Consider the following 426,047-nt stretch of genomic DNA (forward strand, 5'->3'; position numbering starts at 1 on the left):
AATGCTGTACTAAATAGGCATTTGGTCTGATGAGGCTTCTTCTTATGATCTTATCTACTGGTACTTAAAATCTGGAGATGAGCACTTTTGTAAAACAGCAACCTTTAGTTTCACGTTGAATAACCCAGCCAGATACTACCAGAGATCAGAATCTGACTAACCCAACCACATGGTTCCTGCAATGAAGACTTGCAGACAGAATAGTTTAATGTTATACCATTTTAGAAATTAAGTTGAGCTTTGAATAAGTTTAAGACTAGATGTTCCTTCTTCAGTAATTACAGCAGGGCAGCCAGTCTCCTCCTGAACTCAGCTTTGAACCTTGATGGCTAGGTTTCAGCAGAGGCCAGGCGTGTGTGAGGGGCTGCCCCTGGAAACTCTTTGGAGATGCCAATGGGTTCAAAATAAAATCAAACAGCCATAATATGCCTGACTGAAAACTAGTTAAGCAAGTTGAGTTCTATACGTTTAAATATATCACATTGATAGTCCTAACTTGAGTTGATCCATTGAAGTAATTGGATAAACCTATGTTAACACACCAGTTAATCAGTAGTACACAATTTATTCATACGTCTACTCTAGCTGGAACTAACTAACAAGATTCATTCTTGGATGATGTATAACTGTTCTTTCAGTGCTTTCAATAACCCACTATATTCACTTGAACTGCAGAAACAGACATCGCGCATTTCCCCACTGCAGAATGGGAGAATAAAGAGGCACACTGACAAATCCATAATCAGTTGTGCAGTATTAGCATTGAACAGGAGGGTGGTTTATAACTATGTGAGTGTGAGTGTGGATTTATATAACATAGACATAATGTAGGATCTCAGTCAGAGATGTTATGCAGAGGATCTGTAAATATGTGGTTACGTAACAATGGAAATCATCAATGTGTCAATGGCCCCCACATTTGGGGCATGCCACACACTTTCTAATTGGCTTTGGATGTGTGATAAACTTTGCTTGTCAGTATATACTTCTTAGTTCTGCTACACTTTTAGAAACTACTCTTCTTCTGACATTTGAATATGAGCAAATAGAAAAGACCATGGACAGACAATGACTCCAGTGATGTCTCTGCAGCAAATGTCATCTTACTCAGATGACTCATCTACAGCAGGGGAAACGCTAACTCTTGTAACCTGAGCATCTAAGAATGGAAGTCATAATGATTCTGGAAATAATCTGCCACACCTGCTTTTAATTCAGATAAGTGGCTACAGTGAACATAACCAATGATGTGTCAACAGTAAGGTTTACAGTTCATTCTTCCAAGCACAGTGTGAGAGCCTTTTCTTGTGCTAGAGAGAATACTTCCAGTTTTTTCACTTGGGCAAAGCATGATTCTTGCAAGAAAAACCTGCCAGTTCTATGGATTATGGTCAGAATTCCATATCCACAGATTCTGTATCCACAGATTCAGTCATCCACAACTTGTTTTTTTAAAAAAATATATATATATATATCCAAAAACCAAATCTTGCCACTATATATAAAATGTACCGTTTGTAAATAATGATGCTTGAACATCCACTGATTTTGGTATCCAGGGGGTCCCACAACCAAATCCCAGCAGATACCAAGGGTCCACTGTATTTGGTACATTGGGCTGGACTGGATGGTCCTTGTAGTCTCTTCCAGAGCTATGATTTTGTGATTCTCTTATCGTAATCTTTACAAGATTTTACTGTTGATCTTTGTCTTATTCCAAAGACTTCAAGACAGCATACATAATTGACTCTCCTCCCTTTTATCATCCTGATAATCCTGTGAGGTGGGATAGAGAAGTATTGACTCCATCACAGGTCCAGTCTTAACGTTAGGCAAAGTGAAGGGCCTGATTTGGGTAGCAGATAGTATGGCAGGAAGCTGTTTTTTTATTTTTACTCCTAAGAAAGCAGAGTGGTTAGTGTTGTCAGAATGAATTTGGAGAAGGTTCTTGTACTTTTAATGGTCCTGTACTTTTAATTATTTGGTGTTGATACACCTAGGTTTACATCTACACACAGTAATATTAATGTAATAAGTTTAATTCCACTTTAACTACCATGGACTGCATACTATCAATACATGGAATTTGGCATCTGAATTGGTGCTCAAGCTTTTTGCTTCTCACACAGCAAGTATTGACACCTACACAGCTATTAAAGATATAAGAATAGGTGTACTCTCCCTTTTTTACTCTAACAACCCAAAGTATGATGTTTGTTTCTGGCATCCAAATGATAGTCCTCATCAAAATAACTTGCTTCCATGTGACTTTGGAGATCAGCAACATTTGTAGCTTTAACTCGGCCAGCAAATTGGTCCTGATCCAGTCCTCCTACATCAGTACAGTGAATACTATTTATTTTATGCTTTGAATGCAGAACCATACCTACACTTTTAATATAGACTGTTTCTAAACTATACTTTTTAGGTATTTTGATGTGATTTATAGTCTGCCCTGAGGAATCTTGAAATTTCTAGTTTGGTGAGTTACTTGGACCTCTTTAGTGAAGAGCTGTAGTGCATTCTTTTGAACTACAGCACTGGAGCTCCAGATATAAGATTTTTTTCCAGATAAAAAATCTAGGTATCTTTAGGATGGGGCCACAACAATCAATATAATACCAACATTATTGTGTGTAGTGCATTCAACATGTACATCTAGGGATGTAGCCACACAATTATAGTAAATTGATGCTATTTTAAAATGCCATGGGATTTGGATTTTTAGTAAAGTATTTAAGAATGACAGAAAAATGTAAGTGCATCATAATACTACAAATTCTAAGATTCTATAAGATGGAATGATGTCAGTGGAAGTGGTATCATATTCCCATAGTCCCAGTTAATTATAATTACATTTAATGTTACACTAGCTTTTATCACATGAAGAAGAACAAGTGAAGATGAGTGTATTTTCTTGCTCTTGTTTTTTTCTTATATATTTTACACATAGCTTAACACTTTATCGAGCAGTAGGGGGCTCCAGGCTTTAAAGGATCAATCTCTTTATGAAGAGAAGAAAGTATTTAATGTGCTGTTGAAAGTATTTACGTATCTATATGCACGTCTTTTACTGAAAAGATTTCTATCAACCTTCCATGGAGACTACTACCAAAAATTTAAATAAAATGCATGCACATTAAAACAGCCTTAAAAAGAAAGAAACATTAACTAAACCACCAGCAGCAAAACAAATAGGAAGTAAATAATGTTAAAGACATTTCAGATTTGGAATCTAAAAGATAGTCGGATAACAGCAAGTTTTTGGAGGGTAGAGAATACCATCTTCCCCAACACAAATAACCAACAACTTCCTGTAATTATTCTTCATGTAAGGTGTAGGTTGAACTTGTGCCCCTATGCTATCAATAGGACTTCAGCCCATTTCATAGAAACATAGAATCATAGAGTTGGAAAAGCCCTCATGAGCCATCCAGTCCAACCCCCTTCTAAGAAGCAGGAAAACTGCATTCAAAGCATACCTGACAGATGGCCACACAGCCGCTGTTTAAAAGCCTCCAAAGAAGGAGCCTCGACCACACTCTGGAGCAGAGAGTCCCACTGCTGAACAGCTCTCACAGTTAGGAAGTTGTACCTAATGTTCAGGTGAAATTTCCTTTCCTGTAGTTTGAAGCCGTTGTTCCGCGTCCTAGTCTCCAGGGCAGCAGAAAATAAGCTTGCTACCTTCTACCAATGACTTCTCCTCACATATTTATACATGGCCCTCATGTCTCAGCCTTCTCTTCTGTAGGTTAAACATGCCCAGCTCTTTAAGCTGCTCCTAATAGGGCTTGTTCTCCAGACCCTTGATCACTTTTGTCACCCCCCTCTACACACAGTCTAGCTTGTTGACATCCCCCTTCAATCGCGGTGCCCAGAATTGGACACAGTGTGATTCCAGGTGTAGTCTGACCAAGGCAGAATAGAGGGGTACCATTACTTCCCTAGATCTAAACACTATACTCCTATGAGGCCAAAATCCCATTGGCTTTTTTAGCTGCTGCGTGACATTGTTGGCTCATGTTTAACTTGTTTTCCACGAGGATTCCAAGATCCTTTTCACATGTATTGTTATCGAGCCAGGCATCCCCCATTCTGTAACTGTGAATTTCATTTTTTTTTTCTGCCTAAGTGGAGAATCTTGCATTTGTCCCTGTTGAACTTCATTTTGTTAGTTTTGGCTCATCTTTCTAATATGTTAAGATCGTTTTGAATTCTGCTCTTGTCTTCTGGACTATTGACTCTCCCTCCCAATTTGGTGTCATCTGCAAACTTGATGATCGTGCCTTCTAACCCTTCATCTAAGTCGTTAATAAAGATGTTGAACAGAACCGGGCCCATGACAGAACCCTGCGACACTCCACTTGTCATTTATTTCCAGGATGAAGACAACGCATTGGTGAGCACCCTTTGGGTTTGTTCACTTAGCCCCCGGTGGAGTAGTGGGTTAAAGCCTTGTGACTTGAAGGTTGGGCTGCTGATCTGCAAGCTGCCAGGTTCGAATCCCACCCAGGGAGAGCGCGGATGAGCTCCCTCTATCAGCTCCAGCTCCATGCGGGGACATGAGAGAAGCCTCCCACAAGGATGGTAAAAAAACATCAAAACATCTGGGCTTCCCTTGGGCAACGTCCTTGCAGACAGCCAATTCTCTCACTCCAGAAGTGACTTGCAGTTTCTCAAGTCACTCCTGACACGGGAAAAAAAAACTTAGCCAATTACAGATCTGCCTAACCGTAATTTTGCCTAGCCCACATTTGACTAGTTTGTTTGTCAGAAGTTCATGGGGGACCTTGTCAAAGGCCTTACTGAAATCTAGATATGCTACATCCACAGCGCTCCCTGCATCTACCCAGCTTTTAACTCTATTGAAAAAAGAGGTCAGATTAGTCTGACATGACTTGTTTTTGAAAAATAAATTTCTCCTTGTAAATTAGAATTCGTGAGAATACAAGACTTCTTTGATTTTCCAACCCTGCTCTTTAAAAGCATATTTTCATCCACAATATTTGTATATTAAAAAATCCATCAATTAAGCATAGGATAGAATGATCTGAAGAGTAAAAATGTGAGAAAGAGCAGAAAAAGAACTGGGAGTAGTTCAGTCTTTCTTTTTGAACCATGGAGATCTAGCATGTGATATCTTTAACAGAGCTGTCATAGGGACGCTAATGTCTTTGCTACCCTCACGCTGCTGCTTCAGAGTGCCTTTGTGATTTGTACAATTAACAGCAATGCTTATCAGCTTTCAAGATAGTGAACAATTGAATTGTTGTCAGAGCCATACAAAAAATACAAGTAAAACAGTCAGGGTTGGCAAGTACCTTGCTTTATTTCAACCTCAGCCTTTCCCATTCTGTACCAGTTCAGTCTTCTCTTGTTGACCTAAGCATGGTCTGTTAAGGATATGTGACAGACCCATTCCCTTCCTGAATTATGTTGCAGTTCCATGTTTTTGCTTTACTGAATGTCACACTGGATATCAATCCACTGGAAAAATATATGCAAGCCAAAATAGATAAAAGATTCTTTTAGTCCTAGATGCTTGTTGGAATGACAACCTACATCAAGCCTTCTGTAGCAATCTGTTTGTCTATGATCTTGTTGCTTACTGTTTCCTATATGTATTTCTGGTGTGCCGCTTCCTTTACTCTATGGTTTCTGAGAACCTGTAAAAAGGGCTGCAGATCACATGCTCTTGTTCTCTCTTCTTTTGACTGTGTGGCCTGTTGATAGCTGTTTTGTTACAAGAAAGATGCCCTGGCCGGCAAGCACAAAGAAACATCTCAAAGATATTTTAAACTGGACTGATACGTTTTTTGTACCTGTGTATGCTGAACACATGAAAGTTGTGAGTAAACTAAATATGTTATTTCCATCAAAGTCTACATCATTTTTGTCTCTTGAGTACATGATATAAAACAAGTTGTTTTATGGGAGAGTACCCTTTTTGGGCACTGATATAAAAACACTTCTAAAGCTCTGGCAAATATCTGTTTTCCTGACAGAATAAGATTGCTGGTAATTCAGTTTAACAACTGAAACTATTGCCTTCCATAATTATATTTTGTTGTATGTTACAAGAGGAGATTTTGCTCTAAAGGTTTTTTGGCTCATCTCTAAAAGGTTATGTTCTCTAATAGATGGGAAATCACCAACAAATACTACGTGTCATAGATTACCAGTATATTTTAGATAAAGGAACTGGCAAAACCACCTCTGAGCATTTATTGTCAAAAAATTTATGAGTTCGCCATTAGTAGATAGTGACTTGAGGCACATAAATGTGCACACATCCACTGCCAAATCACTGGGCTGTGGTGCTTCCATATTTCTTTTGTCTGAAAAGAATATAGCTACCTGGAGAGAAGATCTGGAAAGAGCTACTAGATTTTCCTTGTTTCATTTGTTCTGTTGACCACCTAATGGTTGAGGAGTTTGAGGTTCACGCCACATTTTATTATACCAGTAATAGGACTCTTCCCTGATTCTGACCCAGTCAATCTTATTGCACTACAGTGGGGTTTGGTGGCTTATATAATGGCTTCAGATAGATAGATAAATAGATCGATGACAGATAGATGATGGGTGAACGGACGAGCAGATGGACAGACAATAGATAAGATTGTTTCTCTAATGCTGGAAACCGATCATGCCAGTTTGCTGTAATAATAAAATCTTTTGTCTGGTCCTCCTGCAATGACATACATTTCTAGGAGAGATGAAATGCATCACAAATGAAGACAGAAGATGCACAGAACTACAGAAAATGTGTATCTATTAATTTTTATGTATAGGTTAACAAATAGAGTTCATCACTCTAATTTAATTAGAAATTCACCACAATACAGCGGTTTGTGTCAATATAGCAGATTGTGACCAAGTGAGCTGTGTGCCTACTCAACTTGCTAAGTATAAACAAGTAACTTCAAGGTGCTCATCCTCACTTAGTTTTATATACCATCTTTCTCCCCAAGTGCAACCCCAGGTATTTGAGTGGTTTTTTGTTTTTATTTTTAAAAAAACAATTTAAAATATCTCATTAAAACAGTGCTGCGGTGGCGCAATGGGTTAAACCTTTGTGCTGGCTGGACTGCTGACCTGAAGGTTGGGTTGCTGACCTGAAGGTTGCCGGTTCAATTCTATGAGAAGGGTGAGCTCCTGTCTGTCAGCTCTAGCTTGCAGGGACATGAGAGAAGCCTCCTAGCAGGATGCTAACACATCCAGCCATCCCCTGGACAAAGTCTTTGTAGAAGGCTAATTCTCTCACACCAGAAGCGACTTGCAGTCTGCTCTTAAGTCACTTCTGACATTTAAAAAAAATAAAATACTATTATATTTATTTTTAAAGGATAAGGTTAATAACAATCCTTCAAATACTGTTTCCTGATAGCCTTTCAAATCAAGGGATAACCTGTGTGAAGAACAATATATGGCCACTTTGATTGCATCTAGTCTGATCTCAAGTTATGGCTGATATTTCATTTACGGCTAGATGAGGGCACCTTCTATAACTATGAACGTAACAAAAATACAGTTCATTACATTATAGTGGTAACATAACTCTGTCATGCCTTTGTTATTGCACAAATGAATTGATTGATTACAAGTAAATTGTTAGTTGAAACTCGATATTTTTGAGGTCTAGTTTAAACTTCACTCAAGGGTGGGGTCTGTTGAGTATTTCAAACTGTGTATATTGTCTCTTCTGTTGCTTTGATGTTCCATAAGCATTTGCAGTGACTCTTGCAAATATGATTCATCTTAACAGTATAAAATTTTGCTGGCACATCCTTAACATGTCTCAGTTTGTCCAGCTTAGTCTGCACATGAGAAAGACCTGCACAGCTTGAAAGGCTTAGCTTGTTTGCTTTTTATCGTATACAGTGGGATATTCAATGCATTTAAAAGCTAGTGCAAATGCTGTTAATGCATTTAAAAGCTGGCGCGAATGTAGTACAATAAGCCACAACCTCACTTTCACCTGTGTGCTTAAATTTCAAAGACGAATATATTAGTATGTTCAGCTTCCAAATCCTGAATCTGAACATACTCTCTTCTTTCACTGTTGCACAACACATATAAGAGTAATGGAAAATGGTTCTAGACTATAGAAACCAGTTTCTCAAACCTATTCTTGTGATTATATGCTTCTCTTGCCCATATATTTTCCAGGGCCCAGATATTATATTTTTCCTTTCCAGGGCTGGCCCTACCATTAGGCAGAGGGCAGAGGGAGCAAGGTAGTCACTTCAGAAGGCAGATATTAAGAAGGGTCAGTTAGGGAAGACCTGTTGGAATAGAAATCTGTGTGCCGAATAGTCTGTCCTATGCCCTTGCAATTAGCTTGCTGCTATCAGGTGTCAAAGGGGCCACTGTACCATCACTATTACTGAAGTAAGAATAAACTGCACATGTAGTTGCAGCAATGTGGGGTTTATTGCAGCAAAGGAGGGAGGCATATAAGGTAAAGAGCGGTAGGGTGCAGGGAGTGAGAGAGGTAGACAAAAGGCAACGGGAATGATGTTACAAGGCAAGACAAGGAGGAAGGGGGGATAGGAGATACAAGTAGTGATGTCAGAAGCCTCGATACCCCCCCCCCCGCCCCCAAATGCCACCAGAGCATTAATCTACAGTCTGAGGTCAAGCCAATAGTTCAACAGAGATGCAAACCTTACCAGAATACACAACAAAAAAGCTGAGGGTCTATTCCAGGATTGTAAGCTGAATGCCAGAGTGTTCACAGTACAAGGCTGAATCGAAATCCATAAGCCAAGATCCTAGGGTACATCCAGAGTTCAGAAACACAAGATAGCAAGAGTCTGAGATCGTAGCTTCTAGAACTAATATAGCATCCAGAAACAAGGTGTCATCCTTGAGGTCCTTAAATCATAAGTTCATGGATGTTGCCTGCTGCTGGATTGCTTCTCAGCTCATCTAAAGGACCCCAGCAGCTGAGGCCTCTCGCTTTGCAGGTCCATGAAAGCTGGAACAGCTAACTCTTCCTCAGCCTGCTCAGAGGAATTTGTTTGTACATGTTCTGCAGGCTGAGAAATAGTAGCTCCTTCTAGGCTTGGCTGAGGGAGCTCCTGAGCACTGCTGGGCTCCAGCTCAACTGCTGAGCCTTCCATCAGTATCTCCTCACCCTCACTTTCCGAGCTATCCATGGCAAGTGGAGTGCAAGAAGCAAGTAAGGACAGCATGACAAGAAATGCCAAGGTTGCAGCTGAAGCATAAGAAAGGAAAATGTTTTGAGAGAAGGAAGCAGTCCTCAGATGATTGCAAGGGGAAGAAAATTCCCCCAACCCAATACAATTGCCCGCCTCTGGGCCTAAGGAGTTGTAGTGCTCCTCAACCAACTTGGCAGCTCACAGAGTAGAGACAAGGAGGGGTGACTTAGCTAGAACCTTCAAAACCTGGTAAAGCAGTTCAAGCAGTGCACATATATTTAAGATCATAGATTCATAGAACTGGAAGAGGCATCATGAACCATTATGTCTAATACCCTGCTGAGTGCAAGATCTCCAACTAAAGCATTCCCAGTGGGTAGCTGTCCAGCATCTTTTTGAAGACATTCAGAGAAGAAGACCCCATGACCTCTCTAGTCAATTGTTTTTTTTTTAACCTAACTATTCTTAACTATCAAGAAGTTTCTTCTCTTATTCGACCCTCCTGTAACTTCAAATCATTAGACCTGGTCTACCCTCTGAGACACCAGAGAACAGACCTCCCGACTCCTCATTGTGAATGTCCTTGATAAGCACAAAGACTATAGTGAAAATGGAGGAGCTAGTCTACAATCTCATTCATGCTTGTTACTTAAGTCATGCATAAAATCATATCACCCAACTGTGAAGTATTGGCATGAAGCAAAAATTAGAGAAGAGAGGAGGAGGTGGGAGGATACTAAGTTGGATTGCCCACACATAAACAGAGTGGATAGTCTCTCTGAGGTTGATTCCCATAAACCACCAACTCAATTCTGTACAGAGCTGCTTTTTGGTTGAGGAAACTCAGCATCCCCCCCCCCACACACACACACATACACACACTTTTTTATTCATATTGTTCTGTGTAAATCATTGGTTTCGGTGACTCATCCTTCAGGGAGGAAAAATGCAAGCACTCTTGGATTTTTCCAAATGAGAATTTAAATGGCTGTCAGCCTATCTGCTGATAACAGAAAACAGAATGTCAGTGTAACAGGGATGCAATCAAGTCAAACAATTCCAAGGAGAGCAGCAGAAGGCTTAATATTAGGATAACTGGTGTTCGCAGTCTTTGCTAATGACTTAACAATTATTCGTGCTGATTTGCTTTGGCATTGATATGCAGAGAGAAAAACTCTTTCAACTGAAAATGAAAAGAAATTGTCTATGAATTGTCAACCAATCCAGTGTGGTATATCTAAAATATTAGATGCATATTTAATGTATCAAAAAGTGAGAGTAAGAACACTTTGAGCTCATTCATTGGGAGACAATTGAGATATACTACTTCAGCCTTCAGGTGGGAACTAGCAGATTTGAATGTGACATTGCACAAAATAATAAACCTTCTTGCACGTGGAAAAGTAGGGCTTCTGGAAGAAATATTTTAACCTATGTTGCTCTCTGCTGTGCTAATTTTCTCCTTGCAGATATGCATTTTTATCACACAGGGGGCATGCTCAAAACATGCCACCTTTTATCCCATCTTGACATGCCCCAGGAACGACTGTTGTTGTTATGTCTGCCATTCAATTCTGTCTTAAGGAGCCTCTGATGGCCTAGGGGATAAAAGCCTTGTGACTTGAAGGTTGGGTTGCTGACCTGAAAGCTGCCAGGTTCGAATCCCACCCGGGGAGAGTGTGGATGAGCTCCCTCTGTCAGCTCCAGCTCCATGCGGGGACATGAGAGAAGCCTCCTACAAGGATAGTAAAACATCAAAACGTCCGGGCGTCCCCTGGGCAATGTCCTTGCAGACGGCCAATTCTCTCACTCCAGAAGCAACTCTGGTTGCTCCTGACATGAAAAAAAATCTGTCTTATGTTGTCCCTATCTAAAGGTTTTCTTGGCAAAATAAATTCAGTGGTTTGCCACTGTCTTTGGTAAAATTGCATATGAAATGAATGCCCAAGGTCATCCAGTGAATTTCCATGACTGAGTTGGGATTCAAACTCTGATCTCCTAGAGTCCTTATCAAATGTGCAAACTAGATTTGTGCACGGATTAGTTTTGGCCATTTTCCTTCGGCTTCTTCAGCTTCTTTGGACATCCATAACAGCAAGGCCTCCACCGCCATGGTTTTTTTGACAGAGCCGGACCACGTGCCTGCTGGTTGCAGTTCCTTCTGCTCTACACAGTGTGCAAAGAGGTTACCGCAAGCTCTCACAGGGTTTCAGTGTGAGCCCTGCCTGTTGGGCCAATCAGAGTAGAAGAAAGCCAAGATATGTCTTACTCAAGCTGGGCCTATTTAATGGGGTGAGTGCCTCCACTTCTCAGTTCCTGGCTCTACAGAGAGGTGCTTCAGTCCGATTGCCTTGCTGCTCATTCTCAGCTTTAGCTTTTGGCTTGGCTTGGTCTCTCTCTAGCATTGAATCTTTTTGATTTTCCTTTATTTTCATTTATTTTTCAGATTCTTTATTTAGTGGGCCTGGGAGTTGGAAAGTGCAGGTGGGTGGGTGGTGTATGGCATTTGTGGGTGTGTTTTCTTTTAGAGTGGCTCTGAGTTTTGAATCACCCTTTAGCCTCTACTAAAGGCTTTAACTTCTTCTCTTATCTCTCCTCCCTCCTCTCTTTCAGAAAGTTATACTTTAAAAATTATTATTAACAATTATAGGAATTCCAGCAAACAGCAAAGCCTCAGAAAAACTACCAACCTTCCTATCTACCTAAACTTACTACCAATCTATACACATAATAAAACTGAAAATGTGTATGTGTGTATGTGGCAGAGGTGTCCATTTACACAGACAGCCTCCTGCCTCTACAAACAGCTTTAACCCGCAATGCTGAGGAGCCACCAAAAGCACTCCCTCCAGTGACATTGCAGGTTATAGTGAGCACCACGAACATGTCCAAGAGCCCTGCCAATGTCCTCCACAAACACCATACTGCCCACCACCTGAGTGAAGGCTTTCATATGGGGGCAATTTCCTCCTAGATTTGCTGTTTTCCTCCAGAATGGACATCCCAGGGTTCCTTACTCTCTCCATTGGTATGAAATTTGCATGACCCTGCCCACTGCCTCTCCCTTAACCCTTTCCTACCCTTTCCAATGACATGCAGCAAATAGAGGAATTGATCAGCAACTGAACAAGAAATTTGGGGAGAATTCACCATGATTTATAGGAGTTGTAGTTCAACTACATCCAGAGAGCACTGTGAACCCAACCAACAATGGATCTAGACCAAACTTGCCACTGATGATGGAACTTGCAGTACCTTCACTCACTTCCAGAGACCACTGCGGTCCCCACAAATGAGGGACCTGAACCAAACTTGGCACACATGCCCCCCCCCATGACCCACTATATATCCTGGTGAGGTTTTGGGGAAGATGGTCCATGGACAATGGGATTTGTAGTACCTTCAGCCGATTTGCCTCTCACAGACCACTGCGACCCCCATGAATTATGGACCTGGATCAGTCTTGGTGCACAGACCCCCCCCCCCCCCCCCATGACCAACAGAACATACTGGAAATGTTTTGGGGACATTGACCTTGACAGGAATTATAGTTCACCTACATCCAGAGAAATTGTGACCCAGACCCCCCCCCCCCCCAACACACACACACCAACAATGGACTGGGACAAAACTTGGCACAGAGAAGTCCCATGACCAACTGAACATACTGCAGAGGTTTGTGGGAATGAACCTTGATTTTGGGAGTTTCAGTTCACCCTTATACAGAGAGCACTGAACCCACCTGACAATCTGGACCAAACCTGGCACACAGTCCCAACATGACCAACTGTGCATACAGGCAGAGTTTGGGGATGATTGTCCTTGGATCTAGAGAGCACTGAATGCATTGTCACTGAATGCATCCAACTTCTGTCACGACCCCAGCTACAGAGCACCAATAACCATACGCAGAGGCCAGATTCTAACTAATATCTTTATTAAGGAAATATATAAGGTTAATAAAAACAAATGTAAAAGTTAGTTCAGAAGCGGACCTTTCAGGAAAGGTCAAAATTAGTCCCAAAAAGCAATGTCCAATAAGAAATATTATGGTCCAAAGTTGTAATCCAATAACCGAAACACTCACTTTGCCAGGCAAAGTGAGGGGAGATGACAAGGTCCTTTAGTCCATAAACTTGAGCAAGGCTAGGAAATAACTTGATACTTGAAACAAGGCTTAAAACGTGGAACAAGGTAACTAGGAACAAGAACAAGGTCCGTGGAATAACTTGGTAAAATCCGTGGAACAAGGCAAGGATTAGTCCTGGGAAACAAGGCAAAGTCCGTAGATAAACAAAGGCTGGGAAGCAAGGCGAAGGCTGGATAGCAAGGCAAGGCTTGAGCAGGAGCGAGGCTTGAATCGGAGCGCGCTGTCCAGACACAACTCGCTCCGTAGGCTGACGAATTGACTCCGCGAAGTTACTACGCGGGTAAAACATCTATATAGAGTCTAACTTTCCCACCGAAGCAGTTCTCTGGGAATCAGAAACGAAAGCTAAACTCTGAGACCAGATGTTAAACTCCTTAAAGATTCTCACGAGAAGCAGTCTTAATTGGCTACATTCTTAGCTGCAATCCTCGCACTCCTGCGCGAAGCTGAATCCAAACTTCTCTGTTGTTTACAAAACTCCCGGCGCAAGAACACGGGAGAAGTAGGCTCTGGGCTTGTTTGACATACTTCTGGGAGACAACTTTCTTGCAGGTGCAAGGTTCCCAGATCTGCCTGGGAAAGATCTGGCTGAGAGGAAACCAGTTCAGACTGGGAAGGTAAAAAACCCAAGTTTTCATCTTCATCAGGAATTACAATGTCCTGAGCAGGACTACAAGGCCCATGGATCATCACACTATCCCCCTCCTCAAGGCCCCTCCCAAACTGGGACTCTCTCCCCGAAGCGCGAGGCCGCGGTTTGGTGGGATAGGTCTGATGAAAGCGACGGGTTAGATCAGGAGCGTGAACTGTGGAGGCGTCTTCCCAAGAGCGCTCCTCAGGGCCAAAACCCACCCAGTCAATGAGATATTGCAGGCGGCGGCGGTGAAAGCGAGAATCCAAAATGTCCTCAACCTCGAACTCCTCCTCCCCATTCATCAAAACAGGAGGGGGGGCCGGTTGGTCTGTATCAGGACGCACACCATCCGCCGGAAGGAGCAGGGAACGGTGAAACACTGGGTGGATGCGCATTGAACGCGGAAGTTGGAGTTTGAAAGTCACGGGGTTTAATTGCGCCACCACTGGATAGGGGCCAATGAAACGGGCATCTAACTTCCGGCAAGGGCGGTGGGAGGGCAGAAAGCGAGTGGACAGGAAAACCCGATCTCCTACCTTGATTTCGGGGCCCGGCTGGCGATGTTTGTCAGCGTGGCGTTTATAGTCCTCCTTGGCTTGGTCCAGTTGCTGGAGCAAAAGTTGTTGTACCGCTGTGAGTTCCTGCAGCCAATCCTCTGCTGCGGGAACTTCTGAAGTTTCAATGACAGGGGGGAAGAAACGTGGGTGAAAGCCGTAGTTTGCAAAGAACGGCGTTTCTTTTGTAGAAGCTTGAACTCCATTGTTATAAGCAAACTCTGACAGTGGTAACAGAGAAGCCCAATTGTCCTGTTGGTAGTTTACATAACAGCGAAGATACTGCTCCAAGGTGGCATTGGTGCGCTCCGTTTGCCCATCTGTTTGAGGATGATGAGCTGAAGATAAGCGAGAGTCTATGCCCAATAGTTTTTGTAGTGCCTTCCAAAAACGAGAGGTGAATTGAGAACCACGGTCTGTGACTAAACTCTTGGGCAATCCATGTAGTCTGAAAACATGTTGGAGGAATAGATCTGCAGTCTCTTTGGCCGTGGGAAGACCTTCACAGGGTATGAAATGGGCTAACTTGGTGAAAAGGTCCACCACCACTAGGATCGTGGTGAATCCACAGGAAGGTGGTAGGTCAGTGATGAAATCCGCAGAAATTATTTCCCATGGGCGAGATGGGGTAGGAAGGGGATGTAGAAGCCCTGAGGGTTTCTCCCTTCTTATCTTGGAGCGCTGGCATACTGGGCAGGTGTTGACATATTTTTCCACATCTTTGCGGATCTTGGGCCACCAAAAATCTCTTAGGATCAAATGCATGGTTTTAAATAGTCCGAAATGCCCTGCTGGTTTGCAGTCATGACACAGACGAAGCGCTTTTTCCCTGCCCGGTCCGGGTGGGATATAAACATGATTTCTATAGCAAAGCAGTCCATCTTTAAGCGAAAAGGGAAAATGCAGACCTTGACGAAGTTGGTCCTGCGCCCAGGCATCTGCTTGCTGACTAGCCCTGATTTCTTGAGCACAGATGGGTCCTGGAGTAGAGGAAGTTGAACCAATGGGAGTGGATTTGGTGTTCCCCACTGTGAGCGTGGCAAAGTTCTCGGGTTGTAGTAGTTGGGATTCAAAGGTCTCCTTGCGTCCTGCAGCGTATTCCGGTTTACGTGACAGGGCGTCTGCTTGCTTGGTTTGGGCTGGGGTCACATAATGGATCTGGAAGTTGAAACGTTCAAAGAATAAAGCCCAACGTTGCTGTCTCTGATTTAGTTTGCGGGCAGTTCTTAGATGTTCTAGATTACGATGATCAGTGTGGACTTCAATGGGAAATTTGGCCCCTTCTAGCCAATGTCTCCAAGTTTCAAAGGCTGCCTTTATGGCCAGTAGTTCTTTTTCCCAAATGGTGTAATTCCTCTCTGGTGTGGTTAGTTGACGAGAGTAAAAGGCACAGGGATGGAGGTGATCTCCCACCGGTTGTAAGAGTACAGCCCCAATTGCCACATCAGAGGCGTCCGCTTGCACCACAAAAGGGGTTCCAGGATTTGGGTGCTGTAGAATTGGCTGGGAGGTGAATAGTTTCTTTAGTTGCTGGAACCCTTTCTCTGCTTGATCAGTCCAGCGGAAAGGCTGCTTTCCACGGATGCAGCTAGTGATGGGGTCGGACCAGCGGGCAAAATCTGGAATGAACTTGCGGTAATAGTTCGCGAACCCCAAGAAACGCTGCACCTCTTTCTTGTTAGTTGGCGCCCGCCATTCCAATACTGCTGAAACCTTGGCTGGATCCATGGAAAGCCCTAGAGGCGAGATGCGGTAACCAAGGAAATCTACCTCTTGTAGATCAAAGGCGCATTTTTCCAGCTTGGCATAAAGTCCATGATCCCGCAATCGTTGTAACACCATTTTGACGTGGTTCTCATGTTCTGATTGTGATCTAGAAAACACCAAAAAATCGTCCAGGTAGATTATCAAGAACCTGTCTAGATAGTCCTGAAAAATGTCATTGACAAAATGCTGGAACGTTGCGGGAGCTCCGCATAAACCGAAATTCATAACTCGGGACTCGAATAATCCGAATTTGGTCTGGAAGGCGGTCTTCCACTCGTCCCCTTCCCTGATGCGAACTAAGTTGTAAGCCCCCCGAAGATCCAGCTTGGTGTAAACCTTGGCTCCTCGAAGCCGGTCCAGTAGATCCGAGATTAAGGGCAGGGGATAGCTGTTCCGCTTGGTGATATTGTTCAATGCTCTGTAGTCCACCACCAAGCGTAGTTCCCCTGACTTCTTCTTCACAAACATCACTGGGGAGGCGGCTGGGGATTGAGAGGGTCTGATGAATCCCTTGCGAAGGTTTGTCTCTAGGAATTCCCTGAGAGCTTCTTGCTCTGGTTCAGTCAGGGAGTAGAGATGCCCTCGCGGGATCGGGGCCCCCTCCACCAAGTCAATGGCACAGTCATAAGGTCTATGTGGGGGTAATTTTTCGGCTTCTTTCTCATTGAATACATCCCAATACTCGGAGTACTTCTTTGGCAAGGTGATGATGGGCTCGGTGTCTGTGGCATGGCAGACCTTGGCTACGAGGCAATGGTTTTGGCAGTACGGTGAAGCAAACTGCAGTTCTCTGTTGGACCAGGAAATGTTAGGGTCGTGGAGAGTCAGCCATGGAATTCCCAAAATCACAGGGAAATGGGGGACCTCGGTAACAAAGAAGGAAATCTCTTCCATATGTTCCCTTATCCACATCCTGGTGGGTTCCGACCACTGACTTACGGGCCCCGTCTTGAGGGGGCGGCCGTCTATGGCTTGCACCACACGGGCATTCTTGAAATCATGATATTGTAATCCCAGAGAGTCGGCATACTCTCTATCAATGAAATTGTTGGTAGCTCCAGAGTCTATCATGGCGTGGATCATGACGGGTCCCCTTTTTGCTGACCATAATGTGACCACGAGAAGGAACAGGACCCCGGTTGGCGGCTCTTGAATGGATTTTTTGACCGGGTTGGCGAGCCTCTCTACACCCGGTCGTTGGCTTCCCCCGCCGGCTGTGTGCCAGTCGGCTCAGACGCCTTCGTCTCCGTGGAGGACGCCGCCGCAAGACGGGCGGCAGGCTTCCCTTTGGCTGGGCACTCTCTGGCGAAGTGGCCCCCGTTCCCGCAGTACCAACAGAGGTTTAAGCGTTGACGACGGGCCTTCTCGGCGGCATCTAGTCTGGGACGCACATTGCCCAACTGCATCGGCACCTCCTCGCCTCCTCTGGGGTATGGGGTTGGCGGTGGGGGTCTCCACACTGGACGTGGCTGGACGCTGGCGGGAGCGGGGGGTTTTGCCCCGGCTCTACTGCCCTGTCCTCGAACCCACTGTTTCCTGTTGGCAATCATGACTTCAGCCCGTAAACATTGATCAATGAGTGCCTCGAGGGTCTGGGGAGGATCCACCTTGGAGATTTCTTCCAGCATTTCAATGTTGAGACCCTCCCGGAATTGTCCTCTGAGGGCTACATCGTTCCAGCCGGTGTTGTGGGCCAGCACTCGGAACTCGGCTATATACTGAGACATAGGTCTGTCTCCTTGGAAAAGGCGACGGAGTTTGTGACCGGCTGCCTCCAAATTGTCCTCGATTCCCCAAGTCTCCTTGAGGTGGTCCAAGAAGTGTTGCGCTGATCTTAGGTGTGGAGAGGCTTGGTCGAACAGTGCCGTCGCCCAGTTGGCCGCTGGCCCGTCTAGAAGACTGTAAACCCATGCCACTTTGATGTCTTCTTGGGGAAACTCGGCATCACGGGCCTCTAGATAAGCTTGACATTGGCGACGGAAAACATGAACCTTAGAAGCTTCTCCAGTAAACTTGGTAGGCAACGCCATGGCCGGGAGGCGGATTCCGCGCTCCCGCAAGCCCTTTATTTCTCCATCCTGGGCGTTGAGTCTGTCGCGGATGCGATCCACTTCGTCCTTGCTGATGGTGTAGCTCAGTGGCTGCCCACCGGGCACGGTTCCGGTAGACATTCTGGCCGAGGTTAATTGGTGCTTAGGGTGGCGGAGTCAAACTGTCACGACCCCAGCTACAGAGCACCAATAACCATACGCAGAGGCCAGATTCTAACTAATATCTTTATTAAGGAAATATATAAGGTTAATAAAAACAAATGTAAAAGTTAGTTCAGAAGCGGACCTTTCAGGAAAGGTCAAAATTAGTCCCAAAAAGCAATGTCCAATAAGAAATATTATGGTCCAAAGTTGTAATCCAATAACCGAAACACTCACTTTGCCAGGCAAAGTGAGGGGAGATGACAAGGTCCTTTAGTCCATAAACTTGAGCAAGGCTAGGAAATAACTTGATACTTGAAACAAGGCTTAAAACGTGGAACAAGGTAACTAGGAACAAGAACAAGGTCCGTGGAATAACTTGGTAAAATCCGTGGAACAAGGCAAGGATTAGTCCTGGGAAACAAGGCAAAGTCCGTAGATAAACAAAGGCTGGGAAGCAAGGCGAAGGCTGGATAGCAAGGCAAGGCTTGAGCAGGAGCGAGGCTTGAATCGGAGCGCGCTGTCCAGACACAACTCGCTCCGTAGGCTGACGAATTGACTCCGCGAAGTTACTACGCGGGTAAAACATCTATATAGAGTCTAACTTTCCCACCGAAGCAGTTCTCTGGGAATCAGAAACGAAAGCTAAACTCTGAGACCAGATGTTAAACTCCTTAAAGATTCTCACGAGAAGCAGTCTTAATTGGCTACATTCTTAGCTGCAATCCTCGCACTCCTGCGCGAAGCTGAATCCAAACTTCTCTGTTGTTTACAAAACTCCCGGCGCAAGAACACGGGAGAAGTAGGCTCTGGGCTTGTTTGACATACTTCTGGGAGACAACTTTCTTGCAGGTGCAAGGTTCCCAGATCTGCCTGGGAAAGATCTGGCTGAGAGGAAACCAGTTCAGACTGGGAAGGTAAAAAACCCAAGTTTTCATCTTCATCAGGAATTACAATGTCCTGAGCAGGACTACAAGGCCCATGGATCATCACAACTTCTGAGCTGGACCAGACTTGGCACACAGATTCAACATGACCAACTTTGAATACTGGTGAGGTTTTGGGTGACTGGCCCATGATTATGGAAATTGCAGTTCACCCAAATCCTTATGCATTTTCTAATGGGAGCATTCATAAAAAAGTAACAGGAAAGACTGGCTTTTTTCAAAGAAATAGAGCTACAAATTACCAAACTGATATTGTCTAACACCCCAAAACAAACAATGCTTTTTTCAAATAACCTGGGCACCGCCAGGTCCCCAAGCTAGTACCTAATAATTTCTGGATCATTCAATAATGTTTTTCTAATAAGGGGACATGCAGCTTGCTTGAATGCTTGTGGATAGTGGGCTGCTGGTCTTTTCCAGTAGGTTGTGAGAACAAAAAAATACAAATTGCAAAAGCTTTGGAAGAAGTTGCTGTTTTTTATTAGTAAATAAAGTGTAATAGGGGGCTATGTGTGGAAGTGCATCTTTGACATTGGCAGGAATGAATGATGCCCTGCTGCTGTAGAAGTTACAGGGTGAGGCCTGTGAGGATATACCTTTTGGGAGATTTTTAAAGGAGATTTTATTTCTAGAAAGAAAAGAAATTCCTAAAAATCAGGGGATGACCTAAATGTTATGAAACTTGGTAGGCTAGCAGTGGTAGATGTGTCCTCTAAGTGTAGCCATTTTCATCCCAATATCCTTAAAAACAACAGGAAGGGGAACCCGTGAAGCCCCTCATTGTCACCAATCTGCCAGATCAAACCACATTTTCCACCTGTGGATCGAAAGGGGCTATTCGGGCACCCATCCATTTTTGGGAGGGGCATAAAAATGGATCTGCGGGCCAACCAGAATCCAGAAAGTAGAAAAAGCTCAAGGTTCAGCTGAAATGCACAAACCTAGTGCAAACCACTACAGCAAAGGACTTTGGTTGTTATGTGTACTTGTGTCTGATCACTACCTTTTGGCATGAAATACAGAGTTCTTAGGAATTAATAAGAAGTTCTGAGGAACCTAATTTTATCAGATTTCTAAACAATAGATTATTGATTCATTAGATATGGTTCCTTTGCTTCATCTACTTATGCTGCTTCTGCGGTTACTACTTCAGTTTTATGAGGCTGAACTCAAGGCGATGAAGAGGTAACAGCAGCTTCTGATGACATTTCTTCTTCTAAGGAGGTGTAATAATTAAAAGCAGAAGTCTGTTACTTCAATACAGATGCAACAAAGGAAGAAATTGTGCAAATTCCGATTTTATATATATATATAAAATGAGGTAAAACAGCAAATCCTGATTCCCTTAATCCAGGAGATCTTTCTCCTTTGATGTCCCAAACAGAAATGGCAGCTGCTTTCGTCATGACAATTCTGAAGTCAAAATGCTCTGCCCACCAGACATCCCCCTGATGACAACTTGTATTGTTGCTGATGGGATGCATACTAAATTTCTGATCACACACAAAAACAGCAACAGAAAACTCGAGTATTTCAATAGTGTGTTGATCTTTAGAACATCGGATTCATCGTTCACTTCCAGCATCGTCGGCCGTCAGCCTTCCTTTTGGCTTTGAGCTAACTGCATCATCACATCTGGGGCTAGTTGAACTTATTCTCTGTTCCTCCCCAGCAGCATTTTGACCATCTTCTGACCTGGGAGTCCCATCTTCTGATTGTATATCGACATATCTCTGGTTGTACTGATCCATTTGATTTTCATGGCAAAAATACTGGGATGGGTTGCCATTACCTTCCCCAGGGATCGTATTTAGTCTGACCTCTCTGCCATGACTTTCCCATCTTGGGTGTCCTTTCATGGTTTCACTCATGGCATCACTGAGGTGCCCAAGCTCCAGCACCATGACAAGGTAACAGTCCTTTACAGAAGTATGATTATTGTCTGGAAATGCTCCATTTCTGTGATGTGTTGCAGATGGATTTCAATGGATTACCAATGGGATGGGGCAAACATCATGTCATGGGACCTAGTGGAAATCATCTTCAAACAGTTTCAGGAAAGAGTATTTCTTAATGTGATGAGGTCCCTACTCACTACAGCTGACTAATGTGCTGTGGCACACAGTTTGAAAAGCTGTGATGTAAATGCACAAAAGAACTCCAAGAGGTCTCTCATGGATAAAGTAAAAAAAAAAATTCAAAGTCAGTTTGATAGCAAATAACAATGTATGGATGGAATATCTTTCTCATGAATCCCCACATCTTCCTATCTTTGTTCTTCACAACTGTCTGGTCTTTTGCAGAAAATCTTGTCAGAGCTAATCCAAAGAGATCTTAGAATAACTCGTTTGAAAATCTGCTATTCCATATTATATGCTGGATTTAAAAAAATTTTAAAAAGCAGAACTTGGCTATTCATAGAGAATCTACTGGAAAGCTAAACATTTTGAGCACCTGAGCCAGATTAGTGTATTCAGCACTATGAGTGTCTGAGAGTCTACTACTGTACTCAGAAACTAAATGTGCTTCAGCTACTGTATTTAAAAAATGTCTACAGAGGTGAGCAAAAAAAGACCAATCGACACTAAGCCCTATGTGTTTGCATGACATCAGTATTCATATGACTGCCTTGGCACATGGTGCTGGTCACAAGATTAGCAGACAATTGCTTATCATATTCAAAGAGTTGAAACTGGTATTATAAAAATGTCTTTGTCTTCTATACATATTCTTCTCTTTGTTTAACTCTGAACATATTCTTTGTGTTTTGTGTATTTCAACAACATGTTGAACTATGTTCTTGCAGTACAAAATATCAATCAAAAACTACTCCTGGAATAGATAAGTGCAAGTATTTCAGGCAAGCACCGTTGTTGCCTGTACAGCAGGGTTAAAAATGGAAGTCAAACTGATTTTGTAATTTCAACTAGGGACATATTTTAATTATTTATTTTTCCCCAATGATTAATGGTTAATAATCCTTTCATAAAAATAAAATAAAATATCTGGGCAAGGAACAGGAATATGTCCAATTTATTGTCACATGCTCAAGAGCTGGGGTAAAGAAATCTTCATAGTTTGTGAGTAAATGCGTGGATTTAAAATTTCTAGTCCTCTCTTGATCAACGGAAGTGCGTTGGTCCGATCAGGCTTTTTAGCCAATTAGAAAATGGTTCAAGTAGAGGCAAGTGTATTTCCATGCTGAAGGAAGCACTATTCAACATTATGAATTAACAAAGAAAAGATCCCATGTGTCAGAAAACCATCTTTTAATATTTCTCTTTGCTGCTACTGCATCATTCCAAAGCCAAAATAGCCCCTAAGAAATGAATTACTGTTTTTTGCCAATTAAATTTTATCTTTGCCAATCAAAATTTGACATAGCCAGTTAATCAGCAAACATTGGGAATGACAACCTTCTTCAAGCCTTCTCTAGTAATGTTTATCTATGATCCTGTTGCTTACTGTTTGTATGTATGTTCTGGTATGCAGCTTCCTTTACTCTATTTTTCCTGAGAAGTTATAAAAGGGGCTGCAAACCACATGATCACCACAGACAGACAGTCTATTACAGACAGAAATACTACAACAGATAGAGTGCAGACTACTTCGAATCTCAGATCACACGCTTGCTTTTTGCTGTAAGAGATGTCCTGGCTGGATGACACAGAGAATTATCTCAAACATATCTGAAACTGGACTGATAAGTTTTGTATCTGTGTGTGCTGAAAACATGAAGGTTGTGAGCAAACCAAATATGCTATTTTTAGTGAAGTCAACTTCATTTTTGTCTCTTGCGTGCATGATATAAAACAAATTGTTTTATGGCACAGTGGGTTAAACTGCTGAGCTGCTGAACTTGCTGACTGAAAGGTCGGCAGTTCGAATCCGGGGAGCGGGGTGAGTTCCCATTGTTAGCCCCAACTTCTTCCAACCTAGCAGTTTAAAAACATGCAAAATATGAGTAGATCAATACGTACCACTTTGGTAGAAGGGTAATGGAAAGGTTCCATGCAGTTATGCCATCCACATAACCTTGGACGTGTCTACCAACAATGTCAGCTCTTCGGCTAAGAAATGGAGATGAGCACCAACCCCCAGAGTCAGACATAACTAGGCTTAATGTCAAGGAGAAACCTTTCCCTTTAATTTTTAGATAGATAGATAGATTTGGGCACTGAAAAACACTTCTAAAACTCTGCAGTTTTTATGCAATGGCAAATCTCTGTTTTTGTCTAACAACTGAAACATTGCCTTCCATAATTATATCTGGTTGTATACCACAAGAGAAGAGTCTACTCAAAAGGATTTGGGGCTCTTCTGAAAAGATCATGCTTTTCTTTTAAAAAGTTATGATCACCAAAAGGTGTTTTTCCAAAAGGCTCTAAATGCCATTTTTCAAAAGCAAAAAGCTACACTTTCTGTCTTATTCAAAATTCTATTGACTAGAGGCATAATCTGAATAAAACTGATTACAACCAAGCACATTTTCAGATTAAAGTAAGTGGATAAGGACTTAAATGTGCACAGCTAGTTTTGCACTACATATAGGTGGATAACTCAATTCCTCTGGTTATTTGAAGAACATGAGAAAACTTGAAAGAGTGAAGTGTGATGAAGAGTTAAGTTATAAACATACTATTGATCCCTAAGAATTACAATCATAATTATACGTCATCTTTAATTTGGATACTAGGTTCCAAGGTAAATATATCATAATAGTGCCCACCTGGACATAGGACCAACACAATCATGCTTCTGTTTGCAATGTTGCACAAAGTCTAAAAACATGAAGTTACAAGTGACATAAGTAGTGGTAACATGTTACAGTTCTTGAAAAGGAGGGTGCAACAAAGTTAATTGTAACAAGTGAGAAAGAGACTACTTGCTTTGTTATGACATATTTGGCTGTTACTCTTTTAGAGCGTTTTTAGATGCCAGTGATGATATTTAAAGACAAACAGCTTGGGACTATAATATCAAAAGGAGCATCTCTCCCTATAGATACCTGCCCAAGGTGTGCACGAGGGGGTCTTCTCTCTACCCCACTGGCAGGTGCAATATGAAGTACAAGGTCATGAGAGACGGCCTTCTCTGCTGCGGCACTCCAACTGTGGAAGCAAAGCCAACATGTGTCTATTTATTGAAACTTTCACAAATTAATTTATTTCAAAAATACATGTGCATTGTTTTAAAGTGTTGCCACTTTTAAAGTGGTTTTGACTGTTGCTTTTGTAACTACTTTATTGACAACATGAGAGATATGCAACTACAAACATGTGTAAAGTAACTCTTTATCTACAGCATGATGCCATTTAAATTAATCTCTACCAGAGGTGATGCATTTGTACTATCTTTGAACTCACTCATCAAATCCACTTTGGAAAAACTCTTTCAGGCATTCCTTGGTCCAGTGTCTGATAGCATCATCCACTTTGCAGATGATTGAGATGTTGTCCCTGAAGAGCTTCCATCATCTGATCAAACAGGTGAAAGTCTGAGGTCACTAGATAAGGTGGTGGTGGATGTAGAGCCTCTGACCATTCCATCTGAGCAAGAATCTGTGCAGGGTCAGGTATTATTTGTGGTGTAACTAAATTGCACTCAGATGGTTCTATGGTATTCTCTAATGCAGTGGTTCTCAGCCTGTGGATAGGCCACACCAGCTCTAGATTATTAAATATGATTTTCTGTGGGTGAGCAGATGGCAACTACTGGATGGCATATGTTCTGTTTCAGAAATTAGAGCTGAAGTGGTCTATCCAATGCAATTTTCTGAATCAACACCTTAAATAACCAAACTGAACCTAACGTTTACCAAAAACTTATTTGTAACCCTTTGTGTACTAATGTTGGAGAGTGGTCCCTAGTCAAAGTGACCCCTGATCAAAAAAAAGGTTAGGAACCACTGTTCTAATGGATAGATTCTTGACGTTTCTGAAGTGATGTCAATCATCTCTTGGACAGTCATACACTAGTCTGTGTGAATCATATCATCCACCCTGGTTTGGTTTTCATCAGTGACTGCTATCAGTGGTCTTCCATTACCTTGTTTATCTTCTGCACTGGATTCACTTTTTTAAGACTTTCCCACTCATATTCACACATTGCTCTCATCAGTTGTCACCTCACCATATACATTTCTAAGACTTCTGTGGATGTCAGCAGCGGTATATCCTTCTTTGGGCAAGAACTCAATGCTCTTTCTTTCTGCTTCATGTCCATGATTATACAAGACCTAGAAATACATAAATTGTATCATGCAGAAAGAATGACTCTATTAAGTGGTACAATTAATAATTTCAGAGAAATGATCAATAATGGATTAATATTTCAAAGAAAATGGCACATGGGCATTCTTTTCAATGCACGCCTCACACGTTTTTATTCTGTGAAAATTAATTCAGCTTTTAATCTGGAAGTGTTTTAAGTAGTTTATGGAAGTACTTTAATAAAATTAAAATATGGCAATAAATAACTTCTACCATGCAGACGTAAGTACAGAATACCTTTGTGGATTTCTCTCTATCTGTGAATCTCACTAGCTGGCAAAGTTAGCATTCATTAAGAACTCCCCCCAAAACTATGTAAAGAATGTTTTATATCCTGGGAACTATGTAATAAAGAGACAAATGGAAATGCATGAAAAGAATGAGAAAGTGTGGGTTTTTAAAAACAGTCTGTTATATAGAGTAATCTTGGCTTTTCTTTTCTTAGGTTTGGGTTGTTAAAAGCACTCATTAAAATACATAACAAAGTGATGCCCTACTTTTTCTCTACAGCTCATGTTAAGTGGGATACTGGCCAGACAAGATATTTTTCTGGGGAAATATATCAGGTGTTTGCTGACCTTAGGACATTCCTATTCTTCCTTATACCTCATTTATTGCTTGTGACATAACTAAAGACATAAGTAGTGGGGTAAAATGCTTACCAACCTGCAGCACTGAGACATTTCTAGAAAAACCTCTTCAGGACAAAACTTAAAATGTTATAGGTTTGCCTTAGGTCAAAAACAATAACAAGCATTGTTATAGTGCATCTTTTCTTGTGCACAAGCATTCTACATGGTTTTTAATTAATTTGTTATATTCATAACCATCATTCTGTATGTCCCTTCTATACGCCTTCCCCGGCACATTAATGGGAATGATTGCCCGGGTAACCAACACCCCCCCCCCCCCCCGTTGATACTGATATATTGCACTTTTGGCCCAGTATATTTTGGAGCCAACCCTAGATTTTATCATTATATTTATATGTGATTTTATGACCTGTTTTATTGTTTTATTGTTGTTGCTGATTCATTTGTTTTATTGCTTTGTTTTTATATTGTTGATGTTCGAGCTTGGCCCCATGTAAGCCGCTCCGAGTCCCTTCGGGGAGATGGGGCGCTGTATAAAAATAAAATTATTATTATTATTATTATTATTATTATTATTATTATTATTATTATTATTAATTTGTATCATTAATTATGAATTATTGTACTTAGCCAATCCCTCATTGTCCGAGTTTGATGGCCTTCCAAGTTCTTGGAAGATGCCTGTGCATGAGTTCTTTTAATGTGTGGAAGTCGGTGCACAGACAATCAACACACAGTCATCACAGAGTGAGGCTCTCAACCAGTGGTGTGGTTAACATGATGACAGTGGCTTTTCAGTCAGTTGCAGCCTTCTTCCGCCTGATCGGCTGTTGGTGTCTTTGACGTGTGCTTGGTCTGGAACCCCAGGGAGTTCATGACTCCAGTGGTTACACCCACAGGTTCATTGGAATGGGGATTATGATTATAAATGATTATAGAGATGAATGATTAGAAAGAGCCAGTGTGATACAGTGGTTTGAGTATTGTGTTAAGGATTCAGAGACCAGGGTTCAAAATCCTCCTGAGACACAGAAACTCACTGGGTAACTTTGAGCAAGTCACATTTCCCCAGTTGCAGAATAATAATAATAATAATAATAATAATAATAATAATAATAATAATAATAATAATAATAATAATTTATTTATTTATACCCCGCCACCATCTCCCCAACGGGGACTTGGGGCGGCTTACATGGGGCCGTGCCCAGGACAATACAATATATATATATATATATATATATATATATATATATATATATATGACATCTCAAAATACAATACAATAGATAATAATGTGCAGTACAACACAAAGTCAAAAAAGCAATATAACAAGGGCGGGCCGAATGAACACTGAGTTAAAACTCGGGGTGAGAAGAAGTTAAGAATAAAAACCTCAGGGGACAGGGACATCAGATAGAAAAACAGAAGACAATGGCAGAAGACAATGGCAACTATCTTTTGAACAAATCTTACCATGAAAAACCTGTGATAAATTTGTTTTTGAGTCACCATGAGCCAAAACCAATTTGAAGGCAACTGAGATAAAAGTATTGTTGAGCTGTTATACTTAGAACAAGTTTGTAAACTGCCTTGAAGCTGTCAAATAGTAAAAGAAAGAAACAAATTCCATTAAAATGATCATTGCTGTCATTGTGATTTTGCACCTTTCTTCTAAGGAGTTGAAGACAGCAGACATGATAATATTCCTCACTTTTATTCTCATAAGACTGCTATAAACGAGATTAGACTGAAAAATCATCAATGACATTAACCCAAGGTCACGAAGGAAATTACATGGCCAAATGTGGGATCTGAACCCAAATTCTCTAATATCCTAACTACAATACCATGCAGGCTTTGTATGTGGAAATCTGATGTCCATATGTGCAATAACATACACATAAAGCGTAGGTTTGGAAAATCAAGCTTTAGCTCCTCCAATCACTTAGAGGAGGCATCCACTGAAGGATGAAATTGGGATAAAGCTTTCTTTCTCTGCCACATTTGGGGAAGGATGACATTCATTCATGATCTTGCCAATATCTCTAGGCTGCTAACCACTTTAAAAATAAAAAACTCCAGAATGCCACAGACAAACACTATATCATGATGTAGCATAATTCTGTAGCTTTCTAGGAGACGAAAAAGTGGCAGCTGCTAGCAAAGAGTAGCTATGAAAGGTAACAGTGATGTTGCGTATACCTTTCAAATTCAGTCCCACTTCTAAAAATCCCTGAAATGTTTTTTACTGCTTCTAAATGGAACCACAGAATGAGAAGGAGGAACTGACTCAGCACTACAGAAAATATAAAACATCTTACAAAGAACCAAGGGGTTACGTTTAAATAGTCTCACAGAATATTTCCTAAGTACTGTAAATTGTAATTATTTTCCAAATTCATAATTCTCTCATATAAAGATAAGCCATCAATTTGGAAATCACATCATACTTCATGACACCTTTCTTCCTATTATTACTTTTCATCTACCTCAGTACCTTTTATACTATATCTGATGTGGGGGACTAGCATTTCAACTTCAATGTACCATGGGTCTAATACAGTTAAGTCACTCTTATCTGAAAATCCTAAATCCACACAACAACTGGAATTTTTTTCCTGCCACATACCCATGTCTATCTTTAGGGAAATGTTAAATTTCCATGAAATAAACAGTATGGGGGAAACTACACCATATGTGGGGTTTTTTTTAATTTCATGATGAGTTTTATTAAAATGCTGGAACACAAGTCAGAAATACCATTCTAAGACTTCTGGTGACCTCATGTCTTTTCTTTAAATCTGGCATTCATCACAGCCATAATATGATCACCAGTGATTGTATCATTTTTGCTTCTGGTGTTTCAGTTGCCTTTTGTAAGTGATAATATTGGCATGGATACTAGCCACATAAGGTACCAAAAGGACATGACAGCTGGTGCTGTATAGTATGGTCATAGTGGCAGAAATGATGCTACTGTTAGGAAGAAGGCAGCCACCTTGAATATTTGGGATGACAAAAAAGGATGGGAAATAGCTATTTCATTTGTTGCTAGTTTAGTTTTATGTTCAGGAATGATGACAGACAGTTGTGGGATTTCCTGCCTCATTGCCAAAACAAGGTAATATTTAGTCTCATGTTGGATTTGAGAGCGTACGATAATCTGCTGCACCATTACAGACAGAAAATTCCTCTTGGGCATATGCTCAATATCATCTATTATTTTGCAAGTTTAATTTCTTTTCACATACAAATACATTTCAGATAAAAGTAGATAAAAGTAGAGTTTGGTGCAATGGCAGCAATGGTCACAAAGACACTGGTGCCTCTCTGAAATAGAGCATCTGGAAAAATAACCTGTCTTGTTTACTCATAAAACTTTTTATATTAATTCACCATACAGGCACATTTCTTCCTGAAGTTCAGTTATAGATAAAATGTAGCTTCTCTCTGTGTTGAGTACACAGGGTATCATTCTTAATAAATATTCCATAGTCTTTAGTATAGTTGTACTCACTGAGGTCTGTAAGCATACATGCATCTGCTTGCATTGAAGACCAAACACACACTTCTCTGTTGAAGTCCAAACAGTAACCTGCTTTCATTGAAGATCAAACACATACTTCCCTACTTAAGTCCAAACACACGCTGAAGACAAAATAGAGTCCTGAATCTGAACACCTAGTACAATCACATGTCTATTACCCTTTCTACACCAAAGAGGTACAAACTGGCAAATCAACATATACATAGAATACAGGTTAGCAAATATATACATTAACAAATAAATAGTGAGAGGCTTGGGAGGTTGTAATTTCTGTTCCAAGATTTAGTATGAACTTTATAGGAATTATCCAAGGGACTGAAGCTTGGGCATAGAGTTCAGTAACTTGTATTTTAAAGGTGAGACTGAACCGCAGAATTGGTTAATCACCCAGTGACACTGTAGTCGTCAACTGCTAATGAGAACAGTGAGACACCAAAAACATCAAAAGAATTCTGGGTCAATCAAAAAAACATTTATCTAATTGGATGATTGCAAGTGAAAGCAATTGTAAAGAAACAACCTAGTCCCCAAAATATAGTGAATTTTCTCAGGAGAGCTATCTAGGTCACAAAGACCTCCCACCTAAGTTTCACCTACTTGGTTGTCATACTTCCTTTTTGGTTTTGCTAAGAAAGTATAGATTACCTTATGAGGCACCTGTCTTGTGGGAACTGGGGGATGGAATATAAATCAAAGAGAGCAACCACAAATCTAAAGATCACAGAACTCTCTACCAGGCTTTACTAGTACATCTGATAAAGGAAGGAGAAGTACATGTGCACCACACAAGACATGCAATGCTAAACAGAACTCCAGCTAATAAAAGCAAGTCACTGAAATAGAGAGGGGAAACACCTAGTAACTCTTAGCCGAATGAAAACTGCAAAAGTCTTTTCTGAATTATGTCTTCTCTGCCTGGCACTCCCTTCTGTTGAATTTAATTTCAGTGTATTTGCTATTTGAACCAAAAAAAAAAAGAGTGTGTGGGGTATACAAGTAGTGATGCAAACAGGTCCACAAGCCATTTTTACCCTTAGACCTGCTCATGTATACAATGAATGCTACAGGGAAGAGGGGAGGATTCTGCTTACGAAGGCCCCTGTTAAAAATGCAGATCTTCCATAATGTTTTTCTAGTTGGTAATACACTTTCCACCCTTTTTAGCAAAGTGTTCAGAAAAGGAGAGGGAAACCCTTTCCCCTATCCCACCCATGAGTTTTTTTCATGCTCTCTGGATTTTCATGGCACTCATTTCACCAGCTTCTGCCATTGGCAGGGTAGAAGGTGAATGAAGAAGCATCTGGGATGTCTGCTTTTTATAGGGACCTCCTTCTCTCTCTTTCCTTTTCCTCATCAGAACTCCTTGTGGAAAAACTTATTGGGTGCAAGACATGAGACTAGCCCCCTTTCCCCAAAGACTAAAGTAGGTAACTGATGGCAAAAAGTTTCCCTTTATAACATATTTTGGATTTCTGGATAAGGGAGAAGTATGTTAATAGCTGTGGAAGAGTGGAGACAGGGTCTTACTGGGCTTGCTGTACTTGCTATTTGCAGTGTGATTCAAGTTATCATTTACACCATTATGAGCTTTCCTACCATTGAGAACAATAACTATTATATGGTGACAAATGATTAAAGCCTGCCTTTAACCAGTGATAATCCCTGAATGAGCTATGTCCCCCACATTGCTAGCTATCAAAACCAACTACACAGTACTAAATGACATAATGCATTTCATGGCTAGCTTGTCTCTAGTATCACATGTTTAAGATGATCAGCACTAGTTGATGCATGTCTACTTGGAAGTGAGTCCAATTTAATTCAGCCAGACTTGCTCTGAGGTAAGCAGGTAAAACATCAGATCCCTGAAAGGACTATGTCTGCTTTTTTCTGGATTTCACCATCTCCCCATCCAAAGCTTTTTATTATCTTTCCATCCTTTGCCCAAATAGTTTAAAATAACTAAAAATACATAGTTGTTAAAATCAATAAGGTATAAGAGTTACAACATGATTATAAACAATGAAAAAATTAAAACCAAGTCAAAACATACACCATTAAAAACATGTGTATTGGCAGAACAATTAGAAAAATCCAGAACACTGTGTAAGTGGGCCTTATATAGTCACACATCAGATGCTTGTTGTAATAGAAAAGCATTTACTTGTGTGTGAAAAGAAAATAGACAGAGTGCCAGTCTAACTTCTCTGAGGGCCCTTCCACACAGTCATATAACCCAGAATATAAACGCAGATCATCCACAATATTTGCTTTGGTTATCTGAGTCCACAGTGCCATATAATCCAGCTGTGTGGAAGGGGCTGAGAATGGAGTTCCAGGACCTAGGGACAGCCACCGAAAAGGCCTTTTCCCATGTTCCCAGCAGATGCATCTGATAGGATGATAGGATGGGACAAAGAAAAGTGCTTCCCCAGCAGATCTCAAATTATGGTTCATAAGAAGAAATATGGCCTTCAGATAACCTGGACTTGAGCAGCCTCCCTTTAAAATTCAGCATAAACAGCACTTTGCATGTGCTTGGAAACGGAGAGCAGCCAGTGGAGCCAGTCTATGGCTGGAAAAGACATTCTAACTTTTATATATATGTGGATTTGTTGTTTTTCCACATTAATTTTCAAGTTAAGATGTGTGGTTTGGAAAATATATGCATTTCTGATGGAGTTTTTCAGCTTTATGGGTGGTTGGAAACAGGTTGTGAGCAATGATGTCATCCTTCTGTAGGCATGACTTTGAGCTCATGGAACTGATCCAACTTTAACATTTCTCTGTGAGCTCTTCTCATTAGACCATCACTAAGAGAAGCCTGTGAAGTAAGATGAACTGAAACAGATGTATGGAGCAGATAGTGGGATCTCAAAGCCAACTGGAACCTGCTTTCTGTCAGTGTGCCAGTCCTGCTCTCACCACCCCACACTCTCCATACCACTAGTACATCAAAGAGAATCCATAGGCAGTTGATATCCTTTCCTTCCTGTTTGCCTCTCAAATGACTGGTGCCTGTAAATCAATCCATAAAAAAGACAACTTGAAATCCTGGAATATTCATAGGACACTTACCGTAATACTCATGGAGATAGCTGAGGCCTCTATGCTATAGATCTTGTGTGTGTGTGTGTGTGTGTGTATGCGTTAGGAACAACTTGAGAAACTGCAAGTCGTTTCTGGTGTGAGAAAATTGGCCGTATGCAAGGACACTGTGGGAGCTGTTCAGCAGTGGAACTCTCTCTCTGCCCTGGAGTGTGGTGGCGACTCCTTCTTTGGAGGCTTTTAAGCCGAGGCTGGATGGCCATCTGTTGGGAGTGTTTTGAATGTGATTTCCTGCTTCTTGACAGGGGGTTGGACTGGATGGTCCATGGGGTCACTTCCAATTCTATGATTCTATGACACTGTCCAGGGGACGCCCAGATGTTTTGATGTTTTAATATCCTTGTGGAAGGCTTCTCTCATGTCCCCACATGGGGAGCTGGAGCTGACAGAGGGAGCTCACCCACTCTTCCCGGATTCCAACCAGCAAACTTCAGGTCAGCAACCCAACCTTCAGATCAGTAGTAGGCCTGCCTGCGCAAGGGTTTAACCCATTGCACCGCTGGGGTCTCCTGCATCCCATAGATAAATTTATTTTATTTTATTCATCTTTTTACTTGGGATTTTTAAACACAATTTATCTGAGAGAATCAATAGGATTTAAATCTGAGAAAGTATATAAGATTGTACTACAGCCATTCAGTTTTCCTAGGCTTACAGTTTCATCTCTGCACGCTCAAGTTGCCATCTACACTGCAGAATTAATGCAGTTTAACTGTCATGACTCAATGCTATGGAATCCTGGGGAGTTTCAGCTTTACGAGGCCTTTAGCTTCCTCTTCTAAAGAGTGCTGGTGCCATAACAAATTAAAAATCTCATTAAAAGAGTTCAAAATACATGAAAACCAGTTACATATGAAGAAACAGCACACCCATTGGTCTACTTCAACCAGTTAGAAACTGAAGATCTGTTTAAGTAAGGCGGTCATTGCTTGCTGGAGAAAACAGAGAAGAGGGTCTTCCTCAGAAGAGTCTTCAATAGCCTAAAAGCAGTCATTGAGAAGGCAGTCTCCTGAGTCCTCACCAGATATACCTGTGATGGTGGTTGGACTGAGAGAAAAGCCTTTGGCAAGGATCTCAAAATTCAGACAGACTCATATAAGGAGACAGTCTTTCATAAAGTCTGGACCTAAGTCATAGAAGGCACTAAACATTATAGCCATTACCTAGACACAGACCTGATAATCAGTGAAGCTGTTTCAGCATGAAATATATTTGTTCCCTTGCCTAGTCACAACATTTTGAACATAATGAAGTTTCTGAACAGTTTCCAAAGGCAGCCCATGTGGAGTATGTTGCACTAATCCAAACATATAACTTCTATGAACTGTATAATGTTAAAGATTTCAGCTTGTAAAATGTCTAGGGCCTCCAAAATTAAAACCAGTGACCAGGGCCGGTCCAACAATGGAGGCCGTTTAAGCGGCCGCTTCGGGCGCACGTCAAGGGGGGCGCTGTTGAGGCTCCCTCTCGCACTCCTCGGCCCACTCGCGCATCTCTCGCACTCGTCCCACTCGCGGCCCTCTCGCACTCTGCTCAATCGCGCCCCTCTCGCACTCGGCCCACTCACGCCTCTCTCACACTCGGCCCACTCACGCATCTCTCTCACTCGGCCCACTCACGCATCTCTCTCACTCGGCCCACTCGCGCCTCTCTCACACTCGGCCCACTCACACCCCTCTTGCACTCGGCCCACTCACGCATCTCTCTCACTCGGCCCACTCACGCCCCTCTCGCACTCGGCCCACTCACGCATCTCTCTCACTCGGCCCACTCACGCCCCTCTCGCACTCGGCCCACTCACGCCTCTCTCGCACTCGGCCCACTCACGCCCCTCTCGCACTCGGCCCACTCACGCCTCTCTCGCACTCGGCCCACTCGCACCTCTCTCTCACTCGGCCCACTCACACCCCTCTTGCACTCGGCCCACTCACGCATCTCTCTCACTCGGCCCACTCACGCCCCTCTCGCACTCGGCCCACTCACGCATCTCTCTCACTCGGCCCAGTCACGCCCCTCTCGCACTCGGCCCACTCACGCCTCTCTCGCACTCGGCCCACTCACGCCCCTCTCGCACTCGGCCCACTCACGCCTCTCTCGCACTCGGCCCTCTCGCCCTTGCAGCCCTCTTGCCCCTGAACAAGACCTGAGGCCAGGCCTCTGGGCCTGCTGCTCCACCTGCACCCTTCCTGGATTCCTCCCGCAACGCCCGGCAGCCCTCCGAGGCTGGAAGGAGCTCTGGCAGGTCGAGCAGGCCTGTGCCCCTGCCATGCACCTCCTTGGGGACCCTCTCAGCCATGAAGACGGGGCAGGTAGGAACCCGTCCCTGTTCCCAGCATTTCGCCAGGCATGTCTCCAGGGCAGGCCTGGGCCAACTTGGCAACTGAGGGGGGAAATGGAGGGGCCTGAGGCTGGGTTGCTGCAGGTTTTTCAGCTGCCTGGCCATGTTCCAGAAGCTGGAACATGTGGGCCTACTCCTAGGATTTATAGTTTCCTAAGGCCCCTTCTTCACAGCCATAGAAGACAGATTATCAAGGCAGATAATCCACATTTTCTGCTTTGAACCAGATTATATGCATCCACACAGCCATATAATCCAGTTCAGAGCAGATAGTCTGGATTTTATATGGCAGGGTATGGGTTCTTCTACATAACCATATAATTGAGATTATGAAGGCAGATAATCCAGGTCATATGCACTGAACCGGATTACATGCATCCATACAGCCATATAATCCAGTTCAGAGCAGATAGTCTGGATTTTATATGGCAGGGTATGGGTTCTTCTACATAACCATATAATTGAGATTATCAACGCAGATAATCCACATTACCTGCCTTGAACTGGGTTATCTGAGTCTACACTCCCATATAATCCAGTTCAAAGCAGATAACCTGCATTTTATATGGCAATACAGAAAGGGCCTAAGGGTATATTGTAGTGTATATTGTAGTGGTGTACTTCAGAGGGATGCATATATCTCACCAAAGGGCAGCTGCACTTTGGAATTAATGCAGTTTGACTCCAATTTCATTGCCATGGCTCAATGCTATGAAACCCTGGGAATTGTAGTTTTATAAGGTCTTTAAACCTTCTCTGCCAAATATAGTTTAGATGCCTCACCGAACTATAACTCCCAGGATTCCATAGCATTGAGCCGTGGCAGTGAAAGTGGAGTCAAACTATGTTAATTCCACGGTGCCTCACTTCTTCCAATGGAGAAATAAAGATACAAGTGCCAGTTAAGTCCAGTGGATTTCTTTATTCATACCAGGGGTCCCCAAACTTTTTAAACAGGGGGCCAGTTCACGATCCTTCGGACCGTTGGAGGGCCAGACTATAGTTGGCCACCGAGCAATAATAAATAAATATCTAAATAAATAAATAAATAATAACAATAACAATAAAAAAGAGGGTTGGAAGACACCCTTTGGGCCATTGAGTCCAATCCCCTTCTGCTTTGTGCATCGAAAGCACAAACAAAGCACCCCTGACAGATGACCACCCAGCGTCAATGTGAAGAAGAAGAAGAAGAAGAAGAAGAAGAAGAAGAAGAAGAAGAAGAAGAAGAAAGAGGTTTGGAAGAGACCCCTTGGGCCATTTAGTCCAACCCCCTTCTGCCTGTGTGCACCAAAAGCACAAGCAAAGCATCCCTGATAGATGGTCACCCAGCCTCAATAATAATAATAATAATAATAATAATAATAATAATAATAATAATAATAATAGGATTGGAAGAGACCCCTTGGGCCATTTAGTTCAACCCCCTTCTGCCTGTGTGCACCAAAAGCACAAGCAAAGCATCCCTGATAGATGGCCACCCAGCCTTAATAATAATAATAATAATAATAATAATAATAATAATAATAATAATAATAGGATTGGAAGAGACCCCTTGGGCCATTTAGTCCAACTACCTTCTGTCTCTGTGCACCAAAAGCACAAGCAAAGCATCCCTGATAGATGGCCACCCAGCCTCAATATTAATAATAATAATAATAATAATAATAATAATAATAATAATAATAATAATAATGGTTGTAAGAGAAGAAGAGACCCCTTGGGTTACTTAGCCCAACCCCCTTCTGCCCTTGTGCCGTGGGGCTGGATAAATGGCTTCGATGGGCCGCATCCGGCCCCCGGGCCTTAGTTTGGGGACCCCTGATTCATACCATATGGAGAGGGGCAGATTTCTCGCCCTTTTCATGATATTGTTTAAACTTCCACTCTATGTCTAATTTTTGTTTTGTGTAAGGTAAAGGTAAAGGTTTCCCCTGACGTTAAGTCCAGTCATGTCTGACTCTGGGGGTTGGTGCTCATCTCCATTTCTAAGCCAAAGAGCCAGTGTTGTCCGTAGACACCTCCAAAGTCATGTGGCCAGCATGACTGCATGGAGCACCGTTACCTTCCCGCCGGAAGTGGTACCTATTGATCTACTCACATTGGCATGTTTTCGAACTACTAGGTTGGCAAAAGCTGGAGCTAACAGCGGGCGCTCATTTCGCTCCCGGGATTTGAACCTGGGACCTTTCGGTCTGCAAGTTCAGCAGCTCAGTGCTTTAACACACTTCGCTACCGGGGCTCCTTTTTGTTTTGTGTATTTTATGGAAATATGTTTCCATATGTATATTTTACGGAGTGTTTTTAAATTATTATGTGTTCTAGCAATGTTGTCAACCGTCTTGAGCGGGTAAGAAATAAAATTATCATTATCATTATTGAGTTGCTGTGCATTTTCTGGGCTGTCTGGCCATGCTCCAGAAGCATTCTCTCCTGACATTTCACCCACATCTATGGCAGGCATCCTCAGAGGTTGTGAGGTTGAGGCAAGTGTGAATGTTGCAGTTGGCCACCTTGATTAGTATTGAATGTCCCTCACATATTCATAGCTGGCTGCTTCCTGCCTGAGGGAATCTTTGTTGGGTGGTGTTAGCTGGCCCTGATTGTTTCATGTCTGGAATTCCCCTGTTTTTGAGTGTTCTTTTTTTACTGTCCTTGTTTTATTTATTTATTTATTTATTTCCCATACTTGTGTCCCGCCCTTCTCACCCTGAAGAGGACTCAGGGTAGCCTCACAACTGCCAACAATTCGATATCCGATTGTTTTGGGGGGGCGCCAAAATTCTGTTCGCTTACACTTGAAAATTACCTTGGGCCGGCCCTGCCAGTGACTATATAGGATGACCTCTATATTCATGGGGGATAACATCCCAGACAGGATAAATATGTAGACCCACTGAGTTGAATACCATAGAGTCATGCAGGAGGGCCTAGAAAATGCCTAGAGATTGCATGTTTTGTCATATGTGCATAAATTAAAGCCCTGCGAGTTCACGATATTGGTAGATGGTTGGTTATAGGCACTGAAAAATTCTGGACTGAGTTATTCCTTATCAGTGAAACTCTGGAATAATGATGCAGATATAAATGAAATGTGTTAGAAACTAAATTGGTTTTTTAAAAAAAACCCTTAAGTCGAAACTAAAGACAACTTTTTGCCAATGAAATATTAATGTAATGTAATGACATTTGTGGATCATTGTCATTAGCTATATCCTCCACATCTTTTGCCTCTCTCCTACTGTCCTCACCAGATTTTCTTTTCATTCCATGCCAGATGGTGGCTGTAGTGGTGAATACTGTCAAGCATGACAAACAGCAAACAACAAGAGGAAATAAGGAAGGGAAAGTAATGTCCTGCTTCATGGTGCAGCGTGTATGCAAAGGAAGAGAAAACTGCTGCAGAGTCAGAAAGAGAAAGGGGGAGAAAATGAATATGCAGAGAAGACAAGAGGTTTTAGATAAGCATGATCTTTTGAGAGATTATAACCTTTTAGAGAAGAGCCAAAAAACCCATTTGAGTACAATCTTCTCAGGTGGTATACAGCCAAATGTAAATCTTCAAGGCAATTTGGCTTCAGTTGTTAGACTGAATAACCTGTTGTCCCTGATCTGTTAGAAAACAGCATAAATATAGCAGTTCTTAAGAAGTGTTTTTCAGTGCCCAAAAAATATACCGTACCTACTCTCCCATAAAATAACTTGTTTATATCATGCACTTATGAGACAAAATAAAGTAGACTTTGGTAAAAAAAAAAAAAAACCCAACATATTTGGTTTACTCACAACCTTCATGTGTTCAGCATACACAGGTACACAACTTATCAGTTATAGATATGTTTGAGATAATTTCTGTGCCATCCAGTCAGAACATATCTCTCACAATAAACAGCAGGCAAGTGTTTGCAAGTCTGTGATCTGAGCAGTCTCAAAGTCTGCAGGTAATATAATTAATTGTCAACATATTAGTAAATGTGTTTTGGAAAAGAAATAGAGAATTTTGTTCTTCCAGTCTTCCATTCCACCTAATTGTATAGTTACCCTACTATAGGGTTTTCTCAAAATGATTTATTTAGGGGAGGCTTGCTATTGATATCATCTGTGGCTGAGAGAATGTGACTTGCCTCAGTTAACCTAGTGATTTCCATGGTTAAGAGAGATTCAAATTCTGGTCCCTTGAAATCCCAGCCTAACATTCAAAGCACTCTGGTTCTCTGAAATACAAAGTTTTTTTTTTAATTATAGTTACAGATAAAGACCAACATGAACATTTTAAAGAAAAGTATATTTATTTCTAAAGAATTTTTTGTGGCAGTGGGAGTGAGCTCAGGAGGATATCACTGTGGTATTAATTATTCACAATATAGCCTACTCTATCTAAACAGAACTTTAAATTCTACAAATCCAGTTAAGAAATTATGCATATATGTGAGTGTGAGACTAGTTATCAATGTCAACATCAAGTGCTTTAATAAATGTAAATAGATATTGAAATCTCTGTTATTTTACTGTGTGGTAAGATTATGATTCTTTATCATTTAAAAAATGGATCTAAGTCTAAAAGTTAAGTAACTTTATCTAGTTTCTTCTGCCTGCAGTTGGTGCTGCTGCTTCAAACATTCAGGAAGCAGTGGAGAAATCATTATCATTCACTGTTTGAATAACTGCATACCTGATTTAAGTAGCTAAAATGCTATAATAGGCATGGACGACTGTTGGAAGTTCAATAAGGGTGCAAACACTTAAACCTACCTGCAAAAAAATGTGCTTTGAAAAGATTAATTTTTTTGCCCCCAAATAGCCAATAGTCCTCTCCAAATCTCCGGGACGACTATCAGCCATTTCACCATTGGTCTCCAAAAGTAGACTTTATTCTTGCATTCCTTGTAACCAGGAGAGGAGAAAAAAACCACACTGATGATGTGCAACTACTGCTCCCACACAGTACAAATGGTCACATATGCAGCAAGGAGCTCTACATCAAACGTAAAATGACTTTCTCCATAGTTGTTCATTCTATTATATGTAAATCGTGCTAGGTGTTTGACAATCATAGAATCACAGAGATGGAAGAAGCCCCAAGAGCCATCCAGTCAACCCCATTCTGTCATGCAGGAAGGCATAATCAAAGCACTCCCAACAGTTGGCCATCCAGTCTCTGTTTAAAATCCTCCAAAAGACAAGACTTTACCACACACCAAGGGAACATATTCCATATTGAACATTTCTTATCATCAGGAAATTCCTTCTAATATTCAAGTAGAATCTCTTTTGCTCTGAATCCTAGTATCTTGAGCAGCAGAAAGCAAGCCTGATCCTTCCTCAATATGACACTCTTTCAAATATTTATACATGGCTATCATGTCCCCTCTCAACCCTCTCTTTTCCAAGCTAAACATACCCTGCTACCTAAGCCAATCCTCACAGGGTTTGGCTTTGATCTTGTAATGAGTGAGAAGTGCCTTTCTTTCTGATGTTATCTTGAGGCTTCCTACTTTTTTTATCTTTCATGGGGCACATCCTGAAAAACAGAAGGAAATGACTAAGAGGCAGAAGCGGGTATTTGGAGGAAGATTCAGATATTTGGAAGAAAGGCAGATAAGAGGATCTAGATAGCAGCAGTACAGTGGTTTCCTCAGGGAAGCAGTAAATACTGAGTTATGTTACTGCTGAACTGTCTCCTTCTTCAAAATATATCTAAGAATAAGAGAGTATATATTATCTGGTTAACTAGTAGGAACATTCCCTGATATATCCCTTTTAGAAAATATAAGTTAGTGTTAGAGAGGTTCTGGTCTTTAGACTGTATTGATAGACTTAATCATTGCTTTGTGTCTTACATCTTAGCTTTGGGTGTATGTGTTCAACTTATTTCCTTTTAGAAGATATTGTCTATTCAAAGGTAGTAATATTAGCCCTAGGAGAAAAATTAAACAAAATCAATTTATCTGCCTGTTATGGAAAATTAGACCCCAAAATTAAGAATTATAAGATGTGGCTCCATTGGGACATACAGCATTGCCTTTTCCATTTTGCCCTATAATAACCTCTCATGAATTTCGTTGAAATGATGCCTCACCACACCTCAGACTTCAGGAAATGATTCCCCCAATTATCATAATCCTTTCACAATGCAACAGGAGACTCAGGAGGAACACTCATTGGATTTGTGTAGGAACTCCTGGATCCTTTTAATTGTTCCACCTAATATGATCTGGGTTATCTCTGGGAATGCTTCCTCTTCCATGCTCCCAAACCAAACCTGCCATAGGGACACTCATTGAGATGACCATCACCTTAAGCACCCTTTGTTTATCTGGACTGACACCATTGTATCAACCAGAATATTAAGTCCATTATTGATTGGCCCACTGCATTGCTTTCCAATCGTGCCCTTATGTGTGGATCAATAAACAATCCAATGGCAGTTTATTAAAATTTCCCGCCATGGCGATGGCCAACCATTAATGATGACAGAGACAGCCCTAGAACCACTCAGGAAGAGGATCCTATCTGACACTTTCAAAGCCAATCAGAAAACAATGTGGTATTCTTGAATAGCTGTCAAAATACAATAAATATGCTATGCATTTGCAATTGCAGTATGTCTGTTCTTTGGAGTGCTTTCTCTGCTGACATCCTCTCTGGCCATTGAGAATAAAAACCTCTGATTTTGCCTTCAGTTTGTTGGTGTCTCATTCATCCTCCTGGGAAGCTAGACATGCCAGGCCCTGAACCCACAGCTCTTGTGGAAGTTGAAATCACAGAATATGCCTAAGAAGTTTAGATTCATAAGGGGAAAAGACACTCTGGATCCCAAAGGGAGTTATTTTGCTGCTGCTAATAGATGTTGAGATTAAAATTTAATGTCCTTTGTCTCAGTTCCCATTTTGATCCCTCCAGGGCAACTGAACTACAGCAGACAACATCAAATGTAGGCCAGTGACTCCAACACAGTCCCCTCCCCTTATATATTCTTTTCCCTAATGAAGAAGCCAGTGGGACTTTAAAAGATTGAATGGTATGTTTTGTGCATTTTTGTTGGCCAATAACATTATCACTCTTTTTTAGATTTGGGGTGTTGTTTCAGTCCCTTTGAATGAGCAAGCAATTTTTTTAAACATCATGGCACCACTTCCTTTTCTCCCAAGCTCAAAACAGAAATCCTTATATAAAATAGGAAAGGAAGGAACTTCACATTTAAACACATTCCAGGAAAAAAATTATGAATGCGTGTTTTCTCTGTCATTCCAATAAGATCTCTAGAGTAGTAATATGGCGGAAATTTGAAACAATAACCAATGTACAGTGCAAAGAATGTTCTCTTTTCAGTATAAACAGAACTAATGTGCTTAAAAATCATTTTAGTGTAACTGTAGCACACAACACTTTTCTACTAGCTATCCTCTTTCTGCTAAGACACGTCACTGCATAGAGTTATTCTGAGGATAAGATGAGATAGTTATATTGTAACTTGCTCTAAGCTCTTAAGGATGGCAGCAATTTAAATCTAAGTACATTAACTGAAAGGCATGAGGTCAGATAGCAGCCATGGTGGGTCAAGCATGAGGACAGAGTTTTCTACAGTTTGTAACCAAGGTGACATTCTGTAGTGAAATGATATCCTACTGGTTTGTCCAGATTGCCTTCATTGGTTTTAAATATACTGAAACATTTCAAGAAATAACCATGCCACACCTTGAATAGTAAGCATTTCAAGAATGTAGCTATTTATGCATTACAGTCAGTACTGAGAATAAAGTATGTCTCTATGTGTATTTATTTCCATTTCCTTTGTAACAGTCAGAGCAAGAGAAAGTATATGCATGCCTCAGCTACCAACCCCTCTGACAAAGGGGGAAATCTTCACTGTAGAGTTAATGCAGTTTGACATCATATTAACTATAATAGGTCAATGTGATAGAATCATGGAAGTTGTCGTTTTACAAGTTCTTTAGCCTTCTCTGACAAAGAGTTCTGATACTTCACCAAACTCAGGATTCCATACTGTTGAACCATTGCGGTTAAAGTGGTGTCAAACTGCATTAAATTTACAGCATAGAGACATCCTATTGCTAGAGAACAAAATCCAAAAATCTATACTGCTCAGTGTTATGGAATCCTGGGATTTGCAGTTTAGTGAGACACCAGCACTTTTCAGCAGAGGAGGCTAAAAAACTTTTTAAAAATCTACAAGTTCCAGCAATCCATAACATTGACCCAGTCCATTTAAAATGGTACCGGACTTAATTGATTCTACAATGTAGATGCACCCAAAGAACTTTCTTTTTAGTGAGGTATTTTTACATCAATACATCCCTTCGTTTCCTCTGTTAGGTGAGGGTTTTTTTTGGTTTTTTGCAGCATTGATATGAGAAGATCAATAATGAGGACTGGAGAAATACAGGTGTTTGGTTGAAGAAGTACGTTTATCTATAGTAAACAAGGCAATAAATCTTGAACAGGGAAAGAGTGGGATTGTACTGCGACCAATGCAACTGTGGCTGTTTGTGCCTCATTACAAAGGTAAACAGCAGCTGTCTTCAAAATCATTTGCTGAACAAGTATGACAATAAAACAAAAACAAAAAAGGAGAACGCAAATAGTGTATTTTACCAGTTTTCCCAATGTGTTATAAGACAAAAAAATCAATCATGGAGTTATTTTAGCTACTAAAATATGGTAAGAAAAGTGGAGCTAGTGAAATAACTATGATGCCTTGGTGCATTTTGGAAGAAACTTTCAGGTTGTTTCTAATTTGTTTATGCAAAATTTACCTTGACCTGGTTGTTTTATTTCATAGATACATATGTTTTGTTTTGATAAGACATTTGTTTAAACATGTTGAACTGCTCTTCTTTTTTTATCATAAAGGAACCCCAGGCTGTTCTTTTGCATGCTGCTTCAGCTTCAAGTACTACATTTTCTCTTAATGAAGTAATGCCCAAGAATACATCTACTTTATTAAGTTAGGTATACTGCATATCTTTGAAAGCACTATATTTTCTTCATAGAAAGCCTCAAGATGCCCAGGTCAACACTTGCTTCTTTAAGTGGGGGCTAAGAAGGGTAGGTGCATAAATGTGTATGACTGTGCATGCACACTCACACACACACAGAATCAACATATGCTATTACATAGGAGGGAAAACATTGGCAAGAAAGGGGTTAGGCTCCTTTCCAAGCTGGCCAAAAGCCAAAGAAGATTCCAGGCAGACAAGAACCACCTGTTATAACACAGAAGAACACAGAGTAGGCCAGGCTGAGGCTTAAAAGATGAAAAGGGGGGAAAATATGACCTTATGGACCCTTTTACTAAAAATAGTGAATAGAAGCTTGAAATACTAAGTATGCCGGTATGTGTATGCAGAGACTACACACATATATATGTAAGTGTAGACTTACAGTACAACCTGGTTTAAACATTTACTGATTTATTTAAAGCATTCACTCTATATATTCAAGTATAAGCCAAGATATTTTAATTGAAAACCAGCTTTAAAAAGCTGGGTTGACTTATCTATGGATCAATGTGAATACTGTACCTTCTTATTTTAAAAAGGAACCCCCTTCTCAGAAGAATGATAAAAGGCAAAAGCTTTTAGGCTCCAAGAAGCACTGACTTCTAGGGATATGTGATCCATTAAAAATGGCTCAAAGGTCAATATAAAACTGGGGGGCTCTGGCGCTTCATCTCTAAAGTGTTTCTAAAGTATACTTGGAAAAATCTCATTACTATAACTACAGTAACGAAATTTTAGTATAGTAATTGTGCATGCACATAAGTAGTATAATTGGGGAACCTTTAGGGGCTCCTATCTCCCTCATTTTTAAAGCTATTGGGGTGAAACTTGCTACAATGGTAGAACACATTTACCATTGTTAGCTCACCGAATGTTTCACTTATCCATGGATTTTTGGCAAATTTTTGAAGTTTTTATAAACAACATTTTTAATAATAAAGAAAATCTGTTCCTTGTTTTAAAGTGTTATTTCCTGTTTAATTGTGTAGTCCTTACTTTGAAAGTAGTTGTTCTACTCCAGAAACTTTGCTTTGGTGGCAGAAACTATTGCTAAATTGGTGGAGACTCAACAAAGCAAAATGTGTTGCTATATATAAGACAATGTCCCTTGCGCAAAGGCAAAGTTTTTACCGTGTAATAAACTTTCCCCATGTTTTTATGAAATAACCAATTAGGAACTGCCATTTATAACCCAGAAACAAAAATCATAGTACAGACACCATAATGGGTAATCTAGACTAGGCAGAGGCAAACTGGGATTCTCCAGGTGTTTTTGGACTCCATATTGGCTGTTAGGAATTGTGGGAGTTGAAGTCCAAAACACCTGGAGGGCCCAAGTTTGCCCATGCCTGATCTAGACTGACATCTTTCTTCCGGGCAGAATGGCACCATCCAAACTCTCCTGACATCCAATTAATATGCTTCCCCAATTGAGTTGGAGGGGACCCCCAAGGGCCATCCATGTAAGTCACTATTTTCTTTTCCAGCCCAGTTCAGAGATTGGCTTACTTATTAGAGAGAGATGTATCAGTCAGTCCTCCTCTTTGCAGATTCTGGCTGCTATTAGGGAGGGACAGATCTCTCTCCGCTATCCTGATTGGTGCTTTTTGAAGCTGATGCAGTCTGGGAAATGTAGTTTAGGGCAGCATATGGCTCCTCACTTCCCAAACTATGCATGCACATAATTAAATGACTGTTACTGGGGAAACTTCAGGGGCTCCTATCTCCCTCATTTTTAAAGCGATTGGGGTGAAACTTGCTACAATGTGGGCTAATATTTACCACGGTGGGCTAATATTTACCACTGTTAGCCCATCGAATTTCAGAATGTTTCACTTATCCACAGATTTTTGATGAATTTTTGAAGCTTTAGGGAGGGGCAGACCTCTCTCTCCTCTATCCTGATTGGTGCTTTCAGATGCTGATGAAAGTCTGGGAAATGTAGTTTAAGGCAGGCCTTTCTGAATTCTCTGGCATACGGCTCCTCCCTTCCTGAACTACATTTCCCAGAGTTCGGTGCTGTTCCTAAAATGTACTGCTCCCTCTTTTGCCTGCTGCTAATGCTGAGAGGACATTAATTTCACAGAGGAATGGCAAGGTACTAAGGCAGCCTTTTTGGCTTTGCTTCCTTCCCTTGCATTGAATATGAAACTTACTTTGGGAGCCTTCCGAGATTTATAAAACTAAAACGAAAAAGTATGGGGTACGTTTAGATTCTAAAATATATGATGTGGGTCATGCAAATGCTTTGAATATGGCTTCTGACTTACAAAAGTTCCGATTTTCTTACTATTTCCGAAACTCACAATTTATTTTTTTTTGCACAAGCGTACTGACCTCCTCTGCCATGATGCTCTGGCTTTTTTGAATGCTTGTGTGAGGAAATGCAGCAGCAGCCCAAGATGGCTAAGAGATATAAACACATACCTAAATTGTAGTAACAACATGTATGGGGACACCTCTTGTAAACCTTTCATGTACATTTCAAATATATGATTTATTACTTATTTCACAGACTCAGAGGTTTCTCGTTACATTTGTGTGACACACCTACACACTGCAGGTGGCACACTAACAATTGTGAAATAGTTTGGAAAGGTCTGCTATAGGGAAATACATGAAATAAGTAACAAAAACAGTTTTAAAACTTGAGAGACTTCTCTTGTGAAATGGCTTAGGACAGTTATTTTCAAAAGTCGTAAAAACCATTTCAGACACTCCTCATTTTAAGATTCAAAGACCAATCAAAATAGCAGTCTTCCCTGACAACCATAAAACATAAAAGAGATGGAGTCAATCTGGCTTTCCTCAAGAAAGAGTTCTCCAGTGAAGGTACTGCTACAGAGAAAGGTCTGCGATGTGTACCTACCAGCCAGTTGTTTTCTTTGTGGTTCCTTTGGCCCATAGAAAGTTGTATAGATGCACTCTGGAGAAATGTATATCTACCTCTGATTCCCTTCTGATGATTAGGTACGCCTTCCAGTTCATGACTAAAGATGACTCTAGAAAGGTTCCTGGAAGATATAAATTAAATAAATCCAGATTTGATGAGATCATCTTTTTAATTCCCACACAGCATGGAAACCCCTTGAAGACCTTGGGCAGGCCAGACTTCCTCAGTCTTAGAAGAAAGCCATGCCAAATTTCCTCCGAATAAATCTTGCCAAGAAAAAAACATGATATGATTGCCTGAAGTCAGAATCTACTGAATGCACATAACAATAAAACAATGACAAATTGATTTCTTAAAAAATCCTTTAAAAACCATAATACACTCCAGCATTGTCCCCTTAGTAAAGGTAAAGATTTCCCCATGACATTAAGTCTAGTCGTGTTCGACTCTGGAGGTTGATGCTCATCTCCATTTCTAAGCCAAAGAGCCAGCATTGTCCATAGACTCTTCCAAGGTCATGTGACCAGCATGACTGCATGGAGCACCATTACCTCCCCACTGGACTGGTCCTATTGATCTACTCACATTTGTATGTTTTTGAACTGTTAAGTTAGCAGAAGCTGGGGCTAACAGTAGGCACTCACCCTGCACCCCAGATTTGGTCAGCAAATTCAGCAGCTCAGTGCTTTAATCCACTGCGCCACCAGAGGCTCCTTATAAAATGCCAAATTTCAGGTATTTGGGTTTCATGGTCTTAGATTTAAATAAACACTCTACTTTATTAGCATAAAACCATCACAATATGTGTTCCATCAGAATAATCACATATAATCTAAAACACAAGTGTCTTCCTGCTGCGAAGTCCTAGAGTTTTTTACTCAGAAGTAAATCCAAAATTATTCAAATAGAATAGGATTGCTCTGAGAATACAGAATATTTCAAAAAGATAGACCCGATTTGAAATCACTATATTTTTACAACCATGAACCATCCATTAATGAAATTCTTACCACGTACTTTTAGACTCCCAAATGTTATGCGTTCAGAAAATAATATAGTATCCAACATATACAATTTTAAATTACACAATACATCAAAAAAATCTTGGTTACAATTTATCTCTCCATAATTTTGTTTCAGTGTTACTTTTGGATGTAACAGGCCTTTTTCTGAGTGTAGTATGTATTCCGTTCTATGTCGCCTGGAACATTACCTTGAAGTTCATGGTTTCTGCTTCTGTCAGCCCTTGGTATCTGCTGGGCTTTGGTTCTAGGACCCCCATTGATACCAAAATCCTTAGAGGCTCAAATCCCAATCTTATAGGATGTGGTAGTAAAATGGCATCACTTATATAACATGGAAAAAACAAGGTATATTTTCTGGATTTTTCAAACTCTTTTTGAGCCATGGTTGGTTGAACTTGTGGAAGCAGAATCTGTGGATACAGAGGGGAAATTATATTAGGAATTGTCTTGTTCTGTATTTCTCTCTTTTCTGTAGGTTATTCCACTTTGGAAGTTTAAATGAAACCACCATACAACTTTTAAATGGTAGTGCTGAACACTATTGGCTCATGAAGAATAAACTTGTGCCATCACAAAGGGGCAAGAAGTTATGCTATTCTATTCAGAACATGGAAAAGATACTTTTAGGACTACCAATCTATAGCTAGCATGAGCTGTGCTTATGCAGAGGAGCCTTTCTGGTTTCAAAAATATATTTTCCAAGCTCTGGAACCCATCTGTGATTCTGTCTGTCCAAAAGCAAGAAACTGTAAATCAGTGTTATCAGTGGCCCCATTATTTTCTTCTCTTTTCAATTTTTTTTTAAAAATGTCCTGTCTGTTTGTGCTGGCACTTTTGAGGCTGGTATTTAAGTATAGCTTTCAATGCCTCCAATTTTGAAACCCAGATTATTCTCATTATACTTGCTGCATGTGCACATAGCAGAGCAGGGCAACCAGAGACAAGGGGCAGGCTGACCTTGACTAAATAATGCAGGACAAAAGTGATAGAGGTGGAAGCAAATTGAACATAAACTTGAATACATAGACAAGTGTAGGAACCAGGTCGAGGCCTGAGTAGTGCTTATTCTCAACAGAGAGATTGGCTTCGACCTGGTTCCAGGTCTTTGGGATCTGTGGCCTCACAGCCACAGAGCATCCAGGTTTCTTTTTTGAACTCCTTCTGCTGCAATGTGAATGTGCCAATCGCCAGAACATCTTTCCCTTAATCAGTTTTACCATGTGATATGGTTTATACCTATACTTTCTGTGCTCTGCACTTTGGTCCAGCTTGTTTTATTCCAAATGTGTGCTGTTTGTATTGTTTTTATACTTTATTTTATTATGCCACTGTTGCTATATTTTGTTTTACTTCACTATTGTATGGACACTTATTAGATGCTGTTGTGTGCCTTGTTTGCATTTAATGCTGTTTTATTGTAATTGTTTGGGCTTGGTCCCATGTTAACCACCCCTAGTCTCTTCGGGGAGATGGAGGCGAGATACAAAAATAAAGTTGTTGTTGTTGTTGTTGTTATATGTGTGGATACACATTGCAGGCCCTATTTCAGTGTATCCCCCACTTTTGCTCATCCCAGGTGCATCTACACTGTAGAATTAATGCACCGTGACACCACTTTAACTTCTATAGCTCACTCAATGCTATGAAATCCTGGGAGGTGTAGCTTTACAAGGTCTTTAGCCTTCTCTGCCAAAGAATGCTAAACTACAAATCTTGTGATTCCATAGCATTGAGCGATGGCAGTGAAAGTGGTACCAAGATGCATTAATTCTACAGTGTAATGCACATACACCAACAGTTTGGGCCCAATTGGCATTCCTGCATGCCTCCACACTGTGCACCTTTGGAATGTCTTCAAATCATGTCTTCAAATCACAAGAGTGAGGGTGTTTCGTGCCCAAGGGTGCATTTACAGCAGGTATGGGCAAACAAAGCCTGCGGGCCGGATCGGCATTTACCTCAGGTCCTGCTCATTTTCCCTGTCTTCTAAGCAAAAGGACACGGTGACCTGCCACATCCTTATACAGAAGGATGAGATGAAGGTACGCAGCAGCAGAGAGGATTGGCTACTAAAAAATTGACTACAAAAAAGATAGAATTGTATAAAGTGAACTTACAGTAACAACATTGTCAGAATTAAATCTGTAAAATGTTCAGTCCTTGCTGCCTAGAGAAACAGCTGTGGATCCAGGCGGGAGGCAGACTGCGTTGGATAATCCAGAACGTTGGATAAGCGAAGGTTGGATACTACTGTATTTGAGAACACAGAAATACTGGACCACTTGGACAACCACCATGTTAGACTACACAGAGAAGCCATTGAAACCCACAAGCATGTGGACAATTTCAACAGAAAGGAGGAACCCATGAAAATGAACAAAATCTGGCGACCAGTTTTAAAAAACCTTAAAATCACGACAGTAAATAAAGAACAACACTCTGAAAACAGGGGAATTTCACACATGGATTAATCAGGGCCAGCTAATCAATGGATTCCCCCAGGCAGGAAGCTACCAAGCTTTGAAGCTACAAAGCTATTTGATGCTAATCAAGGTAGGTTAAAGGTTTTCCCCTGAAGTTAAGTCCAGTCGTGACCAACTCTGGGGGTTGGTGCTCATCTCCATTTCTAAGACGAAGAGCCGGCGTTGTCCGTAGACACCTCCAAGGTCATGTGGCCGGCATGACTGCATGGAGTGCCGTTACCTTCCCACTGGACCTATTGATCTACTCACATTGGCATGTTTTCAAACTGCTAGGTTGGCAGGAGCTTGGGCTAACAGTGGGCGTTCACTCCGGTCCCGGGATTTGAACCTGGGACATTTCGGTCTGCAAATTCAGCAGCTCTGTGCGTTAACACACTGTGCCACCACCAGGGGCCCACTACTTGATAATCAAGGTAATCAATAGCAATATTGATGGGCCGTGGCGCAGACAGGAGAGCAATGAGTCACTGACCAGGAGGTCATAAGTTCGAGGCCCGCTCGGAGCTATGTTTGTTTGTCTTTGTCCTGTGTTAAAAAGGCATTGAATGTTTGCCTAATATGTGTAATGTGATCCGCCCTGAGTCCCCTTCGGGGTGAGAAGGGTGGAATATAAATGATGTAAATAAATAAATAAATAAATAAATATTCAGGCTTGCCTCAAACAGACAAGAGTTCTTTCCACAGATATATAAACTCCTCTTGCCTAGTTTCCAACAGACCTCAACAACCTCTGAGGATGCCTGCCATAGATGTGGGCGAAACGTCAGGACTCGGGAGAGAATGCTTCTGGAATATGGCCATACAGCCCGGAAAACTCACAGCAACCCTGCATTCATTCTACTGTGTATCTGATTCTGCACCCCAGTTGTGCCCAAGAAGGAAACCACGCCGAGAGGGAAGAAGAACTTTTCCCGAAATTCGTGGCACAAAATATATTCAGAGCTTTCAATGAAGCACCGACTCATGTTGGAGAGGCTTCCAGCCAATGGGAGGAGAGGAAAACACTCAACATGGAAATACGGGCGGAAAAGGAGGGAGGGAGGGAGGGAGAGGAGGGGGGACTTGCGAGGGAGGCTGGCCGATCCATTGTGAACGCAACGCAGCGCTTTTCTAATTAAAGGGCTTCGTGCGGAGGAGGAGGAGGAAGAGGTGGAGGACGCGCGTGCGCAAACAGCCTCCCCACCAGGAAACCACCTCGGCCAAGAAGACTGACAGCTCCTCCTTTCGAGTCCTTTGTCTGCAAAGCGGGTCACGTTACTGGAGCCTCAGCCCTGACGAGAAATTATTAAAAAAAGAGTCCTCGTTACCCTCTTTCACTTCCCCGTGTCGTGTTCTCTCTTTGGCGTGTCTTCTTTGAACCCAAAGTGGGAGGAAACACACACACACACAGAGGCTCTTTTCCCGTTTGGCTCGGATAAAAGGGTACAGGCTTAATAACAGAACACGAATAACTTTACGCATGTATAATAAGCTTTGAGTCCTGTTCTGGGTTACTGTGAGTTTTCCGGGCTGTATGGCTATGTCCCAGAAGCATTCTCTCCTGACGTTTCGCCCACATCTATAGCAGGCATCCTCAGAGGTTGTGAGGTCTGCTGGAAACTAAGCAAAGGTCCAGGCTGGGAGGAAGAACTCTTGTCTGTTTGAGGCCAGTGTGATTGTTTCAATCACCTTGATTAGCATTAAAAGCCTTGCAGCTTCAAAGCCTGGCTGCTTCCTGCCAGAGGGAATCTTTTAATGGGAGGTGTTCCCTAGCCCTGATTGTTTCATGTCTGGGATTCCTCTGTTTTCAGAGTGTTGTCAATTATTTACTGCCCTGATTTTAGATTTTTTTAAATACAGGGAGCCAGATTTTGTCCATTTTCATTGTTCCCTCCTTTTTGGTAAACTTGTCCACATGCTTGTGGATTTCAATGACTTCTCTGGTGATTGTTAGAGTCGTCCATTCTTTCTGTGTTCTCAAATAATATGCTGTGTCCAGGTTGGTTCATCAGTGCTCTGCTATGGCTGGCTTCTCTGGTTGAATTAGTCTGCAGTGACTTTCATGTTCCTTGATTCGTGCTTGGGCAATGCTGTGTTTGGTGGTTCTTATGTAGACTTGTCCACAACATAAATAACTTTACACGTGTCTTTTTTAGACCGGGGTGAGCAAGACATTTCCAGGGGGGAAACAATGGGTACATCTACACTGTGACATGAATGCAGTTTGACACCACTTGAACTGTCACAGTGCAATTCAATGGAATGATGGTATTTCAGAATCGAGGCAACAGCACTCTGGCAGAGGAGGTCCAAGACCTACAACTCCCATACTTCCATAGCACTGAGCTGAGGCACTTAAAAGCAGTGCCAAACTGCATTCATTCTACATAGTTCAGACTAGGCGGCACAGGCGTCATAATAAAAGACTCACAACTTTACGCTTCTATATAAAGAAGTCATTTCCTTGACTTTTTTTTGCGGTATTTTAGGTGAGCAAAGTGTGAGGAAGATGCTTCCATGCTTTTCCACATTGGAAATAACTGCACCCAGTCTCTGGGCAGATATCCCTTGGAAATAAATGGCAATCATAACCTTATTGAAAAGGAAAAATGATGTCATATCCGTTTGGCAAATGTGAATCTCCATGAACATGTGGAGACCACTTTTTGAAAACCACTAGTCAAGAAAAGTATAACCTTGCTAGAAGTCAACTCTATGAACAAATGATATTCATAAGCATTCATGTAATGGCACACATGTAACTCAGCTGTTAAACTGAAGAACCATGTCTTTGAACTGCCAAGGACAGAGACATGCCACTACAAAATATATTTGGTTAGCAGAGGATGGTTGTTCCTTTGAAGTTGAAATTGTAGTTGCAGTTGCCCAAAAGATATATACTCCCTTGAAACTGCTTAATTAAAATATGCACTCAGAGATATAAAAAAGTCTTCTTTGAAAAATAACATATCTTGTTTACTCACAAACATCTTGTATTAATTCACTATACAGGCACTTTTCTTATTGAAGTTCAGCTATAGACAGAATGTGGTTCTCTCTGTTGAATACACAGGGTATCGTTCTTAATCAATAGTCCATAGACTGTATAGTTGTACTCACTGAAGTCCATAAGTCATACTTCTCTACTGAAGTCCAAACAGCAACATGCATCCACTTCCACTGAGGTGTGAATCAGACATGCATCCACCTCCAATGAAAGGGTAAGGGAGACTGAGGTGTAAGGGAGACTGACTATAAAATAGAGACCTGAGTCTGAACATGCTCAGTACAATCACATGTTTATAACCTTTCTCACACCAAAGAGGTACAGTTTTTTTCTGTGTCAGGAGCAACTTGAGAAATTGCAAGTCGCTTTTGGTGTGAGAAAATTGGATGTCTGCAAGGACGTTGCTCAGGGGACGCCTGGACGTTTGATGTTTTTACCATCCTTGTGGGAGGCTTCTCTCATGTTCCAGAAGTACAGTTAAACTGGGAAATCACATACACATAGAATACAGGTTAGCAAATATTGTTGTTTATTAGTTCAGTCGCTTCGACTCTTCGTGACCTCATGGACTAGTCCACGCCAGAGCTCCCTGTCGGCCGTTGCCACTCCCAGCTCCTTCAAGGTCAAGCCAGTCACTTCAAGGACACCATCCATCCATCTTGCCCTTGGTCGGCCCCTCTTCCTTTTTCCTCAGCATCACGATCTTTTCCAAGCTTTCCTGTCTTCTCATTATGTGGACAAAGTACTTCTTTGCCTCTAATATCCTTCCCTCCAGTGAGCAGTCAGGCATTATGTCCTGGAGTATGGATTGGTTGGATCTTCTTGTGGTCTGAGTCACTCTCAGAATCTTCCTCCAACACCACAATTCAAATGTATCTATCTTCCTTCACTCAGCCTTCCTTATGGTCCAGCTCTTGCATCATGTCCCAGAGGTACAGTTAAACTGGCAAATCAACATACACATAGAATAAGGTAAAGGTAAAGGTTTCCCCTGATGTTAAGTCCAGTCATGTCTGACTCTGGGGGTTGGTGCTCATCTCCATTTCTAAGCGAAGAGCCGGCATTGTCCATAGACACCTCCATGGTCATGTGGCCAGCATGACTGCATGGAGCACCATTACCTTCCCGCTGGAGCGGTACTTATTGATCTACTCACATTGGCATGTTTTCGAACTGCTAGGTTAGCAGAAGCTGGAGCTAACAGCGAGCGCTCACTCCACTCCCTGGATTTGAACCTGGGACCTTTCGGTCTGCAAGTTCAGCAGCTCAGCGCTTTAACACACTGAGACACCAGAGGCTCCTATACATAGAATACAGGTTGACAAATATACACATTAACAAATAAACAGTGAAAGGCTTGGGAGGTTTTTATTTCCAACATTCCATAATGGAACAAAACCAAATACAGTAGAGACTCACTTATCCAAGCCTCGCTTATCCAAGTTTCCAAGGGCCCGGGCTGTGGCGCAGGCGGGAGAGCAAGCCAGTGCAATTAACTGCAATGAATCACTCTGACCAAGAGGTCATGAGTTCGAGGCCAGCTCGGAGCCTATGTTTGTTTGTCTTTGTTCTATGTTAAAAGGCATTGAATATTTGCCTATATGTGTAATGTGATCCACCCTGAGTCCCCTTCGGGGTGGGAAGGGTGGAATATAAATACTGTAAATAAATAAATAAATAAATAAACAAGTTTCTGGATTATCCAAGGCATTTTTGTAGTCAATGTTTTCAATACATCACGATAATTTGGTGCTAAATTCGTAAATACAGTAATTACAACATAACATTACTGCGTATTGAACTACTTTTTCTGTCAAATTTGTTGTCTAACATGATGTTTTGGTGCTTAATTTGTAAAATCATAACCTAATTTGATGTTTAATAGGCTTTTCCTTAATCCCTCCTTATTATCCGTGATATTCGCTTATCTAAGCTTCTGCCGGCCCGTTTAGCTTGGATAAGTGAGACTCGACTGTACATTGATGAGTCTCAAGAAGTCACTGCATGTCCTTGGTGTGCCTTCTTTGAATCAGGAGAAGGGGAAGACGCTTCATCATACAAGGCCAAGTTCTGTGAAGGCGCTGAGGGCTGGCAGCAGGCCTCCCTTTCAGGAGGACCCTGGGCGCGATGACAACAAGGATGAAGATGAGGAAGGGAAGGCTCCTCCGCCTTTTGTGTGGGAGAGCCCTGCTCAGCCAGGGCCGGAGATTGACAGCTCGGCTCCCTTGGCCCGCCCCCTCCCTCCCCCCCCCTCCCGGTGTGCGCCTGGGCGCGGGTTCGCATGGCAGTCACGTCCTCCGCCGCGGGAGCGCGCACGAGGGAGCGAGGAGGAGGCAGCAGCAGCCGCGGCAGCAGCAGCATCAGACGTCAAAAGGGCCCTTATGAATATTGATGCGGGGAAGGCTCGCGCCGCTTTCGTCAAGGAGCAGAAGGAAGCAAGATGGCTGCCCTTTAGGATTGGGTAGGAGGCAGAGCCCAGCACGTCGGACAGACGGACGGACGGGGGAGGAGGAGGAAGAGGAGGGCGGCCCAGGCCCAGAGGTCAGAGCGCTTTCTTTCTTTCTTTCCCCTTCTGCCCCTTTCCCTCTCCTTCCCCCAAACTCCCCCCTTTTTCCCCCTTTGCCTTCGCGTCCCCCTTGGACTTCTCACCCCCACAACAAAAAACACCAGGCAACTCAAGGGGAAGCCGAGGATGAGCTGCTTCTCCAACATGGCAGACAAATAGACATCTTTCCTTTCTTCCCAAATAGCTTTCTGGATAGTCCCCTTCATCAGCCTCCTTTCCCCTTTCTTCCTGTCTTCTTCCTCTCCTTGTCTTCTTGGTCTCCTTCCCGACTTGCTTCTGGTCAGTGGTGCTGGTTGTTGCCTTCCCAAGAGGAGTAAGTTCCCCGTCGGAAACTTTGCCCTCCCTTGAGCCCCTCTTCTTTCCTTCTTTCCTTCTTTCCTTCCCTTTCTTCTCCTTCCTCCTCCTCCTCAGCTGCCTTTTAAATGGGTTGCTGCTCCTTTCCACACGTGCCTCCACTTTTCTTTCCCTTTCGGGTGGAAGTCGGGTTTGGTATTAAAAAAATAGAATACTGTAGTTGAGCAAACTTTCAGAGTGCATTTCCACAGAGAGGAGAGCTCTGAGTGTTTTAAGTTTTTTGGAGAAGCTGCTTGGAAGGCAAGGCAAGGCAAGGCAAGGCAGGCATCGTTTTGTGCCTGTCGCGGGCAAAGGGAGAGATTGCTGTCTCGAGAGACGGGTTGCGTGGGGGTGGGCTCATCTTTCTGTGTTTCTGGCTTTGTGCTTTTCATGAATCAGCGCTCATTTGGCGTCCAGGTGAGTGACAAGCAGACACAAAGGCAGGCGCAGTCCGAGAGGAGGAGGGAGAGAGAGAGAGAGAGAGAAGGGGGCACGGGTGGTGGGGTTTTTGAGGACTCCAAGGTCAGGGGGGCTTGAGGGAAACCAAAGGGAGAAAAGGAAAGATGGGAGAGGGGGCTGGCACCACAGCATCCTTTCTCCGCTCAGGACGCTGGATAATAATTACTACATTGTTTTGTTGCCATGATTATGGCTTTATGGCACCCAATGCATGGCGGCGGGTGGAGAGGGAGGAGAGCAGCTCCTCTTTATGTCCTTTTAATTGCTTCTGGGCCCGATTAGGGACCTTTCAGACAACATCTGTAGGCTAGGTTCCAGTCCCATGCAGATTTGTTTTGTTTTCCCGTCCAAAACGATAATCCCCTCATTCACCCCCCGCTGTGGTTAGTTTTGACCAGTAATGGGAGCTTTTAGAAAGTCCCTCTTTTTTTTTCCTCTTGGGGCCTTTCCACACAGCTGAATAAAACCCCACGTTATCTGCTTTGAACTGAAATATATAGCAGTGTGGATTCAGATAACCCAGTTTAAAGCAGATATTGTGGGATTTTATTCAGCTGTATGAAAGGGCCCCAAGAGGAAAAAAAAGGGGACTTTATAAAAGCTCCCATTACTGGTCAAAACTAACCACAGTGGGGAGTGAATGGGGGGATTATCACTGTCTGTCTTGATATTCTGAGTTATATGACTGTGTGGAAGGGCCCTTGGAGATCTGAGCAAGTTTTATATAAAGGTCCTTCCACACAGCCATATAACCCAGAATATTAAGGCAGGAAATCCCACAATATCTGCTTTGAACTGGACTATATGGCAGTGTAACCCAGGGCCCTTCCACACAGCCCTATATCCCAGAATATCAGGGCAAAAAATCCCACAATATCTGGGATATCCAAATCCACACTGCCATATATCCCAGTTCAAAGCAGATAATATGGGATTTTATTCAGCTGTGTGGAAGGGGTCTGGGGAATGTGTAGCAGTGTGGAATCGGATAACCCAGTTTAAAGTAGATATTGTGGGATTTTCAGCTTTGATATTCTAGGGATCTTTCCACACAGCCATATAACTCAGAATATCAAGGCAGAAAATCCCACAATATCTGCTTTGAACTGGAATCTATGGCACTGTGGATTCAGAGAACCCATTTCAAAGCTGATATTGTGGGATTTCCTGCCTTGATATTCTGGGTTATGTGGCTGTGTGGAAGGGCCCTAGATGTGTGCCTTTTGCTAATAGATAGATTGTGTTGAGACTGAGTCGAAGCGGGGGAGGAGCTGGTGGCTTCCATTGAAACATTCACTCTAATGATCTCATTTTGAATCCTCTCCCTTCTCCCTCCCCCACGTTGGGCAGATAAATACAAAACCTGACACCTTGAGATGGCAAGCAGTGGAGAGGAAGGGACTTTGGTGGCTGCTGTGGGTTGGAAATTATATTTAAAGCAGACAGACGAATAAAGGTCTTTCTCCTTCTGTTAAAAGAAGGTCAGTGGGTGTTGTTTGCCAGCTAATGAGGCCATTGTATTTGCATTTTAATGGCAGGCTGACGCTGGAGGAGAGGAGTGGTGAGAAGGAGTCGTGAGGGCTCGTACATTGGTTTGTGTAATTGCGTGTGTATTCCATGATGGCACTTTTAACTGAGAATGTGGCCTACAAAACAGGGCTCATTTGTAAAACAAATTCGGCAGATGGGTGTTAATGGTCAGGCGGCATGAATGGGCTTCAGTTATGGGGATGATCAAAAGACAAAGCCATTCACACCCAGTGTGTGCTTAAACTGTGCCCTCCCTCCATCCAAAAAACACTACCTGTTGGAATTCTTCCTTGAAAATCATTGCCCTTTTCATCCCTAAGGCCAAGTGTCTAAGCTACATAACCTTTCTTAATACTTGTGAAAGACTACCAAGCATGGGCAAACTTGGGCCGTCCAGGTGTTTTGGACTTCAACTCCCACAATTCCTAACAGCCGATAGGCTGTTAGGAATTGTGGGAGTTGAAGTCCAAAACACCCGGATGGCCCAAGTTTGCCCATGCCCGGCTGTTAGGAATTGTGGGAGTTGAAGTCCAAAACACGCTGACGGCCCAAGTTTGCCCATGCCCGGCTGTTAGGAATTGTGGGAGTTGAAGTCCAAAACACCCGGATGGCCCAAGTTTGCCCATGCCTGGTAGTCATTCATTCCTCTGTGCTTGATTATATTTTAGTGAAACTGTAAGAACTTCATATTTGTTACATTGTTCCTCCTCTTTCTGGAAAAAAATATACATTGTTTCCACTCTCTTCTTAACACATTCCTAGATTGCATTATGGCACCTAATAATACAAGTATAAACTATTGCATAAAGAGTTCTGGGTTTGGGTGTTTGTTTAATACTATTTGTTCCTTAACCTTCTTCCATAATCATAAGTTGAGTATACATATTTTGTTACGAGCTCCTGGTGTTCCAGAAAATGTAAACAAAAACTAATAATGGGGTAAGAGTAGTAACAGATTCTGTAACAGGGATTTTCCTTTCCACTTGGAAAACCTGTACAGAGATTAGTTGAGGATAAATGTTCTAGTCCTGCATAACTTGCACTCACTGACCTAAATTCTCTGGCCAATCCTACTAGAGCCAACTGCTGACTGGCACCTACATTTTCTGGCCAGTCCAATTGGAGTTAACTGCTGAATTCTCTGGCCAATCCAATTATTAAATCAATGGCTAAATGGCATATTGATTTGGTTTGTTAGCAGTGTGTATCCTTCTGTCAGGGCTGGAGAATGTTTGGCCTTCCAGGTGTTATTGAACTTCAGATTTTTTCATGGGGAGTGCTGTGGGAATTGCAGTCCAACAGCTGGAGGACTACACAATTCTCAGACTCAGTGTAATATGTTTGGGGCCTGAATTCTCAGTTATTGTTTTACGCTACAGATCGGTACACATAATTACATGTAGATCAGGTGCACTATATTGTGGGTCTCTTCTGACGAATAAGAAATCAAGTAAACAACTAGCACTGATTCATAAAGTTTGTTATTTACTTTTCCTTCAATCTGTAAGTATGCCCCATGACACATTCTGTAACACAGGGCTTGGAGAACCTGTGGTCAGTCCTGGACTCCAGCCTAGCTGGTATGACCCCTGGTCAAGCATACTGTGCAATGTCAAAAGGCATCTTGCGGATAACAAGTTACCTACCAATGTGTTATAAAACCAAGTAATCTTTTAGGGTTAAGAATGCTCACACCACTCCACAGAAGTATCTAAATGTGTGACTATTTTCAAGACAAAAAGTTAGTGTTTAGAAGCATAGTGATACACAGTTTCTAGGTGATAAATCATCATATATGCAGTTAAAAGTTTAGGCTTTCATGCCTTTCTCTTTAGAACTAATAATGAAAAACATTATCTAAACATAAAAAACCTTAGTATTTATTTCAGAATCTTTTATTCACTGACATTTTGTCTATATACCGGGAAAAGGGAAAAATAATAAATTCAGTTGTGAGTGATATGTTTCTTTTATCACTGTTTTAACTGACTTTGCTGTTGTATTGGCTTTTGCCCCAGATTTTATTGCTCTTGTCTTGTTATGATGTTGGTTTACATTGTGGTCAGTTAACATTTAAGGGAGACAGATTTATTTAGGTATACAATGGGAAAATAAGGTGACTTCTAAATAAACATACTACCAGCAAGGTGTGCTGGTTTGAGTGTTGGACTAGGACTCTAGGGGTTGAATCCCCACTTCATGCAATAGTTAATTCATGTATTGGCCATAGAAACTCCGTGAGTGACCTTTGAAAGTCTCCCAACTTAGGAGGGAGGCAAAGGCAATCCCCACAAACAAATCTGGCCAAGAAAACTCTGTGATAGGGTCACAATAAGTCAGATTATTTGAAGGCAGATAACAACAAGGATCCTAGTGCACTTGGAATAACCCACTGTATTTATATGAACTGTACATATCTAATAAAAAGTGAGACTCACTGATCTACATAAGCATATATAGTCTAACTTAACATCTGACTATGCAATCTGACTGCAATGAGAGGGTAATATCTACAAGTAAATCCTACTGTGTATAATGGGGCATATTTTGCAATAAGTATATGCAAGATACTAAATGGAGGGAAGATTAAGGACAGATTAAAGAAAATACTATCACAGGCATCACATAAGTAAATTGTAGAATTCACTACCCGAGAGCGTAGTGGTAGAACTTGTACAACTTTTAAAGAGAAATACACATGTACATTCTAACCAGTAATATTTGCACATTCCAAACAAAACGGTGTATACAATTACTGTATTAATTTCAGTATCTCCAGGGCAGGAGTTCAAAATCTGTGCTGGTTGGATATGCCAGATGTCTTCTCACAGCAAGCTGGGTTTAAAAGGATGTTCTAACATAACTTTTAGCGGCACTGAGACATCAACATCCATCAAGCTCACTGAATTTTAGAAGTTGTGAAATCATCTACCTTCCATGAGCAATCCTGCTGATAGTAATGAATCACTGGAGGTGTGGTGAGGCCCTCCTCCTCCAATGATCTGTGCTGAGATATCTTTTTGCTTGTGATTAGTAATTGTGAAGAAACACTGACCTCATGGCAATAGTTGAAGTTGGTGGGGAAGTAAGAGAGAGGCCTGGTGAAGAGTAAATATGCCATTTTAATTAGTAGGTTTATGCATGCAGGCATCTGTGATCTGTGTATGACTTTTGAGTTGTGATCCTGTTCTTTGAAGTATTAATATTCAAACAAGGGAGTGGGTCCCTGATCTACTGGCTACCAGTCTCTGGAGCAGGGTTTCTCAAACCAAACTGTGCTCCTCCAGATGATTTGGACTTCAGCTCCTACAATTCCTAACTGCCGGTAAGCTGGCTGGGGTTTCTGGGAGCAGAAGTCCAAAACACCTAGAGGAGCACAGTTTGAGAAGCACTGTTCTAGAAAGCTTTGAGAGGAGAAAGAAACAATTCTAGCCAATGGGTGCAAATAGAATAGCAGTTCATGGCATACTGAGGTGTGGGAATGGTTGATTCCTCATATAAGCTGAAGAAGCACAGCTTGAAAAGGATTGTGCCTCCTTGCATGAGGCCAGGGGTAAATGAACACTGGCCTTCTAGATGTCATTTGACCCTAGCTCCCAGCATTCATCAATCAGTCCAGAAGTTTCAGTCCAACCACCTGGAGGGCTGGACCTTGTCCACCTGTTCTGTAGGCTATAGTGTATGCTAGATATGTCATTGAGGCAGGAATTCCCTTCATTTTTTTCTGCTTCCTACCTTGGGGAATGTCTCTTGGAGAATGGTTACAAATTATCTTGAAATCCCATGGAACATTTGCTGTGCATACTGACAGAATTAATGCTGAAATTTTGAAAAATAATTTCATTGCCCATAGGTAAAGGTAAAGGTTTCCCCCGACATTAAGTCTATCCGTGTCCGACTCTGGGAGTTGGTGCTCATCTTCATTTCTAAGCCAAAGAGCCGGCGTTGTCTGTATACACTTCCAAGGTCATGTGGCTGGTATGACTGCATGGAGCCCTGTTACTTGGGGCTAACAGTAGGATCTCACCCCACTCCCCGGATTCGAACCGCTGACCGCGGTTCGAATCCACGGTCAGCAAGTTCAGCAGCTCAGCAGTTTAACTCACAGTACCATCAGGGGCTCTCATTGTCCATAGCCCAAGTATAATTCTAACAATGATGGTGACTTATTCTTGGTAAACTCTAGTAAGAATAAACTGTTGATGGGAATGTATTGTACTGGACATTCTTATTTTTTGCTAGCTTGGGTACCCAGTGATGCCTGGGTTATTTGAAAAAGGCATTGTTTGTTTTTTGATGCTATGATGGGATTCACAGTAGTCCCTGAATGTAGATGAAGGTATTGCAAACAGGGTCCATTCTCCCCTAACCTCACCAAGATATGAAATGTAGCACCGGGGGGGGGGGGGGGGGTGTCTGTGTCCCAAGTTTGGTCCAAGTCTGTCATTCGTGGGGGTTGCAGTGGTCCATGGAAATCAGAGCCCCAGCCAGAAAAATACATTGCTGCCCCCCAAATGTACACACATACAAACATTGTCTTTTATGATTATATATCGATGTAGCTATATAGAATAGATAAAACAAGGAAAGAAAATCTTTTCAAAGTTTATCCCTCCTCAAATGTCCTTTATGTGAATATTATAAATATTCAGAATATCATAATCAAGATCATAGTAAAGATTAATTCTAACTAATCAGAAATAGTTCTAAAGGAGAACTGTATGTTTGTATGTATATTGTTCTTCATGGATTTGCAACTTTTGCCAGTACTACTCCAGGTGGTAGCCTATAAAGAAGTGCTGGTCTGTGTTCTGTCAAATTGTAGTCTGTGTTGAGCTTCTAAGAAATATTTAAAAAGCAGATGTGGTCAGTGGACACAAATATATTGCCAGACTCTGGCAATATTGATCAAAATGTCTTGTCACTGAGATATCTTTAAAAACACCAGACTACAATATCCCTAAAAATTACTTAGCAGTATGAATATAGTGACTAAAGCAATATTCCAAATTCTACTATCGATGGACTACAATAACTAGATGTAATAAAGACAAATTCTGCCGCTTCTGGATGCTGCTTTAGTCTTGGTGTGTCTTTGGGTGGCATAATTCTGCAGCTGAGAAGCAGTCACTGAAAATAATTATCTACTGTATAGTCCCTTCATTTTTCTGATGGTTACTAGACACATCATGAACCAGAACCATCTTAGCCATAAGATTGGAGTGGACAAAGTATGGCTTTTCATAAATTGTTGGACTGTAGAGACCAACTTCCCTAACCAATATAGCCAATGATTAACATCCTGGCATGCTCGTGGAAGATTATAAGAAACTCTTGTTGTTCCAGTGACCTATATCTAGGAAAAGGTAGACTTGTGCTCTAGTTAAAATTACTAAATACTTAATGTTGACTTTTTTTCTATTTCAAACGGAGGTTATCAAGAGTCGCCAGTTCCAGTTGTATGGCTGTGTCACCAAGCAGAATTAATAAAAGGCCTAAGGCACCACTGTTGCAACTTCAATTTCTGGCAGCATACTGAAGGTCCCAAGCCACTCCCAGTCTATACATTTCTATGCTCAGGGAAACTTCCACACCAGCAGGTTTGTGGTATCATTAACATAGGAGATTTTTAAAATTTATTACGCCACCCATCCTTCAAGGAGTTCTGAGCTTGTAAATGCCCTTTTAAAGCTTCTCCATGGAATTCCATCACACCTCCATGTGTAGTGTGCATTGTGAACATAACGGCCTGGAATTTGATGTATGTATTTGTTCCTTCAGTTCATCTGTTGACTAATAGGGGCCCCATGAATTTCAAGGGTTTTCTTAGGCAAGGATAACACAGAGATGGTTTTGCCAGTTTCTTCTTCTGAAATATATAACTTATCTCCCATGAATTAATCTTCCTTCAAAAGGTAATACCCAGGCTAATTTAATATGTCTGTAAGTAGTCTCATTGACTACTAAATGCTGAAGGCAATAAGAAAGGAAAGCTGCTTCTAGCACATCTTTCTTGCAGAATTCTCAAAGGCATTTGTTGAACTATCATGGAATCATAGAGGACCCTTCCAGGCAGGCCCTATATCCCAGGTTTTCTGTTTATTCCAGATTATCTGGCAGTGTGAATTCACCCTGAGTCCCTTCGGGTGAGAAGGGCGGGGTATAAATGTTGGAAATAAATAAATAAAACTCATATAATCCAGTTTAAAGCAGAAAACCTGGAATCAGATCCTGGGATATAGGGCCTGTCTGGAAGGGCCCAAAGTTGAAAGAGACCACAAGAGCCACCCAGTCCAACATCCTGCCACACATGAGTAATATATTTAATCAGAGATGGATTAGATTATGATAGGAAGCATGTGTCCCTGCAGTTGATATTAAATCTTCATCATGATCTATGTTGTCTACTTGTTCTGGGGCTTTCATTGCAACTGCATCTAAAAAGCCACAGGATTCTCACACCAAGGTGAGATTTGCTGCAGCATAATCTTAAACAGTGATCCATGCTACTACTGATAAATGTTATTGCAAATTGGAAACCATCTCCATTTGGCTTGTCTGTTTTTTCTTTCTTTCTGCCCCTTAGCTACTTTTGAATCCTTTCCAAGATGACAAGTTTCTAAAAAGAATCTGTAGGTATCCCAAAATCAGTTCTAGTATCACAACCACCAGTTATATTTTGCCACAAGATAAAAGTATTGATTTAGTTCTGCTTTCTGATTGCTGTGAAAGCATTTTGCCAATTCTGAGTGTTGTGACATCATCTGGAAAGGCTATTTGCTTGATCTGCTGGTTTTGAAACGCAGTGGGATGCATTATGAATCATAAAAAACTGACTGCAGTCTGAATCAGAGATGAAACATCACTCTGGAGAGAAAATAAAGAGGGATTTGTACTCCTCTGTCATGGCTTCATTGTAATTTTCATCTCAACTGCAGGTAAAAGCAATCTGTTTTAGCTGACCTATGTAGAATATATCCATGTGAAATATATTTAGGACTAACTGGTTAGGGCTGTTGCTTCTAATTACCATTTTAATACATAATGCATTATATTGAGAGCCAGTATGGTGCAGTGGTTTGAAATTGGACTGTAACCCTGGAAGACAAGGGTTTGAATCTTCAACCGCAGGGTGATTTTGGGCAAGTTGCATTCTCTCAGCCTCAGAAGAAGGCAAAGGCAAACCTCTGCTGAACAAACCTTGCCAAGAAAATCTATTATAGGTTTGTTGTTGAAGGCTTTCATGGCCGGAATCACACGGTTGTTGTATGTCTTTCGGGCTGTGTGGCCATGTTCCAGAAGTATTCTCTCCTGACGTTTCGCCCACATCTATGGCAGGCATCCTCAGAGGCTGTGAGGCATGGATAAACTAGGCAAGGAAAGGAAAAAAATATATATCTGTGGAGAGTCCAGGGTGGGCAAGAGTCTGTTGTCACTGGGAAGCCAGCATTAATGTTATAGGTTTGCTGTAGGGTCACTATAACTCGGAAATGACTTGAAAACATACAACACTGCAACCATTAGCATTTTTAATTGTCATCTGCATTCAAAATTGAATATGCATTAATTACCTTGTGTGATCATAAAACCTCTGTTTAGGTTTTGGTTGTCACCATCCTTAAAGTATTTACCTGAGGTTGCTTTTTGCCCAAGTAGGGTTTTGGGGGAGAATTTCATGGTTTTGCTGTGAAATACTGTATTCATATTGGTAGATGTAGGCCTTGATGCTCATCTTGTTAATAAAAGTACTGACAACTGTCCTAAAAATATTCAAAGTGATGTATGCTTATCAATAAAATAAAATTAATTTTGATGTATATTTTCTACCTGATAGCTTTGTTGTTTGAAGCAGCTGCAATATCACATAACAGCATTCTTCATTGGGCACCAACCACCATAAATAAACAGGGGTGTTTGGAGTGTTAGCATTTATACTCCAGCAAGAGATCAGAGTGATAAGAGAGCATCCAGGTGTTCATGGCTCTTTAGAGAGGAGTGTAGTGTCAAGCATGCTTGAGAGATGGCCAATAGCTTTATGTAGAAAAAAAGTTCTCAATAATAAAATTATAGGAAAAATGCTATAGTACATTTGAGCTCTATTATTTTTATATAATTTTCAAATAAGCTGAGTCTTGCTTCTCAGCTCTGAATTTCAAAGGGGCAAATAGTTGCATTTAGACCACCTCTAACCATCCACTTCCTCAATAATGATAGATGTTTGAGTCTAAGTGAAACAGCAGAAGAGAGATCAAATATTATCGGTATTTTGACTTGGAGCTACTATTGCTAGCTTTTTTTTAAGTTACTGTTATACATGTGCAAAATTTGCTCATATATTTGGATGATGGGAGGATGTTGTAGATTAGATAAGTAGTAGCTGGCATTTTGGCTTGTTTGATGCAAAGAGTCTATAACAGGCATGGGCAAACTTTGGCCCTCCAGGTGTTTTTGGACTCCAACTCCCACAAAGTTGGAATTGTGGGAGTTGAAGTCCAAAACACCTGGAGGGCCAAAGTTTGCCCATGCCTGGTCTATAATGATTTTTTAATCGTGTCAGAAATAACTTGAGAACATACTGCAAGTCGCTTCTGATGTGAAAGAATTGGCCATCTACAGAGGCATTGCTCAGGGGATGCCCAGATGTGAGCTAATAGCTGACAGATGGGAGTTCACTCCATTTCGTGGATTCAAACCACCAACCTTCAGATTAGCGTTTCATCTGGCACAAGGTTTTAACCCACCACAGCTACATTTATGATTAAAGAAAACCAACAAGTTGAAGTGCTGTAAGACTATAATTGTTCAGTTGAGTTATGAAGGGTTTTAATGGACTGAGGAGCCTGTTGAAAATTGGACTATCCACAACAAGACATAATCCAGAACTGACTTCAACATTTTGTATATTACCCATAGGCATCATATTACAGATGTCTGTAGATCCCTAATAAAGTTTAAGCTGCTTACTCCAAAGTATGTGGGTACCATTACACTCTTATTTCTGTAGGTACTATGCATTAACCCACAGGCACTTTATTGCTGGTGTCTATGGGTTAATGCCTAGGGTTATAATTCTGTACCTAAGTACTGTACTTGTAAATAAGCAGCATTGAGATAAATAAGACTTTGTTCCGAGTAACTGCATTATTGGCATTGATTTGTTAATTATTTAACAATCAGAAGTGGACTTTTGTTAATTTTCTAAAATATTTTAGTTATTCCAGATCTTTGGTATCAAGTGAACAGCCCTTATGTCTTAAAACTAAATTTCCATTTTAGCTCTTGAACTTTTAAAAATATTTCATTGAATAATCCAAAATATTGCACATTTTAAAGGGAAGGCTGTTGTAGACCTTTGCTTTTTAATCACACAAGATTCAGTCAGAAAAGCACCAGGTTCTTTTTTTAAAAGATAAGCTCATTAAAGCCTGCATTTTTGTGTCAGTGCCAGTATTTCTTCATGCCTCTGTCAAGAATCTTTGCTCTATGGAGTAACTAAAATTAAAAATAACAGTAAGGGAAATAAGGTGTGTCATGTCACTTCAAAAAATGAGGCACTCTAGTTTCTTTGACTGAGTTTTGTGTTCTGAAACTTAGATACAAATTACTTTGAGGTACTCATGCTTTTAATTAATTAGATCGGATTTTGCATCTCTAGTAGTCATATGTGCGAAATTCGTTTTTCCCGTTTCATCCGTTTATTTCATTTATTTCGTTCCTTTTGAGGCACGAAACAAGAAGGCCACTCCTGGTACGAAAATAAACTCGACACAAAAGTAAGCAGGAGCGGGTACCAACTCCAAGCCTGTTTTTTGGAATTATAGTTATGGAGGAGAGGAGAGGGATTGTGCTTACCTTGCACCACTGCTGATGTCTAGGGGTGGATCCACGGTGGGATCCTTGGCACAGGGCTGGCATGGGGCTTGCCCTCCATCACGTTTGTTGGGGGCCTTGCTTTGCAAGCACCTGCCAGGGCCTTTGAGCCTGCAAACGCAGTGGAGGGCAAGCCCTGCACCAGCCCTGCACCAAAGATCCCACTATAGGTCTGCCCCTAGACCTCAGCAGTGGTGCAAAGTATGGAAATGCCAACAGCCCTGAAACTGAGTGGATGGAGACTGTGGGAAGCCCACCCATTGCCACCAATGGGACAAAAATATTCATTTTTTTCAGATGCGGGACAAGAAAGCTCATTTTTGGAAGTCGTGCACAAAACTGAAAACGGGGCCATATGAATGAAACAAACAGAAACAGGTAGCGATCCTATACAAATGCACGAGATAGTCACTGTATGTTGCTTATATGTTGGAAGGTCATGTAAATTCATCAGCCTTATTTGGCAATTTATGTTTCTTTTTTTTTTGTCTTGTTAGAATGAATTTGTATCCAAGTGTAATATGTGAAGTTTTTTATGGCAAGTCCATTTCTTAGAGGAGAGAATTGAAATAATGTACTGTATATAGGTGAACATTTTCATACGGGTTGGGTGTAAATGCTGCCATCTGTATAGTTAGAAGTAAGATCACCACTGTAGTTAAAATAACTTGCTTAGAAATTAATATTGTGGGGAATAGATTAATCGTGTCATTTCAACTACCTCTTCATGTTCTCGTAGAAGGACAATGCTTGAATTTTCTTGCTTCTTTTTTCTATGTGTGTGTGCTTTTATTAGATACTCCAGCAGTTTATATTCAAAGTATATCAATAATATACTTAATTGTGATTTCTTGAATACTGTCTGACATTGGGTGTATGTTTGGAACCTAGGAAGAATTAATTACTATAGAAAAGGTCTATTATAGTGATAGAATGTACACACAGTTTGCAACATTGACCTTTCTAGTCAGACGGAGAGATTAGTAGTTGCAAGGTGCTTTCACTTTATTGCCGGTCGCCTTTACTCCATTCAGCATTTCCACAGATCCAGCCAGTCAAGCTCCCACGTGGACGTTGCGCACATGGCCGCACTGTTTACAAACACCTCCCAGAATGCCCAAGAGTTGTTGCATAACAAGCGGGTGCAGCATTTCACAAGTCAGCAGCGCTAGTTCATCGCGGTCTATGTTTCCACTCCATATTTTACTATTGCCCACAGCCACTATTTCCTTATTACTAGCTAGTTAGAGTATTCCAAGAGTTCTTTTTTCCTTTCTTTTTTGGTCTTCTCTTTCAAAAAATCTCCTTTTGTTTTGATGACTTTGATTTCTGTAGCTTCCAACAAGGTCATCTGTGGTGAACCGAAAATAGAAACTCCACGCTCAAGGAAGAACTGGAATTGGGCAGTGTAAACTAAGAGTTTGTATGCCATAGGGAGTATAATTTAGTCCGTGCTTGCCAAAAAGGCAACTAGAGAGTCTGTAAGCAGTTACAAACGCATGCAAGTCATGGTGGGTGTGTTCTCTGCTTTTAGATTCTACAGTTTTGAGCAATCTAAACGGCGTGAAAAGGAGGCTGCAATCCTGTAGATAGTTAAGCTGCATAAAACCCAATGAAGAAACGGGTGTTGGGATGGTTTGGCTCTGGAGAACTGTGGCCTAAACATTTCACCTTTTTCCAGATTTAGTAGACTTGTCACTGTCACAGTGACTTTCTTATTTTTCTTGAAGTTAAATGTGAATTTTGCTGGCTGAGATGTTTAGAAAACTGATCAGGCTACTGCAAGTTATTTTAGAAAGGAGCATGCTGTCACAGGCTAAAATGGAAAGTCACAGATGGTAATAACCTTGACTCAATTTGCCATATACATTTCATGTTGCACTTCCAGAGCATTTATGCCTCAGCCAACACACAGCTACCACATTGTTGCTCCCTCTTGTATTAATATGTGTGCATAGTGCATGTGTGTGTGTAAAGACTTATGAGTTGCAATCCTTGGCATGTTTGCTTTTCTAGTTCTACCTTGTTACTTGTGCCTTTTCTCCTCTCCCAAATGAACAGAAAACTAATAGTCTTAATAATTACTTTGTTTTAAAATTGTAGGGGACTGCTTGCATACAGTTTTAAGAATCCCTTGTCTTTTGTTGCAAAAGGGAAACATTGTAGCCTTCAGAAAGAGCTTGTATTTTCCAAGGTTCTCCTTTTGTTTTGATTTCGGGTGGGAACTGTGTATTTTCCTTATTATTTTTGGCTTAAGTGATCTGAAGAAATGCAAGCTCAGCAAGGCTTAGTAACATTTTAACTCCAACCTATTCTTGGCTCTTATAGTAAAGGTCAAAAGTAAATGAGGTCCACAGCTGCATTTCAAAGGGATTGGCAGGGGAATGAAGCTGTTTTTTAAACAAAGAAAAAGTATCACACTGATTATAATTCATAGTATATCATGGACATGCTTGCGTGAGAGAGCAAATTAACACACAGAAAATGTCAGTATCTAATGAAAGTTTGGATATAGAAATTATAAATTATAAATAGAAATTATAAATCAGAAGTGGGTGTATATATTGCTTAGAAAAAAATGAGGCCACCTGTACTTGATTCAAATGTCTAATAAAATGTCAATAATTCCACAAAGGAAGGTAATAATGTATTTTTTTACAATTAGGATTTCTGCCTTGCTGCACTTCTTGGATAAATATTTACCACTAAATTAATTTACCTTTAAAGATTGACAGAACACCTGAGAAACATATTATGTCTGAAAGAAAACTACAATAGACCTCTTGAGTTGTGCTGTTTCATTGTATTTAAAAGGAACTGAGGTGGTTGTGTATATGTACTTTCATATATCAGCTCTATTAGGCTGCTTTTTAAAGTCAGAAATAAATATTTGAACAAACATCAAGCGTTTGTTCCTGTGTCACTGGTTTTGTGATGCTAAATAATGTCCACGTCCTTGCTATCCTTGTGTTTTCTATTGTTTCTCTTCAATACTGTCTATTGTACTTATTAAAACAATGGGCATTAGCATTAAAGCATGGGTTCTGGATTCAGGAGAGCTTGCTTGCCTTGAACTCCAGTGCTCTTTGGGAGAAGAAATAAAATGTCAATTTTTAAGAAAGTAAATACCCAGCAGTGTTAATTGTTTGTTGCTGTCGGCCATGGTGAGGAAGCTTTCTAAGCCGAAATAGATTGGAACGTGCTGGTCTTATGCGGCGAGGATAAATTGGAAGGATAAATATCTGAGTACCAGGTTTTACCTCCAAAGCGGGAGTTCCAAGCCATGCTGATGGCTCGCAACGTGGCTTCGCGCACATGGCTGTAGTGTTTACAAACATGATCCCAGAATTCCTGAGAGCAGTTATGTAACAGCAAGTGCTGTAGCAGGCTAACTAAAGTGACCTGGATCCCGGATGTTGGCGTAGACTCAGTGAAGCAGTTCGGCAGGGGAAATACGCACACGCTGTCTAGGAAAAAGCACATCGAGTATCTAAGGACACGACTTTCCTCTTGCAGTCATTCATTAAAATGAGAAGATGTTTCAGGAGCGTTTTAATATAATAACTCTAATGGCAAGTTCTAAGCACTATTAGCTTCCTATATTTTAATGATTGAATATTTTCAGAAGGTACATAAGAGGGAACAGTGTTGAAACATATATTCTTCTAGAAGGATTTTCTTGTATTCTTGAATTTTAAAATTGCATTTTGGAAATTAAGGATGTTTGTGACAGGCAGCACAAAGGACATTCCTCCAAAGATTACACATATAAAATGTAACTGCTGACGCAAGTTATGGGCTGGATGCAGCTATAGTGTAGAATTAATGCAGTTTGACACCACTGTAACTGCCATGGATCAATACTTTGGAATCATGGAAGTTGTAGTTTGGTGAGGCACCAGCACTCTTGAGCAGAGAAGACTGAATACTGTATAAAATTACAACTCCCATGACTTGCTCCATCTGTCAAGGGTGCTTTGGTTGTGCTTTCCTACATGGCAGGGGGTTGGACTAGATGGCCCATGTGGTCTCTTTCGACTCTATTATTCTATGATTCCATATCATTGAGCAATGGCAGTTAAAGTTTGGTGTCAAGCTGCATTAATTCTGCACTGTAGATATATCCAAAAGTTTTCATATGCGGCTAGTTTTCTTGCATGCAGCGTGATTTATCTTTGTGCAAGATCAGCCGTGGTTATCAGATGCCACAATGGCAATGACATAGTATTAAATATGTTGTCAATTATGTGAGAACATGTTGAACCTTTTAAAATTATGCCAACCAGTTTGCCATATATTATGCTTGCATACATGCCATGACAATGCTAGAAAGGTAGGAGTATTAGTTGCACATGCCTAATTTATAACAGGATAAAAAATTTTCCCTTCTTAAATATATTGTGATTCTTATTTTAAACAATATGTAGATGGAATTCCTGCAAATGATTAAAAACTTTTTTTGTTGTAGAATTATGAAATTTGTAATTCAACAACACCTGGAGACTTGCAGGCATGAAACAACTGAATTGTATAATATTACTCACTTATGTATTAAGATTAATAAATACTGACCAAAAAGAAGGTTACCTGTTAAGCAAGAGCTAAAAGCCCACTGCTGCAGAAAAGAGGAAAATTAACACAATTCACTGGACATTTGCCCATTACTAAAGTAGTCATGGTTAAAACAAGGCATTCTCAAAAACAGAAGTCAATATGTTGGCTCTCTGTGTATGGTCAGTTCTGCCATATCCTTTTTAGCGTAGTTATTTTAGAATATGAAGTAATGAGAAACCAGTGACCTTTCTTTCTTACACATTATGGAAGGATTTTTCAAATATTTTCAAACAATGGGTGCTTGCCATAGATGCAGGCAAAACATCAGGAGAGAATGCTTCTGGAATATGGCCATACAGCCCAGAAAACTCACAGCAACACAGTGCTTCCGGCTGTAAAAGCCTTCAACTACACAATGGGACCTGTGCTATCAGAAGTTTGGAGAACTCCAAGAACAAAATATTTGAAAAATCCACAGCCTGAAATGCCCTTGACATATTGCATACATTTCAGTAACTCAAGCTCTACAGCTTAGTAAAAATTGTCATATCATTGTCTCCCCGCCGATTTGTTAAGGTCAGGGTATCTAAATTTATGTAAACCTTGGAACAGAATCTGTGCTGGCAATATTAATTCATCTGCTAAAATTGGGTTGGCTGCTTGCTTGTTTTGGTTGTTGCTTCATAGGTATCAAATAACCAGTGGCAAATTAATCTTTGCCACTTCATTGTGTTTAACTCATTTTAAAAAACTGCACAGCTCCATACAAGTCCTTTATAAGCACAAAATGCTTTTTAAAATGTTGTTTTAAATCATTACAGACACAGTCATCTGGTGGCCTTTTAAGGCCTAGTTTGGAGGAATGGTACAAGTTCAGTCCCTTACACAGTAATAAATTTGTTTGAAGCAGTTGTGACATTTTTAATGGATGTTATATGTATCAAAAAGCTTCAACAAATAAACAAGAAGCAGAAACAGTTGAGGTTGCAATCCTTTGCTTGAGAGTAAGCCTCATTTAACTTCTGAGCAGAAGTTCAGCATGTGACCAAACTCCTGAGATGTATACTCAAAGACAACATATTTTTAAAAGACAAGGCTTTAGTTTTAGTTTTAATCCATATGAAGTGCCATCATATTTCTGAAAGTACCAGGACTCAATTTGGTTTAAATGAAAGTCCTTTATGCTCTTTTATCTTGTGTTGGCTCATGGTTACAAGTAATGTAGCAAGGTTGTCTGAAAGGACATCTTCTAGAGCAGAGGTTGGACAACTTGTTTTGGATGACAGCACCCAGAACCCCTGGGATTTCTGAGAGTTGTTCAAAAAAAGTGACTTTTCCAAACTTTTATTCAGACCCTCAAGAATTCCACCAAGTTTACATCTCTTTAAAAGATCTATCAAGGTGTGTAGTAATATAAAATATTATAATATAATATTTATGTGTAATATAAAATATTTTGGAAAAATTATGCATTTGCATTACACATCTAGACCAGTGGTTCTCAGTCTGGGGTCCCCAGATGTTTTTGGCCCACAACTCCCAGAAATCCAGGCCAGTTTAACATCTGTTAAGATTTCTAGAAGTTGAAGGCCAAAAACATCTGGGGACCCCGGGTTGAAAACCACTGATCTAGACCTTATTCCCATTTCAGTTACTTGATTAGACAACACATGGATTTCAGAATTTGAGACTATATGGAATGGAGGAATTTGGAAGTTTGGAGATTTCTCCATGGAAAAAGTTTCCTGCATGTGGAAAAACAGCATATCAGAAAGAATAGGGATGGTTTCTTCTTTTGCATGTGTGTTGTTCATCCACATGAACGCGGGAGCAGTCTTTCAGAGGAGCCCTCATCTGCAGTTGAATGTTGTGAATGTCTCATATTTCAAATGCAGATACCAAAGAGTGAATGCTTATGGGGATAATCTCCTCTGCTCTCATCTTCCATAATACCATTTGGAGAGTATTAAAAGAGTTTAATTCTACAAGTTTAATTTTTGAAGAACAGGATGTGAGAGAAATGATAGGAAATTATAAGGAGCAGTTTAGCTTTGCTGCTTTCTCCAGATAGGCCAGTTCTCTGTGTCAGTTTAGATTACTATCTCAGAATAAATACAGACGCTGTCATGGGCCTGTCGTCTAAACAGTGAAAAGAAAAAGAAATCCTGTCCAGCAGGTTTAGCAAAAAGCCACACCTAAAGCTGGATGGATTCCTACCTATTCCTTTAACAGAAATGGATCTTAAGGTGTTGAGGACACTGCTCTGATATAAAACTGTAGACAAGTATTGCTTGGAAATGTATCAAGGCATGGTAGGATGGCACAGCTATCCCCTTTAGTACATGTGGACCTTTGAATTGCTTTTACTATAAGCAAAAGCACCCATGCCTCAAACAGATATTTGCTTTGAGCTTCTCTTTTGCAACAGAGCAGTCTATGCTCTAAACCTCTTCTTTCTGAAGTTCTCTACAGCTTGAACATTTTGGATTAGTCCTTAAGAAGCTGTGTGTATGACTCCCTGAAAAAGAATATCTGTAGAGATAACCTTATTTCAAAGAAAGGAAGGCAAATTTCAAAAGGGTATCCCTTTGCTGGACTTTGATCAAAGTTCTGGGGGCAGAGTAGTGCTTTTTGCTTATGCCACTACTTTCTGAGGGTCAGGGCAGAAAGCCTCATGAACTATCAGAAGATGGGTTTGATGATACATCTGAGGAAAGGGAACATTTTAGATAATAAAATAAAAAAAGCCATAGGAACTTGCCTGTACTGGATGCTACTGAAACAAAACACTTGGTAACACTTTGTAAGCTATCTGCTATTTGAATTGGAATATCCGTTTACAGTATAAAGCAGTAAAAGCTCTGGATTTCTTGCTTTTTCAAACCCTTCTGAAGTTGTTGGATTCAAGTTCCCAATAGTGCCTTCCAGAATAGCACTGATAGTTCATCACTAACCAGAGGATCATTGATCTTGGAATCTAAGCATAATTGGCTTTGGTTAATATTTGGATGAGAGATAGCCAACAAATACCTGGTGTCGTTGGCTGTTTAAGAGGAAGGACATGGAAACCTACTGGGTGACCTTAGGCAAGTCACACTCAGCTTCAGGGTGAGTCTACACTATAGAATGAATACAGAGTCACACCACTTTAATTGCCATGGCTCCATGCTATGTAATCCTGGGAGTTGTCATTTAACAAAGTCTGTAGCCTTCTCTGCCAAATAGTGCTCATGCCTCACCAATCTACAACTCCTATGATTCCATAGCATTGAGCCATGTCAGTTAACATGAATCAAACTGCATTAATTCTACATTGTAGATACACTCTCAGAAGTTAAAGGAACCCCCCTCTGAACAAAGAGTTGCTTTTTGTGGGGTCCCACAGGGTTCAATATTGTCCCCCATGATGTTTAATGTCTACATGAAGCCGTTGGGGGAGATCATCCAGAGTTTTGGAGTTTGATGCCATCTATACGCAGATGATGTCCAACTCTATCACTCCTTTCCACCTGCTACTAAGGAGGCTCCTGAACCGGTGCTTGGTGGCTGTGATGATCTGGATGAGAGCGAACAAATTGAAATTGAGTCCAGACAAGACAGAGGTACTCTTGGTCAGTCGGAAGGCTGAACAGGGTATAGGGTTACATCTTGTGCTGGATGGGGTTACACTCCCCCTGAAGACACAGGTTCGCAGTTTGGGAATGCTCCTGAACCCCTTGCTGAGCCTGAAACCCCAGGTTTCAGCGGTGGCCAGGGGCGCTTTTGCACAATTAAAACTTGTGGGCTAGTTCTGCCCATACCTTGGGAAGTCAGACTTGGCCATGATAGTCCATGCTCTTGTCACATCTTGAATAGACTACTGCAACGTGCTCTGTGTGTGATTGCCTTTGAAGATTGTTCAGAAGCTTCAAATAGTCCAATGGGCAGCAGCCAGATTACTTGCTGGAACGATGTACAGCAGGGAGTGTACACCCCCTCCCCTTGTGTCAGCTCCATTGACTACCAGTTTGCTACCAAGCACAATTCAAAGTGCTGCCTTTGGTCTATAAAGCCCTAACAAGGTTCCGATCCAACATACCTGTCCAAATGTATCTTTCCCTATGAACCGGTGAGAGCATGAAGATCTGCCGGGGAGGCCCTGCTCTCGAGCCTGCCTCCTTCGCAGGTGCGGTTGGTGGGGACGAGACAGGGCCTTTTCAGTGGTGGCCGTTCAGCTGTGGAACTCCCTTCTCAGGGAAATTTGATCAGCTCCCTCTCTCCTGACCTTCAGAAAGAAACTGAAAACAAGGCTATGCGTTCAAGCCTTTGGAGAACGGGCAGTGCAATTGGTGGCAATGAAGTAAGCATAATACAATTGGAATGGCCCCTGTACTGTGACCTTGGATTTGTGTGGTTTTAATAGCTGATTTTAATGTATTAATATAATGTTGTAATGTTATGATTTTGATTTTTCGATTTTTCAATGTTTTATATTTATGTATATTATATCTGTTGTTTGTATGGCATTGAATATTGCCCTCTTCTAAGCTGTTCTGATTCCTCTTTGGGGTGAGAAGAATGGGATAAAAATCTAGTAAATGAATGAATAATAAATGGCCTTAGGGTTGCTGTAACTCAGAGATATCAACTGAAAATACCACTTCTGAGTATTCTTTGCCTAAGAAAACCCTATGATATTCATGGGATTGCCATAAGTTGACTTGAAGGCAAATTGACACATGCAGATTTCCCACTCAAATTATAACCAGGATGGAGAGTCTTTTCCAGGTTTTGCTGGAATTTCTATCATAAACCTATGGTGTTTCAATAAAAGGTATTTTGTGTGATGCCTTTAAAAGTATTTAGCATATGTCATTGCTGGAGATGAAAAAACAAAAGAAACTCTTGTCTTGTGTACTGTTGTCTCAAACACTTCATTTTACAATATTTAGAAGATGTACTACTTAAAAGATTGAGAAGAGGTGAAGAGAGATAGTTTAAATGAAATGTTTCTATGTGGGCTAAAAAAATCTTCTGGTTTTTGTTCTCTGAATATAAAATCATATTCACCTTTCTAACAGCAATAAACCAGTAGATTTTGTAGTTCTACAATAATCTTCCTTTTCTGAAGAATCAGAACAAACTCGGGATAACTCATCAGACATTAAAAATATTCAGGGGAGAAGTTCTTCTAAGCAGCCCTTTGTTTCCTGCTTTAATATTTCATGAACATGTGATATTGTTTTAAAGCTTGCCGTGATGGTCTTGTGAAGTTTAATATTTAAAGCAGATGGCTGCTTTAATAAGATGGTTGCTATGGAAACTGCACTGTGAAAGCAGTGGTTTGTGTAATGTGTGGTCTCCTTGCTAAACAGCTGAAACATTCTTGAAGCAAACACTTGGAAGAGTGTTATAAGATGGAATATGAAAATGTAATCAGCTCATCTGGCTGGAATCTTGATTTTAAGTGAGATCCATTGGAACTGGAAAGTTGATGCTTTGTTGGCTTTCTAAAGATTTCCTTGAAGCTTCATGGAGAGTGGGTGGAGGTAAGATTTTTATTCTAAGCAATGCTGTGTTCTGTTGTTGATACAATATGATAATTGGATTAGGTTGCTGTAAGTCTTTCGGGCTGTATGGCCATGTTCCAGAAGCTTTTTCTCCTAACGTTTCGGCCACATATGTGGCAGGCATCCTCAGAGGTTGTGAGGTACATCAGGAGAAAAAGCTTCTGGAACATGGTCATACAGCCCAAAAGACTCACAGTAACCCAGTGATTCCAGCCATGAAAGCCTTAGATGATAATTGGGTCAATTCTGCACATTCATACACTGTATATTGCAGATTCCAGGGAATTAAGAAAGCAGTCCATCCGATCATACCATATTTGTTATCTAAAGAAGTGTGAAATGACCTGATGGTCTGATATATATGTACTCCATGTGCAAAGTTCCAGGTTCAGTCTCTGCCTTCTCCACTTGAAGGACCTCTGTCTAGAAAAGATTTGCTGGAGGTCTTGAGGCTGCGGGTCAGAGTGTACATTGATAGGCTAGATAGCCTTTCTGGTCTTCAAGGACTGTGAGTGAAGGCGATGGAAAGTTTCTGCAATAAACAATAGGCTTGAACAATGAAATCAAGGACATTACACTAAATAGTGATAGAGTTTACTGTCACATCAGAAGAATTTTATACAAAAGTCAGTGCTTGAAAGCTTCCAAATGAGCACAAAACAGTATCCTTTTTCATTTCATATATATTGCCTATTCCTAAACAAAACTAGCATTTGCAACATAACCCACAAGCAGACTCCGGTGAAGTACAGAATTGGACAATTAGGTACAAATCAATATAATTATTACGGAGTTTCACATGGGGAGGTGATGGGATTGGGAGTCCCACCTTTTTTGGAGGTTCCTGGGCCAAGAAGACCAATCATATACAGCAAAATATGAAGATCTCTCTTTTGTTCCAAGAAACATAGTTTTGTCTCATTAGTCTTTATTGGTTCACCTGGGTTGTGAAATGAATAAAGTGGGAAAGCAGGTGATAAAACAAAAGGGGTGCATCATTGAACTTATTAAAAACTCTGTGCCATTGTATTGCCAGTACCAAAGAAATCATTGCTGTCATTGCATCTGCAGACTGCCATCTGGCAGAACTGTCCCTTGGGGAGGGGAGCAAATGGCTTCAGGAACAGTTTATGTTTTACTAGAAATTACTTTCAAATCTGCTTGCTATATTCTTGATGAATAGAAATGCTTATATTGTGATGAGATAAAAATTAACCATCAGTCTGATCATGGTGGCAGAATTTGAAATTTTGGAGAATCACCAGAGCGTGTTTTTCATCTATTTCATTTGAGGCCATTAACTTGACTCTAAAGAAATGCTTGAATTATACAAGAGACCACTTCTGAACTGGATCTGTACTTATCTGCATCTGTGAAAGACTGTGGTAAAAGACTAAGCAAAGAAAAGCACCCTTGTGACCACAGGGAAGTAGAGCATATATGGCGTGTTCAGCTGCCACTGTCTAATGTGGCTTTCTCACTTGGTATACTTGCGGTTCTCTGAGTGTCCCGTTTGGGTCACAGCAGTGGCTAATGTTGGTGTCACCTTTGACCATCTCCATTTAACCACCACTATTTATCCTCACTTTAACCTCAGGGCCTGAATTCTGAATCAGGCTATTTACATTTTTTTCCCCAAAATGCTTCTACAGAAATAGAGAAAGATAATATATTTTCTATAAATCCTTTCTTTTTTTTACAGTTTTGGAAAGAAGCAAATGTCTAGCACTTGAGGCTACAAATGTAGGCTTTGGAAGTCTACAGTGAAATCTTACAATAGCTCATGCCAAGTAAGCAAATATATGGAAATATCCTGAGTTTGCATATTGTATGTAGGACAAAACTCAACCTTCCCTTGGTTCAGAATTTTTATTTGACATAGAGGTTTCCACAATGCATTTTGCCTGTCATTTTCATGTCTCATTGCAGGATTTGAAGTAAAGGTTTTATCTCATCTGCTGGTCACTATCGAAATACATGTAGTGATCACAGATTAGCTCTGTCCTCTGTTTTACTTTATTGTATTTTACTATTTTAAATTAATAATTTATAGCTGTTTTACATTTACATTGATTTTATTATTAGCTATATAATGTAAAATACATATTTTGATAAGTAGACAAGCAAGACATTCTATTGCAATATCCCAAAACAACTACAAGAATCGTCTTCACTTACCACCAAAATATGTATGGAAGAATACATTTGCGGTAGGGGTTCTTTTCTTTGAGGGTTCACCCAAGTGTAAATTGGGGCACTTCTTGCTCACAAAGAGACTACTATTGCAAAAAATGGATTGCTCTGAGATTACCAAATAAAAGTGGAGGTTGAACCTATATAAGGCATTTTTCTGCTTTGACTTCTAAGACACAGTACTGTATATTCAGACTGGTATAAGGTCTCTATGGGTTCAGATTTCCCATCATCTGTTACCTGCTTCCTTAAAACAACTCCATGGAACTTGAACCTGGAAACATGTGTGCAAATCATGTGTTCTACTGTTGAATTCTATTTCTTCTTTGCTGAGATGTTCTGCAAATCTCAGCAAAGATGGCTGGCATTCTGTTGGTATTTTGTCCACACATAAATGTGTTTTCGTATGCTGCAATGCTTTTTTGTCCATGGTGTAATCTCCAAATCCAATTCATAAGGAGAGCTCGGTCTGAATTTGAAAAGCTTCACATGCAGTTATGTGTGGGTTTTTTGGTTTTTTTTATTGTGAGTTAATACCTTACTGGTGCCTTCTGTGTATGACTTGGTTCACAGGGATTGCAGAAAGAGCAATCAGATTTGCAGATTGGTAAATTGGTTGCACAATGTTGGCATTTAGCAAAATGGTACTGTAGTGCAACCATTACTGAAGTAAGTGAATGCAGATTTATATTGTGCTAGCACCATATAGGAACTTGACTCAGACGATATCAAATTACATCCAGTTGTTGGGAGTGAGAAGAATTCACAGTACCAGGAACATCTGGTACAGTTAGTTAAACAAAACCAGGATACCAGTTTCAGATCATACTACAAACAAACTGTTTCTGGTTTTATTTAGGTCCACACAGGAGCAGGTGTTCCAAGTGGATGGCAATAGTTCATTAACAAGACCCAACATTCCCCAGAGACCTGGTTTACTATTCCATACAAACACAGCCAGTGGTTGATGCAATTATATTTCACAGTAGGTGTGCTTACTTTTCTTTCTCAAGAAAGAACCTCTTACCAATAAGCTTCAGGAAAAGAAGTCCTTTGCATCATAAAGATAGGTATCCTTATCTCTTGCTCTTAAAATTACACTTTCAGCAGTCTTAATCCAAAACCAGCTGGTTTCACTAAGATATGCCAACCTATCTTAAATGGAATGACTTGTTACTCAAATCATATTTGAATAATGAGTTGAAAGGGTATTTTTCTTGTTGCTTAAAGTAGATGAAGATGGTGACTTGGTTTTTGCTGGTGACTTGGTTTTTGAAATAACAGATTTTGAGGGACAATCACTGGCATCTTGAGTCTATTCTAATCAAGACTTAGAACATAATTTAGGCCACTGTCTACCAAGTAACATTGTTTTCATTGTAAGGCATCAAAACTGCTCTGATACTTGTTGGTAACTCATTTGAAGTCTTATGCATGTATGCTTTAATAATACAATGTATCTGATACAACTGCTATTACAGATAAAAGTTGTGCAAGCTAGTTTTTCCTGTACCAAACATTCTTTCAGGAAGCAACTAATGTGATGCAAGAATCCTAAGAATACAGAGTATGTTCTGTATTGAAAGTTGCTTTCATGAATTTCAATTGCTCCTCAAATTTTTTTTATCTATGGGTAACCTTCTGGGGAAAAAAGAGGAATCATAATATGTGTTGCATAAAAAATAGAACTATTCTAGCAATGTTGTATCAATTGGGGGAAAAGTCAAACCAAAGCTGTAATAACACTTAAATCTATTAAACCGTATCACTGCAGAAGGATTAGAGTATTTTTTCCCTCCCATGTTCCATCTCAATTTTTGATCTGCCAAAATTACCTTCATTTGCTCTGAAGAAAGGTCAGTTTTACAGCAGTAGAACAACTGGGTGGTAATTCTTTTCTTGGAGTGTACCATTTTGGAATTAGGATCACATGTTTTTCTCCTAGAGAAAATCACATTTCTTGAAGAAAGCTAAATTGACCCATGTCTTGGCTTCTTGAAATATTAGCTCTCTGCATAGAAAGTCATGTGTTTTGCAAGCATGCAGTGTGCCACCTGCAGTCTGAAGTACTACAGTTCAGGGAAAGTTAAGTACAATCAGAAAATCCTGGTTCTCTGGGTGCGTAAGTATTGATATTAATATTTTCTCTTACAGTCAATGAAAACTATGTTACTGCTGAAAAGGACATCTTCACCCATCTATTTGTGTTAAAGAAAGATGATTCCTTAACAAGGCAATCATGTTCAAAGCTATTAGAAAGAAATACATTGTATGCAGGGAAAGTGTTTCACTGCAAAGTGTATGTAGAATTAACATATGGAAGTGTAACCTGAATTCCAGCATCATTATTCAGAAATACTGTTTTTGATGTGGTGCTTTGAACCAATAATAGATTTTTACAGTAGTATATAAACTCTATCAAACATGTTGTTAGAATGATAGAACCTACAGGCAAGAGGTAATTTGGTGTACCTGCATATTTTTACTAGTTAGCTTGATGATATCTGTCATTTATGAGATAAATCCCAACAGACACTAAATACACTAAAAGCACCAAGTCCCATCTGAAAAGCTATGCAGGTTAGTAATTGGATAGATGAACACCACTGAATACCAGGTGTTGTAGGCTATATTTCAGAGGAAGTAAATGGCAAACTACCTCTGTGGATTCATTGGCTGAGAAAACCCTGAAAACGCTGGGTCACCATAAATCAGTAGGCAACTTGAAGGCACAACACACATTTATTCCTGAAAAAGAAGGCTAGATTTTTCCATCCTCCTTTCCCTCCATCACCTTAGCTAACATCCCTGCAGGTATTGAGCAATGATCCATGTTGTTCCCACCGGCTACTGTGACAAGGAGAACAGGAGTGGACAGTAAGTGTCATCCTATGTCCCTGGGCCATCAAAGCCCATGAAACACAGAATGACTGTTTACATGGGCTCAAAGTTGCAGGTTGCTTCAAATTTTGGGGAAAAATTCAAAGAAACACGTGACTTTGATTAATGTGGGTCAAGGTCACATTAAGGTGCCCTTGCCCAGTGTTTTCCTAGTTCAGCTCCATGAGTAGTTTGGCCACTATGGAGCTCATTCCTATGCCCTTTGTGAGTCAGTATAGGTGTGCTCTTAGAGCTCTAATGGGCTCATAAAGGGAAAGTGTTCCCTCACTTATCACCGGGGTTAGGTTCCAGGACCACCCGCAATAAGTGAAAATCCATGAAGTAGGGACACTATATTTATTTTAATATTTATACATTATTTTAGTAGTTATACACTATTTTAAGTCTTTATCAACCAATCGTGTGTTGATAAATCGCCTCCTTCTCCTCCCGTTGCCGCTTGGGCTCCTTTTCTCTCCCTTTGGCTTCTCCTTCCTCCCTTCCTTAGGCTGTAAATTGTAATTTTTTATGATTTTATAATAGTCTTTTAGATTTTATTGAAAAACCATGAAACAGCAAATCCGCAAAAAGTGAACTGCAAAGTAGTGAGAGAATACTGTCCTGTCCTTCAAACAGCCTAGACCAGAGGTCCCCAAACTAAAGCCCATGGGCCGTATGCTGCCCTCCAATGTCATTTACCCATCCTCCACCTTAAACTTGAGACTTAAGGTCACCCCAAGTCTGAGCCAACTTGAAGACAAACAACAACAACAATCCTAATTAACTTGACAGAGCCTCTCCCACTTTGAAAGAGTAATATTAGGCCAGAAGGATTAATATTTGAATCTAATATAAGAGAGCTTCTTAGAAACGTTTCAAGAAATGTGTCTTTATGCCAAAGGAATGGGAGGCTTAGAAAAAGGGCCAGAAAAAAAACAACTTCCAAGACGTTATGCATTCTAACAGTTGATTTATGCAACTGCTGACCTGCCTGTTGATAACACATGACCCCATTTATCATTTCTAGTCCTGACTGCAGACTGTTCGTATCCTTACTTGAACCTGGTAGGCTCTTTGTCCTGACCACTGTTTAATAAATTAGCCTGCAGTCAGGCTTATCTGATTTTGAAGAAATTTATGCATCAATTAGAAATGGTATAGTGTTTCAGACACTGCTCCAAAGCCTGCTAATGTAGATGTGACACTTCCATTCAAGCATTCACAGAATGGTTGTACTGGTCAACATTTCACTTTACGGCCTATACATTTACTAAGAAAGCAGCCAAAGGTCTTCTGTTCTTGTATGTGTATGTGTGTGTATATATATATATATATATAGAAGTGCATCCATGAGAATTACTATGTGACAAATGTTTTTTCACAAAACATGGAAAATTATTTCTCTGGACTTATATTATTTTGTTAGCCTCCATTAGCAAAAGTGGAAAATTGGTAAATCGGTGCATACATTTGTGGTACATTTATGCACATTCTATCAATCTGATGAGTCTGCTATAATTGAGACTAAGACTGCATTTAGATTTTGAACAAAATCTTCCCATTTTGGTACACATGAGGGGTGGTGGGTTTAGGGAGTTCTAGTCCCTCAGAGTAATGTCTGAGCTCTTTTTGTTGTTGTTTATTTTCTGTTTCAAGTCATTTTCTAAACATTGGGGTGATTGATGAAGCAAGATTTATTTCCAGCCTATGGAAAGACTGAAGTAGTGATTCTTCACCTTTGGCCTTCCAGATGTTTTGAACTTGGCCTCCTGGAATCCTTGCCTTTTGGCTGTGTTGGCTTGGGTTTTTAGGAATTAAAGTTTGAAACATCTAGAAAACAAAAAGACTAGAGGTTTCTGTTGACCAGTTATTAAGCAATTTTTTGTAAGGTAAAGGTAAAGATTTTACCCTGACATTAAGTCTAGTTGTGTCCAACTCTGGGGGTTGGTGCTCATCTCCATTTCTAAGCCAAAGAGCCAGCATTATCCGTAGACCCCTCCAAGGTCATGTGGCCAGCATGACTGCATGGAGTGCCATCACCTTCTCACCAGAGCAGTACCTATTGATCTACTCACATTTGCATGCTTTCAGACTGCTAGGTTGGCAGAAGCTGGGGCTAACACCAGGAGCTCACCCCACTCCCCGGATTCGAACTGCCAACCTTTCGGTCAGCAAGTTCAGCAGCTCAGCAGTTTAACCCATTGTGTCACCAGGGGCTCCCTTTTTGTAGTGATGTGAATGATCTTTTTGTAATCATGTGAATAATCATGGAGGGGGCATTTTTTGTCCACCCCATTTTTTGTTTGCCTTATGTGACCCCTCCTACCGTGTTTCCCCAAAAATAAGTCAGTGTCTTATATTATTTTTTGCTCCCAAAGATGTGCTAGGTCTTATTTTCAGGGGATGTCTTAGTTTTCCATGAAGAAGAATTCACATTTATTGTTGAACAAAAAAATGAACATTTATTATATACTGTACAGTAGTTGTCATCACAAACCAACATCACCAAACCAGACAAACTGTGACTCCTGTCAAGAATTTCTTGTTACTACCAATATTTCCATGTACAACTGGTATGTACATTTAGCAATCCTGCATGCTCTGGTGTTTTATTTGGCAGGTGCCGGGCATGCTTCCAAACAAAAACTTTGCTAGGTCTTACTTTCGGGGGAGGCCTTATATTTCGCAATTCAGCAAAACCTCTGCAAGGTCTTATTTTTTGGGGAAGTCTTATTTTTGGGGAAACAGGTAGTACCTGCTATTGCTCTGTTTCATTTCTGTAACCCTTACGAGTATTGGTTTGACTCAGTGCAAGAAGAAACCCTAAGGAAAGAGCTGAAGTTGCAAGCTGAGTTGAGAGGGAGAGGGAGAGATAGAGGTGGGAAGGAGCCCTTTTCACTCTAATAAGGTAGCTGTATTTTCAAAATAAGGTGGTGGTATTATCTGTTCAGAGCCAGCATGGTGTAGTGGTTTGAACATAAGACTATGACTCTGGAAAGCAGGGTTCAGATCCCTGGTCAGTCATGGAAAACTGCTTGGTGATCTTGGGAAAATCACAAGATTTCAGCCTCAGAGTAAGGCAAAGGCAAACTCTCTCTGGGCAAATCTTGCCAAGAAAACCCAATGATAGATTTGTTTTAGGGTAACCACAAATCAGAAATCAGAGATGGTGTTTAACTTGTAGCCAGACATCAACCATTTTCTATACGAGAAAGTTTCCCTTCTAAATATATAACTGAAAATATTACTACTTATTCAAAGAGGAAGGGGCTGAAAGCAGATAAGTGCTAAGACCTTTGTAGTCATTGGGGATTCCCTGTACAGAGCTGTAATTATGTCTATCTCTTATGCTTGGCAAAGAGAAAGAAAATGAAAATACCTAAACAGAAGAAGACATGGAGTTTGCTTTGTTTCCTTAGTTTGTGAAATAGAGTATTGTCCTAATGTCTATTATGAGATTGAGAAATGGAGAAAAAATACAGCCACTAATACATGACAGTAGTGGATAGCAACACAGAATGGCCGAGTAACACAAGATGAGCTGATGTGCAAACCCCAACTTCTTTTCTATATCCATGTGCTTATTGCAGAACATGCTGTTTCAAACTACTAGAGTCTGTAGTAACCAGGGCCTCTTTCATTTAGAAAGCAAACCACAGGAAATGCAGAGCCGCCTTGTCACTGTGACATGGATTCAGTTTAAGCTCAGAAGGAAGTGGATCTCCCTCCCCTCCAATTCAGACACTGCTTTGTTATTCAACATTGCATTTTTCCCTAAAATTCCTCCTTGCTGTTATGTTCAATGTTTTCTCATTTATTCTGAAATCCAAAAACCATGAGACATTGCTGTTGCCCAACAAACTAAACATCTATGAATTACTTTTATATTTTGTTATATTGTATTGTTCTGGGCATGGCCCCAGCCGCCCGGGTCCCCGTTGGGGAGATGGTGGCGGGGTATAAATAAAGTTTTTTTTAATTATTATTATTATTATTATTATTATTATTATTATTATTATTATTATTACTTTTAGAGCAGTATTTCTTTATTCTTGCTGGGATATCTGCATGCAAGGAAAGTCGACATGATTTTATAACCTGATATGTTCAGAACAATAAACAAAGACGTAAATAAAGACATCAGAACACATAAAATCATAAGTGGTCCAAAGCAACTTTTACAGGGCAATCTTATGAATGTTTATTCATTTAAATTTATTGGAGCTTACTCTCATGTCCACATGGCTACAGATAGGATTGTGGTCTTCAGGAGGGTCCAGTCAATGGTGGATGCTGTATTTATGTACACTATTACACTCCAAGATATCACAGATAAAAACTGGGATATGTGTGACTAAAAAGAGAGTGTGATCAGAATTATAAATATTAATGAAGAAAAATACACACTCTAAGAAATGCTGTAGCAGCTTGCTTTTGCCTTAGTCCACAGAGAAGAGGAAAATTTCATCCCACTCCTTACTGAGTTAAGTGAAAGAATGTTATTTTTCACTTTGAACTCGTTTTGCATTGACTGAAGTAGACGGAGGACAAAAAGGGAAACTGAGAGGAGGAAGGTATTGTGCTATTTCAAATGCATCTTAACATGGAATGACAGGGAATTCATTAGGACTGTCTCTCACAAATTAAGGCAGTTGGAGGATATGTGATACATAAAACTGCGAACGTGTTTTCCCTCTATTGCATCAACACTAGGAGAGCAGGCATAACCATAAGAACAAACAATTCGCCTGTATTGCTTGAAAGCATTTTTAATTCAATGTTCCTAATTTAATTTTAGATGTAAATTAAAAACTATTACTATTTACATTTGGTTGCACAACTTAGAGTACTTACTTTCCTATTTTGTTTTCAGAAAAATACCCAAAACTAATGAATTCGTTCTCTCAATTTTAGATAATAATATATTATATGTAGGCAGTGAGACAAGGGAGGAATGTAAAAAAAAATCCCTTAGGAGAGTGATACTCAAACTTTGGTCCTGCAAATATTTTGGACTTCAACAACCAGAAGCCTTGGCCATTTTGGTCAGTCACCAGGAATTCTGGGAACTGAAGTCCAAAACATTTACTTTAAGAACTATATGATCATTAGTATTTTCTTTGCCCTACTATGAAAACAGTTTGATGGAGCTTTTTTGTGTGTGTCAGGAGCGACTTGAGAAATTGCAAGTTGCTTCTGCTGTGAGAGAATTGGTTGTCTGCAAGGATGTTGCCCAGGGGACGCCCAGACGTTTTTGGTGTTTTACCATCCTGTGGGAGGCTTCTCTCATGTCCCCATGTGGGGAGCTAGAGCTGACAGATGGGAGCTCACCCACTCCCCGGATTTGGACCACCGACCTTTTGGTCAGCAGTCATGCTGGCACAAGGGTTTAACCCATTGAAGCTGATCATGCAACAATAACAAAAAAGCTGCTGAAGGAAGTTTAACGAGAGCTCAAGTAATTCTCTACCTGCTCTCCCTAAAATCTGCCCACTGTTGCCGAGGAATGGGCATTATCTTCCATGTTAATGTTTCCCATATCCTGTTCAGGCTTCTGATCAATGTATACAAGGAGTTGTTTTCTTCTACAGAGACAGACTCTGCTTCTGAAACACTGCACCAGAAGCCTGGTAGAGCTGGGAGTATCTTTTTGACAGCTGAATTATGAAAGTGAGGTGGTGTTTGGGAAACATACGGTAGAAGAGAATAATTGAGACACTGGGCAACAGATGAATGCATCTTAATGCAGCCAGTCAAAATGGCAGGCCATTTGTGCCAGTGGCTGAGGCTTCTGCACAAAAGTTAATAGTTTTTCTTACAAGACAGTGAGAAGGGAGGTGGAAGGGAAGAATGCAGGATTCTCTTTTTGTTGTTTTTGCAACAGAAAAGCCTTGGGAAGAAAAATCCATGACTGAAAACAGATTCAGTATTTCCAGACTTCAAAGAACACAGGTTTCTTCAACATTAACAAGTTTCAGCATTCATATCTCACAGAGAAATGACATTTTGCATCACTTGGAAAATCCCATGGGGCCACAGAAGCATTTATCCAGCATGTTAATTGTAGAACAATGCAGACTTTAGAGTTAGTTTTTGTGTCTGTCTCTGTGTGTGTGTGAGTGAGAGAGTGTGTTTTCAATCAAATCTAAGCACAAAAAAATTGAAGATGGTTAGTCATTATAGGCAGAAAGAAATTGCTAATGAGAACTGTGGAAAAACCAGGCATTTCCTCTGGAAAATTCACAATCTTCCCCACAATGAGAAGGCCTAATTAAAATTAGAAGGGGCTGATGAGGAAACAAGCTATATCTTTGTTCTTTTCCAAGCCTCTCAGTATACACTTTGTCTTCCTTCCCAGCAGTTCTTGGGTTTCATATCAACCTCTTTCTTGTAAGAGTTGCCATCTGACTGGCTTTTAAAAGTTCTACTGAGCAACCAAAAATATTAGGTTCACAAATTTATTCTGGTTGCATGATTTGAAATGGATACACACTCACAGGATCATTTCTTTCATTTTAAAACAAACTTTTTTTTGCAACTATGAGCCAGCATGGTGTAAAGCAGTGGTTCTCAACCTGTAAGCCGCAGCGCAGCAGTGGGCCGCAAGAACGAAAACCTGGTCTGCGAACCTCCTTCCTCTTTATTTTATTTTATTTTATTTCTACTCCTTTCTGCAGAGCTGACTATTGAATTGGATAGACGACATCAGGTCTAGATTATTAAATATGGTTTCCTGTGGGCGAGCAGATGGTGACTACTGGATGGCATATGTTCTGTTTCAGAAACTAGAGCTGATGTCAGAGTGGGCCCTGATCAAGTGGGCCGTGGTCAAAAAAAGGTTGGGAACCACTGGTGTAGAGGTTTGGGTTTTGAACTAGTACTGTGGAGACAAGGATTGAAATCCTTGGAAACCTATTGCATTTTACCTTCGACAAGTCTCTCAGCTTCAGAGAAAGGCACTGGTACATCTCCTTTGAACCAGTCTTGCCAAGAAGACTCCTATCATGGAGTCTTAGGGTTGCTTTAAGTGAGAAATGACTTGAAGGCACACAACAACATCATTTGTAGTTGGGTTGGTAGCAGGCATGTAGCCGGGGGGGGGGGGGGGCTTGAGGGGCTTCAGGCCCCCCCCTCCCAAAATTATCAGGGTGGTCCATGAGAAGGCCTTACATTTATTATTTAAACTGTTATGTTTATTCATATCATGATCTGATCACCATGCTCAATATATCCCTTATGCATTGGGGTATTGGGATAACAATACAAAAGGTTTGCTAGGGTAGATCCTCTCTCACTCAGACTCAGCCCCCCCCCCCCCCCCCCCGGAATCAAAATCCTGGCTACGGGCGTGGTTGGTAGTTAGTGTTCATCAACCTATTTATGTCCCATAAAATTGTACACTTGAGAGATAATAACATCATATATCCAAAGCTAATGGGTAGCTGTGTGGTGACTGCATTGAAGGCAAACAATTATCATTTTTTTCTGGTTACTTTCTTTCACAATTGACAATACAAACTTTTTCAGTGTGGCCTATACATGCAGAAAATGTTAGTTGATTTGTGTCATCAGAAATCTGGTATACTGTTGGATCTCTGACCACCTACAGTTTGTGCATGTATGAGATCAGTTAATGCCACTAAGACAGTGGTTGGTTCTCAGCCTGAGGGTCCACAGATGTTTTGGCCTTCAACTCCCAGAAATCCTAACAGCTGGTAAACTGGCTGGTATTTCTGGGAGTTGTAGGCCAAAACACCTGGGGATCCACAGGTTGAGAACCACTGCACTAAGGGTATTTTCCACGTAAATTCCATCACCTGCTACATCACTGGACCCTGTGTGAACTAGGCAGTATTTTTCCAATTTCTGTGTAATATCTAACATAACAATAGTGGATAATTAATGCTTATGACTTGCAAAATTAACAAGCAGTATGAAACTATTAACATATTTTTGTTCTACCCAGATATTAAATGAAAATGAAAATATTGATTTCAATAAATTTAGCCATGTATTTATCTGGAAATTAACATATTGTTAACACTGATTCAGTGCTGTCATTATGAAGGTTTCACTCTCTAAAATTCATGATTTTTGGCATCTCATTCAACCTTTATAAATAGGGAAAGCTTTCCTAATCTCAGAGGACACCATTTTTAGCAAGAGACATCTACCATCTTCCTTATATGTTAACACAAATCTATTTACTGCATCTGTTAAAAATCCCCCAAATGTTTTGATTTTATTGTGTGTGTGTTTTTTGTGTTGCTGTCTTAAGACTCAACTTTGGGAGAAAGCTGAATTGCACATTTACAACATAATTAATTCCTATGTTTTTATTCCCTTTTTTCTGTTTCACTTCTTGTTTTCAGTTGATTTTCAGTTTGCTACAATTAAGCTTTGTAAGCACCACTTTTATTTATTTGCATGAGTTATTGCTATTTTCCAAGCCATAATGAGAAATGGTTACAATATAGGTAACATTACTTTTTTAAACTTTTAAAAATACATTTAAGTTAGTAGTTTACCAATCTTTATTTTCTATAAAACTGCTTTACAGTCAGGAAAACAACAAAAACCATAAATTTACAATAAAAACTCTCTAAAACATAACAGTTTGTATTATCCTACTAATCTTGTGCCATGCGATCTTCAAATAAAGAAAGTTGCATTGATGTATTGCTTTGAAAGAAAGTTTTTTCATTCAAAACAACACATTAATGCAACCTGCTTTTCCTGAAAATGTTTCTTGTTGCAAGTGTGATACTGCTCTATGGCCAAGTGGCCTCACCTTAGTAGATAACCCAGTAGATGTAATATGATGCAATTTTGTTCTAATTATACCAGTATTAATTTCAGCAACTGCTGATAAAGATGAAAGGCTTCCTCATTTTGTTTCTTGTTGCATCAAAACATTGATAAGCTCCTTCTGCTTTCTCTTTGCTCTTCTCAGTACTTCCTCTTGCTTCTCCAGCCAAATTGCAGAAAGGCGTATTGAAACATAGTAAAAGCAGCACTTGGCCTGAAAAGCAAGGAGAGGTGTGTCTGGACAGTACTCTGTACTTTTCTGAATAAGTTTTCCGCAGTTACAATTTTCTTGTTGGTCATCCACTAGTGTGTGACAATCAGACAATATACTTAATACAACAGCAGTTTATCTGGAATGGGGGTGGGAGATTTATTGCTGAATTATTTGGAGCCTACCATTGAACCATTACAGTGGAGTTTGCAGGTGGTGCTTTCCAAAAGAAGACGGTTTGGAGGGTTCTTTGTTGTTGTTTTTTTCCTTGCTGCCAACAAATTTATGGTCTGCTGTAGGTGAACTTGTAGCATCTGATGAACACTGACATGAGGATCTGCAGACCCCTCATAAAGAGGGGCAACATAAAGTCCCCCTTGTTCTTCCTTCTTTTATCGCCATCCCTGCATTTTGAAACATTCTGCCTGACAAAAAGACCTAATGAGCTTGGAGCCATGCACAGATTTTGGTGTGTCTTTTTGGTTGGTTTACTAAAGATACCTCCACAAAATGGATTTTCCATATGACCAATGAAACTACAGTTGGGGCCTTTCATTGTAAACACATTAGTCCGTTCCAAAATTAAAATCCATGGGGTTGTTTCCGGTGGTGTCCCTCCATAATAAAATAGTAAGGCAAGTAATATTGCCAATGGTAACTCTCTTCTGTAGCTCTCCACTCTACCATCCATGATGTTCTTGAGAACCCTCCAGTCTCTGGAGTAGATTACTGGGGAAGATAGCTACAGAGAGAATGCAAAGTGTTAACATCACCTCTGTACTTCTGTTAGCACATCAAAGTCTTTCTCATGAATTGTATGAATTGTGTATGAGATGTCATAATTTTTATAGTTACTTTGCATACTGGTGCCTTATAGAATGGATATTTCTTTTACAACTGCCTCTGAAATGATTATTTTGCCTCAAAAGTGTTGGCCCTTAATACCCTTTTTTGAAGTTTGCTTTTTCAGGGGGTTTCCTCCTATCTTCAAATATTTGGTTGTAAATTCAGGTAGGTAGAGCATTGTTATGGGGAACTTGATAGTTATAGTATACACATTTCCTTGAAATTAATGCAATTAATGCAGTAACCCTACTTTTCATTCAAATGTGCTTCATTCTCACATGAGAACTGAAAGAAAACCCATTGGGTCAGTAATTTTTGCATGTTCTAGCAGAGAATGAGTACTGGCTTTGACTTCAGGATATTTAGTTAAGTGAAGCTAATACTTCCTTTCTTCTGTACCCTGAAGGTCTCACATGCTTCTGCAAACAAAAATGTAATTGGGAGCCACTGGGGGCCTATTTAGAAGAGAACCTTACAAACTTGATATTAGTATGCAAACCGATTTTGTAGCACCTTAGAGACTAACTTAAAGAACAAAGTTGGTAACGTAAGGTTTCATAAGCTCAATCTACTTCCTCAGATACATGGAATAAAGTGCCATCTGAGGAAGTAGACAATATCTGAAAGCCTGAGCTACCGACTTGGATCTCTCCGTTTCTAAGGTGCTGCAAAATCCCTTTACATGCTGATATTCAAGCGTTGTTTTTGAAATTGATATTAGTTTCTGTACAGAGATGAGATGTTCAGCATAGACCATTGATGAATACCCTCCACCTATACATTAGATAATCATGGAGAAAAGCAAAGAAGCATGAGAGATCACCAGATTATTGATCTTCCTCTTGGTTGTCAAAGGAACCAAAGCTTAGAGCATCTGCCACCAAACTTCACCAAACTCTCCAAACCTTCAGTGTTCTCTCTTCCACAAAGGAAATTGACCTTATCAAAATTGTTTCTTCACTCGGAACAGAGATAACATGAAGCACATGTGTTACTCCTCTAATTTACTTTCTGTACTTTTATAATAACCACATAACAGTAGTGGTGTGTGGGCATTAGGTAAACCAGAACACAAAGTAGAATCACGAAAAGTAGTAATTGGACATCAAGGAAGAACATCAAAAAAGGACATGGAAAATACAGAGGTGAAAGAATTGATTGGTCGAAGAACACAGAGAGGATCATTAGTCCTGACCTGTACTCATAGGATCAAACAAAAGACTTGTATTAGAGTAAAAACAACATAACTGGCAGTGATAGTATATGGTGAATGGAATCATTGAAGGTAGAATTCAAGATTGAAAGGATGCCAGAAAAACTGTAGAAGGAGTTAATCGAACACTGGAAGCAGACCACTCACAGGAATGGAAATTATTGGTCACAGTTATGAAGCTTAGGCTGCAACTCTGTGCAACTTAACTATGGCTGAAGATTTTTGTCAAAATCTGACAGTTAATTGCAACTTTAGTAGATCCAATGAATTAATTTGATTTTCTTAATTGTTGATTCATTGGATCTCATTGAGGCTAGCAGGCTAGTTAGGCCAGGTGTAGGAATCATGTCACCTCTAAGAAAGTTTGGAAATAAATGTTTAAAGATGCCATTCTATCATATCTTGAAGGTGGCATGATCCCCCTTTTTCTTGTAAGGCCATTAAGCTTCTTAGGATGACTATATGTAGTAATACATATTGTTTTTTCCTGTTAATGTTAGCTAATAATGAAATGTGAATGTTTTAGTAACCTGTTAACATTTTCATTCAATTAATGGTGTCCTTTACAATATAGCCCACTGAAGTTAAACTTTTTTATTTCTTATTTGATGGACTAAATGTAAATTGTATTTTTTTAGCAGAGTATATAGATTGTGAAGTGATATAAGGAGGGTGATGTTTGGATATGTATTGAAGGGGTACATTCTTTCTCTTATGCTTGGTTTCGTCTCTTTCTTTTCCCATGCCCAACATAAAATTATGAATAAACACTGCTTGAATTAACTAGACATAGGAAACCCAATCCTAGATCCCTAGATGCTTTTGAAAGTAATGTGCTTCAGTTTAAAGGGGAACTTTTAGATAGAACTATAAATCAGTCTCTATAGCTACCTCATATATTTTTTTCATTAAAACACAAACAAACAGCTGTTCATATTTTCCAAAGCCCTTCTGCAACAAATGCAACTTGTGGGGTTTTTAAAATTTATTTAGCTACAGCTGTTGTCAGCTGAGGCACATTCCATACAACTGCATTTCTCTGAGGGCTGAAATCCAATAGCTCTCAACCTGAACACATTATGAGGGCATAAAATATGGCCATAATCTGTTAATCTGGCTGCTTTATTCTTTATCAAACTCATGAAATACCATGTTCTTTTATACTCTTATGCCAGATTATCAAAGGCGACCATCACAAAGTGTGGTAGTTTTGCTTGAGTTTTATGAAACTACTTCATGGTAAATAAATGTGAAATATGTTTAACTCCAATTGGTAAAATCCCAAATCATTCTAATTTTAGCCAAGTAAAAACCTTATAAAAATGCATGTCTTGCCCAAGGTCACCCAGTTGATTTCATGTCTGAGTGGTGTTTGATCCCTGGTTCCTAACAACACTCAAACCACTATGCCACATTGGCACTGGGAAGGCCATCGGTGTGATTGAAGAAATGATACTTTACTGTTTTCTAGGAAAGGGGGTAGGAGAAGTAGCCTACTTAAACAATGTATTCTTCTAACATTCATGGTTGAACAAAGAAACACAGTCACTATTTATATTCATCTTTACATCTTTACGTGCAGGATGACCGTCTCTAAAGATGTGTGACCATTATTTGTTTCTCCTGTAAAAGCTTCATCCATAATCGGCACCCAAAATCTATGGGCAGATGATATTCCTGTGACTTTTGCCAGACTGTGAAGGAGAACTTTGGAAAAACTGAAACAGGGGTCACTTTTTTCTTTTTGCATTAACCTTTCATCTGTCTCTCTAAATATTTGAAAACATTGGAAGTGCCCTAGTGCTGTTTCAACCATTTAATTGAGCTACCAGGTTCTTTGGAAGATCAGGAGCTGAACTGAGTTGGCAGTAGATGGCAACTTGCCAGAGCAAAGTCAGGCAGATATTTTCAAAGCTTTGAAAATATTTTAAAAGGAAGGTGAGGAGGGGAGGCAGTACAAAAGTCCCCTATGTTTAAAATCCCAGCTCCAAGCAATCATTGGCAAAAACCAGAACTTGTAACTTGAAATAAAATTCAGTCTGCATATCTTCTCTTTTTTTGACTTAGCTCCAGTGTAGGGGGGATAGATAGGAACACACATACACAAGCATAGTGTTTAAGAACAATCAAAAGCTTAATTTACCTTCAAAGGAAATAGAACAGAGTGCTGTGCTTTGAATGGAAATGAGACTTGAAACTACCACTGCCCTTGCATTCTGTAGGTGTTTGGAAGATCAGGCCTTGAGAGGTAGAAGAAAATGGGAGAAACACTCTAACTTCAACTGATTGTTGGATTTCTGCTCACTAACTCTTTAGTACAGTGTTGCATTTATCTCCAGTCTTATACATCTGTTGCTGGAATTAGTTTTAAGATCATGCTTTTGAATGGCTTCTCTATCCAACAGGATTATGTTTGGCATGCCACTCTGAGAGTGTTTCCATAAAAAGATTAGGCACCTGTTCCCAGCAATATGTATTCCTAAGTGTCTTCTGAGTAAATAGCTTGTGTCATTCAATGCTGTTTTGATTTTTGTCAGCCTCTTTCTAAAAGGTTGCTAAGGAGGGAGATGCCTGTAAACCCGCCCCCCCCCCCCAATAGTTTGTAAACTATCTCTTGGTTTACAAACATTAGCTATGACTGGGCCCAGTTTTGAGGACAATTCTTGTCTTCTTCATCCACTTCCTGTTATTATCTGCCTTATTAATTTTGCACATATTATTCATTGTATTGTTGTAAGCTGTCCTTAGTCCTTCCGGGGAGATGAGGCGGGATATAAATATAAATTATTATTATTATTATTTGTATGACACAGCAAACAAGATAGATATGCTGGATTTCGTATCACAAAATCACAAGTTGAACACTTCCCGAGTGTTTAGGACTGTGTGATGTATTTTCGGATGATGCGCACAGATCCCAGTAGGGTGGCCTTTTGCAGTTGGCAAATTGTAATTTTGTCAATGTCTATTGTTTCCAAATGCCGGCTGAGATCTTTTGGCATGGCACCTAATGTGCCGATCACCACTGGGACCACTTGTACTGGTTTCTGCCAGAGACTTTGGAGTTCAATCTTGAGGTCCTGATAGCGGCTGAGTTTTTCCTGTTGTTTTTCGTCAATGCGACTGTCACCTGGGATGGCGACATCAATGATCCAAACCTTTTTCTTTTCCACAACCGTAAGGTTTGGTGTGTTGTGTTCCAGAACTGGATTCAGAAGTCCCACAGTATCTTTGCGTGTTGTTGTTGTTGTTGTTGTTGGTTGTTGTTGTTGTTATTGTTATTATTTTGCCACTGAAGGCCTGAAAATAACTACATACTGTTATCATGATAATATCTGCTCAATAAGAGAACTGAATGTAACTTACATCCTGGTCAATGGACAAAATTGAAGAAACTGTAGCAGAAAGCAACATAGTTCTGATATTGTAGCGGAAATCAGACTTCCCCTCTTCTCGGCTTCTCGTGTGTCTGTGCGGATGCAATGGAAGTAGGAGACAGACAACTGGAGTTTTTTTTCCAAAGAAAGCAGTTTACTAAAGTTCATGCAGCTGCAGAGGTTCATCCGACGCACAACTAGGTGCTGAAAAGGGAGAACCCCGCCGACAGGGTCAAGTGTCTATTTATACAATTCAATGGGTTCGGTTTACGACCGCCCACATATCAAACCATTGGTGCATATTTGTGGTGCAGTATTACATTTCGTCATTACTTTCGTTTCTCTCAAAACACATGATTTCAGGGAAATCATGTGATAACCCATCGGCTGTGTACCTGGCCTGCTCGTACCTCCTTATATGGCCATTTCCTCCTACCCCTTCATTCCTGCCTTATTCCCCCATTTTTTTTTATGAAGCGTGTATACAAAAGCTGAAGCAAACCAAATGAGCAGACTTATGGGTCCCTCCAATCCCTTCTAGCTTGCAGCCGAGCTATCTTTTCAGTGGAAAATGAGCGCAGAATAGCATTTGTACATAGTTTCATCACCAGAGGTAAACAACACATGAGGATTAAAAATATTAATCAGGTTTTAGAAAGGATATAGTCCACAGTAGAATTCTGATCTAGCCCAGTCATTTGGCTTCTTCCGATGATGGATTTGTTGCTAGGGCCAGAGGTGGCCATTCACATACATGTCCAACTTTCAGGTCTTTTCAGTCTTTGGCATAAAGTCAAACTGGGGGTGTGTTTCCTCTTCCTTGATCAAAGGAATAATGTTCAGTTAATTTGAAGAAAGTCTCTTTTCGTCCAATCAAGTCTCTAGTCTCTAAGAATAGTCTCTGTGTAAAGAAAAGTCTGTAAAGAAAATCTCCATCTCTCACAGGGCTTTAGCTGTCATACCCAGTATACCCAGCGTGTGGTGTGGGGTAGACTCAACCCCTGCGGGTTTTGGATTCCAAAACAGGCCTTCCAGTAATAATGCCTTATGGATCTCCATTTTGGAAAACAGGCCTCTCAGTAACAATGCCTTATGGATCTCCAATTTAGGAACAGGAGTCCAAAAAGCTGAAAAAGAAAGCAGGAAGATAGTGAGAGAGAAGGGGGGGGAACGGATTACCCATCTGTCGATCATCCTGTTCGGCATCACTTTTGTCTCAGCCAATCTTGTTGAAATCCCTTGTCTCTCCACGGGTGGGGCAGGTAGGCCACTATTCAGCTCCCAAACGACCCCTCCATGGCCTCTTGAGAAACGATTCCTTCATGGGCCTTCTTTCGCGATCTGCAGCAATCCTTTTTACTCTGGTCCTGCTGCAATGGTTAACTTATTTTATTCTTTGTCACATTGTCTCCGTGCTATATCCTCCTTTTGGCTTAAAAAGCAAGGTTGTTAGATGGCATATGAAAAAGTCCCTCATTGTCTCTCAAATCCGGCAAAAATCCGAATTATTTGCAATGTCCCGTTACAAAAGGTCCTAACCAGGAGAGTTGGATCAAAATAGAAAATTGTATGTTGTTGAGTTGGTCAGCCCTTACAGCCTCCAGCCTGATGCCACACTCCATCACAGCCTTAGCACTCAGCAACACCTATAGGCCTTCCCAGGCCTCTCAATAAACATGTCTCATAGACTTCTGGTTTTATCCCATACAGGAGTTCAGAACCTGTAAGAGACTAGCAAAAAACAATGAGAGGGAAAAGAAGGGGAGGGAAATACTCATTCTTCCAGGCTGTATGGCTCTTGAAGCACTCTCTCTAGTCGTTTCGCTCACATCCACGGCAGGCCTCCTCAGAGGTTGTGCCTTCGACAACACACTCATCTGTCTTGAAATCCAACAAAATCTTTCTTCTCCGCATCTTTTTCTTTTCTTTTCCGCAAACGATTTAACAATCGTCTATCCACTTGCTGCAATGCAATCTTCCACTCCAGTCCTGCTGCAGTGTTAAACTTACTCAATTCCCTTTTTACACCGTCTCGTTGCTACATTCTTTTTCTTCAGCTTTAACAGATCAAAATTTGTTAATAACACACGTTGAAAAGCCTCCTGCCGCTTCTCATATTGGCAAAATCTAGGCTGGGGCCGATGGAAAAATGCCCCTATTTGCATGATCTAATGTCCCGTTTACAAAAGTCCTAGTCCTCCCTTTCCGTAACCTTTAGAAAGAGCTGGGCCAAAATCACAAAGTCCAGAATCCAAATCTCACAAAATTATTATGAAGCAACATGAGATGTAGCCAATTATATCATGCCTTTGGTTCTCAAAAGGATAACTTTTTATCACTTGGGCACTAGCTCCCTTTTTGAATAAAATGTCAATCAAAAATTTAAAAATCAATGTCAGTTCTTAATCCTTCTGTGTCAGGAATATGGGATCAATTTTTTTTCAAAAATAAATATATTTTTTTGCACTGCCAACTTGTGACAGTTTTCCATACAAAGTCTCCACAACTAATAACTCCTCTCCTTGTCCTCTCTTTTCAGTATCCATCTCCTCTCCAAAACATTCATTCACATTCCTTCTCCTTCTTCTTGACTTACCAAGATTACTTGTATTCCAAAGTGCTGCAAAAAAGAACTTTTAACATTTCCCTATAACCTGTAAGGGGTTTAAACAGTCTGTCGAACAGAAAAAGGGGGAAGTAGCCCACAGAGGCTTGAGTTTTCAAAAGTACACTTGTTCAGGCTCATTTTTTTTTCTTGAGATTCAATTTCTGGGCAAATGTCCAGCTCTTATCTGTTGTATCACCATGTTCTCCAAAAACACTGAAGCATTGTTCTTTCAAAACAAGGATTTTTTTTTCAAGCCTAAGACCATTTTTTTCACACACAAAAAAGATATCTACAGCTTCTGAATTGCCCTGAACAAACATGTTGGCTTTTTCTCAAGACATTTTCCCAGGTCAGAATGCACAGCACACAGAAACCAGGATTTTTTCTCATTTCAGGAAATAGCAGATATTTACACACAGAATGATTTAACCAAAATCACTCTACATCTCTTATTTAGAATCACATCACTCAATTGTCATCTTTTTTCATTAAATTCACATGTCCAACATACATTTTAAAATCTACTAACATTGTTTATAACTCTTTATGCATTTTGAATTCAACACATACATCTCATTCACACAAGGTCAACAGGAATTCTGATTAGTGGTTAGTTGTTTAGATAAAGTCACACATTCTCTCTCAGCTCATGAAACATTCTCACCCAGTTGTCCCAAAACAAGTCCAAAGCAAAGATTTAAGATCCAGGTGAAAGACAGAACCCCTATATATATATATATATATATATATATATATATATATATATATACACACACACATTTACATCATCACTCATTTATCATCATTTTTCTTTCTTTTTTTCCATATTAAATTCACATTACATTTTTAAAACTCCACTAGTTCACAGCGGCTTTCGTTGACCTTGGCTGTCCACTGGAATTCCATTATCTTTCTCTGGGCATTTCGCCTGAGTTTAACAAAAATGACAGGGAAGAAACATTCTAACAAACTTGGATCAGGTTGTTTTTTTTTAAGACACAGTTAACAAGTTCATAACTTATCGTTTTTACCTTGGACTGTCTGCCAAGATTTTCCCACTATCTTTTTTGGCATGAGGCCCAGATGCAAAAGAAAACTTTTTAAGAAAACAGCCTTTGTTTCTCAGAAGTAACAAGGAAAACTCTTTTGAAACACAATTTAACCCTTTAAACATTTCTCATAGAAATTATATGCTTAGTTTCCATTTATGCCAAGTAACTCAAAATAATTCCAGTTTTCTTGCACACACAAGGTCCTCATCAAAGGCTCTTTTTTGAAAGACAGTTTCTGAACCTCAACACAACCCCAACAGCCTCCCTCCCTTTCTCTGGCCTCCCTGCAGCTTGTCAGCAAAAGTAAACTAACAACACAGACAGACCCTCTTCGAATCAGATTTTTTTCAACCGTAATAAAACATTTCTAGATATTTGTGCTCAACATTTTTTGTATAAATCTATAGACTCATTTTTTTCCTTTTTGTTTTCAAAAGGGTATGTCACCTTCCCCTTTTTTCATTTTTTTTTCTTTTCCTTTCCCCGGGAGTTGCGACTCAGTCTTGGATGGATTTCATCCTCATGAGCCCTGGTGGCACTCAGTCTTGGATTTTCATCCTCATGAGCCCTGGTGGCACTCAGTCTTGGATTTTCGTCCTCATGAGCCCTGGTGGCACTCAGTCTTGGATTTTCATCCTCATGGGCCCTGGTGCGACCCAGTCTTGGATGGATTTCATCCTCATGAGCCCTGGTGGCACTCAGTCTTGGATTTTCATCCTCATGAGCCCTGGTGGCACTCAGTCTTGGATTTTCATCCTCATGAGCCCTGGTGCGATCCAGTCTTGGATGGATTTCATCCTCATGAGCCCTGGTGGCACTCAGTCTTGGATTTTCATCCTCATGAGCCCTGGTGGCACTCAGTCTTGGATTTTCATCCTCATGAGCCCTGGTGCGACCCAGTCTTGGATGGATTTCATCCTCATGAGCCCTGGTGGCACTCAGTCTTGGATTTTCATCCTCATGAGCCCTGGTGGCACTCAGTCTTGGATTTTCATCCTCATGAGCCCTGGTGGCACTCAGTCTTGGATTTTCATCCTCATGAGCCCTGGTGCGACCCAGTCTTGGATGGATTTCATCCTCATGAGCCCTGGTGGCACTCAGTCTTGGATTTTCATCCTCATGAGCCCTGGTGGCACTCAGTCTTGGATTTTCATCCTCATGAGCCCTGGTGCGACCCAGTCTTGGATGGATTTCATCCTCATGAGTCCTGCACGACTTGGTCTTGGGGCACCCTCACAAGTCTTGTTCTCTGGGGAATTCCTTCTACGGCTCTACTTGCAACTGAGCCGAAATTGTCTAACATACACTGTAATGGGGTGGTGGATTTGAACCCACTGCCTCCCATCCTTCCTAATAGAGGGGACTGCCTTGGCCTGGGCACCCGGACACTCAACGGTATGCGTCAGGAATCACAAGACAGAACCCCTTTCTACCTCCCTGGGAACCTTTGTGTGTCCCTCCCGGCACCCGTGTTCCCTAGTGTCTCACTTGACCACTATACTTGCCAGATTTCTGTAGACGTCAGACCAACCTTCGCCCCTGGACTTTTCCCTGGATCCTTTTCCTCCTGTCTGGTTTCTTTGGAACCTCACTGGCGTTGCGGCTCCCACCGTCGGCTGGCGTTGGCATCAGAGGCAAGTACCGCAGCCGGTCTTGCAATATTCAGGGGCCCCTTCTCGTCTCACGGTAGTTGCCTCCGGCCCCCACCGCCGAGTTGGGACCGTCCCGCCAACGGGATCCGTCTCCGACCTCCTGGCCCGTCTTATTGTGGGATCATGTCGGGGTCACCAGAAAATGTAGCGGAAGTCAGACTTCCCCTCTTCTCGGCTTCTCGTGTGTCTGTGCGGACGCAGTGGAAGTAGGAGACAGACAACTGGAGTTTTTTTCCATAGAAAGCAGTTTACTAAAGTTCATGCAGCTGCAGAGGTTCATCCCACGCACAACTAGGTGCTGAAAAGGGAGAACCCTGCCGACAGGGTCAAGTGTCTATTTATACAATTCAATGAGTTCGGTTTACGACCGCCCACATATCAAACCATTGGTGCATATTTGTGGTGCAGTATTACATTTCGTCATTACTTTCGTTTCTCTCAAAACACATGATTTCGGGGAAATCATGTGATAACCCATCGGCTGTGTACCTGGCCTGCTCGTACCTCCTTATATGGCCATTTCCTCCTACCCCTTCATTCCTGCCTTAATATCTTAGGATGTGACTCAATTGTTCCCAACATAGAACCTTGGAAAAAGTTGTGCAAATACTTCAAGAAAAACATCTACAAGAAACTCCAGATAAATAAATAAAAATGGTTTGTTCCAACAAGAAAATAAAAGGTTATTTGTCAGCTTAGCAAATAACTGGCATATAACTCCATGTATTTTCATATGTGAACTAGTGTGATGTATTGATTACAGTGTTGAGCTAAGATTTGAACAATCCATATTCATGTCTGGTCAGAACCATTAAACTTGCTATCTGACCTTCAACTCACTCTGTCTTAGCCTAAAAGGATTTGTGTAAGAATAAAGTGGGAAGAAGGGAAATATGTTTGGCACCATAAGCTCATTAGATTAAAGATGGGATGCAAAATTGAATACCTGCCCTTAACATTTGAGATCTCCCTTTGGGGTCTGCTCCTAATATCTTTGTTAATTCTTATGTTGTCTGATGTATCATAGTTCTGAATAGTGGTGCAAAGGAAAGAAGACCAATGAGGAATATTCAAATGGAAAATGTAGGGGGGAAATGAATTCCTCAGTGCCAAGATTGCAAATGTAAAAAATGCAAATAACGAAGAACCAGATATTATAGTAAACATTTAAGATATGAAGATTATGATGGATTTGCTACTAGAGTACCTACAGAAACTAAAGGTTCATTCATCATAGTTTTATTTCTGTCCTACCACCATCTCCCAAAAGGTTGACAAATATTAAAATAAGCTCTCTACGCGCACTTCCAGCCAGGCCCTATATCCCAGGATCTGATCCCAGGATTATCTGCCAGTGGGGACTCGTATAATTCAGTTTAAAGCAGAAAACCTGGGATCCTGGGATATAGGTCCTGTCTGGAAGGGCCTTAGGGCATCTTTGCTTAAAGTATGTGAATATCTTGGGAAGTGAGGTTAAAATGTTTAGTGCATTTAGTCTAGAAAGAGAAGGATAGAAGCCAATGCAAATGCAGCAAAGAGTGCAGTTGGTTTCTAATTCTTTCATTTTGACTGGATATCAAGGCACTTTGAATTGTGGTCTTACATAGCTGCTTAGAACTGATGCAAAATATTTATCTTTTCTTGGGTAGCTGTCGGGTTTTGATGTTGGCAATTTCTCATTGTCACTATTTATTTATGAAGATTTACTCACCCCCACTTCTCAATGAATTTCAGTGTCCTGGTCAAGCATGCCTTTCACCTCTGCTTTAAGGCCATGCCTCGGTGGTTTTATTTGTCACTAACAGTTCTCCGTTACAAGCTGTCTGCAAAGGAGCTGAAGGGAGAAGCTAAGTCCTGGGACAAGATCTGTGACCCCATCAATCTCCATGAAGATAGGCAACCTTCATTATGTCCACTGTTTTCACAGAGCTAAAACAATCTAAGATTTTAAATCAGGATCTGCTGATGTTAGCAAGGTCTTTCTGATCATAGGAGCAGCCCTCCATAGGTCTAGCAAATGTGCATCTATAATAAATAATAATCTTTATTCTTATACCCTGCCTCCATCTCCCTGAATGGACCCGAGGCGGCTCACATGGGGCAAGAGCCCAGTCAAATACAATAAGAAACATAAAACGTCAAATAACAAGAACCGTGTGCACAAGAGGCAACATTAACATAAAAATACCAATTTGTTTTCCCACATTAACAGCCAGATGCTTCCAGGAAATATATGAACGGGGCATGAAGGCAGTAGTGTGCAGACATTTGACACTGGATTTCACTTAATATGTCACTTCATATGACACTGGATTTCACTTAATATGTGGTTACCTATAGGATTAAAAAATAGCTTGAGTTGGAATAACATTTTCTTGTGACATCTTAAAGGTCTACACATTTACTATAGCTTGTATTTTTATGGATAGTAGCCCCCATATGATTCTAAAAGTAGATATGGAACAGTAAGATAAGGGAATGATAAGTATTTTTGGTGGAGGCCTGTCATTTGTCCTTCAAATATGGATGAAATCCATATTTCCTGTGCCTGGTAAATCTGCTTTAGAAAATTGTGTTCCCATATATAACCAAGTTGTTTTCACAGAGAATTTTGAATGCTTCCAAAATGTGAGCATTTCCTTCATAGTAGAAGAGTGGATGATGGATAACAATTTGTTATCATCCTTCCTTTTTATTCTTTCACAGACAACTGCACTAAACTCCTGAAAAATGACATAAGAGATACCAGATAAGCAGGCTTCACCATTTGCATTTTTTTGTATTTAAAGGTTGTTCAAGGGCAGCACCATCTACCCTATTACCCTAAAACAATGTGTGATTCTTAAAGGCACATCCTATTTTTATTGTTGTAGAAGTCATAAGGAACTTCTGGTCCATGTTGTTGATTTCACCCTATGGCCTGTCCCATTTGGGCAGCAGGTCCTTGGAGAAAGACCTGCATCTTCCAGGAAAACAAAGTGGCTGCCAAAGTCTTGAAGAGTAATTCTTGAACCTGTAGCTCAGCCATCTTTGCTTCTCCCTCATTTTCTTTACATGAGAGATATGTCAACTCTTTTTATCATATTAGAAGCAAATTGAGAATATACTGCAAGTCTATTCATGCTGAAATTCCATGTCAACTCGTAAAATACATTGTTTTAACTTGTTGATTGTATGACATCATCAGGGCTGTTTTTGTGGAATCATCGGATTTGACATAGGGAAAATATCTAGGAAAATGAACCTAGGCTGCTGTACCTCAGTTCAACTATTAGGTGATAACTGCAACATTGAGTTAAGTGTGCAGGTGCATTTAACATTGGAGGAGGCGGTGAGCTAGATTAGGGTTACAATATACAAGGAAGAAGATTACCTGTTCTCTGTGTTACTACAGTTTCAACAAAAATCAAAGAATACTGTTTCTGGTATCAGTACCAACTTGTCTTCTAGATCAGGACAAATAGTTTTGAACTGCCAAATAACAGTGTATTTGCCAAAGAAAGCGTATAGAACAGTGGTTCTCAGCCTGGTGTCCCCAGATGTTTTTGGCCTACAACTACCAGAAATCCCAGCCAGTTTACCAGCTGTTAGGATATCTGGGAGTTGAAGGCCAAAAACATATGGGAACCCCAGGTTGAGAACTACTGGTATAGAATCATAGAATAATAGAGTTGGAAGAGACCACATGGGCCATCTATTCCAACCCCCTTCCATGCAGGAAAAGCACAGTAATTTCATCTGAGCCACCACGTGGCAGAAAAGGGTTTTAAAAAGCAAAAGCAGCACTACCTTTGTGCCCAATCCTGTACCGATCCCCCTGTGACTGGTATTTTTTAAGATGAAAAACAAGTAGATGCATTAAATATGTTTAGTTGATGTAATGTCTGGCTTTTAGCCAGAGCGGTTACCTCATCCGACAAAGGCATTGGTAGTGAATTTTCTCAGGTGCTCATTTCCTGGCCACTTGTATGAGAAAGATGTGCCAAGAAATGCTCAAGCAACAAGTCTTGCCCATATTGTGGCACTTAATGATTGAGTACTGCAAAGTACTTCAAGGAGAATGGATCTCTCTGCAGAATGGTTCAATGGTGGAAACTACCATTTGAAATTTGCTGGACCCAACAAAGTAAGCCCATGTTTGCTAAATTCCCATCTCTTCTGAAGTTCTGAAAAGGAAGCTTGTGAAAAGAGGAGTGGAAGAACCAAAAAGAAACATTCAGGGATTTATTTATTTTTGAAAGAGCCGCGGCGATAACATATGTCTGACTTGGTATTTATAGTTTGTGCCTCATATGAGAAAAGTAATGTATCAACATTTCTATGTGTCGCAAAGTGTCAATTGGCAAGGGTGGGATTATTTAAAATGCGCATTGGAAGAATAAGATCCTCATCCATTTGCGCGCTAATGTGCTGTTCTAAGTCATGCATCATGACATCTTCAAGGAGGCCAGTCATAATTATGATGGATTAGACTGCAGAGTTGGTCCTAGATGCAATAATTGTTTCACAGATGCTACCGATGTGACTTGAATTTCTAATAAATCATGGCTTGCAGGCAGAAAATGTGAAGCGGAATACCCAGCTCATGTAATTGTAGAAGGAGCTGGTTTTGGAGGGTCAGGGACAAGAAATGTTATTAATGCAAAAAAGAAAAGAAAAGAAAGTGATGTCATAATATGAGGTTTTTCATAATCCTATAGAACAGCACACAGGGCATTATACATATTATTATCGCTAAACTAAATACCTCATTGGTTTCAGTTTTCCAAATGGAATAAACTCCCCTTGAAGTTGAATTCAGTATTAGAGCTGGACTCTTAGCTGTCCTTTTTTACCTTTCCTCACCCTCCTCTAATGCTATTATTTATTTTGAGTTCTAGTTACTGCTTTCTCATAAATTTATCTTAGGTGGTAAGCAGTCATGTTCTGCATAGCTAACTCAGACAAGTGAGAGGAATGACTCCTGATCACATGAAGATTCTAGCCAATTTTCATTCCTTTCTCTTTATTTTGATGTTTCCTAGAAAAGCAGATTTTACTGTTGGCAAAGAACAACTCTCTCTTCAGAACACTAATCATTATTGAAAAATATTGCTTGAGTATACTTTTCATTATTTGAAATAAGATAAAGTGATTCAAGTGGCATAATGGCTAACGTGGTCCTTAGCTTTGACTGCATCTACACTGTAAAATTAATGTAGCTTGGCATCACTTTAATTGCCCTCGCTCAATGCTATTAAATCATCGGAGTTGTAGTTTTGCTATCTCTTTTGCTTTCTCTATCAAAGAGTGCTGGTGCCTGGCCAAACTACAAATCCCAGGATTTCATGGCCCTGAGTCATGGTAAAGTAGTGTCAAGCTGCATTAATTCTAGAGTGTAGATGCACTCATAGACTCACCATCCTCCCCAATGAGACCTTATAGATCAGTGAAGGTTGTATGTCAGACTCTTAAGATTTTGGAATATCTACCATGATGTAGGAACCATCAGCTACAGAACAAGTAATTCATTAGAGCAAAAAAGTTTCTCAGAGTTGGGACTCACAGCAGGACTTGTGTGGTACCTGGTCAGCCTTTATAAGGCCTCAGATGGTGTGACTTCTAGTCAGCTTTCACACAGTGCTCTGTCCAAGGTTCTGACAACTTCTGCTTTGTCTAAACCAGCCCTGACCTAACCTTATTTTAGCAGACGTGATTGCGCCTTACTTGCCTTGACCTGACTTAAACTTACTGTGCTGTGCCAAGAAATGTCAGTTTTGTGTTTCTTGTGGTGGTTGTAGCAGCAGTGCTACACTTTCCAGATTCCCCTGTCTAGCATAGGAATCTGGGAGCTTGTAACTTCCAAAATCTTGTTTCTCAGCTCTAATGCCGTTGTTGCAGTCTGCTTTTGCTGTCAGCTATGAATGAGACCAAAACAGATTTCCTTATTTTTATCAAAGTTACTCCAGCAATGTTATAGCTGTATTTTAAGCATTGGATTATATAACTCAGTACTTAGAATGATTATTTTCCCCTACCCTTATATTTTGGTTGCTTACCTGTTGAATACAAAGATTTAAACTAAAGACTTTCAAGGGTGCCTCAGCATTTTTATGTGCAATCATTTTGGATAGAAGCAAAAATGTGCATATATTTAATCTCTTATTACCCTTTACATTATAAGGCAATAAACCAGTACAATGAGGAGTAAGCTATTCACACCATCTGCTATTCAACATCACAGAGAAATTAGGGGATGCTAAGTAATATATCTGCTACAGTCTGCACCATGTGAGCATTAACATATTCATATTTTCTTCCAGTTTTAAGCAAGGAACAGTTTTTAAATTACAGATATAGCCTGCCCTGAAACATTACAGGTCTGATTGAGTTCATGGACCTTTTGCAGGTTCTGTTGTGTTTTCATGGTGCAGAATGCTCAAAATGATCTTCCCAGAAGGGCTAGAAACTATTTTACAGTAAGCTATGATGGTGTGGCAATTTAGATCGTGGAATCGGTATGCCAAAGCATCGACTCCAGCTCTGATGTCTCTGTTTTTCCACTATCCACTCTGACTCCGTACAAAGCAATGCTTTCAAAAATCAGTTGACAGTTCTAAAATTGGGTATTATTTTTTCAGTTTTTTCTCCTTAAATCTCTATCAGGTGCTATACATATGCTCACTGTGATTTTAGGACTATTTCACATGTCTCAAGAGAGATGGAATATGTGTTAAAGATACTATCCCAATCTTATAGTGAATCACACATTTAACAAACTTGAATTATGTGTTTTACTAATCATTGTAGTGTGTAAATTCTTTACTAGCACTCCAGAGCATTTTTGCCATATGTATTCCACACAGTGGACATCTAACTTGCCAGCTATGTAGTGGAAATAGAATATGTATGAATTATTGTAATGTGAATTTAGGGGTTTCAATTCAGCTAGAGCAGTGGTTCTCAACCTGTGGGTCCCCAGATGTTTTGCCCTTTAACTCCCAGAAATCCTAACAGCTGGTAAACTGGCTGGATTTCTGGGAGTTGATTTCTGGGGACCCACAGGTTGAGAAACACTGAGCTAGAGGAAGTACACTATAACTTGGGGACATAAATACTTAAGTAATATGTGGGTATGTTCAGCTTTATGGTTTGTATCACTTAAGTGTGACTTTCTCCCATTTTCTCTTTCAGATACAGTAAGAGGGCAACCTTGTGGATGGCCCCAGAGTAGGCCAGATGGAACAGGACATAACCAACCATGTTGAAGGCAATAGTTTGAGCCCATTTCTAATTCCACATCCTTCTCATGTTTGCCAGACAGAGCCTTTGTCAGTGAAGCTGCAGAATGGAAGCCCATCAGCCGAGAAGGCCCACGTTGAAGTAAATGGCAATGATTCATGGCTGCATTTCAAGGATAGCTATGGAATGAAGTATGCTGTGAAAGGAAAAGCAAATAATCGAGTAAGCCCTGATCTCATGCAGGAAAGGAGAAGTTGTCATAAATATATGCAAAATGGTGGGATAAAACGCACTTTCAGTGATCCATCCCTGTATGGGCTTTACCAGAACAAGAAACTTAAACAAGATGAAGAAGCAAAAGGAGGGAAAGAGGCCTTCTTAGATGATGGTGATCAACCAGATCAACCAGATATTTCTAATGCATGTAATAATAAGGACTTGGCAGGTTTTAGGGTGGAACAAAGTGCAGCTTCAGTTCTTATACAGTCTTCAAGATACAACTGTGGTGCTTTAAAATCTCCTCATGCTCCTCAAATTCAGAATGAACTGGAGAATAAAGACATTAATTGCCACAAGAGAGACATTGTCTTGCTACACAAGAACAAGGCAGTGCCAATACCTAATGGTGCTATCGTTACTGCCTCTTCTATGGAAAACATGCATGGCGAACTCCTTGAGAAAACACTTTCTCAGTATAATCCAGACCATGTTTCCATTGCAATGCAAAAATCCACATCTCTTACAAATGCCATAAGTACTCAGGCTACTAATGAGTTGGCTTGTGGCACACCACATTCATCCGATACCTCAGGGCAGATCAGCTCCCCACAAACCTCAAATTCTGAGCTGCCTCAGGTGCTATCTTCTGTGGCTACTAAGATCCACAGTACTGAAAACTCCAGTAAACCACCTATATTGCCAGCTTGCTACACTTTTCAGAATCCAGAACTTCAGTTACAGAAGGAAAAGTCAGAAAATGCACGCCAGTCACCTGCAGAGAACTTTGTCCCAGGAGATACGGGGCAGGTTCCCAATTTGGATTACTCACGAACCAATCAAAATTTCTCACTAAATCCTAATAGCAACTCGGAAGCTCAAAACAATAGCTTGAAAATATTGTCAGAGCCTTCTGGTGAAAATGGTGCTTTATTTCAACAAAATTCCATGTTCAAGAAGGATTCTTTTAGTTCACCTTCAGTTGCATCTTCCTCTCCAACTCCAGAAATAAACAGTATTCTGTCTACTGAGGGTTCAGAAGGCCATAATAACACTTCTGAGACTCAAAGTCAAATGAACCATTTTAAAGAAGAGAAAGATGGAGAGCAACAGCTACAAGGGGAAATTGCAACACAGATTCCTGACTTTTGCCAGCAAACACTAAGTTTGCAACAGGGTCTTCAACAAGGTGCTCAGGCTTCATCTGGCAATGAAACTGATCCAGTGCTCTCAGTGACATCAGGAGTCAGAGAACAATACCCCAATGAAATGACACCAGGAATCAGCCAACAATATCCCAATGAACTGCAGATCAAACTGGAGCCTCACATTCAAGACACACAATTATTAGGAAGCCATAAGGATCTGCAACATTTTCAGCATCTCTATGGCCAAATGAATCAGGAAAATCTTGCTGATAATGAAAAAGATACAGTAAAAAATCAGTTTCAACAGTTAAGGTCTCACCTGCAGTCTTCGTGGACAGGAATGACTTCTCCTCACTTTCATCCCAATGAGTCTCCCCAAAAATCAAATGAGGTGCTTTTGAGGACAATGCTTCAGTTCCAGTCAAATTCATCAGAGCAGACACATCCAGAGCAGTATTCTGAAAATCCTGATAGGTCGAAAGGCCATACAGAACAAGCATGCTACCAGAATATCACACAATGTGAGCAAATACCAGCACTATACAAGAATGAGGTGACCCAGTTGCCTCCTCACCTTACAGCCAACCAGCAAATGCATTTTCAAAAACATTCACCCCCACAGCCTACAAAGATGAATACTATGTTGAAATCCCATGAACAGCAGCAAAATGCAAAGCACTTTCACTTTGAGGCACGAGCAGAACATCACAATGAAGAGTCTTTGGAAGCACAGTTAAAACCACAGCACTTAAATCCTCCACCACAGGAGAATGAGCAATTTTTACGTTCACATATTTTGCAACAGATGCTCCAGACTCAGCCAGTACAACTGCCACAGAATCCACAAATAACCATGAGCTCCCAGCAGCAAGCATTGCAAATGAAAAACAGAGACCTTCCCCAGACATTTTCCCATTCACATAGCAGTCAAGAGCAACAACTGGAAGGAACTTCATTTAGTCAATTTAAATTAGAGGAATTTGAAACAGCGAACAATAACTTCAAATCAAGTGAGTTCCCAATGCAGAACCCCCAGACCAGACTGGACCATGGATCAGGTATCAACAATCATGCTTTCAAAGTAAATACTATCGAAAAGCATTCCTACCCAAACAACATGCACTTAATCCCTGAGAAAAGGGAAAAGCTTATGAACACTGAGCTGTTTGCAGAAAACATGACACATGACTTACAGCATATGCAATATTATTCAAATAGTATGACCCCAAAACAAGATACATCCCAGTGTTTTCAGGATCAGAAGCCACAGTCTCCGCTAGGATCAGCTCCACAACGGCCCTTCCAGCAAACACAGGAATATCCAAATTTTACCTCCAACATGTGTAGCCAGCAAGCTACCCAGATTCAACCGAGTTACTTGCCATATAGTCAGCAAACAGTATCTAATGCAATAGATCAAAGGGAATGCCAGATTACATCTCAACCCCATAGAGATTTTCAAAAACATGCTGCTCTCCGGTGGCATATTTTAAACAAGCAAGAGCAGCAACTTAACCAAAACAAATCTGACACATGTCACATTATGGGTCACAACAAACCTATCAAACCTGAAGCTGGTTCCAAGTTGAATGCATGCCTTCCTCAGTTGGCTGGGCAGTTGGAAAACAAGACATGGAAGAAAACGATCAAACAAGAAGTTCAGAACTTTAGTTGTGAGAACATGCAACAAAGGAGTATTATTGAAACCATGGAGCAGCAGCTGAGACAGATTCAGGTCAAAACACCCTTTGATCACAAGTCCCTTACTATCAAATCACCAAAACATATAAAAGTTGAATCTGCAGGACCCATCACTATTCTGTCAAGAAATTACAATGCTGCAGAATTTCATGCTTCATCCTTAGATCAACAAGCTGTTCATTCTAATGAAAAAACGCCAACCAAAAGAACTGCTGGAACAGCCTTCAATCATTTTTTAGAGTCACCTTCCAAGTTATTTGATACTCCTGTCAAAAACTTGCTGGATACACCTGTCAAAACCCAGTACGATTTCCCCTCATGCAGCTGTGTTGGTGAGTTTAATATTATATTTTTAAAATGAAGGTGATAAATGCATTCTCCATTTTATTATGACTTACTAAGGCTACCCGACTTACTAAGGAAACTGTGACTTCCTCTTCTCTGTCCTGTCTTACATTAAACATTCTAGCTTTTAAAAATAATATAAAAGAGGTTGCATTTTTTAGAAATTATATTTGAACAATTTATTTAGACATTTAACCTGCTAAAAATCTGATTCATACAATTCCATTGCTTTCTGTCCTTTTCCTTCATGAAGCAAGTTGTGAGCAAACAGAGCTGCATGGCATCTTTCTATGTGATCTGCTTTCCTGTTTTGCTTGGGAGTAGATCAGTGATTCCCAAAGTGGGCACTACTGCCCCCTGGTGGGCGCTGCAGTGGTCCAGGGGGGTGGTGATGGCCACAGGTGCATTTGCCATATGCATTTATACATATATCTTTCTGTTTAATTGCTATTAAACTTTTAAAACATTAATTTCCAGGGGGCACGGAGTAATATTTTTTCTGGAAAAGGGGCGATAGGCCAAATAAGTTTGGGAACGACTGGAGTAGATTTCCAAGAGGAATATCCCATGGGTAAACAAATGCTGTAAATATAGCAGGTATCTTACTTGTTACATCCAGGCACAGTGCAGGCATCCAGTTCAGAGAAAGTAAGGTCTATCTTCACTTGAGCTTTTTATAGATGCCATTCCCCCTCCAGCCTGAGCAGGCCCAGAAATGCAAGGTGGATACCTAAACCAAAAATGGACAACTACCCAAATTCTGATGGTTGCACATGCCATTCAGCAGACCTTGAGGAGACAATCCACCATTGCTCCAAGCCAGATACTCTCAAATACTGGCCCTCCAGCTGTTTGGGCTTCCAACTTCCAGAAGCCCTGGCTAACTTGTTCAGTGGTCAAGAATTCTGTGAGTTGGAGGCCCAAACAGCTGGAGGGCCAGAATTTGAGAATTTCTGGTCCAAGCCTTCTAATGGGTGTGCTAGGATGGATACAGATTGTTTTTAGCCTAGTAGATGATGCCTGTTTCCAAAAGAGGAAATAACTAGAAGTTGGGTTCTTCATTGTAAGGGGAAAAAAGCCATGGCTTCAAAAGAGCCTGGGGGCAAACATATGATGAAGTTGCCCTGCCATGCCCTCTAGAGGACACATAGCACACCTTGAGTTAAAAAAAAATATGGAGAACACCTGAGTGATGGTCTGGAGCTTGCACTGTGTAATTTTCCCATCTTGAACTAGACAAAAAAATCTTCTGAAGGTCGAGCAAGGACATTGCATCCAGTTCTGAGAGGGTAAATTAGGACACAACTACTTGCGAGTGAAAGCAGAAAATATGTCTCCATACAAAGCTTTATCCCCAATAGAATGTAAACGTGTGTGTGTGTGTGGAGTTTAAAAAAGAGAATGTAGGTTTAGAGTGCTTGTGTCCTATCCCACACCCCACCCCACACCCCTTTAGCTGTTTTCTCCCATCAAAGCTCTCTTTCAGGACTGTAGAAAAAAAATTATTATGGGGATGCAATAAGAGAAATAAGAGTAAGAGAAATAGAGTAAACTCAGTATCTTATCACACATGCCGTGTTACTTTGGTCCTTTAAATGTATCTCTCTATGCCCCACTTTAGATGGAACTGGAGATGACCCACAGTTGACACATGACTCTTCTTCTTCTTCTTCTTCTTCTTCTTCTTCTTCTTCTTCTTCCTCTTCTTCTTCTTCTTCTTCACATTGTGAAAATGGTTTCTATAAATGCACAACTACAACAAATACATTCCTACACTTCAAAATCATTGCTCTGGCTTTAAATGAGCAGTTTGTTGCAAGAAACATGTATTTTTAACTTCAAAATGTAAAACCAGTTCAATTTTTCTTGTGATTTTAAAATCATCTAGGACACATAAGATTTTAACTTTATAGTGCAATGGTTCTGAAAGTGAATAATTCTATTAGTATGAATCGAAGTCCATTCAGTTTCTTTATGGTTGAACCAGATGATATAACATAATTTTTCACTTTTCAGTATCTCTGCACCAAGAAACAATAAGAAGTGATGTGATACTTAGGTGGGCAGAGCATGATCTCATCCAATTTTTTTAATTTGCTGAACATTTAGATAACATACCACAAGATTTTACCACAACAAACAGAGCAGCCTTTAACTGACTTTGCCAGAGTAATTGCAATAATCATGCACTACAATTTCTTTACTGATGCTGTTTGAATTAGTACAAATTGCTTCTTGTATCCCAAACATTACTCATTATTATCTTTAGCGCAAATACTCCCTTTTTTATTTTTCCCTTCCAAAGTGAAAATCACAGCTACGCCTACACCTCTCTTACCAGTCTCTCAATGAAATGTCAAACAACTAACTGCACATAACCATATGTCTTATGGATTAATTTTACTCTATGTATAATGTACATCTTAGAATAATTTCTTAAAGAAATTTGGCCCAAAAGGACTTAGATGAATGAATAAATTAGACAAAGGTTTGTTGTACAACTTTGAAAGAACTTCAAAAGAAATACAATACTAATCTTTTTGTTTTCCTGTTTCAATCTTGTTTTAAACAGAACAGATTATTGAGAAAGATGAAGGTCCTTTCTATACTCATCTGGGAGCTGGTCCCAATGTGGCTGCTATTAGACAAATCATGGAAGAACGGTAATGAGTTGCCAAAGATATTAGTAAATGTGCATATTAGTTTCCCCCCAGTGTTCAAGGCTAAAGAACACCACAGTTACAGATGCAAGAAATAACTGGTAGGCTGGCTCCTCCACCATTGCCAAGAGGACACTGTCTTGTTTAATGGAGAATCACAATATTTGGCTGGCCTGATGGATTGCTCTCGTAAACTGCCTACTCCCAATTTGGTGCCAGTAAATGTGAATGGGAACAAGCATTCTCCAACCTGCCAAGTAGAAATGTTGGCAGTGGCAAGAAAAATCGGCAGTAACCTGGCATATATGCCATGCAGATTTGGGAGAAGCATTTTTACAAATGCATGTAAACAAAAAGTGAAGCATACAAAAATGAATCCAAAGATTCACCTTTTTTCTCCTAATACACATTAAGGTGGCTAGAATAGTCCATGGGAATGATTAAATAGCTTTGTACACATAAATCTGTACCAAATTTCAACTTTTATATTTGCATCTCTCTCCCTCTCTTTCACTCTCCCTTTTTCCCTTTGAAAAGATATGAACAGAAAGGCAAAGCCATAAGGATAGAAAGGATTGTCTACACAGGCAAAGAAGGCAAAAGTGCCCAAGGATGCCCAATTGCCAAATGGGTAAGAATTGTGTGCACTTCCCCATGAAAATAATTTTGCCCTCCTACTGTCTCAATCAAACCATTCCAGTTCTTCAGATGGCCACATTCCCTTCCCTGTGATACCTTTTTTTTTGTTATTTCCAAGCCTTTGTGTAAAGTTTCCCCTGGTTTTAAAAGGTTGAATGACCAAAATGCACAAAACACTTCATGCAAGTTTTTGAAGTTTCACTGGCTTCATCAGGCAGATGTTTTAAAAAATCATGCAGGAGAAAAGAGAAGAATGATTATGTTGAAATCATAGACTAATGTTTTGTATCAGAGATTGTTTCTGTTGTTGTCCAGTTCATGTCTATAGGAATATCAATGCGTACAAAGGCCACTTTCATATTTTTGGTCATGTGAGAACTGAGACAAAAGACAGTAGAATTTAAACTCTTATCAGCAGCAGTAAAGTAACTCCTCTTGGGATACAGGATGTATTTCTCTTTTGTGAAACCAAAGGCCTCATTCTTGACAGAAAAATATGGAATTTCTGAAGAAATCTCTCTACTTTTCAATTAAACATGCTGGTAATCTTTTCTGTCTCTGACACGGAGATGTAGCTCTCTAATAACTTCTGAAACTGAATTCAGCCATAGGTCTGAAAGAGGTTCTCCATGCTTGATGGAAAAACTTTTTGTTCACTTGATAAAAAAAATATCGGCCAAAATGAAATAGGTCAAGTTACACATTCTGTTTTTTTTAATTTGACCTGAGATAGATTCTCACAGGGAACATGATAAGACTAGAGATAGATTTTAAAATAACTGAAGTGTAAAACATATCTCAGCCCAGTCTTGCAAGATTTTGCAGGAAATATATGTCCAGTTAAAAAGCAGCCTAGTAGTGATAGATTAAACAAGAAAAATTGATAAGTAAAACTGCAGTGCTTTTTAAAATGAACATCACCAAAAGCCTTCCAGACACATTAAATGTTCTGTATTTATTTGGTCATAAACTCCCATTTTAATTCTTAACATCCCTTTCCCATAAGCCCTCAAGTAACTTTTGGATACAGTTAAAAACTATTACCACAATTTAATACCTATGATCAAAAACATATTCAGAGGCCAACTGTAAGCAGACAGCACATGTCGTGCATATTAAATTATAAAACTTCCAACCCATTATTTTATTGGCTTTTATCTATTACTGCATAGCTTAAAATATGATAGTGCCACATAATGAGTCAGACCATTATGCTATCTTTTTTCGTATTGTCCCTCTAGTCTTATTGGCAGCAGCTCTCAGTGGACTCAGGCAAAGGTCTTTGGAGTGTTCTATGTGAAAACATCATTACCTAGAGATGTTAGGGGTCCAATGAATGTAAAATTTTGCTCTACCAAATACAATAATCTGTGCTAAAAGAAGATTGGACAAGAGCGTCGTTGTAAATTATTTTTAAAGCTGAGACTATTTTGTTTTCAATCTTACTAAAAGCAACCATTTCTTTTTGGGGTGGGGTGTTTTTGACTGGATGTGCAGGTGATTCGTAGAGGTAGCACTGAAGAAAAACTCCTGTGTTTGGTGCGGGAACGTGCGGGTCACAGCTGTGAAACAGCAGTGATAGTTGTGCTCATCTTGGTGTGGGAAGGAATTCCTCAGAGCCTTGCAGACAAGCTGTATTCCGATCTATCTGAGACTTTAAGGAAGTACGGCACACTTACAAACCGCCGGTGTGCTCTAAACGAAGAGTAAGTAACACATGTACGTCTTTCCCTGCAAGTAGACAGTGGAGAATAGACAAGACAGATATTGCATGCACTATTGAAGCTTAGCCTTGGTGTTTGTTGGATTTTCCAACTGCTGAGAGGAAGGCAGAAAGAAGAGCTTCAACATTTTCCCCCAAAGTTCTGCCGGGTCCATGAATTAACTCTTAAGAGTGTTTTTATTCCATTTTCATTTTGATGCCATTAATTCAAGGCAATATCATCAAATAGTACAAGAATTTCAAACCCCACAATTTACTATAAATCAGAAACTATAATCATTTGTTAGAAAAAGAAGTGATCTTTGCCCAGTTCAGGTGTAGCAAAGTATGGGGGGATTAACCCCCCCCCCCCCCCATTCTCACTTTGCTTATGTGAAAAGTGACTGTCCTGAAGCAGGGAGATTCCATATGAGCCAAAAATAAAAAATCTTCTCTCTACTTTTGTGTGTAGCAGAAGCTACTGTTTTTCATGTAATCAAAGTGATGGAGGAACAGGAGATGAGCATGCTTCCTTCTAAACCTTTTTTCACATGCCTGATGAGGGATTTGATTTAAATTTCCCCAAAATGTCCCGTTTAATGGGTTAGGCATATCATAATATATGTGGCAGGAGCCTGGTTTCATGTCAACCCAATATTTGCTTAATGCCCCATATTGCACAAAATGTTCATGCAACAAGCTTTGTATATAGTACAATCCCGATAACAAGGTCTATATACAGCTTATCTCAGTATCCTGGTTGTGAAAATATATATCTTCGGACATTTGCTTCCTTCCTACCACTTTGTGTAAGTATTTTAGAGAGCCATCTGGCATCATGCAGACTTTATGTATTTGAAAATATGTATATACCCCTTGCCATATGCATTATATCCAGGCAGCGTATGATTTTAAGCCTGCAACTGAAATGTCCTGTTTAGTTACATAGTTATATTGTGACCCTGGATCTAGCCATATATTCATGAGCTTTATTGCCATGACATTAAATACTCCAAAGAACCAATAAAGGTCTAGATCTGTGTACAAATTGTTCTTTTCTAAACTTGTGGCTTGTTCCTTTTCAACACAAACACACATGCTCTCTCCTGCAAACAATGAATAGCAGTGAAAGAGAAACCCAAGCACAATAAATAACGTGTTTACTTTTTAAATAAACCCAGATTATCTTAAACAGTTAAAGCAACAAAGGTTGATCCTTTTTCCTAGCTAACTTAATTAAGTATATGCTAAGTGTTTCATTTTGAAGGCAGGAAGAGTTACTCTGACTTATTTTTCTGATAATTATAGCTCAGGAAATCATCTCAACTTCTTATGTTTGTACATAATGTTATACATTTAATATTATTGAGTCTAGTGAGATCATTTTGGAAAATGTCTTAATGTGTAATTTTGTAGGCATGGGCATTTCACTGCCATACATCCTGTGTTTGCTGGACTGCTAGAAATGTATTTCTTTTCTTTCTTTCTTAGACGAACTTGTGCATGCCAAGGCCTGGACACTGAGAGCTGTGGTGCATCTTTTTCTTTTGGTTGTTCATGGAGCATGTACTACAATGGATGTAAATTTGCTAGAAGCAAGATCCCAAGAAAGTTTAAACTATTAGGAGATGATCCAAAAGAGGTAGGCACAAATTAAAATGACATGTTCTGCATTCTGTGGGACATTTTGTATTCTCTGAAGGATAAGGACAGTGATGAAACTACATTAAAAATGATGCCAGTAAAATCTGATATTCTTGATTTGTTTTTGTATGCATTTCTAGACTTGTTATTCTGTTCAGTAGTTTGTGCATGAGTCTGTACCTTCAAGTCACCTGTTGATTTATGATGAACCCATTAATTCCATAGGTTCTTCTTAGGCAGTGGATATACTTAGAAGTGGTTTTAACAGTTTCTTCCTCTGAAATACAGCCTTCAGCACATGGTATTGGCTGACAATCTCACATCCAAGTATTAACCAGGGCTGACCCTCCTTAGCTTCCAAAATCAGATGGAATCTAGTGCCTTTTGGGTATTTAGGCATCTTACTAGAATTCGAATAAAAAAGTACATTGAATCTATACATTAAATCTACAAGCAGAAATGTATCAGAATTTTATACCACAGTTTGACATAACAATTTTCACCCACTGATTTTAGATTTGCTCTCTTGATCAACTATGGGTGCATCTACACTGTAGAAGTAGTGTAGTTTCTTCAAACTAAACATGCCCATCTTCTTCAGCTGTTCCTCCCAGCATTTGGTTTCCTAAACCCATAAACTATGTCTATTTTTTGGTTTTTTGTTGAATTGTCTATTGAATAATGCTAAAGTGAACTCCAGATACTGTATTTGAGAATGTTGCTATTATGTAAAATCAGTGCAGTGACATGTTAATGTGTCCCTCTAAAAACAGGAAGAAAAACTAGAAACCAGTCTTCAAACACTATCAACACTAATGGCTCCTACTTACAAAAAACTGGCACCTGATGCTTACAACAACCAGGTAGGTAAACAAAATGCAGAGTTCAGTTAGTAACACAGAAATACACTATGCGCGTAGAGGTCTCATTATATTAATAAGACATCTTTTGGGCAGTCCTTTGTAGGAATTTTTAAAAGTTTTAGTGTACTTTTACATGTTTTTCACTAATTAGTTTGAGAAGGTCATCTCTTTTATCACAATTGAACTCCTCTCTCAACATGGTACCGATGGCAAACAAGATGATCAAATTGTGCCCCTAAGATTCGTAATCACTACTGCCAATGCAGTTCAGAATTGTCATGAGTTTATTTCTGGCTAAATAATGGAATGCAAAAATACTTTTGATAATGTGGACCAAACAATTAATATATTATGTTAAAATGATTATTAGGAGACCTCTTTGCTGATGTCTCCAGTGGCTCGTTGTTGTTGTTGTTGTTGTTATTATTATTATTATTATTATTATTATTATTATTATTATTATTATTCCACATGTTATGGCAGTATGCTCAGGATGGGACTTCCCAGGGCTCTCTGGAGCTCTAATCCTTCTCACGCTGGCTTTATTTTAATTCTTTATCCCATTTTTCAGAATACCTTGAGAACTATAGTTTATGCATATGTTGCATATAATTTTACACTGGGCACTATTTTCCCCTAGATTACCTAGAATGAAGCAGCAACAGTTAAAGTAGTGTCAGACTGCTATCACTCTGTAGTGCAGATATACCTTGAACATTTAAAACTATTTAGCTGCTTGTGATTTCCTTTATTTCATAACTTTTAAATTTATTTATTATGCTTTTGACACAAAATAAATAAACCTTGAACATCATCCCAGCATTACTTGGCTGCTGAGCTTCCTAGGTCCATATTATTTGATGATGTCTTCCCTTGAGGGTTTTCCTTTCAGAAAAACTGTACTTCTGCTAATCTTGTGGTTTTTTAAATTCGTATTAATATTTTTCTCCTTTTCAGTATTGTTATTTTGGCTATATCAGAGTTTATAAAATATGTTTGCTACTATTATATAAAACAAATGCTGAGAGCAAAGATGGAACTAAGCCATACTAATTTTGACCTTCCTAAGACCTTCCTAAGGCATCTACAGTGCCTTTTGGATAAGAATATGAGTGTTGATGGGATCCACGAATGCTGTTCTTATACAAAGGAAAGTAAATGAAGTTTTCAAAAATATATACCACATCACTGCTATAACTAGAATCTGGAAAAGATTTTGGATTGCAATTTCCTGAATCCCTAGTGAGATTATAATTATGCTCATGGGGAAATTCTGGGAGCTATAGTAAAAAGAAAAGAAAAGAAAAGAAATGTTTCCAAGCTTCCAAGCTCTGACTTAATCTTGGAAGCTCACTAGCAGTTATATTGCCCCTTACAAATGTAGTTCTATAAGACTGCAACTTCATTCCTGCAGTGGTTCTATTTTCTTGGCCCCTATACTCAACATGAAAACAGAGTAAAACCTAACTAGATTTTAAATACAAAGAATTGTGTAGAATTGTGACAAATACTTTGATAACTGTAATATGAAGTATATCTTATTTACAGATTGAATATGAACACAGAGCACCTGAGTGTCGGCTGGGCTTAAAAGAGGGTCGCCCATTCTCAGGGGTCACTGCCTGTCTGGATTTTTGTGCTCATGCTCACAGGGACTTGCATAATATGCAGAATGGCAGTACATTGGTAAGTCAGTGATGCATGAAGCTGAACTCATGCAGAACTAAATTCCTCAGTTACGTTCATTATTTTTTCATAATCTGTGTTTCTATTACATTAGCACACGATGGTTGTCGAAGGAGGGAGAAAGCAGTGAAATGTCTGTATGAAGGGTAATAAAAACCTTCCAGACTTTTAATTAAAAGAAAATAGAGATTTCCAGGATTCATTTTTAAAATCTATGCTCCTGACCTTGTTGTCTTTGTTATGTACTGAAATAATATAATGTTAGGACTGAAAAGAGGTATTGCTATGAGTAGTTTGTGGGTTGCAGGACCTAATATGGCTGCGCCTAATCTGATGTCTTTATCAGAATCCTAAAAAAATGCACTTCTTAAGTCTCCAGCATTTTCATCTATTAGCCGAGAGAATGACATATTATTCTGAAAGGTTAAAAAACAAAGGGACTTTCGAAAGTGGTCTTAAAACATTCTGAAAATAATTAACTCATTAAAAGGTAGGATTAATTTTTGTGTAAATCGGGAATCTAATAAACCACATAAGTACAAAGTTAACAGTATAAATTTATATTCAAGCTTTGTCACAAAGGCATGCATTTCTTAACTTTGTTTCTACAAGGATGCCATTTCTGATAGGTTTGCATTAGCTGCTTCTACAGTGGAAGCAACTTTATGTTCAGCCAAACATCCCCATTCTGTGTTCTGTCATTTTAAAAGGTCATTCCAACCCATTATTTTAACAGGTATGCACACTAACTAGAGAAGACAATCGTGAAATTGGTCAAACACCAGAAGATGAACAACTGCATGTGCTCCCTTTGTACAAAATCTCCAATATAGATGAATTTGGAAGCACAGAAGGACAAGAGGAAAAAAAGCGGAATGGTAGCATTCAGGTCCTCAGTTGTTTTCGGCGAAAAGTAAGGATGCTGGCCGAACCGGTTAAGACTTGTCGGCAAAAAAAGCTGGAAGCCAGGAAAGCAGCAAGTGAAAAACTGGCTGCTATGGAGAATGGGTCCAGCAAACATGACAAAGAAAAAGCAGCAACTGCACGTTCAAAACAGGCCAACACAGAGCAATCAGGTCATGCAAAACAGTTAGCAGGTATGACTTATAATAAGTGTACATTAATGTCAGACTTCTCCCACATGTGTGTATGTGTGTTTGTATTTATTATTATGGTCAATAACGAGCACCAAAAGAAGAAGAAGAACAAATGTCAAAGTAGGAACATGACATGCATTTAGGTATTAGGAAACATTGTCAAAAGGAGAGTCAAAAGCCAGTATTGAATATGATAAATAAAACAGTATTAAACATTTAAATACTTTGATGACAAAGATAAAAACTAAAATAAGTAATAAAACCTTCTAAGACTGTGACAGCAACTTGCACCAACAAGCAATTTATTGCTGCTGCACAAAAGCTAGCAACTTTGGTAGTAATTTTGAGATGCAGGTAAGCTAGAATCTGTTATTTATGTCATTTATTGTCTGGGAGTGCAAGGTCATGCTCAGACACAAACATTCAGCTTTTGGGAGCCTGAGACTTCTCCACATCCATGAACAATTTGAGACCATGTTTATTTGTTTGTTTATTTACCATATTGGGACCCTGCCCTTCTCAGCTCCAAAGGGGACTCAGAGTGGCCTCACATGTTGGCAACAATTCAATTTCTGAAAATAACATACAATTGGTAAACATCTACATTAAAAACCAGAGAATTAAAACATCTAAAAACCATTACATCAATTATTAAAATCACACAATCCACAGTTGTAATCCAGGGCCATTCCAATTGTCATTGCACACATTCTACATTCGTTTATTGCACTGCAGTTATTCTCCAAAAGCTTGGTTCCATAGCGATGTTTTAACTTTCTTTTTGAAGGCTAGAAGGGAATATTTAGTGATTTTGTGTGTTTTGTTTGCTTGCTTGCTTGCCTGTTTATGGCAATGGTGGGCAACTTACGCCCCTCTAGATGTGATTGGACTACTACTATAATTCAGATTTAGCCGGTGTAGTCAATAGTGAGCTAAGATGGGTGAAACTGTTTAACAACATTTGAGGAAATCACAACCTGATTAAAAACTACAAGAGGACTTGAATTCCATGCTGTACTCCATGTTGTTCACCAGGCTTCTTATATGTTCAAAGTTTAAGAACAAATTCTTACATATTTATAAATGAGGTAAAGTCACCCTCTCCAGCTTCAGAGGGAGGCTAAAGCAAACCCTTTCTGAACAAATCTTCCCCAGAAAATCCCATGATAGGTTTGCCTGAGGGTCACCATAAGTTGCAAATGACTTGGAGGCACACAATAACAAATTCAACCCCATGCTGAAAATGGATTCAGATGAGGGAGAGTGCCATTGGTTCCACTGCTGTTTTCTCATCAAATATATTATTAAATGCCAGTGAGAGCTTTCTTCCCAGTGCAAATACCAGTGGGGAGAGGCAGATTTTCAGCATCATTACAGGCAGGGGAAAGGTTTTAACTTCCATTCTCAACCATGTTCAGGTTCCCAGGGGGCATTCTTTGCATTTTATAAAGTGCACTTAATGTGATAAGGATGGGGGAGCCGGAGATAGTATATTTACCATCACATCCAGTTTACCCCTTAGGCTTTCATCCGAATGACCCCATTTACACAGGCATCATTCCTCGTTCAAGATTTGGTGCTATATTTGATCTCCAATTTTCACACATAAAGCTCCAAGCCGTTCATGAGATTAAGAAATTAATATACAGAAGCCTTTATACATGAAAATATATAATAAACAGAAATGTTTTGAGGTGGGAAGAGATGGGCTCGCCATGTGGTAGAAAAAATAGTCTCGCTGCATCATAACAACTTTTGTAATGAATGGGCTGCAGACTATGAATGTGTGCATGTGTCTGTGCTTTCACAAGTTGCCAGTCAACCTATAGTGACCCAATGATTTCCACAGAGCTTTTTCCTAAATATATAAACATGCATTCAGTATATGTAATCTTGATCCCTTTTCCCTAATGCTGTTTTTTCCTACATTTGTTTGTTGTGTCCTCAGATCTATTACGACTTTCAGGACCAGCCATCTCCCAGCAGCAGTTGTATCAGCATCCATACCATGCCCTCCCTGCTAAATCTCAGACAAACCACATCAACGCGTACTCCGCTTCAGGTTCTACAAACCTTTACATGGGTCTCCCTAACCCAGCCAATCCATATTCAAACTCTTCACATGCTCCAGAATCTTACAGAGGGTCTAATCCCATGAATATCTACCCAACATCTTCACAGCCTACAGGAGCTTATTTAAATTCTTCCAGCCTTGTGAATCCCTACTCTGTACATTTGGGTCAAAATAGCCAATATCCCCATTATCAATGTAATGGAAATCTGCCTATGGACAATTGTTCCTCCTACTACAGTTCCTATTCTTCTCAGCCTCAGCATATGGACTTGTTTAGATATCAGAGCCAAGATTCTCTATCTAAACTAAGTCTACCTCCAATTCATACATTATATCAACATAGATTTGGAAATAGCCAGAATTTTGGTCCCAGGTACTTGAATTACGGAAACCAAAATGTGCAGGTCGATGCATTCAACAGTTGCACCATTCGGCCAAATGTTCAGCATGCAGGTTCTTTCCCTCCTTACTCCACACATGAGGCTGAGGACCCTTTTATGGACATTGCCTCCAGACTGAAATCTAGTCTAAATAATCCGGGCATGGACTACATAAATAAAAACAGTGATCATCTATATCCCCCTCCGCACCTAACTCATGACTACCAATCTACTGCAGGTATGTTCAGCGGTCCTCCTCATTCACTCCATCTCCAAAATAAGGATAGTCAAACAACTAATGGGTTGTCAAACATGCTTCCAGATCTTAATCCTAATAGAACTGCTTCCCAAGAGGGTGTAAATAAAACTGAGGTTCTCAACCAGCCAGAGGATCCTGACGATGTTTGGTCAGACAATGAACAGAGCTTCCTGGATCCTGATATTGGAGGTGTGGCAGTTGCTCCGTCTCATGGGTCAATTCTCATAGAGTGTGCAAAACGTGAACTCCATGCAACAACCCCACTGAAAAATCCTAACAGGAACCACCCCACAAGGATATCGCTTGTCTTCTACCAGCACAAAAGTATGAATGAGCCGAAGCATGGTCTAGCTTTATGGGAGGCCAAGATGGCTGAGAAGGCTAGAGAGAAAGAGGAGGACTGTGAAAGGTATGGTCCAGATTACGTGCCTCAGAAAGTTCATGGTAAAAAGGTAAAGCGGGAGCCTGTTGAATTGAATGAGAACTTGGAACCCACCTACATGCGCTTCATCAGGTCTCTTGCACAAAGGACGATGTCGCTCACCACAAACTCCACAGTTACCACATCTCCATATGCCTTTACACGGGTTACAGGGCCTTACAACCGATATATATAGAAGTCAAATCTCTGTTCATTACCTCATCTGTTTATTTTTGTTTTTAAATGTCAGTATGGTGATCATTCTTTCTAGGCTGTGGGCAGGGAAAGGGCAAGAGACAGTATTTTTGTTTTTAACTTGTTGATGCGAAAACTTCCTCATACCAGCATAAGAGGTGATGCTACCATTGCATTCATTTGGTAAGTTGTGGCAAATAACATGTTAAGAGTTCAAACCAAAGCACCCTATGCAAAATTAATAAATTAAGTGATAGTCAGGAGTTAACTGAAACACTGGCTGAACTACTGGAAGAGAAAATCCATATTCGTAAAATGCATCACTGATCATTTTTAATGAAAGGAAGTACAGTAACAAAGGTTTGTTTGTTTTATAAAATAAAAAATACTGTAGTATTTCAGTAGCAGAAATTTAAAAATTCCACCAGGTGCTGAATATACTGTGCTGAAATACAAGAAATGCTGCTTTTTATCATGCAGGGGTTCTTTTCTGTCTGTAAGCTTAATATTGACTTGATTTTTATTAATCAGGATAGCTACATATTTAACAAGGTATACAAATAAAAACACTGAATTTGTTTGGCTATTCTAAAACATGGTGCTATATATAAGAATGGTGTCTAACAGTTTTAATGTCTTTTATTAACAATGATTAAGTTAAAAGTATACTCTGCTCTCCTTGAACAGGAACTTTTTAATTTTGCATTTGTATCCAGTTTAGCCCAATTCTTTTTTTAAAAAACCCAGTTTTTAAATTTGGGAAGTGAAATGAGTCATGATCTAACAAAACTATACACGGGCAATGAAATGATTGTATGTAAAGCCAATGGTCTACCTAAATCTTTACATAACAATCTTTACATTCAAATTCTTTTTCAGCACATGTGCAAACAAAAGTATGTTTCAGACCAGAGTTTTAAAACATTTCTTATGCCTACAACTTCCAGAATCCCCAGCTGAAAGATTTTGGGAGTTGTTGTCTAAGCTAACTTTCCTAGGTGCTTATTTGGACATAAATGTGCCATAATATATCAGTACTAGATGATGATGGTGGTGATGATGATCATGATGATGATGATGATGATGATGTAGTAATAGTATTATGGTATTATGTATTCTCCCTTCTTCTCTTCTCCATGCATCCATGAGAAGGTATCAAGTATTTTCCCCTGTTTTTACCAGAACTTATCCAAATGGGAGAAATACTATCTTGTGATTGGCAAACAAGTTGCAGTTAAACCACAAAGTATAATCCTGGTTTGTTAACAAACCATAATTTAAAATAACATTTATTTTCTAAGTTTGGTTGTAAATATAAATCCTGCTTAGTCTGAAATGCAATGTGAATCATTCCATCTCTTTTTTGTGGTAACATGAATTAGGAAAGGAGTGAAGACTCACTGAATAGCAGAATCATGGAATCATAGACCTCATCTATACTGATCATTCAATACAGTTTCAGACCAGTATTAAAGAAAATTGTATAGTTAATCCTGGAACCAGTTTGAGGCCCAGATAGATGGTGATTATAGAATCATAGAATCATAGAGTTGGAAGAGACCTCATGGGCCATCCAGACCAACTCCCTGCCAAGAAGCAGGAAAATCACATTCAAAACACCCCCGACAGATGGCCATCCAGCCTCTGTTTAAAAGTCTCCAAAAAGGACCCTCCACCACACTCCAAGGCAAAGAGTTCCACTGCTGAACAGCTCTCACAGTTAGGAAGTTCTTCCTAATGTTCAGGTGGAATTCCCTTTCCTGTTCCCTCCTCCCTATGACTTCCCCTCACATATTTATACATGGCCATCATGTCTCCTCTCAGCCTTCTCTTCTGAAAGCTAAACATGCCCAGCTCTTAAAGCCACTCCTCGTAGGGCTTGTTCTCTAAACCCTTGATTATTTTAGTTGCCCTTCTCTGGACGCATTCCAGCTTGTCAGTATCTCCCTTAAGTTGTGGTGCCCAGACTGGACACAGTATTCCGGGTGTGGTCTGACCAAGGCAGAATAGAGCGGGAGCATAAGCCACAGAAAACTGATAAACCACAGAGCACTGATGCACATTAAGGCCTTTCTTTCACATACCTTTATGGGTGTTCATAGCAATTATCTTCAAACTGCATTAAATAGTCAGTGCAGATTGGGCCATAGAATCTTAACTAACACACTTCTGAAGCCTCTTAAAAACTAGGATTTTGGTTGTTCCAGTTTCAGCAAAGCTGTTTCCAAACAGACCAGCATGTGACTTTCTCTGCAAATCTAGCACTGAGATCAGGATTAATCTGAATCATAGAATAATAGAGTTGGAAGAGACCACACGGGCCATCCAGTCCAACCTCCTTCCAAGAAGCAGGAAAATCCCATTCAGAGCACCCCCTTTGAAAAGTCTAAGCAGAGCCAAAGACCACGTAAATAACTTTAATTCTCTTTGCTGAAATATTGTTGCGTGTCTTCAAGTCACTTCTGACTTGTGGTGCCCCTAATGCATGCTTACACAGGGGATTCCTTGGCAAGATTTGTTCAGAGAGCACTTGCTTTTACCTTCCTCCGAGACTGAGAAAGTGTGACTTGCCCAAGGACACCCAGTGGGTTTCCATGGATGAACAGGGGTTCAAACCCAAGTCTTCAAGGTCCTCATCCAATACTCTGAACTGCTACGCTTTTCTTTGTTGGCACTTGTCTCTTCTATTTACCAATGTCCATGCATAGCTTTGTTAGATCTTCTCAGAGTTTATTCATGCAATCCAATAAAAATAATACATGCTAGGGAAATATACTTTTCATTGGTGCTTCAAAAACTCTTTGTCTACCCAAACTTTGGCAGCTCAAATAGGAGTGGGATTCTGAAATGTCTTATTTTACTCATACAGCAAGATCTTTTTAGCAGCCCACCCCCTTTTCGTCTTAAGTGGGTAGTATTTAGAGCTCAGAGGGAGAATGCTTAACCTTTTTCCTACCTGTTATTTTCTCCCCATCCTGAGGATGCAAAACCTGTTACTCATATATCTAATAGGCAACAAAGAAAAATAAATCTCTTTGTTATGCTGCTCAAAATCAAATGGGGCTCACTGGATACAAAGGAAAACTTTTAGTCTACAAACCCCATATTCTGGTGCTTATATTACACAACTATATTGTGAGCATATGTGGGGCTTGTTTGTATTTTTTTATTTTTTTTGTACAATTATGATGACAAGCGTATTCCTCAAAAGGTGTACTTTGAAAATAAAATTAGCCACAGGTAATAGGCAGCCTAGATTAGACTTGACAATTGAATAATTCAGTTTTTCCGCTACTTTTTAAGGATCTGTAAAGTTCCCCAAATATCTGGGCAGACTACTTTCATGCTTGATAGATTATTTATGTTACAGTATACTTCACTGCTCAGTGAACGTGTATCCCTGTTGCTAGGAAAAATTGAGAAAAATCAAGGCAAGAAATGCAGGGTTATTCTGTATGGTTCTGTTGGTAAAAAAAAAAAAAGGATCTGAAACAGGCAGCTGGCTTGCTGTAGTGGGTTTTAAATTGGTGATTTGTATAAAAGCGTAAGCAAAAGAGATGTATAGTAACTTAACTTGTAAACAAAAATTTTAATGCAATGCTTTAGTATTTTAATACTGTACAAATATATAATTATATATTACCTATCTATCTATCTATCTATCTATCTATCTATCTATATATGGGACATGGGTTTGGAGCTGAATTCACATCATGGTGCTACTCAGCCTGCTATTAAAAATATAATGTGAGCTTAAAAAAATACATTTAAATGTTTGAAAATGTTCCTACTTGTCATATACCTCAACACTAGTTGGCAATAGGATATGAAAATGAGAGTTATCACATTCTTGTATACCATCTTCTCCTAACTCTCTGCCCCCACAATCTTTGGAAAAATGGGTTGTTTTTTCTCGCTACTTGATATAATAGCAAGTATAACTTGAACTTTGACTTTTGATGTTCTTTTCCTACAAAATTCAGGGATATATCAGCTCATATTCTCCATAGTAAGCCAACATATCATCCATGTATATGTGAGGAAGAGAAAGGAAGTGTGTGCGCGCGTGTGTGTGTGTATATATGTAAAATTGTATTGTGTAAATTGATAAATATATTCACCTCAAGGGTTTTTTTAAATTTCTATTTTATTGATTTCAAGGATCTAATCTTTTTTTATCCTTCTAATTTTTGTGTAAATGTATTGATGGTAACTAAAAAAGTTTTTGTTGCTAAATTCATTTGCTCCTTTTTTATGTGAATGAAAACATTTTAACATTTAAACTCTGTTGGGGGCCTGGTTTTTGTTTTGTTTTGCTTTGCTTTGCTTTATTTGTATGTTTCACACAAATTGAAAAGTAGAATGCACTGAGCTGACAAAAGGGAAATGGTAAAGGCAGAGATTTGGCAACTAACTCATTTGCTAGAGGGCTGTGTGCAGTTCTTTCCTTTGGGAGTTCTCTTTAAACATGTCTTTATAGGAGACTGAAAGTCAATGAAATAAAACAGCAAGCAAATTTATTATGGTGTTAGTCAAAATCATAGATTTGGTTGATCTCAGTGGAAAATATGATGATGGACTAGGTAGACGTTTGATCTGATCCAGTAAGGCTCCTCTTCAGAAGGCTCCCTTATTTAAAAAAATTACAAAAATACAAACCTTATACCTGTGCAATATATAAATCAGAGTCCCAACCCTGAAATTAGTTGTATTACTTTTTTGTTTTATACATTAAATTGCCATCACAATATTAATTAAAAACCCCAACCTTTACAGGTCCAATGCCTTAATTTGGTCTGGTTTCAAAAATATTCCAACCCAATAACAATTATGTTTAATCAAATGTCTTTTGATGTCGTTGATCAGTCAGTTTCATAAAAGATTGCTCTTGGAGCTGTCTCCCACCTCGCTCAAACTAAATGCAAGCTCTTTAAATGTGTTGTTTGGAAACAGAAGCTTTGGTTTTTCCAAATTAAATTGCAGTTACCATCAGTGTCACAAGGAAGAGTCCTTCTGATGCTCTTATTTTAAGAAATGCTTCATGGGCATAAAATACTTCCTGGCCTTGGAGCAGAATTGGGCAGCCTTTAATTGCACAGAGCTCCACAGGCATGATGGCACTACTGGATTCAGGGCACTTCATTTGTTGGATTCATTAAACCAAATCAAATATTTCCTTTAGTAATTCAGTCTTCACATCTGCTGTTTCTTGCCTGGCTTAAAAGAGGGCTGATTGTTTTGACAAATGCAAGTTACATTCCTAAAAAGCTCTGAAATACATAGGAAATTTGTCCGATCACACATTGTGCAAGGGAGGTTCTACAAATAGTGTAAGCTTGGAAAAGTAACTATTGGGTTTATGAATAGAATTGTCCATACTACAACACCCAGGAGGATGCTGGGGAAGACAGTCTAAAAGTTACTTTTGTAAGTTGTACATGATTGATAGGTTCTAGAGCAGCTTCAAGGGCTTCCACTTGGGCAGAATGTTGCAAGAGTGGAGGACTATGTTTGCATTTAGGTCCATTTTTCTCACACAGCCCTCTAGCCCATGGTTTGCCCTTCTCTGAGTAGGAGTCCACTCCTGCGGGCAGAATGGCATCTTTGTATTCAACCTGCTGTCAACTGTCAAATAGTTTGCAAACAGGCAAAAGCTTAGTTGGAATGGGGAGGGAGGAAGATGTCTTGTAAATAAGATTTTGATGTACATAGCCCTGCCTCACAATGAATTGAGTGAGGGAAACCAGACATGAGAAATTTCTTGTATAGGATTATCAGGTTGACTATAGCCATACTTGAAGATGCTTCTGAGTGGTGTCAACTTTACTTGAATGATATTTTTCTTTCATCTTGATTGGCGCACAGCGGCGTTCAAGTTCACTTTTAAACTAGTGGTTAACTTTTGTGTAGGAGACTTTTAACAGTTTGACACTAAGATAATGAACTTTTTGAAAAATGTGTGCATTTTCTAAGCTTATGTTCTACTGTTTGGGTTGTGTGTTTTTTTTTAAAAAAAAACTTTACTTGCCCTCATTTTTCAAAGGTTTCCTTGATTTTTGTCCATAAAAATCTGAGAATGGTTATAAATACTGTAAGTATTGTAATGTAATGAATGCAGGTTATTTGAAAAGCTGTTTTATTATATCATTCCTGATAACGCTGAAATGTGGGTGTTTTTAATAAAATTTATATTTATTTAATGCACTCTATGCTGATCTTGTGAAGACATGTCTGTTGGGCTCAGTTGCTGTCCATTGACTTCCGATCTTATAATAATTTGGGTTTTAGGCACACTCCAGATGGTTTGGACAGCAATTCCTATAATGTCTGAGTATTAGCGTACAGAAATTGTAACCTTTGGAGAATATAAAGGCCTAAATCTATTTACTAGTTACAATTGCTGATTTCTTAGTCAAACATCATTTGATTCAATGAGGCTGTTTTAACTGAGATTTGATTAAAGCTCAAGTCTGACCTCAAAGCCAAGGCCACATGATTAAGGCTCAAGTTGATCATTCCTAGATTGATTACATCCACTAAAGATCAAGAAGGATCATATACATTGCCAAGGTATACAAACCAAGTCATCCCAGCATGAAAGTGGCCTCGCAGGATCAAATCTTGTCATAGAATCTTAGAATTGGAAAGACCACAAGGGCCATCCAATCCAACCCCCGCCACACAGGAATATACTCTAAACAGATGGACATCCAAACGCTGTTTCAACACTTCTAAAGAGGGAGACTCTATGAACTCTCCAAGACAGCGTATGCCACTGTTGAACAGCTCTTACCATCTTCCTACTATTTAAGCTCCTGTGATTTGAATCAGTTGCTCCATGTCCTATTTTCTGAAGCAGCAGAAGACATGTTTGACCATTTTTAATAGGATTTTTAAATATTTAAATATGGCTGTCATGTCACCTCTCACATTTCTCTTGTCCAGGCTAAATTTGCCCAACTCCCTAAGATGCTCCTCAGAGGGCATGGTTTCCAAACTTTTTATCATTTTGGTCATATTCCTCTGGAACTGTTCCAACTTGGCATTATCCTTCATTCAGTTGTTGTGCCTAGAACTGGACACCAATCTGCTTCCAGTAGCTGCCAGAAAATACCACTGTATCATCACAAACAGCATGCTATGTAAGCCAAAAGTGGTGGACAAAACTGCAGATTCTTTAAGCTTGGTAACATTTCCTCTATACCGTACTTGAACTCAGATAAAGTGTAAGTGACAGAAACAATGTCAGTAGAAAAATATCTGGAACAAGGATGTAAATCCTTAATTATTTAGTTTTTCTTGGTGAGGGCAATTGTGCAGCGTTTTAAGGACTGGGGGTCCTGCAACATTTGAGGAAGCACATTTTGTAAAGGCTCAATTAAATCTATGGAATGCCTTCAGGGACTATCATAATATTTGGCAAGCCCAAATCGAAAAGTTAATTTTAAATATTAAAATCACTCAGGACTAATGGATGCTCCCTGTTCATTTAACAGATTTATCATGCAAAGTTCTCATGACTAGGACAAACCTAATTGTAGATGTATGAAACAGCTCCTTAGTAATTGTCACTCAGGTTCATGTGCCTGTTTTTAAAACACCTACATCCCTCAGTTAATGTCCTAAAAGATATGGCTAAAGATTTCACATATATGTTCAGTTACCTATTTTTAGGATATTTCTTTATGTGTTGGCTCTAGGTACACTTCTTCAATCCAGAACTATTAAAGGAAATGGAAATTCCATACTACTCTTAGTTTGAATTTAATCCAGTTTGCAGCTGCTATCCCTTGCTAAATGCACCTTTCTAATGAAGTGAGCTAAAATCCATGGAAGTTTATGCAGAATAAAAAATTGCCATTCTATAAGGTGCCACAAGGCTGATGTTTTGAGAAAGGGCTATAGAGCATTGAAATAAACTGTAAAGAAACATGTGCATAAATTTCATGCAATAGTATCCATTTTATCAAATGCTGGATTATCTCAGTTGCCAAATATCCAGCCAGCCACCAATGGACAGAATATGATTGAAACAATGGGATTGAAAGATAATGGGATGCCAGATATATAGTTTTTCACATTTTCATGCAATTATTGAGTTAAATCCAATTGTTCATCCAAACTAGACACGATTTATTGACTTTGTTGGAATATGGTTAGTCAACATTCATGTTGGTTCCACTGATCTGAAAGGTCAACATTACATGGGGCTAACAACTGAATTTAGCACCAAATGCACAAAGAAAAATGGCCCTATGTAAGGGAACACCTCATGAAGGGCTGGTAAAAGGTAAAGGTTCCCCCTGACGTTAAGTCCAGTCGTGTCTGACTCTGGGGTTTGGTGCTCAGCTCCATTTCTAAGCCGAAGAGCCGGCGTTGTCCATAAACACCTCCAAGGTCATGTGGCCAGCATGACTGCATGGAGTGCTGTCACCTTCCCACCAGAGCACTACCTATTGATCTACTCACATTTGCATGTTTTCGAACTGCTAGGTTGGCAGAAGCTGGAGCTAACAGCAATCACTCACTCCGCTCCCCAGATTCGAACCTGCAACCTTTTGGTCTGCAAGTTCAGCAGCTCAGTGCTTTAACACACTGCGCCACTGGGGCTCCCTAAAGGGCTGGTGGAAGTAGTTTTTCATATCTGTCCTCCATCAGTCCCTCTGGAAATGCTATACCGAAAGCAGGGGAAGGTTTTCTGATGGGGTAAATTATGGAAAGATCTCCAATAACAAGGCAAAAACTGAAATTAGAGCTCTTCCATTTATGGAAAGCTGACCATGGATCCCACTTCAAATAAGTTCAGTGGTCATTTGCAATAACATCACTTGTTGATGCAACACACCCTTCCTAGGTTTGCTGTGCTGACTCTTGGAGGCTGCAACCTCCATGGTTAGTGTAGTGCAGTAGTTCTGCCTACAGATTTATGCTAAGGTGAGCCATATATAAATGTTTCCAGCTTATTTATTTCATGTCAAAAGCATTGCACGACAAATACATTTCAAAATGATGGGGGGGGGGGGGGGAGGAAATCACAAGCAACTAAATAGTTTTGGACCAAAAGCGGGCAACAGCAACCGCATTGTCCGTAGCTTTAAACAACTCCTCCTCCGTACATGAGGCAGGGCATTGTGGGCAAGCATACATATGCGAAGTTGTTTTTTCTGCTCCACAGTCACACAGGGTGGAGGATTCCTCCAGGTAGTGCCATCTTGCCAGATTGTCTTTTGATCTGCCCAGCTTTCTGAATGCCATTCATTCCATGCTTAACAGAGAATGGGCAGGATGGCAGAAGTGGGACAGCAAAATGATCTGGTTTAGTTTGACCCTATTTTGAGAAAGGATTTAGCAACTTGATATTTGAAAATGGGGTTGGTAATTTCAAATGTTCAGACTAAATAATGAGCAAGACTCAAAAAGCAGGGGAATTCCTGACAAGAATCAATTAGGGCCAGCTAATACCTCCCAACAAAGGATTCCCCCAGGCAGCTACCAGCCAGACCTTGAAACTGCGGGCCATTAAAATGCTAATCAAGGTGGCAAATTGCAACATTCACATGTACCTCAATCAGAAAAGAGTTATTTCCCTCACCCTGAATACTCCAGACATATAAACCTCACTTGCTTAGTTTCCAACAGACTCCTCAACCTCTGAGGATGCCTGCCATAGTTGTGGGCGAAACCTCAGGAGAGAATGCTTCTAGAACATGGCCGTACAGTCCGGAAGACTCACAACAACCCAGTGATTTCGGCCATGAAAGCCTTCGACAACACGTTCAGACTAAATCCCAGAGAAGATTCACTATCCCACTGACATCAGGTGCAAATGACTCTGGTTTTTCCATTTTGTCCCCATTGTGATGTCTTCAGAACCAGAGCCTGGAAAAGTTAGTTTCTCAAGCGCCTCACATAAATTAGTGAGGTATATACAACTATTTGCCGTTTATCTTTTTCCATTTCAGAGCAAGTGTAGCTGAGAACAGTTGCACAGCAGGTATGGTAAATTTGTTTTAGTAGGGGGGAAAGCAGTGAGGAAAAGAAGCATTGATTCTTGACCTCATGGACACCAGAATCCAAAATTGCTCTGAGTTGCCATTAATGTTCTTTCCACTGTGAAACCTGAAAGGAGCAGAGTAGCTGCTCATTTGGGGGGTGACATAAAAGCGACGGAGGAAGCCAAAATTACTTTTCTGAATTTCCTCTCGCTGCAGTTATAATTGGGCACCCCGAGGTATTCAGTTCTCAGTCACAATGATCGCCACTCACATCTGCTATTTTATTTCACCTAGCTGACAATCCAAGCCAGATTTTTTGAATTGGTTTGTTATAATGCAGTCAATAAAAATTGTCATTGCAACCTGCCAGATCCTATGTGCATGAGAAATCATTTCCAAAAAGAGAAGACGAAAAGGTGTTGCCTTTACCCTCTTGGAAGGGATGACGTTAGATGGAAAATTATTTGGTTCCTCACTTTCCGTAATGCCATCATCCTTCACTGGAGGATATTTGGTAGTAGAGTTCTCCAGAATTAAATTCTTGCTGGCAAAACATACAAAAGAGGAATTTCTTGTCTTGGCAATAAAATTTTAGTTAAAGAAGTGGACATATAGCACAGAATGGCTCATCCTATAAGTGGACATATAGCACAGAGTGGCTCATCCTTTCAATCTGTGGGAGAAGGTGCTGAATAAAACATCTCATTGTGCCAAAAAAAAAATTCTGAGTTTTCTGCGTGAGTTGTCTTCACTAAAACATCTCCACAATGCCTTCTAGAGACCAAAGTACAAAAGGAAAGGATGTTTAAGATTTCATTGCCAACTCAACAGGCAAATTCAACTGGGGCGGAGGAGGGGATTGTCAACTACAAAAGAGCCAACTTGAGTCATTTCTTAGATTGCAAGCATGTGGTCCCATCAAAAGTGTATTCTATTTTTGACCACAAATCTAAGTATGTGCTTTCCACACAGATAAAGCAATTTCATGAATTGAAGCTTTCTTTACTTGAAGTGCAACAAAGCGTTCAAAAAAAAATTAAAAGAAGTTTAAAAGTCAGGAATTCTGCAGTGTAAATAACACTGAAGTCTAATGTATTTTCAAGAGAGAAAAAATGAAGCAGAGTGTTTGACATTGACATGACATGGAGGTTTGGAACACTAGTGATGTCATGGTAAATTGTATCTTCCAACACTTCTGTAAATTTAAAGCTCATAATGGCAGGTACATGTTTGAATGTTTATGATCTGTAACATGTTTTTAACAATGGACATGGCATTTTTTTGCCTCTAGTAATTCACTTTTAATTATCTTTATAATGCATTGTTCCAGAGGGATACTGACCAAAATCCTTTTAATTATGGCCAACTATTGACTCTATTGAATGGATTTACTTTTCTGTTGATTTATTCAACAAGTTCCCAAAAATGTAAATCAATGTATTTTGTGTTCCTACTCCACCAAGATTTTTTCCAAAACATATTGGGCAGACCTTCTAGATCAAGCATGGGCAAACTTTGGCCCAACAGGTGTTTTGGACTTCCACTCCCAGAATTGTGGGAGTTGAAGTCCAAAACACCTGGAGGGCCAAAGTTTGTCCATGCTTATTATAGATGCTTTAGGGAAACTTGTTTTTTTCTTCTGATATTCTATCTTTTCTAAAAACATGTGTGATGCTCAGAATGGCAAATATATTCATTAGACAGAACGTAAGATGTCTGGTGGTTGTAACATTTTTGTAGGCATTTGATCAGTTTAGTTTAGCTACATTACTTGTCCATGCAAATTATTATTATTATTATTATTATTATTATTATTATTAATAATAATAATAAATATCCCACTTTTTTTCTCTATACGAAGACTCAGAGTGGCTCACAGCTAAAGTATAGCAATGCAACTTCAAATGTACAAATATACAAGTATTAAAACAGTACAGTACTGAACATCATTAAGAGCATATAAAATCACAGTAGACCCTGACAATCTTAAAAACCTTATTTAAAAGCCTTCCCGAATTAAAAAGTTTTAACCTGCTGCCTGGGAAGGGAGTTCCAGATTCAAAGGAAATCCACCAAGAATGAAGGCCCACTCTTTCGTGCCCACCAACTGAGCTTGAGATGGAGGTAAGACCAAGAGATGGGCCTCTCCTGAAGATCTCAGGGCCTGGGCAGGTTCGTACAAGGGGATGCGGTCAGCCAAATATCTTGACCTGAACTGTCTAGGACTTGAATGTCATAACCAGCACTTTGAATTGTGCCCAGAAAAAGACTGGCAGCCAGTGGAGCTGCTGCAACAGGGGGGTTGTCCCCCTGACTGCATCTCTTTGGACCAGCTGAAGTTTCTGAGCACTCTTCAGAGGCAGCCCCGCGTAGTAATTATAGCGCATTATAGTAATCCAGATGGGATGGAACTAAGGCATGTACCACCATGGCCAGATCTGGCTTCTCAAAGAACGGGAACATAATTTATTCTTCCTTGCCACTTCCTGCTTTATTTAAGGCTTAATTCTGTAAATAACCATCATGCACAGAACGGTACTTGTGGGAAGGCTGCCTGATTTTACTGCTGATTTAACATCAAATGCATTTAATTTCCTTCCATCAGGACCACACAAGAAGGCAGGCAGACAGGTTTCTTACGGCTTGAAGTCTTTCTAGGAACACGTCCTTTTTAGAACCACTCTCCAACCTTGGATGAACCAGAAATCTATGTAAAGAACATGCTTTTGAACTTTAGACCATGTAAACAAAGCTTCACACAGGGACAAAACTGTTTAATTATATTTGCTGTAACTTTTTTAAAAAAGCCTTCAATGTTTATGGTTTTTAACCAGCAGCACGTGTTTTTTCTTTTTAGGATCTACTTGTTCTATGGCAATGAATTTCAGTCTGGAATTGAGTAGGATTGTAAAGGGTCCAATCATGATTGGAGCAGGAGTTGACATGGTATAATGGTTTGGGTGCTGGACACAAGCTTCTGGGATTTGACACTGCCTTCCTCTTAGGCTGAAAGAATGTGACTTATCCAAGGTTACAAGCAAGTTTCCATACCCGAATGGAGATTCAAGCTTCCTATGGTCCTAGTCCAGCATTCAAATTACTATACCATGCTGACTAAGAATTGTAAGAAACAAAGAAGTCCTGCTGAATCAAACAAAAAGATTTCCCAGTCCAAGTTCACACAGTGGCCAAGCAGAGACTGATGGGAAACCCATAGTAGGGCATGAGACTAACAGCACACTCCTAGTACTGAGGCATGCCAGAATCCTGGTTTTGAAAACCTTTTTAGTACTGTGGTCTCCATAGGCAAGCAGTCTTAATCACATGAATATTTTTAATCCAAACTATTTTACAACCTTTTTCAAACCATTATTATTATTCCAGCTTGCCAGCTAATCATAACCATTTAGACACTACATAAAACTATAGGTAAATTGATATATAAATCAGTCACAATAGTTGTTAGTCCAGTAGATCTATTGAATAAATGGGATTTTCCTACTTGTGGACAATCTATTCAACAACTGATTGAACAGCTCTAATTGGGCCTAACTAAAAAGATGTTGCCTTTCTCCCTGCACCAGCACACTCCAAAACACAACAATCAATCAGTCCTCTATCAGCAATCTCTTCAAACTACCAGAATTATTTGAATTCAAAGTGTAGAAAATTTATCTGAAGCAATTTAAAATTTCACACACACACACACACACACACACACAAATGAAACTCTTAAAAATCAGTTTTATTTACATGATAGAAAATCTGCAATGTGCACAAAAACTTGCATCTTTAGAGTTCAGCCACTGGTGACTATCTTTTCAGAAGTAGACATATGTGACTGTGAGAGAGAATATATGTGTGGCTGAAAGGCAAAGAGCCAAAGGAAGAAGTACTTAGAAGATTTCACAGCTTGACTTCAGACAACTTTGATTGTCATCACCGGCCAAGAAAATGCCACTGTTCAGCTAGAAGAAAAGAGAACAAATATTATTCATTGCAAGGAATTAAATGCAAAGAAGTCCCCAAAACATAGTTCATATTTAATTTCATGCATTTTAATCCATTTTTCTGCTCATGTTTTTTACTTCCTATACATTTCATCATCACAACAATCCTGAAAGACTGTATACCATAGGAAATAACAGATTTTATTCTACTTTTCCCCTAAAGTTCTTTACTCCTGATACACTTCATCCTCACAACCACCCTGGAAGACTGCATACAATAAAAATAATGCTGTGCAGTCTGATCTACATGGGAGATTTCACAATTCTCTTTTCTGGTGCCTTAATGGATCTGTGTAGTCACAAACCCTATCAGCCTTACACCGGTCAACTGACTGGCACTATGTTGGGAAAAGCTGCATGAATCACTATTAGCTCTTATATATGATGTTGTGTATTATGCTGGAACACACCATTATAAGCAATTCGCTGTAGGCACTAGGCTTGCTCAAATAATTCGTTTTCCCCGTTTACCGTTATTGATTCGTTTTTTTCGGATTTTTTGAATCAATATTGAATCTTGGCTGTCCACACGCCTGGATATCGCGGTTTCGAACCGCGATTGGCCGTTTTCCGTAATGGCGCCTTTTTTTTCGTTTTTAAAAAATGCTTTGTCAAATCATCCAAACTTTTTTAAGTCCACTGGGGCAATCTAGTGTGTTGTTTGCCCCTTGTAGCCAATCAGAGAGCACGTTTAACCAGGGGGAGGGGATGGTAGGACGTGCTTAATGAAAACAGCGTGCACACGCCTCGTGGCTCAGTCGCACTGGGACTTTTGGAGAGGGTGGAAGGGTAGAGATTCATTGGTGTAGGCAGGCAGGAAACATTGCTGCGTCACAGCATGGCTGTGTGAAGACCAGGACAGGAGAAAAGGTGGGGTGGTCTGTGGCTGAGTTTGGTGGTGTGGGTCTTAGGTCTTTCTATTTCTTTTGTTGTTGCAAACTTGCAAAGGGCTGTCCTGTGGGTGTTTTTCCTGTTCAAAATACAACTCCTTTTGGGGAAAGAAAAGCTTGCCTTTGTGCCTTGCCTTCTTTGTGTGTGTGTCTGCCAGGGACGCTTTGAAAAAGAGTTGCATATCCCATCCAGTTCAAAATACAACTCCTTTTGGGGAAAGGAAAGCCTGCCTTTCTGCCTTGCCTTGTGTGTGTGTCTGCAGGGACGCTTTGAAAAAGAGTTGCATATCCCATCCACTTCAAAATACAACTCCTTTTGGGGAAAGGAAAGCCTGCCTTTCTGCCTTGCCTTGTGTGTGTGTCTGCAGGGACGCTTTGAAAAAGAGTTGCATATCCCATCCACTTCAAAATACAACTCCCTTTGGGGAAAGGAAAGCCTGCCTTTCTGCCTTGCCTTGTGTGTGTGTCTGCAGGGACGCTTTGAAAAAGAGTTGCATATCCCATCCACTTCAAAATACAACTCCTTTTGGGGAAAGGAAAGCCTGCCTTTCTGCCTTGCCTTGTGTGTGTGTCTGCAGGGACGCTTTGAAAAAGAGTTGCATATCCCATCCACTTCAAAATACAACTCCTTTTGGGGAAAGGAAAGCCTGCCTTTCTGCCTTGCCTTGTGTGTGTGTCTGCAGGGACGCTTTGAAAAAGAGTTGCATATCCCATCCACTTCAAAATACAACTCCTTTTGGGGAAAGGAAAGCCTGCCTTTCTGCCTTGCCTTGTGTGTGTGTCTGCAGGGACGCTTTGAAAAAGAGTTGCATATCCCATCCAGTTCAAAATACAACTCCTTTTGGGGAAAGGAAAGCCTGCCTTTCTGCCTTGCCTTGTGTGTGTGTCTGCAGGGACGCTTTGAAAAAGAGTTGCATATCCCATCCACTTCAAAATACAACTCCTTTTGGGGAAAGGAAAGCCTGCCTTTCTGCCTTGCCTTGTGTGTGTGTCTGCAGGGACGCTTTGAAAAAGAGTTGCATATCCCATCCAGTTCAAAATACAACTCCCTTTGGGGAAAGGAAAGCCTGCCTTTCTGCCTTGCCTTGTGTGTGTGTCTGCAGGGACGCTTTGAAAAAGAGTTGCATATCCCATCCACTTCAAAATACAACTCCCTTTGGGGAAAGGAAAGCCTGCCTTTCTGCCTTGCCTTGTGTGTGTGTCTGCAGGGACGCTTTGAAAAAGAGTTGCATATCCCATCCACTTCAAAATACAACTCCCTTTGGGGAAAGGAAAGCCTGCCTTTCTGCCTTGCCTTGTGTGTGTGTCTGCAGGGACGCTTTGAAAAAGAGTTGCATATCCCATCCACTTCAAAATACAACTCCCTTTGGGGAAAGGAAAGCCTGCCTTTCTGCCTTGCCTTGTGTGTGTGTCTGCAGGGACGCTTTGAAAAAGAGTTGCATATCCCATCCACTTCAAAATACAACTCCCTTTGGGGAAAGGAAAGCCTGCCTTTCTGCCTTGCCTTGTGTGTGTGTCTGCAGGGACGCTTTGAAAAAGAGTTGCATATCCCATCCACTTCAAAATACAACTCCTTTTGGGGAAAGGAAAGCCTGCCTTTCTGCCTTGCCTTGTGTGTGTGTCTGCAGGGACGCTTTGAAAAAGAGTTGCATATCCCATCCTGTTCAAAATACAACTCCTTTCGGGAAAATAAAAGCTTGCCTTTGTGGCTTGCCTTCCCCTGGGCTACGGGTGTGTGTGTGTCTGCCAGGAACGCTTTGGGAAAGAGTTGCATATCCCATCCTGTTCAAAATACAACTCCTTCGGGGAAAATAAAAGCTTGCCTTTCTGCCTTGCCTTGTGTGTGTGTCTGCCAGGGACGCTTCCTGATTTTCCCAAGACAACTTTGGGAAAGAGTTGCATATCCCATACTTTCCTGTAGAACTGGAAAGTACAGGTATCCCCTTGTAAATAAATAAAACTAACTAAATGTTATAGACTACGCTTTTGCAACAGTACATTGGCCAGAATATAACACGTTGCCAATCAAGATTCAACAAATATTTCCCACCAGTAACACAACACCTAACCATCATCCCTTCTGTTACCTTAAAACACTCCCCTTGACATGAAGCGCTCAGCTGTACGCGGGTCTGGGGGAGCAAGTCCTAGTAGTGGTCAAGCCACGGCCAGGACACTGTGGGGGGCCAAAAAAGTTAAGGTGGGTCCCATACGTCTGGAACGACGAACTATGGGAGTGGGTGGACTTGATGAAGAACCAGGCTGTTCTAATGCAGACAGTTCACAGGCATCCACCCGGAGCCGGCTGTCGCATGGAGCTGAGACAACTGGACGATCATTGGAACATACAGGTGTTGCCGTCCTGGAACTACAGGTGGTGGATAGTGAGGATATAGATAACCCCACCCCTCCACCCGCTACTGACAGTGAGGAGGAGGTAGAGGAGGTACTACCATCAAAACGTAGACTTCCTCATGCTGCTGAAAGGGTGCCCACGACTCCCATCTCTGAGGGCGTCGCCACAGTGGCTGTGGGGAGGCCAAGGTCATTTATTTGGGACCATTTCCATGTCCACTCTCAGAGTTCTACTTTGGCAGTTTGTAGACACTGTGGGGCAAATATCAGCAGAGGCAGAGACACGAGACATCTTGCGACCTCGGGGTTGAGCTCTCACATGAAGCGACACCATCCCTCCATTTCGCTGAGAGGGGGAACTGCAAGCCCTTCCAGTGGCAGCCTTAGCACGCAAAGTTCACCAGGTGAAGATAGTGGAAGGCGGACACAGTCCACCATGGAGGATTGGGCCATTCCATTACCCAGAAAGAAAACGGGGGAAACATTGCTCACACCCCAGCAGATAACCCAAACTGTGGGAGAGATGATTGCCCTAGATCACCATCCCTTCCGCCTGGTAGAACAAGAAGGCTTTGTACGCCTTATGAAACGACTGTGCCCCCGCTACAAAATCCCCTCCCGTCACACCTTTTCCAGAAAAGTAATTCCCGGCTTGTACGAGGGCTGTAAGGAACGCATTATCCACATGTTGCGTAGCGCCATGGGAGGACACATCCATTTTACCTCTGATATTTGGTCAAGCTTGGGAGGAGGCCACTCCTACCTCTCTCTCACGGCACATTGGTGGGAGAAGGAAGGCACTATGGATACATCCCATCGTTGGGCACTCCTCGCATTGGAGGTAGTTGATCGTGATCACAAGGCAGAGACCATCTGCAACTATCTGGAAAACATGATGGGGGAATGGATGCAGTGTAGGCCGGAAGAAATGAGGAGGGGCTTTATGGTGACGGACGCAGGGAAAAATATGATCAAAGCGGTTGAAAGTGCCGGGTTTCAGAATGTGTCCTGCATGGCCCACTTGCTTCACAATACCGTCAAGGAAGGTTTAAAGAGCCAGGAAGAGCAGTCGGGCAGCAACACAAACATCTCCCTGCTGATCGAGCGCTGTAGAAAGATCGCGGGCTACTTCCACCGGAGCATCAAGGCAGCCCGGCAGCTGAGAGACAGGCAGAGCCTTGAAGGCCTCCCGCAGCACAAGCTACTCCAGGACGTCTCGACTAGGTGGAATTCAACCTTAAAAATGCTCGAACGCATGGTCGAGCAGCAGAAGGCGGTACACGGCATCTCCCTCACTTTGGTTGCGCCTGTTAGCAAGCTTGTTCCAACTAAGCAAGAGTGGGACACCATCTCCCAGCTAGTAGACGTACTAAAGCCATTCAAACATGCCACTGAGACACTTTCGGAATCAAAAGCTCTTCTGAGCCAGGCAGTGCCCATGGTCTTGAGGCTAAGGAGGCACCTAGAAAGGCTTGGTGCCGGTCGAACAATTGACTCCCTGGCTGGACCGCTGACACCGCCGGTCCTGGAGGTGGTGAGGAGGTTGTCCTTTGCTGTACGGAAACGGCTAGAGCCACTTCTTTCCAGCAAGGTCCATATGCTGGCGGCCTTGTGTGATCCACGGCTAAAGTACAACGTCTGCCCAAAAGACTTTACCATGTGGAAGGCCCAACTTGTAGACCTTGTGAGGGAGGTCTTTGCTGCCAGGGTGGAGGAAACGGGCACAGCGGCCCCTCTTCCAGAACTGCCTGTCACCCCAAGCACTAGCGCTAGTGGCGAGACGGAAAGTCCCGCGGAGCCGGTAGGGGGTTGCCGTAGGGATACGGATCTCCAGCCGCGAACAGGAAACGTTTTCTTTGCAGAGACGGTGGCCATACTTGCCTGCTCTGAAGAATCCTCTTTGCTGGCTTCTGCTCAAAAGGTAGACTCGGCCGAATGCTCGGTCAACAGGTACTTTGAGGAGCCTCCGGAGATAATTTCTTGTGATCCATTGTCCTATTGGGCTTCACGCGAACACATGTGGCCGGATCTGTCGCACGTAGCCCGCCAGTTCCTCAGCTGTCCTCCCACCAGCGTCCAGAGCGAAAGGGTCTTCAGCATAGCGGGAGATGTAGTCACGCCCCACCGCAGCTTGCTGGACCCTCAAACAGTTGAGAAACTTGTTTTCCTGAAGGCCAACCTTCCTGTGTTGAATTTCCCAGATTTGGATTTTGAGACCGACTGCTCCTAGAGCAACAGTTCTCGTCCTTTAACCAACTCTGCTTCAGAGTAACTTTGGCCAATTTTTTTGGGCGTCCGGGCGGGGGGGTGGCCCCTTTGGACTCTGTCCAACAACTCTCTCCTCTATCCTACAATGCTTTCCTCTCTCTTTTCCCTTCCTTTCTCCTCTTTTTCATCACTCGACGTTGCCCCACTGACGTTTTTGGGTTCATCCATCTCAAGGGGCCGTTTCACGAATCATGTAATCATGGAATCATAGAAAAGTAGAGTTGGAATAGAACTCATGGGCCATCGAGTTCTCCCCCAAGAAAGACGCAGGAAGTATCATTCAAAGCATCCCCGACAGATGGCCATCGAGCCTATGCTTAAAAGCTTCAAAAGAAGGGGCCTACAACACAGTCCGGGGGAGACAGTTCCACTCCCGAACAACCATCGCGGAGAGAAGTACTATCTTTCATTTGTCCCTGTTGAACTTAATATACTTTTGGCCCATCTCTGTATTCGGAAGTTACAAAACGTTTTCTCTCATGTAATACTGGCTCTGTAGAGGTTGAAGGATATTCTGTGGAAAATTAGACCATAAAAGCCAAGGTAGATAATGCTTCCTCTTTGTGTTCTGTTCGGATTTCATTCAATTCCCTTTTTATTTGGGGGGGGGGGAAATATTACCATCACGAGCCATGACTGTTTGGTCTTCTACAGATCCTCGCAGCTCCTGTACAGAAAGAGCACTGTTATATTTGATGTGGATACTTCAGATAATCATTTCAGGTGTAGGAATACGCCAGACTCTCACTTTACAGAGGTATACGATCTGTCCATCTGAACCTTTGAGGATGTCTTTATCCACTGGAATTAATACACCTCGACTTGGGACAGAACTTCTCTAAATTGTCATCTTTCAGTGTCCCATTGTCTAGAGCGGGTGTGGTTGCCGCAGTGGTCATGGGACGGCCGCCTTTGGGTCCCCTAGCCCTCTGCCCGCTTACGCGGAGGGTGCCTTTATAACTCGGAGGGGGGAATCATCAAAGACAGTGGTACTCCTCCGCCTTTGCCAGCATTTCTCCAAATGGTTGTCTAGTGTCCCTTCTCCTTTATATGCCGTGGTCTACGCTGTGGTCGTTAAACGGCCGCTTTTGGGTCCCCTCCCCCTTTGACCTGGCACGCAGAGGGTGCCGTTCCCCCTTCAGGACGTGTGCCTTGCGGCTGCTTTAGAAGTTTGGGCGCAGGTTACGCCGAGTGGAAAATTGCCTTTTGCTGGCTTGTTGGGAAAACGATAGAAGAGGTACACGGCCTTCCCCTTGGGTGGTGGGGTGTTGCTGTGGGTAGAGGCTTAAATCGCAAAAACAAAAAACTTTGTGGGAGGGCCGTGCCGAATTCTCCGGGATGCATGCCGGCCAACTGTGGCCGGCTGGCTCAGGGTGGGGTCTTTGCTGCCCTTTGTTTTTTCCCCTTACTTTTCTTTTCTTTTTGCTGCCTCTCGGACTACGTGACGCCAGACTCTAGAGGTATATGCCCTTCCCCCTTCAGGGCGTGTTCCTTTGCGGCTGCTTGCAATGTGTGGGCACAGGTTACCCAGAGTGGGAACAGCCTTTTGCTGGCTTGTTGGCAGGACGATAGAAGAGGTACACGGCCTTCCCCTGGGGTGGTGGAGTGTTGCTGTGGGTAGAGGCTTAAATCGCAAAAACAAAAAACTTTGTGGGAGGGCCGTGCCGAATTCTCCGGGATGCATGCCGGCCAACTGTGGCCGGCTGGCTCAGGGTGGGGTCTTTGCTGCCCTTTGTTTTTTCCCCTTACTTTTCTTTTCTTTTTGCTGCCTCTCGGACTACGTGACGCCAGACTCTAGAGGTATATGCCCTTCCCCCTTCAGGGCGTGTTCCTTTGCGGCTGCTTGCAATGTGTGGGCGCAGGTTACCCAGAGTGGGAACTGCCTTTTGCTGGCTTGTTGGCAGGACGATAGAAGAGGTACACGGCCTTCCCCTGGGGTGGTGGAGTGTTGCTGTGGGTAGAGGTTTAAGTCACAAAAACAAAAAACTTTGTGGGAGGGCCGTGCCGAATTCTCCGGGATGCATGCCGGTCAACTGTGGCCGGCTGGCTCAGGGTGGGGTCTTTGCTGCCCTTTGTTTTTTTCCCTTACTTTTCTTTTATTTTTGCTGCCTCTCGGACTACGTGACGCCAGACTCTAGAGGTATATGCCCTTCCCCCTTCAGGGCGTGTTCCTTTGCGGCTGCTTGCAATGTGTGGGCGCAGGTTACCCAGAGTGGGAACTGCCTTTTGCTGGCTTGTTGGCAGGACGATAGAAGAGGTACACGGCCTTCCCCTGGGGTGGTGGAGTGTTGCTGTGGGTAGAGGCTTAAGTCGGAAAAAAAAAAACTTTGTGGGAGGGCCGTGCCGAATTCTCCGGGATGCATGCCGGCCAACTGTGGCCGGCTGGCACAGGGTGGGGTCTTTGCTGCCCTTTGTTTTTTTCCCTTACTTTTCTTTTCTTTTTGCTGCCTCTCGGACTACGTGACGCCAGACTCTAGAGGTATATCCAATTCCCCCTTCAGGGCGTGTTCCTTTGCGGCTGCTTGCAATGTGTGGGCGCAGGTTACCCAGAGTGGGAACTGCCTTTTGCTGGCCTTTGGGTAAAACGATAGAAGAGGGTGGAATGATCAAAGACAGTGTTACAGTCTCCCATCACCCTGAGAGGCTGTGATTGACGCTATTGCTGCGGAACGGCCGCCTTTGGTTCCCCTTGCCCACTGTCCGCGCACACGGACGTTGCCGATTGCCCGTCAGGGCGTGTGCCTTTGCGGCTGCTTTCAAGGTGTTGGCAGAACGTTTCGCCGAGTGGTAAATGTTTTTTGCTGGCCTGTGGGTAAAACAATAGAAGAGGGTGGAATGATCAAAGACAGTGTTACAGTCTCCCATCACCCTGAGAGGTTGTGATTGACGCTGTTGCTGCGGAAAGGCCGCCTTTGGTTCCCCTTGCCCACTGTCCGCGCACACGGACGTTGCCGATTGCCCGTCAGGGCGTGTGCCTTTGCGGCTGCTTTCAAGGAGTGGGCGCAAGTTCCGTCTCGTGGAAACTGTTTCTTGCTGGTCTGTTGGTAATAACGAGGGTGGAGTGATCACAGACTGTGGGACAGTGTCCCATTCACCTTAAAAGGAAGTGTACTCAACGATGTGGCGGCAGAACGGCCGCCTTTGGTTCCCCTTGCCCACTGTCCGCGCACACGGACGTTGCCGATTGCCCGTCAGGGCGTGTGCCTTTGCGGCTGCTTTCAAGGAGTGGGCGCAAGTTCCGTCTCGTGGAAACTGTTTCTTGCTGTTCCCCTCGCCCTCTGGCCGCGCACGCGGAATCACTGAAAGAAGTGGGACACCTTGGCCTTTACCACTTCTCAAAATTGTCTTCTTTTACTGTACCATTGCCTTGTGCGGGTGTAGTCGAGAGCATGTGATGATAATCTTACGCAGAGTAAGAAGTAGAGAATCAATCCACTCAGAATCTCTTATGCTATTAAAAACAATTACTTAATAATGCCTTCATGTTTCCTTTGGAATCCACATTTCTGCTTTGTTTCTACTTTGAATTACTTTCTACTACATTACACACTATATCTTTCATAATTGTACTTCCTCAAGTTTACTTAAACTGTATGTATACCAACCAACTGAAGTCATTTCCCTCTATCCAGGTCATCTGCAGGAGAACTTTAATAACCCCTGAAGAACACACTAGTCTTACCTGCAGTGGAACTGCATGGAAACATGTGCCTAACATCAGAGCCTTAAAACCTTCCCCCTCCAAAAAGCATTATAGGTCTGTGTGGTCGTTTGTAGCCTATTTAAGAATAGCTTGACAGGCCAATAGTATTTCGCACTGTATAGTTTTTTAACTGTCAAACTACCTCCTCTTCAGTCCTCGGACTCGAGCCGTGTTTTTACACCACTGTTTTTTAAGCTGGTAATGCTGTATGCTGACTGTGACTTCAGTTATATCTTATGTCTTATTGACCCAACATGAACACAGAAGAGTCTCACTGATCAAAGCCAAACGGGCCTACCACTGCTGAAATAAGCAGATTTCTTGGATTGGACTTGTTGAAGAAAAGCATATAACACATCATATCAGGTTATTATTATCCAAATAAAGCACCATAAATGCATGTTATACAACCAAGGAGACATAAGAAGTCGTTCTATATGCTGAAATGATATGTTGCTATTGCTTACTTTATGAATTTAGCTTCAAAATATCACAATATAATGGAATCATTGACTACAGAAATGGCTAGATTTTTCCAGAGGCTAGACGGTTTGCTGTTATGGAGTGTATCTTTGTGTCATGGGTTGTGGTGTGTGGGCGTGGGGCCGGCCAACGGTGGCCGGCCCCCCGGGTCTGATGGGCTTGGGCCCACATTTTGAAAGCAGACGTGAAGAAAGCATGACCTTCCCCCTCTGGGTTCAGCGGTGTGGGCGTGGGGCCGGCCAACGGTGGCCGGCCCCCCGGGTCTGATGGGCTTGGGCCCACGTTTTGAAAGCAGACGTGAAGAAAGCATGCCCTTCCCCCTCTGGGTTCAGCGGTGTGGGCGTGGGGCCGGCCAACGGTGGCCGGCCCCCCGGGTCTGAGGGGCTTGGGCCCACATTTTGCAAGCAGACGTGAAGAAAGCATGCCCTTCCCCCTGTGGGTCCAGCAGTGTGGGCGTGGGGCCGGCCAACGGTGGCCGGCCCCCCGGGTCTGAGGGGCTTGGGCCCACATTTTGCAATCAGACCTGAAGAAAGCCTGCCCTTCCCCGTGGGTTGCGGCGTGTGGGCGTGGGGCCGGCCAACGGTGGTCGGCCCCCCGGGTCTGAGGGGCTTGGGCCCACATTTTGCAAGCAGACGTGAAGAAAGCATGCCCTTCCCCCTGTGGGTCCAGCGGTGTGGGCGTGGGGCCGGCCAACGGTGGCCGGCCCCCCGGGTCTGAGGGGCTTGGGGCCACATTTTGCAATCAGACGTGAAGAAAGCCTGCCCTTCCCCGTGGGTTGCGGCGTGTGGGCGTGGGGCCGGCCAACGGTGGCCGGCCCCCCGGGTCTGATGGGCTTGGGCCCACATTTTGCAAGCAGACGTGAAGAAAGCCTGCCCTTCCCCGTGGGTTGCGGCGTGTGGGCGTGGGGCCGGCCAACGGTGGCCGGCCCCCCGGGTCTGAGGGGCTTGGGCCCACATTTTGCAAGCAGACGTGAAGAAAGCCTGCCCTTCCCCGTGGGTTGCGGCGTGTGGGCGTGGGGCCGGCCAACGGTGGCCGGCCCCCCGGGTCTGAGGGGCTTGGGCCCACATTTCCTTTTTTTTGGTCTTCTCTCTCTTTCTCTGGGAAGGGTGCCGGCCAACGGTGGCCGGCCTAGTATTTTAAAGTGTGGGCCTTTTTGGCGGTGGCTTTTTCTGTCTTTTCTTTGGTCTTTGCTGCCTCTCGGCCTACGTGGCCGAGTTTCCCCGATGTACCGCCTCTCTCTTCTCTCGCCGGCTGTCGTTCTTTAGCCCTTTATGCTATTTTGCACAGAAGCCTCCTTTGGGGCGGTGTCCTCTGGTTTTTTTTCTCTCTCTCTCAGGGATGCGTGCCGGCAAACAGTGGCCGGCCCGGCTTAATGTATGGGCCTTGTCGCCTGTGGCTTTTTTCTTTCTTTTCTTTTCTTTTCTTTTCTTTTTGCTGCCTCTCGGCCTACGTGGCCGAGTTTCCCCCGATGCACCGCCTCTCTCTTCTCTCTCGGCTGTCGTTCTTTACCCCTTTGTGCGAGTTTGCACCGAAGCCTCCTTTGGGGCGACGGCCCCTCTTTCTTCCTGTCTGGGAATCGTGCCGGCCAACGGTGGCCGGCCTAGTATTTTATAGTGTGGGCCTTTTTGGCGGTGGCTTTTTCTGTCTTTTCTTTGGTCTTTGCTGCCTCTCGGCCTACGTGGCCGAGTTTCCCCGATGTACCGCCTCTCTCTTCTCTCGCCGGCTGTCGTTCTTTAGCCCTTTATGCTATTTTGCACAGAAGCCTCCTTTGGGGCGGTGTCCTCTGGTTTTTTTTCTCTCTCTCTCTCTCTCTCAGGGATGCGTGCCGGCAAACAGTGGCCGGCCCGGCTTAATGTATGGGCCTTGTCGCCTGTGGCTTTTTTCTTTCTTTTCTTTTCTTTTCTTTTCTTTTTGCTGCCTCTCGGCCTACGTGGCCGAGTTTCCCCCGATGCACCGCCTCTCTCTTCTCTCGCCGGCTGTCGTTCTTTACCCCTTTGTGCGATTTTGCACCGAAGCCTCCTTTGGGGCGACGGCCCCTCTTTCTTCCTCACAGGGAAGCGTGCCGGCCAACGGTGGCACGCCTAGTATTTCAACGTGTGGGCCTTGTCGGCCTACGTGGTCGACGTGTTTCCCACGATGCACCGCCTCTGTCTTCTCTCGCGGCTGTCGTTCTTTACCCCTTGGTGCAATCTTGCACAGAACCCTTCTTTGGGGCGGCGGCCTCTATTTCTTCCACTCAGGGAAGCTTGCCGGCCAACGATGGCCGGCCTAGTATTTCAGTGTGTGGGCCTTGCCGGATGTGGCTTATTATTTCTTTTCTTTTATTTTCATGAAATCAGCGGGGGAGGATGGGCGGGTTGTGTTTCCACAGAACACCACTCAAAGAAACAGTTAGCGGTATCCTATACTGTTCTAAATTGCTCGACAACATAATGATAGAATCATAGAAACATGGCACCAAACATCATATAATCATAAAGCTAGAAGAGACCATCCAGTCCAACGCCATTCTGCCATGCAAAAACAATATACAGTAGAGTCTCACTCATCCAACACTCGCTTATCCAATGTTCTGGATTATCCAACTTATTTTTGTAGTCAATGTTTTCAATATATTGTGATATTTTGTTGCTAAATTCGTAATTACTACGTAATATTACTGCGTATTGAACTACCTTTTCTGTCTAATTTGCTGTTAAACAAGATTTTTTGGGGCTTAATTTGAAAAATAACCTAATTTGCTGTTCAAAAGGCTTTTCCTTAATGTCTCCTTATCATCCAACATATTTGCTTATCCAACGTTCTGCTGGCCCGTTAATGTTGGATAAGCGAGACTCTACTGTATCCAGAAATATCTGGTGCTGTAACCGATATATCATTTACCGTCCCGGAATACTAGCCAGATGGCCCATGAATGGTCACAAAAGTCATAGAAATATGGTCACAGAAGTCATGGAATAATAGAAACATGGTCCCTAAAGTCATAGACTCAAAGAACCAAGTAACAGAATCATCCCAAAAGTCCTAGAATCCTAAAATGATAGAATCATAGAGTCATGGCGCCAAACATCATAGAATCATAAAGGTAGAAGAGACCATCCAGTCCAATGCTATTCTGCCATGCAAAAGCAATATAACACTCTTGCAGGCTTCATCATTACTGGATCCGTCCTTCAGGACTTTTGCAAACGTTGGATGTGCAATGTTGCTATTTCATCCAAGGCAGAAATTCAACTCATTCTTGGATGGACAAACAGAACCACAACTGCTAACGTTCCCTTAAGGCAGTGTTTCTCAACCTGTGGATCTCCAGGTGTTTTTACCTACAAGTCCCAGAAATCCCAGCCATTTTACCAGCTGTTAGGATTTCTGGGAGTTGAAGGCCAAAACATCTGGGGACCCACAAGTCGAGAACCACTGCCTCAAGGGAGAAACTGTGGCATTACCTCCGAAGTTAAAAAATTGGAAAAACCAAACTCTTCCTTGAAAAGCTGTGATTGTCTAGACATGTGGGGGTTAAATCTAGGGCAAAGGAGGGTAAAAATAGATGGGAGGGTCCAATGTGAAAGGTTTGGAACCCCTCCCCTTATATATAAAACAAAGACTCCGCCTCCAATATGTGGCATTCAGTGTGTGTCCACACCAGGGTAGAATTGGCACCATGCTCTCCAGATCAGCCATGCACGTGCCACATTATGCCCCTTCCATGTTCAGGGAGTTTGACAGATGGAAGGGCTATCTGAGCCTTGCAAAAGTGGTTACGGAGATCATCGCGGAACGCAAGAAGGTCCCATTTCCATCTCAGAGTTGGGACACAATGGAGTACGACATGCAGCTAGTCCTCAACGAGGACAACTTTGAAACAGCATCACAATGGGTTAATGGAAGCAGTTCCAGCAGCAAGAGCTCCAAAGGTAGTGCCAATGGCCAGGCTTCCCAAAACAAGGAGATTTGCAATTTCTGCAAACACAACGGGGAATCCAAGCAGGTCTATTCGTCCCACCGGCTGAAGGGGATGGACGGCACCGTGGAGTGCCCCATCTTGCGCAAATACACCTGTCCGCTCTGCGGTGCCACGGGCGAAAAGGCCCATACTTTAAAATACTGCCCACTGAGCCAAGGGAAGAGGTCGCTGTATCGCAAGTGCGGACGTAACTCGGCTGGACGCAAGGTGAGGAGATAAGAAGATCAGGAGAAGACCGAAGCATTTATTCTTAGTTTTAGTTTGACTTTGTAAAAGAACAACATTTGATTTCGAGCATCATTAACACTCTTTACATTTCCTCCCACTTTGTTTCAGGTTTGGAGAATGGAAGCCCAATTCTCTTAGACTACATTTGTGAGTCCAGAAATGTTTTTTTATGTATATTGTTGCCTTCTTTCACATTTGTTGTACCTAGGTTAATTATATTGTGTTTCTTTTAGATGTGTCAGTTGCCTAGTGTGATGACTCATGGGCCCTGCAGTCCTATTCCTGACAGTATTGTGGCAGATGAGGAGGAAAATATGGAGTTTTCCCCAGATTTCCGGTCGGAGTCAGAGCCTTGGCAGCTGCCTGAAGTTCTAGTCCAAGAACCAATTAAACCTGACCTTGGTGGGAACTCTCCCCCTTATGGGAGAAAACAGGCTTACACGACTGATAGAGGATCGAGAGAAAAATTTAGAAGTAGTGCTCGCCTTGCTGCCAAATATGCCACTGATTAGAGGTATTTCCCCTGAGAAAATACGGGGAGTCTTGCACCTGCAAGCTGGTTTCCTTCGCTCCCTGTTCTCTAGGGAAAGTGATTGTTGTTTGGGGAAACGAGACCCAATATAGGGAAATTGCGCGAAGGATTCCTTGCGGAGTCAATTCGTCAGCTCCTGGAGAGAGGTCATGTGTGTGTGGACTTCGAATCCTGTTCCTTGCCTCCTGAATCTAGTTCCAAGCCTTGTCCTCGTCTCACGGATTTACCACAGATCTTGTTCCATGCTTCAAGTTGCTTTGCCTTTAGCCACAGCTCCAGCCACGTTCCAAGTAACTTTCAGCCTTGTGTCAAGCTTCATTGGATTCAAGACTTTTTCTGTTTTCCCAACGCTTTGCTTGGCAAAGCGTGTGTTGCGGTTATTGGATTATAATCTTTGGACTCTAATATTTCATATTGGACAATAATCTGCTGGACTATATTTGGCCTCATTTGAAAGGTCTGCTTCTGAACTTTATTCTACACTTGTTTTTATTGACTTTATATATTCCTTTAATAAAGATATTAGATAGAATCTGGCCTCAGTGTATGGTTATTGGTGCCCAGCAGCCTAGATCCTGACACCTTGTATCATGCTTTTTTATACATATAATCATGTTTTTTACATATGTAATATCACGTTCCTTTGACATCTGTAATTGCCTTATATCATATTTTATATTGTGTTTTATATATGCAGTTACTTTACATGTTTCTTTTATGTATGGATGTATAATTTTTACATGTTTAATTATATTATTTGCAACTATAATTGCCTAATATCATGCTTCTTTTATATATGCAATGACATCATGTTTATTTAACGTATATAAGTGCCTTATATCATGTCCGGGTTATCATGTGTGTCTCCAGAGGGATGCAGCCCTATCCTTTGCAGGGAAAATATAGAAATATCTTCTAAATGGCTACTGTCTAGAATTTTGTTTTGTAAAGAAAGGAAAAGTTTATATGCTATTGGAAAGAAAGATACTATTTTATGTTTAAATTTTGGAAAGGAATAGAATTGGTTATTATTACTGTGGTCTAACCTTCAATTGTTTGCAAGTTGTTCTAAAGTTTGGATCGTAGAGTTTAATAAACAGAGTTTATGGTTTTGGCATCAAAACTGTTCATGTTGTGCTTAAATGGGATTGAATTTTCTTTAATTTGTGGCCCATAATAGGCTGGTTATAAGCCTGATCTGGAAGGCAGCCAAGGCAAAGACCATTGAGCTGCTGAACTTGCAGACTGAAAGGTCCCAGGTTCAAATCCCGGGAGCAGAGTGAGCGCCCGCTGTTAGCTCCAGCTTCTGCCAACCTAGCAGCTTGAAAACATGCCAATGTGAGTAGATGAATAGGTACCGCTGTGGCGGGAAGGTAATGGCACTCCATGTAGTCATGCCGACCACATGACCTTGGAGGTGTCTATGGACAACACTGGCTCTTGGGCTTAGAAATGGAGGTGAGCACAACCCCCAGAGTCAGACATGACTGAACTTAACGTCAAGGGATACCTTTACACACACACATATGCAGGGACTACACCAATTTAACAAAGTTTCAGCCACAAAAACAAAGTTTCTAAAGTAGAGCAATGACTTTCACAGTAAAGACAACCCAATTTAACAGGAAATAAGACTTTCAAACCAGGAACAGATTTCTGCAATTATTAAAAAATGGTTTATTATAAAAGCTATGAAAATTTGCCAAAAATCAGAGGATAAGGGAAACGTTCCACATTTTGGTGAGCTATCAGTGTTAAATGTGTTCTACCACTGTACCAAGTTTGAAGAAGATCACTCAAAAAATGAGGGCGGGAGAGCCCCCTAAGTCCCCCCCCCCTTCGGGCTGTTTTTGGGCCACCGCGCATGCGCGTCCGCCATTAACGAATTAATTTCGAAAATAACGAATTTTCGTTAATTTCGAAAAATTTTGGGGGCCAAATTCGTAATTAGCAACAAAAACGAAAAACTGCCCCCTCTAGTTTTGAAACGAGTTTAGAATCAAATTTTTCATGGATCGATCAAGCCTAGTAGGCACAGATCTGAGGTCTGTGACTTAGGCTGCATCCTTGTATATTTCTATTTAGACATATATCCCATAGAATGCAACAGGCTTTTTTTGATTTTTTTCAAATTGAGTTTACTTTTGCAGAATATGTGCAAGCAAACTTACCTTCTTTGGAAACAGAGGACTCTTCTAAAAGAGGTGGTGCCTACAGAGAGAATAGTCATTTATTCATTTCATGTTATCAATGTGCCCAGTCCCATACAAACTATCAAGAGGGAGCTCTCTCGCCCAAGAAGCTTACAATCGAAAGTTTAAACAGAGAAGGAGATAAGGTAAAAGTGGGATAAGGGGGCGGGGGAGTTACTCATGTATGTTAGACTACAATTCCCAGCATGAATAAGGGACATGTTTGGCAAAGTGCAAAGAAGTTGATGGAAAGCAGAATCCAACACCAGGGCTGGACATGAATGCAATCCAGAATGAGAATTTCATTGTACCAAAGGCACAACCTAGAACAATATGTACAACAGATAGGAAAAGAGAGATCTTTCCAAAGTGGGAGACATCCAATTGCTGAAGATGGTAGAGCTTATGAAGCAAAGAAGATGATCAAATCATAGAGCTACTTCTGTATACCTTGTGTATGTACAACAGATAGGAAAAGAGAGATCTTTCCAAAGTGGGAGACATCCAATTGCTGAAGATGGTAGAGCTTATGAAGCAAAGAAGATGATCAAATCATAGAGCTACTTCTGTATACCTTGTGTTTTTCCAGCTGGGACTGATTTACTGACTAATTTCCTTCCCTATTTCCTTCCTTCCTTCCTTCCTTCCTTCCTTCCTTCCTTCCTTCCTTCTTTCCTTCCACAATTCCCATGGCTTATTTTTGGTCCAGTAACTTTTTCAGTGTTGACTCTGCTAGCCAGGAGATTCTGGGAATTATAGTTACTTCTTTGTTGCTGTGAGTTTTTTGGCTGTATGGCCATGTTCCAGCAACATTCTCTCCTGATGTTTCACCTACATCTCTAGCTGGCATCTTCAAAGGTTCTAAAGACCATGAAAGCCTTCAACATAGCCACTTCTTCTTTGAAAAAAGGATCCTTGCCATATTTTGAAGGAAAATGAATCAAATTTGGAAAGTCGTTGAAAATACATCATGCACTCTCCTATTATAAATGTGAGGGAGCATGGTTCATTGAGAGCTTGGCTTTCAGCCTAGAGTGGATGTTGTGTTTATGCTCTATAATGACCATGACTCAATCATATCAAGCAGGCACTTTATCCCACTAATACTTTTTTTTTTCAATCAGCTTTTTAAACAGCTGGGAATGCTTTCAGGGAGAGAAACCACTATGCAACTGATGCAATAGATGCAGCTGGCAAAGCAGTTAATAAACAGATCCGAATATAAAGTTTGGCACTTCAGAAAGAGCAACATCTACCGTATATTTTCATTTCCTTTGTCTGCGTCTTTTTGGTGTTCAGAAATGAATGAATGAACAAATGCAACATTTCTCTGGGGCCAAAAAAGCATATTTCACTTCCCTCCCTCTTTTGTCTCTTTCCCATGACTGTGTGCGCACACAATGTTCTCCTTTTCCTGCAAGATGCATTTAATTAGACCAGGCGGCGAATAAAAGTGTGCTCTTAGCAATTAGATTATGCGACTGGTAGTCAATGAGTTTTGCGTGGTAACTCATGGCAACAGAGTAGAGAGGAAAAAACAAAACAGAACACAAAGACAGTAGGCAGGCTAGAGACAAACTGTCCATCTTGCTATTATTCAACAACAGATGGTGAAGGAAGGGGGTGAATCCTCCACAACCAAACATTTGGTCAAATAACTAAATATGAGGAAATGCAATTAACTATGTGGCATCAAAAAGATTGCCACATAGGATTCATTACCTCTCTTTGCTTAAAGGATATTCCCACTCATGAGAAAACCAGGTCCTTTTTGCTTTTCATGAGGGAAAGCTTTGGAGTTTCAGCTGAAACCTCACACAGAGCTGTCTAATGGGAGTCACAGGTAGAGATGTACTATATTTGCTCATGTGTAAATGTAGACATTTTAGTCAAACATCAACCCAAAAACCTGGGTCAACTTATCCACCTGTCAGTGTAATTATTGTAACTATTATAAAAAAGAGAACCATCCTCTTCCCTGGAATTGCAATGTTATTCAGCTCCAGAATATGTATTCGAATTTAATCTTTATACAGATGCAAAACCCATTTGTGTGAAGCACAAATACTACAAAGAAAAAGCATTTTTTGAGGAAAAATTGGCAAAAATATGCAATGTCAGTATCCGTTACAGGTTGAAAGCCAGCTGGTTACTTTAGGAACATAAAATTTATTCTAAATAACTTTGCTTGTTTTTTTTTTTTTTGGTTTTTTAAAAAAAGATCATGTCTGATATATTAAAGGTGCAGTTTATTCAAAAAATCATTATAGCTTTACAAATGGAGATAGAACCTGAATTATAAGGAATACCTGAACCATAAGAAATCTCTTAGGTTTTCAAGTTTATGGAGAACCGGCGAAAGATTCAAAATCTTTAGACTAGAAAGCAAATAAAGCACTTTTTCCTCCACTTCCTCCCACCCCCAAAAAAAGAATTGACAAAAGAAAACTAAGACTGTGAAATATAGCAATGTGAGATAGTCTTACCTAAAGATAGTCTTACCTAAAGTAGTACATAGTCTTACCTAAAGACCTACCTATAATATATGTGTTTGGCAGCAAGGTGCTTTGCCTTGCATATTTTGTTCGTAATGTTAAAAGTAATAATCAAGTTTTTCAATGTTTCCAGGGGTAGAAAAGCAGTTGAGATTTTTCTGGTTTTCATCCAAGCCTCCCCATCTCTCCTTGAAGGCTGAAGATTTTACTCACATTTTGCATGCAATTAACAAGAGGCAATTCTTCATTTCCATGAATACAGGGGCCTCCCACATACCCCAACCATCCCTGTGCCCCTAACCCATATTTAAACATTGTTGTTGCAACACACAAAAAGCTCCCATGCTTCCAACTACTCCATGTTTTGGAAAATGAACCCACCCTCTCAGAACTAAGGGAGAAAAAGGCCCAGGGAACAAACAGGTCAGGGAAAAAAACCTGACTAAATTCTTCCCCAGAATCCCTTTTCTTCCTATCTTATAAAAAGCAAATGGGATAAAAGCTGGGGAAACTGTAACCCTCTGAAGTCTATCAGGGGCATGTGTGACCCCTGAAAGGGTGAGCGCGTTTTGCATTTATACAAACAGATGGGCATTTTGTGTTGCTCCAGATGTTGGACTGAGACTCCTATTTATCCCGCATCACTGGCTCTGCTGGCTAGGACCATTAGGGGTTGTAGTCCAACAATATCTGGAGAGTTATAAGTTACCCACTTCTATCATGTTGACATTGTGGTAATGGGAAACAAGAATTTCCTCTTACCAACTGCACAATTGCTTGGATATCCTCTTCGTTACAGCAATAGGGACTGGTGCCCACCGAGAGATTGGTGCTAAAATAAAATTATCAACAACAGAAGGGAAAACACATTAGTACAAATTCTATGAAGCGAGTGATTAAGAAAGGAAGCCATCCGTAATCTGGTGCACTCCCAAGTGTGTTATATATTCACCTGGAGACCCTGGGACCTTTTGTTTTTGCAGTGCTTTTGCTCTTGAATATAGTCAAGATACACACAATTATTCTATGCAAGTTTGCAATTCCATGGGACTTAATCTTTAGGTATATGTGTATAGTGGGGTAGGCAACATGTGTTCCTCCAGATGTTGCTGGACTGCAATTCCCATTTGCCTTGCCAGAAGGGCCTCTAGTGAGGGATGATGGAAGCTGCAATCTAACAACATCTGGATGTCTGGAAGATGTCCAACTCTAGGTACACAGGACTTGAGACCAGCAGTGAAAGCCTAGTCATTGTTACCCAGAAAAAAACACCTCCAGTTCAACAGGACGCTACTGGGTTTGAAGAAAAAAAATACTATTTTATTACCACTCACAAAATCCCTCAGAGATCATGTCCATCAGGATTCTGGGAGTAGTAATCCAAAAGAGTAACTTTTCTCAGTTTTGATTGTTTACCTTTTTACTTAGCCATAAACACCACCAGTCAATGCACTGTGGCTTACTTCAAAGCAGTCATGGATAAGCATTCTCTATTTTATTCTGACTCACCATCCAAAAATATTGAGCCAGCTACACAAGATAAAAGCAAAGCATTTTGTCCCAAAATTCAAGGTTATTTTTGTGAACACAGTACAAATGGAGGATTAGAAGCCAATATACTTTTTGAGCTGCTACTAAAGCTTAATTACGAAGTAATCCCCAGGGCTCATGTTGTCGTCGTCATGTGTGTGTGTGTGTAGACAGGCACCTACACACAGAGAGTTACCAACAAACTAGGCATAAGACGTAAGAATGAAACTGCTATCATCATAATAGAATACACCCAAGACCCTTTAGCATTGATTTGCTATAGGTTTAAATAAAATACTGTATGCTTACCATTTTATGGCTCCTCCATCAGACTTTTTGTGAACCAAAGCTTTCCAGTATTCATGTGTTGATTTAACAATTTCTAACGCAAATGCCTATTGAAAAAGCAAAATTGAGATGTGATTTTTCCCCATTCCAAAAAAGACAACTGTCACATGTCTTCATTAAAAAAAACCAAAAAACAAAACAAAAACAGGAACACTAAAATTAAAACTACACCTTCCTATTCAACTGGTAAACCACTCCAAACTTTTTTAAAAAAGGACTCTCCCAAAACCTGTTCTTAAAAAAGTATATTGAACAATCTTTGAAATGCTACTGAATTTACATGTACATCCCAAAGTAAGTGGGGCATCAAAACAAAACTCAAGAATGACAATGTATGTTTCATAATAAATAGAATCATAGAACCCCTTGGGCTGAGCTATTATCATGTAGGACATTGGAGAGAAAAAGAAAAAAACAGCATTCCGCTAACTCTTATGAGAAGCATTTCCAAGCCTGTTCAAACAGAGTTCTAAGGAATTTAGTTCAGGCTTTGGCTCTGCTTTAGGCAAGCTTTTCAGCACATGCTTCAGTTTAAAATGCCAGCTGTTTTGCGTACGACCCTCTCCAAATTTCACAAACACAATTGGCAAGTGTCTGAGTGAGGTCAAGAGAAGAGCTGGCAATGCAGCTGAAGCTAGGAGCATTTTTCCAAGGGGCCAGTGGGTAGATAGGTTGGCGAGAGTTGTGAACATTGTTTTCCTAGAGGGTTGAATTTTAGGAAAAGCAGTGAAGGAAAGCTTTTATTAGGCACTACAAGAAAATGGGAATCACAGCACTGCAAAAATTAAGCTTTCCTCTTCTTCCAAAGAGAAGCCAGCACACATTAGGTTTTCATGTTAGATGTTTTCTATGGATCAGTGGTAAGCAACTTATTGCCTCCTAAGATGCCATTGGACTACCATTCGCATCATTTCTAGATACCTAAAGTAAATGGGAATTGTGATCCACCAACATCTGGGAAAGCATTAAGTTGCTTACTCCTGCCATAGACCTATGTAATTCTATGCACACCCAAAGCAGTTTGAAACTCATAATAGAAAGGTTTCCTACTTCCCCAAAGCACTTCTGAATGGTTGACTTAAGCAGTCTGCTTCCTAAATGGTATTTGCCCCAAACTAGCAATAACCACATGATCGCTGGACCAGTATAATGGATGTGGAAATGTGCTTTGCTCTCCAAGAAAGAAAGAAACATCTGGATAGTCCTTGAAAAGGTACATCAGGGAGTTGCTATCAAAGGACAACAGAGATGTAGAATCTAAGCACATGAAGAGGGATTTATGCATTTATCTTTTTTAAAAAAGCTTTCCTAGTAATATTGATTTGGGCCCCTTCCACACAGTTTATTTATTTATTTATTTATTTATTTACAGCATTTATATTCCACCCTTCTCACCCCGAAGGGGACTTAGGGCGGATTACATTACACATATAGGCAAACATTCAGTGCCTTTTAACATAGAACAAAGACAGACAAACATAGGCTCTGAGCGGGCCTCGAACTCTTAACCTCCTGGTCAGAGTGATTCATTGCAGTGATTCATTGCAGCTGCTCTCCAGCCTGCGCCACAGCCCGAGCTGAATAAAATCCCACATTATCTGCTTTGAACTGGCATATACAGCAGTGTGGACTCAGATAACCCAGTTCAAAGCAGATATTGTGGGATTTTTTGCCTTGATATTCTGGGTTATATGACTGTGTGGAAGGGCCCTTTGTCCCTCTTTAGTTACAAATGTGTCATCCTAATAAGATAACCCTATCCCTGGTCATTACTTCTACTGCCCTCTACACAGGATGAACAACTTTCCAAAGGGGACAGCCTTCCTCAATAATGAAGACTTTGCATCCACTTGGAAACAGCATTACAAAATTATTCCCAACTACAGTAGAGTCTCACTTATAAATGGGCCAGCAGAACGTTGGATAAGCAAATATGTTGGATAATAAAGAGGCATTAAGGAAAAGCCTATTAAACATCAAATTAGGTTATGATCTTACAAATTAAGCACCAAAACATCATGTTATACAACAAATTTGACAGAAAAAGTAGTTCAATATGCAGTAATGTTATGTTGTAATTACTGTATTTATGAATTTAGCACCAAAATATCACGATATATTGAAAACATTGACTACAAAAATGCGTTGGATAATCCAGAACGTTGGATAAGTGAATGTAGGATAAGTGAGACTCTACTGTACTTAGGTTTGGTTACTCTGATAAAGTACAATTCTTCTACCTCCACAGCAAAAGAAGCTAGAATTTGGAATACTACACATACATTGTTATAAAGCATTTAACTTATTTTTTCTACTCTTAAAGAGTTTCCCACTTAGTGCTTTCTTGAATAAAATTACATAATTTTAAAAGTATTTTAAAGTATTTTTTCAGAGTACATTATTTTTAAAAGAACCATTAGCATGATTAATCGCATTTAATAGTTCTTTACCTTGTCTTTAAACATGCCATCAAAAGCAAACTGATTCTCTGGCTTTCCATCTGGGACTTTATATAATCTGAACCAGTCGAGTGTAGCTTCAAGGTAACCTGGTTTGAATTTTCTGACGTCATCAATATCTGTGATGAGTTAGAAAAAAATTATTATATCCAGAAATGAATGTTATGAACCAATTTGTCCATATCCTGAGACTATATTTATTTATGCAGGAACCCATAATCAGCAAAGGTTTTGTTCATCTCTGCATTCATAGTTTATATAGCCAATTCTTAGCTCAGTGCCAGTGTTCTTATGACAAGGCCCTCAACCCTTACAGAGTCTTGTCTTCAGGAGAAAGAAATGCAGTCTATCACCAGGGCCATAATCAAAGACTTAACGGCTTGACATCACTTTAACTGCCATGGTTCCATACTATGGAATCATCAGAACTGTAGTTTGATGAGGCACCAGCACTATTGGGCTGAGAGGCCAAAGTTGTTGTGACTGCGCCTTCGGGGATTATGGTTGATGGGGATGGAATTCGAAGAGGAAGAAAAAACCCTCGTGATGAGGGTTCACTGGAGGAGTTGCGCAGGAAGCGACTTAGAGAGCTATATGGGGGATCTTCTGAGGAAGATTCAGATGGGGAGATGGATGCTGAGGAACAGGTGGTGGCTGGGGAAGCAGGCACTGAATGGGCACAGCCACCGGAGATGTCTGGGGATTTGGGGTCTATGGATACTTCTGAACCTGGGGTTTCTGCAGAAGCTGATCCCAATTGGGATGCTTGGAGAAAGGAGGATGGTTCTTTAAGTGTTCATGGGGCTAAATGTGGGCAGGATGATTGGGACTCCGACGAATTGCTAGGTACTCCAGATCCACGAGCTCTAGCTGTGTGGAGCTCAGACTCTGAGTAGATTTGGGACACCTGGTGTTTGGGTGTGAGTGTTTGGTCACCCAGGAGGAAGGGGAATAAAATGGGAATGTTTGGCCACTGCACTTTGCGTGTGGCAAGGTGTTGCTGAGGCGCCATTGGGATCTCTGTGTTTCCATGAAGACTGGACTTGGACTATGATTTGAATCTGCTGTTATCACCTAGCTTGGCTCTCGCTGTGTCTTATCGTGGACCTGTTTTGGACCCTCTTCAGACCTTGGATCGGAATTTGACCTTGCTACTGCCTTCGCCCTGTGATTGATGACTACTATCGGCTTTTGACTCCTGGCTTGCTCTTTGGACACCGCTGTTATCTCCTGACCTGACCTTGGAATCCCGGACAACGTCTTTTCACCATCCTTTTGGAGCCTTCGGCTTTATCCACATTGTGGAAGCAGTCTACTGCATTCTTAGTTTGTTTGTTTGTTTCCTGACCAATTTGGTGTTTCCTTTTGGGAACTGTTCCTTTGAAAACTACAGAGCCGGCTGGCAGGGCTTGGACTCAGAAAGTGCAGTTTGCACTAAGTTTGTTTAGCTTTGTTTTTACCTGCTTGTGTTGCTGAATTATATTTTTGTTGAACTGCTCTTGAAGCACTGATAGTGAAGCGTTTCAAGGTTTTTTCTGTGTTAACATTACTTTTTGGCTTATCTGCTGAATAAACTCTATTTTTGTTCGCTAATTGGCGTCTGACTCTTGACAAAAGTCATTATAAAATTAGTTCCCATGATTCCATAGCACTGAGTCATGGCAGTCAAAGTAATGAAAACTGCATTTATATTAAAGGGTATAGATCAATAGTTCTCAACTTGTGGGTCCCCAGATGTTTTGACCTTCAGCTCCCAGAAATCCTAACAGCTGGTAAACTGGCTGGGATATCTGGGAGTTGTAAGCCAAAACACCTGGGGACCCACAGGTTGAGAACCACTGGTGTGAATGAAACCAAGAACAGCCACTTTTCATTTTAGAATAAAATAGAAAAGACATACTTTTTTCCTGCAGTTATGTTAAAACTATCTCATCCGCATCCACTCATACTACAACTAAACAGCTACTAGTAGCATTGTAATTAATAAGGCAAGCATAACTGGTCAACTATACTCCACCTCCCAGCCACTATAACATTCCAAAAAAGAGGAAGGTGAACTCACAAGGTTGGGCATAATTAAACATTTCATTTATCCAACAAACTTCAAACACTGGAAGCTGGTGACGCCAGTCAGTAGAGCAGGGAATCTGTTCTGTTTCAATCTGAACTTTAAAGCAACTGTTCAGCATACTGAACTCTATCCCCACATAAGGTACAACACTTTCGGTAGTCCCTTTACAGTTCAGACTAAAATAAAGAGTGGACTCGCCATCACCACCTTGACATTTGAGCCATTTGATCATTGGACAAGGACTTTGGAGATCAGGATCCGAATTCTCCATTCAGACATGGAAACTAACTCGTTGATCTTGGCTACTATCTCAACTTCAGAAGGCAAAGGCAAACCCCTCTGAATAAATCTTGCCAATGAAACCTCACCATAACTTCACCTTAGGGTTGCCATAAATCAGAAACATCTAGAAGCGAGATGTGACACAATACTAAACCCTGAACCACTGGCCTCTACCGATTTTAAAATATGTTTTTCTGAAACTACACCAAATTGCTGTCACTGTATTATCCAAGGTGCTCTATAACCAAATGGACTGCACTAGCTACAGGTCTGGAAGTCACTGCTTGCAACATTATCATTAAAGCCAAACAAGAGAAACAAGCTGCCAGTTGTACCGCAGGAAGCTGTTGACTTGGCATGGAAGCTCGCTAGAACAAAATATCAGCAAGTGTACGCCAAACATTGGTGGCAACGATTGCTCAACAGTTGCCAAAAAAGCATGAGGGATGCTTTACCACATTGCTGCAAAAAAGTGATGCTTCATCTCTTATTATGTCTGTGGTAGCAAGTCTAACACATTCAACATTTGTGCAGAAGTAAGCTATGTTTTCCCATGACCCTTGGGACTTGTACAAGTGCCACAAACATGAAAGTGGTCACTTTTCAGTCTCTAACAAAGCACATACAGACAGCAGAAAGCGTTGATCCTGGATTTCCAGTTCAAAAAATTCCCTAGATACAATGGGTGGGAAGGCCTCAATAGCTGAGAGGAAGCAGTAGTGATCCACCCAAGATGCCCTCAAGGGGAAAGGACACAAAGGAAGACCTTACGAAGATGGGAAGCCCCTGTGTGCAACACATGGCTCATGAATCAGAGGTTCCTCTCATCTGAAATTGTCAACACTCGGCTGCATGAACCATTGGCTTGAGCTGGTATAAGGCAGCTTCATGTTTCTAATCCAACTCATGAAGCAACCACTGGAAGGCAAATCTTGATGACATAGAGATTTGTACCAATGCAAAAGGAATACAAACAGCTGCATGCTATTTTTCCTCCTTTCCCTCAGTCAATTTATAGCAAAGTCTGTGGGAAGAGGACACATGTTTTTAATGACAACTTGAAAATATTCACAGGAAACAACGGCCTCAAGTCCATATAAAGACATTCACTGTCCTTTTGCAGCAGTGGCAGCAAAGAGACCTCACACATGAAAACTATCTTGCTTCATTTTTAATGCATTACAAATCATTCACCAGTCTCCACTGTTATTTTTCAGATAAAATCCATTTCAATTACCTATAAATTGGAAGTAATGTATTAGTTGAGAAATTTTGCACATTATTTGTCTCTGAAAAAAATTACAAGTGTGAGTTGGGATGGTAGTTTTTTTTTGGGGGGGGGGGGGTGTCACTGGGAGCCAGGGACATATTTTTACAAGCCATGGTGCAATAACATGTTACTACTGCAAAAGTTTTCAGTAACTTCCAAGGTTTTACATTAATATATAAGAAGAACACCAAGCGGTAAAGCAGAAGAGGTCATTAGCTAAGGTTTCTCAAGCTGGTTATATGCTTGATAAATAATCATATGCATTATATGTCTGTTCCAATCTTCTTCCAAAGAGCATATAATGAGGAATTAAGGTTTGTTCTATTTTATCCCACAACATATCAGTGGGGCATATTTAAGCAAAGACATAGTGGTTGGCCCAAGGTCCAACAGTGTACTTTATGGTTTAGAACTCAAACTTAGGTTTTCACAGCCCAGACCAAATACAATACAGTACCTATATTCAAGGGGAACATGCTCCCAGAACACAGAACCATGGATTACAGTGAAATCTATTGAAATGAGGGAATTCTGACCCAAGAATACTGTACCATGAAATAAAGCTGGAGGATCTAGCAAATGCTTAGAGAGGACAAATATCATGGGATGTAGATAAATGAAGCCATAGATACTAGATATAGAGAGGAGTTTGGAGCTAGGCAACTTATTACAATAACCCTAATTTAAAAGGATTTCTGCAATGTATCAGATCAAATTTCTGGCAAAGCCTACTGAATCAGGAAGAGAGAAAAGAGGATTCTGGCTCCAATCATCACTAGCTTTGGTCCCACCCACCATCAGCATTTACTTTACAGATTACAGGCAGTCCCCGACTTACAAACATCCATCTTACAAATGACATAAAGTAAAGAACGGGGATGGGACAATAGGAAGTGAGAGAAATCTACCCCTCAGAAAGACTTATGATAGGGATAAGGTATCCCCACTGAAGCTTTCTCGCCAATCCTTGTTTTCAAAATCCAATTATCACTGGAATAGAAAGTGAGGTGAAATTTTTTGAACAGGGGCATAATAACAAACCTCCAGAACCTGTCTTTTTCATAACCTGGGGACTGCCTGTACCCAGGCCTTAACATAAAATATTGAAATCTTCTTTTATGAGGAAAAGGAATCTATTTCACTCCTAAAATGCAAAGATGCAAGAAGAACAATGTGTAGAATAGTGTTTTCAACTCAATGAGTTTTCTACTCATTTTTGCTACCACAGAATGAACATGGGTTTGCTTCTAGCCTAGATTTTTTCTGGACTCATAAAATATTTGTCAAACTCAACAGTTCCATCAAGGAACACCTTGTTTGCTTCAACCCATCCTTCATGGGAAGACTACCTGAATGAAAAACCCGTGTGGGTATTTATTTATTTCAAGTATTTGTAAATTGTTTTTCTGTCCACCTTGACTCCTAAGGTGATTAATAAGAAAAGCAGACAATAAAAAAGAACAGAACCAAAGCATTATTTTCAAACAGACAAAAACCAAACAGTTAAAAGCCAAACAAAACATTTACAATTTAGTGGGCTGTCAAGAAGCTTGAAAGAGATTAGAACCAGTGGAAAGGAATGAATGCAAATTCTTGGGGTACCAAAGGAATGGCAGATATTTGTATGTGTGGATACAAAGAGAGAGGGAGAAACTGAGAGAGTGTGTGCCATCTTCAGTTTCTTATCCAAATATTGTAAGTAGTTTAGACACAAACAAGTGAAGGATGCTCAAAGACTTCTCTAGAAGATGCTTGGTGCCCCCTTGGGCACAATCCCAAGTTCTTGTCAATCACAGGAGGCAGTCACAACTGAGGGTTACAGCTTTCTCAGCACTTGAAGCAGAAGAGTGTACTAGGCAGGGATTCAATTTAAACAAGTATTTATTCAAAGACAAATTAAGTCATGAATAAAAAAAACTGAGAAAAATTTAGCAAGCATTGGAAAGGCATTTATTGCTTTCACTGAAAAATGCTTACCAGTCCACCACACCTGTGCAAATAAGTAAGATAGTCCAAGTGGGAACATTTAGAGATCCTGGCATGAAATGTTAATCTTTTTAAAGGAACTACATTAATTTCACAGATTAAAAATGTGGTTTTTCAAACACAGATTTATTTTTGCCTCTGACTACCAAAGTATCTTCTAATTCTACATATAACTGAACAGCCCATGTGCTATATAAAGTCCAAAAAAAGGACATAAATACATTGTGTGTGCGTGTATACACATATATGCAAATTTTCAAGTTGCTGGGCAAGTTATAGCTACCCCATAAATTTCAAAGGGGCAATGAATGTTCAAAAGTGGTTTGCCACTGCTTTCCTCTGAACTATAGCCTGCAGTACCTGGTATTACTAGATGGCTCTGCATCCAAGTACTGACCTTGCTAAGCTTTCAAGACCTGGTGTGTTTGAGTTATATAGGCTGTCTCTACATGTTATTCCAAACATTATGATATTTATGACTTAAGGAGACTCTAAGGTGAAGCTGTCACAGGTTTTACTTGGCAAGGTATATTCAGAGGGGGTTTGCTTTTACCTTCCTCTAAGGCTGAAGGAATGTGACTTGCCCAAGCTCAGCGAGTGGGTTTCCATATCTGAGCAAGAATTGAAACCTTAGTTTCCCAGAGTTGTAGTCTAACACTCAAACCCATACAACATACTGGCTGCTCATGCGAAGTATATCTCAAATTGTTTTAAGGATCCTGCTGGATCATGACAAAATCAGAAAGGCATGAGAACAATAATCCTCTCTCAGGATGCATTGACACTGTAGAAACAATGCATTTTGACACTACTTTAATTGATATGACTAAACGTTATAGAATTAAAGGAGTTCTAGTTTCGCAGAGTCTTTAGCCTTTTCTGCCAAAGACTGCTGGTGCTGCACCGAACTACACTGAGCCATGGAAGTGAAAGTGGCGTCAAACTGCGTTAATTCTACAGTATAGATGTATTCCCAAATATGGAGGGTTGACAATGAAGAAGTAATTTTTTCTAAATTTGCGTTTAACTGAAAAATGAACTACTTTCTTGAAATACACTTTCGATTTCTCCTTTGGGCATTTTCAGAAGTGTCAGTGATTAAGTGTTAAAGATTGTTAATATAGATTCCTAAACCTGCATGAAAAGCTAAGGTATTTTGGATTATAATCCAAAGGAGAAATTGGAAGTGTATTTTAATCCAAAATACCTTAGCTTCTGATAAAAATATGATTTACATTATGTATAAGATATGACACATAATTACAAGACTAGTAAATAGTTTGTGCTACTCATTCAGATTCCACAAGGTAACCCAGACAAAATCTGTTTAGCAAACCTGATCCAGTGAATTGTCAAGGTTTCCTTTCTCCTCACAGTCCATGAGAAACACATGCAGGTTTAGGAATCTATATTAACAATCTTTAGCACTTAACCACTGACACCTCGGAAAAAGCCCAAAGGAGAAATTAGTGACAAATAAAAACAAATTAGGCTTGTAGTCCCAGTGAAAGGAATGATTTAATAGAAGGTTAAATACTTACCATGGATTTTCTGGGATTCTGGGTCATCTACACTGATTGCAATGATCTTCCAGTCAGTCTCACCTTCATCAATGAGGCCTAGAAAGCCAAGGACTTTGACCTGAACAACCTCACCAATTGCACGAACCTGAAAGCACAGAGCATGTCTGAATAAGAAAATATACATGGAAAGACAATATTCTTCCCAATGATAACAAAAGCCGTAGGATGCAGCAATTATACAGTGTTGGACTGAGACATGGGAAATCCCATTTCTAGTCCTCACTGAGTCATGACCTTTAACCAGGTAAATTTTCTCAATCCTCACAGGATTATTGAGGATAAACGTGAAAAAGAGAGCCATGTACACCACCATGAGTTTGCTGTGGGAAAGGGGGATATAAGTATAATAAAAGAATAAGAATCATGGCAGTTGCTTCCCAGTTGAATGGGTTCTTCGGCCTGCTTCCCCCTTGTACAGTTTCCAACATCTCAGCAAAGGAGTAGAGACAAAAGTTAGCAAGTATCTTATCAACCAATAGCTCTTGTTTATATGATTTCTATTCGCTACTTTATAATAAAAAGCAAAACTTTGGAAAAAAAATATGAACATCCGAAATAAGCTTTGGCAATATTAAGACACACCTGAGAACCAATTTCACAGACATCAATGGGGTCATTGTCACCACAGCATCCAGTGCTGTCATCTTTATGGCTGGGATCTTCCCAAGTCTGGTGCAGGAAAAGAGAAAAAGGGGTAAAAAACATAAAATTTAAGATAATTGTTTAGCTTCTGATTAACCTGAACTGGTTACTGAAATTCTGAGGAACAAGATCTAGGTTTCTTGTATGAACTAGAATTGTTAGTAACTTTAATTTCTCCTACTACACTGGAGTATAGTTATTAGTGATTATACATTTTAATATTAATAATTTTATTTGTTACCCGCCTCTCAAGGTACACTGGTATCACCATGGCATAGTACAAAGATTGGCAGAAAATGTGTAGGCAGGATTTAAAAATAATAGTATAATAAAACTTTATTTATACCCCACTAGTATCTCTTATAGGGACTCGGGGCGGCTTACAAAATAGCACACAAAGATGCCATTCATGAAATACATAATACATAAAATAAAATACATCAACATGATTTCTGTTTCTTTACAGGAAGTTTAGGAATCATGAAGACGTCCAGATAATATTTATCTGCACTTCGCTATATTCTTCACCACTGATGATGACGATGATGATAATGATTTCTTTATACCCTGCTTTATCTCCCTCATTTAAATGTTGCCATTTTTAAAAGATCTTAGGGGTATCAGAGGAGACAAGTTTATCTGCCGTCTTCTTTCCTTTCCTTTTTACTGTCCAAACATCTTCACTTGAGGATTATAAAGGCAGCTCTGCCTGGTGCAGTCAGACATTCACAGCTACAGGAGAATTGGCTAGAGCAGAACCCATCCTTTCCCAGTTCAAGCTTTAATTGACTGTTTAATGCAAAACCTTTTCTGTAAATCTATGTTCTTTCCAGTCCTCCTTAACAATCCTCCCATCCTTTCAAATGCTGCTAAAAAAGCCAAGTTAGACATAATTGTTTATATCATAATCATCTTCATTGTGACCCTGCTTTATCTCTCTAAAACAGTGGTTCTCAACCTGTGGGTCCACGGCTGTATTCGCTTTCAACTCCCAGAAATCCTAACAGCTGGTAAACACTTGGGGACCCACAGGTTGAGAACCAAAAAAGAGACCTAGAATCACAGAATCTTAAGAGTTGGAAGAGACCTCACGGGCCATCCAGTCCAACATCCTGCCAAGAAGCAGGAAAGTCGCATTCAAAGCACCCCGACAGATGGCCATTAAGCCTTTGCTTAAAAGCCTCCAAAGGAGCCTCCAGCACATTCCAGGGCAGAATATCCCTGTTCAGATGGAATCTCCTTTCCTGTAGTTTGAAGACATTGTACCGCGTCCTTGTCTCCAGGCCAGCAGAAAACAAGCTTGCTCCCTCCTCCCTATGACTTCCCCTCACATATTTGTACATGGCTATCATGTCTCCTCTTAGCCTTCTTTTCTGCAGGCTAAATATGCCCAGTTCTTTAAGCCGCTCCTCATAGGGCTTGTTCTCCAGACCCTTGATCATTTTAGTCGCTCCCCTCTGGACACATTCCAACTTGTCAACATTTCCCTTAAACTGCAGTGCCCAGAACTGGACACAGTATTCCAGGTCTGGTCTGACCAAGGCAGAATAGAGGGGTAGCATGACTTCCCTGGATCTAGACAGTAGACTCCTATTTATGCAGGCCAAAATCCCATTGGCTTTTTAAGCTGCCACATGACATCGTTGGCTCATGATTAACTTGTTGTCCACGAGGACTCCAAGATCTTTTTCACAAGCCAGGCGTCCCCCATTCTGTATTGTTGTATTTCATTTATTGTTAACCTAAAGTGGTTAATGACAAAACCGATACAATATATTATAGGGCTTTGTAATAAAAACTTTTTTGCCAGAAGCTTTTAAAAATGAGGTTTGCCTGTATGTAAATATGGAGGACCATCATTGTTTACAACATTCCTGGATGGCTGATATAGCCAAATAATAATAGTAATAATAATAATAATAATAATAATAATAATAATAATAATAATATGACAGGAAGGTGTATTACACCAAAGGACCTCTTATTCTTCCACTTTGGGCCCAAACTCAAGACTTTTTGAGCTTGGTATAGTATAAAACAGGCTGCATGTGTGCTACAATTTCCAGAAACGTACGTCTGAGTTTTAAACACAGATTCATCTAAAGCTTTATGCACAATAGACTATCTAATGACTCCCCAGCCCCACCACACCACTCTACCAAACGTTAGTGCTTTCCTTGGAACCGCTTTGTACTCATAAAATACACAAGATTTATGAGAAGACTTTGCTGAGAAGACAGAACAACTTTCCACATTCTGGAAGGCAAAAACAAAAGCAATGTTACCTGCGGGAAGGCCCCGTAATTCCAAATACAGCCCTTGTGGGGAAAGATATTTGCCACGTATCGCAGCTTGCCTTTCTTTACGTCCTGCTTAATGGGATTCAATGGCTCCTTCGTGGCAATCTGAGCATGTTGTGAAACAGAAAGGGGGGTCCAGGAGAGAGAAGATTACTGTAAAGTAGCTCAACTAATGATTCCCATGACAAACAACAACTAAACACAGACTCATGCTTGTATTTAGATTTGCACTGTAGTTTGCCCCATCTCCAAAGGTGGAGGAAAAAAGGCGGGCTGGAAATAATCAGAATATTTATTTTAGGACATATGTAAACAATTTAAAAACTTAATGCATCTGGGAGAAAATCCCTTGAAAATAAAGCCCATTTAGATATTTATTTAAATATTAATCTCCCACCCCACTTAGCTATCTCAGGAAGGGTACAGACAATAAAATTGTTCAAATGATTATAAAACATTTCAAAGTAATTCATCAAACTAAAACAATGGAGAGAGATCTAAAACCCAAGAGGTAATAGCCAAGTCCTAAAAGCAAAGAGATACATTTGAACTTAAAACCTACACAGTGTCAGTGCCAAAAATTTCTCAGATGGGAGTGTTTTAAATGCAAAGACACACTTAACATCATGAGGTTTATGCAAATGCCCTTGAATAATAAGTTCACTAGCAGTCCGCCCTTCATACCTACAGGTTCTGCATCAAGGGATTCAACCAAACATGGACCCTCCAACACTCATTTCAGTTGTTTACCATTTAAAATAGGGGTTGGGATTTTACTACACAATTGTATACAATGGGGCTTGATCATCTACAAATTCTGGTATCTGTGGGATGTACTGGGACCAAATATCAATAGATTCAGCAGGCTCTTCCACCCAGCCATATAACCCAGATAATCAAGGCAGATAATCCACAATCCTTTGAACTGGATTATCTGTGTCCACACTGTCAGATAATCCAGTTCAATGTGGATTTTATATAGCTGTGTGGAAGGGGCCTGAGGACTCACTGTATTACTCTTTGACTTACACTGCAATAGGAAAGCAATGGCCAAAACTCAATCCTTCAGCAGCAACTGAAACTGCTCATCTACGACAATTAGAAATCAATGGCAAAATCGAAATTCCTTAGTAGCACTAATGTTTCTTAGAGGCTCTTGTGTGTAATGGGACTGTGCAATTTTCAAAAGGATCTATTGGACAGAGTCTACAAGATAACTTTTGTCAGAAATAACTTCCATGTATGTCCTTTTTCATGCTACCTAGAAGGCCTAGGGTGACAAACATAGAAAATTTTATGAAAGTGCAGCAGGGGATATGGACTTCCAAGATCTATTGACAGAGGCCAGTGCAGCCCATGAATCCTTGACAGCTGCTCTTCCATACTAATGTGCTAATGATAGCACATTAGTATGGAAATTGTAGATAGTAAGGAGAGGACAGGATATGAAGGAATCACAAACCAGTCCAAGTATGAGGGGCTACCTATGAAGTCTATGTGTGTTCAAGGTGAGACACAGATCATTCAAGCGTCAGTTGAACATGGGAACAGCTGCTGCTATTAGATTAGTGCATCTGTTCTTAGTTTTAGTCAGGGGTACCCAAACTTTTAAAGCAGAGGGCCAGTCCACAATCCTTGAGACTGTGGAGGGGCCGAATTATTATTTTTTAAAAAACCCTGAACAAATACCTATGCACACTGCACGTGTCTTATTTGTAGTGCAAAACAACAACAATGAAAGAACAATACAATATTTAAAAATAAAACAATTATAACCAACGCAAACCTATCAGGATTTCAATGGGAAAGGTGGGCCTGCTTCTGGCCAATGAGATAGTCAAGTTAATTAGGATTGTTATTGTTGTGTGCCTTCAAGTCATTTCAGACTTTGGGCGAGCTTAAGTCTAAAATTATCTATTTATTCATTTACTACATTTATTTACTACATTTATATCCCGCCCTTCTCACCCCGAAGGGGACTCAGAGCAGCTGTATGTACATACAATATATTATATTATTAGCATAGCACAATATTAGCATTATATATGACTATATTGAACTATACCAGTGTACTGTAATATTATATGTCATATATAACATATAATTAATATTATTATATGGTATTATTATTAGTATTATATTGTATGACATAATATTATTATCAATATTATATGTATATACAATATATTATATTATTTAAAATGATATAAAATATTATATTATAAAACTGAGGGTGGGGGCCAGGTAAATGACCTTGGAGGGCCACATCTGGCCCCCGGGCCTTAGTTTGGGGACCCCTGGTTTTAGTTATAGCGACTCATCTCACAGTTGCCCCTGGTGCTGAACCTCTGTTGGAAATAGAAGTCCAGGACCTTGATGGACCCTGAACAATTTGGAAGACGTATGGGAGCAGTGACTATAAAGCTAAGAGTGGATATGCTGCCTATCAGACGGCAACAGATTTCCTGGTCACCTTTTGGTTTTCAACCTGAAACAGACCAAGACAAATGAAAGGCATGGGATGAGATATGATCATGCTCATGATATAATATTGTTAAAAGATTTGGAAACTATATTTCCGGACAACAACTCCAAGAATGCCGAACTGAATCCTTTGAGTCCTAAATAATCACTTTTCCAAGGTTTGGAAGACGGCATAGTTGATTGGCTAGAACCCTAAGCTGGAGGACTTCTGTGAGGTTGCCAGGATAATTGTTTGGATGCACATCCCATTGTTTGTAAGCTGTTTTAAGAGCTCTGGTTATGCCTTGTTCATGTTACCTCCATTTTAGCATTTGTCCAACGAGGCACTTCCACAATCATGTTAAAGATGGTCTTAAAAAAGAAGTTTAAAAAGGAAGAAATATTAATGGGAAATGAAACAAAAGGATGTTAAAACACACAGTGAAAATGACACAGATCCACTTCAGGGCTCATGGGAAACCTTAAGCATTTTCCTAGCTAACAGTGGCTGAACAGCTTTCTGTTCCTGAGACATAAACTCATTCTCATGGTTTTATATCAAGAGAGAGATGGATCATTTCAGCTGAATGAGTAATGTTGGGAAATGCTGCTCAAAATAGCTCAACAGCCTAATTTTGCCCATCCTGTTTTAAGATCTGTATAAAATAAATATCTCTGATCCATGAGAATAGTGAGGCAGAAATCCACAGAGAATAGTGAAGATCTTCCTTCTCTAGTTGGCTCCCTCAACTCTGCAGATGATTTGATTCCACTCCCAAAACAAAAGCTGTCTTTGATAAGGCCACTGGGACAGGATCTGGAAGAAGATGCTGTGAATTGCAGATGTAAATCATTCAGAATGAATATGCCTGGTTCTCAGTCATGCGTATGAAGTGCTTGGCCAAATTCTATTTATGGAAAGCTATTTCAATGAGCATCTTTTGTCTTTCTTAAAACTCTTTCTGTAGCAAATTAGTTGCTGGTGCAAATCCCTGATTAGGAATCCTTTGGCAAAAAGGATGACAGAGTCAACTGAACAATCTCCCTGAACACCCTCCCAAGAGAGATGCGTCAAATTCCAACCCTTAAAAATATGGCTGTGTGCCCAGGTTTTTAATCAATAAATGGTGAAAATGACACGGACTGAACTATAGACAAAGCATGAGGAAGAACGGATCTGATTTTATGTCTGAAATGTATATTTTTAATTCATAATGTATTTTAATAGTTTTAACTGTTTTATGTGCTGTTTTATATTGGTTTGTATGGGCATCTAATTGTTGCCACTGTTGTAGGCCGCCCTGAGTCCCTTCGGGTGAGAAGGGCGGGATATAAATGTGAGAAATAAATAAATAAATAACTATTGGTTCCAATGGAAAGTTAAATAAACCCCCATTTGTTTTTATGTAGTTTAATGCCAAGTAACACCTTCTTTGCAAAGGCATATGTTGGATACTATTATTCTATAAGTCTATGAAAAAATCTGACTTGATATGTAGTCCTATTGCAATGATGAAGAATGCTATTGTTAGATACTCATTACAATAGACCCTAATATATATGTGAAATGCACTACCACCCTGTGGAGAGAAAAGGTGGGGTATAATTAAACATAATAATAATGCTGCAGTGTCCTTTAGATATGTTTTTATTTATTTAGTTGATTTCTATGCCACCTTTATTCAGGTGGCTCACAACATCTTAAAAATACATAATGGATAAAATCATTATCTGAAACCAATAGTAAAAGATCCAGGAATGCTCCACAGCATCCAAATTATAAACCATAAAAAGATTAAAATGAAATTGAAAATCCCACATGACCATAAAGTGCTGGGTTCAGTTAAAGGCTCTTTCAAATAGGAAAGTCTTTACACCTTTTCTAAATGAGGTATAGCCTTGGCATATATGTCAAAGCATTTTGCAGATATGGGAACTGTTGCTTTCGGAGCATTTTGCAGAACTGGTGAAGTTACTTTCTGGACAAGAGCAACCAGAAGCCAGTAACAATGCTAGTGATGCGATATTGAGGCTTTGGTTCAAATACATAACTTTAAAAACTTCCAAGTACTTGCTTTCTGAGGTATGATTCAAGTGCCCACCAGGAATATTGGTGAAGTCTTTGAATTTTTAACTGGGAATTCACCTAGTAGATGCAAGATACAGAAAGTACCAAAAAACCCTCTTTTCAACTCATAGACTTTGCACACATCTATTCTCCTCTACCAAGGTTTCCACACGAGGAACCTAAAAGACCATAGCTCTTCAAGAGTAATCAATTATGAGTTTTAAAACATGCTCCCCTATCCATATGGTATCCCAATGGTATCACAGCAAACAGTTTTGTTGCAATCATACCTCATTTCCAGAAGTCCTTGATTTTTTTGCAGGAATTTCCTGAACCTATGTCGGGAAACAGAAAAACAACACTGTATACACAATACAGTTTATTCACAAAGACTGAAATTTATAACAAAGTAGTATCAAAAATAAATAATAATTTAATAAAAACCATCAAGTACAGGAATCAAGTTCAATTAAGGTAAAATTGAGGTTGCAATTCTTTTCACATTTACTAGAAAAGATATACTGAATCCAACTGAATACTAAAGTCAATTTGTATTGGATTTGGCTGTATAATATATACTTATTCTTTTATGGAAATAATATGGCTAAATCCTCGAACCTCAACACAGAATGAAATATAAAGCCCAGTTCTTTATAACTGGGCTGAGCAACTTGGCTGGTATGGGAAAGCAGATAAAACCACTTTCCAGTCTGTGAAAGATGCATACATCCATAAATTCGGCCAGATTATCTGAGTGGTGAAAAAAATTCAAAATAACCACCATTTCTTTCCACGGTTTATAGATGAACTACAGAGGAAGCTTCTTCACTTTGGCCACCAGTGATTCACTTTGGACACCAGTGATTTTTTTTCAGCAATACAGGGTAATGATATGAATTGAACTGGAAACCTTATCTATGGAAAGCTTGCACTCTACTGAACTGAGCAACACTGAATTTGGATACGAACTACAGGGAAAGAGATTCTACCTAAACATTATTAAAAAATGTCCTGACATGCTATTCAACAGTGAAATAGACTGCCTTGGAGTGTGATGGAGCCTCCTTCTCTGGAGGTTTTAAAACAAAGGTTGGATGGACATCTGTCGGAGTGCTTTGATTGAGTATTTCTGCATGACAGAACAGGGTTGGGTTAGATGGGCTTTGAGGTCTCTTCCAATGGTATGATTCTGTGATACTGGGACTAGCTGAAGCTCCCCAGAAGCTGGGGATGATCTTGGCAATGTCTACATGTAATGCTCTGCCAAACATTATGCCCATCAGAAAGGCTGTCAAATGCAAGCTGGCTCCTTTCATTGCTCCTTCTGTAAGCAGTCCAATATTACACTATGTGGCACAATTTTTGTTCCTGGGCCATAAATGTCATTTCCTAATTGGTTCTAGCACAAAAATTAGCAAAAGGTTTATTAAATTGCAAAAACTTTGTTTTTGCGGAACATCCTGCAGCACATCTTGCTTTAGTTTTTCAATGAATATCTAATAGAGTCTCAATCAATTCCACATTGTTTTTGGCAGCCACAAAAATGAAGTTTCTGGAGTGCAATGCCTACTTTCAAAGTAAGTACCACACAATTAAACAGGAAATAACACATTCAAACCAGGTCTATGTAACAGAAATAACAACAGCACTGGAACAGTTTCCCTTGCCCCAGATAAGCACCCCAGGACTACTTAAGAATGCACCCCTAATCAGTATGCTATGTGATTTCAGCTCCACAAAATTTGTGGGTTTGGGGCCTGGAGTTCCAAGCTTCCAAAGGACCAAATAAGACACGGAAAGGCTGAGAGGTTTTATCCTCAATTGCCATAGAGGATGTTAGTGGGGATAGCCCTCCAAAAAACTGACACAGCCCAATGCAAACATACAAAAATACTTATAGAACTTTGACAGCAGTTTGAAACAAGGGGCTTCTGCTTCCCCGAGTTTCCATTGGTCCAAGTCATGACAGGGTAGGATCTGCAGGCTGGTTGGCTGGGATGCACTTTCTGTCGTTGTTGCCAACTGGCCTCCAGGTTTGGAGGGAAGTGTAATAAATTGTCATTACTCAGATATTGAGGTTTTGTGACCGTTGCTGGTTCTGCCTCTCATTGGGTGTGTGAAGGAGAGAATGTGGGTGGGTTTGGGGTAATGGATGCTAATTAAAGTAGTTTCCCCAGCCAGCCAATGGTCCGTGCTGGTGAACATTCTGGAAAATGGCATTCACAACCATTTGGAGATTAAACCTTTCGGAAAAGTTTGATCTTTCAGAGAAGAGTCAAAAACCCATTTGAGTATAATCTTCTCATATAGTATACAATGTAATATGCAAGGCAATGTCTTCAGTTATTAGACTGACCCTAATAATTGTATTATTTTACTTTGCTTAATAATGTGTTATTATGTTGTTATGTAATGTTTGTGTTGCTTTTATGACTGAGTCCCATCCGGGAGATAGGGCGGTATATAAATAAAGTTTTATTATTTATTTCTTTATTATTATTGTCTCTGATCTGTCAGAAAAACAGAGAACATGCCAGTGCATAAAAACAGCAGTGTTTCAGAAATGTTTATCCATGCCCAAAAATATATCTACTCTCCCATAAAACAACTAGTTTTCATGCACTCAACAGACAGAAATGAAGTAGGCTTTGGTAAAATAACCTATTTGGTTTACTCACAACATTCATGTGTTCAGCATAACACAGGTACATAGCTTATCATTCCAGTTCCAGATATGTTTGAGATAGTTTCTCTGTGCAGATGACACAGGGCATCTTTTTTACAATCAACAGCACGTGTTTACTCTTAGCAGTCCAAAGTCTAAAGCATCTCTCAGAGTCTAACAGAGTCTGTACAGTCTGAGAGTCGAATGGCGTCTCTGCTCTAAAATGGAGTCTCAGGTCTGACTAGTCCCAGATCTGGGTCACATGGTCTGCAGTCCCTCCCACAACATAGAGTTAAGGTAAAGCTGCATACCAATATACACATATACAACGCAGTAAGCAATCTGAATTATGCACATAACAAATAACTAGTATAGGAGGCTTGTAGAAGGTTGCTATTTCCAAAAAAAACAATGGGTAGCAATGGGTGTTAGCCAGCCTGAATGGGCTCCCAGGAGAAAAACATAGAGGGAATTGGACAACTTCTGGTTTGGCTCCATTGTTAGATGTGTGGAGGTATTGTTTGGGGATTATGACAATTGTGGGGTTATCTCCTGAAGGTCTGGATGTGGTGGGGCAACATTCCAAGGAAACTCATGAAAGATTACAAGCAAGCAAGGAAAAATCCAATATACAGAGTACTGGCTGTATATCTCAATGGAGACACAGATAATAATTCATAATTTGGGGGTCTGATTTCTCCATAACAATGTTTCATGTTTCCTTCGAGTCGACTACTTGAGTGCATCAAAACACACCCCGCAGATACTGCTGTGAACTCGACTTTAGAAAGTAGAATTTGAGCAGGCCATCTAGCTTTTAATAAGGTCTCCTGACCTCTGCAGGTTTGAGATTACAGTTCAGAAATGATTAAACCTGTTTCTCAGAACCCAATGACATAGGATGGCCTGAGAAGTGGATAACAATCAAACGTTTAGAAGCTTGACTGATCTATGCCTTGAAAGCTAAAAGTGAAAAACAGAACTGTCTTTTTTTTTTTAACCCTTAGCAGGTTTAATCTTCCCACGGCAACTTCCACAAATGAAGAAGGTAATTACCTCATTTGAGCCAACACAGAGAGGAATGTCATGGAACGGAGAGATGTATTTTCCTTTTGAATTCTCTACAAAATTAAAGAAAATATTGTAAGCAAAGATATACAATACTTTATTTATCAGACAGGGGCAAACTTCGGCCCTCCAGGTGTTTTGGACTTCAACTCCCACAATTCCTAACAGCCTACCGGCTGTTAGGAATTGTGGGAGTTGAAGTCCAAAACACCTGGAGGGAAAAGGGATGTCTGTGGAAATGGGGGATCAGGATAATAAAAATATGTATTTGAGGGATGCAAGTGCGGCTATGTCACCCCTAAAACAAATTCGCCCATCATTGAAAAAATAAACCCTGCTTCATTCCGTGAAATATGCATTGCATTCGAATGGTGACATCTCAGTCTAATCAACCTAGTATTTTGGCAGCACACACATTTTTTCTCTGTTCTACGCAATCAAGCCAAAAAGTTTCCAATTAAACATTGTGTCCTATTTTCTCTGAAGCAGGAAGGTATGCAAACAAGCAGATCCGGGACAAATGTCAAGACAAGATTGACAATTCAAATTGGACCTTATTATCCAGTAAAGCCATACAAAAATACAAATATCTCAATGTCAAGAGATTTTTTTTCAGTTTGCCAGATTTCTCAGCTATGAATATTGTGTTGTTGTGAGTTTTCCGGGCGTATGGCCATGCTCCAAAAGCATTCTCTCCTGGCGTTTCACCCACATCTATGACAGGCATCCTCAGAAGATGTGAGGTCTGTTGGAAACTAGGCAAGTGGGGTTTATATACCTGTAGAATTACCAGGATGGGAGAAAGAACTCTTGTCTGCCTGAGGCAAGTGTGGATGTTGTAATTGGCCACCTTGATTAGCATTGAATAGGCTTGCAGCTTCAAAGGCTGGCTGCTTCCTGCTTGGGGGAATCTTTGTTGGGAGATATTAGCTGGTCCAGATTGTTTCATGTCTGGAATTCACCTGTTTTCAGAGTGTTGTTCTTTGTTTACTGTCCTGATTTTAGAGTTTGTTAAGACTGGTAGCCAGATTCTGTTCATGTTCATGGTTTCCTCCTTTCTATTGAAATTGTCCACATGCCTGTGGATTTCAATGGCTTCACTGTGTAGACTGACATAGTGGTTGTTGGAGTGGCCCATCATTTCTCTGGTCTCAAATAATATGCTGTGTCCAGGTTGGTCCATCAAGTGTTCTGCTATGGCTGACTTCTCTGGTTGAGTTATGTAGACTTGTCCACAGCTGCATGGTATACGGTAGATTCTTGCAGAGGTGAGAGCATCCCTCTTGTCCTTCGCTGAACGTAGCATTTGTTGGATTTTCTTAGTGGGTCCGTAGATAGTTTGTAGGTTGTGTTTCTTCATCAGCTTCCCTATGTGGTCAGTGGTTGCCTTGATGTATGATCAGAACACGTTTCCTCTGGGTGGATCTTTGTCTTTACTCTCATGGCTTGTTCTTGGCCTTGTAGATCTTCTGATGTCTGCGGTGGAGCATCCACTGGTCTGTAGAGCCCAGTTTGGGTGGTTCAGTTCACCTTTTTTGCATGGTTTGCCAGGGCTTTAATTGGGTGACAGTTGGAGTTTTTATGTAGGTAGGTTGTAGGTTTTCTGTAAACTGTGTGGCCCAATTATTGATTGGGTTTGCGGATGACTAGAACATCTAGAAATGGCAGTTTTCCTTCATTTTCTTTTTCCATGGTGAATCAGATGTTTGTGTGGATGCTGTTGAGATGGTCCAGAAATTTGTTTAGTTCTTCTCCATGGCTCCAAATGGTGAAGTCTAGGGATCACCAAGCAAAGCAGCATTGCCCAGACATGAATCAAGGAACATGAAAGGCACTGCAGACTAACTCAACCACATAAGTCGGCCATAGCAGAGCACTTGAGGAACCAATCTGGACAGTGTTTTATTGGAGAGCAGATAAATGCCTGACCACTCTCACAACCACCATGTCAGACTACACAGAGAAGCCACTGAAATCCACAAGCATGTTGACAATTGCAACAGAAAGGAGGAATCCATGGAAATGAACAAAATCTGGCTACCAGTATTGAAAAAACTCTAAAATCGGGAAAGTAAATAAAGAACAATATCTGAAAACAAGAGAATCCCAGACATGAAACAATCAGGGCCAGCTAACACCTCACAACAAAGGATACCCCCCAATTTTCCCCACCCATAGTTTTCCTGCCCATACATTTAAAATGGCCAGGAGCAGCATCATAATAGAGTAGAGTTGGTTAGTGCTGCTTTTTTGTTATCCCAGGGCAGATTAAGCTCTTCCCTTTCACCATTATACTCAGAGGAAGAGGTGTTTCCTCTTTTGATAACACCTCCAAACAAAGGATTCCCCCAGGCAGGAAGCAGCCAGACCTTGAAGCTGCAAGGCTATTCAATGCTAATTAAGGTAGCCAATAGCAACATTCACACCTGCCTCAAACAGACAGAGTTCTTTCTCCCACCCTGTGCATTATTCCACAGATATATAAACCCCCCTTGACTAGTTTCCAACAGACCTCACAGCCTCGGAGGATGCCTGCCATAGATGCGGGCGAAACGTCAGGAGAAAATGCTTCTGGAACATGGCCATACAGCCCAGAAAACTCACAGCAACCCAGAGATTCCGGCCATGAAAGCCTTCGACAACGCACACAATCTCTATTTTATGGCACTGCAGGCAAAATGGGAACATTCTCCCTAAACTCCGCTCTAAATCCTCGTGTCATTTCATTTTTAAATGAGCTCTCAACCCGTCTCGATTTCCCGCCTTTCAAGCCCCGCCCCTTAAAGCCCAGAAAGTTTGTGTTGCTTTTATGACTGTAAACCGCCCTGAGTCCCATCCGGGAGATAGGGCGGTATATAAATAAAGTTTTATTATTATTATTATTTATTAAGTCCCACCTTAGAAAGATAGAGAAACAAGCCCCACCCCTAGAACGCCACTGAACAGCAAGCCCCTCCCCTAGAACGCTTTGTAGCAGCAAGCCCCGCCCCTAGAGCGCGATGTACCAGCAACTCCCGGCCCTAGAGCGCCATGTACCAGCAAGCCCCGCCCATAGAACGCTTTGTAGCAACAAGCCCCGCCCCTAGAACGCCATGTAACTGCACGCCCGACGTCTAAAACGCTTTGCAGAAGCAAGTCCCGCCTTTGAACGCTAAAGAGCAAGCCCCGCCCCTAGAACGCCAAGTAACAGCAAGCCCCGCCCCTAGAACACTTTGCCGAAGCAAGTCCCGCCTTTGAACGCTAAAGAAGAGCAAGCCCCGCCCCTAGAGCGCCAAATAACAGCAAGCCCCGCCCCTAGAACGCCATGTAACTGCACGCCCCACGTCTAAAACACTTTGCAGAAGCAAATCCCGCCTTTGAACACTAAAGAGGAGCAAGCCCCGCCCCTAGAACGCCATGTACCAGCAAGCCCCGCCCTTAGAAGACCGCCCGGCAACAGATCCGGCTCCTAGAACGCCTTGTACTCGGAGAGTACCAGCAAGCTCCGCCCTTCAGAACGCCACGTACTATAAAGCCCCGCCCTTTAAATGTTGTCTATCAGCAAGCCCCGCCTCTAAAAAGCCTTATTGCAATGCCTCCCGGCCTGCCGCGTTCGAGGCGCTATGGAAGCTGAAGCGACTCTAAGGAAGCTGCGACTTACTGAAGTAGAGGCAGTAATCGGGAGAGTGGAGCCGCCCGCGCTGTTCGGTGCCGTAGTGCGCCATGAGGCCGCTTTGCCAGCGACACGCTGCCAGCTGCGGAAAAGGAGGAGGAGGAGGAGGATGCCTCTGCTTTTGCGTCCTGACGTAGGACGAGCGGCAAGGCAGCAGAAGCCGCCGCAGGAGCGGAGTCAGAGTCAGAGCCGAGCCGGCGCGCATGTTGCACGGAAGGAGGGAGGGAAAGAGAGCCGTTGGCGGGCGGCGTTTCCTCCTCCTCCTCCTCCTCCTCCGGGGACTCGGAGCATGCTCAGCGGACCGCCCTCCAGCCCATGCCTTTGCCCTCGACTTTGTTGACACGGGAAATAGTGGGTGAAGAGTCAAAAATGCACCCGGAACGTGGCTCAAGACCTTGCCAAATGACAAGGCCCAGCATTGCTTAACATTGGGTGCATCTAGGCTGCAGAATGAATGCGACTGCGCCATGGCTCACTGCTAGGGAATCATGGGAGTTGTAGTTTTGCAAGGTCTTTCGCCTTCCCTGCCCTCCAGGTGTTTTGGACTTCAACTCCCGCAATTCCTAACAGCCTACCGGCTGTTAGGAATTGTGGGAGTTGAAGTCCAAAACACCTGGAGGGCCTGAATTTGCCCATGCCTGAGCTACACTGTAGAATTAACACAGTTTGACCCCTCTTGTAACTGCTTGGCTCAGTGCTATGAAATTTGGTGAAACACCTGCACTTGGGCAGAGAAGGCGCAAGGCCTACGACTACCATAGTTCCATAGTATTGAGCCATGACAGAAGTTGTGTCAAACTGGATTAATTTTGCAGTGTAGATGCACCCTTTTTGGAAAGAGATAAAAATGCAATAAGTAACTCAAATTCCCTGTTTTGTGCAAAGAAAAGGATATACAGTAGAGTCTCACTTATCCAACGTTCTGGATTATCCAATGCATTTTTGTAGTCGATGTTTTCAATACATCATGATATTTTGGTGCTAAATTTGTAAATACAGTAATTACTACATAGAATTACTGCGTATTGAACTACCTTTTCTGTCAAATTTGATGTATAACATGTTTTGATGCTTAATTTGTAAAATCGTAACGTAAATTGATGTTTAAAAGGTGTTACCTTAATCCTTCTTTATTATCCAACATATTCGCTTATCCAACATTCTGCCGGTCCATTTATGTTGGATAAGTGAGACTCTACTGTATATAAACGGGCCGACAGAACATTGGATAAGTGAATATGTTGGATAATAAGGCAGGATTAAGGAAAAGCCTATTGAACATCAAATTATATTATCATTTTACAAATTAATCACTGTTTTACAACAAACCAACAGAAAAAGCAGTTCAATACACAGTAACGTTATGTAGTTATTACTGTATTTATGAATTTAGCACCAAACATCACGATGTATTGAAAACATTGACTATAAAAATATTAAATACTAAAAGCGTCAAATATCTGAGTTGCAGATTCCTCAGATCTTAAGAATCACCCAAACACAAATCAAGGAACATGAAAAGCACTGCAGACTAACTCAGGGCCCTTTCACACAGCCATATAACCCAGAATATCAAGGGAGAAAATCCCACAATATCTGTTTTGAACTGGGCCGTCTCAAGTCCACACTGCCATATATTCCAGTTCAAAGCAGACAATGAGAGATTTTATTCAGTTATGTGGAACGGCCTCAGATCTTAAGAATCGCCGAAATACAAATCAAGGAACATGAAAAGACTTAACCAGAGAAGTCAGTCATAGCAGAGCACTTGAACCAACTGGACACAGCATATTATTTGAGAACACAGAAATGCTGGGCCACTCTTAACAACCTCCATGTGAGACTACACAGAGAAGCCACTGAAATACACAAGCATGTGGACAATTTCAATAGAAAGGAGGAAACCATGAACAAGAACAGAATCTGGCTCCCAGTATTATTATTATTTTTTTTTAAAAAAACAAACACTAAAATCAGGACAGTAAATAAAGAACAACGCCTAGAAAACGGGAATTCTGAACATGAAACGATTTGGGCCAGCGAACACCTTCCAATAAAGCATTCACCCAGGCAGGAAGCAGCTCGGCTTTGAAGCTACAAGGCCATTCAATGCTAATCAAGGTAGCCAGATGCAACATTCACACCTACCTCAAACAGACAAGAGTTCTTTCCCCCACCCTGAACATTTCACAGATACATAAACCTCATTTGCTTAGTTTCCAACAGACCTCACAACCTCAGGATGCCTGCCACCAATGCAGGAGAAACATCAGGAAAGAATGCTTCTTGAACATGGCCATACAACCTGGAAAACTCACAGCCACCCAGTGATTCCAGCCGTGAAAACCTTCAACAACATAATTTCAGGCTTGTTGGATCAGATAAAAATCTAGCCTTGCAAGGAACGAAGGAGCACGCTAACCGCCTCCTGCTATAGTCCTTCAGCAACTAGTATTCAAGGACATGATGGACAATTAGCCATTGGTTTTTAATGTACAGGATTTGCAGTGCCTGCAGTTTCCCCCGTAACAAATGACCCAGACTTCATTCAACCCCATAGGGGCCCCCTGTGGCGCAGCGTGTTAAAGTGCTGAGCTGCTGAACTTGCTGACCAAAAGGTCGCAGGTTCAAATCCGGGGAGCGGGGTGAGCACCCACTGTTAGCTCCAGCTTCTGCCAACCCATCAGTTCGAAAACATGCAAATGTGAGTAGATCAATAGGTACCGCTCTAGCAGGAAGATAGTGGTGCTCCATGTAGTCATGCTGGCCACATGACCTTGGAGGTGTCTACGGACAACGCCAGCTCTTCGGCCTAGAAATGGAGATGAGCACCAGCTCAGAGTCGGACACGACTGGACTTAATGTCAGAAGAATACGTTTACCTTTACCTACCTCATTCAATCCCAGATACATTCATTTGGGAGTAAACGCTGCTGGGTCTTTGTACTTCATTCAGAAAAACATTGCTTTTGTCTTGGATACGACAAAGGTTGGATGGCTCTCTGTTGGGAGTGCTTTGATTGTGTATTGCTGTAGAACCAGGTTGGGTGGCCCGTGTGATTTCTTCCAACTCTGATCCTAAAACAAGCCTATCACAGTGTTTGTTCAGAGGGGGCTTGCCATTCCCTTCCTCTGAGGCTGAGAGAGTGTGACATGTTAAAAGGTCACTCTGTGAGTTTTCAAAGTCCAGCAGGGATTCAAACCACAGTCTCCCACTAAAACATGCTCAATCAGTTTATACTTACCAGCGTTATTAGCAGCAAATAAACCAAATGAAATAGCCAAGAGGGAAAAAGAGAACCAGTCAAACCAGTTTAAGACCAGGCTGTTATTGTAGGCTAACATTTTCATCTGATAAACTATGAAGCTACATTCTTCAGCTTTACATTCTGTTCTCTGCAAGCAGGTTGCAAGCAGGTTGCATCTCATCAGCCTTGAAACAAAGGAGGAGCTGCAAAAATTGAAGATTTCAACAAAGAAGGCTTGCCCAAACACACAATGTAGCACAATTTTTATTCCTGGGTTATAAATGTTATTTCCAAATTAGTTCTATAATAAAAGCATATAATTTTTTATTAAACTGCAAAAACTTTGTTTTTGCAGAACATCCTGCAGCAATTTCAGACATTAAACAATCAGGGTCAGCTAATACTTCCTATCAAAGGATTCACCCAAGCAGGAAACAGCCAGGCTCTGAAGCTGTAAGCCTATTCAATGCTAATCAAGGTGGCCAGTTGCAACATTTACACTTGTCTCCAACAGACAAAGGGTTTTTTCTCCCAACCTGGTCATTCCACAAGTATGTAAAGCCCACTTGCCTAGTTTCCAACAGACCTCACAACCTCTGAGGATGCCTGGCATAGATGCAGGCAAAGCGTCAGGAGAGAATGCTTCTGGAACACAGCTATACATCCTGGAAAGCTCACAGCAACCCAGTGATTGCGGCCATGAAAGCCTTCGACACCATATTGCTATAGTTTTTCAATAAATATCTCATTGAGTCTCAGTCAATTCAATGTAGTTTGTGGAAGCCACAAAAAATGAAATTTCTGGAGTATAACAACTACTTTCAAAGTAAGTACCACACAATTAAACAGGAATAACACTTTTAAACCTGGAACAGAAAAGTTTTCAAATTTTGTTACATGGTGATATTATGATGGCATTCCCATTACATAACACAGTGATGGGATTTCCTGGGACGCAAGGAGAAAAAGCTGGACTCACGTTAGAATTTACACCTGGATTCATTTTCTTTCATTTTGTATATGTTTGAATAACTCATCATGTCCTGAGCATTTTAAAGTTCCCTTCTTCCCGTGGATATGGACTCCTTTACCAATCCAGAGGATTATATATTCTGCTCATTTTCGTCAGTGCCGATTTATAGTTCTGCTGTGAAAGAAAAAAAATCATATCTTTGCTTGATGCAACCTTGCCTTTACACAATGTCCGTTGTCCCAAAGTCGTAATGTCAAAATGTGTTTTTGCAAGCTCTTCTAATAAAATGCATCATTAATTTCTTGAGGTCGTTTGGATCTTTCTCAAAAGCATACAAGTCGTCCTGTTCCTTTCTTGACTGCTTATATTGAATCTCTAGTCACCTTCCTGTATACACATTACACACTCAATTTTTGTGTATGTATCCATTCAGATTCCCCATTTTTGCTGAAGCAGGAAAAACAGGTATTACTTGCTGGAATTGCTGACCCTCCTTGTTTGAATTCTCTCTTCTGCAAAGCCTCTAAGGATCATTAAGGGCATATAACGTAATGAAATCAATCCTTCACATAAACCTTTCAGCTATAAAATGCAGGTGTGATTGCCTCAAGCAATCCATCCACCAGTAATAGTTTGCTTTTGGTGTTTTTTTTCTACTCGAACGCCAAAATGCCATATCAGTTCTGATCTGCTATGACATATCTGTGTGCCTTCAAGTTGTCTGCCAATTTATGAGGCCCCATTAATTTCATAGGTTTTTTTAAAAAACATAAGACATATTCGGAGTTTTTGCCAGTTCTTTTCTGTGAAACATAGCCTACAACACCTGGTTTTTGTTGGTCTCCCATCCAAGTACTAACTAGGGCTGTCCCTCCTTAACTTCCAAACTCAGGCAGAAAATTGGCTATTTAGAATATTTATGCTTCAGTTACTATGCCTTCCATCCTCAGTCTTGGCTGTTTGTAGCTTGGAATAATTTATTTTCATGGTGCATTTTGGTGGTTGTGTTTTGGCATATTGTATTTTTTCAAATCTAAGATGTCATTAATTAAACACACTACTTTCAGTGCCACTAACATATCACACACACACATCTGAGATTCTAAGATGGACCCTGTTTTTTGAGATGTCTGTATGGGAGAAATGTGTGTCTTAGAGTTGAAGAAATATGGTATTTCAGCTGTATAAGCTGATTAGATGCACTCATTTCTATTATGTCAGATGGGCCAGGCTGTGGCGCAGCTGGTCAGTAGCCATCTGCAATAAATCACGACTGACCGAGAGGTCATGAGATTGAAGCCCAGGTCGGATTGAGCTCCCGACTATTTATAGCCTAGCTCGCTGTTGACCTAAGCAGCTTGATAGACAGTTGCATCTGTCAAGCAGAAAATTTAGGTACCGCTTTATGCAGGGAGGCTCATTTAACTAATTTACGACACCATAAAACTGCCAGCAGTGTGTGGAAAGGAATGAGGAAGTACTACCATCAAGGACTCGGTGTCACAAGTGGTTGATGAAGCGGCAGCTCCTCCTGTGGCCGAAATCAAGCATACCGTCATGAAGCCAGAAGCTGGAAAATGTTAAATTGCCTCTGTGTCTGTCTATATGTCGTACGTGTAATGCCATTGAATGTTTGCCATGTATTTGTGTGCATTGTAATCCGCCCTGAGTCCCCTTCGGGGTGAGAAAGGCGGAATATAAATACTGTAAATAAATAAATAAGCACGTGACTGTAGCTACTAGTACACCAAATCTGATTTTGCTCTGATATCTAAGATGAAGAACAAAATGAAAGAACAAAATTAGGTTTGTCAGATTTTGGAGCCCCATAGTTTTTATCCCTGTTAATTTCACTGACTTTTGCTTCTGATTTTTTATATGTTTAATGCTGTGCCCTAAATACCATAGTCTCATCTGTTATCTGTTTATATTGTACCATAGCTAGAAGGACGATCCCAGGGCCAAAACACTACAACCCACCTTCTTTCTGGTGGCTATCCAAACAGAAAAATACAGTTTTTATATGTGTATAAGCATGTGGTGTTTGAATGGATAGTTGTGAGTGTCTGTTGTTAGTATTTAATGCATTTTATTGTGTTAGAAGCAAATTGAGAATATACTGCAAGTCGCTTCTGGTGTGAGAGAATCAACCATCTACAAAGATGTTGCCCAGGGGATGCCTGGATGTGTTACCATCATGCTGGGGGGCTTCTCTCATGTCCCCACATGGGAAGCTGGAGCTAACAGATGTGAGCTCACCCAGTCTCACAGCTTCAAACCACCGAACTTCAGGTCTTCAGATCAGCAGTTCAGCCAGCACAAGGGTTTAACCCATTGCGCCACCGCGGCTCCCATTGAATGCATGATGCTTAATGACATCACCAGGATCCTTAAGTCTCAGGTTTTGGCCTGAAAACATTGGACCTGAGCTAGTCCTGAACTGCCAACCCTTTCAGCCGTCACAAGAATGAGATTCATTTCCTAGCAGACAGTTCAGTTGGTTTAGAAATGCATGTTTTTACCATCCTTGTGGGAGGCTTCTCTCATGTCCCCGCATGGAGCTGGAGCTGACAGAGGGAGCTCATCCTCGGTATCCCCGGATTCAAACCGGCAACTTTCAGATCAGCAATCCAACCTTCAAGTCAGTAGTTCTTCCAGCACAAGGGATTAATCCACTGCGCCACCAGGGGTTCCTAGCCAGGGAGTTGAATAGGTGTCACACTGCCTTAATTCTGCAATGATGCACCCTACGTGACCCTCTTACTTCAAGAGAATAGATAATTCAATGAGAGTTTATTCTTTTGAATTAATATTTTCATCATGTCTACTATATAGAGTTTTGGCAACTTTATACATTAAAATATTATGTACTAGATGAGGATGATGAAGTTAAGGTTGCCAATATTATCTACCCATATATACTCGAGTATAAGCTGACCCGAATATAAGCCGAGGCACCTAATTTTACCACAAAAAACCTGGGAAAACATTGACTCCAGTATAAGCCGAGGGTGGTAAATTTCAGAAATAAAAATAGATAACAATAAAATTACATTAATTGAAGCATCAGTATGTTAAATGTTTTTGAATATTTACATAAAGCTCAAATTTAAGATAAGACTGTCCAACTCTGATCAAATCAGTATTCTCATCTTCTTCAATGTAAATGTGCTTATGTATCCTTTTAATAATAATAGAGTAAAATAATACATGTAATACAGTAGAGTCTCACTTATCCAACATAAACGGGCCGGCAGAACATTGGATAAGCAAATATGTTGGATAATAAGTAGAGATTAAGAAAAAGCCTATTAAACATCAAAATAGGTTATGATTTTACAAATTAAGCACCAAAACATGTTTTACAACAAATTTGACAGAAAAAGTAGTTCATTACACATTAATAATACAGGAAAATAATACAAGTAATAATAAATAGAGTGAAATAATACATGCAATAATAATAAGATCAAAGTGAAATAATAAATGTATTATTACTAATAAAAATAGAGTAAAATAAATGTAATAGTAGCAACAATAATAGAGAAAAATAATAAATGTAACATATATTCTTGAGTATAAGCTGATCCAAATATAAGCCAACCAGGACCCTCACCCGAGTATGAGCCGAGGGGGGCTTTTTCAGTCTTTAAAAAAGGGCTGAAAAACTAGGCTTATATTCGAGTATATACAGTAAATAGGCATGCTAGACACAGAAACTATACAGAAGTTGCTTCTTATTCCACTGCACCAGTATGTGAAAGTACTTGGAACACTCTTTCCCCCTTTATGTATAACAGAGTTTTAGCAATTTCTAGCAGCAATTCATATTAAAAAGTTACTGGCAAGTAATTCTTCTTCCCTTAGTTATCTATATTTTTGTTTGTGTTCTTTTCATTTGGGGTCTATTTTTATCTTACAGTTCTAAGGGAAGAAGCGATGAAACAGTTCATGAGGGCAATGTTCAAAGTCCTCTGCAACAGTCATTATTTTTGAATCAATTGTTTCCAGCTCACTGATCCCTCCCAACAGAACTTTACTGCAGTCAATGGTTGCTTAGATAAGGCTCCTGGGTAAACGTGTCTTTAACATGAGCCTCTCACAGAGTACTAGAAGTCAGAAAAAAAACATTGGAAGTGTTTACTTTCTTATCCATTCATGAACCATTCATTGCCAGTGTCCTCACTTAACAAGGCTCTTCAGTCTTCTTATAAAACTTTGAATTGCTGTGTAAAAATTGCAATTATCATGGGAGAAGTAACAGAGACTGGGGTAATATGGTAAATCCCTTGTTTTGTATGCTTTGAGATCTTCATCTTGGGCACCTCTCTCCTTAACTCTGGAGAGGAAAGCATAAGAGAGGAAAGCATAGCCAAAGGTCTGGTGGGTTTGGTTCCAGGACCCCAAGGTATATCAGCATCCTTGGTATACAATGTCATAGTAAACTAGTGTCCCATATATAAAATTGAAAATATCATGTTTACTTATTTTTTATTATTGTATCATATTTTCAAGCCATGAGTGGTTGAATCCATGAATGCAGAGTCTGTAGATATGGAGAGCTAACTTACATATGTAGTCAGAAGTATGGCAAGTAAATGATAGTCTTCGGGGTGCATTTAGCTCCTTTGAAAACTAAGTTAGTGGCACAATTTGAAACAGAAAACTCCATAGTTCAGCTGCACATCATGTAAAAAGTTACTTCCTTTTGTCTGTTCTGAAACTCCCAATTATTCACATTCATCCATGGGGTGAGTCCAGTTTCTACTATATAGCTGGCAGAAAGATGTCTTTCTTTCTCCAGTTCCTTCACTAAGTGTACAATTTAATAGACCTCCCCCCCATGCTTTCTATATATATAAAAGAGTGATGGCATCAGGGCAGCGGACAAAGCAACAAAACTACAGGCCCCCCAACCTCGAAATTTGACAACACAACCCATCACACATGCCTCAGGGTTGATACAACAAAAAGAAAAGAAAAATAAAGTCCTAATTAGAGGGAGAGGAATAATTGTTTTTATCCAATTGCTGCCAGTTTAGAGGGCTAATCTCTGCCCACTTCGTTGCCTAGCAACCAAGGGACAGCCAGGTTTCAGTTAGGGGACAGGCAGATTTAGGCCTCACTTAGGCTTCTTCCACAGATTATCTAATTTGCACTGGATTATATGGCAGTGTAGACTCAAGGCCCTTCCACACAGCTATAGAACCCATTTATAATCTTATATTATCTGCTTTGCACTGGATTATCTTGACTCCACACTGCCATATAATCCACTTTAATGCATTTTATACAGCTGTGAAGAAGGAGCCTCATATAATCCAGTTCTAAGCAGATAATTTAAGATTATCAATATACAGTAGACTCTCACTTATCCAACATAAACAGGCCAGCAGGATAAGTAAATATATTGGATAATAAGAAGGGATTCAGGAAAAGCTGATTAAACATCAAATTAGGTAATCATTATACAAATTAAGCACCAAAACATCATATTATACAACAAATTTGACAGAAAAGGTAGTTCCACGCGCAGTAATGCTATGTAGTAATTACAGTAGAGTCTCACTTATCCAACACTCGCTTATCCAACGTTCTGGATTATCCAATGCATTTTTGTAGTCAATGTTTTCAATATATCGTGATATTTTGGTGCTAAATTAATAAATACAGTAATTACTACATAGCATTACTGCGTATTGAACTACTTTTTCTGCCAAATTTGTTGTCTAACATGATGTTTTGGTGTTTCATTTGTAAAATCATAACCTAATTTGATATTTAATAGGCTTTTCCTTAACGCCTCCTTATTATCCAACATATTCGCTTATCCAACATTTTGCCAGCCCACTTATGTTGGATAAGTAAGACTGTACTGTACTGTATTTACAAATTTATCAGTAAAATATCACAATGAATTTAAAACACTGACTACAAAAACATTGATTATGAAAAGGCAGACTGCGTTGGATAATCCAGAACATTGTATAAGCGAATGTTGGATAAGTGAGATTCTACTTTGATATGAAATAATTTCTAGGATAGAATAATGCAGAACAATATAATCTCTAAAACCAGGACAGTAATAAAAAAATAAAGAAAGTAAATAAAGCAAGGAAATTGGAAATTCCACAAAGGAAACAATCAGGGCCAGCTAACACCTCCCAAGAAAGGATTCTTCCAGAAAGGAAGCTGAGAAGGCAGTGAAGCACTATGTATTACCAAAGTCATTATTATTACTATCATTACTATTATTATTATTATTATTATTATTATTATTATTGTGTTGCGGTCAACCGTGAAAATCAATACAATCTGGCTCCAAGTATTCAAAAACACTAAAATCAGAATATATAAAAATTAATGTGGTATAATAAAACAGAACAATACAATCTCTAAAATCAGAACACTAAATAAAGAACAACACTCTGAAAACAAGGCAATTCCAGACAGGAAACAATCAGGGCCAGCTAACACCTCCCAACAAAGTATTCCCATCATCAAAGTCTGGAAAATCCTCTGTTTTCTCAGGGCCACAGACAGTAGAAGCACATAAAATATCGCAAACAACACCACTCTGAAAACAAGGCAATTCCAGACAGGAAAGAATCAGGGCCAGCTAACACCTCCCAACAAAAAAATCACTCAGGGAGGAAACAGCTAGGCTTTAAATCTGCAAGGCCATTACATCCTAATCATTTTTCCTAATTGCAGCATTCATACTTGCCTCCAACAGACAAAAAAAAACAATCAGAAATATTGTATATTCACAACCTTTAGGAAATAATATCCCCTGATGGCACAGCATGTTAAAGCGCTGAGCTGCTGAACTTCTGGACCGAAAGGCCACAGGTTTGAATTGGGGGAGCGGAGAGAGCCCCCACTGTTAGCCCCAGCTTCTGCCAACCCAGAAGTTCAAAAACATGTAAATGTGAGTGCATCAATAGGTACTGCTCCGGTGGGAAGGTAACGCCGCTCCATGCAGTCATCCCACATGACCTTGGAGGAGTCTACGGACAACGCCGGCTCTTTGGCTTAGAAATGGAGATGAGCACCAACCCCCAGAATCAGACATGACTGGACTTAACGTCAGGGGAAAACGTTTACCCTTTACCTTAACTACCACCAATTCCTCAATACTTTATTTCCCATACCACCAGACTTCGCCACAGCAACGCGTGGCCGGGCACAGCTAGTCCTCCATAAATTCTTATTTTCAATTATCTTTTTCTCATCTGTTTCAGTTCTACAATATCTACACCATGTCAGTCTTACTGGGCTTTCTGATCATTGATCCAAGACAATAGACCATCTCCTTGTAAATCCTGGTAATTGTTCCTTAGGAGCACTAATAGTCAGTGTGACATCCTATTGATAATTCATGTTATTTACTAAGTTCAGATACTGAAGGTATATGTCTTTTTTCCTTTTCTCACTTGAAAAGGCAATGAATAATAGTTAGTTATCCTAAGGCACAGTTGATAAAGGCACATCATGATGCAGGAGCCCTGGTGGTGCATGGGGTTAAACCCTTCTGCCAGCAGAACTGCTGACCAAAAGGTCAGCAGTTCAAATCCAGGGAGTGGGGTGAGTTCCCATCTGTCAGCTCCAGCTTCCCATGTGAGGACATGAGAGAAGCCTCACATAGGATGGTAAAACATTCGGATATCATCTGGGCAACATCCTTGCAGACAGCCAATTCTCTCACACCAGAAGCGACTTGCAGTTTCTCAAGTTACTCTTGACACAGAAAAAAATGATGCAGGTGTCTTTTCACTGTGATCTCCATGTCAGACATAAAGTTGACCATGGTCTACTCTGCTTCATCTGGATCAGTGGCTAAATAGGAAATCATGTGAAGACAATTATACCATGTTCCTTTGATGTCCATTATAGGTATAGATATAATAAATTGCATTGCTATAATTATTCTTTTTGCAATTAAAAATGAAACTTGCGATTAATCCCCTCTTTATTCGTTCCCCTCCAACTTATCCTTATAATGACATCGCTCATTACATGTTTTAAAACCATATTTCTTGTACCATCCAATTTGACAACCATTTTAAAGAGGTTGTCAATAAACGCTATTGTATCCTGGGAACGGTGGTTTCATATAAAAGCACATCTATGATGCAATGCAAGTGAGAATAGCTTTTAAATTATCGCAGCTTACTCCATGGCTCCTCTTTGTAAATTACCTGATTTTTTGTGGATGGGTTGGGGAGAGGGAAGCAAAGATATTTTGCTTGTTGTCATGTGCCTTCAAGGTGTTTCCGGCTTATGGATACCCTAAAATGAACCTAACATGGGGGTTTCTTTGCAAGATTTCTTCAGAGGAGGTTTGTTTTTGCCTTCTTCTAAGACTCAGAGTGTAGGACTTGTCCAAGGCCACCCATAACTAAACAAGGAGTCGAGCCCTATTCTCCAGAGTCCTTGCCTAACACCCCAATAACTATACCACACTACTCTCCTTGCTTCATGACTACATCTCATTTTGTAAATGGAGTGTCCAAACTGGAATTATTTTTAAAAAGGAGATCACAAGCTTACATGACTTTCCACATATTATTATCAATAGGTTACCAAAAAACGCCATGCCCTAGTGACAAGGAACAATGTATTTGCCTAGCAGCTCCCAGAGGCATAATACTGCCTTCGGCACAGGACTCACTGGAGATGCAAAATAAAGATTAGCATTGGCTGCATAATAATAACATCTGATATGCTTCTAATATTGTTGCTTAGGAACCCAGGGCCAACATTTTCTATGTGGAGATTAGCACCTGTTCCCTTAGCTAGGAAAAAAAATGTCATATATATATGGAAAATTCATATAGACATTAGCAGCACTGAGGTTGTAATCAACATGAGGATAATGTGTGCCTGTGAGGAGAAATATATGGATTGTATTTTCACTCCTAACGGTAAATGTATCAAGCTGATCTTTCAGTATACGGTATCTCATTATATCTTAGATTTCAAAGAATTTGCCAGCCATTTTATTATCATTGTTTCAAAGGCAAATGTCCTATACATCTAACATTTTAAAGCATCCTATCTGTGCATTCTTATCTGTATTCATGGCTGTTTGTTCAAATGGGACACTTAATCTTTCTGAGACCTTAAGGCACCACTGATCTTGAAAGTTAAGCAGGCTCATCCCTGGTTAGTGCCTGGATGGGAGACTGCCAATGAATATATCAGGTGTAGTAGGCTATATTTCAGATAAAGGAACTGACAAAACCACTTCTGGGCCTTGAAAAAAACCCCATGAAATATATTTACACACAGGATTGTGCTTTTGACTAACTGGTAAACCGGCACTACTCATTTTTTTTACTTCCACTGTCCTGTATCAGCTAAGCAATACAAGACTGTTTAAGATTTTAATGTAAATATTAACTTATTCTCTAACTTGCTTAATTACTTTGTAACTAACAGGGAAACTAAAGAGTAAACAGAGTTAACCAACTTATATAGCTGCTGTGCAAAACTGCCATGAATAAGGATGACTCAGAACAAAAATCATTTATTGAAGCATAACATAAATGGATATGAAATTGCTTTTGAAACATATCTATCTGATATAAAATAAAATTATAGTGAATGTGTGGACTGTGATTTGAGAGAACAGATTCAAGTCTAGCAATCTCCTAATGTAATCTATCTGAATTAGATTTTTTAAAAAGCTTATTATGTTCTCATTTATTTTTCCTTGGGAAATAGAGTGAAATGCCCCCAACTGAACCCAAGATTCGCTAGACAGAGCTTGTTCTTAAAAAATAATGAAAAGATCCAGATTAAAAATTCAAATTTTATACAGAAGTAACCTCATAAGCAAAATATGAGCATTAGATATTTTATGAACACAATACAAAAAAAAAACATGTAATTTTTTCAAGATGATTTGTTCATTTGTCCTTGCTCGGGAATATTGTACTGAGTATAAGAGGAGCAAGAGCTATGACACGAGAGAAAACATATAATTAACCAAATTAAATTAGTTATAGCATGGTTAGAAAATACAGATTTCTTTAATTTATGCCTAAACTTAATCTAGGACACATACATGCTAGGGCATGCTTCCTGAGTCTTTGATAGTTCCTGGATCAACATTTAAAAATAAAGAATGTCATAAAACTGTAATAGTTCAGGCATAAAGAGATGCAGAATAATGTTTCTAATATGAGGGAGAAGAAGGGATGAGAGAACATGACATGATTGTTTGTTTCTCTGATACACAGAGAATAGTTCAACTTCATATTTGCAAAAAGTAAATTTATTATTACAGGTTGAGTATCTTATCCTTTGTCTGAAATGCCTGGGACCAGAAGTGTTTTGGATTTGAATTCTTTGGGATTTTGGATACTCTGTGTGTGTGTGTGTGTATACACACACACACACACACACACACACATCTTGGAGATGAGACACTCAGGTCAAAACATGACATTTCCTGATGTTAACGGCTCTGGTACTAGATATTCTGTTTAAAAATACATTCACTTTGTTAATCAATGTATAACTATTTGGAGTGGGTAGAGAAAGGATCAGAAACATATATCAAGACATCCTTGTGCAACACGATCAAGGTTTTTAAAAGTTTTGCTAGATTTTAATTCTGTTTACAAAGCCCCAATGAAAGAAAGTGTCAGTAATTGTACTTCTGTTGAAGTTGTGGCAAAATAAAATTGGAAGAGAGCAAGAGTGTTTTGATTCCTTCCTCTCTATCTGCTCATCTATCTGCCCAATCTATGCATGGGACTACAGAACAGTCAAGTTTCAAGACAGTGGCTGTTTGGTAGAGAAGGGAGACCCAGGTCCAAATCAGCCATGAAGCTCATTGGGAGGCCTTCCAGAGTGGACAATTTGGCTGGAAAACCATGAACATTTCCTACATCTTTGAGGAAGAGAGAATCTTTTAAAAGGGAAACAAATGAGGAATATAGTTTGGCATTCAGAATTAAGCATCGGGCCGGCCCTTCTGTTAAACAGGATGAGTCAGTTGCTTCAGGCGACTGATTTTTTGCGTGTCAAGGAAGTGCAGGAACGTGTTAGTAACTGCATGTATAATTATTTTTATTCTGACTTTAGAGATTAGAAATTCGAGTGTGGGATTTCCTGCCTCACTTGCCAAAATAAGTACCTTTTATTTGCCTTGATTGCGAGAGCAGGGTGCGATCTGCTTTCCCAGCTCTGGGAAACAAGTTCTCCAAGACTGACCCTCAAGTTCTTAAGCATAAGAATGGAGATCCTTTTGCCTCCTCGTCCTACATGACAATGACTCAGATGTTCACAAACATTCAAGTGGAAATATCTACAGATGCCCCATCCTCTTTACCTAAGGGGGTGGGATAGAGTGTATTGAGTAAGCAAACAGGTTTAAGACTTAAGCTATTTTATTTTATTGGGCACCCATTTTAAGATAGACTTATTTGATTTGCAAGCGAGGAAACATTGCAAGTGTTCAAAGGCCTATGATTGTCATTTTGCAATTTGTGAAAGGGGCTGGGGAGGAACAGCTTCCCTGTCTGCTCTGCTATGCCTTGTGTTGCAAGTCGCTCAGGTAACAGGTGTCTGGTTGCCCAGTCAGTGTTCTAAAGGATGACTTCATAGGGGTGGAGCTTTGCGAGGCTGCGAGGTGGCAGTCAGGTGAACCAGGTAAAAGAAGTGAACTTTGGCAGGTCTTTGAAGGAGACCGCTCATAACTAAGAAGCAGCTTCCTTCGTCCAAGCAACAGGCAGCAAGCACAACACTCCAGAATCTTAACTTCTAAGCAAGTGGGGTGAGGAAGGGGATCTCATCTAGATATGGAAACCAAAGATCCCTCTCATGGAAAAGAAAGCACGGGAGCCAAGAAAAAGAACCTGACCTTCTTAAGTCACAGGCTGTACATGCTGGAAAGGAGGAAGACCGACACGGTGGTGGAGAGTAATGCTTCTGGGGACCACAACAGCTCTGGGACGTTGAGGAGGAGTCAGTCTGACAGGACTGAATACAGCCAGAAATTACAAGGTAAGACGAAGAGGGCAAATGGGGAGGTGGGAAGAACTAATAGCTGCATTTCCAAATGCTGAGTGTTTCACAGCAATTCCACTGTATGGAAAGCGTGCATGGTAGTAGCAGTTGTTATCTTACCTGGTGGCAGAGGGTAGTGGTCAATCCTCATGAGCCTAAATGCAATGGAGGAGAAGTGGACAGGAACACATTCTAGCAGATATCTATATAATATATCCACTTGCAAGCCAGCAGGGTATAGTAGTTTCATTGTTGGACTACAACACAAGGGACCAGGGTTTAAGTCCCTGTTCAACCACAGAAATTCACTGAGTGACCTTGTGCAAGTCATACACTTTCAGCCACCCCCTACGAGCAAATTTACTCAAGAAAACCCCATGATGAGTTTGCTTTAGGGTCTCCATAAGTTGGAAATGACTTGAATGCATACAGCAGTATCAACTTCAGAGAGTGAGTGTGGTATAGTGGTTTGAGTGTTAGGCTATAACTTGGAAGGCCAGGGTTCAAATCTCCACTCAGTCATAGAAACCTTTGGGTGGCTTTGGATGGGTTGCCTTCTCTCAGCTTCACAGGAAGGCAAGGTTACGCTCCCCCCAAGATAAATCTTGCAAAAAAAAAAAAATCCTGATAGGTTTGTGTTAAGGTTGCCATAAACTGAAAATAACTTGAATAATCATTTCCATTTGGTACTTTTTCTTAAGAGTTCGCTAATTTGTATCACCATCATAACAAAAAAGACACTGAGTTGCATTTAGTCCACTTTTTTTCACTAAAGTTATGTATGTAATTAAATACAATTTTATACCCTGTTTCCCCTAAAATAAGACATCCCCAGAAAATAAGACCTAGTAGAGGTTTTGCTGAATTGCTAAATATAAGGCCTCCCCCGAAAGTAAGACCTAGCAAAGTTTTTGTTTGGAAGCATGCCCATTGAACAGAACACCAGAGCATGCACGATCGGTAAACGTACCTACCATGGAGTGTTGTACATGGAAATATTGGTAGTAACAAGAAATTCTTGATAGGATTCAGTTTGTCTGGTTATGCTGGTTTATGATGACAACTACTGTACAGTGTATAATTAATGTTCTTCTTCATGGAAAAATAAGACATCCCCTGAAAATAAGACCTAGCGCATCTTTGGGAGCAAGAATTAATATAAGACACTGTCTTATTTTCGGGGAAACACGGTAGTACAGTAGAGTCTCACTAATCCAAGCCTCGCTTATCCAAGTTTCTGGATTGTCCAAGCTATTTTTATAGTCAATGTTTTCAATATATCATGATATTTTGGTGCTAAATTCGTAAATACAGTAGTTACAACATAACATTACTGCGTATTGAACTGCTTTTTCTGTCAAATTTGTTGTAAAACATGATGTTTTGGTGCTTAATTTGTAAAATCATAACCTAATTTGATATTTAATAGGCTTTTCCTTAATCCCTCCTTATTATCCAAGATATTCGCTTATCCAAGCTTCTGCCGGCCCGTTTAGCTTGGGTAAGTGAGACTCTACTGTACTTGCAATACTGTACTAAACATAATACTTTAATGGAAGTAAAGTTCCATATTTTTGAAGGTAATACTGAAATAGACTTTTTAAGGTCATGACTTCGTGAATGATTGTCTTCACAGAATTCTTGCTTTGGTTTGAGTATCTTCTTGTTTTGATCGTAAACAAAGGTTCTTATGCAGCATTCATTTTCTCACCTCTTTGCCCTTGAGACTAGAAAGGAATATAATGACATTTTGTCTTAGAGATATTCCCCTCTGGGAAGAAGCATTTCATCGCATGTATTACAGTTACAGTCCTTGATGCTACTTTACTCTAAAGTCATCCCAGTTATTCCTCAGAAACTTGGTTCTGCAGATGAACCAAATTCTGTCATTTAAGTAGCCTCATATCCAAATCTAACTGCAACTCTAGAAGTTGACCAAGTTGACTTTCTGGAACAATAGGCTTATATAAGTGAGCTATGGTTATATAATAATCAATCTGATTCTTTTTATTTTTACTTTGATAAACATCCCACTGAGTTCAACATCACTTATTCCAAGCAAATGTGCACAGACTTGCAGCTAAAATTGTTTCAGTAACTACACACAGTGCATGATTTCTATTCCCTTGTTGGAGAAACGCACTCTGTAAAACAAAAAGTGATACTGAACTGGTCTAGTTATGCTACCCTGAAGCCGTATCTTATGGGCGCCCTTCCTTCAGTGAAAACTATATAATTCTGACAAACAATTAGGTGTTTTGTTGTCTCCAATTTTCTCTCTCTGCCCGCCCTGGCTTTTAAAGGATACTGTAGTGTAAAATAAACACTGTATTTCCTTATATGCAAATGCTACCTGGCATAATGCATAAGTTATGCAGAAAGTACCTGTAACACACTGGAAACATCAGAATAGTTTGCAGTATGAAGGCTATGTACAGGATATTTTATTCCATGCCTATTCATACTCCCTGCTTTTTAAGACTAGGATGTAGTTCCTGGTGCATTCTAAATATGTACCAGTGTTTACCTGCTAGTTGTACTAGATTTTACCATTTTGCCTAGCATCCTACTGGATTGTCTCATATCAGATATTGTTTGTCTCACCAGGTCTGCTACCTTTCCAAGGGAAGGGAGGCATTGCATGCTCTTGTGATGCAAGAGGCTATGCTGATGGCAGAAGTGCTATTGGTAAGGTCTTCCACCTCAGACCAGCTTTTTCTGAAGAGCCAAACAGATCTGAAATGCTCAGCATATATTTCAGGCCCTAAGAAAGGAGACTCCAGGAATTGCAGTAAACAAGAGACAATTGCTTTAATTTCCCATGCAGGCAAAATGATACCCAAAATTCTAAATAAAGGTCTTTTACCGTATATGGAACGGGAAATGCCAGATGTACAAACTGGTTCAGAAAAGGAAGAGACACTAGGGATCATATATAGTAACCAACATTTGTTGGACAATGGAATATGCCCAAAAAAAATCAGAAGAAAGTCAGCCTGTCCTTTCTAGATTACAGCAAAGCCTTTGATTGTATAGAACACAAGTGTCAAACACAAGGCCCGCAGACCAAATCCAACCTGCCATGTCATTTTATGTGGCCTTCCTAATGCTGGACTACAACTCCTGTATTTCTCATCATTACACATCATTACTAGAATTTATACAATAGCATCTGAAAGGTTGCAGTTTGTTCTGTTTAGTCAGGATAGTGGGGTTTGAATTTGGATGCAAGGCTTATGAACATGATGTTTGATTTTAAATGTTCTTTAACCTTTTCCCACCCAACCTCAGAGCCACAAGTGTTGTTAGGTTGCAATTCCCATTATCACCAGTCTGCATAGTGTATTATTTATTTATTTCATGTCAAAAGCATTGCATAATAAATAAGTTTAAAAGTGATAAAATAAAGGAATCACAAACAGCTAAATAGTTTTGGACCAAAAGCGGGCAACAGCAATTGCATTGTCTGTAGCTTTAAACAACTCCTCCTCCATGCATGACGCAGGGCATTGTGGGCAAGCATACATATGAGGAGTTGTTTGTTCAGCTCCACAGTCACACAAGGTGGAAGATTCCTCCAGGTAGTGCCATCTTTCCAGGTTGTCTTTTGATCTGCCCACTCCGCTTCTCAGTCTATTTAGGAATTTCCAAGTTGCCCATTCTTGGTTTGCCCCTGGAGGCAGACTCTCATGGGGGCCATCCAGTTAGAATTGCCTGGTTTAGCTGCCCAGAGGGACACCCTTGCTGTTGCTGGGGGGACATCAAGAGGAGTGGTGGTTCTCATGAAGCCCTTCCTTGATTTGAGTCTGGTGGGAGGAGGGTGATAGTCATGCAGTGGGTGGCTTTCACAATGTTCGACCTTTTTTCTCTCACAGTTAGCAGCAACTTCCCGTCAGGGGGGGCAATGCCAGCTAGCTTATAGAGTTTATCAACAGGTGTAGGTTTAAGGCATCCTGTGATTATTCTACATGTTTCGTTCAGTGCTATGTCCACCTGCTTTGCATTGGCAGACTTGTGCCAAACAGGACAGGCGTACTCCGCAGTTGAGAAAGACAAGGCCAGGGCTGATGTTCTTATTACTTGTCGGTCTGCATAGTGTATGATCAAAAGTGATGGGAGTTGTTCAGTAACATCTGGGGAGCCAAACTGGTTACAAAACTTCCTCTGAAAACATATCCTATATTACATGGGATTCATTGGTGGTCTCCCATTCAAGTAATAACCAGAGTTGTCCTTGCTTTGCTTTCAAGATCAGACACAGTCTGGTATTTTCTAGGTACTTAGGTCTCAAGTTGCTATAACCTCAACTAAAGGTCTCAAGCCCAGTTTTTACATCTTTGAATTGCCATGAGGCAATTCAGAGATGTCTAGATAAATCTCTTATTGATTAAATAGGTTTCATGAAACAATCAATACAAGAGTCATAAAGTTCTACTGGAAGTTCCTATAAGATGATTAATCAAACTGACTTTGAAATATAAACACATTTAGCTTATATTTTTCACAAACTGGACTGTATGATAAATTTGAATCAGGTGCCACTGTGAATAATAGTATCGATAATTTAGATACGTATTTTACCTGTTATCAGTCAGTGCAATGATTAGTGCAAGGCAGTTTGCATTTAAACCTACAGCCATAAGATATAATAACAAATATAGCAGAAAGATATAATGACAGAAAACAACAATTAATCAGTAGAATTAAAACAGTAATAAAAACCAAACAAAAAACACTTAATACAGTAAAGGCTTGCAAAAAATGCAAATTGTCATTAACAAGACATAAATATAGGAATTAAATAAATCTCCCAGAGAAAAAATAATTTTGTACCAATCCCATTTTGTACTATCAAGGCAGTCAATAGACAAGATATTACAATAGTCCAATCCATAGGTCAACAGGAGATGACTAATGTGGCTAGATGATCTCTTTCCAGTACATGACACATTTGACTTACCACCTTTAGTTGGAGGGTATTCAGTTTGACTGAAGAACCTAGACCTCTAGCAATTTCTTAGTATAGGTTCATAAAAATAATCTCAAATCTGATCTGATACGACATCGTGGTTTCAGAGCTGAAGAAGTTTGCTTATATATGTTTTTATTCTCTTGGTTTGATGTTTACCTTCACCATATAATGAATTCCTCATAGCCTCAGAGTGATGGTGGTTTGAGTTTCATGGAAGAGTTTCAATGGAATAAATTATGTGGTCACCATCCTTTGAATATAATGTGAGAAGTAGCCCATATGTTTCAGGAAGACTAATGGGTGCGGCATTTAACCTTTTGTTTATTAACACCAGAAACCCCCAAAATATGAAGGGAGGCAATGCACTTGAGCCCATCAGAAACAACTAACAGAAAGGATAGGTAAAGTAAAGGTTTTCCCCTGACATTCAGTCTAGTCGTGTCTGACTCTAGAGGCTGGTGCTCATCTCCATTTCTAAGCTGAAGAATCGCCTTTGTCCATAGACACCTCCAAGGTCATGACTGCATGGAGTGCCGTTACCTTCCTGCCGGAATGGTACCTATTGATCTACTCACATTTGCATGTTTTCGAGCTGCTAGGTTGGCAGAAGCTGGGGCTAACAGCAGGAGCTCACACGTTCCCTGGATTCGAACCTGCTGATCTTTCGGTCAGCAGGTTCAGCAGCTCAGTGTTTTAACTCGCTGCACCACCAAGGGAACAAAAAGGATAATCTTCATTTATCCTTTGTCATTTTTTTCTCTTCATGAGGCTTTCAGCATTCACATGAGTACTCATATAACTATTAAAAGTCAGGGGAATGACATCAGATCTTTCCTGTGAAAGTCTGATGTCTTTTTGATATCTAATGCAAAAAAGAAGTTCATTGAAAAGGCCTATCGGGGACTGGAGTTTGGATTACCTAATCAGAAATCTGTCACTAAACCTGATACTAGCAAAGCAGCCGTAGATTCTCTAGCTGTTTCTTCAAGGTCACAGGGACTATAATATTCATTCTGCTCAAGTGCACTTGAAATCAAGAGAGATCCCGAGCTATCTTACGTTGATAAAAATCCTCTCAAATCAGATATCTTGTTGCATTTTACTGAAGGTTGAGTCAAATAACTGGGAAACAAATGTGGACAACTTAGCTTGCATTGATTCTTATAGGACTACTCTCTGAACTACGGCTGTAATTTCACTGAGGTTATTTGCCTCCTAACCCCATACTCTCATACAGGAAGCTCCCTACATTTCTCACTACAAGCTAATGATAGAATTTGATCAACAGCTATACTAATAAAATCACATTCCTTCTAATCTAGTTCAACCCCATATCTGAAGAAATTATTGGCTGTGTAGCATCAACCTTGGTTAGTTTAGACATTCTTACAGAGATTAACCATAGTTGAGATTTGTAGGAGGGAACGGGAGGATGTATGCACTAAAAGGGAGGGGACCCATAAGGCCTGAGTCTTTTGGAATATAGTGCCACTATACTTATAACAAGGAGTCTCTGGCGGTGCAGCAGATTAAACCACTGAGCTGCTGAACTTGCTGACCAAAAGGTCGGCAGTTTGAATCCAGGGATCAGGGTGAGTTTCCGCTGTTAGCCCCAGCTTCTACTAATCTAGCAGCTCGAAAACATGCAAATATGAGTAGATCAATAGGTACTGCTCTGGTGGAAAGGTAATGGCACTCCATGTGGTCATGCTGGCAACATAATCTCGTGTCTACGAACAACGCTGGCTCTTCAGCTTAGAAATGGAGATGACCACCAATCCCCAGAGTTGAACACGACTAGACTTAATGTCAAAGGAAAATCTTTACCTTTACTATACATATACCAGTTTGATACCAGTAGAATGTCCATAACTGCATACTGCAAAATAACCGAGGTACTTTTGATTTTTCTGATCACATACTATAGTTCTAACTAAAATCTTGTAACAAAGAATTCAAATAACCTCACTGAACTACAAATATCAGGTTTCCTTAAGATAGAGCAAAAGTAGTTAAAGTTGTTATTAAAGAGCCATGGAGATGTTGTGTAGGCTCTTAAATCATATCTAGACTGATTACTTTAGCACAGTGGTTCTTAACCTGCAGGTCCCCAGATGCTTTGGACTGCAACTTCCAGAAATCCTAACAGTTGGTAAATTGGCTGGGATTTCTGGGAGTTGTAGGCCAAAACAGCTGGGGACCCACTGGTTGAGAACCACTGCTTTAGCATGATGCCTGTATTGTGCCATGATGTGCTTGTCTAGGTTCTCCAACTGTATGCATATGTCCGGCATCACTTCTTTTTGACTAATTCAGAAGCACCTGTATGTGTTGAACCTTTCATTTGGAGTTAATAAATAAATAAATAAAAATGGATGTTTACTTATATCCTAATCTCCAGCCAAGGCTCCCTGAGTACAAACAACTGATTTGACAGTTCCCTGCAGCAGACTTCAAATCTCAGAAGTCGCTGATACTGCCTTTTCTTCTCTTTCTCTGAGGTTACAGTAATGACATTTGGGATGGAAAGAGGGGACTTTAAGACTTAAATTTAAGTAGTGATAACATGGTGGATTGTTTTGTATTGAAACTCCACACTTTGCCCGTTTCTTCCATCTCTTGAATGGAAGGATGCTTCTCCGGTGTATTAATTCTCTCAGCAGAAAGACTGGAAAATCCACACCTGTCTCTGGACCCTCCCTCTGTCCCTCCGCTGTCCCCCTCCTTCTGTACAGTGATCCATATAGACTTGCTGCAGTTCCCTAGAGCAGCAAAGCTTTCCCAGGGCTCAACGAAATAGACACTTGAGCCCTCCTTTCGGTAGAGAGCCTTTTACACCTGTGGAGGTAAGTGCAGAGATTTATGGCTTCCTGGCTTTGTGTTTGAGAAATGGTTTCTTTCTTTCTTTTTTCTTTGCTATTACATTGCCAGAGATTTCTTATTTGCAAAAGACACAGGTAGCTCATCTGGCAATGTCATCTCTTGGGGAGTGCTTTGCAGACATGTAATCTGACACCTCCAAGGACAAGCAAGCCTTGCTCCTATTGTCTTGTTTGGTGGCACAGAGCCAAAGCAACGTTTCCCTCTCCCCACCTTTACATGGCTCTTCTATAGATGCACATGTATCATCCAAAGAAGTGGCTGCTTCCCTAGGTTTGGGAGATGTGCTGGGTGACATTTGTCCAACTTTCTTGCCATAACTATTTCAGCAATGCTCATTAAATGCCTGTCTAAAGGACACACAATCTCTCAGCTGAACCCTGGAGTCACAGGCTTCACTTCTGAGAAAACAAAGGAGTATTTGGACAAATCCCTATAGCCGGATGTGGAATTGCAGATTTGACCGGATGTGAAATAAAAGGAAGACTTATTTCTCATAGATAAAGATTACAAATGATAGGTTAGTTACTTGCATTTGTCAACCTGTTTGTCTTTTCCACCTGATATCCTTTCATTCTTAGAGTATGAATCACATAGGCAGCATTGTCTCGCCTCTACTTTGAAATCCTGTATGTTAATAATTATAATATAACAAAGTACTTTTAGTGATATCTCATTTATCCGAGTGTACTGCAAGATGGATATAAACTGTATATGAAATGTGACATTAAATAATATAAAACTCAAATGGGTGAAAATAAAAAAGAACAAATGTTTCCAATATTACATGGGACATTTAGTCCTCTTGGAGTGAAAAGTAAGCATATCATGTACACATTGTGAATCATCGTAACTGGATAGAAAGGAATGTAGGAACCTCTTATTTTAACTGAGCCTTTCCTCGGAGTGAAAGGTCTTTCTGAGCTCTGGCATATTTCAGTAACTGTTGCTTATTATTTGGTTCTTTGTGTGTATGTGTCTTCAAGTCACCTGTCAACTTATGGTGCCCTAATGAATTTTTCATACAGTTTAACTAGGCAAGGAAAACTTGGAGGTGGTTGACCAGTTCCATCCTCTGGCACTGACCAGAGAAAGCTCTGCTTAACTTCTAATATTAAATTTGGTACCTTCAAGGTATTTAAGCTCCCTTTGGCCCTACTTACTACTATTTATTTCCTTCTCTTTGTACCATACCTCTTGGTTCAGTTCAAATTGCTTCCCCTTTTTCAACCTGGTCTAACACCTCATAGGCAAGTGCGAATAAGCTGCTTCCACAGCTTCTTTATAACCCTTTCCTCAATACAGTGCCTAATACCCTAAAGACACCAGATTCTGTCTAATAATGAAAGCTAAGCAGGGCCAGTACTTGGATTTTTTTATCGTATCAAAAGCAAATTGAGGATGTAATGCAAGTTGCTTCTAGTGTGAGAGGATCGGCTGTCTTACAAAGACTTTGTAAGGGGATGCCCGAACATGTTACTATCCTGCTGGGAAGATTCTCTTATGTCCCCACATGGGAAGCTAGGTTTGACAGACAGGAGCTCACCCTGTCTTGCAGATTCAAACCTTCAACCTTCAGGTCAATAGTTCAGCCGGCACAAGGGTTTAACCCATTGCACGGCCCTGGTGGGAGATGGGAGGCTGTCAACAAATGCCATGTGCTATAGGCTACATTTCAAAGGAAGGAATGGGCAAAAGCAGATCTGAGTATTCCTTATCTAAGAAAAGTTATCATAGGGTGACATGGAGGCACATAGACACACACATGTTTTCAGTTTTCAAATGGCTTAATGACTTAATGCCATTTTTCATAAACATGTTAGCAGAAGGTTATTTTGTTTTGTTTTGTTTTTTGCTTGTTTGCTTGTTTTCTAAAACAAACTATTTCTGTTATTTTGCAGAAAAAATGGCACCCCAAGCAGGTTCCTCAGGACCCATTGGTTCACCCCTGGAAAATGAAGAAGAGCTGAACAGGCGGATGATGGCACGAAGGCAAAAGATCATCGCCGAAATGGTCCAGACAGAAAGAGACTACCTCAATGATCTGGAACTATGCATCAGGATAGTAGTGGAGCCCTTGAGAAAAAAACAGGTGAGGAAATTCTGGGTGGTCAGAATGGGGCAGGTATCTCTCTGCCTGGCAAAGATCAGAAACAATGACCAAACTGACATGAAAGAAGTTCACGCATCCCCATGGCTTTAGTTCTTTGAGGATGTTCATCTAAACACTGCATGCAGAATTCCTGATGGGAAGAACCCCCAATATGATTCCACTAAAGAAAGTCATCCTTTCACACAAAATTTGAAAGGCTTTAGCAGCATCCACACTGCAGAATTCTAGAATGCTACTTAACTGTCAGAACTCAATGTTATGGAATCCTATGATTTTTAGTTTTGTACGATTTTTTTTTCATGTGAGGAGCGATTTGAGAAACTGCAAGTTGCTTCTGATGTGAGAGAATTGGCCATCTGCAAGGATGTTGCCCAGGGGATGCCCAGATGTTTGATGCTGGGAGACTTCTCTCATGTCCCCGCATGGGAAGCTGGAGCTGACAAATGGGAGCTCACCCCACTCTCCGGATTCAAACCACTGACCTTTCAGTCAGCAGTCCTGCCAGCACAAGCGTTTATCCCATTGTGCCACTGGGGGCTTCATTTTGTAAGATATTTACACTTCTCTAGAACTACAGCAAACTACAACACCCACAATTCCATGGGATGGAGCCCTGTCCGTTAAAGTGGTGTTAAACTGCTATAATTCTGCAGTGGTCTTTATTCACAAGGGTGAAAAACAGCAGAAGTGAATGAAGAGAAAGACTTAATCTGCCTGTGCAGTTTATAAAAGTTAGTTGTTAGATTATAATTCTCAGAAGCATGAGGATTCTGGTTTCATCTACACTGTAAAAATGCAGTTTGATAGCACTTTAACTACCATGGCACAATGCTATGGAATCATGGGAGCGATAATTTTATAAGGTCTTTAGCATTCCCTGCTCAAGAGTGTGGGTGCCTCACCAAATTACAACTCCCAGGATTCCATAAACTTGAGTCGTGGCAGTTAAAGTGGTCTCAAACTACATTCATTCAACAGTGTAGCTGCCCTCTCTGCTCTACATTCACAACCCTTTTCCAAACATTTCTAAGCAAGGCCATATTTCTACTTCTACATTCTACAAATCTTTATCAAACAATTTTTTTATATATTCAAAATGCACAATCCTCTAAGCCACATATTCACATATGCAAGTTTACAACTTTCACTACCACTCTGTGACCCCTTCTACACTACCATATAAAATCCAGATTATCTGCTTTGGATTGAATTATATGGCAGTGCAGACTCGTATAATTAAGTTCAAAGCAGATAATATAGATGATCTGTTTCATAACCTGGATTGTATGGCAGTGTAGAAGAAGTTTATATCTATCTCTTGCAGATGCTAATGGCATTTCTTCTTCATTAAGTCACATGTTCCAAGATGGTTAACATAACATTACCAAGCTTCCTAAACTAGTCCCCTTCCAAGGTTTAGGTTACTTGGCTATAACCTTTGGGAGGGGAAAAGGGGGGGGGACTTTAGTATCTTCTTCATATTGAAGAAACAAAATCATTTAGAAGAATTGGCCAGGAAGTATTCATTAATTGGTTAAAACCAAGATCAAGGCATCAGTATCTGCCCTGGGAGAAAGGGAGGTCATAAATAAATAATAATATAATAATAACATACATGCATATACAAACAATAATAGAAATGTGGCTAAGTCTGAGACAGGATTTGGAAAAATACGTTTTGGGGGCAAAATTCCTTGGGCAGATTCAGGAAGCTGCAAGCAAATTGTTGTTATTTTCCAAACCTTGGTCTGGGAAAACCAATGGGTCATTGTGGCCTCACCTAATGCAGCAAGTCATATACCCCCAGTTTTTGCCATACATTGGAGCTGATCCCATGGACAATATAATCTTTTAGAACACAAGAATAATTTTCTGTGAAGAACTGCATTTTTCAGATAAAAAACTGCAATGGCTCTGTGAATTTTAACTGTAAGAAAACACTTTACAGGAAAGCAATGCAAGTCCCAGGAGACTGTTTTAGACAGCAAAACTAATAGAAGTTATTACCACAATCATATCCTTTTATGCAGATTTTATATCACTGTTCTGCTGTTCAGCTTCAAAGTTGTCTGGTTTCCATTTAGACAGTACATGCTGGATGTTTTTTGCCCTGAGCCACCAAGGCAAAACTCTACTGGGAATTATAGGATGCGCTGTGGGTGGCAGCCTTTAACTGTAGATGAGCAACAGGTCTGACACACAAATGACATCTTATCAGTGATATGCACCACAAATGCATTCTTATGTCATGCTCTTCCTTGAAGCTTATGCAGGAAGGAACTGCTGCTGTGTCCCAATACAAACAGATCTCTTCTGTGTCCCAACATTTTCCTGTTCATTTGGACTTCAGAATAACACAATTTGTCTAACCAGTGGAAACACTGAGTTCATCAATACTGTAGAATTAATGTAGTTTGATACCACTTTATCTGCTAAGACTCAATGCTATGGAATCCTGGGATTTGTAATTTGATGAGGCACCAGGATTCTTTGACAGAGACGGCTAAAACCTCAAAAGTTCCAGGTAACACTGACCATAAACTCATGCTTGAGTTGAGAATATTTTTGTATAATCTGTTTTCTAGAGACCTCATCAGAAGCAGCGCCCTCCCCTTCCCTTTTCTACACACTTTAAAAACAGTTTAAGGACTGAGTCCCACAGAGCCCATCATATGACGCAAGACTAATTCTGGCAGTTCCCCATGGTACTCCATCTTCACACTCTTTTTAAAGTGTGTAGAGACTGAGGTTTTGATGTCAGAGAGCAATTATCTTCAAAGCCCCTGATTGCAAATACGGCTAAAGGCGCTTATTTTAAAAAGGGATAGGAACTGTCACAGGGGTCCCCAAACTTTTTAAACAGGGGGCCAGTTCACAATTCTTCGGACCGTTGGAGGGCCGGACTATAGTTGGCCACTGAGCAATAATAATAAAAAATACAGTAGAGTCTCACTTATCCAACATTCTGGATTATCCAACACATTTTTGTAGTCAATGTTTTCAATATATTGTAATATTTTGGTGCTAAATTTGTAAATACAGTAATTACTACATAGCATTCCTGTGTAATGAATTACTTTTTCTGTCAAATTTGTTGTATAACATGATGTTTTGGTGCTTAATTTGTAAAATCATAACCTAATTTGATGTTTAATAGGCTTTTCCTTAATCCCTCTTTATTATCAAACATATTCGCTTATCCAACGTTCTTCCGGCCCGTTTATGTTGGATAAGCGAGACTCTACTGTAAAAATAATAATAATAATAATAATAATAATAATAATAATAATAATAATAACAGCAATAATAATAAAAAAGAGGGTTGGAAGAGACCCCTTGGGCCATTGAGTCCAACCCCCTTCCTGCTTTGTGCAGCAAAAACACAAGCAAAGCACCCCTGACAGATGGTCACCCAGCCTTAATGTTAATAATAATAATAATAATAATAATAATAATAATAATAATAATAATAATAATAATTGTTGTAAGAGAAGAAGAGACCCCTTGGGTCATTTAGCCCAACCCCCTTATGCCTTTGTGCCGTGGGGGCCGGATAAAAGGCTTTGATGGGCCGCATCTGGCCCCCGGGCCTTAGTTTGGGGACCCCTGAACTGTCAGATTCTCATGTGTTAGATCATTGTAGAGATCAAAGTGTGGGTGTTCCTGTGAGAAGTCTCAAAATGTGCCTCGATGCTCCTTTTCTCGACATTAGTCGTCTTGCATGACACTTTTTAAGCTAATATTTTAAAAATAATTTATTCTTCATAAATTGCACAATTTTGATATGTGCACCAAATCAAAATGATTCCACTGTTTAACCAGTATATAATTTTAATGCACTTTTTCAATATTATAAATTGGTGAAAATCAATTACTGTAATGTTTCACAACTCATTAGTGTCACATAGGGCCCTTCTACACAGGCCCTAAAACGTGGACGTTATCAGGTTAAAAGGGGAATAACACTACTGGTAAATCCGCACAAATTTGCAAAAATACACGGAAAACACATGTTTAAAAGGTCCACTTATATCCCAATTCCAGTTGGAGAATGTGCACCTTTGCATCATTGTATATCTCTACAGTCATGCAAAACATGAGCTCCTCTTCCCTCCGAAGACTGCTTCAGTGCATGTGCACTTTTTAAAAGCCAGCAACAGCTGATCAGCTGATCGGGCTGTCAAAGGGACACACAGGTAGTTCAGAGGAAGCACAAATGAAATGCAATTAGAACTCTCAGAACATTTTTATTTTACACTTCATGATTTGAAACAGAGGTTGAATTAACAGTTAGGGAAGAGAGAGATCAGGTGAAAGTTTTTCTTAAAGAATCCCTCCGTTATGCGCTGAACTTCATATGTGCACATGCGAATCTGCTTATATTTATATTAAGGTATTCACATGTGCACATATACGATCCAGCGCATAACTGAGGGATTTTAAAAAATAACTTCCGTCAGATGGCCCCCATCCTCCCTCCATCTTGTTCCGATACAAATGACAGTGTGGAACCCAATCCTGGAACTAGCAGGTCTGTGTGGGGACATGCAGTCAGGTCCCGGGATTTTTTTTTTTTTGGTCTGGAAGCGCCCATAGTTATTAGGAGATGGATGAATACATGTGAAGCATGAAGCAGGGAAATCTGGGGTATTTCCAGAAAGAGCAAACCTGAGAATATAATAATAATAATAATAATAATAATAATAATAATAATAATAATAATAATAATAATAATAATAATAAATTATTTATTTATATCCCGCTACCATCTCCCCGAAGGAACTTGGGGTGGCTCACAAAAGTACTCAATAGTGTGATAACATGTAGAATACAGTAGGTACAGGAACATATAAAGCAGCACAATAAAATTTTACACCCAAAAGCTATATAAAACAAACGATAAAACCCCTACTGATAAAAACTTCAGTAAAATGCAACAAGCTGCGGATATAAACAAACTGTATACAATGTCAGACCCATAAAGTACAAAGTGAAAACAATCACTAGATCCTCGAATGTAATGGTTAAGGTAATAAAAGGTAAAGGTTTCCCCTGACGTTAAGTCCAGTCATGTCTGACTCTGGGGGTTGGTGCTCATCTCCATTTCTAAGCCGAAGAGCCGGTGTTGTCCGTAGACACCTCCAAGGTCATGTGGCCAGCATGACTGCATGAAGCGCCGTTACCTTCCCACCGGAGCGGTACCTATTTATCTACTCACATTGGCATGTTTTCGAACTGCTAGGTTGGCAGAAGGGTTAAGGTAATAGACATGGTCAAAGGCTTGTTTAAAAGCCATGTTTTCAGATGTGTCCAGAATACTTAGAGTGGGAGCCAGCCTTATCTCTCTCAGGAGGGTATTCCAAGGCCTGGGGGCCACTACCGAGAAGGCCCTCTCTCTCATTGCCACCAATTGCTCTTGAGACAGTGGTAGGACTGAGAGGAGGGCCTCCTGGCAGATCTTCGTTCCCATGCTAGCTCATAGAAGGAGAAGTGGTCTCAAAGATAGGTCGGACCCAAACCATATAGGGCTTTGTAGGTAATAACCTGCACTTTGAATTGGGCCCAGATACTTGTCGGCAGCTAGTGGAGCTGCTTTAATAGATGTGTGGTATGTTCCCCATTACTAAATAGCCCTATTTAGTAATCTGGCTGCCGACCTTTGCACTAACTGCATTTTCTGAGCCAACTTCAAAGGCAGTCCCATGTAGAGTGCATTGCAGTAGTCCATTCTAGATATAACTAAGGTGTGGACCACCGTGGCCAAGTCAGGCTTTTTGAGGTACGGTCCCTCCCAGTCACCACAGACACTTGAGCTTCAAGTGTCAGCAGTGAATCCAGGAAGACCCCAAGACTGCAGACTTGTGTCCTCATGGGGAGTGTAGCCCTGTTAAGCACAGGTTGCCACCCTATACTCTGATCGGCCTTGTGACTGATCATTAGGGCCTCTGTCTTGTCTGGATTAAGCCTCAGCTTGTTGGCCCTCATCCAGGCCATCACAGCTGCCAGGCAAAATCAGGACAAAGGAACTGGACATTCTCAAAATTTCCTTTTCAGAAAAGCCTACAATTATAGAACATTATGCTATTAGAAGGGGAAATGTTTATTTGATAGCTTTATATGTTACTTTTCTTTTAAGATTGCATTCACATGTATTATGCCAAAGATGTTTTTTTTAAGAACTCCAGATGACTCCTAATAGGAATAACAAGAGTGTGTGTTTCAAATTCGTGACAGACCAAAAATGTTACTGGCCCCTATAATCAAGATTGTCTCTACTAGCAATTATTATACTGTTCCTGTTACTATAACATGCAATTTGAATCTTTGGGTCTGTTTTCTGTAAGCGTCTGGGTAAATACACAATTCTGTTACTAATGAATACTAATGGATAGGGATGTTTGAAGGTACTCACTTACATGCCAAAGTCAACATTGTTGTTAGCTTCACACATTATTCCCTGCTGGGTGTTCTAAGATTGCCACAGACTTCCATTGTTCCTATATCTTATAAAAATGCCAAATATACCAAAGGGAAGGTGGATATTTAAAATGTTTCTAAAGGAACTGATTTTAAGGGGTGGGAGCTAAGCCAATTTTGTGCCTCTGGTTTCTTTTGCAGAGCATAGCATTTTCCCTTCATTACAAATCTCTTTAGGTATGCTCCTACCTCTTTGTATTGATTCTAGTCTGTGCATTTTAATTTTTCATAAAATAGATCCATTTGTCTACTGTGTGAATATAACCTCTGTAAAAGGGATAATAGATGTGTGTTTTAGAGGAAGTGGTCCTTAAGGAATAGAATAATCGAGCAGATCATGTGCACACACCAATTATTCGCTTTGCTTTCACCATTATTATTTGTAAGAAAAGTGAAAGCAACAATTAAAATGATGGGAACGTCCCTTTACTTGGCAGCTTGCTGAATATAACTATATTGTAGTATAAGATTTTACCTCTAGATGCATAGAAAGAGTTCAAAATTAATATCTCTACCAACCTTTCCCCAACACATTGCAGAATTATAGCAGTTTGGGTCCACTTTAAGTGCTATGGTGCCATCCTATGGCATCCTGGAATTTGTAGTTCATCGTGACCTCAAAGCTCTCTGTCAAAGAAAGGTAAAATGTCATACAAAACTATAAATCCAGAATTACATAGCATTGAGTCATGGCTGTTAGTGTTATCCAGATGGTTTGTCCAGACGTTTTGCACTAAAACTGTTTGGGGATGATGGATCTGGTGATGCTTGGAGTTGCAGTCCTAGTATCTAGATGGCAAAATCATTGCAGAGGGCGGATTTACACACTTTGTTAAGCATTCTCCAATAAGTTGTATCAACTGAAAATGCATTCTTAAAAAGAAGTAGAAATCTAGATTGTCGCAAATGAGGTGTTTTTCAGGAGTGAAGCGCACACTGTGGAGCAAACTAGCAGAGCAAGAGGAAAGTAAGCAAGAGCTCCCACCCCTTGTTTCACTGACAATTGCTGCCAATGTTTGTGTTTCCTCAGATTACTAGGTTTGACGTGGATGGCTTATTTAGCAACATCAAATCTCTCCATCAAATATCAACCAAACTGCTGTCATTATTGGAAGAAGCGACGACGGACGTGGAACCGGCCATGCAAGTAATTGGTATGTTTGCAGTCTGCTTTGAGCTCTCTGAAACCTCACGGAATCAAACTGATGGCAATAAAACACCCATTTGCCTCAACCCACTCCTTCTCTGTTAGCGAAGGAACAGATGATGGAAAGAACATGATTAGTTTTAAACAGAAAAGCTGTGGATTCATGAGTAAAAGGTAGCGGTCTTAGATGCTGAAGGAAACAAGACCCAAAGGCTGTTTCTCTGCCACTGAAATCATCTGGAATAGGGGTGGGGAATAACACAGCCCTCCAAATGGTGTTGGAGTTCAACTCTCATAGCTTCTCAGAGCTGTAGGTTGTGTTGATTGGGGCTGATAGGAGTTGTAGTCCAACATGTAGAATCATAGAGTTGGAAGACACCTCACGGGCCGTCCAATTCAACCCCCTGCCAAAAAAGCATCCCCGACAGATGGCCATCCAGCCTCTGCTTAAAAGCCTCCAAAGAAGGAGCCGCCACATACTCCAGGACAGAGAGTTCCACTGCTGAACAGCTCTCACAGTGAGGAAGTTCTTCCTGACGTTCAGGTGGAATCTCCTTTCCTGTAGTTTGAAGCCATTGTTTTGCGTCCTAGTCTCCAGGGCAGCAGCAGTCTGGGATACTACATGTTCCCTATGACCCTATCCATAATATAATGGAAGTTGTTTGGCCATGAATATCAGTGCTAAAAAAGAAACCAAAATAAGTCCTGAGTTTTATATTTTCAAAGGACCACCTTTCTCTGCTTTTCTCAGATTCCTTTTAATACCAAGCTTCTCCCGAGTTTAATGTGTAACATTTCCTGGAATTCATTTTAAAAAGTACTGATTTTTTTCTATCTTGCCCAGCAAAATCTCTTGCTCCCTGTAGCTTCCCTTTCCATTTTTTTAGTTTAACATCTAGACTGATTAAGAGTTTCTGTGCACTCAAAGGCTTAACTTCTTGATGACCTTTTGGTCAACCCTAATAAAAGGATTACCCAACTGCATTCACCTCGATTGCTTTTTTTTTTTTTTGCTTGAATCTCATACCCTCCAACATTTCCCAAGATGAAAAACAGGAGATGTGTAGCCAAGCAACATGACTGTGTGGTCAAGATGGCAAAAGTATATGTGAAAATTATGAAGAACAGACAAGTTAGGAAAGGCAGGAGCAGTTTGCTTTTGCTTGGGACTACTACGAAGGCAAAATTCTGCCTCTTCTTAATATTTCCACCTTGATTTATTTGAGCGCAAACCACTTTGGCACTTTGAACTCACTTTACAGCAAACTGAGAACAAGGAGGAAGGTGGGTAGAGGAGAGAAAATTGGGACATTTTAAAAGCAGCAGAAAAGTGGGTTGAGAGAGGATCTTAACATGTTAGACAAAGTGTTGTCGAAGGCTTTCATGGCCGGAATCACTGGGTTGCTGTGAGTTTTCCGGGCTCTATGGCCATGTTCCAGAAGCATTCTGTCCTGATGTTTTCATGGACCACTCTTAACCACCATGTCTGACTACACAGAGAAGCCATTGAAATCCACACGCACGTGGACATTTTCAACAGAAAGGAGGAAACCATGAAAATGAACAAAATCTGGCCACCAATATTAAAAAAAACTCTACAATCTGGACAGTAAATAAAGAACAACACTCATAAGACAAGGGAATTCCAGACAGGAAATAGTCATGGCTATTTAACATCTCCCAACAAAGGCAGGAAGAAGCCAGGCTTTGAAGCTGCAAGACTGTTCAATGCTAATCAAGGTGGCCAAGAGTTATTTCTCCCACCCTGAACATTCCACAGATACATAAACCCCACTTGCCTAGTTCCCAATAGACCCTCAGAGGATGACTGCCATAGATGTGGGCGAAATGTCAGGAGAAAATGCATCTGGAACATGGCCATAAAGGTAAAGGTTTCCCCTTGACATTAAGTCTAGCCGAGTCTGACTCTAGGGGGTGGGGCTCCTCTCCTTTTCTAAGCCAAAGAGCCGGCATTGTTCATAGATGTCTCCTAGGTCATGTGGCCGGCATGACTGCATGGGGAGCCTTTACCTTCCCACTAAAGCGGTACCTATTGATCTACTCACATTTGCATATTTTCGAACTGCTAGTTTGACAGAAGCTGGGGCTAGAAAACTCACAGCAACCCATGTTAGACAAACTTCTGAATCAAGCTAACTTATAGTTTGGTGGACAAAAAAGGATATCACAAAAGACAGTCACAAAAGACTGCTATTCAGAATAACTGCTTTTTTGAAACTCTTTTGTGGAATGCAAGAACAGTTTGATGAAATGCCTGTAAGAAATGTCTTTACAAGAATGTTCCGTCCCCCAGGACGATGGTTTGCCTTACCTATTGGTCGTTTGTTTGTTTTCCCTCCTTTGCATTTTGTTTGAGCCTCTGGCTGCAAAAGCCTAGGAAAAGTGGCTTGGAATCTGCAAGAGCTGGCTGCAGTTTTCTTTGCAGTGATTGGTCAAAGAGTGCAACATCTTAGGACCGCCCTTTTTACCAGGGTCTAGTCTCCATTTTAGAGTTTCATTCTGGCTATAGTCTTCCAACGTGCTGGAGCTGTGCCAACTGGGACAAATCATCCTCAAAACCAGGCCAATCTAAGCCTATCCAAATTAGATAAGTATTGAATTATATTGATCTGGAATAGGAAATCTAGTTAGAGGAGCTGAGTTATTCCATCGCTTCTAGAACTAATCTTTGCTGTAAAGATAGGGAAGGAAAGAGTTTCTCCTTCTAATATAGGCAGCGTGATTAGGGTATAGTGGTTTTATAATCACTTTTGCCTTCTGGAACCAGGGATAATTCTGTGACTAAAACCTATAGAAATTTGTTTCATTTTCTGCAACTTTAAGATCTGTGCCAGGTTTACAACCTTGTATGAATAAACATCCTTTTTTGAAGTTATCCAGACTCAGTCGTTCAATATCTATAGGACAGCTTATAGGGATTTGCAGTTCGCCCGGATAAAGGACAGCACGTTTCAGTTTTATAGTTTTTTATTGTCCGGCGGACGGCACAGTTTTGAGGTAGATCAGCAGTTTTTCCGCTTGAGCTAGCTTGCACAGCCTATAGTTTTTTATAGTTTAGGAAGTTTAGTATAGGCCGCGGCTTTTCCGCCTGAGCTCAGTCTGCATACCTAAAGACTCTACCAGCGTCTGAGGCAGTGGAGCCCGCTCTCAGACCTGAAGGAGTCAAATAGTGGGGCTCTATTTTCTTGCTATTTGGCTCGCGTGTGCGCACGTGGCCCAGTGGCTTTCTGGGTTTGCACAGGCTGTGCAGTTCCCAGCAACGTCCAGGGCTCCCTCGGCGGTAGACCTCGAGCCGCGGAGCACCAGCGACAGTTCTTTGGCTGGCTCTGAGGCGTGAAGCCCACCAGAACCAGGCTAGAACCTGGACAGGCCTGGCAACGCTGCTGCGAGTTCGGCCGGAGCACTCGGCCGGCTTCGACCTGCCTCATGGTCTGGCGGTGGTGACCTGCCTCATCGTCCTGCGGTGGTGACCTGCCTCCTGGTCCGGCGGTGGTGACCTGCCTCATCGTCCTGCGGTGGTGACCTGCCTCATCGTCCTGCGGTGGTGACCTGCCTCATCGTCCTGCGGTGGTGACCTGCCTCATTGACCTGCGGCGGTGACCTGCCTCATCGTCCTGCGGTGGTGACCTGCCTCATCGTCCTGCGGTGGTGACCTGCCTCATCGTCCCGCGGTGGTGACCTGCCTCATCGTCCTGCGGTGGTGACCTGCCTCATCGACCTGCGGTGGTGACCTCCCTTCACAGCGGGGAGGAGGCGTCTCTTCTCTCCTCCTTTCCAAAGCCAGCCTCGGTGCTCCTTCGGCGGCAGGCCTTGAGCCGCAGAGCACGAGGTGCTTGAAAATTTGGCGAAGTCGCCATTTTGGCAGTTTACGTCACTCGGGCAAGGGAGGTATCAAGTGGCAAGTTGCTGTCAGTTGACATTTTGCAGCTTGCCCACCAAAATCTGGCGCCAAAGGTCACAATCTTTGTAAAGTATAGTTACTTAGTGATATATATTGCTATGGTTAAGTGCTGTGAATTGTATTATATATTGAATTTGCTTTTATTGTAAATTTACTTGCAGGTATATTGCATTTGCCTTTGTTGTAAATTTACTCGCTATTAAGAATACATAATGTCTATGCAATTTCAAGATGATACAGATGGCGTACCTCCTTCTGAGGCTGAAAGTAGGAATGAAAGGCCCCAAAGGATAAAGCACCCTTCAGCCAAGATGCTAGCCCATCTAATAGATGAAAAGGAGCTCCTCCATGTGAGGTTAGGTTCGGCATGGGAGCGAATTGTAACATTAATGGACAGAATAGAGAGCTTGGGTATCACAAGGGTGCCAGCCATATTACAGACAGACCTCGAAGAAGCCTTCGGTATTTGGAGGGGTTTGGTGTCTAAGATAGTCCAGGTCCTCGAGCGCATTAACGCCAAGGATTCAGAGTTAGAAATAGTGAGTGTCTTAGCTGACACTAATGAGAAAGAAAATAAGGTGAGGGCAATTCTAGATGCCTTGGAATTTAGTTCTCCATCTGTTAATCTAAGGTCTGAGCCAAAAGGAAATCAGTCTTCCTTAAGCAGCCATGAGACCAATCTTTTAAAATCACCTGCTGTGGCACTTAGTCTTAAGTCCAACCGCTCTAGCCAGGTATCTAAACTAAGGGAGTGTGCATCATCTAAACATAGCCACTCTAGCAAGTCTTCTGCTGCTGGGAGTGCCATCTCTTCCCTAGCTGCCTTGCACATTAAGGAGGCTGCACGTCTAGAGCTAAAGAGCAAGGTAGCGGGGGCGGAGGCTGATGCTAAGGCAGCTGATCTCACCCTTCCCTTTAAAGAAGAAGAGCAACGACTGCAAATAGAACAGGCCCGTAGACAAAGCGAAATGCAAATAGAACAGGCCCGTAGACAAAGCGAAATGCAAATGGAACAGGCCCAAAGACAAAGCGAAATGCAAATAGAACAGGCTCGTATAGAGATGCTTAGAATAAAGATGGATGCCGCAGCCAAAAGGGTAAGGGCTGAGACTTTGGCCAAGGCCCTAATTGAGCCACTCACAGAAGAAAATGTAAGCCAGTTACCAATACAGGACCCTTCTTCCAAGGTGCTTGTGCATCTTAATAGCTTAAACAGCCAGTTTTCGGATGAGGAACAGGAAGACTTCTCTCCTTACCCAGAGCAGGGCCCCAAAGTCACGTTTGAGTTTCCTGCAGAGCAGAGCGTCATAGCGGGGAGCTCACCCTTGCTCGAGCTACCTGTGCCTCCTGCTAAAACCCTAGGTCAGTCAATCAGGGCCTCAAGGCCGAGCGCTAGTTGGCCCCTACAGACAGCTGCACAGGGAACCATCGATTCGTCAGTGGTCGATGTCATCCCTCCAAGAGGCCAAAGGTTGACGCAAGGTACACGGTGGGAGTCCACTCCACAACAGCAAACTCCTCAATTGTTCCCTTCGACGCCAGAGTCCCAGCTTGTCTCCATCATCAGAAGCCCCAGAAGAGATCTTAAGGACAAGGGTGTCGAAAAGTTTTCGGACAAGCCTGAGGAATTTCTTCTCTGGAAGGCCACCTTCCAGAGAGCAATCAGAGACTTAAAGTTATTGCCGGAGGAAGAACTGACTCTTCTGGCTGCATGGTTGGGCCCAGCCTCATCCTCACAAGTTAAGAAGATCTACGCAGCCCACGTAGCCGATCCCGACAAAGCCCTGGAAAAGGCCTGGGCCAGGTTGCAGCAGAGGTATGGGGCCAGCACAGAGATTGAAGCATCTCTTATGGACAAGCTCCAAAGGTTCCCAGCTTTAAAACTCAAAGACTTCAAACTCTTGTGGGACCTCAGCGATCTCCTTACGGAATTAGAGTCGGCCAAGGAGAATCCAGAACTGCCCGGTTTGAAGTGCCTCGATCAGCACCTGTCCCAGAGGCAGATCTTGACCAAGCTGCCCTTCACTTTGCAAGAACGCTGGGGACAGGAGGTCTTCAACTACAAGGAGGCCCACTCCCAGGCATACCCTCCATTTTCTCATTTGGTCCAGTTCATCACCAGGGCAGCCAGAGAAAGGAATGATCCGCAGACGGGCCTCCCCACCTTATACCAAGGGACCCAGCCAGAGAAGGCACCTGAAGTGGACAAGAAACCACCTAGAGAGGCCAATAGACCTGTCAGCGTAAAGGCAGTCGAAACTCAACACAAGACTGATGAACCCAGGTCGGAGGTAAAAGAGTTGCTTTGCCCTATTCACCAAAAGCCTCACAGCTTGGCCAACTGCAGGGAGTTTAGTAGAAAGACATACAAAGAAAGGCAACAGCTAGTTCAAAAGCAGGGAATCTGCTTTAGATGCTGCGGAGCAACTCCACACTTTGCATCCAACTGCAAAGAAAACATCAAGTGTGAGAAATGCAACAGCCTCAAGCATTGCACCGCAATGCACAACTCCAATATCATCTCCCACCCCAAAGAGAACGCTTCACCAAAAGAAAAGTCAGCAGTCGAAGACACCGACAAGCCAGCCGCACCAGAGATGCAGGTGGAAGTTTCAGCAGTCGCCTGTACAGAGCTGTGTTCTGACTCGCACCAGTACAGAGTTTGTCATCCTATCTGCCTAGCGGATGTATATCCAGCCAAGAGCCCTTGGCTTAGAAAGAGACTCTATGTGGCCCTGGATTCACAGAGCGACGCCTCCCTGGCTACTCCAGAGTTCTTCCGCATGTTTGACCTTAAAACCAAGATGGTCGACTACACTATGACTACGTGTGCAGGAAAAAAGAAGTTGCAGGGTCGCATAGCATCTGGCTTTGTTGTCTCCTCTTGCGACCAGAAGAGACAGTTCAAGTTGCCAGACCTGATTGAGTGTTCCTCCATCCCTCGGAACAAAAAACAAATTGTAACTAGAGAAGTTGTGGAGGCTCATCCACATTTGCGACGGTTAAAGAATGCTATACCAGCCTTTCGGCCAGATGTGGACATTGCCCTTTTGCTTGGCTCGGACTGCCCGAGCTTGTTCTGTGTGAACGACCAAGTTAAAGGACCTCCAGGTGCACCTATCGCACAACAATTGCCATTAGGCTGGACAGTCATAGGCCCAGTGTGCATAAACAAGATGCACCCACCATCGTCGTTGGACTCCAATCAAGCACAGGTGCTTAAAGGTGGACGTCCTACACTTGTGCGCAGTTGCCTAAGTCATATCTCAGTCTACTGCCAAGCAATAACTCCAGAGTATTCCTCCATCTTCAAAGTCTCTGAGAGAGACGAAGCCACAGCGCTCTCGAAAGATGAGCAAAGGTTTTCGGACATTATGAATGCTCAAGTCTCACGAAGTGCAGAGGTGAAAGCCTGCAAATCAACCACAGAAATCAAGATGGGCCAAAGATCTTACCTGGAACTACACCGCTTTGAGCATTTTTTAGAGTGGCGCAGTCCTCTTAGAGCAGTTGCTAGGCTTATACATCGCTTAGTCTGCAAAGATAGTCAGCCTTTGCAAGTTCAGGACATACTAAAGGCTAAGGGAGTAATACTCAGGTCAGTTCAGAGGCATGAGTTTAGTCAAGAAACAGCCAGGTTAGAACAAGGGCTTAACACCCCCAGCCGGAGTTTCTTGCGTGAGCTGAACCCATTTCTGGATAAAGAGGGCATTTTAAGAGTGGGAGGAAGGTTAGCCAAGGCTAAACTCAAGGTGTGCGTAAAAAACCCCATCATCATACCCCCTAATAGTCACACTGCATTGCTGCTCGTTCGGCATCACCATGAAAGGATCCATCATCAGGGTAGAACTCTAACTGAGGCAGCCCTTAGAAATGAAGGTCTGTGGGTAGTTAATGCCAAAAGGTTGGTCAACAGTTGTATTTTCAAATGTGTCAAATGTCGGCGACTCAGACGAAACTGTCAAAGTCAGTTGATGGCAGAACTACCTCAGGACAGGACTTTGACAGACCCCCCCTTTTCCCATGTGGGAATCGATGTGTTTGGTCCTTGGGAGGTTGTCACTAGGAAAACCAGGGGTGGTGTTGTAAATAACAAAAGATGTGCGGTTTTGTTTACTTGTTTGTCAGTACGAGCTGTCCATATAGAGGTTGCAGAGGGAATGGACACTTCATCATTCATAAACGCATTGAAAAGGTTCATAGCCCTCAGAGGGCCAATTAAGTCAATTTGGTCGGACTGTGGCACCAATTTTGCATGTGCAGACCTTAGCCAACCACTTCTGGAAGAGGTGGAAGGCCGAATACTTAAGCCAGCTTCCAACCAGAAGACTCTGGCAAACCCCAAAGGACAATGCCAAGGTGGGAAACCTTGTGTTGCCAAAGGACAAAGACTTGCCCCGCTATGCCTGGCCTATGGGCATTATACTAAAGACCTTTCCTTGCCCTGACGGTAAGGTTAGAAAAGTTCAAGTAAAGACTCATAGTAAGGACAAAATGTCTGTCCTGGACAGACCAATTAGTGACCTCGTGTTGCTTATTGGAGATGTTTAAAGTTTTATACTGTTGTATTGTTGTGTATACAAAGGTGTTTGTATGTTTTTGATTGGTAAATTCCCACATCCTGGGAATTTAGCGGGGAGTGTTCCGTCCCCCAGGACGATGGTTTGCCTTACCTATTGGTCGTTTGTTTGTTTTCCCTCCTTTGCATTTTGTTTGAGCCTCTGGCTGCAAAAGCCTAGGAAAAGTGGCTTGGAATCTGCAAGAGCTGGCTGCAGTTTTCTTTGCAGTGATTGGTCAAAGAGTGCAACATCTTAGGACCGCCCTTTTTACCAGGGTCTAGTCTCCATTTTAGAGTTTCATTCTGGCTATAGTCTTCCAACGTGCTGGAGCTGTGCAAGGCTAACTGGGACAAATCATCCTCAAAACCAGGCCAATCTAAGCCTATCCAAATTAGATAAGTATTGAATTATATTGATCTGGAATAGGAAATCTAGTTAGAGGAGCTGAGTTATTCCATCGCTTCTAGAACTAATCTTTGCTGTAAAGATAGGGAAGGAAAGAGTTTCTCCTTCTAATATAGGCAGCGTGATTAGGGTATAGTGGTTTTATAATCACTTTTGCCTTCTGGAACCAGGGATAATTCTGTGACTAAAACCTATAGAAATTTGTTTCATTTTCTGCAACTTTAAGATCTGTGCCAGGTTTACAACCTTGTATGAATAAACATCCTTTTTTGAAGTTATCCAGACTCAGTCGTTCAATATCTATAGGACAGCTTATAGGGATTTGCAGTTCGCCCGGATAAAGGACAGCACGTTTCAGTTTTATAGTTTTTTATTGTCCGGCGGACGGCACAAAGAAAAAAGGCAAAAGAAATAATGGAAGCAGTTGTACGAGCTTTCTCGTAAAGCAGAAACCTCTCCCTTTGCATTTCTGGAGGCTATAGGCCATAGCCGCATTTAACCATACCCATATTGCCTAAATACCCTAAAGGTGCCAGATCTTCTCTGATCTTGTTAGCTAAGCAAGGTCAGTTCTGATGAATACTCGGATAGGAATCCACCAACAAATCCCAGGTGCTGCAGCATGTATTTCAGAGTCAAAGCACTTCTGAGTATTCCTTGCCTAAGAAAACCTTCTGAAATTCATGGGGTTGCCATAAGTTGACAGGCGTACATACATATATACATCACCTTTGTGAGAGCTGTATATTTAGCCTCTTATCAATGAAGTTCACCTGTCTGTACTTTGCATTCATTTTTTTTTTGCTTCCACATTAATCAAAAGTCTAAGCCAATGGATTATTGAGAGATGCTGCTTCTGAGAAAGGTGTCTGTACTTTTTGCAAGCCTCTATGAAATTGATGTATCACATGAGGTCATGTTTAGAACTATATGCATAATAGGTTCATTCTGCCAGGAAGCTGATTTTCTCACACGGCCAAAGAACAGGACTGCTATCTTTGTTTCTACGTCTTCTCCTGAGACTTTAGCAGAAGCTTTGTGTACAGAAATAAAACAGGTATTTTCCATGTCTTATGGATTGAATAGGGAAGGTACATATTCAAGTCAGAAGTGCCAAAAGGAAGTAGAGCAGATACACACAACTTTCCACTTCCTTATAACATGCAAACAATGAACATATTCAGTATTATCTGCAGTTGTAGAAAGAAGAAGCATAAGCATTTTAAAACACAGGTAGGAACCTTTTATCATTTCCTAATGCAAACCTCTGAAGAACAGAACACTCAGTTTTTCTTCCTCTTGGCCTACCATGTCTTAATTTTTTTTCTTGTTCAGTTTATAAGGATGTGAAAGAATAAAAATATCCCCAGGAAAGGTAACATACGCTGGCCTTATTATTTGCATTTTTTAAATAAAAAAGACAATCCAAATAGCTCACAACAAAAAACAGCTAATTTTATTATTAGACAACCAAATATGGGTTACAGCCAAAAGAAAAATCAATAATTACCGATTGAGGAAACAGTTAAATTCGCAAGATTTTTGTAAAAAATCTTATCAAAAATTTAAAACTGCAATATGCAAATACAATCTTTACAGACAGATTTACTGAATTCACATTTCCTATAAGAAATTTATTATCATGAGCAATTCTGAGTTGGACTACATTCACAGCAAATTTGGATACATTAACTGGGACCAATTCAATTGAACTAGATGATGTGATGTTCATGTCATTAAGATTAGCTAAAGGCTCTAAGCATCCTGCCAAGTATTTATCTTGGAATTTCATATAAGGTACAATGCAGTATATAAACTACAATGTCCTCAACCACTTTGTTTCTACAAGTGAAAAGCCATTGTTTGCTAGGATAATCCCAATGGAAATATCAATGTAAAAACAAAATCAAATCAATAATGATGACGCAGATGGACAGTAGTTCAAAAACTGCCAACAAATTGCAAAAAGCATTAGAGGTTTCAAGTATCCTGAGAGTCCATAGACTCTTTACCAGCTCTAGGTAATTTTCAAGTGTAAGCAAGGAGTATTTTTGGTGCTGTGATGACTCATGGGCCATGTAGTCCCGTTCCTAACACTGTTGTGACAGATGAAGAGGAAAACTTCGGTTTCCCACCGTTTCAGCCAGAATTGGAGCTTTTCCAGCCAGAATTGGAGCCCTTGCACCTGCAGGAGACTTGCCTTCCAGAAGTCTGCCAAACAAGCCTTGAGCCGAAATCTCCCCCATTTTCTCGCCGCGATTATTATAAACAACAGAAAGGCGCTCAGGAGGCTTCTCGCAGGAGCGCTAGGATTGCTGCCAGGCATTCAGATGATTAAGCCTGCTTCCCATGGGAAACTTTAGGGAGTCATGCATCTGGACACAGAGAATGGCTTTCGGTTCTGGTTCCCCAGAGAATTGTTCTTTGGCGGGGAAACGAGACCCTATTTAGGTGTTTTGCCCACGTAGGAATCTTGCGGAGTCAATTCGTCAGCTTCGGGAGTAGGTTGTGTGTGGACTTCGCTACTCCCGCGTCCAAGCCCTTTGTTCCCGTTTCCAGCCTCGCCTTGCTTCCCAGGACCTTGTCTTGCTCCACGGACCTTGCCTTGCTTCCCGGACCTCGCCACGAATTTACCACGGATCCTGTTCTTGCTCCTCGTTTCTTGTTGCCTTGAAATAAGCCTAGTGTTCCAAGAATCAAGTTCTGCTTCCTAGCCTTGCTTAAGTTTCATGGACTAAAGGACCTTGTCATCTCCCCTCACTTTGCTTGGCAAAGTGAGTGTTTCGATTACTGGATTACAACTTTGGACCTTAATATCGCATATTGGACATTGTTTCTTTGGACTAATTTTGACCTTTCCTGAAAGGTCTACTTCTGGACTAATTTCTACACTTGCTTTTATTAACTTTATATATTTCTACAATAAAGATATTAGATAGATTCTGGCCTCTGTGTTTGGTTATTGGTGCTCTGCAGCCTGGGTCCTGACAGGTGCCCCCCCTCCCCAACCAAGTTCTCCTTTGCTCTCCCCCCCCCCTCCTGGCTTTGGAAGTATAATGTTTTCTTTTGTACTGCTCTTTGTAAGAGCTTAGGGTTTTATTATGCTTTAGAAAGTAGCATATTCTTACTACATCTGTGGTTATTAAGTTATGGCCAAGTTATGGGGGAAAGCGAAGGAGCACTCATCCCCGCAGCGTGGGAAAACAACAGAAGCGGCTGTGACTCCCTCACCCTCCCACCATCCCTCCAAAGCTGGGAGGGGGGGAGAACGAAGGAGCACCCATCCCCGTGCTGTGAGGCCACGGCATGGGAAAACAACAGAAGCGGCTGCGGGGCCTCACAGTGCGGGGATGAGTACTCCTTCGCTCTTTGCCCCCCCCCTCCCGGCTTTGGAGGGGTGGTGGAAGGGCGAGGGAGCCGCAGGCGCTTCTGTTGTTTTCCTGGCTTTGGTGCTCTTTCACTCTTTCCCCTCCCGGCTTTGGAGGAGCGGTGGGAGGGCGAGGAAGCCCAGCAGAGAGAGAAGCGGAGGCAAGCAGGCCGGCTTGGAGGCAGGCTAATCGCGCTCTCGGAGGCGCCTCAACTGTGCCCCCTAAAGGATTGTGCCTTCCGCAATTGCATAGTTTGTGTATAGCTTGAGCCGCCCCTGTCAATAGAGGTAATAAACATATACTGATTTATGTGTATAAATATAAGATGCACAGTAAATAGGAAAACAATATGTCATACCTTATTGGGGAAGATCAATCATGAAAATCATGTGCCTTTTCAACCTGCTGTCAATGTAATAATAATAAACGTTGTGTTGTCGAAGGTTTCATGGCTGGAATCACTGGGTTACTGTGAACTTTCTGGGCTGTATATAAATTCAGCCCAGAAAACTCACAGCAACCCAATAACAAATATTATTTGTATTCCTCCCTATCTCTCTGAGAGGACTCACAGGGGATGTACGAACTCAGATGGATATTTTCAAAGTCTCTTTTTCCCATTTTAATGTAAAACCCAACTTGAACTGGACAACCTTTCAACTAGAGGACTGTTCAAACAACTTTGTAAATAGAGGATTGTAAAACATAGGGCACATGGCCTAAGAGAATGCATCTCCCAAAAGAGTATTTAACACCTAGCACCAAGAAGGCATTGTTCTCTTCCTGCTCCCTTTTTCTTCCTCCTCCTTCTCCTTCAGCATGCACAATTCATCTCAGAAATGGGATAAAACAGGAGAGTAAGGTGTCTGAAACAAGCATGTTCATATATTTGAAGACCTCACCTCACACCCCAACTAAAATATTTTTTCTTGATCTCCTGGTTTATAGGCCTGTTTCTGGGGTCATCTGGGGCACTGATTCAGGAAATTGCATTGGATAGACTGCATCAGCTCTAATGTTTTAGATATGACATTGGTTATCATGATTTTCTATGGGTGAGCAGATGCACTGGTATATGGCTTCTGTATCTCAAAAACTAGGGCTGATAGGGGAAAACTGGTATGAATTTTGGAATCAGCAGGTCAGATATACCCAGAAACAAGCCTAATATTTGAGGCACGAAAATGTGTGTTGGCCAGTGTTATCTGACAGGTTTTTTTGTTTTGTTATTGCTTTGCATTTTAACAGGGCAAGTGTTTGTACAGATTAAAGATCTGATAGAAGAAGCATATAAAGTTTACTGTTACCAAAATGATGATGCCCATGTCCTGCTGGAATCTTATGAAAAAGATGAAGAGCTGAAACAACATATAAGAGATTGTCTCCAGTCCTTAAAGTAAGAACCATTCAAATGACTGTTTTTGGATCATTTGTTCATTGCCTGCCATTAAAGTGCTATTAGGGCTGTCAGTAAAATATCTCCAATGAATCCAGGATTTTATGCTGTTTACCTGGAATGCAGTCTAGGTTGCTTTTCTAAAAATATGAATAGTGTATTCTTTTTTTGTCTTTAGATCTGAAATGGGGAGGGGGACTACATGATGCCATCAGAATAGGCTTTATTGTTTTTCCTCCTAACCCCAAGTGTTTCATTTTTCTAACATTCCCAATATATCTATATCTGTTTTAAATTATCATGGTGATAAAATACTACTTAATTCCTTTATGGCACATAAATATATTGGAGCTTTTCCTTCCACTCTCTTCTGCTAAAGTCTATTTCATTATGGTCTTCACTATTACATATTCCTTTTTTTAAGAACTATTATTAGCAAGTTGCTTCATTGTGAATGTGATTTACACGTTTGGTGTTATCTTATGAGGAGTAATGCAAGGTAATTACTTTTTTTCTCACTGAACATTTCTTCCAAATCTTACTGGACTCTTTGGACATAACATTAAACCTCAGTTTAGTGTCCATCACCACAATTCCCCATCCAGGGCCAGAAGCGATGAAGAATGTAAGGGAGTTGTTGCTTTTTTAAAAGTTTATCCAGGGATTGATTAATCCTTGCCTTTCACCACTCTATTTATAGCAGGGAATTGTTCTTTTTTAATATAATAATTCAGGTAGAGTACTCACATTGACCCATGAATATGTTAACCCAGGGCTTTTTAAACTAGTAAAGGTAAAGGTTTTTCCCTGACATGAAGTCTAGTTGTTTCCGTCTCTGGGGGTTGGTGCTCATCTCCATTTCTAAGCCGAAGAGTCGGCATTGTCCGTAGACATTTCCAAGGTCATGTGGCTGGCATGACTGCATGGAGCGCCGTTACCTTCCCACCGGAGTGGTACCTATTGATCTACTCACATTGGCATGTTTTTGAACTGCTAGGTTGACAGAAGCGAGGGCTAACAGGGAGAGCTCATCCCACTCCCCTGATCTGAACCGCCAAACTTTTGGTCAGCAAGTTCAGCAGCTCAGTGGTTTAACCCACTGTGCCACCGGGGACTCCTTTTTTAAAGTAACATTTCTAAAATATACTTGAATATACATACTAGCTACTATAATGTCTTCCTGCAAAGGGACTTGCAAACTTTACACCAGACAGAGAAGGATTTGAGCATTGAAGGAATTCATTTATATTCTCAAATGGAGAACTACATTTTGTGGCCCTGCTTTTATCACTTTTCTTATTTCTGGCAGGCCAGGGCCATTGTGATGTGTGTGGCCTCATAAACCCAATCTGATAGTTTGCAGACTCTTCTTCTGACATCTGAAGACAACATGTGAAATATTCGACTCTAACATTTTCACTCCTCCATCACCACTTCCTCTATATACTGTACTTTCTGATGAAGAAATCTTTGGTTTCTAAAGCTTGCACATTAATCTTTCTGTCATTTTGATTGGCCTAGCTAATTACGGTAACATTCATTATCACAGCTCGGACACTTTGGAACACAGCTTTCTCCATAATACAAACACAACAAGGTGGGGTTCGTCTTAACTGTGATTTGTTGAAACAACTTGGCTTCTTGCAAATCATAGCTTCAGCAGCTGATTTGTTTGAACAAATTATGATTAAGATTAATTGTATATTGAATGTGAATGTAATATTGAATTGTGATACTTCCAGAAATGGAAGTAGACATTTCTGATCTATATGCAGTTGCACACAGCAACAGGGGTGATAAGAGGAGAAGCATACGAAACAGTGGCTTGTTATCTTCATAACACTAAAACATTATGTGCAAATGAGGACACCCATGCTTGGTGTAAGCAGATTTAGGACCAGGTTGTTAACATAGTATTTCTCAGGGGAATGCTAATAGCTCTGTATTTTTTCTTCTATTGGCAGAAAGATCTATGAAGAAGGGTAAGTACCATATTTCTTTATTATTTATTATATTCTTCTCTTTTCTCTTTATCTGAGGAGCTACATATATAGCCCACTATAGAGTTTGGAATTTATTCAAAAATTAAATGCCGTAGTCTTAGTTGTTACTTTAGGAAATTTATGAAGTATTAGCTCTACTCATTATTATTAAATGATTTTTAAAAAGAATTAAAATAGAAAAATGATCAGCTTCCACATGGCTGTTGCAAAAAGAAAGTTTTAGGAGTAAGAAAAATATTGATGTTTAAATGTTAGAATGAGTAGGCAGGATATGATAGTAGAGTCTCACTTATCCAAGACTCGCTTATCCAAGGATCTGGATTATCCAATGCATTTTTGTAGTCAATGTGTTCAATATATCATGATATTTTGGTGCTAAGTTCGTAAATACGGTAATTACAACATAACATTACTGCGTATTGAACTACTTTTTATGTCAGATTTGTTGTATAACATGATGTTTTGGTGCTTAATTTGTAAAATCATAACCTAATTTGATGTTTAATAGGCTTTTCCTTAATCCCTCCTTATTATCCAAGATATTCGCTTATCCAAGGTTCTGCCGGGCTATTTAGCTTGGATGAGTGAGACTCTACTGTATTCCATCAAGTAACTTGTTTCAGGTTATGTTGTTATTTGTAATTTGTTACATTCAGTTTCTCATTCCTCCCTATTATTATGTCCCCACAACAATCCTGTGAATTATTAAGAGAGTGTGTCTGAATTATTCAAAATTATCCAATGAACTGATTGTATATTTAAACCTTGGTCTTTCTGGTCAAAGTTTAACATCGCTTAAATTCTATCTATGCTTTAAAAATTGAAAGTAACATTTATTCATAGGCATTGGCAACGATCCATATTGCACAATGTGTTGTCAAAGGCTTTCATGGCAGGAATCACAGGGTTGTTGTGTGTTTTCCGGGCTGTATGGCCATGTTCCAGAAGTATTCTCTCCTGATGTTTCACCCACATCTATGGCAGGCATCCTCAGAGGTTGTGAGGTGGCCTCCTGGCAAACCGTCAGGAGAGAATACTTCTGGAACATGGCCATACAGCCCGGAAAACACACAACAACCCATATCGCACAATGTCATAAGCATCCATTGCAAGTCTGATTCCTACTTGTGATATATAAATCTCCTGCTATTGTTGGGAAAACCCATTTAATATCTGCAGATCATGCCATGTTCCTGTCACCTACCTCGTGCAGTGGGGCTGTTGCTCTTCTTCATCTTCGGCATTCCAGGTCTGAAATGATATTAGGAGTGAGGTGATACAGTGGCAATTTCCTAAAATGTCCAAAACAGAACAGATGTCCAAAGAGGTGGTTCCTGTATGGTTCCAGCAATAAAAAACAAGCTAGGATACTAATGGCTCCTCTGGTATGCTGTACTCCAGTGGTTCTCAACCTGTGTGTCCCCAGGTGTTTTTGCCTACAACTCCCAAAAATCCCAGCCAGTATACCACCTGTTAGGATTTCTCGGAGTTGAGGGCCAAAACATTTGGGGACCCAGAGGTTGAGAACCACTGCTATACTCAAAAGCAAGCACTTGGTGCTTGGAAAACTAGTGGCACTACCTCATGCTAGTGGCAAGCCTCCTTTCTCTTATGTAACTCAAATAATCAATTTTAGAAACAAATTAACCTCCAGGTTTTTTTATTTATATTTATTTATTTATAGTATTTATAGTATTTGTATCCCATTTTCTCTCTCTCCAGGAGCCCTAAAGCAGCTAACAAATACAATTGCACAATGTACAAATTATGACCTAAAGTATATAAACATTAAAATAGAATTAAATATAGGATTAATAAGTAATTAACACCAATAACATCATTAAAAACCTGTTGAATTACCCAAAACACAGCACCTTAGCATACTCACCAAGGTTTTTTGTGTAGGGGGTAGAGGCCCTTTGATTATTATACATTGCCAGACTGATATCCCACTGTTCAGCATAAAGAAAGAAGATGGAGTAAAATAATTAATATTGGATCAATTAAATCACATTTAAAATGGAAGACTGTGTGAATATATGTGAAAGTTGTGTTTGTCAGAGCAAAAAACTATTTGTGCTGTTGTACGTAAAGGAAAAAAAATAGATGTATGTGTGTAGGAACAACACAGATGTGCCACAAATTGCTTGTGCTGCATTTCTGCAAATTAATATGCACTTATCACCTTCAGAAATAGATGCCATAAACTGTGAGTTGCTCTCAGAATGTAAATTGGTCAATAATTCATAAGCAATTGCCTTTCAAAGGCCAGTTTCTGGGCAGTCCTGTTGTGACTGAGCAAGGGGGATATATGAAACTTTCCAGCTTCCCTGATCCAGGAACAATAATAACCTCTGTTATTTTTAATTTCACCCCACCAGAAATTGTAATGAGCACTTTAGCATGTAGATTCCTGCAGTGGTAGCACATGGCTGCAAGACGTTTCAGCTTAACACTAACCCTTTCTCTCTGCTCTGCATTCAGCCATAGCAGAGAGAGTATGTTAGTGATTAGCAGAATAAATGCCTCCATGTGATACCGTAAATTATTTGGATTCATTCATTCACACATGCACACACATGCATATACACACGGAGAGGCAGAAACAACCAAACCAGAAATCTTTTGAATATATTTTTAGATTTGTATTTTTACAGGGAAATGTCTCATACTTTATCATGAAGTAGCAGCTCCCCCAAGCTGTCAAACTGGCAAATTAATTCTATTCTCATGCAAAACATTGCTCCAAGGATGAATTGCCGCATCCTGAGTATTCTGCAACATTTCATCCCCAGTAAGATTGTTCCATACATTAATATAATGTGCCAGAAAACACAGTTGATGCGAGCTAAGGTGGGAAGGCAAAATAAGAACATTGATGATCCTAAGAATTCACCCACGCCATTGACATTTTCCTTGAGTTTCTAAATTTCAATGTAAAACTTATCTTGAACTTTTAGACATATAAATTAGAAGAGAGCTGGCAAAGTGATCAAGGGAATGCAAACACAGCAGACTAGATATTTGCAGTGTCTCATTTGGAGACTGGAGAAAAAATATAAGTAGTTGTTTAATTAATTGGCTTAGAAGGCCTGGGTGCACAAAAGGTTCTCTTTCTGTGGCTAATAAGATCACAGATGTGACACCATCAAAATCTCTGGGAAGAGTGTTCTAGAATTGGGGTGCTATTGCTATTGAAAAGCTCTTCTGTCTTGTAGACAACCCCCTTCATATAATTCAGTGATTCTCAACCTGTGGGTCCCCAGATGTTTTGGCCTTCAACTTCCAGAAATCTCAACAGCTGGTAAACTGGCTGGGATTTTTGGGAGTTGTAGGCAAAAACAACTGGGGACCCACAGGTTGAGAACCCAGCATCATTCTCTTCTCTGAGCTTTCCTGTCTTCTCATTATGTGGCCAAAGTACTTCACCTTTGCCTCTAATATCCACATTTTCTCCCTCTATTCACCAGTTATCAATCAGTCTGGTTGCCATAATCTTGGGGTTTTTTATGTTTAACTGTAACCCAGCTTTTCCACTTTCTTGATTCACCTTGGGTATAAGGCTCTTCAGCCCCTCCTCACTTTCAGCCATCAAAGTACTATCATCTATTTACCTAAGGTTGTTAATGTTTCTTCCAGTAATTTTAATGTACAGTATGACGTGTATATCTATGGGGAATATATTCTCAGACTTTGTGTGTATGTATGAAACTACGGATAATAGCAAAGCCTATTGAAATGAAGAACTTTCAGTCCACAAATACACCAGAGGGCTTAGAAAATGTTTAGAGGGGACTTTTTTTTAGGTATGGGTGAATGAAACCATGGGTACTGGTACTATGAAACCATATTATAATGTGTTGTCAAAGGCTTTCATGGTCGGGATCACAGGGTTGTTGTATGTATTCCGGGCTGTATGGCCATGTTCCAGAAGTATTCTTTCCTGATGTTTTGCCCACATCTATGGCAGACATCCTCAGAACCTCACAACCTCTGAGGATGCCTGCCATAGATGTGGGCGAAACGTCAGGAGAGAATACTTCTGGAACACTGCCATACAGCCTGGAATACATACAACAACCCCACATTATAATGTCTGCTTTAGTCCTGAATCTTTGTGAACAGAGGCACAGAATAAGTGCATGGAATACCCATAACTATATAAAGAAAGGATTTCAAAAGGTGTCTTGACAGGTTGGTTTTTTATGAACAGTCCATTTATATATTTTATTCCCATTCCATTTTGTGTCCTTGCCCTTCCATCAAATTGTAACATCTAGGGCAGAACTTCCCAAACATTTCATGTTGATGATATACTTTTTTAGACATGCATATTCCGAAACACAATAATTTACTTTTACCAGAAAACAGGAGGTTATACCAATGTTTATAAGAAATACTGACACATACATAAATTGTAATAATGAAATGTATGGGGATACAACATGTTTAATGAAAACCTTTCATTTATATTTTTAAAAATATATGAGCTATTCCTTATTTCACGTAAACTCAGAGGTTTCTCATTATGTTCATGTGACACACTGTTGGTTACCCATCATCTGCAAAAAAGAATGGGATGTTATTAGAATTAAGTCACATGCATTCATTTGAGCATAAAGGAGCAGCCATGGCTTGCAGTGAGATTAGAGTAGTGACTTTTGGCCTTAGAAAGTTGATGGAATTCATCTGAAGATGCTGTGGCTGAAGATGCATTACAAATGAATTATGAACTTAATTTTCTGCACAATGGCTGTCACAAGTTGTTAAACATCTGTTTTAACCTTTGTGGTGAGACTGTTGGCTCCTTTCCTTCTCTCTACGGTGTAATTCTAAAGGATGTGTGTTAAAATCACAACCAATCTAAGAGAATGGTTATCCCTGGGTAATCTGACTGGACAGAATAAGATGGGCTGGCCTGAGTAACATTTAATGCCTCGTAGAGTCATTTCATCTCCTAGCAAACCTACTATCTTTCAAACTAGATTGCTCAATGGTGTCATTCCGAAATGCAAGCAGAGAGCTGTTTATCACTTGGGCAGCCATCCAAAGAAACCAAGACCCTGATTAAAGTTTTACATTCATTGTTTTTTCCCTTGCTACGGAAAACAGGAACAGTTTTAAGCTAAGAGAAAACCAGCATTCTATATATGGAACCAAGCCAAATTTAGACATGCTTTTTCTAGGTGGAGTTTGGAAGGAGAACACCTGCAAAAATAATACTCCTTTTGTACAGAAGCTGAGTATATCGACATCAAAATTCCTTCATCTGCCAAAGCAATGCTACCCAAATATGATAGCATGTTCTCTTCGCACTTAAAGTGGTGCTACTCTGAGAAAGAACATCACAACCTTTTTATTCAAAGCTGAAAACTCAAGAGCATGAGCTAAAGTATGGGTTGCACATAGTGAAGGAATCATGCACACAGAATTATGCATATAGAAAATGCCAAAGTTTTCCCATTCCTTATGAGTAGAGCACACCTACACATAATATTAGACACACACATCTCATCTATACTGCCATATAATGGAGTTTCATCCTCATTGTATGCTCAGTGTAGACATATAATGCAGTAGAACTGCATTATAAGGCAGTGTAGACTCAAATAATGTAATACAATGAAGCTAAACTGCATTATGAAACTTCATTATATGATGGTGTAGATGGGGCCATGTTGTCCGATGTTCTCCTTCTTTAAGGAACGTATCATTGTCAGATTGAATCGAAATATTTTTAAGATATTGCGACATGTATTTCTTTAGTTGTAATGACACAACATTCAGTTGTTTCCCTCCCTACCACCACCACCACCAGGAGCTTATTCTTTCAGCAGCTGAATTTGTAATTGTCAAAGGAGCCATGATATCTCATATGTACATATTGCTGTGCATGGTTTTGTTATACGGAAATAAATTCTTCCTCTCTGCATTTTTAGGAATTCATTTGTTTATTTTAACTTGTCTTTGTTTGAATTTCAGAGGAAAGTCAAACCTACTGGACATGGGATCTCTGATGATAAAACCAATACAACGAGTGATGAAATATCCATTGTTACTCTGTGAACTCTTGAATACAACACCCATGTCTCACCCAGACCACCGAGCACTGCAGGATGCTTTGGCTGCTGTGAAAGCCGTGACTATGAACATCAATGAACTTAAAAGAAGAAAGGATATAGGTAAGAGAAGATTAACTCTATGGAGCAACAGCAGGGGATCACACAAAAATACATTCAAAGAAGTCTTCTGCTTGTATAGCAGCTTCTTTCATTAAATGTGAAAAAGTTTGTACAAAGTGTTCTGATTGTAATGTACAGGTATCCGCTAACATTGTTAATAGAAGTATATTCAAAGGCAAGGTGATGGTGTTAAATGCCTGGACGCAAGCATTGTCAGAAACATCCGGTTTATGACACTAGAATTGATGTTTTAGACACTTGTACATACTGGATTAAATCTAGATTTAGATGGACATAGACTAGACCTACTGGAATCAAACTAAATAGAATAATTAACTAAATCATGCCTAGTTTATGTGTGCATTTCTCTCTTTTCCTCTAGTGTGGATTTGAAGAGACTCAAAGATTCCAGTTTCATTTCAAGTTACCTCTAGTTTAGTGTGTCATGTTGACATGTTTTTCCCATAAATTCATTGAGCAATTTTCCAAACACAATAAAAATTACAGTATTTAGGGAAATAAAGTATCCAGACATTTGTTAAGTTGCCGGTAATTGCCATCTGTAGTTGACTTCTGCTTATGGTGACCCTATGTATGAGAGACCTCCAAGGCCCCTTCCACATATCAGAATAAAACCCCACATTATCTGCTTTGAACTGGAATATATGGCAGTGTGGACTCAGATAACCCAGTTCAGAGCAGATATTGTGGGATTTTCTGCCTTGATATTCTGAGTTATATGACTGTGTGGAAGGGCCCTTAGTTACCCTATCATCAGCTGCCGTGCTCAGGTCCAGGGATGTGTCTTCTTTGGAAGGACTGTGCTTGACTCCAGGGTTTCCCAACCTTGTATCTAGAAGTTGACAAATAAGTCATAAATATAATGACCACCCTTTCATTCTGGTACTCAACGGTGTTTTGTCTCACTCAACATTGGTTTCTTTTGACTATCATAGCTAAACGCCATTATGCTTGACTTTCCATTTGCTTAGTCATTAAATTCCAGAATAAAACTGTTCAATTCAGTTCTATTATATTAGTGTTCTCTAGTGGGAAGTCATCTGGAATTTTAAATTTGTTTCTGGTCCACTTTTTGATGATTGCATTTCTTTAAAACGTCTATCAAACTTTGGTGTGTGAGTGATGTTTGAGGACATTCCAGGCAAACTAATGAGGGATTTAGACTGCAAAGGCACGGAAATTATTATGGTGCACAGGATTATGTCTTTTGCAATAAATAGCATCTGTGGTGCTACTGCAAACAATAGGAACAATTAGAGAGATAGACTTTTAAAAGCTTATTTGGCTGAAAAGTTTTCATCATCTTTGCAATTTATTATTATTATAAGTACAATGAGTAGTAGTAGCATCTCTCTCTTTTCTCTCTCTCTGATCTGTTGTGGTATTTAAAGAAAGAGAGCTGAATAGGTACTGTATGAATACAAAGTCTTATTAGTGCATGGCTTGTCTACTTTTCAGTGTTGAAATATAAGAAAAATGATGAAGATGAATCTTTGAAAGAGAAATTTTCAAGACTAAATATTCACTCAATTAGTAAGAAGTCCAAAAGAGTCACGGGTCACCTGAAAATTTTGACTGGAGGAGAACTTCAGGTATTCCATTGACTCGTGTTTAACTTTACTCAGGGTTTTGTGAAATGGTTGTACATAGTTATTCATTCGATCCATGGAAAGCTAAAATTTGCACTCATAACTGATTCAGTGATTCTGATTTTTCTAAACCTTGCATGTATATTATTTAATATAGGCTGGATGGCCATATGTTGGATGGCAATTTCATTGTGCTTTTCCTACATGGCAGGGGGTTGGATTGGTTGGCCCATTTGGTCTCTTTCAACTCTATGATTCTATGTAAAGTGGGCCCTTGGTATCCATTGGAATTTGGATACAGGATTGCCTCCAACCCACATGCATACAAAAATCCATGAATACTCAAATCCCATTATATACGACACAGACAATATTATCCCTTATATAAAATTTGAAAATTTACTTTCTGGATTTTAATTTTTTTTTCTAGCCATGAATGATTGAATCCATGGAGGCAGAATCCATGGGTTGTATTCTTGTCCTATAGCTGGAGCAATGACCTATGTGGGGATAACATAATCTAATTACAGTCTGAGTACATCAGATCCTATATGTGTAGGACAATGTTATGTGGTTGATGTTATGATATTTTGACCTAAGCCCTGAGATTTATTCTACATGTGTAAGATTTTTATGTATGGTTGTCTCATTCCATATATAAGGCTGGATCATCATTTTCGAATATCATCCTGAAAAGGTAGATTGAATGGTAATGGCAGAAGATGGTTGCGCTAATGGAGATATCAACTGACAGCAGGTCTCAGTCACACTGACTGAGAGGTTTCACTGTCTTGGCTCTGAATCTTGCTACAGCTCGCAAGTCGCAATGCCTCACCTTGAAAACCCTAGTTGGCTAGGGGACAAGAGATAAATATTTAAATAGATAAAAGTGACTGGAGACCGATACATTTGTGTAGTCAGTTCTTATTGGAAGGTTTGGGTGCTAACAAAATAATGAATTTGGAAAATATGGTGGTAGAATTACATCTAGGTTATGAGTAAGAGTAAGAGTAAGGTTATGATGTGGGAAAAGTACTTTGGGAATTACATCCTCCAAAATCCCTTAACTGGAACAGACAATTTTTAAGTCTACATAGAAACCTAGTGTGCAAATTTATTTTTTAGTGAAAATATTATTTATGTGCCTGACCTTTGCTTTACTTTAAATAATTGTAGTAATCTAGATATCTTCTGAATTATTTGCTGTCACAATCTTTTCTCATTTGGTAAAGATCAGTAGTGTTCTACAAAAGCAGTGCACTGGCACAAGTTACAGTAGCCAGTATTCACTCTGCTTGACGTCATAAATATCGACATACTGATTATTAAGGGCAATGAGGTTTTCCCTTCAAGGCAGAATGTTTTTAATGTGAAAATAAATTTGCCTAGCAGTCCAACATAAAGAAAATGCATGTTGCTCTGACCTAGTGCTGCCATTGGATAGAAAAAGACAGCATGTGCTTATGTGTAAATTCTGCTATATTCATTGAATTCCTAATATGTGGCAGTGTTAAAATGGGCATCAAAATAAATTTCTACAGTATATAGATGTAGGCATAGTAGCTCCTAAGTATTATTGCCACACATCTCATCCATTTCCAAGGGAGCTATATGTGAGGTAGGGCTTAGAAAAATTACTTTTTCAGCTTGAAGGCTGAAACATTCTAGGAGTTGCAGTATAACCTGTACATGCTCACTTAACAAGATTGGCCATGTAGTCTTGAATTTCTGCTTTTTGTAGGAACCTCATGCTAGGTGAGGGTCTGAAGGCAGAACAACCTCTATTCTTGCTCTTCAGCACAACTTGTCTCTCAAATCCTAGTGCACGCATTAACTCTACAGATGTACAGTAATGAGCACAGGGACAAATAAATGTATGGCATAAAATGATGTGTTGCTCGTATTCATTTTTATGTAAGCTAAGAGAGCATCATAAACATGAAAGCCAATGTGAGCATAATAAAATAAACTCTATGTTTCTTTAATATGTTGGCCTTTCTATCACACTGAATTATGCCTGTCAGGCTTTGTAGAAGGTCTTTTTCTCCCTTCTAAGCATGCATTCAAACCAGCATAATACATGTGGGCGCTGTATGTGCTTGCATACAAAGAAAGGACTAACAATCCACACTGTCCTCTGTAATCTGTCATTGTTTTTATTCCACTTCCTGCTTTTTTCATGTAAGGTTTTGTATCTCATTCAAGAAGTTCACCTTTTTGCATGGTTGCACTGAGCTGAATTTTTGTGCTGCCTCAGCTCTCAGGTGATGTCCCTCCATTTCATGCTCCTTCACAATTACAGCCTTATTTTTACATGACTGTGTCAGCTTGAGATTTTTATTCTGTTCTTCTAAACAAATACTCAACGTTACATCAAAGAAAATGAAAGCAGTACAGCAACATCTTGAGAATCTCTATGCTTTCAGATAAGACAACAATAAAATCGAGTACAGAACAACTGCAGCAATTTTGAAAACAGTTCCTGAAGAATACTGTTGTGGTCAGCTAAAAATTAAAATGAAAGGCTATTATTTCCTCCATCGATATTGTCGCAGAGGATGAAAAGAAGACAGAAAATATAAGCCAGAAATTTTCACAGGCTTTCCCCCACATAATAGTCAGTTCACATAACACAATGAACGTTGGAAATAGCAACCTCCCAAGCCTCTCACTATTTCATTTAGTAATGTATATATTTGCTAACCTGTATTCTATGTGTATGTTGATTTGCCAGTTTAACTTACCTCTTTGGTGTGGGAGGGACTATAGACATATGATTGTACTGAGCATGTTCAGACTCAGGACTCCATTTTGTATTCATTTTTGCATCAGACCTCAGTGGAGGTGGATGCATGTATGTTGCTGTTTGGACTTCAGTACAGAAGTATGCTTATGGATTTCAGTGAGTACAAGTATACTTAAAGTCTATGGGGTATTGATTAAGAACGATACCCTGTGTACTTAACACAGAGAAACTACATCCTATCTGTAAGAAATGTGCTTGTATAGTGAATTAATACAAGAGGTTTATGAGTAAACAAGATATGATATTTTTCAAAGAAGACTTTGTTTTTTTTATCTCTGAGTGCATATTTTAAACTAAAAGGTTTCAAGAGAGTGTATATATTTTGGTCAATTACAACTACAATTTCAACTTTAAAGAAACAACCATCATCAGCTAATCAAATATAATTTTGTAATGGGATGTCTTTGTCCTTGGCAGTTCAAAGACATGGTTCATCAGTTTAACAGCTGAGCTATCTGTCTGCCATTACATGAATGCTTGTAAATATCACTTGTTCAAAGAGTTGATTTCTAACAAGGTCATGCTTTTTTTTTTTGACTAGTGGTTTTCAGAAGGTGGTCTCCACATATTCATGGAGATTCACATTTGCCAAAAGGATATGTGCTCAGACTGGGTGCAGTTATTTTCCAATAGGTTATGTCCAATAATGAATGCATGTTTCTAGGTCCAATAGAAAGAATACAGAAGTGTGTTGTTCAATATTTGTTCTTCACTGCCTCTAGAGGTCTAACGGTTTTAAGTTACAAGATTTCAGTCAAATGTTAAAAGGAACTTCTTGACACTAAGGACCTCATCCCACAAAAGGAGAGAAAGGAAGCAGTTGGAATCATCTTCCTAGTGTTCCATTTTAAAAGGAAACAGAGAATTTAACAACAGTTGCCATTCCACCTTAAAATCCAGCAGTTCCAGTTCCCACCCAGTTTTAACAAACGGAATGTCTCTTGCGTCATTTGATGGACTCTATGAGACTCCATATTTAAAGTTTATAGAAACAGAGGGAACCCTGCATCTGATGAGGTCCTAAAAGCAAACTGGCAATAGAAGTAGTGGGCTCTAATTCTTTGCATGCTTTATCTGGAGATCCTGCATTGAGCAGAGATTGAATCTTATGGTTCATGGGACCATTTCCCAATCTATAATTCAGGTTTTTTACCAACATTAAGAATATTCTTACTGTAATCATAATGTTACTATGTATTTTAGGTGAAAGATGAAACTTTTAATAAGGAGGAGAAGTTGTTCAGAAGTTTAGAAAAAACGGTCAAATTGTGTGTGAAGAATATTTCATGGTCGCTGCAGCAGTTGAAGGTGAGTGCAACAGTGCAAATTTTCCCTCCCCACCATCACACATGCTATCCATAGTAGCAAACAAATATTGACTGTCTATGAAAAAGTATGAAACATGTTTTGAGTCCTTTTGTCAGGAAAATGTTGCTTCTACCTGGCATCCACTATGATTTATTTAATGTCAAAATATGACTGTAAAGTTGTCCTGGACCCAATTATAATATTAGTTTTCAAGTTGCATAATGATGTGAAGATTAAATTTCAGTTAGTTTCACTCTGGCGAAATCATTATTTCCATTGTCGTCATCATCATCATCATCATCATCATCATCATCATCATCATCATCCCATTTGCCTCTCAGAACTGGGACTGAAGGCAGCTTACAGTAAATTAATTCTTACAGAAAATTTATGCTTTTAGTATTTTGCATGTCCTATCTGAGTATTGTACTGTTAGAATACCAGAAATAATTTGAGACACTTCAGTGCTTAACTAAGAAGCATACATGAGTTAAACAAACAAAACGCTGGTTTTGTGTCACAACAACCTGCAGTTTTGTTTACTGGAATCAGACAATGATTTGTTAACCAGCCACAAAATCATATTTTTAAGCTTATGAATTTTGACTTGTTTAAACCATGGCTTGTTGTGACATCCAAAATTATAGGCATGGCTTGTTTCCCCAGATGCTTTATTGAAATAGAAGTTGAGAGAAACAAACCAAAAGTAGGGAAGACCAACAACAGGATGTGTTTTTAAAATAGTTGCTGTTGATTGTCTTTCATGTAGTTGGTAGCTTAAACAACAAACCATGGTTAAAACAAACAATGGCTTATCACGATGTGCCGATTGGGGTGTGTGCTCAATATTTTTCCTTTTAACTCATTATATTATTTTCAGGATTCTATACTTTTGGCTGCTACATGTGAAACTGAACTTCACAAGCTTTTACATGAGAGAGAAATTGAGGAAACCAGCTCTTCGGAATCACCGATTAATGCTGCAAACACCAATGAAGGATTTGTATGTTCTTGAAATTCAATCCAAAAGCTAGAGATACAAATTTCAAAGAAGTTGTGCTTCAATACATGGTTGTTAAAATGTAATAACAAATCTAGTTGAGCTGATTTGATTTTCAGCCCAATTATCATACTTGTTCTGATTTCACTGCATATTAAAAAGCTCACCCTACACACCAGAAAGAGAAAAGACAGAGAAGATAGTGTATAGTGTATATACAGTGTAGCTGTTAAAGTTTTGATATTAAGCTAGACTAACTTTGGTTAATGTTTCTGCTTATTCACAATGCTCACTGGGTAACCCTGGCTTTATCATGTCTTTCAGACAAACCTACCTCTCAGGTATGTTGTGACATAAATTACGCCACATTATGATCTTTAGTAGAAAGGCAGGATGAAAAAAGGCATAATAAGTATTATGATAATCCCGCCAGATTTGTTGAAATGAAAAAATGACTAGTCAATTTTGCTTTGTGAGTAGGCAGGAATTTGAACTCCAATTTTCTTCTTTGTATGACCTCCATATTCATGGGGGATATGTTCCTGAACCTTGTATGGATACATGAAACCACAGATAACCTTATTGACCCTTATTGAAATGAAGGACTTTCAGCCAGGAATCCCATAGTCATGCTGGAGGACCTAGAATATGCCCAGAGAGAATATATTTTGCCAGACATGGATAAATGGAACTGTGTATACTGGCCTCATTGATACAGCGGTTGTATTGTATTTTCTGAATACTTATTTTCTAAAAACTATAAAGTTTTTTTCTACAGTCATTTAAAATGATTTAACACAAGTACAGTGCAGCACCATTATTGCCTGTAAATACTATGATTCTTGTATTTTAATTTTCTCATGTGCAGGTTATAGTAATGCACATGAACTTGCACAAATGACTGTTGAATGATGCATCTTTGGTATGAAATATGATTTGCTCAGTGTTTCCCTTCCTTGCTTCCCTCTCCTCATCTTGTACACATCAAGACAAATCAAGTCAACAAGATGGTGTTGGCCCCCCTGTCCACATTACAGGCCCTGTTCCTGGGGCCTCAGAAGCTAATCCAGAAGAGGTATGACAAACTGCTGGACTATAATAGCTGCCATCCAAAGACACCAGGGGATGAGAAGGATCTTGCCAGAAGAGAATACGAGGCTCTCAATGCTCAGCTTGTGGAGGAGCTGCAGATATTTAACAGGGCAGCAAAGAGAATTGTGATAAATTGCATGTGTTGCCTTATCACTCTCCTGAAGGATATGACTTCATCCTCACTACAGTCTTTTTCTGGGAGAGAATCCCTTATAACAGTGAGTACAAATGCATCCATAATCACTGAATTGTGGTTGATTGTAATTATGCACTATTACACACACTGTTGCCCTGTACAGTTTATTTATCTATCTATAATATCAGAATCAAACCGAGGGTACATACAGTTGCAATGTATTTAAAAACACAACCAAAGTAAAAAACTTGGCATTATACTAAATGTCCTTGACCAGTAGCTGGCCACTTGGAGTGCCTCTGGTGTTGCTATAAGAAGGTCCTCCATCGTGCATGTGGCAAGGCTCAGACTGCATTGTAATAGGTGGTCTGTGCTTTTCTTTTCTCCGCAGTTGCATGTTGTGGACTCTACTTTGTGGCCCCATTTCTTAAGGTTGGCTCTGCATCTCGTAGTGCCAGAGCACAGTCTGTTCAGTGCCTTCCAAGTCCCCCAGTCTTCTGTGTGCCCAGGAGGGAGTCTCTCATTTGATATCAGTCATGGCTTGAGGTTCCAGGTTTTAACCTGCCACTTTTGAACTCTCACTTGCTGAGGTGTTCCTGTGAGCATTTCTGGAGATCTTAGAAAACTATTTCTTGATTTAAGGCATTGGCATGCTGGCTGATATCCGAACTGGGGATGGGCCGAAGATGTTATTGCCTTGGTCCTTTCATTATTGGCTGCTACTTCCCGGCAAATGTCAGGTGGTGCAATACCGGCTAAACAGTGTAATTTCTCCAGTGGTGTAGGGTGTAGACGTCCTGTGATAATGTGGCATGTCTAATTCAGAGCCACATCCACTGTTTTAATGTGGTGAGATGTGTTCCACACTGGGCACACTCAGCAGCAAAGTATCAAAGAGCAAGGGAGATGTCTTCACTGTACAGTATTTACAAGGACCACAGTCTTACCTGTAGCCATCTAAAAACAACATAAAGTAGCTACTAGAGTGTATGGGGGTGTGTGAGCGTGCAGAATTTCACCTTGTTTGTACTTAAGTGAGAAAATTCACATTTGCTGAATGAATATCCAGTCTATATTATCAATAGATCTTCTCCACAAAATGTGTAGTATCTCTCTCCAAATGAAAAGATGTATTCAATACATATTTTCTTAAACATACATAGAAGTGAGTTGCACAGGTTTGATGTGTGTTGGGAAGTTTGCCCCTGTTATCCTGTCCCATAAATTGTCATCGTCCTTCAACTGTTCTTTCTTTCCTGTAGCACAGCTCTGTCAATGTGTGGACAGTGCTCTCTAGTGGCATCATTTTTAAATTGGGTCAGCCAAGGTTTGTACCACTTAGACAATAGCTTTTCCTCTTCTTTATCAATATGCCATAACATACATGAATTCAAATGAATTAATATATGCAGTTGAAGTGTGGATAAGAGCCAAACCCTCCTTTGCAATAATGGCTGGTACCATGTTCAGTGTTTATAATATCGTAAGCCTGACGTACAACATTATAAATTTTGGAATTCATATTTATGGTTATTCTACCATTGCAAGGACTAAAAGTGCTCCCCCAAAGCTATCTTTTTTTTTTCTGCCAGTGGGAGGATTGCCTGTATGCTAGGGAGATGGACAGTGTGTGATATTAACCTGCAAGCTCACTTCTAGCACTGAGATGTTTTGCAAAAAGCAATGAAAAGGATCCTAGTGTGGACTTAATACAACTACCTATTACAAAGAAACCCATTGCTGCAAGAGGGCTGAAAGTATCCTCCCATGCTGCCCCCTTTTCCAGTTTCTTGGAATTCATTCCATTGCTTCCTCGATTGAGTCTATTTATCTAGAATGTCAAAATGATGCAAAAATGCATTTTTAATTTACATTACTTTTACATTACGTTTGAAATGTAAGTTTTATTACATCTTTTTTACTAGAAAAGGAACTAGTTACAGGTAAAAGTTACTTGTAAAATGATATGTCTAGGCTTTGAGATTGATTACAGTTTGCCTTTTAGCTCAACTGTTTTTTTAGCTTATGTTGTTCAACATGTTGTTGACAGGGTGACTTGAATGTCTCTCATGTGCGTATTTGCTTGCACATGCTTACATATCTGTCTTTCTATGCTTCTTTCTGTATTCTTGTAGTATGTGACTAATTATGAAATCTCAAATGTCTTTTGAATTTGCAGCTCTCTTCTCCTAGTATCACTGAGGTTCAACAACAGGTACTTGAAGAGGTACACAATCTTAATTTTGTCAAAGAAACCAACAGTATAAATTTCATTGAGAGAAAGCTAAGCTTTGAAAAAAAGAAGTGCACACCTCCCCAGGTTTGTAACATATCACAATGATATACCAATAAACTGAAGTTTCCTTTTTATATTATGTATGGATAACTAGTCACAGACATTGACTTGTGTCTTCAAGTCATTGTTGACTTAAATGGGTGCATCTACGCTGTAAAATTAATGCACTTTGACACCACTTGAGCTGCCATGGCTCAATGCCATGAAACCTTGGGAGCTGCAGTTTAGTAAGCCACCAGGATCCTTTAGCAGGAGAAGGCTATAAAAATCTTGTAAAACCAGAAATCCCCTTATTCCATAGCATTGAGCCATGGAAGTTAAAATGGTATCAAACTGCATTCATTTTACAGTGTAGATGCAACAAAAAAGAAACTTGTCATTTGGTTTTTTTTGGCAAGATTTTAAATAAGCTTGTCATTGCAGAGGTATGAATAAAGACAATGGCTTCATGGCACACTCCATGTATTAATACCACAGGAATCTTCTCATAGAGTTAAGAAGCCAGGGAAACTTGACTTATGGTAAGCAGATGTATTGCTTTCCTGCATCAACACTAACTGACCACTGTAAAATATTTTTATTCCGCCCTTCTCATCCCGAAGGGGACCCAGGGTGGAGCACAACATATATATGACAAACATTCAATGCCGGAACATAAAATAAACTTTAAATATACATAAACACTAAAAACAATGATCTCCACTTTAAAATCAGTTGTTTTAAAACCATCTCAGATCAGCCATACTGGATCTGGCCAGCAAGGTAAAGTATCCTAATGTTGCCTTATTGCATTGTCCCAAAGGCTTGGTCCGCCAGCCAAGTTTTTACCATCTTTTACCAAGGACAGGAGGGTAGGGCTGATCCAATCTCACCAAGGAGGGTGTTCCATAGCTGAGTGGCAATCACTGAGAAGGCCCTATCTCTCGTCCCCGCCAATCACACCTGTCACAGTGGTGGGACCGAGACCAAGCCCTCCCCAGAAGATCTTAATCTGCATGATGGTTCATAGTGGGAGATGCATTCAGACAGGTAAACTGGTCCGGGGCCGTTTAGGGCTTTAAAGGCCAAAGCCAGCACTTTGAATTGTGCTCAGTAGCGAGCTGGCAACCAGTGGAGCTGATGCAACATGGGAGTTGTGTGCTCCCTATATGCCGCTCCAGTTATTAACCTGGCTGCCTCTCATTGGACTATCTGAAGCTTCCAAACAATCTTCAAAGGCAACCTCATGTAGAACATGTTGCAGTAGTCTGTCCTAGGTGTAACGAGAGCATGGACCACCATGGCCAAATCTGACTTCCCAAGGTACAGGCGCAACTGGCGTACAAGTTTTATATAAAGAATGTCATAATGTTCATGGCTCTTTCACATCCCATCTAGGTTGCATCTACACTTAAATAATCAGAACTGCTTCTGACCAGTCACACAGAGTAAAACACTGGATCAGGCTGGTTCCATATGTCTACATCTAAAGAACAGCAGAATCACTCCAAGGCTTTGTGGACATCCCAGAGTAAATCATGTCTCCCTTGTTCTGGATTAACAGCTGGAAGCAGTGCTTCTGTTGCGAATCCAGCCATATGTCTTGTTGACACCCTGCAGCAGTTGCAAAGTGACTGTTTATTTGGCCCATCTAGACCTAGCCCTAGTATGTCTCTCCTTCACAAATAATGGAGCATAGGTTTGCAAGGAAATCTTATGCCATTTCTCCACCACTGTACCTGATTTCATTTTTACAGCCCTTGACTATGTCATTGTTACAAGCTTTACTTCAAATTTTGCATATGCAATCTACTGATAGATTCCCAACACAAGTTCTGTGCAGTACTTGCTAATCTTCCAATGTATTTATTTACTGCACAGGAAAATGAAATACCTTTGATATTGATAGGATGTATTTTTTTTAAAAAAAGCAAAGCTCAGATTAAGACATATCTGTTAAAAATGTAGCCTTAAGAGCCACAGGCTTGCAGAAGCCCTGCTTGTCCCATATCTGTAACTTGTCATTCCATATATAAAATAGTATAATCCTTGGATTACTGGTTTCTTATGTCTGGCCTGATGATGGGGCCTGTTATGTATCCCTGTCAGGTTGGAAGATGACTTCAAAATGATTCCTTTCATTGACACTGGAAGGATAAGTGCATTAAGATGGGAGAAACAGGCAAATTTCCTTTACATGACTATTCATGGGAGACTAATCTTACTTCCTCCAAGAGAAAAGGAACAAGCTCAGGAACATTGGACCATCTGTATAAGCAGTAATAAATCTTAGTGAATGTTGATATTATGTATACAGCCTTACACCATATACAGTCTGGCACTGCAATCTTGCCAGATAATGCTCTGCAAACCAATGCTCTCTTCCTGGAATACAAATTAGCACATAGCCGTGGAGACTATGATGGAATGGAACAATGGCTTCAAATTACAGGAAAGAAGATTCCACCTGAACATTAGGAAGAACTTCCTAACTGTGGGAGCTGTTCAGCAGTGGAACTCTCTGTCCTGGAGTGTGGTAGAGGCTCTTTCTTTGGAGGCTTTTAAACAGAGGCTAGATGGCCATCTGTCAGGGATGCTTTGAATGCAATTTTCCTGCTTCTTGGCAGGGGGTAGGACTGGATGGTCCACGTGGTCTCTTCCAACTCTATGATTCTATATACATTACTAACTGATCTTTGCACAATGCTTGCTTACACAAGTGATTTGATTTAGCAGTGTTGATATTAAAGCATGACCCTCATGTGGGGTCACATTTCCTCATAATCTGAAGACAAATCCAGAGATGATTACTTATTTGGACTTTAAATTCTTGTTTCTAAAAATGCAAATAGCGATACCTAAAGTGGGAGCAATAATTATAGGTATTATATCAGGTGAAGTAGAAAACTTTAAACTATTTCTTCAATGGCCCGTAGATTTCCTCCTTTGGGACCCTCAGCAGGGGAACAACTTACCTGGCTGCTTCTTACAATCTTGCTGTGCATGAGATGCTGCCAAATACACACACAAAACAGGAGCCATTTTCTTTTTGAACAAATGTCCAAGCTAAATGCTATAATACCCTTGATGTATTTTTTGACATTGGCGCAAGGTCTGTGTTGGCTACATGCACTTTTAATTAAAGATATTGTAAATTTGAACATAGCCCTTCTGGGTTTAAATCCCAATTTACATCCTATTTTCACCCACCCAAGGAAGTATAAACAAGATAGTTTTCAGAAAGGACTGGAAAGGCTGACAATAACTGAATATAGTACAGACCCTTCATCCATACCAGATATGTTCCCAGACTTTGCATAGATATGTGAAATGACAGATGATAGTGAAGCCTATAGTTTTTAATGAGACATACAATGGAGGTACTGAGAAGAGGGTGCAGCTTGTTTATGAGGTCCCACTGAAATGAGTGAAATCACATATACTGTTTTGTGCATAGTCATATGGCATGCTTTTCTGTATATTGTAATGGAAAATCTGTCCCAAACACCCTGTTGTTTTGCTTCCAGCCTGAATTTCCACGTCAGACTGAAAACCACAGGTCAGCCATAATGTCTACATACAATTCAGACTTGCTGTACCAAGCCAAACGCAAATACAATGCCACACAGGAACTGGATATTGATCTGTATGAAGGAGAAGTAATCGCTGTAGTAGAGCAAAAGGATCCATTTGGAAGTACCAGCAGATGGCTTGTTGACACTGGATGTAAGTTCATGGCACAGGCATAGCAACAGTTATCAGGCTTTAGTTATATCATGTAAGAATATAAAATCTAGATTTTCCCAGTCTCATCTTTCCTCCCTCCCTCCCTCCCTCTTTCTTTCTCTCCCTCTTCCTCCCTCCCTCATTTTCTCATGTAGTTCTGTCTTTGAATTTGGGTCAATGAGTCACTTCCTGAGAACACCAAAATATTTTAGACAGCTAAAATAATGACTGTTCAGGAGAAGCAATGGCAGGCAGTCAATTTACATTTTGCTGATGGCACACAACCATGCTCCAAATACTGTGCTATAATGATTTATAAATTGCATTTCTGCCATGTGCTCTATGTGAGGCTTTTCAGAGGATCCATCTAGTAGATGCTGCTGCTTACCTGTTGACAGATTTGAGTTGGCATATATCATACATCTTTAAACACCCACCAAGGTCAGCAATGCACTGAAAGCCTCAATAGGCTGCATCCCAGTAATCTCAAGGACTAGCTCCCTCCCAGTATGTGAAAGTGAGTTTCACAATCATTTCACTTGGGACCCAACACTGATGATGCTTTATTGCTTTGGATTGCCTTCCACACTTGTCTTTCGCACTGAAGTTTGATAATGTCATTGCTGTCTTATATTGATAATTGTTCTTATATATTCTGTTTTTGTATCTTTTTACAGCACTTTTAAAAATGAGCATATAAACAAACATATAAGAACGGGCAATCAAGGCATACAGATGTCCAACATACATGCATTCAGAATTGGATTCATAGTTAAATGATATCTTGCCTCATAAATATTTTATTTAAAAATGAATCCTATTAAATAAACACTCATTTGTCCAGCATCGTCTTTTTCACAGATGCTACCCAGTTGCTTGGGGATGGACCTATCCTTTTCACTCTTCAGCACTGAAGTCGTGTTGTTTTTTTCATGAAGAATACGATTATTCAAATAGTTTAACAATAATATTCTGACATGCTATGTTACCCCTTCTTTGACTTGTTGTCATCTTTGGAACTTCAGAATGCATTTACACTGTAGAATTAATGCTGCTTGACATCAATTTAAATGGCATGGTTCAATGCTGTGGATTCATGGGATTTGGTAATGCACCAAAACTCTTTGGCAGAGAAATCTAAAGAACTTGTAAAAAAATAACTTCATTTAAACTCCTTAATTCTACAGTGTAGATGCACCCTTAGTGTCATTTGATTAGGGATGTCCCTTCTCTGGTATGGAGACATGAGCCAAGTTAATTCCTATCCTGACCTAATAGTAGGCATGGCCCTAACTCACCTCATATTGCTGTCATGAAGCAACCTGGGGTCCCCAGATGTTTTTCGCCTTCAACTCCCAGAAATCTTAACAGCTTGTAAACTGGCTGGGATTTCTGAGAGTTATAAGCCAAAAACATCTGGGGACCCCAAGTTAGAACCAATGCTTTAATCCCTATATATGGCTGATTCCTTTCCATCATTATTCTACAGACCTTATAGTTATTTTAGTGGGTTCTGTGAACAGTTGATGGCTCACGTTGTAGTCTGTTTTGTCAGCCTGAATAAGGATTTGCTATTGAGAGTGCAGGGCAAAATGATTCCTACTATGATGGAATTTACTAAATCATCACTAATTAAAGGTAAAGGTTTTCTCCTGACATTAAGTCCAGTCGTGTCCAACTCTGGGGGTTGGTGCTCATCTGCATTTCTAAGCCAAAGAGCCAAGGTTGTCCGTAGACGCCTCCAAGGTTATGTAGCTGGCATGACTGCATGGAGTGCCGTTAACTTCCTGCTGGAACGGTACCTATTGATCTACTCACATTTGCATGTTTTCGAACTGCTAGGTTGGCAGAAGCTATGGCTAACAGCAGGTGCTCACTCTGCTCCCCCGATTCGAACCTGCGACCTTTCGGGATGCAAGTTCAGCAGCTCAGCGCTTTAACCCACTGCGCCATCAGGGGCTCCTCATCACTAATTAACATAATTAACATTTGTAATTTATCCTGATTTTACTATCTTCCTGTCTCAGAGAATTTTGTTTCTTTTCGTTTTTACCTTTTAAAATAAAAGAGATGGGTGAAAATATAACATAAAATATCATTCTTAAGCAACCTTTCTAATTTGACATGTTTCTTCACATTCAGTTTTGAAAGGATATGTTTATTCCTCCTTCCTGAAACCCTACAATCCAGCAAAAGCACAGAAAGATGCTGGGGAAACTGGTCTTTGTGATGGCGATTTTGATAATATCAGCCTTTTTGTATCTTTGCATCAACTGGATGACAACAACGGCAAGCCTCTTGGACACAAGAGAAGTGGCAGCAGCTCTTCTCATAGTAGCCTTAGTGAAAAGATATCCGTTAATGGGACAGACGTGGATACCTTTTATGAAGATGACCAACAGGTAAGTATGATTTCTCATTTCATGTCTAAAACAGGGAGAGTTGTACCCATAGTTGGTATAATTTGTCAACTGTTGAATCATAGAGACCAGGGAAGAACCCCCTAATCCTTGTTGTTTAGGATAGGTTTGATTACTTTATTTGGGACAAACAGGCATGATGAATGGATAACTAGGATCAAAAATTTATTCTCTCTTCTCTTCCCCAGACTTTCTATGCAGTTCATGCATTTCAAGCAAGGAGTCAGCAGGAACTGAGTCTTCAGGAGTACCAGCGAGTTCGAATACTTCGTTTTTCTGATCTGAGTGGCAATAAAGAATGGTGGTTGGCTGAAGCAAAAGGACAAAAAGGATATGTACCAGCTAATTATCTGGGGAAGATGACATATGCATAGGTTTCAGAGACTTCCTTTTCCAGAACATCAGTGCCAGACGTTTTGTTTTGTTAGCAACAACTAGGCATGCCCTAGCGTTTTCTGTGTTCCTGAACATTGATTTTTTATTTATGCCTGTGGGAATTAGATTTGGCCATCTCCATAATGTCCATATCCAGTAAATGTCCATTGTGCTTTGAGACAGCAGCTAAGGAGTGCGGTTGTGAACCAGTAGAACCCAAAGCACATCATGCCACTCTGGCTAATCTCCTCTTAAACATCTATGGAATTCACTAACAGGGCTTCTTAATACTGCTGCCAAATAACTAAGCACATATAAAATATTTCAGAATTTTTGAATTATAGAAACTAACATTAATTGCCTATATGCTGAACTAAGTAAATTTGTACAATTTGGAGAGCAAACAAATCATTGATTTTATCCTCCAAATTAAGAGCTAGCAAAGAGGAAAGCTTTCAAATATTCTCTAAGACATATCTTGCAAAACACAGAATTCACTGATTATTATCCTCAATATATTAGAAGCTTGCAAAGTAGATAGAGAGCACTGGGGATAGTTTGAATATATTTTCCAAGATATGTTTTGCGAAACACAGAACACCTAATCACCTGACAAAGATCAGGCCAAAAAAGCATTCCTACTACTTCAGCAAGAAGAGGTCTTCAGCAATCATTCAAAATGCATAAAATCACATTTGACTACATTATATGATGACAAACATATGCAGGTTATAAGAATAACTGGATATTTATTCATCAGTCCCACCCTTTCTCACTTCCTTCTGAGTTGCATGAGCTCATATGCAAACCCTTATGTTTCTCTTGAAGATGAACATCATGCATTTTGAGTTTTTGTTATTTTCTGCCACAGTGGAATGCTCACACCAGTGTTGTTCTTGTGACAATAAAGGTCACAGTAGATTTGTAAACAATACCTCTCTTTCAAATTAAGAAAGTTATGGAATGAAATACAATCTTAGAACTTTTGTTTAGCTCTAATGGAATCCATGCAGGTTAATGGGGATCATGTCTTGAGTTGATTGCTCCATTATGTTGCACTACTTTTTGTTTATATGAAGAGTTTGTAAAGAAGAAAAATGAATCCTTTAATGGAAAGATTTCTCACCCCCTCCTTTCATCATGCTTTTTATCAAAACCGCTAAAATAGCTCTCTCTTCCAGCAATAGCTGAATTGCGTGGAAAGCACGTATGATGAAGCTTTATCACATTAGAATGTAGAGGCCTGGAAACGGGACAAGTATTTGATTATTGTATTTATTAATTTGTTGTGATGTTTGAATCAGAGAACTGTTGCCTTGGAAGCAAATGTATCTAAAAAAGCATATCACAGATAGCAATGATTTTCAGGATCTGTCTTGAGGTATCTGGTATTCCACATCATCTACTTAGTTGACAGAAAGGTCATTCAGCAGAACAGCTCTCCTTCTCTCCATAGAAGAGATGCCCAATAAATTAGGTTTGGAAGAGGAGGAAGCTATGATTCTGGCAGTAGTATCAACATCGTAAATTGGAATTGTGAATATAGAACAATTACAAATGAGTTAATCTAGGTAACGGTTTGCTACTTAGGACTTTATCACATGAGGCTGTCCAAATGTGATTGTAGCAGAATGATTGTGAGTGCCAGAGTAACCTATTGCATGACATCAGTTTTTCCCCATTGCAGTTTCTTTTTACATTGTTCGTATTGCACTTTTGTCTGTTGCACATTTCCCCAGTGTTTATTGTCATTATCATAACTTCCCTTAATATATAAACCAGTGGTTTCCAACCTGTGGTCTGTGGATCACCAGTAGTCCCCAAGAACTAAATTATGGTCCACAGCCTCACCATTACTACACCATTGCAACGAGAGCGACTGGTCTCACGAAACCCTCTTATAGTGCCGAGGGAACGGGGATGTTGAGAGAGGAGAGGCTGACTGCCCATAAAAGGCATGACAACAAGCATCCTGACTGCTGCTTCTCCTCCTCCCTCCCTCCGAGTGGAGCCATTCCATGTGGCACATGGAAGCAGGAGCATCTTGGTGCCTTCATTTTTAGGCCTGATCCTGGGGTTATTAGGGTTGCTGATAAAGAAAATTGCATTGTATAGACCACATCAGCTCTAGATGATTAAATATAGTTTTCTGTCGGGGAGCAGATGGTGACTACTGGATCAGAAACTAGAGCTGATGTGGTCTATCCAATGCAGTTTTCTGAATCAGCACCCCAAATAACCAAACCAAATCTAAAGTTGACCAAAAACTGATTTGTAAGTCTTTTGGTATTAATGTTGGAGAGTGGTCCCTAGTCAAAGTGGTCCTTGGTCAAAAAAGGTTAGGAACCACCAATATAGAACATCAGCTGCATAAGAAGAGTATCCATTCTTTTGGCAATAGAAGCGTTGATAAATGCAGTTTTTGTCAGGTTTGTGGGGACCATGTTTTAGCTCATACTGGCAACAAATATCTAGTAACATGTTGAGGCAACTTTGCCTCATAGATGTCTTTTAAGTCACAAAACACTTAGTTTAGACTTTTTCAAACTAAGTTATTTTAAAGCTATGTAATGAAAATGTAGTAAAGGTAAAGGTTTTCCCCTGACATTAAATCTAGTCGTGTCCGAATGTACAAGTCTCATAATTGTTTCTCAGCCATTAACACAATATAAAATATTTATTTTCTCAGTATTCATTCTTATGATGGTTTTTTTGCATTATGTATGTCAGAAGATAAATATACTTGATCATATTTATTTATTTGTAATAAAAACAATGAATATCAAAATTAACTTAATTGCTGGAACGATTAGATTCTAGGAGTTTCTTCTACTTTAGAAGCTGCAGAAGGCAAACATGTAGGTTTTTTTTTTTATAACTGGAGCAAATGAGAAAGTATGGGAATGTCCTAAAATAGTGCTACAAAAAAGCACTCTCAGGATCTCCCAATCCAAAATAATATACGAATATTGTCAATAAATGTGATAATGTGAAGTCGCTTTGTACTGAAGATTGCATTTGAAGGTTTTAAAGTAACATCACAAAATATTTTAATACTCTGATGGCACATGAAGAGTCTAAGCTGTGCAGAGATTCATTCATTCATTCACAATTTGTATTGATACCTCTGTGTGATCTTTTTAACCAACAATAATGTTTTTCCATTGAAAAAGCTTTATCAAAGCACAAAAAGTTGTTACAACTGCGAATACGTAAGGACAAAGCTCTGTGATTAAAGATTGATCGTTGTAAATTGCTGTACAGAAGTATCTGTGACTTGAAGATATTTACTTTTAAATTACCTAATAAATATATATATTTTTACAAATGCCTACTATCAAAATGTTGTTTATCTTACTGTTACCCCAGTTACCACTTTAATCAAAATAATTTGAGTAGTTGAGATGATATTTGCCACATAAGTCTTATTGCCTGCATTATGACTTATTACGTTCATGCCAAGTTGACTTTATGGGGCAACCCAGATTTGAAAATTGGTAAAGAACCATTTATGTGAAAGTTGTGGGCTGATAATCAATGGTTATCTTAAAGCAGAAACTTGGTGTTGATTATGAGTTTTTGTCTTTCAAACTACCTTTCAGTCAAATGACAATATCCACAAGTGAAATATTTGTTAGACTCCAGATTTGGCCCTGCAGCTTTAAGTATATCTGTGGTTCCCTATATATCAAGAGTTATTGAGGCTAAGTATCCAAGCCAACGTTTCATATATAGCAATATCTGTTATCTATAAATAGAGCTAAACATAAATTTTACAGAAAGAATAGAATAGAGAATTGAATACACATTCCAAATTAACATCCATAGCTACTAGCCAGTATGACTAAACATGTAGTGTTCTTTTGGAGATATTGGTTGCCACAACATCTATTCAGGAAAAAGATGTCTAAATCAACAAATCGCTGGAGATATAATAGTGCTGATGCTTCCTTAATGCATACATTTGTGTTGTCCCATAATAGGCAAACTTTGGAAGGAAGTGATTTCACACATACATTTGGTATTGGAAAGTTTCTTGATATTAGGGATATGCATGTTTCTTGGTCAACAGAAATGGATTTTGAGCCCTTTTGACCATTAAAAAGATCTACTTTATTCCCAGAAAGATAATTTTCCTCCACCTGTGATACAACGGATAAGACAAATGTTAACAAAGCTTGCAACATTTGAATGAATGGTATATAGAGGAATTTTACAACTGAGCTTTTATCTGATCTTTGGACAGCTTTTATACAAACTTGCAAATAACATGGTTATTTTTCCTAGTATGTTTTCATTTGCTTGCTCTTCTTATACTGGTATTTTATGCAACTGAGAATCCTTTTGAATGTAAATACTTCTTTAAAAAACTATTAGCAAGTAATATGGACTACAGATAAACAAAACTTGCTACAACTGGAGTTAAATGTTTAATAATAACATACATATAATAACCTCCCTTTTGTAGTACTGGAGCTTCACCATGTTACTACATATCACAAAAACATATGTTTGTCCTGTGATAGTGAAAAATCATCAGAAACCTTTGAAGCTGGTTTGCTATATATTCACATTTCAACTGGCCATCTATGCAGTTTCTTGCATTTTTCAACCCTGAATAGGAACCCCTTCAATAGAAATAGGAACCCTTTCCCTTCCTCAGAGCTATTATATGTATTTTTAATCTCCACACTCAGCTCATAGCTATTGCAATGGTTCTACTGTCTGTATGGGTATTTCTAAAAAATATGCTTGAAGAGTGCAAAATCAATTACATTTTTGTAAGAAAACGGTCTCCTTACTCTAGTTTATATGATAGTGAATTTAAAAGAATAGATATGAAGTCTGTAGCTCTCTGTATCCAATATTCGACAGTACAAGTGGATACAGAGATATATTTGACAATACATCTCTATCCACTTTTCCACACTCCAGGTTTGTAGTTATATACATTGCTTATGTAGACTTCTGTCACATAGATTCCACCAGGATAGGATTCAGATATAATTCTGTCTAAAATATGTTCAGAATAGAATAACTGAAAAATCCAACACAACACACTTCCCAGATCACTAAATCAAGACAATTGAATTGTATGAATTCATTACTTTTTATTCAATTGAGGTTAGAGTTTAAATACATGTTTATGCTTCCAAGGCAAAAAGTTCATTTGATAGTTCTGTTATATATTGTGTTACCTGTTTTACTTCTTTAACTTCTTCTGAGCAGCTTTCTTTTTGACCATCTGCAATCTTTTCATGGCATTGAGTTGTGATTCTTGAGAAGTAGGACCTTTCAAAGATGGGGACTGATTCCCAGATTCTGCACTGGATTTGCTCCCACTCCCAGTGCTGCTGCCTGCTGTTCCACCGCTTCCATTTCCACCTGCAGCTTGGCTGCTGCCTGGGGCTGAACTGCTTGGACTCGGAAGCCCCACTTTGCTTACATTGTCACTACTTACTGAACGAGAAAGGCCTGTTTTCCCCAATGTCAGAGGTGGCAGAGGCTTCAATTGAACAGGGCTTGTGCTACTGCTAGGTGACGGCAATTTTGAGCCTAGCCCTGCCTTAGCTGTTGCCAACCCTGACAAACCCATGGGTTTCTGATTACTTGAGGCTGCAACAGGCTTCCCAGCAGTGCTCTGCGTTGTAGATCCCAACTTGGCTGTGGATGGGCCTGCAGATGATGTTTTTGCTGCAAAAGCTGCCCACCCTGTAAGGCCACTAGTTGAGGAGGAAGAGACACTGGCACTGTTTGAGTTACCAGAAACAGTGGCTGAAGTCTATGAGAAAACAGAGACAAGCCTCATGTTAGTTACATCTAGTCTGTGCTTGGACACAAAGCATAACAGATAATGGGCTGGCTATGTGTTTCACATCCTAAACTCAGCAGATATTAGTACAGGTAAGTATCCCTTATCCGGAATCCTGAAATCTAAAAGACAGTCATTTCTCCACATTTGTGGTTTTGACTTTTGCAGATTTGATGAGAAATGTTTTCTCTAGAAATATTTAGAACTTCCAGAGTGATTATATGGTTGACTTCTAGGTATGCTGGAGCACCTAGACATTTCATGAGAGAGAACAATGTGATTTTATCCTCAGCCTCCAGTAGAAGTTGACCATAGACTTAGTGTTCTCTGACCTAAACATGGTAATTTCTTTATTTGTGTTTTTTTCACTTCAATGGGAGTTGTGTGCTCCTAACCACAACAAATGTGGAGGACTGACTGTACTCCATATCCTAAGTATCCTTGGTGGCAGAGATAACAACAGATTTGACTCCAGAGGATTCACAAATTTTATCTCACGCATAAAATTATAATACACGTTATTACAAAATTCTTACAAATATTGCATAAAATTACCTTCAGGTTATGTACGTATATAAGGTGTATATGAAATATCAAGGAATTTCATACTTATACTTGGACCTCATCTCCAAGACGTCTCATTATGTACATATGTGCAAAGACAAGTACAGGCAAATGACTCATAGCTAAGAACGGGGGTGAGACAACAGGAAGTGAGAGAAATCTACCTCTAGGCAGGGAAATCCACTCCTAAAAGAGTTATTATAATGGTGAAAAGGTGTCTCCACTGAAGCTTTCTAACCAATCCTTGTTTCCATAACAATTTTTTAAAAATCCAGTTATCACGGGACAAAAACTGAGGTGAAATCTTTTGAACAGAGCACAGACAAAACCCACAGGGGTGTTAACCCTTCCCTATACTATCCAAAGCTCCAAAATACATATTTTGGGCTGGAGTTACACTTTAATATTTTTCCCTCTCTGACTTATAAACAAATTTAACTTAAGAACAAACCTACAGAATCTATCTTGTTAGTAACTTGGGGACTGCCTGTACTCCAAAACCAAAAATAAATTACTAAAAAACCAGAAAGCAATTGGACCACTTAATAGAAAATTATTTTTTCACAATAAATAAAATATATATATAAATATGCAGGACAGAAAAAGGAAGCATTGAATATGAGTATGAATTATGAATTCTAATTTAGTAGAGGGTAAGATACCATACACTCTGCTAAATTAGTGATTTTCTGTGATAGTGTAAAATTTGTATAAGATGCAACACCTTATTTTTCACAAAACATTTTATGTACAGTACCTTGACCTCTGTCCTCTTAAATGCGAGAAAGGCTGGTGTGGTCTCTAACTTTTGCTTAATTTCTGGTTTCTTTATGAGTGGATCTTTCACAGCAGGAGCTACTGAAACTACAGCAGGGGCTGGCTTCTGGGAAGGCTTCTGAGTTTTCTGAGCCTGTGCAAATTACAAACACATTCATATATTATCATTTTTAAAAAGTGAATTCAAAACTATAAATTGTACCAACAAAGATAAGTGTGAAATTTGTGGCTGTGTAGAAATACATATTGCATGTATAGTTTGTTTTATAAAAGAAGAGAGAAGATTAATGAAGAGAAAGAAAAAAGAGATACTGGAAATATTTAGCCAAGGAACAGTGGAAACAGGATTCAACAGATCCCACTATCTTACAATACTGGACTTTATTCAAATATTGCCAGATATTTTATTACCTGCTATTTTCTAAGTTACACAGTACAATTTTCAATTGGAAACTTTGCTTTGAATTATTCTTTAAAATGTTATTTTAAGACCTGGTATTTGTTTTTAATATCGAAATGTTTGTTCTAACCAAATGTTACTATTATAGGAAGTGCAAAAGACAAGCGAAGCAAGAAAACGTCTACTTGTTGCTTTTATTTAGACAATAACTTTCAGAAAATTATTTGTTCATGACTTAAGTGCACTTTTAAAAAATCTGAAAACTTCATCTTTAGTAGACAATGTATTATGAAATAAATGCTAATATAAACCACGGCTATTTACCAAGGCATTGTTTTGCTTCACAATAAATATTGTATCTTATTAGCCCCCTCTTCTCCATTACAGACTCAACACTTATTTCCAAATATTTTTGTTATGTTACTTCTCAAATCCCTTCCTTAGCTAGGCATAATTATATTTCTTTTAACCTAGCAATAATTCTGGAAAAGAACTTACCATTTTTTTCATTTGCCGGGTACATCGGGCACAATACCACACAAGGCGGGGATCATTCATCTCCTTGTCTGTTACTTGAGGCTTGTGGCAATCTTGGTGGTAGAGATTGTGGCATTCTTGACACTCAACTAATGGATTCCCAGAAGTAACAGTCATTTGCCTGCAAAGCAAATTGTGTTCAGCCCAAATTAGTATTACCTCTAGAAAAAGTTTGTATCATTGCTTCTTAAGGTGTTGCTCAATGTTGGGGTCACAAAAATTGACACCAGTAAAAGTTGCCACCTATTTACAGAAAATCTGTTAGAAACAACGTGCAGTGTTTACAGTAGACGCTGCTGAAAATGCTTCAGTTGCACTTCATAAAAAAGGAATTCATCCTGTTTAGCCAGCCTTGCAAATGCTGATTTCCTATCAGTAAATGTTCGATTTTTATACCTGTTTTATATACCTATATACCTGGGGGTCATATAAAAAATTATCAGGCTGAAAGGGATCATGAGCCCTGGTTTAGACTATTGAAAGATTGTCTATAAAAGGGGGAAAACAAAACAAAAACAAAAAAAGAAATACAATAGTAATATACTATCCCAAGTTAGATAATTCTAGCACAATGGTTCCCAGCCTGGGGCCCCCAGATGCTTTTGGCCTTCAACTCCAAGAAATCCTAACAGCTGGTAAACTGGCTGGGATTTCTGGGAGTTATAGGCCAAAAATATCTGGGGACCCCAGGTTGAAAACCACTGTCCTAGCAGAAAAGTTATCAAGGTTTATAATTACATTATCATTACTACATTTAATACAAACTGAAGCACAGCTGTAAAAGTTTGCAAAACGTTTTGCAGCTGATGCTATGTCATTTTCTTTACTTTATACTGTAAGTAGAATATACTCTAAAAGTAACAGCCAAAGGAGCAAAAATTACACTCAACAAGTTATATATTACACACATAAGAATGTCAGTAGGAATAAAAATGTTTGGATTTTTGTTGGAAAAATGCACACATGACAATTTAGTGAACATATGTGAATAGAAATGTATCTTCATGTTACCCAAACAGAATTCCCCTAATGATTGCTTCTTTGAGATGACTAATCAGTGTCTGGCTGCAGGCCCACAAGCATAGGGCCAAAGCGTGGGGACCTGCCAGGGCTTTCAGCTGAGTGCCGAGTAAGGAGCTTACTCAACTCTCGGCTGCAGGCCCTGGCAGGCCCCCATGCTTTGGACCTATGTCCTGATTTGTCCCTCAAGAACAGCCTTAATACAATGTTGTAAGTAAATGAAAACTGCTTTACTTCAGCAAAAACTTAAAAGAACAGCACATGCAGTTGTATAATGCAAAAGAAAGCAAAGAAGTCTTACTGCAGACACAGTTCTCAAGTCTCTGATAAAGTCACAAATAAAGCAGCAGTCTCACTTCAGATGAAGAAACAACGTGCATTGAACAATAAATCCTTAGGAGCAGTTTCCCAAACACAGACTCGAAGCAGGCACAAAGAGGAGCGTAAGCATCTTGCTTCTGTTTTATAGCCCTGAGTTCCCCCACGCAGCAGCTGCTAGGGTGGTTCCGAATTACTTTAGCGTTTCTGGCAGCTATTCTAGTTGAATGGCATCTCTGCTTTGTTTCCTTTCGCCTTTCCAAAAATGTAGGCACTTGTAAGATCTCCTCCTCTGATTCCAAATTCCCCTCTAATTCCTGAACACTTTCCTGCTCCCCTTCCTGTTCTGAAGATGAGGAATCCCTAATAGCCTACATGCCACATGCACACTCTCTTTCCAAGGAGAGTGTGCGTGTTGCATGTAGGCCCAAAACGTGCAGGCCTGCCAGGGCCTTTCTGGGCTTGCATGGTTGTTGAGTGGTGGAGGGCAAGCCCCAGCAACCAGCAAGCCGCCAGCCCCACGCCAAAGATCTCAAATGAAGAGATCTCAGCAGCAGTGGCACAAGGTCAGTTTCCCAACTGAAGGAGTAAACAGCAACAGCCCTAAAACTATGGGGAAGGGGAGCATTTGTATAGGATCGCCTGCCCACTGCTGTCAATGGGACGAAAATATTCAATTTTTTTGGATGTGGGATGAAAAAGGTCCTTCAGAAAAGAGCTGTTTTTGGAAGTGGCACTCAAAAACGAAAATGGGACCATACAAATGAAACAAACAGAAATGGATAGTGATCCTATACAAATGCACAAAATTGCCTACTATACATTTTAAAGTATGAAATCTGCAGACAAATGAAGTCCTGTAATGTGAGATTATTTCTCTCTACAGATTGAATTCTGGATTTGAAAAATCTTAACTAAGGCTGAAATATCATATTAATTGGTTCTTAAGTTTAAAATGTTTTCATTGTGTTTCATATAATTCAGAGCTTAAAAGAAAGCCTATTGATGTCATTGATCAGAGGAGAAAAAGATTACTAAGAAAGACTCCACTATTGTTCAGAAGTGTGGACCAAATCATCAGCTGTAGTTCTTAACTCTGTGGCAAAAGCTAAGTTTTACACAACTCACCTGCAAACCACACAAGCCAGGCCCATCTCCATGGCAAAATCATCAGCACTGGTTTCTTCAAAACTAGAGAGGTCAGCCATGGCCAAATCCTTGCTAGTCTGCACTGTGATTGGGGAAGAACGGCTCTCTGGCTTTTCTAGCCTTGGCTTCTTCGGAATTTCAACTGCTTCATTGATTTCCAGTTTTATCTAACAAATGATACAAATACAGATTGGTATTAATGAATGCTACGTATTCTATAGTCATTAATATATGGTACTCAATTAAATACTCTATTTTTGTACAATGTGAAGCACTTGAATATTATAGTTTATTAATAACTCCAAACCCATTTATTCTCAGGAAAAGAGTATTTGACAAATTAAAATCTCAACAATTTGTATTTTTGTTGCTTAATGTATACAAAAGTTACAGCCCAGAAAACATACAACAACCCCAAAAGATTAACTGTTTCTACAATTAAATTTTATATTTGAAACAACCCTAATAAATGTTTTAAATTTAAAATAGAAACTTACTTTATCAACAGATCGCTTTTCCACTTCCTTTTTCATCTTTTCGGCCACAACAGGTTTGCCATTATTGCTGCCTGTAGGAAGACTTGTGGAAACCTTAATCTCTTGCTTAACAGATATTGGTTTTGCAATAGATATTTTGGGTGGATCTACCTCCTGAGTAAAGCAAAAAAAAAAAAAAAAAACCCACTGCATTAACAGTAATTCTGGAGAAACTGCTATTTTTGAGATCATACAATTAATTAAACAACACAAAACTTGAAATGTAATCGTCTTATATGGCTAAACGAAAGGAGAGATAGGATCCATTGAGCAGCTAGTATAGGCCAGTGGATCTCAAGCTATTTGATATGGGGGACTGGCAATCATTTTTCCCATTGTACCATGGAGCACTGTCATATTTGTGACAATTGGCTACATTTCTCTCTCTCTCTTTTTCTTGGAAACTCATGGATTGGTAAATGTCCATGGACTACCACATTAAGGAGGTCACTTGCAAGCCATTTCAAAGTATGCTACACAATTATAAAAAAATGAAGACAATGGTCTGCACATACACATGGACATAACTAGCAAAGCTGCTACATTGTGCACTCTTAGATGAGATGCTATGAATGGGATCAACTTCCTATCCTTTTGTTAAGGACCCTGTATTTATTTATTCATAGTATTTCTACACTAACTTTTTCAGCTGAAGTTCTCACAAGTAACATGAAGTAAGGAAGGACCTACAAAACATTATACAAATCAGGAAAGCATATAACTACTATGCAATTATTGTAGCAAGCCTACGAGACAAACCCACTATATGTGGATTGCTTTTTGATCAGAAGAAGTCAACAGGTCAAGTAACAAAGAATTCTAAGGATTCGGTTGTAACCATGAGGAAATAACTCTACTGAACTCGGTGAGTAAACATACTTTGAATCAGTCTGCGAATATACAGAGAAATTAAAACAAACAATTATTACACTATGTAACAACATTTGAAACATTTTCTGTTCCTGATTAGAAAGTGTTATTTCCTGTTTAATAGTACAATACTTACTTTGAAAGTAGCTGTTATACTTGAGAGATTTTTTGTCACAAACTATGTTGATTTGATTGAACTGAACTCGATGAGATATTCATTGAAAAACTATAGGAAAATATGCTGCAAGATGGCTTAATGCTTTATAAAACTTTTATTAATGGCAATTTTTAAGTCCGGTTTTTAAATAGTTTATTAGTTCAAATGTAATTTTTAGTTGTATGATGCCTAGTTTGTTGCAATGTTTTATTATTGCTTCATGTCGATTTTTAATGTATTATTATTTGTTTTACAGTAATTTATCAAGGTTTTTTTTTTTTTTACATTTTATGGCATTGAATGTTTGCCACTACATGTTGCTAACCGCCTTGAGTCGCCATTTGGGAGATAGGGCGGGAGAGAAATAAAGCTTTATAATATTATTATTATTTTATCCCGCAAAAACAAAGTTTTTGCAGTTGAATAAACGTTTCCCATTCTTTAATGACAGAAACAATTAGGAAATGACATTTATAACCCAGTAACAAACACTGTTAATGGCAATCCATGCAGTCATGCCGGCCACATGACCGTGGAGGTGTCTATGGACAATGCCTGCTCTTCGGCTTAGAAATGGAGGTGAAAACCAATCCCCAGAGTCAGACACAACTAGACTTAATGTCAGGGAAAAACCTTTACCTTTAACCTAACAAAAATCATGTTATATAGTGTTATTCTAGAATTTGGAAAATAATCCATAGTAACCTTTTCTATGATCTATGATTTTTCTAAGATCTTCTAGGGAGGCCCTGCTCTCAGTCCCACCTCCTTCGCAACTTATTTAATGGGTTGCTGTGGGAGAATCCTTTTTTGGGAAGTGTTACCCGGCCTTTATTGTTTCCTGTCTGGAATACCCATTTTCTGAGTGTTGTTCTTTATTTACTGTACTGATTTTCCTTCCCCCAGGGAGGAAGCAGCCAGACTTTGAAGATGCAAGGCTATTCAATACTAATCAGGATGGCCAATTGCAACATTAACACTTGCCTCAAACAAACAAGAGTTCTTTCTCCCAAACTGGACATTTCACAGATATATAAAACCTACTTGCCTAGTTTCCAGAAAACCTCACAACCTCTGTGGATGCCTGCTATAGATGTGGGCAAAACATCAGGAGAGAATGCTTCTGGAACATGGCCGTACAGCCCGGAAAACTCACAGCAACCCAATGATGTTCTTGTTTAGATAGGTGCCATCTACAGGGTATAATTTGTCAGTTGCATAATCCATGAGGTCTGTAGTTGGGATTTTATCTGTTCTAATAGGCACAATTTTGGAAGTCTATTGGGCTCCATTACATTGATTTTACAACAATAATTATACGCCCTGTATTTAGACTGTGCATGGATTGTATAAATTTCCAGTTCAGTTAAGGGCTAATCAATAAAATGTTCTTCCAGTAAATAAATAAATAAAAGTTCTGACAAAGGGCTCCTCGGTTTAAGGAGGAGCACAAAATACCTTGCGTATTCCATGTATTAAGGCTAATACAGTGGAGTCTCGCTTATCTAACATAAACGGACTGGCAGAACATTGGATAAGCGAAAATGTTGAATAATAAGAAGGGATTAAAGAAAAGCCTATTAAACATCAAATTACATTACGATTTTACAAATTAAGCACCAAAACATCATGTTTTACAACAAATTGAGAGAAAAAGCAGGTAACGTTATGTAGTAATTACTGTATTACTTCTTTTAGCACCAGAACATCACAATGTATTGAAAACATTGACTACAAAAACACTGACTACTAAAAGGCAGACTACGTTGGATAATACAGAACATTGGATAAGTGAAGGTTGGATAAGTGAGACTCTACTGTACCTTCTGTGAAGGGCGATAACTTGAGTCTATCCCTCTGGACAAGGATTCATCAAGCAGCGCTTTAAGCTTCTCAGCAGAATCTTTGCTTTTTGAATGCAAGAAACCAAGAGCTTTCAAGAATATGGGGTCAAGTTCCAAGTTCATAGCAGCAGCCATAGCAGCATCTTTAAATGAAGAAAAGAGAGAGAGAAATAACAAGAAGGCAATAGTTTATCATAGAATCATAATTGGAAGAGACCTCATGGGCTATCCACTCCAACCCCCTGCAAGGGCATTGAATTTTTGCCTATTTATTGCAAGCCGCCTTGAGCCCCCTCTGGTGAGAAAGGCGGGGTAAAAGTGCTGCAAATAAATAAATAAATAAATAAGAAGCAGGAAAACCACATTCAAAGCACCCTGGACAGATGGCCATCCAGCCTCTGATAAAAAAAAAAAACCTCCAAAGAAGGAGCCTCCACCACACTGCAGGCAAAGAATTCCACTGCTGAACAGCTCTAACAGTGAGGAAGTTCTTCCTAATGTTCAGGTGGAATCTCTTTTCCTGTATTTTGAAGCCATTGTTTCGCGTCCTAGTCTGCAGGGCAGCAGAAAACAAGCTTGCTCCCTCCTCCCTATGACTTCCCCTCACATATTTATAAAAGGGCCTCATCATGTCTCCTCTCAGCCTTCTCTTCTGCAGGCTAAACATGCCCAGCTCTTTAAGCCGCTCCTCATAGGTCTTGCTCTCCAGAACCTTGATCATTTTATTTAATATTCCAGCTTGTTAACATCTCCCTTAAATTACGATGCCCAGTATTGGACACAGTGTGATTCCAGGTGTGATCTGACCAAAACAGAATAGAGGGGTAGCATGACTTCCCTGGATCTAGACACTATACTCATATTTATGCAGACCAAAATCCCATTGGCTTTTTAAAGCAGCCGCATCACATTGTTGGCTCATGTTTAACTTGTTGTCCACGAGGACTCCAAGATCTTTTTTCACACATTCTGCCGTAGAGCCAGGCGTCCCCCATTCTGTATCTTTGCATTACATTTTTTCTGCCTAAGTGGAGTATCTTGTATTTGCCCTTGTCGAACTTCATTTTGTTAGTTTTGGCCAATCATCTCTATAATTTGTTAACATCGTTTGAATTCTGCTCCTGTCTTCGTGAGTATTGGTTATCCCTCTCAATTTGGTGTCATCTGCAAAATTGATGATCGTGTCTTCTAACCCTTCCTCTAAGTCAGGGCTTCTCAACCTGTAGGTCCCCAGATGTTTTGGCCTTCAACTCCCAGAAATCCTAACAGCTTGTAACACCTGGGGACCTTTCTTTCTAATGCAGAAAGGCTGCATTACGGGAACAGTTTTTGTGGACCTTACGGCAGCCTATGACACGGTGCAACATAGAAAAATGCTGCACAAAGTCTACCATATCACCCGGGACTTTGACTTTACAAAAACTGTCCAGACCATCTTGGAAAACCACAGCTTCTATGTGGAGTTTCAGGGCCGGAAAAGCAGATGGAGGAGGCAAAAGAATGGTTTACCCCAAGGCAGCGTTCTTGCACCGACCTTATTTAACATCTTCACGAACGATCAGCCACAACCACCACTCACAAAGAGCTTTATATATGCTGATGACCTTGGCCTTACAACACAAGCGAAAGATTTTGAAACAGTTGAAAAGCAACTCACTAATGCCTTGAAAGATCTCTCCAGCTACTACAAAGAGAACCACCTGAAGCCCAACCCTTCCAAGACACAAGTGTGTGCTTTCCACCTACGTAACCGTGAAGCCAACAGGAAACTGAAAGTTACTTGGGAAGGCCAAGAGCTCAAACACTGTTTCCATCCTAAATACCTTGGTGTCACCTTAGACCGAACACTAACATATAGGAAACACTGCATGAACACCAAGCACAAAGTAGCTGCACGCAACAACATCCTGCGGAAACTGACTGGCAGCTCATGGGGTGCAGACCCACAAATAATAAGAACATCAGCCCTGGCCTTGTCTTTCTCAACTGCGGAGTACGCCTGTCCTGTCTGGCAAAAGTCTGCCCATGCGAAGCAGGTGGACATAGCACTGAACGAAACATGCAGAATCATCACTGGATACCTTAAACCTACACCTGTTGATAAACTCTACAAGTTAGCTGGCATTGCCCCTCCTGACGTGCGACGGGAAGTTGCTGCTAACGGTGAGAGAAAGAAAGTCGAACACTGTGAAAGCCATCCACTGCATGGCTATCAGCCTCCTCCCACCAGACTCAAATCACGGAAGGGCTTCATGAGAACCACCACTCCTCTTGATGTTCCTCCAGCAGCAGCAAGGGTGTCTCTCTGGGCAGCTAAACCTGGCAATTCTAACTGGATGGCCCCCATGAGGGTCTTACTCCAGGGGCAAACCAAGAATGGGCAACTTGGAAGTCCCTAAATAGACTCAGAAGTGGAGTGGGCAGATCAAAAGACAACTTGGCAAGGTGGCACTACCTGGAGGAATCCTCCACCTTGTGTGACTGTGGAGCAGAACAAACAACTCTGCATATGTATGCTTGCCCACAATGCCCTGCCTCATGTACGGAGGAGGAGTTGTTTAAAGCTACGGACAATGCGGTTGCTGTTGCCCGCTTTTGGTCCAAAACTATTTAGTTGCTTGTGATTTCCTTTTCCCCCATCATTTTGAAATGTATTTGTCGTACAATGCTTTTGACACAAAATAAAAATAAAAAACCTGGGGACCCACAGGTTGAGAACCACTTTTCTAAGCTATTAATAAAGATATGTTTTGCTTGTCAACTAACCTTTGGCTAGTATGGGCAAACTTGGGCCGTCCAGGTGTTTTGGACTTCAACTCCCACAATTCCTCACAGCCTCAGGCCCCTGAGGCTGTGAGGAATTGTGGGAGTTGAAGTCCAAAACACCTGCAGGGCCCAAATTTGACACCACTTCAGCTGCCAAGACTCAATGCTCTTGAATCCTGGTTCTCTTTGGCACAGAAGGAGAAAGGCATTCATGACAATACAATGTAGAGATCTTTTCAAACAGCCCCTTCCCCATTTGTCCCTGTTCTTTTACCTCACTTGGCAGGGAAGACCAGCCAGGCTTCTCCTTCTCCTCCTCCTTCTTCCTAGAGGCGCCGGCCGCCTTGTGTTTCTATCAACCACCGGAAGTGAGAAGCGCCGGAAGAGGCGGGGCTTAAGGCTTCTGAGGCGGACATTGAGAGGAAGGCGCTGCCTGAGGAGATTTGGTAAGGGGCGGCAGAAAGAAAAATGGAGCCAGGCGGTGGGGTGAAGGAATGGCGGGGCTTTCAGGATAATACAGGACAGGGCTGCGATATGTTCACCTCATTGAATCCATTACTCGTATCCCTTCAAGTCTTTGGCCTTGGAAAGGGTTCTCTTGTTTTCTCTCTACACCAGGCCTGGGAAAACTTCGGCCCTCCCTCCAGGTGTTTTGGACTTCAACTCCCACAATTCCTAACAGCCGGTAGGCTGTTAGGAATTGTGGGAGTTGAAGTCCAAAACACCTGGAGGGAGGGCCGAAGTTTGCCCAGGCCTGATCTACACAGTAGAATTAATGCAGTTTGACACCACTTTTCACTGACATGGCTCAATGCTATGGGGTCCCTGGGAGTTTGGTGAGGCACCAGCACTCTTAAGCGGAAGGGGCTGAAGACCTTGTGAAACTACAACTCCAGATCTCCCTTTAAGAGAAAATATGCTGAGATGATACGCCAAAGTTACAAAACTAATACAGTAGAGTCTCACTTATCCAACATTCTGGATTATCCAATGCATTTTTGTAGTCAGTGTTTTCAGTGCATTGTGATATTTGGGTGCTAAATTCATAAATACAATAATTACTACATAGCATTAATGTGTAATGAACTAATTTTTCTGTCAAATTTGTTGTATAACATGATGTTTTGGTGCTTAATTTGTAAAATCATAACCTATTTGATGTTTAATAGGCTTTTTCTTAATCTCTCCTTATTATCCAACATATTCACTTATCCAGCGTTCTGCCGGCCCTTTTATGTTGGATAAGTGAGGCTCTACTGTATTGTGTTGTTGTTGCATTGTTTTGTGTCTTGTCGAAAGCTTTCTTGGCCGGAATCACTGGGTTTCTGTGAGTTTTCCAGACTATATGGCCATCTCCAAGAAGCCTTTTCTCTTGCCCTTTTGCCCACTTTTATGGCAGGCATACTCAGAGGTTGTGAGGTTTGCTGGAAACTAGGCAAGTGGGGTTTATATATCTGTGGAAGGCCCAGGGTGGGAGAAAGAACTCTTGTTTTTCGGAGGAAAGTGTGAATGTTGCAATTGGCCACCTTGATTAGCATTGAATAGCCTTGCTTAGCTGCTTACCTGGAAGCAGGGAGGTGATTAGCTGGCCCAGATTGTTTCTTTCCTGTTTTTTCTGTTTTGTATACCATGCAGCTGTGGACAAGTCTACATAAGGACCACTAAATGCAGCATTGCCCAAGCATGAATCAAAGAACAGACTAATTCAACCAGAGAAGTCAGTGATAGCAGAGCACTTGACAAACGAACCTGGACACAGCATATTATTTGAGAACACAGAAATGCTGGACCACTCTAACAGCTACCATGTCAGACTACACAGAGAAACCATTGAAATCCACAAGCATGTGGGCAATTTCAACAGAAAGAAACAAACAATGAAAATGAACAAAATCTGGCTACCAGTATTTTAAAAAAAAAACCTCCAAAATCAGGACAGTAAATAAAGAAAAACACTTGAAAACAAGGGAATTTCAGGCAAGAAACAATCATGGCCAGCTAATCACCTCCCAACAAAGGATTCCCCCATGCAGCAAGCAGCCAAGCTTTGAAGCTGCAAGGTTATTCAGTGCTAATCAAGGTGATAAATTTCAACATTCACACTTGCCTCCAACAGACAAGAGTTTTTTTCTCCCACCCTGGACATTCCATGGATATATAAATCCCACTTGCCTAGTTTCCAACAGACCTCACAACCTCTGAGGATGCCTGCCATAGATGTGGGTGAAACATCAGGAGATAATGCTTCTGGAACATGGCCATACAGCCCAGAAAACTCACATCAATCCAAAACTAGTATTCCTTTGTCAACCCCATTCTGCGCTATTCATTCCTTTGATTATTAGGTTGCTGCCTGTGCCAGAGGAATTGTGACTTCATTAAATAACAATTTCTTGTTTTAATGACTTAATTTTTATTTCATGCTTCCTTTTCGATAATGATAATAATAATAATCTTATTTTTAACCCATCCTTTCTCTCCAGAGGGACTCAGGGCGGCTTCCAAAAGCAAAAAATGGCAAACATTCAATGCCATATACAGTAACACAAAAAACGTTAAAGCAAACAATTTCCAAGAGTCTGCCAGAGCTTTGACAGAATCACCTACTGAAGAGGCAGGAAAATCCCTAAGAGCCATCAGGAATCCATCAGGATCCATAAGTCTCCTGGGATGTTCCTTCCTAATTGGTCCACTACCTCTGCAGAGGTTCAGTGTGCCAGTGAGTCTAAACCTGATCAGGTCCATGACAAACAAACTGTAGAAAGTTCCTATATGCTTTGGATCCAACCTATCTTCAAGACTGCATCTCTTTCTGTCAACAAGAATGGGCTTTAAGATCTACCGAGGAGGCACTCCTCTCAGTCCCGCCTCCATCTCAAGTGCAGCTGGTGAGGACGAGAGAGGGGGCCTTCTCGATGGTGGCCCTCCCGGCTTTGGAATGCTCTTCCGAGGGAGATTAGGCTAGCCCCCACTCTCCATGCCTTCTGCATATAATTGAAGACATGGCTTTTCCGACAATCCTTTGACCATATTTAGATTATTTACAAATATATAGGAGGACCTTCAGATTCTTTTTAAAGTGCTTTACAATAATTAGATTGATTATTGTTATTTTTACCTGCAGCAATCGCTGTATTTTACAGGGGGGGTTTTTTACAAGGGGGCATTGTGAAGTTAATGATGTTTATGTTGGCTGCTTATTGTTTTATATTATTGTTTTTGCACTTTTTGTATTTTAGATGTTGCACCCTGAGTGCTTTGTGAGCTGCCCTGAGTCCCCCTGGGAGATGGTGGCAGGGTATAAATAAAGTTTACTTATTATTCCTCCACTATACCGTCACTGTCATCCTGCCCCGTACAGAAGATCAGATCTAACGTGTGTCCAGCACTATGGGTGGGGCCAAAAACCATTTGGGACTGATCCATGGTGGCCATGAAGTCCTGAGCCACTCCCAATAGAGTGGTCTCGGTGTGGATGTTGAAGTCCCCTAGCACCACTAGCCGTTAGGATTCCAACACTAGGCCTGAGACCTCTCCGGCTTGCTCAGGCAGGGAGACTGTTGAGCAGCCTTTGCACGTAATTTCACAGAAAGCATAGAGTTTATTTATTTATTAGGCGATTTTTATCCCACCTTTCCCCACTCAAAGGCCCAAGGCAGCTAACAGCATTTATAAAATACACACAATACATTAAAATAATACATAATAAAACCAAATATTCAAAAATATTGAAAAACATTAAAACCTGTGTATTAACATAAAACTAAAAATCTTAAAGCAAAGGTTCCTAAAAGCCATTTGAGTGCCATCAACTCTTTATACCAATAAACCCATTCAGCCGAAAGCTTCCTTTTAAAAGGAATGTTTTGAGACTTTTTCTGTCCTGTTTGAGAGCTGGGTTCAATATAGGCAGTGCCTAAGTTATCAACAAGATAGATAGGTTCTGTAGGTTTGATCTGAAGTTGAATTCATTTGTAAGTCAGAACAGGTACATTAAGTGTTAAGTGTAACACCAGCCAAATATATCTATATATGGATAACAGGGAGAGTTAACATGCCTGGACTGTTTGTTTGCTGTTTGTGCCCTTTTTGTATATTTGTATATTTTAAATGGTTATGATGATGCTTTTATGTCAAAAAAGCTCTGAGTCCCCTTCAGGGAGATAAAGTGGGATATAAATAAATATAATAATAAGTCAGAAGAGTTCATCTTACTTTCTGTCCCTGTGATAATTGGATTTTGAAAAATTTGGCTTGTTGTGGAAACAAGGAATTGGTGAGAAACCTTCAGTGGAGCCCCCTTTTCTCCATGATAACTCTTGCAGGAGTGAACTTCCCTTTCAAGGAGTAGATTTCTCTCACTTCTTGTTGTCTCACCTCTGTTCTTAACTATGAGTTGTTTGTAAGTTGGATGTCTGTAACTTGGGGACTGCCTGTACTTAAGCTTGATTTTTTCCTGCATCAAATCCACTGTTGTTGAACTTTCAAGAACAATGCTATTGACAATGAAAGCAATTTATCCAAGAGTCAACCATAGATACATATACCCTGTAGAATTAATGCAGTTGAACTGCCATGGCTCAGTGCTATTGAATCCTGGGAGCTATAGTTTCCAAAGTCTATAACCTTCTCTGCCAAAGAGTGTTGGTGCCTCACCAGAGTACAATTCCCAGGATTCCATAATATTTGCTGTGTCTGTTAAAGTGATTCCCAATTGCATTAATTCTACTGTGTAGATACACTGCATGTCAGATCAAAGTAATACATTGGAACACATCTCCCTTCAGAAATAAAATACCATAGGCAATGGAACTGTAAATAGCAAAAGACAATACAAACTAATTTTCAAAGCAATTTCATAGTCACAGGAAATATATGTATCCAAGGTTATAGAAATGGTGGCACACCATAACAGGGGCTATTATGTTTTTTTAAAAAATATCTCACTTCCATAGGTGAAGTGGGAATTGGTACATTTCCTCACAATTTCCAAAGAAAAAGCTAAGACTGCAGATGTGCATGTCAAACAATGTGGTCCCTAGGGTTTAGTAAGTGGTGGCACACATCACACAAGATTAAACAGGAGGCAGAAAGAGCTAGTCCCTAAAATTATGTCAGTATTCTGCAAATCAGGAATGTAATTTCTATTCCCACTGTATGTTGAATAACTTAATTAAATCAGTGGGCTACTCAACCATTTAAGTACCATATGCCGGAGAACTTGCAGCAGTAGTGTGTTTAATTGCAAAAGAGAGACTGAGTTTCAAGATGTAAAATTGGGTGTTAATCTAAAAATAATGCATTTTAACCAATTAATTAAATTGTCCTTTTTTAGGGCGTTATTTTAAAAGAAAAATAGGACAACGTAGTTTTCTTCTTAAATGTCTTAGAAATTTTAGTATCTTTTTGAATACCTTGGAGCTTGGTCTTTTTTAAAAGAATGAATTTAATTGGATTTTTTTTGTTCTAGAAGTGTTATACACTTGATTTTTTTAAATACAGGGATCCCTCAGTTAACAGAATCTTTTTATCTCCCTCCAGCCTCCCATTTCCCATTTGTTTTCTGTTTAACTGGAATTTTTTTTAGCACTACTGTATCAACATTGGGAGGCTGGCTGAAGCAACATGGAACTTCAGTATCCAGTTGCATCAACATATAGTATACAATAAAATAACACTTTTGCTGGAAAAGAACAGGGTTCTGTTCTAGTCTTAAACAGAGACTTGATGGCCATCTGTCACTTTGATTGTGCTTTTCCTGCATGGCAAGGAGTTGGACTGGATGGCCCATGTTGTCCCTTCCAACTCTATTATTCTATGACTCTATGATATTACTGTAAGACTGTAACTGAGTGTACCTGTCTACAATTATAAATATAAACAGCAGTTGCCTGCAGAATCTCCAACAATGCATGAATAGCAAAATAGAGATAAAAAAAGGAAAGGAGATAATCCATTTCACCAGTTACCCATGACATATTGAAAAAGAAAAACATACTTCTGTAAGCTGGGCCACCAAAATGGGAATAAAATGAGAGTTTAGGCTGGTGAAAGAAATAGTCATATGTGTATTTTGGTAAAAGTAAATACATGGTCTCTAGACTATTCAAAATACTTTATGTATATGTGAAAGGGTTACTTAACCCAGTTATTTGATTTCACATGTGAATATTGTTTAGTTTTGAATGCAAAGTTTGCTCAAACACATTGAACTTTTTTATGGTGTAGGAACTTATCCCTTTGTTGTGTGTGTTGTTATGAGAGGGATGATAGATACTATGCTGCTTTTTAGGTGTCTGTCTCTAAACAGTGCCACTAAACAGTATTTTCTGCCATTGCTGGCCACTGCTGGTAACGTGAAGTAGGGGTGACACAAGTAAGGTTGCCAACAATTGCAGAGAGACGATTAACTTAATGTTGAACCCCATGCCAAGCATATATTGGTATTGCCCTTTCGTTTAAGGCTAGTATTATTCATTTGGTTTGTGACTGGATTTCAAAGGACCAATGTATTTTCATAGCTTTAAATATATTAAAAATTAAACCATTTACACATATTTTATTAATAAAATTTCTTTCTTTAAGAAAAAAAAATGAAAGCTGTTACTGAAGACCACTTGTATCTGGACTACGTCAAACAGATTGGAGATTGTATATTTCCTCTCCATTCCTCTGTATCACTGTTCCTGTTGTCATACTGTGACTGCAAGACATTCAGAGTGTTTTTAGTATCTTCAGATGAAACAGCTTCAAATTCCCACCTAACAGACAAAGTACGACCAAGGGACCTAGATATTTGCTTCATCAAAAAGTGTGAACTCCCTTTGGTGGTCCAGAGCTGCTGTTTACCTGCTGTTGTTGAGAAAAATGGAAGATTTTGCCGAGCAGGACTTGCTGTGGTACTCAGGCATATTATACATAAAACGTACGAGGCAGATCCATCAAAAGAAGATATTCTCCAACTCTTGGGTTTTAAAAAAACCTGTCTGAAAGCTTGTGCTGAAGTGAGTATTTCTATATAGATTTATAGTGATTTGTAATAAACTTCATACACATTAAATCTTGTTCAATATATAATTGATTTCAAACAGACTGATTATCCCACTATAGAAAAGCAAGCTAGTAACACATCTTGGTCTTATCTCTTGAATTAATTCAGGGATTACTAATATGATACAATTCCAGATGTCTAGTATGGATTACTGGAAAGGAATTATATAAAGGAAGTAAATCATAAAATTTAATGCAAATAACATTAAATATACATTTGATACTGATATGACAATGCTGGAAGAATTTGATTAAGAGTAACTCATCCTTGGGGAAGAGGAATTTCAGTAAGTTGTTCTCAGTATGTTTGAATAGACCTTTCTTTTTGCTGCAAAAATAAAGAGTCCTTTTCTGTAACTCTTCATGTTTTTGTTGGAATTCATTTTACAGTTTCTGTGAGTATAGATATAAAAACCATCACTTAACTTAGTGATTATATTTATTTGCAGGTTAGTGAATGGACCAGACTTTGTGAAATCAGCATTCCTTTGGCAGTTGAAAACTTTTTATGGGCCTCTCCTGAGCGTAAAACTATTCCAGAGGAGATACTGCAGTTAGAAAAAAAGTTGGGAGAACCCGTAAGAGTGCATAATGATGACAAAATTCGAAGGCAGAAAGTTAAGCAGCAAAAAACGTTTGTCAGGGAATCAAATGATGTTTCTTCACAAGATGAAAAGTTAACAGAAGATCTGGAACCCTGTGGAGCAGATCTGGAACTGCAAGTTGCTCTCTCTAAATTAACTCTGCAGAAAACACAAACTGCTACTTCTAGGGAGCCCTCTCACATAAGAAAGATAAAAACGTCAGAACTCCCACAGTTGGAACATGTTTTTGCAGAAGGACTTTATTTCACATTGGCTGACGTTGTTCTCTTTCCTTGCATTCATCATTTCCTGGTAAGAATGATGGTTTTATTTCATATGTGGTCAAGATGATGTAGTACTTGGTGGATTATTTGTATCTGTTTATTTGTAAATGGTTGTATTCATTTTACATGTTTATCTGGGAGTAAAAAATAATAAAAAGAAAACGATTAACTGGAATAAAGCTGTTTATAGTCAGATGTATGTCTCACTGAGTTACAGTTGCAGTTCATACAGTTTACTCTTACCCATAGTTGGCATTAAGGATGTTGACACTATACAGTTGAGATGCTGGTTAAAAAGGATGTACCCTTGGCTAGTTCAAATATTGGCCTCTTCTATTGGAGCTATGTTGTTCTTTTGAAGCTTGTCTGAATATGTTAAGTGTTGAATGATACGGGAAAGGTTTTACGGCTTTGTCTATTTTTTGTCAATGTTAATATTTTCCTTATTGTTGTCAATGGACCTTAGTTTTCCATTGGTGATATCTAAGTATGGAACCTACATTGTGGAGTTTTTGAAACTGAGCATAGGTAAATGTTGAAAGGTAAATTATTTTCAATCTTTCACAAAGGAAACAAGATAAGATATAATTTTTAAGAATAAATGGATTTGAATGTCTTTTTAAAGAAATTAAAAATGTCAATTTCTATTACACTTTGGAGTCATAGAGATTAAGATAGGAATATGTTGAGTGGTTCATTTTGTGTTTTGGTTTCTCAAGAAGCACAAATTATTCAGTACATAAGAATGTTTATCAAGAATTTCTGCTTCTATCAGGATGCTTCCAACAGGTAGAAAATGCAGGAAGACAATTAGGCCTGGTTATTTCTGACTTTTTGTGCTTCAAAATGCTTTTTTTCCCCTATTTTAAAGCAGTTTTTTTCATTCTCCTGAAGGCTTTCAGCAAGAACAACCAAGTTAGCATCTCACAATTGCTTTTGATATCCAATTGGTACCAGAGAGTTCAGGAAGTATCTGGAATAAAAAAAGCTGCTGCCAAGTGCAATATGCAGATGTGCCAGTATGTGGGATCATTATCAGATGAACATTTGCAAAGTATCTCTGTGGTCCCTGATAAGACAGAAGAAGAGCATGAAGATGTTCATTTTATAGGTGGACCAAGGCCAACCATGACAAAGTTAATGGTAGGTTAAATATATTTTTACTTCATTTAGTATGATGCAGATTTTTAAAATGAGCATGTCAATGGATATTTTAGTCACTTTAAACAGGAAAAGTTAAAAGGGTATGTGTGATTTTCGAGCCTCAAATGTTAGACTTGTTTTGGGATATATTTGACCTTCTAATTCCAAAAATGGAGCCAGCTTCCACCTATCAGCTCTAGGTTTTGAGATACAGAACATATGCCATATACCAGTCTTTATCTACTCACCCATAAAAATCATGATAATATTGAAGAAACAAGAGTTGTTGTGGTTTATCAAATCCAGTTTTCTGAATCAGAGCTCCATACCACCCCAGGAACAGACCTAAAAACTAAAACACTAAGAAAAGTTTTTACTGGGTGGTGCTGTTTTTACTGACACGTTTATGAAGTACTGAACATATTTTTTTATTTTTGAGTTCATTCATGAGTGAAAGGGTGAGGCATGTGAGACATCCCCATTCAAATATCTTCAGTAGCAGACAGTTAACATTCAAATATTAAAGAGGTCTTCATTTGCTTGCAGAAAAAGAGCAGACAGAAGCCAACTTAGCTTCCCAAAACAACAGTTTGCACAGTCTTCAAACTTTCCTGCAGTGTTGATGGGACAGACTCATATTGACAAAAAAGGTCTTTCAGGTGGTTGTGATCCAAGTCATGCAAGGCTTTATAGGTCACATACATTTTACATTGTGCCTGGAAACAGCTGATTATTTTATTACAGGTAATCAAACATTAGCACAGTAATTCTTTCAATAGCTGGCTAGTATTTTAATGTGATGCAGATATGTCTTGTATAAAGCACAGGTGCTTTAACTATTTGGTTTACATTCAGGAGATTCTGACTCTTGTTAGTTGTTAAGCTATGTTAGCTCTTAAGAGCCAGTTCACCAAATCTATATAGTCGCAGCACTAAGCTACTTTTGGTCATAAGATAATCTTGGTTTGTATAAAATATGTTTGTCAAATATTGAGACAAGAATCACACCACGAGGTACTTCTGTAGTTCACTGGTATTCTACATAACTTTCTTTGATACTGGAATATCCTTACTGTGTTGAAAAACTATACAGCATTCAGTGGTTTGCTGTATTCAGATAAGTAACCCTTAGATGTTGCTAGCTGATATAACAATTGGTATATCTCCTCTTAAATTACAGGAAAATGGCATTAAAGTTAAATTTTCCCCACATCCATGTCCCAGCTGGGTCTTAGACTGGGACAGTCTGCCAACTGCTGTCAATCCAGGAAAGGGTAGGTATTTTTCTTTGTCTTCCTGTTTCTGTAAACATGCAAATTTTTACTTTTTTTAGCTGCCAAACGTTGCTGCTGCTGCTGCTGTTTTTAAATGCTTAAAATACAAGAGCAATACCGGTGAAACCTCTAACTGTTCAGAGCCCATAAGTACTGGTTTCAGATCTTTGGGATAAAATGGGATAGCTGTTATGACCCATATTTGTTTGCCATAGGTGAAAATGGAGGTATTTCCCCTTGACATTAAGTCTTGTCATGTCCGACTCCGGGTGTTGGTGCTCATCTCCATTTCTAAGCTAGCATTGTCCATGCACGTCTCCAAGGTCATGTGGCCGGCATGACTGCATGAAGCCCCATTACCTTCCCGCCAAATCAACTCACATTTGGTAGCATAGATAAAGATTAATACTCCGTGGTAGGTTTTTTTTTTTGCTGTTTGTGCTCCTGTTCAGAAGATTTCACCTCATTTTCGGTCCCTGTGATCACTGAATTTTGAAAAATTTGGCTTGTTGTGGAAATATGGATTACTGATAAGCTTCAGTGGAGACCCCTTTTCCCTATGATAACTCTTTCAGGGATGAATTTTCCTTCTGAGGGTAAATTTCCCTCACTTCCTGTTGCCTCAGCCCTGTTTGTAACTACAGTAGAGTCTCACTTATCCAACATAAACGGGCCGGCAGAACGTTGGATAAGCGAATATGTTGGATAATAAGGAGAGATTAAGAAAAAGCCTATTGAACATCAAAATAGGTTATGATTTTACAAACTAAGCACCAAAACATCATGTTATACAACAAATTTGACAGAAAAAGTAGTTCATTGCACATTAATGCTATGTAGTAATTACTGTATTTACGAATTTAGCACCAAAATATCACAATGCATTGAAAACATTGACTACAAAAATGCGTTGGATAATCCAGAACGTTGGATAAGTGAGTGTTGGATAAGTGAGACTCCACTGTATTAGTCATTTGTAAGTCTGATATTTGTAACTCAGGGACTGTCTGTAATTTGACAAGCTTTTAAAATCTGTTTGAATGAAAAAATGTGCAATCCACTAGAGGGCAGCAAAAGTTATTTGTCTTGACTGCTGGCCTAAAAGATGGAAAGCAGATAGATTGAAGCAATTTCAGAAGGAAAAGCTTTATACATCTGGTTCTCTGTCATTCTTGGTAGTGTGTTCACCAAGCGATTGGTAACTTCTAATAAGTTTGATCTATAGGAATATTTTATATACATATATTCTCAAGTCACCTGCTGACTAATGTGGACTCCATGAATTTCATAGAGATTTTTTAGGCAAGGAATATCCAGAGGTGATGTTGTTAGTTCCTCCCTCTGAAATATAACTTGCAGCACCTGGTATTCATGGGTGGTCTCCCATCCAAGTACTAACTATGGCTGACACAGCTTAGCTTCCAAGATCAGAGTACACCTGCATATAGAACAGGTCATTTTGGATTCAGGTTAATTAAGAAAGTCTTAAAAATCCACTTCGGGCTCCTTTCCAAATTAAGGAGATGGCATACAGGCAGAAAAGTCATGGAGTGGGGTATTGGAATGAAATTGTTGTCAATTGTTTGCTGTTTTCTTACACCAGCAAAGATAAAAAGTGATATGGTGCCTCTTTGGGATATATATGTGTGAATTATCTCCTCCCTTGTTGACTTTATGCTTTCAAGCAGTTTAAATACTTTTAATGAAGATGGCACTAGATCCCTTCTGATGTTGGAACAACTCTTGTCAGTACTTGGATGGGAGATCACCACTGAATACCAAGTGCTGCATGTTATTTTCAGCAGAAGGAATTGGCAAAACTACCTTTGAGTATTCCTTCCCTAAGCAAATCCTATAAAATTCATGGGATCACTGTACGTCCTGTACCTGTGACATGAATTTCATTAATTACAGTCATGTTTGGCACCTTTTTCCTTTAATTCACCAAAGGACTTTAGCTCCAGAGGGATAAAGCTAAACATTTTCCATCTGTTGTTCAATAACTCAAAAAATCTCACTGCTTTTTGCTGCTCATGAGCATGCACACTATATAGATGCTCACTTTTTTGTGTGTTTTTGGAAATGTATTGTCTGGATTATATTTATCTTTCTATTTTGCTATGTCAAAGTCCTGAAAATAAGTAATTAACTGGTCAAATTGTTATATGTACAGTACATATATACATAAATTGTGTATATATAATGATTTGACCAGTGAGTGTGTTTGTATACAAACGTAATAAACATTATTTGTTCTAAGTTAAAACATTGTCTGAATGTTTATCTTATTGATGATGGTTGGCTTAACATTCAAACAATGTTTTCCTTAGAACAAACAATTTTAACTTGACCAGCTACATTGTTACCAAAAGTAAAGGAAGGCCATGACAGAATACACAGCTGATTAGGTGCAACTTAGCCTTCCAATTACCAAGTGGCAAATGGTGATCAGTGAAAGTCTTACATGGTTGGATAAGTAGAGGCCTTGTACAAAAGATCAGCAAAACTTTTCTAATTGTATGAGAAAATCTTTGTTGATTGTTAATAAGCACCAGTAAAACTCATCTGAATGGATAGATCCTGCATTTAGGCAACAGGGTATCAGGTTTTGTCCTTAGCAAAGATGGTCCAACTACCACTGCAAGAGGCAATAGCCGATAACCAGGAATACTGGATGAACTGTATTTTGATTAGTGGTCTTGAATACAAACACACGTAGAAACAGATGTATAATGAAGGATTAGGGTAATAGCTGCACCAATTTTATATAACTATTTCTCATAATAGAAGGTGTTAAAATCTTTTTACGTATTTTGTAATACACACGTGAGATGTTCCTAGGCTGGATAAGCTATATTATCAAGAAAAATACATATCAGTTTTAAAGTGGCAAGTTATTATCCTGAAATAATTTCCTAATAACCAGAGTGTTTTCTTATACCTAATAACCAGAGGTCTAAGAGATCCTACAGAAGGGTGTAGATACTGATTTCACTTCTAAATAAGACTAGGATTTGCAGTCCTAGGAATATAGGTGATTTATGGCAAATTCTGAGAAATCTGATTAGACACATTGTCAGGTATAAGAAAACACTTCCAATTTTCTACAAGATTTCTGTTGGCTTGGATGCTATGCCTACTTCAATTACAGTTCTGTTCTTCCAGATGGTAGGCTCTTAGGTTCCTACTTCAGCTACTATTCTGCTCTTCTTTATCTTACAGGACCTTATGAAGCAATTGCAGTTAAAACCTGCGCCATTTGCTCCCAGTTCACTCTGATTGGAACATTTATATATAAACAGTGATGCCTATTTGTTCAATGATCTACCTCCAAACTCTGTAATTATGGTGGCTTGACAGTAGATAGATGAGACAAAGCCATATTCTACCTCAGCAGACAAGGAGAGTAAGAGGTTGAATGTTTTGGCAAGTGCTTCTACTCCTCTTTCGGCTTGGCTGTTCATGTGAGAAAAAAATGCATACTTGTATGACGGCTTACAATTTTTCTTATTTATGCAAGAAACATTGCAATGCAGCCCTCATTTTCCAGCACAGCTATGGTGATGTTTGGAGCAGTGGCTCTCTGGTGCTGTGCTAGTTGTTCTTTTCAGGCTTTCTGAATGGCACAAGCTGATATTAACCTGTAAAGCACAGTGTAATGAAGACACCCCCCAGGAAAAAATAAAACCCAAAAGCTACAACAACAATATATGTCTAACATTACACCCAGCATTAATGATCAAATTTGAAAAGTTGCCATAAGAACTCAGCTAATAAGAGTGTGACAACAAGGAGCATTTAAATTAAGACAAACTACAATTAGGTGCAATTAAATAAGCTTTTTAGTCAGTTAAAGCTTTTCTGGTTTATGCTGACTTTGTGATCAATTGCTATAAAATTCATGGATGTTTTTGGTCTTGAATAATATACAGGGGAGACGAGGTAAAGGAAATCTCATTTGCCAGACAAGTTTTAGATATCCATATTAAGAAGTGCAGATGAATCTTGTAAACTGGATCTAATCATTTCGGACTTTTATCTTGTTTTTTCCTTCAATTTCCATCAAGTCACATTCTGAATGTTTATAGATTTTAGAATTTATATTGGCAGGTTCTGCTTAAGCAACCAAATGAATTGTTAAGTATTTCATTATGTGCAGTTCTTAATCTCTTCAAAATGGCTTTTTGATACATAAAAAGATTTTCACGGTTCTAATTAAAGGTCAAACTACTGTGCATATGTAGCGTTTGGGCGGTGATGGCTTTAATTACTCTGTAGTTAAAGAGCTCTTGCCCAGATGATTTGGAACAGCTTCTGAAGAATTATTCTTCAAGAGTATACACTACACATCCAATTTCTGGTTTCTTTCAAGAGTTACATTTCAAAATTATTCAGGAGCAAAACTAAATGTGGAATTGAGATGGTCACTTTAAAACAGAATTTTAAAAAACATGTTCAAAATAATTTCCCAAAACCCAAGAGCAAATATCTGAACAAATAAAAAAATTAAATATTCCTTATTGCAACCAATAACATAGATGTAAATGTGTAATTTAAGCTCAAACTTGCAGTTAATTTTGCATTTATCTGGATTATATGACTCTTCATAGAGTATAAATAGGTTGGAGGAAGATTCTGTTTATTTTGACAATGAAAATAAAGTGTAAGTATGTGGACAAAACTTGATGAAATTTTGTTAAATGGAGAGGACAAAACATCAGAAGGGTTTTCATTTGGCCCAGTACAGAGATTTCCATTGCAATTCGTAGGAAATACATTGAAATAATCAGATCCCTGATTAGAACTTTGATGGGAGACCACCAGCAAATCCCAGGTGTTACAGGCTTTATTTCAGAGGAAGGAACTGTCAAAATCACATCTGAGTATTAATTTCTGAGGAAAATCCTATGAAATATATGGGATTGCGCTAAATTGACAGGCAGCTTGGAGACAGATACACAAAGTTACAGAATCTCCTTTTTTGTACGGACTGTTGCTTGTAACCGCAATATATATGTTTTGAAATACATTTTCACAGCCCTAATAGGATTTGTAATAGAATGACTTTCCACTGTTATACATATTGGTCAGTAGTTCTCAGCCTGTGGGTCCCCAGATGTTTTGGCCTTCAACTCCCAGAAATCCTAACAGCTGGTGAACTGGCTGGGATTTCTGGGAATTGTAGGCCAAAACCTGGGGACCCACACGTTGAGAACCACTGATCTAAAATGAACCATAATTCAATTTAGTGAAAAAGGGTCTAATGACTTCCAGAGTCTTTGGTCTTCTCAAATGAACTTGCAGGAAATCTAAAGTTCTATAGGATAATGAAAAGTGCTGTAGTATCTTTAACTTCAATTGGGTACTTTTGAAGAACAGCCATATGCTTGGTTTCCAGTAACACCTGCACCTCAGACTATCAAATTCCAGTATACTGTGGGGGGCACTTAGGAAGTCATCACTTTTTTTGAGGCTATTTATTGGAGGAATTGCTACAAATATGTGAATGTGAGTTGTAAACCCATACAATAAATTAAGGATAGAATTTAAAGATTAAAGGCATCATAAGGATAATGAAAATAGAATTCAAACAGGAACTTGGATTAAAAGTAAGAGAAAGGTAATACAAGATTGCTTTTTCTTAATTTTAGACAACTATATATTTTTGTATAAGAAATAAAACTTATACTCACTCAAAAGCATGCTTCTTATATTTGCCTGTAATATAAGTATATATTATATTTACCTAAAATATATTGGCTTCTCTAGGAATAAAATTATTTTCTGTTGACTTTTTTTTTTAGTTTTCTCTTACCAGTCTTTAGATCTAGTTGCCTTTTTATTGTTCATACACTTGCTAAAAGCATTACAGTGATCCAGAAAGCTCCTTTACACTCACAGATTTGGATATGTCACGAAATTCTTACACCGTAAACTAACCTGGAGTAAAATATACCTTCTTGCAACATTTGCTCCTATAAATAAGTCACATGCAGAGAAAGAGTTAAGGCTAGATATATGTTGGTGTATTTCCAAATGATTAATATCTCAGATTTCACTGAAGTTGATACTAGAGTATGTGCATATATAGACAAAAGCCATCCAGAGCAAAGTTTTGAAGCAGATGATGACATGGCTTTGATATGAAACAGAGTTTCATGACACAGTACCTGACAGATAACCAAAACAAAGACCTTACTGTAAATCCAGTATACCTTATTGGCAAGGATTTTTTTGATAGGAAATGATAGAGAGGGAAAGTGAAGTTTGCTTTCTGTCATTAAATTAGACTTTGTTTATAAAACTATATAAACCTAACAAAATAATTTTACCTTTTCCATTAAGATGCAGCCACATTAGTATGAACCATTTCTTAAACTAGCTGGTGTGGTTAAAAATGATATAGGAATATGTTAATTTTAAAGTAGCTTTTCATAATGAATGACTTAGGAAAAAAATTAATCCAATGGGTGTGTGGGATTTTCATGCATCATTTCCTTTGATCATTTCTTTTGATTCCTTAAAACTTCTTGATACTGAAACTCAGAATAATGCATACTATATTTTTCTGTCTTTTGGAAGAGATTTGTTGAAGAATTCATTGAAACCTAATGCATACAACCTCTCATCTTTCTTATTCTGGCTTCTTTAATGATACTCAGAACATTTTTGTGGTGTTACTCAAAAAGGAGCCTTCTCTGGAGGTCTTAATGAAAAAGCTCAGTGATGTGAAAACAGTCCTTCTTTGGCTATTTGGACCTCAAGACACAAAATATATTTTACTACTTTGTTTGAATTTTTAGCTGTTGTTCTTTTAGCAGCTTTATGTCTTCTCTTTTTGACCAGAGTCCTTGGAGAAACATATAGTATTTATAAAATACAGCAAAAATATGAAAAAATAAACAAAATCACCTGCATAATAGAGAATGAGCTAGTCATGACATCCTTTCATACAAGCCTCTTGTGGTCCAGTGTCTTGAGGAAGAAAAGACCCAGTTAAAGTAGACGTTGGATGTTGTCTTCACCTTCCTGCTTCCTTTTTGGATGCAAATAGCCTGGAAATGTAGCAGAGTAGTAGTGGTAATAAAATTAATTTATTAACGCTTCAGTCTGCATCTGAGAATTCTTCAGTGTATATAAATCTGGGACTAGAAACCAGATTGTAAGTGATGCTTAATCTAATAGTGTCTAAGGTAACATTGTTAGAAACATAATGCTTCATCATGAATACCTTCAGGAATTGAAACTAGCCATGTTAGTCTAGGTCAGTTTGCAAAAGGATCTTGTAGCACTTTCGATGCATCTGATGAATTAGACTTAAGTCTACAAAATCATAAACTAACAACTCCTTTCTCTCAGTCTCAAAGATTCAACAACATCCTTTCACATTCAGGAAAGGAGTAAGAGAAAGGGGGCAGGGGAAGATTATATCAGTCTGTGTTAGTCTTCTGATCTTCACTGTGTTTAGTATACAAGGGATTAACATTCTGCTTTATTTTTTCAAGGGAACTGGTACTTTTGTACAGTCTCTAAAAAGAGTAGCTTCAAAAACCTTCAGTGATTCTTCAAGAGGCCAATGTTTGATTTATCTGAATTCATTCCACATTCCTGTTACCATATTTATTTTAGAGTCTGCCAAATTTCTCATGTTGTTATTTTTATATCTTAATCAGTATTGTGGTCTAGGTCCCTTAAAAAGTATATCCAAGGTCACATTTTTGTTTCCCTTTTGTTTCTTTTGACACCATTTCAACAGATTTGATTTGTTTCAAAGAGAACGTTACTGTAGAACCTGGTTCTTACCTTGTTTTAATGGGCAGGGCATAAAATGCATTTCCAGACTTATCTGACAAAAGTTATGACCCTTCGTGGCAACTAGCTATCAATTAGTGTCTGCTTTGGAAGTTTGGAATGCAATAACAAAAGTTGTTATCCAAATATTCCCTGATGGACAATGAAGGGGTCTAGTTACTATGCATCTTTTTGAATATCAGTGTCATTAAGTTTTTCAAAACGGGATTTTTGTGATTCTGCCATGTTTACTTTTACTCTATTTGTATAGGCCAACAATAGAAATACCCTATTATGCACCACTTTATATCTGGAATGGCTGTTAAAGAAACTTGCATGTCAGTAAAGAAAGGACAGTCCTGGCCCTTGGGTTTATTATCTAAAAGACATAGCAAAAAGGAAAATAGGATGGCAAGGAAAGGGGACAACTAGGTTGCAGGTTCTTAACATAACAAAGCTACTCAACCTATTATAATGGTTCTGGATGGTTGCTGGAAAGAAGCAAAGCCCAGTGGAGTGAGCTTTTCTGAAGAAGCTGGTGGTAGCTTTGGCCTCTTTTTCTCCATCTTGGAAAAATGATTTAACATGATCAAAGTATTATGCTGAATGAATATTCGCTCAACTAAAATTCTTACATTCTGCATTTCAACAGTCGCAAAAAAAAGCAGAGTGAGGAAATGGTGTGAACTAGATAACATAATTACATAAACAACTGCATAAACTTTCTGTTATTGCTAAGATCTGAATAAACTCTGATATTACTGATTCTTTTTAACTCTTCAGTTATTGGATTGCAACTTCTCTCAGATTTGACCACTATTCCTAGTCTTAAAGGAGGGAGACAGGATTTGAAGGACCACAAGTTGCCTGTTTGCACTTTTATTCAATACCATGGTGCCATTGTAGTTTGCAGTGGGGAAATTATTCAAGCTCAAACTACTTTTCTTGAATTATCATATCAGTGTTTTCTTATGAATAAATTACCTATGAATTTAGTAACTTTCAAAAATTAGTACCAAAAATATTAAACCCATATTTTCATGACAGTATCTATCCTTTTCAAACTTGATCTGACCTAAAGCTATTTCATTCCTGTGTTTGTGACGGGGAAGACCATCTGTGCCAGAGATTCATTTTATGCACACTTTTCACACTAATTCTTCCATGCTTATTTTGGTCTCTGCCTTAGCTATGACCTTTCGATATATGTTCAGTTGGATTGAAATAACAAGATATTGTGTATGTATATTACAAAGTAAGCACACCTGATACTTAGAATAAGTATGTTTGCTTTATACAGCAGTGTTTCCTTTAGTTATTTCATAAAAACAAGGATTACATTCCATTCCTCTTCACCTCTAGTATTCTATTCCACTAGTTAGTTTACATCTCATGTTATTAATTTTTATACTTGACTCTCCTTAATGCAGTTTTTTGTTCTGCTCTGAATATATAAATTATAAGATTTCACTGTAAATAATTAAACAGATGGAAAGAAATCCAACCCCAGTCATAATTTGTCAAAGTATATGAATACAGTTGCCATGAAGAAGGACAATACACCCACCACTTTGTCTTAAACAATAAGTAATCAATTCTGCTGGAGATCTCATAAAGTATGGAATAATGGAGTAAACCAGGGGTCCCCAAACTAAGGCCCGGGGGCCGGATGCGGCCCATCGAAGCCATTTATCCGGCCCCCACAGAACAAGGGCAGAAGGGGGTTGGGCTAAATGACCCAAGGGGTCTCTTCTTCTCTTACAACCATTATTATTATTATTATTATTATTATTATTATTATTATTATTATTATTATTAACATTGAGGCTGGGTGGCCATCTGTCAGGGGTGCTTTGCTTGTGCTTTCGGTGCACAAAGGCAGAAGGGGGTTGGACTAAATGGCCCAAGGGGTCTCTTCCAACCCTCTTCTTTATTATTGTTGTTGTTGTTGTTATTAGTATTAGTATACATATATACAATATAATTTACAATAATATATAGTATTATAATATATTGAATATGCATATAATATTAATATTATTTTGTAATACAATATAATACTAATAATACAATATAATAATATTAATTATATATTATATATTAAATGTAATATTACTAATAATATTACAATATATTTATATGGTACACTATAGTAATTGATTGCCAGTATTGTGTTATGCTAATAATATAATGTATGTAAATTTAATTTGTAAGCCACTCTGAGTCCCCTTCGGGGTGAGAAGTGCGGGATATAAATGTATTAAATAAATAAATTGTATTCATTATTATTGCTCGGTGGCCAACTATAGTCCGGCCCTCCAACGGTCCGAAGGATCTTGAACTGGCCCCCTGTTTAAAAAGTTTGGGGACCCCTGGAGTAAACTATACATCTATTTTTGGGTTAAAAATGATTATCAAATCAATTCAATTAATAATTCGAAGAGATTGGCCAGAGTCCTAAAATCAAAACAAGCTAGAAACAGAATACTTAAGTTGAAAGATGATAGAGGACATTTGAGATCTACAGATGAGGAAATCAGGGAGATTATGGCTCATTACTATGAAAAACTTTACGAAGGTAAAGAGTCAATCAAACAAGTAGGCCTCTTGGAAAAAATAATAAATTCACAGGCAAAATCTAATCTAAATAGTACAATAACTAAAACAGAAATTGAACAAACAATAGAAAGTCTAAAAATAAATTCATCACCTGGGCCAGATGGCTTTACAACAAACTTTTATAAAATATTTAAGGACGATATTACCCCCAACCTTGTTACACTGTTTAATGAAATAATGGAGAAACAAAATGTACCAAATACCTGGAAATTTTCTGAAATTCTCACAATCCTAAAACCAAATAAGGATGAAACCGATCCTAACTCTTATAGACCAATATCCCTAAGCAATGTGGACTACAAAATATTTACTAAAATATTAGCAAAAAGACTGAGAGATATAATACCGGATATAATTAACGAAGATCAATACGGATTTGTAAAAAACAGGAAATTAGCGGACCCTATAAGGAATATTTTGAACATTTTGAACCATGCCACAGAAAAAAAATCTAAAGTACTTATATTAAAATTGGACTTTTGCAAAGCATTCGACTCAATAGATCACAAATATTTGAACAGACTCTGCGAGGAATGTAATATGGGGGGGAAAGTGTGCAAGGTAATAAAAGAACTATATAGTGAAAACAAAGCAACTATCTCAGTAAATGGGACACAAACCAGACAAATAAATATTAATAGAGGAACTAAACAAGGATGCCCCCTTTCCCCGGCCCTATTTTCATTAGCCATTGAACCCTTAGCAAACTTAGTAAGGAATAACCCGGTCATTAAAGGCTATAAGGTGGGCAAGGAAGACATTAAGATTAATTTATATGCTGATGATGTTATGATAATTTTAGGGGAGGTGGAGGAATCACTACAATCATTAGTCAAAACAGTTAAAGACTTTGGAAAAACTTCAGGCCTCACAATAAATTTAGGCAAATCAGAGATATTACACAAAAATTTAACATGGGAAGAGCTCAAGAAGGTTCAAAACATTATGGGAGTAAAATTGGGGAAAAAGAAGATGAAATACCTAGGAGTGGATATACCAAAAAACATCAACAATATCATACAAATGAACTATAATCACCTATGGAAAAATATAAGCAAACAAATTATTACATGGGGAAAGAAATTCCGAGACATATCTACAAGGCTAAAAATCTATAAGATGAAGATCTTGCCCAAATTTTTATTCTTGTTCCAAACCCTCCCGGTGAATATTCCTACCAATTTGTTGAAGAAGTGGGATAACTCTATCAAACAATGGGTAGTGGGAGGAAACAAAAATAGAATTGCCAACTTTTTATACTATAGTAAACAAGAAATGGGTGGTTGGGGAGCTCCCTCGTTGGGAATATACTACGAGGCAAGCCAGTTAGCGAGGCTATTAGAATTCGAATTGGAAGGGTCAAAAAAATGGGTACAAATAGAAAAGGAAGCAAATAATTGGCAAAGGGGAACATTATTGGGAGAGAGAATTGATAGAAAAGACTTAAAGAATTTAAAAGCGGGCCCTTGTTTTTCAATGTTGTTAATCTGGAAAAAATGGCAAAATAAATTACAAATAAATAAAATTGACCCTTTCCCACTAGAAACATTGGAAAATAAGGATAAGACATTCACAAATCTAATTAGGGCACTGAAGGAAAACGGTTTCAAAAGGATTGGGGACATCATGAATCCCAAAGGAGAAATACTAAAGTGGGATAAAATAAAAGATAAATGTGGTCAAGGGAACTGGATAGCATGGTTAGGTCTGTCCAGTAAAGCCCAGGCCATGAAAAGAAGAGAAGTAGTTGAAACCCCACTGGATAGAATAATTAAAAGGAAAATAGAAATAGATAAAGGAATAACTGGGCTATTGTATGATGTACTAATCACATTAATTTACAATACAAAAATAACCATTATAAATAATTGGAAACAGGAAAAAAACTTCACTGAGAAATTAATTGGGACTTGGATTGACAATATTCATAAAATTAAGCATATAAGGATTAAAGAAACACAAAGGAAAATAATATCTAAATGGTATAGAACCCCACTCCAAGTAGCACATATAACGGGAAATACTTCAAATAAGTGTTGGCATAACTGTGGGGAAATAGGTACATTTTCCCACATGTGGTGGGACTGTAGAAAAATTCAGAACTTCTATAGAAAAATAAGAAAAATAATGGAAGAAATAATAGGGAAAGAATTAATATGGGACAAAGCTAGATACATGTCTCTCACAGTAAAGGTAAGGGAAGATAACAATAATTGGACAGAGATTCTAAAATATATGACAGCCGCAATACAAGCCACGATAACCCGAGGATGGAGGGATGATACAAAATGGGATGTAGAAACCTGGTGGGCTTATATATCAGAATATATAATTAACGATTTCATCATTCAAAAGAAAAATATATATACAAATAGCCTAAAAGATCAAGACTGGTTAAGGAAATGGACTGTTCTAATTGATAAAATAGACGGAGACGAAAGATACCGCACCTTGAACCAGGCGTTCCACACGATTAAACTGATGTATTGACAATTTTGAAGGGCTGTTCCAGGGGGTGGGGGGTATGGGGGGAGGGTGGGGGTGGAGGGTGATACATTTCTAAGAACTGTTTAAAATGTCATTTAAGAAATAGTTACCTTTGGAACAATGTATACTGAAATAAGTTATGTATGGCAAAAATAGTTAATTGTTAATTGTTATGATGTATCAAAAAGAAAATTAAAAAAAAACCCAAAAAAAACTATACATCTATTTTTGGCAATTAATTTACATTAATTAAGTTCTACTCAATGGAATAAATTATCTTTCTACCCAGTTCCATATCTCATTAAAGCTCTACCCAGATTATCTCCATAAGAGTCCATGCTGTTATAACAGTTATGTTCAAGTAAAGTATCTCTGAACATTTGAGACCTCCTCTGCCATATCCAATAAAAGAAGAAGACCAAAGGAAGAGGAGAATTAAAGGTGGAAAAACATATAGCCCAGCAAAAGAGAAGTTAAAATATAAATTAAGAGCTGGGTTCAGGGAGCAATTGAAGAAGAATGGAATCTCTTAGCTTTTCCTCTTCTTGCTTATTCCTTCCTTTTACTTTTCCCCTGCTCCCCCAGATGTGGTAGTAGTCGCCTGCAGAGATAATGATGAAAAATGTTGGAACATGCATCTTAACATTGGAGGGTTACACAATTTCCCTGTTTTAATATAACTTTAATAATATTTAATTAGCAATTTGTTAAAAAGTAAGTGAACAGTATACAGTATCCGTAAGAAAGAAATTTTATGATACCTAATTTGCTTGAAGTGAAAATTTATTCTCAGGTTAGCTGCTGACTAAAAGGTTGGCAGTTCGAATCCAGGGAGCGGCGTGAGCTCCCGCTATTAGCCCCAGTTTCTGCCAACCTAGTAGTTTGAAAACTTGCAAATGTGGGTAGATCAATAGGTACCGCTCCGACGGGAAGTCATGCTGGCCACATTACCTTAGAAATTGAGATGAGCACTAAACCCCAGAGTCGGACACAACTAGACTTAATGTCAGGGGAAACCTTTACCTTACCTTTATCTAGACTTATTGATGTGATCATTCACACTTAATTTGGCAGAAATCCAAAAAACACTTTAATATGAAAAGTCTCACTGAAATTTAGTATTCTTATCTGGGACTGTGATTTCTGATGTGAAACTCTTGGTCATCATCCAGTTTAACAGTTTTTGTATGTTTACTTGATTTCTTTTGCTTTTTAATCTCGGTATTGTCTGTTTCATTCCAGCTCTTTTATCTAGCAGCAAACCTCAGTAAAGATTTAAATACAGCATGTGGTTTGATGAGCCAGTTGAAAAAGGGAACTTTTGAACTGAAAAAATAAAATCACCTGATCCACTGGGTAAAAGTGATTTTACCCAGACAACTTTTCACCATTGATATTCTGTGCAAACCAATCCCAAAAGCAAGTGTCATAATTTGGTTGTTACCTCTTCAAATGTCGGAATTTGATAGTCACTCCTTCATTTTAGCTTTTCTTGTGTAAGCAAAAACTTATGCTACAGTGCTTTAAAGTAGCAACTATAGAAGCCAGTCATTATTGGTATAGAAAAATACCCATCTGTTTTTCCAAATGAAATCTAAGAACTTGGGAAGCTGATTTTAGTTTGGACATTGGCAATGGGAAAGAGGTTGAAACCCATTTCTGCTAGTGTGGTCACAGTATGGATTGGCACTTGAGCTGCATACTTGTATAGAAATCTAATGAGACGGGAAATTCAGTCAGTGGGAACAACAGTATCTCATCTAATGATTCTTAAAATGTCTTCAGAATTTTTAAGAAATAAGGATACGGTCTAGATTTTATTTTGGATGTTGGGAATGTTTATCAAATTGCCACGTATTGAAACATTTCCATAATATTCATTTCCTTCGCAGTCATCTTATTTTAGTACCTAAAAGAACAGATTGTACTGTTCCGTTTAAATTCTGTCAGTTAAATTTAGCAGTACTGTGCATTACAGACTAGAGATTAGTGTTTTGAAAATTAACTAGAAACAGATTAAGTCTCAAAAGACTACACGGTTCAGACACAACACAAATGACTGATACTGCATGTATATCATTCAAAGCATATTTTGAATGTGCTAGCCCCAAAAGTTAGTTTTGGTTTTTTTGGTTTTTGTTATTTTGCTAATTGCAAGATATAAAGCCAGGAATGATCATTATTAACCATTTTGTCAATTCAGTACGGGGTTTTGCATATGCTTAACAAATCGGTTTAGGAACTGGGCAAATTAAGAATCGTTATTTAAACATTCAGAGAAATAGGGCAAACCAATTTAACACACCTGTCCTGAAAAACTCACTACATATCGTCAGAGAGAAATAACAAGTGCCAAACAAAAATGCTTGGCATAATCCCAGCTGTCTGACTGAGTCCAAATACAAATCTTCCACAGTGATTCAGAAGATCTGGACTTCAGAAAAAAAAAATAGCTCCATAATTTACAAGGAACTACAGATGTATTCATAAAAGCTCAGGAGGTGCCAGGAGCAGTGTTATCTATTCTACTGCTAATCAACTTTTGAATTGCTTCTGCAAAATGTACACTAGTGGTAAGAACAATTCTGTTAAAATCATTCCACTCTGTTGTCATGAACACAGAGTTGTTATCCTGGTACTATTCTGTGTGTTTTGCATTTTTTAAAAATCACATATGCCCCATTCCTTGTATTCTGATCTTTCCATATCTATGGAGATAGAAGGGTTGGCACAAGCATTTAAAACAATTCAAAACAATCTCAACATAAACAGAACAAAGAAAAACTGAAGATGAAATTGGACCCACTGAACATCATTTGGACTGGAACTAAACTACCTTTACTGAGTCTGACACTGCTTTGTGAACAACAAAAAAGTGTCCCAGTGAGATCAAAGTTAACATCAGTTGGGCCAAATCATAGAAGACCAGTATTACAATACCCACAACGTGTTACTTTCACGGCCATGGAAGTGAAATGGCCATGAACAAGGAAAATCTCTTAGGGAGGTATATTCATAGAAAATTGCCTTGATGTCACAAGCTGTTTGGAGTTTCAAATGCCATCCAATACCATGAACTCAGGAATACAGGCCGTCAGAGGAATTGTTTTAAAACAGATATGGATTCTTTATGTTTCAGATAGTAATTCACTTGTCCTAAAGAACAGCACTATACAAAGCACATGGCATTAATCAGAAGGATATGTTATCAGGCTTGTGCATTGCTGATGAGTTGAAATGAAACTAGCCACTTGATAATCAGATGACAAAGATGTATCAAGCACTTTTAAACTGTGTACCTGTTGCATTAGAAGAGAAGTGTTTAGGATATGTTACTTACCTAATTCCAGAGCTGAATACCACCAGTCTACAGTCAATTTTAGGCTTATTGGTCCACAACCAACCCATTTTAGTATCTGCATAGTAGATACAGTCTTGTCGAGTGCATTCATAGAGACGGTAAACAAAATCGAGAACACATAGAATAACATTCTGTGATGCCCCAGTTTAATAGCCATGGGGATGAGTAGGTAGGAATAGAAGCTCTGTTAGCAATGTATTTTTACCCCATCATGTAGGGCCAGTCTAGTTGGATGCCATACTTAATGTCATCCAAATACTCAGAGAAATCCCGAACTCAATCTCCTCCCCATCTTTATCCCATAGCCAATAATCTGTTACAGCTCTAAATGAGAATGAAATTGGTTCAGATAATCTCCTTTCAGTAAAATAGAGATATAAACTAAACACTTTTACCCCTGAAAGCAATATTTGCAATAGGGTGGTGGATTTCACAGACCTCCATGTCCAAGGGGATCCTGTTTAGTAGAAGCCACATTCCCCACATTTTTCAAATTAGTAAGTACAACCTCATGAGGTTGTAAAGCATTTATGTCTGGAACTATTCAGCTAATCCATCACTGCTAGATATTATCATTCTAAATGACAAAGTGTTGAATGTATATATAAGTAGATGGCTTGATTCAGATGTCTTGTTCACATCATCAAGTTACAGCCATTGGAACTGATCCTAAAGTTCTTGAATGGATGGTACCCTGGAATTGATGTTACTCTGGGTCTAAACAGTGTTATAACTTCAGATCCTAAGAAAATTGAATTTCTGTTGTACTTGGTTAATAACTGCAGAAGTTCATTTATAGTTGTATGTTTCATTTAATAACAGTGTTAAAATGTATATTCCTCCCATATCCCCAGTTTCAAATATTATGTATAACTAAAAAGTTTTCTTAAACATTGCTTTTACAAAATAGGACGTTTTGTTATTTAATACATTGCAAAGTAATAGAAAGTCACGAATTCATAACTATTTATATACAATCTGTTGACTTTTCAGAGGCTATTTTGATCCATGCTAATCTTGGTTTTATGTATGTGGTTTTGTAGAAGTCTGCTGTTTGTACCAAGTCACAGTTCACACAGAAATATAATTTTTCTCTATGACAGCTGGATTTTGTATGGCTAAACTCACTATGCTTGAAGGGTTTAAAAAAAAAAACTAAGGTCCATTGTCAATTTGATTTTCATGACTAATTCAGAAATTGGAACATTTCCTGCAAAATCTTGATTTTGTTAAGTTGAGATAATATTTGTTAAGACCAAAGAGCAGATTTAAAAAAAATTAACTTACAGAAAGAATCCAAACTACGTGAATGGTGTTTTTCCACACTTTGATCAACTATGGATTGTGGCTGTGTTAACTATCAGAGGCCAAATGCACATGAAAGGAGTTTAGATTGAGTCCTGTTTTTGCTGCACTTGTATTTTGTGTGTATTGTAGGGCCCTCTATTTCAAATGCCTTTGTCTTTATGTTTCAATATTTTGGTCATCACATACTGAGTTCTTTTTATCATAGAGCTCTAAGGGATTGGATCATAGGATTAGGCTGGTGTCCAAAATCTTCGTAGTGAGGAAAAACTTATTTTCCACCCATATCTTGACCTTTCTTCAAAAAGCTAATAAAAGGATTTATGTCTGTTTTGGTATTTTATCTTCATGAACAGAATGAATAATGCTAAAGCCCACCCTGAAATTATGACTCAGTACAAGAGCACTAGGTGTTACGTTGTTTTTTTTTAGTTGCATTAATAGATAGCTAGATTTGAAGTACAGTACTTCTAAATCACAATATCCTAAACAGAAACTTGAACATATATTGATTTTTGTCTTTATTATAACAGGATTTGTTGAACTTCATGTTTGTGTGGACATGGGTTTTCATTTTGAGGACATGGGGGGCACATTTCTGTCAAAAAAGGAAGGCTGTTTCAGTTTTATGCCAACAAAACATATAAACGGGATGTATTTTGCTACTCTGAAAATGTTTTAATCTCTAGTAAATGTACAAGAATAGAATACCACTGTCATCTATATCCTTTTTTACAAAAGTTCAACTTCGTTCTTTGCCTAAAATGCTAATAAGGTTCAATAAGGTTCAATCATTACAAAAGGAAATTAAATAATAATTCCTAATTTTAATTTGCTTCATAACAATAGTGATATATTAAATATTAAATCCCATTTCCTCCATATTCTCATTTCTCCAAACGTCTACATCTTATTAAAAGAAAGTTCTACTAATTTTCAAAACCCACAAACACTGTCTCCTCTCTCCTCTTTGGTAAAAAAAAAAAGGGGGGGGGGGAGAATTTCCAGTCCCTTTTTAAAAGTATATTATGACTTTTATTAATGTACATAATTTACCCATCTCTTCTTGTAATGTGTTCTTCTGCTATTGAACACACAACAATCTTGCTACTTTCTTGATGTGTCTCTTTTTGATCACTTGTCTGTCCCAGGAAAACAGTTCTGATTTTAACTGCATTTTTAGCCTAGAATTGTTTTTCTTCTTCACATGTCCACCACATATGATAAAATGTTTTTTGTGATGAAGCCTTTTATACAATTTAGCAATTTTTCTGACACCAAATACCAATAATATAAAAGGTGAAGGTTTCCCCTGACATTAAGTCCAGTCATGTCTGACTCTGGGGGTTGGTGCTCATCTCCATTTCTAAGCCAAAGAGCCGGCATTGTCCGTAGACACCTCCAAGGTCATGTGGCTGGCATGACTGCATGGAGCGCCGTTACCTTCCGACCGGAGCGATACCTATTGATCTACTCACATTGGCATGTTTTCGAACTGCTAGGTTGTCAGGAGGTGGAGCTAACAGCGGCCGCTCATGCTGCTCCTGGGGCTTGAACCTGGGACCTTTTGGTCTCCAGCTCAGTGCTGTAATGCACTTCGCCACCGGGGCTCTTTATAATAATATATAATTTTGTACAATTTCTCCTTTAAGTCATAGCATAAATCTGAGTCCCTGTCTCCACATTTTCCTATTGGTCCATCATTATACTACACATTTTGTCCCCATTTTAACATACACCCAGTGTCTTCTTATTTTAAGAACATTTTATACATTTTACAATCAAATGTTCATCATCTGTACATAACTACACTTCAAATTCAGTTTGAAAGGCTATTTCTTTATTTCTTTTCTTTATTTTCACCCTACCTTTCTTCCAATATAGCGATACAATGTGTAAGCCCATATTACTTTTTATCCATTGTAGGATGTAATTTACCTAGATCTCCTTTTTGTTTGGAACTTTGTAAAACTCTAAATCTTATTTTTGTCTTCTTCCCTTATAAATATGATGTTATATAATTCATTTCACCATTTCCCAAATGGCACATCTTTTGTCAAAATCGATATTTGGAAAAGAAACAACATTTTTGGCAAAACTCTCCATTAAACATAAAATTACATTATGATTTTACAAATTAAGCACCAAAACAACATGTTTTACAAAAAATTGACAGAAAAAGCAGTTCAATACACAGCCATGTTATGTATTTTTTTAAATTAATAATAATGAATAATTACTGTATTTACGAATTTAGCACCAAAACATTGCAACATTTACTACAAAAACAATGACTGCTAAAAGGCAGACTGCCTTGGATAATACAGAACCTTGGATAAGTGAAGCTTGGATAAGTGAGACTCTATTGTATCATTCCAATACTTGAATAGCTCTGGCTGGAATTATAAAATGAGAACTTTGGACTTTTTCACACAACCATATATAACCCATAAGATCAAGCCAGAAAATCCCACAATATCTTCTTTGAACTGGGTTATTGGAGTCCACACTGCCATAGATTCCAGTTCAAATTAGAAAATGTGGGGTTTTATTCAGCTGTGTGGAAGGGGCCTTAAGATTAAATTCTTCAAGCTGACATCATCATATGTTGAGGAAATACAACTACTGTGGAGATTAATAGATTCTATATTGAAGAGAGAAGGAACATAATAATAGATCTCGTTTGCTGTGTCATAACAATGTCTTTGTGTCAATAACAAACAAATAAATAAATACATAAATACATCTTTATTTATATCCCACTTTTCTCCCTCTGTCACGACCCAGGCTGCAGAGCACCAATAACCATACACAGAGGCCAGAATCTATCTAATATCTTTATTAAGGAAATATATAAAGTTAGTAAAAGCAAGTGTATGAAATAGTTCAGAAGTAGACCTTTCAGGAAAGGTCAAAATTAGTCCCAAGAAGCAATGTCCAATATGAAATATTAAGGTCCAAAGTTGTAATCCAATAACCGAAACACTCACTTTGCCAGGCAAAGTGAGGGGAGATGACAAGGTCCTTTAGTCCATGAACTTGAGCAAGGCTAGGAAATAACTTGAAACAAGGCTTGATACAAGGCAACAAGGCACGGGGAGCGAGAACAAGATCCGTGGAATTACTTGGCAAAATCCGGAAGACAAGGCAAGGCTGAGTCCTGGAAAACAAGGCAAGGTCCGTGGAGGTAAACAAGGCTGGAAACGGGAACGAAGGCTTGGAAACGGAGCGAAGGCTTGGAATCAGGAACAAGGCTTGAAACAGGAACGAGGCTTGGAAACGGAGCGCGCTGTCCACACACAACTTACTCCAGTAGCTGACGAATTGACTCCGCAAGATGCCTTTGTGGGTAAAACACCTAAATAGGGTCTAGTTTTCCCACCAAGAGCAGTTCTCTGGGGAACTAGAAACGAAAGCTAATCTCTGAGTCCAGATGCATGACTCCTTAAGGTTTCCCATGGAAAGCAGGCTTAATCAGCTGAATTCTTAGCAGCTATCCTAGCACTCCTACGAGAGGCCGCTTGAACTGCTCTCTGATGTTTACAAAACTCGTGGCGAGAAAACACAGGAGATTTAGACTCAGGGCTTGTTTGACAGATTTCTGGAAGACAAATCTCTTGCAGGTGCAAGGTTCCCAAATCTGGCTGGGAAGGTTCCAATTCTGACTGAGACGGTGAAAAACCCAAGTTCTCCTCTTCATCTGGGACTACAGTGCCATGAACGGGACTACATGGCCCATGACTCATCACACCCTCACAGGACACAAAGCGGCTTACTACATATTTAAATCAAGAAAACAACAATCCAAATACATTGATAAAAAGTATAAAACATCATAAAAACATGTAGTTTTAATTATTTTTCAGACTCTCATTAATAAATTCCTTTACTGGCGTTCTCACTAGTTGCAGTTTCTGTATAGCCTGCTTTGTTTGTCCTCCAAATTGTTTTGTCAAGTTTATGAAGAAAAAATCTGCTTAGGTTCATATTTTATAAATTGTCAAGGACTGTTTTAATGGCTACTTGGACTTTGCAGGAAATAATAGAAAAGACATATCTGAGACAAGGTTATTTTACAGAGGTTACCTTAATACAGAATAATTTGACTAGCAGTACAAAAAGAAACAATTTCTCAGTTAAAAACAACAGCAGCAGTTCCTATGAGCACATTTTCGTGCTACTTTTTCTGAATAACCTTTTAAGTCATGGTTTTGTATTGTCTTTTGTTTAAAAGTAGAGCTATTTTGACTATAAAATGAGAAAACCCTTTTTTACCTATTCTGTAGAATAAAAGAATGAACCTTGTTCACTGAATTTGCAGTAGCACTTCACTTTCAGTAGACTTAATGTGGTCAGGAGAGAGGAGTCCCTTATGATATTACCGTGTCAATGGTCAATCAATGGATCTCTTTCACTTGGGCAGTTGCTCATTTGGTGCTTGCAGACATTGTGTGAATCCCAAGCTTCTGCTTGTCCTGCAAACAGTGTGTTTGTGAGTCCTTTGTTCATTCCCTTCTATGTTCTAAGCACTAAAATGAGAAGCTAGCATTTAACTACAGCATCCTATTCTGCTTGGAACATTGGGTGTGGGATCCAGTTATCCACCTCAAAATTGTTCCTTGTCTTTTCTAAATTACAGAGAAATATATAATGGGGATGAAGTCCCTCCATATATATTTTTTTAGTTTTGCAGATTTGATAAAAATGTTATCTGGGAATCTCTGGTTTTCAAATGTGACTCTATGGTCAACTTCCTCTAGTCATGCTGGAGGACCTAGAAATATCTAAAGAGATCTCCTCTCTAGGAATCTGTATTTCCTCCAGTGACCAGCTTTCAGCTTCCTCTTTGTTATGTAGTTTCTGGTCATTTCTGATTTATGGTAATCTTAAGGCAAATCTTCTATGGGTTTTTTTTGGGGGGGGGGGGGGAGTTTTATTTGCAAGGGGCTTGCCTTTGCCTTCATGTGAAGGTGAGGAACTGTGACCTGACCAAAGACACCAAATGGGTTTCCATGGCTGACAGGTGATTCTTTAAGTGCTCAAACCGCTAACAACAACAACAACTCTATTTTTATATCCCGCCTCCATCTCCCCGAAGGGACTCGGGGTGGCTTACATGGGGACAAGCCCGATCCACCAAAGGTAAAACCAAACATAGATTAAAACATATCTCAATAGAATCAACAACATTACAACAAGACAATAACATAAAAACAGCATCATCAACAGTCAATAGTCTGAGCAGTAATGGGTACTGAAATTCTGAGGAAAGGAATTGTGCAATCGAATTTCAGAACAGGGCTGGTGGAAAAAATTGCAAGGGTCAATAATAAATTAGAAGTAAAAGAGCAATGTCAGTTTAAAACACTAAACTTATAGGAGGAAGGACAGGGATAAAGTGTGGGAACTGCTGGTAGATATAGTTGGGGGCCGAATATCATGAGAACTGCTTAATTGAAAGCACAGCGGAACATCCACGTTTCTAGCTCTTTGCGGAATGTGGACAGTGTGGGTGCCTGTCTAAACTCCCTGGGGAGAGAGTTCCAAAGCCAGGGGGCCACCACAGAGGAGGTTACACCATATTGGCTCTAGCCAGAAGTAATTATAGGGAATGAAAAATGTTTATCTTGGTGTACAAATTATTCCTTTAATGTAATGCCTGCTTTTTATTTCCATGTTACAAATCGATGACTTTTGTTTATTTTCATTGTCTCAATTGCTATGTGTTTGTCAAGTACAATGCTACATTGCAACAAATACCTAAACTTCAAATGTGTTTTGAAACAAGTTATGCTCCCTGTCTCAACATCACCAAACATGGTATAAAGTTTAGCTTTTGAGCCAGCTAATTGTGGAAAATAGAAAGTCTGCGGATGTTGATCTTCGGTAGTCTCCTTTCTACTACAGCTGCTGTTGCCATTGTTTTTAGCCAATTCAAATTGTATTTTATTGTAGTTGTTGTTTGAAGACCTATTTTTAAATGCACATGTCTCAACTATCTCACTAGAAAATGGACAATTTGAAAATAGCAAATTTCTTTTATTTTCTTTTTCTAAACCAACAATGAATAGCTTGGTAGAATCCAAAGAAATCCATTCTATCTCTGCTGGGGAATTATTATGAAATCTTTTCTCCAGTAGTAGATTGTCAACGCTATTTTAAGCATATGTTTCAGTAGAGATGGATATAATTTTATGAAAAACACATGCTTTCCATGCAGAAATTCAATCCTTGACTGCTATAGTTAAAAAGTGGCAGCTAATAAAATCTTGGTAAGATTCTGGAGTCGGAACCAGCACGGTGCAGTGGTTTTGAGTTACCTAAGTAACAGTATACATCAAATGCCGCCAAAAACTTCCATTTCAACATGTGATGTTATGGGTCAGATGGATGGATAGCAAAGCAAATGGCACAAATCAGGTGTTTTACAGGTAGAAATGATAAAGATTGAAAATATGCTGGGAGCCACAAGGAAAGGAGCTGTTCTGGCATTGGTCAGTACTTTGTCTCCTTTCTCTAGTATGGAGATTCTGTTCGATCAAAGTTTAATCCACCAAAGGAAGGAGCTCTTCTGTCCATGAAGCCTTAACTTTGAATGCAATCCAAAATGTTTAGGTAGTAAAAATTAAATCACTCAATAAAATGTTTCATTGGATTGTTGTCCAGCTTTGGAAATATGTCACTCTTTAATATTTGTAGCTTTTATCTATGTTTTCTTACATATACACACCCTTATATATGATTGAATTTATAAGATGCCTGAAGGCTTATCCATTGTGTAATATTTTTATATTTCACTGTTTACCCTTCATTACTGGTCTTCTAAGCCCTTTTTTGCTATGATATTTTTTATCATGAACCATTCTGGCACAGGCTTCTTTTCTTTTTATTTGCTTTCTATCAGATATATAATTATAAATTAAAAATTAAAAGGGGCAATATTAGGAAAACTACATTGCAACAAATCATTGTACATTTGTGTTTTTGCTTTAATCCACAGGAAAGATGTCCAGTGACCGTGCTTTGAGGAAACAACAACAACTCAACAATTTGGTGGCTTTAGTGGCAAAACTGGCTAAACCTGGAGACATAGTTGTTGATTTTTGCAGTGGCGGGGTAATGTATTTATTTTCTTTAAAAAGCTGTTCCTCAAAAGTTGTTTTTTATTTCTTCAAGTCCGACCGTGCATGGTCAACATGTAGGCCCGAGGCAAGCACATTTGAATTTGATTTGCTTTCAAGACCTCTGTCAATATTCCGTTGAATAATTTGCTGTAAAATCAGGAGCCTGTATGAGCAGTAAGATTTATAACTGCATTTTCTTCTGGTTTGAACAGGGCCATGTTGGAATTGTTGTTGCTCACATACTACCATCTTGCCAGGTAAGTTGTTAACAACATAAAGATACAAACATCCTCTCTTCAAAATCAATGTAATAAACTTACATTAGTATAAGATAACATAGTGGCAGCTTTTCAATCTCCAATGTGAACCAATGGGAGAGGATAAAATTGTAGATCTTATGCGAAATCCAAATCTTGCCACTGTTGATATCCTACCCTTCTTTGCATAAATATATTACTGAGCCCAGTTGGACATGGGAATTGTTTTAGTTAGTTAAATAATAATAATTGTCGTACAGGATAAGCGAATGTATCTATTGCAGACATGGACAAACTAAGGCCCAGGGGCCAGAAGGGCATTTACCTTAGGTCCTTCTCATTTCCCCTGTCGTTTTGGCACAAGGATACGGAGGCTCACTTATGCCACAAGGTTGGGGGAGGAAGGCATGCAGCAGCTGAGCCCTCGGCCACCGCATGTCTCATCCTCCTGCCAGCATAAAGACGGTGCGAGCAGCCCCAGCCTTATGCGCAAGGATGGCATGTGGTGGTTGAGAGCCTTCCGGAGCACTCTCAGATGCCACCTGACTTGCCCTCCTCCTGGCATAATGCCAAGAGGACAGCCCAAGGATCGGGAGAAGAGGATCGGGGCATGCAGCCCTGTCCTTATGCTGGGAGCACAACCTGAGGATGACCCAGGTCCTGCTCCGCCCTGTCCCCCACCTTCTCCTGGGCCCTACCCCTCATGGGCCCACCTCATCCAACGTGCAAACGGCCCCCCTCTCTTCTGGCCTGGCCCTCTTGGCCAGCCTGCAATGCAGCCCCAAGGCAAAAGGGTTTGCGCATGCCTGATCTATTGACACAGAGATCATGCTCATATTATTGTATCTCAACTTCCATCGAGGCCAGTAATACATAAGTCCAAAGGGCTGTCAGCTGTGGGTTTATTTCTGGACACAGTTCATTATGCAAGTTATGACTTGTAAAGCTTTGTTAGATTTAGTACCAAACTGTTTTCTCTCAGGAACCTTTCCTTTCTAAGATATTTAGGGGGAGGGCCATCTCTTATTTCTGCACCGTTGGAAGTGCATTTGATATGCATGTCAGACAAGACTTTCTAAATCAGGGGTCCCCAAACTAAGGCCCGGGGGCTGGATGCGGCCCATCGAAGCCATTTATCCGGCCCCCATGGCACAAGGGCAGAAGGGGGTTGGGCTAAATGACCCAAGAGGTCTCTTCTTCTCTTACAATCCTTATTATTATTATTATTATTATTATTATTATTATTATTATTATTATTATTATTAACATTGAGGCTGGGTGGCCATCTGTCAGGGGTGCTTTGCTTGTGCTTTCGGCGCACAAAGGCAGAAAGGGATAGGACTAAATAGCCCAAGGGGTCTCTTCCAAAACTCTTTTTAATTATTATTGTTTTTGTTATTATTATTAATTATTATTGCTCGGTGGCCAACTATAGTCTGGCCCTCCAACGGTCCGAAGGATCATGAACTGGCCCCCTGTTTAAAAAGTTTGGGGACCCCTGTTCTAAATGGTCTGTTCCCAATCTCTGATATGACTGTCCAGGCCAGATATGCATAGGTGGTAATTTTGCAATGCTATGCACTTAGTTGGGTGACTGTTCCTAGCTATTGGCTGTATTAACTGAGTTCAGCAATAGCTAGAAGACCACATAATTGCCAGCCTGATTTATGAAGCTAAGCAAGATTTTTTGTTTTGGTTTTGGGGGGTTGGGTTTGGTTAAATTCTAGGTGATTTGTCTGAGTGTCCAGTATCATAAGAGTTCAGTACAAAAGCTGGCTATCATCTAAATATCATTGTTATTCCTTTTTGTGGCTCAGTATCAGAGAAAACCATAATTTTCTCAAAGTGAACAATCCTATCACAATTCATTAAACAAAACCTTAATCATCTCCCAGTTTGAAACGACATTGGCAAATCCTGCTTTTTTCCTTGGATACAAAGGTTTTATGTGAAAGTACTTTGATGTCATTACTGACTTATAAACGATCAGAACATGAGTTTTCTGCTTATCCGAGGAGCCTCAGATATCTGTATTAAGTTTTAGGGAGATTTTCTCTAGGAAATTTGAGTCAATCACATTCAAGTCTACAAGTGAACATGAAAAGTTGGCTATCTTCCAAATACTTGAAAATGAACCACAGAGATCTGTTTTCCAGATTCTTCTGGGAACTGCAGTATGGCAGAATTGTGTTAATGAGGCTTAATGTCATAAATGTCCTTGTGGAAAATTTGATGTGAGAGACACCTATGTGATAATTAGCAAACATATTTGCTGTTTCATGCTTCTGCAAGACCTAAGTGGATACATGTAATATGGTTATTTGAGTCTATCCTGTGAGAAAGGTGGGAGATACGTCAAATAAATATACAGTCAAAAATAGGCTTGTGCAATTTGCCAGAACCACAATCCATTTCTGTTATCTGAATTTCGTCAGACCCACGGATCCATTTTACTTAAACCTCCTGAAAACGGCCGCTGTCTGAAAAGCCATTTTTGGTTTGTAGCCGAAAAATGTGGCTAAATCCAGCCCATTGATGGCAATGGGGGGTTTCTAGGCTACCTTTCCTGTTATTTTTAGGGCTATCTGGATGAAAATGGCCGTACTTGGAGGACACATCTACCACTATTATCCCACCAAGTTTCATAACGTTTGGGTCTTCCCCTGATTTTTAGGAATTTATTTTCTTTCTAGAAATAAAATTTCCTTTAAAAATTCCCAAAAAGTTATCCCTGCTGGCCCCACCTGTAACTTCTCCAGGAGCAGCAGCAGGGCACCATTCCCTCCTGCCAAATGTCAAAGATGCAGACTTTCATATCACACAGCCCAGTATTACACTTTCTTTACTAATAAAAAAAAACAACAGCAGCAACTTCTTCCAAAGCTTTTGCATTTCTTGTTCTCGCAACATACTGGAAGAGGCCAAGAGCCCACCATCCTCAAGCAAGCAAGCAGAATGTTCCATTATTAGAAAACACTCCTGTATGTAGTGTGGGAAATTAGCCATATTTGGCAAAAAACAACAACAACAATGTTTTTGGAGCATATTATTTTATGTCTTAGCGGTTCAAAGCAGGTCATCAGCTTCACTGATTCAGAAAGGGAAAGATAGGCAGTCCCAAAAAAGAGGAATGGATGAGCTCAGGGACAAGAGGAGAAGAATGACTTCAGGCCAGGCAGGCAGATAGCTGGCAACTGGAGAAGATGGGGACTGGGGCTGTTGCCTGTGGCTGGCTGATTGCTTGGCCGGCTGGCCAGCTGTGCACCCACCCCATAAGTTAACCGCAACCCTCCAAACAAGGGAAAGGTACCAGCAGGAAAATCTAAAAAAATCAAATAAGAAAATTAGATTCAATGCCAATCGAAAAGCTAAAGCTACGGGTGGCATGGCAATCTGACTGCAGCAATCGAAGCACCTCTTTCTAGAGCCAGGATGCAACTGAGCAATAGAGACTCTCGCCCCATTAAATACACACAGCTTGCATAAGACACATCATGGCTTTCTTCTATTCTGATTGGCCCAACAGGCAGGGCTCCCAGGGAAACCCCACGCGTTGTGTAATCCTGAATAGAAACCAAAGGTAGCTGCAACGAGCAGCTGCGTGATACATTTCGCTCGGAAAAAAGATGCCAGCAGAGCCCTTGCCGTTATAGCCGTCCAAATAAGCCAAAACAGTCGAAGGCCAACATCCAAAACGAATCTATGCACAAGCCTTAGTCAATAACTAAATACAGAATCCTGTATTCTGTTTCACAATAGCAATTGCATATGGATGTTAAGTACTGAGAACTATGGTAAGAAGATAATGTATCCTCCTGTGTTGACAATAGGAATGAAATCCTTTTTGCACTAAGACAGTGTCATGAGTATACTGCTCAATCAGCACCAGGCTACAAGCTCCTATCATAGCAAAGGCATTTTTTTTTTTTTTAGAATAGAGGAGGGCAATATGGTTGGGGCTACTTATAGTGCTTTATGTCATGTTTGAACATCATACTCTAAGATCAGTATACTATTTCATGAGGAAAGCAGTCAAGCTGGACAGATCTGCTCTATCAGATGTGGACAAACATCCAGTGTTATTTCTTTTGGCTCAAAGATAAGAATAGGAAGGATTTAAATTTTATTAATATTTATTACAATTAATTTCTGCTTGAAAACATTGCATACTTTTCTCTTCTGAAGTGAAGATTTTTAATTCAAAAAAATTTGATCACACCTAACAGATGTTTTACTGTAGGTAGTACTCGTGGAAAATAAAGAGCTGTCACTGGTCCGTGCTAAAGAAAGGAGTGATGAACTAGGATTAAACAATGTTTGGTTCCTCCAGGCAAATATGGACTATTTTAAAGGTGTCTTTAATATTGGGGTAAGTGATCTTGAAACTATAATTTCATTTTAAAAAAGAAAACATTAGTTGAACTGATAGAGGCAGACTTCCCACAAAAATATATCTACCCCCTTGAAAATGCTGCACAGGCTGCTATGGGGTGGCTATGGTGAAGAGAACAGCAGATCCCCAAAATATGATAGAGTACGTCTGCATGATTTTTCATTAATTCCCCCCATCAACATTACAGCAGATCTCATTCAGCTGGGTCGCATAGCACCCTTTGTAGCAGTTTGGGTCACCAAAAAGCCTACTGTTAGGAAAGAGGGGAAGTCTTGCATCAACCGAACCTGCATCTGAATTCAGCCTAATGGCATCAAGTACTATTTAATATATGGCAGCTGCATTCTTCTTTGTGGTCTCTCTGACACAGACATACAGATCTTGCACCTGTACGGAATATCATTCAAAACATTCTCAAGCTGAGTAGCTTTCTGGCAGACTTACTTTCCCCACTTTCATCATTCATGTTCGGGTAGACCTAGCTACTTGCCTCAGTTCACTTTTGTCCTCTGTGTGGGTGGCAGCATTGGAAATATTCTCCAGCTGTAATTGAGTGCCACATAGCCAGTTGCCATTGTCTTTGTGGTTAATATTTTTGTTCATCTTAGTTTATTTTTCTTTTTTTAACTGTCATTAGTCAACTTCTTTATCTATTAAAGCCACTCTTTGATAGTTGGAACTCTTATGGCAAACTGCTTGGTTAGATGGACACTCTTGGTTCCTTTTTGGTTTCAACACGGGTCACAAGATCTAGATGTCCATTCTACTGTGGTTTCATGAAGTAGGAATTGTAAATGGCATTTCCCACCTCCATTTATATGCTTGAAAAATTGCTGATCAGGTGATCCATAACCAGCCTCATAATAAGCTTCTGCTTTCATTTATTAAAATCTGTTATTCACAAAAGAATAATATCCAATAATAAATACAATATGGATGTTGGGACTTTAGAAAGCATTTAAATGCCTTATTCCATAATCTTGGAACTTGCTTCAGAATCACCATCCATATCAACCATATACCAATAAAAACTTAGAAATTGTCTCAATCTTCCATTACTCAGCATGTGTAACTATGAATCCCCAAAGTCCCTGTGCAACCAATTCCTGGAAGATTATCACTCCATCAGTCTAGCATCCATATGACACTTTTGAATATCTTCAAAAGGAAAAGATGCAAAAGAATTCTGAAAAACAACTGAAGATTTCCTCTGACCATATTGTATCTTCAGTTGTTGGACGTTTGCCTTATTCTGTGCTTTTGCTTCAGTCCCCAATCTTAAGATGCCACATCAAATGCCCTCCCAGTTTCTGTAGAGTTACTGTACTGACAGAATCATAGATCTCCTATTTCCGTATTGGAAGAGCTTGCAATGGCTGCAGGGATACTCTTCCTTGCATTAGTATTTATGAAAGATCATAGACGTGTATCTACACTATTTTTTTCTAAAGCTCACAGACAAGCATTTCTGAAGATCAGTGTGGCATGACATTCAGCTGATGGTGCTTCAGAAGTCATGTCAACAGCTGTACCATTAAGATGACATGCTTAACTTTCATCATTGGGCATTACAGACGCCAGTAGATCCTGCACTGAAGACTTACCATTTGACAGTACCATTCAAGATACTCCAGCTCTTGATTAGGACCTCTTCTGTGGTTCCGCAAATAGTCATCTGAAGAAGCACCTATCTGAAGTAGCAATTTAAGTAGACACAGTATTGTTCACATTCCTAAAAAAAAAAAATCTTCCAGCTCTTGAAAACATCTTTGACTCCTCAGATTATCATGGCTATCAGTTTGGTTAGCTTTGTCAGACAGCATTGTTATCTGCGGATCTGCTACTAAGCCATGTCAATTGCAATAGAATTCAAAACGATCTTGACAGACTAGAGAGATGGGCCGAAACTAACAAAATGAAGTTCAACAGGGACAAATACAAGATACTTCACTTCGGCAGAAAAAATGGAAATCAAAGATACAGAATGGGGGACGCCTGGCTTGACAGCAGTGTGTGCGAAAAAGACCTTGGAGTCCTCGTGGACAACAAGTTAAACATGAGCCAACAATGTGATGCGGCTGCTAAAAAAGCCAATGGGATTCTGGCCTGCATCAATAGGGGAATAGCGTCTAGATCCAGGGAAGTTATGCTCCCCCTCTATTCTGCCTTGGTCAGACCACACCTGGAATACTGTGTCCAATTTTGGGCACCACAGTTGAAGGGAGATGTTGACAAGCTGGAAAGTGTCCAGAGGAGGGCGACTAAAATGATTAAGGATCTGGAGAACAAGCCCTATGAGGAGCGGCTTAAAGAGCTGGGCATGTTTAGCCTGCAGAAGAGAAGGCTGAGAGGAGACATGATAGCCATGTACAAATATGTGAAGGGAAGTCATAGGGAAGAGGGAGCAAGCTTGTTTTCTGCTGCCCTGCAGACTAGGACACGGAACAATGGCTTCAAACTACAGGAAAGGAGATTCCACCTGAACATCAGGAAGAACTTCCTCACTGTGAGAGCTGTTCGACAGTGGAACTCTCTCCCCGGGGCCGTGGTGGAGGCTCCTTCCTTGGAGGCTTTTAAGCAGAGGCTGGATGGCCATCTGTCGGGGGTGCTTTGAATGCGATTTCCTGCTTCTTAGCAGGGGGTTGGACTAGATGGCCCATGTGGTCTCTTCCAACTCTACTATTCTATGATTCTATGATTCTATGAAAACCTTTGTCTCTTATCCAGAAGTTTCTAGTTTCTTCTTTTACTAATTTATGTCCTGAAAAACAGGGAAGTCTTTGCCCTGTGTTGTATCTGGGGAACATATGTCATCAGAGAAAATTAAAGCAGTTTTGCATGGTAACTAATTCCATTTTACCACTCTCTGTAAGAAGAAACTACTGTGGTTTACTGCCATAGATCCCAAAATTCTAATAGTATAATCCATTTATGTCATTGAAGCTAGGTTAGAGTCATCATGGGAACCCCTCTTTACTAGTTCAAGGTGCTTCTTTTCAGCTATGAGTATGGCTCCATCATTGCTTTCCTTCCATCAACAAGCAAAAACCTTGGTCTATTCATGCTGTGTGATGCTGTGTTTAAAATTTGTATGTTGTCTTTTAATTAATTTTAATGTTTTATTTTTTAACTATGGTTTTTAAAATGTTTGTATTGATACTGCTATTGAAGAGTTTTTAATAGTTTTAATCTATATTGTATTATTTTCAAATATGCTTTAAAATTATTGGGAGAAATGTGGGATATAAACAAATAAAAGAGAGCAAGAAGAGGACAACGGGGAGGAGGGACTGATTATAGCATCAGAGAAGAAATGAAGTTACCAATCAATAATAACAAACTATGCCAAACAGCCCATTGTTCCACAAAATCTTCATATGTCAGTTCGAAGCACATTGTGGAAAATATTAAAATAATTATTGGAAAAATTCCATAACACTCATGTTACATTGTGCTATGAATGTTATTGTTGATGAAATATTTATATAAATATTTTTCTAACAAATCTGTCTGTAACCTGGCATAACAATGCAGTATAGTCTAGACTCTCAACAAAAAAGTTTTTTGACATAGTACCTTGAGTTCATCAGATAAACCCAAACATTCTTTGTGCACTGTGTATTTAACGTATGCATTGATAATATCTACATTTGGGGCTGTTATTTCATGAGACTGAGAATCAAACTGGCGGTAGGCATTTCATTTTCCTGTATGACCTGTGCTGAAATGCTGTCAGATTTCAGCCATCTCTGTCAACATGGTAATCAGCCGTGATTCCTTTGGAGCTGTATGAATGAAATGTGTTTAGAGTAGTATAAAATATAAAATTTCCTTTACTTATGATGATTTTTGGATCATTTTAATGCAGTGTCTAATTAATATCAACCACTTTTGCTTTTTGTATTAAAATACAATATGGCTTTTTATGGTGATTAAATTGATTAAAATGTTATGGCAACACCTTTTGTCTGCCATGCCAAACTGTATACCATTAGTACACTCCATTTTAAATCTACTGTCAAATATATTTTCTCATCTGCTATCTAGTATATTCCTCTCCACTGTTGTCTTTGAAGGAGCAATTAAAAAACCAACACTGTTTATGAGTCTAAGAAATGATGGCACTCTTTCCTTGGCATTGTGGTAATTCAAATGCACAGAAAATGTCATGGGAATAGATTCCTAATGGAATGCACACTTTTATGTTCCTTTGTTTATAGGTAGCATTGCACGCTTGTGGAGTGGCAACAGACATGGTAATTGAAAACTGCATCAAAATTCGGGCAGGATTTGTTGTATCTCCTTGCTGTTATGGCTTCATTCAGAACACAGACAAGTTTGCATTTCCACAAAGGTGAACTGTTTGTTGATACCTCTGTATCTCATTGTCTCCTTGCATAAGTGTAGATGTACAAGTGTATGGCATGTAACACATAGTCTTTGATTACATTACTGTCCGCACTAAGAATTATGTCCTGCTTTACATAATGGAACAAGTACACATAAATATGTTTGTAGTATGTGTTCACATCATGATAATAACTGTGTTTGTTTCAAAAATGAACAGAACAAGAAAGAAAAGATCAGGAACTAGAAAGTAAAGTCAGGCAATAACTTTGAACAACTGATGTTTAAATGCTGGAGGCAGGCAGCATAATGTCCTATCAGACTATATCCCAGGATGAGCCATTCTAAAGTTAAATAAAGAGCTTAGTTGTGCTGTTGCTTTGTAAGGTGACTGTGTGATTAATACTCCCTCCAGTGTTCATCTTCATTACTAAAAATATGGTTAGCAGCAGAGGTGGAGAACTTGTGGATTTCCAGATGTTGCTGAATTACAACCTCTGTTAGTTCTTGTGTTGGCTTAGGGAAGTTAGTTTCCATTGATATCACGGAAGGGCACAGGTCCTTCTCACAGCTTTGGCTTTTAAGATGCATCTCCGGCTGTTCCAGAAATCACCAGAGTAGTCTTCAAATACCTTTCTTAGCAATTATAAAGGGGAAGCAGATAGAACAACTGGGGTAGAGAGAGAGGAAGAAGGGAAAAAGGTAGCACTCTGAAAGTATTAAATACTCAAGTTAACTGGGAATTCATTCTTTTTTTAAAAAAACTTTTAAAACCTTAGGTTGCCTTTTCTGCTTTCTGCTATTCTAATCAAATGAAATAAGTTGCTGCTGTTGCTCCCAGAAAGAAAAAGAGGCAGTGTGAATTCAGAGAGGGAGACTGTGTCACCAGGCTGGCTGCTCCTTTATTGTGTGGTTGTGTGTTTGTCTGTGTGCCTGAGGCTAGTGCAGGCATGAGATTTAGATCAGTTGTTAAGGGCAAAGGAAAATGACGAAGGAAGAGGGACTGAGTGGGTGAATACTTTTACATGCCCACCCAAAGCATTTGATGGGGAGGCCAGGCTAGGAGTTCATTCACAGTTATTAAGATCAGAGATGGGGGGACATGGTGATCATTTTCCTGTATCTTTCAGCTACACAATTCTAACACTGATGGCAACATGGACGAATAATCCATCTCAACATGTTAATAATGAGTAATACATAATGAGTGATAACCTTCTGGTGGTCAGAATAATGAGCGGAGTAACAAGTTCACTTTCAAGAGTAACATTTTGAGCTCTCTAATAAAGCATGAACATGAATGAAAACAATATTTATTTCCATTTCTGTTTTATTTCTAGGCTTGCTTTGTATTTTAAAAATAATCCATTCTTATTTATTATTCAAACAAATGTATATTTTCTACAATTGCAGACGTTAGCTTTTTCCAGTAAAGTTTCTGACCAAAATTGTCACAGATTTCTGTAGTGTATTTCTATGAATACTTCTCAGCAGTAAGTCCCACTAAAATTAATGTTGCTTGCTTCCTAGTAAAAGTTTAGAATTGCAGCCATAATATATCTATGAAAAGGCTACAGAATACAAATGATAGTGAAGCCATGCTTCAGAAAATGTTGAGATAGTTGTATTTAATTATATCTTTTCTATACAATCCAGTTGTGTTTATAGCCTTTAAAATAGCCCTTCCAGTTTGGAATTACTGAACTTCAGATTTTTGCGTTTGGCTAGAGGACAATTTTGTATATAGAATAGGAAGAAATCTCTTTATACTATATTCATGAGCAGACCCAAGCTGCAAACTTGATTCTTAGATGAGAGTGCAACCTTGTCCAAAACAGACCGAGCAATTAATCCACCATCAGTTCAGTTCATCCCCCTCTTAAAAGGCTGTATGTTTTTTTCCCAACACCAGTGTTTCAGTGTTCCCCTGTATTAGATATCGTTGATACTAAATGTCACCCAAAGCATTTTCTGCAAAAAAATACAAACTTTCTCTTCTGAATCCTAGTCAACTTGCATATTTTTGTATTTGTTTAAATTGAAGTGTTAAAGAATCCATTGTGCTTTACATTATTTCTTATCTTCTTTTATTTCAGTCATCAGTTCAAGGAAGTATTGTCCTATAAGGTATGCAAAAGATGTAGTTGCAGTTTAGTATTTATATCGGTGCCTTTTTCTGGGGTTTGAATGGAATCATTAGTTTGTTTTGTGTTAATTGAGTTCAAAATCATAATTACATTTCTATTCCATGTTTTTAAATTCAAAAATCCTTAAGGATCTATAAGAATTTAACACATAAAACCATAGGGTTAATAATAAAAGACTCAGGGGTTAAAGTATTAATATAGGAATCACTATGCTACAATTTACAATACTGAATATGGATTTCTTTGAACTTAAGCAGGTGTAGGAAAATTTTATAGAAATAAAGAATTTAAATTGTTCATAATAATTCACCGTAGTTGATTCTGGGCACAATTTCCCCACCAAAAAGGTTACTCCATACATATTTAGTAGAAGAAATCCCTTTGGCTCTTTATATGTTGGAGACTATACCTGTACATTAGAACATGCACCAAAAGGGAAAATGGCAACCACTGATTTGAACATATATGAATGTGCTTTTCTACCTTTTGAGAATATGTAAAGAATTGCTTTTTGCCGGATATATTGGAAACATTGTTTTATTTTCCCACTTCAATTTTTTTTTAAACTTCATTCTTCACGGAGAATAATTAATACAGCAATTTAAACTGCAGATTACAAAAATATTTTTTAAACCAACAAGTTCTAAAAGCATTTTGTTTTGATAAATCGGCCTTGTGGGGGTTTTTTAAATCAAAAATGCAAACTTGCAGGAAGAAAACATCCCAATTCATTTATAGCATTTTATCTTTGTCAGATTGTGTTTCAGTTGCATGCACATATCTGTATATCTTTGGTTCTATATCATATTATATCTATCTTATCATATTGGATTAATATAGTTTTGATTACTGACATGATGCCAAATTTGGAATATGGTGGCTAGACACAGTGTCACTGTTTCCATAGTTCCTCTAAATGTTGTGTTTTCTTTTACTGAGAGATCCCAGATCATTATATCAAGTAAAACCAGAAGTGTTGTTGTAAAGGTTTGCATTATAAATCACAGTTATTATTACAAAATGGCAAACATATCAGGCCACAATGAAGAGCCAGGTCGTTGTTGATCATTTAGATCTGTTTGTTGCAACTCTTATTGCTGGTTTGGAGTACTGACAGCTTTGAGTTACCCAATACACAAAGTTTGTTGATAAATAAAAACTCCAGTGAATGTGCATGGCCATAAGGAGGCTCTCTGAATTACATCTGTGTTATTTAGCTCATGACTCTTTTGAATTCTCTGAACATTTATATCTTTGTTGTGACTAATGGCAACCATAAGGTAAACCTATTGTGGGGTTTCTTGTATAGAGGAGGGTTGCTTTTGCCTTCCTCAGTGGCTTTCCATGGTTGAATGGGAATTCGAACTCTAAACTTCAAAGTCATAGTGCAGCATTCAGACCACTATTCCATGCTGACTCTCTGTAGTTTTCCAAAAGCTAGCTGTTTTAAAGACCTAATTGACATTTAGTCTGTAAGGGACATAAACCTTTCTCATTGTTTACAAATACTCTTTATTAATTTTTAAAAGGAGTTTTAAAACAGGAAAACGTATTGGTATATTAGACAGTTTAGGTATTAGCAACATCTTTCCTCCAGATATTTTGACTATATTTACCACCACCACAAGCAACTTTGTCAATGATAACTGTGGTGGTAATTGTAATCCCAAACATCTGGATACCATCTAGCTGTAGAAAGCAGACACCCCTACTCTCTCCTCTCCGTAATTCATTTAATTTATTCAGTTCTCTTTACTCCAGAGCCTCATGTCCACTTATTATATAGCTTGAAGCCATGAAAGACTACTATACCTTTTAGAAAACATACAGAATTAGGCATATCACTGTTTTTAATCACTCAGAAAGATTTATTCTTTGCAAATGATATTGCCAAAATTCCATATAAAATGTTTTATGTTCTCACATGCTTATCTCCCTCTAATATTACAAGCAGCACTGCCAAGATGTATAGTTCTAAAATTGTTCTGATTGTAGTGAATCGGTGCTTGAAATTGCAGCTGTCCTAACTAGTGCAGTTGTCACCGATAACACTACCACAGCTTTCATTTTCTTCTTTTTTCTTTTCCTTTCTTTTCTTGGAACCTTTTCTACCCATGGAAAACCTAACTGGTATGACAAATAAGGACTTCTTGTGGATTACATCCATCCCCTAATCTGGAGGTTTCACTTTCTTGATGTGAGCTGTTCGGCAGTGGAACTCCTCTGCCCCAGAATGTGGTGGTGGCTCCTTCTTTGGAGGCTTTTAAGCAGAGGCTGAATGGCCATCTGTCAGGGCTGCTTTGAGTGTTATTTTCCTGCTTCTTGGCAGGGGTTGTAAAGTGGACTTTTAGTACCTAACTGGGTGTTACTACAAAATCTCAGCCTATCAAATATTACAGATTTGTGAAACATAAATTGGAACAATAATGTTGCAAGGCATTGAGCAAGAAGCAAAATGCATAAAAATACTTTATAATAGATAATAACCCACATTAGGTCAAATGATCTTCAAAAAATAATGCTATGCTAAAAAAGCAATCAAGGTCTTTTTGTAGCAAAATAGGCCTCTCCAGTCATAGAACTCCAGAGCTGGAAGGAACACTGCAGGCTATCTAGATGAATCCCAGCCAGTGCAGTCAGTATTTGGTACATCATATATATAATGGCTAATAAAACAATTATTTGGGAATGTGAAGGAACATGCCTGTGACTATTTGTGTTTTGTTTTTGTTTCCCATTCTAGGAGCACATGGTTCTCTGCAGATTTGCTGATCAGACAGCTGTCCAGCTTCCTCCTGAACGCAGGCAAATAGGTATGCTATTCTATAGAGCAGCTGTTGTGTATGGTATGCTTTGCATACTATAAATGGTTAGTTCTGATATGTTTATCAAAAAGGAATTAACATGCTGGTTCCTTAGAACACAGTGTCAGGAATCCTTATGAATAACAATGAAATAGTTTTTTGTTGATGCTCAGTTCAAATCAGGGACTGAATGTGTTGTGCTGTGGTATATTTGTCTTTCTTTTTGCCAATAAAAAGGATGACAGAATTTTGGAGATGTACTAATCCTCTTTTTGATGTCATTGAAAGCTGCATTGTAGCTGCCAATTGTGGGCAGACTGGAAAGCCTGACACAAAACTTCTGCTAGCCTGAGATTTTGAAACCTACATGTAATTAAAATGCAGGATGGAAATAAGTTGAAATAAAATAAACATAAAAACAGCTCAAAGGCTTTTGTGAATATTTTCCTGGCAGAAGTGTTGCCTAACTTTCATGAGGATGGTTACAAACAACTTGAAGGCACCTAACAATAATTGGGATAAATAGAAAGAAGACAAAGCAGGCCTTGATGCCTGTAAATGTTTGCCTATAGTCTACTTGTAATGCATCAGAGAGACAGTGTAAGTGATCTCTTAAAATTAAGATTTGTAATATTAAAATATTGTTTCTATGAATAAGAGTATATTAGGAAATGCTGATAACTTCAGATAAGTTTCCTTTTTCTCCCTCCTAATGAAATTGCATGACTTTAAGGCAAACCCTGTATCTGAAAAGGAACATGTACTGTCAGGGTCACAGCTGCAAGTTCAAGTTGTTATTCCATTACATGGGAGTAGGCACTTCTTTGGCATTTTGGTGATATGGAAAGGAAGCGTATCACTTCATGAAGGGTGGGATGGATGAGTAGAAATGAATAAGTGTCAACTCAGCATTTCGGGTTAAATGAATGCTGCAACGCTTTATAGTGCCTTTTCCCTTCAAGGATAAATTAGATAAAGCAGATATTTGTAAACCTGTGGCATTTTTATTCTTTTCATTGTTTCTTGTAAGGATATACTTGACATTAGGATTATTCTATCCATGAAGTTTTTTTTTCCATTTCAGTCATCTTTCTTCACCTTTTAAACTTGCTAATGGGTGTGTGGTTGGTGTGGATTAAGTTTTGTCTTCAGATAACTGAGATAAAGTTCACATCAGATTAGAACAAACCACATGTTCTCTTTAAGGGAGACTCCCAATAGTGATGTGCTTCAAAAGGTATTCTGTGGCTGTAATCATGCTGAGGCCTACCTGCTGCTGTTTTTACCTGCACCTATCACTGTATTTTACTGATTTTAACCAGGGGGCATTGTGTAGTTGTGATGTTTATGTTGGTTGTTGATTTTTTTTTTTGTGAGCCGCCCCAAGTTCCTCTGGGAGATGATGGTGGGGTAGAAATAAAGTTTATTTATTTATTTACCTGGTAATACTGCTGCTTATGTTAAAAGGTTCCTCATATACCCTTTTTTACTTTAAAGAAAATGTGTCATTATTTCCAAGCAACATTTTAAAGAAAGGAGTACAACTTTTTCTTTCACATTGTTTTTTTCTTTTTTGCTTATTTCTTGTCAGTCTTGGATGTTTGAATTAGGTAACAATATAATTAAGTACCATGCTATCTGTCATACGTAACATGATTTTATATACACCCTCTTTTTAAAAAAACATAGTTTTAAGAAATGTAAAACAGAATTTTCAATTTTATTACAGAGTTAGTTTAAGAAAGTTGATGTATCACAACAATGCCATGTTTTGACCATGTTTTCTTCAAAATCCTGCATTTAAATGTAATGTTACAGAAAGCTTTGGCAAAACTAGATACATAAAGTATAAATTATTGGGTACAGAGAAGGTCACTTAGAAATTATTTGTTCAAATGAACAGACTCCCATATGTTTTTAAAGTATTTATGCCAGTGATAATTCCTGATCAGATTAGGAATTATATCTTTTTTTGATCACATATTTGTGGAGCATACAGGGCTTTTAATGCCTGGTTATAACCTAATAGTGATTTCTCCTACAGTAGACTGCACACTAGACATGAACAATTAATAGTATTGATACATTTATATGCAATTTGTGAAGTGTTTTCAGAGTAGTATACAGCAAACTTTTAAAAACATTATAAAGGAAATAGTTGCTTTTTAGCTATTCTGTCCTGCTTACAGTCCGTCCATCCCCAACTAGAATGGCTATTACCGAAATACTAAAATTCTGCTTGTCTTCTGTCATTGTGACTCCACCAAAACACTTTTGTGTTGCCCTTATCATGTGATGAACATATCTGTCTTATCCCTTAATCTTTTAAGCTCTGTTTTGCCAACAATTCTTTCTATTCTCAACATAAGGAGATATTTCCAGTGCATTAGAAATTACCAGATTAGAAGAAAAAGTTATATTAATGAACGACAGGCAGTCCCCGGGTTATGAATAAGATTTATTCTTAAGATGAATTTGTATATAAGTCACAACAGGTACACATTTTAAGTGTAACTCCAGCCTGTTTTTTTTTTTTAGTTTTGAATAGTATAGGGAAGGGTTAACATTTCTGTAACTTTTTTGGGGGGTGTGTGCCCCTGTTTATCAGATTGGTGATAAAGTTACGGTCTAGTCACCTTTTTCTATGATAACTTTTATAGGAGTGAATTTCTCTTTCTAGAGTTCTTCTCGTTTCCTGTTGTCTCACCCATGTATAATCAGGAGTTGTATGTAAGTTGGATGTTTGTAACCCGGAGAGTGCCTGTATAAGCAAAAGCTGGTTTGGATTGTTATTTAGGTTAAATTAAACATTCAGTTGACATTGCAGCAGCACCACAATGGAATTTCCTCCTTCAGTTCTCAATGCCATCAGAAAACTAGCTCCAGAAAATTCCCTAGTTTCCAAATCAAGATTTAGACAGTGCAGGAATCTGAAGCAGCAGGAGGAATGTCACAGTTGTCTACTGGCCAGTATTACTGGTACGATTAGCAGTATGGTCAATACGATAGCATTGATTTTCATATAGAATATGTTGGGAAGAGCGTACTTAACTTGTATTTTTTCTAATGTTTTAGGTAAACATTGTATGGGACTAGTGGATCTGGACCGGGCCTGGAATGCAGAAAGAAACAACTACTCTGTCCAAGTGATTTCCATGGAACCAGAGACATGTTCCCCAAAGAACAACTTGATAGTGGGTGTCCCGATCTAGTTCAAAGGGTTTTTTTTTTATCAATTGGAACCAGTAATCAAGCCATGTGTTCAAAGTGTTGTACTATTTGAGATATTAAACTTTGCCTGGAAGCAGACACTGCGCATCTTGAATCTATTGTCTCCATAAAAAGGAAGTCGAAGGGAAAGGGCTTGGCAGTGGGACTGCCTTGCAGAGCTTCCTAAATCCTGCTTGAAATGTGTGATTAAATGACAGCTGGTTCTCAGAGCAGAAATAACTCAAAATGCTCATCTTCCTGTATAGTAATAGAAAACAATAGTGTTTTTTTTAAAAAATAAAAAAAATAGAAGACCTTAAAGCTTTATTGCTGAAAAGATTATTGTCTTTTCTATGAGAATGACTTTCCAGTAGAAAAACACGCTTTGCAAAATGATTTTGTGCTCACACAGTTTGACGATACCAACAAGGGTATCTAGCTGCAGAATAGAAACAGCTGAGCCTCTTTTTCAAAATCTACTCTAGTTTATTGTGAAGCTTTGTACTCTCTAAAAAGCATAGTTCTTTTTTTAAAAAAAATATATTTTTCTGAAAATTTTATCACAGAATACAAAATTACTTGTTACCACTTGGAAGAGATCTTGTGGGCCATCCAGTCCAACCCCATGCCATCCAGTCCAACCCCATGCCAAGAAGCAGGAAAATCGCATTCAAACCAGAATGACTGGATGGCCCCTGGGGTCTTCCACTGAAATACTGTTAAGTTTATATTGGTCGAAAGGTTTGCCCATTCCTGATACATACATTACATATTATATATATATATATATATATATATATATATATATATATATATATATATATATATTTCTTGGGGCTCCATGAGAAACTTTTGCTTCAAAAAGGACTCTGCGGCTGTAAAAGTTTGAGAACCTCTGCCCTAGATCAATGTATTCTGACCAAGTTTGGTATAATTAATATAGCCTATGATTTCAGATTCTCTCTCCCTTTGACATTCTCTACATTTGTTCATGGCAGTACATCAACAACTTGCACTTGTCTCTAAATTGTTATGTGGTCTCCCAACCCACACAGCTTGTAATTTCATCTGCTCAACTGTGTGCTTATAGGCTAGTTATTTATCCTCCCCTCCTTCTGATTGTAGTGTTCCAACTAGGATTATAGTTTAGCGTGCATTAACAAAGAATTCCATGAATATATTTCCGAACTGGTAAGTGGTTTTCAAAGTACTGTATTTGTTCTTTTTTCTTCACAAGCAAGGTCAAGCTACTTCTACTGTTTTATTTTTAACGTTTTACTTCCATTCCAACATTGTTTAGTGACATAAATACATGTTATGAATACTGATTAAACAAATATATCAGATTAATTTGATAAAGGCCAAATTAGAATGTCTATGTGGGGTTAGATCTTTTCCTAAAATGTACTGAGGGCCCATGATTTCATCAGACTTACATATTCACAGAATTATTAGTTACTGAGGTGGTAATAGTGTGAATGCCTTTCAGAGTAAGGGACACACTTCTATTTCATTATGAATTTTCCATCAGATCAGGAACTAGCAATGAGTATACTTCCAGATACTGAACTTCAGTTCTCATCACACCTTACGATTGGCAACGTATGATCTGTTTCTTTCACTACACGTTTCTAGAAGTTCAAAATAAAAGCATTTTGTTTTCTTTATTAGCAACTGATAAATAAAAATATTCCACCTCTAAACACAGTATTGGATTTTTGCCACCTTTTATCTTTGTTTTATTATTCTTTGATTGTATTGTATTTTGTGGGTCTTGATGGTAATACTGCAATATTTGAATAGTGATACTGTAGTTTCTTGCAGGAAAATTGGTATAGAAATCTTAGTAAGTAGATAAAATATGCAAATAGTCAGCGAAACTTTAATGTCTTTTTCTACAGAGATCTTGTTTTGTGCAATTTTTATTACATATTTTCACAGGCTTCAACTTTATATCTTGTCATTTGCTCATTGTTATCATACATCAACAGATATATAGGAAGAAAGCCCTCTCCTATGCAAGTTTGACAGAGATAATATTGTGTTGATTTTACTATATTATACTTTGTTTTCAATTATGCACACTACTGTTTGTCACAGACTATTTGATGGAAGGGACCAGCTGTTTTTTTTTCTGGAGTATTGTTTGTTGCCATTGAGTCAAGTTTGTTTAGTATTGATCTTACATATGAGAGCTTAAAGGCACCTGGTTATCCATAGTCCTCAGGTTTTGCAAACTCATAGCTGTGGCTTCCTTGAGGAAATCTATACACGAATAAAGGGGTCTTCCTCTTCTACGACTACCTTCTAACCTAATAAGCATTACTGCCATGTCTTCACAGGATAAGCCAAGGACAAATGTAATGTTTTTGCTCATGGGTTACATTTTTTTTTACTCTTGGAAGAGAAAGAAACCAGCAGCCAGTGGTTTGCAAATCAATAGAGATCCTGAGACCTCCATTTCAAACAACACTTGTAAACTTCTATGTACATCAGAGGACTGAAAGACAGAATAACATGTATAAATAAACAGATTGTAACAGGAAGAAATTACAAAGTGTCCAAAATATACCTGTATTATTTGTCAGTTTAACAGAATTCTTTCTTTGTCAGATTATATGAGTCTATTGAAGTTCCTCCAGTGATAGGACTTGCAACCATGTGTCGATTTAAACTCATCTCACAGTCTCTATACAACTCCATGGACTGAACTTCTGAATTAGTATACATAGGGATGTGCTACAATTTTGAATCAAGCAGGTGTATGTGGAAATGTATACAGACGTATCCAAGCATGAGTAGTTAGGATATTTTGGATGAGCTAGGATGTCCTGTTTCAAGTACTCTTAAGTAACTATATTTTTCAGCCTCTCAGAGGTATAAATATAAAACCAAAAAAAAATGAGTAATTCGTATCATCACTGTCTAGCCACTGTTTTATTTTTCTATTTATACTGTAATGCCAATCTGAGTTTGAAAAAGTAATCTTTGCAGGAACAGACACTACACCACATTGCTTCTAGAACTCACCAAATCTCCCAGCCACCATACCTGGCATATTTGGACTGCAACTCTAGAAATCCCCAGCCACCATGCCCTTGTCTCCTTATTCCCTTAATCTATATTTCATCTTGTAAGACTTAACTTTTAGACTGCTGCTCCCCAATTCCCCAGCTACCATGGTGTGGCCTACTTTTACCAATCTTACTCCCAGATCTTGGAAGGGCTACCCTTGTGGACTGACAACAATTTACTCCCAAGAGCCAATGTGGTGGCAGTTTGCACTTTGGCACCACTTTAACTGGCACAGCTCTGTGCTATGGGATCATGGGAGTTGTAGTTTTAAAGATCTTTAGCCGTCACTGCTGGTGCATTGCCAAACTGCAACATCCAGGATTCCAAAGCATTGAGCCATCACAGTTAAAAGTAATGCAGTTAAAACTGCATTAACTCTACACTACATGCACTCTAGGACTCTGGAGACAAAGGTTCAAATTCCTGCTTAGCCATTGAAACCTATTGGGTTTCATCTACACCAGTGGTTCCCAAGAAATAAAATGGTCTGCGGCTTCACTGTTACCACACTGTTGCAAGGAGAGCAACTGGTCTCGTGAAACTCTTATAGTGCCAAGGCAACAGGGATGTCAGGAGGGGAGGGGCTGACTACCCATGGAAGGTGCAACAAGCCTGACTGCTGCTTCTCCTCTCCCCCCCCCCCCTCCTTGAGCGGAGCCATTCCATGTGGCTCCTGGAAGCAGGGGTGCCTTGGTGTCTTCATTTTTAAGCCTGTTCCTGATGCTGATTCAGAAAATTGCATTGGATAGACCACATCAGCTCTAGATAATTAAATACGGTTTTCTGGGGGCAAGCAGATGGCGACTACTGGATGGCAAATGTTCTGTATCAGAAACTAGAGCTAATGTGGACTATCCAATGCAATTTTCTGAATCAGCACCCAGATAACCAAACCGAATCTAAAATTGACCAAAAACTGATTCGTAACTCTTTGGTATGAATGTTGGAGAGTGGTCCCTGATCAAAATGGTCCCTGGCCAAAAAAAAATGTTTGGGAACCACTGCTGTAAATCCTTGCTTAGCCATGAAAACTTATTGGGGGTTCATCTACACCAGTGGTTCTCCACCTGTGGGTCCCCAGATGTTTTTGGCCTTCAACTCCTAGAAATCCTAATGGCTGGTAAACTGGCTGGGATTTCTGGGAGTTGTAGGCCAAAACCCCTGGAGACCCACAGGTTGAGAACCACTGATCTACACTGTAGAATTAATAGCACTCAAGACTTGGCTGTTTGGTTGTGCATTTAAGTAAATCAGATCTAATTTGCCAAATAGTCACTGTTGAATGTTTTTATGTTGAATGTTTTATATTGTGGAATGATATTTTAAATTGTAAGTTGCTGGGAGCACTGTGGCGGAGAGCGACTAATTAAGAAATAAAGTGAAGTGAAATGATAATTGCTCAATACTATGAAATCATGGGCCTCGCAGTTTGGTGAGGGATCAGCAGGGTTAAAGATTAAATCACAACTCCCAGAATTTCATAGTGTGGAGCCCTGGCAGTTCAATGCATCCTGGATGACTGGGGTCGGCCCCACTCTCTCAGCCTTAGAGACAAGCGATGGCAAAGTCCTTCCGAACAAGAACATCAAGAAAGACTATAAGTCGGAAACGACTTGAAGACATCCAAGAGCGATACCTTACGCTCATGGCCCTGTGTTCATGGGGATACTGGGATACCAAAAGCCACTGTCCCCAGCCTTTATGCTACACCAGCAACAAGTGAATGACCGATCAGCCTTTTCTTCCTTTCCCTTTTCTTCTAGAGCGAAATCCTTCGGAGGGCAAGGCGAGGAGGGCTTGGGCGCCTCTCCCGGCTGCGAGGCGCTGGTCCCTCCTCGCCAGAAACAGAAAAGAAAAGCAGGAACGCCAAGCGAAAGGGTTCTCTCTTTCTCTCCTGCTGCTCCTGTTGTTCGCTTTCTTCCCTCCCTCGGGAGCCAGGATTAGCAACAGCCCCAAAGGGCCTCCCTCGCAGTTCAGTTTACAGCGCTGGGAGTGCCTCAAGGGAGGAGGAGGAGGAGGAGGAATCCTTCGCCCTCTCCCTCCCTCCCTCCTTACATCTTTCTTTCCCCTTCAACCTGCGGCTGAGAGGCGCACCAAGGCTCTTCTTTCCCCTCCTCCTCTTCCTCCTCCTTTCCCCCTCTTCCCTCTTTCTTTCCTTCCCGACATGGATTTCTCCTGGAGGTTCATCCTTCTGTCCTGGTTTTACCTGGAAGCTTCAGGGGACTTTGACGGAAGGTAAGCCAAGGCTTTGGTTAGTTTTGTTTGGCTCGAAAAGTAGGGTTTGGAGGAAAGAGGAGAGCGAGGTCAAGGGACCTTTCAAAACACCCTCCCAGCGCTTTGGGAGAAGGCTTCACGTGTGCGCCTGACAACCTCTGCCCGAGGGCTGTTGGGCTTTCCCCCCCTAAAAAGAATTCAGTCAGGACCAAAACCCAGCTCGCTCAGGAGCCCTGCAATCTCGACATGCATTGTGTATTTTACGCACATACTTGAAAGCAAGCTTTGTGGTGGAGAGAGCAGAAGGAGGCACCTGTAAGTCTGAGAAGAAAGTTGCAGAGGGCAAAAGAAAGGACTCCAAGAAACTGGAGTCTAGGAATAGAAGAGTGGCAGCTGTGATTCCCATTTCTTTATATATATATGCTCAGTATTTCACTGCTACAGGTTAAGTATCCCTTATCTGAAAGATTTGGGACCAGATATGCTTTAGCTCTTGGATTTTTTCCCCTTCACATTTTAGAATACCTGCATTGCCATATATGTACGTAATGAGATATCTTGGAGATGGGATTCAAGTCTAAACACGAAATTCATTTATGCTTCATAAAAGCCATATACATGCAGCCTGAAAGTGATTTTAGACAAGATTTTAAATATTTTTGCACAGGGAAACAAGTTTGAGTATACTGAAGCTTTAAAAACCAAAAGTGTCGCTATCTCAGCCACCCAAGTGGACAGATTTGGATTTTGGAGTACTGGAGTATTGGAATTCAAGATAAGGGATGCTCAGGGTTACTGTGAGTTTTCCAGGCTGTATGGCCATGTTCCAGAAGCATTCTTTCCTGACGTTTCGCCTGCATCTATGGCAGGCATCTTCAGAGGTTGTGAGGTCTGTTGGTAAACTAGTCAATTGGAGTTTATATCTGTGGAATGTTCAGGATGGGAGAAATAATTTTTGTCTCTTTAGGCAAGTGTGAATGTTGCAATTGGCCACCTTGATTAGCATTGAATAGCCTTTCAGCTTCAAGGTCTGGCTGCTTGCTGCGTACATTTTCTTTATGAAAATGAACAAAATCTGGCTACCAGTCATTAAAAATTCTAAAATCAGGACAGTGACTAAAGGACATCACTCAGAAAACGGCAGAATTCTAGACATGAATCAATCAGGGCCAGCTAACATCTCCCAGCAAAGGATTCCCCTAGGCAGCAAGCAGCCAGATCTTGAAGCTGAAAGGCTATTCAAGATACAGCCCAGAGAACTCACAGCAACACAGTGATTCTGGCTATGAAAGCCTTCGACAACACAAGAAGCTCGCCTTGTAAGTGCCTTTCTCTTATATGTTTATTTTTGCTTTTATGTCAATAAGCCACCCTGAGGTGATGTATAAATATTTTAAAGAAATGAAATGAAAGTAGCATTCAAGTATTAAATGCACATGGTATCTGTTGAAAATGACAAAGAATACTGACATTCATTTTTTTCCTGGCTTTTAAGTCTTGGTGAGCAAGGGCCCCTTTCCTCAGAGGCATGCCCGTAATACATTTGTTGCTGCCCTTCTGCTGTGTGCCCTCAAGTCATTTCCAACATATTGTGACCCCAAGGTAACCCTATCATAGGATTTTCTTGGGTTGGGAGTGTGCAACTCACCCAAGGACACCTAGTGTGTTTCTATGGCCAAATGGGAATTCAAAACCCTGGTCGTCATAGTCCAAATCTCAAACCATTTCCACATGTTATCTCTCAGCTCTAATAAATATTTTAGCCTTTAATGTTGACACAGGTCTCTTGTCTTTGCTACGGCAGGCTAATACAACTCTGTAGAAATGCTGCAAGTATACATTGCTGTTTATGTATGTGATTATAACAGTCCTGGAAGATAGGTTAGTTCTGCCATCTCTGTATGCCCGATGGGGAGAAGAGATGACAGAGGTTGAAAGAGGCTAACTAGGGTGTGTACCACAGAGGAGAACTGAATCAGAAAATCCTTGGTTTGTAACAGTCAGTCTTATCCAAGCCTAAATACCCAAAGGTACCAGATCCTGCTGATCTTGGAAGCTAAGCAGGATCGGCCCTGGTTGGTACTTGGATGGGAGACGACCAACCAGTACCAAGTGCTACAGATTACATTTTGGAGGACGGAATGAACAAAACTTCCTTTAAGTGTTCCTTTTCTAAGACAACCCAATGAAATTCATTGCATCACCATAAGTTGACAGGCAACTTGAAGACACACATTTTGCCACCATATCACTCCCACTTTCTCTCTCTCTCTTGGTTCATCCATAGGAACTGGTTGTCAGAGGTCAATACTTGAGAAGTTTTATGCCTGGATTCTAAGTATATTTACTGGAAAATAACTGGAACCTGCAGTTATGTAAATGTGCATGCAATTAAATCCTCATGTGTCAGAAGTGACTTGAGAACATACTGCTTCTGGTGTGAGAGACTTGGTTGCCTACTGAGATGTTGCCCAGGGGATGCCCGGATGTGTTACCATCCTGCTGGAAGGCTTCTCTCATGTCCACGCAAGCTAGAGCTGACAGACGGGAACTCACCACGTCTTGCGGATTTGAACCAGCAACCTTCAGGTCAGCAACCCAACCATTAGGTCAGCAGTCCAGCCAGCACAAGGGTTTAACCCATTGTGCTACTGTAGCTCCTAATTAAATTCCTAATTCCATGTCTTTTATTGAATCGGATCACTTTAGGTCCATCTCAGTAGTGACTTGGTCTACCCTGAAAAGCAATAGCTAGTTGATAACGGATAGACTACTTTCTTAGCCCTTTCTGGACAGAATCTATGACTTTCTACATGAAAGTCTGTCACTTGTTTACTGATTTAAACCATCATGTTGGATTGATGAAAGTATGCACAAATACAAGAGAGCTGTTGCTACTTTTGTTCAGTGAATGATTATAGCTTAGCAGGTTGTAGTATAATCTGCTTTAGAAATATTAAGAGCACAAAATAAATTGGAAGCAGTTGTTCTGGATTAACTGGCAGATATCCAAAAAAACAGAGGGCTGTGATTTGTGTCTTTGGGGTCAGAAAGCAGGGCAGATTATCATATTCTGTGGAAACTGTCTGTATTCCATGGAATGTACTCCTTTGGTGGCCCAGACTGAATGAACCCATTTATCTTTCATTACAATGTTCACATCAGGAAAGGGAAGCGTGACAGTAAGAGCTTAGGAATAAAATGTAATTATTATTGTGATGTCTGTAAGTCAGCTTTTGTATGGAATTCCTGCAGAATTACATGGATTGTCACAGCTGAATAATTGCAGTATCAATTATAGCACCACTCTGGCATAGATAAAGAGATGGATAGGTAAATACGAGTATATATCTGTGCATATATGTAGTATTCGGTATGCATGTTGCTGGAAGGGGAGACACCATTCCTTTTTAAAAATTGCACAATCAATAGCAATCCAAAAAATACTCATAATAAGCCTTGCAGTCCCTTTCCCCCCAGAAATGTATCTATAAAATCCAGATCTCAAATAGTAATTAACCAGGAAAACTTAAAGCTAGTTTGTATTCTGTGATCTGAACATACTTGAGTTGTGCAAAGAGGTACAATAGGCAAGCTTTGACAGGTTTAGGCAACCCTGAGTTCTTTTTAACTTTATTACTCAGTCTCCACTCCCACAGAGTGCATCTGATTATCTTAACCTTTCTTTAGGTATATGATATCTGTGTGTGATTTATCATATAGGCCACAGCTGTTTTAACCCTGCAAGTAAAGCCCATTTCCATTTGAAATGGATGGTGAGCAATGATAGCTGCAAAGCAGTGCAAAATAGTGGTGTCAAGCCAATTAAACTGAGAGCTGGAATCTGTTCAGTGTTCTCTATTATCCCCCAAGCCATGGAAAGGACGTACACCTGGAAGTCTTGCTTCATTCATGGAATGGAAATGACAAAAGTCTGCAGGCTGATTTGGTGCCTGTTTCTTAAGCAACATATAAAGACACCTGGAGATGGTGAAGAGTAGCAGACTCTCCTCGCATGCGAATTGGCATAACTCAGTGTAATGAGCTAATGCTGTTTTCATGATAACTAAAAACTGGATTCGCAACAGCAGTACCAAACATGTGAAAGCCAGTTTGGTGACTATATGTCTGTGACACTGATTTATGCATTTTTGAATATTTTTATACAACCTCCCCAAAGCGTTTTATGGGGTAAACATTTAAAACAACAACATATAAAAGACAATTAATGGAAATAATAGAATACTTCTTTTCTTTTCTTTTCTTTTTAAAAAGAAAAATGTGTATCCATGCATTTAAAAGCAGTTAGGGAGGAGACTATGCAGCATGACCCCTGTATCCACAAGGAATACATTACAGTGAAAACAGGAAACCATGGATAATTGTGGACTCTGTTTAAAACAGTGGTTCCCAACTTTTTTTTGACCAGGGACCACTTTGACCAGGGACTGCTCTCCAACATTAATACTAAAAGGGTTACAAATCGGTTTTTGGTCAACTTTAGATTCGGTTAGGTTATTTGGGGTGCTGATTCGCAAAAATGCGTTTGATAGACCAGATCAGCTCTAGTTTCTGATACAGAACATATGCATCCAGTAGTTGCCATCTGCTCGCCCACAGAAAAGCATATTTAATAATCTAGAGCTGATGTGGCCTATCCAATGCAATTTTCTGAATCAGCATCCCAAATAACCCCAGGAACAATCCTAAAAACGAAGACACCAATGCGCCCCTGCTTCCAGGTACCACATGGAACAGCTCTTCTCAGGGAGAGGGAGAAGGAGGAGAAGCAGCAGTCAGGAGGCTTGTTGTTGTGTCTTTCATGGGTAGTCAGTGTCTCCCCTCCCGATATCCCCATTGCCTCAGTACTATAAGCAGGGCTGTAGCTGGGTGTGTGTGTGTGTGGGGGGGGGGGGGGGTTAGGGGTTCAACCCCCTCTGAATTTTTCAGGTTTTTTAAAAACCTGAAAAATTCATGGTTTACTCATGAATTTTAATTGATTAACTAAATCCCCATGAGTGTCCACTGAAGTTTATCTGTCTTGAGTATCCACTGAAGTTTATCGATGGAGCCTAATTTCTAAATTTTCTGTTATGGAACTACTCTTCCTGATTCACTAAAAAAAAGTTTCAACCCCCTCCCCCCCACACACAATTTTTTTTTGGCTATGGTCCTGATCAGAGGGTTTCACAAGACTGGTCGCTCTCGTTGGGCTGTGGACCATATTTTAGTTCTTGGGGACAACTAGTGGTTCACAGACACAGGTTGGGAACCATTGGTTTAAAAGTATGACTTCTGCCTTGGAGGAATTTGCTAGGTCCTTCAGTGCGACTTTGTGGTAATTTCTAGCAGAAACACACCATACAATAACTTGGCAGGTTCCTATGGAAGATATATTTGTAGAGTGTGGGTAGGTGAAAGCATGTGATTGAGCCATCACAGAAAAGACCCTGCTACTTGTCCAAGTCCCAGATGATACCAAAAGTTATCAAAGTGTAACTAATCTTACAGCCTGGACATATTCATATGGCTGCAGGTGATTAGTATGCCCTGATCTCAAGCATTTTAGAGCTTTATGAGAGATCACTAGCATCAGGCCAGCAAGTACTAGAAACAATGCACCCAGAAAAGTTATTACAGAATTATTGTTAACATGTCCTGACAGCTTACTCCGGACTTGGGAAAATAACTTTTTTTGGACTATAGCTCCCAGAATCCCTTAGAACTCTTCTGGGCTCTTATTTTCGGAACCTATATGAAGCTTCTGGGCCCTCTATAAAAGCATCTCCCATGTAAAGCAGTGGTTCTCAACCTGGGGTCCCCAGATGCTTTTGAACTACAACTCCCAGAAATCTCAGCCAGTTTACCAGCTGTTAGGATTTCTGGGAGTTGAAGGCCAAAAACATCTGGGGACTCCAGGTTGAGAACCACTGATGTAAGCAGCTGTTTGCCTTCAAAGAGCTGACCAGCAGAATTGTCAACATTCTTTTACACACTCACTCATGCGAAGAAAATCCAGAGCATTCAACAGCACTCTGACAACCTGCCTGACACTTTGCAGATAAAATCACTCAGATATACTTAACTTGGATGTTCTACTTCAGGGGTCCCCAAACTAAGGCCCGGGGGCCGGATGCGGCCCTCCGAGGTCATTTACCTGGCCCCCGCCCTCAGTTTTATAATATAATATATTGTATATACATATAATATTGATAATAATATTATAATGTAATACAATATAACACTAATAATAATACCATATAATAATATTAATTATATATTCTATATTACATATAATATTACTAATAATATTATAGTATAGTGGTATAGTTCAATAAAGTAATATATAATGCTAATATTGTGCTATGCTAATAATATAATATATTGTACGTACATATAATTTGTAAGCCACTCTGAGTCCCCTTTTGGGTGAGAAGGGTGTGATACAAATGTAGTAAATAAATGCAGTAAATAAATAAATAAATAATAAATAAATACATTTTAGACTTAGTCTCACCCAAAGTCTGAAATGACTTGAAGGCACACAACAACAACAACAACAACAACAACAACAACCCTAATTAACTTGACTATCTCATTGGCCAGAAGCAGAAGCACACTTCCCATTGAAATCTTGATAAATGTATGTTGGTTAAAATTATTTTTATTTTATTTTTTGCACTACAAAGAAGACATGTGCAGTGTGCATCAGAATTTGTTTGTATTTTTTTTCAAATGATAATCCGGCCCCTCAACAGTCTGAAGGATTGTGGACCGGCCCTTGGCTTAAAAAGTTTGAGGACCCCTGTTCTACTTAATACAGATCCAGTGGACATAACTGGTCAATTCTTGTTCAGTGATAATGGCTGCATCTCAATTTGTACAGTTAAGGTTATGGACAGGATTTTTAGAGATGGAGCTAGTACATGTGTGTTAGATTCCTGCTCTTTTTGAATAATTAAAAATCAAAAGGGGGACAGGTTGAGTGGTCGTCAATGCTTTGCAAAGCAAGGCAGAGTTTCATCAAGTCTACAAGAGTCAGTTATAAGACCATTGCTGAAAAATCCTCTTTACATCCCACTGTCTTGAACAACTTGCAGCCAGTTTGCAACATTTCTGTTTTGGGCAAACCATTGGAGCATGTGGTGGCCACTCAGCTCCAGGGGTTGCTGGATGAGGAGGATCATCTAGATCCATTTCAGTCTGATTTCAGTCCTGCCTATAGGCCAGAGATAGCTTTGGTCATCTTGGTGAATGACCTATGTAGAGAACTGGACAGGGATAATATGTCCCTATTGGTTCTGCTTTTTAGTCCCAGCAACCCATAGTATCTTTATTGGCTACCTTGCAGGGATGTGACTTGAAAGCAGTTTTATAGTGGCTTCATTCATTCTGGAGAGGAAAACCTAAAAGGAAGCTAGAAGGGACTCCTGTTTGGCTCTTTGACCTTTTAGAACTTCAGGGTTCAGTTTTGTCTCCCATTTTACTCAGTGTCTACATGAAACTATTGAATGAGGTTGACCAGACTTTTAGGTCCAGTGCCTTCTCAATAAAAGGGAAGCTTTCTTGGTTCATACCTATAAATTGGCAATGGACTGAAACAGAGACAAATAAATCCAGAGGAACTAGAGATACGTTTGAAAGGCAAATGAGGGAATCGAGATTCAGTTTATGCTAGGTAGAGTTACCCTTCCCCTGAAGATACAGATGTGTAGATCTAGAGTGAGTCCTGAAACTGTAATCTTGAACCTGCATAAGGGTGCATTTGCATAGTTGTGTACTAACTGTATGTGTAGAGATGCTGGAGCTGTCCTTAGTGACCTCATACCATAGTTACATCTGTTCTGATTACAATAACATATTCTTTGTGGAGCTGCTTTTGAAGAGTGTTGGAAAGTTCAGCTAGTCCAAAAAGGTGTAGCTCCCTTCTAACAACAGATTTGGTGGCTACTGGTCTGTTTCTGAGCACAATTCAAGACTTGGGTCTAAGTTATTTAAAGGTTTATTATATTTCAATGAGCCTATCCATGTTTTGAAATCTTCAAGGAAGGCCCTTCTATCTGGTCCAATGCCATCACATGCACATCTGGTGAAAACACAGGAAAGATCTTCTTGTTGGCTGTTCTCAGACTTAACACCTCTTCTCCTAGAGAAGTTACAGTAGATTGCTACCCTCTTTGCTATTCTCCTGTAGGCAGGTGACACAATTTTTAGCTTCAGTAGGCTTCTTGATAGATAGTTTATATAACTTTTGTATGGTGTGCTTTTTTTTAGCTCTAAGTATCTCAAACTCTGCAAGCAACCATGAGACTGAGCATGGAGTAAAGATGGGAAATACATACATACATACACACACAGAGGCCTCAGAAAAGGCAAGGAGACACCCTCTAGGGAGGCATAGGGGAGCATATTTAGCTCAAACTATATAGTGTGTGTGTGTGTGGGGGGGTGCTTTTGTGGGAGGCAAGGATTTCTAAAATTCTCAAAGTAATGCAACTCTCAATCTGGCAAGTAACTCCTAGTCTTTATTTACTCATTTATTTTTAATGCTCACCCTGCCTTTTAGAGCAAGGCATGATGAGGTGAGTAAAAATAGTTTGTTTAAACTTTGCCTAAAGTTGTTTTAAAAATAAACAATAGTCATATAATCCAAGAACAGAATAAATGAGAGGAGAAACAGCATCAGATAAAATTTTACACTGGGAAACAGTAGTAAAATGAACAAAAAGCTTGATGCAATTTTAAGAATGCATTTATGGTCTGCTTGCAGATGACAGGAAAAGCAGAGTTGTCAGCAAGGAGGATTCCTCCAGTGGTTAGGACACAGTCATTCTATTCTCTATCCAGAATTGCTTGGCTGTCTGCATTATTCTTTCAAGATGTGGGAATAATTTTGCCACATATCATTTGGAGATGTGTGGAAAAATGTGTGATAAAATTGCTGACTGGACCTATCACTCCTTGACTTGTAAAATGAAGGCCTCAACATCACAGACAAACCTCAAACCATCCCCGACTGTGTTAGGCAAATATGAGGATCCATTTTAGGCAATTGCCAGAATTGGGCAAGTTATTTCATGAAATTAAACTATGGTTCCCACAAGCTCCCAACCAATATGGTCTTGCTTTAGCTAACGAGTAAAAATAGTGACTACTGTAATTTTGCTGGATGCATGCAAATATGAATAATACAGTAGAGTCTCACTTATTCAACATAAACGTTGGATAAGTGAATATGTTGGATAATAAGGGGGGATTAAGGAAAAGCCTATTAAACATCAAATTAGGTTATGATTTTACAAATTTTACAAATTAAGCACCGACATGTTATACAACAAATTTGACAGAAAAAGTAGTTCAATATGCAGTAATGCTATGTAGTAATTACTGTATTTATGAATTTAGCACCAAAATATCACGATGTATTGTAAACATTGACTACAAAAATGCGTTGGATAATCCAGAACGTTGGATAAGTGAGTGTTGGATAAGTGAGACTCTACTGTATATGCATCCAAATAGACACATTTGAACTGTGATGCTGGAGAAAAATTTTGAGAGTGCCTTGGATCACAAGAAGATCCAACCAATCCATATTCCAGGAAATAATGCCCGGTTGCTCACTGGAAGGGAAGGATATTAGAGGCAAAGATGAAGTTCTTTGGCCACATAATGAGAAGACAGGAAAGCTTGGAGAAGATAACGATGCTGGGGAAAAAGGAAGGAAAAAGGAAGAGGGGCCGACCAAGGGCAAGATGGATGGATGTTATCCTTGAAGAGATTGGCTTGACCTCAACAGAGCTGGGGGTGGCGACGGCCACAGGGAGTTCTGGCGTGGGCTGTTCTATGAGGTTGCGAAGAGTCGGAAGTGACTGAACAAATAAACAACAACGTCTAGTTGGAGGTAATGCAATCCATGTGTCTGGATACCCTTTCTAATGTGCATTTCAGTGACCATCTGATTTATGTCTGCTCTTCCTGATGTTTTGGCAAATGCTGCACATATTATGTATATACAAAAGAATTCCTGTATTTGCATTAATTATTGGGACAATCATAGTAATGACTGCCCGCCTTCTGGGTTATTTTCCTAATAATGTGCATTACCTCACCATCATGTGATTCTGCTGGAGGGCTTATTGTTTTAAAATCCTATTTAATATATAAATCCTGTCTTGTAAAACGAATAAGCCATAAGTGGATAACTTGAGCAAAGAGTCAGTGAAACTACTGAGAGAAGACTGCAACTCAAGTTTAAACATGAACCTAGATAAGTGAAATGTGAAAATGAAGATGAGCAGGAATGTGTGTATAATTGCTACAGTTATAATGTGTCAAAATGTGATGAAAAACTGATGCAAATTAGGACCAGGTCATGCAGAGTATAGGAGAGAGTAGAGTCTTAAACTGAAGGTCAGTCTTTTACCCCACTTTTCTCAATTTATTTAGCCATTGGTATTTAGCATGTGTAGATTCGTATCTCAGATAAATTACACATTTATAAATCACAACTTTATTGGTGTTTTGGTTTTTAGGCCTGTATCTGGGGTTATTCTGTGGTTCTGATGCAGAAAGTTGCATTGAATAGACTACATCAGCTCTAGTTTGTTAGATATGGTGATCATGATTTTCTATTGAGTGATCAGATGACAACTGGTAGATGACATATGTTCTGTATCTCAAAGACTAGAGCTGATAGGAGAATACTGTAGCCATTTTTGGAATTAGCAGGTCAAATATACCCAGAAACAGGGCTAACATTTGAGGCACCAAAATGTGTGTTGACCAGTGTTCTGTTTTGTTACTGTTTTGTTATGCATTACTATCTAAGATAATGTTTGTTCAGTCCAAACGTTTGAGGTCCCTATTTCTCCGCCTTTGCCCCTTTTACAGAGCTAGTGTCTTTGTCTTCACTATACACTAAAATTTTGAAGTTCATCATTGTATCAGGAAGAATCTCCCTTTTTGGACCCCATCACCAAAAAAACCCCCTCTCTTTCGTCACATAATTCAGCTTAGCAGAGGATTATGTAGAATGGCTTCTGACAAACATCTTAGCTGGCATGTAGATTTGTGATTAAATTTCTGAAAACTTTCAATAGGGTAATTCATATACAGTACGTATGTGAGGTTGTTGGGGGGGGGGGGGTTTGTACACTTGTCAAAGTCATAGTTTACTGTAATGAAAATAAAGGTGACAAACTCTGTCAAAGGGGATCTGACAAGCTTAATAGACCAAATACTACTCAAACTCACCTCTACGAGAACAAAAGAATACTGAAAAATATACACCGCTGGCAGGTGTACCAAGTAACTTGGGTATATCAATAACCAAATCAGTGGGAAATGCGGAATAAATGTTGATATGCTAGGCATCTATTACCACATGTGGTTGATGTGCCAGTGTAAACAGATTGTGGAATGCCATATTTATTGAAATTAAAAATTACAGGTGAGAACCGTAACAATGCCTTCTTCAGTAGGATTACTATTTGTGTTCATTGGTACATACTAGAGTGCATATAATTTCCACAGCTGAATAGCTCTTACCCTCAGGAAGTTCTTGCTAATGTTTAGGTGGAATCATTTTTTTTTCCTTACAATTTGAATCTACTGCTCCAAGGTCTGGTCTCCAGGGCAGCTGAAAAGAAGTTTGCCCCCTCCTCAATATGACTTGTCATACTTTAGATTTTTATAACAATCAGAATATAAAATTAATAGAACATATGCAAACTTTGTAGAAATATTCTTTCCGGTCTAGTAAGATCCCTTTCACCTGAACAAGATGTGTGATAAGGTCTCTTAATATATTGTATTTTTTCATATGTTTACTCTTACAATCAAAATATGTACAGACTAGTTAATTGTTAAAGTTGATCTATTGAAGGAATTTCTTATTGATTAAAATATTTTTCATTATTATTTCTGATAAAACAATTGGACAGCCATATCATTCAGTATGCAGAATAATCACAGCAGGGCGGGCGTACATCTATGACATGGTTTTTACTGTTTCAAATTTCTTTTTTGATGGTGGTGTAGGTGGCCGAGGCAAATTCTTTCCACGACTGGATTGTGCCGATTTGGAGGCAGAGTCGATTGCTGCTGGGGCTGGGTTCGCCATTCATGGGGCCAGTGCCAACGTGAGTACCACAACCGCTGGGGCTTCAAGCTACTTCAAATGTGGCTTGTACTTCTCTAATAATACTTTCATATAATCACAGGCACTCACCTGATGCAGGGCTCATTCCTTCCATTGGGGCTTTGCATTTACCTGGAGGGACACTGGCAGCTTAAGAATACTAGCCATTTTTAAATTCCAAATTTTCATGTTGAGAGTGTTTTTGGAATAGAAATGAAAAATGAACACAAATTGTTTCTTTTGTTCTGTTTTTAAAACGGTCGATTCCATTTTGATATAGATAATGTAATTGTTTTTCTCATCCAATTCTAAAAACTTACATTAAAACATGATGGCCGTTTACTAATTGGAAGCAAAATAGAGAGAGGAAAGTTTTTTTGCTCCTTAATAAAATGTATGATCCTCATTCAAAATTAATCAAAACCTATTCGGAAATATTTTTACTGATGTTAAGAGAAAGGTTTAGAAAGAAAACAGGTTCAAATTATGTTCCTCTGCTTAACCTGACAGTGTCTTTTAGTAGTTCATTTAATAATAACACCTCTCACTTTCTTATTTTCCTATCTATATCATAATGTAGCATTAGGCTGGAAGCTTGATAAGTGTTGGGAAGACAGCTGTGGTGACTTTCAGTTGAGTTGGGACTCTAGCAAAATGAGTCAGTTATGGTTCATGAAAAAGTCATACAGTTTTGTTTGACTATTTGAATATTCTGTAATGGTTGTGAATCTAATCTTAGAACATTTATGAGAGTACAGATTCCCACAATAGAAAGCACATCCCAACATTCCCCAGAAACAAAAAACAATTTTAAAAAGTGGGCATACTATAGATAATCAGATATCAGATCATTCTCTGTAAAGTACATTCTTCAAACACTAATCTGTTTTCAAAGTTACAACAGTATGTTAAAGCTCTGAGCTGCTGAACTTGTAGACCGAAAGGTCCCAGGTTCAAATCCGGGGAGCAGAGTGAGCGCCCACAGTTAGCTCCAGCTTTTGCCACCCTAGCAGTTCGAAAACATGCAAATGTGAGTAGATCAATAGGTACCGCTCTGGCGGGAAGGTAACGGCGTTCCATGCAGTCATGCCAGCCACATGACCTTGGAGGTGTCTACGGACAACGCCGGCTCTTCGGCTTAGAAATGGAGATGAGCACCAACCCCAGAGTCAGACATGACTGGACTCAACATCAGGGGAAACCTTTATCTTACTAACATGACACATGTGTGCATTTCTTGTCACAGTTTGCACTTTCTTTATACCAAAACAGTATTTGTTGGTTCTGCTAACTGGTACTTGGTATCTGATTGAAATCAAAATAGATGTTTACTCACATCAATAAGCACAATAAACAAATCCCAAAAGCAAACCTTGATATTGACATCTGATATAAGGGATGAAGCAGTACAACTGAATTCAACAACTCAAGATTCAGAACATACAATGCTCTGCTTGGATTTGCAATAACATCTAGCCAAGCAACATTATAAATTGTGTATGCCTTTTTCTTATCCAGATGACACAAATTGTATGTGCTCTTTTCTTATCTCCAAAATCAGCTACTAGAAAAGGTTACACGCACATAATAGACAGAAATTTCCTTCATGTAAGGGAGATGATGAGGAGTGTTGTTTGGCCCTATGCCAGTGCTCCTTTGAGTCATAGATCAGGATATCCAAGTGGAAATGATGTTTTCCTAGCAAACAGAAATGCCTTCTTGCTCAGTTATACAGTCAGCATAAAATGTGGCATATCACATCATCCCAAAGTTAATGTGCAACCTAAACTCCATAGAAGAAATACCTCCAGTGCTGTCAGATGGAAAGCGTCCTGCAGTTTCTTGGATGGTAGCACTGAACACTTTACACAAAATCATAGGTTTTCTTTACCTTTGCCGGTTGAGTGTGCATAGTTTCAATATTTAGTTTTATACATATTCAGCTATACTGAATATAGGTGGAGGAAAGGCAGGATCATAAACCAGAAGTGAATTACCTTTTTGTGAAATCATACACTGAAATATTTTTAATGTATTTTAGTTAAATAGCAACTATTATTTGTTGTTAACATTGCTTGTTATGAACATATTTTCAGTTTCCATTCTCTTGAACATAGCCCCATTGAAATTAATAGAAATTACCATGGTTGGTGGATTTGCACCCCCTAATTTTTAGAAGTAACCAGTGACAGCAGAGATAGGAAATTCAGTAACCTCCAGATACGTTAGACTACAGCCCTTTTTGAGGACCTATGATTGCTGGGCTTATAAAAAATAGCCTTAAACATCTAGAGGGCACTATGGGGGAAGGTATTATGAAGTCTCACATGTATTCAGATGAGATAGTTGTCATCAAGTTAGGTAATGCTTACAGCACTGAAACATGTTGTAGGAATATGAACTGCGTGGACAATTGCTTATTCTTTGAGAATGCAAGGGCTGCTTTTTTGGATCAGACCAAAGGACTTAGCATTCTTCTTTCCAGCAGTGGTCAGCCACTCTGACAGTCACAAGCTGGGCATAATGGTGATAAACCATCCCTATTGCTTGTCTCCAGTTTCAGGTACTTAGAGGTGTTTTCTTTCTTACTAGCTTATATCCTAATGCACCAGCTGTTCATGTCATGTGTCCCAGAACTTACTGTAAACAGCTGGCGCAGTCAGAACAGCATCCTGTGTAGTGTCCTTGAGTAGTGCTCTACTTCCAGGTCTGTTACAGGAAGATCGGTAGTAAATTTCTCTCAGCATCTGTCACAGTGACTAGACAGATTTAAGAACAATGCTCATAATCTTTAGGGGTCTTCCCAGTATCATGCTACTGCACCTATCCCTGAGTATTAGTTTGTCATCTCAGCTCACAAACATGCATATTAATTTTCTCCTAAAGTGATATATTTGTTTTTCCACGGCTTCCTTTCCCACTGTTATTCTCCTAATTTTAGCAAATGAGACAAAGCAACAAGCACAGAATACTAATCCCCAAGGAAGGAAAAATTAGGATGTAACTAATGAATGTCTCTAATACAGAAGTATCTGTGGGTTTTTTTTTAGATACAGACAGTATCTCTATTAACTAGTTTTTCCAAAGTATGATTCCAACTCTGATTTCAAGTCCCAAATTAATTCTTAGATGAACTATCACTCTCCTCACTCACTAGCTCAGAACAGAATATCAGAAAGTCAGGTAAGGTGAAATAGCAATAAATCAGCTAATAACTGATTAAAATGGCAGGTTCTTTAGTATTTGAATTTAGTGCTGCACGGTGCACACAGAAGCAAAAAAAACAAATTGAACCTTTGGGATGGTACATGAATCTTTCTTCAGCTCTAGTGATAGAGGGACCTCTTCCACCACAACTGAAAGCAAAAGGCTAATTTTGCAAGTCAGCCCATACTGGCACTTGGATAGGAGGGCACCAACAATACCAGGTGTTGGAAGCTGTATTTCAGCAGAAGGAACTGCTCTGGGACATCCTTGCCTAAGAAACCCTATGAAATTCATGGAGTCGCCTTAAATTGACTGGTGACTTGAAGGCACACACATTCCCTAACCCAAGTACTAACTTTAATGATGCAGGATTCAAACATCTAAAACAGCGAGTGGAGAATGCCTCTCAGTCCATTTTGTAAGTTTCACCACCACATTTGCCAATGAATTATTGAAAGAGAGATTAATATGAAAACACTATGCATGTAGAACATTTACCTTGTATTTAAACCAAACCACATCTTGCATGGAAGCACATTAGCTTACAAACAGGAGTGCTCCATGCATACTGTGTTTTCAGCTGAAATCTAGAGTTGGGTAGCAGCAAAACCGAATAATATCTATTAAAAAAATAGGTGGCAAAAGTTTATGGTGAGGTGCAGCTCCTAGTGAGTTCAGGAGATCAAATTGGTATCCAGAAGTAGCTTCACTGCTGTATTGCGGTATAAGGCTACATTGTACTTCTGTATCCTCCTGTAAAAGCAAGACTGAAATCAAAGTCAGCTTTACTGGATTACTTTTTGGTGTTTTGTACCTGCCCTAAGGAATTAAGCTGGCACAGAAATGGCATTTTGAAGAAAATCTTTTGAAAGGTCACCAGAAACACAGGTCTGTAAATGACAGGTTTTTCCCCAGTCTAATGAAATAAAAACCTCCCACACATATTTTTTGAGGGAACAGAGTTTGGCGTTGCTCCTATTCAGATGAAGAGTGGTATGTGCCTCAAGGCATTTCCTGTTAACCACAAAACTCTTTACCATTTCTGTCTGTCTTTATGTAAATTGAAGTGTTTTGGTTACTGAACAGGACAAGGTACCCACCCACCATCCACCCCCACATAACACATAAGACAGCACATAAATGCAACCAGACTTGTTATTTAAAATAAAACAAGTTGAGTTTTTCATCAAGGAATCACTAGATCAGTCAAATTCCCACCTAGCTATGCTGGACTTGGGCCAAGCATAGTTTCTCACTTATTTAAGTTGTTGTGAGGATAAACCTGAGCTAGAACAAGTGTTGTAGTGAGCACATAATCACACACACACACACACACACACACACACACACACACACATAGAGAGAGAGAGACCCAAAGTTTGGAAGAAAGTACTAATGGCACTTACTAATCTCTTTATACAGTAGAGTCTCACTTATCCAACACTCGCTTATCCAACGTTCTGGATTATCCAACGCATTTTTGTAGTCAATGTTTTCAATATATCGTGATTTTTGGTGCTAAATTCAGAAATACAGTAATTACTACATAGTAATTACTACATACTACTGTGTATTGAACTACTTTTTCTGTCAAATTTGTTGTATAACATGATGTTTTGGTGCTTTATTTGGAAAATCATAACCTAATTTGATGTTTAATAGGCTTTTCCTTAATGCCTCCTTATTATCCAACATATTCGCTTATCCAACATTCTGCCGGCCCGTTTATGTTGGATAAGTGAGGCTCTACTGTATTTAAAAAGGGTTCTAAATTTGGACAGCAGCTGAGGTACAAATCACTAAGCCCCATGACATCAGAGGATGAGTTCAAGGGAAAACTAGCTCTTATGCTGCTCTAAAGCTTCTGTGTGTTGTTGAAGGTTTTCACAGGGTTGTTGTATGTCTTTCGGGCTGTGTGGCCATGTTCCAGAAATATTCTCTCCTGACGTTTTGCCCACATCTATGGCAGGCATCCTCAGAGGTTGTGAGGCATGGATAAACTAGGCAAGGAAAGTAAATATATATCTGTTGAGAGTCCAGGGTGTGACAAGAGTCCTTTGTCAGTTGGAAGCCAGCATTAATGTTTCAGTTAATCACCCTAATTAGCATTGGAAAGGTTTGTCTCTTGCCTGGGGGGGGGCATCCTTTGTTCAGAGTCATTAGCCATCCTTGGGGCTCCTCTGCCCTCAGAGTGTTGCTTCCCATCTACTGTTCTGATTTTTGAGTTTTTTAATACTGGTAGCCAGATTTTGTTCATTTTCATGGTTTCTTCCTTTCTGTTGAAGTTGTCCACATGCTTGTGGATTTCAATGGCTTTTCTGTGTAGTCTGACATGATAGTTGTTGGAGTAGTCAATCATTTCTGTGTTCTCCAATAATATGTTGTGTCCAGGTTGGTCAAGTGCTCTGCTATGGCTGATTTCTCTGGTTGAGTGAGTCTGCAGTGCCTTTCATGTTCTTTGACTCGTGTTCATGTTCTTTGACTCTAAAGCTTCTGTTGGCAAATGCTTTGTGTTATTCTTCTTAAGAAGCTTTCCTTTATTGTCCACTCTGACATTCTTGCATAGAAGCTGCTTTAAAAGATTCATAGAAAAGGAATAAGAAACTGTCCCTTGACGTGACAAACAGAAGCAGAATAGATAAAATAAAACATGATAAGCATCTACATGTTTTTGCTGGTTCTTATCATAGTCGCCATGACCCTGCTTCTACTCTGACATAAAACAAAGTCTAGCTTCTAGTGCAGAGTTTCTCAAACTGTGCTCATCCAGGTATTTTGGACTTCAGCTTCCAGAAATCCCAGACAGCTTTCCAGCTGTTAGGAAATGAAGAGATGAAGTCCAAAACATCTGGAGGAGCATAGTTCAAGAAGCACTGTTCTAATGTGACATGGAACATCAAAGGCCTACAGAAAGTTCTGGAGGTCTAGGGACCATTTTACATTTTTCTTGGATCTTGATGAAATGTGTGCCTACCTTCAACCCTGTGAATGTCGCCTATCCTGTACAATCACCTCAGGTTCATTGAAAGAATAAATAATTTTCTGAGCTACAAAAGGCCACAAGATAAAATAACATTTACATGGAAAATTGCACTCCACAAGGTCTTCAAAGGAATAATTTGTTGTTTTGAGGGTGAATTTTTAGAAGGTTTGAGCTGTCTACACCAAGTACCCAGGAGGGGATCCATCTAGTGTTGTAGGCAGTCACTGCTTTAATCTAGCAAAAAACAAAACAAAATTATATCTAGTGTTTCTCTAACTCTAGGACTCATCAGTGTGGTATAAGGTTAGGAATCATCCCTTCTTAACAGTGAGTTTGGAAAAAGAGTAGAATGCAGCTGGTTGCTCATAATGGTGGATGCATTTTTAGATTCTGATGCACATTTTCATATTTGCTTTCTGTGAAACACTGAAGACAGTGTATACTTATAATAAAACATGCAATACTAAATACAATAAAATTCATGAAACTCAATAAAACCACTAAAATAATTTAATTTCTTATCTGTATATTCATTTAACTAATTAATGTCTCCTTTCTGTATATACACTCAATGCAATGTGTAACACTAAGGTCAATAATTTTTTTAAAAAAATTACTATCGAAATTTTAAAAGGATTTTTAAAAAAAGTTGTGCTGTACTATCTTTTTGAAAATGCAGTGCTTGGCTTTTACAGTTTGAGGATGATACAGGAGGGAGCACACCTTCATATGCCCAAAGTGATCTTTATGGTTTTGTTGAAAGAAAATTAGATACTATATGAAAAGTGGATGCTGAATGTGAAGTACAACCTTGCTGCTACATTTACTCTCAGTGAAGGTACCATGCTTACAACTTGAAATAGGAATAGATTCCATTGAACACGGTAGAATTGAACTGATTAAACATGTAGAATTGCACTGTCAGTCTTGGCTCCTTTTACCTTCTATAGACAGGAATGCAAATTCATAACTGTCTCCTTCAACACGTTGAAGGTTATAAGATAAGGCTCCTTTGCATGAGCTGAGAAGATCCTCTATTTATTACAAGTCAGCAATGACTGGAATATATTAAGTAACTACAAGATATATAAACTGTAGTGTATTTATGCTGAACATGATTACATTAGAGTTTTAGCATGCCAGACACTTAAGGAGCAGGGTGAATGAAAGGCTACTTTCCAAGATAGAAGTTTAAAAGATACATTGGTTACATCATATCTGTTTTTAATAGGTGGGAGTGACAGTTCTGATTAGATTATTTTGGAAATCTTTCTCTTCCCGTCCCCAGTGTATGTTTGAAGTTACCCTAGTGCAGCCTTCCCTGTCTTGTGCTGGACCAAAACTACCATTGCTTCTGAAAAGTGTAGCTATGAAGAGGAGAACATGTTGGGGGCCAATATGATGCTGATGTTTTACCAGGATGAGAGAGCTTCCACCTGTATGATTGAAGAATGATACTACTTTACATTCAGCATCTATTTCTTACATAGATGTCAGGGATTTCTTTTACATCAGACCTACAAAGTGAGGCCACTTTGGTGTCATCATGCCCCGATTTTAGTAACACAAGTGAGGCTAAAAAATACTTAAGGTTTGTTGTACATGCATGAGTTTGGCATTGCCTGTCTAATAGATTTCACCCGTTAAAAATGCATTGCACTAAGCAGTGTGAATGTTCAAGTCTTTGGTATATCAAAATACCAATGACATGATCTACATCATTTTGTTACATGCATTATTATTGCTCTTTGCTCACAACAACCAAATTATTATTATATGCTGGATATAAGATGCTACTTTTCAGTCAATTGTTTAAAACATTTTATCTTTTGAGAATTGAAGCAAATAGTTTGCCTGCCAAGTAAACAATAGGCTTCCCATGATGTATCCACATGTATAGTAGACCCATGGTGAAAAGGAAGATTTCAGTGATTCTTCTGGCCCCACTCTTACTAATATGTCTTCATAGGTTCTGAGAAAATGAAATTTGTTGGGACTTGCATGGGTATTGGACAAACCTGATCATGCATACAAATCCAAACTTAAAAGTAACGAAATACAAATATCTTGCTATTTGTAATTTATTCCTTTCTCCAGTAATGTAGGCATAATTAAGTTATATTACCATTCGGCCTTAGTGAAGAGATTTGTATGGTATAATTGTCATATTTTAGTATTTTTTATCATTCTGGGCGAATGGCCTCATAAATGGAAAAGAAATGTAGAAGAACCTGACAGGTGCAGTTTCATGTTGCTATTTTCCTTAAAATTTTCCTTAAAATCACCAAAAGGGTGACTATTTTACTTATTGTCATGAAAGTCAAGAGTTTCATTTTTCAAATACAGCAGTAACTTCTTTTTATGGGCTTTGTAAGCAGAAGGAGATATTACTAAATGTAACTTCACTTCTGATCTTTCCATTTGCATGGCCATATTATGAGAATAGCACTTCACTGAAGTTCCACTGGAGTGTTCTGAGACCAATTCACCCAGATGCTAAGCCAAAAAATAGCCCTGGTAAAACGGAATTTCAGCTCACCTCTGTGTCCTTAAAATCTTCTAGGGATGCAGATATGTTTTATACTGTTACTAGTATCTTCATTTAGACATTTTTGTTAATCAAACAAAATACCCAAAATTTCTCTGGAATAGTGTGTGGAAAACGCTAGCATGAAATATTGTTATAATTTGGTGAGGATTTGTTTTGGGCTGATTTGCATGTTTGCTGCTTTTTGTTTGTTCATGAATTCGGACAAGTCAAGGTATATGCAGTACAGCATGGCCCCCATATCGATAGGATCAGTATCCATGGTTACATTTATCCATATCCAATAAAATACATCCTCTCTAGGCATTAGCTCCTCCACATGCCCCCACAGAGGCGTTTACTGTTTTCTTTATTGAGCTTTGGTTGTCCTTTTTAGTTAGAATGGTTTCAGTTCTCTTTTGTATAGTTTTCTGTGGGAGGAACCATAATTAGGCCCTGTCCCTTTAAGACCTCCCCACCCCACAGATGGAGATTGTAGTCCTCCTCAGGAACTCCTTTGCAGTTAGTCAGTCTAAGGGTGCCAAGGAGCCTAGAGGCTGCAATATCTTCCACATCTAAAGTTGAAGTCAAAGCTTAAGGAGACTCAGTCTATGGTTTAGGAAACTAAGTCAAAGATTAAAGAAACTCAGTCAAAGTTTAAGAAGTTAAAGGTTGAAGAAATTAAGTTTAAGACTTGGCAAAACAAACTTGAAGTATTAAAGAACTAAGACTGCAATTTAAAGAAGAAAAGAGATTTAACAGGAGGTGTTAACAGAAGTCAAAGCCAGACAAAGCACTCAGAAAAGAGGCTGGAAAAAAAATCTCTTCAGAAGAAATCAAGAGAAACTCAGTTAAGTTCCAAGTTTCATCTGTTTTTTCAAGTAATCATTTGTTAGTCAGATCCTGGGAGGAGATAGGATACTGATCTTCAATACAATTAAATTACTATTTTTGTTTACTGTTAGACCTTTTGTTGTGAGTTTTCAACTCTGTTCTTGCCGAGAATAGGGCACCTTAGAGAGTTAGCTCCTGGGACAGAACAGTGACTCTACGGCATTCTTGGCCCTAAGGCCCTCATTTCAATAGAGTTTACTATGATTCACACTTGTGTGTCCACTATCCATACAAAGTCTGGGAATGTATTCCCTGCAAATATGGGGATCATACTATATTTGAAGTTGTTTCAAAAGTGTTGCAGTTGTAAAATTGTGAATCTCTTTGTAAAAGGTAAGCATAGCAAGTAACAGAGGGAATTGGTCCCTTCTGCCTAAACAGTTCTAAGATTCTAGAATTCTCTGATACTTTTAAAATCCCCTTAAAAATGTGATCCATTATTTTTACACTTGAGGTAGTCCATTTTCCCCTAAGGTCAGGTTATATATATTTCTTGCATCAGTACACTTGACAGTGTGAACTCCAAAATTCTAGTGACCGTACCTAGTAGTTTTGTTTATATGTTAAGTAACATGGAGGATAAAATGAATCCCTGTAGGCCAGTTAACAGACATCAAATAGAAGTAACACAATCTTCTTAGCTTGCTTCTCCAAGAAGGACTGAGGCCACCATAAAATAATGCCTCAAGCCTTATTCTGGACAGTTGACTAGAAAGACACCTTGGCTGATGCCATCACAAGATTGTGAGAGATCAAAATAACCCAAGAGAAATACACTTGCTCTGTCAATTTCCTTAATAGACCATTTATGAAAGTGGCCAAAGCATTCTCTGCCTTAGAATCAGGCCCAAAGCCAATTTGAATCTAGATAATCTGCCTCTCTAGAAAACTCTTCAAGAAGGCAGAAAGCATGCAAAGCTTGCTTTTCACCACAACATGGGGAAGTGGAGGGGATGGTAAAGATAGACAGGACTCTCTCCCACATCTGCAGCAATGGAAAAGCTATGAAAGCCATCCTGGGGCTGATCTGGTGTATACTATTCTGAGCTGGCCCTGGTATAGCAGGTCAGCATAGATCCAATCTAAGTCAATATCCATAAAATATCTTTGTTCATTGCCTCATAACCTGCTGCTTTGCTTAGCCAAGTTCAATAAAATACTTTCAGTACAATGCATGTAGTAAAGCTGGGGTTTACACATATGAAGAATGCTGGAGATGTTGCTATAACCAGGGGCTTTGCATGCTTTCTGTCTTCTTGCTTAGCAGAAAAAGAAACAATGCTCTAAAAATGCTGTTCCTCCTTTATACTTTGGGGCTAAGACTATATATTAAAATATTCCATCTCAACTGATTTACGTTATCTTTACTGCATGTTTATATGTCATTGTGGGGATGATTTGTGAAGAGTATTGTCCTTAAAAGTGTTTCCATGGATTCCAGGTATCAGGTGGCTAGGGTTTTAAAAATATTTTTAAACATTGGTGCAGTTCTGTATAATAATTTAAAATGCCCTAATTTGAACTTTTCAATATAATGAAGATTTTGACTAAAGGATGCCTCAGAATGGCATTTACACATTAAAAGAAGGAGCGGTATAATTTGGGACTACTACTTGTACTCTTTCTGTTTTCATCATTGAATCTTTAAATATGGTGTATTTAAAAATACAGAACTGCATTATTGTGTTCTGTGCAGGAAAATGAAGTTCTACTGTCCTTTATGTCTGCAGTAGTTTTATTTTAAATCACTTGGATGTATTTTATGAAAATACTGCTAGGAAATGAGCACTGTGTATTAAAGAAACAGTATCCTTTCCACAGGTCTATTGACACTATTTTCCCCATGCACAATATACCAGTGTTTTTGTTTTAAAACCAAAATAGTGGAGAAACCATGTTAAATGTGTTCACTTGAATGTTAACTAAACTATGTACCTCGGGAGCATGTATGATTGGACAGCAGGCTATCTTTCCAAGAGGGGTAGAAATGTGGTGGAAATCATAGAATCATAGAATAGTAGAGTTGGAAGAGACCTCATGGGCCATCCAGTCCAACCCCCTGCCAAGAAGCAGGAAATCGCATTCAAAGCACCCCCGACAGATGGCCATCCAGCCTCTGTTTAAAAGCTTCCAAAGAAGGAGCCTCCACCACAGTCTGGGGGAGAGAGAGAGAAATGTCTACTACACCTGGTATAGATGACTTTCTTGACTCCTGGGAGGGCCTTGAAGGCAACAACAAAAAAAGCCCTGAGAGTGTGAACATTGCCCTCCCTTCCATTAAATCATTCTTTTGTGGTATTTCTGAACATGTCATGACATTGCCTAATTAACTTAATATACATCAGTGGTTCCCGACCTTTTTTTGACCAGGGCCCACTTTGATCAGGAACCACTCTTGAACATTAGTACCAAAAGGGTTACAAATCAGTTTTTGATCAACTTTAGATTCAATTTGGTTATTTGGGGTGCTGATTCAGAAACTGCATTGGACAGACCACATTAGCTCTAGTTTCTGATACAGAACATATTTATTTATTTCCATTATTTCTATCCCACTCTTCTCACTCGAAGGGACTCAGGGCGGCTTACAAAACTGGCAGAATTCAATGCCAATACACAACAATACAAAAGAATATATGCCATCTGCTTGCCCACAGAAAATCAAATTTAATAATCTAGAGCTGATGTGGTCTATCCAATGCAATGGTCAGCTCTGCAGAAAGGAGCAGAAATAAAATAAAAAGGAAGGAGTTTTGCAGACCGGATTTTTGATCTTGTGGCCCACAGGTTGAGAACCACTGATATATATTAATGAGACATTAATTCAGGTATGTGATAATCTTTAAGTCCTATATATGGCATGGTCACATTTTGTTAAAAATAAAATTAAGATTTTGTATCTTAGAAATCTTTAACATTTCAACCACAAAGCACTACAACCAACTCCTGAAATGGATCATCTTATAGCAAACATTTTTAAAATCCATTTCAGGCCTCACCTCCCATTGTCTGTTTCCATTTCAATTTAAAGAAGTCTTCTTTATTGGTTCACTTTGATTCAAGTGTTCTGCTAATGTTGTAAGTGACATCAGTTACATGGTTCTGATGAGATTGTTTTTAAATTCCTGACCTTATCCTCAAAATACTTAGCTTCTGTAGGGTTTGGATTAAAACCACAACCAGATTTGCCACCCCATTGACGTGGTGAACACCATTAAACCAATGTTTTTATTTTTCTAGGTCAGTGGTTCTTAACAAATGTTTTGGCCTTCAACTCCCAGAAATCCTAACAGCTGGTAAATTGTCTGGGATTTCTGGGAGTTGTAGGCCAAAACACCTGGGGACCCACAGGCTGAGAACCACTGGTCTAGGTAAGTGTAGGGAAAATTTGACCCTCCAGAAACCCCTTTCCCATTGGTCATGGTGATGGGAATTGTTTGACAACAGCTGAAAGGGCAGTTCTGCATAACGAGAAAAATATATTATATATTAGATATGAAAGGATACTGTTTCTTTAAGGCCAGATTTAGGACCTTGAAATGGGACATGTTTCTATGACTGGAAGAAATAAAAAAAACCCTGCTGTATTCATTGTTTAGTTGGAGTCCTTTTATTAGCAGAACAAGAATAGCATAACGCTGTTCCTTTTAGTGACTTTTATAGCGAATGTATCTACAATATTTGCAAACATCTCATAACAAGATAGTGACATAAGCTATTTCTATTTTTAAATGTGTCCTAGTTTATTTTTTTATTTCAGAAAAAAGCTTTGAATGTTGAATGTGTGTAAGTCTCCAGGAATGTAGCAAGTTGATAAAATCCCAGCCAAGTCCATCCTCCTTGCAGGGAAAAAAAAAGCTGGAATTGCTTTTTATGGACATTTGTTTTGCAGCTTTCTACATCTTAAGGCAGAGAATAGCCAGGATAAGGTGCCAACCCAAAGGTTAGCTGAACATATTTCTTGAAATACTTTTGGCACAATGGTGTGACTTCTAAGTGACATATTTGGTGTATAAGAATGATATATGAACTCAAAGAAGAAAACATATTATTTGTTTATGATTCTATCTAGACTGATGAAGGAATTCCCTTTAAGGTCTAGATTTGATGACTAACAAGGCCTCAGAATTACATTCTTTTCAATCATGTCTTTCTGTCTGTTGGTGTGTCTGTCTCTCAATATACACTTACTGTTTTAATGATTTTGAATACTGTTTAGGCTTCCAATAGTTTGCTTCATTTATTTAGAAATGATGATCATTTTTTGCAAGACTTTACTTGCTTTTATTCAAGGGATCTAAATTCATGGTCACTTGAAATAAGTGTGAACATTGTTAAAAATACAGTGCAATCTTATGGGCACTCAGCTGGAAGTACAGTATGATTTATTTTTGAATAAACATGCATAGGATTGAACTGTACCAGCATTCACACACACAAGTGGGGCGAAGAGGGATGTATCTATCATGATGTCTTAATTTTTCCTAACGTCATTTTCAATCTTCCTTGCAGCATACAGGCATATTATTTGAGAACCATTGCCTCAGACTTTAATTTATGAGTAATGCATCTAAACTTTCTAGATGCCTTCCAATATTATGTACTATATGAAGGAATGTTTGTTATGCATTATCTTGATATACAATAATGATTTACTATTAATACAAGTGGCTTAACTGCTAGGAATTTGGTGTGTGTCTATGTGCGGGCACACACATGCAAGCAAGCGTTGTGAAGGTTATGTACTTAATTAAAGGGCCTTTTCAAAAGCTGCCGTGGGATGTTGTCTGCACTGATTTGCTCATATTCTAATCTGACACCATAATCTGTCATGTAGTTGGAAACCGCTTTCAAAATCCAGTGCCTGCTTTATTTATAATAGTCATTAGATTAATTTTCCAATTGACCTCTTCACTGCATATCTGAAATATGTATGCAGCATTTGGCACTGTCATTCCAATATGACAGAGGGAGCATTTGCACACTGAGCTGCTTAAAGATTAAAGGCCAGCTGCCCACAAGAAAGATTTATAAAAGCACATGGACAAGTTTTAGATTTGCACATTTAACCATTACCATTACTGCTTGGTAACTTTTCTTGAATAAAGTAGTTGTTTTGTAAGATTTTGCATGTTTGATTTAGTAAGGATATTTACATTCCTGATTATCTCAACAAAATACACAACTCTTAATATGGAAAGCCCCGATGTCAAACTTTCTCATGGCCCTCTAAGAAAAATTTCACCCAAAATTTTGACTAGCACCCAGAATCCTCTAGCCAAGAGAGCAATACATAACTGTACTGGCTGAAAGAGTTTAGGAGTTGCAGTTGAAAACTAACTTTTCCAAGATCCGATCCATTTTTTCTTGCACATATGGGTGAAGAGCAATTCTTCTGCATCTCTATCTTTCTGAAGAGACAGGAGACATGCCATAAAATACAGGTTAGGTGCTCAGTGGGCAAATGTAGTGTCTGGCAGGCTATACTTGTTTCATTGTCACCATTCCCTATTGAAATATGTCTCATCGAATCTTGAGATCTACTTCTGAAAAAAACAAAAAATAAGGTTGCTCTGTAAAGTTATTTTGCTCTAGTTTGTGTTGATGACTCTTCTTAACATCTTAAAATAAACCCACTATATTTGAAATTATAAATTAATTCTATTTTTTTCTCGTAAAAATGAGAAAGTTAATCCTTTCTTTTTGTCTGTTATGTACATTTCCATGAAACTTTGTATGCAGAAAAATTGTATGTAGGTGATTGGGGAGGAATTGTAGCAGAAGGATGGGAAAAGGTTGTGAAATCACTTTTCCCACTTTTTTCTGCTGTAAATTCTCCCTTATTGTTCATTATGTTGAAATGGTTTGTTCTAGTAGAATACTATGTGTGCTTCAGTTAGACTAGGAGAATGACAGAACTGCTTTTGTGTATTTGCAGCTGTATGTCAGCCTGGATGTAAACATGGTGAATGTGTTGGACCAAACAAATGCAAGTGTCATCCAGGATACACTGGGAAAACATGTAACCAAGGTAAGAAGACAAAAACAAACCCAAACCCTTCAGCTCCTCTGAAGATGCCAGCCACAGATGCAGGTGAAACATCAGGAGAAAATGTTGCCAGAAAAGGGCCACACAGTCCGGAAACCACATAACACCCCAAACCCAAAGCAGATATTAAAAGGAAAGAGATCCATGGATTTTTTTTTGAATAATTTGAAACTTTAACAAACTACATATTGTTTTGTTAAATCAGAGTTTGATTTCTTTTCCATAAATGTTGTTCAGGTGAAAGAATAGATGTAGATTCTGAAGATTTAAATCATTAGCTCTCTAGGCAGCCAGAGACCATTGAAATTTTAGGAACTTAGGGAGACACATAGTAACAACAATGGAAAGGTCACATGGCTTGGTGGGTCCCCAAATCAATACTAATGACAAACTGAGTATATGTCTGTTGTGTACATTTTAATGAAAGTTTAATGAAAGTTTCACCCATGGAAAAAATATGGGTGACTGACTGGGGAGAGGTTGTGAAAAAAGAGGAAATGCATCACCAAAACAGAAAATGAAAGTGACACTATTTGTATAACATTTCATGTGAAAATTATATATCTACATTTAGCAATTACAGTACTTTGAAGAGAAATAGAGTACATCTCACCACATTGAGAAGCGTCTGATCAGAGGACCTGTATGCCTATTCAGTGTATTGATCATGTATTAACGTTTGATTGCCCAAGGCTCCAACAGGACTATTCTTCAAACACAAGATGCCTTCAAATAAATCTTCAAAATCGTACATGATGTATTTTGTGCTTTTTGGGTCACTCCTTTGTGGATTTTGGAATTTATTTTGCTGCATGGCCAACATGGCTACCCCTGAATATATTTCAAACAGAAAATTGTGCTTGGACACCCCTTTAAACAGAAGACTGCCTGAAGGACAAACAAATGCTAATTTTAAAATATTGTTTTTATATCGTGTGCACATTTCAATGCATACACTTATGTAAACTTAGAAATATAAAGTAATTCAATACAATGCATCTCAGCATAGTGAGGGGAAATGTAGCCATGTGACCTATATGGTTATTTACTCACTGTCTTGGTGGTAACTTATGATAGGTAACTTCACAGCCCTAGGTGCTTTCCCTTTTTATAATTATCCTGAAAGTGAATAAACTGTCCTACAAACAGACAGTGTGGGTACTCTTATACACTCTATATTTTTAAGACTAAAGGTCTTGTAGTTCCTGAGCCTATTCTAGTTGGGACTTGTAATCCAAAACACCTGGATATTGTGAGGTGGCCTAGCTGTGAAACAGAAGATGCTTTCAAATAGAGTACTGTACTTTTAACAGCCCTTTAAGTGGACAACTGCCATTTGTTAAGTAGGATATATAGCCCTCCTAAGTTATAATTGAACTGTAATGTGCATAGATTTTAAAGTGCAGGTAGCACCAGGTTCATGGAAAGGTCTGATGGACCATTGAGGGGTTTCTTCATTATACAAATATCTTCCAAGCAACATTTGTTTCCCTCCAGGACCATATTAGGAGGGAATATGTCATTCCACCTTTGTGTTTGCTAGATCCTGTGAGATCTGCTCAGATTATGATATCTTAATCTAATAAAAGCTCTGTTGGTGGGAATAAAATCAGACAAAACTATCCAACTCTGGCAGTTTATTTTAAGGGAACTAATAAATGTTGTTATCCAGGGAACTGTCATTTTGTTCTTATCTTTATACAATCAGTGCCTGTACATGAGTACAGGTATAGCTATAAGATAGAAAGACATAAATATAGATATAAATAAACACACATTGGAATCTTGTAGATAGAAAGTGAAAGAAAATTATAGGGCATGAAATGTAATCTTTGCATTTACTTCCACTCCTTGTAGACTAAAGAAAAGAGTCATGAAATGGAGCCATGATGTTTAAGTGACTTTGTTACTTCTGAAAACTAATTACTCAACCTCCAAATTGTCCTTTTCCTGACTTACCTTGGCAGAGCTGTAGCAATTAAAATTGCTTGTGCTAGATGAACAAAATGTTTTAGTACATGATACCATCTGCACAGTACTGGGAGATTAAGACTGTAAGTCTATACACAGTTCCTTGGCAATAACTTCCATTAAACCTAGTGTGGCTCGCTTTTGAGTAGTCAGGTATAGGATTGCATAGTTAATTAGTCAGTTCCTGTTCCCTGTGAGATATTGTGCTTTAACCATTTAGGAAACAGAATGTCCATTGTGTACATACTTAGCAGTTCTCTCTTGTTTTGCTACCATTTGGGTGGGTGGGAGAGAGGGAGACTGGCTTGTGGTGAATGAATTTGTAACAGATCTGAAGAGACTGATAGAGAGAGGATTGGGATAGAATTGGGATAGAAGTTCAAAACATTCATTGAAATAATCACCATTCAAACAAAGCAGGTTTTTCAAAAATGCTGTCCTCAAACTAGAAATTATATCAGAAGATGTGTAGTCCTGAGCAATTTTCTGAGATGATAGTTGTGGCACAGACTGACAACTGCAATAAAGGACCAGAGAGTTGGGAGGCAGGGTGGGTAGGCAGCTGAGGGCTCGCTAATTTCCCCCGGTAACAGTTCTGGAAATTGAGTTTGGTTCTATAATGAAAACGTAATTGCTTTGATTGAAGTTTCTGCTCATCCAGAAGTCTTACCTGTTGGGGATCCTGTGTTCAGTGTAATGTTGCAAGAATAGCTCTCCATGCAGAAAAAGGAGTTCTGGCTGGACGTAGTCATGCTCTACTGTAGTGAATGCAAAATTCAGCTCACAGTATGAATGAAAGAGTTAGTACAAATGCAGGAGCACTCAAAAGTGGAACCAGAAGGTTTAGTCTGAACAGTGGAATAATTGTACTCACAAAACATTGCTCAATTAATTGCTGGATTAATTTCTTCATAAAACTTGATGATGATGCTATTTCTCTGCTTACATTGTTTTTCTCATTGTGTCTGCCAAAGAAACTTTGCAAATTGTCAAAAACATTTTCCATTATCCCTATATTTTTTATTCAGCATTATTTGCTTTCTGCATGATTGTATTCAAAATTGTATCTCAATGACTTTGTGGCTCCAATCTTGTGAATCAACACTCTTCATAGGTTGTGAAGATGCACCATATTATCTTTGAAGTCTTGGGAAATACTTGCTCCAGGGCTCAGTTCAGTTTCATGGTTTGGTCACCTGTCGAAAAACAGGGGGAGGGGGGAGGGAAAACCCACTCCTTTGGTGCAAATTGAATACCTGATATAATATTCCACCATGTCCTTTTACTGGGTCTTCTCCCTGCTCTTTATTGGATTTTACTTAAACAGAAAAACAGGGTGGAAAAACATGAACAAAAACATCTGAGTCATCTGAAGATCAAATCAACCACACATGTCTTAAACAAATTGTACAAAAGAAGATCAAGTATCCTGTGACAATACGTCATTTCATAAACATTAATGAGTAGTTGGAAGAACAAATGTCTTTTTGTTTGCATTGACAACAGAAATAAAATGAAGCCAAATTCTAGAAGTTTCATGTTCTTCATTATTCCTTATATGTTTTATTTAGTTGATTGGTTATTTCCATTACTTGAAGATTTCATAATTCCTGTTTCCATTCATCCACAGAAAATTCTGTTGTGCTCTTTCAGTATTTTACAGTTAGCATCTGAGCTCACATATCATAAAAGAAATCAGGATTTTCTGAGTTTAAATTGTTGCCATGAAACAATGAACGTGAGAAGTCAATATTCCGAGTATTAACTTTATTCATTCTAATATAGCACTTATTTCCAAAACTACTGCCACATGGAAGTTGACCCTGTTCCCCGCCCCATATTGTCTCCAATTTTTGTTAACCTTTTAGGTATATCTTGTAGATGCTCAGGTGCCATGTATCATCTGATTAGCATTTTTCAAAAATGTGTTTTTGATATTGTTGACTTTTCTTATGCCTTCTCCTCAACTGGTGAAGCCGAACATCTATACGCAAGCTCATATGACTGGCCAAGTGAACCGCCTTTTTTCAGCCCTGTGGAACATCATGCAACAAAGTTTCCATGGAGGGGTGAGGAAAATCCTTTTCTTCAGGTGGTACACTGCTTCCACCAGGCACGGCTTGAAACCTACAATGGAACCTCTTGCTGAAAGGACAGTGAACTTCTGGCTGCTCCATGAAAGCCCTCTGTATGCTTGGCATGCAATGCAACTGAGCATTGACACTTTCTTGAGGCTTTAAACCTCTGTTCTGGAAAACTTGACCTTTGACAATTCTCTTTTATTTGTGCTTGCGCTTCAGACTTTTGAAGTACATATTTCTTTTTCTCAGCTCTCCTTTAAACCTTGAAATATTTAGTTTACTTAGACAGATTTAAGAAAATGGGAACAAGAACTGTGATTGTATTTTGTTCTTGTTCATGTCCCTATTTTATTTCCTACCAAAGATATTAACACCTGCTTTGGCATGTAAAATGAAGATGTGTAAAATGTATTGTGGAACTGCCAGTAACAGCAAATAATGCAGTTCCTGGTTTATTTGCTTTCCTGTTACAGGTATTAATATTTGCAGGTCAGGAAATTTAGACAAGTCTTTGCGTATGCAAGGTCCTTGACTCAAACCTTGACATCTCCAGTTATCAGAATATGCAGAACACAAAAACTGTCCTATATCAAGTCCTAACCTTTGTCTGTGTATTTCAGTAAATAATAATAATACCTCCGCTGAGTGATCATGGGTCTCCAGCTTTCAGACAATAAGTGGTCCTAGATCTTCCTGGAGATGCTAGATTCATGTAGTAACTGATAGGATATAATTCTGCTTGAGAATCTACAGAGCCAGGCAGCAATGGACTATGATGAGCCTTCTCCAACAGTGGTTCTCCTCCTGATGCACTGAACTATAACTCCTTTATCATTTATACCCAGCAGCATGGTTCAGCATTTAACACGTACTACTATCTGCTATTGCTGCCCAGGAATGGTGAGAGGCACAATGCAACAGAGCTGGAAGGCACTAGGATGTGGTAGGCTGGGGCAGAAGGACAAATAAGCTGACATGATGTCAGGCAGCTTTCTAGTTCCCTATTTGTTTTACAAAAAGTCATATGTCTCATTAATAACATTTCAGTATATATTCCTCAGAGAGCATTGCACTTGACTGTTGGAAAAGAACATTGGGGCATTCCCATAGGCCTGTTGCTTATGTGCCTTGGGTAGGCTATTAATCCGATTCTAAACAAAGACCAGACAGACACAAATATTGGATAGAAATAGACCACAACTTTATTTGGTTACAGCTATTGATAGGGTTGGCATACACATTAGTCTGGATCCAGACATTGACCAACCTGCTATTGATTGTTCTGCCATGATCTGTCAGAGTAATTTGCAGCGCAGCAGTAGTTGGATGGAATCAGTGGAACGCAGAATGAAGAGACACCCAGAGACTTTGGTAAAACTATATACAAGTTTTACTGTAAGCAGTAATAATCAAGACAAACAGACTTGCAGACAATAGACGAACACAGGACTTGACTTTCACTCTAGGCAGACAGAACTCGACTCTACTCAGAACTGAACGGAACAGAACTGATGCAATCAGCCATGCACACACACTTGTGTCTGGATACTCCCCAGCTCCAGCCACACATCAAGGTCATCACAGCTTCTCAGCAATTAACTCTTTCCAGACTATGTTACACTCTGCATGATGCAATCAGTATGCAATACAGGAAAGACACAAATTTCATTTAAACACTATCAATACACAAATCCCACATTAACATGATCTTTATACTTTTATTATTTCGTGTCAAAAGCATTGTACATTTCAAATAATGGAAATAAAAATAAAATTAAAAGAAAAAAGAAAAAAGGAAATCACAAGCAACTAAATAGTTTTGGACCAAAAGTGGGCAACAGCAACCACATTGTCTGTAGCTTTAAACAATAATAATAATTAATAATTTAATAATAATAATAATAATAATAATAATAATAATAATAATAATATCTTTATACTGAAACTAGAGCCCTTGGAATGGTATGTGAGGCTCCCACTGTGCAGATGATAATGTTAGTATGTAATTATACTCTCTTCACACCAAAGCAATTGGTGCTATATTCTATTCTTCCCAGTGGGAAAGTCTTCTCAGTATTTAGCCAGTTATCTGGAACTTGAGATGGAACATAAGGCACCAAGTCCCTCTTTGTAAGTAATAATCATTCTTATATCCCTGGGCTGTGCTCCTATATTTTCTCCTTTCACCGGTTCACTTACAATTTTGATCACATGAAAGAAGGGCCAATGGTAGCTTTAAGATCAGAGGAAGGGAGGCTTTACTGGACTTGTCTTTTGCCTTCTGTCATTGAATTGTACATTCAATCCCAAAAGCCATCCACATGGCATTTGGAACCTGGTGCTCCTTCTTCTCACTAGTAATCTTGGAGATAGTGAGTATTGATGGCATGGAGAAGGAACATATAAGTTTGGGCCTTGCAGGAGAAGTCAACCTCAATAAGTGCCTCATAATACAACGCACAGGGTCCCCCCTTGAAAGATAGCAGCTTCAGAGCATCTGGGTTATGAAGATTAAAAGTAATAATATTATTATGTGCTTAAGTGAAGGTCACACTTCATTGTGATATACAGTAGACCAGTCATTACTGAACATGGCCTATTGGCTAACCTGCTTGTACACCAGCAATTAGTATTGTAATATGGAAATACAACGACACATAACTAGTTCTCTTTTCTAAAGATTGGTATGCAATCTCATTAACCATCTCTCTTCTTTCAGTGCAGTGCCTAAGCTTAGCTGCCTATGCTTACATTTGAGACTGCTTTCCCCAAATGCCACAGCGCCCAATCTGCTAAATGCTTTTTCATACGCAGCTTTGATGTGACGATATTATGTTTTTGTTGCTGAGTTCCACACCTCCATCCTGCCCATGTAATTGTAGCATTTAAGTGTGAATGACTTCATTGCCAAATTGTCTAGTTTGACATGATGAAGGAAAATTTCAGCAGCATAAATTAAGTTCATCAAAACAACTCTCAAATCCCATTAAAAGCTTCACGGAGGATTTTCGGTGATGCGCACAAGCTTTGGGAGTCTTTGTAGTTGTTCATTGTAAAGTGTCCAAATGGCAAAGTTCTGCTTCTCCACCCCCTCCCATTCCAGAGAACATTTATTCTAAATGAGCTGTGTTTAAAGAACTCATGGAAAAATAAACAGGGAGAATGTAAGCTTCATGATCTTTTTTTCAAAACCACTATGTGCGTTTATTTATGTGTATTTTTGTGTGCATACCCAGCACTTCATTAAGAATTATCTGGTGCTAAGCTTGTTCTTCTGTTAGTGCCATTGTCCTGTGTGAACCTACCGGGCCAGCTTTTGGCTAAACCTATTCAAAAATAGGCAGTTTTACCTTTAACAGTAGAATGTATAACAAAAAGTTTATTGTGTGTGGTGTCACGGCTAAAAGTATGAGCTAAAAATAAAAAAGTTATTGCCATGAAGATATTAACATATGTCTCTCTCTGGAATAATGATTTAATAATAGTTATATACTTCACCTAGGGTTTTCATCAAGATTCTTGCTATGTAATTATTTTGTTATGAAGATTATTAAGATGATGACGTTAAAATGAGAGATAATTCTCTGATGAGACTTTTTAGTAAAGAGATGAGCACACTAGACATTTTCTAAGCAGTGGATTTTTTCCAGGTTTGGTCACACTGATCCAGCACATTTAGCATCCCCTATTTTTCATATTAAGTTTGTGATGCTTCCTGGTGCTGCTTTTTAAAAAAGGCAGTAAAGGAGTGTTGTTCAAATGAGACATTGCCCCAGTGTATAGTTGCACAACATTCTATTAATTGCCATTCTTTTTAAAAGGCTATGAACATATTCCGTAAACTGGATTTTCTTTTTCCATTTACCATTTTATCTTTTTAATATTGATAATCTGTCAAGTTTGAAAGAATTTCATTTTAAGGGAAACAACATTACACTTTAGACATGTATATTTCTCAGTAGTCAAATCTATCCTAAGGACTTGAGGGAAATAATACAATTTTAGTGCTAAAAAAATGTTGGACAAGGTGTTGTCGAAGGCTTTCATGGCCGGGATCACAGGGTTGTTGTATGTCTTTCAGGCTGTGTGGCCAGAATACTTCTGGAACATGGCCACACAGTCCGAAAGACATACAACAACCCAATGTTGGACAAGGTTTTTGTTTTTTTAAAGAAAAAAACAGATCAATATTTAGCCATAAAACAGAGTAGATGTGTCTCAAGGAGTCATCACTATCAGAAGTATCATTAATTTTACCGGGTCTATTAGAATAGGATTTGAGCTGCATCCACACTGTAGGATTAAAGAAGTTTGATACCACTTTAACTGCCGTTGCTCAATGCTGTGAAGTCATGGGAGCTGTAGTTTTACAATGTCTTTAGCCTTCTCTACCAACGAGTGCAAGTGCCTCAACAAACTTCAAATCCCAGGATTCCATAGCATTGAGCCCTGTTCTGCCCCCATGCTGTTTTAACTACTTGGAAGGTGAACTGGCTGCACAGCCAACAGGTTGGAGACTATATTGTTGAATCAAACCAGAATTTATTAACTGACAAGAATTTTAGACTTTCTCTCCTTCTGAGTCTCACTACAAAGTCTTTAAGAGGAGAGGTAAAGTCTTTGAGAGATAGACACAGTTCTGGCCAAATCTTGATTTCGTCTTATTATCACTTGACAAGTAATCGTGATAATTAACATGGCGTCAAACTATATTAAGTCTGCATTAAGTCTGCCATGTAGATGCAAACTTAGTCTACATCTAGCCTTTGTTTAAACGCTTTTTTTTAAACGCTTCCCGTCATCAGACAACCTACTTTAAACATAATTAAGACTTACTCGAGTGCATATCTCAGCTATAGTTTGTACTAACCTGGGTTAAACTTAATCCATAGGTTAAGGCAGAATTGATCAGAAATCTGAAAAGTTACTTCTTTTAACAGCCCTCAGAACCTCACCAGTTGACTGGCAAATTCTTTGAATTGTAGTCAAAAAAGTAACTACCCAAGTCTGGAACTGATGTGAATGGGAAATAAGGATAGTAAAAGTGTGTCTAATCGCACTGTTATGAGATCTGGTAGCATTTTGTTCATACTGTCCTTCTGCATATAGGAAAATACTTTATAGTAATCAGTTAAGGGTCTAGTCCTGGTTAGAAGGGAACCCAATAGTGCTCATTTCCTGGAATGGTCAAAATGTTAGTATGTAAACCCCGTTTTCTTTTTGTTTCCTCTTTCTCTGTTAGATCTCAATGAATGTGGACTGAAACCAAGGCCATGCAAACATCGATGCATGAACACCTATGGCAGCTACAAGTGTTACTGTCTAAATGGATATATGCTCATGCCTGATGGATCTTGTTCTAGTATGTCAAGGCCCTTCTCGCTTATTGTTTAAAAAGCAAGAGCATAGACTTTGCTGAATTAAACAAAAATATTTTTTTTAGTTTTTACTGTAACTGGTTACATGAATGTAGCCATTCTTTGACTCACAATTATTACATTTGGGAATGTAATTATGCAGCACCTTAAAGACATGGGTGTGTCACTTTCTTTGTAAATGCAACCCACAAAAATTGTCAGGCTCCTGTTGGCTTCTTTGTTTGAAAATTATTCCACAGAGACCAAATTTCTTCATACTCCCATAAAAGTGAATATTTTGAATACTTACCACATCAAGGACAGGAGAGATAAGAGGTTTTTTTGTGATGATGCACAACTTAAATTTTAGAAGACATGCCAAATAAGATAAAACACTGCTTTTTCCTATGAGCAGAGCTCTTTTTAGATTTTTTTTATTTTACTAAAAGCTCCAGTTTGTGAAAACACATTTTGTTTGTGTAAAATCTATTGCACCAGCAGAAATGAATCTAATGTTAGACATTAAGTCTAGTCATGTCTGACCCTGGGGGTTGGTGCTCATCTCCATTTCTAAGCCAAAGAGCTGGCGTTGTCCATAGACACCTCCAAGGTCATGTGGCCGACATGACTGCATGGAGCGCCGTTACCTTCCCGCTGGAGCCTATTTTGCATTTGCATGTTTTCAAACTGCTAGGTTGGCAGAAGCTGGGGCTAAAAGCAGGAGTTCACTCTGCTCCCCGGATTCGAACCACTGACCTTTCGGTCAGCAAGTTCAACAGCTCAGCGGTTTAACTCGCTGAGCCACCAGAGGCTCCAGTTTTCTATTAGGTAACTGTAATACATATATGGTGCACACCATTTAAACCCAGTGCACAGTTGCCCTATGCTTCAACTTATATCAAGAGCACTTGCCTTAAGTAGTTTTGTTTTTGTTTTTTTGCTCCATGGGTATATTTGTTCTTCAGGAAGTGCATGCCTTTTTCTATTAATATCAACTACATTTTGTCTACTGGCTTCCTGTGTTACAAAATTTCACTTCTACATTATTAAAAAACCCAATACAATGCAATCTGATGTGAGATTTTTGAAATGATATCTCCACAGATGCTCTCACATGTTCCATGGCAAACTGTCAGTATGGCTGCGATGTAGTGAAGGGGGAGATTCGATGCCGCTGTCCATCTCCAGGTTTACAACTGGCATCTGACAGCAGAACCTGCATAGGTATGTCCCAAATACAGTGTGTCTTTTTCTTCTTTTTCTTCTATGAGCAATGGGATATTCTGAGGAGATGTCACTGCTAGTTTTCATGTATGAAAAACATAAAAAGTCATATCTGTTCTTGAAGGCTTTCATGGCTAGAATCACTGGGTTACTGTAAGATTCAGTCAGGCCTTGAATCTGCAAGGCCATTAAATGCTAGACAAGGTGATCAGTTGAAACATTCAAACGTGGCTCAAACAGACAAAAGTTATTTCTCCCAACCTAGATTTTCCACAGATATATGAATCCTACTTGCCAAGTTTCCAACAGACCTCGCATCTCTGAGGATGCCTTCCATAAATGTGAGCGAAACATCAGGAGAGAATGCTTCTGGAACATGGCCATAGAACCCAGAAAACTCACAGCAACCCATAAAAAGTCCTTATACTTATTTGCCAATATTAATTGAATGCAAGAGGAACAATATTGACAGCATCAGATCACTGCAGCAGCAGTCCCTTCCTTGATTCATAATGATTTATACTGTCATTGTTATTTTAACAACAGTAGATCTTCAATTCAAACATGTATGAACAGGAAAAAGTCTTTATGGAGTTGTGAAAATAGAGTCATGTTGAAAGGCCTAGAAAATACCAAGAGAGGACACATTTTTCTGGATGTGGATAAGTGAAATGGTCCCAGGATTCTCTATAGATACCAAAATCTATAGATGCTTGTCCTATTATATATAATGGCATATTAAAATGGCAAAACACGGTTTGCTTTTTAGATTAAAAAATGGAATAATTTCAAGCCTTGGATATGAAGGACCAGGTGGAGATTTCTACACAGATTGTCTGAAGTTGAGGCGAACAAAACTGAAGAATATGTACTTTCATTTCCTGCCTGAAGATAACTCACAAAAATGGGAGATTCAGTGCTAAGTTCTGAGATCTGCCATTCTTGTCCTGGGGACATTTGACAGTTGACTGTATAAATAAATTAATGAAATCAATGTCCTCTGTTTGTGTGGAGATAACATTTGGCATTCAAGAGAAAAAAAATGGAGTATTGATATGCCTTAAAATCAAATCAGTTTTTCTGCATAGTCATTTGTAATACAATCCCAGAACGAAAGGTCATTTCCAGATCTTTCAGCTTTTCTAAGATAAGCATACCAGGGCTTCCCAAATACTAATCATTCATGTATATACATACTCATGTGTATACTGCAACCAGCCAATATTGTGGCTGAAAAGGGTATGAACTCCTGATATAAAGCTTATTCTTGCAAATAATTTGTGCTTTTCTATTTGTAGATGTTGATGAATGTGCCACCGGGAGAGTTACTTGTCCCCGATTCAGAAAATGTGTCAACACTTTTGGAAGTTATATTTGCAAGTGTCACAAAGGTTTCGATCTGATGTACATTGGAGGGAAATACCAGTGCCACGGTAATTAAACAAATGTAACCAGAGCAATTCCTGGAGGAACACTGTGAACATGCATTTGTATTTTTAAATCATGTTCATCTGCTTTACAGAAGAACTGTATGCAATGGGAACAGGGACCTTAGACTGCTACCCTTTTCTGTACTGTCCATAAACTACATGCATTGTTTTATCACCATTTTTGATATCTCCCACCACTAGCAATCATATTAGTATATTTCTTCATCACTGTCCCACTTCACCTGTTGCCCCAGGAGATGTGATGGGAGTAGAAAATTAGATCTAATTCCATTCATTCTCCCTTTCCTGTTGAAAGAAACCTCTCTCAGCAGAATTCCCAAAGCAGTTGCTATTTAACCATAATTGCATAGGAGTTGTTTTTAATTCCCCAAGAGTAATTATGTATAATGCAATTTAGTACTGATTTTTTAGAACCCTTGCCTTTCACTGTAACTGGCATTTCTGTAGCTGGGAACCTGATTTTGATGGTAATGAATGTTCTTGTTCCCAGTCAGCTTGCTTAAAATAAGACAGGTTCCACTTCGATTTGTGTGTTGCAGAATACTAATTTGAGATCTGCTGAGATCTAGGGGCTAAGAAGCGATAGGAAGAATATTTATTTTTCAGTACTGCAAAATCTTTCTATGGTGAAATAATTTGTAAAGCTTAGAAATTTTTAATGTAGCTCTTATTTTTTCCCATAAAATAATTTAAGTTCCCTTAATGAGATGTATTACCAAGAAAGGCTTATGCACATAGAAAAGCTTATAGTTAGCAGAAGAACTTTTCAGACAATCCCCGTGTAAACATCTATCAGCATTTGCATTTACTAGAGGAATAAGAGCTTTTCACCAGCTTCAATAATGATAATTTGTAATTCTAGGGATCATCACTGTATGGTTCACTTGACTGAGTATCGCTATAAGATTTTTTGACATGCAGAATGGCAATAAACTAGCACTAACACAGAGCATTGATACATTTTTATCTATACCTGAATGAAGCATTTATCTGTGACTGGTAGTGGTTGTGCATCTGATTGTATATCCTATCAGCATTTTGGGGAAAAACTGTAAACTTTACCAGTTAAATTCTTCCAATGGGAATTATCCTTCATCAGAATAATGAGTCAGGTACTCATGTCTCAAAAATATTACTCCGTTTATAGCTAAGTATGAGAACAATTTAGAGTTTATATCTTGCTTTTGGAGGGCCAGTATGCATTGACTTGAGTGGCAAAGATACATTGGGTTAGACTGGTAGGACTGGTAGCCACTGTTGGTGAATACCTAAGATTTAAGTTACTTTAGTCACTAGCCTAGCCTGGTGAGAACTGTGTTTCTTTTCCCATTTTTCCTAAACAGCAAACAATTGGCACGGTGGTTAGCACACACTGTCACATCTAACCCATCTGTAGCCATACTCTAATATCGTATTGGTGTGCAACTAGTATGTGGTGTAGGGTTTGAGTGTTGGACTACAACATTGGAGAGCAGGGTTGAAATCTCCAACTGGTCAAAAAAAAACCCACTGGGATATCTTAGAGACCCCCCCCCCCCTCTCTCTCAGCCTAGGGGAAGGCAAAGGTAAACAAACTCAGAACAAATCTTGCCAAGAAAACCCTGTGATTGGGTTGCTATAGGTCACAAATGATTTGAGGGCACACAACTAAGTATACCTAAATGTTGATATACTTTAGAACATGTATCCATTTGAAAATAGTGCAGATGACATCTGTTTTCTAGATATGTTGATGAACATTTGCAGATACAGTAGAGTATCACTTATCCAACATAAATGTGCCAGCAGAATGTTGGATAAGCAAAACTGTTTAATAATAAGGAGGGATTAACGAAAAGCATATTCAAAGTCAAATTACATTATGATTTTACAAATTAAACACCAAAACATAATGTTTTACAACAAATCGACAGAAAGAGCAGTTTGATACACTGTAACGTTATGTAGTCATTACTATATTTATGAATTTAGCACCAAAACATCACAATGTATTGAGAACACTGACTACAAAAACATTGGCTACTAACAAATTGACTACAAATAAAGATAGAATTGCATAAAATGAACTTACAGTAACAACATTGTCGGAAGTTAAATCCATAAAAACTTTAGTCCTTGCTGCCTAGAGAAACAGTTGTGGATCTGGGCGGGAGGCAGACTGCATTGGATAATCCAGAACATTGGATAAGCGAAAGTTGGATAAGCGAGACTACTGTAGTATTTTTGTGCCATCGATGGCATGACTTTCCAGCCCAAATCTTAGAATTACCATTGCTCCTTTCCTGTTCATCAGTTATTCCACTTATTCCACTTTTGTAGTTTTGTGATGTTACTTTTCTTTGCGAGAGACCACTTGTGACTCACCAAATTACAAATCCCAGGAATTCATAAAATGTATCAATGGCAATTAAAGTGTTATCAAAGTGCTATAATTGTATCGTGTGAAAGAGCCCAGAACTAGATTTCACCTTGTCATATAGGGTACTTGTTTCCATAACCATGAGAAAGAGGTTTTGAAAATTATCATGTTTCTTATCTCTGCCACTCGTATGTATAAGTCACAATTAAAATTCTCTCAAAAATAATAAGAAACTTGAACCTTTTTTCTTTGGTAGCCACTACAAAAAATGCAAAAAGTCTTTAAAATCTTGTAGTGAACGAAAGTGTCGCTGCAGAAAGTCACTTCCAAAGCTCACTTAGAATATGTTGGTAGGGAGTTGGATGACAAAATACCACTAATAATTTGTTGAATTCTTTAATGAGTAGCATTAAAATATTTCAAAACAAGAATATGGTTTCATTTACATTTAATGTGATTCATATAACTTGATTAATATGAATACATTATAACTTGCATCATGTATAAAAATACTTTTCTACTTTGTTTTCCTGTTGCAGATATAGATGAATGCTCCCTTGGGCAATATCAGTGTGGCGGTTTTGCACAATGTTACAACACACAGGGATCTTACAAATGTAAATGTAAAGACGGATACAGAGGTGATGGAATGAACTGCATAAGTACGTAATGAGCCTTTTCATCTTTCATTCCAATTCCAAACGAGATGGGAAGAACACTTCATTGTGCAATAAATTTTGTGGCCTGCTTGTGTCCATCTCAATTTCACTGAGTAATTTTAAAGGAATGGGTTGTATATTTAAAGTTTTATGAGCATTGATATACCAGTGTAAAAATACATTTCCTCAAGCTCATTTCATTTTTAGAACTGAAATCCCGTGAACCCAGTTTGCACTTTCATTCTATACATTACTCCAATTGTTTTAATGTTTACTGTCTGCAGTTTGCTTTTAGCAAGAGAGTGATTTTGTTTCCTAAGTCTTTGCTGTAGGTCATTAACACGTTTATGGCATTTTTGGTTGTTCTCAGTTGTTAACTTGTGCAAGTGATCTTAGCAATGAATGCCTCAATGCTATTATATTGATGGTTCACTAAGTAATGTTCACTGATCACTCCAAAGAAGGTTCCCATCATATAGGTTTTCTTCCTTTCTTTGATCTAAAAACTACTTTGATTTCTTTTCTAGTCATTTTAGTTTTCCTGTTGATACAGATGGACCATAATTGATCATTTTCTTAAGCTAAAAGAAAGCTTTTGCAGTTCAGTGGTAGTGTGTGCTCTATTAATTAAATTTATATCACTCGTTTCTGCCAAATTTTGGCAGAAGCCAACTAACAATTAAAAATGCAGCTTAAAAACAAAATGCAAACTAAAAGCAACAAAAGCAACCTATTAAATACTATTCAGTACAGATAATCTTACATGCCAGTGGCATTATTGAATTTAAAAATATAGTTGTTTGCCTGGAGAGGATGGACAAGAGAGTGGATTCTAGAGCTTGGCGACTGCTACCAAGGCTGGCTCTACCTTCCAATACAGTTTGAACTGCATTGTACGGTCAATGTAGATCCATCAGTGCAATTAAATCTCCATTATATTGGACTCCACTGACAGTTGAATGTAGTTCAGATTGCATTATATGACAGTGTAGATCCAGCCCAAGAAGGCCCTTACAGTTAAACCTTTGTATTTTGGAGAGCAGGGCTGAAACATTGGAGAGCAGTTGTCTGCTAACGTACACATTGCTGAGCCTCAACAGTTTTTCATAGAGCTTTTCCTTGTCTGGTAAGAGAATAGTTTGACACTACTTTAACTGTCATGGCTCAATGCTATGGAATGATGAGAATTGTAGATTTACAAGGTCTTTAGTCATCTCTGCCAGAGTGCTGGTGCCTTACTGAATGATGAATCCCAGAATTCCATAGCATTAAGCCATGACAATTGAAGTGGTGTCAAACTGCATTAATGTAATAGTGTAGATGCAACCCAGATCTGTCCCTCATACTCAGCTGCTTCTCAGAAGATCAATAACTTTACTTAATGTAACCCTGAAGGCAGGTATGGAGTCTACTAGATACTGTTGGACACAAATCCCCACTGGTGCCTACCAGCATAACCAATGATAATTTGTCATGGGTTAAACTTGGGCAACATCTGGATGACCACACATTTCCCTTAGAGTAGTTTGCATGGCACGATTGCAAATGAGCTTCAAGTCCACCCAGTTGTTTGCTGCATGCATTTGGCAGCATATGATAATGTTTTAAGAGTGAGCTAAGCATTATGCAAGTAAAGGTATTTGTTCCTAAGCTTTACTTTTTAGAAATAAATTTTTGCATGGAAACAACATGAATAAGAACTATGTTCAGTGAAATTTGCATTGAAGTGGGATTGCTAGTGCACTCGCTTTTGTATTGTCTACAAACTGGAAGTTGGTCATGTGGCATGCATATAAGAGTTTGATGGATTTGAACCAATGATTTGATGATGGAGATCTCTTTCTTTAGAGAACTCAGTCAGTAGCCTTGCTGATAAGTACTAAATCTTTCACCAGCTTTCGCTGCTATTGAAAATGAGACGGGCTTTGGCTCAGTTGAGGCACATGGCAGAAGTGAACAGGATCCTTTTAATGTGGTTCTCTCTGAGACGGCATCTCAGAGGGAAATGTGGGGTAAGGGACTGTCTCTGTGTGTCTTGGTACAGTTCCTAATGCAGTGGAGATCCAATCCTTGGTGGAGTTTTTTCAGGGTAGAAAGCCAACATAAAATTTGTAATAAATTATAAATAGCAGTGATGACATTGTCTACCAATTTATTTTGGTGGGAAAGTTAGATGGTAATTTAGCTTTTAATGTAGTGTAATCCTATGCAACCTGTTGAATTCTTGTTGTCCTGATTAATTTAGTATAAACCTCAGTATCTTAAGCGTCTTAAAGATTGTCATTTGTACTATCTTAAGCCTAGAGTTTTAAAAATGTGATATGCATACCAGAAAACTGGCATTACAACACACATTACACTTGCTGAAAATGTCTCCTTTGGAATGGAGTATCCCTTATCTGAAATGCTTGAAACCAGAAGTGTTTTGATTTTGGAATTCTTGTATTTGCAGATATGTACACAATGAGATATTTTAGACCTGGGTCTAAAAACAAAATTCATGTTTCATATAGACTTCACACACATAGCATAAAAGTATTTTTGTAATATACGTTTAATAATTTAGTGCATGAAACTATTTTTGTGTACCCTCAAACCAATGGAAACAAAGGTTTCACTATCTCAGATACCCATTTGGATTATTTTGGATTTTTGGAGTATTTCAGAATTCCAGATAAGGGATTCTCAACCAGTAGGACAAGAAAACTGTTAAAACTGAAGAAGTCACAGATGTTACAATTAAAATGTGCCAATAAAACCATGTATTGACAATGATAATACATGCCTATTTGAATAAGCACAGCTACAACAGAACTTGACTACTTAAAGCATAGCAGTTTAAGCCACAGATGCAGTTCATATGCCAATTTTTCCCTCTGTAAAATGAATATCTAAAAGTTTTCCCCATCTTATTCAGATGGTCTTGTCTGGATATCTGTTCTTGTTTTGCCCAACTCTACCTTGCTTAAAAATGCTTTCTTGAAGGGATAATTTCTGCTTAGACACTGCTAAAAGGCAATTATTCCCCATCAAGATGACCTTCAGATATATCAGATTACAGCTTTTTGGGGATTGTGAGTTTAGTAGTTTTACACATCTCAAAGATACTTGTTATGGAAGGCTGCTTTTAGCCAATGTGAAAATTTACATTTTCAGACTACAGCTCTCAAACTTTTCTGTTATGCTGGATAGGGTATCCTGGAACGTGTAATCTGAAGAAGTAGTCTTGCCTTCCTTTAGCATGCATTTATATTGCCATATAGACATAGAGAAGTTCCCAACAATCACATTTTAAATGTAGAACAGGAGAAATGGCATTAGCGAAAAGTATGTGTAAAGTGCTAGTACAATACTTTGAGATAACCCTATTCTGAAAGGAGAGTTCAGTTGTTAACATCAACCCTACATTCAGTGGAATTTGCTTATTTGCTTTGCACATAGAGATGACCCTTTTCTCCATCTCCCCTGACCCACAGCTATTCCCAAAGTCATGATTGATCCATCTGGTCCATATCACGTATTTAAAGGCAACACAACCTTTCCTAAAGGCAGTGGTGGCATGAATAATCGGATACCTGACACTGGTATTACAAGACAACCCATCAAACCACCACATATACCAGCCGTAGCTACAGCAAAGCCTACTCCTAGGACAATAAGGCCAACCCAAAGGCCAACTGTGAAGCCAACACAAAAAACATTTACCAGGTTTGTAACAAAGCCTGCAACAACCAAACCAGCTTTGAAGCCAGTGACAAGGCCACCACCAGTGACAAGACCGCCACCAGTGACAAGACCTCCAACACCACCTCCACCTAAGCCTGTCACAACAAGAATATCAAAAGTTACGACTCAAGAACCACTACATGAAACAACGATCCAGCCAGGTTTTACAGCTGACAACAGCATACCAATAGATCCCCAGAAACCACGTGGGGATGTATTCAGTAAGTAACACTGATTTTCTATTTTATACCAATAAGGTGTGAAAAGCTGTCAGTGGGAAATTTCAGACATCTCATACGATGTCTAAAGCTTTTAAATAGCAGTAGCTGCGCTTTGTCTTTTTTGCTCGAAGCTTGGTAATGTAGAAAAAGCTAATAAATCAGGCATACTGTTCCACATGTTTGAGACATTGTGATTTTGGTATATTACATGGCTGGCTGGAATTTATTATGCTTTCTGAACTATGACACACTTTGACATGGTGGAAATTTGGTATCTAGTGGGTATTTAAGGAAGAAGTAGATTATAGACTCAGCATGGTTGTAGTGGGGACCTCATCACACGGATGTTTTCCCTGTGTTCTCTCCAATGGCCATCCCATGATGCATGACCACTTCTGGTGGCTGCCTGTGATACTCTGTCTTTCCAACATACTAAAAGGGAGAGAAGACTCCCTTTTCAGGAGTTGGATGTTACTTGACTCTTGCTTCCAGAAATCTTGCAACACCCCCCCCCCCCAGCATCACTTTCTGAGTCTGGTCTTTTAGGAAGGAATGGAGCCACTGCAAAACAGTGCCACCTAGTCCTATCCCAGAGATACGACTTAGAAGGATACCATGATCGATGGTATTGAACGCAGCTGAGAGGACACACTTTCCCTGTCTAGCTCTCTTCATAGATCATCTACCAAGGTGACCAATGCCTTCTCTGTTCTGTGACCAGGCCTGAGACCAAACTGAAATGGATCCAGATAATCTGTTTCATCCAAGAAACTTTGGAACTTAGAGGCCACCACCTTGTCCTGAAGCTTGCCCAGAAAGGGGAGATTTGAAACTGGTTGAAAGTACCCATTTCTTTATTAAAATTCTTACTGTGGCTTCCTTGAAGTGAATTACCATTGAGCCTTGTGCCAAGGAGGTATTCACCAGCACCTTCGCCCACTCTGCCAGTCCCCCTCTGGCCTGCTTAATTAGCCAGTACGGGCAAGGGTCCAGAGAACAGGTGGTCACCTTCACTTCTCTCAAGATCTTGTCCATGTCATCAGGCTGTATATATTGAAAAGAATCTATTAAAACAGGACAAGCAGATGCCTAAGTTACATCCAAGGAGATTGCATCAACACTAAGCCAGAATGGATCTGAGTGACTATCTGCAAAGAACCTAGCAAATTCTTCACAATGAGCTGTCGATTGGTCAGAGATCCCTGAGTGGGCAGGTTTAAAAGTACTCTGACCACTTGAAACAACTCTCTCGGGCAGTTTTTTGCAGATGCAATGTTGGCAGCAACAAAAGATTTTTGTGCTGCCTTCACTGCCACAGAACAGACAACAACAAAGATCAGAATTTCAGTGTAGTCATTGTTATGAAAAATTCATACAGTCAGCACAACATATTCAATGGTGACCCCTGAAAAAATATTGTTTTTTTACATGAGAGAACATGTCTGCTGGAAGTTGACCATAGCATGCAAGAGGACCTACAAATGCCTAGGGAAATGTTTTTCCTAGAATCCGTAGGTACTTCAATGCAACTCAATGGTGGAAATCAACCAGAGTCACACTGGAGGCCCTAGAATTTCCTAGAGATTATTCAATTTCATTAATAATCAGATCTGTAAAAGTGAAACCAGCAAATGTGAATGGACGATTATAGTCATAAATGTAGAAAAACTGTACAGATTTCTGTGATATAGGACATTATGACTGAACTTTAAAAAGGACACCAATTAATGGAAATCATGATGCCATTTTGGACCCGAATCTATTTTTGAGTGCAATTTTAGTAGAGGCATGATGCTTTTCTGCATGAGTTCATATAGCCATCCCTGAGGTATTTATTGCTAAGCAACTGCCAAAATCAAATTAAAAATAACCTTTGATTCCCACTTTCTGGAATGCGTCCACCAAAAGAGAGACATTTAAAGCCCATGTTGTAAAGACACTCTTTGCATGAGGAAGTATCATATGCAGAGCTGTGCCGAAAGATATTGCATTGCTTTTTATGCCAAGTTGACTTCATGCCACAGACGACATTTGCTGGCTTGTGCATTTCAGCATGCCTGCCAAGAAATACCCAGCACTGTTTCATCTTTAGCACTACCACTGATATTAATTTTAGCACTTGGGAGAGTGTTTGGATAAGTCTGACTCTTCAGGTTCATAAACAGTAACATTGCTGAGCTAAAAGGCAACGTGATTTTTGTTATCTTACAAGAGATGAACAAGTGCATTCTTTTATGTCCTCGGAAGTTAATTTGGCTTTATTTCAGATATTCCCAGTATTAAAGGTCCTCCTCCAAATCATCTGAAAAGTTCTCCCATCCCTGAAATAACCCTTTGGCTCCATTTTCATTCACCTGAACTGTAGGTGCCTCAGTTTGTTAGGATAGGGGTGAGAAATACTAAGGAGTGAGTAAAATACAATACAGTCTGAGAAAAGTGTTACAAGGTGTACCCACACTACAGTTATAGATTTCATACCATTTTAGTTGTATGTTTCCATATAAAGGAAATTTTTTGCAGCCTGTCATAGCTTGTGTGTCTTTCCTTGTTAGTTTTGCCATCTTGACCACACTCTGATGTTGCTTGGCTGAACATGTTTCAATTTCTTTGTGGGGAGGGGTAAAGAACCCTGAATGTCAGTTGGTCCTCCCATTTTTCCCCGAGCATTAAGTAAGGAAGCCTTTCAATAGTTCCTTAATCCAATATACTCCCTTTAAATACTTAAATTATTTAATCCGCTTCTACCTTGCCTACCTGGTCAGCTAGCTAGCTTCTTTCCCACACAATCCTTTTCACCGCATCCCTCTTCCTCCACCCAATAAACACATGGAATGGGAAATCAGGATGCAAAAAAACCTTGCAAACAAGTGAGGGAAGCCCTGACATGTCAGAGAACTGGCAGGCTTCTGAAACACAGCAGACACACAGCTGCAACAAGCACAGAAAAATAGTGTGCCTCCAATCCTGCCAATGTCAATGCCCTTTAAAAGTATCCAAGAAAGAAGAGAGAGGATGAGTGGGTGCGAAACCTATTTCTTAAAAGGGATATTCTTTGTAAGAAAAATTGTTGAGATATATCTGCATTATTTTTCAGTGGAATCCTTTCCATGTGTGCTCAAAAGTGAGTGACTTAAGTGAGTAGATTCCCTGGGTCAGATTACAACATTAATACCTGACACCGAAGAGCTCCTGTTTCGGCTGCCTTCCCCAGTAATTGGGGAATACCATTTAGTCAACATGCATGCCTTGGTATTCAGAGCTATAGATATGTGCAATTAAAAACCATAATAGTCACATCTTATCCTTTAGTTGGTATATGTGGAATCAAAGGCACAGCTGTGCTATCCAAACTTGAGATTCTTTTCATGCTTTGGATACAGACAATTTCTTAAGCTTTTCTGAGTTGGTTAGTCTAATGCAGGGGTCCTCAAACTTTTAAAGCAGAGGGCCGGTCCACAATCCTTCGGACTGTTGAGGGGCCGAATTATTATTTGAAAAGAAATACGAACAAATTCCTATGCACATTGCATATGTCTTATTTGTAGTGCAATACAACAATAACAATTAAAGAACAATACAATATTTAAAAATGAAAACTATTTTAACCAACATAAACCTATTAGGATTTCAATGGAAAGTGTGGGCCTGCTACTGGCCAATGAGATAGTCAAGTTAATTAGGATTGTTGTTGTTGTTGTGTGCTTTCAAGTCATTTCAGACTTTAGCCTAAGTCTAAAATTAATTATTTATTTATTTACTACCTTTATTTACTACATTTATATCCCACCCTTCTCACCCCGAAGGGGTCTCTGAGCAGCTGTATGTACATACAATATATTATATTATTAACATAGCACAATATTAGCATTATATATTACTATATTGAACGATACCACTATACTGTAATATTATATGTAATATATAATATATAATTAATATTATTATATGGTATTATTATTAGTATTATATTGTATAACATTATAATATTTTTATCAATATTATATGTATATACAATATATTATATTATTAAAACTGATATAAAAATATTATATTATAAAACTGAGAGCAGGGGCCAGGTAAATGACCTTGGAGGGCCGCATCCGGCCCCCGGGCCTTAGTTTGGGGACCCCTGGTCTAATGTGTTATTCTTTTAAAAGAATCAAGAGCCCGTTATCGACCCAGCTCCAGAGGAAACTTCAAAATAAATGTACAGACACACGTCTAGGGCTGGGATCTTGATAGTGTACTATGTCACCATAGATGTTCTGTCTGTGTGTTAGAGTGATATTAAATTCTATACACCTTGTAGACATACAGTACATCTTTAGTCCATATTTGCATCAGGATATACCTTCATAAAAGACCCTTCCTTGGTAGTCTGGCCTTTGCAATATGTGTTGCTATCACTATGTGTGTGCTTGTGTATATATGTACCTTCAAGTCACCTGTTAATTTATGGTGACCTTGTCAATTTCATATGGTTTTCTTAGGCAAAGAATACTCTTCCTCTAATAGCTTACAATTAAAAACTTAGCTGAAGATTCATTGTATCAATGACTATGATGCATTGCATCAATGACTATCCCTTGCTAAAGATTTTCTAGTACAATGAGATAGTTTAGTGTGCAGGGATTAGAGTCTTCAGTAGATTTTTAGATCTAGCTATTTGAAGTATTCTTAAAATGTGGCTTTTTAAGAAAAGCCTTTGGATCCTTAGAATTTCATCTTTCTGTAAAGTGGGCCCTTGGTTTCTGCTGAGGTTTGGTTCCAGGGCCCTCCGTGGACACCTAAAATCTGTGGATGCTCAACTCCCATTATATACAGTTGCATAGTAAAATGGCAAAATCAAGTTTTTCATTTTTGAATGGTGGGTGGTGGAGGACAGACTTTATATATCCTTCATTTATATACATGCAGGGTTATAGAGTCCCTTAACATTGTAAGTTATTCAACTTTTAAATTATTCAGTAATTTAATACATTTTATAATGTTTACATTATTTTTATTGTTTGAAATTATAAACTGCTTAAGATTATTTTGGCCTAAGATAGTCAAATTTCATGATTTAGGGTGGGATATCATTGTGCATCTGTATGTCTGTTTGTCTTCAGGTCATCTGTTGTCTTATGGCAGATTTCATAGAGTTTTTCTTAGACAAGGAATACTCAAGAGGTGTTTTTGCCACTTCTTTCCTCTGAAATATACCCCATAGCATCTGGTATTTCTTATCATTCTCCTATCCAAATACTAAGGCTGGCCCTGCTCAGCTTCCAAAATCAGATGGGATGTGGTGCTTTGACAATATTTAGGCAGTTGGGATGTAAATATCTAACAACAACAACAACAACAACAACAACAACAACAACAGATGGTTGTCCCGTTTTTATTACTTCTTTCTCAATAAAGGTTTAATTTACCAATCAGTTTAATCTCATCACATATATTTAATGCACAGATTTTCCTAAAACATTTACCAAAGCTGTATTCCCCCTCCTCACTTAGAATCAGCTTGTAACTGAAACCTTTAATCATAATTAACCACAACACAATTCATTTCCAACCAAATTAAGCCACTGGCAAAAAGATAAAAGCATTCATGATTAAAAGGCAGAGTGAAAAAAATATTTTAATTAGCTCTTTAAAGCATTCGGCTCCCACTAGTTCAGGTTGGCACTCATCAGTTTTCTAGAGGTCTTGTACGGAGGGGTTTGTGTCTGAAACTTTTTGAAACTAAGATAGTGGGGTTCTGCCAAAGCATGCAGAAAATATCAAAATTATCTTTAATAAACATGAGTAAATATAAACATGAAATACCAACTGATCTCCATCAGGGTTGCAGTTGTCACTTCAGATGTATTATGACTTGTTCATAATTTTGGCAAGTCTACCAGAATATATTGCAAAGTTAGAAATTGTGCCTCTAGGCAAGCTTCAAGGAGTTCCTGCCTTTAGATTTAAAAATATTTTTGTTGGAGCAAAGAGATGTTGAATCCAATATAAAGACAGAGCTATTCAAAGTGTGGGTCCATGAGCTGGTTCTAATTCCTCAAAAGGATGATCTCCGACAAGTTCCCAGGAATGAAATAAAGACATCTACCAAATGGGTACATATTTGATTCTAGTTCCTGGCACATTGGAAACAAAATAATTGCCGGTCTCCCACATCACCACTTTAAGACAAAGGCTACAGAGTTCAGGGGACAGATGTTGAATCTGCCAGCAAAAGACCAACCTTGGAATTGTTTTCTTTTGTGAACCATTGCACCAAAGATCCCCAAGCAAGCATGGAAGACATAGTCCCCCAAAAAAACATTTCCATGCATTGGGTTATAGGCAGAAGTGGGTAGAGTCACCTTCTTTTCCTTCCTTTTCTACATGTTTCCTTTTCTCCTTTTCTTCTCCCTTAATCATTCTCTCTACTTGTAATTGCCAGGAGAAGGACATCTAGCCAGATCACTGGTAAACAGCTTCTGAATTTAGGCTGGGGATGTATGCAGTTATTTAGCTGCAACTGTCCACACCTGTGCTAACAGCCATGGTATATTGTGGAAATGCAATGCACGACTCTTGTATTTTGTTTTCATTCTTACTGAGATAAATAAACCATGGCTGAATTGTAATGTTTACAAGTGAGCCATTAGTGAATCACTAAAATGATTGCACTAGATAACTATGTTTATCCTGCAGCCATAGCAAGCAGTGTTTTTCTTCTTTTATTGAGGTTGTGTTGAAAATAAACACAATTCTTACCAATTTTGTGACCCAAAATATCCACTTGCACTACTTATGTGATCAGGAATATTTTTGGAAAGGGGTTTGAGGCATTTTTGGCAAAGACCCACATAGGGTTGGAATGGGCTATCAAGATGTTGGGGGAAATCTTTACCTTTCCTTTTCTGAACTATGAGATCAGATTAGCCCCCACCCTGTCCACATTCTGCAAAGACCTGAAGCCATGGATGTTTAAATGTGCTTTTGAACAATAGGTCAATTGGTAATTTATCATTGCCCAGACGTAACTGTTTACTGCCCTGATTCCAGCACCTTACTCCCACTCCTGATCCTATTGTCTTTTGTTTTGCACATGCCCTGCCCCTCTCCTTCAATTTTAATAGTCCCACTTTAGTACTGATGTTTGCTGATGTATTTATGATGTTTTATCGCTTACTTTTTAAACTATACTGTTGTATTTTTAATTTATATTTGTTGCTTTGGGTTGGTCCCCATGTAAGCCTCCCTGAGTCCCTTCGGGGAGATGGAGGTAGATTATAAGAATAAAGTTGTTGTTGTTGTTGTTGTTGTTGTTATTTTTGTTGTTGTTGTTGTTAAACTTCCAGATTATACCAGGCAGTATGGCTACTGGGTATATACTGAATGAAGAGGTCTGGAACTGGATTCTAAAAAGTTACAGTTTTTAGGTGGGAAGTGGGTCTTGACTGCAAAGATTCATTTTGTGGCTATGAGCCTTCAAGTTTTTTCCATCTTATTTGTCTCACTAAGATTTGGTCTTATCAACAATTGTATTTTTGAGAACAGTTATGGAAGAAAAAATGGAAGTATACAGGAGAAGAAAAGCTGCTGCTTTTAAAACATTGCTTGGAATTTTTGTGTGCACACTTTAGAAAGAAACCCAATAATAACCATTGCTGCATTAATTATGCAGAATGGACCGTCATGAACCAATAAATGAAGCATGGCTAAATTAATTGGAGACTTCAGTACCAGAAGCATTTCCTCTATTTTTACACTAAAGGTGAAATTAGTCAGAGGACTATTTCCTTATCTATTGCACTCATTTATTTTAAATTATTTCCTTCTCCATTTCCCTCCAGTTCCTCGCCAGCCTGGAGTGAGCAATAATCTCTTCGACACATTTGAAATCGAAAGGGGGATCAGTGCTGATGAGGATGAAGCAAATGATGATCCAGGTAACAAATACTTTCCTTGCCTGGAAGCCTGTATGTATTCTTTTGCCAAACAATTTCTTCTTTTTATTTATTGGATGTGATTTTAAAGTCAACTGTCTTGCAGCTCAGCGTTCAGACATTCCAGCCTTCAGGCAAGATGCTTTAAGGAAACTAAGCACATTAAATGTACTGTCAAACAGGAGGCTTAATTGGTCTGAGCTTGCATCATGTAAATATAAAATTTCCAGGGAAAGGGCTGGTTTTGACACTGTTGCCCTAGGCAAAGCAGCAAATAACGCCTTCCCCACACCCATAGATCTAACCACATCAAGGGGCACACTATCCAAACTCAAACAAGTTATCTTGGCATCGGAGACAAAAAATCCCAGAAGCACTTCTCCTCCTTCCTGTTAGTAAAAACACAGTAACAAATTAAATAAGTAATCCTTTTCTGCCTTTCCATGACATCCCCACAGCATTTTCACTCTTGAGACGGTAGAGTTAGTCCTGCACAGAAATATGAATTCAGTTTATAGTATTTCTTATGTTACTCCTCCCTTACCCATCCCCCACCATATACAACCATTTCTTTCAGCAGTGCTGCAGCATTTGGTAATACAGACAATGGCAGACATCTCATTTATTGCCCAAATTATGTCCTGTATTTCTCAAGTATTCATATACTGTGAGACCTTCAAATGAACTGTTTGGTATTGTCCATTAAAATAATCTCATGAGCACATGAAAGATTTAACCAGTATCCTTTTGAAGCTGGCCATTTATAATCTCATATTTTAGGAAGCAAACATTTGTTTTGGGTGTATGCTGTATTTTGCACTTCTGAGTGAAGTACCTACATCTTTAACGTTCGTGCAAACATAATTGTGTTTGTGCTATTATTTTCCACCATGTCCAGTGCTTGAATTATGGAAGAAATTGTAGCCTTAAGCAACCCTTAGTATTAATTTCAAACCCTACCTTCCAAGACCTTTGAATTTTCATGAAATAAATAATGTATATCTATGGATGGAAAGCTTCCAATGGCGCAGTGGGTTAAACGGCTGAGCTGCTGAACTTGCTGATCAAAAGGTCGGCGGTTTGAATCCAGGGTGCGAGTGAGCTCTCACTATTAGCCCCAGCTTCTGCCAACCCAGCAGTTCGAAAACTTACAAATGTGAGTAGATCAATAAGTACCACTCTGGCAGGAAGCTAACAGCACTCCATGCAGTCATTCTAGCCACATGACCTTGGAGGTGTCTACGGACAACGCCGGTTCTTCTACCTTTTTGCTTTTAATTACTCTGATTTTATCTGCTTGGATTTTAATGTATTGTCCATTGAAATGTTTTAAGTTTTTGTCAAATATGTTGTGTCGTTGTTTCGGGCTTGTCCCTGTTGTGAGCCGCCCCGAGTCTCTTCGGGAAGATGGGGCGGGATATAAAAATAAAGTTTATTATTTATTATTATTTACTTAGAAATGGAGATGAGCACCACACCCAAGAGGCAGACACGACTGGACTTGATGTTGGGGAAAACCTTTACCTTTACTATCTGTAGATGGACTTTTAAAGGAGATGCTAGGGAAAGGGTAGCACTGAAAATAAATGAGCTCATTTGCTCTCTGCATGTTGCATTACACATAATGCTTGCAGGTTTCCTTTCTTTTTTTTGCAAATTTGATATGACAATTTTATTTTATTTTTAATCATTTTATTAGGAAATCTAATATAAGAATTATTCAGCATTCCAGATGCTATTGAATTCGGAAACCTGGCAACCCTAGAAAATGTAAATACTGTGGAGGAATACTGGAGGATTGCATGATTTCCATCCTTGCTATATTTTAACGATACAGTTCATCTACAAAACCAAACCTTTGCTTTGTTATTTGCAGCTATCCTTGTTCACAGTTGTAACTTTGATTATGGTCTTTGTGGATGGATGAAGGAGAGAGATGATGATTTACACTGGGAACCTGTTAAAGACGACTCAGGTACTATTTGGTTTCTGTGGATTTAGTATAAATCATTAAATATTCAGAGGAAAGAACTGTACCTCAGCCTTCCTGCATCTTCAGACTTTAGTTGCTATCATCCCTGGTCAACATGACTAATGGTAAAGAATTATGGGGATTGAAGTTCAAAACATCTGGTGGAGGTCATCCAGTTGGGGAAGGCATTCGTAATATGATATCTTGAGTCCCATTATTGGGATATAAATAAGTAGAGTCATAATAGGTTTCCATCTTATGCCGCCGCAATCAACATTTGACTAAGGCATTTTCCTTCTTTTTTAAAAAAGTTTTACATTTGTGATTTAAGAGGACTTTGAGAAGACTCTTCAGAAAGAAAGATTTTGGGACCTAGAAGTGGTTTTGCCAGTTTCTTCCTCTAAAACATATTTCCATGCAGGGACATTATTTCCTGTTCATAAAAAGCTGTCCCCTAAGCAGAAAATTGCAGCATTTTCTCTCTAGGAAATGGTTGTAAAGAATATATCCCAAATAGCAAAGATTCTTGATGCTATGTGTTGTCGAAGGCTTTCATGGCCGGGATCACAGGGTTGTTGTATGTCTTTCGGGCTGTGTGGCCATGTTCCAGAAGTATTCTCTCCTGACGTTTCGCCCACATCTATGGCAGGCATCCTCAGAGGTTGTGAGGTATGGATAAACTAAGTATTCTCTTGATGCTACATTGTCAAGATTTCTCAGCATTTGAAAAACACGTTTTTGTGATCATTTTAAAAATATTTTTGAATATTCCTTCCATCCTTAGCCATTATGTGGGATAGATATAGATACAAATTGAAGATTGCTGGCTTTCACGGACCTCTGTAGGTAAATAAAATCAATAGATCTGAGCCTTTCAATCCCCCGGTGTTACTGTAATATAATATAAAATATATTTATCCATTAGGAAATGTTTTCAATTTTGAAACTTTTAATAAAAATAGATCAAAATAAGAAAATCCCTCAGGGAATATTTCGTTTTGAAATGGTTAATAAAATGAGATCAAAAAACAAGGAAATGCTCGTTAGCATAGTGATAAGATATTTATATGGCACAAAGGATTATTTATCTGAGTTCTGATCCTATACATGAAAGGATTAGTGAAAAAGTATTCATAGAGCATGCCTTTCTGATTTTGTCTATTCTAAATGGTGCCAGTCCTCTGGTTTTCATTTAGCATTTTGAACAGATAACTTTCCAAGAATAAAGATGTACTCTCCCATTATTTGACTTCAAAGGAAGGGTGCATTGGAGATCCCTGGAGCCTTAGAGTGAATATACACTGTAGAATTAATGAAGTTTGATACCACTTTAACTGCCAAGACTCAAAGCTGTAGAATCATGATAGTTGTAAATTGGTGAGGCACTAACACTATATGGCAGAGAAATCTAAATACTTTGTAAAACTGCAAGTCCATAGCATTGAGCCGTAGCAGTTAAAGTGGGGTCAAACTGAATTTATACTGTCGATGCACATTTAATTGAGGTTTGTGGGGGGTTGCACACAAATAACCTATAACAATATAATCTATAATCCTATGCATATTTACGAGAGAAAGAGAAAGTCTCAATGAGGTTGGTGAAACTCACTTTCTAGGATGCATGAATATCTAAAGCCACAATTTCTAGTAAAATATTTTCTCATTTTCCCTCTTGGAAATTGTGTGAACATTTTAGCTTAAACAACGGAAAATCATCTAAACAATTGTAATTCATTAATTCACTTTATTCTCTATCACAGTGTTTGTTTTTGATATTTTAATGTCAATTAAGTGACTTGAATACGTTATTAGATTGCTACCCATGGAGCAGCTCAAAACTTGGAAACCTGATTTCTTGTTTTTATTTTATTTTTTGCACTGTGCTCCCAGAATTGCCCATCCAGCATGGCTAGGGCTGTTGTAGAACAGTGGCTGATATATTGACCTAAAAATGCAGAAAATCTTTTCAGTGTCCAAAAGCAATTCCTCAAGACCTAGTGTTCACATGCTATTCCATTTGGCTTTTAAATGTTGTGCTTTCCATACCAGAAATCTTTTGCTAATTGTACAACAGAGCATTAGAACATGGTCCACGTTTTCTTTCCCCCTTCTATTTGTGGTTTTAAGATCCATGCCAGTGTCTATTAAAATATTTTATATAGTTATATTTATTGCCCAAAAGACTTCAAATATTTCGATCATGCCCATTTTTAACAGAGCTGGAAAATAAAAATTTACAAGTAATATAGTTGACTGCAAAACGTTGCTTTGTCTCCTACACAATTTACTCTCCACTGCTGGAGTTTTCTGTCACTTAAAAAGTCATTAAAGGGAAGTAGCACTGGGAAATGTTGTTACGGTGGCTTGGTTATTTGGAGGATATATATTTCCCAATGCAGAGTTCCATCTTATAATTTAAGCTTTTAAATGTAGCTTCCTAAATTCAGAATTCTGGATTTTGAAAATGCTTTGCTCTTGTTGTCATTCTTTTCTTCTTCTTTTTTTTTTAAACCACATGCAGGTGGGCAATATTTATCTATTTCTGAACCAAAAGGAAAAGCAGGACGAGTTGCCCGTTTGGTCCTTCCGCTTGGACGTTTAGCGCCATCAGAAGATCTTTGCCTTTCCTTCCGGCATAAAGTGTCTGGGATGCATTCTGGTTTCCTTCAGGTCTTTGTACGAAAGACTGGCGTTCATGGACCAGCCGTCTGGGGAAGAAACAGTGGTCATGGTTGGAGACAAACACAAATAACATTGCAAGGGTCTGGTATCAAAAGTGTGAGTATAGTTCTGAGATGGAGCGAATGGAAGAAAGAGGAAGCATTTGTGTGGTTCTGTTCCTGGGTTTAATATAATCCTCTATTAATTTCTAAACAGGTTAATTTGTTACATTTTAAAATTGGATTGGCAATTTTTGAATCCCTCTGGCCCCTCGGTAGTTAATGTAAGGTATTTCTTTTAAAAGCACTGTGTGCTCTGCACCTTTTTCGGTGGCATATGGCAAAAAGTACCTTATTAAATCTGAAGTATGCATTGTCTTCTGTTGTCATTATCCAACATAACACCTTTCCCAGTGAAATCTTATGTCAAATCAGAGATAGGCTGTAATCCAACATTCTCTCAGTTTACTATAAATATCTACAAACAGATAGAATTCCTATGCTCAATAGCAATATTGTACAGTGAAGGTCAATAACAGTGCTGTGTACAATGAATGATACAATGGGTGTTACTCATTGTACAACCTCTGTGCACAATGTTCAACTCAAGTGCGCCGTGCAGTACTGCAATGGAAACACTGCTGTATGTGCAACTTCATTCTGCAGTCATTAGCAGAATACCTCCATTGCAGTGTGGCAAAAATTGTCCCAAATATATAGGGCACTTTATACACATGTGTAAAGTGTGTTAAAGCACTGAGCTGCTGAACTTGCAGACCGAAAGGTCCCAGGTTCAAATCCCGGGAGCGGAATGAGTGCCCGCTGTTGCTCCAGCTTCTGCCAACCTAGCAGTTCAAAAACATGCCAATGTGAGTAGATCAATAGGTACCGCTCCGGTGGGAAGGTAACGGTGCTCCATGCAGTCATGCTGGCCACATGACCTTGGAGATGTCTATGGACAACGCTGGCTCTTCAGCTTAGAAATAGAGATGAGCACCAACCCCCAGAGTCAGACATGACTGGACATAACGTCAGGGGAAATCTTTAACTTTACCTGTTTCACCAACGGGATGTCAGCCATATAGACTCCATTGGGTTCAGTGGGACTTACTCCCAGATATGGATTGAGCGTTGGACTATGACTCTAGAGGCAAGGGTTCAATTCTGTAATAGAAACACACTGGGTAACCTTGGGTGTGGCACATACTTTCAGCCCCTTGAAAATCCTATGATAGGATTGCCGTAAGTTGGAAAAAAAAAACCCTGAACAACAACATGTGTAAGATGGCTAACTCTAGAATGCAAAAACAAAAAAAAATCACACAACAGGATATGTCCACATTATAACAGGAAATGTAATTTGCTGGACAACACAAAGGGTCAAGAGCTGAATTGAATTAATGTGTGCAGCTTGGATTGAGACTGTCCATTCTGTGTGAGAAAGGCTTCTGGAGGTCTATCAGGGAGCTGTAATCCAACATAATGTTCCAGATCTTTATTTCAAGTGACTTTAACAATGCTTAATTTAAGTTGGATTCATAGCTTAAATGCTTTTCTCCTCTCATGCCTGGGATAACTTGAAAAGAATCCTCAATGAATTAGCTTTGATTTGCCTCAAGATTAACTTTGAGAATGTATTGACTTTCTTCAAGAGACATGTTTTCCTGTTATATCCAGTTTCTTGACTTTGCTTAAATTACAGTTTATAATTTTGGTCACAGGGAAGTATGGGAACTCTCCAGTGAATATCTCATTCATGTTGGCGCCAACAGTCATTGCTTGGACGAGCCCTGTAGTGTATAAAGCGAATGTATAAGCAGTTGAGAGTTCTCTTATATTCATGTATTCTTTCAGCTCTCACCATATTTTGATCTTTATGAATTTGTTGACGGGGGATTAGATTTTAACAGGAGCACATGGCTGCCTGTGGCCCACGTGTCGTCCAGTCTCACAGATCTTTCTGTCATACTTCAAACATGGCTCTTAAGCGATTCATTGTTTGGAATAATTCATTTTTGCAGGGTGGAAGTCTCCTTGAAATAGAGTGCCTCCAGATGCTGCTATCATGGAACAAAAGGCTCTGGCATATTTTAAACCAGACTTGATAATATTATGAGTTAGTAGATGATGGTAGCTGGCAGGTCTTCTTTGAAAGCACCAAATAGCCAACTTTTTGGGGGGAGATAAAGCAGTTGCATGGGCAGGAGCAACCACCCCCTCCCACCAGAAGGAAGACAAGCACACGGTGTTGGGATAACAAAAGGCCACAACTTGTTTATTGGTTACTAATGATAACAGGGTTGGCCACCATGCTGCTGACCAATGCCACTAACCACTCCCGGGGGTGAGACTGTTTACCAACTGGTTCCATGTTAAGACACCAGTACCGCAACACCCCTGGCAAGCTACCGCATGCTCCCCCCTCCAAAATTGGGGGGGGGGTATGCCAAGCAGATCCAGGGCCCATGCCAAACCCCACAAAAGAGGTGGGCTGGGCCCCCCACCTCCTCCATTGTCACATGTATTGAGATTATAGGGTTTTGTTTTTGTGTGTGTCAGGAGCGACTTGAGAAACTGCAAGTCGCTTCTGGTGTGATAGAATTGGCCATCTGCAAGGCTGTTGCCCAGGGCCCCCCTGGGATGTTTGATGTTTTACCATCCTTGTGGGAGACTTTTCTCATGTCCCCGCATGGAGAGCTCACCTGCTGTCCCCGGATTCGAACCGCCAACCTGTCTGTCAGCAGTCCTGCCAGCACAAGAGTTTAACCCATTGCACCACCGGGGGCTCTGAAATTATAAGTAAAGTTTAATGAAGTTGTGTTCTCCTGAGAAGGCTCCCCAGCTGCTTTGTACTACATTGTCCATAATGCCTTACCATTGGCTGTGCAAAGTAGAACTGCTGGAAGCTGCAGTCCAACCACATCTGAAGGGCTGGGGAGACATATATTTTTCTGGGATACAATAATTTTTTAGCCAAGTACTTACTCTTTCAAAAAGAGAGAACAATCAAGCCCTCTGTATGGCTAAAGTATTGCTTTTAATTCCCATCAGGTCCAATTTGACTTATGGTGAATTTATGAATGAAAGACCTCCAGAGTTACCCTGTTATCTACAGCCCTCCTGGAGTCGCAGAGTCAAGGATCAGAGGAATGACTTAAAATGTTTTTACCAAGAAGGTTAACATGGCCAACAAATATGCCAAGCTACCTATCAAGCTAGGAAAGAGAGTAAACTCAACATCACTTCTGAATTCAATAAATAAAGCAGAGAAAATATCATAAATGAGAGTTTTAAAAATAAAACAAACAACCTAGCTATTAGCTAACTAAGCTTCAACAGGATTTTGAGATTAAATCATCAAATTACATTATGGGGAAAGAGAAGCATTCTCCCTCCCCCAAACATTCCTGGCACAACTTTTCGGCTGATATTTCCTCTTTGCTATCCATTTAAAGACAAAGGAAATTTCTTTTACAACCAAAAGTGTTGAAGTTTGTAAAGACACCATTATGGATGGGTTAACTGGAAAAGTACGTGTAAGAAGCTGATTGGCTGAGCCTGCGAACAGCTAGGAATCTGATTGGCCAATTTCTCTGCCATGCTACCCGGGAACCGGTCTGAGCAGATTTACCTCATAGAGGGAGTGAGAGCTGACTGATACACAGCCAGGAGAGAAGATGGCTGCTGGCTCTCAGTGGCCCTGTTATTTCTAGGGCAGTGAGGCAATTTTATGGACATTAAAAGGATTATTTATTCCTACTGTTCTCTGTAAGCAATCAGAGAGACTATTGTAAATATTATTGCTCTGTTTGATCATTTTGAAGTCAGTATAGTTCCTGTTAATTGTTCTACAAAGCTGAGTGGTTCATCATTACCCTGCAGGGTGACTTTGGTTCACAGGTAGATGTAAGAGCTTCTATTTAACATCATCTACAATCTTTAACAAAAGGTACCCCTCTGGGTATTCCCTATCAATAGCTCTCATACACATGCTGGGTGGCATCCTATTAGGGACATACATATGTGAAAGTAAAGCTATGAATGCAGGGCCAAAATGTTACCATTTTTCAATGGATGTTTTCTGCTGATAGTGGTGGAATGCAGAGTTGCACAGTTCCTTTGTGCCTTGTCTTTCAACTTCATTATTGTGCATTGTGTATTGCATGTTGCAGCTGTGCACTATGTGCCAAATATTGTGAATTACAGTTAAGTCTTATGTATTGTGCATTTCACATTGTGTAACAGCACTTAGTCTTTGATATGTGGTGCATAATGCTTCTTTATTGCATGAGGGATGTATAGTATCTGCAGAATGAATTGTTGTATATTGATATTTAACAACATTGGGAAGATCTTGGATTATTGCAACATCTAGGTGTCTTCTTTGAGAATAGGTAAGCCTAGAAAGGGTGCCCAAATGCAGATGGTGACATCTCTGATAGCACTACATATCTGGGTAAGGATCTGTATTTGTGATGAGAATTCTCAAAAGCAGTTCTATACTTTTGATCATGTAATGGACTCTGTGTTTTACTACTTATCTTTTCTTCTGCAGGTTACTTTCAAAGGACAGAGAGGAAAAGGCCAAACTGGTGAAATTGGATTGGATGATGTGAACTTGAGGAAAGGCCCGTGCTCCCAAGACCACTAGTGATACAGACAGACAGACTGACAAAGAGAACATACTTTATCGCCCATGTCTCTTAGCCAGGACAGGTATTGGGTGGATTCATTCTTCTCCCTTGTCTTTGTAAAACCCCAAAGGATTGACATCTAAATTCTAATTTCTGTCTGGAAAAAGCGAGTGCCAGCTTGCACTGAAGATTGCAAGTAACTATTATCCAACTCAAAAATGTGTGTGATAAAGGCATCCTGAATTCTGAATTATGGACACAAATATCCTTTGTGAAGAACAAACTGTGACCAGACATAATCAACAGGATCCTTTGGTATGCATAACATTTTTATAATGGTCTTTTGTGTGTTTTGTTGTGTATACAATATCATGAAGCTGGTTCAGTTTCATGAACACTCTGAACTGCGGTGGTTCTATTGCTATTAAATTTAAACTAGCGTTTTTACATATGCAGACATATATATTTAATAACATTTATTCTTTTTTCTCTTTAGAGACAATTATAGAATAGGCACCGCATCCCTTAATATTAGTAGTGCTGTGTTTTGTACAAATATGTATGAATACTAATGTATTTATATATGGGTTTTTTTGTTGTTGAAAGATTTAGTTGCAAGGTAAAATGGCAGCTATACAAATCAAAGTTAGACTAATATATACGTATCCACACAAACAGTTACGGGAAATTGCTCTTTTCCAAGTTTGTCATTGCAGTATTTTCTCTAAAATAGCAATTTTAGCAATTTATTTTATAAAAAGTCTGAAGAGAACATATAAGCAACAATGGCTTATGGTGCATCAACAGAGCTCTGTCATCTTAAATATATTTTCTGGATCTGACCCCCAACCCATTCAAACCTACCATATGATCCTGACACCTCTGCCAATTGAGGTTTTCTGAAATGCAGGGGAGCAGGGTAACGAATAAAGAAGTTTCCAGTTCTTTTCCAGCATAAAGGCATTTTGTGACAGCAAAACGCTTTGAGACACCCAAATTGCTGTCACAAAGCTCCTCTTTGCTTGCTGCTGTATTCCTTTTGACTTCAGAAAAACCTTCCTAGGAATTCAGAAAACTATCAGACTTATGTATTAGGTTTTAGGATGGCACTTTCAGTCATTGCACTGGAGCAAGACCATAAATGTGAATTCCACAAGGTACAGGTTCATAAGTCTACCTTATGATCTTGTTAATATTGAGCTGGATATTGAGCAGCCCATAGTGGTCAGCTGGATATCCAGTTTCATTATTAAAGCCATGGCAGGTTTGAAGTCTCTTTCTTTTTCTCAAAAGAATTTGGCCATCCTGAACAAATGATATCAATAAGCCAAAAAATACCCTCCTATTGAGATGAGCACACACACACACACACATTGTTGTGCCCACTGTCTCCTCTCGTCACTATCATATTGAGATGGACAATCTTCAGGAGGAGAATAAGACTAGGAGGTGAATATGCATGGTCAAATATTGGTGATCATGCCAGGATATTGGAGCGATGGTGATGTATCTGTTTTGTTTTTATCGTGGAAGGAGCGACACAACTGACTCTCTCTTGTGAAGTACATATTTGTTTCTAAAATTGAATTTTGAAGTTCTGTATTGTGTCTTCCATTTTGGTTGGTATTTCCGTGATAGTGGACAGTTAGAGCTATATAGTATTAAACACAATACAATGACAACATTACAATGTAAAATTCTAGTCAAAGAGACATGCAGATGGCTTAAAAAAGAAGCACATAACGGAAACAAGATATTATTCGCCTGGCATGAAAATGAATAGGTAATAAACAAGAGTCCTCGATGAGATGAATTTGCAAGGAGGACATCATTACCAAGGCAGCTGTGCCCCATGTTGCAATCTGCCTGCCTTCATATGGCAACAGCATCTTTGAAAAAGAGCTTCAGATGTAGGTTTCCTTGAGGAAACAGGCTGATAACAGAAACAGACAATTCAGTGTATATAATCCAGATGCTCAAAACAACCTTAAGTTTTTGCTTTGTAAACCAGGGATGGTAATTATCCAGCCAAAGCAAGTTTCATTGTATGCTGAAGATTGTAATTAATAATTATCCAGCTCATGTATGTCTATGCTAAAGACATTCTGAATTATGGATTATAAATATCCTTTATGAAGAACAGACTGTGACTAGACATCTTCAAGAGGATCCTTTGATAAGCATAGCATTTGTACAATGGGGCTTCTCGGGCTTTGTGCTTCCAATATTCTCTCCCATTTTTGGCAAAAAGGATCATGGGCCAGACTGAAGATTTTCAGGAGTTACAAACTGTGGTAAAACAAGTTCCCTTCCTCAAGACTATCACAGCAAATCCAGAGATCACAACTTGGACCAGGTTATATCTGTGATTATAAATTGCCATGGCACTTTGTGGGGACAACAACTCACCCTTCTGCTTTCCACGTGTATGCCCCTCTTTGTAAATTCATATGTATTGTTCATACTTTTTATTCATATGTAGGTAGTTCAGTCATTGGTACAGCAGAGTTGATCAACCATGGAAATAATACAAATAAAATCAGCCAGTTTGTGGTAGCAACAGAATGCACTGAAATTCATTTCAGTGATTGCACTCATTTCTTTGAATCATCCTATCATGAATTTCCTTGCTTCAGTTCTCAGACTAGTAGTATTGAATAAACCATCTGTATAGCTAACGGTTCTAGTAGAATGGGATAAAGTACTGTTCATCCTGTTTTATTTTTATAGTCTGTATTGTAATCTTGAGACAACTGTGGAGTTCTTTAAATTTTTGCTGTTGAAGCTAGTTGGACAGCTGAACAGCAAGCTTTTATTTGTAAAAGAAACTTGCCTGTTCAACCATGTATGTAGTCACATTAGCAGCATTTGTGACCACTTTAACTGTTTTATGTGAGGTTCTTATGTGTACTTCATGTACACATAGAATCACAGGGTTTCAGTCTATATTTTAGAATTATAATATTTAAAATGCCAATGAGACGTGTTTAATTTCTTTAGTTGATGTGCTATTTGAAACAAACAGCCAATACTTGTAATGTAATCATTTGTTTGTACAGACCAAACATTGCCTTTTTATTTTAAGGATGTTTTTAAATGTAGCTGTATTTGAATGTTCTGTTAATATTACAATTGCTGTGGCAATACAATCTTGAAATGTAAAGTATGGATTAAAGGCAGTGGGCACAATCATGCAAAAGTTAGTCATGACAAATTTATTGTAAACACAATGAAATGAGATTGTTACATATAATGTAAGGGGGACTCACAGATTGAGAACCACTGGTTTAGTACATTTTGTAATTTGCTGAATTGTTTTGCTTTTATGCTAAGTGCTTTAGCTCAGTGATAAAGGCTACATACATCTGGTCAAAGTCAAAGAATATATTTCAGTCTTGCCTTCTAATAGCAAGTACCTTGACAAGTCACTATCTTTGATTCTCAAAGGTCCATCTGAAGACTTGTACCCATCTTGTCTTTTGAGATTTTGAAAATAATACTTTTATCCAACCTTAAAAGTAGTTTAAAAGAAGTTTATAGCATGGAAGAGTGAAACACCTTTTTTTGCAAAGCCAACCATGAATAGTGGTGAGCTATAGGAAGGCAAACCAGTCATGTGGATTGCCCTCTGCCTTAAAGCTATCTGCCCGACATCAACTGCAGTGCTGCATCGTCTTGAGAAGCAAATGAAAGAGTAAAAAGTAAACACCCTTAGAATTGTAGATAGCCATTATTTTTTTGGGATTGTGGCAAAATGTTTCCAATTTTTTTCTTGAACTGTAGTGAAGTATCGGCAGTATTAAAATGTGTGTATATATAGTACACACATGAGTTGGCTAGGAGCCCCCAGTGGTGCAATGGGTTAAATCCTTGTGCTGGCAGGACTGCTGACCTGAAGGTTGGGTTGCTGACCTGGAGGTTGCCAGTTCGAATCCGGGGACAGCACAGATCAGCTCCCTCTGTCAGCTCCAGCTCCCCATGAGGGGACATGAGAGAAGCCTCCCACAAGGATGGCAAAACATCAAAACATCCGGGCATCCACTGGGCAACATCCTTGCAGATAGTCAATTATCTCATACGGGAAGTGACTTACAGTTTCTCAAGTCACTCCTGACACAATAAATAAATAAACCAAGTTGGCTCTTTATATCCATGGATTCAACTATACACAACGTGAACAGATCATCCCACACCCCTAACTCCAAAAAGGAAATGTTGACTATGTCATATTATATATTAGGGACTCCCTTTTACAATGCTGTTGTATATATGGTAATTGAGCATGCACAGATTTTGGTGTCTATGAGGAACCAACCATAGTGGATATTCACTTGATTAAATAAGACTGTTTCTATATAATAGATAGTGCATCAGATTACACTGGCCTCCCAGATCAGTTCAGTTGAGGAACCATGCAATCAACTCATCCATTGAAATGAATGGGTTGTTAGCTCATATAAGGGGTTCATGTAGTAGAGTCAGGACTGAGGCGGTAATCTTTTAACATAGACATGACACACCATATGTATTATGGGTTGCTGTGAGTTTTCCGGGCTGTATGGCCATGTTCCAGAACCATTCTCTCCTGACATATATGCTTTATTGCTTATAATGAGCAAAAGTTGCTTTCAGTAAAAGGTGAAATCCCTCAAAATATGCAAGTTGCTATTTCTATTAGTCATGAACAACATTTTATCATCTTTTAAGATGATGTCAGTATAAGTAACTTCTAGCATGGGGGAGAACTGGATGCAACTGCTTACCATGCTTCTAGTGTAATAATAGCTATAGCTAATGAGGGAAGTCATATGTCTTTTTTGTGGTGAGATGCATGGGCACCAGATGGAAGTACAGTGCATTTTACCACACATCTGAACAGCCGTATTATTTCCCTGTTGACTGTGAAAAGCAATGTGAAGAGCAGATGCTGAAGTAACACGAACATCTTTCATACAACATCTGAGGCAGTCTTTATTTAAACTGTCTTCTGTTGAGTTCTACTTCCCTATAAATTTCACTGACACCTTGATTGTTCAAATCATTTTTCTCTATTTGGCTTTGTGAAACCATTTCCTTCTCTCTTTTATTGGGCAACTCTTTGAGATGTATCCTTTAAGATGTTTCACTGTGGTGCAGTTATAAAGGGCAAGGACACTTATATTCTAAAACAGCCTTCAGATGATCATATCAGGAAACATACACAAACCTATATGCACAATTGCTTCTCAAGTTTTTGGTTAAGATCAAGTATAATATGCAAAATGACATCAATCCATCTTCTCTATGTGGTCCAGAAAAAAAAGGTGTGTGTAAATCATGATGAGGATGTGTACACAAGAGCGTGCCGATTGAACAAGAATGCCAGGGATATATTTTATCACTACTTCACAAGGAGGACAAGAATGTTCTTCCAGATCCATAAAAGGCAGTGTATGTAAACATGCTCATGTGGACTCACGTGTATACATCTTTCAGAAATATACTATATTAGAGTATTTAAGAAGTGGATAGAATTTGACATTCAGCTATATGAAGTATATGTCACTCTGTCATATATTCAGTCTCAAATACACAATACATACTAGTACTTGCTCTTTTTCGGTGCTAAGACTCCTATATATTATATTAAATTCAAACAAAACACATTATTAAAAGTACTGTGGAGTATCTTACCAGGTAATTGAATATGGTTTGTATAAAGTGTTCAACTGACTCCCTCCCCCAACTGACTCAAAATAAAGATATCTTTATAAATATATATGCATTGGTTTTTTTGCTGTTACTTTGCTTTTGTCCATAATGATTACTGTGATTTATACGTTGGTTCACTTAGTGAAGAGTAATTCAAATGATCAAGTTTGTTGCATACAGTTATTTTTGAATACAAGCTAAGCATGGATCATTTCTAAAAATCTGCAGCTGTTGTAGAGGTACAAGCAAGTTTGGATCCAACCCACAGGGTACAATATAGTCATATTTGGCTTTCTCATCTATTTAAAGGTACATGCATTGGAGGAAGAAAAAAGCAGAATTTTTGAGAAATTGTATCTTGTCAGTATCCTCAGTCCTGTTGTTGGCAGAGCCAATAATTCAACAGGAGAGTCTGAAAATTAAGCAACCGCAGCATACTTCTCACATTTTTTCAGTGTCTTTGATGTGCTTCATTAACTCCTTGACTGGATTCTTGTAGAAACCAAACCAAACAGAGAGGCCAAAAGGCCATGTTTACTGCATCTACACAGTGTGGAAACAAAGCAAATGTAGAAACAACACTAATTTCTCTGTGGACTCTTGATATTTTTCAAACACTCTACTCAACAATTTCACATAGAAAGAAAAATTTATCACTTTTTTTAAAAGACTGTTGTTTCATGTCACTTAAAATAAAGTCCATATCTTCTAATTATCATTCAGAAATTTAGGGGGGGGGGGGGGAAATCTGATGTCCACCTCTGCACAAAAAAAAATCTTCTGCACTATGTGTCCAGCTACTATATTTGTCCAGATTGTTTTTGTGATGCTTGGCTATCCAATGCCATTCTGATTTTACAACATGCCTATTTTATTTTATTTACTTAATTAACTTATTTTTATCACACCTTCTTTCATGCGATCTCAACATAGCATTCAAGTAAAACAATATAAAAAGTTTTAAACATTTCCAGATAAAAATAGGAAAAATAGAAAAAAAACACTAAATAAATAACACAGGGCAGAAAGGGCTAAAAGGGTTAAAGGCATGTACATATACATATTAAGAAGTAATATGATTAGGCCCCAAAAGTGTTAATTAGATTTAAACGTTTAAACAAAAAGAGTTTTTGGTAAATCTTTTTCATTTTCTTTATATATCTGGGTTGGTTAATTACTATCTTGATAAAAGATAGTGATTTTAAAAAGCAATTTCATGTACTCCCTAAAGCTAAACTTTTCCTTGCTGTTTCCTTATGCCCTCTGTCCTCTGGTAAATTTAAAGAGACTAGCGTGCTTTGTCCTAAATAAAGAGATGCCATGAGATTTCATGGCATGAGATTTCACAACCATTCCACCCATTCTCCAACTCATCTCAGTATCAGATTGGAAAGTTTCCTCGCTGCTCTTCCTTCTGACTGACAGATCACCACTAGATACTCTTTGAGTTGTGAAACCAAAATTTCACTAGTCTTAAAGTAAAGTAAAAGCTGATGCCAACACTAACATGCCAAGAGATGATAGGAAGAATACATAAGCATTGTGTTTTTGTGCACAAGGTAGAATATAAAGGTTAAGTGTCCCTTATCTGAAATGCAGAGAACAAAAGTGTTTTGAATTTTTTTCAAATTTTGGAGAACCCATATTTGCACATATATCTATAATGAGGCATCTCAGAACTGGGAGCCAAGTCTAAACTTTAAAAAAAAAGTTTCATATACACCATGTGCATATAACCTGAAGATAAATTTAAACAACGTTTTACATAATTTTGTGTGTAAAACCAAGTTTGTGTACAGTGAATCATCAGAAAGCAAAGGTATCACTATCTCTACTACCAATGTGGACGATTTTGGACTATTTCAGACTTCAGAATTCTGAATTTAAAAAATGTGTAACTTGTACCTAACTGCATCTCCATCTTTCAATGTCTCTAGATAACAGATATCTAGATAAACTAGAGAAGATCAGATATAAGTCCTTTTGGGTACAGAAGAATCTATATGTGGCATATTCCTCTTTCATTAATTATTATAATTATATTTATTTATACTCCACTTTATCTCTCCGCCAGGAGACTCAAAGTGAACAGGGAAAGCTGTTATGTGCCAAAGTTTCATCTTTTCTTAATAGAATTTCTTACATGGTAAGAAATGCATGTAATAAAAACAGTCCAGTGAAACCTTAATACCACATGCTTAGTACTTTAAAGGTAATGTAAGGCTATCTAAAACATAATGCCCATTTTCATGCAGATCATTAGAATTTCTAATTATATTTGCTTCCATCTTGTCTGGATTGAGTAATAGAAAATAGAATAAAATAAATACAATAAATACTTTTGTATGTTGTTAGCTATATCACCTCTGAAAATAAACTAAACAATAGCAAAAGTGTTGTTAATATTCATAATCTGTCTTCAGAGGCAGAGGAAGTATCTATTATTCATTATGACTGTATAAGTGATTCATACTATTTCATCTTCCTTAATGCTTTCAGTTTTCTAGTTGACCAGGTGTTATTGATGGGAGTTTGGACCATTAATGTGTCAGATTCTAATCAAAAATCTTAGGAATCAAAGAGGTGTCATTGGTTAATTTGGCACATCCCAAACAGAGTCACCCTTGTAACTGTGCTGCTGAAATCCTTTATATGGTGATTTCATTCAGATGGGGTTTTTTTACTCCATTTGGAATTGCTCCCATAATATCTATAACTACTGGAATCATTGTTTTCCTTTTGTCAATGGTACTGGACCTACAGTATTTGTAATTATTCTCAATTTACAAGTACCTACTTTATCTTCTCTTCAGTTTGTGTCACTGTCACTCTTGGACAGCTTGTCTAATCTTCAGGAGCAGAATATGATGTGAAGTCAGTAAATATATTTATTTTGTAGAAGACATTCAGTTCTTTTGCTATTATGCTTATCTTTGTTAATACCTGATTCTTGATATTCTTGAGAGCCAGAATGGTGTAGTGGTTTGATCATTGGACTATGACTCTGGAGACTAGGATTTAAATCCCCACTCTGGTATGGGAACGCATTAACTTTGGAATTTATTTGGGGTGGGGTGTATTTTCAGGCTGTGGATGGTTGAATGTGTGGATGCATAATCTATGGTTCCTGCTGTATCTGTCCTTGAATAAAGATTGCTCAACTGGAGCACCCATCTCAATGCCGATAAACCTCATGTCCCATTGGGTTGGTTGAAAGGCCCAATGCCGAACCCAAAGGGATACATGGGAAGAGAAAAAATATATGCTAGTATCTGTCCTGAATACTAACAATTGAACCAAACAATCATAATGAATGATAGCGTGCATAAAGATAACACACCCAGCCTTTTCATTCCATTTTCTTTGATTGAATGGATGTGAGGTTATTCTTTCCAACCGATTTTGTTTTTGGACCTGGAAAGTTATCAATGAAATCTACATTTTTTTCTTCTCTTTACAAATCCCTCTTTCATATAGCTCCTGTCATCAGCTGTGATCTAGTACAGAAAGGCATGTAGTGCCTAGCCCTGGTACAAAGGAAAGCATGCCTGGCTTCTGAACCAAAACAATGCGCAGCATGTCACATCTGCTGGAGATGTTGATGCAAAGGGTAGTGGCTAACAACTTTTTAATCATGAAACAATGTGGTTGTCCATTTATATCTCTCTCTTTAGACATCATAGGTTTGGGAGCTGAACTGGACATTTTAAAATAAAAAAGCAAACATGATTAAGTATAGTACAACTAGTACATAAGCTTATGATCCCTGCAATTATTTTAACTACCTCTAATGTTATCTGCAGGCAATGTACATGTTCCCCAATTGTACTTTCTAATGATAACATTTAATATTGGCCACAATCCAATGTAGACTTAAGCCTGTTTAAGACTCTTAATTTGAATGAGTTTATGCATGTTTAATTCTATGCTGGATTGGAGCCAGTATTTATAAAATACTTAAGTTTCCCAAGTCTTCTTTCTGCCAATGTCTAACTTGAATGGATGTTGCCCCAAAACCCATTCTTTTCAAGTTGAAACTCTGAACAATTCCAAAAGCATGAGGAGCTCCAGGCATTTAGATTTTCCTCAACTGATTTCAGTATCTGGGAGACAGAATGAGACTAGTTGCAGAAGCCACCCAAGTTGTCACTGCCATTTTCCACCATGCCAGTGAGGCAATTTGTGCTTTTAGAGAGAAGTATCCTATGAGTGATTTCACAATGTCATAAATAATAGGGCAGGAAGCCTAATTCTCAAAGGACACAAGCACAATTTTGGACCATAACAATGCAGTAGAGAGCCATAAAGTCTTTTGGATGTTCTTACATCCCACTGAAATAGTTATCTACCTATATCTGGGTGGGGGAGTATAGTGTTCCAGGGCCAGTGGAATGCATGGACTACAAAACATGGAAGGAGAACAAAACAACCTTTTATTTATTTTGTATCAAAAGCATTGCATAAATTAGTATAAAATTGATAAAAATAGAAGGAGCACAAGTGGCTAAATATCTTTTGACCAAAAAATGGGCAACAGCAACCGCATTGTCTGTAGCCTCAAAAAATTCTTCTGTAAGTGAGGCGACATTGCGGACAAGCATATAGATGTGGAGTTGTCTGTTCTGCTTCACAGTCATACAAGGTGGCAGAGCCGGTCCAACAATGAGGCGAATTAAGCGGTTGCTTTGGGCGCAAAACATATGGGGGCACAGTCGAGACTCCTTTCTCTGTTGATTTGTTGTAAAACATGATGTTTTGGTGCTTAATTTGTAAAATCTTAATGTAATTTGATGTTTAATAGGCTTTTCCTTAATCCCTCCTTATTATCCAACATTTTCGCTTATCCAATGCTTTTATTTTTCAGTGATTGGTTTGGGGGGGGGGCAAAATTCTGTTCGCCTAAACTTGAAAAATACCTAGGGCTGGCACTGCAAGGTGGGGGGTTATTTTAGGTAGTGCCATTTTGCCAAGTTGTCTTTTGATCTGCCCACTCCACTTCTAAGTCTGTTCAGGGACTTCCAAGTTGCCCATTCTTGGTTTGGTCCTGGAGGCAGACCCTCATGGGAGGGGGGGCATAAAATTGGGATTTCCTAGATTAGCTTCCCAAAGGGATACTCTTGCGGTTGCTGGGGGAATGCTAAGAGGAGTGGTGGTTCTCATGAAGCTTTTCCTTGATTTGAGTCTACTGGGAGGAGGCTGATAGCCATGCAGAGGATGGCTTTCACAGTGTTCAATCTTATTTCTCTCACAGTTAGCAGCAACTTCCCATCGCGCATCAAGGGGGGCAGTGCCAGCTAGCTAGTTTATCAATAAGTGTATGTTTGAGACATCCTGTCATTCTGCATGTTTCGTTCAATGCTATGTTCATCTGCTTCAGATGGGCAGACTTTTGCCAAACAGGGCAGGCATACTCAGCAGATGAGTAAGACAAGGCCAGGGCTGATGTTCTTATTAATTTTGAGTCTGCACCCCATGCGCTGCCAGTAAGTTTCCACAGGATGTTATTGCGTGCATCTACTTTGTGCTTGGTGTTCATGCAGTGTTTCCTATATGTTAGTATTCAATCTAAGGTGATACCAAGATATTTAGGATGGAAACCATATTCAAGCTCTTGGCCTTCCCTAACTTTCAATTTCCTATTGGCTTCACGGTTCCATAGGTGGAAAGCACATACTTGTGTCTTGGCAGGGTTAGGCTTCTGGTGGTTATCTTTGCAGTAACTGGAGAGATCTTTCAAGGCATTAATAACAACCTAGAAGAAGCCAATTTTTATTAGAAATTCTGGCAACATTGCTGTTTATAAATTAATACAGACATAACTTTCATTGAGCTATTTGGCTTTAGAGCAATTTGCTAATATGGTGCCTTTAAGTTATATAAGCATATTATTGCTGATCAGAACCCACTATGGTAGTTATGAAATCATAATCCAAAATTATGCAGTTGTGACTATTACATATTAATAATCCCTAATTAGTTCCCTTCTATGGAAAAAAACATGGCTCATAGAGTTTGGAAAGGCTATGGAGTGCAAACACTAGATGAAACCATGTGGTTTCTAAGTACTGCACTTTTTCTCTCCTGACCTCCGTTATTCTGGGGTGCAGGGAATGAGAAAAAATCACAATGAAGCCCTAAATTAAAGATGTGATGGCTAGAAGCAAAGATCTTACTTGCCAGAAAAAACCCCCCCACATATCATAGGTACCCTTCAGCTGGCAGAATCCTCTTTTAAGGGTTGACTTCATAGATCTGTCAGCAGAAGAACTGGTCTTCTGGCTGACAGTGGAAGAGTCCAAAAGAAAGAGGAGAAAGCAGAAGACATGAGAGGAACTTGTTATACCAGAGCCATACCTTCTCTAGCCTAGGGCACAGCTGCAATGGCAAAAAGTTAGTCCAAGTTTAATGTAATTCTAAGCAATTCCAACACCTCTAGTCTGGGACAGACTTAAGTTCAACACAGCTTCAAATATCCCAGTATCAGCTCCTTTTGCTGTGACCATCTTAATTTCAGTCTGAAAATCTCTGCAATAGATTTCTTCATACAGAAAGGGAAACTTAATTTTTAACTAGGGAAAGTGGTAATAATAGCTGCATGATATTTCTCGGGTGCTCTTAAGTAAAAATTCACCTTATTTGGAACTCAAGCTGAAGGCAGGAAATCTAGTTTCCTAGCACTGTGCAATGATGGCCAGTGATTTACATAAAAGCCAGACACATTGACTATATTATAGTGGTTATGGGCACCATTAAGCTGAAAATGAATGAGCCAGTCACCTCTGTGTAACATTTAAAGGGCTTGGGCTGTTTATAATGAGATATTCTGACTGCTTGAATACCACCGCCGATTACTAATTTCTTCAGGGGAAGCTGTTAAATTAAATTGCATTTTAAAATGTGAGGCAGGGTGCCAATAATCCTCCAGCATTAGTGGGAGGTTTTTGTTTGTTTTGACCATGGACTATAAATCAATTGGTGAAATTAAATGTGATCCACAAGGTAATACTAGGGGAAAGCCACAGCTAATGATTAGTTGAGTAAGATTTCAGTTATTTGCTGTTAGGAGAATAAGCACTGCTATGAAAAATCTTGGCAGAAATTGCTAATAATTTTCTGATGTATTTTTTTCACAGGAATAACAGGCTGTAAAGGAATAGGTGATGAAATGGACTAAGTCCAAAACTCAGTCCATGATGGAAACTTATTTTTTTTTAGTCTCAAAAGTGCCATTGACATCCCTTATGACTTTCTGAGTTCCAGAGTCATTGCTATCTTAGCTGTCACCCAATGAAGTTCATAAAGTCTCCTTGTAACATAGTTATTCAGATGTTTGATTGACGTATCCTCTCAACTCTAGTCAATATAATTAATGGTTGGGGTGATGAGACTTATAGTAAAATGTCTCAGGGACGTCACATTGATACCCACTATTCAAATTTATTAGACAGTGATTACGTTTAGCAGAACATGCTTCCTCTGATCAGATTTCACAGGGTCACAACCACACCTAGAAAGACTTCCATTTCAGGGCTTGTAGTATTCTTTCATTCATAGCACCGCTGTAAGTTGAAACCAACTTTTGCACACCATTTTCTTGGAAATGCAGCGGACTGCTATTGCCCACATGTTCTGTTTATGGTTTCCCATGTGTTAGCTGTTGTACCAACAGAAGGCTGGATTAAATAGACCTCAGGTGATGACTTCAGTTTCGAGGCTGATTTTCTTTGGTATAATGATAACTTTCCTGATGAAGAAGTATGGAGTTCCTGTTTTCATATATGTGCCATTTTGGTTGGCTTAATAATGATTTCTATCCTTTGAAGAAGGAGAAGGTTATGTTAGACCAGGCATGGGTAAAGTATAGCTTGAGGGCCAGAAGCTGCCTGTTGAGCTCCTTCCAACAGCCCTGAACCTCTGAGCAACCGTGGGTCACACCCTACTTTCAGTATGAAGACAAGGCGAGCCGCCACATCCTCATGCTGAGAGGAGGGCTCTTCCAGTCACACACAGCTGTTCAGAGCTCTGGGCAGCCACATGTCAGACACCTGCACTCTTTGGCAGATAAGGCTAAATACCTTGAAAAACTACAACTCCCAGGATTCCATAGCCTTGAGATGTGGCATGAAGCCTCCCCCCTGGCCAACTGCCACTATCTAGCCCCCCACCCATCCCACCCAGTGTGTGCCCCCTTCCTTTCATCCTGTCTGTCAAATCGGCCCCAATGTGAAAACGTTTGCCCATGCCTGTGTTAGACACTAAGATCCTCCTCACAGGATGGAGATCTTTATTATTCCAAGATTCCAGAAATGTTAAACTTGTTTCTCTGATCATATGCCACAAATAAGGGACAGAACACGTGGCCTTCTTTGTTGTCATAATACAGCTCTCATAATATTCTACATCCTGGCTAAGACTAATGGGGGAACTGCCATCTAACACTATCTAGAGAGAATGCTCTCTCTAGATCTAGGTTATCAACACGGTATAATTTAACTGATTATAACTACAGGCAATCCCCACGTTACAAACACCTGACTTACAAACAACACATAGGACCTCATCACACTAGAGCTTGTATCCACTTTAAATCCACTTTAGGGAGAGGGCTTTAAACACCTCAGTCAGACAGATCCTGGGCCTCACCAAACTACAAATCCCAGAATTCTGCAGGAAGCAGAAACCATATTTAAAGCAGATTCATGCTCTAATGTGATGAGGCAGATAGTTAAGAAGGGGGGTGAGACAACAGGAAGTGGGAGAAATCTGTCCCTTGGAAGGGAAATTTACTCCTGAAAGAATTGTAGATGAATGGCTCAAGTATTTTGTATTGTTTTAAATCTGTATATTGCATATTGCTAATTTATTTAACTGTTTTTAACTGTTTATGTTTTATTCTTTGGTAGACGATTTCACCTCATTTTCTGTTCCTGTGATCATTGGATTTCAAAAATTTGTTGTGTATTGGCATCAAATTCTGCCAGTTTTGTAAGTCGCCCTGAGTCCCTTCAGGTGAGAAGGGCGGGATAGAAATGATGGAAATAAATTATCATGGGGAAAATGTGTCTCCACTGAAGCTGCTTCACCAATCCTTATTTCCACAACAAGCCAAAATTTTTAAAATCCAATGATCACAGGAACAAAAAATGAGGTGAAATCTTCTGAACGGGACCTGGAGTTACACATAAAAATGTACCTGCTTTGACTTACATACAAATTCAGTTTAAGAACAGACATTTTCATAACCCAGGACTGCCTGTACATTGTGAAAAAAATAGGAATTTTGCTAATGTCAACCTAGGGAATGTAGTAATTCGAGAAGTTGTGAATTCTCAGTTCAGTATGACCCCCCCCCTCCCGCCCGCCCATCCACAGAGGTTACATTCTCAGACTTCACACATGGCAACTCAAAAACATAGATAATGGCAGATCCTATTGAAATGAAAGACTTCTGATCCTAGAATACCATAGAGTTATGCTGAAGGACATAGAAAATTTATAGAGATGACATATTTCACCTGGTCCTACTGTCTCACCAAGCAAGCTGAAATCCCTAGGTTCCTTTGGGAAACCATAAAAGTAATGAAAATTAGTTATGTAGGTAATACAGTAGAGTCTCACTTATCCAACATAAACGGGCTGGCAGAATGTTGGATAAGCAAATATCTTGGATAATAAGGAGGGACTAAGGAAAAGCCTATTAAACATCAAATTAGGTTATGATTTTACAAATTAAGCACCAAAACATCATGTTATACAATAAATTTGACAGAAAAAGTAGTTCAATACGCAGTAATGCTATGTAGTATTTACTGCATTTACAAATTTAGCACCAAAATATCACAATGTTTTGAAAACATTGACTACAAAAATGCGTTGATAATCCAGAACGTTGGATAAGTGAGTGTTGGGTAAGTGAGACTCTACTGTATATCCAAAGACTATCACTACAGGTGGAAGATGCAATTTTAGGAACAGAAACCATGCCCTTCAACATTTCATAAATGAAATCTTGAGCACATGTAGTAAAGTGATATCAGAATATGGTCAAAATGGCACGAATGATTAATAAGAACACACAAGCTAGGAAAGATTGCAGCACTTTGGTTTTGTCTGAGCCTACTTTTCAATTTAAAACTCAGTTTGCAGCAATGGGGAAAAAACTAAGAAAAAATGGAGGGCAACGAGATAAATGAGGGACTTCATCACATTGATTAGGGTGCATGGAGTGATTTGTCAGCCTCCATGGTGAATCTGTGGTGTAGCAATGCAATCCCGGCACCCTACATCCGCGTGCTGCAATGCTACCTCATCACATATGGTGTTGTTGTGTGGTTTCACCCTATGCTGGCCAGGTTGTTCACAACAAAACATGAGAAACTTCCCATGTTGTGGGCTAAGTGTCGTAGGAGGCTTGCAAACACAGATGATGAATGAAGCTTCACTAAAAGTTTGCGATGGGTGGCGTGAGGCTTCATTGAGCAACTCTGCTGCAAGTATCCTAGGACACTTGTAAAGAAACATATGATGAAGTCCAAGGATATTTTAAAAATAGCTGAATTTTTTCTAGTTTCTCTCTTAATGTGCTCTGTCAAATGAAGACTGTTGAAAATTTTGGAAAACAAATTCAAACACAATTATTGTGGAAGCAGTTTTTCTTCTATAATTTAATTTCCTTCAGTGGTTCATGAGAACACACCCTTAGACTTCAGGCATTGACGACCGAATATATATTTCTTATAATTTATGAAGGTAATAAAAAAACAACATTTTGAACAACCATAAAAGGATTAATTAAATTTTTTTATATCCAAGGGTGTGTATTTTAAAATTAAGCATTCACCTTTGCAATCCTTCTAAGTGCAGTAATAGGTTCATTATTGTTTTTTTAATACCTGATGGAATTTGCTTGATCCACCTTTTAACGATAACATAATTCCTTGGCCCTTAGGATGTGTAAAACTCTCTGGATGTTTTTCTGGCACCAGTGACCAACTTACTTTTTTATATACCGGTACCTTCTAAGCAAACAGGAATTATTGGATGCAAGCAACTGAAACGTTAACATTGTCTTCTCATTCTGCAATAGTTGTGCAATTATCACAAGGAATGCCAAATTACCTTTAAAAAACTAATTCCTGTGTTACCTTTAAAAAAAGAAGAAGAATAGAAGTAAAGAAAGCAGGGATTCTATCACGGTATTACTGTTGTATTTATCTCACCTTTATATTTGCTGTTCAGTTCAAGATAATTAGTCAGCTGTCAAAAAATGGTCTTTCAGCATCTTTTGCATAAATCTGCTATGCCAAGGCCTAGCTTGTGAAAACATGCATGAGATGTAACTCACTGAAGGCCACTCCTAGGTTTTTTTCCCCTCCTGGATAGAACTTCTGCTCTATACATATATTCCTATTGTATTAAACAAGTTTATTCTTTTCCTTGTTGACACAAAATTTAATTTGCTGGTCATTTCCTTGATCCTATGACATTCTCACTCCTGGGCTTTGATAGGGCAAGATTCATTTAAGATGAGACACCATCTTTGAAAAGTCACGGATAAGGAAGTTAAGATTACAGTTCCATGGAAATACATGAATTTTTAATTAATTTAAAACACTCAAAAACCTATTGAATAGCTCCCAGTGGCGCAGTGGGTTAAACCCTTGTGCTGGCAGGACTGCTGACTTGAAGGTTGGGTTACTGACATGAAAGTTGCCGGTTGAAATCCAATCGGGGAAAGCACGGATGAATTCCCTCTATCAGCTCCAGCTCCATGCAGGGACAAGAGAGAAGCCTCCCACAAGGATGGTAAAAACATCAAAACATCCAGGCCTCCCCTGGGCAATGTCCTTGCAGATGGCCAGTTCTCTCACACCAGAAGCAACTTGCAGTTTCTCAAGTCACTCCTAACACGAAAAAATCCCTATTGAATCTGGGGAATCCATCCTCAGTAGATGAACAAATTATAAAAGGGGGTGGGTCTCCTATAAGAATTCTGCCCCATGAAATTTTTCTTCAGTCACCAAATTTCTATCATTCAAAAATAAAATATAGAAATCCAAAGAAAAGAAATAGCAAAATTCACAAGTATGTGAGGACACAGCAAATATTGGCACTTAAGTATGGACAATTTTCACCTTCTGCAGTGCTAGAAACTTGGGAACTGTAGGAAAAAATCCTGTTTGTCACTGTGCCATATTGAAGAGGAACACTTGGAATGGAAACCCATCACAATAATTTAGGATCAGCCTTAATGAGAGATATTTCTAACTTTGTTTTATCCTTTCCACAAGCTTGGCACTTATCCTTTTGCTTACTTTCTGAGAAAGATGTGGCTTCCTGAACTTGATAACTTGTTGTCCACATTCCCTTTCTAGCCCGTCTTTAAATAAAACGCAAAATGAGTTACCCATCTCCAGACTTTGGACACTTAAAGATCAGAGAGCGACTCTAATAAATCCAAAGAGTTAAAAAAAATCTCCATTGGCTATCAGTATTGTCCAGCTATTAATAAAAGGACTCTTTTCCCAATCTCTATTCCAGCAAACAGAAAGAGAGTATTGTTCTTGGTTGGTCAGTGGACAAGCGATCACTATACTTTTCTCTTTTGAACCTCTGTAATCTAATTAACAAACTGATAAAGAGAAAAACTATATAAGGAGAATCTGGGATGGTAGCCAATCTGAGTATCTCCTTTGTTTGGCTCTACAGGAAAAAACAGTTTCGTAGATTCTTATCATAATGAGTTCGTGTGGCTTAGAAGTTAAGCATATCACGTTAGGAGTGGAGATTCTGGGTTCAAATCCTCAGTCAGCCATGAAACTTACTAGCTATCCTTAGGCAAGGCAACACTAACCAGCCTAACTCCAACCTACCTAGTATACGTTGCTGTGATGAGCAAATGAGGAAGAATGAAAAATATACATCTCCCATAAAACTTGGAGAAAAAGGTTCTGTTTGTGGACTTCCAATGTTTATCTAGCTGGCTACTCTGCAAAAGGAATACTGAACTACATGGGACTCAGGCCTAACTGAGCAAATCATTTATATTTTTACAACACTCTTTTTAAATTACAGTGGGCACTCCCAATCTACAGGCTCCTGATTCACAGTTTCACCAACTATGTATTGTTGTGACTTGTATCTAATATGGAGGTGACATGCACATGGAGTAGCCTCCGGTGGCCTAGGGGATAAAAGCCTTGTGACTTGAAGGTTGGGTTGCTGACCTGAAGGCTGCCAGGTTCGAATCCCACCCGGGGAGAGCGCGGATGAGCTCCCTCTATCAGCTCCAGCTCCATGTGGGGACATGAGAGAAGCCTCCCACAAGGATGGTAAAACATCAAAACATCCGGGTGTCCCCTGGGCAACGTCCTTGCAGACGGCCAATTCTCTCACTCCAGAAGCAACTCCGGTTGCTCCTGACACGAAAAACAAACAAACATGCACATGGACATGCTGATGCATTGGTATGCATATCGTCACCATATAATAAAATGGGCCATGACCATTTGCAGTTTTTGCCATCCATGGGGGGAGTGGAGGCTGAACACCTATGACTCAAGAGGGCCCTTGGTATCTACTGAGGTTTAATTCCAGGACTCCAATGAGGATGCCAAAATCTGTGAATGCTCAAGTCCCATTATATACAATGCTCAGTTAGGCCTGAGCCCCATGCAGTAGTTCAGTATTCTTATAATCCAGTTCAAAGATGATAATGTGGATTATTTGCTTTGATAATCTGGATTATATGGCAGTGCAGAACCAGCCTCAGAGGATGGTGAACTCTCCTTCTTTAAAAATCTTTAAGCAGAAGTTGGGTGTGCTTCTTTCATGGGCGCCTTAGTTGTGTGCATTCTTGCATTGTAGGAGGGAAGGGACTAGATGGCCCTTGTGGCCCCTTCCAACTTTAAGATTCTACCATTCTGGAGTTTTGAAGGAAAATCAGATCCTGCCAAACAAAACAAATCTTAGCTGTGGCTCTAATTCCACTCTTTGAAGAACTGTGTTGTCATGTCTCCACAATAAATTCAAAATTTACACTCTTGGCTCCATAGTTACAAGCTGAAACCCGGAGATCATTATCTGAGTGGTATGCAGCCTCTAATAGGATTTCACACTTGGCCAGGGTTCTTTCAAAAACCATCTCTGACCAGAGAAGAAAATAAAATAACAAGTGTTGATTCTTTTTAAAGATCTAAGTCCAATTGCTAGGCACAACTAGAGCAGACTATTTAAAGCAATGGAAACATGGTAAATCAGCATGTAATGAAAGTTTGAATGATTCAATGAATCTACTTTAACTGGAAGTAGCAAGCAATGGATTCAGGTCAGTATTTCCAAAATAAGATTTAGCTGCAACAGTGTGTACATTTGATGAGACTGGATGTGCACAAACACATTTATTTACTGATAAAATTATTTATAGTGCTTAGCTTTCACCATTTTTCCTGGGAATAATGGCAAAATGGCTAACAAGAACACATACACCTCTAAACCAAATAGCAATTTCTACAATAAACAATTGACAAACAAAGGTTTGTGACAAAAAAGGCATCAAACCAATTTTGATAATTAATATAATGCTGAATGTGTAACAATTTATTATACTTGGGATAAAAAGAAATTAATTGCATCATTCAATATGCAAGTTATTAAGCCATATTTAAGTGCCTCATTATAAGTGCATGTTTGTGTAGGTGTGTGTACACATTAAGCATTGGCTATAGTCACCAGGACTAATGGAAGTTGCAGTCCAACAATGTACAATGACCACATCACCATTCCTGCTTTATAAATTACCCTACATAGGCTATTGCAGCGAAATGTTGTTTGGGATAATTAATCTGTTGAAAACTCATTAAATCATCATGATTTATATTGAGGCAAGCTCCCCAACTTACATTTTTCTTCAGTATCTATAAATCATCACCAATTAGCAAACTCACATGACAATTATGGCAACCTTTAATTTTCTACCAACTTGGAACTTGGATGACATATTGCACTGGATTCAGAATGCATTTACTTCTAACTTCATTCATCAACGCTACAGGAAATTGTGCTTCAAATTTTACCCGATCCTCTATTTCCAAAACCAACTATGCATGAGTTCCAGTCACTAAAATTCCTGTTTTTCTGTTTCCTTATTTTTGGCTGGGAAGTTATCTGATTTCCTTCAGATTATTCCAAACTTCCTTCCCTTAGTACCATTACTGTCAGATCATTTTATGGAGCAGATCCATGAGAGGATGGTCACTGGAGATAATGCCAACATTATCCAACACACCATTCTGGCATTTGTGATTATCACAATTCTTGTAGTCCTAAAAATTACAATGTTACTAAGTATATAATAACAACAACAACAACAACAACAACAACAACAACAACAACAACAACAACAACACACTCCCAGCCTTTAAAAAACATGTGACAGGATTGCCATAAATAAGAAACACACTGAAGGAACACAACACAGCAAAGATATGAAATCTTGGCTATGCAGCTGTAGGTGATATACTGAATGCCAGTCTAAATGAATAGTAAGGTTAATCAAGTTTATTATGAATTGCGTTCATTAGACATGGCTTTACTTAGCACTTGGCTTTCCAAGAAGTGTAGATGTTTTCAAAGAGCTGATAAGCACTTCAAGGTTGAGGGGAAATAATACTAGGAAATTGACATTCCATCCACTCTTTCATCTTTTAGCTTTTTAAAAGACAAAATGAAACTAAAAAGGTTTCTCACTCTGCCTCTCTCCCATTTGATGGTAGTTTCCTCCTTGGCAGTTTATACTTTAATAAAGATAATTGCAACTATTCAGGAAGGAACACAGAGCTACATTGTTTGCTCTACAATCTTTGCAAACAACATACAGAGCACTACCTACAAAGGCCCTGTGGTTTCCAGCAAATGCTGAAAAAATAAATTGAAAACTGCAATAGACTCTCAATTAACCAACACTCATCGGGATTGGTATATACCCCATAAATGTCACATCTGGTTGCTTGAGAGGTACTATTAATGTAGGCCTAACTAATGCTATTCCCCATACAGACCTTATCATAAACTCTGTATTGACTTAATATTGAAATATAGTAATTAAAAGCAAATTAAGACAAATAATGTCAAACACAACTTTACATACAACTGTTTCATACTATTATACATGTACAGGCAGTCCCTGAATTACAAACATCTGACTTACAAATGACTCACAGTTAAGAGCGGGGTTGAGACAACAGGAAGTGAGAGAAATCTGCCCCTTGGAAGGGAAATTCACTCCTGGAAGAGCTATCATGGGGAAAAGGAGTCTTTGGTTTTTTGCAGGTTGCTTGTGTTCAAGTTCAAATACATTTGTGTCCTTTTAGAGCTCAACAGCATCAAACAGCCCATCAGAGAACTGGAATAATAAAACGATTGAAAGTAAAATGTAGAAGAGAAACCATGAACTAGGTTGATTGGTTTCTTTGTACTTGTGCATAGGAAACAGTCAGGTTCCCATGTCTTCTCTGGTAAGAAAGAAAAGCATTTCAGCTGTGGGTGCGCAGGGGGCCTCTCCAAGTGTGTGGTGCTTGCTGGTCACGTCTTGTCCCTCCCAGCAAGCACCCAACTTGGAGAGGCCTGCAGAGCGTTGCGGCCTAGAAAAACCGCAACAGGCCTCTCCAAGCGCTGGGCACCCGTGGGGAGGGGTGAGAAGCCTGTGCGTTGGATAATACAATGCAGAAGTCGGATAACCGGAACTCTACTGTAGCAAGATCTTTGTTCAGCTTAAAACTGATTTATCTGTATGGTAAATATTTACTGTTTCTGAAGCCACCCTTGATTCCACATTATTTATAGCAATTAAAAATAAAATTGACAAAACCTGAATCAAGAAACTACATGCAAGATACATTTCTAGCATAGGAGCGTTAATTTAGAATCACATCCTATGACTTCCCCTCAGTTTGGGACATGTCTAGTAGCTTAAACCCTTCTCAGGGATTGCAAGAGAAGAAAAAGCTATTGCTCATGATTCAATAAAAAAACTGAAAGGGGGCCCAGGGCTTGAGGATATGTTCTGCAACAATCACCACGTTTTGTCAAATTATGAAGGGTGTACAATGAAGGTTTAGGTTATGCACTTGTCAAATGTTATGGGGAGTTACCTCCTTCTGACTACTTGATCTGAAAGCAGACATACTTTCAACAAAGAGTCACACCTCCTTCAAGATAGTCACGCATGTTTGTAGAGTACGGATCATCCAACATTCATGTGTCCTCACCAAGAACGTAAAAGAATAACTCTTTGTTTGATAATGTGAGATGCCAGGAAGTGTTAGTTGAGACTATTCCCTTCTTGGCATAAACAGACCACACTATTTTTTTTAAAAAAATATTTTCATCTGGATCCTCATCAAGCAATATCAGCGAATGACAGTTCTTTGCTTTTTTAAATCTTCATTTAAGACATATTAATTGAAAGATATACAAGACAGGAGCAACTATAAGTGTGCTAAAAGGAGGCTGTTCAGGTCCTGAACCGGTGTCTGGCCGCTGTGTCGGACTGGATGAGGGCTAACAAATTGAAATTGAATCCAGACAAGACAGAGGTCCTCCTGGTCAGTCGTAAGGCTGAACAGGGTATAGGGTTACAGCCTGTGTTGGACGGGGTCGCACTCCCCCTGAAGACACAGGTTTGCAGTCTGGGGGTGATCCTGGACTCATCGCTGAGCCTGGAACCCCAGGTCTCGGCGGTGGCCAAGAGAGCCTTCGCACAACTGAGACTTGTGCGCCAGCTGCGCCCGTACCTTGGGAAGTCTGACTTGGCCACGGTGGTCCACGCTCTGGTCACATCCCGGCTGGATTACTGCAACACGCTCTACGTGGGGCTGCCTTTGAAGACGGCCCAGATTGTTAACTGGGGCGGCTTACAGGGAGCATACTACTCCCTTGTTAAGCCAGCTCCACTGGTTGCCGATATGCTACCGAGCCCAATTCAAAGTGCTGGTCTTGGCCTACAAAGCCCTAAACGGTTCTGGTCCAATTTACCTGTCCGAACGTATCTTCCCCTATGAGCCCACAAGAACCTTAAGATCTTCTGGAGAGGCCCTGCTCTCGGTCCCACCCGCTTCACAGGCACGGCTGGTGGGGACGAGAGACAGGGCCTTCTCGGTGGTGGCTCCCCGGCTGTGGAACTCCCTCCCCAGTGACATTCGGCAGGCCCCATCCCTTTTGGGGTTCAGAAAAAAACTGACCTGGCTATTTACGCAGGCATTTGAAGAATAAGCATGTGTTGGCTTCGACTCGGTCTGAATTACGGCTCTTGTATAACGTCTGGTGGATGAATGGCATAAGCACTTTGCATTGTTTTAAACTTTGTATATTGTATTTTATGACTATTTTATGACTATTTTATGATTGTTTTATCTGTTTTAATCATTTTAGTTTATTGTATATCCGTGTAACGGCATCAATTGCCACTTGTAAGCCGCCCTGAGTCCCCTCGGGTGAGAAGGGCGGGGTATAAATAATTGAAATAAATAAATAAATAAAATTAAATAAATAACAAAATAACAATACATGGTACATTGATAGGCGATTGGAAGGCACACAAACTCCTAATAAAGTGTACATAGGACTGGTGTTATTGTCTATTCATTGCAGCCTGTCCCAACAACATTTTTATTTACACCTTACTGTATATTTACCCAGGCATCTAGAGAAATAAATGGTTTACCAGCATGTTGAAAGAAACAAGGATCTTAAAACTAAAATGTCATTTTTAGTGAGTAAATTGGTTTTAATCTTTGTCCTTCAAAATATTATTAAAGGTAAAGGTTTCCCCTTGACATTAAGTCTAGTTGAGTCTGACTCTATGGGTGAGTGTGCTCATCTCCATTTCTAAGCTGAAGAGCCAGCGTTGTCTGTAGACACCTAGATCATGTGGCCGGCATGACTGCATGGAGCGCTGTTATCTTCCCACCGGAGCGGTGCCTACTGATCTACTCATGCTTTCGAACTGCTAGGTTGGCAGAAGCTGGGGCTAACGACGGGAGTTCACCCCATCAGTAGATTCGAACCACTGACCTTTCGGTCAGTGACTTCCACAGCTCAGTGGTTTAACCCACTGCACCACTGTAGCCCCTCCAAATATCATTATGTACCCAAATTTATGGTCATCATGGTTTATGTTTGTTTTTGATTTCAAACTAATTATATTAAAACAATTCCACATAAACAATACTCAAAATCAAAGAGATTGATTGTGACCCTCTTCACTCCCCATGAAGATAACAACGGAAACACTGCATCTATTTTTAATTACTACACATCACAAATAATCTCAACAAATTTGGGAATATTCAGAGTCATAGGTCAGGAGTTATGCCTTTCCCCCATTTAGATGTTTTAGATTACAGATTCCACAGTCTCTTACCACCTGTCATCATGGTTTGGGCTTTTGTGGAGATGAAGCTGATAATATTTGGAAAGTCAAATGTTTAACCATAGCTGTATTAAGTCTATAGGTTTGAAAGAAATGGGAAAGAATAAGACTGAAATTACCCTTATGCAACTCCAAACTATCTAGATACACTGGGAGTTTTTGTCTAGCAACATCTGGAAGGTGTCACTATTCTGATGGAAACACAGTTCACCATCAATTGTCTCTCTTGTTTTAGTTAGACATGCTTGGCATCAATGACATTATATTTTCGGCCTGGAAATAAAGAATTTGCTGCTTTGCAAAGAGAGCAAAGGAACAGGGAGGCGGAACTCTTACTTTCCTCCTATAAGGGAGTTACTCTTTTAATGAAGTGGCAGAAGGAGTCTTCTAACAATGTATGGGGGAGCTGTGTAATGGCCAATGAAAGAATCCAAGATGACGTGGCTAATTTCAATTTCCTGTAAAGTCTGAGTGATATTTTGAGCTTGGTACTTGTCTCATAGAAAAATGTAAAGGCATACCTAAACAATAGACCTAAAATTGAGTAAGTCATTTTTTTCTCCACATAAAATCACTAATATTAGGAAAGCTAGGAAGAGGAGCAAAGTGGATCAAAAGGTATATCTACACTGCAGAAGTATTGCAGTTTGACACACGTTAATAGTCATTGCTCAATGTTATAGAACTCTGGGATTTGTACTTTGGTGAGACACAAGCACTGTTTGGCAGAGAAGGCCTTGTACAATTCCCACAACCCCATTACATTGCAACTGTATTCATTTTAAAGTGTAGATGGACCCCCACTTTGGAATTTTTAGTAGTCCTGGTGCCTTACTTTACAACCAGGTGCCCCACTAGATATTGGACTGCAACTCCTTATCATCACACAGCACTGAATATGCTGACAGGGTTGATGGGAGTGGCTGCCGAAGAACATCTAGAGACCTTTAAATAGAGGGGGCTCTTATGATTTCACCGTGAATGTGTGTTTTCCCATTCTTTCTTTTGTTCCTGTCTAGAATTCAATTTGAGGCACCCACACATGTAGACTTCCTAAAAGGATGTTAGACTAAGGCCATCAACAGAAGGCAACTATTTAGCATCTCAAATTGAGATCTTTCAGGCTAACTGCTATTCAAGCTCTTTTTAATTACTAATGCTAGTTACTGCTTTTGGGAAATCATTCAAAATGTGTGCCCCACCACTGAAAAATGGTTTTTTCATGCTCTACCAGCTGACAGCACAGGGAGGTCTTGCAAATATTTTCAACGATGCATGAAGATCATGCCTCACCTTGTCCCAGAAAACCTGGATAGAAAATGTAATTAGGATATAGTTTATGATTTTGTCATATGCCAGACCTGCTGATGCCATTGCCAAGTAAACCTGGTCCCAGCAATTCATCACATTACTGTTGCAATAAATAAAAATGAATGGGGGTTTCTTTAAATTCCTACCCTCCAGGTAGACATAGCGTCACTTACTACCCTTTGGGATACCTCTTCCCATCTAGAGAGGAGGCCACATGAAGGAGGTAAGGAATTGTCTCAAAATCAGATGCATTGGCTGTCACTTGGGAGGCAGGAGAGTAGTACCTGGTCCAAAAAGGGATGTTTTGAATATCAAGGAAGACAACATTCTTTCCTCTAGATGCTAGTGTACTATAGCTCCCACACTACCTATTATTTGACCATGTTGACTGGGGATTGTGGGAGTTGTAGGACAAACCTTCAGTGGAGTGCTAAGTTGCTTCTGCTTGCAATATAGGATATGAAGTAATTACTTCAGTAAAATTCAGGCAGGCAGGAAGAACCAATGGGACAGTAACCCTGTGGATATTGCTGAATTACAATTCCCACCATCTCCTTGTCACTGGCGACATTTAGCAGGAATTGCAGTCCAACAAAATCAAGAGGATAAAAAGTCTCCCCAGTTTTGATCTAAGGCAGCAAGAGAAAAAGAAATAACTGAAGCAACAGTCAAAGTTCTAGTACAAGCAGCAAGCTACAAACTTGGCACATTGGCTTCACTTACTCAGGCAAATATATTTTAGATGATAATTCCCAGAATCCCCCATCCAAAATGGTAATGGGCATGCTTACTGGGCCCTTCTGTGAACTGGATTTCCTGCAGTCCCATTTTCCAAGATATAGATTCATTGATGAATTACGGCAGTGGTTCCCAACCTTTTTTTTTGACTAGGGACCACTTTGACCAGGAACCACTTTCCAACATTAGTACCAAAAGGGTTACAAATCAATTTTTGGACAACTTTTGATTCAGTTTGGTTATTTGGGGCGATGATTCAAAAAATATCATTGGATAGACCACATCAGTTCTAGTTTCTGATACAGAACATATGCCATCAGTAGTCGCCATCTTCTCACCCAAAGAAAATAATATTTAATAATCTAGAGCTGATGTGGTCTATTCAATGCAATTTTCTGAATCAGCACCCCAAATAACCCCAGGAACAGGCCCTGTTGCCAATTTTTCCCACATGTCTTACAGACTTTATTTGAGGTCTCACGGCCCACTGTGGCTCATAGTTTGGGAACCACTAAATTAGGGTGAGGTCTTCAGAGTTGGTTGAGGCAAGTAAACTATGAACTAGTCTAGATCAGTTTTTTCACAATGATGGGTCTTCAGGCACTGTTGGAAAACAACTTGTGTCATCCTGAGGAAACATGGCTAATGAGGGTAGTGGTAGTTCAAAATCTGCAGGCTCAAGCTTGAAAAGGGGTGGCTTAGAGCAATGCTGCTCAAAATTCATGGATGTCAGACTGTGGTGAGTTTCCAGTAAAACAAGAAACAGCTGTCATCTATGGTCACAAATATTATGGCAATCCCTGGCAGATATGGGGGTCAGGAGAAAATCTGTTGAGCTCCATATCAGATAGCTTAAAAACCAATGGTTTAGATAATGGACAAGGATTGCATAGCCCTCTCTTCTAGATGTTACTGGTTGACCAGTTCCTCACCTCTAGTTATAGGGATTAGGGCTGGCCCAGATTCACTTTCTTTCATGAAAAACATCTGCCTTACCTTGATTATTATGCAGTTCTTGGTGGCATCCAGTACTCTACCATATCATTCAACAGCTAGTTTTTTGAAAA

General features: G+C 39.5%; 6 protein-coding genes across 19 annotated transcripts; 4 read left to right on the forward strand and 2 right to left on the reverse strand.

Annotated features, from left to right (window-relative positions):
• Positions 1–55,989: 55,989 nt before the first annotated feature.
• Positions 55,990–133,838, forward strand: tet2 (tet methylcytosine dioxygenase 2). 3 transcript variants are annotated; one of them, XM_062982618.1, is made up of 11 exons: positions 55,990–56,223; positions 68,738–68,818; positions 110,557–114,001; positions 116,587–116,677; positions 117,212–117,305; positions 118,811–119,019; positions 120,507–120,657; positions 121,433–121,522; positions 123,071–123,208; positions 123,945–124,305; positions 126,254–133,838. In XM_062982618.1, the coding sequence occupies exons 3-11, from the start codon at positions 110,602–110,604 to the stop codon at positions 127,633–127,635; spliced, it is 5,916 nt and encodes a 1,971-aa protein (XP_062838688.1). In that variant the 5' UTR covers positions 55,990–56,223; positions 68,738–68,818; positions 110,557–110,601; the 3' UTR covers positions 127,636–133,838. The 3 variants fall into 3 exon arrangements, with proteins under 3 accessions (XP_062838688.1, XP_062838687.1, XP_062838689.1); XM_062982617.1 differs by lacking the exon at positions 68,738–68,818; XM_062982619.1 differs by lacking the exons at positions 55,990–56,223; positions 68,738–68,818 and adding an exon at positions 76,781–78,522.
• Positions 133,839–141,353: 7,515 nt separating this feature from the next.
• ppa2 (inorganic pyrophosphatase 2) lies at positions 141,354–187,581 on the reverse strand. 2 transcript variants are annotated; one of them, XM_008119199.2, is made up of 12 exons: positions 187,125–187,580; positions 183,473–183,537; positions 180,042–180,086; positions 178,002–178,055; positions 175,206–175,325; positions 172,861–172,947; positions 172,237–172,363; positions 165,078–165,205; positions 162,589–162,674; positions 161,512–161,581; positions 158,234–158,273; positions 141,354–141,597 (listed from the first exon to the last, which is right to left on the reverse strand). In XM_008119199.2, the coding sequence occupies exons 1-12, from the start codon at positions 187,339–187,341 to the stop codon at positions 141,569–141,571; spliced, it is 1,068 nt and encodes a 355-aa protein (XP_008117406.2). In that variant the 5' UTR covers positions 187,342–187,580; the 3' UTR covers positions 141,354–141,568. The 2 variants fall into 2 exon arrangements, with proteins under 2 accessions (XP_008117406.2, XP_062838690.1); XM_062982620.1 differs by lacking the exon at positions 178,002–178,055 and having other exon boundaries at positions 187,125–187,581.
• A 14,132-nt stretch (positions 187,582–201,713) lies between these two features.
• On the forward strand, positions 201,714–262,878 carry arhgef38 (Rho guanine nucleotide exchange factor 38). Its single transcript, XM_008119198.3, has 14 exons — positions 201,714–203,375; positions 213,132–213,322; positions 220,851–220,974; positions 234,470–234,617; positions 236,582–236,599; positions 242,603–242,802; positions 244,282–244,415; positions 248,422–248,526; positions 249,407–249,529; positions 250,516–250,836; positions 252,934–253,074; positions 256,557–256,755; positions 258,898–259,157; positions 259,364–262,878. Exons 1-14 carry the CDS (start codon positions 203,171–203,173, stop codon positions 259,547–259,549), a joined length of 2,355 nt encoding a protein of 784 aa, XP_008117405.2. The 5' UTR covers positions 201,714–203,170; the 3' UTR covers positions 259,550–262,878.
• A 1,763-nt stretch (positions 262,879–264,641) lies between these two features.
• On the reverse strand, positions 264,642–276,687 carry ints12 (integrator complex subunit 12). The gene is made up of 7 exons (XM_003226392.4): positions 276,575–276,687; positions 273,514–273,677; positions 270,625–270,777; positions 270,107–270,294; positions 267,602–267,761; positions 266,684–266,836; positions 264,642–265,332 (listed from the first exon to the last, which is right to left on the reverse strand). The coding sequence occupies exons 2-7, from the start codon at positions 273,667–273,669 to the stop codon at positions 264,754–264,756; spliced, it is 1,389 nt and encodes a 462-aa protein (XP_003226440.1). The 5' UTR covers positions 273,670–273,677; positions 276,575–276,687; the 3' UTR covers positions 264,642–264,753.
• Positions 276,497–328,579, forward strand: gstcd (glutathione S-transferase C-terminal domain containing). Of its 2 annotated transcripts, XM_008119196.3 has the most exons (12): positions 276,497–276,746; positions 282,886–283,304; positions 283,800–284,246; positions 285,113–285,361; positions 286,542–286,635; positions 311,199–311,314; positions 311,535–311,579; positions 315,820–315,948; positions 320,193–320,326; positions 322,416–322,446; positions 325,210–325,279; positions 328,346–328,579. In XM_008119196.3, exons 1-12 carry the CDS (start codon positions 276,512–276,514, stop codon positions 328,480–328,482), a joined length of 2,106 nt encoding a protein of 701 aa, XP_008117403.2. In that variant the 5' UTR covers positions 276,497–276,511; the 3' UTR covers positions 328,483–328,579. The 2 variants fall into 2 exon arrangements, with proteins under 2 accessions (XP_008117403.2, XP_003226439.2); XM_003226391.4 differs by lacking the exon at positions 315,820–315,948.
• A 4,815-nt stretch (positions 328,580–333,394) lies between these two features.
• Positions 333,395–403,569, forward strand: npnt (nephronectin). Of its 10 annotated transcripts, none has more exons than XM_062982945.1 (15): positions 333,395–333,790; positions 345,812–345,912; positions 359,415–359,465; positions 361,461–361,553; positions 365,519–365,611; positions 370,866–370,985; positions 372,085–372,204; positions 373,503–373,637; positions 376,554–376,676; positions 378,569–378,685; positions 380,150–380,620; positions 388,453–388,548; positions 390,422–390,520; positions 393,039–393,295; positions 397,733–403,569. In XM_062982945.1, the coding sequence occupies exons 1-15, from the start codon at positions 333,720–333,722 to the stop codon at positions 397,826–397,828; spliced, it is 2,043 nt and encodes a 680-aa protein (XP_062839015.1). In that variant the 5' UTR covers positions 333,395–333,719; the 3' UTR covers positions 397,829–403,569. The 10 variants fall into 10 exon arrangements, with proteins under 10 accessions (XP_062839015.1, XP_062839016.1, XP_062839017.1 ...); XM_062982952.1 differs by lacking the exon at positions 333,395–333,790 and adding an exon at positions 336,216–336,358; XM_062982946.1 differs by lacking the exon at positions 359,415–359,465 and having other exon boundaries at positions 333,396–333,790.
• Positions 403,570–426,047: the final 22,478 nt, after the last annotated feature.

This window comes from Anolis carolinensis, chromosome 5, assembly GCF_035594765.1.
Source record: "Anolis carolinensis isolate JA03-04 chromosome 5, rAnoCar3.1.pri, whole genome shotgun sequence".
Lineage (NCBI taxonomy): Eukaryota > Metazoa > Chordata > Lepidosauria > Squamata > Dactyloidae > Anolis > Anolis carolinensis.

Excerpts from the sequence above, each read along its gene's own strand:
- tet2 (XM_062982618.1), top strand. The coding sequence starts at position 110,602 with ATGGAACAGGACATAACCAACCATGTTGAAGGCAATAGTTTGAGCCCA. Across the intron at positions 121,523-123,070 it reads CTGATGCTTACAACAACCAG|ATTGAATATGAACACAGAGC; the intron begins GTAGGTAAACAA and ends TCTTATTTACAG. Across the intron at positions 123,209-123,944 it reads TGCAGAATGGCAGTACATTG|GTATGCACACTAACTAGAGA; the intron begins GTAAGTCAGTGA and ends TTATTTTAACAG.
- ppa2 (XM_008119199.2), bottom strand. The coding sequence starts at position 187,341 with ATGCGCGCCGGCTCGGCTCTGACTCTGACTCCGCTCCTGCGGCGGCTT. Across the intron at positions 178,056-180,041 it reads CAAGGACTTCTGGAAATGAG|ACCATCTTTAACATGATTGT; the intron begins GTATGATTGCAA and ends TTCTTTTTTAAG. Across the intron at positions 172,948-175,205 it reads ATTACGGGGCCTTCCCGCAG|ACTTGGGAAGATCCCAGCCA; the intron begins GTAACATTGCTT and ends TTCCTGCACCAG.
- arhgef38 (XM_008119198.3), top strand. The coding sequence starts at position 203,171 with ATGGAAACCAAAGATCCCTCTCATGGAAAAGAAAGCACGGGAGCCAAG. Across the intron at positions 244,416-248,421 it reads TGACTGGAGGAGAACTTCAG|GTGAAAGATGAAACTTTTAA; the intron begins GTATTCCATTGA and ends TATGTATTTTAG. Across the intron at positions 250,837-252,933 it reads GGAGAGAATCCCTTATAACA|CTCTCTTCTCCTAGTATCAC; the intron begins GTGAGTACAAAT and ends TTGAATTTGCAG.
- ints12 (XM_003226392.4), bottom strand. The coding sequence starts at position 273,669 with ATGGCTGCTGCTATGAACTTGGAACTTGACCCCATATTCTTGAAAGCT. Across the intron at positions 267,762-270,106 it reads CTGGCTTGTGTGGTTTGCAG|GCAAATGACTGTTACTTCTG; the intron begins GTGAGTTGTGTA and ends TTTGCTTTGCAG. Across the intron at positions 266,837-267,601 it reads CCCGGCAAATGAAAAAAATG|GCTCAGAAAACTCAGAAGCC; the intron begins GTAAGTTCTTTT and ends TAATTTGCACAG.
- gstcd (XM_008119196.3), top strand. The coding sequence starts at position 276,512 with ATGACAATACAATGTAGAGATCTTTTCAAACAGCCCCTTCCCCATTTG. Across the intron at positions 276,747-282,885 it reads GCGCTGCCTGAGGAGATTTG|AAAAAAAAATGAAAGCTGTT; the intron begins GTAAGGGGCGGC and ends TCTTTCTTTAAG. Across the intron at positions 325,280-328,345 it reads TCCTGAACGCAGGCAAATAG|GTAAACATTGTATGGGACTA; the intron begins GTATGCTATTCT and ends CTAATGTTTTAG.
- npnt (XM_062982952.1), top strand. The coding sequence starts at position 336,234 with ATGTTGCCCAGGGGATGCCCGGATGTGTTACCATCCTGCTGGAAGGCT. Across the intron at positions 361,554-365,518 it reads TGGGAAAACATGTAACCAAG|CCGAACATCTATACGCAAGC; the intron begins GTAAGAAGACAA and ends CAACTGGTGAAG. Across the intron at positions 365,612-370,865 it reads AACAAAGTTTCCATGGAGGG|ATCTCAATGAATGTGGACTG; the intron begins GTGAGGAAAATC and ends TTTCTCTGTTAG.